Raw genomic sequence first — 576716 nt, forward strand, 5'->3', positions numbered from 1 at the left:
TCTGAAGCTTTAGGTTAAGCTGCTACTAAACATCATAACTGTCACTTAAAACTTAAGAGATGATTACAAATATCTCCAAATGTGACTTTACACTAGTATATTGAATTGGATCTGGGTGTGCCAGAAGAAGCCACAGCATGGGCCTTCTTTTGGCACAAAACTACTTATGCCTTTTTAAGATGTGCCTGTAAAGCCAGAAGCTTGTGCTAAATTGATTTGCTTAATGTTAAATACAAGCCCACCTACAAGCTGCCCCCATCTAACTAAATGGAATTAAGACAAATGAATCTGACTTCTGTCTAGTCACAGGCTCTGAGTCCAAAGGCACCTGTGTATGTGGTGGAGCAACAGCCACCAGCACCCTTGCAGATTTCTTGCTCTGCTCTGAAGTGGCTGCTGGGCTGCTGATTACCCTAGATAGCCAAAAAGTCATTAGCGAGGGCTGAGGGAAGTGTCTAATGACAATCACTTGTCTTGATCTGCAGCTATTTATTGGAATTTTGGGCTGGACCTTCCTTGTACAATTTTAATTGTTGAACGTCTCATGTGAAGACTGGAAACGTCTACAGGACATACTGGTTAGCTTCCATAATAGCTCATTTAATTTCTTTTTTTACGATGCAATGCTAAAAATATACAGAGAGTAAAAATAGATGGCTTTTTTGGTTTGTTTTTAAAGGTAAGAATGAGCCTGTACAATGCAGAATCAAAATGTTTCCCTGCCTTTAGTGATTGCCATGGTCTGATCTATAATTGCAAAGGCAATCAATACAGACTCTCTCAAACAGTACTCCTGAAGGAAGATATGCCTTGCCAAAGCATCTGGATCTAGTGTATAGCTATAAAGAATTAGACAATATGCCAATAGAGATGAGATTTCTATTGGCATGCATTGTTTTATTAGATGCAAATAGGTTTTCCATCTACGGGGCACAATGGGATGAGTTAAGGAGAGATTTTCAGACACTAAATTTCCTTGCTATTGTGAGTTTAAAGCAGATGGCGGGCATTTTAATATAACTTTTTGGAACAAGAGTTTTTATTTAATGCCATTTTTTTTAAAGGTAGCTTCCTGCTGGAATCGTGTAATTTCTGTGATTGGGGCTTCGTGGTTTGTCAGGTTGGTGAACAGTTATGTTGGATTTCTCATCTCCTCCATAATACAGCAGTTGCATATATGATTAGGACTAAGCATTCAGTGCTCACATTTTAGGTGCTTGCTATTAATAAACACAGAGGCTTTCATGTCTTCCACCTAGGAAGAACTTAACAAATATTAATTACATTTCCAAAGCTCCAGATTTGTGAGGTATATAAGGATCAGGAACAGATCTACCATAAAGGAAGATGAGATTTCTTTCTTTCACTTAGCACTAGCCAGTGTAGCACTTGCCAGTGTAACATGTCATGGTACATGGAGGGAGGTATTCAGATGGACCTGTGATCTCAGGGACGTTAGCATGCTTTCCCCTTAAAATATGAGAAAGAAATTCACTCAGAGAGGTGTAGAGGACACATCTTCATCCTACTGAAATATGCAGGAATCTTGTTTTAAATTCCAGTGGGTCAAGATTTTGATTTTAATAGGGTGGAATTCATCACATCTAACTTCAATACTCTAAAAATCATCTGCCAATAATCTAGGCTTTCTTTAAGTCTGAGGTCAAGCCCAGCAACCAGCTTTGGAGTCTTTTTTAGGATAGGCAGAAGTTCTTTGTGTAGGTAGCTCCCCCTCAGCTGATTTAGCAATATGAACACTTACCTTTTAGACAGATTAAGTTAGATAATATAAATCCCACCCTGAGCAGAGTGCACATGATAAAGACACACATTCTAGCAAGCAGCATGTCTGGGATAAGAATTTTCTAGTTCCTATTTCTCAATCTTACATTCAGTAAAATGTGTTATGAGGCACTAAATTTGCATTCTAAAGATAATACAGAAACAGCAATATTTTATTCTCTTTTACTCACCATGAAAAAAAAAATCATATTAAACCATCAAAAAGGTTAAAAAAAAAATCCATGGAGCAAAATAAGGTTGTAGTTTCAATGTTATTTCAGTTGATGGGGTGTTAGCAGCAGCCACAGCTTTGGCAGTCCTTGTCTTACCCAGCCATCACTGACACCCCCCCCTTTTTTACCCTATTTACGTCCAGCTGAGCTCACAGCAGAGCCCCATACGCAGCGAGTGCTGAGGGGCAGCAGGCTGTGGGCAAGAGGCTGGAGGGAGGGAGGGAAGGCAGGAAGGAACAAACTCCTTCAGCTCTGCTGCCAAAGCTCCTGTGTCGTAAAGCTATATCCAAGTGCCGCTGGTATTTCCTCAGCCACCAGCTGCTATTACCTCATAAAGGAGCTTGATTGCTTTGTTCATCGAGCCTGGCCGATTACTTGGCACACCCATTATTTTTAACGAGGATTGTTATTTTCTTTGGAGCCAGGACATCCCTGTTGGCAGCCACTAACACCTTTCAACCTAACTGTATCCTGCTAATGTGAAGCTTTAGGTGCAATCTGTGTATGTATAGACAAGCACAGTCCCTTCCTCAAAATGTCTGCGACCTCAGCATTAAACAATATTAAAATCTGTGTGTTGCTCACACTCGGATTCATGAAAGTGGTTATGAGTAAAGAGAAGTGCAAGCATATGCACAGTTCCTTCAATCTCACGGGTGTTACACAAATGCTGGAATTCATGTATGCTCCAGGTGTCTGGTATAATGAACATTCAAAAAGACTGCAGAGGTCAGACTTCAGGGCGGGTGAGTTCACAAAGATCTCAGAGCTAAAATTTGCCACATAGGAGAATGCTTTCTTAGCATTTCAAACCTTTCTCACTCCCATATCAGGACCAAATCAAAACCAGACAGGTAGACAGAGGGACTGAATATACAGCCTAGGAGTTAGAGCATTTATTGCAGTACAAATTAAATGAAGACAAGAAGAGAGAGTGCCTGATGCAGTCTCAGCTGGCCAGCAGCCCAGTGGTTTGGGCATTGCGCTGGCTGAGAGCAGGGACTTGCACCACCACACTCTTGTGAGTGTTGCAACCCCTGGGCTATTCATTATTCTGTAGGCTTTGTCCTCACTAAAAAGTTTTCCTTTTGTAAGATTTTTTTTTTCTTTAAGATGAAAACCTCTCTGTCAAAAAATCCCCAACCAGCTCTTTCACTAAGACAATCAGCAACTCAAATCAAAAGAACTGCGATAACCCCAAACCTTAGGTCTGAATTGCCTTAATTATATATTACACTTGATAGAGCAATCAGAGTTGCTTTGATTTGGGTTATGAATAGATAAGATCTGTGTGAAAGATTTTAAAAGTCACTCTGTACTTCTTTTTTTCTCTCTTTTTTTAAAAATTGACATTACCTTGACATGTTCATGTAAAGTATCATATTCTCTCCCTGGCATGACTGAACTCTGTGTTGCTCACAGTTTTATCACTGCAATGGCAAATATCCTTCTGAGTTTAGAGGAAGAAATGGTGAAAAAATTGTCAGCAAAGAAAAGGAAAAAATGGCTTTGGAGTACTGGCTTTGTTTTAGGCTTTCTCAACAGACTTTTCTCTTGAAGCTGAAGTTTCTACTCTCCTTTTTTGTCCTCAATACAAAAATAAAAATCTATTAGAATACAAAATATTTATCTTAGCTTTTCAAATCAAATTTAAATCTTCAGTTATCAAATACATTCCTTTATTTGAAAACAGCTTCAGTCAGATCCTACAATTTGGCTACAAAAGGATATGAGAATGCCTCTGTTCAACAGGGAGAATAAGATTAAAGCCCTTTATGAGAGGATGGTTGGTTCAAGGTGACAATGCATCATAATTGTATGCTGAACACAAGTAGCACTAAGAATTATCTCTAGGTTACAGTTCTGGCTAATAGTCTGCAAATCTACTCTTTGTAAAACAAACCTAGTTTTAGTTACAGAAACATCAAAAAACATTTAAAAGGAGGTATTGAAGCATCAAGAGAATGTTAACCTGACAGCAGGCACTATCTTGAAAATGTATTTCTGACTCTGAGTTGTGTTTACAGGCCAGGTTTTCAAAATCAGTATCTATTGTTGACTGTGTCCAGTTTGCAGATGGAAGTTCAACACATAACATCATGCTGGGCTTCACTCTTCCTCTCTCCCTGTCTCCTCTTGTATGATCTGTGTGCTCATGATCAGAATTTCTGAGACTCAAGACTAATGTTTCTCATTTCACACCCAGGTCTTACTGAGGCATGGTATGCTTAGTGTATAAAATTACATCTATGTAATACTACTCTTAACTGAGCAAACATAAAGGCACAGAAAGATCATCAAAAATGAAGTTAGAAGAATTCAGGCTGATGGTAACATAAATTTTTATCAGTGCAAGCAATTAAAGACTAAGGGCATTGCCAAAGGATGTGGTGAATTCTCCATCCCTCACCATCTTAAATGTAAACTAGATGTCTTTCTGAAAGACTTTCTTGATTTCAGCCACAAGGTACTGGGTTTGATGTAGGAAGTATTGTGTGAAATTCTACAGTTGGTGTTAGAAAGGAAGTTAGGTAATACACTAGATTATTATAGCGGTGTCTGACCTCAGAATCTCTACAGAATATCTATACATTCAGGACTAATTTATTAGTCCTCTCTGGCTGTTGCGGGCAATGAGGTATTGCAATACTTCAAGGGTTCTGTGAAAAAGGACTGCTGCCAACATTGCTGACTGCAGTCAGCATTTTCTGAAGATCATAGGAAGTGAAAATAGAAAATAAGCATCCCTCTGATTCATGTACATTTCACCCAAAATGCTTGCTTCAAGTATTTTTCATTATCCAGCAACTGTACACCTTAAAATTTGAAATAAAATATTAAAAATTAATATCTTCCACTAAGTTATGATATTACTTCTCTGTCACACAAAATAGATGTCTAGGAAATATTACTTCTGCACACTAAGTAGAGATGCATCTCTGGCTGTGTGGATCTTGTCTATAAAAATCTACTTGCCTAGGAGCACAGCCTAATCTGAAAATACTCAAAGAATCAGCCAATTAGAAAGATATCAGTATTAAAAATTTAAATTTTCATTCAGTTCAAAGATAAAAAAATGGTAACTGAAGACTCCAGGGCCTGATGCCAAGACACAGTTTGTCAAGTGATTTTAGACATATCTAGGTCTAGTGTTAACACAATACAATCAGGCAGTCTGCTGCTTGCTGCTGAGTTTGGTACCACGCTCATACGCTGACTTGTGTAGTTTTCACATTTTGCTAATAAATGGGACAAATGACATTTCTCACTTTTGGAGCCTCAGAATCTGTGTTATGAAATGAACCATTTTCCATCCTCTTTGGGCAAAATGGGTGGGTAGGGAACAAACTTAACATCTTTGTGAAAGGACAGAAAGAAAAAAATAAAAAAGGAATCCCAGAATTTTTTCTTGAATTGTTCTCTCTAAAAGTGCAGAAAAGCTCTTACTAAAATAGATCAGCACATTACTTACAACCTAGACTGAAAAATGGAAATATGGAATGACTATGGAGGGGCTATATACTGTAACCTTCTGAGAAGACCTTTAGAAGACTCCTCACAGAAATTTACCTACTTTCTAACTCCAGAGATTAACAGCCCCTGGAGATATGTGGGGTTTAGCAGGGCACTCGCTCTGGGACCCCCCTTTGGTAGCACAGATATCCTGGAGGTGTGAAACCAGCCCGTCTGTTTTCCCTTACCACACCACAGAAAGGAGTATTATGCCTCTGTTGAGCTGTGCTGCTTTTTTGTCTCAGCTAAGAGGGAACAAGGGAAACATACTGTATGGAAAAACATTTAAAAATAAGCTCTCCCTCATTCTCTACAAAATCTAGAGTCGGCTCTAAGGGACAGAGTTTAGGTTTAGACTTTGCAACAGGAGAATAAGCCCTTTTGGCACCTTGTATGACCTTCTCTGAGCTTTTGCCCAGTATTAATCCACTAAGTGCACTGTAATGAATTAGTGGGGAAAAAAAAAGAAAAAAACAGAAGTTTTTTTCATTGGTGGCTACATGGGACTGTATTTAAAAAAACTAAGTCGTTCTTTCCATATGTTGAATGACATTCAAGATCCAAATGAGCATTCGTTTTTACCTTAGACATTCATCAGAAATGTGCTGGCAAATATCACAGGCAGAAAAAATGCTGGAAAAACTGGGCAGGGATTTCTATTGTTCAGTATGCTTTAAACCGGTCTTTGCTGTAGCTCTCTTAATTAAAGGCTATTACTTTGGCATCAGGGTGCTCCAATTTTACCAAAAATCGTGACACTAAATATACCATATATATTATAAGGACACAATCTAAAACATATTAGCTCAGTGGTTGCATCCTTAAATGCCTACAAGTTAACAATATGTCAGAAAATCTGGGTTAAAAGGGTTCCAGAACTGAAGCTTAGTCAAAGGGAAACAGCAAGAGAGCTTTATTTTACTGCCTGCTCTGACAGGTCACTGGATTTTGATTATGCAGTCAGATATGGTATTCATCCCCTTGATAATGAAAGGTAGGTGGCTGGCTGGAAAGCAAAGGCACGCAAGACGGCTTTTGGTCATTGTCTGTGCTATTTCTAGTAATCCTCCTTGCTGTCTAACTCATGTGTTCAGGAAAGATTTGGGCCCTTGGGGTAAATGGAATTGAAATCTCTCAAGAGGAAAAAACGATAAGGAAACAATGTGTACTTGCCAGCATTTTTAGGAGAAGATGTTTAACAAAAGAAGGAGCCTGTATTCTGTATTAGATTACTGCATCGCAGGCTGTATTGCTTTCATTGCTGCCTCACAGCACCAATTCAAGACAATAGAAGGACTGTTGCTGCTCTCTCAGCTCCTTGCTGAAACTTTACCAGCTGGATCCGAATATCACCGATCAAATGTCACAATAATGCAAATCACTCACCATTTAATAAATATACATGGTATTTATAGGGAGATAAACCCTTAACCACATTTCATTTACGGTCTAGCGTGGACTGGGAGAACACACGTGACAACTAGGAGATAGATCAGCTGCTCCGTAACATACCTTTTTTTGAGGGGGGTGGGGTTTGAGATCTGCAGATTTCCAGAGGCTCCTTCCCAACCTGAGTCCTGCATCACAAACCTTCTGCAGCAGACGTCATTACTGTGAAATTCACAGCATACTAGTTAAATCCAGAGAAATGTAACAGTTAAGTTACATTCACATTATTGCAACAGCTTCTTCTGTGGAAATGGCAGCCTACCATACAGACAAGGCAAGGTAGTTCCCTGCCCTGCTGTCCTTCCACCTTCTGTTTGGAGGAAAGGTGTTCTGGCCTTCATGGACAGTGAGTTATCAGCTTTGAGTCAAAACCTGTGAGGAGCAGCTATGATGGTGGTGTTGGCACAGTGTGATGGGGCAGAATTTTGTATCCACCCTCATGCAATTAAGCAAAACCACACCTCTGTTGTCCGCCTATGGACAAGCACAGCTAATTGTGCGAGTCTTCAAAAATGAGAATGATGTGGGCCAGCCAAGGTACAAATGGTTCCCTTGTACTCAGACAGAGCAAATGTACTTCAGATTCATGCTTACCATGGTCCTGCATCCTCCACCGCTCTCACCACCTTTCCAAAGCGGCTGCACCAGGCTCACAAGTTTTCACTTCTTCTGTGATGACAGAGGCGTAACATCGGGATGTGCTTTCCACCATGGCAACATGTGGAGCTCTGTTTGCCATTTGTATTTATCTGCTCAGATCTTCTCAATCAGTTTTACAGTTCTTTAGCTCCAATCACGGTAGACTGTGACATTTAATATCAAATACTCTTCCAACACTCCCACATTAATAAACACAAACAGTGAATCCTCTCTCTGTTGTAATGATGATTTCTGGCAAAATTTAAAAGTGCATATTATTATGCCAGTATTAAGAATTGGTCGAGCCTCATGCAATGCTGGAATATATATCCAAAAACTAATTTACTTGAGTTCTAATGTTAGGATTATCCTTCTGTCTTTCATGACTGATGCTTCATCTGGAGAATGCTTAATGTTTTCTTGTCAGTGAGTGTTAACTCAAATGAATTATTCCAATCTGTTTACTTTGTCCCTTTCTAACAAATGCAAATTATAATTAAAAAGAAGAAAAAAAAAATGCAAACAGCATTGAAAACATAGTATGACAACACTGTGTAGATTTTTCTACTCTTAAATCCACATCAATAAGCAATTTAACAATAGGAGAACTCTCAATGGGAGACCAACAGATGAAATTATTGTAGATCAGACTTGGAGGAAATTTCTCCTTTGCCCATGTAATTGCATGCAGCCATCCTTGTGTGAAATCCTCCATCAGATTACAGGGTTTGTTGTATGTAAATTGAAGACTAAATGCTTGGTAGCACCTTTCAGCTCTCAAATGCTGAAAATGAGTTTTTTAATAGGAAATTAGATTAGTAATATTTTAGTCAACAAAAACGTGGAAAAATTCTGCATAAAGATGAGAAAATTATTCATGCCAACTGACTTTAAAAAACAAGAATGAACCATTGTAAAATTCTGTATACTACTATTCACAAAAATTTCTGTGCATTATTTTTTAAACAAAGAATTGGATACTTAAACACAAATTATTTCTACATTGTTGGCTATAGTATTAAGTGAGCTTTTGGTTAGCAACAGGTTGTGTAATTTAGTGGCTTCTATTTTTAATATGATTTCATAAAGTTTTCAAAGTGAGGAACAATATGTGGAAAATTACAATGAACTCAGTCCAGATTATAAAATAGACTTTTGCAAATCATCAACCAAGCACTAAAACAAGACATTGCCATTTCCAATCCCTGTTATGCTGCAGTTGATTAGATTAACCTTCAGTGAGTTTCAGAAGCTAAAGTGAGAAAAGACTTAAACTTCCTCTGCAAATACAAAAATAGTTCCTCTAGTAAAAATTTGCCTACCTTTGTAGCCCACAGACCAGAAAACAACTGATCAGGTATTAATAAATTACCATTAATATTGTTTATAAATACTTATTTATTAAAATGGCTCTTGCAGTTTGAACTGGACCACAGAGCAGAGCCTGAATGTACTATATGCTGAGAAAACTGAGGAAGACGTGTTGGAAAGGAACCAACAGATGGTTGGAAGGATGAAACAAAACATACATCATCATTAGACACAAAGTTTTATGCAAAGGCATTCCTATTCCTAAGACCCTACTGGCTTTTAATAGTCTGGCTACAGATGAAGCTTTGCACTTGTCCCTAATGAAGATATAAAATGTTATGGGTACCCAGAAGGGGGTCTCAGACTTCAGCAAGTTCTAAGTGGGAATTAGAATTATACCAGTGGAACAGTGAAAACTAATGTCTTCTCCAGCTTGCTGAACGTGAAGGTGATAACTGTTCTGGGCTCCTGGCAGAAGGCTGCAGCTCCTCAAAATCTCTTAAAATTCCTCTAGATAGTTCTTCAGCTTCCAAGAGTGACCATGGGAATGTATTTCCTATTTCCATGGGGAAGAGATCTCTCTCTCTCTCCCTCTATAAAAGCTTTAAAGCAGTAGTCCCTTAGTTAAATGAAGAGACCCGAGGAACTCATTTTAACTGCCAAATATAGCAAGACCACAGCTATTACTGGTTCCAGCAATATGCTCTGTACTTATAAATTTATGAGAATATTGCTAGGACAAGGAATACATCTAAAATGGGACAGTCATGCACCTGTTGCAAAAACCATATAAACCTACTTTAAAAAAGCTCCTTTCACACCGAAAAGCCCCCAAATATTTACTAGCTCTTACTGCCAACAATAGTATTCTGTTCTATATAAGATGAAAACTAAACACATCCCCTAGTCTTAAGGACTGACAATCTAAACACACCCTAGGGAGACCCACAGAGGAAATAATGGAGGGACAGTAAAGTTATTTTACTTATTGTGTTGCTAATTCACATTTTAGGGGCTACACAATAGAGTGAATCTCTAGGAGGGTCATGAGTTTTGAGCTGAGGTTCCTGCCAGCTAGTTTATCTCTTTTTCTGCCTTTGGGGTATAAAAGGTGAAAAAAGGCAACAACCTACTAGTGGCTGTAATGGTGATAATAGTGGAAGGGAAGTGGAGAACCTTTTTGCTCGCATTTTACTTCTCTCTCTCACTCTTAATTTCTTTCCTTATTTTCCTAAAACAAAGATTACTTCAACAAACAAGCAGATTAGAATCGGATAACTGAAGCTATTATCACTCGCGGCTGTCATCCCTTCCTCTCTGACAGATGTCACTGCAGCTTTCAGCTCAATGTGTGAATGTAAGCCCATTCCAGACCTTGCTTGTTGTAAGATGTGCAGCTGAAAACAGTATTTGGGAGCCACTTTTCAAGGAAAGTGGGTCCTGGCATCCTTTGGAAGGGCACAAACAGCTTCCTCTTCCATCAGGCTGTCTTTAAACCACAGTCATGTCTGTCTGAGCTCTGAAACCATCAGCCAGTCAGACACAGAGTGATACTTCTAAGGAATTACTATTTTTTTCCCACAGCAGATAGCATGCAGTGGGCATAAATATTTTCAAAACTTTACTTAACTTTTTTTTTTTTTTATCCTCCAAAGCTCTTGGGCTTGTTGTTTTTCTTCACCTCCTTGAGACTGTACTCTGTACAGTCCCTACAACTGCCTGGGAAGTGTGCGCTGCACACAGAATAGAAGTGAAAGGCATATTCTTTAGTCTGCTTTTGTGTAATCCCAACTCGAGTTTCCAGTCTCAATTGTTAAAATGTGATTTAGTATAAATTACAAAGATAAATCTACTCCCAGGGACAGACAAATATTAAAATATTTGCAAAGCTAAGAGAGAAATATCAATCACTGGCAAGAAGCATGAATGAATTGCATGCCATTTCAAGAAACAAATAAATGCAACAGAATTAATCAGCAGATGTAAAAGAGAGCGATGCTGATACCAAAAAGAAGAGATATACGAGAGAGCATGAAACAATAACCATGTGCATCAAATCATCAGCTGGTTTCTGCACAGACGGAAAAAACTCCGAAGAAATGCTACAAGATTTTTTGAAGAGGGTTTCAAGCTGGACATGAATTAAAGGCAAATGAATCCAATCTGTGCCTCTCTCTCGCGCGTTTCCTCGCATGTACTTGCACACACACAAACCCTACTTTCACAAAGTCAGGCCCCTGTCCTGGATTTCTGACCCTCACTCTTCCTCTGCAAAGTTAGGGTTGAACGTTAAATTGAGTCTGGAAGGCGAGGGTGTGGTGACACAACAGCAGCATATAAAAATAGATGAGTTTTATTCTGCATTTGCATTCCTGACACATTCCTCACAACTCCTATGAACTAGACTGAGGACTCGAGAGAGAAAGATGTAGAAACAGTCATGCACAGCAAATAGAATTAGGAAATATTTTGAAAATAGACTTACAAGCCAGGACATGCAATCGCCAAATTCCCTTTATGTCCCAACAACACAAGTTCAAAGGTTTGAATTACTCAAGAATATCCTGTGTTTAGCCAACACTGCTAATCTGGCACATCTCTTCCTTGTCTGGCCAAGGTTTCTTCCCTTCATTTCTCAACATACCCAGCACAGATAAATGCAATGTTACAGACACTCATAAATAGAGCAAACGTGAGCGAAACATCAGCATAGCTTTGAAAGGCATGCCATATATCTACAGGCATGATGGGTTTAAATTTTGTTTTGTTGTTCTTCATGCTGTTTGCCAGCAATAAATGGCAATTGTACTTTCTGACCATGTTCAGCTGGGCTCTATGCCATTTTTTGCTGTTTTTGATGGCACAGTTCTCAAAGACATATATTAAACTCTCTGGCCCATGCAATAACTCGCTAGGGCTGCGCTCTTGTTTCCAAAGAGGACCTATAAGAAGAGAGGAAGCAGTTTTTTTTAGAAAGGCAGCAGTCTTCTGCACTAGTAATATTAAACTTTCCCACGGAATTTCAATACTATTAACAAATTATTTTGATAAAAAACCAGCAGGCTTTGCAGATGGTTTTTTTTAGAGTTTCAATGGAGAAAAATGTGGAAGCTTTACACCCTCTCCTCAATGTTGTAAGCTCACTGTCTGTCCTGTGACCATTCTTAAATGCACTAATGCTACAGAGTTAAACTCATAATGGTAATGCGTCCACAAACAAATTACTGCAGTAATGCAGTTAGCTCAATTAACTTCTGAATCTATTCACTATGCAGAACGAAAGGTCATTTTCTATTAAAATATCTCCCTCCCACTTCCTTATCGCCCTTTGCAACTTATGGGAGTTAATATTAGAAATCCTGTCTACGCTGTGTCAGGAAGAAGACAGGATGATGAAGCCAGAAAAAGACCTTATTCTCTACTAACATAACACAGACATGGCCCAAAGAGAACATCTGCCTTCTTTCATGAACACATCTAATTATGGCAAATTGTTAACACCTTGAAGAGGAGTTTCATAGAAGGGTAAACTTTAACATATGCCATCCTCACACGTAAAACATCCCGTACTTCATACTTTTCCAAACATATGCCCTTTTTCCTATAACAGTTTATCAAAGGCCTTATTTTGAAAAGGACTTCAATCTGTTTTCCATTCCTGTGAATGCATTTTTTAGTGCTTGCAATTATTTGCTTGTCCAAATAATTCCATAGAAACATCAAACTATGTAATCTGGGAATGCAGTCAGGAGATGAGACAGCAAGGCCTGCAAAACTGCAAATGCAATTATTTCCCCACTCACAACTGCAAGCCACTACAATTTAGGTCTTTTGCAAAATCATGCCTTTAGTTTGTTTGGGCACTGAAAGCTGCCTGTCCACCTTGCAACTCCTCCTACTCTTCCCCTTGAGATCCCACACTAAAGTCACAGTGAATAATTTGACACTGTTATTGCCATGGCAACAGCCTGATGTCATGCATATACAGAATTATGATTGACATTCCTGCAGTATCCAACAAAAGGAGGAATGAGGGGAAGAGGGAGAAAACCAGACACAGCTCCTATACTAATGGGGGAAACAGAGTATCACTGGCACCATAAATATTGCTGCATTCATAAATCTGCCTTTTCCTATTTTTCACCATGTCAAAATTCCTGTGAAGGGCTCCCATCAGAGCCCAACAAACACACTTGGTGCAGAGGGGCTTCCTCACACATGCCCAGATTTGGCCAGAGCACAGCGGGTGCCCTTCTGACAGTGGACTCCTCGGGGAGAGGACTCCATGCTACAGCACGGAAGATTTTTGCCACAGAGGTTAGTCTTAAGAATGCACCTTTTAAATGTCACAGATATGGCCTAAAATAACACAAGACATTAAACTGAGTGTTTTTTCCCTCTGAGGATAGTTTTCAGGTGTTCAGCTGGGCTGTAAATCTTTTTTTTTCTTTTTTTTTTTTTTTTGACAATGTTTGTAAGTGCTCACAGAAAGACACACGCAAACCATTAGCAATAGGATAAAATAACATCTGTTAAATATTTTTTTAAACTCAATGTCTGCAGCAGTTCTCGTAAGGGTCTACAGGCAATATCAAGACAAAGATGGAAACAGCCTTTTATTCTAAATTTCATATGTACACGGAAAGCCGTTTTACACAGTTTTGTAGATTCTGCGTAAAAGAGCTATTGTCACCCAATGTCACTGTGCTTACACTGATAACAACTTTTAAACATGGAGTACATTATTAACAACAAAAACAGTTAACAAACAGGCATAAAAGACACAGATATGTGTGCTGATATTTCACATATATTCTAGAAACAAGTTGGCGCAAAAATAAAATGTGCCAGTAAAAAAAAATAGGCGTTTTTTTAAATCACGCAATTCATGATTTTCTTTCTTGCTTTCTCTCTTTCCTTTTTGTACACGATAGGCTGAGATCCATTCTCAAGCCTTTTCACATCAGGATTTGCAGGCACTTCAGCAACCCAGCTACATTTTTTATAATACATGAAGTTCAGACCAACAAACATAAAAACAGCTGCTGCAAAAGAAATTCTTGTATTCCATATGCACATTCAAATATTACTCATTGCTAGAGCAATTTTTTTTTGATTTAGTTATTTTTGGATACTGACGTGTTTTCAGGATGATGTGTAACAGTTTGTCTCCACTTATCTCTCATTCATATACTTAAAGATTTCTTTTTAATGTAGCATCATGATGCCACAATACAGTGTACGGAAGCACAAGGTACTTGTCCACACAGCTTCATAGACTGTAAAAATAATGTTTTCTTTTCAGTTTTTTGATCCAAAGAAAAACTTTGATTTCTTCTGCTCTTGCTTTAAGCTATCTCCAAAATCTGCCCAAAGACAAATGTGCATCAGATGACCAAGGGATGATACCCTCTCTAGTTCTCTTCCTAGACACAAGTGTCAAGTGAGCAAATTAATTTGGAAGTAAAGCAAAGCAGAACTCAGTTGTATGTTTGCTCATAATTTCCCATCTTTAATAAAATAGTAAAATACACTTATCAAGGGTTTGGCTGTGACTGTATAAATAGTCTCTCTCCAGTTATTTAATTTGTAATGGAATGTATATTAAGATTATAAGGCAATTGTAACAGGATTCTCAGGATAACTGAAAGCTTAATATTGTTTTTCTCATGAGTCAGGATAAAGGTTTTTTTTATAAGCTCAGAGTGGGGAGAGAGAGAGAAAAAGAGTGCATATGTGCATAATAGGAAAAGGATAGTTTTTCAGCATATAGACACTTAAATATTGATCAATAAAGCCTGGTAATGACTCCACCATAAAACATCTTAGAACTGCGACTGCGATACAGAGTAGAGCTAAGCCTTATCCACTCAAGAGTGATATGTAACCCTCCTCCTGACCCAAGAGAAATAAAAAAGGACATGTCAATGCTTCCTTCAACCTCAAATTCATTAATTTTATGCCACAAAGCCACATGTTGGTGTAGTAAGTCACTGCAAAGTAAAACACATTACAACAAATCCTAGTAATAAGCCATTGACAACTACTGGACTGGGCTACGGGACTCGGTACGCGGGGGCGGCGTTGCTCACTTCCGCTATGATTGTCAAATGGTGGAACATCCTTCCATGAATTCAACACTTGAGACAGAACGGCAAAGACATAAGGCCCATCAACGCTTTGCCTGTATTTTTAAAGGCACTGAAACAGACAATGGATATATTCCTTAGTACCATCAGTTTAGAAAGTTTTCAAAATATAAGTCTTTATATGAAAATGTTCCTTATTGCATGATAAGTTGATCTTCATTTTCTTCACCTCAAGAATAAAATGGTCTTCCCTTTTCTGGTGTTTGCAGTCTGTTCAACCTCGCTACCTGAGATGGTGAAGGTGGTACATCTTGCCTGAAAGGACCTTTAGGAGGCGTATAATTAGGGTCCTGAATTTTCTTATATGAGTCATAGTTGCTAGGCCCTTCAGAAGTTTTTTTTTTCAGTTGTTGTTCTTTCCGCCTCTGCTCTTGACGGAGCAGTTCTTGTGTTTCTAGCATTACCCTGGCATTGAAGCCATGTCCCCCCATATAGCCGTTCCTTGATCCCTGGTAGCTGGAATATCTGGGATTTTCCTTTGCAGTCTGGAACCCTTCTCCAGGGGAATAGCTCTGCTCCCAGGAGTCTTGAGATACAGAACTGGTATTTTTTCTGCTTTGCCTGGAAAGAAAAATGGAAGAGGCTTTTAAGACAAATGTTTTGGTTCCCCTTCTGCTGTTATTGACAACAATCCCTGGAAAGAAGGGTGCTTCTTCAATGCCATCAGGTTTCCCCCAGATATAGTATTCTCCATAAGTCATGTTTACTTCTGCCCCAAAGAGGCACCCTCCCTCTTCTGTTGGGAGAACATTTCCTACAGAGTTGAACTATATTTCTAGGCCTCTCCAGGGGGAATATGCTGTGAAAACCCATTCAGTGCTATAACCACCATCATGTTCTCAAGAAAAAAGTGCTACAGTTCAGTTGCAAACTAGCAAAGACCATACACATTGCCGTGCTTCCTCAGAAGCAAGATAACAGCCAGCACTTGTGAAGTCACTCATGAAAGATTTGAATCTAGATTCACACTTGATTAAAAATGCAGCAGGCAGATCTTTAAAACACTTGCTATAACACTGCACAAATCAGAAGATAAAGCTCATTAATAATAGGCAGTTACACAGATGAGTTTCTTCCTCCAAATTCCAGAACTAAGGAATTTTGTGCTATCAGAATTGTTTCCCAGTTTGCTATAGCTTTCATAAAAGAAAAGGCAGATAACCTTTCTTGCTCATTTTTTGGATCCACGGGGTACATAAATAAATCAAATACATATAGGAATTAGAAATTCTTATCTCTTTTCACAATAAATCATCACATTATTTTGAAGATGGATTATGGATTTGAAATAGCTTTAATTTATGATCAAGCTGCTCGATGCTTTTATGAATTTAAGATAAGATTGGTGATGATAGAGTAAAACAATTCTGTGCTGCAGCAAAAAAAATACCCACTTTGAGATCAAAATTAGTGTACAAGAATCAAGCAGTACAGCAAAATACATTGTGACAATAATCAGTAAGAAAATAATTTAGTTGTTTATATATGGCTTGGTTTTTCATGTCAACACACATGACTCAATGTGGTCTCATCCAATGAATATGCAACGGAGAGCATGGCAGGTGCACCCACTAGATGAAAATGGGGCTTCCTGGCTGTTGAACGTTTTCTGTGCCCTTGTTTTCAGGGCTTTATGGTAACTGGGGTCCTTGGCCAGTAGGGGCTGGTATCGACCACAGGTCAGATTCCGCTTGGGTATAAATGGAATCCTCTGGGGCATTCATTTTGAGCTAGTCCTTCCTAGAGCAGTGCCCTGTGGGTAAGGACTCTTCCCTTGGGTTGGGACATTGCCCAAGGAAACTCCTTGCAGTTCCTATGGGTTGGGATGTTGCCCTAAGAAGTTCCTTGAGGTTGAGAGCCTTCATTTTTTTTTGAGGTGAGTGACTGAGCATTTTGCGTTGTCATTAAACTTTAGGAGTTTGTGTGGTGATAGATTTATTCTCCTCTCATGGACATTTAGACCTGCTGTTTGTATGTTTGCAGAGTGCTGCTTAATTGTGTTGAAATTAATTTTTATTTTGGTTGTTATTTGTTTATTTGTGAGCTTCCACAACAGAGATACAGGAGACCTGGAGAAATTTTCTACCATTAGTAAAAGTAAAAAGCCACCTAATGTTTTTGCAATCTTCCTTCCACACATATAATTTGAAAATGACCTTATCCACCTTATTTTATAATAGATTTTGAGACCTCTGGATGGAAATTGTTATTCAGGATGAAGGTAAATTATTACAGCATAAATTACAACATAATGTAAATTCTTATGCAAATTTTTGTAGATGGTCTTGGTATTCACATAACCAACTTTGCCAAGGAAACAATGTTTCTGAGCCATATTTTATCACTCTCTGGAACAACAGCAAATTGAACGAACCTCTGTAGGCTACGAAACTGTCAGATTTCTGATCTAGAGCAAGATAAATTTTAAGTACTGGAAAATTAACTTGGAGTTAAACATTGCTTTTACAGTTTCACATGGGACAAGAGGATGACTAGTTGAACTGATTTAATTTACTGTCTGTTTTCTGGTACTTGTTCAAAATTAGTTGGCCCACTTTCCCTGTATTTCTGGGAAAATCCTTTAAAAATGACTCAAGAGTTTATTTGCCTTCAGTACCAATGATTTGAATGTACAAAGAGAAAAAAAGGAGGCTCCTAAAGACCATGCAAGATGAAAAGCAAGAAAGGTCAAACAAACTTTAATCATTACAAAGCGACAGTTGCAACATTAAGCTTGGGACCTAAGTTTCTGTGTAACAGTAAGATTTCTTTAAAGATCAGCCACAGAGTTACAAACAGTTTGTAAAACTGGAGACCTGGATGTCCCAGCTTGTTATGGGAGTATTGGGGTATTTACAGTGCTCAACTTTAGCCCAAGGTCCTGAAATTCTGTTTGCTCTCAGCACAGCTGAAATACCCAGAGTGCTCAAAGAAAGTAATGAAATTATCATTAATTACTCAGTAACATGCATTACTGGTTTGCCAGTAATTTCTCAACCACATTGAGTGAAGTTCTGTCACTTTTTTCAAAACAACAGTTTCTATGACCCAAAGCATTATTTTCCAAATTTCTTGTAGATTAATTTTCTCCTTACAGTTCTTAAATTCTGCCACTGGAACTTCATTGTAACTGAATTCCAACTTTTAAATTCTACCAGTGATTGAGCAGAACAGGTGAAGGAAGTTTTAAGAATGACAGTTTTCAAACTAAAAATAAACCCCCCAACTTAAAAGTGCCACTAGAATTTGTGCTCTTCCACTCAATCTGTGCATTACTGGGGCTGGCCAAACTGAGAGAATTTCTCTAGCAAAACAATATGGCATTAATAGGTGTGGTCACTTCAGAAGGAATGTATAGATAAGAAGCAAAGGGAACATAAAGATTTTTGAAATGATAAACTAACAATCTAAGACAACACAGTAACTTTACATTTATCTTTCCCACCTTCCAAACTTAACAGAAAAATTCTACACTGAAAAGTGTTATAGCATGTGAAAATCTGAGCGATCTGTTTTATTTTCAAAAATGTTGGTAGGATAAGAGTTCCTGATTAGATAACTTTGATTATGAAGCTTATATTTGTTTCCAAAAAAAAGAGTTATGATACAGCTGGTAAAACATGTTGTCACAAATTTTTTTTTCTGCACCATTTCCACACAGGGCACAAAAAAAGATGTAACGTTGCTGAAAGGGAATTTGACACCAACCTCCTATGTAAAGGATTCTCCATTCAACCAATGACACTGATATTTGAAAATGCAAAAGCTATTTGCATAATGCTTAGCTATGATAGCTAATTTAAAATACAAGTTAGGCAAACTTTTAGTAATTCTGAAAACTAAGTATCAAGTAAAAGACTTTTCGCCCAAACAGATAATTTTATAAAAACCTGAGATTTTTTTAAAATACAGATTTGTTAAGACAAAAACTATATTAATTTTCAGCATTCCATTGCTAATGACCCAGTAACTGAAAAGAAATGTATATACTGGAAACTTGAAGGCCCTGATCTTTTGGACAGAGTTTCTCAGTACTTCAATATTCTTTTGTTGAGGTCTTGAGAATTTTTTTTTTTTTTTTAAGTTGTCCTCTGTATTAGCATCATAAAGATAGAATTTCTACCCCATAAGGAATTAGGCAACATAAAAAAAAAAGCCTGACCTATCAGAAGGGGACAACTCATGTCATGCTCAGAAGACTTTTGTGATTGCAGAAAATTAAACTGGATGGTATCTCACAAAGAATAGCTTTGCTTTACTGTCTCATTTCTGTTGGGTGCTGTCATCAAATCCCACTGAAATCAGTTCTGAGGTAATTCTAAAATCAACAGCTACCACATGGTCTCACTTAAGAAATTTTATGCCTCTTCCACGTTGAATACATTCCACCTTATAACAATACTAAACAAAAGTGTCTGCACTAAGTACAACATTTTCCTTCTACAAATGAAATTAGCTCCAGGCTCATATACACTGAATAGCTTCAGACAGTTACGATACCTGGGTAATGAGCTGTACTGCCGCTGAGCTTGCTGGAAACTCTCTCTTTCTTCTTGCCGCTGTCGCTGCATTTGAACCTCTACTGATACTGAGTGTCTGCCACTCTGTGAGTACGTCTTGGTGCTTGGCTACAAAATGAAAACAAAAATCTCTTAAACAAAGCAGAAGAATACTCACAAAAGAGCTATATTTTAGATCGCTTTTGCACACGTGCAGTTATATTTGTTTCAACAGGGGCTTCATGTAGCTCTTCCATAACAATTAGGTTAAATTCTGAGCCATAGCAGTGGCCTGTGCTACAGATTCCATTTCTGACCTGCCATTTACAAGATGTATCAGGAAAACGGTGGTCTGGAACGGGTTATGCTTTTATAGTAACACTGAAATTTAAATGAAGTTGGTGGAACAGATTTTCAGACACTTTAAGTTAGCGTAGCTATTGTAATGCCAAGTTTTACACCCCGCTGAGGATCTGAGGGAGGAGGGAGCCCAGCAGCTCTTTCAAACCTCACCGGTATGCTCAAGTGATGTTCTACATTAGTGGAGCCATCCTTTTGCTGTTGGTCCAGACATGCACCGCTTGCTTTTCAGAGAGACAGGAAAACATTTTCTGGTTTGATATGATCAAGTAGACAAATCTAGCGAGTCTCTTGTGGGCAATGGGGAATCCTCTATCTCTGAGAAAGATTTTAGATAACATCTTAATGAAGTGACAATTTGAAACTTTGAGGCCAATAGTAGGCGCAAGTGTGAATGGATGGCCTTTCTGGGAATACAGAGTATTACTGGTCAACATCTGACAGAATGGCTGGAATCAAACTTTGGATTACAGAAAAGTTTACTTTTGTAGAGATACCACTTTTTATTTTACATTACTACTTTCTTCAGGTTTTGTGATTTCAAGTTGTAAAATAGGGTGCAACAAAAGTCAGAGTATTGGCTTTTTTTGTTGTTTTAATAATAAGGTTTCACCTAACAAAGAAACAGAGCATTATTTTATCTCCTTAAAATTACCAGTTGTATTCAAAACATATAAGTCTAATAACTGGGAGGTTAGGGAGCATAACCACTTGTCTGAGCCTGGGACTGAAAAAGCTTGTCTCAGACTTGCTTTTGTTAAAGCACTTTTTGCCTTTTATCTGTGCTGTCCTTCAAAACAAACATCTCTTGGGTTTTTTTGCCATAATAATTTCTGCAGCAGAAAGATATCATAATGGCTCACAAATATCTGCAAGATAAAAGGCTTTTGAAAAGCTTTGTACATTGAATACAAGTTTTAGAAACTAGAAAGTTGTAATTTGTGACATAAAATTCTCCTTTGTCTTACTATATAGACAAGTACCTTCAGGTAGCCAGAGTCACAACAAATTTGAAACAGATGTACAACTTTTACAAACTTGATTTTCAATAACAATACACTTCAGACAGAGCATCAGTCTTGGCTCAGAATTTAACAGATAACAATTTGGTGAACAACTGCTCTTCACATTACAAGAAGATTATTGTGCAAAAGAATCAGAATGTGAAAGCATAGACTACAAGTAGCAGAGAACTTATTTAAGAGAATCCTTAATGAAACATTTATGTCTATTTCAGAATAGATTTACTCTGCAAAAATCTCAGTAAAACAGTGTTTCTAATGAAAAATAATTTAGGAATGGTATGATGAAGCAACAAGTTGAGAAAACAGAATCCTGTGTCAGCCTTGTGGGAAATTTTCTTAGAGATGAATAAGCTGTACATATGTATGTCCAAACCAACAACCCCCATGGAGATTTCCTACTATATTAAATAAGGGCAACACATCCAGAGCAGCGTTTCAGTTATTGCATATGTCAACATTTCTAACTTTCTTGACTTTATTGAGAGTCTTCTGACATTTGGTATTTTATTGAAGGGCTCAGCTTATGGATGTGAGTGATTATCTGAAAATCACAAGATTTATTTGTGAATTCTCTCCAGTGTAGTTATAAGCAGCTTACAGAGAACCAGAGGGAAACTCAAAAGTTCTCATCTCAAGTTCCCCATACAGAATAAAAACATTTAAACTAAGATTTTAGAGCAAATCTCCTAATTTCATGGGTTCCACTCTAACAACGTTGGAAAGCTTCCAGCTACATTACGTCATATGAACAGATTATGTAAATAGAACAGATTAAAGGATTTTTACAGTGAGGGAATAGTTAAATTACCAAACAGGTGGAACTAGAACAGAACTGCTGCTCAGTTTAGGTTTATATAAGACACTAAAATGGATCATCCAGAAAGCATGAATGCAAGTATACGCACACACATGTGCAGAGAGCTGAAGTTATCACAAAAGCCTTTACTAAAGTGACAGAGGCTTTGAAAGCCCTAATGGACTATGGATGGACTACGAATGGACCAATATCAAAATGTAGCTTCAGAGATACTTTTTTTTAACTCACAAAGGAGCCAATGGTTAAATAGAGGGCAGGGGCTATCACGCCTGTCTGCCTGCTGTAATGCATGCCGAGAATGACTGGATCTGAGGAGTTATGTCTGGATTCTCGGCAGTTCACAAACAATTTCATCTAATGGACAGCATTTATAATTTGATGGGTCTAAAGGCAAACATCTAAAATCCATTATCTGATTTTCTGAAGGTATGAGTACCTGTATGCCCTGTTAAACAAAGTGGATTTGCAATACTTAACTAATCTGAAAAATTATATTTGGAGTCCTGTCTGCATATTGTTCACATCTACAATAAGCTGTTCATATAATAGAATCTGCTATCTGATTTCAAGCATCCAAAAATACAGCAATGACACATAAAAATACTCCCTGTGTTTGTAATCACATATTCCATAGCATAACATAACATATAGACACACAGACAGGTACATTCCACCATGTGGCCTTTCTTTTAAATATTTTAATTAAAAACCTCAGTGATACCAGAATGAATGCCACTGATATATATATGGATATGATGATATAAAGACTTAACATATTCCTTTTTGATTCCTTAACTTGTTCAGAAAAATGCAAATCTCCATACAGTGATTTATCATTTCAATATGCTTTTGATTAAAGTATCTAAACCAAAAATATTTATATCATAAGTAACCTTAGTCTTCCAAAGCTAATTGGTAATTTTGTCTCAATCCCCAAAGTATATTTTTATACATATATATTTATATAAAATATATACACAAATGCACATCTATATACATGCATGCACCATTTATGTCAGCACAAAATGGAGATAATTAAAAAAAGTTGAACTATTTTCACATCTTTCAACAGCAACAAAAAAACATGTGTAATGAATACATATAACACGGTAATTTTAACACTGATATCAACACAAGGCTAAGTACAATTATAATAACCTGAAATCATCCAACAAACCTGGCAACAGCTCAGTCTTCACAGTATAGATTAATAAGAACTCTGGCCTTGTTTGCAATGGGATGTATGACAAGCACTGACCTTTTAAATCAAGATGCGGTCAAGGCCACAATAACAACCAAGACTGCGTTATACAAATAAATGTATGTTCATGTCTTCCACAATACATTTAAGTGGCAATGACAGTTATTGCATTCAGCATTATTACACAATACTCGGCATGTAAAATTGTGCTTTAAGATACATGAAATTACACAGCTCACTTCTCAAAGAAGCATTAATTTAAAACCTGGGCTGCAAAGTCAAAAGTTTCCACAGATTTCTTACTTCATGCAAACAACTCTTTCTTGTTTCACAGAGAATGTACACCCATGACTCATGTCACACTGACCACTATCAGCAGTAAAGAGCAGCATATTTTAGGGATAAAGGTCCATCCTCTCCTTCCTAGCTAAACTACTGGCTGCCCACTGCTTCTTTCCCTGCAGAGTGGCATTTCTGCCCACAGAGGGTAGCTCTGCATGGTGGCAGCATGGATCCTCCCGGACTGGCACAGATCAAAGTTGGCATAGAATTACAGACAGGAGATCATGGGGGCAACCTGGGGCACTTGGCTGTCAGCAAGATCCAACCAGTTCAGGTGACAGGAGATCTACCAGTTGAGGTGACACACCTATCTGACAGCCTACTGCCATAGGGAGAAGCTGGGAGAAATGCATACTCAGACCCACAGAACTCCTTTGTGTTAGTAGGGAGATTACTAAAGGAGCAAGTCCCCTAGTATCTTCCCAGTTATTAAAAAAGACCGTTATGTAATACTAAAATAAATGTGCTATTTTTTTTCCAGATTAAGCTCTGTGTTTAACCAAGAAGTTTCAAGTCCACCTGGGAAGTTGGTAGATACAAGGTAGCCCAAAAGCCCATGGTTCTTATAGTTCAGCACTAATTAGAAATACATAAGATTAAACAACCTTGCCCGATTTATGTGTAGATGTACTTGGCACAGATGAAAGACAATCCAGTAACTGTGCATATCAAAATTCTGAACGATAAAAAACATTCAATGGTTCTGGGAGATGTCCTTGAAAACTATTTTTAATTCCATCTTTTTGTTTATGTTGCTATGGTGAACAAAACATATAGCAATATTTCTTCTAAAAATTGTCAACAGGTGTGTGTATTAATTCAAACACTGTATAATAAGAAAATCCCATCCCTTTGTGTATCTTTCTGTGGTGTGTATGTAGGAAGCTGAATGGTGTGGTATGGGCCAAAGATTTCATTCTATGTATAGCAGCAACAGAAAGAAGAACTTCAGTATGGTAGAAACAAACCACTTAAGAGAAATTCTGACTGGGGTATTTACATGCACTGCTTGCCTGTGCGCTATAAATATGTTTGTTTACAAACTGAAACTATTTAATTTCTTTTTAAAATCTTCTATCTTCATTTTCTGTTTCACATAAGTCAGTAGATTGAAGCTAGTGGGGGAAAAAAGCTTAAAATATAAAATTTTAAAATCAGAGCCTAAATCCTGGCAATAAATTGCTGGTATTTCATTAAATACTTTGCAGGTTTGATACAGAATGGATATTAACTACACAGCTGATGAGTAACTACCTGTGGAGAGGCTGCCCTGCCTAATTTTGGTTTCCTCTCTGAAACAGATTGAGGTAGAAGAAATATCGGTTTGGCTCCTAATATATTCTTTGTCTACTGCAATGCTCCATTAGATATTGCCAAATATCTTGAATAAAATATCCTGAAAGAGACTCTTGAAATGGATTCATAATAGAAAGAATTAATATACTACTTTTCTTTCTCATTAATGTGTTGAGTAATTCTACATAATTTACAGCCTGATATAAACTTTACAGTGTTTGCTTTGACTATAGTCTGCTACTCATTTTTTTCAGGTAAAATTAATGTTACAGTCAAAGTTAGCGATAAAAATCAGGCTTTTGTTTTTCTGAAATAATTTTAGATTGTTTAAAATTCATTATGGCTTTGAATAGGTCAAGGACTTCAATACAGGGATAAGAAAGGAGTACCATAAACAGAAAAAAAAAAATTTTTTTTTCTTTACATCTGACTTAGAGACAAGATCTATACACCAATAAACAGAAAGAAAATTAAAAAATGGTCCCTAAATTTTCTAAGCATTTATCTATCAGGCCATGCCTAAGTCTGTTATTAGGATCTCTGGAATCACTCCTCTATGACTATCGTGCAATTATTTACCTTTCACAAATTTGTGCACACAATTAAAGCTATATTCAGATGAGTCAGGTAATGTATTTATTTTGACCCGGTTAGCTGTTACCTTTTTTATTTGACTCCTAGCTCAACTATTCTCTCAATGTCAATTTTCTCCCACCAACCAAACAGATCTGGGAAATGGAATTTGCCACTTTCCATTTTTAGTACTGATTTTTTTTTTTATTAAAGATGAGAAAAGAAACAGGCAACTTTTGTCCCTCCTGCACCTTTGTGGGTTTTTTTGATCGTTAGGGTGCTTCTACAAGCAGGACTGGCAAGCAGCTGTAGTGTTTTCAATGGCTTTAATATGCCCTTTCTTTAGAATGGATTGTTCACTCCCATGACATTTAGGGCTATAATGCTGGTTTTGTTATTGAAGGTGGGGATCTGTTAATTAAGATGTGACTAGGAAAAGAATACAAGATATGGAACAAATTACAACCAAAATCCCCCAAGTCCCAGGACTAGTGCAAGGAAGGATAAACCTCAGCAGACCAAATACTATCCAGAGAAGAACAAAAACCAGAGACTCAACTTTTGTGCCAAACAGAAAAATCAGCCCCCAAAGAATCCTGCATTGGTATAAAAATGTCAGCAACAGCAAGGGCCTTAAATATTAGCAGACATACTGTGTTTCCATACAATTCTACATGCCCAGATACAACTTTCTGCAAATTCTGACTGGAATTTAACACCAGTAGGATTAAAATGGATTAATCATATTTTATCTTATTTTTTTCTCTTTTATTTCCCCCATGTAATATCAGGCATACAGTATTGCCCTTGAAACCCTCTTGTACCTTGTATTCTGAAACACAAAAAATAAAAAAGCCATGTAAAAGACAAAAAATTATGAAGCCTGAGAAAGTTATCTTAAGATAAACAAATGCAAAAACCTTTTCATAAATCTGTGACTCAATTGCAGAACTAGTGGATTTTAGAGACAGCGTGATGTTGCGCCAGTTAGTCAGTTATTAAACCTTAACAGTGTGTCATTCAAATGGCCTTGAGCAGAAACGTTACGCTGTTTAATAGACGGTGTCATCTCATTCCAGCGTTATCATTTTTTCTGTCTGTTAAGCTGCCTGATGCTGTATGAACACTCGTAGGCAGTCAAGTATTTTGTTTACTGGCAGGGCAAAGACAGCTGGGCAAAACATCCAGCTCTGTCGCATGGCTCATCTACAGAGAAACAACCTTCACCTGATGGGCACAGTCAGAAAGAGTTGGGATCTGGTGCTGGTCCCTCTGCCACCGTTCCTGCTCAGAGCCAGAGTGATGTAGTGCTCCATGGTACGGAGACCTGCCTCCAACCCGTGGAGGGGACTGAAGGTATCTGTCACAGGTAACTGGACTCCTGTGTCACAGGCCATTAATAGCCCAGGATGGATTTGAGTTGGTGTTCACAGGATCGTTTTGGTAATGTATTAGCTCGGGTTTCTGAGCTATTGAACTCCTCTGAATGTCCCCAGAGCTGTGAGATTTCCGTCAGTATCCATTACTTACACTGTAAACTTTGTGTTCATTTACGCTTCCTTAAAGTAACCAACAGTCCCACATCACACCAGCACTTTGTTCCCTATCCTCAACCCTCCCATCAGCTTGTTAATGAGAAATGCAAACTACTTATCACCTCATAGCACACACTTCTGCATGAGTTTTTCCCCTCTTTCTGTCCAAACCAGGTCAGAGTTGGCTGCTGTCAGACTCAGAGGCTTCTCTGGATGTAAAGACTTTTGTTTATGTAGGCTGCACAACCCATCTGCCCCAGGTGAAAATACACTTTTCAACAATGGTCCACATACAGGTGCACTTTTCTCTGCTGTGGTTTGCAACCAACATCTTACAGATGGAGAAGACTGAAAAGACGTTGATGAATGTATCTAAGTATTTTCCTGCATATGTATTATAAACCACTTTTGCATTTTTTTGTGTCACTGGTATTTAATAATACATCTGGATCTGTTTTGAAAGGGTGTCTTAACAAAGTCCATCATTTTAGACTAATATGTTAAAGTAATACACACTCCTAAAGAGAGAGGGTTATGGCTCCTTAACACTGAAATGACTGTGAACTGCTGAAATGGATGAGATCATTGCTTTATCCTTTCCAAGCATTGTGCTTTTGAAAGGCTGGAGTACACGATGGAAAAAAAAAAAAAAATCAAAAATACTCTGGGCCAATTTTTTTAAAGTACTTATCTAAAATAAAACATTTGGTCATCTATGTATTTAACAACAGAACAGCTCCTACAAAAGCAACAATAAGCTTCAGAATTAATATTAATACATTAAGCTGAATTAGTCACTTTGAGCTCATTTGCATGATCTGTAGAAGGGGAGTAAACAGAGAGATCTCGTTTGTTTGAATAAGTGAAAAAGGAAAGGTCAGTGTTCTGCCCCACAATTTAGGAAATTATTCCATTCCTAAGGTAATCAGCCTGTCATCCAAATAATTCCCTCCTTGCTCATTACAAGAAACTATAATAAAAGCCAAGTTGCCTGTCTAAAGTTGCTATGGCATTTAGATATACAACAATCTGGCCCATGACCTTCAGTAGTTAAGTTCCCAAGTCTTCAAGAGTGCAAGTTTTTCTCATACACAGTTTTCCCAAGAATGTTGCTCAAATCTCTCATTTAGAGACTAAACAGCAGTTGATATGCATAATGGAAAGTACCTCCTACACCCAGACCCCTTTTGCCCCCAAACTGCTACACTATAACTGTGATGAGTTATCATATTATCTTCACCACATCAAATCAAAAACATCTGGTCATAAAAAAAATGTTTATTTTATTTATTCAATTTCAGAGAAGGTTAGAGGTTTTCTAACATGGGAAAAGAGAAGACTATATCCTGAGACAGTATGTTAAACAGTGTTAGGTCATTTAGGGACACATTTACCTTTGTTCCTCTCCATGCTGCATGTCAAAAATACCACAGGTTCAAATTGGTGAGTTTGAGACAGACAAGGACACAAAGACCCCCAAAAAGTCTAAAAATCTTCTATATCCACCACAATAGGCAACCAAAGATGACATATGTACTATGATTACTGTGATGTTACCTAGGCTGTTCTCAGTGACTTCATACACAAAGATGTGGACCTTCGGCTATTTCCACCTTGGTCTTGCGTGCATTATAATGCTGAGTAACAATAACCCATCACCTACACCCATTTTGGAGGAAGTTGTGTGAGATTCTACTGCTGTCATCATACAGCTCCTGCTTTTCTTGAGAACGTGAGCAAATTGTTCATTGTCTTTATTGTGGAATTTTAAACAAAAATACAGTAAAATATTTGTCCCATATTTAAAGGGTCCTAATTTAGGATATGTAATTGATTAAAAAGCAACACTGATTCATTCAATTTTGTTAAACAAGATAAGCACATGGATTTACATAATTGTATCACATCACTAGATCAGATTGAACAGGATTTAATTGATCAATTAGGACGTATATCTTGAGACAGACTGTTTCAGCTAATGTAAGTAGCAAAGGGGTACTATTGTGAAGCATGCTATTATGCATATCTCTCCTTTTTCATTGTGAAAATACATAGTTCTTCCTCCTAAGGAAAAGAACTAATCACAGTGATATTGTTTCAGAGAAAACACCATTTACAAGGTTACATGTTCTCTCTAATTCTGATTTTCCTACAAAATTTCAGAATAATTGATATTGTCCTTGAGGCAAAAAAATCCAAGTAGTAACTCACAAGAGTCAAAGGTCTAAACACAGAGCAAATAATGCTATATGCACACAGGACAGATGACTGAAGAAATTTAAAAATGAAATAAACATCAGTGAACCAAAAATGGGGATAACAGAAAGGGGAGAATTTTTTACACAGAGGACCCTGCGTCCCTATCCGTCTGCTCCCGACCGGCCCAGGGACAGGGGGAGTCAGCCAATCTCTCCAGATTTGGCAGGCTCCATACACTTACCCATGGTTGCTCAAAACTGTAGGTACGTCTCCTGTCTTCCACATCCTCATCTTGCTTTGCTTGCTGAAACTCTTGTCTCAGGCGCTGTATCCGGTCATGATTGTTAGGGGTTGATCTGTTGCTAAAAGAGGGAGGATGGAAATGATCAATATAGTTGGGAACTGCCATCTGTGACTTATTTCTTAGCATGGGACTGCTACTACAGTGCAGGAGTATAGACTTAAAAATAATTTCCAAGCATTTAGTAGAAAGATCTTTAGTTTTTAAAATATGATTAATGCTGTTTGACTTAAAGAAGCTTTGGATGGTGTACAGATAAGACAAGACTATTCATAAAAATCATCAAAAGTTACTGGCATCTTTTCAGTCTATGTTACATCTAGAAATGAAGAGGAATGCAAATGTTAGTGTCAGACTTAACATAAAGGGAAACTGAGAGAAAAGCCCTAATGATCTCTGCTACTGAATAAACATGAAAGTTACTTTCCCCCAATCAATAAACTGTACTACTGTCAGATCTTTATTCACATCAAATTCATTACAATGTCTGTAGGCCCTACCTATATAAAATTTGATTATTTTCCTCAATCAATAAGAGCCTGTCATCCCTTAGTTCTGTTTTTAACAAGTCTTTTAGACTGATCGGTCTGAAAGCATTAAGAGGCTTGGGGGCCAGTAAAAAGCAATCCACTTGACAGTGTTGTAGGCAGGAACGCAGCTGGGCAGCAGACCGGTGCTGGCTGACGCCCCGTGGACGCTGGTGGGCTGGGGAGAAGGCTCAGCCCTGGAGGTCCCACTACGTAACATCACACCCAGAACCTTAAATTCTTCAAAACCATCAATTTTTCTACAATGCCTGTCGCAGGTAATCTGCTTTCCATAGTGCAGGTTTATGTGAAAACATGATGAAATATGCACAGGAATGGCTTCTTTCACAGGCCAGAGGGAAAGTGGATATTTATTAATCTTGTTGCTGTTTCTCCAGCTGTGCGGCTTGCACCTGACCCCTACAACCCCTACCGTATTTCAGACATGTTAATGTGGGAATCACAAGAAGCCTGACAAACAAATATGTTATATCAAGACTAACCAGAAGCATTTTAATCTCTTACTGTAGCCTTCTTAAGCCCTGCATCTCATTGTTTATTTCAAAAGAGCTGATGAGGAATGGTCAGCTATTACTTTGTTTCAAAAGAGAAATCTGCAGGGAGACAACGGAAAGCAATTCCATAGATTCCTGTTCTTAGACATAGGGTACAATAAAACACAGTGAATTTATATCCCATGTCTTCTCTCATATGAAAAGACACGATTCTGGAGCCCATTTGTGATTGTTTTCCATGTCTTTTGGGACTGGTAGGTGCAATGGATTGGAGGTCGTATATGTTTGAGGTGTTACCTCCCACTCTTTTCAGTCCCATTAAATGGAGCTTATCGGTGCCTGTTTGGCGAAACAGAAAAATCAGCATGGTTCTAGCAAAGGCTAATTTTTGAAAAGGTTTGGTTTTCTATTCTTTTATTTGAAACCAAAGGCAAAGAAAATGAAGGAACTTAGGGAAGTGTTTTCTTTCATTTTCTTTTCTTTTTTTTTTTTTTTGTTTGTAAATGGAGCTTTAAGAAATGCTTTTTTTGTAGGGTAGGACAACTTCTATGTGCAAATTGCCATTTTGAAAAGTACAATTAAAAGAAAGCTTTATTTAGGTGGAGATGAAACATTGTGGCATTTTCAAAATCTCCACTTAATTGTAGGTATGTTGCTAATTCTATTTCCTTAATACAACTTAATTTTGTGAAACAGCTTATCTCCATTTGCAGTTTTATGTTACGTAAATTTATTCCTTATTGTCAGATTCTGCCCAGCTTTATTACACAACCATTTTTGTTTTCCCATGCATTTCTATACACTGCACATTTTAAATGCAATCACCACAATTCAGTACAAGACATAAAAAATACTTTAAAATGGTCTCTTGATTTTTAAAACTGGTATTGTTAATCTAACAAACAAGTAGTCCAATACTTTCCACACAGACACTGTTTTCTGTAAGATAAATTGCACTTAAACACAGCAAAATACTTTAAGTATTAGTACTTAGGGTATAAGAACACACATTTGAAAGTGTAATGCCATTGAACTTTGGTGCAAAATTACTAGGAAAGCACCATACGTAGCACCTTGAAGTATTCAAGATGAACGGTAAATAATCAGCCTTCCTTAATCAAGGTTGTTTCAAACTGTAAGAGATCACAGAGCAAAAGTGACACTGGAGCAATTACCCAATGGCAAAGAAAAACAGAAGGCAAACACCAGAAGTACTGCACTAAATCCTGTAGATCGCAGGGAACAGACACATTCTACCAGCCTCAAAATGGGCTACTAGAAGAGTTATTACAGATCTGAGGACTTCTGCCCATTTGTGGCTGTTATTCATTAAAACAACTATATCAACAGAGGAATAGCAAGCAAATGCATAGTGTCAATGCCATGAAGCCAAAATGTATGTCTTCTCTTCAACAGCAACTGCATGAATTTGACACCCTTTACACTGCAGAGATGGAACAACAAGGAGGATCCTGGGATTTATGATTAACTTTTCTCCAGACCTAAGAAGAACTTACTCTAATGATGACAACAAAAAAAAAAAAAAAAAAAAAAAAAGAAAAGAAAGAAAAGAAAAGAAAGAAAAGAAAAGAAAAGAAAAGAAAAGAAAAGAAAAGAAAAGAAAAGAAAAGAAAAGAAAAGAAAAGAAAAGAAAAGAAAAGAAAAGAAAAGAAAAGAAAAGAAAAGAAAAGAAAAGAAAAGAAAAGAAAAGAAAAGAAAAGAAAAGAAAAGAAAAGGAGAAAAGAAAAGAAAAAAGAAGTCAAGCTGATTTAAGAAAAGTTATTAAAAGTTATTAAAATGTTTGATAGTGGCAGAAAAGTTAAATCTTTTAACAATATTTCTATTTTATCTGAAAAGCAAGGGAGATGATCCAAATTTAAAAAATTGCAAAAGAAGTGAATTATAAAGAAGGACTATTTCACAAAAAAGAAAGAGCTAAATTAAAAGACAAAACCACTTCTGTATCTACTCAGATTTCTTTGTGCTCAAAAAGTCTGTGAGACACAAAAAGTGAGGTCAAGTCAGCAGTTTTATAATAGTAAGAAGAAAAAAATTAAACATTTTTATTTAGAAGAGGAAAAGGGAAAAGGCAGGCATCTAAGAAGGATCTAAGATACTTTTAAGAAAATATTATTTGAGGGCTTAGACTGTATCTCACATTGGCATCCTTTCATTTCCATTTTCTTCTCAACCTTGTTCTGATTCTCTAGGTTAAATTATTTGGCTGCCCTAACTTTTGCACCAGTGAAGGCTTGCACATCTCCATCTTGGCCTACCATGCCTTTTCCCACTTCCTTTCATGCCTCTCTTCATCCAGTTAATTTTATCATCAGTGCTTTTTTACTATGTTTTTTATGTCTCCCACTGCACTACCACTGCACTCAGGGAGCACTTGGTACACCCACTCGATAACTCATTCATCCCACAGCCAACAGTTACTACTTCCAGAAGGAGGGAAATGCAAAAATCATGATCACAACAAAAAAATCATCACAAAATTTTGGAGTGCAAACCTGAAAGTGCAAACCTAACTTTATTCCTTTTCAGGTCCTGAGATGTTCTGTGTTACCTACAACTCTTTATGTACGTCACATCATTACCCTTGGGACAGATGTAAACAAATTATGTCCAGTGTGAAGAGTCCTAAACCAGTCTAAAGCAAAATGAATTTTGACTTATTGGATTAATTCATCCAGGAGCGGTAGGGTCATATCAACAAACTACTAGGATGCAAGGCTGCAGGTGCTCCTGCTGCTCAAATTCCCTTTTGACTTTTGAAGATATATGGCATAAGTCCTCAAAAGTTTAAGTAAATGCACCATGTTTTGTTTGAGTTTTACATGCAAATTAACTGAAAATTTGAAGGCAAATTCACCTTAAAGAATTCAAGACAACCAGGAGGAAGGAAGGAGTTTAACTTTAAAACCATCCAAAGTTTATTGAAGATTTGACCCATGCTAGTTTTAAATTTTTTTAGCAAAACTGGAATTACAACTCTCTACAGTAACCACAGCTTGCCCAGACAGCTTTTCCCTATGCCTACTTAATAACAGGATGGCTGTGAATTTACAGTAGACGATCAGCCCCTCCTAGCAATGGATGCAAGTGATGTTCTTCTTTCAAAGTGCTGTCATTATTAAATGTTCTTAAATAAAAATCATGGAAAGGTTTTTAGGACTGAAGTTAACTTGGGTTGCAAAGTGCCTGGGCTTCCTTGTGTCACATCTCTACTTGGCATTCCATTACCTTCCATCTGCAGATGGCACATTTCACAATCAGCTATTTTGTGAATGCTGCTTTAAAACACACAACTGCCAGTGTGGGCTAAAAATGCAACTGTAAGCAAGGCTTAGATAGGCCAGAGCTGTCACATATTTCCAGAGACAAACAGCCGCAGCAATGACCATCACAGTCTCAGATCATTAAGCAATGTCTCAGTGTGATGTCATGCACTGATGTACAGAGTTGTAATCCTTTCAAAACAGACAGATTTTCAGTGTGATAAAGTAGATACAAACATGTTACTGAACAGGGATAACTAAAGCTTTGGAAAAAAAAATTTATTGGCCTGAAAAAGCATGGAAGAGGGTCTTAACAACATCACCAGGCAGTTGCAACATGACTAGAATAACCAAAAGGTTAGTAAACAAACAGTGTTCTTTACACCTTGAAATCTTTTAACACGGATTGGAGCTGCCAGGGACTCGCTGGTCTGACTGGCTGCTTAGATCTCTGGATAGCAGTTATAAAACACAGATGGGTTCTTATTTACTTCAAGCTGGCAAATAACTATCCCCTATTTGTATAAAATAAATTCCTTTCCATTTGGACAGATTACTCATGTCATATTAAAAATCAAGAGCTGAATTTTAATGTGCCTGTGTCTACAGGTGAAGAGGAGCAGAAAGAGTTTATTTCTGTCCCATTGTGGATTACTGATGTCCTTGCTCTGGTGGCCGTGCCTTAGTTGGCAGCACGCATCCTCGCCAAACTTCAGAACTAGCTGAGTGTCTACAAAAATCAGCCTCTTCCTTCCTTCACGGCTTCAGCAGGATGAAAACAGCCCAACAGAAAGCAGAGTGTATATAATCTAATATAAAAGCTTGTGCTTCATTTAATGAAACTCGAGCACCCTCTTGCCACGGTGCTTACTCCAAGCAGATGGATTTGTCTGTTTCGGATGGCCCTTGAGGGTGGATAAGCAGAAACTGTCAAGTTGTTGCAAAAAGCCACGGATGCAAAATAAAATGAGAGTATGCCCTTTACCAGGCTTAAAGTCAGCACCATACTCCAATGCACAGTCTGCTGGTCTGTTCACTTTAAACAGATTTTTTAATTGTCAGTGACACAGATGACTGTGCCCACACACCGTGGGGTGGATGAGGCTGAGCAGCGACAGAGTTTGCACCATCTCCTTCCTGCCACCAGCTTGCCAGAGCAGGTTGGTCCTTTCCCATTATTCTGTTCTATGTTTTATTTTTTGACATCTAAATACCAGTCCTCATGCTTGTATTAGTGTAACCATTTGGCTAGTCCTCTCATTCCAGTGTGCACTACATACGGTCCTTCTCTGAGACACCAGGGAATAGATTTTCCATGAACACATGGATATTAACACATATAGACATAGCACACAAACAGAAGCAAACATGGCTGGCATCATATAAAAGAGCTGTTGTGTGATTACAGAATTGCTGTAGCTAGTCTGAGAAGAAAGATCAGCTAAGCAAGAGATCAAATTTGTTAGACTACAAGTGTACTTGTAGCATGGTGCAGTTATAACCTGGAAAGTGGCATAGAAAGTTTTATCCTACACTACTTCTGTTTTTCTTAAGTCTCAAACAATTTATTGGGAATAATGCATTAAAGGGTGGGGAGAGATGTAAAAAAACCAAAAATGTATCAATTACAAAACTGCAAATAAAAATAGCTTCTCTGCACAAGCTTCATTAAGTTTTATCAGCTAGTGTCTTGGGGTTTTACACTCAAACCACAGGTCATAAATTCACAGTAAATCCCCCATATGTTCACCAAACACCTGAATTTAATTTCTCTTCTACTTGTAAGAAATGGAATGCGCTGCTCAAATTAATTATGCATGCAAAGTTAGTTTCTAACAAGGGCAGCTTCTTGCATGCTGAAGGGTATACATCCTATTTGAATTTTTTTCCCCCGATCTCTTTCAATCTTGTCTTATTTCTACTGTTCAGAAGGTTATAAAAATCCTTCTCTCTTGCCATTTCATATTTGCTAAATGAATACAGAGCATTATATATCCTTTAAAGTCTGTAGTTTTTAAAGGCAGTTAAATTCGGGGATTGGCTTAATGTGACAGACAAGATCCAACATGTTACCTGTACACATACCTACACACTTCAGCATATTAATTCCATCAAAACAAGGATTTAAAACCTAGGATTTATGTCAGTATGTATGCATGTGAAATCAGCTTGTCAGGAAGTTTTCTGTCATTTCCAGTTTACTTTCACAGTGGTAGTCATCAAATCGAGTACCACAAAGAAGTTACGCAAGTCCCCCAATACACTCACTTTATTCAGTGAAAGAAATTAATTTCCAAATTTTGACATCATGATTTTTTGATTGTTTCACATCAATTTCAACAGAGTAAATCATTAAAAAAACCCACATACATCTCTATTCTCTGGGTTGAAAAGATACTCTCAAATGCTCTTAATTCGGCACTCGCGTCTGATGCGATGGCCATAAACAATGTGGAGAGCTGGAGCTGATAGGGAGGTCACTTCACCACAACAGTCTCTTCAAACTCTCCAGACTAGATTTCACTTCGAGTCCCTCTGTGGCCCTTCTGTAGCAGGACCATCATTTTACAACCAGTGAAATCTGAAGAATGCACCCAAGACCCTTTTTATTGCCACCATCACTCTTCCTTATTAGCCTGTCAGAGTCTGCACACCGGAGACAGAAATCCAGTCTTACTTTTCAGGGGAATTCTACTAAAAAGAAAAGCAGAGATTTTAGGAGCTTGCTATAAACATCTGAAAAAAGATTTTCAGCTACTGGGTTATCACGCAGTCTAAGCCTTACTTTGGAGCTGTTAGATTTTGCAGATATAAGCCAAGCCAATTTTCAGCCACACACAACTTGTTACAGCCATTGTCATAGGGTATTGCATTTTCCAAGTTAAAAAAAAAAAAAAAAAAAAGAAAAAGAATAAAGAGAACATCACATGTAACCTAAAAAGAAATGCATGATATCTAACGTGAATTTCTTATGAAGATGTTTAGGAAATGGCAGAAATACACATAGAAGGAATTAATAAATCATGAAAAAAAAACCAAACCAAAAATACTGGTTATCAAGCAAAGGAGAATTTTGCAATTTTGATTCTAAATGAAATATAAAATTACTTCAAAGGCAGACAGGGAGAAGTGGGGTCTAGCCTTCTAAGTATCTTCCTATCCTAACTGGAACAGACAATGATGGCTCCAGTGCTGTTAGGTCTGATGAACGTCCACAGTTGGGCATCACAAGCTATTTTGTGTCAACATGAGGAGGACTGCCTGGCGCAGTAATACAAAGACATTTAACAAAGACCACAGAGAAAAAATCCTCTCCTGGACCTAGCTGGCCACTCCTGTGCCAGCAGAAGGGATCATCAGAGAGATCCCTAGTGGGCTTCAGGCCATGTTAGCCTTTGTCTCTGTTTAAGCTAATCCAGCTGCTTTGCTGGAAGCTATTTAGGGAGAGCTCCCTCTGATCATCTCTCTGGATGAGATGTGAGGGCATAAATCTTCAGCACAGGGGCAGCAACAAGCACCTAGGCAGCAGTCCCTTCTTAAATCACAGCAGATATTTGCAAAAAGGAACATCTGCCTACAGCCAACACCACCTGTGTAGTGTGAATGACATGTTACGTAGGTATAACCCAGCTCACCCCAAGCACACCTTACACAACTCAGCCACTGCCATGTGGTGACACTATGTTTTACGGTATAAAATCTGCTGCTTCAGAGCCCAACTCTAGCCCACACAAGAGTAGAGAAAAATCAAGTGTCCTTTACTGGAAGGAATGGAAGGAGTCTAGAGACAAAAAAACTAGAAAAAAAAAAAATCCTGATTGTGCCATTTAGTTTGAAGGACTCATCAAAAGTGAGTGAGTAATATTTTATTCAAATAATGCACCATTACACTGTGTTTGTAAATGGTGAAATTTAGCTCTGTTTCAATGTAAAAAAACCTTCTTTAAAAGGTATTTAGGTCTTACTTAATTAATTGACATAAGTTATACTGGAAACCCCAAAAATATTTTATGCTATTTTATTTCTCTTTAACCACAGAAAACGCTTAGGAAATAGGTATCAGGGTGTTCCAACTAGCAAAACACAACAGAACATTTCTGATTCTTGTGAACACTTGCCCTCACTAAAAATAACATCTTATTTTAAAGTACAACTAAAACTACAGTATCAAGCAGTACATTGCTAGTCAAATAGTGATGTACAGACAAAGACATCTCTTTAAAATGCCTGAACATTTAAAAAGATAATACATTACACAAAGTTCACATGGCTCCCACAGTCTTTTACCAGCCACTAACATAATTATAGTATAATTATTTCTGTTATTTGACAGAGGGACTATTTCATTCTAAATCTCCAAATAATATTTTGATTGATTTTACATTATATCTTACTCTAACTATAGGGTAATTTCCAAGTGCAAAATGAGAAGTTGTCCATTAAAAACAAACAAACAAAAATGACTGGCCTAAGGATACCAAGGCTAGGTCAAAGCTTCACATAGTTTCCGAAATCTATGCTAGGAGCACCAGTAGTAGATCAGAAATTCTATATATAACACAGAGAAATATGGAATCACTGTTTTGGCTTTGGCACTAAATAATCTGCAACCTTTAAATAAAACTTTAAATCTGAGTTAAGCATTTCATCATTTAGTGCTGTGCATGCAGTTTCCCATATGACTCAACCAAGAAAAAATGAAAATCAAAGCTAAGACTGATTACTTCAATTTGTGCCTAAATTTACATCACTGATGCCTTCTTATGAAGTTCGTCACTAATATTTATACCGATTAGCATAAAAACTAATTAAGATTTTAAATTAAATATTATTTGCACATGGAGATTAAAAAATCTCAATATATTTTTCAAAACAACTGATTTCTGCATAAATCCTTTCAGCATTTTATTGTAAAGATGAAGATATTAATAAATAGATGTTTCAATCATGCTTTACCACCACACTGTCTTGATTAATTTTAAAACTAGAAATTGCCATAAAATTACAGTTATATTCAAAAAAATAATCAATTCCAGGCAAGGACAGACAAGAATAGCACTTACCTTTTATCCAAAAATTCAGCTGTTTATTTAATGAGTTAGCCTGAACTCAACTTTTACTACTTAAGATATTTTAAAGTTATTTCACTCATTTTACCTCCCAGAAATATTAAAAATGTCCTCCACAGGATGTTCAATAACTGCTGAAGGTCTTGCTTTATTTTGAAACACTTGATTAGAAATCCTGATTTCTAAAGTTTATTGTTGTTGGGTTGCTTAGTCACCACCCAAGTGCAGAATTCAGATACCCAAAAGTGTGTATTTCTCTTGATGCAGAAGAAATGCAACATTTACTTGTAACACCACCTCAGTGGTTTACCGTGACGATTAGCCTGATAAAGGCTAATTTATTTACCACAGGAAGATAAGGTGGGATTTTTCTCAAACAATTTTAATCATCTAAAAGGTAGGCATGTAGTTAAAACTACCCATCTAGACCCTTTCTAAGGGAAATACAGAGAAATAAGTTATTCCAGAGGACAATTCACTGCACTTGTCTTAGGATGCAATTACTTACCCTCAAGAGCTCATTACTTTTCTTCATTGACAAAGAAGATTAGAGGGACAAGTTCAGGCTTAAATGGGTAGGTTTAGACAACTATTATAAGGGCAGATCCATTGCACTCTAGATAGCTAACTTGGACACAAAGTATGTGAAAAAAGAATCATCCTAAGAAAACATAGTACTAAGAATGCCTGGTAGAAGGCGATGGTCAACTGCATGGCAGTATGACCCAACAGTTTAATCCTTAGGCAGAAAAACGAATAAGAATAAAATTTTCTAAGTCAGCCTCCCTGTGTTTGCATTCACATATCCACAAATGGACAATATCCCTCCTTAAGAAGGGGGTTTTGAGACCCTGTATAAAGTCTATACAATGATCAATTCTCATTTACTTTACTGTAATTTTAATGGTTCTTTACAGAGTAGACTATACTACTGTTTGCAATTCTCCTTCACAGCAAAAACCCCTAAGATTTTTAGTTTCTGAAACATACAGACGTGTATAGCCATGCCTGAGATAAGCCAAGCATTGCAACATAACAGCTTCTGTGGTTAAGATCTCCTCAGTATGGCTAATTTGTATCTCAACTTTCACATTACTCCAGGAAATGCTATGCAAATGCTACAAGGTTTTCTTGAGTAACGTAACTGCCATATGTTTTTTAGTAAACAGAAAGTAATGAAATATGTATAATAAGTAATTCCACTTAGTACGTCAAAATTATTTTGCATCAAATTGGCATTACAGTATAAAGTTACAATGGTATTATTGCATGTTGTTATTCTTGTAGTCTTAGGATGATAATGTTTCATTTTGACACCATAATGGTGTCTCTGGGGATCTTGATGACAATGTGTTTTGACATCATGTTAAAATATATCCAAACTGGTATCACTTTATTTTGTCATCATCACCTAGTTTCAGTTGGATTTCTAAGATACTGGTTTATTCCGACATCTTTAATTAGGAGGATTTCAGTCCAAGTGGCAAGTGCTAAAAAAAGTTTTGAAGATGTTAAGCATGGCTGTGTGGCACTCATTACTGCCATTCAAACTTGTACTGGGGCCAGATATCCCAAACTCCAATAGATTAGTCACATGGTACAGATCCTCAGTCAGATCATAAAAACATGAAAATGCTTTTACTTCTAGAGCCTGATAATAAATTTAATAAGTTGTACTGTAATTCTATTTCAGACACTTCAGGCAGGAAGCTCAGCAGCAAAAGCACTGCCACAAACCAGAACCTTCTGCTGCCGTTGGAGCGCCTGACGTGCGCTCATTTCACGAGTCCCTGTTTAGAAACCAGAAATTATTTCCTAAGTGCTATTAAAAAAGTGAGATTTCTAATTCATAAGCTTCACTAAAATGGAAATCTCTACATATGTGATTCTAACTAAAGAACAGCAATGCCAGCTCCCATACAGAGCTCTAAAATGTAATGCTGGGCTTGAGGCTTAACCAGTGCAAACCTGTCTAGACCCACTGAATCCAACTGAGCTTTGAGAGTTTATAGGCATCTGAAGATCTGACCAAGAGTTTTGAAGAGGGGAAAAAGTAATGAATAATTTTGAGCTCTAAGCTTCTTGTTACCAGTATGAAATTCAGGGATTGATTCTGAAATGATTTGCTATAGAAATGATCTGGTAAATTATCCCTGGGCTACCAGAAAGATGCATGTCATACCAATTTGAACACGTCCACTTACAGCAATATCACTCAGGTTCTTCTTTTTGCTATTTACTAGTTCTTCATTCTTTCTCTACAATGAATTAAAGAGCAACTCCAGGGAAATCAACACATTACACATACTAAGAAGTATATTTATTCAGCACAGCAGCCCAAGTTCTACTTACTAAAATGATTGCTGATAAAATCTCTAATTTTAAACATTAATGCATAAGATTTCTTTAGCATTCAAATCTGATCAAAGAGATTAAAGAATTTCTTCCTTTCCCCCCACTCTCCTAAAGCATAATATTTAATAGAAATTGCTTGTATTATCTTATTTCAGAAAGCAGGCTAGAACAGAGACAATCCCTTGGTCCCAGTTCATGAATAAAGCATTTAATGGACTGCATTTGTCAAAGGACAACTAAGCATTTGATCTATACAGTAACAAATGTCTATGAAAAACAACCCCCCTCAAACCAAAAATTTGCCACTGTTACTTATTATTTAAGATACTTTCCCTTCCTTCCTTCCTTATTTCAGGATTAAGAGTCTGAAGGCTTTGCTGAGATGACAGAATCACATTGAGATGAAATCGAAATTTTCCAAACAACTGATGGCAGCAGTTTGTATTCCAGGGAAACGGCTAATAAGTCCATCTAAAGTTCACACATAACTACGCTCCAGAAAAAGGAATTAATTGTTACAACACCAGAAAATGTGTGATTATTAAACAAATGACAGAAAGATAAGTTGTACCCTCACATTCTAAAGCTCTCCACATCTTCTTTAAGAATTTCCTTGGGGTATTTCCAGCAAAGTGGAACTCCTGCCAGCAGAAGAAAATGAAGCTGCAGATCTGTGAGCCTGCATAAGTACGAACCCAGGTGACCTGAAGAATTTGATACATATCTACAAAATGCTCTTTTATGCTCCCAAAAGACAAGATGAAATATTACAAGTAAGTAACTGCAGCTATTAACATAAGCAATACTGCAGTGCCAGTTCGAATGCAAACTTGTTTCTACTGGCATTGACTATTCTTCACTAGCCAAAAATCCAAGTAGGCTGAACTGTCTGAGAGGCCTATACAGAAGACCATGTCATTTTTAACAAACATATTTATTAAAAAAAAAGTATTAAAACAATTTTTTCTACCTCTTGAGCTTAAAAGCTCAGTGTAACTTCTTCAATTACCTGAAAAAATAAGAATTGCAATTAATTTTTTTTTAATCTTTTTCAATACAATGAGCCTTATTAATGCAATGAGCTGTTAAGTGACAGACTAATGAAACATCACAACAGAACTGCACTGGTATTTATGATTAATCTCTGAAATCAACTCATAGTGTAGTTTTGTCTCTGTAATTGTAGGGTTATATTGTAACAGGTCACATTGTATTTTTTGTCACGTGTGATTGACATGATCCTGTAAAGAGGGCAGCGGTAGAAGACATTGCACATCACTTGTGTAAGCACTAGCCTTCTCTGAAAATGACTTCTTCCCTACGAAAGGTAACAAACTCCATCAGTATCTACGGGAATTTTCAAAATGAAGGCAAGACATGGCTTCCAGAGAGCAGTTTATATTGCCATGCTGTTAACTCAGATAAAGTTCAATTCCTGTGAATTTTCCCATTTGAGCTGCACAGTAATTTGCTTTTCAGGGAAATCAAAACCAGGAATTAGAGGCTATGTAAGAAAAGAATGATAAATATCCTTAGGAAGCAGGACCCACAAAGATCTGATTTTGCTGCCCTTTTGCTATTTACTTTTTATTATTTTTGCCAGATTTCTGCATCATTAAGCACTACTCAAATAGCAGGATCCTATCTGCAGCAGACTGTACAGACTGCCTACAACCAGCCCTTAACCAAAGATTTTACAGTTTAAGAACAGATTTGCTCTTGCATAATGGGCACAGACACATTTGTGAAACAGTCCTTTTCCCCACAACAAACGCATGCAGTAGGTGGTCAGCTCAGTGTCCACACCTCTACTGAGAGCAAATGGAGCTGAGCTATACAGGACAACGCTGGAAACACCTAAAACCAGAATTAGGTATCAGAGCAAACCTCTAAAGTCAGAGCACCTGAATGAGAAAAATTACCCTACAAATGATACTTGGAGAAATTCTGTGGAATTTAGATATCATCCAAATTTATGGAGAGGGCCACGTCAAAGATGCTCATTAGGTTAGCAGCTGACTAGCATGCAAGATGGTGATGGTATCTACCATAACTTTGAAAAGAGCTGGCAGAAAAAATTGTGAGTGAAATAATTACAAACTTGTTTTTCCTATGTTGAGGTCAAGCAGATGCTAAATATCCATCAGGACTGTAAAAAGGAGAATCCTGCAAGAGCCCCTTCAGTGCTTCCCTGTGTTTGTAGTAGGTAATACTGACTCCAGCCACCCCTACATAAAATGGAAAAGGGAGTCAAGAAAGTCAGAGCAGTTGGGGAAAACCTTCCTTTGCATCATTTTTACTGCCACTTTGAGTAAGAGACAATGAAGATGCATGAGCCGCTCCCCAAAACTATTCTGGGGATTTTTTTTTTTTAACCAAATAATATTATTTTAAGCTACTGGAACAAATAAAATAATAATAGTCTCATGACACATAAGGCCTCCTCCTTTCATTCTCTTGTCTGTTGAGCCCAAGACAACCAAAGACAGAGACACAAGTCTGGTTATCTGATTACATATAAGTAACTTTATTTCCCCTTGTTGTGTACAGGTAATTGCTTCTTTGGCAAGGGCTGTAAAAGCCTGTGTTGAGAGAACAATACAACTCATTAGCTCATGGCACTTATTTAAAATAAACCAAATAGTATGTCTTATATTACAACTATGGCTCTATTACTAGTGCCCCATTCAGGTCGCATTTTTCCCAGCTCTATCACTCCCAGTAAATTACTTGCACTTGATGTAAAGCAGGCACAAAAAGAACAGAAAACAAAACTTTGGCCATTTTAATTTAAATTCTCATAATGGCAGGTCAAATTTATGTGAACTCTTTGGTGAATTGGTTCCTTTATTAGTACCCAGTTTAATTCAAATCAGAGTCTTCTGCAGAAGATTAATTAAATATTAATCAAAAGTCCAGGGCAGTCTAAGCTTCTGTTCCATTAACCTAAATGTGACTCCATAGAGAACCACAATGACTTTTCCCCCCCCACCCTACTTTAAAGAAGGCTTTAAGGTTTTCCATTATGGTGCAACTGCTTGTAAATGCAGACATGCTATTTGCAGTGTATATTTAAAGGTCATGATTCTTTTTCCTTTTCCAATTAAAGCTGCTCTTAATCACAATTAAGCTTTCAAGAAACAATTAACAGAAGTCAAAACTTTTTTCCATCAATATGTTTAAGAGATGTACAGTGTGTACCCTCTATTACCACTGGTATCACTGAACTAATTATGTGATGTTAAGGTTCACCTTCTTGGGTGTAAATTTTGGTTTGAGTTGACACTAAAAAGAAACATCAATTTATTAGGAGATAAAACTTGTTCCGCAGTAATGGAACAGCTGTGTATATAAATTTATTGCAGCTTAATGTTCTCACACATAAAGCAATTAGGGCTTTCTGACAGACAGACTTGCTAAGTATAGTGTGGAGCATATAGTAATACGCAGTCACAGGCACAACATATTTAAGAGTGATCATATATATTCTGTGCAGTAATATCGATTTCTCACGCCTCTCCAACCTTGGATGTGTTCTTAATTAACATAAATGTATGCTTATAGTCATGTGAAATTTTCCTCCTCTATGCAGGAACCTTTTCATGCCACGTCATTTTACTCATAGACATCTCTTGTGCTAAATTTGGCTTCTCCTTCTGCAGGAATAGATACAGCCTAGTTCCTTTAGGTGGGCTTAATTTTTTTCCACACAACAGATAATGGAGGCAATAATGTTGTCATCAGATTGCTTAAGAAGAAAAAAAATCCAAAAGTAAAATCATATACACAGTATTTGGGATAAGGACCTTTATTTCTAGAATCATAAAGTATGAACTCATGAAATAAGCTGCATTCATCTAGCATCATTGCCTTTCATCACCTGCTCTCGGTTAACTTCAGTTGCCTTCAAATAGCTTCCAGGATATTTTTCCTTCCTTCCTATGTTTCCTACAGGACAATTTTATTTAACTTAGGCTAAGGACTGTGGTTTTGAGGATATTGATGAGCAGTACTAGCAATGGAAAATGAGCATTACAGAGCAGTGGCGTTCCAGACTAATGGTATATGATATCTTTTCTAACCTTGGAAGCTTGGGAAATATTTTAGATCTTGGAACAAGGATACATGGGTAACTGAGATGATAATTTTCCAGTTGACGGACTAAACAGACTAAATGGAGTTTTCCAAAGGACAGTTCTGAAAAAATATCAGAATTTCATGATATGTGGAGGTATAAACATGTTATTTGCTTTCATTTTGGCAACTCCTAGGGGATTTCCTTTTAATTTAATAGCTCAGAGCTGTTCCATGCCCAATTTTGTCACATTTACCCATGAACAAACACATATACTTTATACAATATCTGAAACTCTTCCTGCATTTTAATACACTTATACTATGTCCGCCTTTACATGTATACCTATCAGCTAAGTGATGTGATGCTCACATCAGTTAACTGGAATTTCTCTATCTGTAATACCTGGGAAGAGTAATTTCTTAAATCTTTAGTTAGAGGATTAAATGAAATGACTGGGAGATTATTGTTGTAGAATAACTGCATGGCTTTTTAGGCTAGGATTCTCAAAACAGTCTAAGACAACTGCAGGGTGTTTCACACTTGGATTGAACTGATGTAACTGCTGGCTGCTGTGGAGAAGTTCTGCCTTCGGCAGCTGAATGTTCCTGTCTCAACCTTTGAGCCACAAAGCACTCATGAAGTCACACAGCTATCCAAATCAAAGAGCTGAGTGAAATACCTTATTTTTTTCCTTCTTTTCTATTCTCTTCTTCCACAAGATTTGCTTTCAGGAAGATCAGCTCCCCAATCCCTCTACGAGCACTAGCACTGGCAGGGACATGTGACACGAGGCAGAGGAAAAGGCACGAGTCTGGCTTTTTCAATGGAAACTGGTCCCTACGGTGTCCCATGCCTGCTGTATGCCAGCAGAAGAGGGGTACTTAACTCCTCTGGCTGCCTTAAGGAAGCCAGGGTTAAGGTAGAAGAGGAGCCTAAGAAAGAAACTGCAGTGAAACTCTGGAAGCCCACGTAGGTCATATGAGGAAGACAAATCAGTGGCGAGATGCTCGGAGTTCATCTCAAATTCAAACATTAACAACAATTAAAAGAGAGATTTATCAACAGGGAAGCTAGACAGGCATGTATACTTTTTAGACATATTTTATGTTGTTTAGGGTGATGTGGTTATCCTTCTCTGACAAAATGGCAGCATGAAACCCCCTCTAAAAAGAGGGAAACTGCACAGCAATACAGCAGAGCAATAAACTGGAGCTTTGATGGAGCCATTATCATTAGGTCATCAGAAATGCATGATAACTGGTGCCAAGACAATCAGTTTTTTCATTTCACTGTCTTTTCTGCTTTTGCCTTTGAGACGTGACACAGGTCAGTGAATCTGAGCATAGAGCAGAAGCCAGAAATTACTAATTCTGACAACTTTGGAAAAGCTACTCTTAATCTATCTCTGCTGCAAATTTAGGAACCACTATCTGAAAAATCCAACAATATTTAACTTCATTGGAGGGGTGATCTAAAGACTAATGTTTCTGGAAGAACTCTGAAGATAAAAACCACCAATAGCTTAATTATTTTCTGTCATGGCATACTTGCTGCATACAAAGTGAAAATAAATGGCAAAAATGATGTTATTTCCAGTATTGTTATAAACAAATTTTGAGTTATTACTGAAATTTAAATCCCTTATAAAAAGACCCTTCCCATAAATTAAAAAAATTTCTGCAGTTCCAGACTATTTAGTCTGGGCAATAATTTATTCTTAACAAACTTCTTAAAAAGTGCACCCTACCACCTGTTTCTTTCATGCTACACATAAAAAGCTAAATTATGGAGCAATGGTGGGGTTTTTGTTGTTTCTCATTTTTTTTGAAAACCATCACCCATCCACCACACTAAACAGATTCCTTTCCACTGTTCTGACAGCTGTTTCCCAGGTAACCAACCTAGCTAGAAGTTGACTTCAAGCAGTGTATGGGAACCAGCACTCACATCCTCGCATTTACATGTTTTGAGGAGCGCTTTTTAACTGCTGCAGGGTCCCCAGTGCCCCCGGCAGTCAACAGATGGGAGTATCCAGCAAGTAATGGAATAAAGCTCATCAGCAGTCAAAAAATACCAGCTAAGGGTGATTTTATATACAGAATAGTAAATGCCATTGGCAGTTGGAAATTAAAATTATCCTCAGTGGTAAACCAGCAGGATTAGATTTCACATGAGCTGCCACCTTTTACAGGTTCTGCCTGCTTCTTCCCTTTTCCATAAGGGAGCTGGGACAAAAGCAGCAGGTATTTTGCTGCTTCTTTCCATAATCAGGAATCATTGTCCCCCCAATTTCTGAAAGCATCTGTTTAATACATCTTACTTGATAAATCAGATCTCATCTGCTGTCAGTCAGTGTTCTGGATTTCATGGTCATTCCAGTACACACAATTCTAGTTATTTTTTGTCCATCTGTCTTTTGCTGCTATGTATTAATTGAAAACTGAATTATTATATAAGGCATTGGCTACACTTGAAAGTATCTCTTATAGCTCTCTGTTGTTCTGGGTTTGGGCACTTACTTTTTAGATCCATGCTATCTGATGCTGCAGTGTAAAGAGCTGACAGAGAATTTTACATATTGAACAGGGCACTAAAGGAGTAGGATTTATGCATAAGCATACAGTTTTGTTGTGTTTTTTTTTTTTTTTTTTGTTTGTTTGTTTGTTTGTTTGGTTTTTTTAGGATAATGAAAAAGCTATATCTTTGGGAAATTCAATGCCAGATGTATGATGGTAGTATTGCTGATCAGTCAGTTCCTAATAATGTCTGTTATGGAAAAACTATTGAGCTTAGGTAGGTTTATTTTTATGAGCAGAAGAATAAACTTCTTTTCATTCCCCTACCTCTCCACCCCCCTAAAGACTCAAGCATTACTGCTCCCCTTTTATTATGTTGGAGTGTGGAGTTACAGATCCAACAAATGGGACGATCTCAACAATTATGTAGGAAATGCACCATGCCACACATGTGTGAGCATATGCACACTCACTCTACAACATGGGAAGACAGCTAAAAATCTTGGACAAATGTTGCACTCTGTTTTGAAATCAAATCTAGCTTTGGTGTGTAGAACACCAAGTTATTTACTCACATGGTGCTCAACTGTTCAGAAATTCAGCCATCCTCGAATTTCCTACTCCTATATTCATTTCAGCTACTGCTTTTTTTTCAGTGTTAACACACTAGTCCCTTAGAGTTAGTTGCAATTTAGTTTTCTGGTTCTCCTACTACAGTGGATCTGGCTGTGCAGTGTCTTTTCACTGTCCAAATATACCTGCTTTTAAAATTGACTGATTGTCTTTTTGCTTTAATATTCCATAAAAGACAGAACGACCACTTTCCACGGTAAAACAAATGTCATCACAACTATTCTAGTTCCATCCAGAAAGGTTCAATGGTGCATCTTATCTAACTGAGCATATCTAGCAAATAACCTACCATGCTCTCAAATTCCTGCTTTGCCACAAGCCCTGAGGCCAGACATCCTCGGAACAGGTCCAAAAGGCAAACAGTGATGAATAGAATCAGCCTGCCTTATGGTTTCTTAGTGTGTGTGGCTGAACATACTCCAGGACATCCCAAACCTGGCCCATTTCCCTGTGGAACACAGTGATTCTGTGAGAGCCAGTCACCGCCACAAATAGGAGCAGTGTGTAGAAGAAAATAAGTAAAACTCTTTCTTCTTTACAACCTCACATGGGCATGCAAGAGGGTAGAATACTATGTATTCCAGTACAGTACCAGAGCCTGTCCATCCAACCTCAGTTATGCTGGTTTTAATAATTTAAGAGATTTTTTTTTGCATACTCCAATCAAGTTTCTTAAAAAGTCATTGTATCAGTAATACACAATAGTAAGGCTTACATGGACAGATGTATGTACCATATTCCTAAAGACAGTGCTTTCGATATATCCCCTGCCTCTGAAATATGCACAGGAGCTTGCTGATTTTTAAAACCAGCTAAAAATTGGAATTTCTATGGGGTACAAAGTCGAAATACTGAAGTCTTCCATGAAAGAAGCAGCTATGGAAAAAACTGTGATGCAGAAATGGTGAAGAATATTGTTCTAAAATTATCTATCAAAATGAAATACTTCATTATTCCTTAAATCAAAATGTTCATTTCAGTTCACCTGAACTGTACAGGTTCCATTTGGGATCACTTCAAGAAATACCTGTGCTCTCCCAAATCGTTACAGGCTCTCAAGGACTGCAATTGAAGTGCTTTAGGTAGCTATTCTCCAATACAGGTTGGGGTTTTTCACTGAAACGAGGTATTTCATGATGTACACCACAAAAATTCAACCAGAAGTAAGAATATATTGCCTCATGAGACACAATGTCCAGTAATGAGTTGCCACAGAAGATGATATCAATGCTACTTGGCAATACTGACATGAAAAAAAATTAACAAATTAGAATATTTTGTTGTGGATTGAATTGCCTGGCCTGTGATAATATGTTGAAATTAGATATTCATAATTAAGTATTTTCCTTATGGAAAAATTAAAAGTTATATTTTAGGTGGTTCCGATGGTTTACTAAACTTTGTTCATCAACAAATTTTACCATAAAATACTTAAATTTGAAATTCTAAAAAAGAATGTGTGAAATCGAAACAAAATATTTTGTTTCTTGTTTGTACAACTATGTGGAAGCCATATGAAAATCTTTTGGAAAAGCATCCACTTTCAGTACTGATGGTCAAAAAGACCCCCATCTCTTCAGAAAGAATAGGCAATTTATGCTTTCCAAAATTAGCTACAACAAAGTAATTGCTGGGCAAGGCATACAACATTTTACAGACCGTGTTCCTCCTCGGAACGAGATCCTGAGGCTGCTCCAAAAGCTGTAATCTTCTGTAATAATTTCTGGTCCTCAAAGCAATTATTTTTCAATGGGAAAAGCAAGTAGGAGAACAACAGTATCCAAGAGCAGAGTTCACTAGTTTGTAAACCTTGACCCTTCGTACCATTCAGTTATTGAACAAGTTGGTAAAAGGAGAGTGTTACGATTAAATTACTACAACCCTCATCTTAGGTGGCATGGAGCATGATGAGGCTGGTGTGGGTAAGCAGAATTTAAAGAAGCTTGTTTAAAATCTGATCCCTTCACAAGGACTTTTCACTCCTCTGTTCCAACAAGGTGAGAGATTCGTACAAGTAAAACGTGTGTAAGGGAGCTGCGAAACAAGAAAGAAACGCTACGCCTCCCACCTCGCTCTCCAGCAGCAAGCTGAGGGCAGCTGAGAGGGAGAAGGGGGTGAGGCAGAGCCGATTAAGAGCGCTCGTGGGAAGCCGGGGAGAGGCAGGTGCTGCTGCTGCGGCTGCTACAACCGTGCTTAAAGTGAGGAAAAGAAGCCGCTGAGTAAGAACATATGGTAATAGAGCAAATTTGCTGGATGGAATGTATATTTTTCCCCTGCTTCCTCCCTCTTAAATAAATACTTTGGTTTTATGTGTCAGAGACTTTAAACAATAATAGGCCACTGCAGGAGGCAAATGTTAACGACAGTAGTATGAAATATCTGTTTTCCAGTAAAGGGAAAGGATTTCTAGGGGTTTTAGGCTATTACTGCAGGCCAATACACACATCTGCTCTTCATGGGTTAGATCCATGTTTTTGCCTTCTGTGGCATCTGACCACCTGCCTTCTGCAGGAAGAAAGTCAACAGAGCTGAGAATTCCTAGCAGTGTTGTAGGATGCTGGGGAGGGGGAATGGGGAGAAGAAGAGCACAGCAGTGAAAATAGGCTGAGCACTCCTCAATCATTTTTTAGCTGGTGTGAAAGTAAAAAAGACATTATACAAGACATCTCTGCCTCTCAGCTCTTACTTTCTTCTGCAGATCAGCTAGGAAAGAAGATTGTGGAGAACTCATGTGGGAGAAAGCAATTTTTGGAAGAGTAAAATTAAATTAGAGGAGAGCTAAGGGAACTTTGAGGCAGAAAGAAGAGGAACAAACATATGTTTATGGAGACGTCAGGAGATTTAAAGGCTGATGAAGTATTTATGCACAAATCTGAAGGGGAAAAGGAGAATAGGATAATAATAATGAGACAGTATTATTGGAGAATATACTGGGAAAAGATGGAAAGAAGAATGGAGTTCAGAAAATCTGTAATGAAACAAAGACTTCAAAGCGGTAATGAAAACTCTAAATAATCATGGTGAGGATCATCCCACTTGAATTTTAGACATATGAAGTTAAATGTCTGAGTGAAAGCTTGTCAGTTTTTAATCTAGGGAGAGAAATCAGTATACAGAGACAATGAACGATAGCTGTAAAACTTGCCTTAGATACCTAAGAATCTGAGAGGACATGCCCTCCAGAGACCCTTCTTTCCTTCTACTGGATATAAGGGGACCTCGACTGAAGTCAAACTTGTATATGCCAAGATACAGAAAGGACTCCCACACTACGAGAATGAGACTAGGAAGGTGAAGACTAGTATTTTAACTGAGGGAGGACCAGACCCAGGCAAGTGAAGGTAGAAGTAGAAAAGAGGCAAAACTACATGAGAATGAAAAGAAAGCCTGGAGGAATCACAGAGGTCTGCAGACAAGGAAAAGTCACTAAGAGGAAATAAATCTGGGGAGTAGAGTGTTAACAGAAAGTTTGTTTCAATAAACTTTTGAGTATGCAGTGAAATAACAAAAGTTTGACCTCTGAGATAATAGCCTTTATACTTGCAAATACAGCATCCCTTTGGTTTTAGTCTGAAAACTTAGTAGGTGCATAAAGGTAGTTTTGCCTTTTCAGGAGGTGAATGTCACACTACAGCACAGGACTGGAAGGTCAGCAAAATCCACCGATCCCTGCTCCCTGTAGCCTCAGGTTTAACAAGACTGCACTTCAGAAGAGTCCTCCTATCCACCCTCTTGCCAGAAACAGCTCAAAAATTACAAAGTACTCTAAGAAAAAAATCAAAACTCTCAGTACAAAAGACAATAACATCATAAGAAACTGACTGCATCATGACAAGAGACTACAGGCATCACCAAGACTTAGGATACACGAAATACCTAGATGGGTCCTTTGAGGACTACATTTCACATTATGAAGAAAACAAATCTTTCCCCTTCATATACAGGTCTCTACCAGTACGACATTAGGAAAAAGTGTCCTGACTTCAAAAGGTATGTCCAGCTTATCCCTGAGTTTAAGTATGAAGTGCACAAGCAGTGTTTGTCAGTGCAACAAGGTGCGTCAGCACTTCCCAAGACGTGACTAAGCTCTGAAACCTCAGACAAAGGCCCTGTTCCCCAATCACCTGCCTTGCAAAGTCAAAATATTTCTGGCCCTTTCAGGTGACTAATGGATGACATGAAGCATGGGATTAATTAAATACAATATAAATTCAGAACAAAAAACACAATTAGCAAACTGTGATCTTGTCTACTTTTACCTTCCTCTCAGGGATACAAACAAATCGGATACCCAAAGGTCAATATCACATGCTTTTTTTTTGACACAACAGCATGGAAACTGGGCAGCCACAGGAAAAGTAAACTAGATATGATTAAAGAAATGTTACGACCTTTGTGAGAATTTGAGGACTGCCGAGCAGCCTGTGAATTAATGTGATAGAGGAGAAAGATTGGTGTTTGTTTACAGCATGTCCAAAGGCAATAAAAGAAACTGCAGAGGAAAAAAGTAACAAAGAACAACGCTGCCCAGCTAAGCACTCCTTCACCGAGTCTGCTTCCCTGTCTTCAAGAGAGAGGAAATGCAATGCATCCACGCTCTGAGCCCCTGAGTCATGTATTTATAATTTATTAAGAGGTCAGAAATGGCATTTGTTGGGTCTCAGTGATCAAAACTCCTTGAATTACTCTAAGAACTGAGACTCTGTTTAAATTCAATAACTAGAGCTTACTGAACGCATCCATTATGATGGGAAATTCACCTGCAGAAAAACTAAAAATTCCTGCCCCAGTGCATGCTGGGCCTTGTGCAAGAATCAGGATCAGACTCTTTTCAAGAAGCTTCAGCATTAGGTATTACAAGTCAGTGATACCATGATACCAGGAGACATGAGCTCAGTAAATGCACTTAGGGTTTTATCCAGTTTTTCTTCCTCTCTTTTTTTTTTTTTTTTTAAGATATCCATGTGCAGTATTCTAAACAGGCTTTGGCCAAAATATGAAGTACTTTGCATATCTTTTGTGTTTGACTTGTCTTCTTAGATTAAAATAAAAGTTTAATGAAAGTCAAACAAGAACAGCCTGTAACATTTTCAAAGATATGTTCAAACATTAACTGATTCATCCTTGCTGGCTCATTAAGAAGAGGAAATTGCAGCAGAATTCTGTGTTAATACCACTCAGAGAGGAGATGACAGATCCAGGATCAGTACTTATAAATTACTGCCTCTCACCCTCGGACACAGTCCCAGTCCTGCAATAAACATCTGTGGAAAAGTTCCCTGGGCAGGCTCAGAGCCATCATGTCCTCAAAAACGGCTAATGCAAGTTGAGAAATTTGCTCCTCCTTTCTTCTTAGTATTTCACCAAAGTCTCAGACCTTTCAAGCACCATACAAAAAGTAATTTGTGGAATTAGATATACTGCTAGCTATTCAAATATTTTCTATTACCTATTAGTGCACTGTACAGCACATCAATACAGAGCCCAGATATTACAGCAAGGGTCACTCTGGAAATACCTAAGCAGACTGATCAATTTAATCTCTGTGGCAATACAATGCATTAGCAGGATGACTTTTTTTTTTTCCTTTCTCTTGGCACCGCTTAGGGAGCTCAGAATTAGGACAAATATTCTCTTTACTCCTCAACAAATGCCTAACGAATGACAAAAATGACAGCTTTGAAAGATTGATTTTTTAAAAGTGAGGTTCTATATGGTAGCTTATGAAAGCACTTTAATTTAGAATGATTATTAATCAACCATCCATTCAGATAATTTTCTAATTTAGGGGGAAAAAAATCTATATTCTGTCTCTTACATCCCCATCAGGTACTAAAATACAAATGTCTGCACTCATTAACAAATACAAATAGGGAGCATTATCTGATGCAGGAAGATAGAGTTAATGCTGGGATGTAATACACCTACCTGACAGAAAATGTTCTGAATTTTAGTACAGAAGAGATACAATCTGAAATTGAAATAATTTATTATATTACAGACATAAAAACCATACATGTATGAAATGGCAAACCTATTAGGACATACTGAAACATAGCTGCTTGTCCTAGACACTCTTTCTGGTTAATTCTACATAGAGCAGAGACTTAATTTCCTATTAAAAAACCCCATGAGATAACAAAACAGCAAGTGGAACTAAGGACAAAAAGTTGAGTGCAATACAAACAGCAGAATTGGCAAATAACATTGTAAACTGGAAGAATTAAAAGATATTTTGACTGACACATTAATAAGCCCATCCTTACACTGATTTATTGTTGTATGGTCTATCTACTTTGTTTCCCCAGCATGAATCCTGTGAAAATAGGAAATATAATGTGAATATTTATCACCACATTATTCTGAAACAATCCAAAGAGTTCAAGCAGTATTCAAAATACCATAAATTAGTTTTCTGAACAAAGTGCACTTAAAGCTTAATCCAGAGGAGCTCTATGCCTGGACTGGGATGTGAACAGAAAAGTACCTACAAAGTAGGTCTTGTGTTTCCTGGTCAACTTTTCTAACCGACTGTCTACTGAGTCGAAGATGAATGCTACCCTCGCTGCAGCCATGCTTAACAGAATAAAACTTAAAAACAACAGTTGCATTTCTGGGGGACTGTTCTTCCTTAAATAACCCCCCTAGCTGCATAGGAAGCTTCAGAAGGAAAAACAAAATAAAGGTACATGTCCAACAAAATATCAGCTTCTTGGAGGCATACACTGTTGACTTGGCTGCTACATCTTTTTTAGGTGTGATCCATAATCCTTTCTAAATGGACCCTGGAATCACGTCTGGTTTAAAAATCCAAGTTTATTGTGACATGTATATACACAGGAATAATTTATGAAGGAAGACATACAAACACAATTGTAACAAAAAATATGTGGCAAGGGAGTCATTTACTAGGCTTTCATACAAAATACAAATTTATTACTAAATGTCTATGCCTAAAACTCAGTTTGTAGTACATCATATTTTAAATTATTAACATCTCTGCTGGAGAAGCTTCTTTCATAAAATATTTACACAGCACATCTCAGGACTCTGTATTTTGCCAGCAGTTACTCAAAGTGTAAGATAAATATAGTTAGCAGGTCATTCTTTTCACTAAAAAACCCCCCAAATGTTTAAGTTGTACTACTACTATGGTGTTTGTTATGAAATACTGCACTCCAATATAATGATATATTTTGACCCCTGAGAGCTCCAGGGGTCAGAGGGCATAGCTTTTGCTAATGACAATGCACGGCTGTAAAACACAAGAGGCAAGTGTGTTTTAATTACTTTTCCAATTAGTAGCAACAATCAATGCATGCTGAAAAAAGCCTTAAGGAATCTGGCAAAATGTTGCAATGTATGGATATGATTCTCTTTTAAGTAACAAATCCAGGAACAATAAAAGTATTAGTATTCCCTTAATTGTTTTTTCAATACTGCAAGACCATAAAACCCTTTATTTCAAACCAGGAAATCTGGAAGTTCTGCCTTTTCAAAATCCAGACAGTTCTTCAAAGCAAGCAAGCATTAGATAACTTATTCTTTTCTAACCTAGCCAAGAAGAAAACTTCATCTTGGTTATTTTTTTAGAGAAAGTAAATTGAATTTATGGTGCAAACTTCAAATGTGTTGGACTGTTAGGTAAAACTAAGCAATAATTATGCCCTAATTTTTCAAAGAGTGTTCCTACTCAATAGAAAAAATGAGCCTCTAGCATTTCAAACTCTTGGCATACAGTTGCCTGGGCTACTAAAAAGCTTCTCAACACAGTATGAGAATTCTGTTGGCATTTGTACATTCAGTTTGCCAGTGTCAAAATCAAATTTGAAAGAAGATGTAAGGAAGCAGAAAATCAGAACTATAGACTCGAATGGATTTAAAAATAAAATAAACCCAAATATGCCCAAGATATAAGGTACATATGTCTTGAAATACATAAGATTCTATTGTTACCAAATATTTGACTGCACATTTTAAAAATTAATTTGAAACATTTTCTTGGTGCTCATATAATTTTATTAAGGATATGAAGTAATAATTATTTGGATCAATTTTGTGTTAATGGTTGATACTAAACACAGAAAAATTATGATGAGGTAGCATTAATTTTAAACTTCACAATACACACACATCACTTTCTACTGTGGGCTGAATAGCCCATGGAAATACCCCCCCACATGGCAAAATGACGGAAGCACCAAGAAGAGAATTCTGTGATCATTTCATTTCATCTTTGTTTTAAATAATGTAATAGACATCTTTTGAATGAGAAATATTTCCAGAATTTATATGAAATGAAAAATACCTCCATGTCTCTTACTAAATAGAAATTATTGGTAATAATGCAAAGGAATGATTTTTTCCTTATATTTGTGGAGAAAAAGTGCTGCCAATTCAGTAGTATATAAAGAGATTACTGAAGAGCAAACATCTAGAATTAATTGTTTTCAAATCTGCAAGAGCAGATTACTTGTGGTTTATAATTTCTAAGGATTGGTCTGAGGGTTTCCTCTGGACAATAATTTTGAAGTATAATTTCTAATGTAACGCAGAAGAAATTCTAAAATCTAGAAAAACGACAATGTGTCAACATTGCAAGGAAGTAAGTGGGATCATTTCAACATGACATCATTGTAAGGAAAAATTGTGAAAATAATGTTAAAAGAGGCAATCAGTTGGATGGAGTGGCAGCATGATTAATACCAATCAACACTGTTTAATAGAAAACAGGTCTTCTTAGGAAATTTCATATCATTTTGTGATGATATTACAAATTCAGTAGATAAAGATAACTTTTGAAAATACTTGCTTTAATTTCTGTATAAATATCTCTCCCTATTATCTCTCTGATGAAAAAGTAGCATGGCACAAAATTAACACGGCTTATATATTAAACATGTTAAAGAATACTGAGAAACTGAAGAAGACACTGTACATGAGGAACCAACACCTAATGGGAATACCTTTGGTGATATTGTAAAGATGTGCAGTAAAAAGAGCCAGCAGGACTGAGCAGCAGACTCAAGATATGTTTGAAAACCTAAATATCTCAGAACAAAAATGTAGACAGCAGTGATAACTAAAAATATCTTTGCAGTCCTAATAAATAACCAAGAGAGAATGGATTCTTACTATAACAGTGGCTCTCAGAACTTGTGCATTTTGTGAATTCTTGCACCTGGATGTGCAGTTAAAAAAAAAAAAAAAAAAAAGTCATATATCTGCATGTGACATTGATAACAGTCATTTGTAGTTCTTGTCACCACACTTTCAAGAGGATGTCTATTAAAAGAACAGTAAGTATTATCACAATAAGGGTGATTAACCTCTGGAATAATTTACAATATATGTTATTTTTTCCCCTCACCTGAAACCTTAAATTGAAATTAGATGATCTAGAAATACCAAATTTAACAAGGCAAAGGAATTGATTAAAAAATCCTAGATTAAAAGTATGAAGTAATTTCAAAAGACCAGTAAACTATTTTTTTTTTCATAAGGAACATATTTTTGCACATTGATAAATATAATCTATTTAACTCTTCAGTATGGATAATATTTCCTTAGTTCACAGAGGAGCTGTGGGGCTGAAATTAATTTTAATGCTTTTTGTAAAATTATTTTGATGCCAAAAATAAGAGAATAAACACATGTTCTTCCATGTTTATCGATTCTATCTCCTGCATTTCAATATTATTCATTAGTTCTGTTGTGTTTCAAATGAAACTACGTTCAAACGATATCTGACAGCATCAGGGACCAACTCAGCCTGCAGCCTCAAAGAGATATCGAAACCCACATTGTAAACAAGATTGTAACAATAGATACAAGCCTAAGTCACCCCTGAATAGCAGTTAGTAAACTAATATGTACCCTCCACTTTTGCCTTTTGAAAAAGAGTTGTTTTGGACTACTTCCAGAGCTCCCAGCTATGATGGATAAATGCACTACAGTATTTCTGGAGTCAAGAGGCCCTTGGCTGTGCAAGACCCTGCTTTATTTACTTTACCTATGAATCAACCAAGAGTCATAGCAAGGTAAGTAAGAAGTAAACTTTTTTGCTGATTGAAGGATTTGCTAAAAACAGTGGAATATGCATGATAATACACACTCATTACAAAAATAAATATATGAATTATTTTAGATGAACAAATAAACTACTGAGCTGAAAGGAACACTTTAAAAAAAACATATATTAAAATGTTTTTTTTGCATTATGCACTGTAATTGCTTTCCTCAGAGTGTGTGTGAGTTTGGCTGCACATGTGTATGTATATACACAAAAAGATCTATCCAATTGCAGCAGCTCTTTAGTGTCCCCTTTAGAACTAGGACAACTTTTTAGCTGACATGGGGCAGATCTCTAGCTCTATTCCATTTTGTGCTGGACATCAGTAAATTGAAATTTTGCCTAGAGTAGCAGACACCTCAGCGAGGCAAACTGATCCAGCTGGTACCCCCCCCTGAACCTTGCTCTTCAGGGGAGTACCCTGCAGAGAGCAGAGGAGGGACGAGAGCATGCCATGGTCTTGGCTGTGTCAGGGACACAGAGATTACAGTTGGCCCCAAGCAACTCTTATCTCTTGTTTTTTACTGACCGCATTCTTGGGAAAATAAAAAGATGACCCACAGATAGATAGAAATAACTTCTTGAACTTGACCATGTAACTTTCTCAAAGACTCTTCCCTAAAAACTGTGACTTGCAGGTAAGGGTGGCATCGTAATTGAAGAATACAAAGAATTTGAGCAAGTTTTATTCTAGGGTGATCCAGATGCTAAGCAAAAGCCACTTCAGCACACACAGCAGAGTATCCTTTCTTAAAATGATGCACTGTATGTTACCATCTTTTGTTATATCAGCAATATGGTAAGTATATTACTTTCCCCTTTCCACTTAGCACTTCCTATCATTTCTCATATATAGAACATGCTGGGACAAGCACAAAGGATGAAAGGTAAACTGAAATAGGCTTCCATGTGGCAATACATCGACCTCTGAGACACCACTCTGGATTCACACTTGCAAAATAGGTCTAAAGAATTTCCTCCTTGAAGAGCAGATAGAGCAGCCCTTCTCCACAAATTACAGAGGTGGGAAAGCCTAGTGTTCAAGCAGTGCAATATTTCACTCTATATGATAGAGGAATTGCCCAAATTTTAAAAGACATTATTAACAACCATCAGTTTCACAATAACAGAAAATAGAAGTTGCAATGTGACTAAAAAAAGAAAAAACCCCAACATTTTAAACAATCACTTTTATGTGATGACTGAGAATCTTAAAGAGAAATTCTATTCGTCACACATGCCCTAGGTCTGCATTATGCTTGTGCTTTCCAAATCTCTTAAATTACTAAACAGAAAACAGGTGTTTAAGCTCTTATGGTACATTTGTCATATTCATGCCACATTGTTTTCTTCCATTGAATTTAAGCACTAACATAAATGTGATCTCAGTTCAGAGATAAAGAACAACTTTCATAAAAATACTGGTACAGGTGCTTGCAATGGACTAAGAAGTCAATGTTTCTGGCTAACACTCAGTATATCATAAATAATTCAGTACTGTAACAGTTCACTCTCTTTGTACCTTTCCTTAATAACATCTCTTTACCAAAAATTAAATCTTTTATGATATAAGGAGACTTACACCATGTCATTTCAACTACTTCAGGAACAGTGAGTAATGAATGATGCTGTCTGAAAGCTCCTGGATTGAGTGGGAGAAGGTACAATAGAGGCCGCTTTTAAAGTTTTTCATGTTTTTAAACACTGATCTAGCTTTATTTTATTTTTCAGGTCAAGGGGCGCTATTAAATCACTTGACAAATGGCATGACATACTTTCAGGAGGAAACAAGCAGAAAACCTGGTAAGATATTGTGAAGCTGCACGTTGGTGTAGAATATACACGACACAGCAGAGATACTATAAAGTTACCCATAATAGACATGCAGTAAACCTAATAATTAGAGCACTGTAGACATGATAATAAAGGAAAAAAAAAAGTATAAATTATGTTCATGTTAGAAGAGCCCCCATGTTTATCCATTAGCACATACAATTAGCATTTAAAATTGCTGACGCTGGAAGTGGTACAACTGTTTATTGCTGCCACTTATGGGAAAGGTTCAGTTATGTATTTTCAGGTAAAATAATAGGCACAGGGAGAATGTGCTTTGTCTCAGGGGCAAAGCTTGCCACCTGCACAACTTTTAGCACCCCAGCCTTGCCAGTCATCTACAGCAGCACTGACAGTGAACTCAGAGGAGACTTTCACTTTGACCTCACCAGGAGGATAAAGGTGTTGCACGTGGCCAAGTGGGAAATAATTCAATTTTATTTAAACCACCTGCAAAGGCTAACTCAGAGAAAAGATTTGTTCCCTGATTGATTGGTGTACCTGAGCATGAATTTCAGATGCTGTTAAAAGAAATAAAAAGGTAACTTCCAGCAATTAAATTCACAGAGCTTTCTGTGGTTATAAAATCACCAATAGGAAGCGATTAGCAATGCTGGTAGAGAACAGAGAGTGTTATTCTCCCAATCAAAGCCCTCTGTCTGGGGTTTCCACCTCAGCTTCCATTTAGTTGCTATAGGTTTATCATGCCTATGTAATAGGCAGTTTTGCTTCCTCCTGCCAATAGTCTGCCATGGTAAATAGGAAAAATGTTCTTGAAACTGCACAGCCCACTCACACATTTTATATCTGAGAAATTAGATCAGTTTATGAGCAGCATATAACAGTTCCGTTATCCAAGTCTCATGATTTAATCCCTAGTCTTACGACATTTATATATTTTCCCAAGGTGCCAACTGATGGGAGTTACACATCCCTTATATTTTTAATCTGGTTTCCTAAGAAAAGGAAGCTTTTATGATCGCACTGGTCTGTATTTCAATCTATGAAGAGCTTTCTAATAACTTTTGAACCTACAGGCTGATTTAAATTAAAATTAGGGATAAAAGTCTCAAAGATAATTAAGTTCCTAAGAGTTTTATACAAATCACTGTCTGGGTTGAGGACAGAAGCTGAAATTGCTGACCCCTCCATTGGAAATGTGTTCATAACTCAGCCCTGAGACACTGCTATGGAGCTGCCAGCTGGTTGACCAACATACCTGTCCTGGCTACTCGGCACATGCATAGCTTTAGACATGCTGAACTTTGTACAATTCCTGCCTCTTTTCTGGTGGGAATGTAATAGGAAGGGAGCTCGTGACATCTTTCTGGGGACAAAGAATTTAGAAAATACAGGACAAAAATCTGCAGGACAAAAGACATTCAGTTCTGTCGCTCAAAAATTTTTTTCTCCTTTAACATGGCTGGTGCAGAAAAACCTGCAAACACAAGCCGCTAAATCTCTAAGGGCTCAAAAATCAATAAAGTGAATCTAAAGAACAGAAAAAAATTTAGTCTCAAGTCTTCTTTAAGCACCCTCATGATCTTGGGATGACAAGCATTGATAATACCATAAGAAGTTACATCAGAAACATGCCAGGGCCAAATCCTTGTTTTAAACTGAGATGCAATGCTCAGAGAAATACAGATGGGGAATTTCCCCACAGGGAATATGCACAAAAAGCTGAGGATGGGGTCTGAATTGACCTCATGTACCATGTCTTGATTCACTGCAGAACAGATTGGGAATCAGATATCTGCTGTACTGCTCATAACAGACAGGACATAGGCTTGCAGTGTTTACATGCAACCTTTTGATGGAAATATTTTGTCATTTTCATGAGTTTGTGTCTGAGAACCTTATAAAGCATCTATGGAAAGAATGAACCTCTAAAAACTCATATTCAACTGTTCCTTAAAAGAATATACATCTGCACAGAAGAGTTGAAGCTACTAAGGGTTAATAGAGAGAAGAAACTAAAACATTACTTTCAAATGTTTCATTTCACCTCATTTTCAAGTTCGTATGCTGATACAATACTGCCATTAGCATATTAGATCTGAACCCTCCACAGCTACTGATATATCATTATAAATAATTGAATACAAGCTTATGGGACACTGTAGCAGAAAAATAAATTCATGAAAGTATAAATGGACTCTTTTTCAAAAAAATTAAAAATACCAGATGGATTTTAATTTAGCTAAAATCATTAGAAGCTCCCATAGTCTCTCTTCCTCCTCCCCTAATCCTGATCTTTCATCTCTCATTCATTTATTCTCTGCAAGCTTTTGTCCAGTGGGCAGTTAAACTGAACCCAAGCACTACAATTGAGCTATTCCCTCCTTAATAGCATGTCATGAACAACAAGATCCCTCTAAAATTGTGGGAAGTCAGTCTTTTGAACTGAACATCAGATGTGCTTTGATAGCTGCTCTCTGCTCTCACGGTGACACAGTCAGAGCATTTACATTACTGTCTTGAGCTATGCTGACACTATTTTTACTGCTTCAGGATAAGGAGAGCATGACGCAGGGGAGGGAACTGTATGTGACTCAGGTTAGGCAATTCAGGTTTTTAGCAGGCTGCCTTTAACAGAGGGGAAAACAGGCTTTCTGGGAAGCAAGATTCAGACCACATCTCTCTACTGAGGAAACAGACTGGGGAAGACTAACCTGTGCATCAGTGTTCTGTACTGAAATTTAAGGATGAATGAATTGCCCCAAGTGCTACAATGTAACTCTGCTTACCTTTTTAATCTGCATATTAAGTGCGCACTTTTAATCACAGATCACATTTCTACTGCATAAAAGCTCTCCTTTCAAAAAGAATAAAATTGTTCGGGTTTGTAACCTGGATCTACCTTGTCAGAAAAACAAAGTGCAAGGATGTAAATATGAGGGGCTGAAACCTTTAATTTCTTACATCTCCTATCTTTTAGGGGAGCACCATTTTAGGATCAAATAAGGTAATAGGTAAAGTTCTAGTGAAGTGGTTTGGGTTGGTTTACTTCCTCTTAAAACTGTGAGCTATAACTGAAGGATGTCACTGTAGGAAAAATTAGCAGCAGTGCTCTTTTAGAAAAGATCACTGAAACAGTCACAGGAAAAGACCACTCAATAATTTCAACTATGGACCATGAAGTTCTTACAGACAAATCAAGTGAAGGAACGATAAGTATATGAGAAAGAGAACAAAATTAAACTCATTTACAATGCAAATATCTGGGAGGTTTAGATGGATAAACTTCAAAACAACAAAATACACTGGGTTTACTTGAACAGCCATTCTTTAGAGCTTACTATTAAGAACACAGATAGGAAATGGTGAGGCTCTTTTTTGATACTGATAGTTGTGATAAAACATCCTAAAATATCATTTGCTCAACAGAGGCAGTTCCTAAACATGGTCTTGGTGTTAGGATGGCTTGGACTTGGATTCACTCCAGAGTGCACAGTGTTCCTGTTTTGTTCCAAAATAGTAAATATAATTAATTTCCTAAATCAGCTAATAATTGTTATGTGACAACAAAGCACTTGTCTATCTCATAATTTACAGAACAGGAGTTGTTGAATGTAAAGAAATGGTCAGTTAAAGATATCATAAATCTTCTACTATTGATATAGCAAACACATGATTTTGGTACTGTTTTCTATTCTGTTACACCACTTTTACAACAGTAAACTCTATGGAGAAAGAACAGTCCAATAAAGTCAACTGATTTCTGCAAGAGCAGAGTTGGGCCCAAAGTTGTCAACAACAAAATCGTTAATAACTCTGCTTAATTACAACCTGTTCTATTCAACACAGAATATGCATGAGTTTTTAAGGAGATTTAATTATTTAGAAATTTGAAAGATGTGATAAGCTATTTTTGAGATAGAAGGAGACAAAGAAAGAGACAAAAGTCAACATTTCAAACTGGTAATTTTTTAATGATCTGTACTCAAAAGCTGTCAGAAAATATTCTCTCTAATACAATGAAGCAAATTCATTCTTCAAATAAAGGAAATAGTGGGAAAAATAGGCTTGGCAATAAAAGGAATTGTTTTATTGACTGCAGAAGAGCTATCGCTCCATAGAACCATGGCATGAGCAATAAGAACAAACACAAAATATTTTGGACACTGACCAGTAGACAGGAAGGAGGACTTAAATCAGAAACAAAAGCTGACTTTTAAAATCAGGCCCCGGAAAAAATGGGCAGTTTGCACAGAACCACAAATATAGAGAAGAGTTTTCAATTTTTTAAAATAAATTATCAGTGAAAAGAAGCTTATGGTCTTCTTGAAAAAGGGAATTAATATTCTGGCAGAATATTATATTTAGAAATGTATTCTTAGCTTCTTGTGTTATTTTCACCCACACATCAATATTTATATGGAAACATATACATGCATCATATATATAGAATTGCAGATATGCCATAGTGACACATTTCTACACCTCCATCTTCATGCTTAGTCAAATGTCTTGAGGGACCATCAAAACCTTCAGCTAAAATCTCATTTATTTTATCAGAAAGGAAATTATTTTCTCAGTTTTTCCAAGGCTCATTGGAATCCTCTCCTTCCAAACAGGCTATGTTTCATGTTCTCAATCCCAGAATACAGCAGAAAGATGCCAGCTGGCTTCCAAAATGCCAGCTTTACAGGGACTAGGCTCAGCTAAAATGACTACTGTCTGTAAGCTGTAGAGCCCTGGGGGACATAAGCAAACTTTGGTTAACCAAGTATTTTGGTTAAGTGGTGTTCTGTAAAATAGGGATATAATGTGTATTGCATGTTTTTCTCAAACAGATGTTGTTTGAGCTGCTTGGATGCTGGCATTTCAGATGAATATTGCTTATTATTAGAATATGCTAATTACATGTTGTTTATGAATAACATACCATGCCAATCAGTTATGAGACTGGGTCATGTTACATTCAGTTAATAAAGGACAAGTAGGAGACCTCTTCTGAAATAGGCCATGAGTCCTGTACTCCCACAATGCAACATGAAGGAGTCACCTATAACTGCCTTTATAATACACGGTCACCAGACATAATGAGCTCCTTTCTTCTTTTTCAACACCACCAGACACCATCTCAGATCTAAACAAAGATCTGAGACCTGTCCTCCAGAAACTTGCTTTTATTGAATATAGCAGAACTAGTTCTCACAGAGATTAGGGAAAATGGCTATAACAATAGAAACTTCCAAACTTAGCACAACAACATATTTTTGCTGTGAATAAGCATAAAATGAAAAAAAAAAATCCTCAAATACTAAACAAAGTGCAAAATATAAAAATATTCCTGAGAATATACTCAATGTTTGATGATTAATAACCATGCCTACATCTAAAGCTGTCACATAAATTGCTCTTTTTCTCACAACAAAACTAGACTTTCTATATAAATTATATCCAACATCATCAACTCAGACAGATTTGTATTAGGTACTGATTTATCTTCTAGCTAGTTATCCAACACTAACATGACATAGCTCATAAATTAAGACAGTTTTATGTGAGTTCAAACCTGAAAGCTTAAGCCTGTCGTGAGTACCAATAAAGACATTAAAATTATACTTGCTTTGTATAACCTGAAAACATAAACTTTATCATTTATTCTCAAGACCTGGTTTTAATGCACACTCCTTCATATGACATAAGTGTATATGAATTTTTAGTTCATATTTATTTGTACCCAATGAGCCAAAACCATAAAATTCATTGCAATATGAAAATTCCAGTGTTTTGCAGAAGTACATTAATGATTACTTAAAATTAGTAAAATTAATCTATTTCCAACTTCCTTTTTACTATAATACTATGAACTCTTTCCTTACAATAATACCAAGCCTGCTGCTGTTTTCATGCATCTCAAGAACAGCATTCAAGCACTGACAAAAATACTAAATTAGGCCATACAAAATAATTTAGGTCTCTGATCCCGACTTAATTAGCTAGATCTGAATTCCATAAGAATGGCTGTAAAGATTCTTTTAAGAAAATTAACAATAGGGTCACATCATAGAAAATACTGGCATACCTACTTAGCCTGTAGCCTCACAGAGGATAAAAATTCCTAAAAACAAAGGCAGCCTAACATGTCAGCTAAAACTTTTATGACTGCTAGATTTGAGATCTATCCTTCTATAGTACACTGGAGATGGAAAGACAGATGTTTTAAATCTGCAGAGCCTCAATACCACTGTGCTCTGAAGACAGCAGGCAGCAGAATGGAAGGAAGAAAGTATCTTGATAGAAAATATCCCAGGAGTTAACCTGCTTGATCTTTCACACATACCAACTAGATTTTACAGTGCTTCAACAGTTCCTCCACAGTCAGAGTTGCTCACTATTGTACTTCTGCATGTGGCAGTCCTACCAGCATCTCATCATGATCTCCTGTCCTTTGTTCTAGTGTCAGAACACTTTAAAAACAGACTCTTCTAAATACACTTCCTGAAGAGTTCGCTTCTGTTGGAAGTTGAACTAAATAAGCTAAAAGCGATCACCTTTCCTATACTCATTAGACAGACTATCTGGTGATGGAGATAATCACCTCCAAAAATAGACAGAGTTAAAACAGCCAAGTTAAAAAAATACCGATTAGCTTTATGAACACGTCTTCTTCATCTGTATTTTCTCATAAGGTAGAGGACACAGCACTCCTTCCAATACCGGGTTTTTAAAAGTTGTTCTTCAAAAAGTATATTGAGTAAAAATAGAGAGGCCATTAATGAAATTAAATGGTAAAAATCCAGTTGATTTAAACCAGGTCAGGATTGTAATTAATAACTTAGCTAGATGTACTAAGGGAAAAGTTCAGATTACAAGCATCGTCACAGAGGAAAACAAAAGAGCTGTTATTTCTGCAGAAGAAGGGTCAATAGGACACAGACTCTCAGACACCGAGCAAGAGCAGCAAATATATCTAAAGACTGACCCCTCTCTTGATCCTATAGAAATCTTGATCCCAAATCAAGGCACTGACAAACTTTAATCACCCACTTGAAATGAACAAAGATTTATTCTAATATTCACATTGTTATTGCTTCTATCTATCTTATCTAAAACATAATTTAAAGTGTGGTCATCAGTCACAGCCGCTTAGCAGGAGAATAGACACCACCGTAACATTCATTCTAAGACATCCTCTGGGAGGTCATTCACAGACAGTCGTTTAGTCAGCTGTAGGAATTAACATCAAGTAAAATATATTTTTACACCCTAAAGCAAAACCACTCCTTCCTTTCTAATTATCTGGCTAACAGAGTTACCTGCTACAAGCTACCGAGCAGGCAGATCTCCGACTAGCTCAGACAGCAAATAAGGCACTCTGTACCTAATAGGATAAGGTTCAAAACCCCTGTTTCTACAACACTTACATTTGAAGATCAAGGCTCAGAAATTAAGGACATGACGTTTTCCATATGCACAGTACTTAATGACAAAAATAAACATATATACAAGTGTTTCTGTAATTGGGTCCTCAGACTGTAGTGCTATCTCTTTATTATTTGACTCTTTAAAAATCTTACAAGTACATTATTAACATCCTCTAAGGAACCTTCTTAAGGGATGTTTCCAGCAAAATACAGCTCTAAAATCTGAACTTTCCTAACTTGAAGATATTCATATTTTTTGGTAGACAAAAATTCATAAATATTTTCTGTACAATTCCAAAGGAAAAACTAATCCATCTATTGCAGTATTGTGGAAACCCATGAGAACTCAGAAACAACGACTCATTAAATAGAAAACTGGATGTTTATGGTTATACATTCATTGCTTAATTTGAGACTAATACAAGAAATAGAATAAAGAATGGATATTAAGCCAAACGTGAAATTCAGGACATTTCAAGAACGTGAGATCCTTCTGTTATTACAGACAGAAACTCTTACCCATGTACTGCCAGGGCATCCCACCCTACATCCCGAAGAGGAGCCACAGAACTGCCTGCAGGCTAAAGTCTTATTCTGATGTGAATCCACTGGCATTTGATCTGTGTGGGCATAGGACTCTTTTCAAGTTTCCCTGTTAGGCCTATCAAGGGCATCTGAGAGAAGAGTTTGTACTGGTGTAGTTGAAACAAAACATATCACGAACATGAGTGGAATTGTATCACACTCTTTATTCTAATGATTTTTCATGATGACAGATGGTTTCATAACCTTATGCCTCAGTCCAAGTGTAAATTACCTTGAAAGGCTGTATTGACATGCTCATGGACACTGCACAAATGCTGCTTCAGACTCACAATAATATTTACAGGCATATTAAAACACATAAATATAAATATAATGAGAGAGTAATGCATATTTCAGGAATTTAATATCCACTGCAAATGAATTAATGATTTCACCTTTTGTCCTATAATGTTTCAAACCTCTGTCTAAGTTCTGGCATCATGTTATCCTTTCAAATTAACTGTAATTTTCCACTGCTACGCTTGCTATGAATGAACAAACATTCAGAGAAATTATAAATGTGATGACATATTCACAAAAAAAACCACAACCCAATTGTTTTCTTACGGGGAAAAAGTTCTATTTTTTTCCTCCATTTTGTACATTAATTAATTGCCAAAATTGTGGCTTAATCCTAGTATATGTGCAATATTGAACTGAAAATTTCTAAGACAAAACAAGCTGAGATACAGAACTAGCGTATTTCAGAGGATAGCAAAGCAGTGACCAGCAGAAGGGTTTTATCACTATGGGGAAATGTATAAAAAAAGCCTAAAAAAGAACATAGCTCTTCAGATAATTAAAGTGCTTTAGACTACTAGCCAATTGATTTTCTCCTTGTAAAGGTAGCTCAATTGAAATGTTCAGAATAAATCATGTGTTAAAATTATCTTCTAAAGTAAGAGCTGAGTGCATATTGATTAATAATTATTTGCACTAACGGACTGAACTAAAGTAATACCATCAATTACTTCAAAAATCTGTAAGATCAATCATGATGATATCAACCACTGAAAGATTCAGTACAGTTTTCCCAATATTTCAGAAATGATCATTGAATGGCTTTCTAGAGATACCTTGGTTTCCTGTTTCTAGAGCTACGGAAATTTGGTTTAAATCCCAATTACCACTAGGCATTTCAGCTACCTAATACAGCTCTCACCCTTCAATTACATGGGAGGTCTGCCAGAAGACCAAATGTTTTCCACATCAAGTATGAGACATGAGGGGGTACTTTTGACAAGGAAGTTGAGCTAATATTTCATACTTATGCTCACGCAGCAAAGGAAATGCAAACAGCCTAAACTAATGACCACAATGGATGATTTACATAGAGCCACCTCTCCAAAGGCAGGGGATTCTGAGTATAAATTAACTCCATTTTACACACTAATGAGTCGTACTCACTGAATTTGTCTGGGCAGCATAATAAAACTCTGGTAATTCTACAAAAAATTGCAATTTCTTTTGCACAGTTATAAATAGCACAGAGATCGTTAATCTCTTACAGCACCACAGGCATTACTCAAGGCTGGTATCTTATTGAAAATCAAAGAGAATTTTCCTTTCTTATGATGTATAGCACCATTAGAGTTGGGTGGGGAGTCTGCTCACTGTAGTGCCAGGTTTTAAGCAGGTCTGAACTAAAAAGAACATTTCTGTGGTTCTGGTTTTCATGGTTGCCTTTCCACTATGTTTCAGGTTTATTTGCTGCATAAGCATTGAACAGAGAGACAGACAACTGGTAATGAAATCTGGTGGAACTTAGTCCCCATGGTGGTAGAAGGTGTTCAAAATGGCAGCACTGATCTTTTAGTTATTTCATAGATTTTTCTTTTTGTTTTTAGGCTTGTTGACACAGGACCAACTCCCACATACTCTACCAGGTCTTCAAAAGATAACAAAACTTCTATGCACTTTCTCTGTAATGCACAAAACCCATTTTATCACCTGAAACAATAAGACTTTTAGCTGAAATATCTAATTTAAATTTAAACATTCTTTACATAAATGAGATGCACTGCTCTTTCTGAGAATCTTAATTTTATGCATTTTTATATTTCTAAGCAATTTAGTAGTGAGGACTGCTTATTTGCATTCATTTACATACAATTTGCAGGAAAAGCTGAAAAAAGGTAGTAAGGAAATCCATCATTTTGACTTTAAATGAAAATATTATTTATGTAAAAAAGTCTTGAATGTTTATTTTCTTATTTTACATAGGAAATTGCTTTTAATATCTTTATAAGTATCAAATGACACTTCTCAGAAATGGTAATTTTTTTCACCTAGTAGGTTTAAAAAAAAAATCCAGCAACATTTTTGATGTATACAGATGCAAAATACAACTTTTTCTTTTTTTTCCCAAGACAATTTAATTTCCTGGCAAGGTGAATCACCATTCAGATATGTTCTGCTCTTCTCTAAATTTATATTTTACTGATTTTATGGGCCCCAATCCTTGCCAGGTTTGGGCAGGGGGTAAGTATGGACCTGCTAATGAAAAAACGGTGTAACATGCATGTACAAATTTAAGTGTTTCTGTGACCATTTTCAGGTCCTGTGCTACCTGTGGATTATTAGATGATGTTAAAATGTGTTCAAATAAATCCTCGGTAATTTCACACCTACATTCAGCATACCTTCTTAGTCTTTTAAAGTTATGATTTTCATATGTAGCTACATTCCTCCTCACTGCCAGCTGCATCTCTAATTAGCTGGTACTAAACCATACCTATTCTCACAATTAAGATGGCCAATGGCTTCTCATTGCTTACAGACTGCACGTAGTTAACTCTCTTAGTTTATTTCTTCACAACATCCAACCTGTCTCCCATTATATCCCCATGCCTCTGTCACACACATGTTAAATCAGGAACTCACTAGAAAAAGCAAAGATAAAAAATGCAGAACAGATGCTGAGCTACAGCTGAGCTTCCTAAGGAAGCACATTAGGAAACTCTGCAGTGCAGAAGTGGTCTCAGGAAATAACTGAGGGTGTGTTTTGCTAAAATATGTACCAATTCCTACCGACTGCCGTGGTGATAATTTTATCTGACTTTCATTATATCGTTGGTGTTGGTAACTCAGCGCGGTATCAGGGCTAGCTCACACCAGGAGGACTTCAGCACAGCTGAAGAGAAGCCAGCAGAAGCGTGAGCTTGGCGCAGCCTCCAGTGACCCCCAGTGCAGCCCCCGGTGACCCCGTCCCTGCGGTGGCCAGGCGAGGGTGAGACCCCCAAGCCACAGCTCCTGACTCGGCAGTGGGCCCGGGGGCACTCCCTTCTCTGCAGGGCATACAGCCGAGGGGAAAGCCCAGCATTACTGGGGGTGCAGCCCAGCGTCCTAACAGCAGGGCTGCCCCAAGTCAACGGGGAAAAGGAAGACACTTTATACACTCCATTTCAACTAAGCCAAAACACACAAGCGGTAGGAAATAAAAAGTTTGTTTTCAGGCTTTCACTATTATTTTATGGGTTTCGCTCCCCTGACCCCTTCGTTTTCTCATGTGTCCTTTTCTATACAAACTTCAAGTTCCTGTGTGATTCAAGATATGCATTTCCTAAATTTTACTTACATGCTTTCAACTGCTAAGTATTTTGAAAAATAATTTTGTGCTGATTTGCATCAGGTCAAATGTGTTTCTTTTTATTATGTTGCCTTTATATGATAACAGCTCACACTGCAAGAGTTTAGACTTTCAAACTCACAGCTCTCCTCTACTTTTCATCTAGTCAAAATTTTAAAAAAGGAGATTTTACTCTTGCAAATTAAAAGATAGTACAAGTCCATTAATTTTCATAATCAGATTAAGGTGCTGTAATAAAACTTTCAACGACTCAAGGGAAAGATTGCTTGAGACAGCAAAGTGTAATTAAGCAAAACTATTGTATCTGTATCATTAAAGAAAACGCCAAAAGTAATTTGAGTCTAGGGATCAGCACTTCAAACCTTCCCTAACCCTAGCCTTAACCCACAACCTAACTTTGTGGTGTAAGCACTTTTTGTCAACAGCACCCTCATGAAATTAATTAAGTGTGCTATCTCTTTACAATGGAAACAAACCCCTGTCTACATGCTGTTTGCGTTTCTGACATGAGAGGCATTCGTTACTGAAGTCACCAGCGTCAGCAGCTGCGAAGTACAAGACTGAGCTCTCTTTCACTTTTGTCTTCTCTTACCATTTTCAGACTCACATGTTAATTATGGTTCTCTATAGGTATCAATCTTAGAAAGCAGGTATGTCCCCTACTGTATTACTGATGGTTTTTATCATGAGAAAGAAAAAGCCTCCCAAAGTGCCAAAAGAAATTCTTTGTCCTTAAAGTCCTTTTAGTCTCCTTTAGAGAAACTATGTGAGTCACAAGTAGGAGGACTGCAAGGAGGCAAGGATACATTTGCCTTGCCATCATGTAGCAGCTGTCAAGACTTCCATGCCAATGACAGACACGTGAAACTGCATGAGAATTTGGAAATGCGATACGGCACAAAAAAAAAAAAAGAGAAACGCCAGGAAAAGGTTAGTCCATGCTGCTGCACTCTCCATGGAGCAAACGAGTAGACCCACGTGCTCTGTCATTACACTGAGGCTAATGGCAAGATGGCAAATAAGTCCATGGTATTGCCAGAGCTGGGGCTCTCAGCCTGAGGGCCATGCCTTATGGGCAGGAGCTCCAGGCAACCTCCCAGAGATCTAGTGGCGTTGTGCCAATTATCCCACGGATCCTCTAGATTTACACATTTATCAAACCACATTGGTAGCCCAGCACAAAGCTGAGACACCAAAACCCCCACGGAAGTCTTTTTATTCACTCAGCAGTCATATGAGCACTGGTGTTTTGATGGCCATCTAATATAATCATCATTCTCACTTGGATTATAGGGTCCTGAGGCCCCAACTTGTTTTGTTTTATAAATAGGCAGACTAATTTCCCATTGCTTGGCCATGAAGTATAGATTTTAAAAACAAAAGGAGCAGAAGACTCTAAAACCCTCACAAGAAAGTTATTTAGCATAGCTCAACCGTTTACTGTCACTTAGTTTTACTCTGTAAATAAACTGTGTTTGTTCTTAGAAGCTAAGATTCTCTAAGTGAATATGAAGTAGGTTCCCCAAAAGGTATAATGGTCTCTGGTTTTATAAGGAAGATACACTTTTGTATAAAGAAAAGCTGGTCACCAGTTTTAAAGTGAGACTTAACTATGGAATAAACAATGACATTTTGCGTACAGATAAATGATTTTTGACAACATGTTTACTCTCGTGCAGAACCATAACAGAATCCTAGATCTACGTAATCACCAATATGTTATTTGTGTAGGATAATTGCATGATTGACAGTGCACACATCAGTGAGAATAGCTGCAGTGCCAAAATACACACATATAAGATTATTTCCTTTTAATAGTCATGACCATTGCATTGGTAAAAAAATGCTGGCCAGAAGCCATTATCTTACACCTCTGAAATGCCGCTCCCGGATTTTATCTTCTGTTTGAACATACCCTAGCCAAAACGGAGTAGTTTCAAATTAATATTTTACATCCAGTGGTCAAGCAAATACTTCAAATGTCAAGACAGCAATTAAAGTGTGTCTAGATTTTTTGGCTACTGTGATAGTTGAACTTCACCTTCACAGTGAGTCACCACCGTCACACCATTACTGAGATATTATATTCTGCAAGTACAAAGATGGGAAATTTTCCAGATTGTCTGCCAAGATTCACTGCACCTAGGATACAGCAAGTGTCATAAATAGAATTTGCCACAGCAAGCCTTGCGATAACTGCCAGAGAAACGCAACAGACCTCCTGCAGTCTGATTTAACATAAACAAACCAAGACATGGAAAAAGTAAAAACACTGCCCTGCAGTCACTGCTTAATAGCTTTTCCAATTGAGCATGGAGGAGTCTGACGTCTTGAGAATGTCTACCCATCCAGTGTACGACGGTGCCTTATGTGCTGCGGCTTCTGCCACATCACAGGGAACCTTCCATTCCTATCTGGAAGATAGCAAATTTATGATCAGAAAGAGCTGAATTTAGAGTCTGCTGTGCATGTATATGTGAATATTTGCTTTTACTGCTTCTCCACCCTGAAATAGCAAAACAAACCCCATGCATGTTAAAACATATGGCTTGGGTGAGGAATCAGTAAATGCAAAGCTCTTTTATTTCCTCATTGAGTCTCACTTTGTAACTGCTTGTGCAATCCAGATCACAGATCTTCCTGAGAATATTTTACAAAAATAAGTCTTTCCCATTGAAACACAAGAACCCCCAAATTTTCTTATAGAATATTTAATTTTAATTAATAGAATTTTATTTGTTTTTTAAAGAATAAAAGGAATTACCTACAAATAAAAGATTTTTTCATTCTTTCTTAATATATGGTCTGAGAAACTCCTCCTCCTCTAGGTCATCCTTTAAAGATGAAAATGTTAAACTACATTTAGGAGAACAAATTGATAAATGTTTACTGTAATTGTTATTACTGTATCGTAATAAACATTACCAATGGTATTACTTGCAAGCACAGTGACATGATTACAGACTGAACATAGCTCTACTCAATTTCTATGTTACAAGCTTTACATTGCAGTTATGGTATGTTCCACAGTACTGGAGAATTCAGTAGAACAAAGGACTAGAGAAATTGTCTTTAACAACTGCATTAAAAAGGTAAGCTACTTTTAAAACAAAACATTGGTCAATTACTTGGAAAGGGCAAACTTATTTTTCTTCCTCTTCACCTTGCTACAAAGAAACACCTTCCTGGGAAAGGTCATCATGCATTACAGAAAAATTAGGGAAATAAGTTGCAGTGAACTTAGTGCTATTATTCCGTGGCAAAGTGCAAAATCCTGCAGGTATAAAAAATTGTGCAGATAATGGTTTATCAGTGAAGTGAAATTGTAAATGACTGCATCATGAGAGCTCCAGGTACAAAGCTAGCAGGAACAGGACTGTCATATGTGCCATTCTTCCATGTACTTTGAGCACAGGAAACTCTGCTCAAGAGAAACAATTCAGCTTCAAATGGAAAAAAAAACATAGATAAAAATGATTTTGATACAGCTTAAAAGCTGTAGGATATCCTGAGTACAGGTTTAAAAACAAATAGATTAAATAAAATAAAAATTTTTATAAGACTGAGAAAATGGCAATGTATTTGAAATCTTATATATAATGAAACTGATCTATCAAAACGCATGGGAGAGATCCTAACTGAGGACAAAGTCAAGGGTTTTCTTTCAGTTTAAGGCTGTGGTCACACAAAACCAACAATAAGAAAATATAAATAATTTCAGGGGTGTTTCTTTTTATTATTTAGGAAATTATAAATTCATTTTAGAATTAATTTGATAAAATCCAGTGATTTACTAAAGTAGTGTTTACTTTTTTACAATACAGTCCTTTGAACGCTGAGAGTCCTGATACCATTTGGGAGTCTGTCATCTGGAAAACCTCAAAAAGGTTTAATTCCCTCTGTACTTAGCTAGGAAAACAATGTGAAATAATGGAAAGTAATAATCTCATGGGATTTTTTTTCCTTACTATTATATTGCAATGATACCAGTGTAGATACTTCTGATATGAAAAGGGAAAGTGCATCAACCCCATGGTGTTTGAGGTATTTATCACATTATTGCAGGTAATTCACGTATACCTGAAGATGTTGTGGCTTCTAGATCTTACACTGACACAGGGGAACTTAGGGACTATGAAAAAATGTGGCATAAAAAGGTCTATAAGGCTGAACTGGTAATTTTCTGTTGATACACTACTGGGTAACAGCTCATCTGATAGCATATGCATTCTTTCTATTATTTTCTAATTTGTGTGTGTTTTATACTGTTATTTGTTAGATTTTAATGATTTGATATGCCTTATTTTATGCTTTACTTTGTAAGAGTTCATTTTGTAATATCAACACCATCAGACACAACTGCAGAGCTATAGCAAGGTGTGTAGTCATCTAAGCATCTGCAAGTCAAGCAAAAGATTTATTTTGTCTGAATCTCCTTATTCTTAGCTTGCTTTTTAATCAAAGCAAAAGAGAATGCAACTATTCTGCATGTAGCATGAGTTCACTTTCAGTGCAAATTTAGCATTTAAACATGGTATACACTTTTCTGATTTTTTGTGGAAAAAGAGCCAAATTACAATCAACGGTACCCTGTGATAAATTTCTGCTGGTCCTTAAAAAACATGGGGTTCTGCTGTCTTCAGACACTGATTTGTACAGCTCCACATCACTTTCCTATACTTCTTTCTTACTATATGGCTATGCTAGAGGATGTACAGATATGCTTGAGAGTGCTCATAGTTAAATAAATATGTGCTGCAACTGATTCACTTCTAATAGAATTTTAGCAGCCCAAAACAGTATCTGTATAGGGTATTATTCATTTCCTCTTAATTTTCTTCCCACTGTAAGAGGTTATCTACTTCAAAGCTATTACTTTCCTGTCTTTCTAGGCTAAAAATATTAGAACTGTTTCTTAATGACCAGAGGCAACTCTGGGGTAGTACACCATATTGTACATTGTATTGCAAGCTGAGCCTCTCAAGCAATCAGCAGCACTGGCCTCCTGCACTATGTGCTTATTTCCCCTGTAACAATAGGCACAATTAAGTCAAAGCAAACCCGATTAACTCCGCTCCAGGCTAACCCCTGCATGCTCACTGGTTCCCTTGATTAACTGTACAGGACTGACAGACAGGAAGGTGTCAGGAAAACCCTGAAGAATTATCAAGCCTGCAAGGAGGCTCTGCAGGAGGGAGAAGGTGCAAGAAAGAAAGAGCAGAAGGTGGCAGTTTAAAACACTTATTAAAGGAGTTAACAAAATAAAAGGATGTAATTTAAATCACTAAATGACAGAATCCTATTGTGATGAGGCAGTGCAGCGTCTGAAAGTGGTTACTCCCCGTAAAGATCACACATGTACCTGCACAATAGCATTAGATGAGGATGGAATTATAAATCTCAGTGACATCGGACTTTGTGGGTTCAGCCTCCTTGCCATATTTGCAATAGGTTTTGTATTGATAGTTATAATCTTAAGCAATAGAAAGTATTTATTAGTGCCCACCTGCTGGTAATACTTTAGTATTTTTATACAAAAGCTAATAATAACATCGATCAGCAACTCATTAAAATAAAACTCAAAACTATGCCAGTGAAATGCTAAAAACATATTTGAAATATGTTCTGTTAGCTTTCCAATGTTCCTATATTCAGTTATAGCACCAAGGTATGAGCCAATATACAGAAGCTCAGATGTTGTTGTAATTTTAGTATAGGGCAATGTTAATTACAGCATGTCAAGCTATTTAAAAATTAAATTAATAAAAGTAGACTTAATTTCATTTTTGTTGCATACCAGTTAGAACTCCTCTTCATCACAGTTGCCTGCTGTATCATTTTGGACTTTTTTACAGCATTGTGCTCTGTGTGCAAGGAGTGCCCTCCCCCACTTTAATAGCAATAGACTGCTGAGAGATTGTTCAAAGGTAAAAATATGTACCACCAAGTCCCTAAAATGTCATGATAAATGAACTCAAATGTCACTATTAAAATATTTCCTTTCATCAGTTTCACAGCACAGATCTCCCATTGCAATGCCAGAACTGACTCAACTTTGTTAATACTTCTATGGGAATACTGAATTTCTTTTTGAAGGTTGAATTTAAGACAATGGCAATGCGTGTGGCATAAAACTGAGATAGCCACCTGTAAAGTGGCTTAAAAGGTATCCCCTGGAGAAAAACTCTTCTGTGTGACCCTCTTCCAGAGGAAAAAAAAAAAAAAAAGAGGTTGAGTTCATTGCAAGCAGACCCCTGAAACAATTCTCTCCAGGCTTCTTTAAATGTGAAAAGCATCATTTTGCTTTCAACTGATTCTGTTAGCAGTCTCTGAGACAGATAAAAAAGTAACATGGCATAAGAGAGAGATGCTTACGAAGAAAACAGAAGACTAAATGAGAAATTCAAGGGTACCGGATTTCTTTCTTCTTTGCCACTGTTATTCAATGCTATGTTCCCAGATAGCAGTGGGAAAAAAAAAAAAAAAAAAAAAAAATGCAGTACCAGAATCAATATAACCATGACAATTTTGTTAGTTTATTATGGGTAGTCTCTATAACATTTCATGGCTTTCTCCCTCCTGTCTAACTATTTTTTATTCAAATATCCAGGTGACGCTTAGGAACTTTTAACAAAGGGCTAATAGGAAGGGAAGACTAACGAACAATGCATGTTTGTAATGAGAACCAAACTGCTACCTGCAGAGAATAATACAGGATGATCTCTCTTTGGAGAGGGGGGAAAAAAAATCAACAACATAAACGGAACGCTGTCAAATTTATAAGCAGCAATTTAGACAGCAAATATGTTGCTTGGGTTTCAGCAGTCTTAAACACTGTGAGCGGCTTAACCTTATCTCCCAGTGCCACTGCCTTCCTGGAGTAATTGATGCTCGGAGTCCCCCAATTTCACATAAACCAGGCCACTGTGTTATTGTACACAGCAATCTAACTGCTAGCAGAGACAGGAAACGGCGCTGAACCCAGATCAATAGACATGTCAACAGTAAGCTGCTTAATCTAATTCTGCCTATCTCATCTTGGAGCACAGAGTTTGCAATTTTACTGCTAGGTCCCTGTGGCAGGAAATGGTTTGGAAAGTTTAGTCTTAAGAAGTTTAAGAGATATGCTTATCCTTCAGGCTCTTGAATGTTTATTCAGCAGAATAGCTGCTTTAAATGTTTTATAAATGGTAGCAATGTAAACAAGGCACTCCTGAATTCCTCCCCATATGAAAGCTATAATGGTGATTTCCTCACTGTGGACAGGGAGCTTAACATGACAGTCAATTACGCTTAAAGGTAAATTGCATTTGTACAGATGTAGCAAACTAAAACTTTGAAGATCAGAATAATTTTCCCAACATTCCCTCCTTCACTCTGATGATATTCCCACAGTGAAACACTTTTTTTTTGGCAATTATGTTGTGCTCTCCTCTTTTTTTTCTTCTCTTTTTTTTGTTGTACATGAAAATTACACGTTTCTTTGCAAGAAACTTCAGTATCCAGGCTGATATAATACAATCCCTGACATTAAATTAGATCAGGTAATAAGAAACCCTGACATCAGCTCTCCTTCAGAAAGCAAGCGGGAAGAAATTAAACTGATGACATTTTTTTCATCTTCCTACTGCGCTGACAGCACACCTACGTTCCTTTTTGAAGGAGAAAACCCCAGAAATGCAGAGGTTTGCCCCACATGTCAGAGCTGGCCATGGGGAAGCCTCAGCGAAGCTCCTGTCAGCCATAACACGGGCCAGGCTCCACATCGTCCCGCGAGCCCCCTCCGGCCATGCACCTGTCACAGCGCTATCAAGGATTCCACAGCAAAAATACAGACATACTTATATATATAATTCACAGTTCACTTGTGCCTGTTCTGTGTCCCAAAACGCTCAGTTTTCAATTTCATCTGAACGACGATGAAGTCATGGTGCATCCCAGGGGTTTTCTGGTGCCGTGCAATTCAAGGGGCGGTGGCCATTGCCACCAGAGAGGGAATTTAAGCTCCTGGTTAACTTTGGAATCACAGTTGGTGCCTTCCAACCATGACAGACCTTTAAACTACTTTGACAGTCTATTTGTCACTGGAAAACAAGTACAAACTTGTTTAGAAAGGAAAGATGGTGTTTTGCTCAAGATGCTGGAGTGGGAATTAGACAACGCAGGTTCTTCCCTCAACTCTGCTACAAAGTGCCAGCCAGTTTTTAAGTGCTTCAACTTCCCATCCATAAAATAAAACTTCCCTAACTGCACTGGAGTGCTGAGATGCTTGATGCATTAGTGCCTGTGAGGTGTTCAGACACTACAGTGCTGAGCGTTACAAAAAAAGTCAATAAATGAACTCCATAAATAAAATGTTATAAAAGCCCACACTTCAAACCTTCAGCTTGAAATCATGGGACTGCTCCCATGAGTTAGTGCCTTGGAAATAAATTTAGCAAAGATTCCAGGAACAATACAGCTGAGGATAAGATTAAGAAATAGTAAAGACACAATTACAATTTAGTTACTTGTGCACTACTTAACAAGCAAGTTGCTTACTACTGGAAGTCTTACAACACACTGCATGACTCGGATGAGGAAATGTTGCAAAATAGTATCTGCAGTTGCTCCCTGGAGCAAAATTAAAAAAAACCCTCATCTTGATATTTATGGGCTTATTTGTTCATTTACTGTGAACAAAACTCTCCTGGGCAAAGACTTAAATGGAAAGAGTTTGCATAGCTGGTCTAAAATCTCTTCAAACTTCCCTTCTTTCTGTTTATAAAAGTTTTACTCTTTTGCTCTAAAATCTGAAACTATAGAACATTATTCCAAAGATCAACAGCATACCACAAATAATCAAAGGCAGAGCTGAAGAGATTCTTCTGTCAACAATTCATGGACTCAACTACAGCCATTTTTAATAAGGAGCAGTTTAGTAGAAATAATAAATATCAAAGGAGACAGACTATCCATGAATACAAAAAAGCACTAATTTAGTTCAATTAGTTCACTTCAAATAGAAACTTACAGCGCACCAGTCTATTTTGGTTTCAGACTTGTCCCACCCCCAGTCCACATTTTCAACGACATAGTATATTCCAAATGCTAATTAACTACCATTCCTTTTAAACTCATGTGCATCCCTACAAATCTGACAGTGTGGGGTTTTACATGGATGTAAAACTAAGAAATTACATTCTAATTAAAATGCAAACAAATCAGAAAGTCCTTACTTTAATCCCTCATAAACCACTATTAGAACAAGCATATTTCCTGTCTTGGCAAAATACTGATACTAAAGAGCAGCTAAGAACATGAATACATTTCTAAGCTTAGTGACCCACTCATGGAGATCTTCATTCGAGGAGGTCTCAGTGCTTGTAATTTCAACTTTGTTTTAAATCAACCTGCCCATTCTCTGGATTAAACTGTGAATTTTCAGCCCTTACTTTTTGTTCAACTTCTCAGAGAAACAATTCTGGTATACTGGTAAACAGTAATTAGCCAATCAGCAATGGCACAAGCTGGAAATAATCCATTTTGCCAGCTCATGTATTTAAAAAAAAAAAAAATCTGATTCTTTACAGTCATCAGGTTGGGCAACAGTGAAAATGGTATAATCACCATGCACATGCTCCTTACTCCTTTCCACACTCATATGATGCTTCTTAATATAATGAAGTAGTAAACTCTTTGGAGGAGAGTCTATTTTCACATGCATTTGTATTATACCTACAAGTGAAGTCATTGATCATTTATGCAATGCAAATAAATGATTACTCCCTCTGATTTGTACAAAAAAAAATATACTGGGAAGTCAAGTTCTTTCCAACTCTAACATAAAATTGCAAAAGAAAAGCAAGTACAGAATCTTGCTGTGGAATGTTAACAAGTCTACTTAAAAAAAGAGAGCACATCTTGCAGTTTTGAGTGGAATAATTAATGCTCTAATGTTTTAAAACTTGGCTGTAAAAAGAAGACTTGCACAGAATATATACAAATGACTATTTAAGGTTTGTATAAAAATTATGGAGAAGCTTATAATTGACAAAATATTACTATTATGCCATATTTGGCAGATGCATACGAAAATACTCCCTAGTCCATGGTATAGCTCAGGTATCTGAACATTTAAGTGTTAGACCATTTTTATGAAACTAAATTGTACCAGATCCCAAAGTTTGGGTTCTCTACCTCGTATCTCAGGCATTTAATTCCTTTACTTAGCAACACTTTCAGTTTCAACAGTGTTATATAAACTGCCTAATATCAAGAAGACAGAGTTACAAAGATGGTTTCAATGTATTGTGCCAAAAACTGAAACACATGTAGCTCATTTGCAGCAAAATTTAAAATGTACGTGTTCAAAATATGGAAGCACAACTGTTCAGCTGAGCAGCTATGTATACAAACGCCACATGAATTTTTATGACAACTTGATCCTTCCTAACAAAAAACAAAACTTTTTTTAAAACTCCCACACCACCATCTTGAAGATGTCACTTTCTGTGCTACCCTGGTTTACAGCAGACCAGACACAGATTCTGACCCTGAAAGCCAACAGTCAAGAAAACTGAACATAGGTGCTTACCAGTTTTTTTTAAAGCATGTGAGGCTTTGAATTGGTATCTAATTCCCACTAAGTTTAGTAACATTTAGACGTCTAACCTGCTTACACACTTCTGAAAGCCCTGTTGCATGCTTAAAATGTTGCTTTGGCCAGTTTAAAATACTTATAACACTTCTACATTTTCACAGCTACAATCGCCACTTCATGACTTTACTGACCCAGGAAAAACTGCAGGCAGCCCTTCCAAAAGGACTAAGTCAAATTGATGGGTAGTTCTCTTTTTGACCCTTTTGTTTAAAAAATGCATTGGTTGCTTTCTATCTGGACTTAGATAAATGAGTAACAAATTAAAAGAAACGTTTTTATGATTCAATGAAGTAGGTTGCTTTTTGTGCTCTTCTCTTTTCAGATACAAGGTTAAAAGTGACTGGTAAACCTTTTAAGGTTATTGAAACTAAATTATTAACGCTGTGTTTCACCTTCCTTTTGTCCTCTTCATGGCATTCTCCCTGATTGCTTACTGCTACTCCACTCCTACAAGTTGTAAATCAAATGAAAAATCTTTAAAGTACAAAACCATCTGATTAAAATTTTCATCCACAAGGGAACCACAGATATGACAAGAAGCCACATTATGCAGTTTTTACATTTAAAACATCTGACAGTCTTTTTTTTTTTTTTTTTTTTTTTTTTTTTTAATGTGTGCGAAAATTGAGCACTTTCATCTTTGGAAGCAACAAAAAGGATGATTCTCACTCATAAAACCCATTTGCAACCTTCAAAACATCTTTGATATTCTCCTCCATTGCGCAACTGCATTTGGTGCATTATATGCAGGCATGAAGTGTCATGACACACAGCTAGTCCGGACAAATTTGAACACCTTCCAGATCAAAACTGTAGAGTTTACAAGTTTGCTGAGATTATCCATCAAACTCAGCACCAGATCATTCACCAGAGAGCCCACACTACCTCAGCGGTTGGAAACATAAAGGGAAGACATGTGGTAAACCATGATCAAGGGGTCTAATAAAAACCTATAGTCAATACTGCTGAGAGAAAAGACATACCTTTAAGGAATTAACTTTATCTAGAAGGAAGCCAAATACTAATTTACGTTTTTGTGAGGTTTTTAATGCAATGCCTATCTTATCTAAGATACGGGTTTATTTGACAGCATATATCTGAAAAGTTGGCAAACAACAACTTTCTTAATGCTGCTTTTCAGCAGCAAAGTATAGGATGATCCATCAAGAAATTTTCAAGATCTGAGCTCCTGATACTCTGAAACAGAATAAACTAAGGAAACTGCTGCATTTCAGTTTTCATTGGATTTTGTAGCTGCTGCACATTTACTGACTGCTAGGTTGGCACAAAGTTACTGCACATATGCCACAGCAGTAAGAGGTTTGTTTCTCCAGCAGTGGAGTTCTTGGATTGGAGTTAAAACATCAGCCTGAGTCATGAGCAGGTCCTGAATAAAGCTTATGGTGCTAATACTACACTATTTAACATCTAATAACATATCAGTGTCTGATAACACATTCATTACAGAGATATGAAGCTACAGAGAAGCACTGAGCTCTCATAAAATAGCAGCACTGCCTGCTGTGCCAGCTCCTCATTTATCCCATTGACATATTATTTGAATACAACAGCATCAACAAGGTGCCCTGTAAACTGATCGCTACATTTCTAAACCAAGTATTTGGGATACTATATTAAGAGACAAAAGCACAGAAATAGCTCCTTCTTAATCCCATGGCATGTGATATGCACGGTGTTTCTCTCAGGAACAAGGTCAGTGACAGAGCACAGAGAGCTCTGGCTGGCTGGAAAGGATGCTGAGCAGGAGAACCTTCATGCATGGCAAGCTTCAGGAAAACATCCCAAGAGCTCATAGAGAATGACTGAAGTGACTACCTGAGTCAGTAATGCTAATCAAGAGTGAGTTCTTCAAGAGAAGAAGGTCTCAAAGATGTTTGTTGTCCTTTGTTTAGGATTTAACGTACCACTTGCATTTTATGTTTCATAGAGAAGAAAACTATCATCTCAGCAGGAGTGGAAAGCACTGATGGCAAACTTTGCATGGGAAGGCACAAGTTTCTGTGACGGACAGAGGGGACTAACCTGGAAGCAGTGGATGAAGGCAGCAACTGGGACAATCAAAGCTCCGAGCCAGACGACAGCAACATTTGTGCCGTACTTGATCTAGCACTGTCACTTTATGCTGCAGCATTAAAATCTGTATTGCCATTTCCTACCAGAAAGTGACATGGCCAGATTTTCTCATGGAAGCCTGAGCAAGGAATGAATGAGCTCTTATGGCTTGTATTTACTGAACAACTTGTTTTTTCAGATCTCAGTTTGCCTCCCTTTTCCCCCACCTTTTTCTTCATGACTCTGTTTCGGTGTTCAGACATTCAGACTCTCACAATCAATCACAGCAAAGTGGCACCTATAAACCTGCTTAAAATAAAATATTTTCCTCCTCAGCCCTCCAATCCCTTACCTAGAAAGCAGCTGTTTCTCTAAATATACAAGGCAGCAGTATCTGAAAAAGTGAGTATGACATTACATGACATGAGAAATCATTTCAGTTTTGCCACCCCATTGCTTCGTAGAATTGGGACTTATGTAGTAAAAGATATAGTTTAAACAATTTGGAGATCTGTTTATACAATATGCATTAGAAGAGTCACTCAATAGAATAAAGAAAGGCAAGGGTATAAACAGCCAGGAATCCTCAGCAAGATGCCATAAACTTCAGGGAAAGATTCATAGTCTCTTCCTCTGGCCCAGGCAATTTTTTGCTCTACAGTGGTACAGTTGTGGCAAAGGGAGAAATGCAGCACAAAAAGGTGAGAAGTGAATTCCTGCCTTTCATTTGCTAAAAGCTGCTGTAGCCATTCTGGTGTTAGATGATGAGTTTGGCTCCTCTTTGTTTCAGCAGCCATCACGACACATTGTGTGAGGCCTCCAGCTGAGTCAGTACATACTCGCTGTGCTCCGCAGACACAGATGGGAGTAGGCAGAGAAATGTCAAGCTACTTGGATTAGCTCAGTTTTGGTCACGCACAGAAGCGAAGTTCAGGGCACCTGAGGAATCCTAAATTAAACATGAAGCATCCTCTCCAGTTGAGGCACCTTGTTTTTTAGGTATTAGTCATTAAGGAGCTTCCAACCTGGTATGTCTTGCTATGGTTTAGGTGCTTTCACAGCTCTACATCCCAACAGTAAAGGTACCTTGCCCTGGCAATGAGATAAAACTATCACATAAAAAATGTGATACGATGTTTTAAGTTTTCAAATCACTTGGAACACATTCATGCAGTTAACTTTATACTGTTATTGTTGCCAATCCCCTTGAGGGAAAAGCAATCTTACCCTTCCACTCATTCTACGTATGGAATCTTTTTTGTCTGACATATTTCAGTAATTGGGCATGTTTATTCCTCAGCTAGTTCTAACACAATCAGTAGAGGCTGTGTTTTGAATCTATGAGAACAAGCTGGCAAATGGTCTGAGAAAAATTAACATTTCCAACAGTACGCAACACATGGATGAATGTTACTCAGCCTGATGGGATGCACAATTTTTAAATCTCATATGAATGTCTGCACATTATTCTATCACTTCTCCTTGAACACTCAATGGTTTTGGTTGAAGGCTATTTCCAGTTCAAACTATTCTCCTTCAGCATTTTCTCCCATCTTCTCTACCTGCTGTAACATCCATTACTGGCTCTCATTCTCTTCAGTGACTTGTTTCACTGCCTTCCTTTCCATTTTATTTGCACTAATTCTGTCCTCTCCTGGATTTCTTTCTGATTTAAGGCAAACAGCAGGTCTTGTTTTTCCTCTATACACAATTTAAAGGAATATTCTGAAGGAGGAATGGGTGAGAATTTGCCAATTTCACCTTTTGAACAGAGATAAAGCAATAGCCTTTCTGTATTATACTTCTGTATATCAATGTCAAACCACAGATGAACTACAAAATGTAGGCCTTCTCAGCCAGGTATTAAAAAAAAAATCCCACCCCCAGTTCTCCTCTTGCAAATTTCCAACTGATTACGAGGGTCACTTTATAGATAAAAAGTGCCGTCATGTTTAGAGTCTTCGAACATAAAAACTGGCAGAAAGGACAGTACTACCATGGCATCAGCATCTTTTTTTTCTTTTTACCACTCCTAGCTCAGACCATCAGTATCCTCCTTGCTCCTTACACAAGGCTCACAGGGAGAGGATACGTATGAAATATTTAAACATGGAACAAAATAACTTCTTAAGAGAGCTGCTACCATATTGCTAAACAGCAGTTCATTGTTCCCTTGCCTTGGATAGTTTTAGCTTTAGGTCTTTATTTTACTCAAAGATCTCTTACTTACCAATGCCCTGACCTTGGCATCTGTGCTACTCCTCTTAAAGCTAATGTGATCTGCTCACACAAAGCAGACTATTGCCAAGGAGCATAAGCAGCCACAGTGATGTCACTGAACTCATTAAAGATATAGTTGACTTCTTGGCCCTAGAAAACCTAATTATTAAATGTAACCTTAGCTGAAAACAGTAGTGCTTGTTGATAAGCAAAGCAAATCAATAGGTGTTTTGTTCAAACATAAAAATAGTACTTGACCAATAAATAAGAGCTCCTGCTTTATAACTGTGGCAAACTGTAGTTAACCATGGAATTCCTGAGATAGTTGATATAAAAAAAGAACAGAGCATTTTGAAATACAATCACATTCATACGTTGAAAATCTAATTCCTAATGCAGTTCAGAGCATTAACTCCAGGTCTAGAAAACTTAGTGGCTCATTTTAGTAAACAGCAAATGCTGCACAGTCTCTAAATCTGATGACCTATTAGGATGATAACCCTAATCTTCTGAGAATTATTTTAAAATATACCTTTTATAGCAAGTGCAAAACACAATAACTGTGTTGTAAATGTGACTGCTATATTTATTTGTTGCTGTAACTATGGATTGCAAATTTAGAAAGGAAAAATACTACCACTGACAATAAGAGCCTTATGTTTCTACATGCTATTAAACATGCCACCTCTCACTGGTGAGATATAAATCACAGCACCATTGAATCAGTTTCTTTCTTGTAACGCATTTGCTTCTTTAAATTTCTTTAGATTTGTCCTAAGATTTAATCTATTTATTTTATCTATGATTGCATATAAAAAAGCCAACAACTACCCAATGATTTCTGGGTCACTGCAGTCCATTAATAAAATTTACACAAACACCTAAATCAGAGAAACTAAGTATTCTTGAAATAGAAGTGGCTAAAGGAACAGTTAAACTGAGATTTTAAGTGAACGTTCTCCAGGGTCAAGAAGCTGTCTTCAGACTGCCTGGAATATGCCTAGAGTATTTTTGGACATCTTTCCTTCTGTCTCTATAAAGTAAGTTGATAACAATGCTCTCCAAACAGTAAAAGGTTAAACTGAACAGAATGTATAGGTCTAACTACTGAACCCCCAAATAACTTTACTGGGCTTGGTGCAGCTATGCAGGTTTTTACACTGACTTTTTTGTAAGTCAGATACAGTCACCTTCAGAAAAAAATCAGGTGGTTCACCTGCAGTTTAGTATGGAAGAATTTTCCTAAGATGAGAATGGATATTCTGTTATTTGAGACATGTAATACTAGGTTGGTTAAAGTTACCCTGGTGATTATGCTATGGAGAACAAAGCTGAAGAGACAACATTAATTTGTCACAGAAACTAATACAAGCCTCTCACATTTTTTTAATATAGGTATTGCAGCCTAGTTTTGTATAACAATTTTGTCTCCCTGCTGCATGCTTCAGGTTTTCTTGAGAAATTTTTGCATGAGATCTGATCAGCCTCCATCTAGAAGCTACAAGTTAAAGCATCACTTCAGGTTTGAAGACTACCTGATGAAGGCATTAAGGAATCAGTGCGAAAATACTAATTCTCAGACCAAAATTATTAAAAAATAAAAGTATATGCGTATACATGATATGTAACAGTTTTATCACATAAGAAAATAACACTAAAATATACGCGTATGTTTTAAAAAAACAGCAGTTAAAATACATAGTACAAAAGGGGATGGTAACTTTAATGGAAGTGAAATCATATACACATATGCGAACTCCAAACAGAAAAAAAGCCACCCCTCCCCCCCTTTTTTGTATATCTGTGTGTGTGTGTGTGTCTGAAAGGACTGGGTATATCTGACAGATGTCAAGGTCAAATCACCCAACCTTTAGAGCTAATACAAACTATTACAGCACTCTACACCTATGTGTCACCAAAAATGCATGTGATTTTAAACTCTTAACCACAGATTACAGACTGACTTCCTGTGACTTTTTTAAACAGATGGTCAGAAGCGAGGATGAAAGAAAGCATTTTTTTGTGATCCACTGTTCATATGATAATGTTATCTTTGGTTTTTTTTTTGTGTCACAGCTTGCTACAGTAATGAGCTGAACTGACTATTTTAAAGGGCTAAACTTTTAAAACTGGCAGATTCAGGAAGGGCCACAATAACATCTTAATGCCTAACAAGTAAACACTGCATGTACCTGAAGGCCTTACTGTTTAAGGTCTTTTTTAAAAAAGCTATAAATCTTAAAACACTAATTTTAATGTCAGATTTGGTATCATTGCTGTATAATTATCTGATGCCTAATATGTCCTTGTAAGTAACAAAATGTATCATATAAACTCACCCCATAATTACAAAATATATATAATCCCTATTTATACACACACATACTTCAGTACAAAATACGGTATTGTAATCTTCTGTTAAGTGAACTTTGTATCTGATATTTTTCCATCTCTCTTATCCTGGCTCTACTCTTGATTCTGTTTGTGTCATCCATTGGTAGCATTTGTACTGTAACCATATGCAGCAAGGGGTCAAGATTAGCTATTTGCTATTACAGTTACACCCAGCACAGCGGGGCCTGACCTATATGGTGCTTCTCCAACGTGCATGTCAAATCAAAGATCCAACAGTAGCAATGTCTAGGCAAAGACATTAAAAAAAAGGTTAATCCAGATCTCACTGAGCATTCCCAGAACACAAAGTTTAAACAGCAGAATGTGGGGACCCAATATGGTACATATACTGCTCCATTTCTCAGCATCTTTTCCCCTCCAAAAGCTCTTGGTATGTTTTGACAACCTTATTATCTTGAGTGAGGGACACCCTGACTCCCAGTTGTAGCTGATACAGTATGTCCAACCTTCAAAATACACTGGCAATTATTTCATGGATACATTGCAGCATCCCATATATCATTCTTTTCACTACCATACAAGAAATGTATTTTATCTTTCCTGTTGCCAATGACATTGCAAGGCAGAGCACAAATTAACTGGAATAGAAATACAATTTTATAAGAAATTATTATAATTAAAAAAAAATGTTTCTTGATAAAGTGGATCATAACCTCCTAATTACAAAACTGAAGGATACCATGAAAGAGACTGAGTTACTTAAACACTCTCTATAGTCAGTGTTTTTTTCTATTAATGAAAGGAATGTCCTTAATTGCTTCAACCACTAGAGATGAAAAAGAAATCTGTTTAAACCTGTAAAATAAACTATTGTGTCAAGACTCTCACCACTGAATTCTTGCCAGGTAACTTAATCCCATTGCTTTCAAATTAAAAATGGAACTTGAGCTACTGCTGTTCTGCTCTAAACAACATTGCTTCAACCAGAAGAGTAAAAGACATCGAGCAATTAAAATAAAAGAAGGAAAACATGCCAACTACATTTACTTAGCACTGTTTTGGTAGACCTACACCATGGATACTGCCAAACCTGAGCAGAAGCCATCTAAGGACTAAAAGCATCTGCTCTGCCTGAGCAACTCAGGTTCAAGAACCCAAAGGCTTCCTTTTATATTTTCTCTCATTGGGGTCAGCTTGGGCTGCTTTTCTTGGTCTGGAGTATCATTAACCTCTTCATCCTTCTCACAGCTTTCTTCTAGCCATTCTGTCAAAGCTGATCCTCATATTTTCATTTTACTGCTGTCACACTAAATCAGGTACTTTATTGGTACTAATATTGGAAGATTTGTGATTAGTTACTGCAGTATTTCTTCTCATTCCATCTTCATTTTCTCTTTTCAGGTCATCCACTTTCATAAATGCTAAAAACACCTGATGCTGCTTCCTAGGATAAACACATGTCCATGTCTATTAATCTTAATCCAGTAGAATTTGCACACCATATGGCCAACATTTTCCAATGCTGAGACCTCCTCTTAGGCACCAAAATCATAATGGGTTAATTCAGTACAGAAAACCTCAGATACATGTTTCAAAATCATAGATATTATGTCATTGAAAATAAGTCTTATTGAATTACAGAAGATGGATGGCAGGCGAAATTTAAGTATATAAATTGGAAAATGTTGCCCTAAGTATGGACTTCTTAAATTGAAATGCTGAAGCAAGCCTTATATAATGGGTATTTTCTCAATTAAAGTAATGATAGAGAATGAAAATCCTATCAAAAACCCATCAAACCCTTAATATATCCAGGATTTAAAACAGTATTACCCTGTATTTTATATAATGGGCATCTATTAACATAACAAAATAAATACAAATATCATGGAAATATGACAAAAAGAAGTCAGGCCTGACTCCCAACTTTGAAGCTCTGTATCATTCTAGGTTAAAGTAGGAAAGCACAGCGTGACATGAATTTGAACTAGGCTGCCAGTTCACAGAATAAGGTGATGCAATCCACGTGTTCAGAATTACCAGGTCATTCCCTTTCTGTGGCACTTCTTCCCTCTCCCACCTCAGTGCTCATAACCTAACACCATTCTCACCTAACTCCAGTTCTGGCAATCACCAGTCTGTTCATGAGACTAGTGATGCCACTAGCTCAGCAGAATATTAATATCAATACATGAATTTTCTGTGCAGTCAGTGAGTAGAACTGGTCCAGAAAATGGCCCCGTGATTTCTGAGCTGGCACTAGAAGGTCAGATCATCAGAAATGGAGGAAGCTGGCAGGGCAACAAAACAATCCTCTTTTTGTTGGCTACGAAACACCATACCAGCTTAGTTATTTGCAGAAGCAGAGCGTTATAGCTCTGGGAATGGTAGCTGGTTCTATAGGGAGATATTAACATCAGTGGTGATGTCCTCAGGTTCACTTTCTCAACAATACTGATGGCTAGGTATACAAAATCCTTCAGCGAGTTGGAAAAACTGCAAAACCTAGGAAAACTCCAAAACTACTGCAGCCAAGAAGCTTCACAGGATTATAAGGTTTTTCAGCAAAGTTTCTAAGATTCAGAATTAACAATTTATTGTTGACAGTTTAGTTTCAGAAGGTAAGGACACCAGATAAATGGAAAAAACCACTCAGAAGTGTAGCATCTAACTACGCACTTCTAAAACAGTACAGAATAACCTCTTCTTTCTGTTGGAAAGACTTCATAACAGCAAACTGGTATCACTCAGCTAAAGCCAAAAGCATTCAAGGGCACATTTTACAAAATTTTATATACCTAAATACTACAGATATGGATGCAACACAAAAATCAAATTTAAAGGAAGAAGTACCCTCAGGTCATAAGTAATTCTTGAGAGAGATAGTGACACTGTAATAACAACAACAACAACAAACACTGCAAGCCAGAATATCTATAGGCATCTACATATTAAAAGAAATGCATATTCATATTCCCTCATCGATGCCCCTCTGCTCTTCCAAAGTCAAAGGATCTCTTCTCTAACTGGATACAATCTTTCTCACTATTTTTTTTCACCAGCTGTTTTTGCTGATTTCTAATCAAAGCTCATGATAACTGGCTTTGGCAACAGATTGGAGTTTCCCAGATGAGTAAGCAAACAAAGATTTATTTTTTTTTCCCCCTCTTCCACAGAACTTGAGATGCATTTTGTGTCTTAAGAGGGAATTGATGAGTTCCATAATCTGGTCAACACCTCAAATACATTTAATGAAGGAACATCAGAGGTCTATGGTATTTGTATACTTCAAAATGTGGACAGCTACACGACAAAGACAAATGCCAGCCTGGGAAACAAAAAACTGGACCGTAGCAATTTATAAGGATAGAAAGTGAGGAACCTTTAGACAACAATTGATTTAGATTTGACTGAGAAACAGGCATATGAAGAACAAGTAAATTGACACATCATGAAAAATATTCACTTGGGTTTAGTCTAAGAATTCTTTAAATGTGAAAAAAAAGCTCATCACAACAACAACATTCACTGAAAGATGATATTGATTTACTAGGCAGAGCCTGAGGGATGTCAAACCAGAAAATCACTATAATCAACTACAAAGGAAATTCATCATGACAAAAAGGAAGTGGGTGGATGTGCAAAGCTCATGAAAGAAAAAGAAAAATAACATTGCTTGCTGTTAGATGCATTATTTTAAAAACAAAACCAAAGTGAATGGTAAAATGATTCCTAAGCAGTAAATAAATATATGAGAAATCTAATAGATAGATAATGAGAGAAAGTAATTAGGGTATAGGTGGTATTTTATTGAAGAGACATTGCAGAGTTCCATAAGCAAATATATCTTGCCACTGTGTACTAAAGACAAATTTTAGGTTGAAGATTAAAATTCTGAACACTTAAAAACATAACATATACATTTCTCAGAAAGACCACATAAAAAGAGAGAAAATATATGCTAATCTCACAATTCTAATTTACTTTTCTATAATGAAACAGAACAGTGCTGAAGGAAGTCCAGCAGAAGTCAGCGTGCTGACAACTGACAAAGCAGACAACTTCAAACATCCTAGGACAAGAAAGATTAAGTCTAATATGTCTCAAATGTGTGGGTTTAAAATAATTTAATTCAACATTTTTTCCCAGTCTTGAATAGGAGAGAAGGAAGAGGGGAGATTAAATGGCAGATGAATTGAATGTTTCTTTTGGTGATAATAAAATCTAGAGCAGTGATGGAATGTAATTTAATCTAAACCAGCACAAACCACTTATGTTCTAAAAAATATATGCGTGACATAAGGCCTGATCTTTCAGTGCAGTCTGGAAGCAGGAATGGCAACACAGCCAGCTCACAACTACACTCTGCACGTGGGGTGGTATACAGCACAGGGTTCCCAATGCAGCCTCTGTGCAATGTTCTGACAGCCAGTTCAGGGAAAAAAGGTTCAAATGTGGTTTATACATTTGAATGCCTTGTTTTTCCCGTATTTGACTCAAGATTATTTCTCTGATGCAGGACATAGTCAAGGGGTGTAAGCAGTTGAAAATGAGGCTAGAGAAATTTAATATGGAGCAGTCAGAAAACTGTGGCAGACAATATTTGGCCAGAAAAATCTAGTATACAAGTTGTGTAATTCCCATTCCCCTCCACAGCTCTAAACTATGCTATATGCTAAGCAGTAGGTGAGGTGCCAAAAAACAGTAGACAGCTTGGAAGTGGTGATAACTTTTACTATGGCTGCTGGAAGTGGTAGTCTTCAGAGCCAACCCCAAACCCTATCTTCATCTTCTACCATCTGTCTTCATTAGTGGTGGAAATGGTAAAAACCATCCATTCATCACCGTCCAAAATAAAATTTGGGTACTTGCATGGTAACTATACGAACTTTAAAGACAATGCTCTTCACTACTGTCAGTAAGGGGGTTATTATCACAGATTTAAATACCAACTTCATGAGTATCTGGAGCCAGACAGAGAGTGGGATTCACCTAATAAAATAAGGACATCTATATCTGTGTTATTCATCGTAGTCAATTAACATAAAGAAGACCGTTAGGACATATTTAGTTGACCTACTTAGACACTTGCTTTAGGATGAAGTAAATTACACCGTAGATCCCTTTGAATGTATTAATTAGATTTTGATTTTCTATAAGCAAAGCTCAGGCAACTTGCTCAGAGTATGTTTACATCTAATTGGATGATTCCTATTTGCTTTGCAAAGTGCCTGCAAGTGGATTCAAGAAGCCAGTAAACTGTGTAAGCAATTAAGTTCACAAAACTATAGACTTCTTATTTATTATTTTCTTTTTTTGTTGTTTTTTTTGCTCTGACTTAATTTTTCTACCTTAAAAGAAACAAAAATAGTTGGAACGGATCACAGAAAAGGTCCATCTGCTCCATATCTTCTAACAATGACCAACAGTGAATATTCAGGGAAGAGTCTAAAGAAACCTCTCTGATACACACTTCCAGTCAATGCAATTTGCATTACAGACTTCTTTAGCTGGGTTGATATTTTGTCTTGAAGCAGAGATAACAATTTAGCTCTCAGAGGGTTTCAATAACAATTGTCTGTGCAATGCTTCAGAGCAGTAAAGCACTTTACAAATGCTAAGTATCACTATTCAATGTGTTTCACTTGTATTAGAGATTTGATGATGAAACGCTCAGATTTAATATGCCTATTACTGGTATGAGCACAAAATAATTCATCCAAAGCTTGAAGTCTATTAGCTGCCAACCAGTCTACCAATTTACATGATTTTCTGATTAAAAGCACCCTGAAGACCACTGCAGTAATAATGAGGTATTTCTTAAAGAACCCAAAGCAATATACTTATTTAAAAATATTTATTATAACAGCAATTTAAACATAGTAGTTACAGCTTCTATTTTTCAGACACACAAGACCTAAACATTTGCCTCTCTGGCAAAGTTACTTCTTTACAAATTTTCAGAGAATTAGCTCTGAAGTTGAAACTTCCTAGAACATGCTGAGTTTATGTTAAGGACAAGGTAATTTACTACATTTTGAACTATTAGGACAAAGGGTCCTTACAAGAAATGCTACCATCTCTAACAGCTCTCCTTTTCTTTTCCTTTCCTCTTAGCCCTAGCAAAACATTCCCCAAAACTTAGTATATGTTAGCATGAGACAAAAAAATTATCTTATTGGGATGAACATTCCTAAAAAAAAAACCAAACCACCTAATCCTACATGACTAGCAGAAAAGTAATGATGTGCTTGCCAAAAAAAAAAAAAAAAAAACCAAACAAACAAACAAAAAAAAACAAACAAAAAAAACCAAGAAAACCCCAAACCATAAAAAGTCAAATGAGTAACTTTCCATCAAGGAGTCTGGGAGTCTATACAACATCATATAACAGTCAATGTAAAAATGTTCAGTGAATTCAAATGGTTTACTCTGCCTAAAGAGTAGAGCTGGAAGGGACCTGCAAGTCTGTTCTGAGGAGATTGAGCTATACCTAGTTATGCAAGCCTCACCTGACCATAAAGATTTCTGATGTTGGAAAAGTCCATAACCTCTACAGGCAATCTACTTCCAGTGCTTCATCCTCCTTATTACTAGACAAAAATGCCTTTTTAACTTCCACTGTAAATCTAATATTTTTGTCCTATGCACTAGTAATAGGGAGAACAGACTATTTCCTTCTTTTCAGAAATCTATTACATCATATCAGGGTGGCTCTCAGTGTTTGATAGTAGAAAACACCAGCTTTTAAAAAGATGTGTATCCTTTTGAAAATCATTTATGAACCAATTTTCCATTAATAATTATTGCATATGAAGCAAAAGAAAGTCTATTTTCACTTCTCTTAAGTCCTTTGTTATGTTGGCATTACCAACATATTTAAAATGTGCTACTTATAAAGCCAATTATAATAATCAAGTGAGAAAAATTCCATTACAAATCTTAAAATAATCTCTTATTGCATTTTAAGGGATCAACTACTTTATGCCTTGACTTCGTTAGCAATATTACAGTTGCGGAAATATCAGAATTCTTATATGCTGTTTCAAACTATTCTCTGAACAATGTCTCCCCCAATCTATCATATACTATATTGTCTACATAAAGCAAAAATTCTTATGGTCTTACAGATTCTCAAAATATTTTATAAAACAGGTTCTCATCTTGCTTGAGTAAAAGTATTAATGGAACATATAGAAGTAGATGACTGCACACAATTGCTGTTTTGACCTTGAAAGGCAAATTCTTCTCTAGCAGCCATTCAGAGGTTCAGCCACAAATTAGGGTTACCATATGCAACTGAAATTGCTAAGGAAATGTCTGAAAACAACATTTTGTTTTTCACATTCAAGTTTGAGTAGGTAGAGACTGCACAGCAGAGTTTACTCAAAAGCTACAAATAGACATTATTCAACAATTAAGGCATTATTTTCAGTGAAGCATATCAAAATTTATGGTACAATATGGAAACAATATCCTTCTTAAAAACAAAAACCAGTTAATTACCAATTTGGTAATCAGATCTATGGCTCTGTCATATTTAAATATCCATCAAAAAGAAGTAACTGGTAAGATATGACAGATATTTATGCATTTAAATCACCTTAAAAGAAAAATAAGCTTTGAATTTAGTGAAACTGGTACTGTTTAGTTAACAATTTTTGAGTTTCCAGAAGAATACAAGCCCAGAAACATTCTAAAACTGGACAGATTCAACAAGCTGAATCTTCACTGCTTTTTTTTCTTGCATATATTCCTGCCCCAGAAAACAGCTTATGAGGGCAGTTATGAATCCAAGTTCCGTTTCCAAATAATGAAGAGAGAGAGATGCAAATGAAAGGTCCAAATACTTGATAATTAAAATTCAATCCTTTAGATAGCATTTGTCAGACATATAAACATTTAGCGTTTACACATACTTAAATCCTGTAACATTTAAGTGCATTTGAGTATTTGAGAGTACACAGTAGCCAACCAGACACTGTCATATTCAGACAGAATATCTTGACTTCTTATGCACAGGAATGAGGACAGAGAATGATCTAACCAACAGCAAAGGACAGGCAGGCACAGCGGGTTCAATCCTGATCTTGCAGGTAGATGAATCAGGTTTAACTCTCCACTGCAAACTATTTTAATTGTAGCTAAAAGTCACTTGGTGAGCATCAGCAACTCAGATGCCTAAACACGGAAAACTAAGTGTCATTTTAGTTACCCAAAGACTTATTTCCACAGGAATGGCAGATATGAAAAGGACCTGCATCACCCTCAGATCCTTCTTGACTTGAGCTATAAGGCTGGGTTTGTGTGCTTTGGGACATCCAAAATTGCTCCAAGCATTCACATTTAGGCACTGCATTCGCCTTTCACAGGATAGTCACATGTCTAATTTTCAGCGTGTACATTATGAAAACCAGATTTCCTGCATAGACATTAGAGAAAGCCATGTTCCTAGAGTGATTTGATTTACCCTGTGGAGACATCTCTACCTATGTACTATATATGGATTCTTCTCTCTTAATACCTATACTAACTGTGTGTGAACAACCTCCTCAATGCCTTCATTCTATGAGAAACTCAGTATTTCCACACCTCATTCTGATATTGTAAAACTAGATGGAAAAGTCACGCTCATTCACTATAACAACAGGGGTATACAACATCATAAGAACAAAACAGACAATCTGACAATCCCTGGAGAACTATGGATGTCCAAGCCTTCATGAATGGACTTCCACTTGCACCATGCACAGAGAGGAAGCTTGGTTGACTTCAGACATAATGAATTCGTATCAACTTGGTAACTAAATGACCTCAGGGCAGGATTAATATGTATGGGTAGGGAGCATTTACAACTCGGCCTAAAGCTATCTCATTTGGATGCTCTGAATTGCCCTCCTGAGGATACTAGTTCTCTCCTTCGACTATAGAGATAGCTAGGCTTTCTAATTTAGGCATGAATAAGCTGCTTTTTAAAGCTTTGAATTATTTTCTGTGGAGCCTTTCTGGTTTTGGCTAGGACACATCCCGACAGATTTAGGTCTGATGGAACCACATTAAACCAGAGTATTTCAAGAGATATCCATTCATCCTCCAGGATCTAAGACCAGAATTTGGAAAGAGGAATTTTGGATCTAAACACGTCAATGGTGTTTCTTTAAATTCCCTATATTTCACCAAGTTTTCTCTCTAACGCATTGAAATTTTCTAATTTGACAGCTAGATCCATAAACCATCACAACTATCTTAATGCTATCAACAGTCTAAGTGCAGTATCAAAGTTCAGTTCAATGAACCATCAAATACTATTCTCTTTGGGGCATTTTCTCCCCTTGATGAGCACATGTAAGGCCTAGTTACGTTAATCATCATATATATATTGAGAAGCAAATGTAACCCATTGTACATTCAGCCTGTCAAAATGTATTAATTATTCAGTCAGAACGGTATGACTGCATGAATCATTTCAGTGTTCACCGCAGAGCAGGCTTGGAACAAGATTTTGATGAAATAACTGAGTAAGAATTTCAAAAACTATTATTCTTAACTAAAATTTGAAATATAAATAGGGAAGGCGTAAGTAGGTATAAGTCAGGCTTAGGACTGCTTAGAAAGCATTTATTTTTCTGTCCTCCCTGCTAAGCTCTTTCCAATTCAGATAATGTTTCCATTCCACTGCAGGTTTCTCTCAGGAAATTAATTTCTTAGCTGGATGTCACCTGAAGACGTCCAAATGAACCACCTAACATTTCTGTAGCCTCTTTTCCTTCTAATGCTGTCTTACATCTTAACATTTCACATAACAACTGCAAGATTTTTATAGGAGACGACCTGATGTTATTATAAACTCTATAAAGTGCTGCACCACACTCTATGGCATTATATAAATAAAAGTAAGATAGCATCACTGCTTGAGGATTTGTTTATGCTCTGAAAGTCCTCTTTCACAGGGCAGTGTACTGGGCAAAACTGAAGGTTTTGGCCAACAGGAAACAAGAGTGGTAAAAGATTGATTTCCTCTGCTTTCCACTCTTCTGCAGAGGAATTTTGTTTTCTTTTCCTTCCCGGTATTTTCCCCCACTAATCCTGGGGGCGGGGGTTGATGCTATCTAGAAGGGGATAATTGCAGGAGACATTTTGCATGGCAGGAGGAGATACTAAACTATTAGATGGGACTCTTCCTTATCTGGTGCGTATATAGAGGAATGTATTAAACAGAAGTCCTTTAAGGTACATTAAGCTTGACAGTCTTCTTTCCTTGGTTGTGAGTTTGGCACATTCAATTGCTGTGAGACAACAGTGTGGGCTGTAGCTTGCTCTTATTTCAACGCCAGCTCAATCCTGACATTCTCCAGCGTCTAGTGATTTTTCAGTGAGATATTTTAAAGAAGTTTCTCTTTTCCCTCAGTTTTTCAAATTAACTTAATATAGTGTAAAGTGAGAGTTTATGATCCCAGAGAGAGATATACCATACAGACTAGCACAGCATAAAAAGCATCAGGATAGGTTTTCCAGCACCCCCCAGTGCCTTAACTCTGAGCCGAAGGGACGATTTTCTAATCAAAAGCCCTCATATTTTTCATTCTTTGCTACTCTTTTGATAACAGAAGGCCCAGACAAACAGAAGCAAAGAGAAACTCTATTTTGCTGTTCATGCAAGCCTGTTCACAAAATGCCTCCCATAGGCTGCTTTGCACCAGCCCTGCTATTTCATTTAATCCGTGCAGTCCTGAAGGATCAACTTAGGCAATTAGACAAGGGATTTGGGCTCTGAGGGATAATTGGACGACTTGCATGCAATAAACTTATTCCACGCTCTCTTTTTTTTTTTTTTTTTTTTTTTTGTTCTCTTTGCTCATCCCTTTGTTTCTCATCATTAATTTTTTTTAATCAAGTTTGCAACACCCTTGCAGATACAGCAAGATAGTAATGTGACCAAGCAGCAAAAACCTAAACACCTACATTGCAGCTCCTGCTGTTTCACGCCTCTTTAAATTGTTCTGATGTGATACCAAAGGGAAGAGCAGCTGAATTTAGATGATGGGATGTAGCAGCCAAGGCTTCGCTTTTGTATCTGCAGCAGTGCTGAAGTTGCAGGGAGGCAACAAATGAGCTCAGATGTCTTTGCCTAATCTCAGGTGAATCCTAGAAGAAAGCTCATATGGGGGAAAAAAAGCATTACAGCAGAATTTAATTGGTTGTATACTGGTGAATTGTGTGCGAATTATATCATATCCAAGGAGCTTACTGACATAGATTAAGGACTGCTGAAATATAATTACCTTTCTTTTCCCCCTGTAACTATCTTCATCCCCACTCTTTGTCATCTCCAAGTCCCAGCCTGGGAGCTCTTTTTGCCTCGGACACACAACCTCATTCTCACTCTTTAGCTCTCAGCCTGATGCTTTTAACTTTCACCTCCTATTTTGACATGTTCCTCTCACCAACCATTTCCCTCATGTCATCCTTCCTAATATTTATTAATTTACTGTATAAAATTGCCTTCCGCTGCTCACGTGATTTTAAAAGTCTGTTAGGTCCTTTTATTTCCTGTATGCTAGCACAATTTGTCAGTTTGGATACACAGTGGTTTAAAATCACATGCAAGTTTCAACATCTCCCTGTAATATTACAATATAATTCTCTTTTATAATATATGTCAGTGAAACATTAAAGATTGCTATGCTATCAACCGTAAAAAGTAATAGCAACAAAAAATAAAAATCAGATCTTAAACTGCCTAGCATAAATGTATAGAGATTGTGTAACCAACTGCTGAATGTGCAGAAGTCTTTTTCAGTGCCCATCTGTAAGGAATACAAATATTGCAGCCACAGCTACTGAGACTTAGCTCAACCTGTAGGAATGAAAGTATTCCTTCTAGATGTCCACATTCAGTCTCACATGAGCAAATAGACACAATGTCCTGCATACCACCTCTGAAGAGCTGCTCAGGCAACACTGACAGGTATAATACGAAATTAGGACATACTGCTCACAACCTTGTGAAATGCTGGAGGTTTCTTACAAATGAAAAACACATGTCAAAAACAAGGTCAAGAGCAAAACAAAATTTTTTCTTCCTCCTACTAGCAAGAGAGGTATTCAACAGCTAGCCATCTTCAGGGGGATTTTAAGATGAGATAAATATCTTACTGAGAAATAAATTGAAAAATACTTTTCAGAGTACTTGTATGACTGGAGGGAAAATGCAGCTCTGCTCTTCATATATCCTCAGTGAAGAGCAGGTTTGAGTATCTCAGGCAGAATGCTGGAGGAGGTGACTGTTGAGTTGCTTCAAATCTTACCCTTGTGGTCTCCACAGAGAACATAAATTGACTGAAGATAGAGTAATGAACTAAGAGGGTGAAATATGAAAAACATGATTAAATTAAGCTCACAGGAGAGGTGCTGCATTTGTCTCCAAACAGAGAATGAAAGGAAGATGGTAAGAGTTTGACTCTTCTGTGATGTGACGTGGTGATACCTGAGCTAGCCTTTCCAGCAGTCTAAACACCGTTAACAGAGGTCTCAGCAGCAGCTAATTTACCACTTTGTGGCTGAGGAACACACATCAAAGTAATTTCCCCCTCTTTCCTTAGGATCTCAAAGTACACCCTCAGATAGTTACTGGGACTTTCAGACACTTTATGTCTTTCTGCCCTAGACCCTAGTCCATTCAAGAGAACATGAAGGTGATAAAATAAATATTTAGGTTAAATACCAGAGCTATAAATGAAAAAGAGTAGGCTATGTCTCCACATAAAGCTGGTGGACAAACCCCGTTTCAAAGTGACTGAACATGCACTATACAAGTGATGGAATAAAACACAGCAGGAATCAATTCCCATGTACGGAGCGAGTCAGACCAAGTGACTAACAAGGTCTTTTCTATAACTCAGTAGAAAATGGTTTCTGGAACAACATCACCAGGCACTTCTCTCAAGAATACAGGTGTTAACCTTGGTGCCCTGGCCATGTTCCAGCTCAGGTAATTACCTTTTTCACTTAAATTCTCCTTCCAGACTCTCCTGGCTTGTCTCCACTCCCCTGCCCTGATTTATATGCAATTAAACAGCAGCAGTGTTTCACTGTGCAGGTGGTTGTTTGTCAGTGATGGGAGTGGTGAGGGGATCAGCCCTGGAGTTAAATGGCTGTTATATTGACTATAAGTCCCCATTAAAGATTATGAAGTTCTTTAGGGACCTTGCAGATATACTAGCTAGATGAACGACAACCGTGTATACACCATCTTATGCCTCTTCTGTGCTTACAAGGAGGGCGGTTGATTTTTTTTTTTTTTTTTGAGTGTGAGAGGATAGCTGGCTCCCCTTTGCCACAGCAAGCTCAGCAGGCAGCTTCTTCACCCTGATCACCATCCTGCAGCACTTCTGATCTACATAGGAGCTTTATTTCTCCCTCCCTATCCTCCAGTGCAGTCCTTCAGCTCCGCAGGAGGCACACGCATCTCCTGAGGCTCCGTCGTCCCTGCAATGCCACAGCACTCGCCATCTGCAAATTCCAGCTCATGAACAAACGGAGGTGAGCAGGGCTTTCAGAAATGCTTGGAAGCCTTTGTTTCACAATTCCCCCTCACAACACGGTATCATTTCTCTGGGAGTTATGATCTCTTTTTGTCCAGGAAATTATGCAAGTGAGCTGCAGAATTTCAGTGTTAAGAGAAATACTGAAAATCCTTTACAAGAAGAGAGGTTGTCAGAGCAGCAAGTCCCACATAGCATCAATCCTGCCCATGTAAGAGAGCAACACAATTCTCCACTGGCAGAATGAGACTGACTGAAAAGCAAGAAGTAAGTACGTATAAGGAGCATATGGATCCCAACAGCACAGAGGACTCAGAGTAATCTTTTAAAGGTCCTTTCAGATGCATCATTTTTGATGGAGCAGAATGTTGTATACTCAATACTAACCCTGTGAAATAAAGGAGAAAAGGCAGCTTCCTATATTTTAAGAGGAATGAAGAGGTAAATTTTGACCTCAAACATTTACTTCAAGTTTTGAATACTGTAGTGGAGAAAAATACAACATGTATTCAAAATAATTTGTGAGAAACAAGGCACATACCTACGTATAACTCTGAAATATGGAAATACTATAGGTGATTTAAGAAAAGAGCCAGCTTTGGCAATAATTCTAGTAAAAGTTCAATTATAACAATGAAGTATTCTTTTGTAAGGTAATCCTTATTATTTGAAAAATGTCTTTTGATGCCTGAAAATTCTGAACCTCTTTTTTCATATTCCAAATCTTATACAAAGTGATTAGTTTTTTTTTGTTATTTTTTTTTTAACACACACCAGACTCTTCTCAAAGTTGCATAGCAATAGGATGAGAGAAAATGGGCACAAACTGAAGCATGGGAAATTCTGATATGAGAAGCTGAGAAGCTTTTCCTTTTTTTTCCTTTTTGCCTTTTTTTTTTTTTTTTTTTTTAGATAGCATGAAGCTAGTCAAATACTGGAACATCTCCATCCTCAGAGATATTCAGGGTACAGCTGCAGCCCTGAGAAACCTGACCTGATCAAAACTGCTCTGAGCAGGGGTTTGGACTAGATGAGCCGTGGAGGTCACTTCCTCTGGACAGGAGAAATTTTTAGAGAGGACTTTTTTGTATTAATACCTATAGACAGAAATAAACATACACATGTAAAACTTATGCCACAGCTAAATACATTAATGCATCTGCATCTCGTTCTGCACGTGTATGTGCTCTACTGAACGTGGACACACACTCACATATGACATGCTATACAGATGATGGAGGCCTCTGAGTCTGAGAAGGAATATTAAAAAATGTAAGAATGAGCTCCAATAAAGTAGGATTATTCCTGACACTGAATGCTATCTTAGTTTTACCTATTTTTCTGTTAAATTCTGACATCTTAAGCTGCAGCAATTTTAACTACATCAGAATAGTGCAACTAATGAAAGCTAACAAAATTCAGTCTGCTTGAACTGTTCACTGTGGCTTAAGAGGACAAACGACTTAGCTCTGACCATCCAAGCAAGATGTAGTGAACACTTTTTAAAATTCTAATTAGAATTGGGTTGAGGAAAATGTCTACAAGAAAATAAAAAGATGGCCCTGCCCTAAATCACAGTGCGTGCACAGAACAGACACCAACTGCATTCACCGAGTGTGACACACTTTTCACGAGTGAGAGATGAGCAAAGGAAAATGAAGAGTGTGACTGTTTTCCAGCCACCCACAGAAAAGGATCAGGGTACAGTCCACAGCACTTGGACTGCTTCAACCTACTACGTTCTGCTGATGCCAAGTAACCAACCATTGGTTGTTTTGGCACTGTACATGAATGGGAAGTTTCCTGGATGCTACTCTACAGGGAGACTTTCCAACAAGAAACAGGTTATGAATCTCACCTTAAAATAGTAACACAAAAGCATTCCGGGACCAGAAATTACCAGAGTATGATAATGTAGACAAAACTTAGATGAACAGCCCTACTAAAGCAAAAGAAGCAATTTCTTTTAATTGTACATCCTTTCACAAAATGCCTTTGCATAAATTCCCATGATTGCTTTTCTTCATGATCCCTCGAAGATTTAGATACAAAAACATTACTTACAGCACTGTTTTAATTCCAAGTTAGTTTTAGATGAACTATAAAGGCCTAACTTAGTGTCTAAGCAGTCTTACTGACTGTATCAACTCTCTTAATTTCCCTTTATCATCAATCAACTATTTTTGCCTTACTTGTCATATATAAAACCATACACGTCCTCAACTTTTAATATGTCTATTTGAGAATTTCTACTTTATCAGAGATTGAAAAAAACAGTAGTAAAAGCAAATGCATGGAAAATTACTTCCACAGAAAAGAAGCCTCTGTCTTAAGTACAGTTTTAAAAAAGTTGGATCAATTAGCAATCTGTGAATGTTAGAAACATCTTAACAATGTCTCAAAGATGAAAGAGCGTATCACAGAATGAGGAAAGGGGGGAAAATTAAATTATGTCTGCAGTCATAATGAATCAAAGCCCAGAAGGTGGTCTCCAAATCAGCAGGTTTTGATGAAATATTAAGGAAAATGATTATTGATGAAAAATGAATAAGCTCTTTTTGATTTTAGCAACCTTTAAATCACACTTTGCTAATTAAAATAGCTTCAATGCACCCCTCCATTCCTTGATGGGCATTTAGCAATCCTTAGAAATGGGTGAGTTAATTTGACAACATTTTAGCAAATATGCAGAGAGTTTATCTTAAGCAAGCAGACACAGCACAGTTTAAGATGATGTACATAATAATACATAGCTAACTAAACCTCTTTATTTTTTCTTTTTCTCTTTTTTTTTTTTTTTTTTACACTATATCTACTAACACAATTACAAAGTAATGACAGGCATCTTCTCTTTGTTTCCTCTGCAGCATACAGTATCCAGTAATACATACAACAACTATTAATGAGCCATGAACTATGTCTCAGGAAATAAAGACCGATGCTACTATTTTCCATCTCCTTTGTTTGCCAGGTCAGAGTGCTTTTAGGACAATTACTACTACTACCTAGGAGGCCTGTTACTGCAGGTACTGCGGTCTCCTGCAAATAAGTCTGAGGGACATTAGTTGTCCTATCCCCTGAAGTCGTATGCATTCTAATTGGTTTCTAAAATGTTGGTTGTAGAAATTCTGCATTCTATTTTCATCCCAGTTTGTACTGTGCTTCCTTTTAAAGGGAAACCTAGGAATGAGGGAAGGCTGTAATCGAGACTGAATTGTTACACACAGAAGACATTTCATTACAGAATGTGATGCAAATCAGGTGTGCAGTGCATTATTGTTACAAAACTACACACAAAAATTAAAATGAAGCAGAATCTGCTCCTTTGTTTCTTCTTTCATAAATTCTTATATGTTATATCACCATCTAAATTCCGGGCAGATGATATTACCTATCCATTACAAATATGTGATCTATTTACTGTAATAACATTTCACATATCCATGGTGTAAAAAAGACTTTTATGAATACATCAGTTTGAAAAGCTATTTAAATGTCTCTAGTATTTAAAGGAGTGAAAAAAAATTCATGCCAGGTAAATAAGACTGATGTTAGAACAACATTTTGCAGAAATACATAATCATATAAAATAAGTCATGCAAGAAAACTTTTAATGTCTCACATCATAGTGTTTGAGCCTTAAGGAACAAGATTTCAAACACCTTATAAACCAATTCTTTAACAATATGCTATGAAGTATGAGGCAGCAGTAATATACACTGCTTTCTGAGTGATGAGTGGAAAAACAATGGTTTTCATCTTTACAACCAAGAACAAACTGAAATGAGATCTTTCAGCATTTTCTCCATTTGCAGGGTTGCCAAAGAGGTATGTTCCTTAAGCACTCATTCAATAAGTTTACAAGATGTTAAGAGGAATTAACCACCTCCCACGTCCTACCCCTACCTACCCCCCCAATATATGTAGTGATGTCATTTTCCTTCCTAAAATTTACTGCAGAGGATTCCTCCTCACAATTAGACTCCACTACTTCCGCCAGTGACAAACTACTTCCACTGTAAGCAGGATGCTTTTTAAACCACATAAACAAACAACACTGGCCATAAGGATAAACAATGTAGTTAAATATAGTTTGTTTCTCCTCTGAAGGAGATACCATTCATAAAAAAACACCAGAGCAAAAAGTCCTCCAAAATCCTCAAACATTAGAACAACATAAATAAAAAATTATTTTTATTTTACTTTTCAACCATTAACCAATATTAATTTCATGATCTAACTTCAAACTGTATATTTAGTTTTAGCAAGTGGAGAGGCAGGATTCAGTGAGCACACAGCGCTCCCTCCAATCTCTGTGCACCCTTCTCTTATAATCAGACAACTCTAAAATGCAAAACCCCAGCTCTTTAGATGCTTGTAGAGGAGAAGCCTGAATCCTTCATCAAAGAGGAACAGATGGGTTGACTGGAGGGACATAAAAGATAGAAGAATCATAAATTTGTATTCTATTTAGAAAGGGCCACATTCAACAGCAACAACAAATTAAAGTGATTAAATTATGGCGTTCAAGTACTGCATAACATTAGTTCACAATCCAAATTTTGGTTAGCAGGACTAGCAGAAAACAGATTTTAACAGTTTACTCTGGTAGGATCAAAGCACTTAATTTAATGAATGGGAGAGTCTTTGCCTTTTCAGCTTTGTGTACTCAAATATTCCCCATAATTTTCTCAGGATGAAGAACTTCAAATTGTGTCAGTGGCTTTAGTGGGAAATAAAGATGTGCATGTTACACACACAGCTGTTTTTTTAGACTGCAATCTCAAGCCATACAATAACTATTCAGTGCCTGAGACATTGCCTTTTCTAGTTTTTACATCATGTTTTGTTTCATATTAGGATATACATTTTTTTATTTTTAATTTAATGCTGCCTTCTACTATCTGAAAAAATGTAAAGGTTCTTCTTTTTTTCTCCAAGCAACAAAATGCCCAACTGATCTATATCTGTGTGCAAACTGCACTAATATACCAATTAAATATTTTAAATCCTAATATATGTTATACCTGTAAATGGATGAAAAGTGACAGGTTTTGACCTAGCCTTTATAAATATAGTCTCTCAACATAAGCAGTAGCTGAACTTGTAAGACTGAAAATCACAAACCTAAACAGACCCTCCTAATTTCCAGCATAGGGAGCTTATTAGCAGTTGCTCAGAATAGGGGCATTAAGGGCATGTTCGGGTGGGCCCCACTTCACCCTCTCCTTTTGTAACCCAGAGGGGGAAGTTCATCTCACCCTTATCTCTCTGCATTTTCCCACTGCAACCATTTGTAGAGGTACTAACTTGGGCTGATTTTGTAAAAACAAACAAATAGCTGTCACACCTCAGATTACATGGCAAACCGACTGGAGGAAAGAGGAAGCAAAACCACCCGGGTTTAAGTGAGGCTGAGCCTGTGGTAAAGGGAGAAAGACGTGGTTCTCACAACAGTATCAGTGCTTGGTATCTATTCAGAAAGAAACCAGGACTTTCAAGTAATTAAAATGGGAGACCTGAATAGAGTTCACTATACATCTGCCATTTATTCCCCCAAAGTAGTAACCCAAACAGGGGAGTGCAATTGCATACTTTCACAATAGGAAGCCTACATAAATCCTCATGAATTTATATTAAAACTTGTCTTATATTCTATCAAGATGGAAGAACAAAAGAAAACAACCAACCTAAGATAATAAAATGCCAGTGCTAATAGTGTCTATTGGGTTCTAAATATATGGGTCTATGAGAGACCAAGCTAATTTTTAGGCAGTCCTGGGGGCAAGGATTACTGGCTTATAGGATGAAGGGTAGAGGAACAAAAAAACCCAATGTGTTAGCTCTAAAGTGAAATTAAACCCCATGAAGAGTCTCACAGAGGCTCTAACTAATCCTTCTCTGGGTTATCACAGACAGAGGAGGAAAAATACCACAATGACTTCCAAGTAATATTTGCAGTTTTACATGTTAGAGAACTGCAAAGAATTCATTAACCCACTGCTCTCCAGTGGGTTATCTTGGAAGACTGCTTGATTATCCCATAATGGCATATGTGCCATTCTCTAGACCAGGAAAGTCTTCCCAGAAGCCAGATTCTCACAGGAATAAAGCTTTGTTATGCCACAAAAGGGTGAAACTAACTGAAAGATAAGGATTTCAAACTATTACTTTTAATTTCTGAAACATTATTGGTTATTTAGGGAGCTTGAAAAATAACCATGCCCCTGTTCTGAAATGCTTGCAACCTATCTGAGTATTTACAGCCTATTTACCCACACAAGCGGTACCTTTCCCCGGTGGCACATCATCTGTAGTGCTCTGATGGCAGAGGGCGATAAACAGTGAAGAACAAGGGATCCAGGTGTAGGAAAATGCTTCCCCATCAGTGAAGTAAACAGAGGTAGGAGGGAAAAGCTTACTCATAACCTTATTCAATCTAGGTTGTTAGCCTTCTGCACAGCTCTGCAGGCTTTAAATGTCATTGGTTAGATGGTTTACAGTGCTGTGGCCTTTCCCTTCATGAAAGCACTCTTCAAGTCAACTTCCAGAACCACCAAAAAAATCTCTTCATTTAAGAAGCTAGAAATATCCTAGCATTTACAGGATGCATCACCCTGAGTAATAACTTCTATCTCCATCTCTGGTGGGCCTGGCAGTAAGCTCAGATTCCTATGCATAAATGATCTCACAGACTTAAGAACACTGCTGTAACTGACACTACTAATAAAGAAGTTTAATATAGCTGAACAAGCGCCTTGTTTTTTAAACAAATATTTACCCAGGTATGGCAATATAGTATTTCATAGTTTTCATGAGCCATTCTGCTATTGCTAAGAGTTATTTTACACACACTAGAAAGACAGGGTCTGTTTATTTCACTTTTTACATATTCCTATATTTTATTATATTAGAGTGTTTCTTTCCAGTTTCCGGGATTCATTACTCTCATGACAATTTAAGCACAAAGATACTACTGGGTGCATAAAAGTTAACATCTTAATAAAACGTTCTCCCTTTCTTTTTGGAAAAGCAGCAGGCAAAGGATGTGGCCTGACCTTAAAAACAGCATCTCGCCTCTTCACACCAACAGATGACAGTTAAAGCAAGTGGGGTTATTTTCAGTTCCCAAATATTCCTTTGACATAACTGGATTCCACTTCTGATAGAAAAGAAACCAGTTCATAAAGGTCTCCCTTCTAAAATGAACATTTTTTTTCTTTCTAATGGCAAAATGCATGCAAAAAGCATATGATTATGGTATTTATGTTTCCATTAAGATGTCCTCAGCAAGCTGGAGGAGTCTAGCCTACTATTTTCAAGCTATTTAGATTTACAGCAGCACAGTGCCTATTTTGTTTCAATTATATTTCAGGACAATGCACTATTGGTGGGAAATGATTACAGAGTGACAGCCAGTAAATGTCCATTAGGAGTTGTCTTTCTACATACTGCTCAGCTATGGATGTCAGGTGATCGCTATAAAATCCCATTGTATAGCATCATTGTCATCTACATGAAAAACACTACTGATCAGTCATGCAGCTTCTCTTCCATGTGATGCAAAACATACGAGAGACGTTTTTCAACTAAGTTAAAAGCTTTATCCACAAGAACACTGTTCTTAAGACACTTCTTTCCTGAACTGAAAAATAAATATAGATTATACATTCCGCCTTGATTTCACGCTGTTAATGCCTAACATAAGAAGTGAAAAACTTCTTAGCAGCCTGTTTCTGTAAGCTCTCAATACATAGGGCGGAGCTAACGTTGCAAGGGCAGCTGATGTATATGCAGCTATACTGATCACCAATCATTTCCAACACATTTTTTGAATTTATTTATGGCTAGAACTTCACTTCTTCTGAGCAGTAAACTCCTCCTCTGTTAAGAAAGAGAATCTCCTTTAATTCTCTAGGATCAAGAACAGAAAACAACTTTTTTTTTTTTGTGCTATTGAAGAGACTTGTTAAGACTAGTGTAACTGCAATTGACAGTGTTACAATATTCACAGGAGTTATGTGTATGCATGGATTACATAAGAAGCTCCAAATAAAGAACCTCCCATATTTCAACTACATATTTAACAGATAATAACTATCACTTAAAAACCAAACCAAACAAACAAACACCACCCCTTCCTCTCAACCACTCCAATATCCATCGATGATTTAACCCTGATGCAACATAGATCTGCATTAAAGCAATTCTAAAACAGCTTCAAATCCTGTAAGGATAGTTTTGAGTAAAATTTACTATTTATAGGGTTTTTTTTTTATAGCCATTGTTGGTAAGATGGGTAAAGCAATGTTACTTATACACATACAGATGTGCAAGTCTCCAATGAGTAGGTTAACATCTCTTTCTTCCTTGCTGAACTTTGGCATTATACAATCCACTTTCTAATTTAGAGAAATGGATGGACAAACTACAAACTATTTAACGACTAACCATATTCTTGTTGTTTTGCACTATCTGTCTACCACTGCAGTGCTTGGGATACATGCCAATACAAAATACACCCAAGAATGAGAATGAAGAAACAGGCCTTTTTTTAACACTGGTTTCAAGTTAGGTTACAAAATAAGTTGGGGGACCTCTGCCTGACAACTTGACAGTATCATCATTCACTGAAGCAATGTAATAGTTGTCATAATACCCTCAAACTTGCAAAATGAAAATAAAATTGTCCCTTATTCTGATGAACAGTTTACATACTTGTCTTCCACTTTGTTATCATTCATATGCCATGACAGAGTTAAACTTACATCAGTTGGTGGCATGTGTTGATGAAAATAAGAGAGAAGTTGAAGGAATATTAAAGAAAAACAAACCCTGACAAGGCCTCTCACATAGGCGCAGTAATTCTCTTGCAAGTTAAGGAAAAATTGTCATAACTGTTCAGCAATGGTATGCAAACTATTATGGGACGTTTTGTTATAGGTTTCTTTGTAAGAGACTTTTAAATAACCTTTTGGACATACTTAAATGTCAAATTTTGTTTGGCACTAAGCACCAAACTATAATAGAAATAACATTTCCCATATAAACAATGCTGCTTTTAATATGAATGTGCTAAAGATTTGAGACAGGCTGGCTGTTACCAGCTCCTGGCAGTTCAGTGCAAGGGTAATGTGCTGCGAGTGATTTCCCTTCCCATCCACCAAAGCTGGAAGCGACTGTTTCTGTTTAGGTAACCTGTGAAACATCCAAAGGAAAGGAAAGGATGGCAGGGCAAAGGGGTAAAACACATGAAAATAACGCTCACTGCGGGTGAACGATAATGTAAACAATATTGGAAGGATGGAGGACTGAAACCAACCATTTCTCCTCAAATTTCTTGTATTATTATCAGGATAAATCAGACTGGAGAGAAGAAAGATTCCTGGAGAAGAGCCTCATGAAGAGGCAGTTGGATGCTTGATGTGGAAGGGGGCTGCATGGAAGATGTCAAGTGAAGGGGGAAGGTCTCTCTGCTGGAAAGGGACAGCAAGAAACAAGTTGCAATGCACATGGGGTGAGGACCCAGGTATCCTACAGACAGGGAGACAACACAGTTAACAAGCACCTCAGGCCCATGTGGCTCCAACTAATTCTTAAAATGATGCTCAGCTGGTGCTTTCCTCATATATTTAAGATAAAGCCTGTAAAACATAGAGCACCCTTGGGGCGATAGCTCAGCTGCAATCCAGGCTCTCCTGCTGACCATTACATGGAGTCAAGCTCTCAGGCATCCTTCACACACCTCGAGGAAGACTGAAAGCTGTTCTCTCTCAGCTGCTATATCTCCTCCATACCCAAAGCAGGCAACATGCTCTCTCAGCCATGGGCCCAAGGGACAGACCCAACTTCTAGGAGCATTAAATTTGAGCCTGAGATTGCACCAGACACTGCAACATTCCCCAAAAGGTCTCCCAGAGCTGGGTGGGATTCACCAGCTTTGCAGTTTCTCTGTTAATACAGGTGTGAGGAGTGAGGAAATAAAACACCATACACTAGACACCTTCATGCCTCAAACCTCTGAACAGGTATTTGAAAGTGCATTTATAGAAAATAATAACCTTTTTCCATCTGAATTGCTTATTTCCTTCCAGGTATTTCTTGCCGAATGTGTCCCTCCTTCATCATGGGACTAAGGATGGCTTTTCTTGCCCCAGCTCTAGTCGTCGACTTGCATTTTCTCCCTCTGCTCAAGCCCATTGTGTGCGCTGCATCCTTCCTTTGTCACAGTGTGACCCAGCTGTGAGAGACAGGGCCGTCTGTGCTCCAGGAGCAGCCTGAATGTGCAAAACTACCACACTGCTCTTCAGTCCTACCCTTATGATTAACATCAAATTCCCCCAGTACTCCGTTATCTTCAGTTTTTACTCACTCTCTTCTGGCTCTTTTATCAGCAATCACACAGAGTTAGCTAGGTCACGCAGGTCGTACATTTAGCTGTGCCAGGTTTGCATCAAAGAACTTTTTTTTGTTGATGTGACATTGATGCCATTCAACTCCAGCATGAAGCACTGCCTTTGGTCTAACAAAAACAGCCATGAGAGTCACCACGTGGCAGCCATATCCAACCAAGCTATCTTGATTTCCAAAGGCACAAAAGTGCTGAAATGTCAGGCACCTGAGCATACCAACACCAGTCAGTATCAGGGTAAGGAATATAAAATTTCAAGGGCATAGAAGAAGGTGTTGTCTTTTAAAATTATTTTTCTTCCTTCACTGCAATGATGTATATATCCACAATACATAAATGATGTTTATTTAATATGAAAAGTAGGCCTATAACACAGTGCAATACAAGAGAACAGTGCAACTGAGAAAATAAAAAGGCAGTTGCACTCCTGTATTTTAGTAAAAAATTATGCATTTGACAATGCATCTGAGTTTTTCTTATTTGTCATGTTAGACAATATATTTTTGCAAATATTATGTAAAGGAACATTTCAAAATAGATCTAGTGGGGGGTTAAATACACCAATCTCAGTCCTCAATTAAAAAGTTTTAGACAATTAGCTGAACTTGGCACGACAACTATTTTCCTTAAGATTAAATACAAATGACTCTGTTGCCACCTAGAACAGAATATGCAAGATGAACACTGGCCCTCATATAGAGCTATACAGATCTCAGACGCTGCAACCAAAGACACTTCTTTGCTGATTTAACTGAATGTTCATTATTTTTCTTCTAGAAAGAATGGGGTAGAAAGCAAAACAAGTGGTTTTACTGTGAGCTAGATTAATAATAACCTCTGAATGAGTTAACAATGCCTCCTGCACTAGGATTTTAGTGTTAGTTTTTGTAAAGCTAAGAAAATGCAGAACTACCAAGATCATAGATGTAAGCCAAGAAAACAGATGTATTTTCATTGTTAAAGTACAAAAAAGCTGTGAATTTTGCTTTTGGTTATTTCCATTTTATGTTAGTTTACATGCCTGTTTCAGCTTTGGGTTTTCAAATGAACTCAAAACTCCATCAACAGAAACCGGAATTTTGCCCAATTTCAGCATAAAACCAAGCATGACACAGTTCAGATAAAATAAACACAGGAAGAGTATAAAATCATAAGCTACAGCCCGAGAACAGAAAGTAACTCATGAATCAAGCCTGGAGTTTAGTCAAGCTTGGTCTATGTATATAATCAAAAAGCAAAACCTGTTAGACTGAAGTTCAGGACTATGGTAGGACTAGAATCCAGGTAAGATTTAACCCACTTTTGCATTAACAACAGGAATTTTCCAGAGATTTTGTAACTGCTGTGAGTAGGTTGGAAGTGTTGTATTCCACAACCATACCAATTAGAGCTCTGATAAATAAACCAGATGCCATTACAAGTTTGAATTTAGTTTGAATGATACCAAATAGTGACTCCAAAATTCCAAACCATCTGAAGAATGGAAAGCAGTTGTTCTGCAGAAGATAACTTTCATGTCCCATTCTGTTACAGTTTGATTTGTGTGAGCTCAATACTTCTCTACATAAAGGCTTTTAAAAAGCCATTAATAAAAATGCAGTTCTGACTTTCCAACTGATGTACAATCATCTCCCATGACAAAAGCATTACAAGGGCGGATTTTGAAAGAGCGTATTGATTGATGTCTGGTGCCTACCTGTCTACAGGTGAAGACTTTGAATTCCGTGGTTTCTTCACCTGGGCGTACAAGGCCTCCACTGTCTGCCCTTCCCTCGGGCTTTGTGGTCGGGTGTTCAGTGTTATCATGCCACTATTTGAAGAAGAGTCATAGGAAGTAATCCCAGTGTACATTGGGTCCACATCACAGCCAAACGTCCGGTTAAAATCCTGTATCTCTGCATAGTCACGTTCACGAGCTTGTCTCTCTCGAAATTCTCGAGTTTTTGCTTGAATTCTGAAAAATTAAAAGAAGGCTGAAACTAATTTTTTTTCCTCCCCAATCATTTGAAAGCAGCAATTAGAAGACACTTTAGGTAGCCCATCTTAATGAAAACCACTGAAGTGTTTCCTGTTTCAGTTTGTCATGGAGTCTCAGGTTTACCTTGGATATTGAAGTCCAGATTGAAGCAAAGCTACAATCAACATTGGTCTCTAAGGAAGAAGTCTGATTATCCACTGTCTTTTGTTTCATTATTAAGTTAAATAATGACTAGCCATAGCTGTTGGTAAACAGAGTTTACCTGTTGTTTCATGCATCTTAGGATGCCTGTACTATTACCTGACCTGTCTGAGAATGGCCTGACACCATTTGTATTGTATTGTACTCCACCAAAACCTAACAGATTTAATACCTTTATTTAGAGAGATATTTTAATGTACTTTCTTGGCCTAATACTACAAAACCCATACTTCTTACAGAATTTAAAAACTTCATAAGGATAGGACACACACATGTATATTTATGTATGCATGCATGCAGTAAACAGCAGAAGTAGATTATTGTATGAATCATTTTAAAAGTGCATGTTTTGTTTAAAATATAAACAAACTGATTCTGGCATCTCTCAAAAGTAGGCAGTTCCTTCTCAAAAAGTAACAACACGTGCCTTATGTTGAAGTTCCAAATGAAAGGTAATGCTTTACTGGGGTTTTGTATCTAGATGCACTTATTTAGCTGTATGATAAAAAGTGACAGATAAAAACAGATGACATTTAGGAATCTGACAAACAAGAATTGAGCACAGGTCATATTTTCAAAAGCACATAAAGCTATTACTAAAATTTGATCTGGGCTTCAAAGTTTCTTTGGCATTTTAGAAAATTTGACGTATCACACACACATGCGCAGTGAACTGAAAAACATACACCCCCAGCATTCTCTCACCAGACCAATTTAATGCTCTGTCGTCATTGCAAAATGAAGCACTCGGCTGTCTCCTCCCTTCCATTAGTAAAATGTGCTTTTTCATCTAATACAGCCACAGCTACAGTGTGGCAGCATCCATGCATTCAGACTACAGCTCTGTGCACCTCTGTTATGTGCCATTTCCAAAGACAGCTTGTTCACCAACTTTTAACAAGGACAGCCCACTCAAAGCCTCTGTCTCTTTTGAAAGTAAGCCTTCTCTCTTGAAAATTGAAAAGCCTTAAAGTCAAGTAACTGACATTTTTGGAAATTAGCCCCATTCAAGAGTAGTCTTTGCAAAAAGAAAAGGGGATACCCAAATGCTGGGATTCAGGCTGCAAATAAAGACATCGGATTTTAGGTGCCTGCAATAGGTGAGGTCAGGCCAGCTATGTGTGCAGGCTCCCCTTACAGTCCAGAGAGCCGCAAGCCAGCAGACTCCAGCTACGCAGCTGCTGTGCTAGTTGATGTGTCCCAGCATGACAGAAATCGCTCTACAGACGCTACTGATGCTGTTGTTTAGGCCTCCCTTGGGAGCTTGGATACCTAGCCTTGATTCAGCTGCTCAGACATAAGCAGCTATGGCCACCTGACATCCCCAGGTAATCCTGCTGGACCTCCTGGTGTGGGGCAAGGACTCCTGTAGGTCCTTGTCGCATCTTCCAGCCCCGTGCTGACATCTCAGAGACTGTGATAACTCAAATGACACCAGATGTCTGTCTTCAAGCATGTGTATTCAGACCAAAGCTGGTATATGAACATCTAAATTTAAGTGTCTTCATCACATTGAGTCCCAAGTAAATTGTTCTTTCTATGCTAACCAAAAGAAGGGAACAGGAGGATGGCACAGATAGGCAGACCTATTTTCCTCCCAAATCCTGCAAGTATTGACCAAGGATACTGATTTGGGATACAGCTGATTGCCTGAACTCCCTTCAACTGCCAGTGTCATCTACATTAACGGTTCAGTGATTCCTTTATATGCCCCAAGTTATACCTCAGCATAATTCGTCTTTTTATGCCTACTACCAGACTTGTGCACCACAACTCTCACTCATATTCAGTTACAGTAGAAAGAAAAACATCCATATTAAAAAAGGCAAATAGAAGAAATCTGAAAAAGTTTTAATTAAACCAAAATAAATTTTAAATTTTGCAAATACAAAATTACTTTATTTACTGGTTGCTTTTTATTTTAATAGAGAAAAATGGAAATTAAAACTGTAATGCTATTCAGCTGACAGCATGTTCCTCCACAATTTCAGCAACATCAAACTGGAACTGATTTTTGTTTATCTTGCAGGGAAGAGGGACTCTGGTTTAAATCCAAAACCAATTTGAGACTTAAACTGTGTTTCTGCATGCCTATTTTTTAAATAAAAATATATGGTTTATGCTGTCCTATACTCCAAAGCTGCAATTCAGAAATGTTACAACCTTAATCACTTGGGAGGTGTCTATGCAGAAGGAAAAACAGGTCTGGAAATGACCTCTGCAGGTTCCATTTCCAGTTCATAGTCCTGTATTAATTACCCTGTGGAGTATGCATTTGTCTATTGATATTTGTCCTCTGAATGGGAGAAGCGGAGGAAATCAGAAATTTTCTATACATTCATAGATCTAATTGTAATTTCAATGGACAATGTGTCATCACATACTGGAACACTATCTGACACCAACTTGAGCAAAAAAACCCTACGTATTTTAGATAACCAAAATTCCAGTGTATGAAATCTGACAGTATAGCAATAATCTGGCATAGAGTAATTCAGTCAGAAGAAAACTTTGTTATATGAAGTGCTTATAAAACAGAATTATCTGGTGGTACTGGTGATATTGGCATCAGTGTTACACTGACTGCTATGAGAGATGCTGGTGAACTCATCTTTTGACCATGAATATTACGTCACTCTCCACAGGTGCAGACATGAGTGTCCCCCATTTCATGTTAATCAACTTTTCTCATGTATCTGCTTATGGGCTCTTTAATATGCTTGGGTGCAGCACCATTTGCAGCAAGAATGTTAAGATTTTCCCAAGCATGGTTCAATGAAGGATACTTATTCCTGTTCAAGTGTGAGAGAACTGATTGTTGAAGTGTTATGCAAGTAAATTATGTTCATATTGACCAGGAAAATTTTTAGAAAATTTTCAATAATTGCCAATACAATGTGTTAATACACACATACAGTATTAAAAATAAGAGCATAAACGTATTATAAACCTTCATGTTAATTATAACCAAAGTATCCAGTAACCATTCGCAGTAAGTAACATTTAACAAAGGATAACCCTAAAGTGAAACTTATAAGATGTCCAACTATACTGACACCCGAAATGTTGATTTTTTTTTCTCTTAATTAACTTTCTGTGCTTTAAGTTCAAACCACTGTGCAAGTCCTGTCACTTTCACATGACAACTGCTTAAAATACAGCTTTGGTTTTGCCTTCTCCAGGACACAATGCATTTAAACACTATGTCTTCAAACTTAAAGGAACCAAATGAGCAGGGAAAATTACATAGATATATTCTTTAAAAGAATAATTTATAAATATTAACTCTATTTCAGCCCAAACCAGGACAAGCTATCAGCTGAATATTGCACTATCCCTTTTGCAATTAGAATGTTTTTTAACTCTGAATATGTTTTTATATAAGAACCTGAACTTAATGCGATGTTATTTTTTATGTCGACCCCCTCCTTGTATGCATTTGTGTAGAGACATGATATGGCCTAAATAATCAGTTAGCATATACCGCATTAAGTATACATATGGGAAATGCCAGTACAGACAATTATGAGAAATATTAAAATGATCATGTAAACACACTGTGCAGCACAGATGAGAACCTGGAATTTGCTCTGTATTTCAGCTCTAATCAGCAATGCTCCCGCTACTGAAATCCAGTATCTGGAGAAGTGTTTGACCACAGTACTTTGGTTTCACAATGTGGATATGTGTATTAAGCTGTCTTCACTGAGTTGTATTCCTTCATGACATAGCACAATTAAAATGCATATGTCTGAAATTTCAGATCAGCTCATTTTGAGGACTTATGGCCTTCCTATGGATTTTGTGGGGGTTTAACAATAATAATAATTCTTAGCATTCAGATAACTTTTTTCATCTTCAAAGAATTTTGCAAAAACTGCTAATCAGTTTTGCAGTGTTTAAATTAAACTGTACTTTTAAAAATACAAAAGCTATTCCAAGAAGTTTCTAAACCCTTCTTGCTGAAGTGTTAATACTGAAAATGTCAACAATGTACTGTCATGCTTTTGAGACTCAAATTATAATGCTCAGTAAAGTATAAACTATCCTCATGTATTTGTGTGCCATTCAATTCAAAAGCTAATGATAACTGCTTCAAATGACAATATTGTTAGCTGCAGAACTTCCTCTAATTGTTAGAAGAGCTTTTCATTGCAAGCAAATCCTGTAATGATAGACATACCCATTGTATAGCAATTCCTATGCATGTGAAAAAGTGGTCACAAAAGTAAACGAATAGCTTATGCACTGCTGCCCATAGAAAACAGCAGCCACCTCGTTCTCTTCTAAACTGAATGAGAATCAGCTTTCAGATGGCAACTACTGTTTTAGACACCTAAATTTAGGTTTTGACACGTTTTGGACTTCCAGAAGAGCTGGTCAAGATCAGTCACATCAGGCAGCTGTGCAAAGGGTCTAGTCAGCAGCTCAGTTGAGCATCTGTAATGTGGCCATTTCAAGTTGAAGCCAAACCGTTCTCCAGGCTCAACCAACTGTGTTGAGTATCCCTCCCTTGACCACAAAGGGCATTTAGCCATGTAGCTCATATATGAATAATAATCATATTAGTTTGAGAGCCCAATGCCACCCTGAGCCAAATGTTTACAGCAGTTCTGTCTGAACTAAACTTTAACTTTTTCCAGCAACAGAAACTCAAATCTGTGGTGCTAGCAGAGCTGTTGTGAGTAAAAGTGAATAAGCAAAAATGGCCAAAAAAATCAACTCTAATTTCATGTAGTGTTAGGAGTGAAATGATAAATATATTCCAAATCATTTGGGAGCTTCAGTCTCCTTTGTGTGATTCTTTTATATTAGTGATATAGATTCTTGCAAAAAATCACCTACTTGTCTTAATTAATGAACACAGCATGGTAAGGATATTCATGGCTAGTACGTTACATTTGCCATTGCAATGGCAGCAAGGTCTTCCCCTATGAGCAGAAATAAAGTTGGCTGCTGCTTCTGGTGTGCAACTGCTTGGTCAATTCAATTAATTCTCCTGCTGCTGCCAGCATCCAGCTACCGCCCAAGTGATAATCCACAACCTCGTCTTTTCCACTGAGGCTCACTCATTTACAAAAGTCAGTACTGAACACTTGCAGTTCCACATATGTGAGATAGCTGACAATGTTTATTAAGGATAAAACCAGCATTGTGTAAGGACAGAAGCTAAATGACAAGCCATTCACCGCTGCCAGTTCTCAGTTCTTCTGCCATCAGACTGGCATGCATTGGGATGATGGATTGAAAACAGAGAAAAATGATGACACATTTATAAAGCCAGTCAGCTTGTTTAAGTTAGTCAGATGGGATGAATACATTCAGTCCAATTTTTGCTATCATTTCTAATAAAGAGGTCAGAAGGTGCATTGGTCAGTAGCCAAATCTTGTCAAATTGGTCCCCTCCTTTGCTAATGAAAAATACCTTGCAGGCACAGAGTGCCATCAACTAAGCCAGGTCTTGTTGTTCCTCCACCCCCTCTCCTCAACTGCCTTCAGGGCTTTAATGGCCCTTTTTCTAATTTTTGGCAATCAAGTCAATATGGGAGTTTGTCCTCTCCTGCATTTTTCTTTGACCTTTGTCTGGATCGAAGCAGAATTTTTCTGACAACTGCTCTTCTAATGAGGGTACCTTGATTACAGGCATTACTGTGATTTCCCTCTGAACCAGCATATGACACTTAGCTTTTCTTACCATGATTAGAGCTAGTCAGTTATCACAGTTAAAACCACCTCTCAGCAAAGCCATCTGCTTTCCTGGAAAAGTCATTCTAAAGGATCACTGTGGGCAATGGATAATCATGGGCAGCAACAGCGGTAGCTTGTAACAAGGAGGACACCTCCTCTTCCTCATTTGCCTCCCAATTTCATATAAAACTTTAGCATATTTAAAAAAAAAAAAAAAACAGTCAGAAAATACTGCTACAAAAACATAATTTTTAAATTGAAAGGCTGGAGACCATTCTTTTTCAAGTCATTAAAAGAAAAATATTAAGAGTTCTGCCTATTCTCCTGGGTACATACATGTATGGCCAGCTGGCTGAAATACAACTGTTCTCTGATCTCAGACACATGAGAAAACACACACAAAATGTGGTCAGTTTGCTGTGGATAAGCACAAGCATACGGGGACAAAATCAGAAATTCCAAGGTACAATGTGAAATAAAAGTAGCACAGAGCTTTAAAGATAACAATAAATCACTGCGTAATTGCATTAGCAGTAAAAGGAAAAGCAAAGAAAAGGTTGCTCCCCTGCTCTGTAGTGGGGGAATGATATTGACAGATGATGCTGAGGAGACTTAAGGCTTAATGGTCTTTTTTTCTTTGCATCTGTCTTCACTGAAATGGTTGATTGCAAGCAGGTGGCCAGCACAATTGATACTGCCACCAATAACAAAAAGATGTCCAGTTTAACAGTGAAAGAAGTAGCTAGAAACTGGTTAAGCTAGTTGAGCTTTACCTGACACACACAGCTGTCCAAGGCCTGAGACTTAGACCTTTTTCAGTAACCAGGAGAACTTGTTGAGGGCAGTTGAAACACTGAAAAACTAGAAAAAGTCAAACATCCTTCACAGGAGGAGGAGAATTACAGATTCATCAGTTTAACTTCAAACTCCTTTGAAACAAACTATTGGTAAACACATAGAAGATAACAGGATGAGCAGTAGGCACCATAGATTTATCAAGAACAGATGTAGTCAGGTCAGTTGGATTTCCTTCAAAACAGCCCTGTAAACAGAGCAGAAAGAGTATGTCCCAAGCTAAGAAAACCAGCTATAGGTTGGATGCAACATATTGAACCAGGCAGTTCCTACAGAGTATCTAGAGAGTAGCTCTCAGCAATTCAGTCATGCTAGATGGATGGATCACTCTCTGAATTTACTCAGGGTTTTCATTATTAATTAGGATGCTACTGAATCTGCAGAAAACCCAACTGAAGGAACTTTGAAGAAAGGGATTAATGTTTCAAATGTTCTTGAGAAAACAGACAGAGCAGACTTCAAAAATAGAATTGACTTCAACAACAGCAACTGGAAGGTAATTTACATAGTTGGAATAATTAAGCATACCAAATAAAAGTAGGGGAAAAATCTGTGAGTTGCTTTTTCAGGAATGGATCTGGAAGTTCTACTGGATAACAGATACTCACAAGTCAGCAATGTCAAGCTGTTAGGGAAAAGCAAAAAAGACAGAGTAGGGACATAACAACAGCCTCCAGATACATAAGGAGGAAAAGAACATTTTCCATCTTTAGTGCAAGTACTAGGTATTTAAACTGCAGCAAAAAGAACTGGGACTAGATACTGTGGGCCTGCGAACTTTCTAATTAAAAGGTAGTGGAAAAGATTGCCAGGGGAAGTTCTAGAGTCTGTATCACTGTAAACTGAAAAAAACCCAGGATGAAACAAACATCTTGCAGGAATGGCATACCCAGAAGATCCTGCCTTGGAAAAGTGACATGATCTCTCTTCTAGATCTATAATTCTGCACTTATACAGAAATTTTACACATGTATATTTCCTGTGTATTGGTTCTACAACAACAGAGAAACATAACAGGGACTCTATAAAAAAAGAAAAAAAAAAAAAAAAAAGAAAAAGCTAAAAAGCTGCTTACCACCTCGAAATTAAAGAAACCTATGTACACAATCAGAGTCTTAATTTTCTTTCTCCTTCAACAATCACAGCCTATCTGCCAATTAGAATATGTGATAGTACTTACTGTCTCTCTGAAGTTCCCCCCTCCTCAAATCCCACATGCAGAAGTGATGCATGAGAATTTCAAAAACCTTTAATGAGCTACAACCCAGATGGGCTGTAGTTTATATAAAAAAAAAAAAAAAAAAAAAAAAAGAAAAAGAAAAAGAAAAAGAAAAAGAGGGAGGAATAAAGGTGATAAGGTGATTACTGTAAGTGCCCTAATACATTAAGAATAGAAAAACATGCTCATTTTTATAAGGGGTTATATTAAAGAAGGCTATTAAAGAAGGCAGCAAAATACAAATGAAGATGTAAAGAAATGAAAAAAATGCAGGAGAGACAGTAAATATTATGCATATAAGCAGGTGAAGTGCAAACACCAATTTGAAACAAAGTGACACCGATGAAACTAAAGGAGACACAGAATGATTTCCTCTAACCTGGTGGAATTTCTCATGTATTCCACCCCTACCTTTCCTTATCCCCTGACCTTCTTGATTCATCCTTTGTCTTTCCAAAGTGAAGATACATCCCCCTCAGCGGAGTATCTCAAACCTGCTTTCTTGGATCTTTCAGTAAACAAGTGAAAATCCTTGCTTATTTTGTTTTTTAAAAATCTGTAAATTACCAACTGACTTACATTTTAATGGAGCATTCAGACTATTTTGCATTTATCAGTCTGCAGCATTTTGGGGTGGAGGGTACGTCTGCTGAATTTTTTTAAAGGATATGTTTCAACCAAAGGTGAATATATCAGGTACATAGGCAGTATAGGCCCTCCTATCTCCAAAAAAATCACTACCATGACGGAAATTTTTTTTCCTTATTTTCATTTCAGTGACCCCAGAAGTGGAGAATCACCCAGATAGGTAACTGGGACTGTTTGCCTGCTGGGAACCATGTTGCATCAAAGAACATAATTACTGTCTGTAAGCAAAATGGAATTTAGTTTTTCTTTTGCATTATAAAACTGGCTGGAAGAGCTGATATTTACACCTATGACAACAGATCCCTGATCCTTATATTAATTTAGCTCTAATTTCCTATTTAGCTCTTTTACTGGACTGAAGTAGAAAGGAAGAAGATCATGAGATTCAGCTGTTGCTGAAACACAACTTGGGAGAGCTGCTGATTCCTTCCCTCCCCACTTTAAGAGCACTGGTTTCCTCTCTCACACAGGCTTTCTTGAACCATTTCTTCCCCTATTTTTTTTTCTTCCCAACTGAAGAACAATGCCAGAAAGCAGCTCTGGTGGGTAACATCTGAGTTCTGCAGTTAGATGTGTAAGGAGCAGCTGTTCCTGTATGTGCACAGAACAAACTACACAGGCATACCATATATCAAATGGTACCATTTATCATACCATATATCAAATCAGTCATTCCCGGATACTGCAGGCAGTAACTGGAGGTCCAGCTACAATACTGAGATCAGTTGGTTGAGCTGAGCCTATCCAACATCTATGCTCCTCTAGCTCAAATCTAGTAATAAAAGTGGGTATAAAATTCTGCCACTAGCTCTGTTTCAGGTCCATTGTTCTGTCTTTCTAGAGTACTACATATAAAGTAGCCTAATCTCAAAGTTGGAAAAGTAAACCATCTGAAGTGACAAAAAAATACAAGGAAAAACCTCACAACAAAGCAAGGGATTATGTGAAACTCATACACTGAAGTTGAAAGAAAAAAAAAAATACCACCAACAGATAATATAGCTTATAAATCACTATCTTTGCTCAGGACCCACAAATTAGCACTCACAAGACTTCTCAGGGTTCAGTTCTAAAACCTTGCTGGGTCATAGTACTGAGTGAGAGCATAAATCTACAGCATAGCCAGAAACAGAGCCAGGTTTCTTATAATCCATTAAAATGTTTGTTCTAGTAACTGGTTACAAAATAAAACTTCCAGCTGTGGTATGGAGGGGGGACCTATCTGCCTGTTGTGAATGCATCATTAGGTGTCTTTCTGGTTACTCAACTACTTGCTGCTGCATCTAAGAATTAGAAAAACGAGTGGGTTTAGTGCTTTGCCTTACTATTAGACTCCTGTAGTGCAGACTGGAAAATCTGATGGGATTTCAATTCTGTTCAACTCAGGAACAGTAAATTCAGTAAGTTAGTAATTATGGTACAGCTTTTTAAATCCTCGAGTATTAGCTACAGCAACTCTTCCACTAACAGCATAGTTCATGGGACATCAGAGGACATACTGCTGCCTTCTTCTAAAGTTCTTGGCATTCTGAAGTGAAACGCAAAATATTAGTGCTCTTAGAACTGAAATTTCTAAACGAGCACCAAACTCATACGATCTGCAAGACACCTTAATAAAATTTGTAACTCAGAATATTAAAAAGACCATGTAAATTATATTTTTAAATATATTGCAAAGGACTAGGTTGGATCTTGTCCAGTACAATGTCTTGAATCACCACAGAGAAGTATTACATAAAATATATCTTAAAATCTCTACACTTACAATATGTAGCCAGAGAATGTGATGAGTTTTGTTTAAAAAACTACCTCAGCAACTATTATTCCACAAAACCTTCAATTTACATATCTCCTGAAGTCAGTATTTTTATGAAATGGAATTGGTCTGAGATGTTTTTTGACAAAGCTCAATGTTCTAACGCTTCACTTCTGTGTTCTCTTACAAAAATTGCTGCCATTGATTTGTTTTCATGTCCTGCACCCTCACCCATTATGTAAAAAAACACTGCCAAAACCAGTGCGCTCCAGATCTCAGTCAAACTGGAATACCCCTTGACATCCAGACCCCATCTCAAAATAAGTGAGAATAAGAAAAACATTACTCTGATTTTCTGTTTCAGGGGAATTTTTTATCTCCTCTCTTACAGGCTAGGAATGGGGTGGAAGTTTTATCAGAAAAAAATTTACTGTACAAGTCACTTTAGAAAATATTTATAGTCTGAATGTTTGCAGTAATAACGGATTTAGAGGCAATAGTTCTTGTGAAAGCTGTTAAGTGGCATCAAAATACAGCAGCATCAAAACTAAAGCTGAACCTTTGCGTTAAAGACACAGGTAACACTTAGGCTATGTAAGAAACAAAAATCTTCTTCTTATCACAGTATGTCGTCTTTTTTCCTAAAAGATGAAACCGCTTGATGAAAATATTTTACTTAAGGGGAAAAAAGTTGGGGTTTTCCAATAAAAATATTATGGTTTCTCTGGGAAATCTGGAAAGGCACCAAGAGTGTCCTGCTGTTCAGCCCCCTACTCCATCTGATACTTTAACAGTTCCAGATGGCCTTTACTACAGGATGACCTCCCATCTATTCTTTTATTATGACCTTTGGGTCACAAATTATCTATAGGATGCTGCTGTCATTCTGTAAGACACCGTTGTACTCTTTCATCTAAAGAATAAAGATGCTTAACATTAAAACTCATCCTTGTTAGGCTGACCTTCCAATGATGATCAAAACAGACAGTTATTCCAATCAATGTCATTGCTGGAGAAAATACATTTCATTTCTTGCAACACTGACATTAAGAAACTGAGGCATGGTTTTAAATCGGATCACTTTTGCAATTCTACTTGGCTAGAGAGCATAACATTTAAAATATCAAAAATATTGCTGCAATGGTTTTGATGAGTTACACTGATTAGAAGGATGTGGTGGGTTTGTTATTTCTAAGTTACTGATGGGGTTTTCATGTAAACTTCATGGATAGGAGGTAATAAAACTTTATGCAGGCTTTATTAATTATTTGTCTTTCTCTATCATCATAAATGGAGCACACTGAACTTGCATAGGAAAATATAATAAATAGTTCTAATGTACTAAATAAAGTAATAAGGTTAATTTCTTTCCTGCTGTCAGTAAATTCATGTTAGCAGTCTCTCGTCAGCTTGACATCAATTAATGATTTTAATTCCAGACTCTTGTCACAGTACTCACCACCCTTTTGTCTAATTAAAATGGATGATGCATGATGAAGGGAAAACACAAGACTTCTGTTCTTGTTGTAACATTTCTATTCATTAGTATACTTTTACAACAAAGGGCTTGTGGCTTTAATGGTACTATAGAAAGATGAAGAGAAGTTTATTATATGTTGGAGATAAAGACCCTTATACCCTTAGGAAACATATAATACAGGAAGCATTTTATGGAATGACTGAATCCTTCAGGGGAAAAAAAAAAAAATCAATGTTATTTTAACTACTAATGAACAGACAGAATGTTTCACTCTAAATTTAGGAAAAATCATTGCGTGAACAACGCCCACTGAAACTGTAGCCTTGTTTACACTCACACAAAAAAATGCTGTCAGCCTACTGATTGATCGCCAAAAGTAACAGCACAGAGCCAAATGCCTGATTCGCCTCCCCCAGGCAGCACCTCTGCAAGACCGAGATCCTCCCTTACCTCTCCCACTCTTTCTGCCATACTCTGGCAGCTGCACCAGTATCGTCTCCTACCTCCAACCACTCACACCATCTCCCCAGTCCCCACCAGAAACAGTCTTTCCCCAGTCGAAAGCCCGGCGATAGGATGCCCCGGGGAGGCTGCTGGCCTGGCGCACCAGTCTGGGCCAGCCGCCGCACCACAGCCGGGCTGGGAGCTCCCGGCCCCATGCCACTGCCCATGACACTGGCACAGACGCGGAGAGGGCTAACAGCATAATTAGGTAAAGTTAATTCCCTTTGTAACCGAAAAGAACAAAAGGATATGTTTTTCCAAATAGAAAGGGGGGGGAAAACGAACAAAGCAGCAGGTTTCTGTTCCAGGTGACAACTATACGTGTGTACGTACGAAGCGCAGCATTGCTTTGCTGTGTGTTAACTGCCCTCCAACAAGAAGAGCAGAGACTGGAATTGTGGAGTTGCTTTTTCAGAGCAGAGGAAGCCCCTGGCTCCAAAAGCCCCTACCTGACTGCTCCATCACCCTCCAGCATTTCCAGAGCCTCAGTCACAGTGCTTCCACCAGTACAGCTCTTTAATTCTCCTCCAAATGGTTTCTCCTTATCTCCTTAAGACTGATCCTCACAACACAGGTGTTTAGGCACCTGATTTTGCATCCATTTCAGGGGAAGTTGAAGAAGAATACACTACTAAGATTGAAACACTTATGGCAACCCAGAGATTTACAGAACATTAGTAAAGTTCTTAAGTCAGTGTATTAACCAGAGAAAATATCCTGTAGACTCTTCCTTCAAGAGGAGGAAGTGCCTCTAGAGGAGGATTAAAGCATAAGCACTCTTCGCCTATAGCTCGGATCACATACTCTGAATCATGAGATTACATTAAAATTGCAACTTTCATCTTTTAAGCATTATCTAGCAGTGAACCATGCTGGATACAGCTGAATTTCTTCAGAACTTCACGAAGAAGTATGTTTATTTAATTCCTCTGTTATCTACTTCTTGGGTACAAAGAGTAAAGTTGTTTGGGTTGGGGAGCACTTAGTTTGCTAGAGGAAGTCATTCCAAGGCTGAGGACAGGGCCGGCATGCACGGCCTTGCCAGGCAGGTGTATCAAAAACTGCATGTGCCCAAGCTGAAGAAGGGCAGAACACAGGCAAAGTTTTTGATTTGTTGAAGATTTATTTTGTAATAAACACAGAGCTGCAGGGGAAAAACAAAACAAACCAAACCACAAACACCACCACCACCCCCCAAAACCAAACCAAACCAAACCAAACCAAACCAAACCAACAACCCAACCAACCAACCAAAAACCAAAAAAACCCTAAACAAACAAAAAACCAAAACAAAACAACCCAACAAAAAAGAAATCCAAGGAAAAATCAAAGGTGAAAGAGGTATCAAGGATGAATGTGACAGAACCTGCTGTTAGAGCAATGTCTCTCTCCAGGAAGAGCCACTAATAAAAACCCAAAGACAAAAGCTGTAGGGTTTCTGAACAGTTCTGTCTTCACATCTAAGAAAGAGACTATACTACAGAGTCTTGAAGAAGTCAGAAAATATTTCAGGGCAATCAGGTTGCAGGATACCAATGGACACATTGGCTACATACTGAGAAAACCCTATCCTGGGAGCCCATTAAAGAGCAGATGTAGAGAGTTTCTAAAGTGGAAAGGTCTGTGGGCTGCCAAAGGCTTAGGTCCAGTAGCACAGCAGAAGGTGACCATCCATATGAAAACTAACTGGGTTGTAACATGAATTCCTCTTGGTCAGTGACAAAAGTTTCAAAATCTGTTTTTAAGTCTATCCTACATAGCAATACCTGTGTAAGACTATAAGTAATTTGAAGCATCTCTGAAAGCTCAAGATATGCCATGCATCTCCAATCTGTAAAGTCCAAGACATTACTCTTAGGAAGATGGGCCAGCCACAGGTGCATCAGGAGACTCTGGAATTGACATAAGACCCTCTATAACAAAACTAAGAAGGGCACAGGGCTGTTTCCCCAGTCTGTCCAAGCGACTGTAGCATCTCAGTGGTACCCAGTTTTAGTAGTCCAGTGATGGACAAAATGACAGCATGGCAAAGAGGGGCTCCAAGTTAGCATCTATATAAAACAGATGTGATCTGCCACAGGAATAGAGCTAATTGAATTCAGGTCTTACTTGACTTTCTCAAGACTGCACTACATTCTCTTTCTTAGGAGACAAGGGCCAAGTTCAGAAAGCCTATTGCTTAGTTCTGCCTCAAGGTTTTGATTGGTGCCATTTCTGGGGAGAAGCACCCTTTCTAACAGCACACCAGAGCCCATCTGGATTTTCAGATCAGTGCTTGGCAGATGCTCAACGGTAATGAAAGCAGACTTATTTTTCTGAAGTAAACCAGTGTTAAAGAATAGTGACACAGGGACAATGTCCTATGGATGAACTGTTAATCCAACATTTGAAGAGTTCAAAAATAGCAAGCATTTTACATCAATTTTAGTAAGATTGGTGGGTGTCTCCTAAGATGACACTCCTAATTGTTCCAGTATTCTATTTCATTGAAAGCTGCTTGTATTTTCAACTAGATAATTTCATTTTCTGTTCAAAACTACTTTAAGATTGTCAGTAAACAAGTACCATATACAGCTTAAGAGTTACACAGCTTAAGAAATATGTTCCTTAATAAAAGACAATTTTATTCACTTTAATCATGGTAAACTGAAGAATATTAATTTGCTTATTTGTCTCATAATCAATATGAACACTACTTCTAAGATTTTAAAGAAAATACTACTGTAAGCACAATGCTATTAAAATTATCAAGACAAGGCATAATAATTACATAAAACTGTGGGCATGATTGATTTTTTAATGGACCATTCACTTGTTCTTTGGCCCCCTAAGGAATTTTGCTCCTAGCCTCTCATACATAGTAAATTCATTAAATACAACCTATTTCCCCAAAGTATTGCATCACTATAGAGGTATATAGTATCAAATACCAAGTAAAATAGAGTAAGTGAATTGTACTGCTAAAAACACCAAGGAGGGTAAAAAACACAGAAAACAAAGTTAAAATAGCAGCCATTATGAACCAACACTGACAGTAATATTTTACTGTCTCCTAGCAAGCATTCTGAGGGATTGTTCAGTTAATTTGCAAGAGTACTCTTCATTAACAGCATGTATCTAACATCATTATTTTACAGGATCAAAAGGAAACTCTCTGCAATCTAACTGCAAAAATATTTAGTCTCTATGGACCAAATCAACAGAATTTTTCAGAAACATAAGGAAGCACCTCACACATTTGGTTGCTATTTTATTGTCTTTTATTAGTTGTACATGCCACTACCCCAAAGAACTTGCATTCTCTTATAGACATAACACAAAGGAAAGCATATACACAGTTAGGGAAAGAGTAACGGGAGGAGGAGGACCCACGTTATGATAACATCAAGCTGTTATGAAGTTCTGGCACATGCATTTTCTGCAGTTTCAGTGAACACATAAAATTGTTTTCATGACACACGAGGAGTGAGATTCCAGGAAAGATTCAAACTGGTTAGCATAACTTGATGGACAGGGATTAGAAATTTGCTCCATGCATTGGGTTCTATACAATTAATTTCATAATTCTACCTTGGTACCCAGCGTGACTATTGCAACCTCTCTTACATCACCACATGGACAGTCTATACTCTCACCATTCTTACTGAGAGAGACAGAGAGACACTGAGAGACAAAGAGAGAGAATGAAGAGAGAGAAATTGTTACTAAGTCAAACCTCAAGTCTTACTTTGAATAAAAGTATATGGCTGATTTTCTGGGGACCTAAGGTTACTAAGAAACCTTCTGTGCTGGGCAAGCTTGGGTTCAGCACAGCATATTAAACCAGGGATCAGCAGTGTGCACATGTGGCTAACCTTCCCCCTGCCCTGTGCTAGCTGAAGTGACGGTGGCAGCTTTCATGGCTTTGCACCCCTGGCATGAGTTTACCCACAAAGTGGCTGGTCTGCCAATGCATAAAGGTAAGTTGCCTGCACAAACGCCCTCATATCCAAAGTCACTTACTTCCTTCAGTTCTAGTATTCCCCTTTACCATTTAATCTGAAAGCACATTACTGTTAAAAACAGGAACAGATTTAATGGCCCTGGTTCACTTTTGTAAAAAAGAAGAAAATAAAAACCAATCAGACAAGTAAAAAACAACCAAGCACTGTGATCCAGCCACCCTCTACTGTCAAAATGGATGGAGAAAGACGAATAAATTTTTACATCAATTTATGCTGTTATATCTGTTAAAGAGTAAAAATTTTCCATAATGTAATCCAAACAGATGGTCACAAATGATAAAGTTTCTGCAGTTTAACAAGTTACTGCTGATCTTCATTAACTAATAAATGTATACTCCTAGTCTGCCTTAACTGTAATGTAAATCACTCAACCCTTAAAGAACCGAAAGCAAAATACTTCAGGTTCAACTGAGGAGCCTACACAAGTTACTGTGGCTCTGCTATTCCAGTGAGCTGTTAGAGTGATTAAGCCACTTAAAAACTTCTGTTCTTATCTTTAGAAGACCAAGGTGCATAGAGATGATGGTTACAGGGATCATTAGGACTAAATAGTCATACCTCCCTCCACAGTTCCTGCATCGATCCTCAATTTATGCCTGAGCTACAGCATGACTTTCAGATAAATCATTCCAATTCATAGTTCACTTTCATTGCTAAATGTGTCTGTAACCATTTGTAACCATTTAAAGTTTGTCTCCTTACTGAAGAGATATCTACTCAAACAGGTCTTCCCTCCATGCACATCCCTGAATACTAGCTAATTTATGACGTAAGCTTTCCAAGATGATGACTAAATTGATACAAGAGATACCATAGTCTGGCTCCAAATATCTAGGACTACAAGAGACAGGATGAAAAGTAGATTGGAAATATTGAGAAGAACATATGACAAATACATTATAAAGGTTTTTAATGTTAAGGGAAGCTGACAAAGAAAAATAGAGGTACTCACCACTCATTTTTACAATTAGCAGTTTAATATACATATCATTCCATAAACAGACTGATTGACACATAAATAGACTGAACTCCAGTGACAAATATACTGGTAAGTATAATTTTTAGGGTTTTCCTAAATATATCAATGAAAAAACTATGTATGCAAGACTTTGAAGAAAAATACAAAACATACTTCATTCTATATAAATATTTGTTTTCTGAAAATTTCGATAAAATCAGTTATAGAATATATAGAGAAAACATTTCATTTTATTACTTCAGTCTCCTCAATAAGGAAGGAGCTCTGGGTCTATAAAAGATCCTTAGTGCAGCCAAAGAAGCTGTTGATACTAATGTCCAAAATAAATCCAGCTTTGTCTTGTTATTTAAAGTATATAAACATATCAACATTTGGGAAATTTCATCAGTGAAAATTGTACTTCAGTTATTTAATTTAAAAAACAAACTCTCTCTATCAAGGTTTAAGCAAATACTGAAGTCTACCTCTCCTGTTCTTGCTTCATTCGTATTCTCTCCTCTTCTGAAGTAAGAGCTTCCTGCACTTTTATTTTACCAGTTTTCTCACTCTTGTCATCTTTGCGATGTTTGCCAAACCTGTTAATAACACACAAAAAAAGAATCTAACTTGTGAAATGAACAAAACTGTATTTTCCTTTTCCTATGAAAAAAGAGTCCTCCAAGAAGGGCTGCTTGGAAACCAGGAAGGAAAAGTGCAAAGACCTCAGAATCTCTATTTTTAATATTTTCAGGCTGCCTTCACATTTTTTTGCATAGGTTTTTTATTTTATTATTACTTCACTCCTCTTAAAAGTTTATAGAATTCCTCACTAAAGAAAAGAACAAAACAAAACAAAATAATAGGACCACATTCATTTTTTTTCTGCCAGGATTTTGGAGTCACTATTCTTAAATACATAGTCAAACCATGTTTTCGAAATTACTCAACACTATCACTGCCAAAGACTGCAACTCCAGTTTACATTAAGTGAAGGCTTTCACATATGAACTGCAAGAGACACAGGGCTGTATGTCTGATGACTGCCCAGGGCACAGTACCACCCTCCGCACCCACCCCACAAGAGCAGTTTCAGCACAGAGTGGATGCCATCCAAAAATTTAAATGTATTCTTTTTCAGCACCAAGTTTTTTTGAAACTTTATTACTTGTGCCTCTTTTCCCCCATGGGTAAGTGGAGGGATGGAGCTGGCTGGGCTGGCCCAGACAGAGCGGGATGCTGCCAACCCAGTGTTTGCCCTCTTCACATCTCCTCTTCCCCTCTACCAGCTACATTTCAAGTATTTTAGGTTTCTTCCATATTTGCACATTCCACCATTTTCTTTTAAACTTTCAGGGAGAGCACAGTTTGGCATTTGAGACAGTTATTATTAGGACAAAATCGTGTGTATTTCTTAGATATTTCAGACCTACACTGAAAGGAATGACTCTTGTGTAGAGTGAACTAAACAAACACTTAAATATAGCAATTAAATATATCTAAACATTAAATGATAATTTTCTATTTAAGGCAGAAGGGATAGCACATGTCTATTAAACTTGGGATAATTAATCACACCAAAAGCAGCAAGAATTTTATTTTTTTTTAAATCAAATGCTCAGATGAGAGCAGAGTGACACCTGTAGCACTTCACACTCAGGTTCACATCAAAAATGAAATGAAAGCACTGAAACATGCAAAGGTCAGCAATGGTGCAGACAAGACACCCCAAATGCTCACAGACAGTAAAATAAAACAGAGATCTTAAAAACTTCTTCTGACTCATGAATGTAAACTGTTTAAAATATTTAGAGTCCACCAGGCATTTGTAATATTTTCCCTTTTGCTCCTGTTGATTCTAGTATAAAGCCATTGTGTGGGTTGAAGACGTACCACACAGCGACCCTGAAGAATGATTATTTCTGGCCACTCAGTCAACAGATATTATACTGTGTAACCATGTTTGTGGCTCTTAGGGCAGCTGTTTAAAAACACAACAATAGAAAAAACTAAGAAAAGTTTACAGAGTAGGAGCATGTACACAAACTTTAAAGTGTGTGCCTGTTCATTACAGTTCCCAGATTGCTCATTTCCAAAGTAATTCAGGCATGTGAAAACTAAAACTGTTCATTAATAATCATCTAAAAGGGGAAAGGCAGAGGACACGACAGGGTTAAAAAACACAAAAGAGGACATAAAGTCTCTGATTTTATATGTCATATGTAAAACTGACATACTTAAATTCAGTGAATACAAACACCAGCGTCTATCTTTTAAAACATCCACCTATTTATTAGAGAGTTGTCAAAATCACTGTATAAAACATTTACATATATGACACAAGAGATTCAAATCAAGTTCTGGATGTCGTACACCAGACAAAAGAAAATGGTTAATTTAAAGTAGCCCTAAATCCTCTAGCCACGAGATTAGTTTTCTCAGAAAAACAGTGGAACTGAGCCATTTTACCCTGATGCACGGAGAGTGCTGAGGGTGGCAGAGGTCTGATTGACAGAACACACAGAGCTGCGAGGAGACACAAAACATATGTGGTACTGTAGCACAGCATCTCTGGGATGCCCGCGTTTGCTTCTGTCTCCTGTCTTTCCTTGGCCCATTCAAAATGTTAGGCAAAGCAAATGAACCAAAGTCTGGAATAGCCAGTTTATTTTCGAAAAATAACTAGTGGCTAAAAAAACCAACCAAATAATAAAAAAAAAATAGATAAAATTGAATTAGTTAGTACCCATTAGGTTTTGGCAGCAAAACAGAATTTCTACCACCATAAATCTATTCATTGCAAGTATGAACAGAAATACATTGATTTTTTTTATTTAAAAAAATAAAGTACACAGGAAATTTCTAATAATCCTTGTAAGCAATCTAGTAAATGTCTGGTCAGGCTGCATGATTGAGGGGAGAGCATTTCTAACTTTAACATGTAATGCAAACCTAGCAAAAATTGATGGTTTGAGTTTCCAGATCCAACTGTCCAAATCCAGAACACACCATGATCATGCTGCGTTTCAGCAGAGGCAGGTTTACCGCATACGCAGCGCTCGGAGCAGCAGGAGGGTTCAATTTGCTTTGACTCATGAGCAAGCTGTGCCAACAACCCTTCTTCTCTTTCAGGGTTTTCTTCCAATCATCTGGGAATGAACGTTCCTTCTGCCCTCCGGGACCATCCTGATAAGGTCTCCAGAAGACATCTCTGGTCCTTTCCCAGGCATTTCAAAGGGTGGCCATATTGTTCCCACTCTGACCGGAGACTTTCCAGTGCCCATCTCTGGCAAGCTCTGTGGTCATTCCAGTAGTGGACAGCCTGGCAGAGTATGAACCATGGCGGTCTTGCAAAGTTGCCTTCTCTGGACTTTGTCACCCACAGAAGTGATATATCTGCCATAATCATCACTGCCTGTAACAAGTTCAGCAACATTAACTGCACTGTCCCTACACTTGAACCCAGAATAATCAACACCGTCCTCCCCCCTCCCCGATTGTGGCTTCATGTTTTTAACACCATCACCTGCACAGATAGCATCTCCACAATACTCATTAGGCATGGACCTACAGAATGGTTTGGAAACACACTGCCTTAAATCAGCCTGGCTCTAAACAAGTCCACATACTTTCAGCAAGACCCCTGTGCAAAAACATTTACAAGTTAAAGATTTCCCTTCTCCTCTGAGATTGTAAGTCTAACAGCATCTCTGTCAAGCTTCAGCTTACAATAGTAGAAGTAACAGATAAACAAAGGGAACACATTTTTCAGGCTCCACCAAGCACTTGAGAAAGGTGTTTAAAAGAACTGCAATAGGGATACGTATGTACATGCAGACACCCCCTCTTACTTCTGTAGGAGCAGTCAACACTCCCCAATCCAAACATGAAAGGTTTTGGTAAGATTATTCTTGCTAACAGTAAGTGTGTTTGCTATTTATTTCTATTAAAAGAGTTTGCTCCATGAAGTATGATACAAAGTCATAATGAAACCCACAGCACAAATCAGCATCCTCTCCACTAAATTTATAACAGACATTTAGAAATTATTTAACATTCATATCCAAGCCAAGTTTAACTACAGAAGAGCAACATCCAGCAATACAAAGGGACACCATTAAAGCAAGCTGTTAATGCTCCCTCAAGTGTACTGTGGTGACTACACTGGTATCAAGCTATTCAAAATCACCAGTCCTTCTAATTTCCTCAGCTAGATGTTTCCTATTCTGATTCACAAATGTTAAGTAAAACAGGATACTTAGAAATAAAAATAATAGTAATGAGACCACTGAAATTCAAGCAGCCTATCCTTTCAAAACACCGAATGCACATCCCGCAGCTGCACTGTCTTCACAGCCACAGTAAAGCCCTTCCCCGCTACTCTCCAGTGGCTCTTGTTGTGCGAGTCAAAAGATGCAAAGTGTGGGTCATGTCCCCTGAATTATTCCTGGTATTTAAAACATCCCAATTTGAATGCATTGGCCCAGTGAGAAGACCTGCCTTACTTTTACAAAACTTTCAACTCCTTAAATGTGCAAGTGGTATAGTCCCTGACTTGTCCCATGAACATCAATGTGTGTGACACCTTCGCCGCAAACCATCAGCATTTGCAGCATTGTGAAGCTTACTTCTTTACTGCTTGGGTACTCAAAAGGAAGGGAAGATGGAATTAAGATGTATGCCACATAGGTGAACCATGTCAACTTTGGAACCTTACTGCTTCCAATACTGTGTCTTTCATAAAGCATACATGGAATGTCCTGGTACACCCACGTAATAACTTCCCCCACTGCAGCAACTGCTCACTTAATGATAACAACCTAAGGCTGGAAACTCCCTAAGTGCAATTGTTAACGATATTTCCCTTGTAAAATAGCAATCACCATCCATTTGTCCTGTGTCAGAGTGACTCCAGACTTTTGCAAGGACATGGCCTTGAGGCAAGTGATTTGATCCCAGCCCTCTCTGCTCACTTCATGGAGGCAGGAGCTGTTCTCTGCTGCAAGCAGCTGGTTAACAAGTGCCTGAAGCACTTGGAGATTTTCAGGCATTTGTCTGAACCTGTGATGGTCTCATTCTCATTGCTGTGAGGCTGGCTGCTGGGATACTTGTTGCAGTTCTTACAAATGCAAATGAAATTACAACTTTTCTTCTGAAGCAGACATAAGAACTCCACAGCTCAAAATCTGTGCACAGCAATGCTCCTTGCATTAGTGAAAAGGAAGATGGCATTTAAAAACAAAGGTAAGAACTATTGTTGGAATTAAAAAACCAAAACAGTGCAGAAAAGGAGCACCTGTGACAGTGATGTTCAGACAGTCATGGGAATCTAATTCCAAGCTCCTGTCATTTGCTAAATTCAGTGCCAACAATCTGACTGTGAGCGATTAAAGCCCTACCTAAATCAGTGCACAAGATACCAATGCACAGACACAAGCTACCACACAATGCGCAGCAAAATTTTGTACACTACTGCCTCACAAAGTTAACATATTCACGATGAAAAAAGTTCTGATTCTATAGCTTGATCTACACCAGATACTGTGGAGTACCTGCAGCCATAGCAGCACAGCACTGACCTGTGGCTATCACTTCCCCCAGTCTGAATTCTTAGAAGCAAAGCACAGAATATTATTAGTCATGGTAGAAAACAAGAGGCAAAAGGAAAGTGCAATTTTTCCTCCAAATACCAAATAATAAAAAAAAAAACACCTTTCTATTCATAAACATATTCTTTCATAGACATAGCCTAATACTTCTTTGAGTCCACTTACTGTATGGCTATGGAACGATCTCTTTATAACAGTAACACTACCTCACGCAACAGCTAATTTATTCAGTACTCTGTCATCTAAACCCTCTTATAAAAAGTGTAGCTAAGAATTAGTTTAATTTTATTTTGTAACTGCTTAAGCAAAAGCTTCAAGAAAAAACTTCTACAGCTAACTGAAATACAGGTTGTAAATTAAAAATACCCTGTCTAAGCAAGAGTGTGAGAAATTGATGGAAGAGAGCAGCTGAAATCTTGTTCACTCTAATTGCCAAGATACTCCAGGGTTCTACTTAATTTATAGCTTCTTAATCTCCTCTTACATTAAGGGTTAGAGAAAGTTTCAAGATAAGTGTAAATGCTCAAAGTCATATTTGCAGATCCACAGACTCAATCCTCACATTCAGCAACAATAGCAATCACAACATGTGAAGAAATTAAAAATGTAAGAGGACTATTTTTTAAAAAGTATGATCTCTAGGATATAACAGCGAAGTGACATCAGAGAAAAGGACCATCCTCAGACCCTGTGGTATTAGTTTGTTACATTATAACTAAAAAAAAGATGAGGACACAGACCTACACGCTTGAAGCTTGACCCTCAGATAGGAAACCTGATGAACTGTGGATAATCTAGTCAAACTAAAATGCATACTCAAACCAGTCTGACAGTCCCTAGCTGGCTCACTTTGAAGCTTACTTGCTTGAATGACTGTCACCAACTAGGAGGTTGTCTAATCCAAAGCCTACCACACTCAACAGAGACGCACTGACTAGCAAGTGCCTTCAAGTGGCTTTGGGCCAATGCACCAGAGCAACTAAGGAGACTCAACAGAGAAGACAGTGTAGCAGAACATTTAAAGAACAAGATCAAGCTACAGCATGATGCCATATATATAAAATATGTGAAACGTGTATAAAATACACATGTAGACATAAAGAACATGTAAACGATTTTGCATAAATAAATATATAGACAGAACAAATGAAGAAAGGGGGACGTCTGGGTGTTAGCAATTCCCCATTTACAGCTTATCTCAAAAATAGTTCAGTTTAAAAGAATATTTATCAGCACCCTTGATATAACAAAAATTATATATATATAATCTGCTAAATGGATTTTACTCTGATGCGTTACTGATGAGATCATTGTCGTTTGCCAAATCATCCACATATTTCATTATAATAAAGAGCTATAGAAGAAACATGCATTAGCTGATTAATGAAAAAACACAAAAATTGATTGAGACAGAAGTTCAGTAGCATTATGTTCCTTAACAGAAAAAAGACCATCATTAAAAATTAACAAAAGTTTAAGCGTCTTGAGCTATTCCCTCAGTGCTTTCTGTCTACAAGGCATGCTCTTCTCCCCATAGTAGCAAACAGTATTCACGCACACAACCTAACACTACTCAAAGGATTTTGCAATGATTTCTGTAATCTTTTTTACCTTTCAGTATCAGCAAAATCATGATTTATATTGCAAAAGATTACTGCAACACACACAAAAACATTCTGTTGCTAAAAAAAACCCCTTAATAAGCATAAACAAGGGCCCAACATATCGCACAAACAAAAATCACCCTGGTTAGCAATGACTTGAGGGTTTACAAGCCTTCCTTTTGAAACAAAATTATGCAACTGCTATTTTAAAAAATATCCTTGTAAGGGCAAACATTTACATATTTGTAATGGATTTCCAGAAATAGCAAGTTATCACATCTAATCAAATCAGTAGATCAAATTCTACTTGTCAGGAGGGAGTGACTGCTAGAGTGACTCAGCAGCAGCACTGTCCTGATATGACAGAGGAACACTGATGTACAGGCAGCAGGAGCAAGGCAGCTTGATTATAGGAGCTTGTGGGCATAGTTAAAATGGATGTTTATAACTTTTCGTTTTTCATGCATTTCCCCTCTATATTAAAACTGATAAAGCAGAAATCCTTCTGGTGCAACATTAAGCAGAGAACTCCTGCCAGGAAGGTTCCTGGAGAACTCTGCTGTCGGAAGCCAAGAAGAGTGCATTACAAAAGGACATAGGTAACTCGTGAAAATGAAGAATACCTCTGAAAAGGTACACTTGTATGTCTTCAGAGCAATGAGGTTTGACTTCAAGCAATAAAGAAACTCATGTGCTCAGCCATGAACACAGAAGTTTAAAGCGGGAGAACCAAAGTGGTTATCACTCCAAATTACCAGCCCTCTCTGAAGTTGCCACCCTGCACACGAGTACTGTAAAGCACACGAAGGTCTTCTATGTTATATTCACACATTTTCTCCCAACAACCTCTGCCTCAACTTTCCAAACATTAAAACCTATTTTTCATCACCATCCAGGTGGGGATTCTAGTACATCTTACCAAATTAAAGCTACTCAAAAACAACAGCCAGGATGACACATAAATTGCAATACTTCATGTGGAACATCACCGGTGATTCCCACAACAACTTCCTGGAAAGGAGTGGAAACAACATATGGGATCGGTAACCGTTTCCAGCCACTGAAGCTTAATTTGCCTGTCTGTGTGAGTCAGTATCCCAACTTCATAGAAAATGGGTATGATGCCAAACCAAGAGACATGTCATGAGGTTTCATTCAATTAATTTCATAAACAGTTTTGATAACATTTCCTGAAAGGCATGACACAACAGGCAGACTATTATTCACACCAAGTCGTTCTCTTTTCACAACTTAAGCATTGTAATATTTACTTCTAGTATAAAATGGTGGAACTTTTAAAAACATATTTCTTTTACAGAGAGACCATCTGTTTGCAAATTCCCAAACAGAAGATAATCTTCTTGCATTGCTATTCATGATCGCCTAAAGCTAGCTAGAGCCATTGACAGCTCAAACAAATAGATAGATAGATAGATAGATAGGTAGGTAGATAGATAGACAGACAGACAGACAGACAGAAAGAAATAAGAAAAAACCTAAAAACTAATCAAAACTACTGCAGTTTAAAAACAGGCTGAGAAGGTCAAAAGAAGTGGCAATAATTTTACAATGATAATATCAGAGAGAGAGCAGCAAGTCAGCAAACAGACGAGATTTTTCTATTGTATGGCCAAATCAACACAGTAAGCAATACCACAATGTACTAAAAGTCACTGTAAATAATTCATTTTCATGGTGGTCAGCCAAAACCTGTTAAACTGGTGACTGTGGCATCCCTGAAGGAATCAGGAATACAAAAGAAAGCTTCTGCTTAGATGCAACTGTGTTAGCAATCATCAATGATGGCAGCAACCACAGAAGCAGTACATGACATTTTAATGGACATTTCATAACAGTCTAAGCCTTTTAAAGTTTGCAAAACTCTTTAATGTTGTGTATGTTTTCAAAAAAGAAAGCTGTTATTGACCACAAAGTTACGTGCCCCAAGATTAAATTTGATACACTGTGTGTTATTTGTCATCGAAGAAAGTAGCATACATGTGACACAGCCAAGCTAATTCAGTCTTTTAATAGATAATACAATCTTAATGGGCAACATATCCTTTCATTACTGTCATTTAATGTACTTAAAAATGCTCTTGTCCCCCCTCTCAGACAGAATTTGCCAAACAAGACTGCAGTGCCCTGTTAGGTAATTCAGTACCAGGCAGTAAGATGTTAAACAGTAAATACAGATCACAAAAAAATAAAGTTTCACTTACAAAGTAAAGAGCAGGCTCCTGAAAAAGTTTGAGTGAAGGCCTCCAGTATGTCAACTCGTCTTTCATAGACTACATACATAAAAGCAGGTATACAACCCTCTACTTTGCAATACATAGGGATAAAAAAAAAAAATTCCCAAATTCTAAGCATCAACAGCAGCCTACTATTAATAGGTGCCTGTCTAAAGTATAATGTAGTTATTATTCTATAACATAAGCAATTTTTCAGAGTCAGGGTAAAATGCTCCTTGCCCCTGTGTGCTGGTTGCCAAGTCCAACCGACTGTCTCTTGCTCACACTGTACTGAGCAGGTCACAAAACCTTACCCCAGCTCCCCACCCCACAACTGCTGCCCTGCAACCACGCAGCAAGATGGGCACGCTTCTGTTGTTGCATTAGTCACACTCCACTGATCAGTTTAAAAATTGTGAACCAATTTAGGTATTAAAAATACTACATTGTATGCCTCTAATTACCAGTGTCCACTAAAAGCACTTAGCTTTGAGGGAACGTTTAAACCATGGCTACTCTTCAACACGTTCTCTCCACAACTATACTTCTAATTCCTACCCTGTTCATTTTAATGCATTATTGTTTCAAAATACAATGCTTCAAAATTGCAAATTATGTCTGGCTCAAGGGCTGATTATGAGAAATACTAGCACTTCTGCTTCTGTGTGAATAACTCTGATAATAATGAGAGATTGATTGAGCTCCAAGAAGTCCAAATGATGAGAAGGGTCAATTTGAACATTTCTATTAGCTTCTTTTGTTAAATCTAACACTTTGCCAGGCCAGAGACAAATACTGCATCTGGTTACCATGATTTTTTCCAACCCTACAAAAGTAAATTTAGAAAATGGGTACTGGTCTAGAGACAGACCTTATAAGAAATGCTAATGAAAGAGAAAAACCCACCCATTTTACTGGCACTCAAGAGATGGCGAAAAAAAAAAAAAAAAAAAAAAAGAAAAAGAAAACTTGCAAGGGAAAATTTGCTTCGACACTTTCATTGCAGAAAAGGAAAAAAACCCCTCAGTAATATGAACAGTCTTCATAACTTCATTTTACAACTGAAACGCTTGCATATTTATGAGCATGGCCTGCTTTTACACAAACATGAGCTACAAGAAAATCAGTAAAGATGCTTGCTAAGCACATGCAACAGGCAGAGAAACAAGGACACAAATGTGATACACCAGATAGTTGGACCAAGAAATTGCAGCAACATTATTCCAACTTAGTCATGCAGACTTGAAATTACACTGTATAAAATCAGCAAAGGTTAACTTAGACACACACAAAGTTAATCAAACTGCTCGCAGTTCATTTGGAACCTTCCAAAGATTAAAACTTCCCTACAGATCTCATTACCTATAAATGTTAATAAGTCAGTCAGCACTTTTTCTGTCAATTACTGAAAATCTTTGTTGATACACATCTCCTAGAAAATAACCTCTGCAGGGAAAATTAAACAATAGGTGATGTCTCTGTATCTTTAGTCTCACTCACATATTTACACTTATGGGAGGTAGGGAAAGCACAGATGATTTCCAGAAGAGAACAACAGACAATGCTGTAGGATCTGTGAGATAAGTCTAACCAAAATATCCTTAAAACCCAGACAAGCATGCAGGTGCTATTCTCTTTTCAGAGAACGCCTACAACACCGAACAGCAATTCCGCTTGCTGAGCTGCAGCACCCAAGTGCTTGTGTCTGTAGGTTACAGTTTAGGGTCTCCTGTCCCATTCTGGGTTCCACGGTGCCACATAAGTCTCTTTGGGGATAAAAAATAAACTTTAATTATAAAATTGGATGCTTTTACAAGGTGCTTTAGAGCACAACTCAACTAAGCTACACTGAATGCCCCTGAATCTACACTGTCATAAAAAACAAAGGGCAAAAACCAACAGGTACATTATTTTGAAAGTTTGCTACAAAGACAGTGCTAAGGCACAGGACATAGCCTAGGCCAAGGCTCTGGTTAGTATGGTTAATGTATACCCATTAACATGCTACTGCTGGCTTCATATACCTGTCTATTCTACCAGCTGATATTCTGCCCTGCGGCATGAAAATTTAGTTTCCGTATGCAGTATCTTCTGGGTGGAAAATGAAGAGCGAGACTTTGCACTGCAGCAGCACTGCCGGAACAAACCATCTCTGGAGCGGATGCAACAAGACTCAGGTGGATTATTGCTGGGAAGTCAGTTTGGCAGCGGGTCCCCGCAGCAGCTGGCACAGGCGCTTGCCCAGAGCTACCTGGAGCCCTGGAGACACCCGGCATCCTGTCGCTGCCAGTACTTGGAGCTTGAGTTGTCTTCATGGTAACTGCAGTTGAAATAACTATATCAATTGTGATTTACACCGCTGATTATTCCAGGGCCAAACTGGGAGCAGAGATTTATTTCAGATTGAAAAGCAGAGATTTATTTCAGATTGAAAGGGAATACAAACCAGGACTTGCATGGGACTAATTACAGGCAAGAGATGTGGGGTGGTGATTTTGTTTTGGTTTGGTTTGGTTCCAGCCACAATACAAATAAGCTCCTAGCACAGAAGACCTGCCCCATACACCCTGACATTTTTGTTCTCATTCGTATATATTCTGGCACTATAAAAAGTGACTGGGCGTATATTTAATTAGAAACTCAGACAGATGATGTTTAAAATAAACCCAATCTTGACATCAAAGATATCCAGCTCCTGAGATGCTCTTCTCCAAATGAGATCAGCTCTGCTCATACTTTGTGCTGCACACAGTATACATCAGTTATCACTGCCATCTTAATATTTCTTCTGAATATATAACATAAAATAAATCCTAAAAAAAATACCAATGGAAATGGCACTGAGTTTTCACATTTTATTTATCTCACACAAGCAGTTTTCTTCCTTTTGCAGTTATAAAAGGCAAACAGAATTAGCAAAGTATTTGGAGCTCCACAAATAATATCATGACTCCTAACAGTTACAGATGATAATACTGTTGGTATCATTACCTGCTCAGCAACATCAGAGAAAAGAATCACTTTAACACTACATCTGAAACTTCTGCTTGTGGCAGCATGTTGTGCTCTGAATTTCATGATTTTAGTACTACAGGTTAAAGACAAAGATAGCATCTATAATAACATTGTAAAATATCTGAGACTTATTTGTGGTATGTTGCTGTTGAAATGTGTAATAGCAATTCAGCTTGCATTCTAAATACTGCTGGCACACCTGGTGTTGAATATGCTAGAAGCACTTGCAGTCGTCATAAAAACGTACTACTTTCATTATTGTGGTACTCAAAAATGCTGATACAGCTAAAATTCCAGATACATTTTTGTTATTAAATCCTCTTTTTCAGAACCTCTAGAGCTAATCCATAAACTTTGTTTCTGGTTAGGTATCTTCTTACTAAGTACCGCCTATAACAGCATAGCAGAAAGAAGGAAATCTACATACATTTTCAGTCATCCATCCACCATCTATCCACCTTCAAACTAAACTCAACAGCAGCACCTGGAAGCTGTAGATAGCGTACAATTTTAGCATAAAAATATTTCATATTTCTACAACACAGGAAACACCACAGGACATCAAAGCCCTTGGAGACACTAGCATGGGCAAGTTACTATCCTGTTTTTTAAATGAGAAAACAGTTCCTCTTGAAATCTTAAGCAACTTGCTAAGCTCCAGGAGATTTCTGTATTGCAAACACAAACAACATAAGGACTAACTCTGCAGATTCCACTGATAAATCCAGGTCTATGAAGTTAATATATCTACTGAACTAGTTATTTCCAACAGAGAATTTCTCTACCAATACAGCATTACCAACATACTTTCAACATATAATACAAGCCCTTTAAAACAGCCATATCAGTAGTATGCTATTATATCAAAAAGAGTTAAGATTACCAAGTAGTTCCATGAAACTATATTATGTTCTTTTTCATTTTAGGACTAGGACCTGCAAGATTGATATCAAAACAGTCCTAAAAAAAGTTTTAATCATTTGTAGAAACTATGAATTTATCTTCTGCAGATGCAAACATTTCAAAATTTACTGTTAATCACATCATCAGCTAGCCCAAACATACACCGTAAAACTAGTTCATGAAGTGAATGCATTCCAGCAGGATCTATTTTACAAATATCTACAGCCTTTTCTTGCACTCCTGTTTATTATAAGTTTGCATAGAAGCAGTAAAAGTTAATATGCAGTGGAACACTACATTAACTACTGAAACGTTATTGCACATCAAAAAGGTTTACTGCTACTTTGCAAACATGCTTACATGAATGCCATAAAATATTGATATAATGAGTCAGATCTACTGCAGTGCATCGCAATCAGGTCTTTGCACTTGTAATGTAAAAGCAACTCCTTGATACAACAGTCATTCCACGCAATCTCTAAAATACATTTTTGTATATTATATACTACAAATTCTGTTAGTATTTTGGAATTAGGTAAATATACCCCAAATCATCAGTAACAGGAAAAATTGCCCATAACAGAATACAGACACACCATATTTTGTACTTGAGCACAAAGGCAACGTCTCAAAAAATGTTTGAGCTGCAGATCACTGAAAGCCTGGAAGACAGACCTGGGAAGAACTGCTATACAGTTACCCTGTTCTGGTACTCCACCTTTGGAAGCTACTACTGACTACTGTCAGAGACAAAATATTGGGATACAGGGACTTACTGGGTATCATTCAACTCTGTGTGACTGTATTCTTATGTTCTTACTTTAAACTCTAGAGAATCTACCAAACAGGGAAGGAATTAAAATTAATACTTTCTCCCCCTCTAATAGCAGTATAACTTCCTTCTTTTGTAACTGGCTGAACTACAAATGCATGAGGTTTTACTTGATATCTGTACCTTGAGATAAATTCAGAAGTATCATCATTAATACAACATAAATTTTATGTTTTTAATTAAAAAACAGGTGACATTTTCTGGTGTAGTATGAAATAGCAGAAAGGAATGTTTCTGTAGACTGTTTCTTCCTCAGTTCCGCAGAAAATAATCACCTTTTCTAGCCCAGTGGATCATATCAGACACTATTAGGTATCATATCAGCCAATCCAAGCTTGGTATCCTAATAGTTGCCAGTCCAAGACAATTTAGAGTAAGATGCTTGGAAGCACAGTAAAAATAACCTGTTTACAGATAACTTATTTCTTAACACTTAGCATGCAATGGGTGGTTCACAGTTACTAATGCATGCTTAGCTGCATTATTTCCTATGTTCTTGGTGTTCAAGGAACTGTGGGAACAGTAAGTCCTTGAGGGTAACCACATAACACAAAAATCCTTTAAAATGTAAATTTTTGGATGACAATCTTATCATACATCTACATGGTTTTGCTTCATAAGGAGGGTAAGTACATGTGGATTGATTGAGATTTTTTTGTACCAGTGATTACTCACTGTATCTTGTTCCTATCTCTTCTTACTGCGGACAAATATTTTTTACCAGGAGAGTGGTTAAGCACTGGAACAGGCTGCTGAGAGAGGATGCTGAGTTTCCATCCTTGGAGATATCTGAAACTCAACTGGGCGTGACATTCAACTGATGAAACGTTGAAGCTGGACTGCTGTGAGCCAGAGCTGAACCAAGCAGAGATCCTTCCTGCCTGAATCACTCTAAGAATGCAGTATATTCAGTATCATTTCAGTTCCTCCTAATTCTTTCTTCCCCTCCAGAAGAAGTAATAAACAGATTCAAAGTGGGGGGAATGCTACTTGCGTACCCCACTGGTATTGTGTTTCTATTTCCTTCTCTCTTATTCTTTCCACAAAACTTGTTTCCTCTTATTTTTCCCTGAAACAACTTGAAAGCCTAAATAAGTCCTCTGAATGACTTATACCCACTGTTTTCTTACTACATTCAGGGAAATGCAGGGGCTCACAGACTACTATGCCAGTATATTCTATTCTGGAAATTATACTGGTTTATACCCATTTTGCCATTTTCACTGAAGTGTTTTATAATTCTGCCTTTAATGGCTATTTCTCTGCACAACAGTAGGATATGTGGAAATCCTAACAGGAGGCATCAGCCTGCCAATGCACCGTGAATACAGATCATAGCTCCTGGGAAGTGAAACGCAGTAGTAAGTTGGAGCCTGGCATTTTAGCAAAAGGATCGGCTGTCCTGCAGCTGCCAACGTAAGTACCTCAAGTAACTGTGACTTAATAGCCTATGTCATCTTCAGCTATAAAAATATATTAAGTTGCATCATTTTTCATCTAAGACAACATTACTATTCGTCCTGTTTTTAAAAAGGATTTTCAATGAAGACTCTGCTTTAGAAACTTAATCTACAGCATCCGTAATGTATACCCATGTACAGGTGCTACCAGTAGCAAATTATATCTCTAAAGAACATTTCCAACAGATAATGAAACAAATGTCATTAACAGAGCTTTTCATCTAACAGATCCTTCACGTCTCAAGACAGTATTTATTTACCATACTTTGTTACGGACTAGCACACTGCCTAGTTAGTCTTCAATTATCACATCAGGTGGAGGAAAAAATCCTATTCTATATGAGCTAAAACTGAAATTGACTTTGAATCTCTGAACTGTCAACAAATTCTTCTCTGAAAAGGTTTGCCTTGCAGAGATTATAAAGTAGGTGTCATCCTTGACACTTGCGTTCTATATTCATCCGGCAGGCCTGGAAGAGAAGTGTCGCAGAACGCCGTGCGGGATGGCGGAGGGCTCAGCTGTCACGCCTCCTGCCTCCCTCGCTTGCTTTGCAGGCAGAGACGGTGCTGTAAGTGTCAAAGGTTCTCTATTTAAACTCGCTGACAAGCAAAGGAAGAATACTAGGAAAATATGTTATCAACCACTATGAACTCGCCTCTAGTAACAGGTCATCGTGACACTTATTTCTGGATGTCAGAAACAAAAGCTTCAATTCTACTGAAATTAAAAAAACCCCAAACAAACCCATATGATATACCCCCATCAGATTTACAAGTTCAAGATTTACTCTGGGAAAATCATGTGATAAGAATACACAGAGCAAAGCCCTGCTTTCTGTCAGAATGACAAACTAGAAAGCCACATATGATTATGTTAATCTCTCACTTCAAATCTCCCTTGCACAATCGCATACCACTGCTTTCTGTGTTTCATTTAAAAGTCATAGAGTTTACTAACCACTTAGTGAAGCTGCATGCCTTAAATCCCTGACAGATTATGTGAAGATGTTTGATTTTGAAACACAAATTTGCCATTCCACTGTCCCCCACCCCAATGACACTTGGTCAAAAGCTGGTGTGTTTGGGGCTGTAGGCAATGAAACACACATGTCCTCAAAGCAACCGATTCCACCAAGCAGCAGCAAAGAGAAAGGCAAAAAAGTGTGGAGAGGAAGGAAGAAGCATGGCTTGCTTTCCTTCAAAAAAGAAAGCTATTTTCAATCAAGCTTATCTCTTTCAGTCCCTTATTTACTTTTAATTGGAAAGAAGGAAGTGAAGAATATGAAAATGCTTTGAAAGACATTTAGAAGAGTCCTGGGTAATTGTCTGCATCAAAGATGACAATTTGCTGCATGGCTGATTTCATTTGAAAGGCTTTTCTGATTCTGTGTGTCCCAGTGGCTGGCTGAAACTTTGAAAATGGATCAGGACAGAGTAGCCTAGAGCAGAATAGTAAAGAAGGTGCCATTAACAGTATCCGTCTTGCAGCCATGACAAGGACTCTGCTCCTTTTCTGAAGCTTGAAAAGGCATTGCACTTAGACCTTGCATCTAGGATTGCAGTGGGTCGCACATTTTCTAGCTTGTGGCAGAGGAGGAGAAGCAGATGTGGGCTTAATGACAGTTGTGCCATCTGGCTCATAGTAGTATCAGGCAAAAACCAGAGCACAAATGGCCTCAGATTCCATTTACCTGAGCAACGACCCAGCTCAGTATTCCTGATAGAAGTCTCAGCACAAGCACTGCAAGCTGTCGGTGATGTTCTCAGATGAGCATTAGCAAACCCAGGCACAATTCAGTGTGCAAGCAATGAGTTTCCAAGTTTGAAATGATACAGCTGATGGGTGTTTAAGCAATAACCATGTCCTCCGTGTTCTAAGGCTCAAGATTTACGGTCTTTTGTGCCATGCACAGAGCACTAAAGAAAAAAAAAATCTAACTTTCTGAGCTTGTTTCCATGTTTTCTATTAAGTCCATACATCAGTACGTGTCATTTACCAATACGAAGTCCTATTAGTCATGCTTACAAGGTAAACGCTATTATTCCTGCTTCTTAAGCTACTGAATGATGAAATTCAGACCACAGATATTATTTTATCGAGTTCAAGGTATTTGCCAGTCCTGTTGATTAGGGTATAGTTCAACAGTATTTTACACAACTCAGTTACATTTTTGTCATGTGCCTGCTTAAAAGTCTGAAGGTTGTTATTAAATGAAAGAGAAAGAAAGTAATTACTAAATCAATGGGATAACCCTTGTGATTTGCTTTTCATCTCCTCACAGACATTACAATGAGAAAACTAAAATGAAAACCAGAATAGGCAATACAAGGAAGTCATGTAACAAGCAGCAGTAATCCACGTAGGTTTTTCTCCCAAACTCCCAGTCAGAGGTCTCAGATGGCTAATGTGGTTGAAATGTGTAATTCAAAGCTACAAATAATATGTTTATGAATCTGGACATGTCCAGTGCACCTTGGAAGCAGCTGTGTCGGGAAAAAAAAAAAAAAGACAACAGTATATCCGATTTCACCTAAACAAGATTGCAAACTAAATTATCTATTTCCTCTCACAGAACTGGAAGATACAACACTGCAAGGTTCCCAGTTATCATTTTAAATGTAATTAAATCTAATTAGGGTTAGATTTTAATGGTAATTGGGAATATTGCATTTGCATTGGCCATCCAGTGCACTGATTTACCCACCCGTATGCTACAATAGATAAGAGAGGAATTAAAGATCATACGTTATGGCTTTACATCTCTGTCAACATTACAGGCTAGATCTTGAAATACACAGCCCCCAGTACTAAACATACCTATGCACACGGTTAATTTTATGCATATTGCCTTGTTCCGTGAACTTCAATGCACAGTGCTTATTATGTTCTCCACTGAAAAGTTAAGTTTATGTGAGACTGAGGTATTATTTCCTACAGTAGAAAATGTATCTATTTCCTATAACATATGTATCCAGTTGCTTCAAATTACATTATATCTATTTCATAAGTAACCTCCAAAACCAGTGCAGATATTTTCTTACTTAAACTCAAGGTTAAGATAGAATGTGCATATCCCCCGCCCCATCTTTTGTTCTCCTCAGCAGTTCCCCTCTTAAACTCAAACATACCATTTGTATTTGCAAATCTGTTTTTATCCGCTCATATCAAGGTCTATTTGTTTCAGCAGGTTTTTATTATCAGGCAATGACTGTCCCTCCAGTATTTCCAGCAAGACACGACTAGATAGCTTGGCCTCCCTGCTACTCACCTTCCTCCCATGGAAACACAGAGCTGCTTTTTTTCCCCTCCTTATTCTCAACATCTTGGTAGTTCAGTTTTTTCTTAAGATGTTACTCCTCAGACACATCCTTTCCTGAGACTGATCACTTGCTGTTGTGGTTTGAGCCTGGTCGGCAACCAACCACCACAGCTGGTCACCCACCCTTCCCCCTCCCCACACCTGGGAATGGGGGAGGGAATTGGAGGGGTAAAGGGAGACTCACTTGCTGAGATAGAAACAGTTTAATAATGGTAATAAAAGGAGAACAATAACAGTAATAGAAAATATAAACGGGCAATGCACAATGCAATTGCTCACCACCCGCTGACCAATCCCCAGCCCGTTCCCGGCTGGCGACCCCGAAATACCAAGATCCCGCAATCGCAATCCCAGAAGCAAGAGAGCCCCTTCCTGACCACCCCTCCTCTATACAGTGAGCATGACGTTCCATGATATGGAATATTTCATTGGCCAGTTTGGGTCTGGTGCTCTGTCCGTGCTCCCTCCCTGATCCCTGTGCCCTTGTGCACGGGCAGGACATGGGGAGTCGGAGAGTCCTTGAAATCTCAGTAGCAGCTGAAAACATCAGTGTGCTATCAGCATTCTTCTCGTACTAAACCCAAAGCTAAATACAAAACACAGCACTCATCTAGTTCCCGAAAAGGAATATTAACTCTATTTCAGCCCAAACCAGGACACTTGCCAGACATATTTTTTCTACCATAAAACTCACCAGTGAGAGTCCTCCTGTACTGTATCCCCAGTAAGAGTGTGGCTGTCTACTTACTTGCAAATGAAATTAATTCCCTCAAAAAGTGACATAATCACAGTGATGCCAACTGTCTCACAGAACCATGGTCCAGGGACAACCATAGAGGAAAATTATATATGGCTTGAGGAAGCTGGGGAGAGATAAGAAGCTACCACTTCAGTTGCCTATGACCTATTACTTCATCAGTCCAGTCACCCATCTAGAAACTATATCCAAGCTTGTACACTGGGAATAAGCATGAATGAAGTACAGAGATCATACGTGATCAGCAGTATCACAGCAGATGTGTCATTTCATCACAGTTCAATAATAATAATAAATAAGAACAATCTCAAATTTGCCTATCTTACATCCTGTGAGGGGACCCACTTTCATAAATGAAAATGCCCTGTACATGACAGGGGCAGAAGGAGTAGAAAAGAAGGTGGCATATACATTTTTTCTCTCTCAGGAGAAGTATGACAAAGAATTGCATGATGTAGAAGCCCACCAAATTAATGTATCCCTACCAGCACTAATTACAGGTGCATTGTTTGAAACTGTGAAGCCTTTTTCTTAAGGGAGTACTACAATAACTTATTTATCAACTGATTGTTTTTGTCAGGTTGATTTTTATCAAAAAGCAAAATCTCTACTTAAAAATAAACGAAATCAGACTCAGAAATGAATCAAAATATTTTAGATTGCCACTGGAGAAGTATAAAGTTTTTTATAAAATTCTGATGTCGAAACATATATTGACTCAAGCCTTCTCTAGTAGTGAAACAAAAAAATCTAGTAGAACTTCATATTAGCTTCTCAAAAACTGTTTGCTCAGCTGGCAGTGGCCATCCAGGCATCCCTGAATGCCAGCAGTGGAGAAGAAGGAACTGTACAGCCTCAAATTTGGTATGTGATTACAGCCACAGGACACTGCACACGATCCTACTGAAGGGGTAAGAAAGACAGGTATGATGCAACTATTCAGGTAAAACAAATACATTCAGGTGTAAGCAAAGTTCTGCAGCACCTGCATCTCCTTCAGTAGATCGATATTTTTCTTCAACACTTTTGTAGATTAACTTCTGCCCTATATTGATCTGTGAAGAGAAAGAGACTACTCCACCAAATGACAAATTTAAATAAATTATTCTGTTCTGCTCTGAAATGCCAATTTGAAAAAAGAAATACACACATGTTCAGACAGATTTATTTCACAGTGCGAAGGGTGAACTTTCAGACTGTCCACAGCCCAATATCATCAAAGGTCCTCTGGAAATAATGGGAGTTGTACATGTCAGAGTCATGCAGGCTGTACCCTGTGTTTTACAGATCTCCTTCATAGTTATGTCAATCCTCTTTACTATGTTTGATACAAGCAGTAAAATAATAGAAGTGTTTAAAAGATTTACTTATGATTTTAACCTGCTATCTGAATCATCCAGAGATTTCTTGGAAATGATTACTAGATGCTGAAGGATAAATGTAACCTAGGGTTCTCTAGTGGGAGTTTCCATCTCACAGTACAGTTTAATGAAGATTCCAGTAGCAAATCCTAAGATTTTAACTGAAGGCAAGGAGACTTATTTTTATATATCACATAGACTCCACTGTATGAGCTGCCAGTTTGCATATAGGCAATAAAAAGCCCCCTGGCTAAATACAGACATTGGAATAAGGTGTCAGTTAACAGTAATTTCATCCCGCAAGCATTCTTGCCCATACAATCTAATGTAGAAAGATTATTTTAAGATAAGAGTACTGAAAATGAAGAAAAAAATTGAAAAAGGAGAAAAGAAAAAGAACTACAAAGAAATCACAATGTTGCACGGAACCAAAACATCCAATTATGCTTTGATCATGGCTTGAATTTTAAATGTTACTGTCATCATTATTTTCTATCGCACAACTTCCTTCAGTGATTACTTGATATCTATGATATATGTCAGATGTACAGAAAAACATAGCATGTTATAGGCAGAAGTAGTAGCTTATCTTGCAGACATAATAAAGCCCATCTCTCAAACATTACTCAGAAGCCTGTCAACAAAGCAAATCAAGCACTGAGTGGAAATGAGGCATAATGCTTAATTCCCTCAATCAGCATTTTCCTGCTTGCCAGGAGCACCTCTCTTGGGTGGGCTGACAAGGTGCAAGCTAATTTACAGATCCAGGAGGAGTCAACTGCATCCAGATAGCACTGCTCCCACGTTAATTAAGAGGAGACTGAAAAGTAAAGTTCACTCAGAAATGGTAGTGAGGGAAAAAAATAACTCAAGGAAATGTTATGAAGAGCAAACAACAAAGCAATCATCAGATCTTCCTATCAGTCAAATTACTGTTTCCAGATTAAAGATTTCTGAAGTGTGATATCAAGCATACAGACAAGGTTACTTCCTATTTAGCTGGGAGCACCTGATTAAAAATGGTATTAATTTCCACTTTTGCACTCATTTCCATCTAGAGCATTCAAAGCTGCACAGAAACACCAGACAGTAGGCTCTAAGACTGAAGAGCATAGAGGAACTGATGAACGCTGCAACGAGCCAGCTCTCTGGAATGTGAAGGCTCCTCTCTTTGCATGGGACCCTCTGCAAGTCAGCCCTTTGTCTGTGTGCCAAAGCTTGCAAAGTGAAGCAGCTATCTCACAAGTCCTCTGGGTACTGGGAATGTTATGCAGGAGGAAACAGTGGACCAAAGAGCTGCCCAAGCCTTCTAGATGCTGTAAACACTTTCTGACCAAAATCATGATATCCACGAAGCTACTTAGCCCGCATAGAATTTACCATGTATAATGTGCTTCAATTTTACCTGTCATTTCTGCTGTATAAAAATGGCAAAGATGGCAGAAACGAACCAGTCAGCATTTCGTATCTCCTACCTTCCACTATCCCCCAGCGCAGGGTGCAACACTTTGCTCCAGGCTTGAATTTAGGCAGGTGAATGCCCAGAAGATGAGGGCATCCCCGTGGGACTTGCAGGCAAACAGGCTGAATTGCCCTTCTCCTGTCTGACATGTGGGACTATCTCCTCTGGCTCTTTTGGTGTTCTGTGGGATATGCTGTCTAACAACTTGGTATTATTTGGTGTTTTCTAAACACATTTTCTAACTAATGTTTTCTAATTAAATACTTTTTTTTTTCCTAATTAACTAATATTTTCTGATTAGTTTTTCTATTAACTAATTTTGTAATACAATTCACAGACACAGAACAACTCTCAAGAACCTACACAGTTACAACATAGGTTCAATTAATGTTTTACAGGATAAAGAAGGTAACAGAATGAAAGTTAACTGAAGTTCCACTTACATGTTTTCAGAGCAGAATCACTGTTAATTAATCTTTAAAATAATATTGTTATCTCACTTCAAAATTAAATAATGAATCACTGCATATACAAAAGAAAACAAACACTGCCTTAGTATTGTTTTTTCTTGGAAATATATTTATTTACTCTAGCTAGCTAACAGAAAGACTGATTTTCTTCTCTCTCACCCCTTCCTACAAGTGATCAAAGGTGTCTTCCATGTTTCACCATTTACCCAGAACAGCAGGGTGTCCCTCAGCAGTCTGCTCCTTTCTGATCACTTATGTTTGCTGGAGAGACAACTCCTTTCAGAAGAAGTCACTGCTTGGTAAAAATCAGGTCTTTCACTGACCCCTTATCCAGTCTGTGGGTTCTCAGAGCACACAACCTTATTTATATCCTGTTTTCCTTGAGAGAAGCATGCTGTTTTTCAATCTCAAACTGATTCATCTCTTTCGCATCATGCCTCCCTGATACCAAATGGTCTTAATAGCAAAGCAAAGAAAAACAGTCATTTAGTAAAACATAAGCTTTGGGTACAGTATTAGGAACAGCACAGTTTAAGAAAAAAAAAACAAAACCCAGAATTGTTTGACTTCTCAAAGGACATGTGTGTAACTTAGACATCACCAAATACTCTTTCCAAGACGATGCAGTTTGTTGCTTAAAATAATTTTTAACTTTGCAGTCTGTTTAGCCTGACAGCCATCTCCTTCTCTTCCATTCTGAGCTGCTTCCCTTCCATGACACCACTCTTAGGCTCAAAAATTGAGAGATAGGCCTATATACATCATGTATGTATTAGTATAGTAAAATATGGCCTCAATGAACAGCCGCAATATAAATGAACAACTAAAAGATGAAACTTCTTTTTAGAATTCATTCTACATATGATTGCAAAACACCTACCTGAACATGTCTCCTAAGCCTTTCAGCATTCCTTTCTTTGCCTTAATTTTATCCTTCTCTTTATCTCGATCTTTCTTTTTTTCCTTTCCAGCCTTTTTTCTGTCACCTTTATCTTGGCTTCCATTCATCTGTCTCTCCAACGAGTGGGATGGCTGGTCACTTGCTGTGGACACAGATTCTCTACCAGATCTTGAGCTCTCCTCTGTGTCTTCCTCCACTGAAAGCATAAATTAAGAAACATTACTGAGATAAGAACAAACAACAAGGGCAGGATTTTTGGTATATTGCATAATGTATTTTGAAGCAGTATGTATACACAACCACAAAATGCTCTTTTTTTTTTTTCTTCTTTTTTTCTTTTCAAAATCAGTATCAGCTCATGTGGGAGTTTCCTGGAATGCTCACTTGTACTATTAAACTCTTAAAAGCAAGGAATTCACCTTTGAAGAACACTCTGCAAAACACATTTCATGCTTTGTGGGTATTCTGAATAATGTATGGATTAATAGAGAGGATTAGCAAAGTGATGTTAATTGGCCCATTTTGTTTCAGTATCTAAATTAGTAGAGGAGAGCTTTAGAAATATCTGCAAGAAGAAATAACAGCAGTGCAGCATGCCCCATCAGTAAGTTCTTAGTAACACTCTTATAAAAATATGAAAGTCATTAAGGACTGTTAACCCTCTATACAAGCCTTAACAGACTTTTTTCTTCTGCTGCAAGTTACATAATGGTTGTGTTGCACTACTTCATTTCCTGAAGCAGTTCAAAACACATCATGAACCATGATTTTTATTCCTGGTTGAGAAGGAGCAGCCTGGCAGGTTCCGGTGGGGAGATTCCATCCAGCAGAATAAGTGAAATCCTTTAAGGGCAGATAACACGTTTCTTCTCTTTCTCCAAGACCAAGACTCAGAGCATCCCTATGTCTTAACAAAGCATATGTATTTCAGAAAGTTTGAAAGAATAATGACCAAAAGAAACAAACCATTCGAAGACTGAAAACTCCCCCAGAAGCTTAGTGAGAAAGAAATAAAGCACTTTAAGCTTGTGGGTCAGAATCTTGCAACCATTTTGACTTCACTTAAAGCCAAGTCCAACAATTACACTGCATGGCTGGTGAAGCTGTGACCTTCCAGGAGCTCTAATACTTTAAATCATCACATTATAAGTAGGGCTACACCTTCTTCCTATTTTCCAACAGAGAGCAAGAAGCAGCAGTTAGGATCACAGATGCATACTTTGCGCTGTCCCCTGTAGCTCTAATGAATACAAAGGCTCCAGACAACCTTTGGCAGTATAAGTTGGAAAATACAGTTTTGCTTCATATATACAAAGTCTATGGAAAAGAAAAATTTTTTGTACCTAGTACGATTTGGAAATGGCCACAGCTTATAGAAGGAGAAAATAATATTTTTTTAGTTTAGCATATGTTTACTACCTCCTATTATTATTCCTGCTAATATTATTGTTTCTAGACCTCATTGACTGTTCTACAGCCAATAGAAGTGTGTCATTCTTCAGAAATTTCTCATATATAGACTACTGCAGATTACAAACTTGCTCTTCTCAGTCATCATTCATATTCACCTTACAAGTAATTCATTGAACCTGTAAAGTCCATAAATCACTGACTGAAAGCCATTTTATATCATCTCTCTGTCTCTCAGATACTTGCCTGCAAAATACTTTCTATCCATTAATATTACAATACACAGACCTGTCCAGTGGACTTAGTGCTTATTCACTGAGTATTGCAAGATTTCTATAAATATTCTCCAACCCTGGAAGATCACATAAACATATTTTAAGTAAAACATACCATGTCAGATAAATTTCAATAAATATTTCTGAATCTCAACTAATACTCTGAAGTACCAATCACCAGAAGGGAAAAAAAAAAAAAAAAAAAAAAAAAAAGAAGACAGGTCTACAGGTCTCAGCATTTCATGTTAACTTGCCTTTGGGATGGCTATTAGTTAAGCAGACGATACAGCATCTCCACTGTAGGTACAGTTTTAATATTCAGATAATTGTATTTTAGAAAATTGATAAGCCCGTCCTATACATGCCTCTGTACTAGCTGTACTTGTACTTTTTTTGGTCACAGTGTTTCTTGATCAGTGTCTGGAATGATATTTAGTTATTATTAAAAGAGTAGTGGAAAACCACTTTGGAATAGAGATGCTAATTTTTTTCATGTCAATTTATAGCTACAATCTGTTCCAGTTCAACTAGACATTTAAAAGATTCTACTTATAAATTAATATAATTTAAAAAAATGCATTAAATTTCTGACAAATTTCAAAGTCAAATGTTTACTTGGTACTTCATTGCTAGATTTTTAAAGATGAATCAATTTTGACCTATGGCTGTTCATATAACAATACATTACATTAATCCGAAATATGCATTAAGTGTACTGTGGTATGCTGAGCCGCTGAACAACTTGTCACAACAATGCTTCCTCTTATTATTTATTTTGCAAATTCTATGCCTCACTTCCTCACTTGTGCTGCAATAAATATTTGTCTATCATACACAGTTTGCTTGCAATTAACTCTGTAGCTTAGACTGAGTCCTGCAAACTAGGTTGCCTCTTCTCCTGCAATAAACACTGGTGTCTCTAATGCAGTAAAAAGATTTCCAGTTTTCTTAAAAGGACTCAACGCGAAGAAACTTGTTTCACTTTTATGTAGCACAGTCATTCTGCAATTAACATATACCTAATTACTAGTGTTTAGAACAAATGCAAATGCTGCTCAATTAAAATTCAAGGCCAGGCTACAAATAAAACTTCTAATTTTTGTTAAGTTGAAATAATGACATTAGGTTACTGCAAAATGCAGAACGTATTTGTTTTGGTGCTGTTATTTCCTTTCTTTCCTGCAATCTCCTGCTTCCCCATTAAGGATGCTGAAGCCAAAAAATTAAATTGGAGTATACTTTAAACATCAATTAAACCTGAAAACTAGTGTCATTTCATGAACCACACTGTACTATGGAGAACTACACAAACAGGTATTATGAAGCTATTCTTCTAATAAGGCCATAAAATGGAAAAGATGCACATGAGGAATCAAAGCTACTTAATGTGAAGCTATTTTGCCACTAAGCTTCTAGGCCTCTTATTGTGATACTTAATACAGCCCTAGATTCTAGCAATTAAGATTCAGCAAAAGATTAGAAAGCTTTGTCGATCTCTCCCAATCCAAATGCCTCGTTCTTATTCAAGACATAAAGATAAACATTTTGCTTCCAGTCAGCTATTTCAAGTATTAAGGAGAAAAAAAAAAAGCAGGAAAAATTATTTGTAAAAGCTGAACACCCACACCTTTCCCCAAATGTTACTTCTTTACAGCCATTAAAACTTACATGCATCTTCTCAAATACATTTTAAAATGTTACTGAAGAACTGGTCACTGTTATTTGACTTCCATCCTACATTTAGTAACTTAATAGCACGTTGTTCAAAGGACAGCAAGTACATTCCAAGGAGAGTCAGCCCCTTTGCCACATACACTACCTGTATTTTTATGGCTTTTCTATATGGGGTGATGACATGTTAAAAATTCCTCTATACAATTTTCTGCAGTGCTATTATTTGCTACTCCAAAGAGGGTCAATGTCTGGAAGAAAGAAGAACTCAGCGCTGAAACACTTGGAGGAGAAAGGGGAAAAAATTCAAGTAAGACAAATGGATCCAACCTCAAGGGCATCAGTAAATTGACCACCAGCATGTTTGCCTGGGTTTTATAATGAGAGAAAGCCACATTTTAATTTCAAATAATTATGGAATAATTAAATACAATTAAAAAAAACTTAGGCAATGTCATTATGGGAACAGTGAGGCATTAGTTACATTAGGACCAAATTGTTAAATTAACTTCTATGTATTTGTATGTGCCCAGGCTTTGCCCAGCTGAAGACACCATTTTGCAAATTCTCTGGAACCTGAGGCCACATGTAATTTACACAAAGTGGAGTGGACTGCAATGCTTTCAGTTTTAACACAGATACAGATATGTTTTCAGAAAGACAGACCTGAGGACCTAGCATTTTGTGCTGCTTTCAGGCAACATATGGCTGGGTCAGCTCGTAGGTTCCCATGGCCACCATGGAAAGGAGAGGACCTCGAGGACTGAATTCTGTCCAACCAATTTACTATATTTCCTTTGCTATTCATCTGCTTCTATTAACCTGGCACTGAAAACTTTTGGATTACTTCTTAGATACCTTATTATACTATGCGGAAGCTATTAAAACACAAGTAACTCAACAGAATGTGTAGTTCTATGCACATAGCTTTGGTCACACCTTGTTCAGCCCTTCATTACCACGTGAGACTTGAGAACAGCCTCACTTTTGCTCTCCCCATGACACTGAGATGGCTCTTGGTCCACCAGTGCTAGATGACTTGATCCATACAGAGAAATGAGGGCAAAGACTCAGCCCATGGCATTCTGATTTCAGCCACAAGGCTTTGTCTGGTTTCCGCTACTCCCATAAAAATGATACAAAGGCCACCAAATACTTCCTTGCTACTCTCCATGCATTGCATCAACAAGCTCAAAACCCCTTACAATAATCTCATAAACCTATACACGCTTAAAAAGTGTTTCATGACAATAGCTTTGCTATATTTTAGATCAAATTAAGCTAAACCATCTGTAACTTCTGGATAAGCCTTGGATATCTGATGCCTCAGAACAGGATATTACTATCACTGGGCTCACACCAGATAAGGCCTTTTAGAAAAACATGGTCTTATGTCCCAAAAGACCATAGGCATGTGGTCTGGGAGAATGAGCAGGATAACTACACATTTTCTCATGCCTATTCTTCTACTGGCCAGAAACAGATTGACAGCTAGCAGCACCAGACCAGCATTTAGCCTCACTGCTGCGTGAAATTGCTAGGTGCTGGAAAAACGAAGCAGAATTAATTCCGTCCATAACGACCTTTGGGAAAAGTGACTGGCAAAATGACTTCCCTTTCAGTCTCAGAACACTTTTAGAAAGAAACAGTTTTTAAAAAAATAGCAAAGAGTTCTAAGAAAATAAGCAAGTGATTACAGAAGTAGCTTGTAACAGAATATTAGGGAATGACACTTATGAAACAGATTTTCTGAATCTAAAAAATTTTTAAAAGAGTGGAAAGTGAAAAATCTCTTTTCAAGCCTTTTCTGTTAGAATTCAGGGTAAAGACTTTACTACTTCAACCTTCCCACCATCATCTTCATTCATAAACTTCTAACTAGCTGCAGGTTGATTAAAAAAAAAAATCTGCTGGTGTGTGACAAGTTGGAAGTAGTACAACATGAAGGTTAAAAATTCAATGATTTTAATACAGCCCCTGATTGAGGTAATTTACCATTCATACTATTTTCATTCAATACAAGTTGTCATTTTACCAGCCCATTCTTACATAGTTCAATAATGATAAGGTTAGCTTTGAAGTGATTCTTTTATGTTAATGACATTCTCCACATGTTGGGTCATACTTCGGGTTAAAGAACTGAAAATGTAAATGAATGCCCATTAGGGTGGGTAATAGCTGATCATTAACTTTATATTTTATTAGATCTGCCAGCCTTACTCACTCTAATTAGGGGACAGTGATTTCTTTTTTTCCCCCCAGACATTACAAGTGTACTCCTTCCAAGCTAAATGCACATATTTTTATAACATAAATTCAGTGAGTTTTTTGTCTTTCTGCATAAGTTTTTTTCTAATTTACATCAGTAAATTAATTAGCTATTTTACAGAAAATTTTCATAGTAATTTAAGTAAACACTCTAATATAATTATTTCCTTATTTTAGAAAGGAAGGAAGCTGCAGAGTGTTGCAATCTGTTAATGCATATGAAGGGGAAAAGTCTGAAAAAAAAATGATGAAGAGAAGTTAGTTCTATTCTTTAAAAATCCTAAAATTATCTTCTACTACTTTAAATCATTTTCTAAAGGAATTAACTTATGTTGTTAGCATTCTTTATGTACAGCAATAATTTACTTACAAGTTTCCATGCCTTCATCATCATCATCTGCTACAGGTTTATCATATGATTTGTCTATGGCAGCTCTGAAGCTTTCGTTGCAGCCTCGTCCTCGGATAATTCTCGGACGCGGGCGGTGGAAGGGAATATCACCATTCAGAGTCACCTCAGCAACGGCTGTCTGCAGACTTTCTAATGAGCTGGATTTCTTCAGACCTAATGAAGGCCCCACATCTCTGGTTGGGGAACCTTAGTGATTTAAGGGAAAAAAAAAAAAAGTAATCAGAATTAGTATTGAGAACTGCATGCTTGATAATGCATATCCATCCTGAAAGTCTTTGGGGACACACTTAACATTATTCACATCATCTCTCAATAATCTGTAGGGAATTCTCTGCAGATTTGTTGGTCTCCGAAGTGAATGAGTATGTCAAGTCACAGTCAGCGAAACCGACAACGTTAGTGATGTCTGGCTTTTCAAATCAGTGAAGAGAGACCAACATCCATTACTATTATTTTAACAATGTGAATGATAAAGTAATCAAGGGGGGTTTAAAAACATAGCTCATGAAAGCAGCAGATACATATCTACCAGCATCAAACATCACTATTAATTATTTTTGTTTTGAGCAGGAAATTTTATCTCTACTAGCAACTGATGAACAGACAGCGGATTATGAGCATGAATCCTATTGTGTTTAGAGTAAGTCTTGCAAAGTAGCCTGACTTCTGGCTTCAAGGAACATGCTGTTTGCTTTTAATTGAGTTTTAAAGACTTGCATCAAATTGCTAGCAATTTCATAATTAAATGCTTCTGAGAAATATCAGTTGACTTGCTGCTATTCTGTGAAGTTGTTTAAAAATATCTGTGGAAAGGACCCATTTAGTCAGGCAATACCAGTTACCTAGCTGGAAAGAAATGCATTCCTAACAGTCACTGGGTTGATGTTTGGGCAGCACTACAGCTGGGGCTAGGGGCAGATCTTACTGCCGCAGCATGTCTGGAGGTGTGCCAAGAAACACCCAGACAGTATTCTGCAAAAGCCTTTCCCCATCTAGACTTTTCTTCTCAGGTTTGCGGACTAAAAGTCTAGCCTCTGCTTTTAGATACACCCACTCACAGTGCAAATCAGCTGACAATTGCACAATTACATCTCATATTATTGTTAAGACTGGGAGAAATCTTTCAGGGGGAAGAGAAACCACTGCATTTAATTGAAGTTATTTTATTCAAAAGTGCAGTATAGTCTTGGCCAGATTTTCCATAAGATTGGTGGTGGGACATAAGGTACTTTTCCTGAAGTTGAAACCAAAGCCCTCACCTAGAACATGGAAACCCACTTTTTCTCTACCCAAAAGGAGCAGAACAGAGAAGGGTGTTGTGGCACCACAGGAGTCCCAGGTGGTGGGTTGTTACTCCATTGATATCACTGTCCTCATCTGACAGAGGCACAAAATGATAAATTTCAAAACCAGCCAGCACTGAGAGAGAGTCAAGAACGGAACTGTCAGGAACACCAAACCAATGAACAATACATTTGTAAGCAAGATCTGGTGTGAATAACACGATAAAGGAAAATTATCGTTTTAAAGTATTTATCTCAGAATAATACAAAGCTCTGGAGTTGATCCCTATTCTGGTAGATGTTAAGAGGGAGAATAGAGACAGTATCTGTCACCGTTCTTTAACAAATGTATATAAAGTTAGGGAAAACCAGCTTCTTTCACTATTTAGTATTGGGTGAGGAGGAAGGGAGTTGCTGGACCTAAAGAAGGGATGCAGAATAGCAGCATGGCAGGTCTTCTCCATGTTGTTTGCTAATTTGGTATGACATGGAGCAAGGCAGCAAACACTTTCATTTTCCACTCAGCTATTAAAAGTCTAAGCAATTAAGTTAAACTGAAATCCCTCAGATCAAACAGCAGCTGTCAAACTACTCCCCTTCAGCTGCCCTGCTGATAAGATGAACTTGTAAATAGAAACAAAACAAAAATCCTCCTTCACAGGGCAACACAACTCCTGCAGTTTGGATCCCGCTGCTTGGACCCTTGGCCAGAACTAAAAACACCCCAACAAATGAGAAATTCTACCTTGATGAACTTGCAACTCTTAGAAGAAGCCACCCTCATTCACAGCCTGTACTTGTTGGAAGACTGAGGGTCATGAGGATGACTGGGGGCACAGTGCAGCTGCTGGGGTGAACAAGAGCAGCTAGCTGGGACAAGGGAGGTTTGATGGCTTCCCAGCTGTGCAAACAAGCTGCAAGCCAGGTTCACCAAAATTCTGAAGATGGACTGAAGTCTAAGGCAAGTATTTTTACATAACACTCTCTTTACCAAGTAAAAGAACTCCAATTTAGACAGTGCCCTATAAAACTGTCCACCTTCTAGCATATGTCAAAATCTGCTATTCCTCCATTAATATCTGCAGTACACCAGAAGCGAGATTTGTTTTTTACTTTTTGAGATTATATTTTGTTAAAAACAGTCCATGAGACAGGAAAAATATTTTGTAGGAAAAAAAAGAGGAAATGGGACAATCATATATAAACCAGCTGTCTGACAGATTCAATTTCATATACAAAAGGAAAGGGTATCCTCTTACATGGCAACTTACTGTAAACTTCCTTACTCCAGATTCTGCTTTGCAACATTCTAAATTAAATGCTCATAGATCTTTTCCTAATTACTGAGTGGATCTTTTTGTAAACAGTAATTATAAAGAGCGCATTTATGTGTCCATTTATGTTCATAAAGGACATTAAAAAAAATTCTATTTCCTGCCACCCAATACAGATCTTTGTGAAAACTGTATTTATGTAAGTTGTGCTTTCCCAAAGGAAAAGCTAGATGGGATATGACCTAATGTTCCTTGAGTACTGTAAAACTAATAATGGATTACAGAAATTATAGGAATATTTATGGAACTTGGGTGGCCATGAACACAAATGTGAACAGGTTGTAGAATGTAAAAGAGGGAAATGTCCTTTCGCAAGCAATTTAAGTATTGTGATCATAAAGCTATGTATATTTTAATACCTCCACTATCTTCTATGGCCACTTCATAGCAAGTCTAGTATTTTCAAAAAATATAGTTAACCCTCCCCATAAATTGAGTGAGTGCAGAATTTATTACTAGAATTCACCAGATAGAAAGTGAGTTGTTTACCCATAATCTGGTGAGAAATAGTAAACTTTCTTTAAAATTGACTCTGTTTAAAATTTATGAGTCACATCAAAACCTTGTTTACTAAATACAAAAATGTCAGCATTTTCTTCCAGCCTTTACAGTGCTGGTGGTAATCATCAGAAACGTTACCTGCTTAGAACGAGTTCTACTTCTATTTTGACACCAGAATTTAAAGTAGAAAAAAAGGAGAAAAAGACACATCTAGCTAAAGCATCTTTGTACGACTGAGGAATAAATGGGTTTCTTTCATCATTTTAAAAATGTGAAGTTCATCAAAATTTTCCTTCCCAACAATTTTATTAACAAACATCCTCTGCAGTGGATTCATCCCTCCACAGCCTCCTGGCACGCCCCACTTCCACGCTCAGCCGGGCGGCTCTGCCCTACACGCCGCACACCCCCCACCGCCCGGGCTTTGGCAGGCGCCCGCAGCACCCCGCCAGGCACAGCCCCTGCCCTCCACGCGTGCACCACCGCCGCCGTGTCCCCAGCTGGCCGGCCCCGGGGGACAACGGCCAAGCCTTGCCCTCGGGCCATGCAACCACCCTGTGCCCACGCGCGACTGTGCCGACGGCGGGCGCGCGCATCTGCTCTCAGGCGGCACAGACAGCCCCCACCACAGAACTTCACAGCACACGCAGACCCAAGCAGGCGTTTAACACACACAGATCGCGTGACGCCCACGCCCTGCTCCCTGCTCCAAGCCCTTTGTTTTTCCCTTGTGCTGACACTGTTTCACAACTCATTGTGCTTCCACTTCTCTCATATTAACTATTTATACAGTGTTACAAATCTACTTGTGTCAAAGGATATATGACATTTCCTTCAGTGACTAATTTTAAAGGCTATAAAATATTTTTTTTTTAGCAGCCCTTTCTTTTAATTGAATTAAAATGACAATTTTGTTTATTTGTGAAACATTTTTATTAACTCTCAGGCTGATGCCAAAAATTTCCCTCAATTTGACTAAACCAGTTTTGCAAAGGCACAAAGTCTACTTTCTAAACACCCTCTCAGAGGTCACTAGCAGTGAGTCTGTCTATTTACTAGTACCTGCTCCATTAGATTTGACAAATTGTTCTATTTCTAGCTCAATTCATACACGAAGAGAATATAATTTTGGCTGGGGAGAGCTGAGGAGGAACAGAGCAACGAAGTGCAGCAAAAATAGTTTAGTTTTGGTTCTATTTAATAAAACAGCTTATTTTAAAAGCACTGTGTAACAGTAAATAATTTAAATAAGTAGTATTTGAATTTTTGTCTTTCTTTTTCATTTTCACAATGTGTACATGGAAAAAAAAACACCTAGAACTATAGTATGTCTGGGACTCAATAAATGAGCCATGCTCAATTGCTACTGAATATACTTCTAACCTCTAGGATGAACTGTAAACACTGCAAGGATTAGGCACTTCAAGTGAACTGCAGAAAGAAAAATAATTAAAAATCTATTATAGTAACTAGGTCTGGTGAGTTCTACACCCTCCTTTTCAGCCAATACTAGTAAGTCCAACTTTGTAAAAGAGTTTGTTTTTATTTTTTCTAAAGTAAATATCTACTGAAGTTTTCTGGCTTCTAGAATTTATTAAAACACAGTTCACTACACATTCGTAGCTTTTTTTTCTTAGAATCAGATGATTTTTAAGCCCAACTACAGTAAGTGGTTGGTTTAACAACCACATCCATCTTCAAGTAACGGGAGAAATCCAGTGTTTACATACAAAACCTGGTTAAAAGCACACAAGATAAATAAAAGTACAGTAAAAGGTGATTTTCCCTTTTTCCAGCCACTGAGCTTGCTGTGCACAAAATATGTAACTGCTTAGTCCAGATGGTTACGGTCATGCTCTTTCACCTAAGCTGTCTGACCTGTCTCTTTTTCGGAATTTAATCCAGGTGTTACACATAGAGAAAAACTACACCTGATTAATATCACCCTCTACTGATACTACCAAAACCACTGTGTATTTATGAAAGCTAAGCACCATATTTTACTAAAGCACACAGCTCAAACTATTCTAATCATATCCCATTCAAACAGGCAGGCCAGTAAGAAAATGGAAAATAATTTACAAAAATTTTGAGTTTGATCTGTAACTCCTTTTTATGTGAATAATGCTCAAGGGTGGAGGTAGTTCCTAAGCACTGATTCTTACCACAACCATTAACACAATTCATACATTCACACTCTGATGGGTTTAATCCTTCAAAACATTCATACATTTTAATTTTGTGTATTCAGTCTCAATTTGTAAAGCTGCAAGTCTGTGGTCATATTCTGCAACACTTTAAGAGCTAGAAGTTTTAGCTGTTCAAATAAAAATTATAATTTTATTACTTGATTATTTACAGCTTTGCAGTATTCCTACTCATGTTTTAAAGTGTGGTTAAGCAGAGATGCAGTTGTGAATTGTTAATTGTAAATTTTGTATGGAATGCCCTACTCCCCAAATCATGCTAAAATAGATAATACTTTTGGGTTAAAAAGGTGAGTTGTTCCTAATTAGAGCTAAGTAATGTTATGGTGTCCTCTGGATCTAGCCTAATTAAAACAGCATTCCAAAGGTCAAAAGCTAACTTATATTAATAAATCATAAAGGTTCATAATTGCAGTTGGTGCATTATTTTAATTACTAATAAAAAATATGCTTTGAAAGCTATTTCTCATTATCATTGTGTGAAACACTAAAATCGATGGTATGTGGAAAAGATTCTGTTTACATATTCTTTTGTTCTGTTACGATGCTTGGGTTTCAGCTCCAATGGCAAATCAACTTGCACTAATAATCTTCAACTCAACTCACAACATGTATCTGATGACCACTTGAGGCAAAGGTAGCAGTTTTCTAATTAAAATAATTATTTCCAAGCACTGTGTTAGCAGTATAATAAGGCAAACATTCAATTCTTCTACATCATCTCTCTGTGCATTAGAGTTTGAAGGCAGGACATTTTCCGAGCTTTTTTTGAAAGGACAAAAAATTGAAACAACTGTGAATATTTATGAGTTCAAAGAGCAGAAACAGGTGTCTACCTACAGTCACATTTATGACCCGGTTGAATATACTACCCTAGATACTTATTTCTTTAGATAATTTTCTTTTTCTGTACAACTTGATTATTCACAACAATAGACAGCAGCCATGCAAGTACTGGAATATTCATGTTTTCATGCAATTTGACTGGCAGTTCTGTAATTGTGGTAAGCTGCTTTGACCAAGGTTTCTATAGCAACAGCCTTACTGTCAATTCTTACCTGTTTTCTGGTCATCCATTGTACTGAGCTTAGTCTCGTCAGCTACTGTTAAAAGGTAAATGTATACTGGTTAGCCCAGTTAGTGCCCATGCCCCACATGCATCCAACATTCCTTCTGGTTTGCCTATTTTTTTTGAAGTTAGGGGGCCTTAGCAATGTCATACTTCATGCAAATAAACTGCAACAGTAAGCAAACATTCTGGGTAGAAATGGCAGCGAACTAGTAACCTTCATGCAATGTCAGTCATGTTCAAATCACAGGCAGGTACAATATGTTATTTACACGTTAGCACATCACTAGTCAAGACAAGTCAATACCACCAACCTTACTGTCCCCTGAGGAAGTTGGTGAATTAGGGATTGTAGTTAAGATATCCACAATCATTTTAATGCAGCGAATCATGTAATATTTTATTATTCTGAGTAGTTGGGTATTTAAACAATCAAAACTCACTGTTTAAGGTTACTAGAGTCTGCACTTCAGAATCTAAATTCAATAGCAGAAAAATAGATGGGCTTGTTAGCGATTATTTATTCTCAGTTGTTTTATCAGTTAAAATAATTATATTCGATTGCCTATCTTAGCTGCTGCTACTTTATAGGGCTTCTGATATAAATATTGAAACTTGGGTCGCAGATGTCAGACTAACTGCATTTTCTAATTCTGAATGAACTCTTTAAAAAAAATACATCTTTAGTATCTTAATCAAAATCCATCTACAAAATGAGAGACTACGAAGAATCTCTAAGGCTAATTGCATTATAATAATACACTGAGAATAATCCTGTCTACCCAGAAGCACAGCATGGTACAGTTTTACACAGTTATTCTATATGGATTGGTAAATGCACTTTTCAACCCCATTTTAATAAATACTTTTAATGTTTATGTATAACCATATATCCAGAAGGCTATGATATTTAAATGTATGGACATTTACAAGTGGTGCAAACAATACACAGGCCACTTGGCCATTCATGTTAAGAATACTTTACTTCCCACTGGTAGACATTACATGCAGTTATACTGCACATAAACAATGTGCCTGGAATGACAAAATCTATATACTTACAACATGAAAATCAGGTTCAAATAAAACAATTGAAAAAATATCACTCACTACCTAGATCCATGCTTTTGGATTTTCGTGTTTTAACAAACTCCAACTGACTGGCATCTGAAAATTGCTTTGTACGCTTTTCTGACATGCTCTGGCGTCCAAAACCCTCTCGCTGGAAGGCAAGCACTGGATCAACATCTGGACTAAGAGTGCTGTAGGAAGGGAAAAAAATCATGCGAACATTTATCAAGATCACGCAACCTTTCACTCTGCAGAGAAAAGCATTTATTTAGCACGTGACTTCTACCAGTGATAAAGTGCACATTTTAAAATAAACCACTGCAAGTAGTCAGTTACACACACAATGGATTTGTTTTACTGCATTCAACAATTCTAGTTAAAAAGTATCAAGAATTTCACTTATGAGCTTTAATGAAAGATATATATATATATGGTGCTCTATACATATACTATCAGTATGTACAGCCCCAACACAGCAATAATTTGAGGGAGAGTAAAACAGTTCCTTTTTCTTCATGAGGAATGAATACATTCTGTTGATAGCAATTTATCAGATTTTTCTATATCACAAAATGTTTTTAGTAAAGCATATATAGAATCTGTCCTGCCTGAAGCACACGGAGCTTTAAATTTCTTCATTTAAAGACTTTGCATTAAAATTTCTCCTCATAGGTGAACTTGCTTGTAAATTTTTCACATCATCTCCTGGTTTTAACCTGGGCATGACAAACAAACACATTTTTACTCATTACTTTCCTACAAAGCAAGTATTCATGAGAATGGTTCCACCACTACATCATAAATGGGGGTAGCTGGACTGAGTTTTGGTCTTTTATGCAGGTGTTTTGAATTGCCTTGGCTGAGTGAATTAGGTCTTCAGTGAGAACTGATCGGTGTTTCACCATGCTTCATCAGAAGCATGCTGAAGATAGATTTATTCATGTTGGTCAAATGTTGGTACAATCATGAATGCAAGCAAAATTTGGTGTGTAAACTAAACCCTATGCTTGCAATGTGTCACCATGGCCACAACACATGTTAAAACCAATAAAAAATAGAAGATTGCTTATTGCTAATAAACAATATGAAAGGAAATTTACACAAAGATCTTCTGACTCCTGGAAAAGGGGACAGTATTAAGAGCCTGAAGGCAAGCCCAAAGAATTTAGGTTTCTACTTCAGCTGTCACAAATTCAAAAGCATGAAATAGTGAAAAAGTGACCATTTTGCACCATTGTAATCTATCCTATTGGAAAAAGATCCCTCAAAGTTGTGTTCCCCCTCCCCTTAAATGTTATTGTAGTTCAAGATAAAAAAGCTAAATATTTTGTCACTGAGAACTCTAAATAGACTAAATGCCAAAATATTGCATACATACATGTTATTGTTCAGGAACATGTTTCAGAAGAATTATTTTCTATTTTTAGGGCTAAACATAACAAGCACCTCATGCCTAGTGAGAAACAGGCAAATAGTGAATTCCACAGAAACCAGCTTATACTTTTAAATTCTCTAACATGCATAAGATTATGTATGCCATGTACTGTAATTTATAGAAGCATCTTTGATCAAGAAACGCCTGGGTATTACGCACAACAGTGAGGAGAGGTAAGGAGAAGTATCCAAAGGCATCAGGTACTATAAAGGATGAAAATCACTTTCCGCATTACCAGGCAGCCTAGAAGAAATTTAGTCTAGTAGTGGCAGATTTACAAATAATAAGATATGTGCATGTGACAAGCATATAATACTTAAGTGAGAGCAGGATCAGAGCTTATATGAATAAAGTCAGTGTCAAGTGCCTTTTGACTTTAATGTTTCTGGCTCAGGCTCATAATGTTTTACATTTAATTACTGCAACTATTTCAGAGATGTCTGCACAATTTAGCAGGGTTTTGAAGCATATGCTTAAAAACTCTGATGAATCAGAGCCCAAACTCAAAAATAACTATTTAGTCCTCACATTCACTCCCACAAAATAGAGAAAAAATTATCTCCACATGATAGAAAGATAAAACACTCAAGGCCAATATACACTTCTAACATTTCCAGCAGTGCAACATGTAGCTGAATAAGAACAACCTATGTCTGAAAACCGTCCTCCAAGTGACTCAGTTGAACTTACAGGGTTTCAACACCTTTCATAATCAGATCATAAATGACTTTCCCAAGGCCACACAGGAGTTTCTGGCTCACTGCTAGTCAGCCCTGTCTCTGAAGGCCAGAAAAATGTGGTTTTACTAAGTGAGAATTTTCTCTAGAAACATCTGTTAACACAGCTCACGTTAAAGATGACTGGCTTCATCTTGCTGAACAAAACGTATCCTGTGACATTTTCTTCAAAAAGGGTGAATTTCTAAAAGTATTTGTTTTGGCTGTATTCTCCTTGTTTCATATGAGCTTGCTTTGATCCATATATATAAAGCTTCTAACAAAACTGAATATCATTTTCATGTAAATATGGCATGGACATATATATTTAACTTCAAGTCCTAAGAACAGACTAAAACTCCAAAGTTAAAACTCAAAAAGGGCACAAGAGGTCCCAGAGAGAGTAGTGAGGTCTGGACACAGTGTCAGCAACCAGGAATTCTGGAGACTGGATCCCAGTGTTTCCACTGCCACCGCCTTCAGGGGCTTTCTCTTTGCTTCCTTTATCACACCTACCTTCCACACACGCTTATTACGGGGTTTATTACTCTCTGTTTGCACAGTATCCTGCATACTAAAGGCACTACTTAGCACCAAAAATTACTTGTTCTCTGACATCATGACATCTCATACCTGTTCACAATACAAATATGAGCCCTATGTAGAGTCATCAGTTTTCATGTCCTGGTTTATTTCTACTATTAATGAACCATGAGCATGTTTTAGTAAGTAAGGAAGGAGCAGGTCCCAGGAGTCTGAATGCATGTAAATTGCCTAAAAGTATTCAAAAGCCCCCATGAAGATCCACAACTGGAAAAGCCAGTGAGCACAGAGGAGGAACTAATGCCCCTAAAAATGCTTCATTTTAATATTTTTCAACTACATTAATAAAAGACAGAAGGTGAATTTAGTGCAAGTCATTAAGCAATGCCAAATGCAATTTACTATATTCTAGCATACTTAACAAATAAGATTTCTGGAATGACAGCTGATCCTTAAAAGAATGTAACCGTCTTCTGACCCTCAATGTTATTAAAATTCCACTTATTAATCCTGTCTTATTGCCCCTTTGTTTTCATAACATTTTCATCAAGGATTAGTGAGATATTGTGAAGCTGGAAAAGCTTACATTTTCTTCTGTGATTCAGAACAGCTGCCATTCTTGTTTGGATAACCCTTTATCCATATTCTTAGTTTTACCCTTTGTGCCTTCCAGCAAAATCATACAATGCACCTTCGTTTTACAAGTCTTCCTTCATCCATTAGCAGCAGGAAATTAATGCAACAATCTAATTCTACTGCTATTTACTTTTTTTTTTTTAAATAGAATACATTAGATAGTAAGGCACTACACTGATCTACTTCTTTAAGTGCAACTGCATCTGAAGAACTTTACAATCTCTCATACACGTGGTTTAAAGGTTTTGAGCATGATCAATTACACAGTATCTAATCCCTATTTTCTTTCCTGTTACTTTCATTTTCAAAGAAGTATATGAATAGCAAGATATCCTGCAGAAGTAAATGTAAAAGCACCTTCATATTTCAAATGGGCTTTTACTTTATGCTATAGGCTTTTGCTCATATTCAGCTAAAAAAATTCCCTCAGCAATAAGCTATAATGTGCAGCCTTGAGCACTATTCTATTTAAACATCTCAGAATCTCTCCTGTAAAAGCTTTTCTAAAAGACAGATAGACTTTTCAAGGACCCAAATTACAGGTATGACTTGTCCAAGAGTAGAGCTGCAACATTAAAATAAAAAATGAAAATGAAGATGAAAAATGTTACCTTTTTATACTATCATTAAAACAGTGCTTAAAATACAGAACTCAATTCCTGGACATAAGATGAAATAAACTAATATAAAGCAAACAAGAAGCTGACAGGTGCATATCAGCTGGCAGGTGCTACTGCTGTTTTATCAAGATATTGCTGACACATTAATAACAGGCTCAAGGGACAAGAAAAATAAGAAAATTCATATACTTCACACCATTTGTGGTAATTATCTAGCTTCAAGAAGTGGTACTGTACAGGGATGGGCTTTTATTTTGCTATTACTATAGATAATTACAGGGCTTGCAAATTAAATCTTAGATCTGTATTAATTGTACTAACTAAGCAATAAACAGTATTTCTTTGTCAGGAACTTAAGCAATTCAAGAATGGACCTCAATGTATTTCTCATTAAGTTTCTTACATTAAAATGTATAAAAGTAATTAGAGAGTCAACCTAAGATTCATAAAAATTATTTTTACTACAGCTTAAACATATAAAGTAAATAGTTTTAAATGTGGGACAATTACTTTCCATATTTTTAAATGTAGCGCTATTATGGCACACTGCCTTTACATGATAGTTACAAATCATATAATGATATGAAAGGTATTTCTTCATGCGTAATAAAGAAATCTTAACTTTTTCTAGTTACACAAGCATTAACATTCTGGCAAAACAAAGAGCTGCCTTGACCTCTAACCAGATTTTAAAATTACTCTACATTATAGGAATATCAAGAAAGTATACAGAAGCATTGAAAGGCTCCTAGATATATACTGGAATATAAAAATAAAATCTTTGGTTTATAGACCTAGAAATATTTACAATGAGGCTTATAAATTTAAATTTCCAATTGGAATTATTCTTCCATCCTTCTTGAACTCAAGCGTTTAAATTTTGCAAAGACTTTTTTACAAAAGCTAGGTCATTTGGCAACTAAGTTAATATTAAATCATCAAATTAACATAGTTATATACTGATTTGGTCTTAATAACAATTTGTAACATTTCCACAAATGTGATTTGACAGAGCACAAAACTTCAACCAGAAGTAGAAAGTCTAGCAAATTATCTGTACAGACTTCCTTCCTGAAACAGGAACAGTTACTAGTTTGAAAACAGTGAAATCTAAATGTGAAGAAAAAATAAAAAAGTTAATACTAGCAGAAGCCAAAATTAAACTAAAGGAAAACATGTAATTGCAGTCATCTCTTTCTTCCTTCCACTGAACCATGCTCTTACCAGTCTGTAGATTCATTAATTGCTGCTTTAGCCCATCCACCAGCATCAACGGTGCCAAACCCAACATCATCGTGGGAACTGGATGACGACTGGTCAGAGAGATGAGGAGGGAGAACTGACAGCCTGTCATCTTCAATAATGACAGTGTCATCTTGGGGCATGTTCACCGTTGGAGACAGCTGATATTTACCTGAACAATAAAAGGGAGAAAAAACCCAGAAACTAAACAGTGGCAGAGAGCGCCTTAAATAATACAGAATCACAGCTGATAAAATGTCATGTCAAACCGTAGCGCTACTGGTAAGAGTGACACAACACAGATAATAAAATTAACTATGTCTCACTTTATATGCATCTTCCTACACATAGGTCTGAGAAGTAATATACACTGATTGTATCTGTCTCATACTGCAAGAAGATCACAGAATCACAAAAGGGTTGAGGTTAGAAGGGACCTCACACCTGGTCTAACCCTCCCTGCTGAAGCAGGGACACCTACAGCCAGTTGCCCAGGACACTGACCAAATAGTTTTTGAATTTTTCTACTCTGCCACATCCCTGGGCAACCTGTGCCAATGCTCAGTCACCCTCACAGTGAAAAAGTGTTTCCTGATGTTCAGAGGGAACCTCCTGTGTTTCCATTTGTGCCTGTTCTCAGGTCCTGTCACCAGGAACCACTGAAAAGTACTTGTCCCAGAAGATAATTATCTTCTCTTGCATCAAATCATTTGGTAGAAAGAATGATTTCAACAGGGACTAATAGAACTCATCACTTTTGATAACTCTTGCCCTCATGAAATTTGAAATTTGTCTGACTACTATTGGGAACTTGGTACCATTTAATAATGCCTCCACAAAGGTAAGGATTGTGAAAGGTGATGAGCATTCACGGCTAAAGCTAAATGATTCCAAATTTTCATTCTCTCCTTTAAAAAAATAATCTGGAGGCACACATGCAAAATTTGAAAAAGAAAAAAAAATACCTAATTCTATTACCACCAAATTCACATAAGTTTTAACATGTTTGTTAAAATGCTTAAACTAGAGCCATCACACACATGAAAGAGACACAATTCTCAACATTATTCTTTGTTTATTATTATTCCTGGAAATGTATTATCTTACTAAAACAATTAGTGGAATAGCCACATCTCTTGAGAAGAAAAGCACTGGTTAAGTCAACTGTTAATCAGACAACAATCTGTCAATTATTCTAAAACTATGATGCACTGCAGTAATAATATATAGCAAAACTTGCATTTCCATAACATACACTGCTTCTATAGACATATCAAATATTTTCACACTTTATTTTTCCTACAGATGTAGAAAGATTGTGTAGAATTAGGGGAAATTTTTTTTTTTTCTTCTTTTCTGGAAAGGTTTCAGTTACCATCACTACTTTTGCATCCAATTATTAAAAAAACAAACAAATAAAATCTTCTGTGTGAAGAGCTATCTAAAGTCACTGCTATATTAGATAATATATTTTGTATTGCTTTCCCAAGGGAGGAAAACTAGCTTCAGAAGAGATCATTGAAGGAGGCTGAACAAGTGGCTGGAAGAAAAAGGTATTGCATGGTGAACATCTCATCACTGTCAAACTGAAATGAATGTGTTCAGTTTGCATAACAGCTGATTCTTTGCCCAGCAATAGCTTCTTTGATGGACAGGTTAATGTTTAGCCTGGTAATGTACTACTTTCCAAACATAATGCCTACAAGACTGATAACTCTGTAGTTAATAACGTCTCCAAAGAATTGATTGTGAAAAGGTATAACCTTATGGCATTCAGCAGATTGAACTTCCCATTTGAGAGGCTACAGTAATTCAGTAACATTTTTAACTTTTCACTACCTTTCTTTATATCTGACAAGGGTGAAGACTGACATTTTAATAGTTGCTTTGGAATTAAGGAGAACACCCATCTGACGTGCCTATGCTTTTCACTGCAGATGAAGCTAAAAACAGCTGAAAGGCTTCACCTCCAGCAGATGGTTAGACAGACCTCAGCAATAGACTCAACACGTCCTTTGTAGAGAGCTCAAGTCGAAGTGGACAGAAAATACCCTTGGAGAAAGCAACTCTGCAAGTGTTGTGAGAAACATTACAAGGAAGCATCAAAGAAACTTCAAACCTTATAATCATCAGTATATTTAACTGATCTACAAATCTAAGACGTTGCTTGAGCTGTCTACAAACCTCTTCAAGACGATTAATTTTCCCTCAGGCTAGAAAAGTGCTATAAAACTTAGACTCTGAATACACTTCAAGTCCAGTTTTGCATATATTAATTCAACGCCAGTGAGGTAATCTGTATTAGTATAAAGTATTTTAGACAGTGTACTAAGGAAAGGAAAATGATCTCCCTTTCAAGTGTGTCTCATCTCAGGACAATGAGGCAGAAAGTTCTTGAAAATGTTACAAACGTAAACAAGCACATCCTGTGGACCATAACAAACTATGGGGTAAGTAGGGTTCCCATCTGTCTGCATAGAAAAAGAAGCCTCAGAGCTCCAGTACCAAATGGCTGGTCTCTGGGTCTATGAGGAAATTCAGCTTAGAAGGAAAAATATGTCAAACAGCAACACTTCAAACCTATAATAGTATAGACCTGTAATAGACCAGAAAACAGTTTGGACCTGAATTAAACCACCAACGTAAAGCTCTCCAAAAAACCTCTGAGCATACACAGTGAATAAAATGAACAACAGGTTTACTCATGAAGAACCCAACTACTCCAGGTCCTTTTAGATCTTGAAAATCCCTGAAGTTTGGTTAATCTGTTTGCTGCCATAACTTGGCTCCCATACTACACTGCATTGTCATGGTACAGTATCTGGCTTGGTTCTTGTGCTTTTGCTATTTCTTGTGCTTTTGCTCTTTAAAGGAAGGTCTATGAAATCTGTTGAGCACCCCTACGGTATGTTCAAAACTAGGTATTACTTTATGAGTGACTCTCATGAACATTTTGATATTGTGGGCTTCAAGCCTCTTCCACAAGCGTAAGACCTTCCTTGCTCTGACATGGCAAGCGATTCCTAACCTGCCTGACCAAGAAATCTGCAACAGCTACTCTGTGATGAAGAATAAAGTATTAACCAAAGTAAGAAACAAAACAATAAATAATAGAAATAATAATAAAAGAAAATAGTGATGTTGATGATAATAGTGATGAGACTTCCTACAGAAGGGATACAGAGAATTGTGCAATGAAAAATTAAAACTTCTCCAGATATTCTTTTTCATTTTTCACTAACAGTATGTTTGACCTCAGCAATATACTGAGTTTTGGCAAAATTTCCCATAGATACTCATATAATCTAATTTTCCAAGATAAATAGAGGTGGAATTGGGAATAGATGTCTGGGGAACGTCTAAGGACAAACATGTCTCCACCATATCCAGGCTTTGGATTTCCAAAAAGTGCTCAGATCTGTCAAGAGTATTGTAGCAGACCACCACATTCTGGACAGGGAGCTGCATTCTGCTTGTAAAGGGTTATTTTCATGTCATTGACACACACTCTAACTACGTTTTTTTTCAGTTGTGCTTCCTCCTGATTCTATCCTTAAGATAGCTATTATTTATGTAGCGAACGAAGTATTTCCTGTTTTGTAGGAACTATCAAATTTTACAGAGTTCTGGGGGACCCTTCAGGACGAAAAGCAGATTCAGTGCAAGCTGTTGTTATTCTGTGTACCCCCTGATAAATAACTTCTGTTTAATCACCATTAGCAACAAAACTCAATGTGTTCATAAAAAAAAATATCAGCAACTAGAAGAAAGAGATGAAAGAGGACTTTGTACTAAGTTGTTTGTTGAATAAGAATAATTTATGTAGACAGCAGCTATGTATTTGCATATGGCAAAACTCAGGATCACAATGGGTGATATAAAAGAACAGTGTATCAGAAGAAGAGACTTGAATTTTTAATCAGAGCCAAGCAAACCAGTATAACACAGTTATTATTTTGTATGTACTAACAACATGCAACCCGAAAATATTAAACATAAATAAATAAACATAAGGGTTTATTATAGCTATCTAATTCTTAAAAGACCCAATTTGTATAAATAAATGTCTCATCAAAAACAAAAATATCATTCCCTGAATACAGAAAGCAGTATCTCCTCTCTATCAGAAATTTTCAGTGAAATGTTGTCAAGTGAAAAAGTGCAAGAAAATCTATAATAGCAATAATCATATAAAAAAGTAGATCAACATAAGAATCATCAGCAACAATAAAAGACTCATGTAGCCTTTCTGCAGTAAGCACACATTATTTTACATAATTTAAATCACGTTCTAAAATTGGTATTTTATTCCCACTCTCACAGCAAGGCTCTGACAACCAGTTCTTGCTGTCAGTTATGGATTGAAAGAGTAAAGAAATTGTCTTAAATACATTTCCTGAAAATTACATTAGATGTATTTAAAAGAAACAAAACTCTCTTAAAAGTTTTTTTTCCAACTTTAAAGCAATGACTGAAAAGATCAGGCATTTTCCAGACCTTAAGATTATCGTATGTGAATAGTCTAATCTGGGAAGGAAGAAAACTCAAAATCCATCAATTTTATCCAATAGCAAAACACCAGAAAGACCTATTCCTTCACGCTTGAAAACAAACTGTGACCTCCTCACGACAAGGTACTGAGAGTACCAAAATTTCACATAGTTAAATCCACTGGGGGGGTAAAAAAAAAAAGACATCAGGTGATTCAGAGAGCCCTTAAATCAGAGGGCTTCTCAATATGGGGTATGCACTCAAGGGAAGCAGCACTGCATAAAGCACTCCTTTTGGTTTGTTTTCATGGTCGGCGCCAGCATGGGAAGGTACAGATCTCCAGTCTCCCTCAGTCAGGTTGCTCTTGGGACTAATTCTCCCTTTTAGGCCTTTTTTCAAGAGAGGAAGAAAACTCCGGAAGAGTCATGTAACACCACATATACAAACGACAAATTTCTCAAGGAAATTTCTGAGTTTTTTCTCATCATCAGTGCTAACAGGACAAGAATTCCACTGCACAATAAACAACTGAGTCTTACAAACGTTAGCTACTCTGAAACAAGCAACTGTACCTATTTTCCCAACAGGTAATAATACCTCTCTGTTGTATGGCACTGAAAGAAAACACGCATCCAGTGATATCACAAAAGATTATTGACCCTGCAGTTTTAACTTAGTGATACTATTTAATTCAGAAAAAAATAGCATATTAGAAAACTGACTGCTCCCTAAAAACTGGGTTTAAACATGACAGCTCTGTGAAGTTGACATGACTGCAGAAGGGAATGACCCAGTCCTGGCAAGACTAGTTTTCAGTTATTCTGGACTAGATCATATTTACTATGAGATTCAGGCACAATTTGATTTTGCATGTGCTTCCAACTAAAGCATCAATAGATTTAAGTCACAACCAATTTTCTATGTAGTTCCTGGTTTCTGAAAACAATGCAGAAGAATGATGATTCAGAGGAATCAAAACATCAACTTCAGGTTATAAAGCACTTACAAAATACAAAATGCATTTTTTTCTCCATGTCTACATTGCAGAGGTATCCAAAAGCATTAGATTTTAAGAGCTTTGTAAAGATTTTTATTTTGTTGAAACATCAGTTACTGGCTACTGCTAAAGGGATGACACCAAATGGATGAACCACTAGTCAATTTGGGATGGCAAGTCCTGTGTTCCTTTGATGCGGAAGTAAACTGCATTGCTGACACACATGCACAACACACTGTCACAGGGTTTCTTCTCTCATCACTGGACAAGGTGTTTAAATGATGACTCATTAATGCTTATCTGGGCTCTGTGTGTAAATCCTCTGCAACACTGATGAAAAAAACAGAAGGTAGTGCTTTGCAAATGTTTTCTCTAAAGCCTTGACACCACAAGAACGTCCCTCCTATGGCAGAGTAGTATTAAAGACTTCAAATTATTTTATCACTCCTTAAATTAGTCAACAATATATAAGTAAGTTTTTTATTTGTTCTCTTTAAGAGCATATGACTTTGGGTGAAAAGGTTTCAGGCTTCCTTGAGTCTCAGGTATACAGTTCTTCTTCTGAGCTGCACAAAATGTAATACAATAGAGCAGAGTATGATTTCTTTCTAATTACTGTTGCCCAAAATCCCAAAACAACCCCAAAAGACTTAACTGAAGAAACATTTTAAATAGCAAATCTGCGGATTTTCAGTTGAACAAGTGTTATTCTGCTATCACATAGGAAAAGCAAACCCCAAAATACAAAAATTGAAAAAAAAAAAACCAAAACCAACCAACCAAAAAAAGCCCACAAAAAAACAACAATCCCAAACTGGAATGAGATATATATACAAACTGTTGACTGGAAAAAGCCCAAGTGGTGACCTTTCATTTTCTAAGGCAATTAAAACTAAGTTCAGCCTTGCTTCATATGATGTTTATTGCAGCATCTTCTAATATATCGTATGTGTGCCAAGCACACTAAAAAGAGTCCCAGATTTAATGGCCACATCTTATGTTTAAAACTTGAAACTCAAGCAGGCAATCATCATGTCTTCTGTCAGGTGCTATTTTCCTCAAGCTGATTTTTGTGTTTCAATTTGAAAATCCTTTCAAATGAATCCCACCCTAGTAAGTAAATCCCACCACTCCTGTGGCAAGGCAAGTCTTTATTACCTAGCTCTGTACATCGGAAGCTGAATTGCTGCACAGCAACTGCTAATAACCTCATTATCCACTGGGGCCATGCAGACAGTATAGCACAGAATCTACACAAGGGATGCTTAAAATTAGTATTGAGGTTTTAAAATTGGTGTCCTGCAAAGCAAAAATTCAAGCAAATTAATGAAATGCCTTAATAAGCATAAATGGATGCAAGTTTGCCTTATTTTTTTTTTCACTTTAGTATGACTGAAACAGAAGAAACGCTGAAATTAATTATAAATTCCCATGAGTTGCTGACTTTCATGCGAATGAAGATTCAACATGGAGATTAGACCAACCAGTAATTTATTGTCCCAGATTAGACACCCAAAAGCCATGTTAAGTGCTCCTGTTATTTGTTTTATTACCTGCCACAGGATAGGGAATTCACTTTTAATCCCATTTGACATTCTTTCTCACATTAACTGTCAAGAAGGCTTGTGTGGAACAATTTTAAGGCGTGTTTTAAGTTGGTCAGGGCAACCTCCATGTTCCCTGATTCCCACATAATACATTAATTGCCCTTTGATGAATCACAGACAGGAATGAGAACACGCCCCAATTAGCAAAGCTGATTTGACTCACCCATTATCCTACTCAGCGCCGCGTTCCTCGTGGGCGACTCGCTGAGACCCTCGATCCCACCGTAGAGGGAGTGGGAAATCCTCCGTTCCCGGTCGTCCAGCAGAGTCTCTATGGGCAGCTCTGGCCCAGAGGGGCTCCCAGGTGACTCCAACTGCACAGAGAGGAAAATTAGTGCCCAGGGTCCATTTACCAGCACGGGGGAACTGTGACAACTTGCCTAAGGCCTAGACCTGTCTGGGCACCAAATGAGCTAGAACTTCTCACCCTGGACAAATATAATTTGCAATGACAGCTCTGCTTAATGACCAACTTTCTGGGCCACTTTACACTGCACCTCCCATGGTGCCCTGTCAAATTTCAAATCCTTCAGCAGAAAATTGGTGAAAAAAAACATTGCATTTTGGTGTCTCTTTGTTGGACATTTTCCTAAGCAGATAGTTTTGGCTTTTTTCAATACTATCAGGCAGACAGCTGGGCCGTCTTTCCCACACTGACAGCCTGTCAGAACAAGGCCCTGTCAGGAGTGCAGAGCAGAAACTCCATTTTGAATTGGGCTGCTAGCGCTTTTTGAAGTGGTGCAATTTGCTTTCAAATGTAATCACCACAGAAACCCCCCCCGGAAACCCCATGACACATATTAGTAACCAATATGCAAACACTCAAAAATGTTTGTAGTTAGGAGGGAAAGAAAAAAAAAAAAAGTTCAGATTTCACAGTAACTTTTTTTTTCACCCTACTTATGATGAGTTCTTTGCTCTGCCTTCCCTGGCTACAGGATACACAGACCTTGTATGCTTCGTTCATCTGGAAGCTTCCCTGATCTCTGGCACTGCTGCAGCGTCCAGGCAGAGCCACAAAAAACAGAACTGGCAAGACCTGAGGTGCCCCCAACCCGAGCCGCCCTTAACCACTGGAGCTGCCAGGTCCCTGCCCACCGTGACTCCAGGGAGACCTCCCCAGGGCATAACAAGACAGATGAGGTGGGTGGTGGAAGAAGCAATGGAGATGGGCTGCTTGGCCGCAGGCACAGGGGGAGAGGACTGCATGTATGGCTGCCTCCCCAGCCCAGCTGCTCTCCGTCAGACGGCTCCCCTTAGCAACTGGTTAGCCCTTGTTTTCCTGTATATGTCCTTCAAGATTTCTCAAAAGGAGGAAAAAAAAAAAAAAAATCGAGTTTTCCTCAGTGAGTCCCAGAGAACCAGAGCTCAGTGGAAAGCAGCACCTGTGCAAGGCAAAGAAAGTAAACGATCTCCTATTGTCTATGTGGGTTTAGCCATCCCATTAGCCACGTGCAGCTCCACTGCCGCTGCCAACTCAGCCCCTAGGAGCGAGGAGAACGGGCACCCGTGCGCTCACCGGCCGGGTCAGACGCCCAGCTGGTGGGCGCCCAGTCGCTCACTGTGGAGACAAGAGACTCCTCACACCGTCACCCAGCCCTCACACCATCCAGCCTTCCCGTCCCTAGACCTCTGTTCACCTGAGCTCCACCACCCCGCTGGCTACTCGGTAATGCTCCCAATGGAGCTTTGCTGAGGCCATTAAACCAGTTCACCTAAACAGCATGAAATGAACCCAGCTCTACTTAAAAAAAAAATAAACAAGTATTAAAAAATAGATGCGTTTTGCAGAGCAATCATATGAACTCACACATCAAAGCGTTAGCTTTTCTCACCAACACGCCTCTTTGTATTGAAGTGTATAGTTAAATCCCCAGAACAATGTCCTTACACAAATCCCACGACATGTATTTTATATGTATTGAAATACAGCAGGGACCAGATTCTGTAAGACACAGAGCATGCTGCAAACCCTTTGAAGCCACTGGGAACACTTACTCCAAAGGGCTGGTCTCTAAATGAGCATGAGAGGAGTAGTTTATAGTTTCAGGAATTACAATAATGAGGAACATGTTTGTTGGTTGCTTTTGCTTCTTTAAACAGCTGCCCATTATTAATCACTCCACCCGCAAGCCCCAGATGACTAAGAAATGTATGCTATGAAAGATTGTTAAAAATCTGCTTCAAGGGCTACAAAGCACTCAGCTACAGTCTCCACAGCAGAGGCTTTGAAGTCAGCCTGATGGACTATGGACTTCTGATACTCAGGTGCTGGCATAATGCCTGGTACTTGGAGTGGTGGAGGTTTGCAAAACGCCGCATTACAAAGTCGAAGAGACCACGATTGGGAGGTCACAGAGTCTGTAAAAACTATTATTTCTGTTCAAAGCCATCATCTGTTTAATATAAATGAGATATTTAATGAAGTTCCAAATTGTAGACTTATCTCTCCCAGTTTGATAAGCATTGGGGAGATTTACTGCATCGGAGGGTCAACACAATTACAATTGGAGGCACGTCAAACTGCAGGAGAATAATAAACTTGCAGTGCAAGTGAATTAGACTCAATAAGGTTTAAATTGTGAAATGAGGATTTGTTTTATTAGTTTTTTTAAATTGCAGATTACAACTGACAGCTTTACTGAAAAGTAAATTAAACAATATTTGTAGCCTCTCTTATAAAGGAATCTAAGACAAATTCAAGAAGAATAAGAATGTTAAATTCTGAAACAGTGTACGAAAAAAAAGCACAGCAACATTAGACTACTTAAGATCTTAAACTTGCATGATAAAGGCATCAAATGATGAACTAACCTTTATTTCACTGCCTTTAGACAAGGTGTGAAAATATCAAAGTGCTTTGGGATTTATTCTCCCAGTGCTGTACTGATGACTTTACGTAACAAGTGTCCAGCTTTTAGTGAGCTGTACTCCACAGTCCTTCTTCACGTGACAATCCATCAACTTTCAAACTCAATTGTATTAAGGTCTCATGAGATTTTCAGAAAGATACTGACAAGAAATAAGCTCCGAATCAGAGAAATACACAGAAATTGACTCCTGGTAATGCAGTAAAGTACAGGATAAATAAAAGAAATAGCAGGAGCACTGTGTTTAGATGACCATGTTTTGTAAAGTGAATCACGTATCTTATAATTCTCATGGGGAAAACTTTTTCCATTTCTAATTAGCATCTCAAAAGATGGGTTTAAACAAAGGCATCGACAGCCAACTACACAAATATTTTACAAAAGATACAATGCCTTTTATAAAATAGCAAAAATTGTCAGGAATTATACAACTGGCTTTCACAAAAAGAAAAAAAAAAAAAAGGCTTTTCCTTATATTGTTAACAGAAAGTTTGTGTAAGAAAAAAATACATTGAATTTGGAAGCTGTGCTGTGGGCGAGACAAAGAGACTGACAGTCCAAAGCAAGATTGCAGTTCAAATGAAAACTTGCTCTTCCTGATGCATTTCTCATAAGGAGCCTGAATTACACGTTCCAGTTCCTTCCCTTAGGTATCCGGTATAATTTAATTTGATTACCTGATAAAGAGTAGGTAAGATAAACAAAGATGTACAAATTCCTGACCTTCATTAAAGGCTTGGCAAGGAAAGCAAGCAAAGCAGAAGCTGGCCCCTATACTTCCTATAAATAGTTGCCTCTAGCAGGAGCACCTCTTGGTATGACAGTTCAAGAGTCACGGACTGGTTGAGGTTGGACAGAACCACTGGAGATTATCTAGTGCAACCTCTTGAACAAAGCAAGGTCAGGTTGCCCAGTGCATTGTCCAGTTGGGTTTTGAATACCTCCAAGGACAGAGACTCCACAACCTCTCCGGGCAACCTCTGCCAGTGGTTGACTACCCTTCTCAGAAGAAAATTTTTTTATGTTTAAAGAAATTTTTTTAATTTCAGTTTGTGCCCATTGCTGCTTGTCCTGGCACTGAGCAACCCTGAGAAGAGTCTGGATCGGTCTTATTTATTTCCCCCCATCAGGTATTTACAGACACTGGCAAGATCCCCCTGAGCCTTTTTCTCCCCAGGCTGAAAAGAGGGAGTTCCCTCTCTGGGTCCTAGCACTGATCTATAATAAATGATCATATTCATAAAAATGCGATAAAGCCTCACATGCTACAGATTGCCTGTAGCTCCTTTTCTCTCCATTCTCTTAAAATAAAAATAGAAACAAGATTTTTTTAAAAATAAAAAAGGTCTCTACCCTGGCCCTTTGTCATTCAGATAAGAAGCAGCTGTTTGCTAAAGCACTGTCTGTACTAACTAGTCCAGCTGCTGCTTATCTAATGATAAAAGGACAACTAATGCAGTCCTTTTTATTCAAATACCACCATCCATCCTATCTGAAGCTATGCACATAAATACGAAAGAAGTTTATGCACAAGAACATTGGCAAAATATTCAAAGCATAAACAAACTTTTTTTTTTTCTTTAAAAAAAAAAGAAACAATAATCAGACTCCATTTTCCTTCAGAAAGTAAATTATCCAAACACTGGCATGCAAGCATTATGGATTTTAAAGACACCAGTATATAAATTTGCTATATATTACACTGCATCCAGGGTACTGACACACAGAAGTATTCTACAGGCTTTCTCTTCTTATCTGTGTACTGTGGCTAAGATATTCAAAATGCTTCTGCTTCCCTTTTCAAGAGATATCCTTTTACAACACTACTACCTATATTAAATATGGTTTTCTTTGTTACCACCCAAGTTGTGATCCTGCTTTAGGGACAGACGTTGCAAGATAAAAAAATGTAGGCACACAGCCACTAAAAGGGTCAGGTTTGACTTAGATACTCAGTCATGCACCAGAAAATGTAAAATTAGTACAGTGTTTCTAAGAAATACCGCATTCTTGGTCTGACAATGTTAGAAGTCAAGAAGACAAAAAATGCTCTCTGAATGGTGGGAGGGAACCCACACAACTTTACAAAATGTGGTTATATGGTAGGCTATAGGGTATGACAAGGAACCTGGGCCAAGATGGAGCTTGTAAGTTGATACCAAGGATAGAAAACAGACAAAGGAGAAAAAGGTAAGTCAAAATAAATGGGGACAGGTAGAAGGGCAGAACAGAACACAGAAGATACTACAAAATAGAAAACCATGTACATACTTTTCCAACAATTGGCTTTTCAAAATATTTCTTGGGATGGTTACCATTAGAAGTTTATCTAAGTACACTGAAAATCATGCTCCAAAAAGACCACCAGAGACGTAAAAGGAGACCATTGAAAAGTCCTGTATTAGAAGCTCAGGTAATATGTGCCACAATTAAGAAAACCCACAACAATATGGCCCAAGAAATTGAGAGGAAGAAGGAAGAATTTAAGCAGCAGCCTTCAGATAATGCTCAGACTGAAGATAAAACATTCACCAAGGACATCAAATGTAAGAAAGTACCCAGGCAATCAGCTGAACCCCTTGATGGCAAGAGTGAAAGGGGTACTGAGGAACAAGTCTGTGGTAGGGAAGCTCAGTAATTTCTTTGCCTCAGTATTCACTGCTGAAGATATCAGGGAGAATAGAGGAGTGAAATCAGCCAGAACAAAACACATGGGAGCATTAGACCAAATTGGGTAGGTGAGAAGTTATCATGTCACCCAGGATGGATGGCATTCTCCCAAATGCCTCAAAAAACTCAAACATGAAATTGCATAACTGCTGGCCAAAACATTCAACATACTGTTACGAATGGCCATGGTGCCAGAGGACTGATGGTTGCCTGTATACCTAGAGGGGATCTTGGGAACTACAGACCAGGCATCTGACCTCCTTCCAGATAAAATGGTGGCATCTACAACAAAGAGTAAGATCACTGAGCACGACAGACATGGGTCCATGGGGAAGGCAGACGTCCGTGGGGAAATCCTGCCTCACTGGTATGCCAGAGTTGCACAAAGGTGCCACTGAGATCTCTGAGCTCTCAGGCAATGAAACAGACATGACGTAGTTGCATTTTCAAAAAGCCTCTACCAAAACTTCATATCAAAGCCATTAAACTAAGTTTTCATAAGACTGGACTAAATTTTCATTTTCTGGATTGAAATCAAGGATTGGACTTAAAGATCAATCTTCAGGATGGAGAAGAACCAGCTGTAGGTAGCCCCAGGGACTGGAGCTCAGAACAGCTTCAGCTGAGGAGCAGCTTTATGAATGAACTGGAGAAGGGAGTGAGCAGTGAAATCGCTGTGTTTGGAGAAGATGCTAAAGCCTTTTGATAGTTAACTGAACTCCAGAAGGTCATCTCAAAGCTAATGTAGCAAGAAAAGAAAAAAAACCAAACCTGTCGTATCAATTTCAAAGTAGGTAACTAGGTAATGCATGCAGGGGAAAATAATGCTGAATGTTTTATATAACACATACCAGAAAAAAAAAAAAAAAAGAAAAAAAAAGAAAAGAGATGTTCATTTGTTTTATTCCTTTTATAGTGAAACCACTCGTTTGCAAAGTCTCTCTCACTGATCTGTCTACCAGTCAATTTATTTAAACAGTTGATGAGGTCCTTATATGGTCTGGATTCATGACTGTTTCTCTGCTTCATGGTTTGCTCCATTTTCAACTCAGCAACTGAAGCAAAGATGAACAGGCATGCAGAAAGAAATGTGGGGATCTGCAAATCATTTGGAAACTTTCATTTCAGGCAGGTTTGGCAAGACATTAATTCTCTCAAAACGGGGAGAAACGCAAGATAAACCCTTGAAATCTCCCACTTTGAGGAAAATGGTGATGCTCTCTCTCTTAATAGCAGACAAGTGCTGCCTGCATGTGACATGGATAGAGTGCAGATGAGCAATGTGCATCTCTAAGCTGTCCAGGTTGCAGGACTGAAAAGAACAGGACTCCAAAAGTAACAATTACCTTTATTTTCTTGAATGTGCGCATACTACCACCAGCTGTTTGACCATATAGGCTAATCATAACTATATCACTAATTAACAGAACATGGTGCAAGAAGTTCCAGTGTTGCTCCTTAAATCTTAGCAATTTTAAAAATGTCAGCCCTGAGTTAAAGATCTAAAAAGCTGATGGCCACATCTTCTGAAAACTGAGGTGTCAAACACTGGCCATATATGAATATTAAGTCAATGCTATTTGTTATTCTTCCCACTTCTGCCACTGTCTGCACAACTTTGGGAATGTACCTTAAAGTCTCTCTCTGATTATTTAGGAAAGCTGAAGAGTCAACACACAATGCTGATCATAGAGGACAAGGCTGAAAGTTGAAAACATAGATTAGAACAGCATATTTAACATTTTTGAAAGGGGGAAGGCAACCGTAGATATATCCAAATCCCAAACTAATTGTTTTCGTTACACTAATCTAACAACATCCATCAAATATTCACTGTGTGATTTTGTCTGGAGTGGCTAAGAAACTAAACAAAGCTTTGCAATGTTTGTAGCAGTGCATCTTACAGAATTAACTTTATTACTGTTCACTGTGTAGACATAAAGTTAACAGGAGGAAAACTCACATATACAGTTTTGGCGTGGAGTTCATTCATAACTACCACTCACTCCATGCTTGTATCAGTATTTACTACAAGATAATTCACTTGAAAACCTGGACGGATTATACCCTATCTCCTGGTGAGTCAATGAAAATTCTTTCTACAGGCAACTCTTCTGTTCAGTAAAACCACAACAGCATAAAAATGCTTTTTACCTCCTGGGAACTTTGTGGTCTTCTTTTGAGTTTACAGTTATGTAAGCACTGATGATGTAAATGATCTCCTGACTACCCCGCTGAAGACAAGATAATACTCTTACGGTGTCTATGTACATTTTTATTGTTACATTAATCACTTTGGAGGCTTAGTCTACAACACTGGTGAGAACTGGTGAAGCTGTATGAGAATAATGCTGGCATGAAAAAGGAGTATCAGAGGTCACTTCACAAAGTTTTGAAACAGTTTCATGCTGAAGTTAAGTAGACTTTGACTTCTAAAGCCTAAGAAAGCTTTCTGACAATGAAATAGCTCCTCTGCATCAGATCGGAGGCAAGAGTCCCTGCCTGTCTAAACCTGGGACAACAGGGGTTGAGCCATCCTCTCTTATAAAGAGCAGCTAAAATACAAAAAGCACATGAGAATATTGATCTGAACTGAAACACAGAGAAATGGCACTCTGCAGAACCATGGTGTCAAATGAATTCTACGCCCCCTGCAATTCTTAGGGCTGATTACAAAAATGAATATTAAAAACAAATGAACAGTATTTATACTAACTGTATTAAAATAAAATTCAAACTCAATTTTACTGAAGAAAAAAAGCAGACTGTATTGTCTATCTATTTCAAAAGAACCCAGCTTGATTTTGCAAATGCAAAATGATTACTGGACTTGAAGCCAGGAGGAAAAAAAAAAAAAAAAAAAGGCGTGCTTTTTTGATTCTTTTTGCAGTTGTTTTTTCAGCAGCCAGAAAGCAAATGCTTTTATCATCCAGACATTGAGCACTGGCATTATCACCCCTTGTACAGATTCCTCTTTCGAGACACTAGTGGATGCTCTGTGGCACGGTGGGCAATCCTGGGGCACAGAGGCCTGGCCACGTGCCAGGGTGCGGGAGTGACCATGCCACTGGAATGGAGCGGAATGAACGCTGCTGGTGGTGATGCACAAAGGGAATATAATCACGCTTGTTCCACTTAACTCTGGTTCTGCATGATTAACAAGAGTGTAAGTTCTATTTTTGTCCATAAGGTGAGCACATACAATGCTGAATCAACACAGGAAAGAAAGCACAGAATCACAGAATACCAGATTGGAAGGTACTTCAAGGATCATACGGTCCAACCTTTAAATCAGTTGAACAGGATCTTTTTTGTTGCTGTTGTTATTTTATGGTGACTCCTTTGGAGAACCAAAAGAGAGAGAAAAGCATAAGAAACTCCAGGGAAATATTTTCTCAGAAGGTCAACATTTATTTTTGTCTTTAAGAAAAACAGTAAAATCTCATTTCTGAGGGAGCTGGGGTTGTTTAACCCAGAGAAAAAAAGGCTAAAGGGAGACCTTATCACTCTCTACAACTACCTGAAAGGAGGTTGTAGCAAGGTGGATGTCAGTCTCTTTTCCCAAGTAACAAGCAATAGAACAATAGGAAATGGCCTCAAGTTGAGCCAGGGTAGGTTTAAATTGGATATTAGCAAAAATTTCTTCACTGAGTTATCAAGCATTGGAATAGGCTGCCCAGGGAAGCAGTTGAGTCACCGTTCCTGGAGGTATTTAAAAAACTTATAGATGTGGTGCTTAGAAACATGGTTTAGCAGTGGACTTGGCAGTGTTAGGTTAACAGCGGACTCAATGATGTTAAAGGTCTTTTCCAACTTAAATGATTCTATGATACAATCCTGGTAAAAGGTGTCTTTTAGGGTCCGCCCTTCCGATGCTTTTACTGCTAATCTGCAATCTTCTGAATTTGCTGACAGTCAGCTGTCATTTATTTTTTATTCTAATACTAAAAATCTTTGCTGAGACTGTATACTAGGCTAGTGGCACCTAGAGGAATATTCTAGTGGGACAGTTTCTGTGCCAACGTGTCTAAGTAATCTACCTTGTTGAATTAAGCATAATACAGCAGAGGCTGCCAGACATGGCCAATATCTGATGCTCCATGGGAAAGTGACTATCACTGCAATGCTGCTCTCCAGCTGGGTCTCAGTCCACATATCCATTACTTAGGGGCTAAGCTGACTGAATACCGTACTCATATATGGTATTCATGCAAGATACATAAATAATATTATCATAGCTTATCAGTATTATATCAGATTAATAGCATCTAAAGGAACTACGGTTTAATTGCAAAATGCCAAGAAAAATAATTATCTTTTTACTGTTCATTTCATTGAAATCTGGGCATTGCAAGACTTGCAGAAAACTGCTTCTTGAACTTTGCCAGCTCAGCATATAAATAGCTTTATGTCCATGGAAGTTGTACTTTAATCATATTAAAATATGCAAACAGTATTGACATCGTATTTCCTTTGGATAAATGTCATGAAAGCAATAATTCCTGAGAAAAAATAGTTGCAAAAATTATTTTGTAAAGATGATCATTACACCAATAATTGCATATCATCACTTTTCCGAATCATTATGGCTCATGTCGCTAGCTTATTGAGGAGTTGGGAAAATGCATAAAATACTGTAAAGTAGGCCCAGACAGACATAGCTCCCCATCCTGCTTCCTCTGCAGATACATTTCAGTGTATCAAAATCTGGTTCTAACATCAGTTCTTTCATCTTGAAGTACATATATTGTAGACTGAGCTGTGCCATTTTTGCCATGTGAGTTCTAATTCACACTAAATGTCAAGAAGTTGTAGGGCACCAAACTAATTTTAACTTGAACAAGAAAAAATTCTATTGGATTTAAGGAGCACTGTCTTTGTTTTATCATTGCTGGATTTGCTCCATCATATTTACAAACACCATCTTGATAAATTTGCTCTAGAAGACTTTCACTAAGAGAAGATTGAACATCATCTATATCCTTTTTGAAAAAAATATACTAAACACAGAAATAGTATAAAATATTTCACCCTTTTTATGTAGCAACATATAAAATGCATCTGAAATTGTGTAGGAATAATGCACAGTCTCCAAAGGACAGTTTGGGGTCCAAGTTCAGAACTAGGGCTAGAACAGGCCACCACCAAATATGAAAAGGTCAGAGTTCCTTCAACACCAAGTGAGAAGCCAGGTGCATCCAAACTGGCTTTCCAGCAGTGTGTGTATATTAAAGCTGTGTATAAGCAGTTAATCCAGAGGAGCTTAATACTTTTAGAGAGGTTAGTGCCTTTTTCAAACATGATTTTATAACACACTATGGACTGGAATTTTTTAAAGATCAATTTTAGGCATTAAAAAAATAAACCATTCATTTTCCCCCCGGGCAGGATCAGCAGTATTAAACTAATTTGTGCACATCATTTTTGAAGCATGATGCTCAAGAAATAACATTCCCAATAAGACCTTAACAGTGTTAACAAGAATGAAAGAATGACTTTTAGATGTCTTAAGAACAGATGCTTCCCTGAACCACCATTCAACTGCACTCTATTTAACTCAGTACATTTCTCCAATTTGTCAAAATCATTTTGAAGTCTAATTCAGTCCTCCACAGCATCTGCAGTCCTCAGTATCATTTGCCCACATATTCTTACTATACAAGATTATTTACATTAACCTAGAAGATAAACTATTAGAAATCATGAATATGTTTCAAAACATCTACACATTAACATTGCACTGGAGGAGACAGAAGTTGCAAGCAATATCAGAAAAAAAATCATAACTTCACCCTGAATTCAGTATTTCATAGTACCTTGAAATGAAGGCCAATACACAACATATTTAAAATCCAAAATAACAGAATTATTTGCATCAAGTTTTGCAGAATCTTTACATGAAACTTCTAATTGCTTAGATAAAATATTCTAGTGAAATGTAAGAGCTGTACTCTTAATTAAAAAAACGGAAAGTGACAAAGAAGCAAGTCAGTTAACACTAAGTCTGTCAACAAATGATTCAATTGACCTACATAAAAAACTCCAAAGAACAAAAATCACAAAAACCATGGGATCCAATTACAAAATCAATATAGTTTTATTCAGTGATTCCTGTTATTCATTGATGAAAATACTCCAAAGAAAAACTTTATTGATCGGTAATGTTAGCACATCTAACACCGAAATTCATATAATTTTATAATTCTCTCTTTCTTTAGCTTCTCAAATATTATTTTCCATGTCTCAGAGAAAACATGACATCTCCTATAAACACAAATACATTAGAAGTGAAAACTCTCAGTTCCAATATCAGAAGTGTATTACCTCATTGCATTTACTTATTCGCCTCGCCACAATAAGCTGAATCATTCCCCGTTTGTTTCCTTCAGTGGACATGGACCTCCTTAGGGTTTCCATAGCATCTTGATTTGTTTTGCCCAATAATGATTCTCCATTTACTGCTATTAGTTGATCATTCACTCGAAGCCTGCCATCCTGGAAAACGAAAGATTATAGCTAGTTACATAAAACATACACAAAAGAAGTTTATTCTGCTGGAGTGAAAAAAAAAAAAAAAAAAAAAAAACAACACAAAAGCAAAATAATCAAACAACTATGCTTAGTCCTAATAGTTTATGGCCAAATGAACACTGGCATAATAGCTTCTATTGCAGCCACTGTAGGAAATGTCTATTCCAATTATGGATTTGTACTGCAAGCTATTATCATAACCTGTTTGCACAAACAGCATACTAATTGAACTGTATCAGAGACAGCCCGTATCCTTCCCAAAAATCTGTTAGGGCTGTTTAAATCCTGGGACGTGCAAACATGTGAATCTGTGTAGAAATAGAATGTCACCTCTGATGGTGTAATTAGAAAAAGCTTGTTACAGAGCAATCTCATTCTTCTTGAATCTGTTATTATTTTCAAAACAGCCTTATTATGGAAAACCAAGGAAGACCAAAGTACACAGATGTTCCCTCTTACCTTGGACGCTGCTCCACCGTTAATAATGGACTTGACGAAGATTCCTAAATCAGCATGGTTTTCTTTTGACCGGTTACCTTTGACGCTCACGCCAAGTCCAGCTGATCCAGAGTCATTCAGTGGAACTTCAAATGTCAGGAATTCCCTGGTGCCATCAGGTGTGAGGACAAGCTCCTCTTCTTCTGCTTTCTGTTGGGAAGATTAGCATGGGATTATAGAAAAGCATTTCTCTTTGGGAATTCTCTTCCCTCTACAGTTATTATCATTAAAACTCCCCTGCTTTTAACTACAATGCCACAATATTTTCCACAGTAATTAGCTGAAGAAACATGCACAAATAGCATATTTTCAATCACCTCCAGCTGACGTCTAGATTCAGAAATAACTTACATTTGTGTCTAAGTGCTCCTCTGACTAGTAAAATAATTGAATCATATGTCATTACTGAATGTGCCATTAATACCAACTCATATGTAAGCTGCTATTTCAGTAGCCAAAGGAAAGCTGTATCACAAATATTTTCTTACTTGCAAACCTACAGAATTTTTAAAATGTCATCATCATCTATGGTAGCTTTGCAGTCATGGGGAGAAACTAAGTGCAAGAAAATGAAATTAAAAAATTACTCATTCACTTCATTTCGTTTAAAGCTAGCTGTGTTAGGAAAAACAGAAAATGACACAGCTGAGATCTGCAACAGCACATCTCTCTGCCATTGCCAGGTTTAGCATGAAATCCATCTCTGAGTGCCTATTTTCCTGTCTTTCCTGGCTCTGCCCTTCATCTCTGTCCTCTTACCCACATCTTCGGTTCTTCGCTGCCCTTCACACCCAGTTTCACCTCGGCTGGGACAATCCCAGGTTTTGAACACCTGCAGTTATAGTCCCAGGCCTGCCAGAAAGGAGCTGTTCGGCAACACCCTTCCATGAACCCAAAGCTGTGCAAGCTCAGGTGACTGGCCTCTCTCTTCACCTCCTGTCGAGCTCAGGGTGGCAGCAGGCTGGGAGCAGGGCCCCTGCGGTGTCCCCGCAGAGTGCTGGCACTCGTGGGGGGCAGCAGACATGGGCACAACACTGAGGAAAGAAAATGGCCAGGCCCTGAGGAGCAGTGCTCACACACAAGAGGCTGCTGCCGGAAGAAGGAACGGGAGGGATGGGCTGTTCGCCACCTCTGTCCCTTGCAGTAGACACTGTCCACTTGTCTCTGACCATCTTTCAGTAATAGCAAAGAAGTTATAACCACTTCTGATTATAACTTTATCAATTAAATAAAAAGGTCATGCCCTTAAAGGCAATTCTCTGCAGTGGGCTCAGTGTCTGGCCTCCAGAAAGATGCTCGTGAACCCAACTGTGCTGTTTTTTTTCTCACCCACATAAAGGAAACAAGAGAACATCCACTAGAGGGTGCACACTAATGTCCAAGAGTTGGCAGTTCTCTGGAAGAATTAACCTGGACAATTTTTTTCATAATCTTAGCAAATACGTCACCTCTCTTACTGACACTCATTTTATACTGACTTTTCCCACGTCACTCTCGTCTATTTGCAAAGCTCACTCCTATTTCTCTCCTACTCCTAGATACTCTGAACTGGACAAGGCACATAAGAATTTAATGTGCTCTGGCTGAGCCATTCCTGTTTCTTAAGGCCTGAGGAAATGCAAAGCTGACAGGCTCTTCTGAAATCCAAACACAGACTTCGGCAAAGATGAATGTGAAAGCCATGTGGAGTACAGCAGACTGAGATGATCAATTTGGGCACAAGCATGATAGTTGTGTCACCATTGACCTAGAAATGCAATGTGAAAATGTCACATGGGAAGGCAGGCAGACTGCTGAGAGAACCAAAACAGCCGAGGGAAGAAAAACAGGAGCTCTATCTTTTCTCACTTGGTTAAAAGCATGACCCTTAATGTGTTCACCAGCCCTTTTCCTTGCACTAGAACACTATTGGATCATCTGTAATCATCTTTTTTTTATAACAAAGCATAATGCTTCATCGATTAAAAAAAAATAATTTAAAAAGTAATAATAAAACCCACCCCCTATGCAAGTGCCATAGAAAAGCTGCCTCGCTTATGAACCCCATTATCCAAATACATCTCTTGGCTATGCAAAACAGTATGATCTGTGCCAGCTGTCAGGAATGGAAAGGTACACTGTGATCGAAAAAATACTTCCCACAGTTTGGGAAAATTACAACCCTAATTCTCCTTCTTGGGTCACAGAAGCACTAGTTACACAAATGCATCTATTGTGACTGCAGAATAAAACAATCTGAGACAGATGCACATTACCTTTTAGTTTCTGTAACACTGATCACTTTCATATTCCTTAATAAATAGTAGTAGGCATAAAAGCTTGCAAACCAAAAGGGAAATAAAGCCAAGGTAGGACGTATGGGTAATCCAAGGAAGCACATAAACTGATGGGATTTTTCTTTACTACTGTTATCATATATTTAGACTCAATCTCTCCCTCTCCCCCAATATTTTCTAATCTTCAAAAAAAATCTGCCAGAACTTCAGCCACAGTGATCTCCCTTCCAGGGTAGGAAACTAAACTGCTTCCCAGCACAGCCTGTCCCCGTCGGGTGCACTTCTTTATGCCAAAGGGTCAATTGGAGAGAGCATCTCAGTAAGCATCCCCAAGGACTTGGCTAATGGCCTCTCCACTACTTCTCTTCAGCAAGACCAAAGAGCTGCATTATCAGCTCAGCACTGTCCTTAATATGAGGCTTCTGCTTGCTTGTTTTCTACAGTCTTGAATAAGGAAATAAGCTAATAGCAGGCTACATAGTGTGCAGGTGAAATTTAAGGCCTAAACCTGGAGCAAACTACTCCTTAGCAGCTGCACATGAATGAGTAGATCATGCTCATGAAAAAATGAGAAACAGCCTCAGCACTGGAACAGAAGTACTGAAGCCATGAGAAAAATTGCTCGACTCATTCAGAGAAAAAAATTACCATTACTGGGCTAAGGCTAAATTGCCTTAGGGACTTCATCGGGTATCAACAGCTTTTTTGAACCAAACCAGCTTGTTCCATCACTGTACCTGTGCCTGCAATTTTAGGGACATGAGAAGAGTTTTGCCCTCTAGAATCTGTGTGTCATCTGTCAGTACCATACACTTGAATGTACATGTTTAAAAGAGAAAGTGATAGAGAGAACAAACATTGCTTTTTGATATCCTACATTTTTTTCTAAGAATACTTAGGAGAAAAATGTGGCTTTCAGTAATAACTGAACAATTAAGATTCAAGGACCATGGATCTGAAAGTACTAACTCTAACTTTTGTGCCACACCATGGTACCAGATAAGGTCTTACTATATATGATATACTGAATACAACTTCATATGTACAAACCTCGGAACAGAACTATATAGTGATCAGGAACTTCTAAGCATGTCCTAAAGGAGCCATTCTCAGAGAAATAAGCAGGAAGATTTTAGCCTGATACCATAATACTTTGAACCAAAGTTGCAAAGCCAAAAACAAACACAAAAACCAACAAAACCGCAGATTGGCTGAATCCTTTGTTCCCTCAAGCCCTTTAGAGTACAGAAGCATTACATGTACAGTGACTCTTCCCAATCAATTAAATATCAGCTATTATAAAAACATAAAATTTGCACTGAAATTGTGTTGAACATTAAGTATCTAAATGTAACAAACCATAGAAATTCTCCAATACATCCATGAGACAGCATAAAAATGCACAAAAATCTAAAATGCAGCATTTAAAAATTTCAACTGAGAACACAATCACTTCCTAATTGCAATAACTTCCATTTGATCTTGATACATTCTAAATTAACAGCTTTGCTATGTCAATCAAACACCTCAACACTATTTTCATGATTAGTTGATCTGTGGAAGAAATTTATTCCTTCACATACTTTGACAGGCCAGAAGTAAACATGCAGGCAAAATTATGTACTGTGAACCCTGAACAACAAAATTCAACTCCCTGAAGATTTTTCACACACAATGTCCAAAACAATTAACAGAAGAACAATATTCTGTTCAGACAGAGACTGTTGAGGAAAAGGTCATCTGAAATTACTTCGGCTGGATGAATGAAGCTGCTCGAGTATGTCATTTGTAATAAAAATATGAGTGGTAGTAAAATATGTAGGTGACTTTTTTTTTGCTTCAAATTAATACTTAGCATCAATTTATGCTAAGTGATATTTTAGACATGTTTTTCACTTTTTTAATACAACACAAATATATTTAAAGATAAACTTAGTGACTAGCGCAAACTTATGGCAGAGCTTCAATACATACAGAGATTTAAAAAAGACGTAAGATAAACAGGGGTGAAATTTTTCTCTTGTACATAACATTGGTTTCTGATCTGATCATAAAACCTGATTTAATTTTATAAACAATGTTAAAATGGACCCTGACACTAAGAGTGCAATAAGTTTATCTCATCATATTAGTAACAGCATCTCCTCCTTATTCTTTTATGTTTTAAATACTATGAAGAAATTTCTTGCTTGGGACTTCTTCCCTGTATAAAATCTCATGAGGGTTCAGATGGTGAGTAAGCAGCATGAGATGAGTGAAAAAAGGAAACCTAGCAGCAAAGAGAAATCTCCTCCCACCTAACAGGGGAAGCAATTTTCAGTCAAGCTGGGACAAGTTTCGAAAGTGTCTTGCTGCAGATACAAATCTGGCTGCATTCTCTCCAGCGAAGTTCATTCTCTTGCAAGCTTAGACATGCTGCCTTCTCAGCAGCTATTAAGTCACTGAAACTTGTCTGCAAGTTACTTTGTGATTAGGTACAGAGAAAACAAATGTTAATCATGGGACTCTCAGCAAAAATCCAGTGCACCCCTGTTTCCTTTCACAGAAGCAATTAATAAAGCTCTGCATCCCCACTCTTAAAAAGTAACCCATATTTCCAAATTATGTACATGAAAACATTTACATGAAAACATGTACTGGCCTCTTGTACGCACACGTATATGCATGTACATATACAAACACACCCTTATATATCACAATAATCAAATTCATGTGATAAATTGTATAACTATAGCACAAATCCTACTAATGCCTCCAATGACCTCATCCACACTATTCACTTCACCTGCCCCCAAATCTGTTGTGACCAGCCTTCTATCATCACAGTCCTAAGCCTGTTGGCCTCTGTTTAATTATTATTTTGTTAACCTATCAACCTTCTGCCTCACAAATGTGTCTTCTCCCTTTTGATTTTGTCCAGATGGAAAATCTCAAATTCTTGAAAGATGAGTTTGAAGTCCCATGGACATAAGAGCTCCGTAGGTCTAGGAAGTGTAGGATGTAAAAGAACTGGAAATTGCAAAATCCCAGGTTTAGTCATTTGGTTCCAAAAATGGGGAATTCCAACCTAACATCACAGCCTCTTCCAGGATATTTTCAATCTTTATAAGATTTTAATACAGCATTCAATATTTTCTTCTTTCTCACAAGGCACCCAAAATACTAAGAAATCATAACCCCTATACATTGAGAAACCAGTAAAATTAGTCGCAGTTTATTATAACAAAATGGAATTCTTGTTTTAAAACATGCATGATATACACATGAGAGAGATTTCACTTAGCTACTGTGCAATGACATTCTTGTCACCTGAGATGACTCAAATTGTTTTGTCCTTCAAGTTAGGTGGGTGACATTGCTGTCATATCAGGCCACCTTCTAAACTGAGATATACCAAAAGATGATGACTTCCTTCCATCATATGCCATTACATATGCAAATGCAGAGCACGTAAATTGAACAGCTCTAAAAAAACAAAACAGCTTCCTTGGTCAACAACTGTTTCATGGGGGGCGATGTTTAGTACTTATAAAAATGTAGATATATGACTGCTGGAGGTACTGAAAACAGAGCAATGTAGGTGGCCTGTAACACACCTCTCTAACTTCAGTTGAGGCCTCTCCTCGGGAGGAGTACCTGGGAGTTGATGGATCCTGCCGTGGATAGGCATTAAAGATAAATATAACTACAGCAGCTCAATCAGATTAAAAACTGGACCTCCGGCAGAGAAAAGCCTGCCTACTGTTCCAATAGTGACATGCACATGCCGACCCAGTTTCCTCCTGAATAAACAAGGCCTTTTATCTTTTTTTTTTTTTAAGTCAAACAATCATGCATTGCATTACAGGTTATGAGGGCCTAAAATGTCTACTTACCTAGTTATAAAATGATACAGGGCTTAAGCCAACTGAACAACTAAAATTCTTATGCTTGCTTTGTTTTTCTAACTCTTCCTAGGTTAAGTATTTTAATATTTCCCATATGTTACATAAATACTAATGAATCTTATTTGCACGTATACACTGAGACTCATTATTCATATTAGCTAAGTTAATATGTCACATCTGGCAAAGACTGCACTCTTTTTCAAATCAAACAGCAGCTGCTAAATATCAAAACCTACATCTGAATTCTGAGATTTTATGGGAAATGTGGTCTGCTTTAATTTTAATCCCATCAAGGAAAAGTTTTTTGCATATTATATGTGGATTAACTTTAGTACATATTTATACGCAGAAATGCTAGCTCATGAAAATACTGCAAAACAGGCCTGTTACATTTCCAGTTATGTCTATTTTAAGGACTTCATTTAATATCAAAAAACATGTTCCACATTCAAAAAATGTCTTCAGTTTAATGTTTTTGATGGATTAAAAAATGGTTTAGGAAAAAATTAAATGTTTTCCAAAGCACAAAAAATCTAGCATGTGATTTTCATTTAGTATGAAAATCAAAGCTTTGCAAAAGCCCATGTTTAAGTACATCCACATGTTTGTTATTTATCTCTATGAGAAGGCCATTGCTTGTCTATGCTAACATTATTCTCCCTAATGCTAACGCTCTGAACTGGGCTGTCATAGAAACTGGTTTAAGCAGTTGTGGTTCTACATTTCAAATCAACTGATCAGACCACTAAAAATATTTTGTTGGTTATGCATCTCAGAACCTCACACAGTTACGAGTGTGTTGACATTACCATAATGACTGTATTCAGTCCAACATACCCTGTTCCACAATTTTGTTCCTACCCAAACTTTGTTCTCCTACTTTATGTTCTGAAACAAACATGCAACTGTAATGCTAACCCCATTTCTTTACAGGATGCTTATCCTAGAGAAGTGAAAATCAAGGGATTAGATACACAGCAGGTGTCTGCTCTGCCACAGAAGCCTATAAAGCTACAGATCTCTGCACTATCCCTTGTTCAAGAAAAACTTCAATGCCCAACACACTAATGACACAGTTCCCTAAAAATCTTTATACCCCTGTTACTGGTCTATTGGATGTAAAAGACCTGAAAGACTAAACAAACAGATAGAGAGTGTCTGGGAAAGCCGGAGAGAAAAACAAAGTTGAAAGGGAAATAATGCCTTTGTAGAATTTCACGGCAAGAAACACGTTCCACATGAGGCAATGCCTATATGGGGCACTGGGACTGACCTGTGTCTTATTCCTGCTGCAGACTTTCAGACAACCATGGCAAACTACTTCATCTCACTATTTTCCCTGGATTTAATAGCAAAAATAATCAAGACCAAGAGTCTAAAACTAACAGTGCAGTAAAACAAGCTCTGCATACAACCAGTGAGTTTTCAGACATTTAAATAGGAATTTTAAGCAACTATGTGAACTTTGCACTCACCCAAATTAAGACAAGTGTTTGAAAGAACCTGATGACCCTATTGCCTATTGCTAGCTGGTGTCCACTAAAGGCCCCTTTCAGTCTCATACTCTATTATCTGTTGTTTGAACTGCTAAGTCGACTCTTATTATCCAAAATAATGTAGGTGATAGTATAATAATGGTGAATAATGATGTACACACCAGCAGGATGTCTTCAGCACGACTCTACAATGGTGGCACTGAGGCAGCCCTGTTACAGAACCTCAGTGGAGGGACACGTACACTGCCTTCTGCAAAACTGGCAGCTGGCCAGGAGTGTTACCAACACTGGTGTTGAGAAAATGGCTAAAGCTGCCCCGCAGTGCTGCACGGACACAGCCTGGGTGTGCCACACTGCAGCTCAGGTGTATCACCCGCAGATGGCAGAATCAAAACTATGAGCCTGAGGATCAGTCCCAAACACAGAGTTACACAGAAGCTTATGTGGATTATCATTGAACATTCCAGGAAATTCAGACTACTCAAAGAGCATTCATAAACAAAGTCATTCAACTGTTGTATTAATTATTCACTAGGAATTAATGTTTCAGCTCTACCCATTAATGCCCCAAAACATGCTATACAATACTAGACTACCTCCTATGGTAAAAGACTGTAAACACAGCAGTATCCCAAAGATCACACATTCACTACCTCTTTTTTTCATATGGCCAGTGATTTGTTTCTTATGTCAAAATTGTATTAAATATATAATCTGAAACCACACAAATTAGCACTAAATTGGTTTTTAAAACATTGAATTCATCCTTGTGCTTCACACCATTAGAAGATACCATTGTAAAAAATAATCAGCACCAGTTATTTGCAGTAGTCCTAAACACCATGGTGGAAATAATAGCATCAGCCTAATCATCAGTCAAACCTCTCCTCTTCTGATAAAATCATTCTGTATCTAATGATACCAGCACTGCTGTTTGTGTAAGCTGATATCAGTCAATGTCAATCTTGGCTCAATTTTTAGACACTTGGATCACCTATTGCAGCAATAGAAATTGATGAAGCTCTAAACCATTCTCCAAAGAAGGTTCTGTGTGAAGGAAGATTTGCATCAACTGAATGATATAAAGCTGCTATAAAAGCTGAAGTTCTATGTAAGTTCTAAATATGAAGTGGTGGGAACGTACAGCTTTGAAAAATAGCTATGGATACACACCCAGTGACTATGAATCCTGAAGTAATACAAACAGCTTTTCACCAAAAGTAAACAACAAACAGGCACACACACTCAGACCACCAACATCTTAAAGCTCAGAACTGACAGTGTGTTTCCCCCAAGATTAAGCTCCAAGAATTTTCCATTAATTTAATTATGTCTTTCTAGACAGTTGCTAGTATATCTCTCAGTCGTAACATGAAAAGTTACAAACAAAAAGTGTACAAAAACAATTATGCATTAATTCTTACAAAATGCCTCTGACCACAGTGGTATCACCCCGTTCCTGTGGGTGATGAATTTTTGCGTAAGTGTAGCTAACTAATTTACTCAGAATCACACAGAAAAGTCTATGGCAAGAACGGCAATTGAACCCAAGATTTCTGATAGGTTTAGCCATGACATTATCCCTGGATTCTGAAAAAATACAGTAATCAAAATGAAATTTAGATAATAACAGGAGTATCAGATGTTCATGTTCAGAAGAAAATAAAAAGCAATCCCATTTGCAATTTCTATCAGGGCTGCTAAACATTTATATATTGTTCCAACATACCAACAGCTCTTGTTATGTCACTGTTACAAATCCTGCACTCACTAAAATTCATAACATTCTGCTCACTTGCAGCAATTTGACAGAAAAACAAATGAGAACTGAAAACTGAAGGTTTCCCATACTGCTGAGTGTAACAATCATGAAATGAAATCTTGAATTCTAACTTTCAATCTCTTTTTACCAAGAGACAACACTCCCTAGAAAATACTTACTTATATGATAATTACTATTTTTCTAGTATTATGCTTACATGAAAGTTAACTTGTTGGTTCTGAATTCAAAAAAAAAAACAGTGAATGACAATTGTAAAAGCAAAATATTACTGAAACACTAGTGACTTTCAAAGAGTTTGAGGAAAAATTAATTGGCAGATGTTTTACATAGCATAATTAACAGTTCATTTCAATGTTCTGTAACAAGATTAAGATAATTATGCTTAGAAACAGAAATGTAATAATGATAAATTGCTAGTTTTCATATTACGGTCAATCTCTTACATTCCAAATAATCACCATCTTTAGAAATAGGTGCATCTGTTTCATGTTATCATCAGCTATACAAATGGCACAAAGTCATGGCTGGATGAAACAATCTTTCAACTAAGATACAGGACATTTCCTTGCTTCAGGACTAAACAGAGTACCTGTTCTGTTCATCAGCAAAACAGAAGGTAAAAACAGCAGTACTGCTTTCACCAGGGGACAGTTACTGGATAGAAACTGAAGTTGCATTAGCAATTTGCATTTCTTATGGATAACTGGAGAAAAAGCTTAAATTTTGTGAACCTAGCAAGTTACAAAAACTCTTCATATGGAATTTTGAGAATGAGAATATGAGAATCTGTATTCTGTGATGGTGTGAAAAATATGAAGTCAAATGCTTTCCTATCTAGGTAGTAGAGAAATAACTCTCTCATGGATATCAGGCCACATATAAATTGAGAAAAAACTAATTTTCACTGTTTTCTTCTATTACACCTATGAAGACTAACTACTTCATCCAAGTGCCACAATACCAGTGTAAACCATTTCAAGTAACAATTACATGAATGTAACCTCTGAGTGTTAATAATGTGTTGATAAATTAGGCTTTATATTTTGGGATCTACACAAAAAATTTATTTCAGGCCTTCCATTTTCAAGGGTGGGGGGTTTTTATTTATTTATTTCAAAGGTGCATTTTTCTTCTATCTCCTCACAAAAACGTAACAGCAAAAAAAACCCACATCCATTTTGCCTTTAAGTTAAAAACAGACTTGTATTTCACTTCTCGTATTTCTATAGCTTCACTGCTTTCATCACGCTTTTTTTTGTTATTTTTTTTTGCTTTGCTTTCTACTATCAAGTCCTTGACACTTGGAGACTAAAACCTCACAGCTAACAGCACAAAGATCAGAGCAGGCACAGAAATAGAAATTGCAAGATTAGAAATCTCAAAGACCTGAAAAGTAGACAGAGGAGGAATAAATAGGGATTCAGGCAGAACCAAGGAGAATAAAGGAAAGCAATGAAAAATACTATCAATAATAATAATAAAAAAAAAGTGTGTGACTGTATTATTAATATGCAGCTGAGGAAAATTAGTTCTGTAGAACTGGAGTATCACACTTATCCAGAGCAAAGTAGATTGGAAGAAGAGAGGTAAATGCAAAAGCATTGTGCATTATAAATACCCACTGACACCTTTACATTTAGTCCATTTTTTATTCCCACCCAGCAGTAGGAAAATTTAAAGAGACCTATTGTTCCTACTGTTGATCACTGTTGCTCTGAGCCTTCAAATAAATAACAAAAAAATCCCACCCCATAATGAATGAAAAACCCAAGAGATTACACAAAAAAACATTTTTGTATTGACCAGCTTTCTAGCTTCATTCCCTCACTAACCAAACATGTCTCCACATGTTTCCCAATTCAATTCCTTATTTTCAATGCTTGTTAGGGCTTTCTGTCTGGTTCTTCAGAAAACCTTACCTACTCATATGCTCCCTGTCCCTCTTGCTAATCCCCTGGTTAACAAGCAATCTTAAAGCTCACATCTATTGAGAACAAATGAGAGATATTTATTTTCTTTTCAGTCTTCCCTTAGATGAAGTCAGGATATTGATCCCAAAAATGGTAGAGAAAGGATTTCACCATGAAATTTGCTACAAAACATTAAGTTTGCAACGGATGAGCAACTGATTTATATAAACATCTTACAGGCAATCTGCCTAATCTTAATAAGGTTTCGGGGCAGAATTTCAACTCCTAAACCCAGGACACTTTTATAAAGCTGCACCCACAAATTATTCTCAGTTGTATTCAATTACAGGCAGAAATACTGTCATGGGCTTTGATCTTTGATCTCCTTACATATCAGCAGTACTTGGGTAAGAAACTACAAAGATAAAATCATACATACTGTAATGAGATGTACTAAAAAGATACTGTAGGGCATGTCTGAAACAATGATACACCCATGATTTTGCAGAGCCCTTATGCAGATGACTTTCACACTAGAAGGACATCAAAAGCCGGAGGGATAAAAGTGAATATTGCTACATTCAACCCAATTACCCATTTTAGCAGTTACATTCCATTGGCTTGAAACATTAACAGTATCAACCAGTGTACCCTTGACTAGCTCACTGAGATGGATGTTGCATCTCTTTACCTAGACTTGACTTTCTTTGTACCTGAGACACCATTTCACCATTTCTGGTATGGCATTCTGAATCATCTAGACAAGCTTTTACTGCTTTTCAGCAGCCTAACTAATCTCAAATCCCAACAAAAATCCTCTTAATTTCTCCATAATCTAATTTATTTTTTTAATTTTTAAATAGGTACCTAATTGAATAGAGCTTCATGAAGTCTGTTTTCAACTAAGATACGTTAACTATATTACTGTTACATTCTCTGCTAATATTTCATAAAATAAACCTTTTATTTTAGAAAAACTTTTTACATATATTAGTATAACATGTACTGATCCTGATCCACTGAATAAAATGAGGTATATAAACAGTATACAACCTCAATATATAGCCTCACTGACACATCGCGTACAAATCTGTTTCAGCCTTCAAAGGGTTAAACTTGATAGTACTTCCCTATAGTTCTTTAAAAATAACTAACAAAGAGCGGTTTGCTATGAGAAAACAATTGAGACTTAAATCCAAACTACCTAGTTTCTGTGTTTGCATCTCACGTTTCAGTCATATAATCATGATTTAAGCAATTAGTTTCAACAAGTAACCCAAGCTTACAGTCTACTCTTATCATTCCAACTTTAGGCCTTTGGCTGTATATAAAAGATGTAATTTCAAATAGCACTTGAACATACGTAATAACTGAATTGTATACAATATTCAAACAGTATTTGAAATTACATTAAAAAAACACATTTAAAATGTAAAGCTAGAGAGAGCCATCTACAGTATATAAGGTGAAAGGAGGATCTGTGAAACTTTGATGGAGAAGTGCCATATCAATTTAAAAACATTTGGGAGTCTTCCAGTATGGAAAAGACAAAGCTCTTACCGTTTCCTTTGGAATTTGTGACTGGCTTTGTTCTGCATTCTAAAGGAAGTAAAAAAAATAAATAAGAACACGACTACATACGACATATACTATCTATCAGCAGGGGGATAAGCAAAGAGCTTTAATTCTGACGTGGAGTGGCAATGGCAAAATGAAGGGTGTTCATCACAGCCCTGATTCAAATTTGTCTAAATAAGCACTAAAATGAGAGGTGAACAAAAATAACCTCCAGTAATCTTAGGCCAGCACACCTGACTTTATCTGGTTAGGAGGGAGGTGGCTATCTGGCCAAGGAAGAATCACAGCTGCTTGCGCCATTTTCTGGCTGTCGGAACGGTCTTGTTCAGGGATGTTCTCCCCTGGTCTTTCCCTTCTGCTTTGCAATTTTCAAAGACTGACCTCAGCAGTCCAGATGAACGCTTTCCAAATACTTTAGACAAGTACCTATTTTTAAAAACATCCATTCTCATTTTAACAAGTAATTCCCCTTTTGAGTGTGTTTAGATGAACCAGAACTACAGCACCAGACATCCCAGGACAGAAGGGTGCTTTCAGTCCACCACAGGTGGGACTCTCCTGTACCTTGCACTCCTCACCTGTGTTTCAGAGCACACAAGGCAAATAGACATGACTGGAAAACCTTTCTGCATCCCCCCCAACCAATTCTGGAAACACACATGAGGAACCACTCCTCTTCCAAGCCCACACCCACTCATACTAAAAACCCCTTTGAGCACCCAGGAGCCACCTTGCTGCTGGCTGATCACTTTTGGGCTAACCAGATATTCCTTTCCATTCAGCTGGGCCAAAATGAAATGCTAGGGTTTACTGAACTTTTTTTGCATTGGGCTGTTTTGCAAGAGATTCAAATGATTAAGCACAAAAATGTAGTGGCAAAGTAGTAACACAGACATCCAGTAAGCTTTAACCTGCAGCCAACAACCAATTAGAAAAAAAACAATGAAGAAGCCTGCTACCAGTAACATGTAAAGGACCTACATGTACCAATAATGGATATATTAACTTGTAGGGTACAGGAGACTAACTGCCAGCCAGTCTCTGCTAATATTGAAATTTAGCTCAAAAGCTAAATAACCCAAGTCAATCCTTGAATCAAGTGGATTCACATAGTCAGTAGCAGGGTCTAAGAAAATCCTTCACAGCAAGTTATGTTTGGGTATGCGAGGTAACCACAATATAAAAGGAGCTCTACTTAACCAGAGTAATCCTCACCCCTTTCATAAAGGAAGGGGGCAGGGAGGGAAGACTTTCAAGAGACAATCTGCCTCTCATACTGATGAGGACAAACCCTACTATATTACCTATCTGGCATTAGGTTAACTCTGGAAGCAATAAAATGCCTTGTATTCTGGAGAAGCATAATCATTCTTCCAGATCTTACTGGATAGAAATGTTATCTCCTGTGAATTTGATTTTATTCGCTGCTTGCAGGTTCTACTTATTTTTATTGTGATCTGTTGCCCTGGATGATGGCTCTTCATCACACACACACCCCCTAACCTGACCACATAAACTACAATAATCCCATACTAACCTAAATGGGCAAATCTTAACATTCCTGTAAATTTTAGATACAACTACACATTTTTGTAGATCCCTTGCAGACAATAATGGCAACATACATCAAAGACATTAAACCCCACAACTCTCCCGAAAGTTTATTATCTTCATTTTACTTATAAAGAAACCCAATGATAAGTAACTTTTCAAAAGTCATTCAACAAGCCATAACCCAAAACATAAAATCTAAACACTTCTTTTATTGGGATTACTATCTGTACAAATGTTGGCAAATATAAAATGGTTTTAATACTGAGTGCTCCTCGGCAAGCAACAGCAAGTCCTGCCCTTTATGAGATGGCTAATATCAAATAACATGATTTTATGCATATGGTTTCTGAGACACGTCTCATTTAGTTAATATTTAAAGCATACAAATGTAGTAAATATGACAGAAATAGGGGAAGAATGTAAAGACAAATTGTTCCTAAGTGACCAAAGAAGGTTTACACATGAAAAAGATGAACTGGCATGATTTCAGATCATTCCCCTCCCTCCTTCAGTATTTTTTTTTTTTTTTTGGTACATAAAGCTAGTAAAAGACAATGATAGGAGCTGTTCGAAAAGACTTTTTTTTAAAGATTCTTACCAGAGAAGAAAGAACAGCCCTTATGATGGGTTTTAGTTCAACAGATTCCCCAGCAATTCTGCTCCTGCTCTGTGACAGCTGTCAGCAGAGCTCACCTAACATTTCTTCACGTCGAAATGCAAACAAACAAATCCTTATGCAACAGAGGATCATCACACACGTGTATTGTCAGATCCTCACAATATCAACTGTTCAACTGGAGTTACAGAAACGTACACCAGTTCAGATCTGATCTCTGACTACATAGCACACAGCCCACCTACTATCTGACACAGCCACGATGAGATCTGGCTTCCCTGTGCTGGTGTTTGCCAAAATAGCTGAGAGTATCGCCTGAGCAGCAGCAGGGAGGCTACTGAGGTTGAACTCACTTAAAGGGGATGATTTGCTGTTATTTTTAAACCTACATCAAGTATTACTATTAAATCTATGCATTTCTCACATCATATCTTTGTCTACAATTATTTAAACAAAACATCATGTTAAACTATGCAGTATAACTTCCTCATTTTACTAGAGAAATAATATACACAAAATTAAGGCATTTTCTTACTTCTAAGTTTATTTAGAAAACTTAAAAACCATTTTCATTCACCTTTATGTAAGATAGCAATACTGTGAAAATTACATCATAGGAGTTTATAAACAGATTGCTTTCACAGTTCCAGTAATAAGGTAGGGCAAATATGATTTCAAATTGTTATTTTCTCTTCATTTTATGACAACTTTCACTTCAATACCTGAAGTCATGTTCCAAAAATATTAAGGTAGAAGTGTGGTTCATTTGCAACCTTCCCTGCCACTTTCACTTCCTAGGTTTAACTGCAGTTTTGAAAAGTAAAAGGCTAATGTTCAATGTCTTGAAATGGACAAACAAAAATTCATTCTTTTTGCATTCAAAATAGCACAAATCCAATAGAAAAATTAAGCAATCTATTCATCATACTTATATTTGTCACTTATATTTGTCTATCTTCTCATTATAATGCAGCCAAATAAGATGCTTTTAGAGCTATATATAGCTACGATAATACAAATACTATATAACTTCAGGAGTTTAATTGAATACAGAACAAAGTAAGACTGCTACATTCACAGTCTACCTTTTCATAACAGAAATTATCTTGAATAATTATCAGAGAAATATCTGTATACACTATGCAAGTGGAACAGGTACAGTATGAAACATCATTTTATTCCCATTTCACATAAAATCCTCAGAAACATTTTCTGAATTACCCTGCTATATTAATAACTGCAGGTTTTCATTCCACAGAGATTGCATTTATATTCAAAAAAGGCTACTATTTCTTGTATATTCAACTTTTTGATAGAAAGGTATTTACATATCCTGTTTTGGCATAGTATTATATGCTCTGAAATCTTTTAGTGAACAGGTAGTGGGACAAATGGCAGGCTTTCAAACAGATTTGTCCACATGAATGACATGAAATGATCCACTTGTCTGCATGCATCCAAATAAAGTCCATCCAATAGCTTCTTCTATAATAAACATTTTCACTCAAAATAAAACTCTCACTTATACATTATTAACAAATATTTAATTCCAATAGCAGATCTCAAAGAGAATTAAAAAAATACAGGTAAAATTTTCTAAATAAAGCAAAATAACTGGGTTGTTCTGTTTTTTTTTCTTATATTCAGTGCTGGCCATGCATGTTTGCTAGCAGGTGACAAGACCAAATCATTTGCTCATATTCATCTAAATCTCTTAGCTGCTCTCTATTTTACGCACCAGTTCCCTTGGATGGAATGTTTCTTCCTGTCGAAAAATCAGAAGGCCGACGGTCCCTCCCATCTTGGTGCTTCGCAGCAAAGACACAACTTCTTCTTGAGTTTTGCCTGTTAAATCAACTCCATTTACCTGTGACAAAGGAAATATTAGAAATTTATAAGACTCCACAACAGGAAAAAACAGTATAAATTCATACTGAAAAGTCACATGAATCGTATGGGATAGTATTAAAAAACCTTCACTGAAGCAATTTGCTTATTGGGTCAGTACAGCTTCATTTAATAGAACTAACTAAACATGCATTCTTTACATATGAATAAAATAAGAAGCAAGACAGTTTTATTTCCCTCCTCTTTAGCAGCAACTGTATACTGCAGTATACTTTAAAACCAACTAATTTCATCTACCAATATTTTTTACATGAATTTCTGCATAAAAATTCTTTGGCAAAATTGATGTGTGATCCAAAACTGGCCCTGTTTCCATATGCCTTGGTGTTTCACATGTCTTCCAAATATATCTGGAGCAATAAATTGTGTCAAAAGTAGAAAATAATTTCCCCCCCTCAAATAACTTTGGAGCAGTTATGTTTTATTTTGCCTTTTTTCAGTCATCCAAGCCCTCGGCCTTCACTTACCACTTACCAGTCCAGACAGTAATGGAATACATACAGGTAGGCTTCCCACTCTACCAGCTAACTTGAGTAAGGGAGAAGCCAGAGAAAGATATGGTATTCTCAGTCTTGCCTGTTTAGAAACATTTTGGAAAAGTAAGGCAAATCAGCTAACAGTGTTAAGCAAGTGAGCATGGCTCTCCGAAGAAGTCAGCAAACCATCTTTTTCCTTCCCCTTGTAAGATATCAGAGCTTACAGAGCTGAGATACCACAGCTGTCATCGTAAATGCTTCTCAGTCCCCTTCTACGCAAGTCATCTGGGTTACCTTGAATTACAGTAATTACAGAGGGCAATCGTCCAGCAGCAATTCAAGCTGACTTTGCCAATTTTGCAGTAAAGTGAAGTTAGGGCTCTGAAAGGCAGATACAGTCTCAGCTGTACCTCCCGTGTCATTTGGCTTAGGGACACTAATGAAGAGCTGTGGGTGGTAACATCTTATATCACTCCAGCTAGATTTCCAGGAAGATCTCTGCTGTGCACCTATCTAAGAGAAGTTTAATTCCCTTGAGGACACCCGCCCTTCAGGAGAGAACTGGCCTTGATTCTCTGTAGCACTACCCTCCTCTTGTCTTACCCCTTCCAGTTAAATCACTAAAACTTTTCAGGGTATTGTCTTCCATATTTGGCAACATCTTCAATAATTTCCGGTCTGACACTCCATGCTGATTTAATGCCACTTACTAGGTAAGAATCACTTTGCTTCAACTTGTTCCTATACAGCAATGCAAGACTATGACACTATATTCACATAAGGACACATAAACTCATGTTTTCATAATATGTCTGGGTCCAGCTCTTAAAATAGTTATGTACTGAAAATGCACAGCCCTTGACCTCTAACCTAAAAAAAAAAAAAAAAAGGTCAAAAAAACAAAACCCATGACAAAATAAACAAAGCTGAAAAAAGGAAAAAAAATAAGAGGGAAACATTTTCTTATAACACAAACTACTAAGAGCCTTTGAAAGTGAACTAGTGAGTGGGCTTATGCCAAAACACAGATGAATAACATGTAACACTTCATCACCTCAATTAATCGGTCTCCAGCTTTTAGTCTCCCATCTTGAATAGCTGCACCTCTCGGAAGGATGTTTTTCACATAAATTGGAGCAGAGCCACCAATTGGGACATCTCTTGAAGTAATGCTAAATCCCAAGCCTTCTGTACCTGCATAAAGAATGCAGAGTACTACTTGTTAAAATTAACATTTTATATTACATATTATTTTTATCCAGCAGAATGTATGCATATCTCAGTGATACAATCCATGAAAACACATATATAAGATGTAGGAATTACTGCATGGTAAAAAAATTTAAAAAAAAAGGCATATATAGGAATGTTGTAGCTGAAGCACTGAGTCTTGGCACAGGCTGCTCAGCAGGCCCTCCTTGCAACTTGCTGTTCTGATGATTTCAAAGTCATTGCCATATTTCCAACTTTCTATTTCAGATGAGCTGAGTGACAAGGAAGCAGAACAAAGCATATCTGATATCCTATCACTGTCTTCCCCCCTGTCAATCTGGATCTCATCAATGATCCTTTCTTTCTCTTTTGCAACTCTTTCAGCAATGTCAGTCAGCCAACACTGCTGGCCATGAGGCTTTGTCAGCTCGCTATGGACACCGGCAGGTGACAGACAGAACCAGAGCTCAGTGATCTCATTTATTCTGCTCTGAGGGACCTCAGGCTGTTTTCTGTCAACACCTCCTCCGCCCCAGGGCTTCACCCTGGCTCCCACTGGGTTCCACCCCACCTTCTGCTGCGCAGGCAGGGAGCAGAGCCAGGCTGCCACTTCTGAGATGACTACACTTGGCTAAGACTGACTGAAGCAAAACAGAGACATTTAAGATGACCTGGGGAAATCCAGAGAAGGGGTCCAGTCAATACGGCAAATGAGACTTGCTGGTATTCCAGAGAAATTATGCTCACAACTGGTTACTGGAGTGTACCTTAGGAGCCCACCAGCTCTGGGATTCACAAACTGAGAGGACAAACAGAAGCCTTTCACCTTTGAAACTCTACATTGAAACCCACCCTCCCCCGCACCCCCACTCCCCCAACATTGCACATCAGGTCTACTCAGGACATTTAATCTAGCATGAAACCAGACAGCTGTTCAGTGGAGAGCATCCCTGACAGAGTGTCAGCATCTACAACTTCCTTTTGAAACATCTCAGAGATTGTCAAGATATGTCTACAGTTCAAGTTCACTAGGCAGACATATGCATGCCCAACCTACATTTAATCTGACCTACTAAGGCAACCTGCAGTTAGGACTCAGCAATACCAGGTATGGTGCCTAAAAGTTGCACAACATACTCCTTTGTATAAAATCTCAGGGACAGACAGAATTCAAACTTTTATGCAACAGTCCACAGATACAAGACAAGGAAACTGATCATGACCAAGGTAAAAGACACACAACTATAGAACCACTTAAGGTTTGTATTGGGTTTGCGTGGCAAGGTTTTGGTAGCAGGGGGCTACAGGGGTGGCTTCTGTGAGAAGCTGCTGGAAGCTTCCCCCGTGTCCAATAGCTCCAATGCCAGCTGGCTCCAAAGATGGACCCACCACTAGCCAAGGCCGAGCCCATCAGCAACAGGGGTAGTGCCTCTGGGATAACATATTTAAGACCAGGAAAAACTGGCATGCAACAGCAGTCAGAGGAGAGGATTGAGAATATGTGGGAGAAACAACTCTTGCAAACACCAAGGTCAGTGAAGGAGCGGGAGGAGATACTCCAGGCACCAGAGCAGAGATTCCCCTGCAGCCCGTGGTGCAGACCACGGTGAGGCAGGCTGTGCCCTGCAGCCCGTGGAGGTCCATGGCAGAGCAGATATTCACCTGCAGCCTGTGAAGGACCCCACACTGGAGCAGGTAGATGTGTCTGAAGGAGGCTGTGACCCTGTGAAAAGCCCACACTGGAGCAGGCTCCTGGCAGGACCTGTGGACCCATGGAGCGGAGCCCACGCTGGAGCAGGTTTTTTAGAAGGACTTGTGACCCTGGGGGGGACCCATGCTGGAACAGTTCATGAAGAACTGTAGCCCATGGGAAGGACTCATGTTGGAGAAGTTAATGGAGGACTGTCTCCCATGGGTGTGACCCCATGCTGGAGCAGGGGAAGCAGGTGAGGAGGAGGGAGCGACAGAGGTAACATGTGAACTGACCAAACCCCCATTCCCTGTTGCCCTGTGCCACTCGGGAAGGATATAGAGAATTCAAGAGTAAAGATGAGCCCAGGAAGAAGGGGGAGGTGAAGGGAAGGCATTTTAAGATTTTATTTCTCATTACCATATTTTGATTTGATTGACAATAAATTAAATTAATTTCCCCAAATCAAGTCTATTCTACCCGTGATGGTAACTGGCGAGTGACCTCCCTGTTCTTACCTTGACCCATGAGCTTATATTTTCTCTCTTCTGTCCAGCTGAGGAGGGTGAATGATAGAGCTGTTCGGTGGGCAACCTGGTGTCCAGCCAAGGTCAACACACCACAAGGTTAAAGACTGAATTAATTTCTGTCTTACTGTTCCCTGTGTTCACTTGCTAATTCTTACTCTTTTTAATGAACCAGTTGATATTCACATGTGAAAAGGAAGCATGAGTCCCATATAGTGGACAATAGTTCACATACAGATTTCTGAAATCTGCCCAATTACATTTGATTAAAATTTAGTACAATATATTTTGTTATCAAGATGGTAATCATATTAAGAAGTAAATTGACACAGGCGACAGGGCTGGGGCTGGCATAACCTTTTAAAATCTTCATCTTGTAAGTCCTCATGTATACACAGCAAGTGCACGCAGCTTATATTGTTCAGGAAATGTGGATCAATTCCTATAGGCTAACTATCATGAGGCAACCTCCCTTCCTTCTGCAGCATTCAAGATAGCTGAAAAACTGACATTTGAATTTTAAAGTCTTCATCCACTTTCAGGCTGATATAAAATTTATCAGTGCTATTACACAGAGATGAAAAAAATATCAGATCTCATAACATACATATTTTACTTTGGAGACCTCACAATTTTAATGTTGTTTCAAACGTTCACAGAGCTCTTTAACTCCTTGCAACATCTGAAGATGATCAGTATAAGGGGTTTTTAAGTCACATCTCAGCTTTTTATGGAATTTATCCTTTTCTTATTTTAAGGATCTGTGTTGAATACTGCTCTTTGAGTACAGTTTTTGTCTACTAACATTTCTAAGGTAATATCAGAACATGACTGTACATCCAGGACAATATTTCATCATTAATAAGCTTAATCCCCATAGCCTGATTACAGAGTCATTACAGATGTCTGGTTCACACACTCCACTTTAAACCCCCACGGAAAAAACAGAAGTTGAAATGTTCACATTATGAATGCACACAGGATATAAATTTGGACTGTGGCATTTTCTGCTGTCAAATCTCCAGAAAGCCTTTACTAAAGCCAGCAGAACGCCACAAATCCATGCTGAGCCCAGATATTAGCAGAAGAAAATTCTAATTACTTGCTTCTGTGGAAAGAAGGGGCCTCAACTGGACTACATTTTGCTATGCTGCTCTGTACAGCTTTGCATGAGGCAGCTTTTGGGTGTCTTTTTCCTTTTACCTTTTCTCTGCTTCATTTTACTATCTGTGTACTATAGCTGCCCTTAGCTTTATAATACAGCTTCAGAAACACCCATGCTTATTATATGTAAATTAGATGGTCACAAGAATGGGAAATAAATGGATACATTCAACCAGAGCCATAAATAAATACAAATTTGGTGACTGGATTGATTTGGGGACTTTTTTCTTTTTATACACATAACTGATAGTAAGATCTTCTACACTTATTTATCTTCCTGCTGCTAGAATGTTTTCAGTTCTTAGGGTGTAAAAATAATGAGGAAACCATGTAAACATACTGTAGGCTCCTCTGATACCTCCAATTTATACTAATAATATGGGAGAAACTGGACACACATACAGGTAGAACCAGAACACAAGTAGAAAATAGAGGAAATTTCCATCTTTTTGAAAACATAGGAATCATCCTACTCAAAGCTAGGAGCTTTACGTTGAAAGGTCTAGATTACTTGAACTATGCACAACTTAATCTCTCACAGATTTTAAAAAGAGAGAGGGTAGAAAACCTCTTCCTCCCTTTATAGCTGTCATCTCTGACAACAATCAAATTACACCAAATGATAATAACATTTAAAAATTACCCACTAATTTGTGTAATTCAAATTCTTAGGCTTCTTTGATAAATCAGCAGCTCTCTCGACAAGTTAGAGCTCCCCTTTTTTCTTGAATGTGATGTTGAACACACCTTCTAAGGTCACATTGCCCTCAAGAGCTCAGCTAGCTCTAAACTGAAGACAAAGTACTTTTAGGTGAATCAAAAGGGCAGTTTTGGTAGTAAAAGAACTATGTTGCACAAACAGATGAAGGGCAGATTTGATGATTCAGTTGGCATTTTGTAGGAAAAAAAATCTAGTAGCATTAAGACGAGGGGAACACTTACATGTAATTTAATTAAATATATATTCAAAACTAACATCATCATCTTATTTGGAATCAGCCTGATCATAAACGGACAAGATGGTAACAAATCTATTAAATTTTACTAGAGGAGTCTAGACTTGCTGTTATCTACCAGTGAAGAACTGTTTAACTTCTCACTAATGCTAGGATTATCTTCTCCATTGTGGGAAGATTGTGTCTGGCATAACATTTCCATCTTTCTAAGGCTCTTCTGCATGAAAAGTTGTGCACTCCTCATCCAGCACCAACTGCAGGTCTAAATTCTCAGCAGCAAAATGTGCTGCTGGTAGAAACACGAGACAAAAACAAGTATCACCTCTGCACTGCTTCCTGTATTTCCATGTCTCTCTCAAAAGGACATTAGTTCAGAGACTCAATAAGGAACATCTGAAGGACCTACACTGACAACTTCTTATGATGTTTCTCTTACAGTTATCTTCCCTTTCAGGACTGCAAGCAGAGCTAGAAGTAAATCATGTTCTTTCTCCTCTAATCTCAGAAAATGTAGATGAGTTCTCAGGTATTTCAGAGCAAATCTCCCTAAATTTTTTTTACAAAAACCAACCTACCTCATTTTTAAAAAAATGGAAAATGAAAAAACAGATAATTGGTCACCACATTTGTTAGTACTTATGCAAGAGAAGCAGGGAACATTTCAGAACAACCTAGATATGGAAAATCCATGTGGGTGAACAGTCCTCAGATGGAATAAAGGAATGCTAAGGAAAAGTACAGATCCTTCATGAAAGACAAGGAACACACTCTCCCCTTCCTAAAACAATAAGGGATGTTAGTTACGCATATAAAGTTTGTGACACAAACCCATAACAATTACTAAATAAAACATCCCCACTTAATGAAAGTATTAGATTATAAAATGATCTAGAATAAGGAGAGAGATAACATTACAACAAAACTATGCAGAAGGGCCAAACGCTCTCTGACGATAATCAGAGCAGATACTCTCCTTCCAAGTGTTTCAAGTTCCCACTTTTTTACAGTAGACTCTTCCTGGAGACCCACATATGGATGGGTGATTGCTGAAATAATTACCCTACTGTTTTAGGTTAGAAACCAGTTTTTATTAAGGACTGGACCTTATGCAAGAGCTGAAGAGCAAATACATTCTCCTTCTCGTCAGGGGATTCACTAAACTAAACAATTCTATTTTAGATTAAATAATCCTGAAAGGTTATTTTACTACTCCTAGTTTAAACTGTATTTTCAGAATTTGTGTATGTGTAGTCAGGGTAACTGTATGTGCAAATGACTGCTTAGAAGGCTGACTGCTCAGCTCTACAAAACTTCTGCAGCCACATGCACAATCAAGACAAATTAATTGTATGCCCATTTTTACGTAGTTGAGTGATTTGGAACATTTTTTTTTTCCAAGCAAAGCTCAGACCTCTCAAGAAGATCTTTGATCAACCTAATAGAAACATTCTTCCCTTTTTGCTGCAGTCTGCTAATAAATAGTGAGCAGAAGTGGTTTAAAAAAATTGAAAGATGAAACTTGATGTAGTTTATGCTTCTTCAGTGGCTAATAATGCCCAGAAGGATTTGCTTCACTTTTGAATTTCATTTCTCAAGGTCATTTAAGTAATTCAAGAATCTACGTGCTTCATTTCAAAAGTGACAAACACCCCTACTGCAACTGAACAGGAATTCTAAAATCAGTCTAAGAGAACATAACACTTCAAAAGAAATTTTAAATAAAAATTTAGAATGTCAGTTCAAAGTCTGGCTCAAGAAACTGTATGGAAAAACAGGAGAGTATGATGAAAAATGCATGTAAATCTGTACATTTCAGATACATGATGCAGGATATCTTACAGACAAGTTCAGGGTCCTGTCTTGTATGCCCTGCTACATAAACCGAAGTAAAACAAGTAATCATCCATACATGTGCTTTACTCCACAGCAAATATGATGCCATTTTAAATTAGCATACTCCCAAACTATCCATGGCATCTTACATATGTCTCTAATGACTTTGTGCAGAAAGGAACTTGGGTGCCATGGTGTAATACTGAATGCCCAGTCACCTGGTGGGATTTGCAGTGTTTAAGCTCAGCTCTGTATGTAAGACAAAGCATTATTAACCACAGAAGGGCCAGCAAGACAAACAGGAATCCAACAAGAAATTCTAAAGAGCGATAAGTCTCGTAATCCTCCTCACATCTACAATTCGACCATTTTTCTCTGTCGCACTGCATGAAGTTGCCTCCTTCTTCTCAGGACTCGACATTTCCTAGGACACGGCTGATACGCCCTTTCTGTGATGGACTTGGTGATTCCTACAGCTTTCCTGCTGTAAGGTATCCTGCAGCTGTGCCACTGATTTCTTTCTCTTGAAGCTATACAATTTTCCAAGAGAGAAATATTCTTTGGACCAAAAAGAAAGAGATGATCACAACTCCCATGGCCAGCAGTTAAGTCACTCTCTGGAAGCAGGGAGATGTGGACTGAATACTTCAGGCAAAAATACCAAAATATTTGGTGGAACTAGTGCCAGCTTAAAAAAAAAGAGCTCAGTTTTGACATTTTACCCCAACAATTATGTATTTAATATAGCTAGAAAAATATGCAGTTATAAATGGAAATGATCTGATTTAATAAGCATTATACTTAAGAGCAATCAAATAAAATGAAGCTAATTTAAAAACTGAGTTCTTCAGGCTTGTCTTAGTACAGTAGTGTCAAAACCAGTATATATGAGATCTGAGTAATACAATGTGCAACCGAAAAGCAGTCTTTGAATGCTTCAGCTAGTATCAGGCTGAATTCTGCAAGTTACTGTTCAAAGACTAAGCCTTAGAATCATTTGTTATATAATTATTTATTACTTTTAAGTGCTGGACTAGATTTCTCTCAGTTGCATTGGCTCAAACCCTTGCAGTCAAAGAAAAAACACTCTGGAATTGACCTAGCATTTATGAGGTCAAAATTTGTCCTAACACTCTGGGTGTTATTTCAGTGGTCTTATTTTCTCTATATATTAACTGTAAAGAACTATTTTTATTTATTTATACTTACTGTGTATCAGCTTACACCAAAACATAAACACAGGCTCACTGTCATGTCTTGCACTATCTTAATTTGTGTGAGCTATTAAGCTAGACTGTTATACTGCCTTAATGGCAGTATAGAACATCAGCAATAACCCCTACATCTATATGCTAAAAGTTCAGGCCCTGACCTTTAAGGAAAGATAAACAGATATCCATTTTCATTTAGAAAAGCCAACAAACATTCTGCATTGACTGAAACATATGACTGACCTTCTCTTCTGACTTTATTAAACAGCTAAATCCTATGAAAGTTCAGGTTATTTTAAAATGCCAAAACAGCAATAAATATTAAGAAATCATAATTACAGAAACACATACTGTAGGGTTATCTTACCATGTCATTTTATATAATAAAGCTCATGCTATATATAGAAGCATGGCTGTAATAAAGAATGTCTGTCTGTATTGAAGGACTCAATTCTCATACTACATCATTAACAAGAATGCACAGGTCAAATAAAAAGTGAATTTCAAGACGAAGCCTTACATGCTTGTATGCCTTAATGCACCCCACAAGGAGTTTTTAATCTAATCACAGTAATTGGTGAAATAACTGCTGTCTGTTAGCTACAAAGAAAGCACATTTGATAAATATCTATGAAGCCTGTATTATTGCAACATCCTTCATTAGAAATAATCAGACAATCAACACCCCTATTGCACCCATATTTATAACAAACTACTTGGGGGCATCCTTAAGTGTACTGCTTCATTTGTTGCTCCACGTGTATGTTCTCAGAGCTATGAAATGAAAGTCAAAATGGAAGAACATGCCTCTTTCTACAGTGGATATTAATAAATGAAAGCTATGATAAAAAGGTGTCTTTCCTTCTGTACACTTTTTTTTTTTTTTAATAATATCACAATGTATTAAACACACTACATTAAATAGTTTTTGTCTGTCTGTCATCTGAGCTAGGTGCCATTTCCTCACAAGCAGTATTCTCACATAATCAAACTGTTAGAAACAAATCTCTACTATGAACTTCTGAAACATATTCTAGATAAGGATTTCAAAGTTTTCACTAGTGTAAAACCCATCCAACTTCTCTGGTGTGAACTAGATATTGAAGTATCTTACAGATCACTTCCCATCAACAGGTAGCATGCACCTCCTTCATCCTAAAACCATTTAATATATTGGTGTCAACAAGGTTAAATTGTATTATGGAAGTGGGGAGAGTATGAAACAGTATCCAGTGCAAGATGACCAAAATGTAAGCTCACATCACAGTAAAAGAATCCATAAGACATCAAAATTATATTCCTGTATTTTATGAGCAACCATAATGCCACATTTGTTTTGTGCAAAAATATTCATTTCACATATTCTATATGCATTTGTTGGTGCTTTTAAATTACATGAAATTTATATTTCCACTCCTGGCTAAGAATTCTTTTATATAATGTCCAAGTGACATTTCTGCAGGCTTCCACAGACACACAAAAAACAGGTAAAAATCACTGTAGTGACTGAGAGCATCTTTGTAAGCACAGTGATTCCTTACTCAGCCAGTAACAATAAGTTTTTCCAGGCAGGCTGATCTGAGCTGATGGCCTAAAGAATTTCTTGAAGGAGCATCAACAACAGAAGCAAACTGTCAACTCTACCTTATGTCATCCAAGTTTGTAGAGCTTAAAATTCAGCAACCAGAAAGAAGCAATCTGGTGGTTCATGCGAAGTTCATAGAAAGGAAAGCATAATGATAATGTGACAAGTAGCCTGGTACCTGTGAAACTGTAAAATTTCTACCATTCAATGCATTGTCTTTGATACCTTTTGATTAAAAGGTTCGTTATAAAAATTATTAACACTAAGCACATAAAATATCCTAAGGGGAATGCACTGTGAGTTCACGGAGAATACTGTCACATGGATAAACTTTTTGCTGTGTAATGTAAACCCTATTCTTGCTGCTAGAGATCAAATTAAATCTAGCCTTCAACATGTTAATTTTAATACCATTAAGCTTACAGCATGTAAAATCTTTAAAAAAAAAAAATCATTTCCCAAGAGCTAAGTAATACTTGTATCTAAATGTCATTTTATTATACTTCAAACTGTCTTAAAAGCATGTAGATGGTAACTACACAAAAATACCAAATTTCTCACTTAGGACATTTAACACATCATAAAAATTCCATGGATGTACCAATGCATCTACATGTGCACATATAACACAGATGCTGAGATAAGCACGCACTGCTTTCTCCTCTGCCTTTAGTCTCTCACCCCATTCGAATTACATTAGCATAAGGACCACGACAGGAAATATCACATTACATCTCAACTATTTAAGACTTTCACATCCCTGTGGAATAAAGAAAAGCTTTAGCTGGAAATTAGAAAGTCCAATTTACCAACTGGATCCAACACACTCTTAAAATCTAACAGCAAAACCACAGTGATGCAATTTGAAAAGTCACAACTGTAAAGTACAGAACATGGGTCATTTTAGCTTATTTATTTATACTAAATAGTTTACCATGCCCTGAGTCTTGGCCAACAGAATTTGTAGCACTTACTGCACTTCTCTATTAGTTGAGAGACAAAACAGTGTTAAAGCACTCTTCAAAACACCCTTTTGCATACACGCTGCATGCACTGAATGCATGGCTAGACTCCTGGGTGTGCTATCAGGGACAACTCAGCCTCTTGGCTTCAAAAATCAACCCATCACATCTGCCATGCTACTGCAAGCTGTCCTGCCCAATACAATGACACTGGATACACATACATACACTACGCACACATAACTCATGTTATATGAGGAATGCACTGATGACTTCCTTACCTTTTCTCAGCTGTATACTGAGCCTCTTGCCTATCTTTTTGGTGTTATACCCACTGTTTGCAGCGGTGGTGAGAACTTTCTGAGGTGATGGTACCAGGCCCAAGGGTGGTTTCCCTGATGAATTCACACTATGAGGTAGCTGCGAGTAGGAGTCTGTCTGATCGGACTGGTTACCCGCTCGAGACATCCTTTGTAATGTGTGAAGTCCAGAATTATTAATATTTTTGCTGTCAGCATACTGGGAATCGGGGCCGAACCGGCTGGAGTAGTATGTGTTCTTCTCGCTTTGGGACAACTGTTCATACTGCTCTTTATTTGCCGCAGGGACAACGTGGAACCAAATGAACGGCGTACGCATGGCTTGGCGAAACATATGCTGTGCTCTAGGTTTCAAAATGAACAGAAAATTAGCAAATTAGGACTGGCAGACTACAAGACATTATAAGCATAATTACTAATGTTAATTAAGCAACACAAGCTGACAGATGCATTGCATTCAAGCATAAACCAGAAAACTTGAATCTGTTTGCTGGTCTACTTGGTCAGCTATTTGCTAAGGTTTATTGCCTTAGGGCAACACAATGGTTAAATATGCTTAACAGCTAATGTACCAAATACTGGATTCAGAAAAGCAAAACTTTTAACCATGGTCTTGAAATGCAGACAATGACAGGACTGCAGTGTCCTTTTGTTTTGAACCTTGGTAATTGCAGTAATTGTGATAACAGTAATCACAGTGACAACAGAATTATTAGAATGAAAATTATATACAAAGACTATATTTCCATCATTTGCTGTGAGTATATGCAGTCTTGCAAAAAGTCTAGTTGACACTTTACTCTTTGTAAATTAATAGTCTTTCAGAATACAACATTAAGAAAGGAGAAAAAAATGCTTAATCCTGCACAGACATTGGGCTCTAGGTCATAATCCAAAGCACACGAAGTCAACAAGTGCCTTCACAGACTTAACAAACTGTGATTCAGAACCATAGAACAAGCAGAGACAAGCTGCTTTCAAACATATGGTACAGGGTCGTGTTCCAATCCAGATTAGAGTCAAAGAAACAAAAGCACATTTCAAATGTATATTAAGTATAGGATGATCAGAATGAATGCTATTTCTTTGACCCTCAACATGTTAGGGTTTATTATCATATTTCAATCACTCATTTTCTGCCTACTTCTTTTCTGCTTTCCTTTTCAACTATCTGTGTGTGAACTACAACCCAATTTCACTTTTAAAAGTCTTTCTGATTCACCATTTTGGGATTCTACCAAGTCCAGGTAGCCACTGAGCAAATACTTATGATCTCTCAAACTTCTCCAGGAAGATTCTGCACCTAGTACCTTGAGTTCTCACACATACAAAATCACAAATATTTTAAAAATGTTAAAAATAGTCTCCATGCTATCCAAGTCATATGGAACTTTCAGGATAAACAGTTTACCAATGCAAGAAGAAAAAATCTGTAATCTGCAAAAACAATCAAGTAAGAAGTGCATATATTCTAATGACAATAATATTTTTATTTTTGGGGGGAGTTTGGCTAATTAAAAACCACTAATGTCCCTTAGTGTATCTTTTCTTTATTAGAAAGGCAAGCTTAGACAATTTTCTCTTACTTTCCTCAAATTACTGCAAGGCGCAGTATTGAAGATTAAATAATGTAATGCAACGTGTGGTAAGTACACTTACTGTTCAAATCTCCTATTCCGAAGGTCTCCATCATTAATCCTGACAATACAATCATTCTCACGAAAAAGATTTTCTTGTTCAGCTTTTCCACCTTTCTCCAATCGCTTTACCAGCAGCCCCAGGGTTCTGGAACATTAAGATTATAAATGATGACTGTTCAAACAATTTGCAGCATAGAAAATCCTACTGATTTAATATTTTATCATAATCACTGTAGAAACTAAATTTTAAACTACATTTACCTTGAAGAAGGATACTATAGTTTCAAATCATTTATAAGAATTACTTGATTATCCCTTATCCATGAAACAAACAGCCTAGATGAATAAAGCATGTTATTTAAAAGTAAGAACAAACAGGTGATGTGATGATAGCACGTCCATTCTTGCAAAAGGTCTAGATTTTTGAGCAGTAAAAGCTCCAAGAAGTACCATACATCTGAAAGCCACCATCTTTTCTGCTAGTTAACTGAAGTTGAACAAGTTCAACTTAAAATTTTAATTTCTGAATTATCAGAGAATATCACAGCCATCACTTTTGCTTCTCTGCAAGTGAAACATGGGGTCATCTCACATAATAAGCAGCCTGTAATGAAGTGATGGACAGAGGATTCATGAACTTTACGTGAACCAAATGATTTTATTTTTAAACCTTAACTTTTTTAACTAAACAGCAAAGAGGAAACTAAAAACTTAAATGCCATTTTTAATTCAGCATATTATCTTACATTAATTGGTTCAGTAATGACTGAAGACAATTACCATTTGATATGAGTCGGTCACCTCTGTCTAGTGCTTACCCACAGTGTCATCTTATGGACATTCTTAGAAAAGGTAAAAAAAATATCAACCTGATATTATGAAATGGATCCTGAAGAGTGGATTTCTGAGGTACTGGTAGGACAGTGTGAAAAGTCAACGATGTTGCTATACCTGAACTCTAGGTTTGATGGAGGATTCAATCTTCAGGATTATTCTTGCATCGACACTGCACTTGATTTTTTAAAGAAGAGTAGCTTTACATTGAAATCCCACAGGATGTATCAGTGGGTCAAATTCACATCATCCAAGTCAACAGCATTATTTTTTCTGAAGTCATTTCAAGGCATGGCGTGAAAAATACTTGGTTGCATGGCAGGAATTGCAAGACCACATGTCTTTTAGCACAAAACTTTCAGTGATCATAGCACTTCAGTTCACACATACCTCAAAGTAAATGAGCAGTCAATGATGCTTAAAAGGACTCCTCATATGCTCAAAAGTTATATATGCACTTAAGCACTTCATCAAATGGGTCAGAAAAGCAAAATTAACTTCAACTTATTTCTTCCACTTTAAATTCTTCATTTACCAATTTATCATCAACATATGCAAATAAGACATTTATTTTACAGAACAGTCATACGTTTTCTCCTACAAGGCAGATGAAGAAGTAAAAGAAACGATCCTAGTAGTATTTCCATTTTGGAACCACCTATAGACATTAAGATATGATGTTGAAAGGATCTATACATGTAAACAGACTGTGAGGAGAAAAACAACATAAAGCATTTTGACAACGCAAATCATCAAATGAAGTCTGAGTCAGACATTAACATTTAAGTAATACTACGCTGTTTCCAATTGATACGGAGTATTTTGCAAGCACCTAACATACTGCACCTCTGACCTGTCAGGGGCCCCAGTAGAAACAAACCTTCTCCTCCCTCACTGGGTTCCTGATGGACCGCTTGGGTGCAGTCACTGATGCTAACTGTGATGGGGCTTGACTTCACTTCAGCTGATGCAGTTAGCAATCTGTCTTTTTGCAGTAACACTGGTGAGCACAAGGACCAGAAAGATTCTATAAACTAAAGTATTTCTCTAGAATACATGCGTTTCAGGAAAAAAAAAAATCTTGAAAAACACAATCAACACTAGTAGTGTGTATCTAGTCCCATCCCTCACGATCCCAAGTTGATATTCTTTGTGCTTGGTAAGTTCCACCTTTTTTAGATTCCTTTCAACAACTCAGCATCTCTCATTACAAAGGAAAATAAAATAAGCAAGATCAATTTTCCCAGACTTCCCAAAGGAAAACCAATTCTTTCACGTTGTTTTTTTCTGATCACCAAGGTAGTAAAAACACCTTGTATTATTTAGATATCATACATGGTTTTCTGTTTGCCCTTCCCACAGTCCTCTAATACTTCACATGACAAAAAATTCTAAAAGTCCACAACTGTCACACACTAACTTAATGACCATGTTGTGCTCCATTTATTGTACTAAAATTTACTGACAATTATGAAGGTATGTTGTCACAGGAAATAAAATAAAACAAATTTTTAAAAATATTGATTCAATCCCTTTCTCCTTCTGTTCACTAAAATGAGCTTTGAACACAGTCTCAGATTTTTACAACTGATAAATACTTACAAAAACTAAATTTTTATAGATTGTTTGTTAGTTGTAGAAAGCACTAAAGTAACAGTTATGAATGTTAATCATAAAAAGCAAAAAGAAGTGTGTGCCCTCACTACATTATTTTTATCAGAATTATAGTTTGGTATATTTAAAACTGATGGTTAGAAAACAAGTTTATGACTTTTTCACTTGTGAGTTGTTGAATTTCTCTGAGGAAACAATGTCTCTGAGTCCCAAACCGAAGTTACTGAAGAAGATATATCTAAATGGGGGCGAGATAAGCAAGCAAATACAAAATTGAGAATGCCATATTTAAGAGAAAACCACCAAAATATTTGAAGGGGAATAGAAAGAATTGTGTCTACTCTTCTTTTTCTTTCACTTCATGCCCAACAGCACTTGGATGCAGGTGTGCTCCTCCTGTAATGTCCAAAGACAATTCAGAACTTGGATGTCCTTGTAATGCTTGCACCAGGACATACACAGTAACTGTAGCAGGCATTTTGTTTATATGGTTGAATACAAAAAATATCAAAATATCAATATGCTAAATATCAAAACATATTCTACACAAAGTACAAACACTCCAAGTTAATACTGTGATAATACACTGCACAAAATAGTACAATTCTTTCATCCCAATGTCTCCATGCACTTACGATTACAAAGTAATTGGTCTATCAATGGTTTTTATATAGCATTTTTCTTGCAATGTTGTTTTCTACTGCTTCGCATTCTGAAGTGATATAAAATTAATAGCACAAGATGCATCTTTCTGCATGGTTTGACATTTCTTAAATTTACTTCACCTAAGCTCTCAAATCTGGTAAAAATATTATTAATCTTAACCAACAGTAAAATAATGCAACACATAAATAAACCACCAGTAAAAATTGCAAATAATCTCATTAAACAAAGGCTACAAGTTCTACTAATGCAAGATTGCTCATCTCAGACACAACATATGGTGCTCATGAGGATTCTGCTTTTTAACAAATGTTAGAGCTCGGTTAACCAAGGCATATAAAGCTAAAGTCACTGAGAACAGATTCAAGGCTGGATGAACAGCCTGTGTCAAATTTGAAACCAGGATCCTCACAGTGCCTTTTTTTTTTTTTTTTTTTTTTTTTTAAATATAAACACATGGGGCAAAAGATCCCTTTAGACAGTTCCAGAAACAACTTCCTGAATACGGTTCTGCACAGCAGAGTAAACTCTCTGCAGAACTTGCAGAAAATATATGTTCCTGAAAATTTTAGTAACAAAAGCCTAACACAATCTCCTACAGTATTTCTTCAGCTTATTGTGGTTACACATAAGAATATGACTCTAAAAAAAGGCATGATGGGAATTCATGTTTGTTGTTGCAGGAACTAGAGATAAACAAAGTAGGCCTGATATTGCAAATATGCAATAACCTAAAAACTAATTGGATTTTTTTTCCCTGCTGTATGCCACCACCATTAATCCTGATAAATGGAGATGTAGCTCTACTACAGTTTCAATACTACGTTTCCTACATTAGGAAAACATAAATTTTGAAAGCCTGTAAACTAATCTAGTATAAAATACAAAAGTCAGTGTATATATATTTGTTGAAACACATTCATGTAGTGTACAAATACGTGGATGGGTGCATTTGAATTTGCTTAATCTTGTCCAAATCAAGTCAACACAATTTCTAACATAAATTCTTCCATTATAACCATTATAATGGAATTATAAACTATTATAAACTATAACTTCTTCAAGAATGAGATTAATTATTGTCTGAACCTCTGAAAAACACTCTGCAAGTATACAACTCTGTAGAAATAATAAATATAAATGGAAATTTGGTACCTGCACTGTTTTAGACTAACGTTAGCTGACGTGGGGACAGAAGAGAAACAGTATCAAAGCACAGAGCTCAATCTTTTTATTTGTTTTAAATACCTAATTGAGAATGTAAACAGCTTAGATTATATTAGCATTTGCACCACTGTATTTCCACAAGGTTCATTACTCTAATTATACAATTAAAATAAACTCAGCTACATGTGTTAACATTTCAGTTCTCAGTATAAATTACAACCAATGATAAAACTAAAAATAGGCAGCTAATATTTTATTGACATCTAAATTGCCTGAGTTAGACTGGGTAGTTCTTTGAAATTGTGAACTCCCCACATGCCATCCAGCTGTTTGGCAATGATGATAATTTGTCTTAATAAAAACTGACAGTGTAAATACTATGATAGTAATAAAAATATTACATTGAGCATCTAGAATATGATTCAGCCATCACTGCCCACTGTCTGTAGACACTGAAGTTATTTACCTATTACCTGCAAGCTAACTGTAATATAATCAAATCAGACAGAACAGAAAAAAAAAAACAATTCAGATGTTTATGTAAAGTCACTAACATGAAAAGGCAAGAACTAGATTAAGGGGCAAAAATAAGGACTGACTGAAAAGACAATGTGTAGTGGTTTCACGCAATGAAAGACCTCAGAGGTTCCACAGGAACATGAGAAGGATATAAATTTGCTGAGATTTGGAAGTCAGAGTAGGAAAACCAGCTTGCTTGTTAAGTTAAATTATCATAGCTGATCAATGATAAGTTGGATGTAAACTCCTTTGCACAACATTGACATCACAGCACTACCGTGGAGGCATTAAAATAATTTTATCAGCTTTCACGCCTGAATTCTGGAACCAGTTTCCAATCTTTGGTAACTACCTCCCAGCTCTTTAGCTTGAATAATACTTCAAATTAAGTTTATATAACTTTTTTAAGACTGAGGTCAGTCATAGAAAGCCTTGAATTCAGCTAAGAGTAAAAGAATGGTACATTCACACCACCGGGAATCTTTTTCCAATGCTTGTGTTTTTGTAAACCATGGCTACCTTTGAGACTTAAATGGTTGGAAACGCAGGAGAGGAATAAATGGAGATGCAGATAACACATACCTCCCCTAAATGATCAAACGGAATACAATCATTAGAGAGGCACCTTGAAGGCAGTATTAAGGACTCTCAATATAGACAATGGACATCAGATATTGCTTTAGGTTTCTTTGTATCTTGAGTAAAAAACAAACTTTTACAGTGGAATATGTGATTTATAAACTCTAGAAAACTAAGGGTACTTCCACTAAAAGCACAAAAAAATAAACTAAAAGAACTACAGAACAGAAAAACATACAAACAATTTTCTAATATGGGGATTGCGTATACATCAATGCCTTCCTTCATTTGAGGTTCTTAATTTTTTTAATAAAATCTGTTATTTTTTTCATTTAAACCAACAAAAAGCAATAGTTTTTTTCCCACTCTTCTGAGACTTAATACTTTTAAGACATTGAGGATATATAACATAAAAACACAGATTAAATATTTTTAGCTGCCAGGTTTTAGCTGTACGCTTTATCATGGATTTTGTGGCATGCTTCAATAGGAAAAACAACTGGCAGAGCCCTACATACTCACTGCTCTGCATCAAAGTAATGTGTCTGATACTTATTAATGGATGTTCTTTATGGGCTTTTCAGATGAATATCCAAATCCTCTTCTGTTCTGTTTTACTAAGTAGACTTCACAGTATTCTTGGGACTATGGGACTATAACTTACATATCATTGTGCACAGAGATTTCTGATGTTATCTCATATATTCCTTGTCTCAGCTGAATCTCCTTCCAAATACAAACACGGCAGGATTTTGGAAGAGCAGATAGGATGTAGAGCTTGAGAAGATTTCAAAGATTCTTAAAAGTAGAAGAGGTCATATAATGGTAAATTATGCTGTAATTACTACTAAGCTTGGAGAGGAGAAATGGATGCAAACCCATTTATGCATCAACATAACATCCCCCATCAGCGAGGATTGCTCAAATGCTATTCTTAAGGGACAGCTCTTCTCTCTGAGCACCTAATAAGAAGAAAGGATTGGTGCAAAAGGCAATTTTGCACAGATTTAGAATTTTCTTTCATTTTATGCTTTCCTCTCATTCATTTCCTCTTTGCTATAATCTTACCTAAACACTCCCTTCTTCACTTTCTATTCTGTCCTTCTTTCTGCTTTACTTTCCATGCCTCTTGTTCTGCTTAGCACTGCATCTATGCCATTGCAAAAATGTGCAGGCAGGTTTTGCAAACAAAACTTTAATCTTGAAAAATTTCACAACTATAAGGTCATGAATATGTATCCCCCTCCTCCTTTTTGATAAGGTGAACAAAATGTTATCTAAAGCATATGATCAAAAAGGGCAATAAAGAACTGATAAAATTCTAGAAGTAAAACCAGAAAGAGAATAAGGAAACATATCCATTGAAGAAAGTCTCACCATGTCTGTACAAATCAATAGTACGTTTCCCACAGAATTAGGAAGAAAATTGTATTTTTTTCATGAAAAATAAAGCCTCAGTTTTAGTAGGAACAGAAATAATTAGTAGCATCTATATAGACAAGGCAGAGATGTTTGCAGATTTTGTTCAAGATCAAAAGCCAATATTGAAGACAGATTCTTACTCAAAGCCCAAACCCTCAAAAGACCATGAAAAAGTTAAATATTTCCTCAATATAAACAAAGGACATAGTTATGGCATATAATATTTAGAGGTTTAGGGTGTTTGCTTTGGGGGAGGGTTTTTTTTTTTGGTGGGAGAAGGCCCCTGATTATTGCATACAGGCAAAAAGGGAGAATTGCTTTAGTATGTTTTTTCATTTTTCATTTTTAAAAATTATTGATTTAATAATCATTGCTTATTGTGTAACATTTTCAAAAGCAAAAGAAAGGAACTGGAAGAAAAATAACTGAAAACACACTGTAACTGGAATTGAATACCAAGCAAATATAAAATGACGGTGGGCAAATGGACTAAGCTATATGATACATTAGATCTTTTCTTTTTGGACATCCCTCAAAGTCTTTACTTAGTCCTGTGTTTGGTTTTGTATATTTAGGTTTCTACTGAGCAGATCCCCTGCTCAAGTAAGTTAGTTCACTGTAGCACAGAGCATTATGCTTTGCAGCCAGAGGAGGAACAAAGAGCAACCATGTGCTAGAGTGAGAAACAAGTAGGCAGAAGAGGATCCCTGCCAAGTATCTGCTCTCCCTCTGAATCCAGCAAAAGCAGAACCAAGTGTATTTTATCTTATGTGTTCAAAAGACCTGGGGGTCCAGGAGAAAAAAATAAAAAACAAACAAACAGAAACCAAAAACTCCAACCAAATGCTCAAAACCTGAAGTTGGGTGTATTCCTTTCCCTGCCCACACTGGAGAAAATGTCTTTGTTCTCACTGAAAACACAAAGGTGTGGACACAGCTGACAGCAAAGCAGCAGTACAACACAAGTGCTTATCATCAATACCAAGCAATGAACTCTAAATTTCTTCCCCTACAATGCAGATAGCATAGGAGAAATGTTTTGGAAGTATCCAAGGTCCTCTCCAACTCTGCTCCTCCAAGCTTTCAAGACATGGACCCAAGGATCTCCCCTCTCCAGCAGATCATTTGTGGGGGGACGGGGCGGGGGGGGCGTTGAAAAAACTCAGCAACTGCACAAACCATGCATTTTCCAGTGAAGAGAGTTGTAGTATTATGAAGAAACAGTAGATAAAGTTTAATATAAAAATTATTTCCCTTGTAACAGAATTTGATTTCCAAGTATGTCCTGACTCTGAACCACTGAATTTAAAATTGGCTTTACTCTAATAAAACTTTATCATATAATCCCAAACTCAGGACATTAAAAAAAAAAAGTTACAAGTCCTTCATAACTCCTGACATAGCTAGTATCCTTAAAAAAAAAGTGAGATATTTTATTTCTGTGTTTATGGCTTTTTCATTTTACATGTTCTCATTATGTATAAACAGTTTAAGCTTCGCCTCAGACTTGACAACCACAATAACATCCTGGAAGTGAATATTACTTCAGTTAAAATTCTTATTCAAAATGTCAAAATACACTTTTCTAACATCAGTTTTATTAGACAAGAACTTAGTAGGCAGCCAACTTCTTAAACCGGTCTTTTTCTTGGCCTTCACACTGTCTAAATCCCAGATAACTGTGTGAACATTTCAACCATTAACAACTTTATGGGATTTACTTCTGAGCTTATGTTTGAAGTACCATTCACTCATGCCCCTTCTATCCCCACACTGAATTTACTAAATTTCAGATTATGAAGAATTTACCACATTACGGAAGTTCTTTCTTAATACTTGTAGTCCCTCAGACAAAGCAGCTTTAAATTCAAAAATAAAAATACATTTTCTGACATAGCCATGTCAGTATAGCTATGAAAGCACTGGGTTTAAAGTAACAACTGAAAATAAAACTCTTACACTGTGTTTAAAATCCTGTGAAGGTATTTGGTATAGAAGGAAAATACATTTATCATTTCTGAAAAGAGGATATTAATATTTTTATATCTAGAGAGTGAGAGCAAGTTAGTTTTGCTCTTAATTACTAAACTGTAATTGCTTCTGGGTTGGCGGGCGTGAGAACATAACCCCTTCATGTGTAATCAAAGATTTGTATTTAAAATATGCATTTGCTTCCCTTTTCCTTAAAGAAGGAAAATACAGTGTCTACTTAAAATATCACAAAAAAATAATCTGCACATATTCCTGAAGAACTATCATTTCTTAACATACTTAAAAGCTTCAAATCCACCACTAATTACTGCAAAAGTTAAGCTATGTTTTTGAGATGATGGTAATGATCCTAAATGCTAAAACTCTACTTTAGCAAAGCATTAGAGATGATGCATTCTGTTTACTAATATAATCTCCGACATTGTATTTTTTAACATAAAGGACTGGCTTTACACTTTTTTTGGTAAACAATCCAACTTCAGGCGTTCCAGCCCGTCATATCATAAAACAGATTAACCTTCCCCAAAACCAGGATGTTTTAACTGGTTTTGCTAGTTCACTTTAACCCAAACATATGGGATAACGCTAAATATCAAAAGCATGAAGATTATTTTCTCTTCTACTCTTACCAAGCACAGGCGTAGGACGCCTCTGGTTTAGACTCCTGTTGTTCTTTGGGAAATTGTGGCTCTAAACAGTCAGCAAGGAAATGCTGTATAAATATCTACCCGAATTAAAGCAGCAGATTATATATTTTAAAAGAGACCAAAAGGAAACATCTTTATACTTCCATTTTCCATGAGATTACAACAGAACCTCTAATAAAACCCTACAGCTCTAACTCCTTCTAAGCAGAGACTTTCCATTACAGAGCCCATTCAAAATATAGAGTGAGTAAACTTGTGTTTCTTCCTTTCTTAATCAGTGAGACTGCCTTTTGAAAAACATACAATATTCTGCAGAAGGCAATGGCACACAATACAAAAATTAACACAACTAAGACAAAACACAGCAAGTTACAATTCAATTAAAATCCTACACGATACGTTACCTTCCACCTCGGGCACTGAAAGGCACTACATGGATTCCCAGAGGCCCGCCGTCATTGGAGACTTCTACGAGCTTTACCATATCACTGTGAGACAATGACGAATGAGGCAATATGAACATGTACCATGAAGGGACCAAAAATCCCCACACAAACATACAGAGAAAAACACAACCATTCTAGAAATCAAGTCATGGTGATGAAAGCATTGTTGAATGCTACGTACCTGAAGATTAATCTGATGGCATGAAAGGAGATCAATCATCAAGAATAGTTCAATTAATAAACAAAAATCAAAGAAATTTGTTGTAAACTTAGTTTGCTACATAAAAATAGGTATCATCAGCATTGCATGCATATTGGTTTAATTCTTCTTTATTCTGTAGTTAAATTTAAAGTCAGAAGTTAAATGTTTGGACCACTGAGCAGAAATACCTTAAATATCACATACATTTTTTTCCTCAGAAGCCTGAAAGCTGATCATAGCATTAGCATGCTTTATTTTTTTATCTTAGAGAGAGCCTACTCTAAGCCTTAGCAGTAGTTTTCACATAACTACCCCTTAACCAAATGAGAGTTATGCAATTTTGAAATTGGTTAAATTCTTATAGTTTTAAAACACGAATTTAAAAAACATTAATTTGTTTTAGTGTAATTCCATTTCTTTTATTGGAAGACTACTGTTTCTGTATCTCCTTAAGAGGCAAAGTTTCCAAAGTAAGATTTAACTATAACACTCAAAACCAACCAGACATCCTCTTGAAGCAACTACGCATCTAGTATTCAATTATACTTTTTGTTGTAGAGAGGGAAAAAGTGAAAGAGGAAAGCACAGGTTCAGAAAGAGACATGCAAAAATTCTAGAAATAGATTTGGACCAAATGTACCAATGCGTTTGAAACATGCCCACATCTGGAAAGGTGGAATATAGCTCATAAACCATAAAGAGTTATAAATACCCAAATGAGAAAATAATACATGAAGGCCAAACCTCTCAGCAAATCTGGAAGTGAGAGATCTGAACGAAAGCCACAATCTAAATTTGTGGCTTATGCCTCTCTCTAGTATTACATACTTTTTCCATACTTCCTGGCACTATATATATATATATACACACACAGATCTTTGAGAAGCTTGTTTCTCATAAGAGTACAAATCAAATTTAATCTAGAAATGTAGTAAAGAGCAAGACCAATGCCCTATGATAGCAGTAAAAGACTTTCTACTTCCTTCAATAAACTCTTGATCATATGGTGGCCCTTCACGAAAGCTTGCAGCTCTTAATCTGGAGTTCGGGAATAACCAGACCACATATGGTTAGGAAGTCAGCAAAAATCCTGCATTACAGTTTGCTTTATATTTCTTCCATATCAAAAGTTTTAAATACATTTTTAAGGTAGTCTTTATGTTTGTTGTATGCCCCAATTTGTGTCTGATTCTTTAACTCATTTTTTAAACAACACAAATGGAACCTTCTCTATCCCTATTGCAACTGTTTAGCTCAAGAAAGTATTGCAACGGGAGAGCTGAGAGACATCAGTCAAAAACATGTTATTCTTCAGACCTGGACCAACATTTTAAGATTGACAGCATTACAGTATTTGGTAATGTTCCCTGTCCCAGTTTCTGTATAGGCTAACTTCAATTCATTCTCCCTGTACGTTAAGGCTGTTTATATTAACTAGTGTGCAAAGCAGCTCACAGGAATCAAGCAACACCTTTCACCTCCAAAAGGTACTCTAAAATATATTTTTTTCTATTGGTATGCCTATGGCTCCCTATGATCAACTTTTTTTGGACCTTATTAGCTTGAAAGAAAATTGAGAGCTGAGGAAGAGAACAAGTAAAAATCAATGTGATTCACTTGGAACTGTCATAAGTGGAAGCACAGTTTAATTTTTTTTTTTAAAAAAAGTCCATTTTCATATTCAGCCTACACTGTTTAACTTGTTCCACTGCTTGAATCACTAACCTTACTTTTTTCCAAAACACATATTTAATGTCTATGCACTCATTTTTCTTACACTTTTTCTTCAAAAATATCCATCCCAAATTCAAACGTTAAACTCTGTAAAACAGAAAACAAAAGGAAATGATCCCTTCCTAAGAGAGATTGTTTCAATTTTGCTTCCTGATTTTCTCAGAAGTTTGGACCAACTACTTCAAACAAACATACAAAGAAGTATGATATCAAAACAGAAAAGAATGAAGTAGCATATGATGAAGAGTCATTAAGTTACTTAAAAGCAACACCAAGAAGCATTAAATTTGACAGAAGTTCTGCAAACTCTATTTAGCAAACATCATTTGGAATTTACAATGTAACAGGTTTTGTAAATGCAACTGAGTAAAACTCAGCATGTATTGCCTAATAGATGTCACCATGATCTTTATCTAACATTTAAACCCTCTGCACCTAATTCATAATTTAATTCAGAAATAATAGGAGCAGAAGATTTATTTTTATTTAAAATTTAAGTTTAATCAATTTGAAAGGTTTAATTTAAGAGCAGAAGGGATATTTTCTCATTAATTCCATAGTGAGGTATGGATCAGCTCTTTGCAATGAAATGCAAAAGGTCAAGCTTGCTGTATCTTGTGATGGAATAAAAGATCCTTTAATGATTTTTTTAAAATTAGAAGGAGCTTCCTAGTTCTCAACAATATCAGTTTTCATCCACTCACAGACATGTGACATATGACCTGAAAAAGACTGCCCTGTCTTAAGAGCAGAATCACTCATACTATTCTGAGTATTTTGCTAGTCTCTGTTTAAGACTCCATTAAAACAACGGTTCTGCCTGTAACTTACTCCAGGGAAAAATTAGCAGTGTTCTCCAAACCAGTGTCTGCATGTCCAACAGGCTCAACTCTGCTGCTGTCCTCCTCTGTTCGATCTTCATCCTAGATATTAAAAAAATAAATAAATCATTTAAACCTAGCTTTAATAGGTTAACTCATTTTAATAATGCTATTTTACCATTTTCAGATTATTGGGGTTGCCATATAACAGTGGAAATGTGTGCTTCCACAACTACAAAAATCTTTCCTGCTGCTGTCCAAAGTGGTTGTAAATTGATTTTTGTCACTTTATGTGGTTTTGTAATTATATTTACAGTTTAGTCAGTTTTATATCATAATTTTACTACAGTTATAAAAGCAATGCTACAGAAAGTGTCACAGCCAGCATTTTTTTAAAAGGTAGACATGTAAAAGCACAAAATCATCTGACGGTCAGCAGTGTTTGGGCAAACTCCTTCCAAGCTCTCTCTGGGGGCTTGAAGACACAAGGCAGCTCATTGAGACTCATTTGACAAGAGTTAAAAGCAGTAAAAGAAAATACAGATTGTATAATTCCATAAAGTACCAAGACCTCTTTAAACATTTTATCACATGCCTTTATTAATAGCATGCCAGAATAGGCTGACATCAAAGAGTTACGTGAGGCTCTAACATTAATCAATTGATTTTATTTTTAATTTGACTTTCCAAAAAGTACATACATTAAAATTATACATTCACCAAATGTATAATTTTAATGTCAAAGTTGTGAATGCTCTGCTTTCAAATTTACATCAAGGTAATTCAGGATTACCAGTAAGAAGGTCTAAAACCATTCCCATACCTGTGTTACTCATTAGAAGCTTATGCTTTCAATCACCCGTGTGACCAAATAGAAAATATTATAAAGCATGAACAGTAGGTTTCAAACATGGACTTAGATTCTAGGGCCAAAGCCAGCAGGTCAGTAAAATAATAAGTGATAGGTTATGAGTTTAGCACACAGAGTCAGACAACATATTAAATTATTGAAGAGATATTAAAGGCAGGCAGAGGTGGTTGGTAATGTCCAATTGACATTTCCACCGACAATCTGCAGAAGCAGGAGGCTGGATACATCAAGCTTCCATAGGCTGTAGATATGCCTTGCGCATGCTGGATAGTAGCACACTGCATGAAGCCAAGCTACTTGAAGATTGATGATCCTGTGTTTTGAGAGGCTTTAATACGCACTTCTTCGTCATCTATCTCTGTTAAGCACTAGGCAAGTAATACATTTCAAAGGTTAACCAGCATCTTGAACCTGCCTAGAACTGCATTATGAATGTAAACAAGAACTCAAAATAAAATATTTTCCATAGAGTAAAAGTTGCTTATAAATCCAATATAAAGGATAATCCACATAATTAATAAATATGACATAAACTAGTGTTTACAGTTCTGTATTTACTGATCTTGGCTGAAGTTCTATATGTACCACGCAAAGTTTAAAAATAAATAAATATTCAGATCTCCACAACAATTCTAAAGTTACAGGCAAAAAGGTATATATAGGAAAATCAGAACATTTGGAGTTATTTCACATTAAAAAGAAGCATTCCATCTTGTTTCCTACAGCATCTTGCAGATCACTGTTGCCATGGGTTTCTTGTTTTGAATTTAGGGACACCGATGATTGTAGAAAACTACGTAAGTCTTTATATTGAACTGAAGCTATTATTTGCAAGCCTAAAATCAGACTTACTGATGACACACAATTTTGAATCTCAGCTATGAAAAAGGTCATCACAAATTAATGTGATTTTGTTAATACAATGTTTTTGGCAATTTTGCATGTGTGGTCTTTTCAAGCAAACATACAATAAGTATATACACGTGTAAGAAGAGACTGAAATAACATCCTACCTACTAGTAGATTTGCCTCTGCTAACAAATAAATGTCTAGCTTTATGCTGTGTCATTTTAGCAGACATCTATATATGTACAATATAAGCATCATTCATCCACTACCACTTGGGTCCTACACTTCACAAGCTTTCAGCCCCACAAGTTTTTCCCCTTGACTAGTTTAAAGTAAGTCTGTAAACAAAACTCCCCTCACCCCACTCGGTCTTTGCATCAGTCCTTCAGACGTGCTCCTTGACAGACCCACTTTTAGAGCCCTCCTGGGATACAGCCTGCCATGCAAGAGTCAAGCTAAACCCTTGTGGAAAGCCTTTCCACCACTTCCCAGCCCTGATAGTAGCTTTGCTCTCATTTCTAGAGCCTCCTAACGTTGCACTTACATCTCTCCACTTCTACATCCCATTTTCTTTCTTTCAGTCCCACCTGGTGGTCCACAGATTTATTCTGCCAAGGGAAGGAGCATCTCCCTGCCTGACTCTGAGCACGGCCAGGATGAAGGCAACAGCCAACTTACCTGCCTCCTGCCTATACCATATCTTTTAGGATTAGGATACAACACATCAGAAACTGCAAATCAAAAGCTACATAAAACAGATGCTATCTGGCACCATCACATCTAGTTTTTGTGCCTTTTGTATCAAAAATTATAAACACAGCAAGTTTTGGAACCAGACTCACTGTCTGTTACCCAAGCAATTAAGAAACAGCAGCTCCCACATGCCTCTGTCTGGCTTTTCCCGGACAGCAGACAGATCTGTATCAAAACCATGCATGTACCTGTAAATAGGTGCTTAGAGGAGGAATCACAGCCCTAACAAAAGCACTACTGCCATAATCAACAGAAGTATGATGTATCCTTTTAAAAATCTTTAATATTACAGTAATCAGGCTCTCTTTTCTTCTCAAAATAACACAGATTTTGATTTACACTGAAGTGAAAGGAGAGAAAAATTGGACACCTGCAGAGGGATTTGACTTAAAATTCTGATTTACTAAGAAAAGTAACTAGCTGTGAAAATCTCTGCATCAAGCAATTATTTCTTTATTTGGAAAGTAGTTTTCTTCTGAAAAGCAGATTCCACCTGGACGTGCTATCATGAGGTAAAACAAGGAAAAGGACATTTAGATGAGCAAAAAAGCTTCCAAGAACCCAGACGAGTATTATTGCAGATACTTCTCAGAAATAACTGATTTGAGCACACTCCCAAACTTGAAAGGTTTCTCTTCTCTCTTATAAAAAAAAAAAAAAAACCAAACAAAAAAAACAACAAAAAAAACCCACCACCACCAAAGAATTCCTGCTATATCAAAAGATACAGCTTTTAATGTACAGCCACTAAAAACAGAATGGTATTTTTTTCCAAAACTGAAATAGAATAATTTAAAGATCATTTAATTTTTACAGCACAGAGAAGAACTTAAAGCACCTCTTCTACATATCCTAACATGCTCAGTATAAAATTCCCCCAATTCCCTTTTGCTGAAATGACTCAGCCAGGGCCTCTCATCCAGGCCTTGCTGTGCCACCAGATACGGATGTAACTTTCCATAAAGCATCCATACCCCTGTCATGTGTTTAGGTTACTAATACAGATATTAAACAATATAATGACAACTTTGAACAACGGCATCAAACAGAAAGGAAACTTCTTGAAATTTGTTTCAGTTAGTTTAAAAGAATTAGGGATTTCAAGGAGTTATTTTTACTTTTGAATGGATCTGTATAAAATTCCTGTCTTGTAAAAGTCAAGTTTGTGCACAGGTACACAGTAGCATTCTTGAGGGGAAAAAAAAAAAAAAAGGCAAATACCATTGTCCTAAAAAAAAAAAATAAATATATATTGTTCTAAGTTCTGTAATAAAAGTAATGACTGAAAAATTGAGAAATTATCTTACTGCTCAAAATGGATTACTAGTGCTAGCAGTTCTGCCTATAACAAGGTCCATTTCACAGCTCACCTGCACAGCATTAATGAAATACATATGCAATGTTGCCAATTTGCTTTGTATTTTTAAAGAATCACCTCTTAGGATTACAAAATCCTCAGAGCTAAGAAATGCTAGCAGTACACTTGCCAACAGAACCTTATTAAATATATATGAACCCAAAGAGTCCCTTTAATCCCACAGTCTCAGATTATTTCAGAGTGAAGACTGCCTTGTGTCATTTCCAAAACTCAAAACCAGCCATGCCTTCCCTATCTTACTGGACATTTTATCTTTCATTACCGAAATTCCAGCTCCTGCCTCTGATTAATCCACAGTTACTATCCGTCACTATTTCATCTTCAAAGAAGCATTTTCCCACTCATCTCTGCTGTTCAATACACTTCTAATGAACTCCCCAAAAACATAAGCAGAACTTCTTCACATTGCCTTGTCTTTTGACAATTACCTGCAGAAAACTCAGTAACAGCCAGGGAGTCTGAATAAAGTCAGTCCAGTCACTTAAATTCCTACACATTCCAGTTGTGCAGTTATTTCTAGGTGCCTGGTCTGAGAAAGTGCTGATTACAATCTACTTCAGCCAGACACAATGGGAAATGGGCTCTGAAGGCATGTAAGGGTTATGTATAAATCTGTCTTCTCTAAACACTTAATTCCATCTCTCAAATTCAATAGCAACATCTCCATTCTACCAATAACTGACAAAAAATAGGAGTAAAGTCGTTTGGCTTGGGTGTTTTTTTTTCAATTCAGAGTGATATAATAATCATTTCATTATTGTTCAGAAAGTGATTGGTTATTTTAGTGATAATGGCTCTATGAAAGAGAGCAACTGCTACTTGAACACTCCACAGTAAGGTCTGCAACACTGATCAACAGAAGAGAAAAAAACCTGGCTTCTTGTGTAAACATCAACTATCATGTCCACTGAGTAAACCCAAATTAGCATTAAAGAAAGGGAAGCTGTAAGCCAAATTTATCATAATACACGTGTGCATGGAGCTGTGCTAAGGTCTCACCACCAACCTCCCTTCTGCACGTTTTCCTCGTTCACTTCTGCAACCCAGAGTTAAATTCATTCCTCCTGTGTCTCTGCCTGCACCTCCAACACCAACTACAGCCTCCCTCTCCCAAACCCATGCCTTCCTGCCCTGAATTTGCTGTTAACTCACACACCATTTAGAGAGCTTAATCCTCCACCTTGCCTGAGTGCAGGAAATGGATTATGGAAAGCCAAGACAGCCGGGGTCCCAGTGCCTGGCCCCAACCCGCAGCAAGCACAAGCTGGCATCGGAGCTGGCTCAGCCCCACCACGGAGCCCTTGCCTGGGAAAGCACGCTCCAAGATTTAGCGTGTTCAGTGGAAAGAGAAAGTCTGGGAAGTTTACCTGTAAATTATGGTAAATCTGTTCGCATTGTACACAAATCGAATTTTTTTTGACCTGTGAAGTTGCCAACTAAACAAGAGATCCAGCCTCAGCAGAAAGACGGACTGACAAGAACTATACAAAGCAACCATCTTTTAAAACATAATTAAACCTGTTTCATATTTTTACCAGTCTGCAGAGTAACTGCAGCAAAGTATTTTCGCACAGGGTGGATGTTCTCATTATACAACACTTTCAGCATTTTTACTCTAGCGTTAGCGAAAGAAAGCAGGGTCTTGAAATGGCAAGCAATTGCAACCACCGTGGCAATCAGGTAGAGTTACTGTGTGAGCAACGTATGATAAATACATTAGATATACATCCCTCTGCAAATAAAAGCCTGTGAATACAGAGTCTCTATGTTTTGGAAGAAGAATTCAAGTTTGTTTATTTTCTAGCATTTAATTTTTTAAAATTTTAGCATAGTGAGTGAAAGTACAGCAAATATCAAACAGAAAGCAACAGTATATAACATCCAACAGGTACTTCAGATTTTACTGTAAAGAAGGGCACATTATCAATAATGATAAGCTCCTGAAAGACTGCATGCCAGTAATTTTTTCCCCAGCTGGGACACAACAAAATAATGCTTATGTTATTAAAATATGCCCTTCCCTTCATCTTTCCCCTTTTATTCTCTGGCATTTCCCTGTAATGATTATGAAAGAAGAAACAGTATTTGCTATTAGTCCCCCGGCAGCCGTGTTTTATAAATGTTTGTTTGGCCCTTGCAACATAAAGTAGGTTCTCTCTCTGTATGATCAGACTTGATAGGAAACAGCTCCTAAGGGATCTATTTTCTTGTGTCTTAACTAGCACAAATATACAAGCATCAGGCTTTCGTGCTAATGTTCTCGCTTCTTGATTAACCGGCCAACTCTCCAGAGAATGGCAATTTTCAATCAAATCTGAAGAGCAGTTACAAAGATCACACAGGGAAAAAACAAAAGTTATCGAATAAATAAAAACAGGGTTTCTCCCTCTTGAACACATATATATGCACAAATAATTAGGTGAGAGCTTTGTGTAATCCACATCTGTCCTATACTAGGTGTACTGCTATTATCAGTAATCCAGGGAGAGGAAAGAGAGAAACCTTACATAAAATCATCATCCACTTAAACCAAAAAAAAACCCACAAAATATATTAAATCTTTTTTTAATATATAGGTTAATATTCTCCTTACATCTCAGTCGTCCCTATGTTATTCACATCATTATGCAGGATGGTCATCCCACAATTACAAATGGCAATATTCATATAGTTCCCATATGCCTCACTACTCGAAAATGAAATTTGCCTTGCTCAGTCAAATCAGCGAACAGATATCATATAGACACAGAGGAGCACAGAATGGAAGGGATTTCCCAGGTCTCAGATGAATATCAAATTCATCCTCTGCTATCACAGGCAATCATCTTTTATTTCCCATTTAATAAACTGATCAAGCTGAGCCTTGAAACTGGTTGGCTTCATGATGGCACTATTTCTGTTGTGAAATGCCTTGACAGGAAATGTTTTTACAGATTTAAAGAGAGATGTATTTGATTTCCTATTGTCCAAAAATCAGAACACCAGATAGGCAATGAACATAATTTGATACAAGCTTGCTTTGACAAACCTATACAACACTTCATTCAGTTTTAACTACCATTTTTTTCTCCTTAAAAAAAGTATATTAAAAGCCTTGTAATACTAATAAAAACTGAGCAAGCCCTATAATATACCATTTATTTTGAACTGTGTATTAGTTTAGAGATTTACTGAAGTCTGTAGTCTTTAGGGGCTCAACAACCTGAGATATGTCACTGAAATCACACACATATATTCTGTAAAAATTTAATGGCACACACATCTATCACACAGCTAGCCAGGCTAACAGCAGGAGCACAACACAAATACTGCTCGGCCATTTAACAGTGCTTCCACTAAAAATGCTTTTTACTAGATGATGCTGCAGTTAATTCTTTTTTACAGTAAGCATTGCAGACAGCACTGAAAAGTACAAGAGCCTTTTAAGAGTTTTAGTAAGCTACACAAAAGGTTTTCTTGCTAGTGAATTTAATTTGAAACATTTTGTTGGTTCTGCTTCTTTACAGTAAAGAAAATCTCAGACATGACCTTACAGTAGTATGTTGCCAACAAACAGCATGAAATGCATTAAAACTTAAAGGGGTTTTTTGTTGTTGATTGAACATACTTGTTAATTAATGTAGCCGAACCATCTATGCCTACAAGCAGAGAACGAATATTGAGGAAATATGAAGAAAAAAAAAAAAAAATTGCAAACACTTAAGCAACTCAGCAACCTCACACAAGGGAAACAGCACAAAATGGGATCTGATAGAGAAAAAAAACATAGTAATGTCTAAAGCAATGCTGATTCTCAAGCATTTCACAATGTGTATTGCAATCATATTTCATAGTCTATATTCTCTGTTTAAGTGAAAAGCACATTTGTTTTCCCCAGGCTGAGGGCATCACACCCCAGACTGTTTCAGGGACTTCGCTGGGACTACTGACAGTACAAGGCAGGGGGCAAAGGGAGGAGGTGTGCTGTAAACTGATAGCTACCACAATAAATCCATACATCAAGCTTCCTCTATAGATGGCAAATATCAAATGGATAACAAAAATATGTAGCTGTTCCCACCAGATCATATTTAAGGGGTATTTAAAAAGAAGACTCAAGTGTTATTGTAGCACAACTCTTTCATTATTTCATGCTCAGCCATTTTGCAACAGCTCTAGGTCCACAAATGATAGGTATCACCATAATACTCATAGCATATTAGAATATATTATAATGACAGTAATTCAGTGCCCCAAATTTTTGTTCATTGTCAAATGGGTAAATTGTTGCCAAATTGAACTTGATAGCACCTTGATGATCTATTTCTTATATTAAAAAGAGATTCAAGATGAAGACAACGTTTGGTCTTTTCTTAATTCTTAGACTGACTTGCTATACAATAGTGGCAAAAATCATATAAAAGTGCATTTCTCTATTAATATGTTGGGGATAATACTTCATGTTTGCAAAGACAAATAAAGATAAAACACTTGGATACACCACTTGGAAAATCAGTAATATTAAAATCAATCTTAACTGTCTCAGCAGCAGCTCAGGATGCAGAGCCACAAAATGCCTGTTCTTGCACAAAGACACCAGATGAGCTTCACCTCTTCCTTTTATTATCACCTGGTAACACTTGCAGTCCATAAACTATTTTTTTAACATTTTATTAGATGTGTCTGAAGGATTACAAAACTCAAGACATTTCATCACATAATGAGTTTGTGAGACAGTTCACTTACAGAGCGACCTATAAGCAAAACCAACCACAGCTCACGGGAACAGCCAGAAAAGGTTTGGCATGACTGGACAGGCATCCCAGTGCCAAGAGTGCTGCCTGTTGGGAAGTCCACTAAAATGAGCTGTTAAAAAGCAGTGTGATGATAGAAAGTCAACTACAAGATTAGATGCAACAAGAAAGTACTAATTTCTCATGTGTTAAATATTTTAAATACATAAAGCATGGATTGCCACACTTTTGGTATTAACCAAAGCATGTAAAGAGCTTTCTGAAGATCTGATCAATAACAAATTATATGTGTGTCCTTTGTATTACAAAGAGAAGTACTTATCTCATAGACCCATGTACAACTATATCAAATTACCTCAAATTGACTGTTGTCTTAAAAATAAAATCAGTTCATTTTCTATAACTGCTTAGTTACAGTTTTTATTCTGCTTTCTGTTTTTCCTCAGGATCCAAATCATATCTATTTCACAGGCTGAACTCTGTGGTCTTTGTTTGTTTTAAATAAGGCTTATCTGCAGAGTATTTCCATGTTCAAATCTCTGAAATTCTATACTCTTGTCATATGATTCACAGACTGACATACAAGACCACCAGGATGTGACAGTCTAAAACAAATATTAGGGTTCATATTAAATACAGATTCAAAGTCATACTTTGATGTCAAAGTCATGGGAAATATTTTTAATGGAAATAGTTATCAGCTTTATTTGAAACGAGGCTATAATTATATGTCAATGTATAATCAAATTCCCCTGCAACGTTTAGCCCAAAGGCCAGGCCTGGTTTTATGCAAGCTCTTTTATAATTGACCTTGAATAATATATAAATTACCACAATTGCAGAGACATCCTCACACGGTGAGCCCACATCAGTGTGGCACTTGCCATGTAACAAACACACTTCTGATTGATGACTTCATATACCATTCATTGTGTTAACTGGTACATACATATGTGTCTATACACCGTTACCACACCCCTGGTTAACTCCTATAATACCTATATACATAGAGAAAATTACCTCTCCATTGGTAGAAGATGCTTTACTTAAATTATTTCACAACAGGAATGAATTTTACAAAATGAAGTCTAGCTTTCTTTAAGAACTTGAATTCTTCCTATTCTGTAACTCCAGGTTATACAGCTCTGGGATTTCAGGATCAGCAAAGAACAAAAAACTAACATTCAATGTATATGGATGTATATGAAAGGAAAAAAAAACAACACAAAACAAAAACCCACAAAATATTTCTACCATGGAATGTTAATATGGCATCCAGGAAATAAATATATATGCTTCTAAATATATAAATATATTTAGAAAGCCACAACAACAAAGATATTATTTTGTTCTTAAGCTAAGAAAAAAATAAATTACATGGCAGTGGTACAACTACACTGTTTATTTTTTTCTGTTGAGTAGTCTAAAGTAGGTCAAGTTAGGCGCATCCATTTGTTCTCCTATAAATAGATACACACTGAGTTCACCTGCTTATAACTAATGTAGAGCAACAGAATTTTAAATAATTTTTCCTTAATCTGACAAGTGAGCTTATTCTGTACATAGACATTAAAAAAAAGAAAAAAGTGATTAAATCCTGTGTTATTTTTAAAAGCCAAAAAAATGACAACGGTTACATGAAATTGGGACACACACCTTTTTCCCCTGAAGAAAACTGAATGTACATGCCTCCACCTATAAGTTTAGAGATCTGAAAGACTTCTGCAGAGGTGTATTGTAGATGAGTCACACAGTTTCCCCTTAGATATTGAGACAAAGGAAAGAAGAAAATTCTGCATAAATCACATTTTCCCTGTAACGCTCTGAATGTATTATTACTCACCTCATCTTTTCTAAGACCGTGTTTTTCATCTTTCTGAGGATTTTTTTTTTTCTTTAAAGATACAAAAACCATTTCTTATTTAGCAACTTGAATTTGTCATTAGGCAATTTTAAAACAGGTCTCAAATCTTTTATCCTTATAAATTTCTTTTTTCTTTTTTAATCTGAAATAGTCCCTTGTTGCTCGACTGGCAGATCTGTATCAGCACACAAGGATTTCACTAGCTTCAGCCAAGTGCAGAACAGTTTGATCTCCCCCGAGTACTGAATGTAAAAGTCAATTTAGAAGCAAGCTAAAAGTATAGCACTCTGTTCTCCGTCATATAAAACATCATTTTACTCACACAGGCATCTTAATAACAAAATTAAATTCTGGATATATTTTTCTCGGCATGGCTCAGGACTGTTTAGAGATGACATCAGAAAGCTTACTGAAGACTCATCTTTTAAAAATTTAATTATAATATCTGTTTTCCAATAAGGTAAAAGTCCCTACATTGATGGGAGTTTAAAGTTAGCATGTATTCTTTAACTTTGAGTTTCATCTCACTTAGGAAACGTAACTTCCGCAAGTTTTGGTTTTGTTTTACTAAAAATCACCCCATTAATTTCACCCAAAGAATAGAAAAACATAAGTATACTATTTTATCATCTTGCTTAAAGGAAAGTACATGGGTTTCCTCCATTTAGACAGTAATTTATCTTTGGTTCTCATTTACCAGGATTTGCTAGCATCAATTTATGAAATTTTTTATTTAAATTCATACTGCTGGAAAGAAAAAATACTTACATATCTGTTTTAAAAGGTCTTTTGTGTTACACACCGCATAGAAGGGCAAACAACACACCTGAGCTAAGGGATCCCTAACTTGCATAGCTTAACATTAATTCTTCCCATTTTGGCTCTTTTTCCCCTAAGGGAACAAAACCAGGCAAGATCCCAGACCCAAGCCCCAGGGGAGGAAGATCCCCATGGGAGCCCTGGCACCGCGACGGCAGCGTGAGGCACCCGGCTCCTGTGCAAAGTTTGAGTAAAGAGTTTTTTCCATTTTGCAGTTTTATCTTTTACTTCTCTCTTGCCAAATTGCACAGTTGCATGCCACTTTTTGCTTTTCACCTCATCCTTCATTGATAAACTCCACTAAAATTGCTTCAATTGAGTTTCCCTGTTATGCCGTAGCATTTTCTTTTTTGGTCTTTTGCACAACATGGATTTTACCTTAGGCACCAGACAAATTCACCATTTTAATAACAGAAAATACTATAGCATTTTTCATTGTTCCTTGCTCAATTTGTTTTGCTGAAGTCAACATGAAAAACAATTTCAAACTTCTCAGTAAATGCTTCATTTACGAATGCTCCATTCCAAGTGCCTACAGGGTTACAATCTGGTCTATGACAATTTTATTAATTTTTTAATCAAAAGCATTAAATCAAATTTAAAATAAATAGTACTCAGTACTTCTGTAGTGCCCTCCAGCATAGTATGGCAAAAGCACTTCATGGACGATAACAACTTCAGCTTCACTGCATCCTCATGAAGAATATTAAAAGTTATTCTCCCAATTTTTTCTGTATTTGAGGAAACTGAGGCACAGGAGATTTCCTTCCATATTTTTAAGGTTCATCTCCAGCCTTAGATTATTTCAGCTTTGGTTGATCTCGCTGAGATAGAGAGAGCGTTACTTTCAGAAAAATGTAAAATATTCAGACATCCTCTTGAACTCAACCAAAAGGGACAGAAGCTAAATTGGCACTTTAAAAATACACTGTGCAAATTTCTGAAAACATCAAAAAACATCTAGAATCATCACTGCAGACAGTAAGCCATTGCCTGCCCAGGGCATCAGGCAGCACCGCAGGCCCCACTGCCCCAGGAGGCTGGCGGCTAGGGAGAGCCTGGGGGAAGCACCGATTCCCTTGGAGCATTTGGTCCAGAGCCTGCACCAGCATGTGCCCACCACTCGCTGTCATGCAAAACTCTTACACAACACGTGATGAAACATTATCAACAGCCAAACTGCATCACCACCACCTCCTCACTAAGCTATCCAGGGACCACCAAAGAAAACCTCTTCGTCTAAAATGTACTGAGGAACAAAGCGTAGGACATCACGCAAGTGCTAGAACCACAGCTCCAGAAGCACTCTGCAAATTAAGTTATACAAAAAGGAAGGCATTTCAAGAAATGACTCATTTAGTGGCATTTGTTGCACCAGAAGAGGTACCAGCTTCTCAAGATAATTAATTTTTTCAAACGTCTTCTCAAAGACCTTCTTTCCATTTGTGATTCTTTCCCTTCCTTTTTTGCCCCAAGGCAGAGCAGTAGGGACTGAATTCAGCACGTGATGGAAGTGCCATATTTCCAAGCAGCTGTATTCCCGTTGCATTGCCCGTAGTAACACCTCAGTCTGGCATTTCATTATCCTGCAAGGCCAGCGCAAACCACAGACGTGGTTTGTTGAAAGATGCGATCCCATCTTTTCCCCTCCCCAGATGGTCACATTCATCACCAGATCCCTCTGTCCACCTTCTCCTTTCTGCTTATTCAAGCATTTGTATCATTATACAAAAGAGTTAAATTAAAATTAATGTTTAATAACAACAATTGTAATTGGTTACATTTCCCACGCTGGTCCAGTTCAGTCTAATTAACAGTCTCATAAAATCTTAGGGAGGCACAAGAGAGGAAGCAAAGCATGGCCAAGACCAGTTCTTTCAGCAGCAGAGATGACATAAAATGTCTCTAATGCTGTGGCCTCAGACTGTTGTTTGAAAGGATACCATTCACCTGCAGTTCCACATACAGTTCAAGGCACTCATTTACACATGCAGTAACTTGCACTGCTCTACATCCAACCTCATCCCTATTCTACAGCCCCCTTCAAAATCCCACCTATTTCCAACTAATCTAAATAATTGCATCTTGTTCACTAAAGTTGCCATCTCAGCACTCCCCCTCTTTCAAAATGAGCATGCTTTCCAGGAATAAATCCCTCTTGCCCTTGTATACTGCTGACCTATTTTCCATAATATGTTTTCCTCCCTGCCAGTTTCTAATCTACAGCAGAGCTTCATTTGTCACCACTTAAGTAGTTACCAAAACAACATAATACAAATTACTCAAAATCTACCATCTTCCTTAGAGGAGACTAAATCAAGACAGAGGGGCACAATGATGTTTTTAAGTGCTATTTCCTGGATTCATTAACAGCTAAGATGCATAAACAGAAGGGGGAGGAGGTAAAAAAAAAAAAAAAAAAAAATGAAAGCACAGAAGTAATATACACATTACAGAGGCATGTGCCCAAGTGCTTCTCTTCATCAAAAAGTCGTAGCACTTTATATATAGATGTCTACACAAACACAGTTTTAAGGTTAACAACAGCATTTTTGAGACAGAATTTGAGAAAGAATCAGAAAATCTGTGTCAATTAGGATTAAAATGAGATAGACATTGTTAAACCCCACATTTAAACATTCCAATTTCGATGTAAAGTTTTCTTAGTTGCCACTTAAGCAGTTATAAACTAACTAAAGCCAAATTGAAGCTTTAGAAATATACAGGAACTCATTATCAATTTCCCATAAATCACATTCAAATCCCAGACAAGCTAATCAATGTAGCTGCTCCAGCTAAGGCCTCCTTGAAGAAATGTTTATTTTGCTTCAACTCTTCACATCTATTTTCTAAAACTGGAAAAGAACTACTTTTAGGAAACCAGGGGAAAGCAAGCATTATTACCCTACCATTCTGAAGCTTTTTTCTTCAAACTATGAAAGAAAAGCTTGAAGAAACCTCAAGAACAAGCAAATGCTGGGGTTTCAGTAAGAAGCAACTTTAGAAATCAAACATCACAAAGGACAATACTGGCCTACTGATACTCCTGACTAAATCGGAAGGAGAAAAATCATCTTTATCATCACAGAACACAAACCTTGAAGAGACTAGAGAGAACCTTTGAAATAAGATAAAGGTCACTGTATCTTATAATTAAGAACTGATTCAGTATAAAGGCGAAGCCAGTTTAAAACAAAAATTAGAAAATTTTGTGACAAAGGCTGTTGTTTCTCATTGAAATTAATAAAGCTCATGGTCTTCTCACAGGATGATATGATTTGGAGAAAATATGAGGAGAAACAAACAGATGAGTTTAAAACCTTTGAATTTTTATTTACTAAAATCAGCACGTTCGCCCCATTTGTTGTCTATCCTCAGCTCAGGCTCAGAATAGTTCCTTAATATTAATAGTTATAACATTTTTGCAGTTTGATTTAATTAAAAAAAAAAAAAAAAAAAAAAACAAAACAAAAAAAAACAGCACACCAAACAAACCCGAAACAACAAAACTTAAAAGAAGTATCTTGCATACATGTATTCTAGATGGTGTAGGCAAGAGGAATCCTTAAAATTAATTAAATGCAGTTGTCCTTCCCTTTTTACATATAACCAGGTTATGGCAACATGAAGGCAATAACAAACAGAAAAAGAACAACAGTGTATATACACATGGAAACAAAATAATATTGAAACAATCTCTAAAATAGAAATGCTAATACTTTCCTAAGGGACTGGCAGCAAGATAATGTTACCTAAAGAATTAATAACATGGAAGAGTAAGTTAAAAATAAAGTAATGAAATTTGCCAGTGAAATACAACTTAGGTTTAAAACAATCTTTTAAAACATGATCAATGAGCTTTGCAAGACTTTACAGATATATAGATATATATATATATATCAATCACACTGGTGGACTGTGAAGCCTGGTGACTAAGGAAATTGAAACTTGAATAAATATAAGATAATGCACTCTGGGAAATGCCACCGAGGCTAAGCCTCAAAGGGAAGAATACTGGAAAAAGTAGCACCACCTCTCAGAAAAAAAAAAAAAAAAATCACCACAAATTAAAGAATTAGTCAATTACAATACTGAGATACATTTAATATACCTGTTTTTTACTGCAGCATCAAATTTTTTTAGCAATTTAGCTCTAAAACTAATTTCAAATGGCAATTCCCAGTCTTCTGCCCTCTTGGGGTAGTAAGGACGAATATTAATGTAATATGTACTTACACTTAGATTAATAAAAACAAAAGAAATGGGAAACTATGACATCAAATATTAATGAAGAAAATTAGACAAAAAGCATAAGTAGCAGTGAGGACAACAGATTACTAGAAAGATGTCAATATTATTCGGTCTTATCAAATTTACAACAACTTTTGAGAAAGCAGACACAAAGTATGACAATGATGTACTATGTCTACAGGTAACCCATGGCCTCCCTATGTAGAAAAATACTTTATTTTACCTGTTTTAAACTAATTCCTGGGCTAGCCAATCTACACATAGCACAGATGTGCAATGCCTGAAGTAGAGCAGGACAACTGCATTTCCACTTATATGTCTCTTCGGACATGACTAGAAATTATTTCTCTCCGTGGTGGAAAAACAATGTAGGTAGAAAGGATTTAGAAACACAGTAAATCACAAGAGAGGATGAAGTGTGCAACCTGTGTTTGTGGAGGACGGCAGAGTTATCTATGCCCATCCACATTTAGACTGGTCACACAAGAAGGGCAGACTGAAAGGTTACTTCTGCTGACGTGTGGCAAGGGCTAAGGATCACCTCTCAAGCTTTGTGAGAAAAAAACTGCATCTTCCCACTTACCACACACTACTATAGACATCAGATGGAGCAAGGCACAGATGCACGCAAAAGAACCAGCAATCTAGTGGTGCACATGCTGAAGCAAACATATTTAAGCACTGTAAAGTAGAAAGCTGTTTGTCTGCACAGTTCTAAATCTAAATAGTATTTCAGTACTAGGCACTATCCTATCAAAATGAGGTAGTCAAGAAGAAGAAATTATGGGATTAGAAACCTGCTTTTCCCTGTGAGAAGATCCTGAAACACAGAAATACTGAGCTGTTATATTCTGAGACAGGTAAAGAAGAAGGATTAATTGAAAGTGCTGGATAGGGAAGATCAAAACAGAACTTCGATGTGGTACAAATCCATGTAGCTGGGAGAGAGGAGGGGAAATGAGGCTAAATATCAGAAGAAAATTCTTAATTGATTGGTATGTCAGATTGTGAAAGTCTCCCAAGGGAAGAAGCAGAATCCCCACTGCTCAACACATGTAAAAGCAGCATGGACAAAGAACTACAAGATAGGCTACGACGAATAACTCAATACATAGCAAGAGGATGGTTCAGATGACCTAATAATGTAACAGGATTTAAAATTACTAGATAATTTTATTATCATTAACCACATTCACAGTAGTACAAGCTAAAACACTGTTGCTATGGTAATCAATCCTTCTGCGTCGTAGCAGAAAATGACTGAGATACAAGGGATGGAAATGAACTGAACCAGCCCTTCCTATTCTCAATGAATTCAATGTACCAGTCAGCTGAGAAACTATCTAACACGAAAGTTTACATCTAGCTTCCTACAAGCCTTTTAAAATATACAGTAAAGGACAACTGAGTGTCTGGTATTCAGATACGAGCTATCCTTAGACAGTCAGTTCAGATTCAAGGTTGGAGTAAGGCTCCAGGTCAGAGGGGATGCTGTTGGGAACGGATGGATTGCTCTCATCATTGCACTTTGAACCCCTTCTCTTAACACTGCTTGAATTGTCTCAGCCCAGAGTAAACCAGTACTATGGAAAGACCAATTCATGCACACTTCTGCTCACATGCTATTACAGCTCCATCTCGTGAGAATATAAAACCAACTTGTTTTCCAATGTGAAAGACAGAAGAAAAGACAGCAGAGGCAACCATTTTCACTGGCACTTTCTAAGTAGCCCTATGGACAACAAACGGTAGTAGTGAAAGCATCCTACTTGTTATTCTTACTTTATACTCCCAACTGAAAACATACAATGTTTTAAGATTCAAGCCACAGGAAAACAAATGATCAGCAGTCTCTTGATTATATATTATCAAATCTAAATCAATTCCATTCCTGCATGGATGTTATTACAGTGATGTAATGAAGTGCACATCTCTCAGTACACTGGAAAATGCTGGTTTGCTCACTCAGCTCTCCCCTTTACTTGCAGTAACAGAGTATTTGTCAAAAAATCAGGAATTTAAACCTGTCAGTAATAAAATCCTTAGAGCCAGGGAAAATTCTGGGACTCAACTTTTGAAAAATGGAGTTTAAATCATTCCCGGTGCCACTCAAATAGGGTCTGTTTGAACCTCTATTAGGAAAACTGGAAAACCACATTAAGATTTTTTTAATGACAACTGAGAATTTCAAATAAGACACTAACACTCCTCTTTCTCTGAAACAAAAAGTTTTCAGCAAAACACAACAGGAATTGAGTGGGAACAAAAGCTCAAATCACTTGGTGAAAAAACACCACGCTCTCCCACTTTTGCAACATAGAAAAAAATGGTTACAGAGTGTATTTAGGAAAAACTACATGCATATGTAGACAGAAGAGAAGATAACTAATCCCTCTCCTTGGAATTTCACAGCAACGCTTCCTTTCAAAAAATGCCTTCTCAAGTGAACAAAGTATTTATTTTGGTCTTTTGATAGTTTACAGCATTGTTAAGTAAAATAATTCAAAGCAGCCCACACAAACAGAAGCGGTAATATAGATTATAGGAGACACATATTCCAAAAGGAACATGTTTTTACCTGCTAGGGCTGGTATTTTAATACAACTCTTACTCATTCTTCTGTGCATCACTATGAAAAATATTCATTAGAAACCAGAAAAAAAAAAACAAAAATCAAAAAGGAAGCAGGTCCATATTCTGGTTTGAAAATCAGCCATGAGCAAGAAAGTACACCAGAAGGTAAAAATAAACTTTAAAATCTTCAGTTGCAAAATATTTGAAAGAGGCTAAAAATAAACCAGCCTGTTTTTTAAAAAAAGCCATTAAATTCGACCTTAAGGAACGTATTATATTTTAAGTGAGAAGCAAAATACATATGTCAAGGAAAAGATCAGAGCAGTAGCTGACTTTTCAATATTCACAAACACATACAGAAGCAAAATATTTGATAGATGTGTTACATAGTTACCCTCGTACATTAAAAAATTATTTACATAATGTATTTTTTGTAAAAAACTTCTCAGAGATAAGCAGAGAAAATCACTCAAGTAGTATCAGAACATTCTTGAAATGCTAGAACATGCCTGAATTCATGAGACATTCAGTTGATGAAGATACATCCTTTTTATTGAAAACAGTCTGTAACACACTGTATGTATATTTTGCTTCTATTTTAATAAATTTCATTAGTATTTTTCTTGGAATTTAAACAAAAATGTTCGTGCTTGTGTGAGTTTCAAGTCATTAGTGCCAAAACTTCAGCCAATGTTTCATGAGAAAATTACTGAATTATGTCTGTTTATGATTATAACACAGATTTCTCAAGAAAATTATTCCCTCTTGGGCATTAAAAACTAAATGAGTATGAAAGACTAGAATGTGTTTAATGTGACCAAGCTAGCTTTTCCCGCCAAAATGCTTCAATTTAATCCAAACTAATTTTTTAAAACTTAAACAAAGTCTAATAAGTTATTTCACTTCCAAAAATGACGAGTATTTACTAGAAGAGCCTCGATAAAATGATATCATTAAAAAATCCAAATTGTGAAGGCCAAGATTTTTACTATGCAACTGCCGTAAATAATTTCTTTTTTTTTTTTTTTTAATGTAAGTTCATGGATGAGTCAAAAAGAGCATGTGTGAGAAAGAGAAAGAAATCCCAGTGCAACTGAGAAATTAAACTGAAAAATTAAATCAAGGAGCCAAAAAATAGACACACAGATGGTAAAAACTGGCAAAAATAAAATGTAAAAATCATGCTCTTAAGTACCAACAGATGCAGTGACTTTAAAATATTACTCCTTGAGGATACACAAAGACAATAATCCCAGATTGTGATTTCTGGGCCAGTCTACTGCTGCACTAGAGCCACAAAATACACTGTATTGTACAGAGAAAAAATGGCATGTCAGAGACGGTGATATCTGCACTGCCAGTCTACTAAAATAGAAGGGAAGAAAATTAAACTATCCAACACTGTGAAATTAATGTCTTCAGAAAAAAAAAAAAATTACTGTGTAAAGGAGATAAGAGAGGTGACTTGCAGAATTCATTTACAGATTTATAATCCTACAGGACTGAGCATGAACTGGTTATTTGAGCATTTCTGAAACATTCCTTCTTGAAATGATATACAAGGTTCTCGCTCCGGATGGAAGTGAGACTGTGCTCCCCAGATTCCATGTTGTTAAACTTTGCCACGCTCATAGTTCTGCTGACCTCCAATCTTATCTAGGACCTCCTTAATTTCGATCACCACAATTACTGAAAAGCTATCCCAGTTCAGACTATTGATGTAAAACACGGAAGGAAAAACAATCCAAGGTTTGAAAACTGAGAAACTGATGTGTAGTACCCACATGCCTGAAGTTCAGCCTTTCCTGAAAGATCTTCTTAAAATAAGAACTTGAATAATTATTAGTAGTATTTCTAAAACACACTAGTTAAGACTAATTTACCAGATCGTTAAATGAATTAAATTGATACTGCTACACATTATTGAACAAACCCAGCATCTTATGCCATCACCATAATTGCGGGCTAGCTGTAGATAAATAACCATAAAGACTACTGCTTTTTGGGGCTAAAAACAAAGTCAAATTAGAAGAAAATCTAATTATATTTCTTTACTATGTCTTCCAGTACGCATAAGATTACACTGGACACTTTCTCCTCTAAAACAATTACTGACATTATCAGGATAATCACAGTATCAGGAAGGTGAATGAGAACTCCACAACATGAATATATTTCAAAACACAGTTATGAGAAAAACATCTGTCATAATGTAAGTTTTACAAGCCACATATGGATACATTTAAACATATAGATAAACACATATAGGTATGTATATGTGTGTGTGTGCGCACGTGTGCGATCAATGACAGCTCTTTAAAATACATCTCCTAAAAGTGGGCAGTTAATGAAATGCTCTGTATTTCTAGTATATAAACAAGTATGGAAGCGTACTTCATTTAACTCTAACGTATGTATGGATGAGCCAGAAGAATGCTGAACTATGAAAATGAACAAGGAAGTTTGCTGTATGTTAACTGGCAAACAGAAAAAAGATACCGTCATGAATCAAATAAACTTTGTCTTTTGTACAGCTCCAAACTCAGATGACCCAGCAAGGTGTCACATCTCGCCAGGACACCCGTCTGCTTCAGCCAGCACAAGCCAGGAGCGCGGCGGCAGCTGCCGTCAGCCCTGCCGAAACCACCCGGGAGGTGGTTTCAAAACGACTCCCACCGTCCCGACCCAGAGTCCCAGCTGGAGGCCGCGGAGGCGGGTGCTGCTCTGACTTCACCCAAGGTTTCTGAGGTTTGGCTTCCAAGTAAGACAAGTCAAAGCGTGCCCGACACCAGTGTGCTCAATCCCCTGCGGCCTGGCAGGGGAGGGCACAACATCTCCTCAGCTGTGCCTCCTTTGATGTATACACATGCACGGTGTATCAAACACAAGTAGCTGTAAAATAAAAATAGTCATCAGGGAACTGGGTTGCGAATTTGGATCCACGTAGGTTCAGATGTAATAATTTCTTTGAGTTTTTTCTACACATTTCCCAGCCTACATCCCAGTATTTTCTGCTGTCCCCTGATACACCACTACTGAGCTGAAGTGCCTCCTACCCAATCTTCAGCTTTTCAGTAAGACTGACATTTGTTAATTCAGGGAGAAAAAGTCAGAGTCCTTGAGCCCCATTAATTTCACCTATCCAGAATGCTGCGATACACACTATCCTATTGAAGTATAATATTGTAAGGTGTTTCTTTTGCACAGAAACCAGTTTTACTGACCTTCAAATCACCCACAAAATCAGTCAGTTCTGACAAGAGGATGAGTTAAAAGAGTCTTCATGAAGAGAAGGCTATTTATAGTGACGATGTGTAACTACAAGGAAGAAATACTGATGGGCTTGCTTTATGAAGTCTGTGCTTTGTTGTAACAATTACTGCCTAGAAAATCAAGATAAATAAAAATGGTATGATGGAATACTCAATGTAACTTGCAATAATTTTAAAGAGATGCTCACAGATATCACTGCTTTCGTTTGGGACATTTAATTTAGTCTGTTCTTTGGATAAATGGTTTGAAATTATAAGCAATCATGAATTTCTACACATTAGGAAAGTAAAGATTTTTGAAGACAAATGAGAGTATCCAAAAGGAAAAGGAAATTAAGCTTTGATATAAAGTGATTGAACACTGGGCTTCCTGCCTAGTATTCTGAAGAAATACTAAGAGGACCAGAGGTTTTGATCATACCTCACTCCTTGGGTGTTTATTCCATAATCTGTAAAAATGCTTGCAATATATACCTTAAAGGATAATTTTTACTTTTTCTTTTCATTTTGGAAATAGTTGTTTATGTATACTGCCCTTAACATTAATTTTTAAACTGCGAAAACAATATTTTAAATGTCAAATGTGCTAAAATAATAATAGCCAACTGATTTTCCTCAAATTCATAAACAGTCATCTCTGGGCTGGAAAAAGAAGCATAAAGAATTTCAATCCAACTGAAGTTAAAGTAATCACCTGCAGCTTGCACAAAATTGAGTGATACCTTAATATGGAATCTGGGCAACAATTTTTATTCTTAAAATACCATATGCAAGAGATCAAAACTTAAAAGTAGTATTTATTTCAAAAGTAAAATCTTTACAACAGTATATTACAGAAAATCTGTAGCTCATTAATATATGTAGTGCCACTTGCTTCACATGTTTCCAATCGATTGGTTCTTCACGGAGACACTAGTTATGCTGTATTTGTTTTAATTTTGTGTATTCTGAATATGGAACCTCCCTCAACTAGAAGAACTACATTAGTGACAAATCAGTTCTCCTTCTTTGGCACGGGGATTCAGCAAAAACCATTAACACCTTATCAGTGCCACAAGGCAGTTGGCAGTTAGTTGTTGGATCTTATGAAAACACTTTTAATTATTTATTAAATAAGATCTAACAAAAATTAAAAAAAAAAAAAAAAAAGACAAAGACAGTGATTGCTGTTTCTTCTGGTTTGCAACTGACATATATAGAAGTAAATAACTTTCGTACATCCTGATTTCCTAACCAACTAAATTGCTATTCTCCCTTCTCACTTCCTCCCCATCCCTGAAAACTATCTAGGTTGACTATTTCATCTGCAACTCCAAGTAGCTTCAAGATAATTTTAGAACGGAGTTATTTTCAAATCAATCAGTGAATGAATTTGCAAGGCTGGTCTATTATCTTATTTTCTCGTCCAGTTATACTGATGAAATAAATTAAAACCTTATGGTATGTCGTATCAACTAGGTCGCATTACATAATTCCATTCACTCAGTTGCTGGTACTCACTAAATCTTGCTGTGTCTCTTCATAAGGAACCAAGATATTTCTCAAAGTAACCTATAAATTACAATAACCACTTAATACAGCCAAAGAGTACTACACTGAATAATGAAATGTTTGTACTTTAGCAATAAAATTGAGATTAAATTTAAACCCCAAAATAAAACAAAACCCCAGACAAATTGCTTCCACATAACTCAATTATTAACTCTAAGTTACACAGTACCGTTCCCCTTTGCAGCAAAGTGCAACCATGTCATCAAAATGACCTGTCCACACAGGTTTTTAAAGAATAAGCACTTTTCCTATTTCCACTAATGGAAGATAAATTAACTATAAGTTCTACAACATAAAGGACAAACTTAGCCCTTTTCTGAAAGCATCTTCCTCATAAATAATAATTCATAGAAAGAAAAAAGTATAAACTCATCCTTCTATTATTCAATAAATTAGATAAAGATAAATTTCCCACTCAGATAAATTCTTTTTCCCTTGCACAAAATATCCACTCTTGACTTTATTTCTGTTCCATTTAGAAGTGACTGACTTGCATGACTCAGCAGTGATTTACCTGAACCTCACCTAAAAACTAGAGTGAGAAGCAAAGAGCCTTCACATCCATGTTCCTGTCCAGGTAAGATGTTCTATTTTATTGTAGGAAGGACAACAACTCCCACTACAAATTACTAATATAAACATTTCTTTAAGATAAATAGCATAAGCCATTTAGAAGAAAATTGTACCAGGAAGAAAATCAGGCTATTTTAAAAAATTAAAGAAAACCAAACCAAACCAAACCAAAACAAAAAACAACAAAGGCACTTATTTTTTCATTTCAAGTCGAGCAAATTCTACAATGCAAATTAAGTTAAGTGAAAATCAAATTAATGTGATGCTTAAGCTAAGGCCAGACTGACTTCTAATGTGGAATTCTAAAAGCCTGGTTTGGCAACAAAACCAAACAAATTATCAATCTTGGGTTTTCTTATAATTTGAGAGGAACAAGAAAAAAAAATATAAAAAAAAGACCCACATTATTTGGGTTAACTTTCCAACTTTGAATGGTGTCTTTATGAAAGAACATAAAAAAGGACATAGTCAAGACTCAAGAAAATAAAACAGAGATGGGATTTGGGGAGATGGGATTTAGAGACATCACCTCTTTCTTTCCAAGGAATTCGTTGCTGTCCATTAGAAACCTGCACTGTAAACCACAAGGCAGGTATGCAGTAAGATAACAGAGGTAGAGTGAAGAAAATGAGAAGAACACAAAACAAAAAAAAAAGGAAAAATTGTAAAATATCAATACCATGGACTACCAGTACCACCTTCTGAAACAAAAATGCAGATTTTCTTTTTAAGCTTCAAAGATACAAATGATCAGTTACATATTTACATTTTGGTTAAAAGGCTAGAATGCAGGACAAGCATAATGTGAATTTTAAATTAAGAATACTTTACCAAGGGCAAGGGAGAATCCTCTATAGACACAATTAACAAAATTGCTTTAATACACTTAAAACTTTAACCTTTGTGGTCTGTGAAGTGAACAGTGGAACTGCATCTATTTCAGGTCTGTACAGAAGAGCCCCACTGCCCTGGAAAGTTTTACAGTGCTGTAAACTAATGAAATGAATTATCTTAATTTGGTTAGATCTATTTTCATTAACTGTATTACCCACCGAGGGAACGAGGACAAATTTTAATTTTACTAATGTACTTCACTCCTGCGTCGCCCTGGCACGCCGCAACTGCAGCTCCCGCGCGGTATGGGCCGCCACGGGGCCCCCGCGGGCAGGCTGCGGCCCCACCGACCGGCCACCGGTGCCGCGGGCAGGGCTGCGCGGGACCAGCTCATGCCACCGGACACGGCACGCTAGCAGCAACCAGCACATCAGGACAACCGCGAGAGCGGTTCTGTTATAAACAACTAGTTGGAATACATTATATACGCCTGGACTGAAAAGTAAACATATGAGCAGATAAACCCCTTTCACAGCGTGAAGAAAGAAAACAAGTTCTTAAAAGCAGAAAAGGAAGACCCGAGACATCCTCTAGATGAAACACTTCTCCAGGCCCAGTAAGGGATTTTCAGATGTCCTTATCTGACCTGCTACCATGGACAGACAGCAGTCAAAAAAGCCAGAGATAATACTGTTCTGCACAATATTTAGAAAATGGTTGGAAAACTAACAGCAATAATTTATTTAAAGCTTCTTACAGCACCTCTGTGTAATTTAAAAGAGTATTACTTATATCCCTTATATCATAAATTTATTACCACTAACTACCATAACAACAGGATTATTTCAATAGTTTGGTCCAAAAGGGCAGGAAAACAACAGTGTACAGTTACTACCAAGTCTAGAAATGCCCTTCATGTGTGTCAACACTCTTCAGAAAGTTTCTGCAGAATAGAGTAGGTCTGCCCTGTGAAGAAAGACTGAAGGAGTCTGGTCTTGTCTCCCTGGAGAAGAGAAGGCTCAGGGGGAACCTCATCAGTTTTCCAGAACTTAAAGGGCAGCTACAAAGAGGACGGAGGCTCTCTCTTCACAAGGAGCCACATGGGGCAGACAAGGGGCTACAGGTACGAGTTGCACTAGGAGAGGTTACATCTTGATATAAGAAAGAATAGTTTTTGTATAATGAGAACAATCAATCACTGGAACAACCTCCCCAGGGATGTGGTAGTGTCCCCACCACTGGAGGTTTTCAGGATGGGGTTGCACAGAGTGCTAGGTAGTCCCACCTAGGCTCTCTTTCAAACAAAAGGTTAGACCAGATGACCAAGTCTCTTCCAACCTGGGTTGTTGTATGATTCTTTAAATTTCAACCCAGTACATCTGACTCTTTATCTCTGTATGTACATACAACTATAAGAGTAAGATAATAATCTTATTGATATAATAATTAAAACCCATAAGTGTTTTTGTAAAATTGCCTTTCCTGGTTTTGGTTTGGGTCTTTTTTTTTTTTTTTTTAATTGTGGACACATAGAGCTACATACTGCCACTAAATTCATACCTACACAGCAGCATATAACTGAAAGTAGATGGTAAGCCCCCAAACTGTCTCACCTATTTGATACACACTATGAAATGACAGATTATTTTTCAAAGGAGAACAAGATAGATGCCAGCATGAACACTGTTTATAAAAGCATCACTACTATAGCTGTCCCCAAGCAATAAAGCTGTTCATTCCAACCTCCTACCTCATATAAACTGAAACCCTCAGCACTGAAAAACAACTTCAAATCCATTCATGACTCCAAGACAAATAACAAGAAGAATCTCCTTCCAAAATATACAATTAAGGTCATGTCCACAAATGCCCATTTTGCATAAAAGTGCACAGACTTCTAAATTCCATGTTAATATTTTCTTAGAAGTAATGCATACTGTAGTTTGAAATTTGATTCTGTCTCTCTACATTCTGATGCATTCAGCATAAAGATAAGTCTTATTCTTTAAGGCTTCTTCTCTGTTTCAGTGGTTATACACAAACATTTAGAGAATATTTAATAAATATACCTATTACTATATTCATATCTAAGCTTTATACAGAAGAATACAGATTTTTCTGAATTTAGAAAATATGACAACTCTTCTAAGGGGTAGAGTCTACATAAAAATCAGAAATAGACCAAGTTAGGACCTAAAAATCAAATGGCTTTTAAATATGAGATTTATGTTCAGACTTAGAAATCTAGATCTGAAGACAGATTCAAACCTAGAAAAGGCCCATGAATCTGATTCTCACTACAGAAAAATGTGGTAAAATTGTTAACCTTAAAAGCAGAAATCATAAATAAAGAAATAGAGAATTTACATGCCCATCATAGGAGCTTTTTTTACCATCCCATGCTCCTTTTTAAGCAATTTGACATGTAACACAGAAGCAGCTCCAGCAAGTCTTCCAAATCGAGATGTCTGTGAGAACTGGACACCTAACCACCACCAGAGCCTCAGCTGCTGGAAGTAGCTCAGCATGGTCCAGCCTGGAAGCGACCCAGCTGAGTTCACACATGACTCGACTTGATGCATATCTAGACTCTACACAACAGGGGTTTGGAAATTTTTATGTAGGTACCCATATTATAAACACCTAAATATACATTTCTCATTTTGGAACTCATTGTGCGTAGCATTTTTCCTAATATAATAATAATAAATGAAAGACAGGGAGAACACTGAAACAAGCGTACAGAATAATCACTTAATTGTGGTCATGTACAAATCGGTGAAACCCCAATACCACTGCACTCTTATGGGAAGTCAAAGGCTATTAGTGATTATGTAATAATTTTGACCATATTACATGTACAAAAATATTCCATATGTATGATTAGTCAAAGGGAAAAAAAAAAAAAAAAAAAATTGTCACACCTGTGTTTAGTGATGGCTCCAAGGTGTCAAGGTGCTCTTCTGGCAGCCCAGACAGGGTATTTGGCTGGCTCAGAGCTAGATGCAACCGCTGCCATTGGTGAGATGTAACCGCCACTCTTCCTGCTGAGTGGAGGGTCAAGCCAGCACTTTACAGCATACATTTCAAATGAGCATTTGACTTCTTGAGCCGGAGTTAACATCTTGCCAATATAAAGAAATAAAGGGAGCAGTCAATACGAAATTACCTGTAGCAGCAGCAGCTAAAATATTCTTCGGCCAAATGAAGCTTTTCACCTTCTTTATGGTACACAAGCAAGAATAAACAATTGCTGTGTCACTTGGGGTGTTGACAACCCCATGAGGTGGAAGCCAGTGTGATCACACGCCCAAGAACCCACCTCAAGTGAAAAAGCTGAATCTGCAAGTGGATATGGGACTGGGGAGTCTCTGAAATCTTGCAGGGGCACTTTGAGGCCTTATCAGCAATGACAAGCTGAATCCTCTACCAACACAGTGGTTACTGCTTCTACCTGCCTATAGTGTTAACTAATTGGCCATAGCTATAACTAAGGCAGGTGCCAAGCCACGCTTTTCTCAGCCGTGTCCTGTACCTTTACCTGCAGAAACAAGCAAATCGCATGAGACATAGCCTTGCTCACTAGCTGGTAACACTTTTTCCTCACATGATCAGCCTCAGAGTAGTCCTGCCTGGTTTCACAAATCCTGGCGAACCTCCTGGCCATAGCCATAGGCACTTCACCTTTTGTACGGGACAGTTCACTGAATAACCTCCCAAAAGAGACAGTTCTCTGCATTAAAGCCTAGAGCTTCAAACATATGCATATCTCTATCTTTGTGACAGAAATCCTTTATAAAATATATGACAACTGTAAAACCATCTTTGTATTTTATAATTTATATGCTGTCATGGTTCTATGTTCATTAAGGTTTTTATCACCAAGGGACAAATTATAAAGTGCGTGTACTCAGGAAGAGAGGAAAGCAATGAGATTCTATCTTGGCCTTGTACGGAGTAAAGGATAACCAGTTAAAAATTATTCCTCCAACTGAAGCCTAGCTAATCCTTTTTCCACATCTTAAAGCACAACTCCTTACTAATGACAATAATTTTTAGTGCAGTTTCAACCTCTACATGTGAGAAGTTTGGTGATTTGGAGATTTTTGGTGGCATGGGAGGGGGCTATCGGGGCAGCCCCCTGTGAGAAGCTTCTCAAAGCTCCCCCAGCTCCACCTCTGGGAAATTGAGCCAATCGGCTGTGTCTCTGCGATAACGTATTTAAGAAGGGACGTGGTGACGTGCATTGGGACTTGTGAGGAAGAGTTGCTGCAGCTGCATGAACACCAAGGTCAGTGGAGGAACGGAGGAAGAAAGGAGGGGGGAGGTGTGCCGGAGCAGAGACCCCCCTGTATCCTGTGGTGAGACGGCAGGGCGGCCCCCCCCGCCACCCATGAAGATCTACGGTGGAGCAGACATTGATTTATGGCCTGCTGCTCCTGCTCGTCTGATCAAGGTTCTGTGCCCGAAGAAGGACGGGGTCTCATGGGAAAAGGTAGCCCCGCTGCTGTAATTCAGTGCTGGGAGGATTGCAGCATGCGGGGGAGTCCCACACCGGAGCAGCTCGGGAAGGGCTGCAGCCGTGGGAGAGAATCCAGTCAGAGGAAGTTAGTGACCCATGACGGAGCAGTGTGGGGAACGTTGCAGCCCATGGGAGGAATTCAAGTCGGAGAAAGTTTGTGGAGGACTGTCTCCTGTGAGAGGGGGACCACGATGGAGCAGGGGGGAACAAGTTTTGGACACTCCCCTCACCGAACATGAAGGAAAGTGGCAGCACTGCCTGCACCCCCCATTCCCTGCCCCTGCGCCACTGGGGGAGGAGGTAGAGATATCGGGAGCAGAGCTGAGCCCGGGAAGAAGGGAGGGGTGGGGGGAAGGTGTTCTCAAGATGTGGCAATGCTTCTCACTGTCCTATTCTGTTATGTGTTGTTAGTGTCTGTAATAAATGTATGTTCTTTTTTTCTTCCCCTAACGAGTCTGCCTTTTGCTCGTGATCATAAAAGGGGGATTTTTTTCCCCATCCCAGTCCTATCTTGAACCCCAAGCCTGGCTCTCTGTCCCTTCTCATTGCCAGAGGGGAAGGGAGAGAGAGCTGCTGCATTGTGGTTGGCTGCCAATCAGGCCTAAACCACGACAGACAGAAATCCTTTATAAAATATATGACAACTGTAAAACCATCTTTGTATTTTATAATTTATATGCTGTCATGGTTCTATGTTCATTAAGGTTTTTATCACCAAGGGACAAATTATAAAGTGCGTGTACTCAGGAAGAGAGGAAAGCAATGAGATTCTATCTTGGCCTTGTACGGAGTAAAGGATAACCAGTTAAAAATTATTCCTCCAACTGAAGCCTAGCTAATCCTTTTTCCACATCTTAAAGCACAACTCCTTACTAATGACAATAATTTTTAGTGCAGTTTCAACCTCTACATGTGAGAAGTTTGAGATAAGAAGAGCCTCCACCCCTGAGCCTCCCCATCTCCAGGCCATGGAACACAGAAGTTGCAGACCTTTCCACTGTAGTTACAGTCATAATAAAACCTAGAAACAAAAGTCAAAATACACCTGTCCGACAAGGAGCAGCACAAAAGAGGTACACTAGTAAAAACAGAAGTATTTATATACATTAGCTATACCACTATGAAACATTCAGAACTAAACAAAATAAATGAGCTGCATTTCTGCCTTCCAGTCTTATGTTAAGTCATAAAATAGAAGCAGGGTTTTTGTTGTTAAAATGTAAAATTTGACAACATGAGTAAGCTGGAGCATAAGAATCCACAGGAAATTAGTGATTTAAATTTACCAACCCAACTCCGAAGCTCAGATCATTTTTTCCAACTGTCAGTTCTGAAACACACTAATTTAGAGCATCCAAATGCTTTAAGAGAGTATATTCAATCATATTAAAAGCAGGCCTTATTTTGCTGAAAATACAATGAAGGCAGGTACTCTACAGCTGGAGATAGAAGACCATATGCTACCTGCACATCTGATCTTGTTGAAAGAGGAACCAGAGAAACTGTACAGATTACTATGGACAGATGTCATGAACAAGAATAACTTAGAGGAAGTGTTCCGCACAGCACATTTCTGCTCAAGAAGACATCAGTAGTAACCAACTTCTCTTCCCATTTCAGAATACATTTGAGTCCCTTTAATCTCTGGCTTTTGCTAGATACTAGAAAGCTAGATAGTAAACAGGTTTAGGAATCAGACCTGTTCTTCAGTAACACCCATGAAATTTTGCTCCATCTCCTACATTGCTTTCATGCACTGACAAATACAGATATATACGACATACAAATATATATCTATATAGAGAGATTTACATGTAGTTTTAATTGAACCAATCTTGTATGCGCAAATCCGATCAACTGCTTCATAATTAGGCAGGGCTGCTGTATGAATTCCCTCTCCTGTTGCTCTCGCACCCCTTCCCAGCACACTGCACAGCCGGGTGCTCTCAATATTCTGCAGAACAGGCCTCACTAGCAGAGCAAGGAATATACAATTTCAGTTCAAGGTGTCTTGATTGCTGCCAGTTCCAGTATTTGACTAATGAAACTAAAATGACCACCCCAGAGAAGCTTTTTTGTGTACTTAAACTTAAGGAATTGGTGAAAAGTTTAACTCCTTCATGCGCTCCCTTTTCATGTCTCCCTGGTATGAAACAGCATGAGTCCAGATTTGATCAGGGCCTGAGCAAGTCTTGAGGTGAACTGAGGGAAAAAAGATTTCTCAAATAAAAGTAACATTACCACATATATGAATAAATTTCAGAGGAAATAAGATTTTTCAACTATTCCTCAAAGTTTGGTTGCTGTAGGGGAAAAGAAAGTACTGTGGAGGGCAAGGCGGAGAACAAAAACTAACTTTTTGTTTTAAGATACTTCAGAACTAAATTAAAAATTGCAGATTTTGTTCTTAGTGCTTCACAACTATATGAGAGACTTAATGAAGTAATCGAGTGAAAGAGTAAGAAAATACAATCCTTAACTTCCTAACTGTATTCTGAAACCATATTTGGATTTTTGGCTTTATAGTGGTGAAACAATTCTTTGGCACAAAGTTTCACATAAGTTATTTTATGGGCTTGAGAAATACCAAAACTTTCTGAGAAATATATGATCATTTGCTCTGTGGACTACCAGAGGGTTCTGAAACTAACTGGGAACAATCCTTAGGTAGATACAGCTAACTAGCATACACAGCCAGAATACCTGAAAGGACTCAGAAAGCAGAATTATTTTTTCCATTTCTTTGATGTATCACTGTAATTTAGCAGAAACCTCGTAAAGCACAACAGATAGAAGCAAAAGCAATTACTTCCAGGAATTTTGATGGGCTTCATGCATTCTTCCATTTTTAGGTGCTAAAACCTAGAAAAGTTTACAGAACAGTATTTCTCCAACAACTACTTAAACATATCCAATTCTGTGCCCTTATTAGTCCCTGCTACAGCAGTTTATAATGATTTCCTAGAAACAAGGTCTTTTGCAGTTTCATCTGCAAAATGGGCTGTGATGCTGCAGAATTAGTTTGCTCCATAGTCCTGTTTACAGGAAATTAAGTGTTGACCACACAAAAATAATTGCACTTCTTTGGCACATCACACCTTCACTTCTTGAAGTGCAATTCCAGTGAATGTTCGTGTATGTTAGAGGCTGACAAAAGTAATCCTGGTAATTTTTTTTTGCCTTATATTCAAAACAAAGAAATGAGGCAAGCTTTGAGACAAGTAACTCAATCCAAACCAGAATAGCCTTCATCCAACAGCAAGCCTCTGGAGTCTGCAAGATGAATCCAGTGTTTACTACTATTTTCTCTAAAGAGCCATAAAGGCAGGTTAGACCAGGACTATTATTACCCCTAGTATCTGTAATGGGTTCTGCCCTAAAGGTTTCTTGGCACTGTCTCTGCCTTACCCTTGGTGCCAGACCTGCTCTCTGCTACTTTTCAGGCCCGTACTGGCATGGTGCGCAGACCACCCCAGCCCCACCACAGCTCTGTCGAGCATGCAGGAACAGGACTGGAAGTTGCTAAATTAATTATGCCAGATAGCAACCTTGTCGCTTGAGTTTCTTCTTCACAGAAGTGAAAGGCCTAACCAGTGGGGAAGAAAAAGCCCACAGAGGATACTGAAAAATAAATTGGAATTTAAAACCCCAAAAAGAATGGAAGAATATCTCTGTCTGCAGCTACTCCATCCCCTGGCAGGCCCATCCCTCGTCTGCAGAGCTCTGCTGCATCTCACTCTCACTACCAGCTTTCTTCTCTGTGCATGTAATTATCCTTCTGATAAAACATTACAAAAGGATCCTGGTCTTCCAGGTACATGCAGATCCATTAACACATTTAATGAATGAACCCCCTCTCAAAAAAAGAAAAAAAACAAACAAACAAACAAACAAAAAAAAAAAACCAAACAAACAAAAAACTTCACCACAAACAAAAACAAAAAGCAGAAAACTTGCTCAGAAGAAACAAGGTATTTGCAATTTCAGACTTCAAGCATTTAACTCAGGTAACAAATACGCTTCCAGGCTACCACCACTACCCAATTATTTACCTAATTGGTGAATAAATTGAACTAGTTAAGCTGTTTAGAGTGCAAAATCAGCACAAAACTTAATATAAAACATCATATATTAAAATATTAATATATTCCACGTATTATAAGATGATCACTACTAAGATAACTAATCCAACTTCTTTTGCTGAGACAACAGTTTCATTAAGTGCCACGGTGAAAATCTAATGATGCATGGAAATATGCCTCGAAAACATCAAACAAGCAGAACCGTCACAGGAGATACCTTCGAATGTAGGCACCAAGTTTCCATTTCAACACAGACAGCAAAAAAACTCATCTGCACTAATTCTACATCTTTTGAGAGGAAAATAGTAACGGAACTACCACTATCATTAAATGTGCAGAGGAAAATATACAAGGACCAAAGGCAGAGTTTTTTTCATAAAACATGTTATTTTAAATGATTTTGCAGCTGATTAGAAGATACAAAAAATAGTTATTAGCTCACACTTGTGGGTTTTTTAGGTTTCTGTACTCTGTGATATTACTTAAGCACCTTTTTAACTAAGAATGGGGTTGAATAAAGAAAGTTCAGAATATCCCAGAATTTGGCAATGCTGGACTTCAAATATTGGAATGGGATTCATGGGTAAAGGAGACCAGTCCCAGGACACCAGCCCAGTGTTGGACTCTAAACCCTCCCCTCCATTCACAAGGCACAGTGTAAGAAGCTTGGTCTGTGTCAAATGGCAAATTTCATTTTGAAGCTCCTCAGTATAAAGCAAACTCTGGGTTTATGCCCTATTGCTGTAAAATACAAAATTTGTACATTTACAATGCAAAATCTCAATTTTTTTCATGTCACATTGTATAAAGAAGAAAAATGAGGTAATAATCCTACATATGCACTATCCTATATATGGGCTTCCTGTTATATTTCCAGTCTCCATATTAAAGATGCATTTTCATTTTACATTTGAAGACACTTCTTGAAAAATTTCAGACACATATAAATACATAAAGTGACCGCTAGGTAATTTTAAATTTGGACTTTTAAAGCTCTATGACTACCAGCTTATTATTAATTAAAGAAAAAAAAAAAGAAAAACAAACAAAAAAAGTTGAATTAATTAGTGTCTCAAAAAAGCCCAAGACCAAAAGCAGTATAAATGTACACTAAATAAATATGATAACACTGTCTTCAAATTTTTGATTAATATATTTTACAATACTAAGAATAACAAGCATTTAGAAGTGCAATGCCAAAACTGACCCACATTGGGCTATTCTGTAGTAATATCATTAGCTTTCAAGGGCAAAATGCTTAGCAAAATTAAATACTCCCCAATTAAAATAATCCTGCTGGTATCAGTTGTGAAGAACAGCAGCACTCCACATACTATATAAATGTGTTTATGACTCAAAAATGAAATAATTTGCAGCTGTCCATTTCAATCTTAATGCAGTTCTTTTGGAAGCATAAGGAATCCCATACAAGTTTAGTCAGCATACTGCTGATGCTTGTATCATGCTTAGAGAGCCTATATCACATAAGAATACACGTCTTCATAATAGCTTGGAGTAGCATAAAGATTAGATTGATAAAGTAATATATATATATGCACATATATATTACCTGTTCTTGCCTCTCCAGCCACTTGTCCACCATGGGATGACTGGCACTTAACGATGAACGAGCATTGTCTCTCTGAAACTGGTTAGACCAGCTACTAGTATCTCGTGGTAGGCTCCTGTAGTTTTCATCTTTCTAGTTTAAAAGAAACAAAAAAGTGTCTTATAAAAAACAACCAGTCCTTGCACATTAACAATGCAGCTGGTTATTAAACGAATACAAAACGAAGACTGACAAAGGAGAACGCAGGTCTGGCTGGACCCAAGGACAATGCAATTGCCCGGCCGTTCAATTGCAATTGGAGCTCCCCTTCCTTAATGCCAGTGAAGCCCAACTAAAGCCCTCAGTGGATTTATAGCTCCCTGCACCCACTTGTGCTTCAGTACTTCTTTTTTCCAACCTCAAACCTCGAGTGCACAGACTTTCCAAGTACATACTGCAAGGCTTTCAAAGCATCGTGCTCCTTAGTTTTATTCTCGCCAAAAACAAATACACCACACAACAGTCCATCCAGTGACAGCTAAGGCCACTATATAATTTTCCCAACTCTCTCTATGTAACCAGTTTTACTATCAAAGCTGTCTCACTGCTCCAGGTACTGTCCTTCAGATCAGAATAGCATGCTATAGCATTCAAAACTTCAATTTATTACTCCACAGGCTAATGCTTTCCTTGGTTTGCCTGAAGGTATACAAATACAGTCACATTTGTAAAACAGCAGCAGATGGAGACTGTGCTGATGGAGATACATTTATCCCACTGAGACTGACAAAAAAGAAGATTATTTATTTTTTCTTTTTAATTGATGAATTTGTCTGCACATCTTTTCTACATGCTGTACAAATTCTTCAGCTTCTAAAGATGATTAGTCCTTACCCAGCCTGATCACTAGAAGTCAATAAACATACAGCAGCAGATCCTTAACAATGGGAGTTACCCTTAGCCCAAAGTCAATGAAATACTGATCACTTAAATAACTTAGTTCCCTTCATCTGAAATAATATATGGAACTGAAATTCTGCTTAGCTTTTCAAAAGAGCATTATAAATATACTGTAAGTATCCTTCCTTCAGAAGCAGAGTATTTTTTCCAGTCAGTTTGTCTACCTTCATGCCAAAGCAGATAACTTAGAGAGTACCTATTTTTAAAATAGGATCACAGCCCTACATATTTTGCAATATTACTGCTTTTAGAAATCTCAACAATCTCTTAAAAAAATAAACACCAGTGCACATTTGCAACTAAAAGCTATTTTGTTTCTATTTTTAGCAGATTTCTGACCCTTTCTTAAATCAATACTTCATTTAACAGCATTTCTTTTCCCTCTTTACTGATATTTCTTTGCTCTGGCATGGTGTTAGTCCCATATTCTAAAACATGGACTGTAGCATCAATTCCCTTACAATTGTCCTTCACAACTTATTTCTTGTAAATATATGACAGACTTTCCTAGGAAATTCAGGTCTCAGTATAACTGTGGTATGTAGCAGAATTTTCAAAAGCTACCCATGTGAGAGTTGTCTTTTACCAGACATATCAAAATTAAGCTTTCTTTATTGATGACACCTTCTTTGCTTGAAAGAGACTTTGTAGTACAAAATAAGTCTTCAATTTCAAGACATTGAAGCTTGACTTCAACAAGCACAAGATAACCATGTAAAAATACCTCTGCCCAAGTAACCAGCCTAATCACCATCATAAATGAGTATACCCTGCCACAAATGAGTATGAACTTTTCATCTTTCAGCAACTAAAAAAAAAGGCCAGTTTTCCAGTGTGGTTAACCACACAGCAAACTAGAAAATTGCTCAGTCTCTTGCTTAGAAAGGGACAGTGGAAATCGGGCACTGCTTTGTATAACTGTCCCTTAGCAGAGCCATAAAAGCCAGGTAACAGTGTGTACAAATTGATTTTTTCCTGTTGTTTCTCTTATTCAATTCTTCTCTTCTGGTGACAGAGGTGGCACAGTTCCTGCAAGCCAAAATAACAATTTCTCATGTTCAAAGTGGTGGGAAGGTATAACAACAAAATCAAAATCTGACAAAGAAATAACAAAAGACGAACCCCCATACAGTCAGTGCATGAGTTATTGTCATCTAACAATAACTCGCTAACAGACCATCACCTAGTCTGAACAAATAGAAATTTCTTCCTATGTAACAAGATGTTTTCTGTATTTCTGTACTTCATAGATCATTCAATTTTTTATTGATTCATGTTTACAATTTTCAGTATAAACTTTTTAAAAAGACATTTTTATCCATGCTATACAAAAGTCTCTCTCCACACAGCACCCATTTCCCATGCACAGGAGTGTTTTGCAAGAGCAGGAGCAAAGGAAAAAAAGTTCATCAAGGGATGGGTTGTTCTTCAGTCATTCAAACATGAAGTCTTTGATCCGAATCATGCAGGACAGCCTTACAGCTTACAGCTTATACTGGAATTTCATGCTGTAAAAAGTCTTAAATGCCACAGCAAATAATGTAAGAGAAATTATCTAAGATAGAATAGTTAAATTAGGCCTCTGGCACATCTATACTAATGTCAAGAATTCTGCAAGGAGTTTATTCCTAATAGTGCCTGTGCTGACCAGAAGAATATATTCATTCCATCCACTGAAATATTTCTACTGTAGCCTACTTCTGTAGAAGATTGTCTTTCTCCTGCTAAGACCTGTACCATTTCATTTTATACAGAAAGCATCAAAGTCACTCAGCAATTTTTCTGACAGCAGAAGTAAAAGCTGGAATGGTAAAGAAATGAGGTTCCTGTAACTTCTCGCATTTCTCAGTGCTGCTCAGAGGCTCAAAACAGCACTAGTATCGAGACTGAAAAAATACACCTTACCAGTGTTGCAGTCACACACAGAGTCACGTTGGTGTTAGCCAAACAGTGACATATTAGAAAAACACAGGCCATAGACAAGCCCTCCACTACTTTCTTTGTCATTGCTTTTTTGGCAAAGAGCTACCCCCTGTACCCCACGGGTGACAGCACTGGGGCAAGCACAAAGCTAGACCGGGAGCAGAGACACCACAGCTTTTAACACTACTGGATGCGGTCCTTCCCACAGACAGCTGCACAACAAAACTGTAAAGGTGCTGCTGGCTACCTGGAACCCCATCTGTGCAGGGATCTCCATTACTGCTACTTCCAGACCTAACTCAAAGATAGCAGTGGTGATAAACTATAGAGGTGGAGGTGAAAAACACACCACTGCAGTTTATACACTGGGATTTACTGAGCCAGCTGCAACGTTGTTTGCTATTTAGAATGTACGTATATATATATAGGGTTGGGTTTTTTGTAAAATATGCAAACATTAACCCAGAAAGCTTTACTTCTATTCAACATGATCTACCATTAGCATACATGCTCCCAACAGCTGACTGGAAATAGCGCATGTCACTTTTAACTTCAATACCATAAAGAAAAAGATTTCATGGTACAGAAGCCATCAGGGTCACACAGGGAATTGTCATTTCTTCTGAAGCTGCAGCTGTAAACCCTCTTGGGACCACGGCTGACACGCATCATCAGTTACAATTAAATGCTCTAATTTTTTGAAAAAAAAATTTCTTTCCCAAACATCTTTGGGGACCACAGTCCATGTCAGCTTTATCATGTTTGAAATGGAAATGGATCAACAGAACACTAAAACTGCCAAGTCACAATCTTACCACTACACTTAACAGCAGCATTTTGCAGTATTTTTAATGAGGACAGATAATCTAACACCTTAAGATACAGTTTAGCATGGTGTCCCTGCAGAGCTTTGCTGGAGGGTTGGGTGAGATGGGACAGGAAAAATGAAGCAATTTTGCTGTACTTTTAATTTCAGATGATTTGCGATATACACAGGCTCCTCATCAAAGACTCTGCAGCTTGTAGATGAAATGATGCATTAGCATGATCTGTGTACTTCAATTACTAGCTGTCAGTGCATTAACTCACTCATGATTTTAACCCACAGTTGTACGCCTACCAGCTCTCAGCATCACTAACCCAGACAGAACATCCGCCACATGGTACCATGACAGTTCCATGTCTGTTACCTCATTCGCCACTAGGTCACTTTCCAAACAGTGAAGAAGTTGGGTTTTTCCTTTTCTTCTGACCTCCTGTATCATTAATGTAAAGCATGGCAAATTTTGGTGTGAGGATTTTTCTTTAATACTAGATAGTAATACAACAGGACTAAAACAGATTGAGGATCATTTCAATGTAATTCTGTGGAAGGAGATCCAAAAATTTAAACCAAGCTTTCACTTTAATTATTTCTTCAGCAAATTGCCCACCTCTTGTTTAGAATCCTCACTAAGAGAGGCCATTTTAGGCACTGACTTTTTTTTACTATCCTTTTTTCTTGTATATTGTGCACTTTGGGAAAGGCTTCTAGCTTGCTTCCTTTTGATTCCTCGTGTTGTTGAAAGATGAGACTTATAATTTCATTTGACAGACTTTGGGCAAATTCATATCTACAAGTTATTTATTATTGTTGAATCACTATAAAGGCTGTTCTTTTTTCTTTTTATGCTCTCCTATGCCCCTGTTAGACCCTGAACAGTTCGGTATCACTCTCAGACAGGATTCTAAAAGCTGTAACTAACAAACCATTCATATATTTTATGTAAATATCCCTCTGTCTGATGCAAACATATTTATAAATGCAGTAATATACACATATACCCATTTTCCATGCTGTCTGAAGGTCTAGTAAACAGATTACTTGATTTTTTTGTGGTTTATTTTGTTTTGTTTTTTAACTGGACTTTACACAAATAAATGAGGCATAAGAACAAATGGAGGCTGCACAAATAGTATCTATTTTACAGGGAAAATACATTACATATGGGAAATTAATTAACCCAAGAGATGTATTGAATGAACAGAAATTCCATGTTAAAAAAACAACCTTCTTACATAGAGGACAGATTTGGAACTGTTCTCTCTATTCATCAGCAGCTTTTTAAAAATAAATTGTATCAAATTTCAACAGTTTACCTCAAAAATAATTGTACCGGTCAGCCTTTATAAATATCCATATATCTTAAGAAACTGACACTACTGCTTGGGTGAGCTTCCTTTTCCTCTCAGTAGATTCAGTTTACTTTATCATTCTATAGTTTAGTTTCAAAGCTTGGGTTTTTCTGAGGAGTATTGAAGAACATGACCCCAGGAGCTACAATATTCCAGATACAGCCTAGCCATCCTAGATAGCATGTAAGAAGGAAACAGTTCCAGTCACACCCAGTATCAGGAATCTTTGATCTCAGGCCATTTTCCAAGGACTAAAGTAAAAGAGGGCTCCCAGATTAAAGGACTGTCATAGTTTGGTGCCTGCTCTCAGCTCCGACTTGGAACATGGGTCATTTCCAGCAACTGGTAAAAACTGTCTTAGTATGCAGAAGATGTATTACTAATAGTCTAATAAAGAACTTGCACACCCTATTTATGATGAAAACAGATGAGAAGAATGACCAATCTATAGTCATTCTAATGTTTTCAGAATGACTCGTCTTCAGAAATTACCCTCCCTGTAGTTCTGAGAATGGAATTAACGTATTATGCATCAACAATACCTCATTAGATGCCAACAAAGAAAAAGTCAATTGAAATGCCAGTGTTCTGCTCAAGTTCTATCACCTTACGCTCAGAAATTTCCAGAGTTATCCTATTCCAGTTCATATATTCCATGTTATCCTTTGATTGACGAGCAAGGCCTGATGTTAAAAATGAGCAGTAACTAGGGGCCATGATGAGCAGACAGTTTTCATGCAGTGTTATATGTAAATATTTAGTGTCAAAGAATATGGGCTAAATTAAGAGTAAACTAAAACACACGAGACTGCCTATCCAAAACATTCCATCAATCTCTCTTGTTTACAACGGAAAAATCAAAAATGCATGATCTCTGCATGTATACATGCAAAGCCAGAAATTACCAGGCAGTGTACATTGTTATTTCTCAGACTGAGAGACAGGAAAGAAGCTGCTTCTTCCATTCACTCCTTACTTATTAATCTCACAATAAAACCTCACAAGAGATAATGCAAAACAACCCAAAGAACATACGGCAGTTGATATTCTGTAATTATAATCCAGAAGCTGGATTTTAGTTCTGTAAACTTAACTAAAAAGGTATGGCTTTCCATAGTTTCATTTTAAATGAAAATAAATGAACCAGTTAACTTAAAATGTCATGAAACTACAGTTCTGACTCCTCTACACATTATACTTAGAAACCAGTTTTCCCTTCTACTATTTTTCACTAAAGGGAAATATTCTCTTTTGGTGTGCCACTTTAAAGGCCTCTGAGGAGTTTCTATGTATATCCAGCTATATATGAATGTACATGGCTGCTTCAATGCAATCATATAATTATGCACAATCCTGCTATTTTCACCAGTTATTTGCTTTTGTACCTAGATTTATAAAATTCTTTATGTCAATTGTATTTAGATGAAACAGCCTTTGTAAAGTTGTTTGTTTAATTGTTGACATCCCATCATTTGATTCCTTGGGAGATCCAAGAAATTAAACTGCAGGAGGGGAAAAAAGTTGATAATGAATTAATTTCGAAAGTATGCTCTGAAGATTTAACAAACAGAATGTTAGTATTAAATATATTCAGGGAGGTAAGGGAAAGATGAAACAATGGGGTACAAGAAGCTTCACAATGATCTTATATTTAGATCTTGACATTAAGAATATCTTATAAACTACCAGCAATATCCTTTTTAAGTGTCGGGTAGATGCGTTCAGGTAGCCATGCCTCTAAAATCGTGCAACTGGCTGTTTGTATGTTTAGAAAATTGCATCTGCAGTCCTGAAACAAAGAAAGGAGGCTGGGGGATGAGGGAAGCGTTCTGTCTTCTCAGACTAACTAATTTTTTTTTTTTTTTTTTTCCCCGCTTTTTGCTATTACATTGACAAGCATGGAGAACAGCGGTGATTTAAGGTCAGCAGCACAAAAGCAATGACACAAACCCATGACAAGCTGCTGTGCCTTCACACGCTGCCAGCCCGCCGTTCTGCCCCTCTGCCAGCCCTCGCCCACACCACCATCCTCCTCCGTCGGTGACGGCGCGGACAGGGGACTCCGCCAGGCTCCCAGCAAAGCACCAGTCGCCTCATCCAGCCTGCAAATTCACTTCAGACCTCGGCCAGAATCCCCGCTGCGGTCTGCAGGGAAAGGCTCAAATAGCTACCAGACAGGTGGCTTGTAGCAGTGTGTTTCTTTTATCTGAGCTTACAGCAGCACCATCACCTTCAGCTCCTTGCAGTCTCACAGGCCCTTCTCACACTGAACAGCTTCCCATCATTCTCCATCTTATGGTTTTAGCTTTTGTCCAGATTTCTTTTACTTCCTGTGCTTGGTAGGCAATGCTCTTAAATTGGACATCTGTATACAGGAGCTGAAGAGCTCGTTTATAAAGAGACAATAAAACTGGGTGGAAGCACAGAATGATCACCTTCTTTCTGTCAGGTTGTGCAACAAAACTGGGCTAAGTGACATCTGTTTCAACCCCAGATTTAGTTGTAACAGAAATAAGCCCAAAAGGTGCTAGGTGTTCCTGGTCTGAAATCCTGTATTTATTGAAGCTGAATTTCCCACTAATTAAAGCTTACCATCTCCTCCCCAGCCATACTACTCCTTAGTAGAGATTAGTTCCACATATGGGTCTGAATTTTATTCTGAGACTACTTTGCCTGGTTGTCTTTCCTTGTCTTCTGTGATTAATATTCATTGCAAGATGACATAAGTTCATTTAAAAATACAACAAATACAGCAAAAAGGCTGAAATAATCACTGTTTAAATAGTGCAGGCTCATGTCAGAACACTGTAGGGAAGCACAGCCTGCAACCCGGATTGTACTTCAAAATTCCTCTTCTCTTGCTAGCTACACATTCATCCAAAATCCAAACCTGCTTTGCACCAATACACAACCTTGATAATATGAAAGCAAGATGGACAAATATATCAACCTGCAGAAACTCTTGAACCACAAGTGTATACTGTAAATGCACAGTTGTAGGTTGCAACTAAATAGATGAGAGCAGGTCAAAACCCAGATCCAACTATTGCCAATTAAAATATATATGTATTTCTAAACATAAAAAAAAATAAAATAAAATCACTAAACTTGAACATCCAACCCATTCAGGCCCAGAGGTTTTCACCTTCAAACCCAGGAAGGACTCTAAGAACATAAAAAAATAAAAGACATAGAGATGAACATTTAAACATGGGAATTTGCAAAGTACACATTCACTTAGATGAAGAGCAGAGTAAAAGTCAGCCATTTGTTACAACTTCAATTATCTTATACCATGTACTTGAGAGCTTTCTATTTTCAGCATAGCTTTCACTGTCTCTCACAGAGAAGTGCGGTACACTGCATTTACTGAACCGAAAGGACAAACAACCTGTGCGTGTTCCACCACTCCTTCATCACCAGTAAGAGACTCACTCATCCAGACCCTCCCTGGCATTCCCAGCTCGTGATGCAGCACCGTGTCCCCTCACCTATGGACCAGACACTGCTCACCCATCACACAGAGAGAGAGATGGGATAGCACAGCACTGGGAGAAAAATACACTTTCTTCCTACGCTGCTGATGAAGAACAAAGATTAAGAGTGGTCAACAGGCTTGTTCAGCCTCAGACCAGAAGTGGGAAAAAAATCACCAGCTCTCAATCTCTCTTGTATCTTGTTCTAATAATTTGTTTCTTCTGGGGGACAGAAAGGGTATCTAATAGATGGGCTTCCACAAATGGATGACTTGGAGCAAAAAGAGGTAAAACAACAAAAGAGAGAGGAAAAATCACACCTTCACTTTGGGTTTGCTGTTTTTTTCCCTGCTTCTTAACACATCTGGTCATGATGGACTTTTGGATGCAGAGAGTTGAATCTTGTCCATGTACACAGCATTAAGTGATGTACATTGACTGTTTACTCTCTGTGCAACAGGCAAGGATTATTCACTTTGTGTCTTTCATTCCCAACCTATGATGAAGATAAAAAATACTGTATTTGTTTACACATTTTGAAAGTCAGGAATTTTGAGATCTTTCACAGAGAGTTTATTTTTTATTGCACTAAAATATCACTACCTGCTCTACTAAAGAAAGGCATGGTATACAGTGAAAGCAGTGAAGGCAATGGGCACAAAGAAATACAAATTATTCTAGTAAAGCATAAGAAACAACTTTCTTACCAAAAGGGGGATCGAACACTGGAAGAGGCTGCCCAGAGGGGTGGGGCAGGCTCCATCCTTGGGGATGTATATACTCAAAACCCAACTGGACACACGAGTAACCTGCTCTAGTTGACCCTGCTTTGACCAGAAAGGTTGGACTAGACAATCTCCAGAGGTACCTTCTAACCTCAGCTGTTCTGTGATTCTGTGGAAGTCATGATTTTTACACACTGCCAGGACAAAACCAGCGCATACTCTATTTATTTCATATTGCACTCTTGTTTGGGTGCAATTCCTCTAAACTATTTCATCATCACATCACAAGCTGCCAGCAACAAGTTATATCACAAAGAAAGAAAACTGATGCAAGTGACTTGTTTTTCAAATTTCCATTAATCTCTCTCCTACAACAACATTTCCCACATTAAAACACTCTATTTCATCACTTGTGGATAACTCACTCTCATTCTCCCTTCTTCTCCGTCTACGTGAAATCACATCTGAAATGACGCAAATTGCAATTGTCTCACTGAAATAAGGCCTGATCAAATAAACCTGGATGAAGAAATATTCATGGCTATTGACTCCTTCAGAACTTCTGTTTAAAACATTGCATTTTTATTTTGAAAGCAGAAAGCTGCATTCATTATGTGGGGGTTTAAAACCTACCATGACAGAGATGCCAGGCTCTTTGCATTTATCCTGTACTTCTCCTACGCTGATGATGTTGTATTACAGCAGTTTACCAACACTGTTCACCTGGCACACGCTACGTCCCTTCTGCAGGAGTACAGACCAGAGACAAAGGTTCCCTTCGTATGATACAATAAGTATCAGCAACACTTCAGTCTCTTGTTCCCAGAACGATGCCGAGACTTTTAGTCCACAGTCTCCCCTAGACAATTTAATCAATTTACACTCTGCAACTCAGACTCCCTGGCTATAAAATGACACTAACACACTGTTCTAATACAAGGCTTTTCCATCCTCTGTATTATAGTTAAAATCTATTAAAATACCATGTCTTTGGTGACAGTGATAAGGCAAATTTCACTAGGTGTGTTTAAAAAGACTCAAGGTAAATAAAACTAGTTTTCACTTTAAATCTGATTTTGAAACTGATATACTATAACTGTTGAAGTTTTTCAAATAATGCATGCATGCTTTTCTGCTATCTAGAACTTCATTAGCTTTTTTTAAAAAAAAATTCCGTTTACAAAGAGGATTAGAAAGCAGTGCATCTTTCACATAAATAAAGAACTACAATCCAACAATCAGAAAATTTGTACTCATCAGTCTCATCCTATAACAATAGCAAAAATCCCTGCAAGAGATGTGGGCAACACAATGCTTTACAGGTAAGGGATTTGGCACTAGATGAAACTTCGATCACTCTCATGCAGTTTCAAATTCTTCCTCTGCAGTTTACGGAGCCCAAAAAAGATTAGGTTTCCAAGTAGGAAAAAAGCGCATCCTAAAAATAACTATTCCTACAAGGCATGGTTATTTTCAACATCAAAATACATATATGGGCAAACCCATTTAAAAACAAACAAGCAAAAATCCTAGCTGCTGACTAAATGGCAAAGGCAAAAAGAAGAGAAAAAAAAAATGTTTTAAATGTTGTGCCAAGTACACTCAGCTATGTGTTTGCTGTTGCCGATCCACCCCACAGAGCACGTTACATGCCATTTGCTTTGCTCCAGGTGGGTGAACCCAGGAGCAAGACAGGCACAGAAACCCATGCACAATCATTTTTCTCTCTCATTGCTCTCTCTTGAGCTCTCCTTACGGTACATTTTCACTTCCTGATGCCATACCAATGCTGTTATCTCTGATGCAACAATATATGAATCAAATTCAGAAAAGTCACAGTGGGAAATTTTTCATAAGCCACTTAGCCATGATATATTCCTGCATTAAGCAAGGCAGGTTAACTAGATAAGCCTTGTGTCTTTCAGTGAAGCAGGATCAAAGCAGATAACTAATTTGTAATGATATGCAATTCCTCACCACAAATGGAGATGCAAATTTAAAAAAACACACTGAAAGTATATGGGATAATTAATTCACAGTCATTATAAGATACACCATGGTTGCATTTATATTCTTCCAATACAGTAACACAGACATGTAAGTGGGAAAAAATAAGATCTCTATTAATGCAGCTCACACCTATTAAAAGGCAGCTAGTTCAGCCAATAGGCTTTAGTACTAAATTATTAAGAAAGTGATTCAAATTAACAGTTATTCAGAAAACAACAACATCAAAACCATTTTATTGCAGTGGAAAGAAGCACACACGATATGCTTCAGCTACATACAATCTGTTCAGGTGTACAATTCAACACAGTTCAAACAAAATTACAGCTTGCAAATCAGGTATTACTGCAGGCCTTTGAGACGATATTTTTACTATGAGATTTCTTCTTGTTTCATTAGAATGGCTCAAGGAAGCAAGCGACAGGATTAAGTCAAGCCATGAGCCACTACGTAATAGACATGTCACACACAAAGAAAAGTACCTGAAAGTGATTTTAATATTCAGTTTAAAAAAAATCCTGAGAAGTCAATTTACCTGCCAAATCTGATGATAATCATGAGCCAATTTTGTGAATACTTAGCACAGATGAGGAGACCCAGTCATTCAGTTGATACCACTCATGGGAAGGATACAGAAGGACTAGGTCAGGAATTACCTAGCTGAGTACAGTTACCAATACTACAGTAACTTGTAAATAATCAATAATAATGATAATTGTTTAAATAAGTAAGTTCTTTGGGACACATAATGTCTGGTTTCAAGTAGCTGTTACAGGTGAACAACACAGAAAGCAGAAATTATCTAGATTCCAATTCTAAGGAAACACAGAGTGTATTGTGATATCCTGACAATAAATCCGATGTTTCTTTACAATGAGATGGTAGGAAAAACGGATGAGAGAGCACATCCAGTTTAGTGCAAGGGTTTCATACAAAAACATCCTTCTTATTGTACTAGAAAAGCATCTCAAGTTCCACACACATTTAAATCTTTGCACGACCTACTGAGGCCCCTACAAACCAAACTCTGTCCCTCTGTGGTCATTCTCTTCTTTCCCCAAGGACACAGGAGAGCCTGATGCCCTGCTTCATCTACCCTAATAACTACAGGTAGCACTACAGTTTCTTCAACAGGATCCTTCAAACATCCCACTTTTTTCCTCTTCCCCAGTGCCCTTTTCCCTTTCTGTTTGCCCAGAACTACTGGCATATGTCCTGGCTCCTCACAGCCTTTAGTGCATGGCAGCACTCCCACCCCTTCATTTCATCTCAACTTGGGCATCTGCCCATTTTCCTGCCATTCCAAATTCTTCTTACCCAAAATGAAACAAACACCAATAAGGTGTCTTCTCTTGCTTGCCCCCGAGCAATAAATCCCTTCTGCCAGATACATGCAGTTTCCCTCTGCTAAATCCTCCAAAAATTGGACAGGGTTTATACCTGTCAATTATTTCTCTTTAGAGGTGACGGGCTGAAAGTAACGTCACTTCTTAGAGTCAGTAGGTGGATGAAGCTTTTGGCAACTCTCCCAGAAACGCTTTTCTTGTTTCTGCAAGATACTGCTGGGGCAAAGTTGCTAATCTACAACTGTGCTGCAAATCTCAGCCCAAGAACATATGTTCTTGTGCTGTCAAGAGAGAGAACTGCAGTGAAAACATTACGTAGTGCCAACCGCCCACAAAAGATATATGGGTGCTCAAGCCCAATGCACTGAGCAGAAAATTAAGATTGTTCTCATTGCTTTGCTTGAAATGTCTGTGTCATCTATAATCAACGAAACAGTCTGGAACAAAGCACAGCCATCTCTTACTGTTATCTGAGTAGCTGAAGAAAACAACCTAACATAAGAAAAGTAGTGAGGACTTGTTATAGTTCAAATAACCAAAATACATTTGTAAAAATTCAGTCTTAGTACTCTGGTAAGTACTACAAATGAAATTGTTGCTAATACTGGGAAAGGAAAGGAGAATTCTTAATATGCATTCCTAAGAGAAATAGGGTTCACTACAAAATCTTATCTCACAATAAGAAATCAAGATGCTGAAAACAGAAAAAAAAATAGTCTAGCAAAACTGAACTTGGGATTAATTCGTAACATATGTTGCACAAGCAATTATTATTTAATTCCAATTGTTTACGGCATCTTATCCATTAAAACTAGTGCACTCTGTGATCTGTTCTATTCAAAGGATCGATGTATACTGTGTGCAAAAAAGGTAAAAGAAACTATAAGTATCTATTGTTCTAACTAACCTACATTAATTCTTTCAAATCTTCTTGATTTAATGTTCTCTTGTGCCTTGCTTACCATCACCACATGAGATCACATGCATTCCTTTCCAGTTTGGTCACCATGCTCTAGTAGACATGAAATATTTTCACAAAAATCAAGAGGAAGGACATGCTGAACAACTAATGATGCAAAACGACTAGTGTGAAAGATTAGCTGCTGTTCCATTCTCTCCAATTTCTGCAAACTTCAGACACTCAAAGAAATCTGATTATGCTACGTATGGCCCTCCATATCTATGCTTATGGAGTAATGAAGTGCAGTCTCATTATGATTTCAGAAAAATTAACTGAAAATGTTAGCACTTCAAATGAATTAGATTATCACTTTTCTTCCCCAAATCAAAATGTTATAAAAGATATTTTTCAAAACACGTGTTTCTGTGCCACACCAGTACAAGTGACAGAATTACTTATTACCATTACCTACCCGAAATCACGATCAAGCAGAGACCTAATGATACCATGTTAAACTGACACCTCTGTAAGAACGTGAACCTCAATGCCTATGAGCACTGTGCTTTTAGAGATGTTTTTGAAATAACCAAAAGCCCACCAAAGACAGTTCAGTTCGTTATCAACATGTAAAGACTTCTTTATTTGGAGTGTGGGAGTCCTGGCTGCAGAGTCTTAGTTTGCATTTATACTACACAGAATTAATAATAATAAAGAAAAAACAATAAAATAGCTATAATAAACTGCATATTTTCCAACAGGAATTTGTGCTGTGCAGTCAGAATGGTAACCCAAAATGCAATTTTCTTTAAAAACAACATATTTCTATTGGAAAATATACATATGTTTTTCCTTTTGAGTTTGTCTGCAAGTTACCATCACAATTATGGGCAATGTTGGGGGCTGTACATCAGGGAATATTTTTTCCAATTTTTTTCAATAATGCACTGAGAAAAGAGTTTCCTGCGAACTTCTCCAGCTAATAATGCAATTCATGTAGAGATGCTGAAATCATGTTGAAAAAATACTCACTCTACAGTTCACTGTTTTATTTTTAAGAATGTTATCAAGGAGAGACAGCATTTGCAATCTGTGTTTTGTATTACTTGACTAGTGCCTCAGAAAGAAAACACTAACAATTCTGTGTCGGAAAGACAGACCAGACCAGCTGCAGGCAACGCAGATTATTCACTGACATTAGGACTTCTATGGAGATCAGTAAAAATCATTATAGACATGGCCTATTTGCATTCATAGAAAATGTGTAACAGCATTTAGGCCCTGCTTTGCAGAGTAATGAGTAATCAGAGCTTCAACTACTGTTAATGACAAAAATCAAGTTTTTAGAGCTCCTGCTGTGGGCATCACCGAGAGTCTATGATGGGCATGATATGTGTGCAACACAAACACTCCTCTGCTGATGATGGGATTTGGTAGACCAGGTCAGAAAACACAAGTTTAAACCAGGAGCAGGTGAGAGAAGGACAAAATTCAAGATTCATGTGCAATTGTCACTTATTGAATAAAGAGGGGCAAAGAAATATACCTTTCTTTCATGAGCACTGGGTACACCTGGGGTGTTCTGCTTGAGAAATCCTGCTGTTGTGGACCACCTTGTAGGGTTTTTCCGTGAAGGCTCTTCTGAAGAAAAATTTGTGTCACTTACAGAGGTTGAGAGGCCAATCAGTGCAGGGTCACTACTACGTCGGACATGAAGAGGCATATCTGAAAAATAAACCAGACAGTAAATAAATACTGACTAGATTTCAAATGTTTTTCACATAGGAAAAATATTTTTTCAAACTCTGGATGGGTGGTTTTAACCAAATGTGGTTTCACAGAGTAAAAAGTTATTGACCTCATTATAGCTCCTCAAGGACAAGCTCTGTTCACTCAAAACCACAGCCTTGCCGCTTGGCCGCACCAGGAGAAAATGAGGGTGAAACCCAACTCTTTGAACCTAGCATAGCTCGTTGGCTTTACAAGTACAAATACAGCACTGCTATTATCTGTCAATTGTTGTGTAAAATAAAAAAAACAGCATAAGCTTGAACAACTAAGAGGCCAAGGTGACTTACAAGTATTTTAAAAAAAGCAAGCAGTCAAAGGCCTAAATTCAACAGCCTGCTGACAAAGTAAGGGGAGGGCTAGGACAACGTGTCCCCCACCCCACTGCCATGGCTGCAGCATGGGCGCTGCCAGCACAACATGCTTGCAAGAAGCTGCACACCAGCCTCCCGACAGCAACAGGCAGCCTCCTCACCCTCTAAAATAGACTCCCCATTTCTTTCTCAAAACTTACAGAAGTGACTGTTTTCTATTCTGCATTCTTCCTTTGCCTGTTCCTGACAGATGAAACAAGATCTGTGCTGATTTACCCTGATTCCCTTAGCCTTCCAGCTGGCATGACTGACAGGAGAAAAATATTTCATTAGTAATAAACGATGCAGCAGGCAGGTAGACTGATTGGAAAGAGATAGGGTTTTTTAATATATGTAGAGGTCAAATCCATTCTGGAAACTTTGATGGCACATTAAAGTTAGTTTCTCTTGAAATACAACTTAATTTTTTCCAATTTCATTTATTATCCTACAACAAATACCCACACATCTATTGTCTCCTTGCCCAAATAGAAGTCTCATTGCCTGTATCTGTGACCTCTTAACACTCTCCAACGCAGCATCAGAATGGAGGGGACGTGATTTATCAGCTGTATTTGTCTTTACTGCTGCACTGGGAACCTTGAATGCAAAGTGGAAAAGGTGAAAGCTGTGGCACGTAAGCAGCACAGTCGGTGGGCAAGGCAGCTGAGAATGGAAACCAGGACTATGTTTTAATGCTTTGATGAAACAGTTCCCCAGGAAGCCGAAGGTGCATGTCTTGCAATACTAGCAGGAAAATACATTGACAGGAGTTTGTTAAAAGACCGGTCTTAAGCTTTACAGTATCTTTATGTTAATCTTACATATACTAATATTAAAATAATGAATCTTATTTTGCATGGCATTATAAAGACACTGAGAAATAGAGTAAGTCACACCACACAAAGAAAATGTGTGAGAATTTTTTTTTATTGTCAACTTGTGATGATGAGATGTGCACAAGTGTTACATGACCAAACACCAAAACAGTCACTCTATTTCACATCCACTCTGGTAAACAAGAATAGAAAAGAATTAATGTTTTTCACCCACAATTGTACGATTTCTCCTTCCTTTGAAAATTCTTTTTTTCCTTTTTTTTTTTTTTCATGTTCATAACAAAGATATTCACTAGAGTTAATTTCCAGCAAACAGAATGTTTTCTTTTATAAATATGCATATACATATTTAAACACGTACATATGTATATACACATATATATGTATATATAACAGAACTAGAAGTAACTAAAACAATATTTCAGGAAAGATCACTTTAATTACGCAGAAAAGTGTTTATGGTCCAACTCAACTGTACTTTGATTTTGATTACACAGTATATACTCATAAACTCATAATACAGGGGTTTTCTTTGATTGCCTTGTATTCAACTACTTCAAGTTTCATGAAGCAGCTTAAGGCAAAGCCCCTCATTTCCCCCTAGATGGCAAACTTAATAAAAGTACACTATCAAATCGCAAGAGACCTCTTAACAAAGGTGGCACAGCTGCAGTTGCATCAGTGGCTCCACAACACGTAATGAAGTGACCCATTAACAGCGGTGCCTCTGCTGCTGGCATAGCCCTGCACATACGTTCTCATTTTTTAGATTAGCTTGAGCAAGAAAGTGGCTGTGTAGTATGTAGTGCCACTCAAGAAAAATACCAATCTATATTTGTTCCAAGCAGCAGCCCATGCATATTATCCTGTTTGCCTTAGCTACCCACCCTACAACAGAGAATTACAATTTTCAAACATGAGTTCACTTGCTCCGTATGCTCGTACATCTATATATAAGCACGGTGATAGCAAAATGTTCTCGTATTTTTACACTTTTTCTTCAAATTGCTTGACAAAACAAAAGTTCAGTTGGGTGAACTTCTGTAAGAAGAGAAGCTGAACTGCCAACAGAGAAAGAAACTGGAACTCAAGTCAGCACTTCTGGAAAGGAGCAAGCAACTACCACTGTTTTGCCTTTTACTTTGTAGCAAAACCCTGACAATTTGCACCACAGTAAGTAGCAGAGACTTTTCATCATAAAGGAAGCTAATTATGCAACCAAATTCCCAAATATTAATACACTCCAAAGAAAACATTAATGTGAGAAGTTTCTTTACAAAATCTATTCGCTGATGGGACACGTTTAGTATGACCATTTCATTTTAGTAAGGTCAGTTACTGACAACTTTTCAGACATTTAGTAAACACTTCTCCGAATCTTAAAAAAAAAAAAAAAAAAAGTATTCTGTCAATATAAAGATCCAACATGATCAATTCTAGTCTCTCCGTATGAAAATGGTTCCATACAGAAGGAAAAGTGATTTGTATTACTAACCAAACTTCACAATAAAGTGAATTACAAAAGACAATAATTTGAGTGTGTTGGATCTATGTATTTCTCAGTTAAATTAGAAATTTAAAAATATGGTGGTTTGGGGTTTTTTTCTTTTAATTCACTGGAATGGAACAAGGACATGGAGCTAGCTCTCATGTGTGCTGTTTGTCAATGGTCAATAACACTCCAGGTGTTAATCCAGAAATTAAATCTTATTCAAACAACATTAACCACAAGTTCCAAATATAATCTCTTGCATGCCTCTGTCCAATTTTATTCTGAGGGACTGTTCTAACTTGGTTTTGATACTCTCCATTAAAACAACAAAAAAGAATATATTGAACAGATTTTTCTATCATTATGTTCTTGGTTACAATCTTTTGGTTTACCTGAATGTATAGATTTGAAGGGGACACACTTTGAAATATGAAAAGGAAAATCAAAGGAAAGAAACTTAATAATTAAACGAGAAGATGAAGTACGCACGGGACCGATGCAATGTCACTGATTCCAGGATGATGGCTGATATCGTTTGAAGTCTGTGGTTTCTTTGAAGAGTGGATAAAACAGCAATGAACTCTAATCACAAGGCTTCAAATTCTCTGTGGCACTAATGCACTGTAAATATTGATTTTCTTCTGCAGCTAAGGTGCCTTTTAAATAAGCACTTGAAATGGTAAATCTAATACTGAATTACAGGAAGTTTTAAAAGTCTAAGAATTAAGGAAAAATTAAATTAAAATTCATGAAAGTTACCACTAACTCAGTTCTTGAGCCGCATTCAAGGACTTGAAGTATTCAACCACGAGTCCAACACTGTAACTTCAGAAAGAATCACGTGTGATAGAGAATCCTATTAAGTTATTTATATAGCCACAGTTGTGCTAGAAAATGATTATTTGTAGGATAAATCTAAGCTGAATAACAAAATGCTCACATTCATAATCATGAAATTCTGACTGGAAGTCTCATTTTATTAAAAGCAACAGCAGTTTCACTATAAATCCTAAAAACAGCCAATACACATTTTATAACCATCTTTAAATGTTAAAAACACAGAGTGGTACCTTCCTTTCCTGCCAGCAATTCCATTTTTATTTTAAAAGGGTCATCACCTTCTGTGATTTTCAAATATGCTCACGAGCAAAAGCCTTTGAGGATCTGGCAAATTTCACCCATAAAGCTGAATATGTCGTCTCGCATGCAGGCATTCAGCGCAAAGGATGGTGGTCTCTCAGAGCAGAACTAATATATACCTTCCCATAACAATTTCCTCTCAGATGTCAGCTTGGAGGGCATGACTAGAAAAATACATACATACATTTATATAGCATGGCCAAGATATTTTACTCTGTGAAGTGTTCAACCGATGTTTCTGTTCCTCGGTGCCATTGGCAGCTTGCACAATTTGCTGTGCAGTGAATTTAAGGCACAGAAATGAAAACTGATCTTATGGTCAGTTCTGGTCACCTCACACAGACCATCAGGCCCATGACTGATGAGCAGACCTGAACAGGAATTTTTTTTTCCTCTCCACACTCTATAGTCTTCTCTGGGAAAATTATGATTCTATACATCCAAAAAAGTCTGTGAGAAAGAGTAGCTTTCAACAAGAAAGCTGATCAGGTTAGACAGAGTTCCTGAAAACAGTCTGGGGATGGGAGAAAAAGACTCAACAGTTTTAATTCCTGTGTCACCACCCATCCAGCTCATCATACTGCTCAAATCCTCATCTGGAGTCCAAGAGAAAGAGTGAATCTGGGTCATCCTGGGGCTCAGGAAAGCAGGACCGCTTCTTTCAGCTTCAAGTACTTGAAACTACAAGTTAAGACTCTGTCTGTATTTAACTCAAATATCTCTTTAATAATATTTAGATTAGCCTCTAGTTTCACACTCCAGCGCAGCTCCCCAAGCTCTGGTGCCAATTTCAGTAGGTTCAGTTCCGCTCCTAGTTCCACTCAGTTGGGCACAGCAAAAGCCAAACATCCCTTATGACCTTCAAAAGCTCAAATCCCCAAATCAGTTCAACTTTCATTCTTGCAAACCTCTAGAGACGACGGTAAGTTCCAAAGACCACTGAGGTTGTTGTAAACTGAACTACAGACAGAAGAAAAACAGTTGGAGACAAAAAACAGCTGATTGTGAACTTACCTACAAACTGCATTAAACCCTAGCAGCAGCTAACATAAACCAGCACTTCCCTACAAGATTAACCAAACAATGCAAGTCAAATACAAACATCTTGAATTAGAAAAGAAAAATTATTAAAAACATAAGCATTTCCAAGAGGTGAAGAATTACTCCCTGGACAACTGCATCATGTGTCCCGCAGAAGCAACCTCAGGCGTGCTATATGGAGATAGCTGCTAAGAGGGATGCAAAACAGTAACACTGCAAAGCTACCATCAGTTACAGATCTTTTCAGAAACATACTTTTGGACATGACAGGAAAGGAAGAAGATATATATACACCAACAACTCTCTCCTTCATGGCACAGAGCAGTATTCTTCTCTTCCCTAGAATCCATTCCACTTTTAGGTAATGATTATTTAATGAAAGAATTTGCAGCATTTCCAAAGTGAATACTATTTACTTGGTCAAAATCTTCAGAAATTTTTTTTCTGAATTTGTATTATTTTCCCAAAGTTTATCCTCCTGATACTAGTCATCTCCTCTTCTCTTACAAAACTATTATTTCCTTTCATGTGTCACAGACAATTACAGCATTTCTCCCCTAAACAGTGCTATGCAGCATGTAGCTTCACTTCTGCCTCCCTTACCTCTCTATTGCTGTTCATTTTTGTAAACATTATTCTGGTCTTAACTTGCTCAGAAGGCACACAGAATAGTGTATTTCTCTTATGAAATACCCTCAGTGCTGTCTTACAAGGAGTATCCTCCCAGTCTGTTTTCTGAACTTTGACACTAATACATATTCAACAGTAATCACATTTGGGTATTTTATTGTCATGGTATCAATCCAGAATATCCACAGAAATCCTTAACCTTTTTCTATAGCCTCACTTCAGCATCTTTGTCTTGATAATTCAAGTATATGTTCAGTTTAGATCAATATTCTTATATGTTAGCTTCTATTTATTCAGGCTGAATTAAACTGTATTTTTCTAGTATGTCTGCTACATCTCTATTAGGTTATTTATCTTTCCTCCATTTATATTACTCTCCTAGTTTAGCAACATCTGGAAATTTAATTAACATACTATTTATAGTACTGCTTCTCCCACACTTAAAGATATTAAATAAAACCAAAACTAACAGGAATCCTCATGACGCCTTACGGGACAACAATCTCTAGACTAAGAGTGCCTCCAATTTTTAAGGTTTTTACACTGATTTTCAAACCTTACTTAAGTGCTTATGTTGACATTAACTTGGAATTTCCAAGACCTCTAAATTTCTATCAAATGCTTTAACATTTGTGAATATTATATCATTTGCGCATCATTCACCTACAAATGCCACCTATCTCATGTTCACAGCAATCCCTTTCAGAATTACAAGACAGCTTAAGATTACATGGTTTAGATAATTAGAATTTCTCTACTTGAAAATATGTTTATACTTAAAAATGTCAACTTCAAAAATGAGTTTCTCTACATCCATTGTTAAATAACAAGACTGCCATTCCTCTTACAGAGGAAAAAGAATCATTTTTAACTTTACACAATTCCAGATATTTATAACTACTTCGTGTACAAACCCAACTGTTTACAGTTATTCTTCTAGCTATTCATCTTCAAACAACAGCTTATGTACTTCCTCACAGACATATTTTCATTGTTAACAAATATTGTTCTCTGCTTTCTTATTTCTTCAGCTTTAAAACGGCACATTTATAAGCAGTGACATATTTAAAATCATCACAAATCACAATTTTTCCTCAAACCACTACCCACGCAGTTGGAGGTCTGGCAGGCAGCCACACCAGGAGCAGGGCAGAGGCCGTACCACAGCACTAAAAATGCACAACGTGGTCTAGCAGATGGCAAATGAATAAGGCAGGTCATAGGACTCTTATACTCAGCCTGCAAAATCTGACAGGTGTGCATATGCCCCTAACCATCACATAAATGGAGAGAGAATATAGCTGGCTGTGTAAAACGTACAAACAAAAACCCACTTCATGCTAGCATACCTTTAAGAAACACAAGACCGCATATCAGCATGCCTGTGATCAGAAATGACTCACAGAAAAGTAAGATCATCTCTGGAAGAATGGACAACAGTGAAAAGAACGCAACCAAGCCACCAAAATAAATCTTATTACAAAGCAAAAGAAAGAAGAAAATTCCTTACCTTCTTAATATAAGTTTCAATTTCTTTTAATAGAATCTAAGTTTTCCATTTTCCCAACCATGAGTGCTCAATTACTTTGAAATTCAGAAATAAGAAAAAATAACCTGCCACAGTTATATTTCAATAATGAGGTAATGTTAAATCCTTATCTTGAAAGGCCTTTAAAATAACAATCTCTCTTCTCCTTCTCTAAGATTTTTTCTTCTTACTTTTGAATACCGAGATGCAGGAGGAAAAAGATGATTGCACCATGAAACTCAATTTACTTAGACACTGACTTTTAAAGCTAATTAGGGAAAGATCTTTAAAACCAAAATTAAAATTTAATTATCTACACCCTCTCCATCTCCTTTCTCTGGGTTTTTTTCTAAAATGCAAATATCTTTGCATGCCAAAAGAAAAGACAAAAATGTCAGATCTTACAAATGTTCTACTCATCTCTGTCAAAAAACTATGTTTCAGTATGTTTTAATGAGCTGAAGTCTCATTTTTTTTGGGTACATTCTTCATGGATTTCCTTAAAACATGCTGGATTACCTCTTTACTTATTTTCACACTACTGCTAGAAAAAAAATGCACTTCTAGTCCCCTAGATGTAAGGAACAAATTTTGTAAAAATTTTAACTTCTTCAAACAGTTGTGCAACAGTAGAAACATCAACTTTGCTGCTGCTGAAGTTTTTCTCCTTAAATCAAAGATCATGCCTTGCTAATAAGATTCTGATTGATATTTGGTTATGTTATAATGAAGATACTGTATTTTGCATCTTCATTCACAGGTCATTTTGCAGCGCAGGCAAGGGTTTACAGTGACAGGAGCAAATTCCTATCTGCTTTGGGTTGATAATGTTTCACCGCTCTGAGACACAGGAATTTGGCAGGTATTTTTCTTACGACAACTTTGAAAAATCTCCTAAAACTGAATGATAAAATTCCTCCTGTTAGGGAACATAATGCAGTGATGTGAAAACTGTATACTGTTTATGGTCCAAATGCTTTGGGTAGGCTCAGAAAGGCTCACTTAGAGGAAGACATTTGCAACTTTTTGCTGGACAGAAGGGAAGAAATATAGGTGTAACAATAGGAGTTAGATTGTAACTGGAAGAGCTCGTTTGGGAAGAATCAGGAATGATATCTTGTATAATACACATTACAGTTCTTTTATCAGTGAGTTTGAGCTGGAGAAAACCTGCTGTGGTTGCCAATGTCATGACCCTCTTCTGGTCCCCAGGCCACCCCTGTGCCTTTATATGAGGAAGAAAAGGGGTGAGCAGAAGTGCCACTACCATGCAGTACCAGGTATTAGGGGTTCAGAACTACTTGTCAATCTATATCCATTTCAGACTTATCCTAGATTTAACTTTATTTCAACATCTCTTGCCAACACAGCCTCATATATGACTACATCACCTCACACGTGAGGTATGAATTCCTATCATATCCAGATGCCAAACAGTTAAACATGCTTAATTGCAATTCAGCAGGTACGTGTGTAATTAGCAAGAGATTTGTTGTTACGCAAGTCCTTACAAAGCTGGTACGGAAGCCTCTCTCCTTCCCTACTCTCCATCAGAACCTAATGCCACATCCAGTGGCTCAAGAATTACAGTGATAATTGACTTTTCAAAAAGGTAACAGCCTGCACTGCGCAGAGGGCTGCGAAGCCCCAATGCTGCCCATCAGCATCACCCCTGCGGCTCCTGGCCAGCGAAGGAAACCCCATCCACCAGCCATTTCCTGGGCAGACAGCGAGGAAATGAAAACCTATGACATTTCTACTGGGATTTAGAAGGGGAAAAAAACAACCAAACTTCTGGATTAGTAAATACATCACAATGGGAACATCACCAAATAGTCCAGTGTGTACATAGATATATAACGGGTGGCAGCGAGGATGTTACTGGTATCTTAACTACATGAACAGTGAACAAGTTATATATGATGGTTGTTTACCTCATTTGTGTTTGAAACCATGAGGGAAGAGGTATTTCTTTTCCAGTCATCAGATGAATATTCCATCTTTGAAAGTGCTTAGTTATTTATCTGACAGGTCTCCCCATTTCCATGGAGAACCTCCTCGCCATTGAGCAGGCACTGGGCACCCGGCCTGTCCTCCCCACAGGTTGGGGCAAGCATGGCTGGCTCCAGCCTCATTCCACTGCAGAGAAGTACAGGAATTATCAAAAAACAAGCTAGGGTTTTTCTGAGATATAAAAATCATTGCTTACATCCAGCTCAGAGGCCACTGTCAGGCTGGAAGAAGCAATGATTTTGAGATATCAGCAGCTGGAGGTGGATCTGGACTTGCATTACCCAAAATCCACATAGCTTCATTACAGACATTACAGAAATTATTAAACAGATTTTTAACTGAAGCATAATAGTTACGACAACGAAGAAAACCTGACTACAGTCATTTAAAGATGGGGGGGGGGGGGGGGGGTGTCAGAAATCATCTGCGCATGCATTTTCATAGCTATATGCACAAAATTTAAAGTGAAAAGAAAGTGTGGGAAGGAAAAGCCTCTATGCACACTATTGAAGTTTCTGACACAGCAGAAAAAAAAAATTACAACTAACATCTATAATAAGATAGAATGAACATAGACCTGAACAACTATTGAAAATAACTAACAGCTTCTACAATTTTAATGGCACTTGTTCTTGTTTCCATGACAGAAACATTTACTAGGATTATTAGAAACATGTTGGTACATTCATGAAACACAGTCTCATTTAAAGTGTTATCAGATCTCTCCAAGCTAACATTCCACTGAGCTCATCTCTGCCGCCAATGACCAAGAAGAGTAAAAGATCCCAAGCAGAACTAGGAAAAGGCCATGGCATGCCACTCCATGTGCTCAGATAGACAATTTTTAGCAGAAGACTCTTCTGCACGCAGGGACTAATACAGCTCAAAGGCAAAGCACAGAGCATAAAGATCTCAAGAATATTATTTTCTGTCATTCTGCTACAAGTATCAAGCTGAATCCCTGAAGACAAATCAAGTATTTGCGTGTTTAAGTAATGCGATGAAATGCCACCAACCTTCCACATCCACAGGGGATGCACGGCAGCAGGGCTGCCATGCCCTGACACGGGACGCCAGATAGCGCGGCTCTGCAAGGAGGTGAGATGTTGTGCCTGACCTTTCACTGAGGGTAGGTCAGAGAATGGTCTTGGAAGCTGCAGAGTTTGGGGACTACACCAGCCTAACGGCATCCAAACAAGCTCTTTGCAATTACACAACTGGGGAATAAGAAGCTCCAGCTATCAACACAACATGCTGAAATCTTCTCATTAACTCACAAGGTTAAAGATCACTTTCTGCAGAAACCTCCAGTGCTCCCAGTAGCCAAATAGGGAATAAGACAATTTAGACTACACTGGAAGTTGTTAGTTAAATTGTTTGAATAATGCCCACAATGGAACAATAAAACAAAAACATCTGTTATTCTCCAAGGGCTGACAGACCAACAGACATCTTTAATTCTTCTTTACTAGAAACAGATTATAATAATTAAATATATTCCCTTCTTTTTTTTAAAAACATGCCTATTGAGCAGCAGGAGGCTAGCTGATGCTTTAAAGCATGTGCAAAGTCAAGCATTCCAGTCTATCTTTACATGTAATTTACAAAGTCTCTTCCAACAATAGAAAGACTGAATTGGTCTCTTCCGGAAATGAAGAAAATTTTCTACACCTTGGAGAAACTTTGGCAATATCTATCGTTCCTTCCCCAGGCCCCCACCCCCTTTCTTTTTTTTCTCTCCTCCCTTTTACAACCCTGGAAACATGCGGTTACGCTGCATGCTTAATTACACACCTCTCACTCCATTTTTTTTTTTTTTATTTCACATTGCCAAGGCTGAATGGAGTCAAAAATTATTCCTAAAAGTTCAAAACCAAGAATAAGAAAATAGAAGGAGCCTCAGCTGAAGTTCAAAAAGAAATCTCACTACATGAAAGACAGTTCATGAATTTTTGGATCAATGACTTTTCATGCCTGCAGTTGCCAATTTTCATTATAATTTGTGATTGGTTCTAGCCCAGAGATGAAGATCATCTTTCATAGTGGAGAAACAGCTTTAGCCAGAACTAACAGAAGATATTTACTGAAATACTATGGTATATACTTCATGCCAGAATTTGTCAGGTTCCCAGCAGCTAACTTTTCCAAGCTGTCTCCACACCACAAGCCTCCCTCCTTGTCTCATCCTAGAATGTGCTACAACAATTTCAAATATCTGCATGCAGAAATTGAACATGAGGCAGACAAATTTTTAGAATTATGATTATTATTCATTTTATACTACTAAGGAATTTTCATTCTGCTTCATTCTTCTAAGGAGATTAATAAGGTGCTTATTGTTCTGCAGCCCAAAATGTATTGATACACTGAAATGAGAAAAGGAGGGGACAGTCAGCATATATTACTTGATCTTCTTCCATTAGCACAAATAATTGGAGGCCGTTGCTTGAACATGAGGAATCCCAAGAGATTCAAATGAAAATCAATAGCCCAAGACAGGTTATGGAGAGAATGTCCTGCAAGTAGTCAGTTGGACAAGAGTAGTCTGAAAAACCCCTCATATACTTTCCGCAGAGCAAAAGAAAAATGATGTTACAATTGATCTGGCAACTGAATGCCCCTTCTGCACCTGAACCCAGTTAAGTGCCTTGTGCTGCTACTACTACATACACCTTGCACTCTCCAAGGCCTCCCTGCAGAATGCTAACAAGTTGACAAAATCTCTACTGAGGACAGACAGAAGAGAAATGGGGGAAACAAAGGAACTACAGTTCCTCTAGTCCATGTGAGTCTGTGGCCAGGGCTGCCTGCACGTGGGCTGATGGACAGAGTACTCACTTCCCCAAGTGCCACGCACCCAGACACAGCCCCTGCAGTGTCAAGGCTAAAAACCTCAGTCAATGAGAAAACACATCCAGAAGTAAAGTAGGAATATGGAAGGGTCACTACCCATCCAACTGTTAAGGGAGAGATGCAAAGGAGGAGATTCGTCTCTAGATGAGTGCCCAAGCCACACTCTGATGCCACAGTCAGGATGTAAAGGGCAGCTACAAGAGCACTATGGTGACCAATCCTTAGCATCCACAATCTTCTCCTACCCAGCTTGTAGCTGCCTATCTGTAAGATGATGCTGCTACAACCAAAAGTAGAATTCACTCCAACAATATTTTTTAACTTAAGTTCTCCACAAAGGCTTTACGAAATGCAATTCAGGTATTTTCCACTCCTGAAGAGGAAAAAAAGTTATGTTGCATAACCACTAAAAGAAAGCCACAGAGAAGAGCCATCTCCTGTACTGATGGAGTTATTTCTTTAACCCACCTGAGAGCAATGGATTTTAGGGAACAAGTATTAGTATCATCATTTTTATCCTACATTAGAATTTAGAAAGCTTTCTGTTATTAAGAGTTTCCCAGCATATTGATTTTCCAGTCCATGCATCCTTACAAGGTTTGTACACATTCACAGAACAAACACAGGGAAGATGTACAAGCGACTGCGTGTAGAACATCCATAGGCTCTCACAGATCATCAGATTCTCTGAAATGTCCCTCAAGCAGTCAGTGTGCTTCTATCAGGAAACTGGTTTTTTTTTTGAAGTGCTTCGTTCAAAATCTGAAAGTTAACACTAAGAAATTGTTCACATATATTTTGCTAAACTACACTATTTTTACATTAAACGTGGTGGTTCTGACTAAAAACTGTTTAATAAAAGTAGCTATCTTGAATTTCACTTAAAATAAGACAGCAGAAAAATAGCTTATTATTTAGTTACCTATGCAACCTCTAAAGACAGAGTATTTCAACAACTATGTAAGAGCTACTGTATTTAATATTTCCAATGAGATGTCAAAAATTTACTGCATTACATAATATCTAAGATACTTACTCATCACTACAAATAAAAAGGCTACTTAAAATGGAGAACCATCATGAAGATTTTCTAAGGTCACCCCAGAACAAAAGTAAATTTGCATTCATACAGACAGGAATTAGTTTTGGTTGGGATCCTGTCTGTCCAGAAACTGAAACATTATCTTCCATGTCACTCACAGAAATACTAAAAATACTTCCTAAATGTTTCTGAAGCTAAATAGCTTTCTAAGAACAAATTCATTACCTTGTGCTTCTTCTCTGGAATTTGTAAAACTATTTTGAAAGTTATTAATTCATTATGTAGTTCACTTTTGTATCTCATATGAGATTTGGATTTATGTATTTTTACAGCATTTAAAAATACTTCTGAAGGATGTTTAACACCCTTTCTCTTAGACTCAAATTCAAGAGCAAAGAAAATTTATCCGTAGGTCATGGAACACATACAGAATATATCTACTCAAAAAATTTAAAAAGGGACCCAGGTATATGTGGGAAATCAAGACTGAATCTTAATAACGGAGGGTGTCCCCTCCTCTCCAAAACAGAAATTTCTGAGAGGGGGTCCTCTTCATTATGCAAAAGCCAGCAAGAGGAAAGGCTGCTTGTGAAGGAATGGCTCTTGGATGCCAGCGTTACAAAACACCTTGCTGCTGGACAGGAGGGCAGGTCAGGCTTCTCCCTGTTCCACACTCAGCATCAAGCACTCCACCCTCACCTCCCCCAGTTTTATCAGTTCTTGGAATACAGCCATCATTGTACCTTTTGTGTGACTACTACTGCAATTCTAACAGGGCAGATTAAACTAAACTAAGCAGGTATATTTGCTGTTTCCACGTAGCTGGAGAGAAAAGCAGTTAATCATCTCTGAGAGCTTTGCTGTTCCTCTTTAGCAGCAGCATCTCAGCAGGGCTGGGAAGCAGCTTCGCTGAGAAGAACAGGTGCCAAAACCACCCAAACCCGCACTCGTTCAGGTGGCCACACTCCTCCCAATCCTGGTTGGCACAGGAACAGCGATAGGACATTGGTCCCCTTGCCCTGCCTAACTCCAGGAAACAGGGAGAGATGGAGATCAAGAGACAGGACAGATGACAACACTCAGCACATCCATAACCTACAAATGGGTACGTAACATCCCCCAGCGGGTCACCGAGTCACACTGCTGCAGGCATCCCCATCAATCAGACCCTCCCAACACCCCTTTCTGAACACAGGTTTACAGCTCTTGTCCCTATGCACCCTTTGTGCTTTAGGGAGTCTTGTGACACAGCCAGAGGGGACAGAAAGCCACCCTTCCAGTAAATGGCACTTCACAAGCCCATTCCTGAGGGATGGGAGGACAATTTTGTTTCCCTTTTCATTTTACAGCAGAGGAAAAGGAAAGACATGGACATCACAGGCTTTGAATTACATTCTTAGGGGACTCACCTGGAGATGACTAAAGAAATACAAGCCTAAGCCACAATTAATTTCTTTAACAAAATATACTTTTGCAGATCTCGCTATGAAGAAAAAACAACCTCCGTGAACCCAAACTGGAGGATAAAAGTCTTCACATGAACAAAAAAAAAAAAAAAAACAGGAAAATTCTTGGATCAAAAATTCACTCAGCAGCATGAGGCTGAAAAAATTTTCCTACTGATTTACTACATGGCTGTTTGCTTGTCAAGCATTTTCAAATAGAGATCTAACAGTAGTGTGAGGCCAGCAAGAGGAAAAATTACAGCCCAAGTTGCAGGTTGGTTATTGTTTGATAATTCTAAAGAGTTCACCAGAAACTTCTAAAAGAAGCATCTCTAACTCCCTAAAATTACTGATAATTGGCCAAGTGAATGGAGAGCAATTATGAAGAAAATTGAATGCTTCCAAATGCCAATTTGCTATATATCCTGAATTAATTTTGCACAAGCATTTTTAGTATCTCACTGTAAAAGGAAAGGAATAAAAACCTAGGTCCACAGGCATTCTTGCATGGCTTTCCTAACCAAATTTTAGATTATCATTATTTTTGCATTTTGCAATCACACTTCAAATTTATGTGGTGGCTTACATCTCTAACCTATTTTTCTTAAAAAAAAAAAAAAAAAGAATCTGTAAGGTAAACTGTCTTCTGCACTGAAAGTTCAAGAACAAGCAGTCAGCCCACAACAGCATGAAGTCCCCTAATACAGTCAGAGATACAGATGGTTTTTTACTACTAATTAAGTCACACCAGACTTCAAGCCATTGTTGCAAAATAGTGTCTCTGGAATTTTCTGTGGTACAGTTACGCCAGCAGTTGGTCATGAAACACGGTAAAGAGGATAGATACTCTGGGAAGAAAAGGGCTCAAGATACAATTTTTTAGCTGAGCCAAAATAGATCAGTTTCAGCTAAAGGGCCATGAAAGTGCAAAAAGCTAACGCAGAAATTTTATCAGACCCAGTTTCCTGGGTAGCAGCTCAGTCAGCAGCCAGTCCCACAGCAGAACGAGACCAGCCCAAGACGTGATGGAACCAAACACTGTCCATCCTCCTTAGCCCACACTAAGGATGAGCTGAATGAAGAAACAAATGCAAAAAACCTTTAAACTGAATTTTCTCCTTTTTCTCCCCTCCCAAAGGAAAACAAAACAAAACAAAACAAAAACAAACAAAAAACATCAAAATCCAAAAAAACAAACTCTCTACCTACAGGGTGGAGGGTATGGATGAACGAGAAACCAGGTTGCTGGAGAGTCTTCAGGAGAAAAGGGTATGGAGCAGTACAGCACGAGAAAGAGACTGTGGCTGACGGGATGGAAAGACTACAGAACCAGATGGAATGGACACTGTAAACAGGGAGACAGAGTGCAGCTGGAAAAACCGCACCAAAAAAGAAAATGTTAAGAAAACACACACAGAACAATGTTAACGAGAAAAACACAAGTCCAAGGATGCGAAGAATCATTTCCTACACACACTGCAGCACTACAGCAAGACTCCAAACAAGCCTTATAACTCAAATCCTGAAGACACCCTGTGATCATCCTGTCAAACACCTATATAAGCCCAGGTACACTATGCAATAATGTCTGCATTTAGTCTTTTAACTTCTGTTGGAAATACAGAAAAATATTGACTTTAATTTCAAGACTTCAGGAGACAGAGAATCCATCAAAGCCCCAGGACTGTCATTTTTAAAGCTCTGCAATTCAGTGAACATCATCTATGTCTGAGACATCCACAGTTTGTGTTTCAGGAAAGGTAATTCAAAATGTCATCATGCACTTATACAAATCTAAGATTACACACAATACCATTTTTCATTTTGTGATTAACACTCGAGAAATAACAAAAGTGCAATCGTGTGGGATTATCCTTCCTTTTTATGTCTTTAACTTTTTTCTGCAGTTTCTGGCATGGACCAGGTCTCAGATTCTCCAGAACATTTTGCGAAGAGAAAGAAAGGGAGAAAGGGAGGGCAACAGAAACCTACTCACTTCTCTCTCATCATCATTCATCATTTACATGGCTCCTAGGATAATTGTTTATATGGCAAAGTAACATCAAGGAAACAGTTATGTATTTTTATTTGTCCCCAGGTAGGTAAGCATTCCCTGACACTAGCTTCTCTTATTTTTATTTTCTTTTTATTTTCTGATCCATGCTTTTTTGTTCTTTAATTCTTCATGACTTCTCTTTTCCTCTCTCCCTCTGTTTCTGATCATAGGCTGATATGAAGTAGTTGTCTCCTTTCTAAAATTTCCATGAGGCATCAGGTTAACCCAGCTGCATCGGGTTTTCAGTTTGGAAGTCAGCAAATGGAAACAGAGGGAAGGAGCATCAAGTCACCAGCTAAACTTCTCTTGGGTTAAAGCCTCGTCCCCGTCACACATGCTGAGCATCTCGCGTTCTGTAGCTTAATAACTACAGACAAAAAGCACAGAGCACACAAAGAGCCTTAATCAGCAGCCCTACCATTGACATTTCCTCACTTTTCATTATTAAAAATGACCCTTCAGATGTCTTAAAGCAAATGGCAGAAAAAATAGTGAAGAAAAAAAATCAAGTAAGGAAACACAGAACAATTTATATTGCAGTGCAAGTAACAAAAGTAAGAAAATAGTTATGGCTAAGATGAATAAAATACATTTAATTTGGGTGATCAAAGTGAAAATTAAACTCTGAACTAAGCACATGGAACTATGAGGGAAAATTACCATCCATCTTGCTAAAACTATAAGATCAAGAACTTTTTCCAAGGTAAGATCAAGCAAACACCATACTTTCTTTACATGTTACATATGCCACTAGCTTAAGTTTAAAAAAAGAAAAAGGAAGAAAAGTGAAGAAAAAATACAAATATAGCTTTTGTTACAAAAGCCATCACTTTTGATACAGCCTAAGATGCATTATTTGATTTAATTACTTATTAAACTTACTAAATTCTACATAATGTGGTCAGTGAAATGCCTTCCATCCACAGAGGTCTGAAACTCTGTTCCCTTTCCAAGGAAATTCCAACTATGTACCAATCTTATCTGCAGAAAACTGAATCTCTTGTCTTAGAACTCAAAACATCTGCCAGATCTGGGAGACATAGAGAAAAAGACAACACTGATTCACAAGGACTCAGTGCCTGTTAAACACAACTGGATTTGCAGAAAAACCTTGAAAGCACATGTACTCAGAGAATATTTTAAACATCTGGTGAAACCTGGATGAGGGGAGGGGGAATACAAGCCCATAACATGAGAACAAATTAAAATACTTCATTAAAACTATTTTTCACCCTTAGTAAAACATTCTGACTTTGAAAATGAAAAATGAAAAGGAATGGAGCAAATCCTAGCCCTGGGAGAAAATTCAGAAACTGAAACCAGTACATGGCACATACAGCACAGCACAAATTGCTCAGTATGAGTGAAGTTGATGTACTGCCTAGAGGGTTTGAGGAATAGTTTAATATTCAATTCAGACCGCAATAGGAATCCCACGCAAAGAAGTGACATCCACAAAATCATTCTGGAAAAATGCACTTTAAAGTGCACATTGTAGAAGCTTGCTCGTACACCAGCACCAGGTAAACTGCGCATAAATATCGGCATTACAATACTCGCAGCCACTGAGAACTTTAAGGAAATTCTAATATTAAAGCGCAGACAAGTTCACACGTGCACACACCGTGGTCCTCCACCAGTTCATCCCACTGGGTACGCTCACAGGCAGCCATGTGCTGCAATGAGAGGGCAGCAGGGTCAGGCCTCGACCAAGCACCACTGCCCTGGGCGCTGCTCCCCTGCTTGCAGCCCAGGCTCCTGGGCACGGCCACCCCACTGCCACGCAGCAAACCCACAGCCACCTCACTGCCACGCAGCAAACCCACTGCCACGCTCTGGGGCAAGGCCACCCCACTGCCACGCAGCAAACCCACTGCCACCTCACTGCCACGCAGCAAACCCACTGCCATGCTCCGGGGCACGGCCACCCCACTGCCACGCAGCAAACCCACTGCCACCCCACTGCCACACAGCAAACCCACTGCCACGCTCCGGGGCATGGCCACCTCACTGCCATGCAGCAAACCCACTGCCTGCGCCCTTGGGACGGTGACGGCTCTACCTCCCAGCACTGCCGGGGATGTGGCTCAAGCATGCACTTTTTTGGTACTGTCGTCTTCCAAGGGCTTTCAGCATTTGCTGCCACCACAATGTACTGCTGCACAGACAAACTGCCAACAGACACAGACAGTTTAGGATAAACTCTTCAGCCAACATAAGAAATGTGAAGATCAAGATGTAATAAACAAACATCTATGCATACTCGCAGCTGCAGTTTCATTGCAGCTTTTTCACCCTTCCTTTTTGGGGGCCAGGTTTTTAAACAGTTCGGTTTTCTCCTCCTTCCCTCCCTTACTGCTTACACACGGCTTCTGCTCCTCCTCCGGCTCCTGAAGACAGCCCTGCACATCACGGAGCCAGCACTCTGGCAGAGACCCTCTCCCAGGCCCTCAGCTACACATCCCACAGCCTGGTCAATTCTGAAGTGCAAACTAGAAATACTATCTCTGTCCAGCAATAATTGCAAACAGATTTCCCCCTACCCTTATGGGTGGACAAAGTGAAAATACTTACTTTGCTGTAATGTGACATTTTAAGCAACACAGCAAAGAGCTATGGGAAAGTAGGCTTACGGGAAGACTTTGCCCACTTATGTTTGATTACTTTAAAGGTGAACTTAAAACAGAGGTAGAGGTAAATCATCTACATGCACAATACTCACAGAAATATTGCCTACTATGTCAAACTAGAGCAGTAACTTTATTCACTCACTTAATGGATATTTCTCATGGATAAATGTCACGCAATTCATTTGAAAAAGCAGCTCCATAATTTTCACTGCAGCACTCCTAGTAAGCCCTTCATTTTTATTTATTTTCCCTGAGTCAAGAGCCCAACTAAAATTTTAAATAAAACATGAAGAGACTTCAGTGTGCAACACCCTTTAGATGGAAATCATCCTGAAAGTCAGGCAGTGCTTGACCTAAAATCCCTCTGTCATCCAATGAAGGTCTTAAGCATCAGAGCTTAAAAGGGGTTGGAATAGAAGAAGCTAACATCATTTTGATATTTGGTGGAGAAAGCTTTCATATGCAGAAAACATCTCTGAGGTTCCAAAAAGCCCAAAAGCCTAGAGATCAAGAGAGGACTTACCAAAAACCATTAAAAGATTAATTTGTATATTGTATAGGGTTGGTTAACGAGGCATGTGTCCATTCTCTAACTTGTCAGAAACCAATTAACATAATTTTATTCTTTTATAATCTGCTAAAAATTAACTGCTAGCATTGCTTCAAATGTTACTTCCTTCGAAGCAGTCTCCGCAGGTATTGCTGTTATTCTGTCTGCAAACCTGCAAAGGTATTTAATTTAACAGCCTACATTCAAGGGATGGCTCCTTTCCCCAGCCACTATTCAGAGGCTGAGCATGTATACAGAGAGCTTTCCTCTCCCAGGCCCACGGGGAGCCAGGATTTCCTTCAGAGCAGCCAGGGCAGGATGCCCCTAACACCCAGATGCTGCACAGTGTGTGAGGGAGTGGGGTGCAGAGGCAATCAACTGCATAAAGCAGTACAGACAGCTCAAGTCCTTCAGTGCTCGTTGACTCCACATCATGCCTGTTCCCCCAAATCTAGGCTGGCTTTTCAGTACCACGTGGCATGACCTGTTATGCTTTGTGGTCTGAGAACACGTGGCAAGAGAAGGCACAGCTGCCTCTTTGCAGAGGTTTACCAGTTTGAGAGCAGTACCACATAAAGTGACTAGATACCGGTGTCAGACCCAAGGCAGGTGATACACTGGTTTAACCATAAAATTGCACAGAAGTTTATCAATCCCAATTTTACTCTGAGAAAAAGCTAACATGAGACTATATGCATTCATGACATACTGTCCACTACCCAAATATATGTCCCAAGCATAATTTTGGCTTTACAGGAACTTCCTGGGGCCATGTAAAATTGCTCTGTGTGTCAAACTGAGAATCCACTGGCTTTGTAAAATGCCACTGAACCCTTCTCTTCCAAATATACAAATTACTGTCTTTAAGGCAACAAAGTCAACACCCTACTTCATAAAGAAAAAAATAAAAATCTTCCATATAAAAATTTAGGTTGTGAAGTCAATCACATGCAGAATGGGATCCACAGACATCTATTTTGGAACTGGTCAACTCTCGTTTCTCTCTCATCAATGGAGATTAGCTAGTGCAGCTAGTCTAAGGCCATACTCCATCCTACCCTGAAATAAGCTGTAAAACAGGTCAGATGAACTGACCCTAAAGGTGTCCATTCGTCTCCAGGAATGAGAAACTCTGCTGCCTTGAGAATTTAGCTCAGATGCAGGTCTGTTGTTATCAGCCTCATCCACTGTGTCTGCACTGAATCAGTAGTTGCCCAGCAGTTGCCAAGAGAGTCACAATTTTACTTCCAGTTGTGAACAGTGCTGCACACAGAGCTGAATCAAGCCCAACCCCTCGGGATAAGGTTTTAAAGGTTGATCAAAGTTTGCTTTGAGAAGCCTAGTCCCCGACTCACACATACAATTTCCAGAAGCTAACACAACAGCTTAGTGTTGCTGTCTTTGCACAGCCCTTTACTGTATGCATGCATATAGTAATACAAATATTTTCTCTTAACCTAAGCACCATTTTTTGCTTTTGTTTGTAAACTCACACAGTCCCCAACTCCCTTCCCACATACACAATCACTTCCAGTTTCTGTAAAACCAAAAATGTTGACAGAATTAATTACCTAAATCCATAACGGAGGCAATAAACACAGACCTGGAACACAGCCCAAGTTCACACCCACCCCCAATCCCAAACAGCCAAGCTCTGGCATCAGCCCGGGTGGTGAAAGCCCCCCCAGCTATGTGGCTACTATGTCACAGAGGGGAATCCCATCTGCTGCCTCAGTGTCAGAAAGGGGGAGATGAAGGGACCCTGCCTGAAGACAGGTCAGGGACACTGAGCTGCCCCGAGCTGAGCCATGCCAGCAGGAGAGCAAGCGGTGGACTCCTGCCTCATCTCGGTTCAGACTGGGTTCAAGGGCTCAAATTGGGCTTGTCACCTCCATGGCATCCAGTGCTACCGGGGGCCAAAATCCCTGGAGAAAAATTCTTCTAAATACATACACTTGATTGTCACCCTAAATGCTTAATCTGTCCCAACATGAACACACAGCATTTCTGAAGCTGAATCTCATCTTACTTACGCCATTCATTTAAGATTTACAACAAGAAATGGGTGGGAAAAAGAACAAATTTTATCTTTCTAAAAATATGAAATAAGGCAATAAATTAATGGAAAGTCATTCCTCATCCACTCCTTTATTTCTGTGTCATCTTGCAGTCCTTTTCAGTGCATGAGAGACTAAATAAAAAACAAACTAAAAAACAAGCCTTTTCACTAGCTGCCATCTGTCCCTGTTTCATCCCCCTCAAAAGAACATGTCAAAAGACACAGAATTTAAAGCAACTTTTTCCCAGTAATCACCAAAAGAGATGGTCTATCTCTAAAACACATCCCCATCTGAAAAAAGAGTATGCGAGTTCTTGTGCTGCAAATACAATAAAGAAGGGAGCAAGAAGATCCCTTGTGAATTACGAACAAAAGCAATCAACAATGCTGTCACAGAAGTACAAGTTTAGCCTAATTAAGAATATACTTTAGGTATAATATCTTACAGCCTTGGGCTTGTGGTCAAACATATCCACGTTTGTTTGGGGTGGGGGGGGGCGGGGAGCAGGGCATGCACTAGCTGTTGCATTGAACACGGTAACCCTACAGACAGCATGGCACAGAGCCCCCAGCATCACAACACTCTTCACTAGCCCTACAACACCCATCCCATACGATCATCCCGCTTCGGACCAAGTGAATAATTAAGTACATTTGACAAACTCTGCATCCTCTGCTGTTGGCAAATTGTCTGTAAGTAATTTATGTCAGTAGTACAGCGCCCCAGAGACCAATGCTGTTGCCTCAAAGCAAAGCAAAACATGACTGGGATACCAGTTACTCTCACAGACTGGTGGTTCTGGATATTAAAGATGCTTTGAAGCATACCGGTTTATCACATTTCAGAATAAGTACCTATAAATACTGCACGAAGTTTTTAGAAACTGTTGGATAAAAAAAAAAAAAAAAAGTGTAATATGTACACATGCCATCATAAAGTAAATAATTTCACAGGGTGGTTGTCCATACCATGAAAAAGCATTCCCTACTCGTTTCAGATTCGTGTTCCTTTGCCTTCACTGTATTCCTTCTTGTTTGCTTACAAAGAAATAACAAGAAATATAAGAGTAATCAAGAAATTATCTATAGAAAGAGTTATTACACCTATTGCTACATGTGTGATGACTAACACTTTCAATAAAAAAATAGCTTTGTCACAACAGGATTAAACCCATGATACCACAGTACAATGGCCTACGCTGTAATGTTTGATTTGATAAAGTGGCATAACATTTTTGTATACATAAAATACAGTTCCCTTATGGTTACCTTTCATTTAATGAAGGGGAAAATAAAACCCAGCAACACCACCACCACCACAGATGCATATCAAAACATTCTCAGAATACAGCTGTGATTTCCATAATAGCTTCTTGTTCAAGTGATCATTAAATCTATTTAAGATGTCAAATTTAGACTAATATCCAAACCTGACTTCTTAAACTATTCAAATTCAATACTTCACATCTTCATAACCCTTCCTTATTATCTCTCTTGTACGACATTCTGTAGTTATGGTACAAAATACCCCCAGGTATCAGACACCATACCATATTTTTATTATTCCCCATTATCAGTACTCAAAGTTAGAAGCCATCACCATATGGAATGACATTTTGAAATGCCCCATGATTACTTAGGTTTCCTCTAGAGAATCCAGTAAGTTCTAAAATTCTTTACTTTATTGGTTTCAGGGATTTTTTAATCCTGCTAGAAGCTCAGTATTTTGCTTGATGGTATACTGAGAAGATTGAAGATATTAAAGGTTAATTTAGAAACTTACGCAGTTTAAAATCCATTTGTTTTTACAAACGTGTCACGGCCTCATCAAAAACACATGGTTTTTAAACTGCTCAACAATCCCAAATTAACAGCAGAGCACTACGCTTGGAGAAAACACCAACTGGAGATCACTCAAGTCAAAACTGTGCTGTAGAAAGAACAAATTTAGCCTCATGGAAGAAAGGAGCACCTGGTACTGATTTTTTGATTCAATAACTCTGGCTTTAAAACAATCCCATCCTTGATAGAGCTACAGGGATAAATGCAATAAGAATTCCTGAACGGCAAGAGCACCAGAAGGTGAGGAAACAGACTTTGCTAAATCTTCTCCTCAAACTCCGATGCATGAGAAACCTTCCTTATTCAGCTGCCAACAGCTTGGTGCAAGCCTTAGGTTCGAGGTTCTTTTCGTATTATCCAACACAGTAAAGGAAACGTCTGAGAACCTGGCAAGGAAGTAAAAGTGGGAATGGTGGTTAGGAAATCTTTTGGAATTCATTCCTGGAACTGCACTGGAATGATGGGCATCTGAACGCTGGCTGGTCACTAATCAAGGAGACTAACCTTGGAAAGCTGACCTGACCCAAAGCTCGATGAAGCTAGTGGAAAACCTCCCATTGATTTTGGCAAGAATTGCCTATAAAGCCATATTCTTTCATTATAAATGTGGATGTCTTTCTCTGTTTCCTAAACAGTTATTTAACCCTAGAGGTAATTCCACCTGATAAAGCTCCAGACATCTGTTTTTTGATGAACTCATCTTTCTCTTCCTCCCTCTTCTAATCTATTGTGTCCTTAGTTCTTTGATATCTGAAAATTGCTTTATTTCCATATATAAAGCTGACTCATAGCTGAATAAGGAGTCAAAGAGATACAAACAAGAATGAGTTTCTAAAGGCCACATACGGGAAAGAGTGCTAAAACCATCATCGTTCTTGAAACCAGAACAAATATGAACTCACCTCTGCAGTTCTTTGCCAACATACTGACATGCAGCGCTCCAAACCTTTAAACAAAGGCACTTAGAAATATTAACAAATTAATTCTCAGAATATGCATTTGGGACTCTAGATAAATACTTGTATCAAATCAGTGAAGTGCCGTATTTAAAACAGCAATTTCAAAGTACTTGAAATTCACACACTTATTTATGCGCTCACGCCTTTAACTGGCTTGCTTAGTATTGGCTTTTTTGAACACAAATTGTGAGACACTAAGAAAAGACACACACATATTTACAATGGATTAAATAAGTGGCACACTTGTGGTTACCAAACAACCCAATAGCTTAGCCAGGAACTGGACCGATCTGCTACCACCAGCCAGTTGCCTTCCTGCTTTCCAGCACAGCACAGGACAGCACTCAGCAGCATGCAGAACATGCCTCTGAACCATTCCCACAAAGACTTGCTTGTTACGTGAGGTGTAAAAACATTTTTTTTACACTTACAGGTTACAAAATATGTCTTTTTCCTAGGAAATGCCAAATGCCCTTCTGTCCTGTCCAAACTACAACACCTTCTCTTAGCAGACATGGAGAATAAGAAAAAAAAAAAAAGTAATACATTTGAAGACTTAGATGCTATCAGTTTTTATCTTTGCTTAACTAAATAAGCCAGTCCTTATAATGCTTAGGTCATAGTCTCCAAAGTGTCTTCCTCCCATTGCTCTCTTTCAGCTCTCTCCAACTTGTTTATAAGTTCTCCAAGTTTGACACCACAACTGGTCACTCCAGCTTAAGTCTTCCTGATCACAATTACTTCAGTGAGCCCACAACAGCGTTTCCTTTTGATCCTTTGATGGAAGAGCATAATGTCCAGACACACTATAGTAATGCACTATAATGCCCAGATGATTCTCGCGTACTGTTTACTCAGCTGTTCACTGCTATTGCCTTGCAAATTACCTTTTTCTTTCTACATGCAGTGACTGCATATCTCACTGATTTCAAAACAGTTTATAAATGTATGAAGTGAATGCTGAACTGATACCTTGACATCCAAAGTTCTTAAAACTCCATCTTAGTTTTTTGTGCAATACTCTATATTCCAATTCAGATTTATTGAAATACTGAACAGTCCTTAACCTAATAGAACTTCCATTGACTATACTTGGTATGTCCTACTAATTTGCCAGTGAACTACTAACAACTACTCAGCACAGAGAGATCCACAAATTCAAAGGCAAGCAAGGTCATGAATTTTAATGTATCAATGAATTCTCAGCAAGAGTCTGCATGCATGCTCTTACCTGTGAGGAATGAACTTGAGCTTATTGCAGGGTAAGAACACATATGCACACAGGGAACCTTAGAACAACAGCCATGCTGCTGGGTAAACAATGATGTTAAGCTTCAGCCAGTTCTTTCCTCCTCTGAACTTTTAGTACATCTTCACTGTCAACTGTGCGCTTGCTTCATAATATTCTCATCAAGAGAATATTCGTAATATTCTCATCTTTTTTTTTTTTTTTTTTTTTCCCAGAGTCTGCTTTTGTGACCAGGATATGAAACCAATGCCAAGAGTCCTACTAAAAGATATGATAGAGAACACTTCAGCAAATGCATCACTGAAGTGCGCCATTTCCAGCTAGCTCTTAGTAATTTCTTAGACTCCTCTGGCCAGCGTTTCAGGGAGATGTTCACGCTCCAAACTTTATGAGAACCTTACATTTACGCCCTATCTCATTTTTAAGGAACTGATGCACCTGCCAAAGACATCCAGAAAACAAGAGCAGCAGTCTTGTAAAAAGACACAGTCAGCTGATCTGTCACAGTAGCACAAAGTAGTACAATAATAAACCCATGCTGGGAAACTGTGCAGGCACAATATGCTTGCACAACTATCTGCTAAATATTTCACTATACACATCATTTGCTTTTATACATGATAGCTTCAAGTAGCAAACACTTTAATAATTATATTTGGAATCGCAGAATTACATGGTAACTGCAGAGGTTGGACAAGATCTCTGGAGGTCATTTGGTCCAATCCCTTCACACAAAACAGGACCATCTAGATCAGGTTGCCCAGGACCATGTTCAGTCAAGTTCTGTCCATCTCCGAGGATGGAGATGCCACAACCTCTCTGAGCGGCGTGTTTCACTCTCAAGGTGTAAACTATTTTCCTAATACCAAACTGGAATTTTCCTTGTTGCAACTTGTTTGTTGCCTCCAACAGTAATGTGCCCATGTGAGAAGAGTCTGGCTTCATCTTCTCAATACCCTCCCTTTAAACAGCTAAAGAGAGAGACAGATGGAAAGACCGACAGGAAAGAAAGAAAGAAAAAAAAGGAAAGGAAGGAGGGAGGGAGGGAGGGAGGGAGGGAGGGAGGGAGGGAGGGAGGGAGGGAGGGAGGGAGGGAGGGAGGGAGGGAGGGAGGGAGGGAGGGAGGGAGGGAGGGAGGGAGGGAGGGAGGGAGGGAGGGAGGGAGGGAGGGAGGGAGGGAGGGAGGGGAAGGGAGGGAGGGGAAGGGAGGGAGGGGAAGGGAGGGGAAGGGAGGGGAAGGGAGGGAGGGGAAGGGAGGGAGGGGAAGGGAGGGAAAGAAAGAAAGGGGGGGAAAGAAAGGAAGGAAAAGGAAAAGAAAGGAAGGAAAAGGAAAAGAAAGGAAGGGAAGGAAAAGAAAGGAAGGAAAAGAAAGGAAGGAAAAGAAAGGAAGGAAAAGAAAGGAAGGAAAAGAAAGGAAGGAAAAGAAAGGAAGGAAAAGAAAGGAAGGAAAAGAAAGGAAGGAAAAGAAAGGAAGGAAAAGAAAGGAAGGAAAAGAAAGGAAGGAAAAGAAAGGAAGGAAAAGAAAGGAAGGAAAAGAAAGGAAGGAAAAGAAAGGAAGGAAAAGAAAGGAAGGAAAAGAAAGGAAGGAAAAGAAAGGAAGGAAAAGAAAGGAAGGAAAAGAAAGGAAGGAAAAGAAAGGAAGGAAAAGAAAGGAAGGAAAAGAAAGGAAGATCTCCCAGTCCCCTTACTTTACTTTGGTCCAGGGGGGAAATAAATAAATAAATAAATCAGTCCTCTAGACCTCTCTTGACATATTTTCCAAATAATGTCATATACTAAAAATGCTTTTTAACTGTAACTGCTAAAACATTCATAGAGACTTGTAACAAATAAACACATCAAGACCAAGAACTAAGACCACCCTTGGTTATTTAACAGAACTAAGTAACTTAAAAGGAAAATGAGACAAAGAGATGACCCTTTTTACATTATCTCATAGAGCTGGAAAGGGATTTTATTTACAATATTTAAATGCAGTACTGTGAAACAAACAACTTGGTTCACAGGCAGCGCACCCGCTGCTGAACTGTCACTGCCTGACATCCTGTCTTATCTGCCAAATTGCTCATTAGGTTTGGCAATTTTCACCTGCGCCTCCAGTTTATATTTCAGCAGGGAATAAACATCAGTCTGCTTTAACAATCTTCTGTAGTGAGCTTCCAACCTCTTCACAGAAAGCACGCAGGCACACACAAAAAAACCACCTTGTATACTGTATGCTTTGAAAAAAAATACTGCTCAACTGATTAAATACAAGAGGAAGTTTAAGTTGGGTAGCAGAAAAGCGGTAAAAGAACTAGGTAAGAAACAAATAAATCAACAGCTTGTATCGATGAATTGGGTTTTCACTGCAAAACAACATAGGGGGTATGGGCCAGCCTCATTTTGTTTCCAGGTTTAGATGGGAAGATTCAATTTGACACACCCCCCCATGTGCAAAGAACAGTCTGTGTTTGTGCATGGGAAAAGAGGGATTCCAGATGAATATTACTTTTCCAGCTGGACCTGATCTAGCTAACCTTTCCCTTGCTGGGAGAGGAGCGATGGCGTGATCTATAAACAAACAAAAGGGGTAGCATGGCAACCAGAACAAAGAGACGAAAATCTCAGCAGGCCCTTAAGCCCCAGCCTAATGCGCTGAGATGCTGCCTCCAAAGGGAGGCCGCCCCGTACCCCTCGGGTGCAGGTGAGCCGTAGCAGAACGGCACAAAGCTTCGCTTCTGCGAGTGAACTGCTGAGAAACAGAGCCCAGCTCGCGAGCAAAAAGCACCAGAGATGTAAAACAAAACGTCTAAAATGCTATAAACCAATTTCAGATGGAATACTGTTTTTCATTTGTTAGAAGTAAAATATTCACCGCCAACCCTGCAATTAGCTAGAAAATTACAATAATTACAGCAATTTTGTATCCTATCTCCAATCCAATTAATAGATATATGACCTTGTCAACATGTAATAATCAGGATTCTGCATCTACCACAAAACTGGATGGGTTTTATTTGCTGAATAGAACATACACAGTAAGAAGATAATTATTTGAAATACTGAGAATACCATTTGTATGCTATGCTTCACTTCACAAGTTATAAAGGAAACACAATAGGAATATTATTTCCGTTTTCAATGTATATTTAAATGAAATTCTTGAAATAGGTATGTTTAATACGGGATAATATTACTGGACTGGGATTCTAAGCCTGTGGTTTGGAACACTTAAAAATAAAATATATCTAATTGTCAACATTACAAAAAGTAATTGGCTAGATAAGAGTACATATCTGATTTGTGATAACATATTTATGACAACCTGTTTCACCCATTTTATTTTTGCATGCTTTTATATAAAGTGTTAAAAGAGCTATAATTCTTACCAACAGTTTTAAAAGTCTTCTGCATTTCTATAGACCTTTGTATTGTGGGGTCTCAAAGCACATTTTGGTCTTTTTAGCAATCAGTGAACTGGCTAAATATTCCACGTATTTTCCCGAATGACACCGAAGATAAGTGAGCTGTCCAATATATCATTGTATTTTATCTGCTCTATAGGATTTTGATGCACTAACATTAATGTATTGTATAACACACCAGATAATGACGCTACGGAGAAAATGTGTATGTATTTGCCTGCCCTAACTCCCCCCGATATATTGAGAACCCAGAAGGACAGCATTTTGGCTTATGCATGGAAGTAAGATACGCAGTTAGCAGTGGCATACCCTTGTGACAGCAAAATGGAAGGGTCCTGAAATTCCAGGATACTTCTTTATTCTGACATTAATCCTTTCCCTAATTTAATTCTGTGTTGTAATGAAGTATAGTTATAGCTTGAAAAGATACACAGACTTGAATATGTCAGTTAATTGTTACATGTTGTGCCCTCAATTTTACAGAAAACACGCTGGTACAAAACCCTTCAAACTTCATAGAGTGGTAACTTTTCCATTTGCCTTTTACCTGATTTTATCCATTAAAAGAACATCTACAGAAAACTAATCTCTTGGGAATTACAAATAGTTGCTTAAAACACTGTATCTGTAGAATATTAAAGGACTAACTGACACTAACTTCTGCTAAGAATTTTCTGGAGCAGAGACACTACTTCAAAAGTTCAGTGAGCGAAAGTAACGGACACTACACTTAAGAGGGCACGAAGCTTTACCTAATACTGTCTTGCTTGCATGGTACTTTTAACAACAATTAAAATTACACAGTAAATTTTGTTGTGTCATCCTTCTTCTTAATAAACTGAAATATTCAAAGATCCTGCCTAAGCAAGAAATGTGATATGTAATTCCTGCTTCATAGCTTTGCAACACATGTTCCCCATGTTGGAATAAACAAAATAGTGGGATGTTCCTGGCTATGGTTTCTGATTTTTAAAGAAGTGTACTTTTGCAACACAGTAAATGCACGTATCAGGAGATGTTTTTATGGAAAGGTGACAAGCATAACCTAGCAACATCGACAGGTTCAGTAGAAAGTGTTCCCATCTTTAGTTTGTTTTTACCCTTTTCTTCATTAAAGAGAATAAAATTGGAAAACTGAAAATTACACTGAGCAGTAACTGCATCTGGAAATTTTGTTGTGATTTTCAGTATGAGGATAATTTTAAACTGGCAGCACAGAAGGATCTTATCGTTCCTAAAAGCACTTTATAAATAATTTATTAAAACAGAAAGATTTGTTTACTTGCATGCAACAAGCATTTATGCAGTTTCACAATTCTGATCAGCTTTCGATAAGGACAGATAAATAATCATCTTCCCAGCAGCCTGAACTGGGTAACAGCATTAGGCACGTTCATAAATTAAGATGAAACAAGTTGAGATACTGAGAACATTTACTTACTTGCACGAAGGACTGAAGGGGTGACCTCAATTTCACTTGTTGCTTGGTAAGGCTGAAAGGCTGACGCTGTGTTTGAGCCAAGCTCACTGCCGAAAATCTCTGGGCTTTGCGTGCCTGTCGAGCTGGCGCTGGTGCCATCACCTCCATGGTGTGGATCTTGCTCATCAAACACAGCTACGAGCTGCAAATGACAATTTAATCTACTGTTAAAAAAAAAAAAAACTTTCAGCAACATCAAAGTGCCACTGTAGATCAGCGTTTCATCATTTCTTCCCACCAAAGAGCAAGAAACGTCTATCAGCAGAGACCCAGATCAATGCCTAGATCACAACATCATCAGCCCAAGGAAAGGCAGCCATTAATTGGATAGTACAAAGGGTCAACAGCTCTGATACACCATGAAACCCATCAATGAACGGCACCAAGTCAGGAAAAGAAGGGTTGCACCTTCCCCAGCAAACCACTTCATCTTACGCAGAAATGCAGAAAAATGTCTGAGTGCCGATCAATGCCCATGCACTGGTATTTTTCACCTGTGTTTTGAAACCTCTGTATATATCATTACTACAGAGTCAAATCACAAGCAAAACTACACTTTTATAGAATAAAAACATACAATAAGAAATTATGTTAATACACACTAAAAGCTACAGAAAAAATACAAAGCCACCTGAAGTGTTATAATCACTACAAGTTACCATCTATTAATCTGCTACCTATTAATCCATTAATATGATTTAAGTTGTGGACTTCCCTTGCAAAATTTATTTTGTCAAATTTATGGAGATACTTCCATATTTGTTTGCAATCAGCTTCTCCAAGACAAGCCTTAAAACTCAATCCCAATTTGAAATTTAGCCAAATCACTAATTTAACAGAAAGTTACTAAATCTGTGTTCACTGTTGCAAGGGAAACAGGAAAAACGTCACAGTGGTTTTTGGTAAATCTAAGGTATTTTTTCTACTGGAAATGGATGCTTTAATTTGAAACAAATATTTTATCCCAATTTACCTTTGGTGACCTACTGAAAGAGAAAAGGCCAGCTCTTACACACATTTCATTTTAAAAATTAATCTTCAAGATGGGTGTAAAAATTTTATGGATAACAGCATTCTGCAACCTATAAATTAATCTATAATGTAATATTTGAAAGACATTTCCAAGAAAGCATTACATTCTGATGTCCAAATTGCTAGGGTAAATGGAGCAAATCAACTTAAACCTACGTTGATCTTTGCAAACTGTTTATTTTATTACAACAACACTTAAAGCTTCATATAACCTAAAGGAATCAGAGAGGTAAATTTCTTTTTTTCTTTTTTTTTAAGTGAATTTGACATCCTCTCATCCTACAAATTTTAATATTAGTCCTTTTATTCAAATCAAGCTTACACAAACATCAGTTAAAAAACAAACAAACAAAACAAACCAAAACAAAACAAACAAACAAAAAAAACAAAAAACAAAACAAAAAAAAAAAAACAAAAAAAAAAAAAAAACAAAAAAAAAAAAAAAAAAAAAAAAAAAAACAGAATATCAAACCAGAACACAACTGTAAGCCCAAGTAGAAACCGTTTGGGAATTCAGCTTTTGAAAGTACTTTCAGGAATTAACTTTTTTTAACAAGTAGTTTTAAAATTGCAGAGAGTAGCAAACTTCTGCCAATAATTCTGTACCCAATGCAAATTTAGGCTCTGGCATGCACAAAACAGAAAAAATGACTTGGTAATGGGTAAAAAGTCCATGCTCTCTCCAGTGCTATTTGAAAGGCAGGGAGCAGAAGGAAAACCAGGTTGCAGCTGCAGACAGCTAGAACATGTTTTTAACATGCAATGCATTATTTTATGCTTGAGAAATCTACACACAAGAGACATGACAACACCTAAAATGTCAGTAGCTCAAGAGTATTGGAAATTTAATTTTCTACCACACTGTGAAATATCAATGCTTACAAAAATTGAAGCATACTTCTCAAAAACAGCACACTTTACTCATAACACTTTTACTATCTGTTTTATAACAGCTAATTACCAATCTCCAGCAACTGAAAAGAAATTAATCCACAAGTGAAGATGTGTAAGGTATTAGAACAAAACACAAACAATGCATTTAAAAATTCTAGGCATGAAGCATCAAATCTTTTTCTTCTCTGCATGGCATGTATCAAGATAAGATAAATCCCCACATCACATTCTGTTCGAGGCTGACTGAAAAAATATTACTCAACGCATGCTGCTGCAAGTATTTCATATATATTATATATATGTAATAAGGTACATGCATATAAATCTCTATATGTGTATAATCCACAGTAAGTTGCCTCCAGCTTTTTGCCTATGCCAGTCTACAACCTATGACTTCAGAATATCTAGAAATGAATGTTTCTCATTTCAAGCTTAGCTTTTGATCTTCTGTATTTTCAAAGGTATTTGCTGTTTTGACAGCATCAAACCCTCAAAAGGCTTCAGTTCCATTAAAAAGCATACCAAGTTGTAACGTTTTTGCATACATGTGAAGAAACAGAAGCCATGTTGTTTTTCTCCAAATCTAATTAGCATTAGGAATGAAGGTTAGGAAGTTCATTGTAAAACAGTGTCACAAAGTTACACTCTTTCCTCATAATGAGCTAGAAAGTCTTCAGGACTGGAAGACTTAATGTGCATAAACGGTGTTGGATCTTGATTTGCAGAGTTTGGTATGCCACTCTGTGGATGATAAGCTCACAGGAAACAAGGACAGCCAAAACATCTTCCACTGTATTCTGGTATCATGCATTCATTTCTGATTTTTCCAACACTTTCTATTTTAATCAAGGGAAATTCTTCAAGGAAAGGAATTATACACTTCTGTACCTCTGGAGGCCCAGAAATCACACCTCGACTACCATCTTTACAGGCACAAGAAACAAAATAAAAAACATCTGAAAGGACACTATATGGCTACTTAGAAGGCAGCCACATGAGTAGGTCAGTGGACCTATGAAGAATCCTTTGCAGCAGGAATCCACAGCAATAAACACTGCTCTATGCCAAGGAAACAAATGGTCTGTCAGTGAGATGTCAGTCATGTTTAAAGGCCAAAGAGATGTTTTTAAATTGGCAAAGCATGGAACACAGATTCCTAGACCAGCTTTTATCAACCTTAACGTCAATGGTAAACCAATTGTATTTTGAGGCTTTTAAGTATGAGATTTACAAACAGTAGAAAACAAAGATGACTATCTTTTCTGGAAACCATCATTTTTACTGTAGGGAGATTGCTTCCATGTTGACTTCCTTTTTTTTTCTTTCTTTTTAAAGAAGAAACAATGACTGAAATTACCATAACCATGCAGTTATGGTAATTGTGGTGGTAATTTGCAGTGGTAAAACCAGTGCTCATTTTCAAATGCAAGAAACTGCATACTCCTTTTTGGACTCACTGTATGTTTACTTACAATACCAGACATGAGCTGTGCCTCCTGTTCTCTGTCCTTCAGTTTTAGATCTCATTATTTGCAGTGATCTCAGAAACTCACTACACCATCCATTCTTATGCACAAGAGGTCAGCAGAAGGGCTGAACAAACCATAACAATGAACGAAGAAAGAAGAAAATAGCTTAGCTGTTCAATATTAGATCAATATTATCTCTTTAAAAGACCTTCCACACAAATTCAGTAAAAATTGGAGCCATTTGGCCTGTCTAAACCCATTTAAAGAGACAACTCCACAGCCAAAGACCAAATATCATATCAATGACAATAACAATTGATAATACTAAAAAATAATAACAATGATGACAGCGTTATATCCATCTGCCATTCCATGGGACCTGAACTTGAATGTATCAAAGATGTGTAAATATGTTTAAATAGGTTACAGCAGTTTTAATCACCCAGGCTAACAGGACACACTATTTGCATTTATCAATCACTGAACTAAAAATGTGGAAATGGGAAATGAAATCAAGTAGCAACAAACCACTTTGTCTTCCCAAAACAAATTTAATAAATGATAGGCTTAATTTAGACTGGCATGTTTACATGTCTAATTATAATATGGCAAAAGCGACGGAAAGGAGGTTTCCATACAGATCCACATCCTTCATCAGTGTAAACTGGCACGGGGAGAATCATCAGTTTGAACAAGATAAGAATTAGGTCCCCAGACTAAGTAGATATTAGTTTTTCAAGAAAAATTAAGTTTCAAATATTCAGAAGCACTTTCAAATATAAAGACGGCAGCTTTGTTCAGATCACAACTAATGGAAGGTTCATTCCATTTCATCAACAGAACTAGAGTAAGTCTTTGAAAGGTCAATACGCACAAGCTAAAACACTCCTATCTTTTAAACACCAGAGCAAGAAATATAAGCAATCGTATATGAACTATCAACCAAAGATATGACTTCTTTAAAAAGCAACAACATTCAGTGTTGGATCAACAGCAAGGTTTTCTTAAAAATCCAAAGAACTGTAGTACAATTCAACATCAAAATTCATCATCCTCCAAAGGGGGGAAAAAAAAAAAATAGGAGTACAGTTTAAAAAACAGCTACTAACTTGATGCTCTTCTCTTTCAACTGATAAAGACTCTTTCAACAGCAAACAGAAAAATAAGTGGGAGCAACATAATTTAATTCTTTTTGCTGAATATACTAGTTTCATGAAGCAAATGATTTACAAATAAATGATTCTACAGCCTCAAACAGTAAAACAAAGTTTTACTGAGATGCCTTTGGCTTTGGGATAGGAGGAGGACATTCCAGCAGATCACTGCATTCAGCTCTCTATGGCACATCTGACTGACTTCCCATAACATCATGTTGTACAGAATTAATTACCCTCCAACCTTTAGTCCTTTCTGAAAGAGATACTAGGATGAACTTCTCCATTGCTCTGTCTGGGACTCAAAATACCATACTAACCAGGTAATATTTACTTAAATAAATAAAAAGCAAGAAGACTGATCTGTTTTAATATTAACACAGGAGCAGCAGTCTGCATTCCAACATTAATTATTAGAATTTCTGTCTATTCCAAGGTAATTAAAAATTAGTAAACACATATGCAGTCTTAATTAATAGACTAGATTAAGTACTTGAATGTTAATTAACTGGATTAAAAAACTATTTGCACCAGCAACGGTTGTTTACATTTTCATTAAGTACTAAGACCATATAAAACAATTCATCACTATCAAATGGTGCAATCAGGTCATCTCTCTCCAGCACAAAACCACAAATCCTCCACTTCACAGAAACTCGTAACGCTAGAAAGTTTTGTCCCACAATGACAAGACTGTCAGGAATACCACTTGAATTTTGCATACTCCTAAGTATCCGTCCAAAATTTGTTAATTCTTTTGTAATATTTATTGACAAATCTGATACTGGCTCACATGTAGGCACCAGTCATTATTTCAGAATTTAACATCAGTTCAGATTTACAGCTATTCTGCTAGAAAGACAGCAAGTGATCCAGTTTTCGCATCCTCTGGTTCTCACATCCTCTGCATTTCTTGTCTTTTTAACACAGAGTGAAACTGAAATCACTTACCATTTTTAATGATTACAAGCCATTTTAAATATCTGGTTTCTTCTCACCAGAAGGACATTTATCAGATAATTTTATGCAAGGACATTCCCAATTTGTTCTGCTGTTCAGTGACCAATTGCTTGGTAGTTGATCTGCTGAGCAACGAGAAGTGTCTCAATTCCCCTGGCTGAAACACGCACTTCTCCTCCCGGCCCATACAACAACTTCCAGATGTGGTCTTCCCTTTCACAGCTGCTATGGTCTTCTGGCATATATGCTGCACATCTTCTCCTGCAGGATGGCCATTCGTGTATTAAACTGCTCTTCACACAAGTGATTATTTTTCCGCTTCCAGCAGAATAGAGAGCATAGTCCTTCTGAGGCAGCTCCGAGTGACGGAGCAGCTCAACACCCTCCTCTGGTGAGGTGTCCACGCTGGCAAGGATTCTGGGTTTCAGCTTATTCTTAATAACTGAACTAAATAACTTTTTTACAGGAGGCTTTGGTCCTTGAAGAGAGATATTTTGATGGTCCAAATGAGATTCTAAATTCTAAATTAGCCTCCTCAATATCTCTCCACCTAAAATAGCTACTTTGAGCATTTCCTTTAAAAGCTGATGCCAAGGGGTTAAACCCAGTCCTATCCTGCCGACCCACTGTATAGGTCTGTCTGGACACACTTTCTGACAGCCACCTGATCTGCTGATGTGAGAGATTTCAATCACTCTCAGAGCATTGCCATACATTTTCAGACATGTGCAGCAACTATCTGAAAAGAGGACATGGAGGAGTCTGGCAGAAAACTTAAACAGGAGCATCACTGGCATTCCCTCCTCAGCAAAAGCTTTTCCAGTCTTAAGCAAGTCTGTACAGAGAACCCACATGGCAACCACAGAACTAGCTACAAGCTTCCTCTGCCATGAGCACAACCAAAGTAAACTGCAAGAGAATATATTTCTATAGTAACTCTTTAGGGTTGGCAAAAACCATATGTACCCAAAGCAGCCTACATGTTACTCAGTCCATGTTACAATGCAGAACCAAAGAGTACCTGTTTAATAAGGCCAAGCAGCAAATCAAATTTCAGCTAACTGCACCTAAGACTCCAAAACATCCTGAAACACAAGTTGCTTGTGAATGAACAGATGAATGTAAGAGGAAAAAAACATAAATTCGTGAAAATAATTAGCAAGGGAGTAGCCAATTATTATTTAGATATGAAAGAAACTAAATATGAAATCAATTAATAGGCTGTCTGGTAACTGGACTGACTTTAATAGCCCCATGGCAGACCCAAATTCTTATTATTCCTCGAGCTTCACTTTTCTACATGGTTCATTAAAAATCCATTTAAATATAACTACTGTTTCAATGAACTGGTAAGAGGAAATATAGAAAAAAAAATTTACATTTTCACAAGTAATGCACTACTGCCTACAGACATTAAAAAAAAAATCAATTAGCAAAAATAGCAGCATCTAAGAGGCATTCTGTGCTATATGTGCAACCTGAGTGTCTCCTCAACAGACTTATAGATCACATAGCATTTTAAAAGGAGAAAAAGGGCAAGCACAGTTTCCATTTTAGACAAATTGTAACACAAACAACAAAAGTTTATAATTTCAAGAAAATCTTTACCTGTCCTAATTAATCAATTTCAGTCAAGGAGCCAGAACTACCTTTTTATAACAACTTTTCAAAGTAATGTATCTAGGAGGTAGCCAAACAACAGTTATTCTCTTAATAACTTTACTGCACTATTGCTTTTATAAAAATAAGAAGGACATTTTAAGGGTCCCATTCTACTATCAAATTAACACTTTGTATTAGATCTTCTGCAGATTATACAGAAGTGTAAGCTCATATATAATCATCAGCTAACCTGAACTGGAAGGGACCTCTGGAAATCACCTAGACCAAGTGCCTGTTCGAACCAGGGTCAGTGAGAGGAGGTTGCTCAGGGCCACGTCTAGAGGCTTTTTGAATAACCCCAAGGATGCAGACTCCACAACCACTCTAGGCAATCTCTCCCAGTGTTTGACCACTCTCGGTTTTAAGAAATATTTCCCCTATAAAAAGCCGAAACTTCCCTTGTTGCAACTTGTGTCTGTTGTCCCTCTCACTATTCCTGTGTATCTCAGAGAGGAGTCTAGCTTCATCCTCACCATCCCTGATAGAGAGCAGCTATATCGAGAGTGCCATGCCTTAGGCAACCACATGGCCACACAGCACCCCGAAGGCATCCCTTTCCCCGGGATGGTCTCCAGCCCCCTAACGCACCTTGGTGGCCTCTGGCTGGGCCGTTGTGGTAATGTCTTGCTTGTGTTGAGGAGGCTAAAAGACTCCAGAAACAGAAATAGTCACTTCTCTCATCCTGCTGGCTACAGGCTCACTAATACATCCCAGGATGGAGCTGGTCGTCTTTATCACAAGGGCACACTGCTGACATTTGTCAGGTTGCCCACCAAGTCTGTTCCTACCCAGGCAGCAGCCCCCCAGCCCATACTTCTGCATGGGGTTATTCCAGCCCATAGGTAGGACTCTGCATTTGCCTTTGCTGAACATAATCTGCTCCCTCAAAACCCCATGATATAAAATAACCGCTGCTGGAAAATACATCATAGGTCTCACTGAAAGTCGTCCTCAAATCTGCTGACTAAGTAAACACCCTTCATTTTCGAAACTCAACACAACGTATCAAATTAAATAATATTTGCAAGATCAGAACTCATCTATTGATTCAAAGGACACTTTAATATTACGGATAGTTTAAAAATCTTCTGCTTTCATGATTCTTTAAATCTAAGAAATTATTCTGAAGAAAATATACAAGCTTTTTATTAAAACACTGGTTTTGACTATTCATTTCCTATGGCACTTTGATCTGAGAAATTCTAGAACCAATATTAAATTGCAATGCAATCTTCTCCCAATAGGAATTAAATGCAGTTTTAAGTACTATCCTCTAAGTTCCCAGACTACTAAATATATTTTAAATTTTAAAATATTTAAAATAAGTTAGTTAAATATTACATATATTTAAAATACTTTTTCTGCCTCCCCCCCTCTATTGCTGAGCAGCAGACTAAAAGCAAGCATGACTTTACCACCCTGGAAAGTAATTTGTGTATATTCTGTCTGAATTGCTCTCTACTTGACCTCCATGGGTTAAGTCAGGCTGAGGTTTAGACTAAGAAATAAGACAATTAACTGAGCAAGTGTTAAAAGTATTATAAGGGCTACTAGCAGTAGCTGCCACTGAGGTGCCTGTCAGGTTAGCTGAATTTGCTTTTTGATAACCTCAGACCTTGAATATACCTGACATACTGCTTCTACATAACACGCTGAATGAGACTCGCGTTGCCAGCCCAGGCGTGTGGCCTGACAGACGCATGTACGTACAGAGCACGCTCACATTATCCTGCAAAGTCCTGATCTGCTCAGGCTGAACCCACTGCATGGACACGGCAAGTCCAACATCAGAGCTGGATCTTGGACTTCACCACCAGCTAACTTCCATGGACAAAGAAAACATCTACATTTGTCATCTCCTACAGACAGACAATGCAGCAGCCCTGTCCTGCGTGGCCCAGGGCCCTGTTCTTTCTGCCAGTGCTGGCAGAAAGCAAAGTTGAAGCAGTCTACACTTCATGAAGCTGTCAGACATGGAGTGAAGGACATAAATGCCAGTAGGTGGGTTTCTTTTCAGTAGGGCATATTCACCTGGGCCAGGAACAGGCAGAAGCTCCAGTTCGTTACATTAACTCGCGCTCCTGAATGCTGCCTTTCTGCTGTCAACTTTAACCATGCTAAGGAAGGCTCCACGGGCAGTATGAACTAGCTACTGGTCCCAGCCTTCTCAATGCAGATAATGACTGAATGTACTAATCAGCACTGGTACCCATCGCTGTTAAGCTAAGCCCTGGCAAAAGAGTGGGCAGTGCCATCACTGCACTCTGATCTCTAGGAGGGTGGAGGCAGCCATGCAAAATCCAAAAAACAGAAATGCTGCAGACACATCTCACTGCAAAAGTGGTTTGATTAAGATTATGGGGAGATTCCAGAGCTTGCAACTAAACACAAAACTACTGCTAAAATGAGAGTGTAAGAATAGAGAACATCATCCTCATTTCTTTTAAACAATTGCTTTTCTTTGATGCTTCTTAGCAAAAATTAAGGTACCGAACTGAGAGAGAACTTTGCTTTCCTCAGTTGCTACAGTCCCTCCATACAGCAGGTACCAAAACACTTAATTCCATGCTTTTTTGGACTGTGAGGACAGCTGGGGAAAATATCTCTGTCCTAAATTAGAAAGTTTTGCAATCATAGGGTTTTTTACCATGGGATTTTTATAACAGGTTGTTCCTTCACCAACTCTTCCTTTGAAAGCATATAGAGTATAATGCTACCCTGTTATTTCCTTAAATCCTCAATTTATACAGAAAATATTTCTTCCAAAATCTCTTTGTAAAAACAGCCCTCTTGTTCACGGCTAAGAACATACTCTGTAAAATTACCACAATATATGATTTACCATGGTATCTCCTTGGCTCATTTTGAAAAGAAATATGAAAAAAAAATGCATCTGCTGGCTTTAAAGAGGTGCATGAAGCAAGCATAGTATCAGAAGAGAGAGCGCTTTGCTTGGAAAGTAGCAGGGACACAACTGAGTGGGCGAATAAGCCAATTTCATCTCCTCCATTTTTGATCCCTCAGCACAAATGAATATATGCAAAACACACTAAGGATAATGTTGTTAATATTACTTTGGAAGCAATTTTAGATTTTTAGCGTGCACTATAGAAGTCTGCTTCCTTTTCTAAGAGGAAAAGCTCAGAAAGATACCCTGATTGCTCTCCATGCAGCTGAGCTCGTGTGTATGGGATGACTCTGCAGGTCAGCAGATTTCCAACTCAACAGCATGGGCCATACAGGAGTTTGGTATTTCATTTCTGCCACAGAGGTCAGCAGTTAAGCAGTGACGCTATGCAGTAAGTAATCTAGACACCGGGTTATTAGAGGGGCTGGTGTCACAGAGCAAGATATATTGCTGAAATAAAGATGTATTAAGTCTTAACAGTTGTCTCATCTGTCATTGGGAGCTGCAGCTCTTGAGCATCCAAGAAAAAAAAATGGTTTCAGAAACCTTCAAAAAGACTAGGCTTTCCATTTCTCTCTTGCAGGATCAAAACAGCAGCATTTAAAATCCAAGATTTTAATTTCAACTGAGGTACAAAAACGTACCTAGTTAGTTAAAGCATAGGCCAATCTTTGCAAGCTTATTAAACTTCAAGAAAATAGATTTTGTAAAATACAGCTCTTCATTTTACATAGTGTGTGCTGTTCAGTGTAATTTGCATGCAAAAGCCAGGAGAATGTGATTAAAAATACCCATCTAGAGACACAGATGAAAAACTTCAAACACTTTCTGATTCCCTTCTGTTCCACTCATTATTTCAATACCTCAGTACAACAAAGGAATAGATAACACTTGTCCTTGACATTAGCCTAAATTATCTTCGGTGTGCAATACAATACCTATTAAATTAGGCTTATTTTAATCAACGTCAAGCTCTGTTCAAAAGGTAAAAACTCTGTGTAACACTTCCTTTTTTTCCCCCCTAAGAAACTTTTCGGAGGTCTTAAAAACAATGAGATAAGGATTTTTTTTACTAACTTCATTACCTAGTATTAAAAAACGTCAAAGCGAGAGACATTTACCTCTGGCATTTTAAAACAACAACAACAATATTCTTCATTTTGTGCATAATGACAAAAATAATCAGCACATTAGGCAATAATTCATGCCTTCCCTTCTTTAAATAACTCTAAAAAAAATCTTAAATGCAAACAACTGATTGTTCCCTCCTGACTAACATTTTATATTATTTGAAAATGTAACAATGGTGAAAACAATGTAACTTAACTTACAGTCCATTAGGACTATCCTTAAAAAACAAAGAATAGAAGGTAGCGGTCCAACAGCACAAGGCTGATGACAAGCAACATGTACCGGGATCTGTGGAGGTTGTCCCCCCCTGTGGCCACCTCCAGGCACAGGGGACTTGACTCACCAGAATTATTATATGAACCTATGCCAGACAAGGACCTCTGGTCTGAAGCAAAAGACACCCATTAGAAAACATGTGATTGTCTAGAAAGGGAGAGGATCCCAAAACCATCATACAACAGTTCTTCCTATACAACTTGAGGTTTTTTACAACCAAGAGGATCATAGTGGTTTCTGTATGAAGAAAAAATAGGTTGGTGCATCAACATCCATATGGTTATTCATCTACTGTGCAGTATAACCTGCTAGGAGGAGATAGGGCCTGTGTTTATTTCCCACAAAACACCAAGTTAAACAACATAGTAACTGAGCCCCAGGGACTTTCACTAAAACCCCAGCTCCCAATGCCAAAACCATTTTCAGAATTATCTGGATCTACATTTTCAACAATAATTTGATGGATAAGATTGCACAAGAACATCTCACTTATTTTCTCCCCATAAAATCATGAGAAATCAAGCTATTTTTGAAATTCTGCTTTTAAAAGCTGCCTGGTGACTTGTCAGTTCTGACCTCTAAATGCTTATGAAACAAACACAAAAAAAGCAGGAAAAAACAAGCAGCAGGTAGAAGTCAAGAGTAAGGAGGGAGGACCTCAGAAGGAAACTAGCTGGTTAGTATCATCACATCCATCTTCAAAACACATTCACTGGAAGTCAAATGCTTGTTTCTGCAAAATGCAGGAATGAAGAGCAAAGAACATCTCTGATATTACTCTAACGATAGTTTGCATCAGTCCGTGATTCTTGTCTACTTGAAGCCTCCGCTGCATTACAGTGCTCTCTCTTTACATAGGGATGCAGCACTTGAGCATTACAACCAGAGACAGGAATATAAATAGGGACTTTTGATGGAATTATACTCCTCAATCACTTAGTGTGAAAGCTTCAAAAACTCCAGCCTTATTTTCAGAACTCATTTTGAAAATTAAGTCTCTAAATCACTGTGGAAACTGGGACCAATGCATCTACATCACCCAGATGAATCAAAAAAAAACATTTTTAAAAAAGAAACGTTCAAAAGACATGTTACATTTGTATACACAACTATTTGAAGCTACCAAACTTGGTAACACACTGTCACTCTTACATTTTACTTTGACTCACCCTGTATTCACGCATGCCATTTTCAGCACATAACATAAATGTCACCCAGCCTAGGAAAGGAGATATAAGCATTGCTAAAACCCATCAGCTTCAACACGTGGACAAGGACTGCACTGAACATTTCGAAACATCCCTTCCATCCTGTAGATACCACAATTCCTTCCCATCTCCTCTGAGCTGATCTAGCCTCTCCATTTCTCTTATTTTCTCTCCTAAAAAATTTAAGGTTATAAGTAGCTGGCACTCCGTAACAGGGCAGCAGGCCTGTCTCTGTTTGAAGTGTCTACATTTCATAGTGAATTCAAATACTGTTGTAAGGTTATTAAAATCATTCATGATTTTATCTGTGCCAAATGGATCATTACACTGTCAACATCTTTATTATGCAAAAATATGCAGACCTTAATATCTTTTGTTGAGCTGGCAAAACAGTATACTCAGTAGTAACTCTACTTTTCATTAAATTTTGCACAAGGTTAAAGCATGTATGGAATCTGATTACCAAAGTCTCCATTCAGAAGCTTCACGCAAAACAAGCTGTTTGACTTGTGTAGCAAAAGATTATTTATTTTAAACCTACAAATAAATTCTTCTGAGTAATGCTCACTGAATTAATGGTCTTCTGATTCATTTATATTTCCCTTTAATTTTTACTATTACATATTCAAAAAAAGACCCAAATTTTTCAGAGACCAACACTGTCTTTCAAACACCTTTAAAAATATAAAAAATGGAAGTCTCTGAGGGCTCCTAACAAAGAAAAGTTGCTTGTCTTTTTAAATAGCTTGGAGAGGCATGGCTATCTAAGTCCTTGAAAATCAGCATGTGTTTGGGACGAATTTTTTTGCTGGTCTTAATTTCTTGGTAAATTATACAGAAAAATACAATCAAAGCAAATCAAGGGACCACTCACTCAGCATCTACACTTGTGGCATAGTAAGATGCTTCATTAAGTTAACATCCATTTGAGTAAGGTTTGGTGATTCTCTGCTGATTTGTGACTATTTAAAAAATTACAATTTTGCTTTAAAATATTTCCAGCTTTAAAATATTCTAAGCAAAACATAACCACAGCCACAGTTGAAGGCAGCTTGAGGAAGCTTGCTTTGCTTTGCTTGGTGAAAGACAAGTACGGCCACCTCTGGAGGAACGGGGAAAACAGCTGGGGGTGGAGGGTGGGAAGGCCAGAGGGGATAATATTAATGCCATGGAGAGTATTAGGGCAACTGGTGTGGTTAAGGTTGCCTGGGTTTTCTTTAAAGGGGTGTGGGGGTGGGAGGGGGGAGGTGTTAGGATTTTGGTTTTTTTCTTTTCTCTCTTTTTAAGTGTTCTTCTATATACACTTCACAATCCTGTTTAATGGAAACCCTCTGTAAGCTCCAAGGCTACCTCCAATCTTGCATCTCACCTCCCACTGCTCTCTACATGTCTTCTAAAAGAAACAGAAGTGAATTTGGTCTGGTTACCTCTAGTGTAAGATTCGTTTCTTGGGAAGCTCCATCCATCTTGAAATAGCTTTTCTGAGTCACTGTCTCATTAAGTCTTCTTTTAATTCTTTTTTTCATTTCTCTTGCCAGACTTAATCTTCACAATTGCATGAACTTTTGGAAAATCTTTTTGGGGTGCAGTCTGAAGTTTGATGCCACACAAAACAGACGCATTGCATACATAAGTCTAGCACAGGTAGTTGGGTAAATTATGCTGTCAAAAGTGATTAACATTTAAAAGGACTAAACAGAGGAAGCAGATAATACCTCCAAGATCTGCTTTTAATTAAAACATCCTAGTAATTAATATTAAAAGGCAAAGACTGAAAATCAGAGAGAGCACAGCTTCTAAAGAGAATAGTTTTTATGCTTTTTCATTAGGGGTCACCTTTTCTGATGTGCAAAACCACTTTTAAATTACCTGCCTCACTGGAGACCATTCACTTATTAAAACATCTCTGCCCACATAAATACAAAAAAATATACATTTAATCAGAAACATTTATGCATTCATTACATTTTCAAACGTCCTTGCTTTAAGATAATCTTGCCCCTCACTGAAAGCAAACCTTATTTCACAGTCTCTGTGCCTAATTGTTGTACCCCAAATGATTTCTCTACTTTCCAAAATAATTACCAAACATTATATCGTGTATGCTAAAACACTAAAAGGGCATCAACATTGAACCCTGTAAGTAGCTAAAATGAATAGCGCATACCAGGAGAGCCTAACGCATGTAGCCTTTGCACATAAATCAAACCACCTTACGCATTCTGACAGCTCCATCTAGCCACAGCTCCACAAAAGTAACTTTATTCCAGGCAGAATGAATTAATTTACATTTGACACATAGCAGCTATTACAAAAACTCTTGTGGTCAAAAGTGTCATTTCCAGAATGACTTTACTATTGTTTAACATTAGATTAACACTTTCACAATCACATCTGAGCTTCAGGTTACTTGTGTTTCAGAGAAACACAGGATCCGAAAAGTCACATCTTTAAAGGCCCCAAAATTAGAGCATCTGGATAATGTCGGGAACAGATGCTGGGATCAGAACTTGGCAGGAAACGTCCTGGGGAGAACACAGACCAAAATGGGATATAATGTGAAAATGTAAAGCATGCAGTGACAGAGTGGAGAGAGGCAACACGCAGGATGTGCACACATCTGATGGAGCAGATGAACAAGAATAATATCAAAATAATCAGCTGCCAGAAGCAGAGGGAAGAGAGGGGAAGCCTCCTCATCATTAAACTCCTGTATCACCAGTTTACAAATCTGCAGGTTATGGACCAGCCTCTTCCTGGCCTACAGCCTCACCGCCGGGCAGCGGGGCGCAGGCAGCACCACTGCTGGCTCCCCGGGCTACGCTCCCGTGTTACAGACTGCATGGTCAGCAAGGAGGGTAGACAGCAAAAGATAGGCAATTTTTCTCCATTTTTCCCTCTTCTATCCATCACTGACAGCTCTAATAATCTGATAGTCACCTTTCTGTACATACTGGGGCACCGCATGCACTAGTAAAATAAAGTACAACTTTCTGTGGATAACTAACTAGCTAACTAGCTCTTGATATACTGCTCCAAGTGTGTATCTGTGTGTGTGTGTGTGCACATATAAAATCTCAAATTGGTACAATAATTAGAGGAAATGAACTCTCATTTTATTACATGTTCTTCTCACTGTCTACAATGCCAAATACTGTTCTCCTAGCTGGTGTAAAGACCAGGCTCATTAAAGGTGACCCAAGTTTCAGATGCACAGACTGGCTGTAACATCTTCTGTTAAAATGAAAACTACTACAGGGTACTGAAATACGCTTTGCTTAGACCTAACTTCGGGCAAACATGTTTGAAAGCACTGGCCTGCTACTGTATGATGTTAACAGAGGACTAGGCAACGTACCTCCTTATCATATTATGAAATTCCTTATAAGAAGAGGCAAATGGCTGAAAAGGAAGTTTTTTTAGTGTTTTGAGTTGTAACTAATGCAATTTACAGATCACTGATAAAGCATTTTGTCCTTAAGCCGATCTAAATTAAAATTTCAAATGGTGCTAGTTTACCAAGAATATTTAAAGTTCAAATCCTATGCTAAGTCCCTTAAAACTCCAAGTGATAAATCCTCAAGTTTCAAGTAGGTAAGAGTTCTATTTTACACATAATTCCAAAATAACTAATGCAGTAGAAAAGGAGATTATTGCTCAGAGGTGGACTTGTGCAACTGCCTAAAAATGAAAACAAGAACTGTAAATCTGTCACACTGCTGTGCTCGTACCAGGACACGCACAAGCATTTGCCCAAGCTATTGGCACCACACAGCCACAGGTGTCAAAGCTCAGTCCAAACTGGAATTTCACTAAATCCCCTCAGAAATCACACAGGAAAACTGCAGCTCCCGCTACATGCCAGAACAAATGCTCCTTCAGCCTGGCAGAGGTAAGCGGCCACGAGCAAAGAAAAAACAACAGGCTGAGAGAAGAAGGGCTGTGCGTCCCCCAGCCTGGGCTGCCCATGCCTGCTGCCAACCTCACAGCTGGCTTTCAAAACTACGCTCAGTAACAAAGATACAAATTCCACGTGCAGAGAAGGGAAAAAAGCTTAAAATGCCAAACATTTCCACAAACATATATCTGATATTAGGATATGAAAGCAGAAATGCTACTATAACTTTAGGAAAAAAGCATAACCAACTGGAGCACTATTTCACTGTGTTCCAAAGACGGAGCCACTACTTCTTATTCCCACTAATCACCCTATTTTGGATGTTTTGGTACACATATTTCTGAGGTGGGGAAGGTGAAGGAGTAGTGCACTGAGTAGTTTTGAGGATGGTTTTGGCCTCCAGACTAGATAAATAACATTGTCAGAAAGGCAAACACCACCTGGACTGCCTCAGCCAACCCTTCGCATTCACAGATATGGAGAGAGAGGAGGGGGAAAAAAGAAGGAAAGGGAAAAAAAAAAAAAAAAAAACAAACAAACAAACAAAGAAAAACCCACAGAACTAGAGGGGAAAGAGAAATTATACTGTACTGGAACATGATTTAAAAAGATGTATCACGCTTGTCATTTTTAATTTGGCACTGATAGCTTAGCATTGTTCAATACAGATATTTTATGATCTCAGATGCCTGCTCAAAGACTGCATCCCTAACACCACCCAGAGATGAGTGGAAAATAAGCACACACGCATTTACATAAGCAGAGTGTAAGGAATCTTATAGAACACAGATATATCATGGCTCCATGCACCAGTCAGTGGATAGGCAATGAACTTTTTCCTCTGCAAGCTTGTGTACTGACAGCATCAAAAGGTACTGAGGGGCTCCAGGGTGGGAGCGGGAGGCAGCAGCGCAGGCAGTGGTACCAAGACAAGGGGAAGACTCACGGCCATGGGATGCAGGAGTGGAGGGTTTCAGGACCAGACAGCGGCTGCAGCGCTGCAATTAAAGTGCATGACGCATGTTCACATGTGCTACCAGCACAGAGAAGGTAACAGTGGTGTATCTCACAGTAAGCACATACAAAGCAGGCCTCTCCATCTATGGTGGGATTTAGCAGTCATTAATTTATGGATGAAATTCAGAGAATGACTTGTGCTGAGAAGCAGGCATGACAGTTGTTTCTTCTGAGGCCAATTAATTCTGCCCCGCAAAAGGCTACTGTGGCTACTCCCCCCTCAATCCCCCACCACTGTCAGAAAGCTGCAATCATTATATACATTTCTGTTCATTCTTCATCTGTTTTCTTGCATGAAGGAAATTTAGTTTATGAGTTTATTTTGGGCCTGTTATCAGGCCTATTCCTTCAGTTCTAATTTAGCAAATTGTGTACTGAAGATGCCCAGTCGGATCCCATCAAGGTTCTGGTATGTGAAGCATCCTCTGAGAAAACAACCGAGCACCATCACTTTTGTTTTCCAACACTGCTTCCCATAAGCAAACTTTAGCTCCACCTGGGGCTATTTACGTGCTGGTCCCACTCCGTTCTCAACCCTGAAACTTAAGGCTGAGTAAAGGGACTTCCTTGAGTATCCAAATGCCTACAGTCAGGGAGCAGCTGTTGAAGCTACTCATAACTTGAAGAAGAAACTGTCGCCCTGGTGTGAACCACTGCAGAGCTGAAGCACCAGGTGCTCAAGAGGACAAGTGTTAACAGAACTTAATTTGGTGTTTTGCACTGCTCTTCTGTGCAAGAATACAGTGCATGTCCATGCAGAACACACCTTGATGCAACACACACAGGCTCAATGCTTCCTAAAACAGGCCCTGGGAACATGGTACCCGCCCAGGCCAGCAGGACACATACAGTTTGTATGAGGAGGAGGTTGCCCACCCTCAGCTGATGCACAGAAGTGGAAAACCACAGGGAACGGTGGATGAAGAAACGCAAAGTGTGCTCATCTTTCAAAAGCACAGAACAGCTTGGATCAGTCACCAAGCCCCTTTGAAACAAAACAAGAGTAACTTTTGAGGCCTGTGAGCAAAAGCAATAAACAGTTCAATATAGGCTGCTCTAAATATTGCATTGGAAGTACACTGGAATCTAATTTACACTTTGCTGAACCTTTTAGATTCCACTTAAAACCAAAGTACTTTTCCATTCACATTTCATCAAACATTTCCTAAGAGAAAGCCCTGAATTTGAGCTTTCATGTTCAGATACAAATCCAGTGCTATTTTAGAACACTTTCTAAATTCTCTGAAATAAAACTATATTGAGAGAGATAAAATAATTGAGGATATTTGATAGCATGCTTGCCTTTTCCCTGTGTTTATTTTGATTCTAGGAATTCACTAATATGGAAGAATAAAAAAAAAAAAAACAGTGGCTATATTACTACTAGAGTCCATTTTAAAAAACTACTTAACCAGACTTGCCCAGACTGATTTTTTTTTTTATAAAATCTTGAAATAAATGAAGCAGAAGTAAAACACTTCAGTATAAGTCTCCCATAGATTTTATAATTCAAAAAGCTGAGATGACAAAATAAAGGAAAAAAAAATAACACTCAACGAAGGCACTCAAGCTGTAATTAATTCTCATCAGAAACACACATTCAACATATTTTTTTACTTTATAGCATCAAATTCAGAAAGTGTTTTGTTTTTTAAATGGTTCACAAAGTCCAGTATATCTTACATGCAAGTATGTCAGGTGGAAACAGCCCAAACTGAGCTGACAGAGACTACAATTTGCTAAATTCCTCTTGCAAGGTTTACCTGCAGAGCACAGTCATAGGAGAAACAGTTACAAGTTTCAGTGTTGGCAAAAGGCAGTTGGTGGTGGAAGGTAAAGGGATGCTTCTGCTTCCTCCTTCCTCTAATCACTACACGACTGACTTTGGAAAGCTTGGATCATCCCTCATTTTCCCTTTGGTAATAAAATTTAAGATCAATGATCAAATTTGAGATGAAAGATTTCAAATCAACGTATCATCTGTCTGCTCTGCTCCCCAAAACATGGGAATTGGTTAGTTAAAAAGCCAGAACTGCAACTCCCTCCACCATAACCACTGAAGTTCAGCAAGGGGCAACTCTCCCGGAGAAAGAATGTGCAACATGGAGCCAGTGGGCCGCACGGAGCCTACCAGGTAACTCTTTGGTCCGAGAGAGTACCTACACTAGTTGGCCACAGCTGTTGGCTTCGGCTTCTTAGCCAGACAGGAGCCTCCTAACTACCCAGGGGAAGGGCCTGAGGCTCACATGTGCAGTGATTTATTTCTATTCCAGCAGAACGTGGTCCCTTCAAAAGCAAATAAAGGAGAGATGGCCAACATCAGCACAAGCAGGGGCACTTCAGGAGAAGAAAGAGGAGAGCTACTGGTAGGACATACGACCAAAGGCTACTGGTGGTAAATTGAGGTCCTTTGTAAGATCCTGCTCATACCTCTTTGTAGATGTCTCATTCATCAAACAAGAAAATGGAGACTATGCATAAAATTTTACTTTCTGTGGTAATTCATTTACCTGCAATAAGCACTGACTACTGGCAGTTACAAACTAAAAGGTTTCATATGCTTTGAAGATACCATTTGTGACTATATTCAGGCTATACTGCTTCACTGAGACACATCAATCGCTCCTGCCAGAATCCTGTTATCAATGCCAGCTAAACCTAAAGCCGTAGCGTTTCATATATATTCTGAAAGATGTTATGACGATACCCCGAAGTCTGGGATTTTGCAAGACTGTTAGCAGAGCAGCTAGCCAGCAAGGAGCACCAAGAACTAAATTGCTTGGCACCTATTCAAAAGCCAGATGTACTTCCTACAACCTGCACACCAAACAGTCTTCTACACACTCAGCTCATTCCATTTAGATCCTGTCTTGCAGCAGACTTAACTTTGCAAATTGACCTTAAGATTAAACCATTAAAAAATTGAATGAACTTCAACTTTCAGTAATATTTCTTCCTGGAGAAGCATTGCTTAATTTCAGACATCAATCCTAGATTGTTTTGAGAAGTCAGTCTCTGCATATCAGCAGGGAATTCAGAGTGCCCAATGCTGAATGGCTCTCCAGAGGGTAGAGGGTGTAGCTCTCTTCCACTTGCTATATAGATATGAGGATACCAGCTTAACTTTAGCACAAATCAGGTACCTAAAATTAGGCAACATAAATACCCATCTGTATTACTCAGCTGCAGAGGTATTTGAGAAATGTAGGGGAGCAGATTAAAAAAAAAAAAAAAAAAAAAAAAAAAAAAAAAAAAAAAACCACACTGTAAAATTCCACTAAAGAGCTGTATTTCCAGTTATTAAACTATTAGATGTTACAAATACAAAAACTGCCATCAAATATCATTTACAACATACAAGGAATGCTAAATCTACAGAACATATGTTCAGAGAGGAACAACTATAGTAACATTACATGCTGTGCATCATCTTAACCACGTGGCTTAAATCAAGAAAAAGCTGGCTAAAAGACTACAAAAATGTAACTTATGAGAACGACATGGCTGTTAATACAATATCCACCAGTTTCCTTCCAGACCAAGGCTGATGTTTTAAAGCTAATCTGAAAGCAAGAAACAACAGGTTATGAAGTGCTCATGATACCATGCATTCTATGATCCGATTTTTATTTTGAAGTAGTAGTTCAAACTGCATCAAAATGACACAATAAGTCACTTTCACATCTTTCACTCAGCAGTCTAACGAGACTTGACTGTACTCAAGTAAAAAATGAATAGGCTACAGACAAAAATTGGTTGGTCAGACATCTTTACTCCTGTATACATGAAAAGATCTCAGATTATCTTGACAAGTGTCCAGCTGCATTAGTCACACAGGCAATCAGTCAACTGTTTACTGGTGACAAACAGAAAACTGTGTGGAAAGCTACAGCATCATTTTAATTAAAACTCTGAAAGCAAGTTAAGAAAAAATCCTGTTAAAAGTACTCGTAATCCCCAAAACCACACACACAACATATGTAACCATAATCGCTGACCACCTGCAGGTCCTAGTGTGACCCACAGAGGTATTAACCCTCAGGAATTATACACAGTCTGGACAAAAGCTGAAAATCATAAGGGGCTGCCTGCCCCAGTTTCCCTGAAATTGTCCCCAGGCAGAGAATAGCCACTGAGCCCCATGCCACTCTTGGCTGAAATCACCCCTCCCAGGCACTTACAAGGAACACAGCCCAGTTTTTGTTTGCAGGTCATTTTAGACACAACCCAGCAATGCAACCAAGTTGTCTTCCTCTGTGAATAACCCCACTCAGTATCCTCGTTATGCTCTGACAATCAACCAGGAAATAATTTCTTATCTTTACCAGGGCAGAGCTGCCATCACAGGCCTTTGGGAGACATAAGAGACTGCAAAAGCAGGTGGCTATTTAGATTTAGGATTCCAGATCTGACAGTCCATTATTAATGATCTATCTACTTTGTTTTTGCAAAATATGAATCTTTTCAAGCACTTTGAAATCCCATGAATAGGCTATTTTCCATTAAAGACTCATAGTCAGAGGAATTAGACTAATTAGGTCACAGAGGTGGAGAACAGATTCAGGCAGCTGAGAGTGACAATAATCAAAGCAATATATATGGGGCATCAATTCCTTTCCCCATGCCATTGCCACAGGAACATATTCTGACATTCTGCAACTGGACAACAAGAAAACGAAAAACTAAACAAGCCCAGATTGCATTCCTCACATGCCACAAACCAGTGAGCGCTGAGAAGGACACGTATGTCCTACCGCTATGATGCTGTGCCCACGATGGAGAAGTAGCTGCATCCCTCAAAACATAACTGCTCGAGTCTCCACACTCCTCCACACATATGCCAGATACTCCTGGAGTCTCAGGATGAATTATTCCTCATCCCCAAGTCAGGCTCCTCTGAGTTTGCAGCACACCAAACAGGCTTAGGATGCCTACGCAGTTACCACTTGCTACATGCCACACTGGGCTTGAATCAGCCAGTTTTTCTACACCAGATGTCCCAGAAAGTGTATTTCCCTGTTAAAGGCTATACGTCACTGCTGACTTTTAATTACGGTTTAATTCTCCAATAACACGGATGGAGAAAGGTTCAAACCTCTCAAAGTACAAGAAACATGGATGCATCTCATGTGCTGGCGTCACCAGAACAAGTGAATGTCTGTGTTCACAAAAAGACATGATTGTGTTTCTTTTGGCTTATTTTTTATAATCCCCAAGGAACTACCAGTGCCCATCTAACCAACAACTTGCAATGTACCACTGAAAATAAATATATTGCTTTTATTTTCCCTAAAAACAACTTAACTAGCTCTCATTCTTTTCGTATCATTTTAGACAGTTAATGTATTCTCTTCCCACTGGACAGAGAATGAACACATTATCTGTCCATCTTACAGGGCCCATGACAGCCAAATAAAACACAGTTATTACTGTCAGAACTCAAATGAAAAATTCTGAACATGGCAAGAAGTTATTACCCTGATGTTCAGAAGACAAACTATAAATGGAAAAGAGAAGAAAAACTATTTCCCTAGTTTTTCTAGGCTTTTGTGGGAAAATTAGGTTTATCCTCTTCTGCTTGTTGAATTAGGTTTGGGTTGGGTTTGGTTTCTTCTTATTGTGTTGAAACATTTTGATTATTCTATTAAGGAGATGCAGGATATGATCTTTTAATCAAAATACTGATAAATGAATGAGCAATTATTTTTTCCTTAGAAAAAAAAATATAATATTACCTTGGATTTTATATCTTGAATTATACCTACTAAATCAACCAGGTAATGTCATTTCAATGCACAGTAAATTCACAGCAAGTAAGATTTGTGGTATGACAGATAAACGCAGAAGCACTAAATAAAAGCAGCCACCTTTGAAATCTCTTTCCTGATGCAGTTGAAAAAAAAAAGCCAACAACAACAAACACCACCATGGCTGCGATGTTCACATACAAAGACTGCCTACTTTAACTAGGTTCACCTATAATAAGACAGCAAAATCTATTCTGCATAATAATTAGAAAATATAGAACCATAGTTTCTATTTTAGAAACAGTGAAGGAAAGGGAAATACTTTTCCTGCACACTGAAGTGGTGATAAAAGGTGGAGACTGAAGATCAGTGAGATCTCATCTCTCCCAGAACACTAGTGGGAGAAGAATTGTACTGAAAATTGTGCTGCTTACAACTTTAGAGGTGGAGAGCATCCAGTATGGTATAGGGGCCAATCTCACGATAACCAGCTCCCAGGGATTGGTGCCAGGCAGCCCCTATCACTCGTGTTGCAGTCAGCAGCTGCCAAAATTACAGTTGTCTCCAAAGCGTTTCTCCGAGCACCCTTGCTTTCTAAAGTCATCCAGAGGGATCAATACTGTTTGATGATGAAATCACATCCCTAGATAGCATGCACATAAAAATGGCATTAAAAGAAATTAACTATGCAATAGCAATCAACAGCAGGCCATTTTGACATTTGAGCAGATGAAGTCCACTGATACCTTCTATGTACATTAAAGTTACAGTTAGGTCCATGTGGAAAAGGAATTCTCAAATGTTTCTAGAAAACCAGGCATTTACTAATAAATGTAAAAAAACAAGCCAAAGCAAACCAAAAAACCACACGCACAGACACGCACCAAAAAAAAAAAAAAAAAAGCAACACAAAAAAAACCCTACCCCCCACAAAAGCCAAACACCCACCAAAATACACACCTGTACTGGATCTCTCCATTCCAGGATTCTGCCTCTAACAACCTTCAACCACACACATTATCTTTGTGTTTAGACTCTTTAAGCCAAAATTAAATATCCATTTATAATATAAATATTTTACACAAATATTTTGGAAGTTATCTAAATCCAGACTCTTGGATTTAATGCTATTTATGCCACTTGTTCAGATCTGATCTGTTCTTTTCCAGCAGTGCAATGCAAAGCAAAATTTCCAAATTACAAAACTAACAAGTTTTTTGTTGCCTTTTTTTTAAAAAAAAAAAAAAAAAACAAAAACAAAAAAACAACAATTTGTATCAAGCTGATCCATACAAACCTCAAAATATGTTCCAAATGAGCCTGAACATCCAACCTGTGTGATAATCTCAGGAATAACCTTAAGAGCCCTATTTGGTTCTAAAGACATCACTGTATTTATTTTCAAATTTAAAGACTATTTGTTTGTACCAAATAAAGTAATTTTTTTATCTGCATTGCTGCCCCTTCTGGGTAACAAACTCTGAAAGTATCCTGGATAACAGCTCCTGGCAGTGTGAGAACTGGCATCGTCAGCCAGGTGCAAGCTATTTGAAGGAACTTCTTACAAGTTGATAATATTCACATTTTAATAGAGTCAGCTCTGGTTCTGTAACAATGCAAGAGAATTCATATCCAACCTCACTTCCTCATAATGCAGATGAATTACATAGGTTTCTTGCCGAGGTCTGGTTACCTCCAGAACGCAGGTCTTTTGGAATACATTCACTCCACTCTTTCTCTAAGAAGAGTTTCTTGGCCTTTCTGAAAAGCCTCAGTGCACAATGGAAACACTGACAAAAATAATAAAGAGCTGTTCTGAACTTTGATGGGTTTCTCTGCACTTCAGGGTATGTTTGGAGGAAGGGAGGCACCTCCTCCTGTGAGAATGTAAGTTTTGCAGTCACGCAATGGTAGGATCATAAAGTATTTTCTCCTGATATCCAAAGTGATAAATAGTTTTTAAGCCCTTAACCGTTTAGAGTAAAAATAAAACAGCAGGAGCACAACACCATTATATTCTGTTTTTAAGTGATTCTGCTTTTTGTTATATTAAATCATATTATGTTCTAGTTATAGTCCTTTCTGAAGAAAAAAAAAAAAAAAAAAAAAGATTTTAAAACGTTTTAAATATATCAAAGTGCTTTGCAAATAAGGTTTACACATTCACTTTCTATGACATGATTAGGAGTCTTTCCATAAAACATAGGAGTTCTGGTATTGTAATTGCATCATGCCTTTCAAACCAGGTATTTCATCATATATATTACAATTGTTATTTTTATAGGTCTACATTGCCACAAAAAGGAGGAGGGACAGATAGGAATCAAATAAAAATCCCAAACCACAAATTTATAGCTTTATGGTGCTTATAAGTGAAAAATGTACAATAAATATGCTCTAAAAGTAACCAAAGGCATTGGGGAAAAAAAAGAAAAAGAAGAAAGAAATTGTTTATTTTCCAACCACAACAGCACAGTCTTGGAAAACTGAAATTCTCAGTCAAGATCAAAGTAAAAATTGCTAAAGCACAGATTCAGCAAAGCCCTTAACACCTGGTAATTGTATTAGTTCTGATATGTATACATTTTTGAAGTCTACTGGAAAAGGAGAACTTGAATTAGCTTTTCTGAATAGCTCTTTCACAGTGAGGTGAAATATGACTATTTCTTCCATTAAGTTTGGATTTTTTTCTTTTCAGAAAAATTAACCCTTTCCACAGAGCCCTATATGTGACTATTAAGTTTTTATTACAGTACCTGCATTTATTATTTTTTACAATTCCCAATAGTCAGTAACTAAATTATAAAGTATATGTACAATAATAATTTCCATGGTCCTTGTCAGAGGCTATTACTTATGTCAAAGCCATCTTGAATTAGAATCTATAGGGTTTATAATGTCTCATTTTATGAAACATAAGCATACGATCTAAACAGCATCTTACAACCTATTTGAAAATGAGTTCTCCAAGTTACTTTAGCAATTCAACCATTGATATAATTAACTTTGGTGTAAATCTCTCTCAGGGACTTTAATGAGTCAAGTCAGGAAAATCCAAATTAAATTAAAGAAACGTAAACTGGATCTCAGAAGCTCGTAAGTATTGATGTTAACAATATTTCCCCAAGAATAACTAGAAATTACACATTTGTAATAATTTTAAAAATGCAGTTAGTTCTTTAAGAAACATAGACGTTATTCAAGGACATCTAGAACTGTTTTTGAAAGATTCTGTTTAGGGGATTCAACAATTAGACATGATGGATTTGTTTCTATCTACCCCTCCTACTGTTCAGAAATCAGCACATGACATAGTGTTGGGTCCTAAAGTTCTAGGAGGTGGGGGGAGAGAAATGAGGACATTTATTTCTAGTCCTCTTTATATCCCCCAATTAAAGTCATATGCTTCTCGCACAGGACTGGCATACTCACAGCTACTCCACCCTGCTCCACTGCAGGCTTCTTTGAAGAAGAGTGAGAGACAGCTTCAGAACCTGGAGAAGCAACATCCAGCTCAAAAAAAGTGTCAGTTAAACAGTGCCACTGCATGAAAGCATACACTCCAGGAAACAGGATTCAAAGGTAGAACTGCATGCAAAGATGACAAAATCTATTTTTACAATCAGTTACAATTCATGTTTTTTTCCTCCAACCTTACACATGTAAAGCAAAAAAGCAAGATGAGTAAGGCATTACCAGTCCAGACTATCATCAGGGTAACCTCACATATACCAATGTACAATTAATACACTGACTTGTTTCAAATCTATCTTGTATTTACAAAGAATGCTTATTCCACTCAGAGTCTCCACATGACCAAGAACAGGGTCTATAAACCTGTATCATGCTTCAGAAGACGGGCCAGACACAGGAACATTAAAAATGTGATAATTCTATCTTAGCAGAGCAGCATGATAGATGGCACTTTTATGCTGTAACCTAATAAAATAACCTCTTTTGTCCTTCCCACCAGAAGAATATTATACTTAAAAGTAGACCTAATTAAAAATATCAGGGGATGAGGGCAGTCATTGCTTTGTATCAAATAGAAGCCTCTGAGCAGATCGTGATCCCTACACAACATCAAGCTGCACCTACAGCTGAGGCGAGGTCCCCAAACCTGGGTGCTCCCTAAACTTCCCACTCCTGCCCTCAGGACAGGTAGATGATTAGATTAATGCACTCAATCTAATGGTAAAGTGAATGAATCAGCACCAGTGAGTTCCTCAACTGAAACATGAGAGATAGTATGGTTTCAAAAAGGTCTTCAGGCATCAGAAAGCTCTGCAAGGAATGAAGCCATTAACATTCCTCAAAAGTCTTTATCCTTTTGGCAGACCAAGGAGAGAAGACTGCCCTGCATTTCCTTACAGGCTAGATCTATTTGTAAGACCAATCTGAAGAGAGTAGCTAGAGGGGGTTTTGACTGCCAACCTGTGTCTCTGTGGAGCGCACACCGTGCCAGCCCACACAGCTCCCACAGGCACACGGAGGCTGCGGGAGCAGCGAAAGCCCATGGTCACACAGCACTGTACCCCACAAGAGCCTTTCAGCTATTTCAGAGCAAGGACAGAAGCGTAAAGCCAGTAAGAAACACAATTCACAAGGGAAGAACTGATAGCATCACACACTCCTTGCAACAACTCCTTTCTGCAGCTCCCAGGACTAGGCGATTCAAAAGGCAGGTGCCAGAGAAGCCCCCCTGGGCAGGGATCTCCTTCACCCATCACTTGGAGGACACAAACGTGTACAAGCCCTCTGTGAGGAAGCAAAGATTGCCTGAGCTGAAAGTTTGGTTTTCCTGAGTAGCACGCCTCTTACGTACTCCTTCCTTTCTGAAATGCGAAGGAAAATTTTCCTTAAAAAAAAATAGAGACAATCACAAGTGTCTTCAGCCAGAGAGCTAAATACTATGTACTTATCCTTTCAGGAAATACCTAACGTGTCTAGAGGGTTAAACAGATGCAAAGCTAGACTATGAAAGTCTACATATTTAGAAGTTTTGAAAACTTGAACTGAAAAGTACCCTTGAATTCTTAAAAAAAAAAAAAAAAAAAAAAAAAAAAAAGAAGGTTCAGTAGTAAAATAATTCTAGCTTTGCTGGAAGTGTAGTCTCCATAAAAACAACAGTCCCACTGAAAGCCATGCAGCAAATGGAAATCTTTGTCTGTTTAAGGTAAACACCACTACAGGGATGCACAGGAAGGCCTGAATAATTTTCTCACATCTACAGGACATGATTTTCAATACAGGTGGAGAACGTGAGCATGACATCTTAACCATAATCTATTTCTTCCCTGCAACTCCCCCAAATCATTCCCTACCCATTCAGGTACCAGCCTGGAAGAAAATACTGTATTCATTCCTTTCCTCTCTCTCTGTACTGGTTGGTACAAGAGACATGACGTGGCAGACAGTGAGCCTGAAGGGTTTCAATATTCTCCTTGTCACGTCTCATCTTCCAGGTATGATGAACAAGCACAAGTCTTCAACTACACCAACCCCCAATGCCTCCGTGATATTCTTCCTCCATGTCGAGATCTGAGTTGTCTTAATCCCTGCAATCTACTTCTTGCCAACCCCACAAGTAGCAACATGCACCGTGCTGCAGATTTTGTCAATGCCAGTAGAAGCCGTGACACCAGGCAGGAGTGACAACCAAAGCAAGAACATCCATTCTGATTTTTTTCAGTCTTCTGTGACGCTGAAGAAACTGTTGTTGCATGTGTGTACAAACCTCACAGCAAAAGTTAAAGTAGCTTCCATCACACACATAAGCCAGTATGTAAGTTTGTTTCTGTGTTATTGGAAACACTTTGAAATGAGAGAGAACGGATAGAGAAGAGCAAAATAAAAAATATAAAGGTGGTTATAATTTACACCAGAGGCTGCCCAATTTGTAGCAAACAATTGTTCAGATAAGCAAAAAAATATCCTGGAAACAGACTCATTGTGTATTTCATATCCTAGAATCTCACAATTTTGAGCATGTAATTTCTGCAACCCCCTCCAAACAGAACAATTCGGTATTTCAATCCTAGAGTAATAAAACATACAAACGGCATAATTTACTTGGAGAAAACTGGTGAACTTTCATCTGTAGTCAGGGTCTTTATGGCTCAGATATGACACAGGAGTCTACTTAAAACTCAACAGGAGTTTCTGAATAGCTCTTTGTGTGACACACTTGCTCTAGCAAAATCATTTGGCTTTCTTATTATTTTACAGTTTCCACTCTACAGATAAAAGTTAACAAGAATCTAAGCAGCCATCCTATTCCAGAACAAACATGTTTAAAGGTAAGAAATAACCAGGAATACCTATATGTGTAAAGTCTTCTGCACACATTTTTAAGAGGAAATTTCAAAATAAATTCAGCTGTTCTAAGTTTATGTATAAACAAACAACTAACCTACTTCAGCTAAAGTCAACTTTGATGAAAACTTTCAGCTCTCAGCAAAAAACACAGTCTTTTCTCCTGTTGTTTCACCATCCTCCATTGAATTGGGAATTGTAACTCAGTCCATTTTTTTTCTCAGATAAGTTTTTTTGCCATTTAAAAGTGTAAGATTACCTAAAATATAAGGAACTTTTTCAAATCCCCTGATGTTTCTAGGCATACTGTCCTCCAGCTAGTCAAATTGCCTTTTGCAGATCTGCAAGAAAACAAGCAAAACTGTCTTATCACAGATAAACAGTCAGGAACTTCAAAGAAAATTTTGAAAAAGCTTTCAGTATTCCATTGCAAGCAATCCAAATGGAAATTCCATTGATGCAGAGTAGTCACATAGTCCTTTGCGTATAACCATCCTTCCTAGATGAAGGATTTCAACACTCAGATAAACGTAGGACAGAATGGCAAGAATAAAAAGTCTGAAAACAGAAATCTGAGGTATTGATTGTGATACACAAGACTGTTCATAAGGTATTAATATACCTTATCCCCCTTTTTTATTGCTCCCTCTCCCTGGAAATAACACGTCCAATCATTTTGTTAAAAAGAAAATGTTTCATTTTACAATTCACAGATACGCTTGTATCTGCTGTAATGTTATTTGCCAATTACTAACACCACCACCCATCACCGGCTGACTCTGGTGTTATTAGGTCTTTTTTAATATGGTAAAAAACAACTTTTCTTTCATATTAAAATATGGGCTGCATTAAAATACAGAGCAAGTATCACAGATAGAAATAACTTTCAGTTAAAGAATAAATTTTAATCTCAGTGTAGTAATTTGGTAATAGAAAATTGCCAAGCAATCCAGGGTGAAAGCAGCATATTACACAAAATGAAAAAGAAAAGTGGACAAATGCAAGATAACCATGAAATGTTTGGAAGTCCTAAGGAAAAAAATACTTTTTGTTCAGGGAGTGTTGCCCTAAATTTAGATGTAATTTGACACATTGAACTCTGAGTGTCTCTAAAAGAACAAAACAGGAAACTGAACCACATCCCACTTGATACACTTGAATGAGACTTATTAAACTGAATGATGTTTGCTTCAGGCCATAAACAGCAATACAATATTCATCAAAGATCACCAAATTAAACTTTTCTCCCACTTGCTTACCTCTGGCCCAACCACTTTCCCCTAAAAGTAAATTGATTTTGCATTAAGAAACATAAGATTTGATACAAATGCTTCCTGACAAACCAAAGAAACCAGGAAAAGACACCCTATAGCGTGAGAGTATTTAATTCATTTAAATTTAAAGAAACAGTGTTTTTAGATAAAGGTAGAACACTTAATAGGCCAATCTAAACATTCTGAGAAAAGGCAGGCTTCTGGACACATCATCCCTTTCACTAACCTAAACGTATATTTTATTTTTAATGGGCTGCATTAACATTAGACCTTAGGAAGTGATGCATTAGCACAGAGAATATCTATTCTGTTCATCCTCCTCAACAAAACAACTACAACGTCTCTTGCAACTACTCAATTACCCGCTGCTCCCTCATCTCGGGTTCCTACAGTGATGACGTGCAGCAGCAAACAGGCTGCACAGCCGCAAAACTGTCGGGACCACAAACAAGTCCCTCTGCTGCGAAGTACGATGGGGAGGGACAAGTAGGAGAAGCTTAGTTGTCTTCAAATCCACCACCTAACAGGAGGGATAGATTGCAATAGGTGAGCAGGGGGCTTCAACACACTGTGATGGCAGAGTCAGTGGTCCAGACACCTTCCAACGTTGGTGCAAATCATGACCTCCAGAAGTCAGTAACGTCTGGAGGCGTTACATGATCAATAGCTTCAGTCACCCACACAAAAGGTTTTTCTCTCAAGCCTGTAAGCCTGCTGTTCTACATTTACGGAAAACATATAACTATGGCAATTCCAAGGCAAGATTTAAAGTGTCCAAGTCCAACAGTCTTGGCATGTACCACTGCCTGGTTAATGCTTGACTGCTTCTAATGGGCCAAGATCTAAAAGGAATAACACAGCAATAAACCCCACACCAATCAGGTTCATGTTATATTTCAGTTCAGTATAAGAAGTACGGGATTGCTGCTCATTATATGGCATCAACACAGTATAGCTGTGAAAGAAAATGATTTAATAAAGCAATGAGTACCATCTCTCAACATACCTAGCAGGTGCCTTTTAGAAGAAGGGTATGCTTCCTATGGCACCTAACAGAAGAACTGCACTCTTTAAACTGTTATTCTATACTTTAATAGACTTTCTTGCTCATTCACCAAAAAATGCAGATAAACAATTAAAAAAATTACTTCCAGAACAGCAATATAATTTGACCTTGCTCACTTACTGAAACTAAAAGTGCGCACATGAATAACAAAAAAAGCACTTCTGAAGTAAATGTCACTATTGGAAAAACACAACAGATGTAGATACCATTTAAAAACGTTCACATATGATCCTCAATGTGATTTTATATATTAGATTTAAGTAGGGTTTTATACCATTTCTGCAAGTATGATTTGTAGTAACAGTCATTTTTCAGTTTGCTCATATTTCAAACATTCTGCTGACAATCACAGCTCCTCGGTTTATCTTTATGGCTGACAGAGACTGACAAATTCAGTAGGGGTTGCGTATCATTAATACCACAAGAAAAGGAAGTGCATTAGTTTGTATAATTGTTGAAAATGTTTTTATTAAGCCAAGGGTTCTTTGGTTCATTTACTAAGAAAAATATATGCCAAGAGCTGTAAAACAAAGGCTGAAATCACAATTACTAAACAACAAATATACTATAGGGTGCAAGGGAGATGGAAGGCATCCAGAAAACTTCCACATCTGTAGCAAAGTAGCATGTAATTATCCTCAATCTATGCAAGATGACAACATGTAATTCACATTATGCTTCCCAAGACACAGCTTGTAGCAATGCACTGTTCAAGAGACCTTCAAAAGACCTTTATAGCGTAGGTTAAGAAGTTAAAACTGAAGCCACCAAGGAGAGCCAAACATGATGTGGTCCACAGCCTGTTAAGTGCTCAGAGTTTTTGCCTACTAGCCTGGTAAGGTTAGTAAATATCAACTTCAGGAGCATTCAAAAAATAAATAGTTTAGAACATGCTACATGTAGAGAATTAAATGTGATACCTCTACTCACTCCTCCACTATAATTCTCCCTACTAGCTACTTATTAGACCCTAATAATTTTCATGGAATAAAAATTGAAATAAAAAAGCCTTTAATTACTCCATTTCTGACAATTTTATGCAAATTGTGAATGGTATTTTTTTTTTTATTTTAAGGTGCCAAAAATGAGAAAATAGGACCTGCGTTACATACTTCCAACATTTTACTAGGAATACTCAATCCTAATGCCAGATTCACTTTTTCTAGTCAAAAACTGAAGGAAAACAAATTATACAAGTGTCAAACACTAGCACATTCATGAAAAAAGCTGTAGTGAAATTATGAAAGAAGTTTTTACTGTTTAAATCAATAAATTCCATTCTATGTTTTCTGTCAAAAATGTACAAAATAAAACAATCAAAATAATATAACATCTTTGAGAACAAGAATTTGAACTTTGTGTGTGTGGCAGAAGACTAGCTTCCTCCTGTGCTTCTGAAAGTCCTCAAGTATTTGGTTTGCTCCCGTAGGGCATCTTTCAGAGTTCATTCTAAGTCCACCTTCTCTAATAATAAATCTAGTACTTGGAAACCTGCAGCAATACATTTTGGCATGAGTACATGATTTGCTACATGTTTGCACACTACTATATTATGACCTTTTCAATACTATAATGATCAAACACTTTAAAATCCTCGGACTTGACATACATGTGCATGCTGATCATCTTGTAGCAGCATACTAAAATAGCACCCTATTTTCTCCTCTCACGTTTTCTCCTTTCACCTCCAGCCCTGGACCACCTAGTGGTCTGTAAACCATTCTTAAGCATGTCTAGAAAAAGGAACTATGGAAATCAAGCAGTCTTAACACACATAAATTCACTGCCAAGAGGTCTGCATTTTCACTAGGACACTCTAAAGGTCTCTGCAAATTAAGGGAAGTGGAAGAATGTTCTAAAAGACTAAGAAAAAATACTTGTATAGGAAGGCCCTGCAACTTGATATTTGTGTTTCCATTATAATTTTTTTTTAAACAAGCATTTACCTACTCTTCTACTCATTTTCAATGACTAACAACACGAAAAATCCTGGTAGAACCCATTGCAACTCAACTTATAACTAAACATATCACAAATACAATTATGTTTGCTCCCCAGTAATTCCATCTGCTGCCATGCTAGTGCAACCCTGCAACTTCACTCCAGTACTAATGGGACACAGATGTGAATTCCTTTTGACAGAAAGCTAGGCAGAGACTGAGAAGCCACTAAGATACCTGTTCCATCTAACTGCTCTCTTGGACAGATAAGCTTTAATATAAAATTATTTGATAGTATGTGTGCATCTCCACATAAATGCCCCGATTACATTGTTTAGTATTCAAAGGCAAGCCAGTGTTTCATGATGGAAGATAGTGCCTGTAACTGGCTATTAAAACTAAAAGCCCATGCAAGTGACTCTGGAAACCTGTAAAAGCCAGAATAGAAACCTGGATTCCTCAATTCCAGTCCTACATTTTATTCAGTGGGGACATCACCTTTCACATTCCTAAAACCACAATTTGAAAAACAAAACACCAACACCACTTGCACTAGCATGTCAGGAATTTGTTCCCCACACTTTGTATCCTGTGTAAACATTTCAATCTTCAAGATGCTTGTAATGCTTCAAATTTCATAGGATACCTACAAAGTGCATCAAAAAAAAAAAAAAGGTACAGAAGAATTTGAGTCATTATCTCCAAGTCAATATACTTTATTCATTGCTAATTTCAAGCAGTGAACCTTTCAAGAAGGTTAACAGAGTGGTATTTGACAAATAATTTATAAGGCCTCTTTCAAGATCTGTGAGGAAAAAAATAAAGTTTCTGCAGTCATATTAACCAAAGAAAGCACATGTCCCCAAAGAGTTCTTCAGAGTTCCCACCCAGCAGAAGTTTGTAAATCAGATGAAAAGGTGCCTAACATCATCATCACAATATAAACATCATATGAACAGGGGAAGTTGCATTAATATAGCTTAAGAAAGTATTTACTGCCAGTGCTGATATACCTATAAAATGAAATTTAACAGATGTGAAACATTAGAGTACACTGAAAATGAATACAAAACACTTTTTACTTAAAAAGTTATAATTAGGTGTGCAAATATAAATCTTAGCAAGATGCTGTTTCATAATTGGCATTATAGTGAAGCTTACAGTCTGCATAAATTATGTCACAGACACAAACAAGCCTAAAGAAACTGTAATTTGTAGCTGGACAAGACTTCCTAGGTCAGAATCAGCAAGTAGCGGTAACAGCTAAGCTGTTTTTCAGAAATAAACTGTTCTGTTGGCCATATGTATGCAAAGATGGTTTTGTATGTAAATACAGTTGATACGGTTACTGATAAGTAAGACACGGCAGCATATCACCAGTTTGTACGCTCCACGCTCCCAGGACATTCTCAGTACGTAAGTCTGAACAGTGTGTTGCAAACAGATTGATTCATCCTGGTGGTATCACCCAGGTTTCACAAAACAGAGAAGTAAGATACAGGTAAGTCAGGCATTTCTCTGAACAAGAACAATACCACAGAGATGAAGTCTGACTGTGGGACATGGTTATCCCAAATTCTAGCACTCTGCCTGAAAAATAAAAAACGCTATTTCTAGTAATATGCACTCATATAACTACAAAATGAATACCAGACAAAAAGCAAGGGTACAAGTTACCCAAACACTGGCACCTCCTGAAGACCATACACTGATTTGGAAACACTCTCTACATAATTTTTCAACAAGATCACCACTGAATGGCAGCTGAAACAACTGCCTTCCCAACGCCATCAGACACAAGGCTTGGCTCATTTCTAGTTCGCCCTAACAAGCTTTCTATGCTTTACTTGAACTGGCTGGTTTCCACACTTGAGTGCTGACTGAACAATGACGTAACATCTCCCAGTTAAATCTCACATACAGCCAAGACAAGAATATTTATAGATAGGAGCTATTGCCAACAATAGGGTATACTGCCCAACAGCTCATGGACTGAGATCAATTTTTTATTTTAATTGCCACCCTTTATACAGAACACAGTAGGGCTGAACACTGTTTCCACCTTTAAGTCTGAATTTTCTTCAACAGCTAAGTCTAAATCATGTCCCTCAAACTCTTTATAACAGATTATGGTTTTATAATTTTCCAGACAGAATGTTAATCCCCATATATCAACAGAGATGTGAGTTTCAGCTTTACTAGTTCTTTACTCTCACTATCCAATATCTCCCTAGAGAGAAAATGTCATTAACGTTAAGACTAAAAGTAAACTACTGACGTTTAAATGCCCAACAAACACTGTAGTATTTTCAAAAATAAAAGTCCAGTATCCTCAGTAATGTTCAGGAGAAACAGGAATTTCAGATGAGAACAAATACATCCAAGTAAAACATATTGAGCAACGCTGCTGTTTCTCCTGATTCATTCCAGCTCTCCATATGCAGCCCAAAACCTCCCCTCTCGCACTGACAGGGACATGTAGGGACCCACACCCTTCCCACCCTGCCCATAACCATCCAGGCCACGCACCACCCCTCTCCCCCAGAGGCAGTGACTGCTGGACTCCTCATGATGTTAACTTGTCAGGATATGGGCAAGAAGGGTCTAGTCAAGGTTTGCAACTACGATGAAACAGAAAGTTTTTTCGGAAAAAAACTAACAAAGTAACACGGTAATAATATTCCCCACTTTCAGTTATCAAGGTGTAAGTGTTAAAGAAGCTTCTAGATAACAAAGACAACCACTGCTGCCAGTGGTATCAAGCTACAAAAGACAGGTCTTTCAGATTTCAATTTTGGTGAGAATATTAGCTCATCAGAAGCCAACATCCAGTTCAAAATCTGAAAATTACACACTCTTGATAAGAAGACTTGGACATACAAAATATGACTTGCACATGAAAGTAAGCAAGAACTCCCAGTGTATGTGTATGTGCATGTAGAATACTACGTATGCAGAAAATTCACCTAAGTTCAATAAGACACCTAGCATAGGTAGCTCCTGACATGCAAAAAGGTCAGCAGAGATGGGGCCCGTGCTTCATATGGGGCAGCACCACATCAGTCCACAGACTAAAAGGTTACTTTTCATACATGCCTTTCGTGTAACATGTTTGTGTAGAAATATTTCCTCCACAGAACTGCATCTTGAGAGCAAAGTGCATGTGGAGTAGCAAGACATCGGTGGGAATCTTACTTAGGCGGGACAGTTCCATTTACTAGAAGACATCAAAGCAGATTAGAAATCACAAAGTTGTTAGAGCACGAGCAACCCTATTCCATCTACAGTGGCTCATACAGCTATATGGGAAGCATATGCTCTTACAATGTCAATATTCATGGCACTCTAACAAAAAAAAAAAAATCTTGGTTGTAAATTACACTGGCTTCTATCTTCTCTTTTTCGTGAATACTGAAAATGTATGTTTGTAAGACATTCAGCTACATTTATTAAGAGAAAAATACTTAAAATAGATCTTAATCACCTTTTTAAGACAGAAAAGACATATCTTCATATATCTTCATATGCTAGGTTAAGCAAGAAGCAAAACTTGGTTGTATTTTCTTAGAAGAAGGATCATAAAACAGCCACAATCTCATGGAACTACATTACTTTCTGCATTTCTATTTAGGCCTCTTAAGGTGGGGGAGAGGGGGGAAGGGGGGAAATAGTGAAGAAAGATCACGGAGAGTTCAAAAATTCCAGGGCCTTAATTAATCTTTCTGAAGTAGGACAGTCTTGCTGGTTCCTCTTTTTAACCAGTTTAGAAACACTGTTTTGTTTTCACATAGAACAGAACAGAACTTCTTGAAAGATCTTAAATAACTTCATGGAGTAAGGTGCAGTGGCTTTTGTCTATTTTTCTAACCTTTTTCCAAAACAGAAAGTTTATACTCAGACAGCTTAATCACTCAGCACACTCCCCCCAGCTGGCAGTTTTCACCAATCCAGATGAACAAAAAACTTACCAGTCCAAACTGTGTCAAATCTGCACAGTAGACAAAAGAGAAATGCATCAGCATTTGGCAGCCATTGCATATGCACGTACACGATCAATCAAGTATTGCTATCATGAAGGTAAATATAATCAAACTTTACAAGGTGAAGCCTTTGGGTTTTGTTCTTCTCCCTAGTCTCTATGCATTATTTTAAGAAAGAATCACAGCTACAGATACCCTTATCACGCACTCGCAGAACTGAAAGGTCACATCCTGCAAAACAACACAGAAGCTCTGAGATAACAGGAAAGCCACTTACTTATCCCTCAAACAAAGTATGTCATATTTTTATCTTAATTGCCCAACTATAGAGAATTTGCTTTCTTCTGCTCAATTCAAAGATATTTAAATTTCACATATTCTACATTTAACAATTGTCCAAATAGTCTACACTAAGGCAGGAAAAAACAAGTGGAAGACAAAACTGTGCTACTGTGTAAGATGCACACTATTTCTATCGCACTGTCACAGTATACTGGTATAGCACACCATACCAGTTTATTGTTATCTAACCTGAAAACATTTCTCAAAGAAGTTGTAAACTGTCCCTACGGTACCTTTAGCATGAAGAACTGTCCTAATCTGGTTTTAAAACTCAGAACCATCCTCATTATTTAATGGAAGTAGAAAGATGCAAACTGAAAAAGAATATTCTTCCCAAACTATTAAAATATTTCCTGCTATAGAGAAACATGTCTGCATTGCACAGATACAGCTGACAGGCATGACTGTTCCACTCTGTATGTACATTTGCTTTACAGTACCTGGCACTGGTAGTCCTGATGGCTACTTCGGGATGTGCGAAGGAAAGAAAGAGATGGAAGCAAAAGACCCAAACTGCATGTTAGAGCTTTTAACATGTATAAATCAGTGCAGAAACACAAGTTTAATGAGACCCTATTACCATGAGTTTTAATTTTATTTTTATTTGCAATGGTTTTAGATCAATATAGAAACTGTCACCCACCTAACCAAATCTGTACAGTGTTTCCCAAACAGGCCATGAATGTATCATTAATTACTGCTTGGGTGAATCTGTGGTTCCCTCCATGCACACACACACAGACTCATGCCCACACAGCACAAGGTCACTATACTTCCAAATATAAAGTAAGCATATATAGAGCACAAACTGTATATAAAGGCAAACCAGGACTGCGCTACACACTGACATCCTCTCACCTACTTTAAAAAGTGCTTTTAATCCCTTTAAAGTGACTGAACTGTCTGCCATTCAAAAGACATTACTTCTCTCAGCATTTTTCTTAACGTTAAGTGAAATTTTCTGACAAAGCTTCTGCAAGAGGCCTGCAGGCTGACCTCACATGGAGCACCTACTCCAATTCAGTAATTAAAAATTTAAATACCATGTTCATACATTCACTTCCAACTTACTCTAATTTGCACTTTCCAGTAGTCATCAAATGGACAAAGTCATAATCTAATTACCAACAGAAGAAGAAAAGGCTGAGCCTTATCCAGGCTGTTACCTCCCAGATTTTAACAGATAAGCCTTGCTACAATATACATGACATTTACATTTTCAAACATATGTTATATCCAACTGCCCTCACAATACTGGTTTAATTAAGATATAGGACATTACTGGCCAGAATCACTTCACTAAAAAGGCATATGGTTAAACAGTCCTATAACCAGCATAATATAATTGAGCTCTGTCACTTGGAAAACCATTGCTTAAGTAGAAGAAAAATCAATATTCTGTCTTTTCCCAGTGTTTTCCGTTTCACTTTGTGCAATCAAAGCAGCACTACAAATGCATACTGAATACAGTCAACAATACCAGCGGAACATAAAGAATACACTGAGATTTAGGCATTATTTTAGAGCAGTGGGCTTATTAATAATAATTTAACATCTAACATGGCATTTAATCAAGGTTTAAAGCATTTAACTCTCCCAGTAAAGAAAAACAGAAGTTACTGAACACCATTATCAATATGAAGAAAAAGCAACACTGATACCCATTAAGCACAAAGGCAAACATGACAAAGATGAGGAGAAACTAAAGGTCAACATTATAGGATGGAAATCAAAATGCAAAACATGCATTCCAATCATTCCTACTGCTTTAGGTGATGAAATCATGCTCTGCAGCAAGTGGCTCAATTCACAGGGTCATATTACCAATCATAAATCTTCCTTATAATGAAATAGCAGAAAATGTACAAATTACTATTCCTTTTTCCGTATCATAAGTAATTTTTCTGAAATTTTATAGGTTTACCACTGTCCTTGACAAGTAGGATAAAAAATAAGCACATTCACTATAATGTTGCAAAAAAAAACAAAACAAACAAACAAACAAAAAAAACCACACAAACAAACAAACCAAACAGCAACAATTTATTGTTTCAGAAACAAGATTTGTTTTCCTCAAAAAAAATGTGTAAAAAAGGTCACAAAAAAAAAAAAAGTGAATTAACTAACTCTTTGGTAGTAAAAGATGTATGTGTTTTACACAGAGGTATCGACCACTGCCTTCATTAGTGCAAGGCTCCCAAATATCACTGATACACAAGCTACTTCAGACTGGTATATTGACTGATAATGACACCAAATAAGTGCATATAAAGCTCCATTTGCGAACTAACTCATGCATTAGAGAAAAAGAAACTGTTATTGCTGTGAACAAGATAATGGGAGGTTCTCTAGCACAAATACAAGATTTGGGGGCTCAAGACAGCGAATATCTCTCCCCAACAGTATAAAGCCCCCTAAATTTAAACACTAATGCTTTCTTCTAGTCTTAAAATCTCTGCACTGGAAACATTCATTAAAATCCGTTAAACCTTATAAAAAAATTTTAAGACCTTAAAATCTTTAGAGAGAAACATAGTCTCTATGAACAAATTTCCAACTGCGAAGTATTTTTTTCAGCTCTCATTAATGGACCCTTCTCATTCATAAAAAACTGACACAGAACTCTCCCCCATGTATCGCCTACCACCCACCATCCAGAGGAACTCACTGAAATCATGACTCTTACCTCCTGATTTTAGTACAAGGAAAAGCCAAAAAATTACCTTTACTAAAACCACTCCAGAAGTCAACATTAGAATTAAATTATGCCTTTGTTATATGTGAGTATTGTAGTCATGAGAAGCTACACATATACATCCACAACAAGCTATTAACTTTGAAAAACTGAGACTAAGGAAAACCAAAATCTTGTTCAAGTATATTAAAAATGGTCCTGCAACTCCATTATCACCCACTGTCATACCAAAAAAACTGAATCCTGTACCAGGTGTTGAGCATCTTAGATTATTTTTTTGGAGGGCCATTAGTAAGGGGGGGGTGGGGGGGCAGGAAAGATAAGGAAGATACCTACCCTAGAGCTATGAAATACAAATTCAGATAGTCATCAGGGTGATTAAAGGGAGGTAAGAACAGTAGTCATCATTCACAGGTCATCCAAGTGTTCCTTCTGCAGCTTTACTTGCATCTTAGCTAGTAAATAAACAAGAGGAGCCCATAGTCTGTAACAGTCAACTCCATTTTCATCAATACAACGTGTCAATCCCATCCTTCCTCTATCATCTGAACAATCAACCTGCAACACCAGATATCATAATCCAGTGTCATATGCTCTAAAATTACATCAACAGCTTGTAGCAAACACTGCAAAAAGAAACACTCCACATGGCAGCCAGGAGGTAGTGGGCAGAGGTTTGAGCACCACACTCTGCTCTTAGAAAATCCTGTTGCTCTTGCTGTAGGGAAATGGTGGGACTCATCTCGGAACCAGGAGAAAGAAACAGAGACAAACAAATTCCCTCAGAAGAAAATGAGAGAGTTTTCAACTTACTTCCCTCTTCGTTTTACCCTTGAGAATATTTCTGGTTCTGCTTCCCCACGTCTGTGCCTTATCTGATGCACAAACTCTCCTCCAAGAATTCCTCGTATTAATACATGTAGGAGGTTTTGTATTTTCTGCTGGGATCTCATTCAGAACACAATTTTTAAGTGAATTATTAGCAGTTAGTGACATAGGTGGTTTTAATCCTGGATTGTTTTCATACACAATCTGAACAACCTAAAATAGTTCTCTACTGAAAAAGACATGATACTTCGCAGCTATAAAATACACTTCCTTTTAACAAAGAGCTAGGTCAAGATCTCCTTTCTGCAGAGAATGTTAGTAATTTGCAATTTAGATCCATTTTAATTTGGAACAAATACTCGATAATAAGGAATACTATTAAAAATTAATTACTATTATTTTTAATTCTTATTTCTTTTCTAAAAGGCAATTGCCCTCCTGCTCTAGGAGGATCAAAATACTATACACACTGAAAATCTCTTCATCTCTGAATCCAAAGTAGCCCAGCAAGTAGTAATGAGTCAGCTGAACCAATAAGCAGGGAACTAACAAAAACACTGTTGAAAAGGGGTGTTTGCTGCTAAGCACGAAGATAACTTTCATATTTGCAAATACATCTCACATTTTCCCTTACATATTTCTCACCAGTCACAGAAAGGACCACATTAGCTATAGGCACAATTAGACTACTGCAGGCCAAGTGAGTTACAACTGAGTAGATGAGTTGTTTTTACTGACCAATCATATACCCCTTCCCTGCTACAAATATCTTTCTTCCACCACAAGGGTGTAACTAAAAATGCACTTTTTTACTTTGCCACTGTAAGAGGCTCATCTGTTCTTATCACAGGAGTACATCCTACCTCCCTTCCTGCAACTTCTCCATACTGTTTCCTTCAGGAAAGCATTATCTCATTGTCTCCAAGTTACCTCCTTGACTTGACAGTGTTTTGACTTTGTAGCATTATAAGCATATATTTTCTAATTATTATTTCCAAATAAGAAACTAAGAGACTGAAAATTGCTCAGATATCTACAGAATACAAATGTTGCCATATTTTGGACATTAAAAGGGCTGTGAAAACTAAGCACACCTGATCCATAGCTGTGTTCAAAATATACAGCCACCTGCTGCAACAACAACCAGATGGTGTCAAGTCAAGAGAAGGGAAAGAAAACCAACTGTACAGCCTAGGAAATTAAAGTACAGTCATACTGAAAAGAATATAACAAACCTTGTGTCACAATCTGAAGTAGTATTCAATGTAAAAACTTAAAAGAGATTGTGATAGTACAGTGTGGGGAAGAAAACAGAAATGCAAAAAGACAAAGACCGAAGACCACAGTTCTGGTATCTTTTCTTCTTGTGACCCACACCTAATCTAAAGAGAAACTACAGGAGACAACGGTGGCACCTTAAAGTCAAAGTGATAGAGATACCATCTCCTCTTTAGTTCTATGCTATGTTTATAATAAATAAAAAGAGAAACTTAGCCATACATTTTCCAGTAACAACTCCAAAGGATGTATTCCATATTAAGTTATTCTAGTGTTTGGGGTTTGGGTTCTTTTTTCCCCACTATCTACCTTCTATGTAAAAATCCAGATTCAATTACTTCAAGCACACAACAAATTCAAACGGATACAGTTTAAAGATATCTAAGCCTACAGGCATCAGAATAATTCACTGATTAGCAACATATAATATGCTTTACTAAGTTACATTATTTGATTCTCATTTTTATTTTAAATTGATAATTATTTCCTGCTTATTCACAATTGCCATTTTATTGGTCTGTTACTAGACAGACACTGCTATAATTACAAAAATTATTTTCTATTGTTTTATTGTATAAAGTAGCTGTAAGCATTTTATAACTTTACAGAAGCACATAGTTGTTCAGCTTTTACTTTCAACCTGATTTCTTGCTCTTTGAAATGTAATAGGCTGAGTTCAGCATAAAGTAAGGAAAATAAAGCAGGGTCACACATCAACAACCCACCATACAACAGCTTGTATGTTAAAGAGAGTGGTAGGAGCTCTTTGATATGAAATATTTAGGTCTCTTGAAAAGCTACTAAAGTCTATTCTAGACTCACAGAAGGAAATACATGCATTTCCAGCATATTTAATAAGTATAATAATTGAAGTGCTTAGAAGTTAGGGTGATAAAAAGCTGCATTTATCTTTTTCAGTACATTAGTGTACAATTACAGCTGGCCTAAAAATAGACCAAGTCACTCATAGTTGAAAAGATCAAAAATTGTATAAATTGAGTGACGGTTTATTTTTAGGCAACTCTTAAAAAGATCAAGAATTTCACTAGATTAGGGAAAAATATAATTGCTGTTGATAGTCAAAAAGACATATTTTCTTGAAGACTAAAGCTAGGAACTTACAAAAAATATTTTTAATAAATCATGAAATAATCTTCAATTTATGCAACTTGTCGATCAAAGACAATTCATTTATTAACTCAGACAAAACCAGTAAAACTTTCTTTTGGAAGTACATACAAGCAAATTAGAATTCTCATACTTTGAAATCACTGTTCTAAAGAATCAGTATTTTACTCTACATTTTCTCACTATATATAATGGAAGAAAATGCATGTTTATGTATGTTTAAGCATACTACTGCTAAAACAAACTTGCAATGAGTTAACATAATCAGTAGAAAAACTCAATTTTCTTCCCTGCATGTGCAGGTGAATACACAGAACAGATTGATATCTCCCATTGCGAGTGTGGCTAAGTGTGTTTCTAAGCAACCTTTCTCCATCATCTTCTATGGAAAAAAAAAAAAAAAAACACAAACAAGACGAGTTTGAACTGCAGTTCAATAGAGCTGTGAATAATAATGACTAAAAAAAAAAAAGCATCTCATAATTTATTTCCAAATAGAACATAAAGTAAACACAATTACAAAAATACTTAAACTTGTATTATATTAAACTGAACATTCAAACAATTAAATTTAAAAGTAACTTTAGTAACTAGGTAGAAATAAGAATGCAGATTTTAAACAACCAAATCAGGTAATTATTTTTTTCATATGCATCTCTTCTGCACACAGATTATCCATGAACACTATCCATTCCCAAAATCTGCAAGTACACGACTAGAGATAGCAACATTTCTTAGCCATAGAACGTCCTCTAATCCTGTTACCACCTCCAAATAGCCAACCCACAACCCACCTCAGCAGAAAATTAGTTGCTTTGACCTCATCAGCCAGATGCATCCTGCATCATCACACAACAGTATTGGAAATGGAAATGCTGAAACCAACATAGAGCTATTCTCCCCCCAAAATTAGCTTTAAGTTACAGAATTGTTACTCATCTTCAGAAATGTCATTTTGATAGACTTGCAGGAATACAAGGTACAGTAACAGGTCAGAAATTTGCCTAGTATTACTTGTTCATCCGCTCCAAATTTTATCTAATACATAAGAAACATGTACGGGCACAGGAAAAAAAAAAAAAAAAAAAAAAAAAGCCATGTGTCTTTTTATAATCATATGTTGGGAGGGATTACACATATCAATTCTCAGTACAGCTACTCAACAATTTAACAAAAGAAGCCCCATTATTTAGAAGAGCTTTAATTACATCTCTTACACACTAAAAATGTCTCCCAAGAATGAGAATTTTTTTCCAGAAAATAAAGCAAGCTTTGACAGTTTCCTGCTTACTAGAAACCAGAAAAAAATATGACTACTGTCATAGTCTCTTAGCCTAAACAAGATGTATCAATTATTAATTTTTTGTCTTTTAAGGACAAAATCTCTGTGTTTAACTGTACCTAAGTTACAGCCTCCTCTCTACTACCGCAATTTGTCCAAGACAAAATGAAAACAAATTTCAAACCATCAGTAGTTAAAGCACTTCCTAAAAAGGAATCTGAAATTTTACTGCCAAGTATAGAAAGCAAAAAACACAAGGCAAGAATAAGAAAATTAAGGACACATAGACTCATTTTTCATTCTTATGCCAGAACACCATGGTGCACAGAGGGATGGCCAGAGCTGAAAAGGTGCAAGCATTAGTCTCATGCATTAGGACGGTGCTCACACTGCTGTACCATCCCGTACAATGAGCTGACGGTTGCTTGCCACCACCAAATACATGGCTAAAAGCAAGATCTTCACCATGAGGGGAAAGTGTGAATAGACTGAGATGTTAACCTCTATGTATTTAGCTTTAACCATCTGTTTCCAAACATAATTCAGAAAATTCTGAAATTAAAGTACTTGCTAAAGCAAGCACCCATCTCCCATGCACTCTTCCTGTATCCTTTGTTCAGTTACACCTTTCATACTTTAGGAATAGACAAAAGTTAATGAAACCTCTTGTTACTGTTGGCATAAACCAGTCCCTGCCAAAAAACAAAGAAAAAAAAAAAAAACAACATAAAAACAAACAAACAAAAAAAAAAAACACAGAAGCAAATCTTTGTTTGATATTATTTTGCATTGGTGCTTTTACTTGTGAAGTTCTGACCATAATTCAGTAGTTACTATATGAAGACTTTGAAGACTTTAGTGAATGCTAATGTTAACTTATTACTAAGTACTGACCACAACTGGATGTGCAAGATCTTAGAGTTGCAGGTTGTAAGGATCTCCATTATATCACACATTTAACTACATATCGACTGATCTCAAGAACAGGAAAAAATAATATAAAGTTATTTTGTTTTAAAATGTCAATAATTATTAACAAATTAAAAGTTTTTATTTTAATACTATAATAAAAGAGCTTCTGAAATTTTTCCAAGACAAAAATACATTCCTCCTTCCCCGCCAACCTCCCTTAAGTGTTTTCTGCTTAATATAACCTTGATGATGTGTAATGTTTCTGTGTTAGCCTTGCAGACCTAGAGTCTTTGAGTCTGGTTGCATCCTGGGTACTCTTAGACAACGCACCAAACATGAAGCACAAGATTGGCTGAAATCACAGATGCCGTGCCACAGCTTTTTTAGAGGCTTTGCTTTTGCTCAACTGGCATCTTAAGAGAAAGGATTTAAGGACAGACACGAAGTAGCTAAAAATGGGTTTTGCATACACAAGATTTGCCAAGGGTTTGAAAATTTAGTCTACTGTATGATACAAACATAAGAGATACAGTACTAATACTGTCAAGCTGCTTTTTTGGAACAGCTAATAGATTTTTACCAGGTAACAGAGATTGTCAGTATATTTTCTACAGCAATATGTAGGACAACAAAACATTCTGTTGGTTTAAGAATATGAAAACACCATTTCAAACTTATGGCAAACTGAAAATGAGAAAGGTCTGGAAGAATCTTTTATATTTATTTTTTTTTCACTAACAAAATTACATATGGAAGACTGATTCACATTTTTTAAATCTTCCTGCCACCACAGTATCACTAAAGAGTAAATCAAAATACTGTAAAAAAAATTTGTAAAAACAAGGCATTAAATATCAGTAATTTATGAAAAAGTTCCTTTACAGTTGTTAGTCTTATGCAACATTACCTAGAGATTGATATCTAAATTATCATATTGATCTACTCCTCAAAACTGAAAGCAATACAGACTAGATAGAGGATACATAATGAATTCATAAACTGTGAAATCACAGTCTCGTTACCATTTTGGTATTCTCTCCCAACACTGCATAGAATTGCTCTGACAGTAATGGGGGCTCCAGCCAAGGAGACAAGAACCTGGCACTAAGGGTATAGTGAGGTTTCCTGGTATATAAGAGTGAAAGAACAAATTAGTGGCTGGACTTCTAAAACATTTCTCTTCCCATAAAACATCTAATGAAGCTGTCTCTGAGAGAGGACTTTGCTAATAAAATTATCAATCATCCTCTTTGCTCCAACAGAGGTCACCCAAAAGATTCTCAGCACCTCTCATAAGAGGCTTACTTCTACAGCAACTGTGTCATCTTTGACAAAGTGATGCTAAGAAGCATGAATAAAACAAGCAAGTCAGGATTTGAAGTGAAAGATAGATAACTTTTATTAGACTACCTAGTTTAAAAATGTAGCAATAATAATAATTAAGGAATAAAAGTTTTTGGCAAACATAAACCCTTCCCCAAGTGTGAAGCAAAACCCAGCCTTTTAATACAATGTAGAACATTGCATAGCATAAACAATCCTTAATTCTCATTCTAAATTTCTATACAGAATAAAGTAGGGATATTTTCCATTACGTAAATTTCATCTTGTAACACTTCACTAGTCCAAATAATGAACAGGTTATGCAGGAGAGCACAAGAAAGCTTACAAAACAATAGAAAACTTTTCCACAAGGGTTTCTACTTTTCCACACTAAAAGAACACAACCTGGGATCCCTCCTGCTGCACCACAGAAATGTGCATTTATGCTGAGGCAGGAAATCATTCTCCAACCCAGACATTTCACATCTCTTTGCCGAGGTCCAATTGCCATTCTCTCCACAATTTACAGAGCTCTTGGACATAATTAACCTCATAGGAAAAATGATCTTAGAAATCACATTTCAAGTCCTCCCTCTTCCTTGCCTTGCTCTGACTCACTATAGATGGCAAGATAGGATTAACCAAAGAGGCTCAACTATATCTTGCAGTTAGGAGATAATCACCAATTACTGCTTCAGACAAATCTGATTTAGCCTTACTGCAAAAGAAGAATTGTATGATGGGGAAAGAAAAGGGAAAAGAGACCTTAAGATTTTGATAAAGCAAACTGATTTTCCGCTAAGAAAATCAAATTTTATACTTGAAGCATTCTCTCCTGATTAATACCACTACATTTTCTAAAGAAATTCTAAACTAAATTGAATTATTGATCAATTGGGGGTTTTATTCAATTCACTGCTGGCACCCATTTCTCTTTATCTAAGTATTTATATAATAAAAGTAAGAATAAATGGTCATCACCACGAAAGCTGAGTGCCTTACAAATCCTAAGAGGAACATAATAAATGACTTCCTTGTTTCATTGAAAGCTTGTCTAAAGTGAGTTTCTCTATAATTAGATGTATACACCATAAATAAGAAATACATACCAATTTACAGTTTGATAAGAAATACATTGTTTCACAGTATAACTCATTTCTGTCAAAAATCCCTATATCATCAATTATACTTAAATTTGACATTTACTTTTATTAGATATCTTCACATTATGAAGAACAAGCAATATTTGGGGTATTTTAACGTCTGTTCATCATTAAACTTTAAATTTAAATACATGAACAAAGGTTTAGAGGAAGAATTTACTGATCACTATTACAAGCCAGTTTTTCCAGATAACTTCCCAAAGCAATCATGATTACTTTCAGAGAAGTTACAGATACCTCTTCTTTGGGGCAACAGATAAATTGTGGATGCCCCATCATTGGAAGTGTTTAAAGTCAGGTTCAGTGGGACTTTGATCAATCTGAACTAGTGAAAGATGTCCCTGTCCATGGCAGGTGGGTTGGACTAGATGATCTTTGAAAGTCCTTTCCAACCCAAACCATTCTATGATTCTGTGATTTTGTTTTATCACAACAGATTTTAAATTTCTACAATAGCAAGAGCCTTTCAAAACCACTGGTGGTTGAGAATGCTTATGGAAGCCTACCAATCCAGTAAGGACAGAAAGAGCAGCCCAATACTGTCCACCTATACCCCAGGGCAGAAATTTGGGAAATTTGGGTCAGGGGAAAAAAAAAAAATAACACATGTTAAAACGTTCATAAAAGTATATAAACTTCCATTGTCTAAAAAGACGTTCGCTTCATCCTCTCCATGTTTACAAAGGTGTCTTCCAATGGTGGACTTGGCTATGAAAAAATAATCTTCCCAGACATAGCCATTAGACACATTCAGCACCAATCAATCATTGGACTAAAATTCCCTCTGAAACCAGAAACAGTACTATGCCCTTAATTCCCTCCTCAAAAACAAGCAAAAAAAAAAGAACCATGCTGTAATGGAAGTGATATAATAGATAATGAGATTCCACAGGTGTACCTTTAATTTTACGTTGCTCTGATGCAATACATATTTATCAAATTAGAGGAAAAACAGTAAATAGCAGCAGATTCACTGACTGAATGAGCTGGGAAGATCCATACGTCGGCCAAATTATCTTCCAATTCAAAAATAGGCTTTAACATACTACTGAATGTACTTATATACATACAAGGTACAGAAACCCATTATCGTTTTCACCAGACACATAATTCCTATTTATGATACACAATGTTGTGTATCATCTGTAATCACCAATTTAGATTATAAAAACCCTCAAGCAGTGGAACCAATAAATCACAGAATAGCTTAGAGCCATTAGAAAACATTAATTCTATTCTCAAAGCTAAATTACATTTCACAATTTCTATCAATGGGTTTGAATGCAACCTTGAAATGATTAATGTTTTATCAGAGATAGCACAGACAGTAAACACAGAGGCTGCCATTTAGAATTTAATGCTGGTACTGTGTTAGGGACCAAGTAAAAACTGATAGACTTATCACCAGTCCCAGCACAACAGACTGCAGAAGTAAACCATGGATTTGTAATTAAGTCTGCAAGCTAGCAGGCTCAATATTTGGTGGTCGACGTGAGGTAGTGCCAGCCACAACTCTGTAGCAGTCCCAATACACTGCGAAAAATTCACTTGTAATTGATATAAGCATAATTGAAATGTATGCATTTAATTCAGGTGTCTGAGTCAAGGCTCCCTCTGCTGTCAGATGAACTTTTGAAAAAGGTGACTCAGAGCACTCAGGCAGTGTTTTGCATTTACGACACACTCTCAATATTGGAATAAAAACAAAAAAGTCAAATAGTGTGACTATTCCTGTTAATATTCCCCATACAAGAGTAACGTTGCACAGAAGAGAATATCAGACCTTTCTGTCCAGGCACCTGCTACAACAAGGTGTAAAAACATTTAAATACAGAAGCAGTGAGATATCTGTACCCCAGGCTTGGGGACAATTACAGTCATAGTAAGTAATTCAAAAAGGCATTAAAGCAAAGATCAGAACAATATTTACATCTTCTGATCTCTAGTATCTTCATTCAACCTTTCCTAAAAGTTGTATTTAAATACAGTGACTAAGCTGTATAGCAGATGGTAACATAACCAACACAGAGAGAAAATAATCAATAGTCAGGTGTCACAAACAGTGGAGTTTACTTAGAAGAAAGAGGCAAAATTTAAACATGCAAAAAGAGGAAGGTAAGTGATCCTATATAAGAAAATTAAAAAATCTAAAATCTATAAACTCTGAAGCCACCTGAATAGGAACAAGACATCTCCAAAGAACCAACAATCATTTGCTACAATCCTCAATAAATCACCTAACAATGATGCAAGTGGTGGCTGTTTCCCAAACTTTAGAATACACTACGGAGATCCATTTTTATAACTACACTAAACAGACTACCAATTAGTTCATTTAAGGCAAATATAGGTAAACATATATGCGTAATGCATATAAAGAGAGAAAACACGATATTGTGGTAAAGCTGATAGAGAAGGCTATTGTTAAAAATGAAAAAAACGTATTTTGTTTAAATTAAAACCACTTTCTTCCCTCTCTGCTTCAAAAAGAAAATCGAGTTTTCTGTAGCAATAAATTTTGTATTATTCCAAAATCATCTGTCAACATTTTTCCTGAAGAAACAAAATAAAGTCATATCTAGAAGATTCTTATCATTAATTTCTCACATATGAGCAACTTGTGTCTATACTACCTGTATATAAATATCTCTTCAAAATCAGTAGTAAATTTTAATGTTCATTTTCTCTCTCCACAGAAGGATTTTTTAATGCAGAAGTACAGAATGGGCTTTGTTTAGTTTTGTGCTTGCCTAAAACTGCCAATATTTTTAGTTGTGCTGTTTTTTCAGTAAAATTTCTATTAACTTTTTCTCCCCTCAATGGAATTAGAGATTAAATCTTATAATTTCTCTAGAGCAAAAAGTAAATTGTTCTCAATAAAAGGATTTCATAAATAGTGCAAAAGACCTTGTTTAGAAAGTAAAAATCAATTAGCAGAGAGAATAATCATGGAAATCACCTTCCCCTTTAAAACAACACTACAGCTGAGTTGATCTTCCTACTTCTAAAATTCCTTCTCCAAAGGACTAACTAAGAAAGCTTATGGGGGAACTGGTTAGAGGAAATTGTATACATAAAATTAGGTTTGACTATGTTAATTAACAGCATGTTTGAGTAATTGCTATCATAAGCTGGTGAGAAAAGTTGGATTTTCAGTTCTTCATGTATTCTAATTTGAGACACATCTTGTTGAAATAGCTTTAGTCAGTTGTGAATATCCAATAACTGCTAGCGTTTTGCTACAATACACTTTTTTGAAAAGTTAAGACCTCTTCTAAACATGGAAGGAAGCATCTCTTTTGCCCTTGTAAAGTGCCAGCATTACAGGTCACAACTAAAAAAAAAAAAAAAAAAATCCCAAAACAAAGCAAAAAAAAGAGGAGGTATGCTACTAGATTTCTTCTGAACACCAAGCCCTTCTCAGATCAAGAAGTCTACACATCTGAAATGCTCTTGATGCAACTATGTATTTCTGTTCAATCAGACCATTTGTCAAAAGTGTAATGATAAAAGGATTACTAGTAAAAACAATTATTTGTGATTAACTGTTTTGTTCACTGACTCCTTGGCTAACAGACATCCCCTTATAAATGATTTAGATAAGAAAAAAGTCTACCATTTTCTGAAGTTGTAGAGGGCTTAAAAGACCTGCAATAGCAGGAATCTGAGTTTGTCTGTTTGTTTTCCACTAGAGGAAAATTAATAGGTAAACCAAAGGTATGTAAATTATAATTTTCATCCAAATTTGCCAGTTTGAATAAGGAGTGGTAATACTCCAAATAGAGAAAAGGAGAAGAAAAAATAACACCTTTGGTGAACAAAGATTTTTGTGAAATTACTCTATTGCTGCTTTTTCTCACGGTTCTTTGAGAAAGCCAAGATTTGTTTCTTTTAATTTTTTATTATTGTTTATTTCCACTGCTCCCTTCCCTTATGTCTTTTTTTCTTCTTTCATTGCCCTGTTTCCTTTCCCAGTCAAACATACATCCAGACTGCCAGCACACTTTCCTTCCTACCCTTGTTCCAGCACATCTGTTGTTTGAGAGCCACTTGGTAGGAAGAAGTGGTGTGAGTCTGTGTATTTCAGTCACAATCCAGCCCTTCCAGTGCCCAATGTCCACAACTGATGTCCTGTATTGCTAAAACTGGCCAGTTGTCTCCAGCCTAAATAAATACCTGCACAATAGAGCTACTGTTAAAACTTGATCTTGTCCAGTCTCCTTTGGTAGCCTGTTATACAGATACTCAAACTCCAACTGTTTAAGCTTAATTTAATGGGAACAATTCCCACAGAGCATTTTTATTATGAAAAACACAGGTTTTTCTCCTAATATGTAATTTTGTGGGTTTGGCCTGGTTTTTTCAGTCCGCTAAGATTAGACTGAAGTGTTTATTGCATTTTACCTCTTTGAACTTACAAGGTTTATTCACCTACTTCCTTAGCCCATTCTCTACACCAGAAAGACTGATAGTGAAGTGCAAAGCATCTCTGAAGAGGACAGTAAAAAATGAAGTCATGACTGAAATAGAGACCCCCTGTCAGATCACATATGAATTTTCCAAAAAAATGATAACCATCTCTGAATACCAGAATATCTCTTCTGGTCATAAATATCAAAGCCTAACCAAGAGACAACACAGGCTTTTGCTTTCAGAATTATGATTACTTTTGTAAAATGCCTTGTTGCCTTTTGTTCCAGTACATCTCATCTAAGTATTAAATAGCTGCACTGCATTTGGCATACAAAGCCCTTCTGATTTACACTAGTCACATTAATTTTAAACTAATAAACCCAAGCATAAAAAGACACATTTCTTTTGTTCGGGAAATAAAACTGCCTTCAGCAATAGCCAATCCATATAGATTAGTTAGTAGAAATCTAACTGTAATCTTGTTTTACTGTATCTCCCAGAAAGACTTGAGCTTTAAAAGAAAATCAGCTTCCAGGGAACAGTAAGACTGACAATTCATGTAATAATTTAAGAAACAATAGAATAAATTAAAATATACACATCTATGTATGTGTGTATATATATGTACAAAATATATTTTACATGTCATATAGGCACTATTATCACCTACTTAAAGATGGAGGGGAAACTGTTTAACATATGTAGGAACAGAATGATATAGAAGAGGTTTCATTGTACACACATTTGTATAGCTCAGTTAAGGCTGTTCTGCAATAACAGGGATTTCCTTAGAGTTTCAAAAGCCCCAAAGGAAACAAACAGTATAAGTTCAAATACAAGGCAAAATTAACAATTACAAAAAAATTAATAAAACATATTTAAAGATAAGGAGTAAGGAAATAAGTTATTTTCCATCCAATTTTGTAAAAAGGAAGTAGAATAGAGACATCTGTAATGCCAAAAAGTTAAACAGATGTATGAAAAAAATCAGTAACTCAAAGGTCATAACAGGATGCTGGAAAATACATTTCTTCCCCTCCCCTCTCCCCCCCTTAGAATTCAGCTTTGGTCAAATTATTATTTTGACTGGTAATACCATAACTTCCTGACAATCCAAAATTTATATAAAGGTAGAGCTAAGAAGAGCTTGAGACACTTCCCTCAACTACTGGATCTTCTTAAGTGAGGAGAAAATGGAAAAAAGCAGCATTTTATCTTCTGATAAGGTGGCTTTACTCCCTCCCTTTTCAAAATCAGCAACTAACCACACACAACATTAGCAACACCTCTACAAGACTGGAAGCCTGGGAAAGTGCCAAGAAGGATCCGTTTCCTGTTTCAATCATCTCATTCCATTGAAACCCAGACTCAGCAAAGCATTTAATACTCAAGGTTAAATTTCAGTTTAAATAGTCACAATTAAATGAATGTAACTGTTCCCTGTCCAAGTTCTTTACTGGAACTGTGTCTACAGGGAGGAAACCACCTGTTTTATGGATACAGAAAAGCACAGAAGTCTTCTTTAAAAAAAAAAAAGAAGCGCCAGAGTATGCATGAGCACATGAACTGTCCATCATTCGGGGTATCCTCCAAAAGCATCCACCATCACATAAAAAACAGAAGCCAGAGAAGTACCTATGTGTCAGATAGTAATACTAAATTATGGCTATAAAGTTCATAGTCTCATTAATTTGGGCAAAACTAAAGCTGCTAAGGCTTAATAACATATGTTTTAATTATATTTAGTTAGAAAAGTAACAGTGCCTCACTTACCACAGTGGGATAAATAATATTCATTGCACATTTACTTAGAAAAGATAATTTTTCTGATACTGTGTGGTTTTAGGTTGAACAAAAGATGGTTTTAATCACACCAATGATTTTCTGTTTCTGTCTTGTACTGCAACCTCTCTCAGTTGTGTGACCCACACCTCTCATCCACTCAGCAGCTCAGGAATGGGGCGTGGAAAGAACAAAATATGCTCCCCATTAGAGCTCTGCTACTGACACTGCAGCATTTGAGGCACAAGCACCTTAAAGCGATTCTTCTCCTTCAAAGTCAGTGACAAAATAAGACCATTTTGACCACTTTCAGAGGTCATGTGAAGCTACTCACTACCAAGGAGAAGAGCTGGGACACATAGCAGGTATGGTTCTGTCTGACACACAGCATGGTACTTACATTTTCATATGGACATCAAATAAATGAAAATGACCCATTTCAATAGTGTTTCTGTTATCTGTTTCCAGCCCTAAGAAAGGTAAAACTATACCAGCTTTCTTAAGATGATTGTTTAACAAAAAAATCCACATGCTTTGTACTTTTTAACTATGATGGTGCTTTTGTAAAAAAATATGTTCTGAGATAGTTTATTTAGGAAATATATTTTCATTGTCTAGACTCAAATGACAGAGTAACAGGGATATTAACAGAGGTTGTTTACAGCAGGCCCTGGGAGTCACCCTGCACCCACACCTGGGTGCTGCCTGCTGGGGTGGTGCCACTGTGAGGAACGCTTGTGAATCCGGCTCAAAAATACTTTCTCCAAGCGAAAGAACAGGACTCCTAACCAAATTTTTCCCCATCAGTCACTCAAAGTTTGCATGGTGAGTAACGTAGGCGTCGAGACCACAGAGCAGGACCCGATCCTATAGGCCACGTGTATGGTGTCACACCTGCGGCAGCCAGGCCAGCCCATGATGGATGAGGAAAGACCCTTGGCACTGCTAGTCAGAGCTTCTTTGCTTTTATCCATTTAATTGCTCTACTTAATACTATCTGAGAGGACATTTGAATTAAATTTCCTTTGGTTTTAACAAGCACATCTTCTAAAAGAAAATCGCATTTAGAGAAAGCCCACTGTATCTGGTGCTCACAGATAAAATCTCAGCCGAGCACACAAGATGGCTATATTCAGGACACCATGGCTTTTCCCCCACAATGTCAATACAATCTCGCTGCCAGTGTTTGACACACTCACAACCCCAGCATGGTTCCCACTGAACCCATGCAAGGTCAATAAACTGCCTTCTTTAAGTAATATCATGTCCAGGCAGGAAGCCATGGGGTGGCGGAGCCCCTGTTAGCGGAGCATTTACCCGGCTGGCATATTTGAAGATCTTCTGAGGTATAGTCCATTATCCCCAAGTGGCATGAGGTCAGAAACACAGACGCGCAAAAAAACAATGTCTAATAAAAGCAATCATCAAGAGTCAGAAACAGCAGCAGCAGAGAGAAAAGTCACCCAAAAAAATATTCTGCATATGGGCAGAAATCCATTCATATGCTTAAGTTTTTTATGCTTTTGTATGGGTGCCAAGGATGCACTCCTTTTCCCTTATTAAAAAGAATAAATACTTAAGCTTATTACATTCATAGTTGTCAAAATACACAACAGAATATTCTGGAATCTAGATTTAGGCCCCTACACAAAACAACATGAGTATACATACCCAAAATGTTTTGGTTCATAAAGCCTCAAAGAGAAGTATTTGTACACTGCATTCTAGATAAAAATTCAAAGATACCATGGGAAGGAATTCAAGTTAAGACATGTCAAATCATGCTGAGAAAGCTGAAACAGAGGCGATTATCATATTACATTGTATTAAATATTTTCTTCCTCTCTGTTGCAAAAGACCTGTCAAAGCAATTTTTTTTGTTAGCAATACCCTACTATAAATTACCTACCACATATTTAAAATATACATATACACACAAGTTAGGTTTTCCATAAATCTCTACTGTTCCAGATTCTTTTAGTTTTAATGTCTCACACAATAGACAGATGCACAAACCATTTTTCTGTTGCTGTAAAACCTCAAATTTAATAAGTCTTTATGGACTGAAATATGAGCTTTTAACAACATCTGTGCAGTTAGAAAATATAACTCAGCTTCCTAATCACTGTAGGGAGTCAGTCTTTTCAAAAGTACTACCTATTGTAAATACATATTAGTAGCACAATGTTAAAATGATTATATTCTTATTTAATTACAATCCACTCTACATGGCAGTTCACGTAGTCTAGATCGCAATTAATCTTGATTAGCGAAACCTGCAGCATAGTACTGCTCAGAGTAATCAGGATGATTACACAACATACGATCTTTATGTTTCTGTTTTGTCTCCACAATGGTTATCAGATACTTATCAATTTTCTAGCCCGGAAGAAAGTTTAGACAGGATGGCAATGTGGGTACCAGCTAACCTGAATGCATTTGGCTTTGGCTGCAGAAAAACCATGAAGACCAAACAGATATATCTTGCAGCAGTTTTGATTTTTAAGTTTTTTGAAAAATCAAGTTTGAAACATCTAAATACTTCACAATAAATCCTCTGCTAAAATGAACACAAGCAAAAATACTGTGATCAGCCAGCTGCCGTAAACTATCTGTACTGAAGGAGCCTATAGAAATTGATTCTTTATAGAGACCAGCGAGTTTTAGTACCCTGTTTAATTTAGATTAGGGGCATGTTCACTTCATTTGCGTCTTATGCCAAGCACAGCAGACACCATTACTAATAATGGTTTAAACTGATGCTCATGACAGCAGGGCCAAAAAAAAAGAAAGAAATCTTTTCAAAAGAGAGGAAGGGAAGGTAGAGATTAGGACTGGGTAATAAAAGGTCCTGGGCAAGAAGAACGAAGAACTGGAACTATACAGATAAAAGAACCAAGACAAAAGCAAGGCAAGAGGAAAGAGGCTGGAAGGTAGCAAGTGAAATATATGCAAATCAGTAAAACGGGGCAGAAAACTCTTCACCAGCCAACACTCACGCTTGCCCACAGTCAGTAACTGAAAACATTCCTCTTATGTACAGCACTGGTTAAACATGTGGATTATCTCCTGCTTACCTGCATGGAAAGTTAGACTGAAGGAAATACCCTACTTCTATTCATTACAGCATTACCAGAGGTTTGGTCAGCAGAACTAAACTCACAATAATCAGCCACGTGTGCTTTCCAGTTTGCACTTCCAATACAACCAAGAAGAAAAAGATTTATAAAACCATGATATAGAGATTAAAGTGTACATATAGAGCTTTAATTCTAGCATTGCTTCATTGGGAGTGCTTCATTTGGCTACTTAATTATTTTAAGCATATTTTATAATTATTAACATTCTACAGGAGCACCTATGGATTATTTTCACATGCAGACAGAGACTTTTGACACTCTGTAACGGAGGCAAACAAACAATAAAATCAATAATGAAAGATTAATTTTGCCGAAGTCTGAAGTTTTCAGATATATATACTCATCTATATGTGTATATTACATATTATGGAAGGTAAGTAGAAATACTTGTTTTCGAAATTCATAAAATTCATAGAATGGTTTGGGTTGGAAGGGACCTTAAAGATCATCTAGTTCCAACCCTCCTGCCATGGGCAGGGACACCTTCCACTAGACCAGGTTGCTCAAAGCCCCGTCCAACCCGGCCTTGAACCCTTCCAGGGACGGGGCAGCCACAGCTTCTGTGTGCAATCTGTGCCAGTGCCTGACCACTCTCACAATAAAGTATTTCTTCCTTGTATCTAATCTAAATCTACCCTCTTTCAATTTAAAACCATTACCTCTCACCCTATCCCTACATGCCCTGATACAGAATCTCTCCCCTTCTTTTCTGTAGGCCCTTTTTATGTACTGGAAGGCTGCTAGAAGATTACCCTGGAGCCTTCTCTTCTCAAGGCTGAACAACCCCAACTCTCTCAGCCTGTCCTCCCATGGGAGGTGCTCTGGTCCCCTGAGCATCCTCGTGGCCTCCTCTGGATCTGCTTGAGCAGGTCCATGTCCTTCTTATGTTGGGGTCCCCAGAGCTGAACACAGCACTGCGGGGGGGGGGGGGGGGGGGGGGGGGGGGGTGTCTCACCAGAGCAGAGTAAAGGGGGAGAATCACCTCCCTCAGCCTGCTGGCCACACTTCTCTTGATACAGTCCAGGATACAGTTGGCTTTCTGGGCTCTGAGCACACGTTGCTGGGTCATATTCAGTTTTCCATCCACCAGTACCCTCAAATCCTTCTCTGCAGGGCTGCTCTCAATCCACTCATCACCCAGCCTAGATTTGTGCATGGGATTGCACTGACCCATGTGCAGGTCCTTACACTTGGCCTTGTTGAACTTCATGAGGTTCACACAGAGAGAATGAATCAGAGAACAAATATTGAATGATCTGTATTATTTTGTGCCTGAATTCCAAATTACCTTTTTGAGCAGCATTTTCCCCAAGAACAATTTATATCCTAGATGAGAAATGCATCAACAAAATTCTGTATTATTTTTTAACATGGCCTGACAATAAAACAGTATTAAAAGTATCTTCTTTCCTGCCCTTAGCTGAACCTCAGAACTTCCAAGAGAACGTGTCTGCAGTCATGACCTAATCAGTAGGATCACCAACAGCCACTGACCATGAAATGGAAAGAAACGTTTCAGTGGTTATATAATGACACCTTAACGAGGCTTCCCGTTAATCAATTACTGCCATTAGCAAGCCTTTGAAGAAGGAAGATTTGCAATGACTCTGCAATTAGGCAGCTAACTACAACTGTCACTATGCAAAAAACACCCATAAGGAAATAGGGAAAGAATTAAAAATCACAGAAAAACAATTACTCCACAGATGTTCAATAAAGACAGAATTAAGTCCCAAGCAGCCCAGTAACTTAAAGCTGCGTAACTGTGTTAGCAATTTCAAGTTTCTTGAGGAACTACTGTAGTGGTGTCACTGCCAGTAATATAAAACAGATGTTAAATGTTTTACCAATATATGCATTATGCATTATGTACATTCCCTGAAACTTAATTTCTATAAATTTATGCAGTCACAGTATGTCATTTAGCTTTGCTTCAATTTTAGAATGTTTTTTGACTTGCATCCTACCATGAAGAACAGTTTCATCCACATAGGAAACCTCTGTGGAAATATAAATTGTTGCAGTGAAGCAATTGTTCCATTAGATGGTAGAGTCCAGGTTTGCGCGTACAAAAAAAAAAAAAGAAGCCACAATATAGAAGAGATTTAATAGGCTTTTTTGCTTTTTATCATTTTGCTAATCCTCATTCATCTGCAAATTAATAAATTAATTCATGTTAAATACATAATTAGAATGAAAACTCCTCTGACCAGGAGCTTCATTTCTATAAAATGCTGGTCACATTGACTGTGGCCTACAAATGATAATGACAGAGCTTGACTATGAACAGCGACATGAGAACATTAGAATATTGTATGCAAATATCACAGCAAGTATATTACATCTCAAATATTGCAAAAAATACACTCTCCAGAAAGCAGCCGCTTCATACATTTTTACAAACTTTGGTGACCTCTGTAATAATACAGAAGGTTTCTTTTTCCTATCAAGTCAAGCTACCATTTCTCAACCTCTACTGCACTTACTGGGATTTCCCACTAGTGTAGCCTACACAATCTCCAATCAATAAACCAGAAATCAATGTAAAAATTATAATTGAAATATGTGGTATTGTCAGAGACATCATGACAGCAGTTCTCCACACTATGTGTTAAGAAGCTGTACAGAAAGCAGACACACTCAGGCACTTAGGACTAATACAACTACTATTATCAGAGCTCCCAGTTTGCTAAACTAAGAAATTTCACAAGGAATGTTTTGAAAGAAAAAGGTTTTTTCACAACAAACTTGAACTCAAGATCTGCTGACACCCACCAACAAGACTTCATTGTCTTACATGTTTTATAAAAGAGTGCAGCCAAATAGAAACTTTGCAACAGAAGCACTAACTTTAATATTATTTTGACCCACACTGCTAAAAACTATGTTGCTCTATAACGCAGCATGAGAGACTGCTGCTCATATTCCTCTTATGCTGTTCCCCATATTACCCTCCTGCTGCTGCCCATCTCGTCACAAACTACATTTTAGCTCCTATTGAGTTGCATCAAATTATCTCTTGGGACCCTCCAGCTGCAGCAGCAGATCTGTGACAAATTCAAGTCAAGTATCTGGTGCTGACTACTGTCAAGAATTGGTTAACGGCATAAATCACTGCACCTGCTCATCAAGACTAAAACTTCTCTGATCCTTCGTAATTGAATCATTTATCCTCTTTTGTTTATTCTTGAAATACGAAAATAGGAGGCTAATTCAAAACATGTTGTTTATACACCTCCACAGATATATACAGTACTGATCAATAATTTTTCAATTTAAACTCTACCGGACTGAAATAATTTTTCTCAGGGATGTCAGTGTTTTTGAACAAAGGTCGTAAAGATGAAAAGTGACTTTTAGAAACCAGAATCATCATCCAGTACCAGCTACAAAACTCCAGGTGAATATACATAAGGAATATCCAAAATGGCCCAAATCCCTAGTAAAGAAAAGCTGATACTCTCTCCAAATAGTAGCACTTTTCTGTACATCTTCTCGTGTGTTCTCTGTGTTCTTCCATGGGTTAATAAAAGATCCCGTGCAAAGATACCAGTTTTCACCCTGGTACCTTAAGGCAAAACCTGCTGCTTTTCTCACATTCTTAAAAGAATAGCTAACCTTTTCCCAAGGGTGGAATTTTGCTGCTCCATTATTTTTGCCAACTTCTGAATTGAAAGATGTTCACTCTTGTTCATGTGGTTGGGTGGGACGGGCATACAGCCAAGTGAAAAGAAAATATATACACACCCTGTTCAAAATAAACAAGCCGTGACATGGATAAAAAGAAGAAAAAGAACGTATGCAGAAAAACTAATACTTTTTTTCTGTTAAATTAATATTCTGTTAAACTCAATTTAATGTTTTCTAAAAAATGGAAGCTATAAATATAAAGCAGAAAGTTATTAATAAATCTTATAGTTGAAAAAAAGATGGCCCAACACTTAGAAAGCTAAATTGGCAGTTGAGAGTGCAGTAAGGTCATGAGTGCAATGTGCAGATCTGATCCTTGGCGTCCAGGTTATTTCAAACACCCATGGATCAGCACTGAGGCCGGCTGGGTTTGCATGAAGCAGGTAAGTCCTTACGTGATTTCTTCTGCTAGCCAGAGGTTTAACAGCAGTAGTAATTTCCCAAAGAGCAGCAATAACACAATGAAAGGAGTTTCTACAGTGATCAGCTGACCTTTCAACAGCTCTCCACTTGTAAACCTTTAACAAAAATACTTTGTTACCCAATTGGGTTACCCTAAAAATAAACATCACAAAAGGCCAGATGGCACCAAATAAGGGTACTAGAGGAATTAAAAACGTAAAGACCCCTAAGAATAGGGAGAAATATGCATGTTGTTAATGTTCAGCATCTCAGATGAGTCATAAATCTTAGTATTAAGCCATCTGCTCAGCCCTCATCTCCACTAATTCAGTCCTTATGTTGAATTATGCTCCTTAGTTATTTTTGTAAACACCTCCAAAATGTTGTATCACTCCTGGTGTATATGTTTCCCAGCCTGGAGGAGATGCCATAGGACATGTGGCTACTGCTGCGCCTCAACAGAATCAGAGGAACATGAATCTCCACCTTCTGCTGAAGGTTCACAGACATGGGTCCCACCAAGGCTAGGGTAGATGGTCTACTACGTTAATGTAACTAACAGTTTCGAGACCCTAGGTGCCAAAGGAAATGCAGTAGTCAACCCATTACTGTCATAAAGTTTATTATGCTATACAGTCATACTTACGACATTTGATTACAAGAGCCAGCAGGAAGACAAATAAACTCATCTGCAAATATGCTAGCTCATTTAAAAGCAAACACCTTTAGTACTATCAGACACACCAAGAATATGTACGTTTTGTAGTGACAGACATTTTTTATAAATTGTCTTCTAGCCTTCTCAGAGAAAGTGATTCTTTCTCAAAGAGGATTTTGTTGGGTTTTTTAGAGAATGCTGTCATAGTATACTGCCATGGCTCAAGGCAGCCTAGGTGCCGAGTTATTTATTATCCTTAATTTTAACTGCACATTAATCACTCAGAAACATCAGCCAGTTTTACTTGTTGAGTATGAAGTTTTCCAAAGAACCTCCACTTTTCTGTTATGATGGTTTTGAAAGCTTCAAGATGCATGCAGTAATGTAATAAACCTCTGAAGAGAAAGTGAGAGAAGAGAAACAAAGAAATAAAACTATTGCCTTCTCCACCGAGAAAAATAATTTCAGCAGATAGAGCCTGTGCTCTACACAAAGACATTCCTCCTTTGCCCAGCTTAGATGATTCCAAATTTTCCCAGTGACTGCCTAGACTAAATTTACAACCCTATCTTTTAAATCAACAAATTGGACCAGTGACACTCTGAGCTGGGAAGCAGAGTTTTCACACACTTAACCCAATTTGGACAAGAAAAAAAAAATATTTCCAAATTCTGTACAATTTAGCTAACTACTTGCTATGTCCAAAACTTTCAGACTATTTCAGAAAAGATCATCACTGGCTACAAAACACAAGCTGAGACATTGCTAGCAAACTGCTACAAAATCCTTATATATGCATGTAAATACACGAAGACATATTTCCAAAACAGCAGCAACAAAAGTGATACTTGGTTGTAAAAGGAGTACATGTAATTGCTTGGAGCTTAGCTTCCTCACCAGTTCAGTACCTACATTTGTAACAGAGTAGAAAGCACTCAGTGGTATCACCAACATTGAATTTAACCTAGGAAGAACTAAAACCAACCTGACCTAAGGTACAGGAGAGGGTCTGCAGAGGAGCTGCCCCTTTACTTGTCCAAATAACTTGTCAATATTTCTTGAGAAGGTTATTGCAAGGTTATTGCTGGGAAGAAACCTGAAGGTTTGCATAAATCTCACGTACCCTATTCTTTTGCATATTAAATATTAAATATTAATATGCAGAGGGTCACAAAGAGCCAAAATGTCAATAACTAATCAAAGCAGAAATAAAGTTAAGGACTTATTTCACTGCTCATCACCATTTCAATGCTTTGCATATCACAGGCCATTAAATGTGCTATTCTGAAAGAAACACTGGGGGCGGGGGGGGGGGAGGGGGGGGAGAGGTGGTGTAAGGAATCAAGCATGCAGATTAGGTCTCCCTCCTTTGAAAGCTGCTTCATTACCTTCAGCTGAATCCTGGGCCGCACCTCGACACTGAATACTTGGGGCAGTAGGGTTCTTATTTTTACCCTTCATAATCTGTTTTTAATCAAAGGTCCCTGCAAGACCAGAGCTTTGGAAAAGGATTCACCTATTTGGATAATCAATCATAGGACTCTGTTTTGAAGCACACAGCTATTGCTGAATTTCAAAGTTTTTCTTCATTGTCACTTACACGTTTATTTTAGAACTATGGATATTCACTGAAAAGACTGCAGAATTGCACCACAGCATTAACAGTTATAAGAAATACATTTCAATAAGAGAGTAACAAGCTGCTTTTCTATGAAACACATACATATCTTGTATGTATCTAATACACATACAATAGGTATTAGTTCTAACAAGCAGAATGATATTTACCACCAGTGTCATGTATTAAACATTTTCAATTTATTTTCCCAACAGTAGGTGTTAAAGTTATATTCCTGCCACAACGTTCTCATCCACACTTTACTATGAAAAGGTTTAACTAATATGTTCTCTCATCTACCTTACTGGGAAAAATCCAACGTCGAGGCCACTTTCCATAAATACAGCACAAATGGGGGGTTCTGTTTTGTTTACCAAATTCAGGAATCAAAGCAGAAAACTGATAGAAGAAGTTACACCACCAACTTGAGCACAAGTTGGCAGTTACTGTTTTACTATTTGAAAATGTTCTGATTACTGACAAAGGCTGATAGGAAATGACTGAAAGGAGCACCTCCTCTCCAGGAGCCCCTCGTGCCACGCAGGTGATCAGTGCTCAGACTATATGATGAGCTGCTGCTTGTTTCCAATCCTTATGCACTTTTAAGTTTTAAACAGAAAACTAAGGCTCTTTAATGAAAAAACACTTGCCTTTTTAGTTTGAAGATCAGTAAGCCAGCCCATTGTTCATGCTTCTTCACTATGCACAAAACAATTCTTAGAGGCAATACCAACATTTGCTGGCAGGAGGGGAAGTATGTGTGTGGGGAAAAAACAAAAACAAACAAACAACAAAAAACAACAACAACAAAAAAAAGAACAACAACAACAAAAAAAAAAAAAAAAACCACAACAAAAAACACCAGACCAACACCTACCCAAAAACAAACAAACAAAACCTAAACGTGACAGCCAGGCTACAATCTTTCACTTCTGAAGACACCCAGACAATCCAACAGGCACTAAATTCTTTAACAGAACGAAGCCATAAGCCCTGCAGTTTGTGTCAGATCACTATGAGGAAGAGCAGCAGTTATTTATTTCAGAAATACCTGTACCAGGAATCCCAAACTGCATCTGCACAGCAACATCTGACACATTACAAGCCGAAGAGTATTCAGCACGGGCCCACCACAGAATGACACACTGTGGACATACTACCCTGATACAGATAGCAAACCCTTGCAGTATATAATGCTTTGCATAAAGTCTTCCTCTATCCAAGCAGACATCTCAATAAATGCATTACCTCAGTCACCACATCTTTACAAAAACAATCATGACTATTTCAAGCTGACAACTGAAAAAAGGTATTTAATATCCTAATAGAAGGGAATTTTGTGATAAGGTGCGATCTACCAGTAAAAATTTGCTCACTGTCTTACAGATAGTTACTATCTCAATGTTAGCCTAATTAGTACAGTTCATCTTCAGAAGACCCAGCTGGAAGGAAGCATGCAATATTCATATGGGACATAACAATTTATAGAAATTACAGTTGCAGAAAAGAAACATCAGGGGAAAAGAACTACAGTCCACTGCATATCTTTTGAAATCTGACTACAAATTTCTACACACATCTTTAACCCAGTACTTCTATTGCGCTTTGACTTATTTGATTTTGCCTCATTATCCTGCAGAGAAAGGAACAAAGAGAACATCAACTTGAAAACAGCAGTGTTGGTGTGAAAACTTCTATTTGGAAGTGTCAGTACTCCTGCTCTGATCATAGCTGTATACACCTGCCTGTTGGTACATGTTTCCTTCAACAGAGGAGGGAGCTTGAGACTTGCATCTCCAACTCTGCTGGCTACAACCTCCCATCCCGCCACCAGGGCCCTACCCAAGCAAGTTGCTTGTAACTGCAGGCTGTGTTTGGATTCCCAAATCTTTGTCAAAGCCAGAGCCAGAATTCTTTGTCCTGTGGGACAGACTAAGCCCTTCACCACTCACCTGTGCCCCAGATGCTTCTTTGGGAGTGAGGCACACTCAAAAGACTTCACCACAGCATGGCGGAAGAACACACAAATGCCACTGAACAATACATGTCCTTCCAGTCCCCCATACTCTTTCATGAGGTTTTTTGGCTTTCAAAATATGGTAGTGTGAATCACAACTAAACTAGAATACAAGTGACAGACACAGAACCATACAGAGGCATGTAACTAACCATACCGTTCCTGCTCCCAATAAAAATTGCTTGTTTCCAAAGTCACGAATACATGCATGATTTATTGCAAGATTCACTATGCTGGGTTTCCAGTTTACTCCACCTCAGTCTCACCTCAGTGCAACCACAAAAACCATTTGCAAACTGACAAAGGAACAGCAGAAAATGAGAATATATGTTTGGTCAAGGCTCTATTTACTGGTCTAACAAAAGACTCCTCCCTTACTGTAAACTTCACAAACATCATTTTCAACATGCACTGCCCTTGCTTAAATGAACTCCTCCTTCCTGTATGTCCTTGAATGAAATTGGAGCTTCTTCTTGTTCCATCAAACCACATAGCAACATCTAACTCCACCTGCTTTTCTCTGCTAATCAACTTCCAGAGTCTCTCATGCCTATGTGGTGATAGATCTGCAGCAGATACAAAATTGCAAACATCTGTTGGCACTATTTACATAATAAGATTACATCAACTCTTGAAGAACTAAGATCAAGTGAAAAATCCAAAATACTCAAAAGCCTCACTGACTTCCTGGTTAAACAAAATTGGAAGTTGTCCTTAGAAGGTTGACTTTTGAGATTTCTCCCAAGGACTACTTTTCACGACTGTAATTGGTAATTGGCAGCAGGGAAACAAAAAGCTTTAAACCAGCATTTCTCAGAAGCTCTATGGCTGGTTTAGTTTGTTTGAAAATGGACAAACATTCTCAAACAGCAGATCATGAGAACTGCTACTGATCCCCCCAACACACTGGCAGGGTAAAAGGCACACAGTTCAGGGCAAAAACACCAACAAAAGGTTATTTTGCTGCCATACCGCTTAAAAATATTACTGTGATGATGAAGGGAACAAGACAAACCGTACAGAGTTTGGAAAATAGATGGAGCTCAGAGACATCATCTTTGTTAGAAGATATATGGCTTGTGGCAAATATAAGCAGAACCATGAAGGATCAAGGTGGGACAAACAGTTGGGATAAGACAGTAACATCAGAGAACTGAAGCTCTCACATCAGATTCAGTTATGAGAATAATAAATAGGACTAATATAGATGGGGAGAGAGGTGTCCTGTTCATTTGCAGCTGTCCCCTTTACTGAAGAGATCACAGTATTGCACATCCAGGAGCATGCATCAACTCTCTGAAAGACAACTACTACAGCAGTAGTCCAGAACTTGGATTCTTAACTGTTTCTGGAAGAATAAACTTCTGCTTCACCCAAAAAGTAGTTGCAGAAGATCAACATTTCTTTTAGAACAGCAAATGTAATACATGTAGAAACTAATTCAGTCCCTGAATTATGAAGGAGAAATATTTCAGTGCTGCCTTTAGCAAGGCACAAAACAAAAAGGAAGGCCACGCTTGTTTCTGACTTCATTTTGTGGCCTTTAAGTGCAGGACAAGTAGACTTTGGGAAGGTGTAAGCATTTGTGCTAGGGAAGAGCACTGACACACCGGGCTTTTGGGGGATGGGAGGAGTGACACATTTTCAAAGGAGGAGGAGGTACTTCTACAGAAGTCATCAATTGGGTAAGTCTTGATAAGTAATACTAAAGATGATGAAATTCTGGGTATATGCCACATTTCTTAAGGCTATTCAAGTTTACTTAAAATCTTATAATCACCTCCACTTTCTACTTCCACAAAAAAGATCCTTTTTAAAATTCATAGCATTTCATTTCAAAGATAATGCAGGCATGAGAATTTCCTAGTCATAATATTAATATTTTCAATACTACATTTTGATAAGTAGCATTAAAATGTCTCAACCACAAACTTACAGTGACCTCTACTGAACAGTTACTGCATCTTCCACGCAGACTGAAAACAGAACTTCGCTGCCAAACCCAGCACTTGCAAATCAGCCACGCAAGCAGCATACTGAAAGGAGTGTCACTGTTTAAGCTACAAAACCCAGAGCTCTACTTGATATTAAACAGATAAAATTTTATGCAGAATATCAGGAGGAATCTTCTGATAACCCAAAACAAAAAGATAAGCTTTGGACCAAAGCTTTGTATGTCACTTTGTGAGGTGTTACTAGGCTACACCTAGTAATTTCAAATATTTACTAAAGGATTACACTTATTCCAGTAAATTAAACAACAACAGGCTGCTTGTGCTCCCAGGGTCTAAAAAATGACTGTAGTGAGAGCAGCACTGGTTGCAGTACAACTAAGAATACTTAGATTTTATAAATAAGAAAATTCAGAAATATCTGTCTGGCATGCTTTTAAGACCACAGCAAATATTTCCATTTCTCTAAATCCTTTTTCTGGGCTAGATACACTTGTTCAGACCAGCTTCACCAACACGGGACCACTGCTTCTCTCCAGCTGTGACCTCCAGCCGAGCAGAGTGCTGCCTGGGCGTCCTGGCATCAGCCAGGGCTCTGCAGTGCACGGCAGTGACCGTGGGAAGGGCATCACCTCTCCCACCTTCTCCCTGCGCTGTCTGCTACACTGCCTGTTTGGTAGGGAAGCCCAACCACAACTCCAAGTCACAGCTCTGTCTGTCTAGGAGCAAGGGATAAAAAGAACAAGTCCAAAAAATTAAGAACTCTTCCGACTGCTTCTGGTCTCTCCTTCTGAGGTTGGGTAGGAGTAATATCATTCCAGTCCCTTTTCTCTCTATAGCTCCCATTTTCTTCCTGTCACCAGGTACAACAACCATCATCTCCTGCTGGCAGACTCCTTTTTTTCTACACAGATTTAAGTGCATCATTTTTCTTTTCCTGTCAGAAAGTAAACAGCTGATACTCTCTGGCCAAATCCACAATATCCTTGAGCATTTTCTCCAGGACGTGGAAAGAACAGAGGAGGTGGTGTCTCAGTGCACTCAGCCCACAGAGGAGTACAGAAAAAGTGGTTTCTCTCTGTGTGCCAGTTAAAAACAAACAAACAAAACAACAACAACAACAACAAAAAAAAAAAAAGGTATCTCCTATGAAGGTACTGGGGCTTCCTCCTAAAGAGGGGGATCATCATAAAAACCCTTAGAAAGTTCTAGAATCAATTTATTACCTTCATCCCTGCCTCAAACAGTTGAGCCATGGTTCAACTACTTTGGTTTGAATAAACAGTGGCTTTGTTACTACACCTCCTTTTTTAATGAAATACGGAGAAGAACATGTACACAGAAACATTAGCTTAAATAATTTTTAATAATTTCTATTATTTACACACAGTCTTTTAAATTTAAATGTGATTTTTCAAATTGACAATATTCTCCTTTAGAAATCTGCACCTGATTACTGATGGGATGGATGTATACCCTTGGAAACTACAAGAGTTTGAACCCACAACAGAGCAAGAAAGTTTAAGTAAGGCTACAACACACATTAGCACAGAGCAGACCTGCCCTAGTGAATACGTTACAGATGTCTATATAAACATAGATATATAAATATATATACATACAAATATATACACATAACTGCCTGTGCATTCACACAGCATTCTTAAATGATAATTGAGGCACTTATTTGACAAATCATTATAAAATGATAAATCAAACTTCATACTGTTTCTATAAACCATTAGTGAAGGAAAACATAGCATGCATTGATGATTTTGCCATCGATTGCAACTTTATAAAATAAACAGTACTTTGCACTCCACGATCACCACAGCTCAGAACTTTTCTTGTGCCATTAGAGGCCACAAAAACCAGGACAGCCCCACCAGGGAGCATTCCCAGCTGAGCATGGCCCATCAACCGAGAAGACAGCCCACACCTTCCTGGGTACGGCATGGCAGGCAACTGCACTTCTTCTGGAGACAGAACGGGAAGAAAGAGATCACTTGCTAATTTCTGCCACCAGAAAACATCACACATTTTGGATTTATCAATGTTTACCAATAACAAGCTTTTATCAGTGCTTACAAGGGTCATTTAATCCAAATGTGCACCTTCATATGCCACCTTGATTTTATTTAAACAGTATCTAGTCAAATACACCATATTAAATGGTGAGACCAACATAAATAGCTTAATATTTAAGTCTCTATATTGCTTTTAAGTTTCTATGCATAAAACTGGACTAGTTAAAACTCCATCTCAAATTGCATTACATGCCGTGTTACCAAGTAAGGAATTTGCATATTGTGCCACCAAACACTTGTCCTTCCCTGAGAGACTTTCAAATCACTCCATTCATTTAGACACAATGGCTCCCAAGGCCAGGCTACAATATCAAAGCTACCAGACACCACCTCTTCTGTGCCCTACAGCTCTAAACCATGAAGACTCATGGGACTCTGGATTTTATTATGTGACATAGTCTAACAAAGTTTCTTCTTACGACTAGAATGCAACTTTTTTATTCTAATCTTAAATACTAATTTTGAGGTAAGAAATAGAGCGATGGCTGGAACAGTCCCAGATTGCAAAAGAGCCACAAACTGACACATTTCAAAACAGTATGGCAAAAAAAGGATAGACATCAAATTGGAGCTTAAACAGGACTTGTTCCAAGTCCTAACAAAAATTTCCATTTTTTCAGTTTTTAAAATTTCACTCAACTCATGTGATTTTAATCCAGGGTTTCATAACACAGGTTTTTACTCAAACCCCAAATGCTTCAATTTTTGCAGATACGTTCTCATTCAGTATCATGAAAATGATACTCTCAGGATCAACATTCACATTAAACAAATCCCAAGGATTTTTAAAAGGTAACCTCTTGAATTTTCAACACTCAAATCAGGATCTTTGAACATTAAGGAAGAGCAGAACTGAAGCTCGCGTGATCTCGCACAGAATTAAAGGATAGATTTAACTTTCATATCTTTAAGGAGAACTAAGGCTCTCAGTCAACAGATAGCAAGTTCCTCCTATTATTTCTGTACAGACCCATGGCAAGCTTTGTGATTCTCACACTTCCACATCTGACATTAAATACAAGGTCATGGCTCCAAACCAATCCTTAGTGTATCCTATTGAACCCATTTAACAATACTCGTATAGTATAAAATATCATATACAATTAGTATGTATATCATATGCAGTTCTTCAATTGTTGACTCAACAGCAAGATGGTAAGTTACAAATATTTTATGGTATTTTTCAGTGACTATAAAACCATAATATGATTTCCATATTTTTATGGCTCTAAATAAAACTCAGATTTGTTTTGAATGAATGAAAGTGATGCTCCCACAGGAAAATGCATCTTTAATTTTTACAACATTCCATAACATACAATATGTACAGAGGGTTTATTTAGCTTCAGAGACATATTTTGACATCATAAAATTTCCTGTCTTTGGCAGTTCTGAGTGACTGGAATTAACTTATTTACTTTGAATTAACATAATAACTTAACCAGATGGTATGAGAGTTACAGTTGATTTGATCAGTGACAACAATGCCACCAAGTCTGAGCATCTGACCTTGGCAAAACAAATATTGCAATATTTACAGTAGAAGAGGCAGACAAATCTGTAAGGGATGAGTGTTGGTAAATTGTATGAACACAGAGCTCCTCATTAAAAGAACATGTTACTAGAGAAACTGAATGTTATCTTGCCACCTATTCTATAAAGATGCCTCCATTCTGAAAAATATTTTTAATATGCATTCCAGACAGCATTCATTTACATATATGTACTAATTTTCTCATTTATTGGTTCATTTCTAGATTTAACATACACATCGATAATTGAAATTTTATGTAGCACACTAAACAGAATGTAGGTCATGCACCAATTTTAACATTTTTATAAACCAAAATTACAACCAGGTAATATACATGCATCTTTTTATTCATTGCAAACAGTTAAAAAAACATACTTCATTAGTGTATTTCTACCCTAAAGCTTTTTTGAATGTCCAAATAATTTCCCAATTGAATCTCAAAATTAAATTCCTTAGTTTTCATCTCTGTACTCCAGGGCTTTACTACAAAACGCAACATATTTTAATATGGTTAAATGCTACTGAAGTTGCAAAATGTTATTCCTTATTGAAAATGGTCATTAATATCACTTCATACCTCAGAGAGTATGGTAGTAATTTGGTAATAAAACACACTATTATCATCATCTTCTAATAACCTGAAAGTGTTGTAATCCTAGGGCCCTAAATGTGTTATGGAATATTATTAGAACAAGCACATTCTGGTCGTTATTTAGATGGGAACATTTCCCATGTCTCTCATACCTCATTCAGTAACTGCACGCTCCTGCTATAATTAAATTTACCCATTTTAAATTGTCCATAATATCGTAAGGTTCATTTTCTTGTCCTGTGGGACACATCATTGACTCCACTTGGGCACAACATATTTTTTAATAATGTATTTTAAATTGTTTATTTTTATTTAAGTGACTGTCTATAAAATAACTTGAAACATCCTAAATTAGATAAAAGTTTAAAGTGGGGGAAATTAAAAAAGCAGCAGTAGCATCTTAGATATATAAAACAAGAGTGAAATGTTCTTCCCCCCTTGATGTGACTTTACCTACTTATCCAACAGTTAAAACATTGTCTTCCAAGGAAAGATACTGCTTTGAGATGAGCAGCATTTACTGGAGAGAGACAGATTCACAGGAGCATAAATGCTGTCTCCAAGGCTTGGCCAGGAGCCTCCGTACCAGAGCCACATGCGCGCAGCAGCTACCCACTTTATTCCCATAAATTCAGACCTAGATATTTAATTTAGCAAAATAAAACCTGAGTGAATTTCTTAAGTGAAAAAAACACTAAGTGTGCAATGCAGTGGATCTAAACAAACACCTAAACATGTCCAAGTATAAATTGTTTACTGTGAATAAAAATTTGAAAATGTATATTTTGCAAAACTGGCATGATCTGATCAGTCTATGAGGCAGCTCTGTCCCGCTCTGCCAGAGCTCGGAGAGCAGCACTGGAGGGAAGCTCACTGCTTCCACATCCCAGCTGAAAGTAAGTGTTAAGCCATTCTCCTCTCATCTAAATAAATGTCCACATACAAGTCTCATAAGGGATCTGCGCTGGATTTTGTGCACAAATAAACTGCAAAACTTCCACACATCAGAAAAATCATGGGAAACCCATAAGCAAACTACATCCAGACAAAACTAACAAGTGAAGCAGCACAACCACTTGGCACCCTCAGCCGAACTGTGCAACACGAGCCAAGGATACCAACTACCAGAAAAACCAAAAACTCCCAAAGAATGGCATCTGGGTTCACTAGTTGTTGTGATAACATAAGGAAGAAAAGTGCATTTGTAATTAGAAAAAATTTAATAACGCTTAAAGCATATTCCAAGAGTGTGAAATATATACAAGTCTGCTCTAGAAAGGAGATCCCTTAAAAGTAAATACTGTGCTTAATGGAACACAATTTATTCAAGTGAGAAAAAACTATTCCTTGTGTCTCTCTACAAGCATCTCTGGTATTTTAAAATGCACAGAAATAGAAGATTCAGCAGAAATATTTTGCATGTCATTTCTGCTACACTGTAGATAACAAAAACTTAGTAAGAGAATGAAGAATCTTCTTCAGCTACATGTCAATAATAAAAAAGCAAAATCATCCAAGAGAAAAAAGAAATTCAGGGATAAAGGGGGAATCAAATGCTTGGTAAGGACAACTTTTATCATCTGAGAAGTTCATCTCATATACAAACAGGAATCACTGTGTTAAAAAAATATTAAAAGTTTATGAAAGAGACTGAAGTCAAGCACTCAGAAGTCCCTATACTTTTGGCATTTCCTCCACTTTGTTAATATTTTGCATTCCCACTTACAGCTGACACTAGATATCCACTGAAAAAAAAAGTGAATTACAGAAATCCTATCTTCATGTTTACGCACCTGTGGATGAACAAAAGCTGAACAAAAATCCCCAAACACAACACTTACTCAAACAAGAGAAGACTTCCTTCTTTCTGTGATGTGTTACTGTACAGTTGCAAGGGGATGTACTATATCATAACACCATAGCTGCAGAAACGTATTTTTTAAATTTCACAAGTTTGCAGCTTTACTGGTTTGCACCAAGTACAATGTTGGAATTGAAAGAATAAACTTGCACTTGACGCCAGTCATGTTGCTGTACCTTGCTATTCTGCAGACAACTTATTTAGCAATAAAGCTGTGGGGTTTGTTTTTTTTTTTAAAAAACTGGATGATTAAGGAGATAAATATGTTATGGAATTACCTTTGCAATGATACTGTTATCACCCCAAATCATTCAGAGTTAGTACTCTTTGCCCTCCAAAAATTGTAAATATTCTGAATCTTTTTTTTCTTCATTTCAAATTCAAAACAGATTCATACATCTGATATATCTCCAATGGTTGGAATAAGTGGAGAAGTAGAAAGAAGCAATTCAGAAATCAATAAAAGGTATTGCACCTCCACTTGAAAGTGTCTAGGAGGCCACAGATCAAGAAGATAAAAGAGCCTTACCCTGTAACAACATCCTTCTAAAGAGAAAACAGGACTTTGACTTTCAGATAATTATCTGATTTCAATACTATGATACTATAATACATTGTAAAAGCTTGTAGCATTATGTGTTCCTTCTACAGAAATTAATCATATTTGAATCCTTTAATACAAAACAGATACACTAGGTACTACACATTAGCAGGCCAGATTCTCCCTAAACATAGCTTAAATGTAACAGGAAGATTTCCCAAATGCCTGGGAAAAAAAAAAAATCCAACACTCACAGTCATTTGATCGCATTTGCAACACACTTTTTTATTATCTATTGAACAAACATTAAAAAATGCATGCCACAAAACTGCACCTATAGTTATTTTATCCATCTTCATTTATAGTGACTTACATATCTCTAAATAAGTTACAGATTTTGCAATTTTTTAATAGAAAGTAAAAAAAAAAAATAGTGAATTCAGATCTTTTATTTCCTTAGCATTTACTAATTTCCATTATGCAAAATAAAGACCAGCTCCTACATAACTAGGTATTACATAAAAATATGTAACTCACTAAAAGACATACATGTAGAAATATTGCTTCATTTACCTTTGCATAATAGCAAAGCAATGCTGCTACCAATTTTAGTATTTCAAAAAAGTATTTGAAATCTAACAAAAACAAGCAGTTACCCAGTTGGGGGGGGGGGGGGGGGAGCGGGTTGGGGGGGAAGGAAATCATAAAAAGCTCGTGAATGTAATTAAAGAGGTTGAACACAAGAGGTAGCTAGTGTCCCCGTGTACTACTCTGTAACAGGAGTGAACAGTGGCAAATGAAGCCACCACAGTGGAAGATGCGTTTTTGAAAGTGAGATGGAAAAGTGAAAGTTTTCTGGATTCAGTGCATTCATTGAGAGCAATGAGTGGATTATTCTGGTTGCACTTCTGTGGAAAATACCTTGTTCACTCTGACTCGTTTCATAACAAAGCCCTGAGTCCACACAGAAAAGTATTTTCATCCAGGCTGATTCTTTTTTGCCCCGTAAAAAGGAATGACATCTGCTACGTAATCCGAGTATTTTCTTGAGGATGATTATAACTGACCCTAATTCTAAGCCCCCTTCTGTATGATAAATATACCTTTCTGAAAGCACAGTAATATTGCTACTGAAGATATAATTATAAAGGCACAAGTTTTCATACTTGTTTTCAAGTATGTTCATTAACATTTGGTATAGTTGCAGGGGAAAAAAACGAAACAAAACAAAACAAAACCACAGCCAAAAGGAGTATGATGTGTATAACTTATCAAGTAGACTATAATTATTATCTCTTCCTGATAAAGATCTTCAGAAAATTAATGCTTCAACAGTCTGCATGTAATCATTTTAATCATCCTTTAATACAGTGGACAAGTCCATCAGGATCCAAAGGGGTTCATTTACTGTTAGATTTCTAAAACTTCACACCAGGAACTTCCAAATGCTTCCTAATGACAATAATTAAACACCTGGTAATGATGACCCATACCTGTCTGTAGTTCATCCTCAAATATTTTCTCCCATTAATTACACACATGCTGAGAACAGAAAGAGAATATTCATTACAAAAAACTCCGGGCTGCAGAAGTCAGAAACGGCCAGAGCAGCTCCCCGCCGTGCTGACTGCGAGCTCCCCGGCAGCCTGCACATGCTCAGGTTTCAAACCAGATGCTACAGAACAGTTGCAAGAGCACTGAGCTTATGCTCACCTGCCCAAAGTAAATATGCTGCAAAAAGGGGGCTTTTATAAAGAACTTCTAGGCTCGTCTAGAAATATAATTTTAGAATTCATACAATTTGTATACATTGTTGTTTAAACCCCGAAGCATCAGAAAATAATGCCCAATGACATTTAGTCTTTTGCAATACTACCAAAAAAAGTCAGTATGTTAATGTCACAGGTACAGTTCCTACCTCAACCAACATACAGTTACAGGTGAATTTAGGACAAGGAACCTCTCACAAACACTAGCAGAATTTAATCTCTCTCTACTCAAGTAAGATGCAACATTCTCCTGTGTGTGTATACAGATACACACAAGCATTTATACATACATTTCAGATTACAATCTGTTCTTCGGAGTTGCATCATTAGAGCAGGCATGCCGCTGCAATGGCAGGATCCCAGTTTTAGCTAACATTCCTCAAACAAGTGAATACACTAAACATAAAAAGATTAATATTTACCACAAAAGCAGTGCTATGAACTGTGTGAAATGCTGTACTTGGAATAAAAGCTATTTTTATCAAGAAGAGATTTCTTTTGCAACAAATGAGAGTGAGATTGTACTAAGTGCTACTGTAATGTGTAATATCCAGTGCCATAACAAATCAAATTTCACTGTTATATCAGTACCCAGTTCCCACACAGAATCTTTCCGTAACAGATCTCAAAACACGTCATGTTTTATGTTGAAAAGCAAACTATCTATACAAAAGCATTTAATGCATGGAATGCAGTGAACACCACATCAGATTTCTACAGTATAATTTTACCAAAGCATAAGAAACCAGACCTATATACATATTCCCTTAAAAGGGCAAATACTGAAACACAAAAGGGAAAAAAAATACACTGTAAGTGCATATTTTGAGATAAAAACCCCATGCCATTTAACTCTGCATCATGTTACTGAGAAACATATAAATGCAATTAAACTATACTAGTTCCCAACGTTTATTGAAAACAAAAATAAGTATTACCTTAAGTTTCAATTCTGATTTCCTTTCAGGGCTCATTAACTCCACACAAAAATATGACATTATTAAAATTTTCAAGGACAAAGAGTAAGATCAACTGGCATCCCTTTCATAATTTGTAAATTTGTTGTACTCCACGTTACTTTTTTCATGTACCCTTTCAGTTGCTGTTAAAAACACCTCAAGCAATTACTCATTCCAACAATTTTTATTTAAATAACTTCAGTAGACTTAGTGAAATATTTAACCTAAGCAGCTCAACACACTCAAGTTTCAACATAACTACCCACTCAATGGAAAATATATTTTCCCAGTTTGAGTAGTACCTGTGACAGCTTCGGCACCACCCTGCTGTACTGTTAACACGGAGAAGCAGGTAATTCAGCTAATACTCTTACCCAGCTAACCTCATTAAATGCTGACGTTTATTTGACAAGACAAACCAGAGGAATCCGATCCTGAAACACGTACACGTTGAAGCACTAAAGGAGATTAAATATCAGGTAGGGCAGATGGATACCAATTTATATTGGCCTGAACTCAAGCAAAACAAAACACAGGCAACCTGACTGGAGAGCAAACAGAAAAGGCCCAGAGCAACAGCAGCCCTGATACAGGACCTGCATGATTCCCCACGTAAATGCATGCAGTTAATGAAAACTGTTTTATTCCAGCCCCCAGCTTTGCATGGGCTCCTCAGTCTCCCCTGCCGACGGGGGGGAAGGCGAGGGAGAGAGCAGCCAGGACGGCATGCCGAGGCTGGACTCACTACCAGGAAGGGGTGAGAGAGAGAATCAGCCACACAGATAACAAGCATGCTTCTACAATTTAATAATTTCCAAGAAACACATTCACAGCACTGAGTAAGATGTCTGGACTCTGTCAAAGTCAAGGGATTTAGGCATTTAGGCACCCAAGACACTTCTTTAAATTGGACATTAGACAGCATCTGGAAACAAGGCTGCGAGGCTTTTGCACAAGCTAACTTTAGCTCCGCTCACTAATCTGCTTAAGAGCCCTCGGCGGTCAATAACCGGAGAGTGGTTCCACCAGAGCACGGTCTGAGGGAGGCCAAGTTACAGCTGCTCCTCTGAGAGGATTCAGAGCCAAAACCTGTCACCAGAGAGAGGGGAAAGGAGCCTCACACCAGCTACAGTTAGCCTTCAGGGAGACACATCTCATACTGACATGTCACCAACCCATCTGCGAGTGCCCAAACAAGGCAAAACAGACTACCTGAAAAGGTTTTAATGTTTTTATTATTTATGAATATTAAGAATTGTTTTGACTACTGTGGAGGGGGCACATTACAAATGCTGGGATCGAAACATTCAGCCAGAACAGGGAGGCACTTCTCATTAGGACACCAATTCAATTACTCCAATAACATTCCCTAGCCTACTTGAGATTTTTCTACGTTTTAAGAGAATAAAACTGAATTACTGTACTCCCCTTTTACTATTTGTTTAGTCCTCACTATAAATATCCTAGATAAAGAAGCACTCCACCTATCAGGTTATAGACAGAATACAAACAAGTGCTCATATTTACACTTAGTGAATACATTTCCATGCTGCTACATCACTAAACAGTAGGAATAACTCTCCATCTTATCAATAACAATTATTCTTGTAACATAATTAGAAAAAAAAAATTAATTGCTACAAAAAATTCACCACCTTGTAAATATTCATATATATTAAAAAGTACTATATAAACTAGTCACATAGAAGTATGCCCAATATTGTCCTACACTGTAAATCCACAGACAAGTAACATCGTTACTCTAGTATTTAAAATCCCTATCTAGAGCCAGTTCAGTTGTACAATCTTGGAAAAGTAACAAGCAAAATTTACATTTTTAAAGATAAACATAAAATGTACATATTAATCTACTGATGCTGATACAGGAAATTAAATGTATCTGATGCATCATTAGAAAATTTTATCCTTTTTTCCTATAGAAAACCTACAAAAAGAAGTCAGCATTATGAAGTATCAATCTGTGATGTAAAAAAATAATAATTATACTATCCTATGCTACTGAACACAGAGTCATTTTTGTTAAGCTGTCAACTGTAAGCACAGGATCTCAGTCCTTAGTTGTAATGGCTATCTCAAAGCTCATTACTTCACATCTAAAATTGGAAAAAGGAGAAAAAACCCTACAAACCCTCAACATTTAACTGAACTCAGTTTCATCTATCATTGTAATGCCCACCACTCAATCTTCTGAGGACCAAACACAACTATGGCAGACCCATTCTCTACCACTCTAAACAGCTTAGGATCATCCCTCAGTTTTGCCATCTCCTGCTTCCCCCTATAGCTCATTTAGAGTTCTGTTTAAGAGCGTAAGTCTCAAGCAGTCATCTCTGAAAGAACCTGCTGGTGACCTTCTACTGTTGACAATAAAGCCTTGAAATTTACCCTTTCCCTCTATTTTCTACTTTTAATTTATTTTCCCCTTAATCTATAGACAAACTTTCTCTTATACCATGGCTATTAAGTCTTCTTTAGAGCTTCTGGAGACAGACCTTGTCAAAAACCTTTCAGAAATACAAAGAAGAAATATCAGATGGATCATCCTATTCCCATCAGAGGAACCCAACAGATTTGTGAAATATGACTTATGTTAACAACATATCTCATGAGATCGGAAACATGTCAACCCCTCCCTACAAGATTAGATTCATAAAAACATCAGCACATAAGAAGAGCAATCGGTTGGAAAGTCTTCCTTCACATTTATTCTTTGCCAAACTCGGACCCCACTTCTGCTTACACTCAGTTGTTCTGTATAACAAAATCAGAGCTGGCCATACCACATTCCTTCTCCTCATTACCAATGTGTGTCACACCAACAATTTCTCCAAAACAGACTCGCCCACAGTCACACAGGATGCTTGTGACAGAGTCAAAACACAGCCAGCCACAGAAGGGGTGAAACATCACTTTTCCCCAGAGGTCCTCCAGTTGTTCCACTGACTTACAGGAGAGAAATCTGTCTATCCTCTCTCTTTCAAATATTCCTGACTTACACTTCACTCTTAAAATTGCTCTGCTTTCTTTCACAAAAAGGAATTTATTGACAAGCCAGGCTACTATATGCCACGCACTCCTCCCGTAACTGGTCTGTTACTCTTCGAAAGGACAGTCTTATTTACAACTTAAAAATATCTGAGGTTTCATTTACTCATTTTCTTCCACACAATGTCTATTTCTCTTAACCAGAATATCATAACTAAATATAACTGCTTCTACACAGATGAGATTTAGCTTCCAAACTGAATAAAAATTATCTACAGTTTACCACAGTCAGATCACCGGGATTTCTGTAATTATGTTTATAACCTGTACTGGAATTCTCTTGTTTAAAAATCTAGAACATATTTCTTAATTTGATCATCATAAAAGGTTTTATTAAAAAAAAAAAAATGTTAAAGATACAGCCTTAGTTCTGTCTACACTGAAGCTTGTTACCATGTCACTAATTTACTGCTCCCAAACTTCATCCATTAAATTAATTCACTGTTACAGATGTGGCTATTGATTTATCTACTGAACTAAACACATAATGAAGCAGAAGGTAAAACCAACCAAAAAAAAAAAAACAAAAAAACAAAAAACCAACACTATTGCTTTTTTTTTTCAGCCCTTAATAATTTTGTCATGGCTCCAGGAATAATTCCTGCAACAGCAATAAAAAGTCATATGCCTTTTCACTTCCGTCTCTCTGTAATTCTACTGCTGGAAAACCTGGTTTTAAGAAAGTAAATGCTGATGGAAAGATAAACTTGAAAATAAAATGAAAGAAAAAAAAGTACTTAAAAATTCAGGCTCTGTTTCAGAAATTAATATAACCAGCATTTTTTAAAGGGACAATTTTTCTTCAGATTATGATTCCTATGGTACAATTTTAGGATTATAACAGAGAAACTTGAAACAAAAATCCACAAATCTAAAGATACTTTTGGTTGATAAAGCATGGCAAGCAGCTGCTATATTTTATGAGTTCAATCCAAATGCTGATCTAAACACTACAAGTGTTAGGATAAGATAGGTCTAAATCTGCAACACGTTTTCAATTTCAGTGTATGAGAATAATGAAGTGTTTACTAAAATGCAGCAAAAGATTAATGTGTTAATCTCTGCAAAGTTACCAACATATAAATTCACTGCGTACATCAATACAGACCTATCAACTTCAGGAGCAATTTAAAAGTAGCCTATCCGGGCTTCATATTGCCAGTCTGTTACATTTGGAAATGATTAAGAACAAGTAAGAACAGTTCCAAATATTTGTTTAACCTGAATTCAATATCCATACAGTATCTAAGAGATCCTACAGAAATCTGAAGGAAACACTGACCTTTCTATAAGATAAATGCAATACCTTCAGAGGAACGGGGTGGGGATAGGGATGAATGGGTACATCAAGATGGTCATCCTGATCTTTGCACCACTAAGCATCATATACCAGCTCTGTAACATCTTTATGGAATAATCCTTTAAATTATTAGGAAATACCCCCAACTCTTTTGCATCTGATTGCCACTCAAAAGGCTGGAGTATCTGATTGGAGACCAGAGAGCCAAAAGGAAAAGGGCTAGATAGAAATGGCATGAAGACCTACGCCACTCAAGAGGGCTGGACACTGCTGCCTACAGTCACAAACCTTTAACTTGCAAGCCATTTAAACAACATCTGGAAAGACTAAAGTCTTGGGGTTTTACTAATTAGTAAATATTAACTATTACTCTTTTAGGATGCATGACAGGAAAAAAAAAAAAAAAAGTTTAATTCCCTAATTCCCTGTTCTGTAATCCAAATGTAGCTGTTCAGATATCTGAAAAGTCATCTGACTCTAAGACAGACATTAAGCCAAAGGCAATGCTAATTATTTAATCCATCTGCATCAGACTAAGTGCCTATGTTCAGCCCACCTAACTTCTGACAGAGCGTGGAAGGAGGAAGAAAAAGGAATTCATTCCAGTTCAGTAAGTGAACATATTTTTATATGCACAGTACTAAATAGCTCAGTGAATTGTTTTATAACAGCAAGCATCAACATTTGTAATGACTTGAGAAAATCACTGTCATTCTAAGACAACAAGAAACTACTACACCACTGTTCTGCAACTTTCTCCCACAACACAAACACATCCATGTCCGCAAGCAACTGCCGTTGCCGGTGCTCTGTGGCATGCCCGCAATGCCAACAGGCTCAACAGGCTGACAGGGGAGAGGTGGATGGCTCAGTCCTGCATCTGCAACGCCAGCACCATGCTCAACCGATGACATGAGGTGAAACGCCGCTGCCCAGTGTCATTCGTCAGTGCAGTATGACGGTGTCAAGAGAAGAAGCATGTTCTCTGCTGACAGCTTGTTTTAATGAAAATGCATTGCAATATTTAAAAAGTTTTCAAAGCTGACTTGTATTTCTGACAGCTGACAGATTTATGACAGCTATTTTTGATGAAATATGTGCAACAAGAATGATTTAATATTCAAAACAAGAAATCAATGGAGTCTGCCTTAACATGCCAAAGCACTAATAGAGGCAGAAAAGGTAATTCAGTAAAGCAAGGACTGTAGAAGAGAATCTAAGGAAGCTTAATAGAAATGTTTCAAGTTTAACAATATTTTTTAAATTAGAACAGTCCTTAATGAACTAATTGACTTCAAGAGTGACAGACTTTCAGACACTGTGGTTCTCACAAGCACGAAGGTATGATAGTTCATGTTTGACCTGGCTCTCAATAAAACCAAAATGAAAGTAATGAAAAGCAAATAAATGGTAGAGTCTCTGCTACCTCAATTTTCTTGGGTTTTCCCTTCAGGAAACAGGAAACAATTGTGTGGGGTTTGCATTTGTGGGGGTTTTGTTTTGTGGGTTTTTTAAAGCATTAACAGATGAAGTAGAAAACTGTATTATGAAAACTTTCCATAACTCATCTTTAAAGATCATCAGCACACAAATAAGTGAAGAGTTTTTAGTTTACTATAAACTTTCTAACCATCTAGTTTAATACATATGGCATATGGCAGATATGAGTTGAAACCCCTGTGCAAATTTTTTTCTGATCATTAGGAAGAACTGCCATCCTGTTCTGCGCTTTAACTTCTTTCCAATTTTCAGTCATAAATTCTGTCCTGTGCTTCAGAAACTGCTCGAGGAAAGATTTCTGAAACCATTGTATTGCTACATGAAGTTCTGGCTTTGCTTGAATATAAATCTGTAATGTATTATTTTTGTTATTTTTTTAACTTTACACCACATGAGACATCTCACTATTTCTGACCATACTGAAAACTATAGCAATAAAGGATGTGAGAGAAAAAAAAAAAAATACAGCAATGTTGAGTTTCGCCAAAGAAATTGCACTAGAAGAAAAGCTGTCAGTCACGAAAGTTGGTACTATCACAACAGATGACAAGAAGCTAGGTATGGCAGAAGCATGAAATGTGACCATCACTCTCTCACTACTTTCTATTTATTTTAAATAACATATGAACATTCATTAATATTTACTGTATTTCAAATCAGTCTGATAATGCAATCAGCAGCCTTAAGTCAGATTAGGCAGCAGCTGGTTAGGTGGATGTCATCTGTCAGGGGCTGTTCTTCTAAAAGCCGCTAATACTGTCAGTGAAATTACAGTCCACAAATCAAAAGAATGTAAGTGCTTGAACTCAAACACATGTGAAATCAGACAGCTCCCACTGGATTTTCCCCATGTGCTATTACCTCCATGATCAATTAACGCTTCAAGTGACAGAAATTGCTGAGAAAGCAATACATCGCTTGTATTCTACCTGAGAACTATACTTTGAGCCAGGGGACATATTTTTAGATAGTTAAAATTAATTTTCCTTCCTTTTTGTCAAAAAAAATATTAGAATCAACCTGCTGTAAAGCAAAATGCTTACTTACTCTTGCACAGTATATCAGGGGGCAAAACTTTGTTGCTATTACAAAAGTGACAAACCCATTGGTTGGAAATGAGATAAAATCATTTTTAATCAGCAAATTCTGTAACATTAAACTGTAACTTTTTCTGAGAGCATTAAAATGAAAGGTAAGACCATGCACTCAGAACTTCAGTAACTGTTCAAAACATGTGTCAAAATAATGCTTATATAGCACAACATAATGCAAGTTTTAAGCCACACAAGTGTTATCGTTCCACAAAAACAGTGGTAGAGCACTTAAAAGGTACTTTCAAGTACTGAAGGTACTAAAACACTAGTTTTCTGTTTCTGCTAAAGTGCTGGGAATGTAAGTATTTTGAAATGGACTGTTAACAGCAGGTATGTCCAGCAGTCTCTTGGGTTTTTTTTTTTCCTTTTTTTTTTTTTCCCCCACTTAGTTTGTATTTGGGGGTTTATTTTTCCCATTAATTGGAACAAAATGGCTAAACCATAAAGGCATTATTGCAGCTGCCAACAGTGTCTTTTGAAATGCATCATCCTCATTTTGAGGATATAATCCTATACAAATAGCAAATAAGCAGTAAGAAAAATATATACAAAAGACAACAGAAGTCAGGCAGGGATTTTATTTTAAAAAAGCATGCTGCTTCCTTGCTAATTATGGAATGCCACTAAGAATTTTAAATGCATAATCGGTGTGCAGCAGTACTGGCTGGGTGCCAGCTGGTGATGAGCAGGTTTGCAGGAAAGCATGGGCAGATCCCTCCTGGACATCACTTGGAAGGCGAGCCAGGAGTGTGCCCTCCTGGTAAAGGCAGCTGCCTGCAGACCGGGCTGCGACAGCAGGAGTGTAGCTGGCATGTCCAGAACGGCCACCAGTATGGGGAAAGCTGGACCACAGGATAGACAAGGAGATGCCAAGAGGACTGGGCTTGTTTGGTTTTAAGAGTAGGATAAAGAACCTTGTTGTTGTCTTCTATGGCCTAATGGGAAGGCAGAGGGAAAACAGACTGGGGATCTTCTGGGAGGTGACCACTAGTGGGAGGAGAAGCAGCACTGACACTAGTTGCAACACCTCGAATTCAGACTAGGCTTTGCAAACACTTTTTAACCCTGGCAGCGAACACTGGAACAGGTGCCGAGAGAGACTGTGCAATCTCCTTCCCTGGAGCTGCGCAGATCCAGACTGCACACAGGCCCTAGGAAAAGTGGCCCTGTTTGGAGCAGGGGGTTGGACTAGGTGACCCCAGAGGTCTCTTCCAAGCCTCAACCATTCTGCAATTCTGTGACTCACTTTCATTTCTCACTCTCCTTGGTGTGTGCCTAGATTTCAATAGCAGATCAAAAGCATCAACCAAGGCAGAGCGGGTATTTTCAGCTGTGAGAAGTTTGATGAATACAGGCAGAACCTATCAACTTAGGACACTGCATTTGGCCGAACTTAACCCGGTCTTCTGCGGGTCACTGCCAGCCCTCTGCGGGCCAAATCAGACGCCTGATCTGCCATTTCGCTCCCTCGGCTGGCAGGGTTGAACCCCTGAAGGCCGTTCCCATCCAGCTTTGCTGAGGGACACTCATGCTCTGCAGCAACATCGCAGCTCTGTCGACAGCAAAGCTGGTCCTGACCTCCAGACCGCTTCTTGCAGCAGACCTTTGTCTCTACTCCTTCTTCCATCACCCTTGTCCTTTCTTTCTAGCAGGGTTAGTTTTCAGGCCAGTCACCATGCTGACCTTGCTTGGTACAACCAACAGATGCTAGTGCCAGTGCCAGGGAGAGGTGGGAAGCACAGCCATGGATGGGGGGGAGCGCGAGGTCACCCTCCTTCACAGCACCACAGCCTCAGATCAACTAAAATCCATCACAAAGCCACACCTTTAAGAATCTGAAAGTGTGGTTAATCATGTTAACTCTTACATGAGCTATAACAACAATTACTCAGGCAGATTTAAAAATAATAGCTCAATTTAGATCAGATGAACTTGTAAAATTGTCAAAATAAAGCCTAGTATTTTGCTTGCATTAAAGAAATCACCAATTAAATTTGAAAAGCTCCTGGCAACATGCTGTTATTTCAACACCACAACAAAATATTTCCGGAGATGGTATGACTGTACATGATGCCATATTAACTGCCAGGACAAGGCGCCAGGAGAAGGAACCTGCTGCCTCTGGGAGAGGGTGACTTCTCTCTCAGCACGCTGGAAACCAGCACAGAGGAGGACATGAACCAACACCATCGCAGTGAACTCCACCAAGGCACGATGATTTACACTGCTGTAGGAAGCACCATAATACACACATCTACCACAATCTCCACAAACATGCCTCAGTAAGAAAATGAAAGCAGGAACTCAAGGCTCACAATGGCCAAGCCTCTCACTACTACGCCACTCTGCTCTGATTTTACTCTGTTTAACCCAAGGTGGGCCTACTTCACCTGCTATGACCTACCTCTTTCTGCTACAATCACAGTTTTAATAATAATAGCTAACCACCACGGTTAGCAGCTGGCCATGATCCAGAGTGAATAAGTTTTGATAGTCCAAGTTTCTTCTAACAATCCAACTGATAGAGGAACCTACACCCTCTTATCTTCCAGTACTCTGGTGCACACATCACATGCTTTTTCTCTTGACATGCTTGTCTGGTTTCATTTTAAAATAAACTGGATCAGATTTTCACAACAAATCCTGAGGGCTCACACTTAAAGCTGACTGCCTTCTCCCCAGAAAGTACATTCAAGATTCCCAAAAGACTACAAAACAAACTCTTGCAAAAGACAGGAAGAAAATCAATATAATAAAAGCAACCACAGATAATGGTTTTCAAAAATAATGTTAGACAAATAATTGAGATTCCCCTCATCCCTAATTTTTCTTTACTGCTTAGGTATCTTAATAGATTACAGATAATTTGCTTTGCTGGTGTTGTTGCTATAGGTTTTGCTCACTAGACCTGTCACTCATCAGCAGCACTGCACGTGGCACATCTACTATATGTGTTCCTTACCAGAGCTTAATGGGGCAAATCACTTCTCTCTTTGAGCAGCCCCCTTCCCTTTACATCCCCAATCTTCCCAGTGCCGTTTTTCCACGCAGTGTCTCCTTCTAATAAGAAAGCAGAAAGTGTAACTCATAGGCCTCTGCCTGCACTCAGATGCTCATTACAAAGGATCTGGAACACTCCTATTAACTGAGTCATAGTTAAACACAAGGATCTGGAGGTTTTCTAACAACACCCTCTTTGTACGTATTGTTCCGCATCTGGGATAGCGGACGGTGCATCCCACATGATTCCGGAATTAGAGTTTAAAAGAAAAGGAAAAAAAAGGTCATTCAGCTCCATTCTATAGCACTCCACAGAAAAAAATTGGAATATATGGGAACACGCCACAAATCTGCAGACTGTACAAGCTCTTTATACTCTTGTACAAGCCTGAAACCCTGCCAAGTTCCAAAACCTTGTATCCAAAACATAAGTGGTTATCAGGAAAACAGTTTCAGATCTTAATTAATCCACTGAGGCCCCAGCCCATGTCATGGTAATCAGTCAGCTGGCAATGACAGAGGGAAATAGGACTTGAGAGGCTCTCACAATAAAGCTAAAAGTAGCACCGGATCTCTTTTTTATGTTCCCCTGCACATAAGGACCTTGACCTAAAATTTTCTTAAAACTTATTTATAGGTTTTACTTCATGTAACTGAATTTGTTCTTCATTCAAAACATAAAGAGGCAACTTCTCCTAAAACTATAGAAGATTTCATAGATTATATTGCATAATACACATACACCTGAGAAGTTACAACCTACATATTTTTGTAATGTGGTTTTCCACCCAAATCAACTAATATGACAATATCAGCAGCCAGTGAAAGTAATTACAATCAGATTTTCTACCTCTGAACATAGGTGCTAGGGAAATTAACAGAATTAAAAAAAGTGATCTGTAGTGATAAATTATCTAATGGGAAGGTTATCTTGGAAGAGGTTCATTTTTATATTTGATGGATATTTGAAATTGTTGCGTTTGAGCACTTTATGATCTTAAATTTCTAATAAATTAGCTAACAAAAAAGCACAGAAAAGCAAAAGAAGCATAGCAATTTGCCTTAAACACAGCCATATCATTGTAATTCTGAAACTGTGACAAATGCCTTTTTAAAATGTTCCCAGATTCTCATTAATATTTTACCAGTGATTTAAGAATCTTAATTTTGTATTAAAAAAAAAATCAAAATGGAAATTTTACCACTAAATGGAAAAAAATAAACTCTGCAATAGAAAGAGGTCAGTGATACAAAGGCCAAGGTAGTAAAGGATTCTGTAGAGTATTACGACTTTAACATACTTTGATTGATATCAATCTACCAAAACATTTAGAAAAGTAATTTTGGCTTGACTGTCTGTATAAGCAGAGGCAGAGTCTTGTTCCTCCAGGGAACTACCCAAGTAGAACCACATATATTGTAAGCAGCAGTGTCTACTATTGTCTCCTAAAACAGCAAACACCAAAGCACAGCTTTAAATATTCTCAGATGTCAAACTCCCATTAGAAAAACTTTTTTTTTTAAAAAAAAAAAAAAAAGAAAAAATAAAGAAAAAGAGAAAGAGACTCAAGCAACAAAAAAGACATTTTTAAGTAACATTTCTCCTGCTGCAGGAACTGAACTCACTTAACTCAGGCCTGTTACAAGCCTGGGTAATCACACAAGTTACACTGTATTAAGCTGAGTTAGGTCTGGCTGGTTGAAAACCAATCAGATTCTGATAACTTCAAGCTTGTAATTTTCTTCAGTATTTTAAAAGTTCCATAGTAACAAAAGCAGTTGTGTTTGTGTTCAACAGCATTTCCAACACACATAGCAGTAGTTGCCGTTGCAGGGATGGGGGTGGGGGGGAGCAGGGAGGAGGTAAGGATGGCTTTGTCTTTCCTAATTATAATGATCTAAAGATTGAAACAAGACCAAGCTTGTAGGAAAAACTAACATTTTTTACAGTTAACTGGAGCATTTAGAGGAAAAAAAAAAAAAAAAAAAAAAACACATTCTTGAGGCAGAAAAGCCCTTCCTTCAGATCTATCCAACATACAAGTTGCTCAAAAAAGGGCTTTGTCTAGAGTGCTTCATTTCAGTTGTTTCACCCACTAGCATATTGTAACCAAGCCAAAATAGTAAAAGTTTCTTAAAACTACTCCTATAGTTCTCTATCTATAAGCACTGCAATTCAGACACACAACCATGTGAATAATAATTTTAGCAAAACACTTTTTCTGGAAATGACACCATAAAAGATTAAGTTGAAGCAGATGAATTTTTATTTTCTTTTCAATTAAAAATAGAATTTAGAGGATTAAATAATTAAACCAGAAAGAAAACACATTCAGGACTTGTTCAAGCATCAGCTTGAATTCTGTAATTGAGTATATTTTTCATTAACCACTAGAGGTCACACAATAACCATGGCAGCTATCCAAAAGATGAGAGGCCTCAAGAACCTTAGGTCTGGGAAAACTAAATACAGGAATACTCACTGATTTGCACCTACAAATGAAATTATTAAATTAATTTGAGTAGTCTTTCCATTTCTCTAAAAGATCCAATGAACATGAATGCTCACAGATGTCATTTAGTCTTTTACATCTTTGTAAAATTTAATTTATGATTTTTACTTTGCATATTATATCTGATAATAGAGGAAGAAAAAAAATAATTAAAGCTTGGTACTCTTTTGAAGGTGTTCCTAATTTCTTCAAATATAACCTCATTTAAAACTTCTGGAACTTCGATTAAAACAAAGGGGCTTCAGCTACAACTGTAATTACCACTAAAGAAACACGCTAAAACTGGAATATCCTAGTATTCTACTGGTCAATATTTTGCTATTTAAATAGACATTTTAAGCTTTTAAGAACAACAGAAATAGTATGAACGCACACACATCAAAATCATTGTGTTTTTAAGCTAATACCAAAGTTTATGCTGGACACAGTAACTTAAAATTCTCTTAAATCTAAACGGATACACTGCCCTCAAAATTTAGGAGCAGATGTGGTGATCAGGGCCTGAAAACTACTTGCTCATGAGAAATTCACTTTTACTGCTACAGACAATCTAGTTTATTTTAAAGCATTTGTGGAAACACTATTTGCAAAGTATTAAAATACTTTGTTCTACACAGCTAATTAAAAATTCCCTGGAAAGTTCCTTTAAAGCCTTCAAAAAGGCACCCTGCGCACACAAATACAGAGTGAGAGATGGCTGATAGTGATCCTGTGCTCCTTTCATACCAGATTAAATTGGCTATCAGTGTACAAAGACATTTCATGAACTGACTCACTTGGTTTTATTCTATTTACTACAGCACACACTATATCTTCTCTTTGGAGAAATTTCATTTAATTAGATCCCAACTATGACAGATAAAAACCTGTGTATGAAAGTCTTTCACTATGGCAGTGCAGCACTGCCAAGGCATTAAGCTGCCCTCTAACCCTAAGAACTGGTCCCACCAGAACAGGTGCTGCTGCTGACTTGCATTACCTGTTCTGGAGTAAGTAAAATATTTCACTCCCTAAAGCTCTCAGTCTGGTACATTTCAACATTAAAAAAAATAAAGTAATAATAATGAAGAGCAGTGAAACAGCTGTAATCTGAACAATCATTTCAGAAGTTTCAGTACCCATCATGTTTTTCAGCACAAAACACTACCAAACGCTTGCAAGGCACGTACTACCCTATAGGAGCAACTCCTTGAGACAAAACCAAAACCATAAATCACATCTTAAAAGCAGAAAAGATTAAGACTTTTCTTTCAGTAAAATCAACACCACAAGTTTAGCTAGCTCTTAATAAATATTATAGCAAAAAAATCCGTATTTATCTGCACACAAGCTTATATGCATACACATACACACCGATTGAAAATCAGCAGAGATTGTTTTCTGCTTTGCATTAACACAGCAAGTTTTATAATCTTTTTAAGAACTTAGGAAGTAAGGATATCTTGCTGAGGAATATCCAGATACGAACCTGCTTTTTCTGTGTCTGCCTTTTTTGAGCACCCAGTGTAGCTGACTTAAAGCTAAGAGACTTGGACTGTCTCCTAACTTTCACTGAATCTCTCCGGCGATCATACGAAAAAGACGATGACTTCTTTGTAATTTTCCTCCTAGGTGTGTCTGCCATTTCATCCACCAAAGTATGGTTACCTTCAAGCAAGCAGTGTCCCAAGAAAATAAAAACTCAGTACCATCAAGCTTCCACCAAGCTTCCAAGGAACAGTCTTCAATCCTATAGGAAGTACAAGGAATGAAGCCCACCTAAGAACAATTTCCGTTCTTCCAACAGGTTGTACAAATGAAAAAAGCTGATGGTCCTGCACTGCTGTATGTCACCGAAGAGCAGGCAGAACTCCTTGCTGTACAAACTCAAGCAGGCTTCAGCAGTGATGCTAATCTGAAAAATGTAGTGACTATCCTGCTGAGCACGCTAAAGGTGAACGGAAGGTAGCTCCCTGCACACCAACAGGGTGTGGAAGTACACCAACAGGGTGTGGGGATGAAGCAGAAGACTTTGGGTTCAAAGCATCTTCTTAACTCCTTCCTTTCTGGGCTACTGCTAGGAAGGTATCTGAAAAGTCAGACTGGTGAAACTGCCCCAGAAAAAGACAGCATTATTTTATTTTATTTGGATCCAAGGCACTTGCTGAAGGAACCTTTAGCATGAGGTAGCTGCCCCATCCATGAAGGGCTCTATTTTAACCTAATTTGAATACTTCCTTTTCTCTCTTTGTCTGAAAGACTATTTATGCTACAAACTTATGGGGTACTCTACCTACTAAACCAACTGAAAAATAAAGTCCACGCCTATGTATGAATCTTACCATCCTTCCTGGGAAATAACTATGAAGTTACAGCACTGTCTTAAGACCTCTTGATATCAGTGGATAAGAGGGTAACACTAATGAATTCTCACCCTAGTGACAGTGTGGGAATCTTATCAGACAGCTGAGATAGCAACTTTTGTACCAGGACTGTGTTTAGGTAGGAATGCTTCCCTTGCATAACTTATTAGTCAAGGAACACTACAAGGGTGTAGAGCCCCAAGACTTGCTGCTATTGATTTCCATTAAGCAAAACATACCCAAAGTGCAAAGCTGTGCATATGGGAATGTGCCTGCAAAAGTAATGTCGTCAGATTTAAATCCGTGTTAAAAGACAACGTTTATCTTTTGACAAACTTATGCCATCATCCAGGGTCTTTTCCAGAAACTTTTCCTTATTTTATTCATGACGCTGGTTCACATACAAAACAACTGTGAATAATTTATACTTGCAGGATTATCCATTACTATAATTAAGCTTTAATATGGGTCAGTCCTCAAGTGTATGAGCCTCACCACCTCTGTTAGGAAATACCCATGAAGTTGAAAGAGCATTTTAAGACCTGCCGATATCAAGGAGTAAGAGGGTAGTGTTAATGAATTCCCATAGCAAACCTTTTCTGAAATTTCTTCCTTTATTGTAGGATTAATAACATACCTCGAGGACAAAGTGATATTGCTAAAATTAATTAAAAGCTATCAGAATATCATGCATTTATTAGTCATAATGGCCTAATTCTGGATTCACTGCAGATTTCTGTGGAGATTTACACTGTGAAGAATTAGAAAACACTGCTTCATATTATCTACAATTACATCTAAGCAGTGAATCTATAATTATTACAGGACATAGTAAAAATTAAATTATTAAATATTTTTAGCACAAAGTACCTCTTAATTGTAATGGGTTTATAATACTGTAGCAGTCATCATCCATAGCTACATATTGACCTTCTGTGCTACTAATATTAGACACTGTGAGACCACCATAATTTCAACATTCTCTGTGGTTTTCACCGAAGTTTAAAGAGACTCTTTCTCACAAATTGAGACCCTACTTAAATTACCAGTTCCCATGATTTACAAGCATCACCTTCTTGAAGAGTAAAAATAAGCAGACAATTCAGCATCATGCATGCTTTTAAACCATGACTTCTCAAGAAAAAATGTCCTTCAAAACTTCTTGAAGCATCTGAAACATCTGATAGAATTCACAGGTATTCTGATATAAAAACCAAGGTCAAGGGAGTTTGAAAACATTTTGCAGATAGATACTCTTATGACATATTGTCATTACACTTGTTTGCACAAAAATAAATACTGGCAATTAAAACTGACAAAGGTACAAATAAACTTTAAAAATCCATTAGAATGCATCTGACTTTTTATATCAGATACCAAGTACAATCCTGATCATCTCACTTCAACAAAAACAACATATTAGACCTAAAACAGGTCCAAGAAATGTAACAAGAATGATCAGTTAATGAAAGGATTTCTGAACAAGAGGAAGTAAATTACAAAGAAAACTCAAAAGGACAAAGATCCTTAAAATACTTAAAGATACTGCAAAAGGTCTGGATTATATTTATTCACAGTTCCCCTAATACAAGAATCTGCAGCACTTAAAAAATCCATTTTGAAAACAAAAGGTAGTATTTTACATGCAAAACATATCTCTTTACATTTATTTTGCTAATGAAAACTTCAGTTTCCTTTGATGCCCCTGATCTTGCACTGAAAAAGACAAAGAATGATTCCTCAATATCACCTCTGATTTTAGAGTCATCTACAGTTTGCTTCTTCCATCTTTTCAAGGCTGAGTGTCCTGGTCCACTTAGACACTGCTGGTAAAGAAGCCTTTAATCTGTACCTGAAATCAATGTTGGCATTTGCTCCGTGCTTTTGCTATTTCTACAAAATCTTTTTTAGTTGCTCAATTTGTGGCTGGAGGAAGAAGTGGGCTCAACATTAGCACGTACAGCAGCAAGATCCCATCGCTTGTTCCCTTCTCTATATCCCTTGCTTAGCCCCAGGGACCGTTATGGAAGCTCCATGGCCACCAGCCGCCTCACTGCACTGAAAGTGAAGGACGCAGTCAGCTCATGTTCCCACTCTCCCTCTTCTTACTATTCCCTTACACCTCAACCACTCCCAGCAGTGAAGTCTTCTCCCTTTCCTCCTCAGCTTGTCAGATCCTTCAGCGAACAGATGATGCTCACAAAATAGCAGAGAAAAATTCAGTTATTTTTGCAAGGACTCTTCTGACATTTTAGTGAATAAATCTGCTACAAGACAGGGTCCAGAGAGTGCCGGAGCCTGCACGAAGTGAGCATCAGGACAGGGATGGAAACACAGGAGAGAGCAAACGCAAGGGCAAGCTGCTGGAAGCCTTCTTACACATTATTATGTCTCACAGAGTTGTACCTTGCAGTGTAAGCCAAAGTTTCCAGAGGTCTATTACAAAATCAAAAACATTTTCACCAATGTAATAGCTAGCTCAACAACACTCATTATTTTGTGCATCCAGTGAAAGGAGTGTCTCTCTGAAAGCACATCACATTTCTCAAAATATTTCATCCACCATGTTATTGTCTACTCCCTGTGTACCACAGGATGTTTCTGAAACCCTTCATTACCAGCATTTACAAACAACATTTCATTTCACACACAATAATGGAATTTGTCACTCCAGTATTCAAATCCGCCTTCCCTTTTTTCAGAAAAATATATATTGAACCATAAATGCTCTATTTTCCATCTTCTAATCAATTACGTATCTGTAAGACCCTTCCTCTTATCCCATGCCAAGTCTGTGGGGTTTTTGACTCTACTAACCCAGTCACTGTTGCTCGGTTCTCTCTTTCTGCTGAGAATATGGGCAGGTTTGTGAGGCATGACTTTCTTCACAACGCTGTCATGGTCTTCCCCAGTATATCATACTCATGCATTGGCCTCCTATTTCTTGGAGAACAGTTTTTACCAAATTACTCAATTTTCAGAAGTCAGAGGTACCTGAAGCTCTTCAGATCCTCATGGAAACTGATTACAAATGTCACTCCTCTCCTATCTGGGAATTCTTAGTGCATTGATACAACTACTTCAGTAATACAGGAAATGAACTAGGGTATTACAGTTTATTCAAAAAATAAACAACAAATAATGAACGGAAATGCTGTCTTCACAGAGCTAGAAAAAATAAATGATGATGAGATCAATTATTTGGAGAACAGTGCTGAAAGAGATTAAAAACTAAGAGCTACAGACGGGGAGACAACATTTAGTTATATCTAATATCTCTTAGTGATTGGAAAATGCATGCTTCAATATTAATATATTTTGTCCAGTATCTCCTCACTTCCATAGGTTTTAGTCTCATCCATAAGCATTGTGAAGTTAAAACTTAGTTTATTAGAAACACTCCAAGCATTTTAATTCCATTCTTTGACAGAGATAATATTTATAATTAGAGTATGCTATTTCCAAATATGTCTTCATTAAATAGAAACTGGGAATAAAGACTACGTAAAAACTTAAGATTTCCTACTTTAAATCCATCTGCAAGACGGACCTAAAAATCATGTGGTCATCCCAGTAATAATGAGTCAATAGTGGTAATGCAAGAAAATCTGGTTAAAACAGAGACATCTTGTTCTTACCAATTTGTCAGAACTTCAGTTAATATCAAATTGTCAATCTCTAAAAATGTAATTAAAGTAAAAAACACTGCAGAATACTAAATGACACTAAGAGCTCATTGTTAAACCAAAATTTTTGAATTTTTTAATAGAAAATAATTGTGGAATTGTTATACAAAGGGTTTCTTCCCAATATCAATACTTTCCCAAGCTCAGTGGCTCAAATAGTTATTTTAGGCTGTTACAAGAAAAGAATGCCTTATGCTCAAGATGTGTTTTGCCAAGTCACTTATGAGTAACAACAAATTGTTTCAAGGTCATCCTGTTTTCCTGGGATACCAGGAAGGCAGTCACAGAACAAGAGAGAAGCTGCAGAGATAATCATGGCAATAGTTGAAACTTAATTTGGTGGAAAAGTTTTGAGGGAAAAATAAGAAGGGCATACCAATCACAGTATTTCAAATACTAAGAAACATATTTTGGAGTAATTTTTTGGTATTTTCAGGTTTTGCTGTCAGATTTGCTGCACTGGACCTAGACATTCTTTCATTCCCACTAGGGTTTTAATCTGCTAATGGCAGAAACAAACTTCAGAAGTAAAACAAAAAGTTGTTTTTCATGGTTATAGGGTTAAATTCCTAAATTACAGAGTCAGAGAATTCAAATGTAAATTCAGCTGTAAATTTGCTTAAATGTGGCAGAGAAACACACAAATTTAGAACAAACACTACTTTCAGTATTCTGATTATGTGCTGATGGAACTCTAAAGATAACACAAGTTTATCTTTGCAACTTTCATCAAGTTCAAAAGCTCTTTAACATTTCAGAGGGAACAGACACAGGGTTACCAGAATCTCATTCTTTCTACTGGCACCATGTTGTCACTGGTCTACCCAGAGTTTACCACAGAATTGGGGTCTAGCATAACCATTCCTAAAAATAAGGGTGACAGAACAAAAAGCAATAGCAGCAAGATATTATAATCACAGCTCTCCAGTCCGTAGCTAGCCTTTAACCTTAACATCATAATGCATTTGCTCAAAATAGATTTATTTTTGTGTTGGTTTCAAGTTAACATTTGTTACAAGCAAAATACAGTCATCCTTTCCAAACCCACATTTTGTATATCACATGCCTCTCTAACTCAACAGAGCTTTCCAAGAGGAAGTAAACAAAACACCAGTATTATTTAGAAGTGACCATCTGTTTAACACAAAAACCAAAAGTTCATTTCCTTTCCACTACACAGGGAAAAGCTCCTAACATGACTTCATATTATGTGAAGAAGCTGCTCAAAGATTTTCTCCCATCATGCTAGAAGCATGCAGGCGCTATGTTAATAATAATATTAACAGAGTCTCTGTAGGTCTCTAAAGGCAGATGCAAATGAAGTGCAATTGATCTCACCGAATTTCAGCAGGAATTTGATTACTTAACATAGTTAACTCTACATCATGAATGTTTACAAACTACATTCCAGCACAGATCTATGAAATTAATCTCCATCCTGTTCTCACCAACAGTATTCCACTCAAAACAGCAACTTCTTATGTGTCTTTCTAGAAGGTTCAAAGTATGTCTAACTAGGAGTAAGCACCAACATCACCTTGGTCTTACAGAGACCTGGTACAGATACTAACACCACACACATAAACCCTGGGGTAAGCATGAAACCTCACTCCAGACAACACCAAACCATACTCCTCCATTCTTTATCTCTGCACTCAGCAGGTACAATTATGAATTATGCAGGGTGAGAGAGATGACTGAATATTTGAAAATGATACATCAAGCAAAGAAAGCCCATTCCTTAGTTTAGAGAAATAAACCCAGGCTATAACGCTAAGCATCCACCAAATACAGTGGTTGCTTTTGAGAACTACAGTGTTGAATTTATTAGGACAGCAATGAAGGAAACTGTAAAATGCCGAAGCCTTTACGTTTACAGATTACTAATCCCAAACTACCAAAAACCCAATACATTTGGGCAAATGAATTTATGAATGATTGGCATTAGGTGCATACCCTACCTTGTTTCAAAGTACATCTATTTGCCCAGCTGCTCACCAAAAACAGTTGCTGTTAATGGCAGATCCTTGTTCTCTTGGGAAGAAAAGCCTCTGACTTTTCAGAAACGTAGCTACACCAAACACAAACATAGGCATTTTGATCTCCAAAGCTTTCCACCAAGCAACAGCCTGAGAATTACTGTGCAGGAAAAAAATTAAATATAATTGCACATTTTTTTTTTTTTTTTAATGTGAAAAATACAAATGACTATTTCAGTGAGAATTCAACTGGAGCAAGTTATATTCATACACATACTTTTAAAATGGGAGATGACACAACAATTTTCTGATTATTATTTCCATGGATAAACAAAGGCCTATGAGATCCATGAATCAGTACTTTCATATTACACCCAAAGTATGAGGATCACTGAAGTGTCTGTGTGCCTCAGCCTACCAGGAGAAACCACGGTTAAGGATGGGGTGGGAGGTTCTTCAGCTGGTTGGGGGGTTTTTGCCATCGAGTATGTCTGTCTACTAAGAACTGAACTGAGGTTATCAAGTATGTTATCTTCAAGATGGAAACTTGACAAAGTTGAAATGTGTTTTTTGAGAGCCTTCAAACAAAGGGCAACTTTTACAAGTAACAGAAATCCAGACAAAACAGCTTGTTAACCTATCTTTAAAATATTGTTCTAATCACCAAACGCACAAGAAATGTATATTTTTAGAATAATGAAAATAGGTTATGCAGCTGACCTAAAGCAAGTTATTTGTCCTTTATTTCTGGAAAAGAGATACTGGTTATTTATCTGCCCAGGCTTTTCAAGGAGTTTCTCAAATAGTACCAAACATGCTTATACTTAGGACTGGAATGGATGCCACTTGGTGAAAACAGATTCTTGTTTCTTGTAGCCAAATATTTTTCAAAAACAACAAAAACAAGACAACTCATTTGTATTCATGTATATATAGAGAGATAAATATAAAACACATTGATATATTTCCACTGAAAACTATCTTTCCATAATAAAACCTGGACAAAAGTTGTACTTCAGACAATTACAAAAACATTTTCCAAGAAAAAGATTATTCCAATGAGCATTTTTTTTAATACTGTTACTACCATTAACTACATTAAACAAGTTCTCATCAGCAACATTATCTGTAGTGATATTGTGTAATGTGAATGTCAAAGTTGCATGTCAGCTAAGTTAGAATGCATTAATGCACTTTCTCAACAAACTATATTAAAGGGCTTAAGAAAAGCTGTTTCAGAAAGGAACAGCTTAACAAAATCAATTTTTCCACGGTTTTCTCCTTTTTTAAGGGGGAACAACATTGAACATCACAATTATTCCAGAGAGCAACTGGTTAACCCTTACTTATCTATTCAGTTTTAGTAAGTGACAAGAAAATACCATAATACAGGGACAGAAGCAGCTAAATAAAGTCACCCCACCATGCTGCATTTTAATATGAAAGATACCAAAGATACTTCTCTTATTCCACTCAGAACAGCTGCTGTCTCTAAGGGTCTTTGTATTTGTTATAGGATAGAACATTTTCTCCATGGAGACAGTGGAACGTGAATAAACATATTCTTCACATCACTTAAGAGTTTTATTTTACTGATATAGTTGACTATACAGAGTAATAAATTCAACAAGATGACAAGCTGGTCCTTAGCTGCTTCGCATTCTGTATTGTGCTTATATGACACTGTACAAACAATTATGGCATAAAAGGAATATTAAAACCAGAAAAAAAAATAAATTTATCACTGTGGGAATGATCCTCACATCTAAAGAACCGTAATAAGAGCAAACTTATTTTCAAAAGTACAGATGGTAGGTTGTAAATAGCACAACAACCTTGTCTTCAAGAACATAAAGAATTTCCTTGTGAAAATAAACACAAAGATACTAAGTGTTCAGTTCTGCAATATCCTTGACATTTTTGTTCCAATTAATATATATACATTTAGGCTAATGTTTAATTTTGAGTATAACTAATCCTACAGACCTCAGTAGCAATTCATTTCAATGTTTAGACATCCTCTGTTTAAATGCTTTTTAAGAAGATATACTTAAGTGTATATATACAAAATATCACTAACTGGAGAAATATTCAGAACCCTGCATTAATGAAACCTATATGAGGTTCTGCTAACACAAAACTAGTTGATACACTTGCTATGGAGGAAGCATCAACTCCAAAACTAACAATACAAAATTAAAGGGAACCAGGAAGATCAGCTCTAAAATACAAGATGAGAAACTGAAAAACAATGACTAATGACTGAAATGCTTGAAAAGAATCAAACATGAAGGTCAAGTGAGAATGATTAATTCAAGGATATAAACCAGTATAGCACAGTGCATGTTTATATTGCACTTTCCTAATCAATGCTACAAGGTCCTTTAAAAAAGGAAATTTAACTGATAAGTGCTATCAGCAGGGACATGACAAATTCACAGAATCGATTCAGAGGATATGAGCTTGGCAAATGCAGAAATAAATAATACTAATTACTAGGTATCTTGTCCATCTATACACAAAACCAATATTGTAATAATAACTTTGCCTGTTTCAGTTGCAGTCAGAGTTTTTCAACTATTAGTCATGCACGTAAAAACACCCACAGAGTTTCACTGTGAGGAATTACCCCACTTGAAGGCAGCAAGGCAAAGTAACAGCAAAAGAATGAGGTCTTGAAGTCACCAGAATTCAAACTCCTCCTTCTGAAGGGAGGAGCATGTGAGGAGCTAAAGAAATGCATGATTCAAATAAGTTAAAAATGTATAGATACACACTCATGCATACATGTGTATATATATAGTGACAATTTGCACCAGCCTCCTTGAGGCCTGTAAGCAAAAGTTAAACTAATCATGCAGCTGAGCACTTCAATATGAGATAACTCAGTGGAGTTTTTAATTAGCTTTTTGTGAAATCTTAGCTGGGCACTATTTTTATGGAAGAAATTCCTGAAAACTCAGCACTGTTACTCTATACAGCTTGAGTAATCCCAACATTTCAGACTGCGAGGAGTCACCATGTCCCAAGACTCCCCACATGACTTTTCTTTATAAAGTCCTAGTTGAAATAACTATATCAGTTAAATTTTGTCACAAGAAGTAACTGCAGGCCAAGTATTTATTTCTGAAAAATTAACCTAAGAGTCATCATTTGGCCAGTTTTCAAAGAGCCTTCAGAGTGTCTGTTTCTTCCAACAGAGGCAATTAAGGATCCTGTCTGTGAAGGAGCAGGGTCCTGAAACACATTTCCAGACTGAAGTCTGTATCAGGCGCAGACGCTCTCAAGAGCTTCAGCAAACACATGCAGCTTTGCAGACAAAAGTGTTGTATTTACATAGGACTTCACAGTGTGCCACATTTTTTCTTACCTTACCCTTTTTGAACATGTAATTCAAAGACGCAAGTATCTATAACCTCAAACAAAAGGCAAATAACCAAAAACCTCTTAGCTGACTGCAATCTAAATCCCTACTTAAAAAAAAAAAAAAGAGTAAAAGCACTCAAGACCCATCAGTGTATAATTATTTTCTCAAGTTCTGTGTAACTAGCAGTTCCTCCCAAGAAGATTTTTGAAAAACAATCCAACACTCCATAGTTTAAAAACAGCAAATTTTTTTGCACATATTCAGCTTGTAACATGAAGCTAAAACCTTATCATATATTCCATTTTTTTGCACTATTGTTCCATTGTATAAGGGGTTTTTTTATTCCTTAAAGAACCTGAAAGGATGGAAAACCCCTGATTTCCATAAAAGATTTCATGTACTTTTTAAAAAACATAACAGTAACAGACTTCTCACTTCTGTCAAGCAAACTATATTAAAAAAGCCTAAAATCTCTGTATTGATCCCCACTTTCGGACATGTGCAGAAAACACAGAACACTGATATGCTGACACACAGTGCATGCTACACTGCTTTCATAGATATTTGTACTTACACGGTCTTTGTCATCGGCTACATCACAAAGAATGTCATCAAGATCCAAGATCCCACCATCCCCGTGCTCCAGTCGATGAACTTGTATCCAGTAGTTTGGATCCTACATAAAAGGAGAAGAAAATGGTATCAAATATGACATACCAACAGAAAAAGGTTATTTCACCACATACTTAACATCACAGTCCTACAAATGCTGACATTTAAACATCCATTTAGGTCATATTCCTGTAAATAAATATAAATTGAGATGTAAAGCCAAAGTTCTTTTTTTAAATTGCCCTAGATTAGATACATACTCTTCCCACTTTATCAGCTCTGCATGAGTCACAGTCCCATCACTGACATGTAGGGGAACAGCATTCCCAGTGTTACTGAATATATGCACTACATAAAAGGAAAATACATCATCCTCAAAATAAAATATCTCAGACAGTGGTCAACAGGCACAAAATATTACAGGACAGCTGTGAAGTGTGGGGTTTTTTTTTTTTTACAGGACAGCTATAAAGGATACAAACCAATACTTAAACTACAGCAAAGGGCTTTCTACCTGTGCTTTGGTAGAGTTAGTGGATGGGATATCTAAGCCTTTAATGAAGAACGCTTTCCACATTTTAATTTTAAAAAGATATATATACACACACATACAGACAGACACACACATATACCTGTGTGTATATATATATGCATACGTATCTGTGTATGTGGTTTGGCATGTATGCATGTATCTATCAGTAGCTGGTAAGACTACAGTCCTCCTGTGTATAGGCTCTATAGTTTTCATTATTAATTCTGATAAAGAAGGAAACCATAAGGAATACGGTTGTGTCCAAGAAGTGTCTTTTACCTATCACTACATAACCTGAGTGCTATTCAGTACTCAACCTGCTATTATTAAAAGGTTTGTTTTCTAACCGGGGAAAGTTGCACTGTAAACACACAACATGAATATGATACATAATCTTTTCCTGATTCTCAAATACTCCCCCACAACAGTGCCAACACCTCGGGCTGTTTTTAAGTGTCTAGCAGTAAGAGCTTCCTTGCTTTTCAGCGAGCAGGCATGACTGCAGAAAGTGACTAATGTGAGGACCTTCCAAATTGCAACATCTTGCAAAGTGCCTAAATTACTTAAAATAGCAATTAGCATCACAGTCTTTTCTGCTATCAGTCTAGAAGTCAAAAAAAAAAAAAAAAAAAAAGACACCAAAACCAAACCAAAAAAGCGCACCCAAACAAATGAAAAAGAAAAAAAAAAAAAGGGGGGGTGGGGGGGGGGGGGGGGGGGGGGGCGGGGCAGGGGGGAGGGCGGGAAGGACGGGGGACAGGGACCAAACCAAACCAAAACTCCACCCTTAAAGAACTTGAAAATAATTCAATTTCTTAAAGGATGGAAGAGGGCAAGAAATGAGACCACCAGAATTCCTCTATATCCATGTGTGTTTTCAAATTTTGACAGGATATGCTGCCTGAAATCTTGGTCAGCATGCTGCATGGAAGAATATCAAGGGATATTCATTTTGGTTGTAATGTCCTAGAACTCTGTTTATTTACACATGATATATATACATAGGTCAAAAATTATGGAGAAATTTGATATCCATGAAACTTACTTCATTGTTTGTGTAAGTACATCCACCTTAAATACTGCTATAAATTATCATCATCAGATGATCAGATTTCAGAATGACATTTTACAGTCATTAGGCTAATCATTTCAGAAATTAAATTACAGATTATTTTCAGTAATTTAAGTATTAAATATCACTAACTTACATTTCTTCTAAGCAAGTGTTTAATATCCAATTAACTGATTTTCCTAGTATATAGCTTTTCCCCAAACAGTACTTATTCTTGTAGCACATTATAGGAGATAATTCAGCATCCATTTTTTTGAAGTAAAAATTCAGGAATTATTAAAAACAGTACTAAGTTATTCACAGTGTCATGTATACAGAGGTGCACACATAGCTACATAATACAGAAATTTACTCTGTAAAAAAGGTGCGTAATGCAAATACTAGGATAAACTTTTTGTTATATTTGGATATTCCACTAACAATTACAGACAGGGCTGGAAAAAGCCTTCTGTATATATCAGAAGTCCTTCAAAGTTCCTCAACAAACAAGTTCTAAAGGGTAATCTGCTCAAGGGTTGCCTTTGTAAACTCTGCTCTCAAACTAAAAGGAATGAAGATCCTTCCTCACCCTCCACCCCATTACAAAAATCTCCTCTGCCTCTTGTATCTACACCGAAGACTAAAACACAGTTGGGAAGACCCAGGCTTTGGAAGACACAACCAAAGTGATGAGCTACAAAGCATCTTGCACTCCCAGAGGACTTGATTCAGGTTTCCTCTGCTAATTTCTCCATCTCAAAGCCAAGTCGGAATTGAACCATAAGCCAGGCTTCACTGCAAAATCAGAAACGGAAAACCTAGTTTGGGCTTTAAGAGAGTCTGATTCCTCATATATCACACGCTTCACCATTTTTGATGTCATCACTTAATCTTCTTACTGAAGAATGGAAACATTAAAAGAAGGTAACTGCAGTACTGGCTCAGTGACTTGGCTACATCCATCAAAACAAACAGCACTCAACTGAAACTACGACTTCAGTATTCCTGCATCCTTATTTTTTTCTTCCTACCACAAGTATTTCCCACCTCCGAGGCAAATGGAAGAAAACATGCACGATTACAGAATCAATAGAAACACCCACTTCTAAAGCACTATTGTGCTATTTCAGCATGTACAATCTACATTAAAAATAGCTTTGGTATATAAGCTGCATCACTTTTGCTAATTAGTTCCTTTAAAAGTTTCTCGATATTGCATAAGAAGTTTTAGATAGACTTCATTTTTCCTGCATCATCTATTTGTTGTGCCATAGTCTGAACTGCCCTGGTCGCTCTTCCTGTCAGACAAGGTCCTGATACAAAACAATACGTTAGCAAGACCAGACAAGAAATATATAAAACTAGTTTGGCAAGAATTTACTCTGGCAGGATTTGGTAAGTAAATATGAAATAACAATGAAACTTTTCATTAAAGCCCTCTCCAAACTTCACAGAGCAGTTGTTCTCTTGAGGCTCTTTTACTCTATTAAAGGTTTCACGTAAACCAAGGATTTGGTGGAGGAGGCTTGGGAGGAAGAGAGGTCTAGGGGGGAGGGGAGTAATCACAATATGTAGTGATTAGGTACACTGTACTAAAACAAAACAAAAACAACAACAACAAAACAGCCAAACAAACAAAAAACAGCCAAACAAACAAAAACGTTGAAGCTAGTGATTCTACCAAGAAAATCCACAGCAATTTATAGTTCCAAATTTTAGCAACTAATTCTATATATTAACCAGCCAAGCAACATGGAAACACCCAAACTGCATAAATGTTCACATTTGAATTCCTATTCTGCATTCTGTCTACAGTGAATATATGTTGTATAAGAGTCAGTTCATATGAATTGTTTGCTAAATACAAAACAAACTGGACCAGACTTAACACGGATTTGAATTCGAGTACTACTACATCGAGGTTACAAGGGTATATATATTCACAGCTTGGTCAAGCTGTGTTTCTCCATCGCAGCCAGTAAACAGATACTCATAATTCTCTATGCAATAGCAGTAATACAGTCTTCAAGCATTTTTCCTGAAGCAGGCAAAAAGACTTGTTTTGGCTTAGACCAGTCACTGAGTCACAAAGTGGAAATCAGCAATTACCAGAATTTACTGGAGTTTATGCAACTTCATCTGCCGGGGTAAACTGGGCCCAATCACTCCTTCAGGACACCCAACACACTTCTGGTGTCACCCCTCTCCGGGTGGCAGCACAGGGCTCCCAAGTGAGATCTCACAAGCGAGGGACTGGCTCCAACACTTACCCGCAGAGAGATGACCTACTCAGGACATGTGCAATAGGGTGCTTACATGAGTGAAAAAGAAAATGTCTTCTAGTTATAAAACAAGAAAAGTGCAGCATATAACTATCAAGGCTACAAAAGTCAGTTTCCGTAAAGATGAAAAAAAATACAAAACAGATTTTTAAAATTACTCCAAAGCTTTTCAAGAAACCTGTTTCAGGGTTTTTCTGGTTTATTAAAGGATCCCAGACTCAGGTTCTTGGCTGTTGTTTCAAAATGTGAATTTGTATGCTAGAATTTGATTCTCACATTTGGTCAAAAAAACAAAGCAATGTTTATATTCTCTCACTGTTATGATTGTGCAAAAGGGTACTGCACTCTCCAAATTCACAGTGCATTTAGAGCTACAAAAACATGCTTTGATAGAAAACTCATTAGCCACACTGCTCCACCAATGTGTAAATTAGCAATGTGCAATTATTTTGTAAAAGCTGTATAGATGCCTTTGTCACTAGTTCATGCAGAACTAGCAAGTTCACTTCATTGAATACAAGGATAGAAGTAATGCTAAACCTGATTTACAATACCTTCATTTAAATATTGCATCACTCAGCTTAAGTCTAAGCAAGTCAGATCTCCTGTTTCCTGTGTACACCCATTTAACTATTCTACTTGACTATGATTATAAAGGTACTTATAATTTAAACTCATGTTCACTACATTTTCTGCTCCAAAGTCCTCTATAATGGAAGATAAATATTTGCAAAGTGAACACCAGCACTGAGAGGGGAAGCAAGAGGACATTACAAAGGCAGTAAGAATGCAGCCATTCATATTCTGTTTATTCTATACAACATGACTTCTAAGAAACACAAAGGAAAAACTGAGAAAACCATTAGTTGAAGCAATATCGTTCAGTATTCTGTAGATAACAATTTTATGTTCCCACATAATGGAAACAAGGACCATATGTGGAAAACAGTATCTAGAAACAGGAATGGAAACTGCAATGTGTTCTTATTAGTGGCACAGGAAATTTTCTTATTCCTTTAGATCTAAATGTACCCTTTTCAAAAACATATAGAAATGTTTAACATAAAAAGTTACAATAATCTTACAATAAGATTATTCTTTGAAATATTTTGTCCGTATCATACAAGAAGAAAGCACCAAACTTCAAGAAGTAGCCATCTACTATTTAACAGAAAGCAGAAAATTAGGCTCCTAAAAAGCCCACCTTACACTTAGTGTTTACAAATTATGCCCACTGCTGTGATTTGGTCTCACCTGCTCACCAGGAGGATTTCCCACAGCATCAAGAAGACCACTTGATCTGCATGGCTACAATTACATAGTTGGGGGTGTGATGGGGGGGGGGGGGGGGGAGGGGGAATGTAATTTGTTTGGTTTGGTTTGAAGCCCGCCCAGAGAGCATTGCTGAGGGAGGATGGAAAACCCTCCCCAAACGGTGTCTGTACTTCTTACCCTTGACTGTAACAACTCAGGTTTTCCAACTGCAGCTTTCAGCTGGGTACAGACCAACTGTAGTTGCCACTACAAATTTGTTATATATCTTGAAATCAAGTAAAACAGATTTTTCTTCCCCACACAGCCCCATATTTTCTGATCTTTCCAGTCCAAAATAGGAAGAGCATTTCTTACTACAGAGCAGTGTCTGGGGAAATGGATTTGGTTTGCCAAGCTGAGCTCACCAAGGCTTTCTGTACATATCAGATATCATCTTTCTAAAAATGAAATTATTTAAATTTATAAATAATTTATAGCTTTTTGCTTTATGACCTTTTTCAGCACATAGATCCTTAAATCTTTTTTAAGGAACACTGTCAACTGGACAGTCATACACAGGTATTTCAGTGTAACTCTCAAAGGAAAATGGACTTGCCACCAGGCCAAGTGAAAGCACAGAAGCAGATCCAAGTGTGTCAATACAGCTTCTCATTTGTAAGTGAGGAGATAAAGAGAAAGTAAGTATATATTTTTAGTTTCTGTTTAAAACCATCTGGAATCTAAAACTACATGGCCATGTGTGTGGATATCTTCACTGTTTTGAGTCTTTTGAGAACAGATAAAGTCTTGGCGGCAAAAGAGTACACACAGATCAAATACCAACTAAATCATCAGGCTCGGGTGTGTACCGGACTTGTCTGCTCAGCAGCATATGGCACCTGGGCGTGTTAACACAGTCTGAAAGGAAAATAATGGTTAATAAAAAACTAATATATCTGAAAATTTGCCAGTGAATTCATTCGTTTCCCTGTCTGCCTCTGTGCTGCAGGGGGGAGCCATCAAAACAAGCAGTCAGGTGCCAAATGAAAGCACAAACACTCGCAGTGTCAGCTGGATTCCAGTTACGTTCCACAGCCAAACAAGAACAAGTCCCTGGGTTTGAATTGCATCTTCTTCCCATCACCTAGTCTCCTTGAATTTCAGGCACAAAGACCTGATGTGTAACACACAACAGCAGCAAAAGGGGAAAAATTGGCTTCAAAGACAACTGCGCTCTCTAAGGTATGTTGATACTGCACCACAGGCCAGGCAGTAACGTTACAACTTCAGTACATTCACTATCCCTGCAAGGGCACAAGCTGGCAAAATACTTAACATTAATGAAAGTGGCGCAGTAGGACTCAGAAAGCAACCGATACCTGTAACAACTCTTAAGTTACCAGCCACCACGTTGAAACAAGTTACCTTTTCCATTTCTGACCACACTCCATCTGCAGTCACTTCCCTCATACCAATTCTACAGCACATTTACTCCACCTTGCCCTATGTCCCATGAAGCCAAGAAAAACAGGGGTACAGAAGGCTACAGAAAATAGCTGAATGCTGTACAGTAGAAAATAAGTCTCATTCCTTTCATCTTTTTGTTCCTCAACCCACAAAACTGCTCTGGTTCTGAGGATGTATCACACTAATGTTAATTTCTTGGTATTTTGTATTACTGAGAAACAGGGATGCACACCCGGGAAGATTACAAATGATGCCGTTAGAGGAGGGTTTGGTCAGGGATTAGATTTCTTCAAACATACAAGTGTATATACAGCGTCTTCAACCAATGGGTATATACTCATCCAGATATGAGCCAGTTATGAAAAAACATGCAGATATGATCACTGAAGCATCTTGTTCCACTTTTACACTCATCAGTGCTTTCCCAGCCTTGCTAAAAGGGCTTTAATTTACCAGAAACCCACCCAAGACAAAAATCTGAACATCTGGACAGTACCACTCTTCTTGAAACACTGAAATGTTGGAAAGGGTGTTTATGAAGTAAAAAAAAAAAAAATTGCTAGGTTTTGCATGCATCCTGCATGTCCACTTTCAACAATAACAGTAATTTACTTAAAAATTGATCATACTAGACTATCAGTTTCAGTCCTCAGCACAGAAATCTAATAGCCAAAAAAATAAGCCAAGTAATCATCCACTTGGAGCAATTAAATGTCTCCTCAAACCCACTAAATTGCAATAATATGGTCAGTAAACCACTGGAACACTACTGCATATCAAGTTGTGCTGCATTACTACTGGAGCACAAAAAAAAAAGCATTGAGGAACTACTGGATCTTGTTTTAAACAGCAAAAAGTTAGTATTAAAAATGGTAAATTTACTTTGCCCATTAACCACTACCTAGTTTGCATAAACTTTCAAATATATACATGAACCTCCTGCTCTTCTGAAAAGAAATGGTGATTTCCTAAATCTGTAAGGAAAGTAGTCTGAGATGTACTCTAGAACTACACTTCCTGTTTTCTTATTCTACAATTTTCTAGTCAAAGTACTGTGTCTTCACATTTGCAAGTTCTTCCTGCTACTGCATCACCTCTGTGCATCTTGGAAGTCTGGATTTTTTATCTTTTTTTTTTTTTAACTCATCCATTTTACCTAGAAGCAATCTATACCAATCCATGAGAAATCATATCACTAATTAATTTAAATCAACTTTCCTGTGTGCTGCATATACCTATTAAATAGAACATCATCTCCATATGCCCCAATAGCCTAACATCATGGAATAATTCAGGTTGGAAGGGACCTCAGGACATCCCAGAGCTGGATGTGGACCGATACACACTGAGCAGAGGGGGATGATCCCTTCCTCTGTCCCCTGGCGATGCCCTGCTTACCCAGCACAGGACACTGCCTGCTGCCAGGGTGCAGGGCTGGCTCCTGCCCACTCACTGCCCCTGGCCACAGGGCAGCTCCAGCCCCAGCCTCAGCCTGTGTCACTGCACAGGCTCTTCCCTCCCCAGTGCAGGACTGGGCACAGAATTATAGAATCATTTAGGTTAGAAAAGACCTTTAACATCATTGAGTCCAACCATTAACCTAGCACTGCCAAGTCCACCATTAAACCATGTCCCTAAGTGCCACATCTACATGTCTTCTGATTACCTCCAGGGATGGTGACTTCACCACTTCCCTGGGCAGCCCATTCCAATGCTTGACAACCCTTTCAGTGAATAAATTTTTCCTAATAACCAATTTAAACCTCCCATGGAGCAACTTGAGGCCATTTGCTCTCATCCTATTGCTTTATACTTGAGAGAAGATGGCACTCACATTACTACAACCTCCTTCCAGGTAGTTGTGGAGAGCAATAAGGTCTCCCATCAGCCTCCTCTGCTTGAAACAAAACACCCCCAGCTCTCTCAGCCACTCCTCACAGGACTCGTGCTCTAGACCCTTCATCAGCTTCGCTGCCCGTCTCTGGACACACTCAAGCAACTCAGTGTCTTTCTTGTAGTGCAGGGCCCAAAACTGAACCCAGTTTTCAAGATGCCACCTCACCAGTGGTGAGTACAGGGAGATGCTCACTTCCCTAATCCTGCTAGCCACAATACTTCCGATACAAACCAGGATGCCATTGGCCTTCTTGGCCACCTGGGCACACTGCCAGCTCATATCCAGCCAGCTGTCAACCAACACCCCTGGGTCCTGGTGTCCTAGCTGCATTTCACATGGCTCCTGGCAGCCTATTTCAAAAACACTGCCCTGAAAACATTGCTCATTGTCAAAACTAATGACTTTAGTGACATTTCTTCACAGCACACAGCCCTCTAACCACTAGGAGGTGCCACCACCAAAGGGCAGGTCCAGGCTCTGCGCACCCTGCCAACGCCTGGACTCTGCTATTAGCGTCAAATCAGGCACCTGCAAAAATAGAAAAGTTATTTTGTGCTGCCACTAGAATGTATGTGGAAACCAACTCTGAGAATTAATAAATTAAGAATAAAGCTTTACCTTTGGCTATGAAAGATTAACACACTTTCACCATTGCTACTGGTTTTTTTATGCTGTGCACAATTATGTTCTGTTTGCTAGGGGGAAAAAATTAAATATTTGAGAAAAACATATTAAGTGGAGTGACACAGTATTTCTAAATTCCCTCAGGTGCATGCTGTGAGCACTGAATAACACTGTCCTGTTCAAACTGCAAAATAAAACTTTTAAGTGACATTTATTCCTCTGTAGGAAGATCCCAGGCATCTATCCAAGCACTGCCACAAACTCCAAGTGTGTTAAATCCACAAGTAAGGTAAGAAGAATGTGCGCTTTTCACATTATTTTGCTGTAACACAGAGATTACTCCATAATCTGCATTTGAATACAAGAAATAATGCAACAAAATAGTTTATTGATTCCTATTTGTAACTATTAGTATTAATACCAGGTGACAGATACAAATTACAGTAATCAAGTCCATAGGTCATGAATATGTAAGTGAAATGTCCTGGGTATAATAGTGCACAATCTTCCAAGCATGGACATTAGAGTTTGGGCAACAATGCTGATGAAGTGCAGAACATCTTTGGATTGCAGCTTGACAACTGAACCATGAGTGAATTTGATGAAAGAGATTAGTGCTTTCTGTTTCTTCCAAGACCTTATCTCTTACCTCCACCCATCATTACAGCATTGTTTGGATTTAAGCATTCATTGTTTTTTTTTCAACCACTACAATAGGTCTTCAAATTTCATACTAGATTTTGACTGGAATAATGGATTTTACTGGTATAACCATCCACATACGTATGTCTGTACATACAGGCATATATGTTGTAGCCTGACATGTGTATGATTGATCTATGTTGATGAAGCAAAAAAAAATGTGAGTCTGGCAAAATGTTTCAAGGGAAGATTTAGGAAAGTAGAAATACAGCTGACTACGCCTGTGACATGCAGCATGAAATGAAGAGCCTAATTTATTTCAGAAATGCACTGGAAATTACACTTCCATTTGGAGGCCATTAATATCAAGCACCATGAAAGATGGAAACAACTGATTTTGATATATGCTCCTAAGTGGGCACAGACAATTAATCTTGTAGTATGTGAACTCTAGACAATGATTAATATACAGAGAGAGTTGCAAAAGCATTATTATATACAGTGCCTTACATTTCCAACACACTGTAAACTATGAAGTTAAGAAAAAATATGAAATGCCACTCTGTTCTGATGACTGCATTATTTCCTCTGGAAGCTTCAAAGTCAAGGATTGGTGGGTAGAACTTTGCAATATAAACAGCTTTGCTGAACCATGTGGAAGGAATGTACAAGTCTGTGAATCACCGGAAAGTATCTCGATTTAGGTCAGCTATGGTATCTTACGTTTCTGATAGGATTTAGAGGTTTAGCATCTCAGATGCCTTTCTCGCCCCTGTCACCCGGTCATCCATGAACAGGGGCACCCACAAGCTCCCCCTGACTCTTCTGCAGTTGCTGGAAGCGGGGTGCATGTGGGAACAGATCCCCCACGCTCCCCGCACCACAGCACACATGAGCAGCAGCAGGTTGCTTGGGCACCACCTGCTGCCTACACAGTAATTCCCTGTCTGGTTTAGAGGAGAAGCAATGTGCCACCTGTGTCTGTTGGATGGAGCTGATATATGGCACAAATAAAAAGTGACAAACTAACATACGTTTAAAAAGACCTACAAATCAACACCAGGCCCTCAGACCCAGAAGAGATATGCAGAACATTTGTACTGATTTGTGTTGTAGGAAAATTCTGCTAATAGTGAGTAGGGGACTGAAAGGTTCAGGAGTTTCCACCGTGCCCTACAAAACTGCTCCCGACTATAACTATATTCCCTTCCTTTGTTCTCTATACCTATGTGCACAGTATAGGTCATACAGAAAGCTTTCTACATTGCCTAAGGAAGCTGTCATGAGGTCAGAGGACCCCTGCACACCACCAGTCCACCATCTCACCCATAAGGATCAGGCACCCGTGGAACAATATCTCTGTTTAACATACAACTGTGCACATCCACGGAGGTGCCTCCAGGTCAAACCCACCAAGGAAAATTGGTTTGCAGTTAGCATCTGCAAAAGCAATGTGGAAATAATCACAGTAGCGTGTTCATTTAATTGTTAAATACTCTTCAAGATATTTTAACCAAAACAGAACTTGTTTTCATCTCTGGGGAACAATTTTTAGCAACAATATTTAGCTATTACTTTTCCAAACTGCCCAATCTTTTTGAGGCAGTGTAATTTCAATACCTTCTTGTGGTACTGATTTGAGTGTGTAGTCACCCATTTCTAAACATGCCTACTATTTTTCTGAAACTCTGAGAACAATCACTATATAAATTCAACTATTATAACCATGATTACTTTATAAGGTTAAGTAAACCAGATCTGTTGATCTCTTTGAATTCAGGATTCTGATTACTGCTAATCCAGAGCATGAACTGCAATGCAGCACTACATGTTAGGGTGAAGGAGGAAAAATACCTTAAAAGCAAACTCCTAAAAATAGTAATCTCAAGGACTATTTGTTTTGTTTTCAAATGTACTTATAAATTCTAAAGATAAAGACTTCCTTTAAAAAATTGACCCTAAGGTAACCTTAGGTTTACCATGGCTGTACTCCCACTGTCTCGCCGTGCAGCATGGTATTACCATGTTTAAGATGAAACGCAGTTAGCACCATAGCAGGTTGGAGACCTCACCATGAAAATAAAGACAGAACTGAGTGCTACCAACTCTGCATTTTACCTTTTCTACTGTTTCAATTTACATCCATGTTTTGTTCAGAGGTCATCAGTTATGGTTCCTCCTCACAAATCTGCAGTAATCCTCTTTTTCAAATCAATAACTAAGCTCAGGTCTGGTCTAAGCTTGAGTCTAGCCCCAGTTTAATCAGAAGAAACCAGAATCCCACTCCCACACTCTTGAGTACTGAAGAGAGCCCATAACAGGAAAATCCTAACTTCTTTCCTTGCCCTGAACCCTCAACTTACCAGTGGCTCTCCTCATTTTCAAACTCCTCCTTCAATCCCATTTCTAGTTCCAGAATTTGGTATAAAAAACAGAAAAATCACCTGCCTCCCACAGCTGTCGGGTACACCACAGCTTTCCCTCTCCCTCTGACTTCTTGAAACCCATTCTTCTCCTCCATCATCCACATTTATATACAGCTCACTATCACTTCCACACCTGACTAGCAGCAGGAATAGAGAGCATTTCCAAGATGTTAAAGCCAATACAATTGACAACTAATTGAAAAAACTTATTTAAGAGCACGCCTCTTCCATGTACTACACCAGTATTCCTTCCAACTTCACAGTGCAATACCTTCATAGACCTAGGTGCATTAGTGTCCATTAACATAAGCAAAGCTTGCCAAGTTAAGCCTTGAAAATGAATCCACTAACGCAGAAAGACAGGGGTTAGCATAAAAAAAACCTCATTTTACTTCCTTAGTTACCTTCTCCCTTGTCACCTCCAGCAATAGGGAGCAGCTAACAGCAGTACACTGAACTCTAACCCATTACACATTTTCCAAAATTGCTTAAAGCTCTAACAGCATGTCTGTACTTGTCAAAATTAAAGCAGAAGACTTTCTTAAGAGAGAAGCAAAACCAGCTAGTCTTCTTGACCAGAAAAGAAAGCAACAAAAAATAACCATTAAAACCAGTGAAGCAATGCCAAGCCCTATTTTGAACAAAAGGTAAACCTTCAAATCTTCTCAACTGAGCTGTGAGTATATCATATAGGAAATTGTAAAAACTGCTTAATTTTTCCAGCTCAGGGCACCGCAATTTGTATCTCTAGAAGTTTTGATTAATATAAGAATGATGTGACACTTTGGTGTTCTCAGTCATAACTTATAATGTGGTCTAAATTAGAAATTCCCTTCTTTGTAACAAAGTCATCCTTGGCACAACATACAGAGAAACAACTGCAACTGCATGCAGAGTAACAATGTTAGAAATATACTCAAATGCAGCATAATATTCCACCTAGAATTATACCTCCAAGCCCTGTAAAACCCAAGTCATTATCTTTCTTCTCTTCTGCTAGAAAAATTGTTAGATAATCCTCTACTTGGTCAAACCTGAGTCTGAAACCTCCAGTTTCTAGTTCTTTATGTGCTCTAAGAAACTGACTTTACTGAAAAAGTTTTCAATATAACAGCATAATTATATATTATATACTATATACTATATATATACACACACTCTATCTATACAGAATCTGAAAATTCTTCATAACTAATGGCAAAAACATGTTTTACATAGGATTGATTAAAAAAACAATTAGAAAAAAAAAAACCTTATTATTCATTTTATGTGCAGCTCACGTTCACAGAAAAGCAGTATTTTTTGAAGTATTGCAACTTTTATTTTCCGTAAATGCTTTAAGACAAATGCAGTATATCCAAGACTAAGAACAAACAGCAAACCCTGTCTAAGGAGCTGTAGAAAAAAAAACAGGTTCTCAGAAACTACACAAATTTTATTTCAGAAAACCTGTTTATATTGTTCACCTGGGATCTCTTCAATTTGTGACCCACCAAAATGCAGATAGAAGAAGGTGCTAACATCTCTTGCTAACTTTGAATGATCAGTGCATAACTAATGCTGTTATTATGTACATTAAGATAGTGTCTTAGGCTCCACTTAAGAGAAAAAAACTGCTTGCTGTTCTGTAACATAGTAGAGCAAAAAAAAAGTTTGATGAATAGAAACAGATGAAAATATGGCGTCTTTTTATCATTTTTAGATAGGACACGCTAACAGCTCTCCACCCAGTACTGAATCAAGCTAACCGAAGTTTTAAACCATTTCATCTAACCACGAGCCTCCATCCATGTATTTTTGCAACACTTCAAATCAATTAATTTAACTTTCAAGTTTTCCCCTAGCAACCAACAGGCCTTTGTTATATCTCTTCTACATTAATAGTAACAGCACTGTTAAAAACAGAATGAAAGTTTCAATAACTGGGATAAAAATATATTTTTAAAAAAAATCCCTCATACTTTTGAAAATAGCAAGATGTCTGGACTGACAGAAGATTGCAAGCATCAAAATAAGAACTTTGTATATATATGCCCAACTATTGTATATAAACCCCATTCTCCAATTCTCAAAGACAAGAATAGTGTTCAAAAAGAGGAAATGTGCCACAAAAGATTTTTCTATTTGGATTCTCAGATATCTGTCATGCTCTATTTTGATTCAGAAAAATAATTATGTGTGCTTACACAATTGAAAATATTAAGTAAAAGAAAATAATTTTCAAGAGCCTGAGCGTGCATTTTCATTTTCCTGGAGCAGGAGGCTTGCTTTCTGCAATTCAGCAAATAGTCTTAGAGCTGCTTTTACGTGCTTTTTCCTACAGTCACTTAAGTCACAACCACATACAGGTGGGACAAGCCAACTGCACGCCCGAATCAGCTACACACACCAGCAAAATTGTCACCTGGGGCCTGAGCTGCTCCACGGCTGTGCCAGCCAGGCTGCCACAAGAACTCTCAGGGAAGAGCCCAGTCTATATATAGCGAGCTGTTCAGATACAGAGAGTTCATGAACTTTCTTACTTTGGTAAGACACAGAGCAACATCTACCATCTGCAAGCTACCAAATAAAGCTGGCCGGAGGCCTTTGCTATCTTCCAGGTAGGCAGCATTTTCAATTCACAGCCCCATACCCCTTCAAAACTAAAGGGGGTAGGGGGAAAGGAAATCAAAATTGTGGCAGATTTTTATGCATCGGTGCTAAAGAAAAGGGAGAGGCAAGAAACCTATTCATTTAGTCCTCAATTTTAAAACCAGACTGTTTATACGAGTAGATGTAATAGATCGCATGACCAAGAAGTAGGTAGGGGGGACACAAAGACAGGGCACACACTGTAATGCAAGAGGAGGGATTACACTCTTCGGCTGTTGTGAATCATCAGACACTTACTCACAGTAACACCCTCAGCTAGGCCAAACTTCTGTTCCAAGTTCACATGCATGGATTTCATCAGGAGGTTTGCACTGAACAGTAAAATTTAGCCCTAACAACATTTTATTTTGCTGGATGACTTGTACCGCTTCTACCCTTCCTATTTTCTAAAAGGCTGATTTCATTTTACTCTGTTCTTTCACACAGCATGCAGGTTGTTACACTAGGTAGGAATGCAGCTCCCTTCCTGTCTAGAAAGGCAAAGTACAACATAAAAATTAGCAATAAAATAAAATTTTGCCATTTGAAAGAAGAGAAATATTTTAGACAGCTTAAAGATAGATACTAAGAATTCTCAACCCTTAGGAGAAAATTTTCTTAAATGCTAGCTTCTTGAAAACCAAACTTGAAGTAAATATGTCAGTTTTGACAAAGCTTTCATTTGATACAAAGATTTTCTACAATAGACACCAGTGTCAGAGATTAAGACACGTGATGCCTGGGCTGAAAGAGATGCAGGTTTGTGGAATGCTCTGCAGAGCACGGCATTGCTGCTGGACCTTCCACCTCCCGGCCGAATATCCTGTCCCACGGAGACTCCTGCTCTGCAACAGCTCTCTCATGTATTTTAGGAAACGGTTTTTACACAAGCTGCCCCCTTCACTGAAATGCTGGAAAAACACTGAAACCTTACTTATTTTCACAGAATAGAAGATTTGTTCCCTAGCTAGTTCTATTACTTAAACCCATGGTTGTTTCAAAATGTACCTAGCTTTAGCCAAAAAAAAAAAAAAAAAAAAAAAAAAAAAGTATTTTAAACTGCCTTGGACTCAAAAATTTCAGACCTCTCAAGCTCTTTTTAGACTGAGTATCTACATCATATGAGATCAAATGTAATACTGTGATAGTCAAACATTCTCCTAAATTATAAAGGGGGGGGGGGGGAATGCACATTCTTTTGAACTCCACAATTTTTCATGCTTCCTATGAGAAGTACAAACTCTTTGCACAATACAATAGAACATATTCAAGATGTTCCCTACACTGTTCTGTAAAGAGTAAAAGTAGATGTGTTTATGCTGTTAATTCAAAACATGCCATATTTCATAAAATGAAAGTTAGAATTTAGCACTCATGTTTTAAAGTGATAATTTATATCCTCATACATAGTAAATGTAATAAAAATTCTTATACTTTGAATTTTAAATTAGTCTTACATGGATGACTGACTTAAAGACATTTTAAAGTAATTTAAAAAGACATGGTTGAAATTTTTAGTAGTCTACCACATGGCCTTTAACAAGCTACACACCTCTTTCAAGGTTCACAGGAAAAAGGGCCTGTCTTCAAAATAGCTACTCTTCCACATATAAAGAAAAAAAATGTGCTTATGTTTTCATACTCACATGTGCCTAAAAGACAAATGTTACACTGAAACAATTAAGATTAAGTTACCAATGACAGATATCAGAAATAGTTCCATAAGTACTTCTGCCTGCATATATTACTCTGTACAGAGATATTCAGGATGCAAAATTTGGACCTCAGTCACAACTGAAAAGTTGTCTATTTTGTTTCACACCACCATCATGATCAAGAGAAAAAAAAAAAAAAAAACAGAACAAAAACAAAACAAAACAAAACAAAAATTAACAATTGCTTTTGCTTTAGGATTTTCATGCCTCAAAATCCAAAGACATTTAGATGCAAAGCTTCACTTTGAGCTCAGCTTTTTTGTGTGCATCAAAAACAGGCAAGGCCATAGGTACATGATAAAAATGCTGAACAACCAGAGCGCAGGCAGGGTGCACAGGGCACCCCCAGCTCAGCTCTGGCGGAGTGCAGGCAGAAGAACTGCAGCTGAGCAGCAGCATGCACAGTGCCGGCACACTGCCCATGGCCGTGCCATGATGAAGGTGAGAAGCTCAATGAGATCTCCTCCTCCTCCAACCCCAGCTTATTACTGACATGGCCACGGCAGCTAGAAATTTCAGCAGGAACCACAGTCCTGCTTTCCCAGACATGTAGCATCTGCCTCAGAAAACTTACAGCTCACAGTTGATCTACTTGAAATTATAATAACCTACACCTAATTGAATTTCCTAAAACTTGTTTCACTATTTCCAGAGAAGACTGTGCACAGACAGGGATGTCCCACAAGTAAGAGGTGCCCGTAACCTGTCAATGCAGTTAGCTGTTTTTAATTCTGGAACAGGCATACCCACAGCCTATTTTGGTGCAAGCTTAATGAAATGAGAAACACTTTCCAATTCTCTCATGGGGTTGGAATACATCCTTCTGCCTGTTATACTGCTTGCATTGCATGGGAGAAGGCCTCTCCCCCCTCAACTCACTCTTTTCTGCTCTTCTGGCTGCCTCTGAAGCCAAAAGAAGAAAATGAAAGAGGGCTTCAAACCTGAAGTAAACATTAGTATACTCTAACCATCATCAAGAGTTTGGGGAAATTACACAAACCACCGCCACTGCAGTCCCTTCAGAGAATTGGGGGTTTTGTCCTACACCAAGAAGCCTTAATAGTCTAAATTATATGGATGAGACATTGGTTAGCTGAGCCAAGCAGGAAGAGGGCAGAGGATGTAGTTCAGTGGGTGATGTTCAGCCATCTTTTGAAGCACAGCATGGAAGTGTTACAGGAAAAAGGGAAAAAGATAAAAATAAATAAAATAAAAAAAAAAGAACAAACAAACAAATGGAATTTGTCATTACTAACAGATCTCCATCCTTTAAAAGAAAAACTCATCATCATTTCAGCCAAACTCTGAAAAATATAGTTTGTCTTTGGACTACAACTCACAGCTCAAATTTTCAGTGCAGCTCAGACACAGAGGAGATGAGTGTAGGGTTTTGTGCAATTAACTTGTATTTAGCTTTCGAAAATTTCTGTCCACATAAGTCTCTCCTGTTTCAAATCTTAGAGGCAGAAGAGGATCAGGGAAAGGTTACTCGAGACTTCTATTTCTTACATTCTCTTTTGATTACAAACTAAATCCAAAAGAGACTATCCTGAAAGGCCAATATAAATGTGCAACCACATAATTGGTCTGGCTCAAACGGCACTGAAGTCAGAAGAAAATGCCCCCAACTCCAGAGAGATACAACCTGTGCTTGAACACCACATTAAGCTCTATTTACTATTTGCCTATAAAGCAATACACATATGCTACAGGAATGTTTTACCAGGCTCATGCAGTGATGGTAGATATACCATAAACCGCCCCTGTCTTCTGCCAAGACATGTATAGCACATCTGCATTGGTTTTCTTGCTCACCCTCACAAAGCATTCTAGCTTGGCATAGAGGACCATGTTTTATTCCAGTGAAATTCTTGCATGCTATGTATTTACAATGGGTCAATGTTAACAAACATTTGCAAAATTTGTAACTACATAGGAAGCACTCAGGAAACAAAGTAAATAAATTAAGTTCAGAAATACATTTGATTCCTAACGCATGGGATGAATAAAGAGGAAAATTGTCATTTTGCTATAAAGCAGGCACTGTGCTGTGATACTAAGCAGTTGGTACATATGGATAAGTAATGAAAGTGTGTCATTATACATAAGATATCCATAAAACAGCCAGTTCATTAGTTTATATGACTCCCTCCTTCACAAGATGACAGCAGATTCACTTTACATCAGATGACAACTAAAAGGAAACTCTCAGACATATTGCACATGACTTTGGGGACTGCAGGGATAAATTAAGGAATTTCAGTGTAATATTATTACCAGAAGTTTTGGTCAGCTACAACATGCATGAAAGAAGCAACTGGAGGCCATATATGATGTTCCCTAGGACAACACCACTGTGCAAAGGTCTGAGTCACCCACCTGTTCATTTTTCTTTATATACACTTTTGTAGTTTATTCTGTTCCTGTTTATGCTGATAGAAGTGTTTTGATTACTCTGGTTGAATTAATACTGCAAAATGCTTTGTTTTCAAAAAAAAGTAAAATCTAGACTAAAATTATTTTGTAATTCACAATACAGATTTTTTTTCCAGCTGCTTTTGGAAAGCAGGAGGGAGAACCAAGGCACACTTAAGAATGTAGTATTTACTTGTTCAGTTTTCAAAACAAAATGCTAATGCTGACATCCTTGAGGTAATTTATTTATGTCCCACCACTTGTGGAAATCTGGTGGCCTGGCGTGGGCAGCGCAGGTGACTGTAGGGACAGGGAAGAGGAGCAGCAATAGAGCTGCCCCAAGCCAGAGGGGATGGAGGGGAGGCAGAGGTACCTGACAGGTCAGACTGGGAAGCATGTTCCCCTCAAGTCAGAACAGCATCAGCAAGGCTCAAATCACAACCCACTGGATGAGACGTGGTTCTCCACACACCTAATGCTGTCCCACAGCCAATGCAACTCATCCCTAGGGGTGCTGTGATGGGTGGCCTCTGGCAATACAAGCACATTAAGCAAGCTCATGTCCCCAGGCCTCCCCGAGCTGTGCTCCTGCATCCCTCAGTACAACCCGGGTCTTGCTTTTTCCTATTTCTTGTCTCCTCACTTGGCTTTCACATGCTCTGCATGTAAGCAGCTCCCAGATGCTGCCTCTGTGACAAAAAGAAGCACAATGGGGAAAACAGGGTGGGAAGCACAACGCCAGCGGTAGCACCAGCTCAGGTTGACTTCAACAGCTATCAAGTAGCCTCAAATTCAACTGATGAGCATCTTGGCCAAATAGTAGAAATAGCCCTCAGTCTACTGGATGGTAATGGCTATTCCCCTCACCAGAGTCAGCACCGTGGGACCTCAGGTAAACAAAACCAACGAGGCATGGAGGTCTCCTTCATTTTGCCATGGGCTATCACAGAACATACAAGTAAGAGAGAATGGGAGGCTCAGTGGACAAATTCACTGTACATTGGCAAAGGGTAACAAGATCCTTCCCTACTTCCTTCCCTCTCCTATTAAACAAATAAATAAATAAATTCTAAGTTATGTGGGGTTCTCTAAGTCCTCTGACAAGCAAGGAGTACAACCACGTGGACCAAGGAAAAGATACCATAGCAGAAGTCAGGCATGCATACTACCTATATCTGGGGGGAAGGAAAAATTCCATATGCCACAGCCACCATAAACCAGGTGACCACAGATAATCAGGCTACAATACTTCAATATACTCAGAAATACACTACATTGCTGCTGAGCAGCCATTTTTACACACTGCATCCCCACTGCTTATTAGAGAGCAAGAGTAATTCCCAACAAAATGCACTGTTGAGACTTGTAGCATGAAAACATGTCCACAACTAGTTCCTTACACATCATTACTGGAAGGTAAGAAATGCAGAGGGGGAAGGCAGTCCTGCAGGTTAAGGAAGTTCACCCAGCAATCACATGTACTCAGATATTTCAGTGATCCTTAAGACAAACTGTCCCCCAACCATACGAGCACCAACATTCCCTCTCCTGCCAACACCACATGCCTGAGTCCGTCACACCTGCAGCTGCCTTTTGGCATTCACCACCTACATACCAAAGGCCTCCAGCATCTGTGTCACTTCACACAAAGCCCTTCAAACACCCTGGCTCTGATGAAGTCTTGATCATCTGGCAAGCAGGCATCACACACACACACAAAAAAAAAAAAAAATCTACACATTTTGCAAGAAATCTTGCAGAACACTAAGTTGTTCTGGTAACTTACTTGCTTTGTTGACATTGCAACATCTGAAATATTAAAATAAATAAAAATATAACAAAATCAGAAATAGCAGCCACTTCTAGAAAATGAAGCATTTGTCCCTAAAAATACAGAGGAGTTTGTAGCACACATTACTGGAGAGAAATCTGGAGTTTTTTTAGAAATGCCAGAAAGCAGCAAAACTGACAGTCAAATGACAGGCTCCATCAAATTAAGATTTCAGAGGAAATTAAGCAAGTACTCTACAATAACGGGAAGTGAATCCGTGGACAAAGCAAATAAAATACTTTGTCCGCTTTGGTCTAACTCTTAAGAATATTATTAATGTGGCTTCTCCTGTGTACACAAGTTCTAAAGCTAATTACATTCTGAAAATGCTTACCAAAAAAATATCTGATTTATTGGAGTCTTTAAAAAAACAAAGGTTAGCTGAAGAAATGTATCTATTGGTCCATTAAAATGCAGATACTGCTGCAACAGTGTAGAAAGCTGTTCCATACACAAGAATTTAGCTGCTACATCATGTAAAATGGAAACCACAACAAAAATGACAAAAACCAAAACAAATGTAAGCTAGCTTCCTCAACAAGCTGAGTTCACTGGGTAAGACAAAGAAAATCATATTTATAGCAAACTGGGTTCTGCCTTCAGCAGTATTACACAGATTTCATCCCAGTCTGGTCATGCAAAATGAACAAGAGACCCAGCAGGGCCATGGTGCTGCTCCCCCTCACATGAACTACCTGCACAAGGACCCAGCCTGCACTTTGGCTTCTGGCGTTATGGATGTCTGGTCTTGAAAACTCCTGAATTTTTTTTTTTCTCTTTAACATATATTTTTTAAATAATCAGCCTGGGTGTCTCGTTTTGTTTCTTATATCTAGAACTTAAAAACCAGAAGTAAACAGGACTTACTACAAAAGTAAATAAAACTCCACTAAATATCCACACCCTGAAAAACTGGACTGTGAAGGTAAACACCTCACTGCAAATGCAGTTGAAGTATGGCAGCAAGGACAGGTAAAGGAAATATAAAGATGGGTAAAGTGCTACCTCTGTTCTTCCAATTTTCTTCTGTTCCCCACAGGTTTTTTTTTTAGGATAAAATTATTCCTTTGATTAAAAGCATGGTACATCCATGTATCATATAGTTACATCTATGGGCCTTGTACTGCATCCTGATTCAGCTGGGGGTTTTTTAGTAGCTTGTAGTTTAAACAAACTCAGCTTTTTTATATATATATATAAAAAAAAAAAATAAATGTTTATGATTAATCAATTCTGCTTAAAGGAATCAATGATGTACATTCCACTTAAGTGGGCTCAGGCTTCCCTTCCTGGTGTCTCTCAGTGTATATTTGTACTTGCCAATGTATCATTCCTCTCCGGTGCAGAGCTTTAAGAAAGGCAGCTCACTCTGAAACGCAGACAGGCTGTGTTCAGAACTGGTGCCAGAAACCCTCTAAGATGCACTGCAAAAAAGGACTCTGCAACAGCCACGTATATTCTGCAGTTTCTTCCATTTTCTGCAAATTCCTGCCTCCATTAAAAACAAAATATTCACTTGCTAAACAAGCTTAAGTACATGCAAACAATTTGCTTTTTTATTATAATATGTTTTTTATGGATTTAGACTGAAAGAAAATCATATTTTTTAAAATCTGACAGAAAAATTATGGGCAAGCCTCCCCCACCTTGTCCTGAAAGAACATGACTCCTTCACTTGAGAGTGGGGAAAAAAAAAACGTGAATACAGTTGGAGCAGAGGGAGTGGAAGAAGCTATGGGGAATACATGCTTGGGGCTTTGAGTTTTGCTTTTGGGTGTTGTTTTTTGTGGTGTTTTTTTTAATGTTTTCATTATTATTTTAATTTCACAGCTAGTGTCAGAACATTTAGGACAAAAACATAACTTCTCTGCAAGAACAGTACTTGAACTGTGGACTTGGGAATACCTGCTTTTTATTTCAAAGTACATTTAACATAATGATGTAGAAGTATAGTAAGTATTGCCTCTCAAGAACTCTGTTCTAACAGAACGGGCAGGATGCTTAGTGCCTTCTGTAGTTATAGCATCTGATGGGAATACAGCTACTGGAAAATTTGGAGCAATAACTCTCACTTTTATAACCTAAAGTGAGAAGAATTTTGCAGTATAAGTAAAACATCACAAAAAAAGGTAATTTTTCATGAAAACCTGTGCATTCCACAAACTTACAAAAGCTTCCAATATTAGGCATTCTTATAAATACTATGTATCTCCTCTGGTAACTAAATTGATACGTTTACTAAACAGCTACTATACCAGTGAATAAGCACAAGCAACACTCAAAACACACTATACAAACTTTAAATGGGCACCTATACCACTTGCCACAAATGCCCTTAAGTGCTGCACGTAGCTTACAGCAGCACGGCTGTGCGAGGAGCTGCTCCCAGTGCCACAAACATCAAACACACCTGCAAACACAGGTAGCATGGCAACACTTGGAAGCCTTCCAACAACCAGTACACCCAGCTCAGGCGGCTGGACTGGGGACAGGAGGGATGGGGCAAAAGAGAAAGGCACGCTGCTGGGGCCGTGACTGACCAAGGCACCGTGCCCAGTCCAGCCTGAGGAGTCACCGCCAAAGGGAAGACCTACTGCAGGTGCAGAGGGACCCAGAAAAGACCATGTACCACTTACTGAGCTTCCTCAGTAAATTTGAACCTCTATAAACACCTACTTTGCAATATAGTTCTTTGTCAGTCACTAGAAGTTTCTTCATAACTTGTTTCAGAACTGGGGCAATTCTGGCTGGCTAACAGAAACCAGAAATACAGCAGCACGCGTGAGGCTGCAGGCACAGGTCTCTCAATCGAGGCGCCTGAAACAAAGCACTAAAACACACGAGGGTAACCTTAATGCTATCATCATCTGCCTCATCAGGATTTATTAGAAAGGATTTACCAATTTTTGTTTAGTTTCAGAAACATCTCCTGAAGGTTTTCAATGGTTGAAACAGAAATCTCTCCCCAACCTGAGGTTACTACAGAACTCACAATTTCATTGGAAAAAATAACAAAGTCACACCAGTGGAATCTCCTTCCCTTTTTCAACAATTGATTTTATACTAAAATATTTTATTAGGAAGATCTTGAACTTGAAATTTTTCGACAACAGAAAACCCTGCAGGTGACTAGACAAATAGCAAGACTGCCTCCAAAAAAAAAAAAAAAATTAACAGTGAAACTTAATGTAATTGTTCACACTTAAATATCTCTCCTAATAAATAAAAAAATGAATAAATAAAATTAATAAATGCCTGAGCAATCCATTGAGAGGAAGACAAAGTATGATAGCACATGGGGAGGATGCAGAGAGCCCCCACCTTCCAGATGTTGTGTATATGTTTCAGTGGGGCCACAAAATGAAAATCCATTTCTTCCCTTTGAAAGGAGCAGTCACACCACTAGGCATCAACTGCAGAGATGGGTACCAACCACCAGGAAAAACAGCAGATTTCTATATCACAGCAGACCTATTTGCAGGTCCAGCAATGACACATTTTGGTGTAATTTGCTGAGGCTGTAAGTATCTCTAAGTATCTTAGTCAGGGACAGAATTCAGTTCATAGACAAAGCTCAGAAATCTGTTAAAAGATAAAAAATATCAATATGTACGTAGCCAACCACCTACTACTTCAGAATCTCTGTAGTAGTTTGGTCACACTATTAAGAAGTTGTCTCTCTCAAATAGAGCAGGTCTTCCACATTCTTACGCAGCACAGAGACACAATTTAAGATGAGCAGATTCACTTAGCTCAGGTCTTTCTGTTCTTCATTTACTTCACTATCCCTATCTTGCTTAACACTGAGGCTCCAGCCCATCCCTCCCTACTGCAGGAGCTCAACAGCAAAACCAAGTGTTCATGCTGACTAAGTAAACTTCAGTAAAATCACCACCACTACTCAAAATCAAGGCTTGTAATGAGTTCGCTATCATTACTGTAAGGGCATCCCCTCACCAAAGCAAACATGCCCACATTCTACATCACTTGGATTATATCCATCCTATTTATTATCCTTTAAACTCATCTTATTTTTAACTCTTCCACTCCAAAGCAGAAACCTCCAGCCCTTCTCCTGTTCTCAGCTGCATCATTCAGATAACAATGCCTGTAACAGAACAGAACATTTAATTTCTGTCCTTCATGATTTTATTTTTCTTTTCAAAATCAATTTACAACGCAAGAAGCAGGGATCATGGTAGCCAAGACAATGCAGCAACACAAAAGCAATGAGATATCCACCCCAGGGAAATTGTCGTCTACTGAAACGAGATACAAGCTTCTTTTTGTTGTCATCAAAGAACTAATTGCAGAACATGACAATAATTTATAAAGAAGTAGACACGAGCATAACTGATGAGAGGAGGGGAAGACCTGCTAGCTTCTGTGCTGCAGAGAGGCAGAAGACAATGATAGACAAAAAGCAGGAATTTTTACTCCACGCCCAATGTCTCTTAAAATAATTATAGATTAATAACTCACAGCGCAGACTTGGAAAAATCTCTACATATTCATCCTATTGATTTCACTGGGATTGGTAGGTGCACTGTATTTGAAATGGAATCCCAACGTTCTGCTGCCCTGGTTTTCCCTTTGTGTAGAAAGAGGAATGTGAGTATCAAGCATTCCTATTAAATATGGGAAAAAAGTGTGGAAGTATTTAAAGATAGAAAGATGTTGCCTTCATGCGTTTAGTGCTACTAATGCCGTAGCTACTAGAACGTGAACTAAATGAAACAAAGAGCTGGCTGCAAGGGAGGACAGTCTTAGAGTTAGCTTTCTGGGTTGGGTGGTGTTTTGAGTTATCCATGGCGATGGCAGCATCAGCATGGTAGCCCCTTCACAAGCTCAAGAGGGACATTAAATTGCATGTTGACTTTACCTCCAAGTCACCCTGGTGTAGATCTTGCAACTTTCACTTTCCTCCAGCTCTCCCATGATTATACACAAAATTGCAATTTTCAAACATTTCCTCTCCTGGTTCCTGTCTTTATTTTCATACGCAGCACAAATGCTTCTTTGGTCTTGCTTCTTGCAGGCAGACTGCACTCCCTTACCCTCCCCCAGCTCTGTCTAATAAGCTTCTAAGCAAAATAAATTTCTTTCACTATTTTTTTTCTTCACAAATTTTGTCCAAAGGCTACAGGAGTTTCTGGTCCACTTCAAAGCATTGCTGGCAGGGCCATAACTGAACCTTCTTCCTTGTTCAGCACAGGCATTACTGGAGGGATGATTATCCTTCTTGGCCTTATTATTCCTCGCCTCCAGCTACAACATCCTACTCTTCTCCATTTGGGAGCTACCCTACTTGCTCGTCAGGTTCCTCCCCATTCCTGCTGCTGCTGACATTTTCCAAAGCCTCTCCTAGAGCGACCACTTGCTCAACTCACTCCAAAAGAAAACCCTTCTCCATTTTGGCTCCAACCCATTCACAACAGAAGACTCTGTCCCCTCCACAAGTAACATCCCCACAGCCCCATGGCAAGCACCATGCACAGGCTCTCTCCCACGTCCCTTGTACAGGACAGAAGCACTGCTACTTCTACAAGAGTCAGCATCTCAACTTGCAGTAGGCTCCTGGTGCAGGTGAAAATCAACACATTTCATGTTTTAAGATCAAAAAAACACCCTTACAATGAAAAATACATAGAGTCTGGACCTTCTATTGATTTCACCACCAGTGATGGTATCCAAAATAAAACACAAAACCCTGAAAGTTGGAGGAACCCCAACCCCAGCTACCTACCAGTTCTGAAAGTATACTCCATTTTACAAAATGATGACAGCTCTTATAAATCTTAAACCACAGTTCAAAACCCAGGCTAGAGGACCACTCTGAATTAAGAGGAAACAGTGGAAATGATAAAGCTAAACTGTACTATCACAATAGGTAACTGTACACTGATCTCCCTGACGAAGTATGCAATGTCACCTCATTTCTCCTGGGTTTTGAGGGTTTCTGCATGTCGATTTTTTCCTCCATAATATTTTAACTTACAGTAAAATAAGCAGCATATGAATGTAATGTAATTGAAATAGATATGCCTAATACATTTTCCCTGGAAGGAAGAATTCCTCCTTCTATCCAGCACTGATATTGGTATATATTTTTACAATACTAGATAGCAGTATTCTTTTCAATTGGATACCAGTACCTGCTGAGCAGAGACATCCTAAACAATTCATAATAAATTCTCTGTTGTACATCCACCACGCAGAATGTAAAAGATTTTAGAGCAGTCCCTTTTAAGGCTGGGAGTTGTTAATTTGAATACTTCATTTCAAACCACTATTAACTTCAAGACATTCAAAGTCCGCTTGTATTGGCCTGGCAATGTTGGCACAACAAGAGTTCCAAGAACCTCAAATTTGTGCAAATGTCTGAAGTGAATAAGCTGAGAAATTAAAAACTTCAAGGAAGTAAGTATTAAACTCAAAATTTTAGGATTTACCTGGTGTGAACTTTCACGCTTGCAAGGCCTGACCAGGCAAGTTTTGTGCACCAGCAAGACACGTGGTTTTACCCTGAATACCCAACGTGCCTCCCATACTGCTTCACAGGTCACTGCAAGTGGTAAAGAATCTTTCACCCTTCAACAGCCTTTAGGTGTACCAGTGGGTTCTCTGGCACTTGATCACTAACTCACTACACCCAGATTTACTGTTTCATGGTAACTGCTATTCACAATACTTTGTATTTGTTCACACTACCCAAAGGAAAAATGCTGTAAATTCAGATTTGTCACCTTTAATTTGGCACTTTTATTTGAGGGATCCACAGAAACAAGATCTCCCTGCTGTAAAGCATCTCTTTTAAGGACGTGAGCAGCTCTGAGTTCAAAAACCCATCCTGTCAGCATCATGTAAACAGTTCTGGCTTTACAGCATGTTAACAATATTGTACCTGAACTTCAGTATATGCAGGTATAAACATCAGTGATCAGCGGGACAGAGCAGGAAAATGGCAAATGAAAACTGAGGGAAAAAGGTAAAGATCACAGAGCCCGTCTGCACTGAGAAGCAGAATTGCTTTAAAATACCCATTCTGTTCCAGAGTGCTCAGTGCCCACCAGTGTACACGCTTCATCTGCTAACCCAACAGACAAACACACACTTAAATACCATGTGGAAAAACACTGGGTAAGACCCACACTGGGAAAAATAATAATGATAAACCAGTGATACACAGGAGAGGATTGTGAAGGATTACAGTGAGAAGCAGTGCAGAACCAAAGAGAAAGCTCCCCAATAGACAAACCAGTACCCAGTCCTGAGAAAGAAGGTGGGTTTTGTGAAGGCTTTTTAATTATAAAAGCCTTTCTAAAATAGTTTTATCATCACTAAGCTAAGACCCACCATGTTGCAGTAGGGTTTTTCATTGCTCACATAAACAAAGACATGGCTTGCAAAGCAACCAACAGAAACCTACTTTCATCTTCCAGACTCTGTAACTTCAACATAATACAGCTCTGGCAGTTAAAACTTTGTTTCAGTGGTAAACTGCAGGCTTGGGAATTGACAGGTTTGCAGCCCTGAAACAACTCTCAGTATTTTGCTGAGCAATAGCAAGCAATCAATATTATAACAATAGGGATTACAAAAATCTCTGTTCAAGAATAACACTAGCAGTGGTACAAAACTCCCAATGCCTGTCCATCCTGAACTGAAAACATTACACTTCAAAACTGCAGATGAGTATTTCGCTTCCCAGTACTTTTGAATTCAACATACAGTGACAACTTGACTGTGTGTGATAGTATTTATGCCAAGACATTATCGATATAAGTGAGAGCTTTCCTTGTTACACTCTTATAAAGAACTGTAAAAAGTTTTACTGCCAAATTTACCAATACTGCCAAGCCGTTAGCTTCAACTTTACTCCAAAACAGTGCAAGTAACAGCCTGCAACTTTATAGACCTGCTTTTTTTTGTAGCAGGTTGTCTGTAGATTAGGGTTACCTGACACTAACTATATATCCATAAGGGCATTCCACTAAGAACAGTTTTAGTTTTAAAATTACATTATATAAATTGCAAAACAATACAGTTTGTTTCCCCCAACACAATATATAACACCTCCCTACTTGCAGAAACAACTGTTTTCTTCTTCTACCTTTTAATTAGAGTTACAAAATGTTTACATTAGAAGGAACAATTGCCCTGATTTCTTTTTAAACAGCTTCTAGATCTGCTGCAACATGCCTATGTATCTGATTGACACTACTTTTCACTACACAGAAGTAGTTATACAACCCTGGTACTTCTCTTGTACTTTTTCCAGGGCTCCCAATATTTATTCATCACATCTCATATGTAAGAGTAAGGCATGTGTAAAACCCATTTGGCTCTATCCGATCACCACTTAGCTATCTGGTTTCAGAGCTGTAGAAAGAGCAGGGGATGCAAATCTTGAAACACATTTCAGTTCAGTACACTATTTGGTTGAAATAAGGAATTTTAAATTATTTCCTCTACCATTTGTAACCAAGTCAGTGTGAAGTTTTATCCAACTAGGAAGCAGCAAAGGGAAAAAAGTTAGATGTTAGATATTAACAGATTTTTTATGTTCCTTTTTTAAACCTGAACTAGCACCTACTGCTGGGTTTGGAAAGTTTATCTGAATTTATTTTAAAAAAATATATGCATGATTTTTCTAAACCTTTTGATTCATAAGTGGCTGACCTTAAAAAAAAAAAAAAATCAAATTATTGATGAAATAGGAGTAAATGCCTCAGGTGAGAGAAGCTGGGGGGTCCCCATCCCTCCTCTCAAGAACAGATGCAAAGAAGACTTTCTCAACATGGTTCAGCTCCATGAAGTTGAATACTCCCTAGAGTAGAGAGAAGTCTCTACTTCAGCAGCGAGTTAAGAAGTAAAATCTCATACAGACATCATCAAGCTCTTAAAACATCCTGGCAAGGTGTGAACATTTTTACCCAAAATAACGAAAAAGTGCAACTTATCTATGGCCACACAATGAGCTAGCAGCATAGATTTTCGGGGAAGTAGCACGTTTTTTTTCCATGCATATGCTTACTGCACACTGCTTACTTTTACACATGCAGGTGTAAAAGAGAATCTTTGACATAAGGATATATATAACGGATGGGATCCCCGGGAGCAACATGGATACTGGAAGTGTTTGTGCCTAAGTAGTCACAGGCATGCTGCAGTCAGCTCCCAAACTCTAAAAACTGAGCTATTTCACATGGCTACTTCAGGACAAGGTAAATCACATTTTAAAATTATATATTTCTCTGCACCACCTCTAAACAGAGTCTGTGCTGCCCAGACCAGCTGTAGACACCAATCTTGTAGATTAACAGTTAGGCTACATGAACTCTGCTCTACACATCAAACTTAGCTGGGGTGAGGGAGGTGAAGATAACCTATCTCAGCATGAGGATATCGATTTGTAACACCAGCAAGAAAAACAGCTGCAATTAGAGCTCTGTGCAGAGCCCCTGTGTACAGCGACAGCATTTAATATAAGGAACTATGCTACAAAAGTATCTCAAACTATCCAAGAGAAGCTGACGGCTACACAGATCAACCTGGGTAAATCTTCCAAATCAGGTTTTAATTCTCAGTACAGAATATGAAACAAAAATAAGGGTAAGGATTTTGTTAATGTCAGTGTGCACATCTAGTAATGTGCAACAGCTCTCACACACTCTGACATTACACCTATTAGTGGCAAATACCTTCTATGGTTAAATCCTGCAAGTATGATACTTTTCAATGAAAAACTCTACACCTATATTCTCTCTGTTGGAGGCAATGTGACCTTTTTCTTCTTTCTCACGGGCACCTTGGTACACACTCCCACCTCACTGTAAGTGCATAAGTTCAACATGTTCTCTCAATATATGCCTGCAGCTTCAACACAGCCTTGTGCTGTCCACACACGCACTCCCTCACCCGAACAAGGCTGGTGGCCTGACTCAGTTATCGTGCTAGCTGATTTGCTATTTCATTTATTGTTGGCTTCCAACTGCAAAGATACACCTTTAACCAGCAGTGCATTCACCCTCAGCAATGATACTGGGTTTGGTTTCTTTCACAATGACTCATATTTTGTATTACGTAAATTCAGAGTGCTCACTAGGTGTCTGGCATCATTTCAATAAATAGAGATAGTATGCATCACAAGATAGTAAAGTTTTGGGGAGTTTTTTATTACTAAGATTATTTAAAATACTGACTTCTTAGAGGATGAATATTAATTCTGTGAAACAACACTAGCAGAAGGAGTCTGGATGTTGTCTCACAAGACTCAGTCCAGGAAAGATAAAACGTCCCATGTTAAAATGATCATTTTGCTTGGTCTTCAGAACCATATTTACTGCTGCAAATGGACGATTTTTAACCTAAACCATGGGGGTGGGGGAAGAGAAGAAGGGGAGGACATATATCCAGTAAAGAACAAGAGATATACCAGTACTTGATTACAATCAAGTATCTCAAAGCTTGCTCTAATACAATTACCGTAGCACTTCTCTGCAGCAAATGAGTAAGGGCAACTTGTGTATTTGAGGTGGCTTCCAGGCAATGAGATACAGTATGTGTTTCCAGTACTGAAAGACAGCTGTCAACACACAAGGCTACGCAAATGCAACACTTAAGTACTCTCTACTCATGATCTTAAGTCCAAAATATAAAATGGATAAATGTGCTGAAGCAATCACTGCGTTGACTCTTGAGTGTGTGGAGTTACAAAACCTGTGATTTCTTGGATCTCTCATCCCAGACTTAGGGCTAACTGGCTCCATTCCCTGTCCCACTTGCTCAAGAGGCACATATTGCTAAAGCAGCAAACATACATTTGTGAGAGCCTAGAGACACCAATGCTTGTGAATGCTAAGAAAGCTTCATTTCTTGTGTGAAAGCTGATTGCCAAACTCCACAAAATCATGCTCAGATTTTCTGCTTTTTTCTTTTGCCCTTGAAAACAGCTTTCTGAATTGCTGACTCCATTCACCAGTGAACAGGCTTCTCCCAAAGAGACTTTTAACATTTGTAGGCACAAAGCTGCAAAGGCAGAGGCAATGCAGAAAGCATGTGCATTGCTCATGAGCATGAAAAGCAATTCAGCAAAACTGCAGAAAAAAATATTTAGAAGAAAAATCACTGGTTTACACCACTGTGGACTTCTTTCTCTAGAAAGGAGGTAGCTGTTCTGTGGATCCTTACGCTCATATAACTTATCAGCAATTGAAGAGTTCTCACTGGGACCACATCACCAGGAAGGTTGAAATCTCAACCCTCACCCATGAGGGGAAGCAGGCTATCTACAGCAGCTGATGCCAGTAGCACCAAATCACCCCAAAACCAAACTGCATGCCTAACCCAACCTGTTACAGCGGAGCAGACAGACTTCTAAATATCTGAGCATTTCCATGTGCCACCAATCCTCTACCCTGAAGAGAAATGGTACCTGTATGGAGGCTTTCTGTCACAGGAAAGCTTTCATATATGATGTTTCGGTGGACCACTTCAAACACATTCTAGAAATTCTGGGGGTTTTTTGAGAACAAAACCCAAATTCTTTCTTGTTAAGACAGCAACTACAGTCTACTTCAGAAGGATCTCTGTATGTGTGCACAACTGAGAGAGTGGCAATAAAAAAAATACAAAAATAAATTAGTAAAACTCCATAGAAGTTCAAGCTCTGAACAAAAATTAAGCATAATCACTTAAGTAACTCCTCAAAACATCAATAACCTGACCCTCTGGACCGTTTACTTAACTCCTTAATTATGGACTCCGTTCCTGTAACTGAAATCCAATTAAATTCAATCCTGTGATTATCCAGAGTCCAAATCAAGATAGTGAGACTACATTTGAAGAGAAGCCATTGCAAGACTGAATGTAGTCTCTTACCACATTACCCTTTTCTCTTCAGTTTTCCATATCCATGATATTTAGTTTGAACCACTTCTCCAGAATAGGAAGGACAAATGTCATCACAGAGCTTGCACATATCCATAGGCAAAGAAGAATGTGATTTAGGAGCACCTCCAGTGCCACCAGAAAAGTTCAAACAGAATTTGTTCCTGAAAACCCAAGACTTACCATGATGGCTTTAACATAAAACCAGACTGAAAACTGATGTTATATATTCAGTCCAGAAATAAAGTGCACATTCTCAATAGCAAGAAAATCACTCAGCAGGGCATTTCCCTACAGATGTGTTGGCTTCAACTTCACTAGAGGTCCTTCAAACCACAGTAGAGCCAGCTCTAGGGAACGTCTCCGACAGGCGATCAGGAGGGGCTGTCACTCGGTCAGGCATGTAACCCCACAGGCACTCCAGGAAGGGTAATAACACGCAGTCAGAGTAACAAAGCACAAAATCCCCTGTGACCCTGGATGTCAGAATCACCCGTGCAGCAACTCTCTCCACAGGTATTACTGCAGAGTGGCCCAAGTGACATTCACCACCTCCAAAGAGCAGGCTTACAGACACGGACAGTCCATGTAATGGCTTAATACAAATACCTCCACCTGTCTCTCCTTCCCAACCCCATTCCCTGCTGCCTCTAAACACCAGTAATCCCTAGTGATCCACCCATACCCAAACCACCAACCAGACTTGCTCAGAGCTGGGAACTGCTCAGGGTCACCTTTGGGATCGAGGCCAGCCTTGCTCATGGTGAGGAGTTGCACTGCATAGATTTCATGACATGACATGCATCCAACTACTACCTGAAGAAATTGCAAGTCATATAATGTTAAATGTATACAGTTAAGAGTTTAGCTCCAGAATTTGACAGGTAACTGTACTGGCAGATCCATCTGCCTGGACATAATTCTGCTAATTTCAGGGTGCTTCTACCCAGTTTCTACCCAAATGTGATCCTGATCATGTAACACACGACAACAGAGCAATCATTCTCTCGTAGGGAACTGGTGCCGTATATGCTCATTCCAAGATTCAAAAGTGGGTTTATATTAAGTAATTGTGGCATTCTCACCAACTAGAGCAGAAGCTAGGTAAAAAATTTCTTCAGATGTTCTACTTTTCAGATTTGATATGTAAATATGAAATTCCAGATGTGTAGCAGATTATTTTCTCCATTCATTTATACATTACAAACTACAGGATGTTTGCAAAGTTTTTATGCTTTACAGATGAGATACAGGGAAAAATGCGAATAGGCTTTTTAAAACAGAAAAGCAGATAAGGTATTTCAATGGCCAACAGAGCCACCATGACTTCAATTTATTTTTTTGTACACAGTCCAGCTGAATGTTAACAACCAAGCCCATGCTCTGTGCAAGTGTAATAAAAAGGAGGTGCTGTAAAAAAATAGATTGAACAGTTTGCCCTGAACTGATAAAGCAGCAAGCAAACAGCACAGTTGTACAGAAGCGTGCTTGGTTTGTGAAAGCAGTCATTCTAGCCTTGTTAGCTCTACAGCTACAATCAATTCCAGGATAGGAGAAGGGAAAAAAAAAAAAAAAAAAATGAGGAGGCTGAAAAATAAGAACATTCCCCTTTCCATCTGGAAACAGAAGATTTAAAAAAAGGAGTGTCCTTCAGTATGTCTGATCCTAAGGATATGCTGCTTCCTCTTATGAAAGAAGTTCAGTTGACTCAGATCAGTGTCATGGTTGAGCAATCTGTAAATCAGTGAACATACCTGATTTTATAGGCTTTGTACTTCAGTGAAAAATATATAGCTGTATAATACAGACAATTACCTACTTATATTTTTAACTAAATTATTTCCCCTCCTTCACATTGATTATTTGGGGTTTTTTTTTCCCTAATATTGACTTCTATATCAAGCTTCCTTGGCAATAAGACCATCCAATGCATTTTCTGTCTGTTGCTGAAATGCTGACTGTACATCCTCTTAACATTAATAGAAGTGGTTACATGAAAGAAAGTTTCACTAGCTGTTAAAAAACATACAAGAGTTTCCAATTATTTAATGGTGTGCAAATTCAATATAAGTATATCCTAAGATAGAACAGGCACAGAAATATCCTTCTAAAACATTATCAGAACAATCTCCATTTGGAAACATATCCCACTTACAAACTACAGAGCAAAGAGAAAAGAAGCAATATCTGAACTGGCAGAACCCTACCATCACTTATTCATTTGTCACCATGCATTGCAGTTCAATTGCTTTCAATAAAACTCAACTTTTTGTTAAAAGTCCTGACTCAGTAGCATTTGCAGGATTGCCATGACAGTACTGCTGGTAGCTGAAAAATCTGTCCGCCTGCATCCTCCTCACGTGGCAAGTTCAGGCGTATGAGAACAGTGCAGCACGTAAGAGCATGACAGAGTCCGGACAGAAAGCATGCTGCTGTCATCATTCCTGCACACCAGCCACCCCTTCTGTTTTGTTATTGCATGCCTTATGGAACTACTCATGCAATCAGGATGCCAGATTAATAGGACAGCACAGAATTCCTTGATAACTGTTCTGGTATAGGGAATACCCTGAGTTTAAGACAGCAAAAAAGAAGCTCAAAGACAGCCTAAAAGACAGCCAGGGACAGCCAAAAAAAAAATATATATATATTTTTTTTTTTACATATTTTTTTTATGTACCTACACATATATATTTATGTATATATATGTGTGTGTGTGGCAGTGTAAAGGAAGAGAAGTTCATACATGATTTATAAGGACTTGCAGACCATATCTCCTCATTTCCTCTACTGAAGAACACAGCAGATGAAGTAACAACCACAACTGAAGTACTACTTTCCCTGTGATTTCTTTCCATAGCATCATTATGCAATTCAGTAACGCACAAGGACCAGGAAACCTTCTACACCAGAGCATTCAATGTGTATATAGTGCTTATGAGGGAAGGGGACATTGTTGTTCAACAATCAACTGCAAAAATCAGAAACACCACCAGAAAAAAAAAAATAGTACAGGCTATAAACTAGTAAAACAGAATTAATTTTGATGAAAAAGCCAGGAACACCAATACAACTGAACAGGTCAGAAATATCTGTTTCCAAAGGCAGCAAAGGAAGAAAAGCATCAGCGCTGTTAACTTCAGGATGGTTAAATCTAAATACAAGCAGCTTTTATTTTCTCATGGGCTTTCTAATGAAGAGGGAAGTCTAGAATAAGAGGGATATGCCACAACAAGGAAGAGACACAAATTAATGTATGTAAATCGTCAGGGATATTTGCTACTGGGTTTCGTTGAAATCTCTCAGGCTATCCAGTTTCAAGAAATTACTTCGCATTGTATGTCCTCATGCCTAATAACAGCATGTTTATCAAAGGCATACAGAGTCACTTGAAAATACATAGAGGCAAAAGATGAACAATGGTTATAATGTCATCTGAAATTATTTAGTAAATGCTTCCATTTGCATAGTCCACCAGCTGCATTTTTGCAAAATGCTGAAGATAACATGATGACTATGACAGCTGTTAACAGAACCTGAAGGCTTCAACAAAAGCAGTAATAATAAATGGTAGTTTTCCTGTAGCATGTTTTTTAAAACACAAAAGAATAAATCACCGCTTACTAAACTCAAACCAGGCATTTTTAAAAAGCTGGTTTAGGGTGGAATTATAATTTGCAAAATTCCAATTTCCAGGGCTTCATATTATTATTATTTAATATGTACTATAGCAAGCACTTCCCTGTTTGCTCTCTCCAGCCCTACTACAGCTCTGCATGTGTCCTTATCCCTAATACAGAGATCCTGAATATGACATTATAATCATGAAAGCTTACATCTAACAAGAGGAAAACATGCCTTCTTCTGCACTGCATGCAGAAGGGATTAAAAAGTTTTGGTAGATTGAGTTCTTTTTAAATCAGCATCAGTAGCGCTGTAGTCTACAAGCAAAGTTGAGACCAAGGCAATTAACCCCATCAATCTAAATCGAATGCACACGCATGAAGACAATTCTTTCTTACCAGCATCAGCTGAACACTATTAGAGCACTTACTGGCTGCCTCACATTTTTTGCCTATGACCACGTTGCTTACAGCACTTCTGTATTAGAAAAAAATTACAGCACTTTAATGAGGAAAAAATAAAAATAAATAAATCCCACTAGCATGGATCAATATTCTCCCTTCTCCAAATTTCTCGTATTTAAACCAAACACATCACTGACAGATCTCCTGCTGGCTTCAGTGTGACACTTAGCTTTAAAAAAAAAAAAAAAAAATCATATCACTATTCATAAACCCCTTTAGATAACTATATTAAAAGTCAAATATACACATTCCCTTTGCTTTCATTCTAAGTTACAAACATTTAAACAAGTACACAATACTGGAATCAACACCCTCACTACTAAGTACAGATTACTATATAAAAGTTTAAACCATAGTATGAGTAAAATGAAAAGAAGTTACATAAGAAACAAAAATTTTTAAGCAGTTTAACATGACGGACTCCACACTTTTTTAAGACGACTTTCTTTTCAACAGCAAATTACCACAAAATACTCCTTTTTCAGCCTGGCAAAGCGCGGCATGTCTTTTCATACAGAGGCTGAGCTACAGGAGAGCAGAAGGATTAAATACAGCAGTATTTTACCACATCCTTAATAGAGGGGAAAGATAGTCTTGTGGTTACAACAGGTTGGCACTTTTATTTCCAGCTTGGTGCCGAACTGCTTGTGTGGTCCTGGACCAGCCACCAACCTCCTGTGCCTCCCTTCTCCACACCCAACGTGGGGATAATTACATACTGGCCAAACTCATGCCACAACACTTGTTTGCAGATTTGGGTTTTGAAGGCAGAAGGTGGTAAAGCACAGAAGGAAATTACTCAGTTAAAAGGAGAAGGCACTGGAGAGCCATCTCCTTGCTCCTGGTTTGGGTGTTGCATGCTGTTGTAACTGATGGGTGCATCACAGCTTTGCTGCAGCAGAGACAACCAGTACAGCAAAGTACTTTCCTAAGGTAACACAAAGATGCAGAGAAAAGCCACAGAAGAACTTTATGCAAGTACCCACTCACTGCAATTAACATCATGCTGCTGTGAAGCACATTTAACGAGGCCCTGGCAGAGAATGAGCCACAGGAATACATGATGCTGCTCCCAAGTGAGCGCCCCTGTTCTCTGCAATCTGTATTTGGAATAAACCTACACAGTTTCCCAGTTAATGCAAAACTGTATTAGGAGAGCAGAGATTAAGAGGAGCCCACTCCTACTCTGTGCCCCTATTTCACACCTGAAAAAGCAGGGTGTCCTGGGTTGAGTGAGTGGTGGAGTTTTTTGGTGGCAGGGGAGGGGGCTATCGGGGTGGCCCCCTGTGAGAAGCTTCTCAAAGCTCCCCCAGATCCAAGTCAGCTCCACCTCTGTTTGGAAACTGAGCCAATCAGCTGCGCCTCTGCGATAACATATTTAAGAAGGGACGTGGTGACGGGCAGTGGGACTTGTGAGGAAGAGTTGCTGCAGCTGCATGAACACCAAGGTCAGTGGAGGAACGGAGGAAGAAAGGAGGGGGGAGGTGTGCCGGAGCAGAGACCCCCCTGTATCCTGTGGTGAGATGGCAGGGCGGCCCCCCCCTGCCACCCATGAAGATCTACGGTGGAGCAGACAGTGATTTATGGCCTGTGGTTTCCACCTGGTTCATCAAGGTTCTGTGCCCGAAGAAGGCCGGGGTCTTGTAGGAAAAGGTAGCCCTGCTGCTGTAATTCAGCACTGAGAGAATTGCAGCATGCGGGGGAGTCCCACACCAGAGCAGTTTGGGAAGGGCTGCAGCCATGGGAGGGAATCCAGCTGGAGAAAGTTAGTGACCCATGACGGAGCAGTGTGGGGAACGCTGCGGCCCGTGGGAGGAACTCATGTCGGAGAAAGTTTGGGGAGGACTGTCTCCTGTGAGAGGGGGACCACGATGGAGCAGGGGGAAGAAGTTCCAGAAGCTCCCCCCACTGAAGATGGAAGAAGGTGCAGCACTGACTGCACCCCCCATTCCCTGCCCCTGCGCCACTGGGGGGAGGAGGTAGAGATACGCGGGAGCAGAGCTGAGCCCGGGAAGAAGGGAGGGGTGGGGGGAAGGTGTTCTCAAGATGTGGCAATGCTTCTCACTGTCCTACTCTGTAATAAATGTATGTTCTTTTTTAATTCCCCTAACAAGTCTGCCTTTTGCTCGTGCCCATAAAGGGTGATTTTTCCCCATCCCAGTCCTATCTCTAACCCCAAACCTGGCTCTCTGTCCCTTCTTATTGCCGGAAGAGAAGGGGGAGAGATTGGCTGCGTGGTGGTTGGCTGCCAACCAGGCTCAAACCACGACACAGGGCACTGATAGATACATTTCCCTTCTAAAATCATAGCATTGGTGAAGCAAAACTAACTAGATATTTCCTGTATCTTCACCACATGATTCAGCCAATGCTTCTGAAAGGAACCAAAAGACACTACAAGCTTTTTCTTAAATCCTAACCAAGCATTTATATTATCCCCTATTCATTCCTACATATACCTCTTTACATAACTCAGGTTGGAAATATGTTAAAAAGGAGTAAGGAATAGTTGTAATTTAAAAAGTACCTCTCAATTTTTTACAGTATATTACAGAAGTCATACTAAACTTGTTTGAAGACACCCTGATTTCTGAATGACAGCTGAGTTACTCCATCTTTTAACTGTGTAGGGGCACAAAACATTTGGTCTTTACTAACAACTTTTACAACCTGCATGCATAATTTTACCTCCATGTTAAAAGTAACGTCAAAGCAGTTTATCCTATAATGAAAACAAGATATAAAAAACATTTATTTACTACAGAGGAATATGCCACGGCAGTGCAACTATGTTGCAAATCAGAGGCTCTGCTCACCTTACAGTAACACAGCTGGTGCCTGTATGGCACACAGCAAGCACAGCCCAGCAGCAGCAAGTCCGGATACAGCTGCGGAAATTCAAGTCCATGGCAATGACCAGGGCAACGGTGTAAGTAAAGACACAAAGAGGAAAGGTCCCCGTGCTTTTAAACATTTGAATTTCAAGTGGATTTTATTATCTGATTTGCAAAGGCTTCCCAGATGGGCAGGTCCTATGCCAGTACACAGCTATAAAAATTACTTGAAAAGTGATGTGAAGCACTTGCTAAATAGTATCATCATGATTAAATTGACCTAAGAAGTAGTAAAACACAGCTCTAGTTTTAGTTAGGAGTTCTATACTGAGCATAACAGGCATTAAGAGCCATGTTTTTAACAAAAAAAAAAAAAGTAGTACATTTTATTAGTTCCACTTTTTCCTTCTATGTATTTACTTTACATTTATTTTAAAACTGTTCTGATATTTTGTTTCTCCCTTCTCCATTTAACAACATTCCCAAGCCAGCAGAGCAGATCCAAGCTAAAAGCCCTGTCCTGCTGCTGGCGTACCACCAACAGATGTCAGGAGCATTTAATTGCAAGGCTGCAATCTGCTCTCTGAAGGAGGCTGGTAGCAGGTGTGACAGTCTGGTCTGTAGAACAAACTACAGAAGGATGGAAGAGGTGGGCGGGAGGATGCCACAACTTTGCTTTTACATAGCATGTTGGATTTGTAGGCCTACTTATTCAGAGGGAGGGAGAGGGGAGCTACAAAGTTAAAATAGATAAATCTTGGCATCTTTGAGCTCAATGTTTGATTTTATAGCTCCTCACACACTGCAAAGCAAGCAGGTGAGCAGCACTGGGCTGTCTCCTGTTTGCTGTTGATGCTGAGAAAGACCCAATTTGCAATTGAAAAAGAACAGACCCTCCTATTCATTACATATAGGCACAGTTTACAAATCTGAAGCCCTGTGGTATTCACGGAAGACCAGCTTTCTGAGCAGATCATCAGGTGAAAGGCAGGCTGGAAAGGGCTGTTTATTATAAGTTGATTTCTGATCTCTGCTCCCTCTCTCAGTTTGTAGCTTACACTGCAGAGTAACACAAAACACAAAGTGAATTATTAGACTCCGCACTTGAGTTCAGAAAGGAACGACACACTTTTTGAAAAAAAGTAACAGGAAAATTCTGGATAAAAACCAGCATACTTCCAAAGCATTAATTAGTTACAGAAAAACTTTTTTTTTTTTAATTTTATTATCATACCCAACTTTACTCTCCAAAAGTGATCAAGAAAAAAATGTGTACTCATTCGGTCTTAAAACAGATCTCTATATCACAATGCCTCTGGCATCCACCAACCTTTGAAAACAAAGCCTTTCAGAAGGCAACAAAACAATGGCACACTGAATCAGAAGCAACTTGTGAAGGCCACTAGAGTTAGAACAGTCTTTACACACTGTCTAATCACAGACAAAATATATAGTTTAACAAAGGGAAACACAGACCACCTGTAAAACAGGACATGCATGTTACAAAATTAGCTATTATGATTTACAGTTTCAAAATAGTTTAATAACTTTTACATAAAACAAAGAAAAAATATCCCTTTTTTCATTTTGTTCTGCTATGAGACCAAGCAAATGCTGAACTATGAAATGGAAGTAATTTAGAACAAAACAGACCATTTCCTACAAATTGGATTCAAGTACAGTAGGTGGCTATGGTGACTACTTAACTTTTTTTTTTTTTGAAAGTCAGAAGAGTAGCATTCATGCATAAGCAATTACAGGCCCACCTTGAGAGCATTTTAAGAAGGGGACTCCCACATGTGTCTATCTGATCAACCCGTAGGGCCAGCAGGAAGACACCAGACCACTGTCCAAACCTTTCCTTAACCATTTAGCTCAGCACTTCTCCCATGAGTCACTGGCCACCAGAAAAATAGCATCATGGAAAGCAGATTTAGTCTCAGTCTGAAACACACGATTGTCAAAAAAAAATATTTTGGATATAGATTTATGATACACTTCCCTTTAGCAGCTTGTTTACGCTTCTTCAGATGCTAAATGGTAAACAGCAGTACATCCAAGGTAATTACTTCATATTCAAATATCAAAAGAATATTTAACTCAGCACAAATTAGCTTTTCATACAAGCTAGCTCCCCTTCACTGCTGCTTTCATTCCCCAGCTAGGGAATTTCACCAACAAAGGAAACTTCTTACCTCCACAGAGACAGGGTGAGAACCAGATGCCTTTTCAGCTGAATATTTTATAAACCACAAAAGATACAATACTGGATACTCATTATCTACGGCTTCCAATTTAGCAGGGGGCTTCAAGCTAACAATAGCTATTTTGTGGCAACACCAATGCAACAAAAGGGTCATCAGGCATTTATTTCAAACAACTATAGTCATAAAGGAGAGATTTATAAGACACTGATTACAATAACATTTCACACATATTAACATCTAAGTTTAGTTTACCAAAGCATTATGTTCTTGAGTGACTGCTGGGCACAGGGTAAGACTACTCCATTGCCTAATATAACTACAAGTTAAATACATTGTTTTACATACAGAGCATAACATTTTCTTTTGGGGCCATGTTAGCTAAGTCTAGAAAATGCAGAAAGTTTTCTCTTCAGACAAGTGACAGCACTTAGACATACAAATATTTTGCACACATACAGTTATGGACATTTAAAACCACGTTCACTGGATGTTTTACAACACAGAGCCTTCACTAACAGACAATTCCAAATTTAAAATATCTACTTATTTCACCCAGGCAACTTTCTTGCAATTTCTTAGTTCAGACTTCAAATTTTCCAGAATTATTACAGAACACAATTATTTCTGCTATTTTTCATTTAAAGAAAAACTAGTAAAAGCAATAAAAGCTACTGTTAAGAAAACCCAGTGAGAGCAGAAAATATCAAGCCTACCTTTCCAAACTAGTACTCTTAATGCCAGAAAAAAAAAAAAACAAAAAAAAAAAACAAACATTCAATACAGGATTTGGAAATGATGGTCTGAACTTGCACCATGCCCCAAAGACAGTACTTTCAGTTTGACTGAGAAAAGACAGCAGAGGAGTCTCTTGTGCTGGGACTTTTCCTTTCCCCCCATCCCCAGCTGTTTTGGACCTACAGTGCGGCATCAGAACCAGCACCTTCGTCAGCATTGAACAATTAACTCGGGACACATTCTCACCTTGATCAAAACCTGAAGCGCCACCTGAGCACCGAGCCCCCCACACACACACACGGGAGCCCTGCAGAAGTGGGAAGCTCAGCCCTGGAGAGGCACGTCCACCGCCGGGCCGGACTCCTCTCATCTCCCCCAGAAAGCAGCAGCATGACTCCTCTTACCCAGTTGCCATTTCTCTATAATAAAAGGCAGAAACATCTACCAGACCAAGTAAGATGTATGGAGATGACTACTCTCCAACTGACTAAATTATTGCAATTGCACAACATTTTTTAACTTTCAGCAAAGCCTAATGCTCCAGGCTAGCAGTCTTCCAGCAGCCTGGTACTGCCAAAAGACAGAGGCAAATTCAAGGTGGGTGCAATCCTTTCCCTCTTCATCTTCACAGCCTGCACGCGGCGCAGAGGCCAGAGGCTCATTCACCAGGAACGGCTGGCCACCGCAGCCCAGCCACCACAGCCTGGTCACCACAGCCCGGCTGCCTAAATTATTCTTCTTTTGGTACTTGGTAGCTGGCCATTTTCCCAGTGCTCGCAGCTGCAGGCGAGCAGTCTTCACAGGAAGGCAGAGGGGAAAAAACTGACAGCACAAACAAATGCACACTTAAAAAAATGCAAATAATGTTTGGTACAACAGGTTCTTGGAGAGACCAAATTAAATCAAGCCTTGTTATTCCACTTAGCGGTTTATTAAAAAAGCTAAAGGTTCTGAAGCTTCCAATTTTTATGATTTTTTTTTTTTCTTAAACTGTCATTTAAGTTGTTATAGCAACAAAACTTTCAGGCTACCTAGTCTCAGAGGCACTCCAGCATCCCTGGAAGTGATTTTTCCATATTTCATTAACTTCTGCTCCTGCTCCTTCCTGTTCAGAAGGACTCCGAGAACTTGGAACAAAGTCATTCTTCTCATTATATGCACAAAGAGGTGTATCTCTGCAAGTTTCTCATAAGTAGGATATTGCTTCTGACATTTAATAGAGAAGAGAAAAAACATTATGTGGCCTTTGCCTAGGGGGAAGATAGAGTAACTCAACAGCTTTGAAAGCACATGCAAAAAAGATGGGGTAAGGTGAAACTACTTTTTCATTTAGTAAGTGTGGCTACATTTCTTCAAACAAATCAAAACACCTAAGTGGGTGCGCACACAAACACACAGACGCTCCCAAAAGTCCTATCTTCATTTAAAATATTTTATACCCATGTGACTTCTTTTTCTCCTATTAGTAATACAACATGAACATCAGAAACATTTTAAATTGCCATTCTGAGTCTGTAAAGACATGCACACCCGGAACAAAAATCCTATAAATGTGGCCACTTAAAAAGAAAACTGCTAACGATGTACCAGCTTGCTCCTCCTGCAAAGCTTCAAAATCTCACTGCATCAGCAACAGGCTAAGCGTGAGAGAATGTGGAAAGTATGGCCAAAAATGTGACATCGCTTTTCCAAAATACTGTCTGTTTTCCCTACCAAATCAGGGATTCACTACTTTCACTAAGCTTATTGCCCAAAAAGGGAAGCTTCCTATAATAAATTCCATAGGTTTCTTTTTTTAAAAAAAAAAGCCTTTTGGGTGACATCTGTTGTGCCACTGAGGTCAACTTTTCATCCTCTTCCTAAATTGACCGCTTACCTCCAGGGCAGAAAGTTAACCAGTTTCTTCCCATCTTCAGCTCTATTTGTCAGTACTTCATTTACTCCATTACTGTCTTGCTTCCATGCAAACTCCCGTTTCCCTCTCACATGAAAAAGGCACCAGGAGTTACATCCATCCATCATTACCCCACAAGCATTTCCTTTCACCAATCTCCAAGGACATCCCATCTTTTTTTCCTCCTCTGCAGAAGACCACCCTTCTCTCCACAATCATTTCCCTTATGCTAGCCCTGTCTCTGTTACCATAAAAGTCCTGATGAGCTGAAGACACAATGATCCAGGAGGCAACATCATCCAACTGCTCCAGTACCAGAACACAGTGCCTGGCAGGAACACAGCAGCATCCCAGGGCCCAGGGGATGCTCATCTCTGCTCCTGGGTGGCAAAGGTCGCACCCCCTTGCATAGTAATACACTTGGTCTTTCTTACTCTTCCCCTCAACTGGAGACTCCATCCTGGAGACGTAGCATGGGGGATCTAGTCCAAGAGTGTTTACGAGGGATACATTTCTCCTTTTGTTTGGGACTAAACAGGTTATTAATGTGGATCACTTTACAATAAGAAACTCAAGTAGGAAATGTTACTGTCATGTACCTGCTACTTGATTAAAAAATAACTACACATACTACAACCAAATAGTTATTAAAATTATTTCTGATTTAACAAACATCTGAAACCAACTTGAGAAAATAATTAAGGCTACCTGTAGGAAAAAATTACATGGCTGAAGTATTGCAACAAGTAACATTAGTAAGATTATCTCAAAAACAAAAAGGCCCTAATGTTCACTGTTAATTTAAAACTAGTTTCTGCCTAATTTAGAATTTAACTCTTTTCTCTTTCACTAGTAGCATTAGTCATTTTGACAAGTATTCTGTATGTCTGTGCTGCTGTATTCTTTTTTTCCTTGATAATTTTTTAAACAGCACCATTGGATTATGTAATTGAGCTCAAAGGCAGTTTAGTTTTTGGTGTTTTTTAACTATCTTCCAGTACCAGGCTTGCTGAGCATTACAGTAAAATGACCTCAAAGAAACAAGGAAAATATACAATGTATATTAAAAAGGAGGAAAAAAAATAAAGCACAGATGCCCTAAAGTATCTTGCAGAATTTTTTAATACTTTTTGCTCCACTTTTTATTTTTTTACTGCTCACAAAATATTTCTGAGTGAGAACATCTGTGCTATACTCTGGATTGATGTTAGAAGAATTCCACTTTATTTTCAATATACATAAGCACTGGCTCAGCATTGTTGCATGTTTTATCCATTCAATTTATATTTGGATGAAAAGGTTTGTTTTCCTTTGAAGAACCAGGAAATTGTTTTAAAGCTACATGGACCATATTCTGTATAACTAACATCACCAGTGTTTCTCCCCCATTTACTCCATCTTATTTTACCAGATTAAATGGCCACGACCAAAAGATGTCATAGTCTGGTACGACTAAGAAAGTGTTACTTCCAGTGGTGTTTTTACAACAGAACTAAAACATCTGCGACTCTTATAAGCAAAGTTAAAGTGTAAAAAGCTATGAGAATCAGATGGTTTTCCACTGGTGGAAGGCTATTGCCCAGGACAAGAAAAGCTGGCAGCTCCCTAAACCCCATATTGCCTCTAGGAACTGTTCTCTGAACACACTGAGCGCTTTCACAGGCTCCTCTGCAGTCGTCCCCTCAGAGCTACAGGAATTGCTCGCAGCAGCTGAACAGTGAGTTCTGAAGGGAAATCACTCTCAAGTCACTCCCACAAACACACACTTTGCTTTGATCACCGTTAAGTAACGCTGAAGTACTGAGAACCACATAATGCCAAACTGAAAGCAATGATGTATCCCATCCAGCTAAAGATAGGTACTGCTCACATCAGCCAACCACAGCAGTACCACACGTACCCTTTACTGAAAACACCTTCAAAGCTGAAGGGCTTGCACGCTGTCCACTTTTCATGCCCCTCTTCACATGCACCACAGAATTCAGTCTTCCTCTTCACTAGCCTTGCATAATCCCAAAAGCATGTACCCTGCTTGCTCAAACAGCAGTACAGCCCCAGCATGGCTCTGGGGCCTCCCAAAGACAAGCCTCCTCCGTCATACCACAGATGGCCGAACACAGGCAGGACCTGGCAGGGAGAGGCTGTGGCAAAGCCCCACACAGGGTACAGCAGGGCCCGTGCAGCCCCCGGCCTCCGGAGCCACAGGTCCCCTCGGGCACAGTACCGCTGTACAGGAAAGTCCCCATGCAAGGTACCTCCACAGCCACTGCCACACTTGATCCAAAGGTTCATTCCTGCAACTTCTTGTGCAATGCATGAGAGTCACCTGTATTCACAGATGAGGACATCGACAGGAAAACATTAATTTGGCTGAAAACACAGAGGTATTTGGAAAGAAGAGGTTAAAATAAAGTTTTCTGTAATGAGTGGAAGGAATTAAATCACTATATGCAAGACACAGCCTTGCACTTCCAGCATCAGTTCCCAAACCTGCAGGATCACACAACAGCTTTCTAAACATGAAGTGATCATGACCTATTTCAGTACTTTTCTTCCTTAAATTAGCAGCTCTCCGCTGCAGTTCATAGCTTTCACCAAGCCACAGCAGACTGACGTTGCTCTTCAGGGTCTCACTGCCACTGTCAAGAATATCAGCAAAGAGGTCAAGAGCCAGCTTGAGAAAACTGCCAGCAGTCTCAGGGAATCTGGGCTCTCCTGGTTGACCTCAGATAAATCACTGAAACACTACCCAGCCCATACAAAATGTGGAGCCTAGAGACTTCCTCCTGGTGGTGTCAGTAAACCAAGAGTCAACTGAGCAGCAGGGGTGAGATTTTGGAGGGTTTTTGGTTCCTTTTTGGGGTGGAGGAGGTACCTGCACATTCCGAAAACAGCCTGTAAGACTTCTTTCTACCTAGAACAGGCTCAAGTTTTACACAGATATCAAAATGAAATGTAATTCTAAAAAAAATTAAAAATCTTTTTTTTCTGGTAAATTTAGCCACTACCGTCCTTGAGTGTTTTCGCTACAATTCTAAAGGGATCTGTGCATGGGCACTGTGGACGACCCAGCTAAGCCTATGACCAAAACCTAGCAGCCAGGCTCAAGCTGGGGATGTGCTAAAACCAATACAAAAACCAAGTAAAATTGGCAGATATTCATACCGACCCACCCTTTTGTATTAGAACCTATAAACAATGCCCCAGTGACACTCACAAGCAACTGTAAAACTGTTTGCTCTGCAGAACATAAAAAGCATCAAAGTCACCATTGTGTACCTGTATGACAACCTGCTGTCTGGGAGCTAACTCTTAAACAAATAATCTCAGAAGTCCCAGTTAGCTGGCACTGGGGAAAAAAAAAAATCAAAAACATAAAAATAAAATAAAAAAAAAAAGCTTCATACATCCACTAACCACAACCTTCCCCTCTCACACTTCCCTGCTGATGAATGTCAGACCTACCAAAGAGGTGGAGCTTTAACTTCTGGGTGGCCTATGCTTCCCATGTACAAATTAAGTGAGAATATGGGTATTTGACACCTGTTACCTTTGCTTACACAGCCAACTTCCCTTGAGTTCTAGTCTCTTATCAGCAACTGCCTTCAAATGCTATCAAAGAGCAGATTATAACTCCTTTTCACAAATATTAACGTATCACAGTTTTTAAATTAACAGTCCAAGCATTGTTCCATACAACATCACAAAGGCCCGAAAACATCTCCCACAGCATTTGGTGAGGGGGAAGGGAAAGGTGTCTCAAAACAGTCCCCCTAAAATCTTTGATTCAGCAGGAAAACTGTTAATTTACTTATTTTAACTACAAAAATCAGGGTTATATACAAGGTCTAGGAACATCACTATAAACTCATGATACACAGGACATCAGACTGAACTACTGTAGAGACTGAATGATCCCTGTAGGGATCAAATACGAGACTGAACATCTATGTAAATATGATTTCCTATTTCATATTCCTGTTTACTATGCTCATCTATATCACAAAGACAACATAGTAATTCTAATATTTTTTTTTTAATATATAATACCTACTACTCATTACCTATGCATGTCTGTTTATACTTGCAAGAAAAAGACGATAAAAGCTGAAATACTTATGATATCCAAAAAAAAAAATCAAAGCACACATAGATTATGGTGACAGTCAAAAATCACCAAAAAAAGCCAGAAACATCTCTGGCTACAACTACATCAAACCAAAGACACAGGACATGCAATTATTTCTTTCTGATAAAAGGTTACTTGATACATCATCTTTATAATAATTTTCCACACTTCAACACTAGGTTATAGCCAACCATTTGATAAGCATGTTTCATCTCAGCTGCCTGTCTGTCTGCCTCCTTTTGTGGCAGCCCATCACCATTAAACCAGTCAGATGTGGCTGACTTCCCCTCTTCAAAATCCCACTTACCTTCTCACCAGAATTTTTTTATCATTAAATTAATTGCTAGGAAGCCATAAGCAGAACTACAACAACACAAACACACACAGCCTCTGACCAGCAGGGTTTGGAAAATGCACCCATCATTTCTCAGGCCAGTTGCCCTCTGCCCAAACTGTATTCTAACACTCACTCAGAAATTGTACCAGAGGCTGCATCAGTCCAGCCACACAAATAGAGCATCATTAGTGTGCCACCATGCAAACAAGGTTTCAATAAGTGTGATCAATTTTTGCCAACTCCAGTTGCCCTGGACAAGGTGGACTTTTCAAACATCTCTTACCGTTTCCTTGTTCATTTCCCACAAACACAACTTGCAGAAAAAAATCAAGCATCAGACACAAAGCTTCTGTTGGAATAAAAGCAAAGTAACAAAAAGACTTCCTATACACACTATACAGACCAACCTTCAAGCACGGCCTGTCGTATTAATAACTTATTACACAAGTAAAGGTTTCGTATTGACAGCAGTGTTAAGTCATACTGAATTTTCTTCTGAGATTTACAAATTCTAATCAAAGAGTAACCTGGTAGGTTATCTATATGCTTTTTAAGCCTTAAAATTTTACAGAGAGGGGAAACTTACTATTATGCGGATTATTTTCCATAAGTATTTTTTTCCATTCTCAACATGTCTCTTCAACCTAAATAATATCAAGCCAGAAAACCAAGGTCAAATTTTGAAGTTAACTCACTCCTGGCACTCCACAAGCACAATGCCGGGCTGCCTCAGCACGATTGCACAGGTACGTCAGAAATGCTTGCTGCACAGATCACTTATTGCTAATCACAACCTGAAAACCATGACAAAGAGGGAGGTAATCTGGGAAGGGCTGACAACTCCATTCTCAGAGGCTTCGAGTAGTTCTCCTGAAGGAACTGCTGCATGCAGCAGACACATTTTTCCAGGATGAGAAATGCTGATTTCCCTGTAAGTATGAAAACCATAAACTTAAATATTTTGAATAATCTTCCACCAGATACACTTTTTTCTGTAACAGCACAGTGGTGATGAAGTAGATTTCAGTGTCAGCTTGATACCAGCTGCCAGATCGTACGTTCATATGTGCAAACATACTTTCATCCTCTCAGTTTAGGAATTACTTTGTGCCCTCTCTTGTCTCTTTCTGAAGTGAGTATTTTCTCATCTGCTACACTAGCATAGAAAGAAACCACCTAAATGCTATAAAAAGACAGTCATCTATGAAATTCTGCCATCAAAAACATAAAATTACTATGCTACTCTACAGCGAGCACAGCAAACATCACTAACACATTTACTTATGAGACACTGAGGATCCACCTCCTTACTACCTAAACATCACTGCAGAAAATCTTCAGCAAATTTAAGTTAAAAGTAAGGTTTGACAGTGACTATATAAAACACTCAGAGAAAGCCCATGGACTCCACTAACTGTGTTTTCAACCACAGTATTTCCATATAATAGAAACAATCTCAGTAATTACGGCTACCTCAGGTCCATACCAGTGGCATACAGCATAAACACCATATAAATACTAATAAATAAAACCACTGTGTCATTTTAAACCCAGGATTGGGTGCTTTGAGGACTAGGGGCCAGTCAAAGTCTGTGTACACCTTTGCAAAATGTCTTTTTAGTAAATACACTGGGCATGTTCAAAGAATTGTATTTTTATGAGTTTCCACAGGTGGGCCACTTTTTTTCCTGAACAAACCCACACCATTTGCAATTATGTAACCTTTTCCTGGTGAACTGGCACATGTTTCTCCTGTGCTTACCACCGCAATCACTTCCAGGCTTAAGGTTATACTTCAGAATGTAACTGCCATCCCTTCATGCAATTTAACAGTTGGAAACCAGGACCCAGTCCAGTGCCACATGAGTTACACAGGCCACAGTTCCGGAACACAGCACATCCAAGTAATTGATTTTATTCATGTTGTAACACTGACGAACAAATTCTGCAAACACTTCTCATGTAAATGGCCCAATGAGGCACTTGGTGCTCCCCCAAGGGACACACTTTACTGCTCACTGGTTTACCTTAACCAGAAAGGCACTTTTGGCCACTGTTTCCTATGTGCAGCTAGACTGGCATGTGCATTAACTGCCATATACAAATAACAGCTGGTATGCAGCCACAGCCATATCTTAGTGAATCATTTTACTGTTTCTCCAGCCAGAATCACAACGATGTTACAAGACGAATAATAAAAATACAGAAATAATGTGCTTGTCCTCTCCGAAACGATGTTCTTCAGGAATCAAGCAGGGAAGTGATGGGAACCTCAGTTACTTTTCTCCTACTGACCACTGGAACTCTCTCTGAGAAAACTGATCTTAAAAATTTTCTTGGGAATCGCTTCAAACCAGTCAATATACTTGTCACAGTATTCCTTCCGCTGCAGGTTTCAGAGAGCCTGGGAGTCAGCATTTGCCAAAGCAAAACTTCCAGGTTCAGAAGTGTGAAGCATGTCAGAAGGGCTAAGGGGAAAAAGCACACTCAACTGCTTGCAAGGATCAGGTAGAGCAAAGGGGAAAGGTGCTGCTAAAGTTCTCAGCCAACGACGGTCATATTGTCCCAGCAAACCAGTTGATTAAAAAGAAGTTTGTGGCTACAAGAAGAAAGTACAGAAAAAAAGGAAAGAAAAAAAAAAAAAAAAAAAAAAAAAAAAAAAAAAAAGGAAAGAAAGAGAAACAAAGCCCAACAAGTCGCCTAGGGAGGGAAAACCAAGTGTGCAACCGCCTGCACACCCACAGCCAGGGATTTCAACACGGGGCTGCGGGAGGCCAGCGCGGGCGGCACCGGGGATCAGCCCCGCCGCGGGCCGGGCCGCCGCTCCCTGCGCCCTGGGGCGGCGCGGACGCCCCACGCACACGCGGAGCCTTTCCCCCGCAGCCCCCCGGGCGCGGGCTGGCGCGGAGGCTGCGCGGGCGGCCGCGGCGCTGCGGGCCCCCCCCCCCCGGACCCTGGCCCGGCACGGGGCGGGGGGGGAGCGGCCCGCGGGGCGCCGCCGGACGCCCCCGCGGCGGGCTCCCCCTCCCCGCCGGGCCTGGAGGGCCGGGAAGCCTGGGGCTGGATTTCCAGCCCTCCGCGCCGACTCCCGCCCGGCTCGCGGCGCCTCGGCCCCACCGCCTGCCCCGGGGCAGACCCGGCACGGCCACCCACCCCCCTCCCCAGCGCTGCCTTCACGGCCAGGCTCGGCCCGGGGGCCGCCGCCTCGCCGCCAGGCACCGGCGAACAAAGGACCGAGGCCCGGCCAGGCGCCCGCGGGGAACCGCGCCGGGGCCGCGTTGGCCGCCGCGGAGGGGCCGCCGCCACCCCCCCCAGCCCCGGCCCGCCTCCCCCCGACCCCGCTGCCCTCAGCGGCGCCGGGCACACGCTCCCCGGAGGGCTCCGCCGCCGCCGGCCGCCTCCAGCCCCACTCCCGCCGCCCCGGCGGGGCAGCGCGGACTTTCCCCCTCGCTTCCCTCCCCGCTCCGGGAAGCGCCATATTGATCGCGGGCGCCGCTCCCCGCGCCCCTCACCTTGGCGATCGCCTTCTTGTACCGGGTCACCGCTTGCTGGATCAGGCTGAAAACTTTCATGTTCCCATCCCCGCAGGGCACGACCACCCGCGTCCTCCCGAAGCACACGGTGACTTTCATCCTGCGCGGCCGGGGGGGCTCCCGCGTCCCTCCGGCCACGGGCAGCCGCCTTCCTCCTCCTCCTCCTCCTCCTCTCCGCCCTCCGCCACGGCCGCCCCCCCGGCGGGGCGCGGCGCTCAGCCCCCGGCCGCCGCCGGGCTGCCGCTGCGGGCGCCCTGCCTCCGCGGCCGGCCCGGCGAGGGGAGGGCAGCGCAAGGCGGGGAGGGCCGGTGCTGCCTTCCCGAGGGAGCGCGGCGAGCCGGGGGCCGCTCACATGCCGCGGCGCTGCCCGCTGCCTGCGGCCACCTGCTCGGCGCCTGCCCCGGCGCGCAGCGGCGGCGGGCGGGGCGGCGGCGGCGGCGGCGCTGCCTCCCCGCTCCGGAGGCGTGGGGAGGTGCAGCGGGGCGGGAGCAGCCGGCCGGCTCCGCGGGGCACCGGGAGGCAGCCGACGGTCCCCGCTGGGGAGCGGGGCCGGCGCTCGGCACCCGGCGGCAGCGCGACCCGCCCGGCGCTCGGCCGGAGCGGGGCGAGGGGGTGCCCGGACAGAACCCCGCGGGGTGCTGGTGTCCGCCCTGCCGGGACCGAACCGGCACAAAGAGCCGCGCAAAATCCTCGTCCCTCCGGTCAGGGGGAGGGACGGGGGCTGCTTGCCGCTCCCTCTCGGAGCGCTGCCTGCGGCCGCTCGTCCCCACATCCACGAGTGAGTACGGGGCAAGTGGGACACCGAGCCGGCGGGAAGGTGCGCGGTTTTCGGCTGCCCTCCTGATCTTTGGGGAGGGCCACTGCACGCAGCCGAAGTCTAATGGTCTTCATGGACCTTTGGGTGTCTCGCTAAGGCAACAGAGCCAACGCAGGGCGAAACTGGTGCATTATCAGTAACATCACCATCAGTGGAACCGCTGGGCAATCTCCTACTCAAAGCCGTCAGGAGTTAAAGGGTTTTACAGACACCACTCACGTTTTTTCACGGATTTCACTGAGGACAACGGAGTTGCATAGTTCATTGGACATTCAGTGTGGCCTGACAACATATTCCTTTTGGGTAGAAATGGTGAAACAATTGAAATTGGTTTGGTTTTTTTTTTTTTTTTTTTCTGAACTCATACAGAGTACTAGACACATGAAGTTCAAGCGAGCTTTGTAACACATAACATCAACATCCTTCCACTACTACACAGGGCTCCTCGGCACATCTCCTCTGGTGCTCCCTGCCTGGCAGCTGTCTCGGCTGGCAGTCCACTGTCGTTGCCATAGCAATAGCATTAGTAGCATTAAGAACTTCAAACCTGATAGAAATGACAAAGCTACCTGTGGTTCAGTAGGTACACAGTTAAGGAGCAGAATTAATGGTATTCTTACAACATGAAAGGTGAAATTACTGCCCGGTTAAGTCAAGGGTGAGGTGAGAATGGCATCCCTAACCCTTTGCATTCTAGTTAGCAGTTTCCAGTGAAGAAAATGGAGGAGACGGTTTATATTAGTTTGGTCCCGTGTGTATCTTGTCCAATGTAATTGAAATCCATAGAACTTTTTCTAATAATTGCAGTTTTGGAAAGCTTTGGGACACTCACAAGATCAGACAGTCCACCTGTTAAGCTACAGATAAATCTAAGCCGAGACATTATCACCATTACTTGCCTGAGTTATCTGAACTAATAATATAGATGAGGATCTGAATTCTACATGAGAAACAGTGCATCTATCTGTTAAAGCAGAAAACAAGCACACCTGCCGTGTTATAATATTTTATCATATCCTCAGTGCTCGCTTGTATGGCATAAAGGCAGCATGCAGGAGTTCAGAATGGCACAAATAAAATAAAACGGGAATAAACAGTTTACAGCTCATGAGTGATACAACTGAGCACACTCCACATTTTTATGGTCATAGCTCATCAAATTTATAATTGAAAAATCTTGAAAATTTACATTAACCTGCTGTTTCTGTACTTTCTATGTGATCATAAGAGCTGTTGGGAACATACTGTCGTGATGAAAGACGTATAAATCCTTGGTTTAATAGACATCACCTGAGAAACTTGCAGAAACAGATGTAAAAAATGTCAAGTCAATAGAGACTCTTCCAAGACTGTCTTTAACAAGCAATTTTCCAGTGGCATAGACTTTGTAATATTCAACATTATACTTCAGTTGCCATTTGCATTCATCTGCTGAAACATGATGTTGCATATCAGGAACTTTACCACACTGGTATAGAACTTATTATTAGATACAGTTGTTGGTCGACAGTAATTATTTCACTGTTCAGACACAGCTACAGGTTTTTCATGTTTTTCTGTGATTTAATTCTTGCTCTTACTGTCTTTAGCAAGTTTCTTGGCAGTTTTCCCAGCTTTTCTAACAGTCTCCTGGAAAAAAACAAAACAAAACAAAACAAAACAAAAAACATAAAACAGTTTAGAAAGAAATATTGATAGTTCTTCTATTAAATGTGCAAAATGGGAAACTTCAGAGGTGAAGTACAAAGAAAACAAGTATATTCTGGGACCTGATTTAAGGCAAAAACTTAAAGACTCACACATGAATAATGATAGTACTAACAGGAATAAGGATCTCTGAAATTTCAGTTTCTTTACCACTAGATACACGTGCACAAGTTATACATACATCATTCTGAAAACATTTTGAACACAATTTACCAAGTATAGTGTTTGTTGATGTCTTAGAAGAAAGAATGAGCTTTAACAAACAAAAGTAACAAGGCTGTGAGATTGTCCAAGGTCTAATTGTGTAAGATAAATGAAGTATAAAACACTATTATAAGAGATTATGAGAAAAGGATTATACTAATCAAGAGAAAAATTGGCAAGAGTTGCTAGTTTACAAAAATTACAACTACTTTCCATGTACTTAATGAGAGGACACCATGTTGCAATATGGGTGGCATATACATAGGTCAGGATGTTGAACTTTTCTGGGCTAATATACCGTAGAACCTGACAATTCATTTATTAACTGGTACATTGTTGGAAGATTTCCATGAAGAGGCAATTATCTGTCTGGCAGGAAGAAGTAGGAGATGGAGCATGGGATGGAGAGAATCGGAGTTCATGGTTACTAATGATTAATATTCAAGTTCTGTTGAAAATGTTGGAATCCCCTGCTTAGACACTGCAAACGTGCAAGGAGTGAGAAACTTGCAACTCAGTGCAGATTAACAGAAGTCATTTTTATCTGAATGTTAAAAATATTCAGGCAGTGGTACGCTGCTGATTTCCAGAGCTATTTCACAGTTTATCCTGCCTTTGTTCCCTATATCAATTAAGTTTTCTGGAATAATTCTGTATGTGTTCAGATTTAGTAGGCTGTTCATGGCATATAGATATTCTGTCATCTGACAAGAAAACACTAATTCAGCATACAGTATGTTTGAAGTTCACACAATTTTAAATATAGATGTTTCCTTAAACCAAGTAGAGCTAATTCAGAACTGTGGAAAGACCAGTGTGAGACTGAATAGTAATAGTATTCCTCAAAGAATTAAAGTTTAAAAAAAAAAAAAGTTATCAAAATCATATAGAAGTCAAAGTTAAAATTTGGGGTAGCTAAGTCATATGAAGCAGACAAAAAAAAAAAAAAATTAAACTCTGGCACCTAGCATGAGTTCAAAGTACCATTTGTAAAAATGACTTAGAGAATATCCAAACACTACCAGGTTTTGACGATTTAAAATACCTGCCTGCTATAACTCTCCTCCTGCTTAGTTATTAGGTAAAGCCTTTACTTGTTTTCCACACCGTCAAAAATTCTTACTTTTAAATTTCTGAATCATTTACTTTTTACTGAGTCTTTAAGCTTATCAAATTAAAAATGCCTGTGACTATTTGAGATCTTTCTGTGAATAACTTTTTCATTATATGAGTGGGTTGACTTCTCTGCCGTTATATTTTGTGATTTTTTTTCTACATACTGATGGTATTTCCACAAAGGAGAAAGGAAATGGTTCCTAACGTCTTGTTTTATGAATGAGACAATCATTAAAGCTTATTAAGTAATTGTGGCTAGCTCTGGCCTGGAAAAAAAAAAATTAGGCTGAATGAAAGATTATTTTCTACAACATCTCAATAGAGTCTAGGATGTGGGGAATGGAAAGTCCTCAACTCATTAAAAAGTAATTACAGAATCATGCAGGTGTGACTTCCCTAGGTGTGCCACACTTAGGAGATGCAGATGCACAAAGTTTGGAAAAATAAGAACTTTCTCTGGGGTATAATAGAAGGAAGAAATTGCAGCAAAGAAGAATCCATGATTTTGAGGAAAAGCATAAGGACTGTTGACCTTTCCAGGGGCTCCAGACTGTGCCTCAAGCAACTTCAGGTAGTAAAAAGGTGGTTAGGGTTAAAGAATAAATCTGTATCTATACTGGTCCTATGCTACTTTTAAAAATAATTATGTTCAAGGATTTGTAATAGTTTTCTTAATATTCTGGTGGTTCTCAGCCATCATCAAACTGTTTAAATGGGAATGCTGTCTCTAAGATATATGAAGTAATGACCTCATTGTGCTGAGAATTGGGAAGGCCCGAGCTAGAATACTGAGTCATTTTTTGGTGTGGGCCCTTGGAGGTAAGAAAGCAAGCAGAATCGTTAGAGGTCTAAAAAGTGAAAAAACATGACCTATATGGAAAGAGTGAAGATACTGGAGGTGTCCAGAGCACAGAAAGGGGCATTACGGACAGATACCCAAACAGTCTTTGTGTATGCTAAGGGTTCTATGGGCCTATGCCCAGAGCTACAAATTGTTGCAAGGAAAACATTCATGCAACTAGCTTTATCCGGCCCCACCTCTTGTACCACGTACTGTATTTATGCTATGGGCTGAGGAGAATCATATTCACATAACAATACAAGTTCTGAATATCCCCATGCTGCAAAACATGTATCTAAGTCAGATGTGGGAGCTGGACATTCTTTATTTGCCCTTAGGGCCATGGGGAGTCTACAGCTCTGCCCACAGTGACCATGAGCCACCACAGGAATTGCACTGGGAGAATGATCTGCCACCTTCTCCCATGCCCTTCCACTGGAGCTGTTCTGCAGGCTCCAGCCACGCTAGTGTGACCAATGTGTTTGCTTTGGGGATGTGAGCCCAGTTATCCCCAAAGTCCACCATCAGTTATAGTTTCAGCAAGACTTCCAGAGGAAAAGAAAAAGAAGGGGAATAGTGGATGTCAGCAGCTGAGACCAGAAAATCCCAACAGAATTTCAAAGAACAAAGAAAAAGCACTTTTACAGATTTGGAATTTCATCCCTGACCAATTTCAAAGGGCAGCTCCAGATGTTCAGTCATCAGAGCTTCCCAAAAAGAACTATCAAATGAAAAAATAATCGTGGTATTTTTCAGCATGGAAAATGCTAGATAACCTAAGTGGAGGGGTCATTATTGCCTATCCTGATAGTATTGAACACTGACATATAAACATATCATTAGTAAAATCAGGTTTTTAGCAACTTTTCTATTACCAGCAATTATCATTACAAACTGTAAAAATAAAGCTGTTAAAAATAATAGAACTTGAGGGATTTATGACCACTACAAGAAATCAAGGTGAATGTGGTCAATTTACAGAAGACTGAACCACAGGATACTTGTAGAATACATGACCCTAGGATGTTAATTTTGGTTTTGTTTTACGGCTTTTAGAAACTTGGTGCTTTCCTAAAAATATCTTTTCAATCTTCATCTACAAAAGCTAGTTGGAGACATTTTGTCTCTGCTGAGAATTTATTGGGTGTTTTCATTCTTCTTTCATTCTTTCTGCCTGTCCAGAAGTATGCTCTTTGCTTTTCTTCCAGCCTTTCAGCTATTGATGAAGTTTCTGGCATGGATTTCCAAACTCTGAAACACAAAACACAGGATTCCAGCAACTTAAAAAGGCTTGTGGAGCCTTTTCTCTTACTTCTGTGGGCTTTGGATCAGGCCCTAGGGCCTTGCCTACCCTACTCAAGTAATGAATATACAGTATCAACACAGAACTACAGTACTGGGCTCTGTTTGTCAAGTACTTGCCAGAGCTGGAGCTAATTCAGGTACTGTCAGAGGAACGTATTTGCTGAAGAGAAGCTATGCCAAATTATTTGCCACAATCAGGTTTTATCTATTGATGAGCATTCCTGAAAAAATACCTTCCTGTAACATGAAGAGGAACACCCACAGGGTATGTGAGTCAAAAACCTATCAAAACATGGTAGTACATATATTCCACCATACAAATTATTCATGTGGTTTATAAACATACTAAGAATCTATTTCCCAGCTGCTGTTGCTCTTTAGGGATTCCTGTTTAATTTCTTGCCCTTTTTTCATCCTTGTTGGACTGAAAGGGAATGGGATAGTGTCAAGGCTTTCGATAATAAGTTATCTTGATGATTGCAGAAAAATATTGATAAAGCATGAAGGGAAACATATTCTTTGCTTATCTTCTCCCTTTGTTGAGGGAGGGCTGCATGGGGTAAGGGTATTGCAGCAGAGACTTTCCAATCTGCACAGGAATTTAGAGGGATATAAATACAGACATACACTTGGAATACATTCATCTCCATTACACATCGAGTTAAATGCACTCCTGCTGCTACTTATGCTGAAACACACGCTATCTATTTCTCCTGCATAAATATTTGCTCCCGAGCAAAGTCCCGTAGCACGTGCAGAAAGCCTTTTCTAGTGCACAGGCCAGTAGACAAGTGTCAAAGCATGAAGGACCAGCAGGGAATGAATTACATGATTCCTCGTAGGGAGTGACACCAGGATACACATGGTCATTTTCACTGCTGCTGAAAAACTGCTCTCTGACAACTTCCAAAAAATTTCAGATACGTGCTATTGAGTAGTTCTGAGCATTTGTAGCTCCATTTAAAGAGGAATGGGGCAAAAGCATACAGCTGAAATTTGGACACCACTTTTAAAATCATTCTTGGCTTACTTAGAGAAGATGAAATCAGCAAAAAAAGAATCAGAGAGAGGTGACACATGGTCTGTTTCACTCTTTGATTTCTCCTCTTTTCCTTTCATGAACCTCCAAATCTCCTTTCTTCTCCTCCTTTTTATTTCATTCTATTTTCCATATCCAATCCCACTTCTCCTTCATCTCACATCCTTTCATTGTTTTCCCTTGCTCTTGTCTTCCTTAAAAGTATTTGCAGCTGCTGAAATCAATAAAAAGAAGACTCAAATGAAATAGGAGAATCCCCATGAGCTAAAATAAATGACAGATTGTCACATAACACCAGTAATCTATTTTATTCAGGACTCAAAAGATGACGACCCTAAATGAGTAAATACTCTGAAATTCAGTTTACAACATAAGGATGTTTTAATTCCTCACAGAAGCTTAAGTTGGTCTGCAAAGATTTAAAATCTGTAATTGAGACCAAGTTGCCTTCTCCAATACAAAGCTGACTAGCTTAGCCTTGGCACAGGTAGGGCATCAAATCCATCAAGGCGCAACAGGCAAGAAGAGCTGAAATCAGTGACAACAAAATCACTTGCTAAGATCAGCTTTTGTTTTTTTAATCTATTGTTGACTACGCTAATGCATGGAAAACAGCACACCCCAGGAACGTCTCTGCGGAGGGCAGCAGCAGACCACCTCGAGAGCCACTGCTCAATGCCAGAAAAAGTCTTCATTCGGGTCTCATCTTGTTTCACTGAGCAAAAAGACATCCTCTGCACAGGCCCTTCAGCAACTGACATTCCAAGACTCATGGAAACACTTAGCAGTGTATTTAAAAAGCAGGATTTCTCACACATTAAAATTACAGAATGGTCTTTTTCAGGACCATCCCTGAGCACAGGTCCTGCTGCTTTCTGCAGGGTATGTGTATTTAGATTTGAGAGCAGAATTTAGAGCAGATTAATTCTTGTATCCAAACCAAAACATATAGATTAGATGGACAAGATTAGCTCTGATGATCTTCCTGCTGTTGTGGAATTACCATCTCAGGAGCCTTCTAATTTGCCAGAAATTCACACTGTGGCTCCACATTAATCCAGCTGTCACTGCAGTTACATCCATCGTGACATCTGTTCTAGGATCTCAGTTTATCCCGGGTTTAATAGCTGTTTCCCTCATAGGGAGATAAATGTGCATTGTATATGCCTCAGTAATATTTTCTACAGTTTATTTTCTCTTTTGGAAAAAACAAACAAACAAAAAATAACAAAACCCCCCACTGCTTACTAATAAGTTATTCAGAATTTATATCGCAAATTGATGAGTTTAAATGCAGTGAATCACCACTTTAATACAGTAAAACAGTGGGAATAAAACATGGATATTGATATGCATGTGATTTATAAGCAAAGAAACTATAACCACGTTCAAGGAATGAAAAATTGGATGCCTTTCCAACACCACAGAAATTAAAAATACACAACCTCACCTGAAAACCAGGGAAGCTGACAAAGAGTTTAATTATAGATAGACTGTTGCAAGAGTTCGATAATTAAAATCTACCAGGGTCAAAAAACTATTTTCTATAAGGAAAAACAATTTCTTGCTAACCTGTTAAACTGATAACATAGTAGATAGAGGTGATTTCGTCTAGCACATGGTTTTGCAAATGGGTTTTCTTCCTTGCAAGATTTATCAATACACTGCTGAAGTTCTCCAATTTTTTTTCTTACAGAACCCAATACCTACTCCAGCTCACAGCTTGAAATAAGAACACACTGAATGTTGCTTTCTCTATACTTTTTCCACCTGAAATAGATTTAAAAATCTGAAATGACTGAGCAGGGCTGTGGACGGAGTCCATGTTTTCCAGCTCTTCCTGTTACAAAGTGCAGCTGCGATGGACACCGGTACATTAAAGCTGGAGAGAAACAGTTTACCCTGCCTGGGGGTTTTCTCCACCTCTCTCCAGGAGGTTGCTGACCTCATGGTGGAAATGGCCAGATGCCACACTCTGAATCACTGCAGTTTAGCTCATGATGTCCAAAGGCATTCTGAAATGGCCAACGTACTTCAAAATACTGGCCAATTAACCATAGTGGTTCAGGAGCTGCTTTTCATGATGCTGAGTTGTCCTTGTCGGCGGCAGGACAGAGAGTGGTCGCCGGTTACAGCTTTGGGCTGCCTATTTCGTGAGTCACCCTCCTATCTGTGAGAGCTGTCTGGTTTTGTCTTCTGAGATTAATAGCTTTGATATTTAGCCCTGCTTATTTCAGCATATGGGGAGCACAGACGGGTACTCTGACCTGGAGCTTTTCACACGGCTTTGAACTGTGTGGTTCAGGTAAAAGAAAAAGTGTTAGCAATGCTTGAGAAACATCTATCCAATTCTATCTATCCAAATTTTCTGAAACACTAAATACTCACCACTTACCATCTGTAGGTCTCAGCCTGGCTTAGATCTAGTAGGAATTTTTAGCATATTTTGTTGGTGTGTTCTTGACCTCTGCCTATTCTCTGAGGTTTGATTTATTTTTTTGCTGAGTGAATAACTGCAAGCAAAGCATGTGGACAATTTCTTACCTTTTTTCTATTAGCAGCGTTCTGTAAGTGGCTTACGTTTTTCTACACTGTATTCATTCCAGAAAGAAACCATCTCTGCAGATTTTCACACACTGAAATACTTACCTGTTCTTGGAGCACCTAGAAGGTGTAAAAAAATTTGAAAAGGTTTATGATATAGATTTGCCATATAATTTGATATTTTTTAAACAACAACAACAAAAAAACCTGAATATATTTAGTTCAGTCACATAAGCTTTAAAATTCACAGCGAACTGGTTCATTTGAATGCCTGTATATGTGCATGGGCAAAATGGTAAGGGTAAGATAGTCAGTGTGACTGCTCATACATTATGTGATTTATGTCAGTATTTCTCATAATATTTGTTTTGACTTATACACCTGCCACAGGGCCCACTGCTTGGCCGGTATCGTTTTGGCAGCCTAGTAAATAAAGAGCCTCACCAGAAAACTCTGCAGGGAGTGATTTTTTTTCTGACAACTTTCAGTGTGATCTCATCCTCTCCATTTTCATTCAGACTTTTATACTGATGCAGCTAGTTAAGGGTTATTTTTTCAAACAAGAAACACCTAGTATGTGTAGATCTCTCCCTTCTTCTCTGCTTCCATGCACCCTGTTTTGCACAGAACAATTATCTGAACTTGTTCTTCTCTTGTGGTAACTGAAAATTTGGATTCCTGCAGTTTGTCATAAAAATATTTTATATAGTCTGCCCATCTTTATAGGACAGCTTTGTATTCACAGTATCTTCTTGCATTCTTTATTATTATACAATTAATATACATTCTTTACCTTTTTTAACATTTCAAGCTTTTAGGATGTGGTGACTTTTTCTAACTTTTCTATTTGCATGTTTCTCTGTTTCATCAGATCTTCATCTATTCCCTTTGACTTCTCTTCAGATTTTCTGAATTGCTTGTGTAATATTGATATTCATTTTCTATTTTTGCATTTCCTCTTTGCATACACTGATCTATGATATCATCAATAATTCACAGCTGCTTACTAAAAAAAAATCTTTTCATCCCTAATGCAGCCACAAACACATGCCCAACTGAGGGATGTGAGCTGTGTACATAAAACCCTTGAAGAAGCTTCTTTTCACTAACATTGCCTCTCTGTTTTCCCATCCCTACCATGATTTCTCTGTCTGTTCATCTTTTTTAATGCAGCCTTTTTCTCCTTTGCAACTTTTCTCCTCTCAAAATGTTTCTTGAAACTGCTCACCAGAGCTGAGAAATAGCCAACCCTGCAGCAAGCCAGAGTCCTCCGAGGTCTCAAATTTCTTCAGCCACTAAAGAAAAGTTAAAGCTCCCCTTTAACTACAGTGCCCAAAGAAGGGACACGAAACCAAATATCCAAACGCATAGGCTAAGTGAGAGCTTTCCCTGAGGCTGCACAGGTGGGAGCAGGCAGGATTTGACCCTTGTCTCTGTGAATACTGAAGGACAAACTCAGCTGCACTTGTCAGCATCATTAGGAGACTTCTCACCTGTGCAGGTGGAACTAATTGTAAAGCACTGTCTTAGTGTGTGGGAGGCTGGAGGTAATTTTAGTGATGGTGAGAGGTGCCAGACTTATCAGACATGGAAGATGTTGCTCTAGATTTCACTTGTGTAGTGCTTTATACCTACACTAAAAATGGTGTAAAATGCCATTGCTGGTTTGACTGGGAAGTTTTGATTTAATAATCATTAGCACACTTGTTTTGCAGCACTAATGACTAGGTAAAGTTTTCTTTTCACCAAACAGGTACTGTATAGGCAGGAGGATTAACAGCATCATTTTGCTGGTGTCTGCCTAATCTGCTGTGGAGTCAACACATCCATGTGTGCAAAATTATTCAACATATCTTTAGTACAACAACTACGCAAATTAACGAACTTTCTTATGCATCAAACCAGGGAAGCCATTAATTTGTTATTGGAGAGCACTGCACAAATAGACTCAGCTCTGAACAGTCCTATGCTTTACTTCCTCAGAGAAATATACACATTTTTTAGTACTTATGGACTCTGGAAATGCTTAGGAAAAAATGAACACTGTGTTATCTTACTAACCAGAGACATGACAGTTATTTAAAACCCTATTTATTTCCTAGCTTGCCCCACAGTATTTTAACAATTGTAGTGAAATCCTAAAACAAATACATTTCATTAAACTGTGTGGACTTTATTTAAGGGCAGAAGCCAAATATATTGATATTGTGCTTTGTAGCTTCCACTGGTCAAATAATACCACCCAGCTGTTGGCTTTATTTGGGATTGTCAGTCAAAGCTTTCCTTATGTGAAACATAAGACATTTCAGAGCCACTGGTTTCATCAGTCATAGCAGACAACATTGGGGGTCATTTTCAGTAAAGGTATGCCCAAGACAAAGCCTTCAGTCCAACACCCTTGGCTTACAAGAGAGCTTGCAGAGTAATACAACATTTCCAGCCAAGCTTTAGTGTCTACAGCAGAATGGAATGGATCCATTGTGAGCCTGATGTGCCTTCACACTGCAGGAAAATTTGGCTCCCTGTCACCAAGTCACGAGGCTCAGGCTCATATTCATACTTGAATATCTGCTCTGAGGATTACACTGCTAGTACCAAAGAGTAACTAACACATCCAGGCAGTCCTGCCCTCCCTGGGGGCAGATGTTCCTCTGGACTCCAGCTCTTTTTTCCCAGAGCTGCCTAATCCCATCCACGTTTCCAACTTCCACCAGCGCAGACTTTCTCAACAGTCATTTTATAGAAGCTTTTCTCTGTTTTATTCTCACCTGATGATGAAAGAGACCTGGTAAAGCACAGCTCTCCTTGAGAAAATACCACAGAACGCCTCCCTGCCCCAAATCCCAATCTATTATCTCAAGTATCTTTTTTCTCCTGCAATCCAGAGAACAACAGTGATCCCTGAGGCTGATAGGACCAGTATTCTTCTTCCTCTTAGTGTCTGTTTCTCTGGACAAAATGCTTCTGCCAGAAGCAACATGGGCACAGATTTTGGACTCCCCTTGTCTCCCCTACCTGCCAGCTCCCACCTCTTCCTGATACTGCAATGATTTTCCATCTGACCATGTTAACATCTGTAATTAAGTGTGCTGGATACGAAGAGGAGCTGCAACTCCACTTTGTGACCAGCAGCTTCCATTACGTATGTCACCATTCAAAAGAGAGACCTGTGTAAAAGAATTAATTTCCTTAGTATTATTTTGCAATGTCTGCTGTGCCTAACAGAGGGATGGAAAGTTCATGAAACTGAAAGAACAAGCTATAGAAGAACATTAAAATGTATGGCACTGAGAAAAAGCATCAGAAATAGGCTTGAGTAAGCCTGAAATAGGATTTAGATCTGAGAAAGTGCTACTGCTTAAGATCTACCCTATACTAATGGAAAACAAGGCTTTGATTATAAATAAACAGGACTGTGCCACAGACACACCTGATTTCATCACCAGTTTCTCATCAGACCATGGAATAACTCATAGCACTGAACTTGACTATTCAGGTCAATCAGAAGAGTCCAGAAGGTTTAAAATATAGATAACTGTGCAAATAGTAAATATCCTAAGCAGTAACCTGAATTCAGGGAGCTTTCAGGTTAGTTTGAAAGATGAGTAACTACTTCACTAAGCCTGGTTTTGGATCCAAGCAGAGCTGGCAGGAGAGAAAAAAAACCTCAGCTCTGGAAGCCAAGGGCGAAGAAACAGTGCGGAGAACAAAATGAAAGTTACCTTGCAAATGGCAAGTTTCAGCTTGCTTCTAACTGCAGTAAAAAGAAAGCAAAGTGATTCACTCTGGCACAGTTTTCCAGCTTGAGGAGCTTGAAATATGACCGCCCACCGCAACCACTGCCTGCGAGTGAGCTCAGAGAGGGGGCCAGGGGCAGCCCGAGAGAGTCGAGGCGATACAGAGAAGGTGGAAATGTAAAGTTAATTTTCAGCAAAGTAGAGATAAATGGCGGCCTGCTGGGGAGGAGGGAAGAGAAGTATTGCAGTCTTGTAAAAATAAAACTGAGTAATGATGATACGTTCTGTGAAAGAAAAACTGTTCTGCTCTTTCACAGCAGCTGGGAGATGGATGTTCACACGTGCCATGTAGCACTATGCCTTGGAGGAATCGCTAGGTCACCACAGAAAGTCTTTGATTTGTGAATTGTTGAGAGAAGGTATATTTTAGAAATAGTAAGAAGGGTTGAGTGACTTACCTGTGGCAGGCTAGTCACAGAGTGGAAAAAAAAAAAAAAACAACCAAAACCCAGTATTGATTTATTGCCTGAGTGTGATTAATATTTATCTAGATGTTCAAACTGGATATCAGATTGCAGCTTGTAAAAAGTTGGCCAATCATAGCAAGATTTTTCAACTAAACTGGTAACAGTTTTCAGGTACAGACATGCTGATACAACTTAAAAGGAAAGCTATGAAATAGCAGGTCTCATTATTGTCACTTAAAACCTCCAAGACAGTTAATTATGTGTATATACTTTTAACTTTGTCAAAATGTATGTAACAGGCAATAAATTTAAAATTTTCAACCTTTATTTAGGTGGGCACCCTTTTTTTTTATTATTATTATCCCCAAATTGCTTATCACCAAAATTGTACTTTGTCCCCAGGCATTTTTCTCATTTCTTTCTATTCTGTAATTCAATGACCACAAAATTACATGAGCTTAACTATAAAAAGATTAATTTTAGGTTGTAGCTGTTTCATCTTGCTTGGGCGTTTCTCTTTGTGGACCATCTGTGTTTGATAGCATGATACCCAGTTCATTTACCTTTCTTAAGGTAACTTATGTTTAGTGGTTTCAGTGCTTTTCAGTATGTAGACCTCTAAAAAAGTATCAGTGGATCTTTTGACCATTCCATAAAAATTTGAACCCTACTGACAATAAGTGGCTTTTCTTAACTTGCTACTTCTTAGGGGCAGCACCTCAGAGATCCACGGACCACAAGCTTAAAGCTAGTGACAGCCTCACATAACTTGCACAGACTTACTCCACCTGTTTTTCAAATGAGCCTGGCTTTAACCTTTCTTGTACTAATGAACGACACTAAAGCTGTGGGCAATGTATGAACCGCATATACGTATTGCCTGGGACACATATGAAATGCATAGTCTATGTGAAGTATGAGCTAATAAAGCTAGTATATAGGCTCTTATATAATGGAGGTATGAAAAATGCCAAGATCTACAACTGTATCCAAAACTCAAATTTCTAGCTCTTTCCTTCTCGTACATCTATAGGAAGATTTGGCCATGTTTGGGCCTAATAGTTCAGCAAGCAACATTTTGCAGCGTAGTAAGACAAGCTCATGGAAGTGAGTCCTCCTCCTTCCGTAGCCTGCCTAAGCCTCCAGCCCTGAGCAAGGGTTTTCCCCAAGGGTTGCTCATGCTCAAGGAAGACGGAGCTCAGAACAAGCTGCACCCACAGATATTGGGTGAGCAGCCTCATTTAAAAAAAAAAACAAAACAAAACAAAAAAAACCAACAAAAAAAAAAGGGTTGAAAAAACTCGTGTTTCAAAAGTTCATAGTCACTAGCATGGATGATTTTATTCTCTGATGACATTCCTCTCTGATTTGTTCTTATAGGTTTAGGCAGCTCTCCGCTGGTACAGCTGCTGCCGGAGTCCTGCCAGAGGAGCCATAATTTCTTAATAGCTTCCACCAATGAGCTGTCGTGTTAACAAAACAGAAGATGAGAAAATGTAGTTGTAGAGCAGGCAGATGTAACCTGGGGCTAAGGAGGCAGCCACTGGTAACATCTTCTCTAACGTGGCCCCAGAGGAAACCGGGAACCGGCATGCCCAGGAGCAGGTGGGATGTGACCCTCCCTTCTGAAACCACCGAGTTTCTGTCCACCTACTTAGACATCTAAAGACTCAACCAAGCTTCAGCTGTGCACTGAGGTCAGCCAAGGCAGAAAAACAAACCCAGGGGATCTCACATATCCCCTTCACTTCTGAAGAAAGGACTAAACAGTAACACATTGACAAGCCAAGCCATCATCTATTCAAGATGATGAAGAGCAGTGACATTTCCACATTTTAAGAGCTCTCAGCAAACATAGCTAATTAAGTCTTGCATCATCACTGCAGTTAAATACAACTAAGTATTCATCTCCCCTTCGGACAGAGGAGAAAGCTGAAGTCTAGGGGGTATTTAGGGCCATGGAGTGAGTCACTGGCTGAGCTGCAGCTATATTTTAAGAGTTGTGAGCTCCAAGATCACTGCCTTTTCATTTAAGTTATTAGATTGAAAAATGTCACCTCTTCAGTGTGAATTAAAGGGAAGATAGAGAGTATTCTTCCATTATCAGTGAGAACAGGATAACCTTTTCCAAAATGTGACACCAACCATCAAAGTATTGTGACTAATTTACAGTGCACAGAATATCTCTAATTTGGGGGGATTATTGAGGTAGGAAAAATGAGGTGACAGGGAGGCCTTGGGTCTCATAGGCATGGCTGGCACACAAGACAGGGAGGGTTCATAAAGTGCCCTGCTTTCCTCCCAGTCCTTATCTTGGTTGCCTCCTGCCCTGCAGACATTACTGCCTATGGGGTCTGATCAACATTAGCAGCCCTGCTGCACTGAGAGCCTTCTCAACTCTGGGGAAATAGCTCCTACCCCAGTAAGTGTTACAAGAAGACACAACAGGTGGATAGAGAATTGTAAAGTTATCAGTGAAATCATCCTCTCTCAGGCCTTTTTTTTCAAACTTAGAAAATTAACTCATTTCCAAATATAATATCCACACACTGTTTTATTCAAATTTATGTTAGAATTAGGATTCAGAACAATCTAATATACATATAATTATCTACGGACAGAGAAGTAGGCGTGTGCATGGGTGTCTGAAGGCAATGAGTTCTTAAAGCGAGTGTTGCCTAAACTAACCTGCCTCAACTTGTAATAATGCTTTTTCCAAAGCATAACAGTGGGCCAGTTTGCTGGGTGCAGCAAAATGGGAGAGTGCAAGTCTGAGATTGGAAAGGTGGCATGAGTATCACTTTGATATCACTCTAATCTCAAAGTTATTTTCTGAATTGCCTTTTCCTTTTGAGCTCTGGGAATGTCTCATGGTGCTAACAAACCATAGTGTTCAGGAGCAGCATCCTTGGAGGGCATCTCCCCTGAGAGGTTCTGACTAGCTCTGCTCCCTTTCCTCACCTCAGTCAGGAGCAGCAGGTAGCAAAGGATCTACAGTACCTGAGAGACAAATTCCTACAGGACACCCTTCCCAGAGATGAGATTTCCAGAACCAAATAAATCAGCTTTGTGGAAAAATAAATCAGCTATATATAGAGGAAATGGTTTAATGTATGTGTTGAGTGATATGGCTGCAGATAAATTCTACCCTCTTTATTCTTTTTTGCCTGGGAAAATAAACAGTACACAGAAAATTCTGAAAAAGTGGTCATGACACTTATTAGCAAGCCATAACATAAGTTCACATTTTTACTTTAATTAAGTAATAGATATTTATGGAACTACCATAAATAAATATTCCAGATAAATATACATGTGACAGTTATTCATGTTTCCATATTTAGAACTCATATCTAAACTGAGCATCTTTCTTGTCAGCTGAATTTCATCAATGGCTATGATCTGGTATGTTTCCTTCACTGAATATTTGCAAATGTTATTAGTTCTAGACTGGCTAATTCAAAACTAACTCAGAGTGCAATTCTATTCCCAGCAGCACCATTTCAAAATCTGCATTGCAATCAGGATACTCGTTTACCAGGTTAATACCAGGAACCTGCAAGCAGAGTGTGGCCCAGGCTACAAGTAACACATGGTACCAACTAGATTCAAATGCAGTAAGCAATAAAATAATATTTCATGGTCAAAAAGCACCTTTGACTGTCCAGTTTTATTCATTATTGTGTTGCACTCATCCTTTCTGTTAATGTTTAAATAGTACTTCTATGCTGGATGCTCGTCATCCTCCAGACCATGCATTTTGCTCATTCCTCATTTTTTATCTCATAAGCAATTTGGAAATATACTGCTGTAACAAGCCAGACTAAGCCAATGCATATGTACAAGAACATAAAACCAGCCATACTGCCTCAAGAACCAATATCCATCTAGCTCACTATCGTAACTTCAGAACTTGTAGCAGATGTTTTGGGGAAAGACTACAGAAGAGAGAATTTTTAGCATGAATCTCCAAATGGCATTTCTCCCCAACTTCCATCACTACATTAAAGATTTATCTGACTGATGTGATATTTCATATTTCCATGTTTCCAGATCTCCCACTGCTAGAGTATAAAAAGGACCTTCTAAGAAATAGTAAAACCTTCAGGTCGTTCAGAATTAGCCCATCTGCTGTTATTCTCACCACCAAATTATGTGTTGTTCAACTAATTTTTGTTCATCAAAGCAATCTGATTTAGAGTCTGTATTAGTGTTCATAAAACACTGGGAATACCATAGAGAAAAGATCCTCGGGGCATAGTCACAGTTACTCTATTATTTAGACATGCAAACCTTACAGCTAACACTGCAGATAGACATCTCGTACCGAGTATCAGCCCAGTGACCTTCTGCTCCAGGGCCCAGAGTTGGAATCCTTGTCTGGTTTTTTATTCAGTCCTTTGACAGAGTTCATGTTTATGTCTCAGATGGCTAAAGTTTAGCCTGTGGAGATAAGGCTGTCTCTCATTAAAGAAAATACTGTCAATCTCATGGAGGAAAACAAATGTAGGAATTGGCCTTTCATAACCACGTGTTTGCTTGCGACAGCACATTTCTAGGAATGCACTGGCTTTCTGCAGATCGCAGTCATTAAAAGAGCTACAGTAAAGTGGGATTGCAATTCAGACTTTCCAAGCGCCTTGGTTTTCTTTGTAGGAGCAACATTGTCAGGTAACACCCAGCAGCAAGGCGTGAGCACACGGAGCAGTGACAGGCTCACAGCCACCAGATGCTGTGACAAATGCTCGGCATTACCAGAACAGCTGCCCCAGAGCTGGGCTCAGCTCCTGGGATGAGGGGGGACACCCTGCACTCCCTCCTTCACCCCCACGGTTCCAGCTGGCACCTGGCTGCTGAATGTCTCTTCCTTCCCCCAGCCAATATCTCTTCATGGAGCCCGCATCTCTCTGGCTCTAGCTGCTGCCATTGCCTCCCCTGATTTTATTTGAAAGCCTTTGGGGTGGGTGATGCAGATGCATGCTGTTGCCTGCCCCCCAGAGCCACCCTTACCCTTCATGCCACCTCCCCTGGAGAGGTTTCTCCCAGGACCCCGTGGTGCTCCCGCAGTGTCCCCTCTGCAGGGGGGGTGTTAAGGGACATCTCTGGCCCCTCTGCAGGGTTGAGGAGGCCGAGACATAGTCCGGGGGGGGGGGGCTGGAGCTGGTCCTGGACTCTGCCCATCTGCTTTCCTGAGCCATTTCAAAAGAGTATGACTCTAGAAAGAAGCAGAATGGCTTAAAAACTAGTGAATCTAACATAAATAGATTTCAAGGACCTTATCTTCTGCTAATTCTACTTGTCAAATTTGTTGTCTTCTAACACTTTTGTTTGTATTTTTATCACAATATCCCTTCCTGTTACTCTGTGAAAAAGTCCGACAACAATGAGCTCTTTAAACCTTGGAGATTTACTACAAACTTTACCTTTTCAGTATCATTTGCCTGTTTTGGAATATAAAATACAAATTTTGTTGTGACTGGATACAATTGTGAGCAACTGCCTTCCAATTTAATGAAAAAATATATTATCTCACTAACTAGAGAAATGAAAGTGTGAAATGAAATGAAGTTCCTGTCTCCTGAGCTGACTCTGTCTAAGCTTTTATAATGTTACACACACATTATAAAGCCTCGAATAGACCCTTGCCAAACATAAATGACTTATATATAGAAGTTTTAAAACCAGATTGAAACCATACCTCTTCTGAATCCAATGGCAAATTCTACCTCTGTGGGGACTTGTTTCTAAAGGAAGATGCCATGTGTACACCTTTCTTGTTACAGATGGTTATGCGGTTTCTTTAGCCCGCTGCGTTCTCTTTCTTACTGTTTCTAATGTATCATTGGCTTCTCTACTGCCCATTTACCACGTCAGCAAACAGACTTCCTTCAAAAGGGTTTCACCTTTGCAAGTTTTTAATACCAGGAAAATATTCCCATCATACTTTTAACATCCCCTCTCACCTTGAGTCCTTCTAAAAGATTATTCCCCCCCTCTGTCTTATACAGTAAGACTTATTTTCGCCTCTGTCACTCTTATTTCTCAACCTTACTGTGGTGTTTGCTGTAAATTGTATTCTGATAAATTTCTAAGATGAACAGTACAAGAAACACAAAAATATCCCTTCATCATTTTCTGTGCAGCTCCTTTTTATTATCATTTCTCTTATTTTTCCTGTAAAGACACGTGTTTTGCCTCCCATTTTTGTGATGCAGCTGTGCACTTCCAAAATGGACCAAGGCACTTCACAGCCACGCAACAAAGCTTCTGCTGCACATGATCAAATGCATGGCAAGGTCCTTCGGGGTGAAGAGAGACAAATTTTTGCTCTTTTTCCAGCAGAAGACTCCTCTGAATTTGGCAGAATTATGTCTTTATGATATTCCCATGTATTTATGACTAAGTAGCAACAGCTGATGCTGGAAAGAATCTGGAGCAGACTAATAAGCCCCAGCACTTCTTGTTTAAAAGCAACAAAAATAGCTTTGACAGATGCTGTGTCAGCCCGGGTAACGCAGTCTGGGATTGAGCACCCAGCGCTGATGGGGGGGTGCAGGGGGGTGCCAAAACTGCTTTCTGCCACCTAGGTCCCCTCTGCCCAGAGCCAGCTCTCCAGCACTGTAAGCACCACAGGAGACCGCGTGGCAGGGGAAGGTATTGCCCAAGGGACTCAGCTAAGGAGGGTTTGGGGTTGAAGGGATTCTCAGCTGCATCTTTTCGGCTAAACGCAGAGTACCTGATGTACAGTGACACTGACCATTTGTTAATGCTGTGAAGGTTTAAAGAAACTGACTGAAGCAGAGCATGGGCAGTATAGCAGTCTTCATTCAGGATAAAAATAAGAAACTGCTAAGTTCCTTTTAAGCACAAAATAGCCAAAACGAGAAAAACTGTTACCTCAGGCAAGTGCTGCGCTGGTCGGAAATTTAATGAGGTAGGTGGTGGTGAGGAGGGCTGTAGGAGGGAGATGAGGGTTATGGTTTTGTGGACACGTTCCGGGAAAAGCAAAAAAGGCAGCAGAAAAGCCAGAATGAAACAAGATAATTGCTCTTAACTTAGCATGAAAAGAAGACAAGAAGAGTCCATATTGATCAGAGGTCTGGGAGGAGGAGTACTGAGGCTGTGGAAAGGCACCACCTCATGTTGTTTCATACCTAGTGTCTTTCAGACAGCGTAATTTTAGATATCATTTCCACAAACAAAAAACAATATCTCAAATAGATGTAGCTTGTATTGCTTTAATTTCCCATAAAAGGAAAAACTATGAACCTGAATGGTGACTATGCACTGAATGGGCTGCTAAATAAATTAGACAGACCTCCCCTTCCCCCACTGGAAATAAAAACCAATATTCCATATAGCAGTAAAATCATCGCCAATAAATACAATCTGGAACAAAATTCTCGATTAATGTACATAAGTTTAGACAGGTATGCAGCCAGACTGTGAGCACAGCAATATTAGTGTAAATCTGTAGAACTCCACCAGAGCTGACATTTCTCAATTTCACATATATAACAACTTAGTGGTTAATAATTGTTGAGTTTGGGATTTTTTTGTTTTTTCTCCCCATAAAGCAGCAGCACAGAGAAATGAATCCCATAGGCCCTTCTTCCAGATGAGCAACCCTTGTGTAGAAGCCACCCTTCAGAAAACTTGCATTACTCTGAGTGCGGTGTTGTTGTTCTTCCATGCTCAGCTACCGCAGCTGCCTGACCCTGCCTCCTGTCCACCCTTGTCTGCTGCTGAAATCTCCTCCCCATCCACCCCACCCCCTTACACATCACTGCCAAATGACATATTTACATTTATCATGTAAAAAAACAGTGTCACAGACAAACATTTCTGCTTCTAAGATTTCATTCTTTTGCTTAGCTCAACTGAGCAATAATACACAATCTTATGGTTTAAACTTTTATTTCTTTCCATTAATTTGGAATAATTTCAGCTCCAATCCAGTGTGTCTGTATTTCCTTGTCTAATATCTCTTTTTTCTGATGTTTGTTTACTATGAAGAATCATGAAGTCATTTCTACAGTGTCTTTGGACAGCCCATTAATTGTATATACTACATTCAATATAACTGGTAGCTATATAGTGATAAATCTGTAAACAGCAGGTCCAGTAACTTTACAAGTAGGGAATGTACTTTGTCTTTCCTAAGTATTTGTGAATGAATCTGCTTGAAAATTCCCAAAAGACACTAAAATATGTAATTAGAAAGTACAAGATTTGTGTGCACTGCTTTAGGTTTCCCCCCCACCAAAATTACTTCAGCAATGCTTGCAGATTGGGATGAAAGTGCTGTACTGAGGTGGTATGGATTACCCGTCAGTAAAAATCATGAGTCTGCTCCTAGGACATAGTTACTGTAATCAAATCAATCACAGATATAGTAAGTATAAATTTTGCTTGTTTGGTCTTTTTTTTTTTTTTTTTTTTTTAATACCTGTGTAACCTCATGGTTTTGTAATGAGCTGACCAGCTCTTGGGAAATGCTTGCTCTGAAAGACTTTCTTTGAAGGACGAGATCTTCAAATGCAGTTGGCAGTTTACTATGGTTTATAAAAATGTCTGAGTAAATATGTCCAGACAGCACATTTTCTTGAAATAAAATAATTAAATGCCAAGTAATTTTTGTGCTGCATAATCACTCCCATGCTTTGCCTTCACCGCAAAGAACTCATGTGTTCCTATCAAGATACCACTCTTGTTACAAAATACTAATGCAGATCTAAGGTGACCACTTCCAGGGGACCCCAGCTACACAAAGTGTCTCTGCTGGGTTCTACCCTGAGACAGACATCTCAGTATGAAGACTCACCTCTGAAAAACATAGCTGAAGGGAGGGCGGAAGCAGCTCTGCTGCTCAGTGCCGCTGCTAAGCCAGCCCCATGTCACCATTACACACAAAAATACTCAGAACTGATTCCTATATATCTCAGCAGAATCCTTTTTATTAATCCTGGAGAACAATGCACTATTTGGTTAAAATAAGCATGCAAAACCTACAGCAATTTGACACTAAGACAACTTTCTATGAGTGCAGGTGGATACAAATATTTTCCTAAAGGAAATGTTGCAGACACCTATGGACTCAGAAACAAATCTTCTGCCTGAATCTTGCTTCTCACTGCCACTCCCTTGCCGATAAGTCTTACAGGGACCTAGGCAAGCACCAGCTGCTCCCTTCACCTGTGTTACAAATATACTCTCCAGTGGTGAATAAGCACCATCATCTTCTTGCATTCCAGAAAAATACCCCATGAAATGATGCTGGTGAGCACGCCAACAGCAGGAAAATTCCTTGTAAGGCCTTGCCAGCCCGAGTTTGACTGCTGCCTGCTGCTTTGACAGGCTGACTGCTGCTCAGTGGGCAGCACAAGACCTCCCTCAAAGTTTTAAAAAAACAACAAAACTTTTAAGTGCGTGTGTAGATCTATATGAGATGCTAATGCAAACTTGCTGATTGATTTGTTACACGATACTTATGTCTTGATTGTTAAATAAAGAGTTGTTTGGCTTGCCATTAAAATAAAAATGTAGACATTTATTGATCTATCAAAACAGCTTTCCTGTCTTTAGTGACTGCGATCCTGTAGGCTGTGTCAAAAAGACCCAGAGGAGCAAGGACAGTTACCCTGCGTGTCCGTGCTCCTCTGGACTCCCCGGTCTCTGCTCCCTGGCTCCCGCCGTCATTTTACAGTGAATTTAATCAACCACAGCCAGGTGAAGTGGACCATGACGGTTCACCAAAATGGATGAGCAAATCAATTATTTAGTGTTTCTGTCCTGGAAGACTCTGCTCAGCCTAAAATACCCCTTTGCATTAGCAGGGAGTCCATCTCAAATCTCCGTAAGATTTGACTAGGTGAGCACTACTTGTCCACATCTTTAGTAATCAACAACTCAGAGAAAAGAAAATATTAATAATGTGGTAAAATACAAAAGTACCGATTTTAGATATATATGTATATTATTATATACAGGATAAAAAAAATACAGTGCCCAAACCACTAGTCAATTGTTGAAAAACTTAATCCATAAGTATTTTTAAGCATTAACATCTTGTGTTGCTATTAATGAAACTATTAACCATCAATGTTATTAATGTTAACATCTTGTTACTACAGCACTAAAAGACAATTCTGAATCTTAAGATACTTATAATGTGTGAATGAATTCTTCAGGTTCTGCATTTTATTTTTTCTTAACAATTAAACCAGATTCACTTTTGAATATGATCCAATCTTATAAAGCCAGTTTTACTATCTGACTTCAGCAGCAGAAATAACAGTAGTGTCCAAGCAGCAAGTTTAAACTTATTAAAAACATTTTTGCTGAAGTTTCACGAGAAAATGTAAAGGAAACATTCTTCCTATGTACTCAATGAAATTCATCCCCAATATAAACCCATCTGCATTATTAGCAAAATATACAGGGGAAGTACAGATTATCATGGCTAATTTATAAGAATCAAACAAAGAAAACAGCATTATACCCACCAATGCAGAATCAGACTTCCTCCCTCTCAGGCTTGTAATTCTTTATTTTGTACATGCTTAATATTCCTTCCTTCTCACTTGCTATTTTTTGGAAGTTGAAAGCTAGAGAGTTTCATTGCTACTCTTGCTACATGATTTAAAAAGGCATAAGGATTGAATCTAGGCGGGCAGTTTGCTTTAATGTTTTTCATAATAAATACACATCTTTCTCACTGCTATACGACAGTTTAATCATTTACTTGAGCTGCTACGGCTTCCTTTTGTGATGCAAGACATACTTTTACTAGCAATATTCATCACGTATTAATACATTTTACTTGATGACATTTAAAAACTCCTTTGAAAGGATATGCATGCCACATATTTAATACAGTGACTTTCTGTGCACTATGATTATTATTGCAAATTGTTTCCCTTTGTCCTGGTCTTGCTCAGGTTGAGATGAGTGGGTCCTGCTCCATGGAAGGGGTCCTCACCCCGAGGCCTCCACAGCACAGAGATGCGGCAGCGCAAGGTAGGACAGGTCAGCCAGGGCTGGGCTGCGGTTTTTAATGGAGCTCTGAATGCTGGCAGGGTTAGAGATTCGTAAATAGGTGCTGGGAGACGGCATTTCGGAAGAACAAAAGTGCCTCCATAAAAGTGAGAAAACCATGAGGGCAGAAAATTTTGTCGATAGGGTGAGGGCTGGGAATGACATAAAGCTCGAGGGAGGATAAAGAATAATTAGGCAGAGCTCCCACCATTACACACAATGACTTAAACCCACTATAACAACTTTCCTTTCTACAGTCAACAAAGTTTCTTCCTTCTAATCCTTCAGGCTCCTAGTCAGATGTGACAGCTGCTCATGCTATGACGCAGGGTCAAAAGAATTTTAAATATGACTTTTTTTAACTCTGAAAAAAAGCCTCCATTCTTGAAGCAGCTTTCCTTCCTGGCCACCTTAAATGGTTGGTTGCTGCACAGTTTGCACAGCTGTGAAGGTCTCAATTTTAGACATGTTTTAGATAGTTCTTGACTCCAAGTGGATAGTAGATGGAGGAAGCAATGAATTTTGAAGAAAACAAATGATGATAAACTCCAGTTTCTACTTTTAATGCATTCTTACACTGGTACTTTGGCTTAAATATCACTAAAGCTGATAGCCATAAATGTTAGATCATGAGAAATGTAAGAAATATTTAAGTTAATTCTCTAGCAAACATCACATACAATAAGAAAATTCCCATTAACAAGACACTTCTGTTTGTCCCATATTGCCTCAGACTGGCAGCCACATGGAAAAGAATGACAGTCAATTAAGGAAGAAAGTAGTCCTTGACAAATCTTTCTCCAGAAGTCAATCTCATAGCTTTCAAGCAAACCCACAGTCTTTCAAATTTTTTTAAAAAAAAAAAAAAAGTGGATCACTGAATACAGTCAGATCTTGCCAGAATCAGAAAAAGCTACCAACCAACCCCCAGAAAGTTTACAAGAAACATTCTTAATTCCTCAATCATCAAAGTTTGCATCTAGACATCCAGTACGTGATGCACATCATGCAGCGTACCAGAGGTCCTTGTAGAATACATATGGGTGAAACTTGCCAGCCATTATGTACTAGAATGAACTCATAGGAATTATAAATAAAAAAGTACAGTTATCATTTAACATTGCAAAACAGTAATTCCCTCTCACATCTCAGTTCCAATCCCCAAGGAAGATTTACAAAATAGTTAGGTTTAAATATTATTATTATTATACAATTTAGTATTAAATAGTACAGAATAAATAGAGACATTGGTTTTATGCTCATTACAAGTCTCTAAACATCTCCTCTCCTTCTGACTTGTCCCTGTTCTGCAAATGCTTTCTCTCTATCTCAGTATGTCACCTTTGCTGCTACTGACAGCTCTCTGGTAACATCATTTCTCCCACAAATAGGCTAATAATTAACATAATTACAGATTACTTTTCCTTTTGTTTGTTTACTACAAAATGACCTGCAGAATTTCAGTTGTTTTACAGTACAGTCCCATTCTGGGGGAATAGTCAATTCAGGGATGAGGTGAGGAATGAGTAGCTCTGGAAGGGTGGAATAGTCCTAGTTCTGTTTGCTGCTGGGACAAACGTATCAGCAGCCTGGAAAGAATGATTTCCAGTGGTATCTGCATCAGACTTGCTAAAATACTTTTATAGTGGAAAGCCTGACCATGTTTTACATCGGTTGGTCTACTAACACATATTACCTGCCCTTACAAACCTTCCTTCTTTTAAACTTACCTATCAGGGCTACAAGACAATTGCTATAAAAAAGTGAAAGAGCAAAGAAGTACATTGTACAGGCACTGGAAAATAAGTAGCAGGTTCCATCAGGGGAGAGCATCAGGGAGAAGGGAACAGGAACCCCCAGCTGAGCCACTGCCTACGGATACTCTCCTCCTACCTTGTTCAGGGGAACAAGCTGATATATGTTTTGAAATATTTGACACCCCCACCCCCACCCAATTACCCACTGGAAGTCATACGAAAGACCCCAACTGTTAGACAGTGTATACTGAGCCATACAGAAGATAGCCATGAAACATAGCCAACCTATTAAGATGACACAGTCCCTTCCCAGAAGTACTGACAGCCTTGGAGATGAGCTCTACTAATGTAAGCTTTCATACTTCATCTTCTGCCCCTATTTCTGCTGTTGTGCCATTCATGAAGGCCACACTGAGTCTGAATTTATCTGAATGCTGCCCATCTTCTCTTCTGTACCTGTAGTGCTCCTTTTCAAACTTTTTGTGGTCATCTTAAACTTCCTGATAACCATCTACGCTTCAATCTGTGATACACACTGAAAAAAATGTATTTTACATAATAAACAATAGAAAAAGACATTGGTTAAGGGTTTCTTTGACAACCACCACCTCTCTTAAAATGGAAAGCTAAAGATACCCTCCAGAGCACTGCCAGTAAAGGCCATGTTGTGATGAGAGTGACAGCTAGAATTCCTGAAGCAGTTCTACTTTGAAAACATGTCTGATGGGAATGCCTCCACTGTTGCGAGCACAGGCTGCTGCTGCCTAGGTTAGACACAAAACCCAAGAAAATGCAAAATAATATTTCAGAAAGACAGAACTTCAAAAAACACTTTATTTTGATGATTTTCTGCTTCCAAGCACTGAAGACAGATGTTATTTTATTTTGAATCACAGAATGGTTTGGATTGGAAGGGATCTTAAAGATCACCTCATTCCAACCCCCTACCACAGGCAGAGACACCTTCCACTAGCCCAGGTTGCTCAAAGCCGCATCCAGCCTGGCCTTGAACCCTTCCAGGGAGGGGGCAGCCACAGCTTCTCTGGGCAACCTGTGCCAGTGTCTGACCACCCTCACAGGGAAGAACTTCCTTACATCTAATCTAAATCCAGCCTCTCTCAGTTTAAAACCATTACCCCTCATCCTATCCCTACACTCCCTGATAAAGAGTCCCTCCCCATCTTTCCTGTACCCCCCTTTATGTACTGGGAGGCCACTCTAAGGTCTCCCTGGAGCCTTCTCTTCTCCAGGCTGAACAACCCCAACTCTCTCAGCCTGTCCTTATAGGAGAGGTGCTCCAGCCCCCCAATCACCTTTCTGGCACTCCTATGGACTTTCTCCAACAGGTCCACGTTCTTCTTATTTGACTTACTTCACTTACATTTGTTGTTATGAAACATTTCTGTTAGAGTACAATCATCAGAATCAGGTCCCTACGGTGTAGTGGGCCCTACAAATACATGCAACACACAGTCCCTGGTGCACACAGCTGACTCTTTAAGGTAAAAGATTTGAGGAGAATGACTAAGTATTTAAACCAAATAAACATTACTTCCTTTCTTCATATAAATCATAAATAGTAGCTTCTTTCATTTGTCCTACACTGTTGTTACTCCTTGTTTCCATACAAAGACACATAGTCTGGGGAGAGGGTTCTCATCTTGCTGATGGAACTGGGGGAGGGATCTTTGCATATAGAGGCAAATATGAAACAAATGTGTATATATATATACATACACACATCTTTATATCTGAATAAAAAGCAAGTGGGTGGAAAATGAAAGTATCACTGGTATAGTGAACATTATAGATTAAGACAGGAGAAGATAACAGAGCTGAGCAGAAATCTGAAGGGTGTTCAAGGTGAAGACAAGAGGCTCAAACTTTATATGCTGAAATAAGACAGACACATCAGGAAGGAACATGCCCAAAGTGACAGGCAAGGAAACACTGCTGCAGAAACTACACACTGTGAGGACGGTGCAAGGGCTCCATTAAATCAGTAGAGGCTTGAAAGTAAAGTTCAGTGCCAGAGTTCTAGATGGGCTTGTAATCCTCAGTACTGAAAACATTAATCTAGTTTCCTACATTCTTATTCCTTGCTGCTGCATCTTGCTTTGCATTGGCTCAGGTGCTTGTTGGACCCCACCACCAGAATACACAATTCATTAAAAAAGGCAGAAAACTAATCCAGCAACAAGAAGTGGAGAGCTTTCTTCCAGGCTGAACTCAGGGTCTGGCAGGCAGCAGAATGGGACAAGGGAGAAGTAAATAGGGTGGCAACAGGCAGGAGAAAAACTTCTTGATTTTGATGCTGAGCAGATATAAGATTATCTTAGCAGTCATACATAACTCCACCTTAAGGGGAGGAAGGTTACAGGAGTTAAGACAGGATGCTCAGATAAGGATTTTGGTAGTTTGGGCACAAAGAAGAGGAGGAAACTTGTAAATATTCATAAAATTAATTAATGCATGATTGGTGTACACCTTCAAGAGGGACAGAAGCCTTAACGATCACTCTCAGCTTTTAAACTCCCATAACAAAGTTGGCAGCAGTGATACCAACAACAGCAGCTCAGTTTTGAATCTCAAAACTCAGCAGTAGTAAGAGATTAATAAAAGAAGCCAGAAAGAGAACTTGGGGTAGCTGATAAAAAAATGATTAGTGAAAGTCATGATTAGTACAGGGAAAAGAAAGGTGGTCATGAGGCAGTCAGGAACTGGTCCTTCTGACTGCGTTTACATTGTAACTTCAGCACCTCAGTTGGAAACCAGAGGACTGGGTCATGAAACCACAAAACAGTGTCCATGGGTTGAAGCGTAAAAACACAACTGCAGGTGTTTTTTAAAAAATATGAACCTTGTATATATTGATTAAAGGTATTCCTACATTTGTAGATAATCTGGAGCAAAGGAGGCATGCACCTGGATATCTGTTTACTACTTATCCTGAAACCTAAAACCAGGAGTGTATAACAAAATGAATAACTATTTCACAGTTGATCATTCAGAGCAGGTTGCAAAGAACCTGAAGCCCATCGACCAGCAACAGCCTGCAACATCACCTTTCTGGCATTTTGTCTGTTATTGCCAGATAACACTAAATATGCAATGCTGTGTAGTCCTTGGATTTAGACAGAAGCCACCAGCTACCAAGTGTAGTTTTGAGCTGCAGACTATCCCCTGCAGCAGTCAAGGTTCCAAAAACGACAGCTTCTCTGAAGTTATACCCTGAGTACAGCAATTGGTACACCACAGCCTTTGGTTACCCATATACAGCAGTGAAGACTTGAAGAAAGTGACAATCTAGAGACAATATGATACAAGTTATGTGTAAATAAGTGATCTGGCTGACAACTGTGTTTACCTTCACATTAATCACAAATCTTCAAATCTGAAGATTTTCAATAATTCTTTGCAAACTGCAGGGTCTCTGCTGAGGAATTCCAGATTACCTCATGCAGCATGACTGCAGTGGGAGCAGGTGAGTTATAGCACCCTCTGCTTTTCATCTGTATTTGATATAAAATCATTCTATGACTGCTGAGGCTTCACAGTGATGCACAAGCAGAATGACACTAGCAGAGATAATTCAAGTACTTAATATTTTTGAGTAATTGCTGAACCTGTATTCCCTAAGCGCAGACAGGTTTTATGGTTGGTTTGTTTGCCTGACTATATCAAAGAGGTCTGATCTCCCACATGAGGGTTGCCCTACTACACCTCATCTGCTTTAAGGTTTTGTTATTTGTTTACTGTAGTGCTTTCAGGGGTTGGTTTTGTGTTTTGTTTTTTTTTTTAAACACAGAGAACATCTTGGTTTGCCTTGGAGTACAGGTCATTTTCCCTTGTACAAAGTCAGACAACACTCACCACCTTTCTCAAAGAATGAAATGTCAGACTCTGCTAATCCAAACTCTCTCTGAAGGGTCAGTCGCAGATGCTGCCCGGCGCCAAACTTGTGTTGGTGAGGAATGTGTGCTTCGTGTGTCGGTGAGCAGAATGCACATCGGATAGAAACACACTTGACTGCAAGATACGGATCAGAAAAGCCCAATGCTCCTGGCCCAGATTGCATCACTTCAGCCTAGAGAAATACTCAATATCTCAGTGATAATCCTACTGAGATTTCAGGGGTCTGCTTAAACAGGTTTGTGAGTTTTTGTAGGAATGCTCAGCTCATGGTTTGGGTTTTTGTGTTTTTTGTTTGTTTGGTTGTTGTTGTTGTTTGTTAGTTTGGTTTTTGTATTTGTTTAATTTGGACTGAGATTGAACCTCAGTCTGTTAGCCTGTGCAGCAAAATGAGAAAATAAGGCACAAAACTAATGGTTGGGTGGTGAGGAGGAATTAAAGTGAGGGTTCAGTGGACTGAGCAATCTCATTTCTTGGACTTAAATCCCTTTTTGTTATGTCAACTTTTCTGACATAATCGTATGAAGAATGATAAAGTCTGTGAGAAAGTAAGAGCTCTGTAGAATACAGGTAGGTCTCACAAGGTGATCATTGCATCTGTTAAATCTCTGGGTACCAAGTCCATGCTCCTCCACATGTACATCAGAGGGGAAAAAAGAGTATGAAGTGGGGTCCAAGGTATACATGGTATCTATGATAGGTCTCATTGATTACTACTTCAAAATCAGCAAAAATAGCTGTCCAAAAATTATGAAGATTAATAGAAACTTTCTAGCAAGATTCAAACTGCTGTTGCTGGAAGATCAGTTTGGAAAGAGGGTAATTTTCGACTCTTCTTAAAAAATTTGGATTAATTAAAAAATGATCCTTTCAGCAATACATTCAGTTGACTTAAAGCTATGCCTGGTGTCTATTTTTGACAGAAAAAAGAAAAGCCAGATCTCAAAAGCTCCTTTCAGGAATCTATATGTAATTGGCTCATTACTCATAAAATAAGCACTGTGCAAGAGCAAATAACACAAATGGAAGCTTTACACATGCAGATTTGGAGCTACAACCTGCATAAACTTCTCATCCTTCGTCACCTGGGGGATTTATATTTCTGCTGGGAAGACACTTGAGGAGCAGCACTACTGGAAGCAGCTCTTGGCTCTCGACAGCAGGGTCCTGTTGGCACAGGCTGGTACTCCTGTGACACACGCCAGCACAGCATTGAAGGGGCCAGCCTCAATTTTTACCTTGGCTTTCTCCTGCCACGCTGAAGGTATTCTACTCTCAAGATTAATCAGCTCACCCTGCACATTCACTGATAATTTTGGCATCTACTTCTGACCAGGCAGAAATTGTTCTCCAGCAGGAAAGGGAGAAATAAACATTTGCTTTCCAGGACAGCAGTTTGGTTTTGCAGATGGCTCTGCTTCTTCCCTGACTTCCAGACTGAATAATATAACATTACCTGTGGGAGTAAGCGTGGAGAAGTGCTAGCAGGTAATAACGTAACAGTTTAGCACCCACACTCTTCTAAATCCCTCCTTACATACGGGGTAATTTCTCAAGGTATCAGTTATCACTGATTTGTTATTACCTGCTGCAACCAAGGACACAGGCTCATTGCACTCTTCAAGGATAACTTAACTCATAACAAGTATATGTTTGTGTTGGCTTTTTGTGGTTTATTTCCTTCTGATTTGAATTGTACTTATGCTGCCTAAGCATTTATACAGCTGCCCTTGCTGATAAAAGCAATGCATTACAATTGAAACTGTATAAGTGCTACCATTCAAGTTTAAAGACGTATTTAAAATCCCTAAAGGATTCACTGAGCAAAGCCCTCTTTGTATACACGCCCATGGGAAAGATGGTGCCTTTTTCAAGGTGCCATCTTCAAATACCCATACAATCTTCATTCTGTAAACGCAACAGAGTAAAAAAAATGTAGCTGTAGCTGTACCATCACAAAAAAAGACAAATATGGGTAGAGCTGAGATTGCACAATCACATGGTGATCTTGTCACAGGATTTCTGCTGCACTGAATGCTTATTGACTCACTAAATAGATAATCACTGAATAGTCCCAAGCCTTATTTACAGTGCACTACCCAGCCTTTGGGTATTGCACCAAGTCCAATATTAGACATTTATTTCTGAAAATTTTATGAACATTTTACTACAGCATCTGAGTGCTTTTCCGCTCAATAACTCTGAGTTGAGCAGATACCATTATCCCATTTCACAGCAAGTATGTGAAGCAGAGGAAGATGAAGACCAAAACTGCTGAGAGTACATTAATTTTTAGATTCCTGACTGGAGATTCCGAGTATCTCACTTGTCAGTGAATTTTGTACTGTGTAGAGCATTTGCACGTCCAAAATACAAATCCCAGGGACTGCAGTGCTTTCTGTGAGTACCTAACACACCCATGTAATGTGGGTTTAGATCTGGATATTCAGAAACAGTTTGGTTTTGAGACTGTTTCCCAGGATTATACAATTGTAGTTGCATAATGACAATTACACAGCATGTTCAGAAATATTAAAACCAGATCTTCCAACTCAGCTCTTTCTGTTGTGGAAATAGATTAACAATACTGATTTGATAGATTCTTCCTTTAGCCTGGGCAATGTGCTGTAGCCATGCTATCAGCCCTCACTTATCATGTGCCTATGGCCACCTCTACACTCCACCACCCTGCTTTCCTCGTGGAGACAGCAGCAAGAGCCCTAGTAGGCAGGACGAAAAGCTGAAGGCTGCTGATACACATATTGCTTTTGGCAGAGACACAGCTGGTCAGTTGGTCATCAGGTTCACTCTCACCTGCCTCATGGTCATTAATCCGGGTTGACATAAGAGGGAGAGCGTGGTAGAGTTGTCGTCAGAGCAGATAAAAGGAAAACACACTGCACAAGTGAACTTCCCTTTGGATGGGGAATAGAAAAGTAAGAAGCGCCTCTAGGTAACCACTTATCACCTCTAGGTAACAACCTAATTAGATCCTATAGCCATGGAAGATTTGCATCAGCCTCTGTATCTAAAGTTGCTGATCATAAAAGCAAAGAACTTTTGTTTACTTTCAGTTGTTTATCTATCTGTGCTTTTTCATGATTAATGGCATCTCTCGCAACACCCGAGGGTTAAAAAACACCCTCAAAAGATTGAGGAACATTATATGTACACTTTCAAGTATTTTTCTATTGTCTTAAATTAGCAACTAACAAAAAAAAATATTTCTTGAATTTATTATACCCATTGTCATTCTTTGCACTTTCCACAATGAAGGTCTTGTATGTTTTGTGCTATTAATTCAAGGCACGATTAGCAATGCCAGTGCACTCTTGAAGTTGCTGCTCACCACCTTTTAGGACAAACTCATAATTACTAAATACCAAAAGTCTTCTGAGATAATTGTAAATAATTTAAAAAGAAACAGAAACAGCTCTTTGTAGCTTATTCTGGAAAGCAGGATGAAAGCCTGACCTCAGCAAGTTAAATTTACTTTTGTGTCTTCTAAAGTACAAAAACAGATCTCCCAGAAGTGCTTTGGCATGAATAAGTTTTTTTTTCATGAGTTTTGTTCCCCTGAGATGAATATCTCATTTTAAAAATAAATATGAGTAAAGCCAACAAAACAAATCACTATTACAACATGACAGGAAAAGAAAACATAGTTCTGTGCTATGAGGAACATGCAAGGTTGCTCTGGGAAGAAAGCTACCAACTTAAGGAAGATTAAATAGTTCTGGAGGTGAAAGAACAGTGCAAAAGTCACCGTTAAGTTGCATCTAACCCAGTATCTTGTCTCCTTAAGCATTAGCCCAAATCAGAGTGTAAGAACAGCGCAAGAACATGTATTTCTGCCAATACTATCTCTGTGTCCAGCCATTTTCAGGGACTTCTTGGGCTGGATGTGGCCTCTTTGGTATTAGTAGTCTTTAACAGATTTTCAAGAACTTGTACAGTCTCCTTCTGAGCCAAGGAACTTTTAGCAGTCACAACACCCTTTAGGCAAAGGGTCTAACCACTCAATTACCCATTCTACGAAAATCCACTTCATTTAATTTACTGTTTTTAGCCTGGCTCCTACGAGCTTCGGTTGATGTCCTGTAGTTTTTTTATGAAAAAAGAGAGTGGACAGAATGCCTAATCATCATTTCCACACCATTCACAGTTATGACCTTTATCATGTTCTCCCCTGCTCCCAACTCTTCCCATCTGTAAAGCCGCCCTCTCCACCCCAGAGCCATGGGCAGGTACAATACGGTGGCCCTCCGCCACAGCAAAGCTTGGGCAGGCAGGTTCTCGTGGCTACATGGCATCTGGCATGGCAGGTGTCACTTTTTCTTCAGCAGCCGGCCCTTGAAAGGACAAGAGTTTATCAGTACTGCCTTGTCCTAATTGCATTATTCCATTAGCCCAAAGAACAGAGCTTTATCTTGCAGTAATCGAGGCACCAGCAGCCTGAGCTTCACGAAGGATTACTGACTAACTCTCTGAGGAACAGGTTATGTCTGTCAGCCTGGTGTCGTCTTTCTAGATTTCCAACTCCCGCGACCACAGTCAAGCACAATAAGCCCCCTCTTCTTACACCATCCTGAGTAATTGCTTTCCCACAGCTGCTCCTGGGGCTTGTTCAAACCCTAAACATTCCCAAATTGAGGACAGAGAAACTGCAAAGCCTCTTTCCGACAAGTTTTGGGCCCAGCCTTGTTTCCCCCTCGTAGCATTCCTCATGGCCAATGTCCTAGCACAGCACTCATCTACATAAATATAGGTATCTACATGTAATCTAATCACTCAGAATTCCTCTCACAGTTGGTAGATATCCAGTCAATAGCATCTCTGGAGCATTTCTTCTCTGAAAGGAGCCAGAATAGCTCAGAGGAAACCACAAAGTACCTACTTTTTGCTACTGACTATACAAGAACGGAAGATGAGTGGCTCAGATGCAAACGTTAACACTGTTGACTGCTAAAATTAGACATCTCATAACATCAAAAAAGAATTATATATACTGTTAAAATAATGGACATTCTATCCAGATAAAAGGATATATTGATTCAACAAATACAAATTTTAACAATTCCTATATATTAAGTTTCAAAGTTTGTTATTAAAGGTTACACTGCTTATGATTATAAACAGCCTACTCAGTAAAACAAAACCTAAATAATTAAACCAGAAGGCCTTTGCTTTCAGTAGAGATTTAGAAAATAATCAAGTGCTATAAAACAACTGCCACTATTCTGCAGCTCATTTAGAAAGACCCAAACAAGAGTAACTTTATTTAAGACAAATAATCTAATTTCTTTTTGATCTTGCTGCATTTAATATCTGTAAAGGACAAAGAACAAAGCTCCTCAGAGTTCTGTGGATGTTCTCCCTCAGCATCTCAGTCAAAAGAAATTAGAAATGGTAGAGGTCTTCTAATTCACTGAAGTCTGCACTTGCCAAATGCTTCTCTGAGTTGTCTTTCTTCTATGTTTGTCACATTCTAGTCTTAAGTATCCCAAAACATTGGGATGCTGTTGCATAGTTTCTTAGAAATCATGGTAAGGAAGGTTTTCCTCATATTCAGCTTGAAATTTCTCTAGGCTCACCCAACCATACCTTATTGTAGCTTTTTTATACCCCCAGATTTTCTTCCTGATTGCTTATATTCATCCTTCAAACATTTTAAAATCAAAGTGTATCCCTTGAGACCAGCACACACTCGAAGAGATTGCCTACAGTCCTACAGCTCTTTTAGCAGTTGCTTGGGGCTCAGGTGCCAATCTCTTACATCACGGCAGCCGACAGTCACGGCAGCAGAGCTGAGCTGCGCGCCAAGGGAGGACCCTGCCCAGACAAGGCTGTGCCAGAGGCAGGAAATCCTGTCATCCTACCGAGAGCTAATAAGCCAGGGAGAGACCTTCATCTCACATTGTTATGTTACTAGCAGTTCCAGAAATGGAATAGGTTCAGGTACCTCCACGGAGTCTTCATCTGCAGTGAGAAGTAACATATTTGTTTTCTGATTGTTTGTTGTTTGTTTGTTTTCCTTCTTTTTTTTTTTTTTTTTTTTTTTTTGCATGCTGTCAGCTGACACTAGAGACCAAACCTGACTCACTGTCATGTTCTCCAGCTACTAGAGCAGCCACCACAGCTTCTTTCTGCAAATGATAGAATTATTTAGGTTGGGAAAAGACCTTTAAGACCATCGAGTCCATCATTAAACCATGTCCCTAAGCACCACATCTACACATCTTTTAAATACCTCTGGGGATGGTGACTCCACCACTTCCCTGGGCAGCCTGTTCCAATGCTTGACAACACTTTTGGTGAAGAAGTATTTCCTAATATCCAATCTAAACCTCCCCTGGCACAACTTGAGGCCATTTCCTCTTGTCCTATCGCTTGTTACTTGGGAGAAGAGATTGACATCCACCTTGCTACAACCTCCTTGCGGGTAGTTGCAGAGAGTGATAAGGTCTCCCTTGAACTTCCTTTTCTCCATGCTAAACCTCCCTAAACCACTATGCAAACGGAAACATCCAGGGGAGCAAAGACACTCAGGAGCTGATACCATGCTCCAAGCCACCAGCAGGTACCTGCCAGAGCAAGGCCATTCATATCTGGTAGATTTTTCTTATCAAATCTTTGTGATTTGCCTAATAATTTTTTGGATCAAAGCCTGTAGGCCAAATTCTCTCATCTACTTATGTGTTTCCTTTTGGGAAAGAGAATGCGTATGAACCTGGTTTGGCAAATTTAATAGTATTCATTCTGCCATACAGCTTCGTTCTATTTTCCCTTTTGCTCCTCTCACATAGGTTTTAATTTTCTTATGCAATTTTATGCATGTTTATTTCCTTATTTCTTCAGAATATAATCACCAGCCTCAGTCCCATGAACTAGGTGCAATTTACCCATAATTAAAGTCATTCCTCACCTGTAAGGTTCCATAAATGGCAGTGGAAAGGAGATTAACATTAAATGGAACAGACTGAAATGTAAACTATACTGTCCCACCATGCATTCTCAGACAGCTTCATATAACTTCAGCAATCTAGTCTCCTACTGGGGGATCTACTGCTATTAATGTTATAATTTTTGCTGAAGAGGGATGCAGGTGATATTGAAGAGCTGATAAAGAAGCCAGAAGGCGAGGTTGCGCTCCTTTTTATTCTGTATATAAAAGTTTGCATTAATGCTAGCACAGACTACTCTAGTGAAGATACAAGTACCATTGTCCCTTAGTGGTGCTAAATGCATGCATGCACAGAAGGCCAGGGCAAGCAAACAAGAAGCACGAGTGGGCATGGTGATTTAAGGAAATCCATAGCACAGACATGGGTGCAGCTTTAGGTGAAAAAAGGGCATTTGGGTTGAAAGGCCGAGAAGTTCACTGGATGAGGGTTGGGAAGAAGAGTTGAGCATGAAGTTTCTTAATAATCTGAAGGACGGAAAGTGAGGATGTGTGACTAGAGAGGGGTAGTGCAAGGACCTGCCAGGTAACTGTGATCTGTGGTGCTGTGGAAGCAGTAAGAGGCCAATGCAGTCATGGTCAGCTCATGCACAGAGACCTAAAAGGAGTCCTAAAATATTTGCTTTGTTACAGCTTCCATCTGGTATCAAACAAAACATCCAACTAGAACAGGCTCTTTTCTTCAGAGTTCCCCATGCCACCCCAGTCCAAGACTTTGCTGGTTTCATGTGCATGTGTGTTTTTGTTTTAATAATCATGTAAGAGGATTTCATATATTTTTCTGCTGGTGCTTTCACTCTATTTAGCACTGTCAAAATCTCCTTCACTCTGTAGTTTAGCTTTGCCTAGGGTTTGTATTTTGTACACTCTGATTGAATGAGGGCACTAATCCAACCATGGAGGTTGCCCATGAAAATTTGTTCAAGATCCTTGCTGCATGTTATCAAGAAAAAAAAAAAAAAAATCTCTGCTTCTCCCAGAGATGGGGATTGACTTTATTAGGCCAAGGTTTATTAAAAAAAAAAAATATCATGCTATATTATCAAGCTAAACCCAATAGTAACAAAAACTGTGATCCTGAAAGTTCATACACAGAGGCACCTAACTTTATTTCATTTTCAGACTTTCCAGGTAGGTGATGTCTCACCTCTGTGCCCAGAACTGTCTCAGTCTCATCAGGACTGAACAGCTCAGCACTGCAGCCTGAGCAGGGTCCAGAATGTGAAGTCCCCTAAGGGGCTCAGTCTGAAGGGTGTTTTCAAAGCACGCAAGGTTAGATACCGTATGAAGTGCACTAACAGCGGATACTTTCTTTTAAAATAGAGCCAAAAGAAGCCAGTCTTTTATTTAAAAGCCTGGTGGCTCTTAAGGATATACGCCCAGAAGATGACCGAGGCTCAGTTCCCTACACTGAGCCCATGGTAATTCCAATCAGTCTCTTAGGGGCACGCTCTAATCACCCAGCTAAAGGTTAATCCGGGAGCGAGCCCTCTCCGCTGCTGTCAGGGAAGCCGTGCTGCTCAGCACGGAGGAATTCAGGTCCCCACCAGACAGAAGCACACTCCCAGCTCCTAGCTACCTGGGGCAAGTCTTGGCTTCTCCTCCGAGATGCGCCTGCACATTTCTCCAGATCTACTGCACCACCCACCACGTTGTGTACCCACAACTGCTTAGTTCCACATGTTCCTGGAGTTCTTCAAGGACTGTTTCAAGTGGAGCAAAAGACGTGACCCGGGAGCCAAAGCATGCATCCAGGCCTCCCACTTGTATGTGAGTGACCAGCCCACCAAACCAGGATCCCTTCTTGCTTCTCCTTCTATACTCATGTATCCTAAATTCTCATCAGCACAGTACACCAGCTTCATTAGGGTGGCTATAGAGTATTTCCTACTAAGTTTACAGCATCATGCTGAGGGAATTTTACTGGAAAGTACTTCGCATCCATACATAATACCTTTTTAAAAACTGCCTTTCAGGGGAGGCAAATTAATATCTGTTTGACCTTAATCAGAACACAGACTCTAGATTTTGCATTTCAATCATGCACTATAATGGTGAAAAAGTATGAAATCCAAGTAAAAATAAGTAAAAATTAAAGAAAAGGGCAATCCAGAATCAAAACCTAATGATTGTTCTGACACAATAATTCATGTTACCTAAAAAACCTGGCTGATTAACTGGCCACAGGCAACTTCAGAACTTCTCAGCAATATCTGATCTTTGCTATAGTTAGACTATGCTTGTTAATGTTTTGAAGAAACAGAGACAGGCTTTTTTATTTATTAAGTTTGAAAAACAAGCACCTTGACTAAATGGATTTTATATTTAATTAATTTCAGAAGTTGTAACTCTTCTACTTCAGATCTCAAGGATTCATATTCTATGAACTCAGATATTATCAGACAGTATTAAAGTCATATTTCCACTCCTTAGCAAAACCAAAACAAATTTGCAAAATGTATAGCTGATGTTCTACCTGAAGGTTGAATGATAAGGCCTCACTTTACACACAAAGGGCTCACAATTCCAGAGCCACATTGCCTAACCACACTCAATTCAACATCTCCTTCACACATGCAGGAATCCTCTAACTAAGCTGATATTTTATAGATATTATTTAATATGCTTTATTGTGCTGACATTCAAAATGTTGGAAGCTATTTCAGCTGCAAATGTAGATGATTTATGAAAACAAGTATTCTGTAACACAAATGGTTAAAATATCTTAATTTTCTCATGACAATTTTGTCCTTTGTATTCTAACCAGATTATGAGATCCAGACAGCTAAAAATTTTTTTCTTAAGACTTGCTTCTGCCACAAAAATAGGAAAAAAAAACCCCAAACCCATAAAGACATTAAAGAAAAAGGAAACAGCTTTTAGACAGGAGGCATTAAGCAGTGAAGCACTAGCCTCCTAATAACAGGATTTATTAGGTCTATTTTCTACTGTCACATCTTCCTCCCTCCATGACAATTAATGGTAGCCTGTTCCAAATGCAAAGACAGGTACAAATTCCCTGGCTCCATTCCCAGTCTGTTCCTCTGCTTTGAGGCTTCTCCCATTTTCTCCTACCCACTCCAGACTCACACAGAGCACTGCTAACCCACTTCAAGAAGTCTGGAAAGAAAGTTTGGTATCTGCACCTGAGACTCTCATTGCTTTCACTGTTTCTAGCTTCTCCAAATTAAGTTTAGATCCCACACTTCACTCACACCATCCTTGGCTGAGGAGCCCTTTATTTTCAACAAGGCTTTAAGAATTCATACCACCAGATACTCCACACAAAACTCAAAGGAAAAAGGTTTGGAGTTGAGAAAGCAGCTGACTGGAACTCAATGAGAGGGGTTATTAAGAGACTAGTAAGTTATGGGGAATCAAACATGAAGTTTCTCATTTGTTACCTGTACTTGCACTTACAAACTGCCCAGCTGAAGAACAGGCTAGGGTTTTCTCCCACCATAGGCAAAATTGATGCACCACACATCAAAACACAGCAAGTATTTCTGTACTGTTAGCTCTGCATCTGTCTATTCACCTATTTCATACACCCTTAAACACCCAAACTGTATCTCTCCTCACCTTTTTAGAGCCCTTCTACTCTAACAGTGATTTGGCTGTGAGCAGCTTCACACCCATCTTGTTTTTCAGTCCTTCTCTCTCCCTCTTTGCCTTGGCAAGAGGATGATCAATACCTTTCAAAAGGTGCAGTGCTCCCCCAGCCTCCTCTTCTTATGAGGACAATGGTCATCACCCAGAGACATTCTCCTAGAAAAGTGAGGTACCTTTTTCTGCAAGATGCAGTTTCCTTGCTCAGAGAAGGTATTTAACTGGGATGCAAGGCACCTTCCCCATTTTACCCTCCCATCCAAATTTGCTAAAACGTTGCAGCTGTCTCAGCAGAAACACATCCCAGCAGGGTCCTAAATTTCAATCTGACCCCTAAAATCATGAGAGCATGGCCCTGGCTGGACCCTCTCTTCCCAGCTCCCAAGCATATGCACAGTTTCATTCTGTTTCTTTATGTCCTGTGCCCCCTGAGCTCTCCTGTTCTCCTTGCTGGACCCCACAGATAGCTTGCTTTACTCAAGCATCTCCTGAATACTGACTCTATAGTGGAGAGTATTTCCTCTCCTAAAACATGTTAAGAAGAAGAGATGGCTGCTGCTGTGGCAAACTGGCTTTGGGGCCAGCTGAATCCTAGCAGCCAGCAGCAAACAGATGGACCTGGGGACAGCAGGGAGGAGAGAGCCGGTGCTGAGCAAGGCTCCTTCTGCACAGGTCAGCTGCTGCAGCTGCCTCTGCTGTATCAATAGGCTCACGCACCCAAAATACCTTCATACTAACAAAAGAGAAGCAATACACTTTAATTTCTTCATATTTGTCTTCCCAACATTTGACCTTTTCAGCGGAATGTATTGTCAAACTGCTCTCTCCATAGTCACTGGGGCTGAAAAGTCTCCAAAACCAGCAGAAAGTCTGCTATAACAATACATTTAGGGAAAGCACCTATGTTTCCACACAGCTGTAACTAAATTAAGAGAGTAATGCTGCTGCAGAGCTAGCAGGGAATCACATTGTACTAGTGGCTCCAGGAAAAATGAGAACAGCCCACTGACGGTAACTGCCCCAAGCAGGTTTAACAGCTTTCTGCTGCTTTCCCCAAATTTACCGATCAGCGAATGTGTAGAGAAGTTAACAGTTCCATTGTGTGAAACCAAAACAGTGGAAGGATCTCACCCTTACATGCTGCAACTTGTCCTACAAATAATGATTTTAGAGAAGTTGTTATTGAATGTAACTACTCTAAAATCTCTGAAAGTCTTCGTAGCCTCCAGCAGAGGATGAATATGAAGACAGTGTCAGTTGCTTCCTCCATCACTGTAGATGATGGCTTGAAGAGGAGTCTGCATTTATGTTGCCCATACTCTAACTAGTATGTAGCCAAGTGAAGGTTTTCACAAGCATTTTACACACACAAAAATAAACAAAATAACCTCCCAAGGATTTCTAAAGACAACAAAAAGTTGTTTCAAAATATTACACTCCAGCACATGAAGCACTAATTGATGGTTTGCCATGCTTTATAGGAGTGGTTATCAAAACCCTAGTCTGCACAAACAAGATTTAATGTTATTTTTAGTTTTATAATTGGTGTTAAAAACAACAATCACCGATGGCAAACTCCTGAAGAAAACCTGGTTTAAGTATTCCAAAGCTCTCATGATCATGACAATAATAAAATCACATTGTACGGAAGGTTAGGCCAAACTGCTTCTTACAGAAGCAGACATAGGAGTAGAAACTTGTGACATACCTTCATAAGCACAGATTTAAAAAAAAAAAAAAAAAGTTTTAAGGCACTATGTATGATTGCCATATACAAAATATACTAGCTAGGCAACAAGGCCTAAAAGCGTATGGCAAGAAAGAAGAGTTCAACACAGTGAGAAGGCGTACATGGCAAGAACAACCCCTGCAAAGAGAAACAACTTTCCTGTGTCTGGAGCTCAGCCATCCAACCACTGTTAGATGTGGAACCGCACGATGGCCATTTTAGACAGCGTGGAAGTAAGTTATGGAAGGTGCAAAGCCCAGAGTCTGCATCAGTAGGAAGTGTGAATTAAACATTCCACAAAAACCCCTCCAAAACAAACTCCTTGAAGATCTACTTTTCCAAAGACTGTGTTTTATTTTACAAATGGTCTGATAAACCAACAAATAAAGGAAAAAGCAAATCTGTGCATAAAGCAGCTATTTTACCTGTCATATTTTCATCTTTGTCATTGCACATGACCCAGATAACCTGGTTTCCTGAGCCACCTCAGATAATAGCCTATTAAGAACTTTATCCCACGCTTCTCGGCATTTTTACAAACAGAGTTTATGATCTTTGTGCCTAGATTAGAATTAAGTCCCCGCAGATCACAGCCTCCTTTGCCACCCGTGAATCCCCAGGGCGGCAGCAGGCCCCCCCAGCAGTGTGCCTTCCTCCCGGCTGGCTCCCAGCACCTCCTCCCCTGGAGCAGGGCGATGGCGCTGCCTTTCCCTACCAACCGGTTGGCAAAGCAAGGCTTGTCCAGACACGTAGCCCTTACACTCACACGAGCTGCACCAGGAAGGGAAGGAGCAGATATTCCAGCTCTGCCTGTCAAGTCTGCATTTCAAAGGTTGTGCCTGGGTGTGGGAAAGAATAAAGAGGGTCTATCAGTCCACACGCAAAACCTCACGTTCTTTTGCCCTAACTGCTCAGGACCTGAATACATGTGCCCACTTGCCCCCTCTCACTAAGGTAATACCAGTCTCAGTGACACAAGCTCTATTTCTCTTTCATCCTGTCAAACTATATACGTGTCTTTTAAAATACACATTTTTAAAAATGAAATGCCCAGTGCTCTGGAAGAGGAAGGGTATCCAAAACAGGCAAGGCTACTGCTTTGAGGAAAGAGGGCTGAGGAACAGCTAGTGTAATTTCTCAAATAGTGTACTCAAAAATGGATGACAGGTATTAGTTTGTGGGGGTCTTCTCAACCGATAGTTGTTCTTAAGGCTAGAGTCTACTTTCACACAGATGGAAGGTTTTCTCAGCCCAAAATGAGACTACTGTTGTTCCCAACAGGAATGTTATGTCTTCCCAAATCTCTTGCAACGGGCACATTTCTGATTCACAGCCATGACTCAGATTTTAAGCAGTGCATGCTTTCTGGGTGTACATCTATTCCCTTCAATTTGTGGCTACAGTAAGGCTTAGATACACCATTACCTGTACACTAAAACATGTGGCAGCAGACACCCACTTGGGGGAAGGGAGAGAGAATTTCACCTGGAATCACTGAGATGAGGCTACAGGTGAGATTCACATGACTCATTTTCACGGCTTCAGATGGCAGTCAGCCAGAACATATGTGTATATCCAAAAAGGGAGTTCTGAAAGCCTGATTTCCAAATCTTTCCGAGTCCCCAGTTGGTGAGATTGCCTCTAGACTTAAACGTTCACATACTCATTCATTACCGGTAACTAGATTACTAGCTATCACTTAGTCTTTTATGGACATCAACAGACACAGAGGATGAAGTTTGCAAACAGAATTCTGGCCCCTGCTGCTTTCCTTCTGCACTGAGAAGCAGGTGGCTCATCCTCAGTGTACCAACCAACCCATATTCACACCCGCAGTCCCAGCTCCCACAGGAATACCTTCATGACTAAGTTACAGATGCCTTGTCCCAGTTACTGTTTTTTAGTCCCTTGAATATTGCAATGAAAAATACACAGAAAGCCTTGGCAAGCAGGTAAGAGTTCATCCTTTTTCACTGATTCACCTTCAAGGCAATTTATCTTTGTACCCATCCAAAAGAGGTAATAGGCCTTGCTTGCCTTACTGGTTGAGACTGGGGCACTCTCCTGGTCACGGAAAGAGTGAAGACAGGCTCATCAAAAAGGCCAAGGCCCCTGTTTCTTGAATGGCTACTAGCATCAGTGCTTATGCCCTCTCTTTAAAACAGAAGAAAACCCTGAAGAGAAAGTGTGATGTGCTAGGTCCTGTGCACACAGACACACTACATCAACTTCCAAAGCATGAGAGTCAGAAGACTGTTCATACTCTTCCACTGACAGTTTCCTCTTGATTAGCTCTAGGCAGCACCTCACACTGTGCATCTCATGACTCTGAAGCAGCCAAATGCTTCGCATTGCTTAAAACAAATCCCATCAAACATTCTGAATGGGTTTCAAATATACAGATGATTACATAATATCATAAGTTTCAGATATATTTTTTTGTTCTCAAACTCAAGTTTTGATGACCATGAATTCTATTAAGCTGATTGCTGGAGAGAAGAAAGGAAAATAGACCCATGCATAGAGTTTTTAAGAAAACAGCCCAAGTACATCTTATGAAACTGAACTGAAACTGTTCAACATAATGTGAAAATATCTAAGTAGTGTTACACTTTTTATCATATAAACCTAGTAAGTTATAGATGATATAACCAACACTAAAAGACAGGCAACAGCAACCTGCCACATTTCAAAGCTGTCCTCAAACCACTCCTCTTTAATAACTGTTGGCAGCTGCACTGCTACTGTTCACAGCTGCTGGAAAAAGGTAGTTAGACACACATCAAAACCACCAGCTCCCACCAAAAGGTGATAATTACAGTGTTTATCATTCAATGATTATGCTAAGAACAAGGCCTCTTTCAGAGGGAAACACACCTAAAAATCTCCTTATGCATCCACTGCCTCTGTAAACATTAATATATCAAACGTTTGGTGGGATAAGTCAGACTGAAAGAAGTGATGCCTTGGCTATACCGACACTGATTGGGAAGTGTCTCATCCATCCTACTTTACTTTCTGTGGTCCCAAAACACATGATTTTCTCTTCCTGATGTATAACACTACATCAGAGAAGATTAGGAAAGCAGTATTTATAAAAACAGCAGTGTATGATTTTTATTAACCTCAGTGGAAGAGAAGGACACACAAAGTTAGTACAGCCCTCCTCAGTACACAATACCGGAGAATTCTGGCTAGTTCAGAAGCTCCAGAAAGGGTTCATATACAGCAAGTTCATCAGTGGTACAAGTGTCAAGTTTTTACTTGATATTGTTAACAGACTAGTATTGCACACACCTATTACTTTCCCCAGCCAAACAGCAGGAACTTATTACAATGTTAATGCAAGCTGTTCATTACTCCAGTCAAAGTAACCACACAAGTTTGCATTTCTGTTTCACTTAAATCAACATTGATAGCTTTCAGTCACAAAGGTCATGCAGAGGGTGTAGAAATTAATCCTGAAAGTAATTCCCTAAACTAATAGAACTGTTTTAGAAGTGACTGACAATACCTTTTGACTCCCTCTGTCCTATTGCTCAGGCTTAGAAGACCCCTTTACTTCTCAGATACATATGTAAGACCGGACTTACTGGGGAGACTAAGGGAGCTTTCAAGTCTTGTGCTGCATGCTCCTTGGACAGCACCAACACATGCCTATGTCAAAAGCATTGCTCCTTTGAATACTCTAACACACTTCTTCCTCAAATGTGTGACAAGTAATCATCAATACTGAACTAAATAGTAATCTTGGTAATTAACATATGCATGTTTAAACTGTTCAAAGATAAAGAACACAAAAATACAACCGCAGCACTTCTAAAAGGGAGGTGAGCTGGCCAGCCTCCTCATCTACCTCTTTACTTTTGGTGGCTGTTATTTTCTTCCCTTATTGATGCAATTGCGAATTCCACAGAATGGAGGCAATAAGAAGTGTACATCCAAGCTACACCTGTCTAGTTACTTTTACCAGACTTGCACTGTTTTAAAATTATTACACCCAAACAATGTTCTGATCCTTCCTCTTCTTTTTCCTGACAACTTGCAAAAACTTGGTTTTGTTATTGACTAGGAAGTGCAGTACAACTCACCATAAGCAAGCAAGGATAACTTCAGATTTGTAGGAAGATAAAATAGTGCAAGAACAACTGCTTCTGGAGAATAGATCGTAAAACCTTAATTAACTCTAGGTACTTACCATATTTCTAAAGAATGGACAGTCCTCACGTATTTTCCCTAGTGTACAAAGATTTTATTCTGCTCAAGAATCAATACTTTGTTGCAAGACTTACTTTTAAAATAACTTAAGGACAAGAAATGGCTTTTTAAGCACAGCTGAAATATCAGCTTATAAAATGTATTTCTCTTTGACCAATTTCTGTACTCTGCTCCTTATTTGGAAAAGTAATGTAGTCATTGAAAGGTTTCTTAAAAAGTAATGATACTCTCCATGTTGAAAATGGTTTCTCATGTTATGGTGATTTAAGTACCTTTCATAGTCACAGCATCTCTGTATGCATGAACACACTGAAATACAGGTACACATTTTTCTTTCCTAGAATAAGATAATCAATCTGAAGACAAATTAAACCATCATAGAAATACATTTTCAATAAGCATAAGAATTATCAATAACACTCAATACTAGAGGTAAAATGCATTTTGCTATTAGAAATGTATGAAATCATTCAATTTCCAGACTCAGCTGTATGGCTCCCAATAAACTAGCAGGTCATATATGTCAATAGGCTTATAGCAAATGAAAAAAAAATCTGTACGGTTATACCAGTTTCTTCTAGTGAAAAATTAAAAATGCATGGCATTTTTGGATGTCTTCTCCTTCACTTGCCAGATGTATCGAGTGCCAGGCTGTAGCACTACACTATAAGCTGCATCACTGTGTGCCAGCAATGACCTCAGTGACCTAACGCAGCTACAGAGGACTGAATCTTTGCACTGCATTTTTCCTTAGGGGGAAGGTGTGAGTTATAAAGTAGAATTCAAAATGTTTCCCAGCTATAGCCATGTTTCCCAAGAGGCACTGAAAAGACTGAGTTTGTGTATAATTATGAAAGACATTGTCTGGGGATGCCAACTGCGCTGAAATATATGAATGTTTTTAACTTACTAAACATGTCTCAACTCAGCAGCACGCTTATCTAAAAACCAAAATACTACTTTTGATGGTTTAGGTATGCAAAAATTCAGGAGATAAGGTAATGCTAAAACCTTACACGTTTGGGCTAGAGCAGTAAAGTTTTTGTTTTGTCTATGAAATGATTTTGAAAATAAATTTGTTAAGGCTTTTTCAAACTCCGTCTTAAAATTTTGCTACTGCAATCTATATTTAAATAAATCTTTTATTAACCCTTTTATGAAGAAACAAGCTTAAAATCTGTTGACTCATACAGAAGTTACAAGATAGAACACATTTGTTTCCAGAAGCTTTGGTATCACTGTTAGTTTGTTTTCTGGAGAAAGGATCTGATGATTCAATGCTCCGGCAATATTTTTTCTGTTGTGTCATAGAATATTCCCTCTATTCTTTTTTTTTTTTTTTTTTTTTTTTGTCATAAGAAGTAATGAATTACTTTTTATAAAGCACAGAAACATTTCACACTGAAAGAGATAAAAAGTCACTCTGGTCAAAATTTATGCTAATGTGTCTCATGTTTACTACACTTAGTGACACTGTAAGTACCTCTGCAGTCTCCTAAGACACATATACAACTCTGAACTACCACTTTAGACAATGACCTACTGTGTCATATTACGATCAGTTAAAAACCTCACTTCTTTAAGACATAAATCCATTTAAAAATTCTAGATCTTAGTGTAGTGGGATAAAATACCATGAATACGGAAGAAATGTTTAGTGCCCTTCATTGCTTATTGGCCTTTATTTGCCCTCAGCAAAATTCACGTAAGGAAAACATACTACCACTTCTTGATGCATTACCTAGTTTGCTATAGAAAATTTACTATACCCTCCAGATAACATCTGAATGCAATGCCACTCAAGAAATAAGAGATCAACAATCTGAAAGCCAGAGAGAAACCTTTCATCCAGCAAAGAACTAGAAAAAAAAGGAAAAAGCTCTCCTCAAAGGGCTTTTTCCTTTAAAGTTAGTTCTTGATCTGTGGAATTTTAGTAGGTAATGAAATATCACACAGTCTAAAAGAATATTGCAAATAATATATATCTACATATATATATTTTCATATGCACACAAATAAAATTTGGCAAAAATAGAACATTTAAAGTTAATTTAATATTTATCCTGTCAATGGTAACTGCAGGCATAGCCATGAGGAAGCTCTTTTCTGCAGCAGGCATTCAGTGTGTTCACATTCTTAATGCTCTGAAACACCAATTACTTCCAGTGGTAGAATTTGTACCTTTTAAAATTTTATTTTGCTTATGTGACAGTGAACAGTCACCATGCCACCCCAATGAATAAAGCAGGACATGAAATAGCCCATGGATTTCTTGTCCTGCCCAAACAGCTAGAAACATAACTGGGGCAGAGGAAAACAAAATATGATAAATACAACCATGTCAATCAGGAGGGAAAGCAAGAAAAAAAACAGTATGGGCTTATGTGGAAACAAACAAAGGTACCTACCCATGTAGTATTTTCTACCCAATACATTAGTAAAACAACATCTTTCAATTATTAGTCTGCCATATTGTTTCCCATTAACAGGGTGGTTTCACAAACCACTCAACTATATCTTTGATGTTCATGATAACCATTCCTAACTCTTTGTGAACTACACTACTTAAATCCCCTCAAAAGGCTGTTTATTTTCTCTTGTTAACAGTGTGAGATTAACAGACACAGAGTAGGTCTTCAGGCACTAAGAATGTAAATTAGCCTAATCTCAAGAAAACAAGATGTGCACTTAACCATAAATATTTTTTTATAATCACAGCAAACATAACATACCTGGTATTCAGTTTTATATAAATTAGTTCTTACGTCAGATCTAGTTTTGAGGTTATCCAAAACCCAAACACATAACATTATTTTTACTCTTCCAGGTCTGAATAATATTTACAGACATTAATGCTATATCCATTTCTACAATCATTCCAGACACATTATATAACTTTATTTTTTTATTTGACAAGCAGCAGTATCATGTTCGTCATTTTTTTACATTTTAATGTAGATACAATTATTAGGTTATCTGTCATATTACAATATTTAGGGTTTTTTTGTTGTAGTTTTTTTTTTTTTTTTATTTTATTTTGTCTTAAGATACATTAAAAAACATCAACTGCAAACGTGAAAGGGGAGGAAAAAAAAAAGCATGGTACCCAACCAATTTTCCACATTTCAGCAATACTTCACTCGTTCTTTTAGTAAAGTTTTAAGAAATGTCATAATGACATGAGCTTGAAATATCTATAGGCATTTTCATTGACGCTCATGACATGGCACTGGTGATGTTGTAAACAGCAGAAAAACAGGGGCTGCCAAGTGACCAATTATAGAGGCACAGGCCTGCCTCTTCCCACAGGAACACACCAAACAGTGACAGCAATGATCTCCTTACAATCATACCTGCAGGATCGCAACATCATGCTACATAACTGTATTCGTCTGCAGAGGCCTGGCTTCGCTCTATGTACTGTTTGTCTATCAGAACTTCAATACACTTCTTAATCATGCTGATACTTGGGTTAAACCTAGCTCTTGATTGGCTAATTACCTGCAAAAGACAGACATGGGTTTTGTGTTACTTTTATTTACAACAGTTATAAATGCTATAGAAATATTTGCTAAGGGCATTAAGGCAAATTCAGGATATTTTTATTTTAAAGACAGTATACATTAGTGTCAGGATACCTAAACTGACTGCTCAGACCCACTGGTTCAGTCTGCCTTCATGTTAACCGATCTTTTCAGTCCTCTTGCTTGCTGAATTTGTCACAGTACAAATAAAGATAACTATTCAGGTTAAATATTAATCTAATATTAATAAATTTCTTCACCATTATCACATTTTAAGCACAGTAAAAATTTTGTAAAACTGTATGTGCCTTTCCATGCTGGCTTTTGTTAATTGACTTCTCTTCCTAGACTAGGTCCCTTTTACTTTATGTACTTTCATTGTTCTGGAATATTTAATTTATGGATTTGCAAATTTTGAGTTATGGCAGTCTTACTTGGAAATTAAATGCCTGAAGAATGTGTTAATCATATTTTTCATAATAGTTTATACAATTCTAAATGCTTAAATTTCATTTGATTGTATTTTTCAAAACTACCTCTAAAGTTGAACACAGTCTTTTCATCCATCACCACTTTTGTTATCATAAAAAGATAGAGAAGACATTTTCATTTAATAAAGATTTGTGAAACCTGTGCTTTCTTTATATCATTAAACATACATGTTTAGAAGACACGTAATCAGGTACATGTCAAATTACCAAAAAAATCTGTCTATAATGTTATATAAGACCTTATTCATTCTTGAATAGCACAATTTAAATATATTAAAAATGCAACCTATCCTCAGAGATTCTACTGCACTAGACAATCAAATTTGCAAGAAAAAAATAACACTTCTCCACGAAATTTCTGAAATGCCCCAGATGACACTTTCTATCACAAAAGACACAGTCCAAGTAGTAATCATTTTGTAAAGTTACACTACTTCATTGCTATTGCAGCTGCCAGAATGAGATGTGAGCTGAATTTGTTGTGTTTTGTCTAAGTTCCAGCCCTTGTAGTGCTGTATACCTGGTCCTGGAAGACACTTGAACTGCTCAGCTTTCTGAAAGGTGTAAATGGAGTCTCCCTACCATTGACCTCCTCTCCTATACAATTTGAGACAATCAGGATGAACCTCTCTTTCTTCAGTCACTGAAGATAGACCTACGATTTGGTGAGTTCCATCTGGCTATGCTGGGACTTTGTAATATATACAGTAAAAAATTATTTATTGTAAAAACAAATCTATATATGCACTATGGAAGATGCAGATGCATAAAGAAGATGCAATATGCATAACTGCCACTGCCGGAAAAACTTTACATGTCTCTTAATAGTTCTCAGTTTTGCCCATTCTCTTGAAGAGAAGAAAATGGTGTGTAGTGAACAGAATATGTGTATCTATTAACTTAACAAAAAGATCTTACTACTCAAGTGTCACGATACATTTTGCCTGTAGCTTCTCATTTGTTCTGTAAAGAAAGTGATTTTTGTTTCAGCTGGGTTTCCTGTTTTCTTTACAACTTTTCATGGCTGGCTTTGTCCCAGCTCTACAGCTTGCTGGAGCCCTCTGTGAGCCAACAGAACACACCAGGTAGAACTCATCCAGCAAAGCAAACAAAAAGCTCAAAAGAGCAAGTTTTGTTGGGCTAGCAGCCAAGGGTCTGCTACGTTCCACAGCAGTACAATTGAGAAGAAACTTGGTGCTAACAAGCTAATAGATCTGCTTAGATTTCACCTCACTTCACAGCCCTACGCTCAAACTGATGGTCATCATCATACTTAATGTATTTACTTCAGACAGAGAAAACAAAAGATGTAAGGTGTATTGGATTTATCAAAGATAATACAAATACAAATACAAATACAAATACCTGATGGTCAGAATAAAAAATTTTCTGGGAATGATTGCATTGACCTTTCCCCTCCACTACTCCCACTGACCTTACTCATTTTAAGGGAAAAGCTACCTCATCCTGCAAGCCACTGCAGCATGGAGCTAAAAGTAAAACTATCAGGGCTTATCTAACACAATGAACAGTTCAGCAAAGACCATATTCTGACACATACAGGTCTCCCAAGGGCCTTAATTATTTTCTTGCACATATCATCCTAAATGAAATGTGTGGTGCTGTAGTCTGTTAGAATCAGACCTAACTATGTTAAAGCTAGGAATCTTTCAATCATATTTCTAACAAAAGTATAATCCTGCCCTTATATCTCAGAAAAAAATAGTAATGAGGTAAGAAAATATTAACCATTCATAGTAAACAGACTTCTTTTCAAAAGATTTTCAAAAATATTTTCTTACTCCTCAAGAAGTCAGACTAGAAATTTTAACTGAATACATTATATGTAAGTATATAAACATCATGAAAAAAGTAACAATGTTACTTTAATTAGTAACAATATCACAAATGAATGCTTTAAGAAATAAAAAGGCTCTTGACAGTAAATCAAATCTTACTATAAGGTTAACAGGAAAAAAAGGAAGTTAGACAGCCAAGAAGTTAGTTATGCATACTCTAAGAGCTTAATAAAAGTGATGTTTATTCATTTTATAATAAAAATCAGTCTAGTGAGAAAGCTGAGCATGTTCAACTCAGAACCACCTGGCAGTTTGGCGTTATTCATATAACATGAAGCAAAACAAGTTACTGAGTTCAATGCTGATATAACTGGGTAAAATTCCCACTTAACATGAAATTATCATCTTCATGTTCAAGCATTAACTATCAAAACGCGTCTCCCCACAATTTGCTCTAAAACTGGTCAATGATTTCTGAAGTGCCTAAGAATACATCTACATCATAGACTGTAGAGAAGACACCTAACATTTTAAAGAATCAGGCTCAGGTCCCAGTAACAGTTCAGCTGAGGCAGCATGGAGATTGACACAAATTAATTCAGAGCGCAAAAAAGAAGGAAAAAATAACCCTAGTGGATCTGTGTACTGCTTCACCTTATTGCTCGAGGTTTCAGAGTTGCTCATTTAAGGCTACATCAGGTCCCCACACTATACTGCAGCATAGGTATCAATTATTTAGAAGCATAGCCTTAAATTTTAAATGCTCTAATCCATCTAGGATCCAAATAGTAGTCAAAATTAAGAACTAAAGATAAAAGATATGATTTTCAAAAGTTATAAATTTAGCTAAAAGCTAAGGTGAAAAAACAATACACGGTGGATGTGGCTGCTAGTAACTGAAGCACAAACTTTACTCTCTACTTAGTTTTTAACTGAGTCACAATCAACACTGAATACCTTTCTTGCAAAGCATGAAAAAGCTCATGATGTTAATAGACCATATTATTCTGCAAGAGTACTGCAAAAGCAAAATGCAGCAGAGGCATATCATATAGTGCCTCCTGAGTTAAATAAAGGAAGAAGACATCAGAAAGGATTTTTTTGTTTCCAAAACTTAAAAATTTGTAATCTATTCCACTGTTATAAGCTAGTCTCAAGAAAAGTACACTTTGAAAATTTTTTTTAGGAATTTCAGAGTAGGGAGAAAAAAGTATTTTCAAAGATGAAACGGGGTTTGCCTACCATTTTCTACTTTTAACTGTGAATTCTTACAGTATTTCATTATAATTACATGGATGATGTAACATGAACCAACAGGAAATCAAATAACCAAAGATTTGGGGAATAATCAGGACCTATGCTGTCTCAATTTTTAGATATTCAAAATCATATTTCTTAAGTGAAGCTTGCTTTCAGAAGCTACTTGTGTACAAGCACTATTTCAATATCTAATACATTTAAGATGTCTCACATTGCAAGTTCTGGGCTTACAAGCACTCTGTAGCTACTTATTTTTTTTAGGAAATAAAAATTAAGTGGTGGGTGTGGTAAACTGTTTCCTCCATCACCACAAGACAGAAAGCACACAGCTAATCTCGTAATAACTGAATGCTTCTCCACCTCCATGCTCAAAATGTTCAAATAAAGCAGGAATCTTTATTTATTCTCTCACCAGTCCACTCTAAGGCTATCTAGCAAGGCTTGGGAGACACAAGAATGAATTTCACTGAAGAATGAACACCTTGAAAGGCTGAGAAAACTAAAACTGGGAACTGGTTGCTAGAAGCAAAGGTTAGGTTGGAATAAGAAATAGAATTAGGCAGGCAACTAGAGCAAATGGGAACGTGGGAGAAAAACAAGAAACAGCACTTTCTTCCCAGACAGTCTGTGATGGTTCACAGATCATTAATGTAGAATCTAAAAAATCTAGACAACCGTATCGCGTAATGGGAAAGGGAGATTAAGAAATGCATGTCTACATACTCAGACAACTTTTAAAATTTCAGCCATGAATTAGAATAAAATCACCATTAGAGCTCAAAATTGGCTAGGTGCTTCTGTGGAAATTCCATACCTAAAATATCCACACTCAGGTTTTCAACTGAACCTGTAGGTCCAGCAATGATTCTTATCGGATACAATATCTGTCGGCATAGAACCAGCCAACAGGAAAGAGCAAGCACAGAGGCACTAAATGCTTTAGTGCTAAAACATATTTCCAAGATCGAGGGATCACAGCTAGTGTTCCAGTACTACAGTTCAAAGTAGACTCTAATGAAATTCTCACTAACTTAATTGAGGAATTAGTTTTGACATGGGAGAGTTTTGTGTTCAGGTGCTTCACCCAACTATGTTGAAGATTTTCATCAAATCATGCTTAAGAAGAGGATTTTATCTTACCTCCTGAATAAGAGCATTATGTCGCAACACTTTGCGTGCTTTCATGATACGGACTATAGCAGCTTGAAGATACATTTTTCTGTCTTCATCTACAGCACTTCTGGTCTGCTCCATCTCCTGAGATATAGGAAGAACAGTACGGCTTAAAATATATTAAGATCAATAAACACTTCATACAAGTACCTTGAATCTCTACTTTTTACTTTATTAAAAGTGGTCAATTAATACAAAAATCTAGGTGAAGTTCAATTACAGGCAAAGTATTTCCATAAATCAAGAATACCAGGTTTCATGGAATTCAGCAGGAAGGTAGGAAAGAGACATCCAAACCAGCATTTTTGCTAGGGAGAAAGGCTGGCAGAATTTAATAGAATGTATTAAGTTTGGCAGCACATATGTCTCTTGTACAAAATCCTATGTCTTAGGAGATACAGAGGAAACATGGGTTATCAACAGTGGAGTTAATTTTAGTTGCCAAAGGACCAAAACTGTAGGAAGAGTTGACTGGTTCTGCTGTTCCCAAAATAAGTTGCTTTTATAAACACGTCAATCCCATTTTGTACAACAGAAATAGCTCTTTTTTTTTTTTTTTTTCTTCTTCTACTTTCTTATTCTCTATTTCATCTTCTCCTGCCTATATTTTAAGTACAAAAAATCTGCAGTGCTTAAACTTTAAACAATTTTTTACGGTGGTGTGAATCTTCAATAGGGACTCTTACAACTGCTTACATCAAACTAATGCAATAAATTCAATTTTAGAAAAATAAACTACCTAAACTATTCAGGTTCGAAACACCAAAGAATACTTGCCTGTGGCGTGTCTTTCTGCATTGATGTAGTAATTTTAAATTTTGTTCGTTTACTGCTGAAGTTCATATTTAATGAAAACGTAGACTCTGCCTCTATATCTTCCTGCAATAAAGACTCTTTTTAAAAACATCAGAAACGGAACCCAAAAATGATAAGAATTTACTTTGAAGAATCACAGTTAAGGGCTTGCATACATAGAAACATTTTCAGATTTACAGTTGGAAATTCTAAAATGCTACTTGAACCAGGTCAATCTTCTAAGCTACAGTTTAACCAAGCTAGAAATCAAGTATATTTTAGAAAAGACTACAAAGAACTCTGACATGCATGAATTTTGTTAATAAGACAATACAATTAAAGCAATTTCTGTTTTAATACTTTGACAGCTTGTCTTAGTTGCAAACACTCTCCATTTAAACTCATTTTCTCCCTGCAAAGAAAGTAGGATTTGAACTTATTTATGGCAGAACCTCAAGAGAGCGAGCCGTTGCATTCACAACTATTACTAGTATTGCCTTACAGAACTTAAGGAAAATACTCTACACGTTTTGTTATATTATAGTAGAAACAGTTGTCAAACTGCAACTTCCACAGTTACACGTCTATCTGTACATTTCTCATTTTTTCCTGTCAGAATCTCAATTCTTTTCTACACATAAGTCCAATTCTTCCAATAAATGATAACTATTCCCTGCAGTCCAAACAGCTTTACATTCAACTAACAGGATGGCCTGACCAATCTTTGCAGTTTCTAGGTAAGAGTCTGTACAAGTATTACTGACTTCCAGCAGAATGATGTTACTGGGTAGTGGGCTTCTTAGACTTTGGAATCTTGGCAAACCATGGTTGCCTCCACCATAAATACTTTAGTAAACACAGTCAATATTTATCTAAATATATACTCAAAGCAATATTAATTCTAATTTTATATTCTGCAACAAATAGTCTTTATTATAACATTTTATAATATCCAGGTATAGTATAGAAAAAATTAACATCAAAGGGAAAAGATGAACAGCTTTAAAAAATATAAGCTGTTACATTAAATTTTCGCATTATTCTACTTACATAGTTGAGTATTAACCAAAATAAATTGCGTGTTGCGCATGAACTCAAAAAACATGATTCTAATGAACCAATAAAGATTTTGCCCAAAGTTTATTATTTTTTTTCTTCCTCTCTTTCAAAAAAGAACAAACAAACAAAAGCAAACTACAACATTAAATACACTGTACTTTTTTGTGTGACTCAGATACAGGTAAAGAGAAGTTACTGTATTTAATTTCACTGCTTAAGCCACTAAAGTTCACTGGCTTATTCAATAAGTAAGCTGATAGACTGTCTACAGATCTGCTTTCACATTGCTGGATGGAGTGAAAAGAAAACAGAATTAGCAGAGATGTTTGAATACAATAGCCTGGAAGCTAAAGAACTAGAAAATGCAGTGGTAAACATTAAAAGGTAAAAGGTTCGGAAAGCTTTATCATTCACTCTTCAGTGACATATGCTTTAATAAACTGTGCAAACCTTATACATCAGACATAAACAAAGGTAAATCCTTTAAATAATGGGCAACTTTCTAAGATTATGAAAAATCTCACTGTTTTCTGTAATAGCTCCCAGGGTTATATTTCACCCATGGTTTCACAGACATCTTCCCAGCCACTGTTCCAATCTGAGCTCTTTTCTAGATATTGGAAGCATGTCCTATGCTTCAGCCAAGAATCAGATCTTCCTTGTGATCTCACTTTCCAGTTTCTAATATTTTCCTGGTTAAAAAAAAAAAAAAGCTGCTATCAGAGCAGCTTTAGATTTCTTCTTGTAAGTGAAGTGAACAACTTATCTCAGTTTCTTCTGTCTGATACTGTCTGAATAACAGGCTTTCTGGGCTAGCTGGAACCACATGCTGAAGTTTTTATGGTACACACAGGCACCTCTGTAGTGTTTCTTACATAATAGACATCTGTGCCCTTTGCTGTATGGGAAAAAGGGTAACTGGTTTCACATAGGTTGTACAGAAGTATGATGCAGAGTCAGAAACAGAACCAGTATCAAGCATTGCCTTAACCACAAATGAAGTTCAGATATTACTGGATTTCCATGAAACTCATGGAATGATAGAGTTTGGCAAATTGAAGCAAAAATCCTCTCACACAAGCCCTCCTTGCTCTCTTTCCTCCTCCTGTAATTTGCCAGCAAGAAAGAACATGATTGCTGTTGCTTTCAGTCTCTTAATTCCACAATTACTTCTTTCAGGATTTCTGTAAGACTCTTCGGTTTACTACTCGGGCTCCTTCCTATGATTCAGCACAACTTTGAAAGTTGTATATTTAAAGGCTATTCCCCTCCAATGGCAGTAAGTCTAAAGCCATATGGATGAAATCTAACAGAAACAATAAACAGTCCTGGTTTTATCACCTTTCCAGCATACCATGCTGTTACAGGCATAGAGAGCCTATGTAACACAGATAGTCCACCTCTTCTTTTCTCTCTCCTCATAAATACAGATTTATAATTGTTCACAAGGGTCAATAATACAGTTTAGAAAAAAAACCACCACCAAACAACAGTGTATTTTTTTATATTAAAAAAGGCCCTCAACAAATGTTAGAATCACAGGACTGAAAATGGAAAGCTTTTTACTATCATTACTGCATACCTTGTCTGAATCATGGTTGATCATTTTGACATCAAGTAAGGATTTGATGGTTTTCGTCAGTTCCTTCTCATTCATTTGTGTACTATCCTGAAGCTCCTTGTAACTGACAGTTTCACTGTTGTTGAAGGCAAGCAACACTGCCATTTGGTATGTTGTGACCATGGCTACATAAGGTTTGCACAAATAATTCATTTTTACTTCACCTGTAATGAGACAAGTAGTATTTTATAAACTGATAGAATGTGCTGAAAAGTCATTTGAAGCCTACCTACTAGAGCTCCTCGTACATTCCCAGACATTCAATTGACACCTAAGTTTGCATTTAACACTTGGAATGGGAAGATGAAAACTGATGTTGTGAATTTACACATATAGACTATGGTGTGCAACAAAACCCCCTCTGATTAACTATGAATACTAGGACAAGAGTGTTTTCAGTAAAAAAGGAAACCTACAGTGTTGAATTTGAATAATGCAATATAATTTATAGTAATTAAAAAAATGAAATTCCAAATAGCTTCAATGCATTGCAGTGCATAAACTTCAATTAGTGATAGCTTACACAGAATCACAGAATAGTTATTACAGGAAATTGTTTCCAAGGAAAGATTAAAAAAAAAAAAAAAGACTTCTCCATTAAAAATTTTTCACAATATTCTTACACTCTTTAAATTCTCCATAAACTTCAAAAAAAAAAAAAAAAGGCAAAAAAAGCAAGCCCTAAAGAAATCTGACTGAAGGCAGATTTAGATATTCTGTGTGGAAGTGTGAGTTAACAGCAACCTTCTATTATTAAAACTAAATTTTCATTACATTATATTGCTGTATGCTAATCTGTTTTTCACCTCCATGTAATATGTTGTTCGTGCTCAGTCATTAAAGCCTGATACTGAAAGCACTTGAAATAAAATACAACTGATACTTACTAAACTAAGCTATACTCTTGTATATATCTCTTCTAAAATGTTTTTAAACATATATTTCTGTATATTAAATACAATGACATATCTGAGTAAAATAGTATAATATGCATTCTTAAATTTATTTAATATTCAGCTAAGAGACATCTGATACTACAGAAGCAATTCCAGGGCACTGGTTACTAACTCAGCAGTTCTGCAGGGCCATCTTGTAATTAAGGATGTACAACTCTAGCTTTATCTGTGATTTAATAAATCATAGATAACATACGCAAGTTTATAAAACAAATTTTTTAAATACAGCAAATATTAAATTAATTTAAAATGCAAAATAAGTCAGTTGACTTTATATGCATATATACGCAATATTCCAACTCCAAAGTCTGTTGCCATTTGAAAAGGACTTCTACAAATAATTGTCAGTTGTATAGAGCGTAAGTTTAACAAAGCGCTTATTTTTACCTGTACAAAGATAATGCAACCAAGTAAGCTTCCTTCCACTAAAATGCTGACTGTAAAATAATTCGAACTGCAAAACAAAATGAACTTCAATTAGTCACACATATAACTACTTACAATTGTTTATTATCACACTACCACCCCAGTGAAGAAATACTGGTTTTACATTCAATCATATTGGATGCAAACTTTGCAGATCAATTCGTGACTGCACTTTCCTTTACAAGATGGGTGATGACTGAACATCAGTCATTTACTGAGCTACTTGAACATATTAATATTAACATATCACTTGATGACTAAATCAAAAAGACTGTTGACACTTTCATACTCTTAAAGCATAAAATACTATAGTTAGAGTGTTCCAAAAAAGTATCAACTCTATTGAATTTAAAAGAATTTCTATCAGTTTTTAGTAATCAATCTTGTTAAGCTTTATTATTCTGTTACTTTCAATTCCATATAAAACCAAGTATTTTTATTTTTTCACCTTGGTGAAATCATTCTATAGTCTGTTGCTTTGATATCCTATTTAAAATCAATTCAGAAATTCAATGTTAGTGATTTAAACAACATCCTTCAAAAACATAAACTTTTATTTAACAGGTATTTCTCACAGTCAGCTACACATTGACTTTCACGATGAATCTCATCTTACATTCCTGAACATATTTTTAGAGGCAATTCCAAAACAACTAGCTTGAAAGTGGGCACAGTTTTTGCCACCTTCCAATTTGGGTTTCAGGCTAGACAGAACTACACAGTTTGCAAACATCTCAGAATCAAGTGAGTACAGATCCTTAAATTTCTATTGAAACCTTCCAAAACCTATTTTTACAAAGAAGCACACACTTATGATTTAGGAAGTAGCTTTTCAAAGTTGTGCTGACACCAAAAAAAAATTGAAGCATCCCCTCAAAATCAGTATTTTATTAAAAATCTTATATTCAAAACTAGCATTAGTAGTAATGCTAATTTATTCCTTCCTTTTTTAAATTTTTTACATACATTTCTTGTCATTATAAGAAGTGCTACATCAATCATTCTGGAAAAGTATTTTCCCTGATACTTAACTTATACAATGACACACAAATACATAGCAGAACAGGAATACGAAAAAAAATACCTCTAAACAAGTAAAGGCCGTAAAAACAACTTAAAAACTCCTCTCTTCTTTAAGAAACAAAGTTCTTGGTTTTGTGCAAGTGAAAATTAGCTGTGCAGTTTGAAATCAGGCACTAAAGTGCACAAGCCTGGCTACAGTAAATGAGACCACTTTCCAGAAGACTCTAGAAATGCAATTCCTTTGAAGATTCTTTCAAAACTAGATTTATGTACATTTAACTGTTATTTTCACCAACAGAAAATAAGAGAAGGAAGGGCCTAAATGACCTGTGGACTGTGATAAGAAAAACCAAATTTACAGAGAAGCAGCAAATCATCTTATTCTCATATTATATCTAATCCATCAATCCTGCCATTCCTGGAAATTTGCAAGCAATGGAGACCGAATAAGAAAAAGCCCTAGGAAACAAAAGGAAGCACTGGATTTTGAAGAACAATTAAAGACTTTCCAGAATGTTTAAAAAACCATTCAGGACATGGCTTCCAGCTTACTTATTCTGTGGGCTAAACTGGTGCAGAAAAGTTAATCTGTCAGGAAGGAAAAGAAGAATTTCTCCAAAGACTAAAGTGGAAATTTATGTCAAAGCTTGTAAAAATATAAATGTTATTTTAACATATGTAATACAAGAGTCTGGTCATTTTGCTTGTAAGGATGAATATAAAAATGGGGATTTTTAGTAGCATTTTAGTAGCTATGGCATTCTCTTCGATGTCCTCTGAAAATAACTACAATTCTGCTGAAAAATCAACAGAAAATTTAAAATATATATCTCACCTTAATCCTATGTAGTACTCCTAATTAGCCAAGAGGAAGAAATCAGACTGCATATATTGGCAAGTGCCTGCTAAGCCTTAGTCTTAATATTTAAACTTTTTCAAAAAAAAAAAAAAAAAAAGAAGAAAAAAATCAGAAATTTTGCTCTCATACTTCCTATCTGAAGGAATCAAGAAAGTGTGGCTTGCAAACTAATCCTAATTTAAAGTCTAACTACTTTCTGATAATGTGAAAAATTTATGCAGATTCAAAGAACCTTTTGTTAAAATTGGATCAAACCTCCCTAAATCCCACGTAGCCAACACTGTGTACACATCAATTTGGCGTACTCTGATTTGGTCTGGCAAGTCTGATTAACATCAAAGGAATAAGCAAAAAGGGGGACTTTGACTTTTTTAAGATTCAGGTGTTTCTCCACCCACAAGCTTACATAGTATGAAAACCAGTATCTGTATACCATTAAAATAAATATACATCTATAGTAAGTCCATCAGTCTTTGAGCCTGAAAAGCTGATGAACAGTTGCCTAGTTACAGAGGCACTCCCATACTCTGGAGTGCAACTGCAAAATGTTTTTTTTTCTTTCTAATTCCTGGCCAGAATTCTGAAAAAACTCTCTCTTCATGGGTCAAATGATCAAACTTTATAGCAGAGACAGACACTGTCAATTTTTCAAAGACTCCTCAAGGTAATGTTCTATTTCCTCAGGTTATTAGGAATATAATTTAGAGCATTAAGTCTAGCTAGGTAACACATGATTAAGTTTTCTCCCTTAAGCTGGAAAAACAGTGAAGTTAGGCAGGCAACCTAGACTCTGAGCTGCTTCTGATATGCAACTCTAACAAATTTTCCAACTGAGGCACAACTGACAATACTATTTTAAGACCACAAAACACAGCAAAATGTCATCAATCACCTTTTGTGGACCCCATAGGATGGGTTGGAAACTATTACATTGCTGAAACCAAGTTCCACTTAATACAGAAGAAATAGAAGCAGGATAAATCATTCTAATACTTCATAGTAATACATAAAAAAGCTTCTTTACCACAGAAACAGACATTTACCATTGTAATTTATAACAGATAGCATTTTAAGGTATAAAAACTGCTTAAAAATCTGTTATGTCCAATAATATGAAATTTTTATTGCCTAAAAGGTACCTCACCATAAATACACTTTAGCAAAGATCAACACATATATTCTGTATTTTAACACAAACATTGTAGAGGTAATATTTAGAACACAACAATATGATCAAAAGTAGTAAAGCATTCCACCTCTACAAAGCAGAAACAGAAGAGAATATTTGGCCAAAGTAAAACCTCTACTTCTTTGATAATTCGCAAAAAGTTTGCATGAAGCTTGATTTTGAATGGTTCCTATGAAATAAAGAATAAGAAATCTGTATCTGCATTTTAATCTGCTATTAAATCTGTTCATATTCATTATTAGAAGCAAAATCTTCTTTTGTCTAAATATTAGGAATTGGTTTTAAAGCTAAGAATCAACCCAGTTTATTTGATTGTATATATATTACTATCTCCCTCATCCATCATGAAGTGTAGGAGAGAGAGATGTGAAAAATAAAGCTATGCAATACATACAGAAATTCAGTATGTCATTTGGGTGAACCTTCCAAATTTCATATGGACTGGAAACAGGATACCCCTGATTTACAAACAAAATGAAGCAGCTCAGGTTTTTCTCTGTTAGAGTGATGACCTTTTATTTGGAGTTATTTTACATTTTCCACATGTTTACAAGAAGCCTCCTACTAACCTACCATCTGTACACTTTTTTCCAGTTCCTGAGGAATTGCAAATGTAGAAGAAGGAGCCTGAGTTAGAGGCCATGCCCCAGCCTAAAGGTATGGGGAAAAATAAAAGCATTAACATTCTCATACAACATATGCATTAAGAAAAAATTATTATTATTAAACATATTATTATTATCATCTATTAAACAGATCTATAGTGTATATTATGCCATAAGGCATTCAATTTACACCAGAAGTTTTACTGCTCAGTTTTTACTGCTCATTATGCATGCCCCACTGAAGTATTAATTCAAGACAAGAACACAAGGCATTTTACATCACTGTTGTTTAGTGTGCTAGTGGGTTAATTTTAAAAAGAAATACTAGAAAAATAAATTATTCCACAACGATCACAAGGTGCCAGTTTCCATATGGGAAATATTCAGTTACAAAAATTGTTTACTTGTTATCGAAACATAAAAATTAAGTACAAGTAACTCAATAGTAATAAACATACATTAGTACCTGTAGAACATATATCTGAAAACTAATTCCCAAATCTATAATCGTGTCCTGGTTTTTGATAAAGTTGTTGAATTTATTGTTGAGATCAGCACTAACACTCATGTCTGTATACATTCGATGGAGCTTGCTGGTAAATTCATAACCACAGGCTTGCTGTGAAGAAATATTTTAACAGGTTTCACAGTGAGAACAGTACTTATCATATAAATTATGCACACTCACTACTAGAATATGAAAATCTAGTCAGCAGAAGTGCTGTTATAATATTTACAGAGAACACTAGTTACAATAGAAAACAAACATTATAAAGTTCTCATATTTATCTTAGTTTCAGTTTCAATACATTGTTTTATATGAACAATGTTATTTTATAAAATTGAAAGATAAAGCTGTCTTATGAAAGTCCTTTGTACTTTTATAATGTAAATATGAATTATTTGAACACACTTAATAAAACTACCCAAAACCTCATCAAAATTTCAAATACCTAGGTGATGCTTGGTCATACACCTTCCATAGACTACCAAGAAATTAGTTTTTCCCTTCACCTACTGGAAACAGGATCTACCATTGCTAAATTATCTCTGACACCCTCTGCTGCTTCCTCTCAACATTACATACTCCTGTGTTTATTCTGCATTAGAAGAATATTACATTACCTTTAGTTTATTGATCATGGCTTCTTCAGAATCCATAGACATAGACAAACCATGAATTAATCTTTTTGCCAACATTCTGGCATAGAACTGCAAAAAAAAAAATATCAGATGAAGATTTTTAAAACCGTAAGCGGATTCTTCAAGCATACTTTAAATATAACATTTTAACATTTATTGAGTATCAAAAGTTACCTTTTGGAATACATCTTTGTCATCAATGTATTTGAAAACAGTAATGAAACTTGTAAGTTTGTCTTCTACTTCATTCTCTGTCATTCCTTTTGCTGATTTCTTCAACAGGTTGTCACAGTACTTGGCCAGCTCAAGTTAAAAAAAGAAAAAACAAGCCCAAACCTACTTGTCAAGCTTGAGAACAAATATATGCCAAGGTATTCCAAACCTCTACACAAAAGTTAAAGCATAAATTAAGTCACAGTCTACACTCTTATGTTCTATTACAAGGGCTGTATTCATAGGTAAACAGTACATCCACAGAAAATACAAATTCTATATCCAAAATTACAACTGCACCGATTTTGCACACCCACAAAATGTGTGTGCAGGTTAATTTATTTATTACTACTGAAATACACGCCTGAGGCTGACTCATGAAAAATGGATATCCAAGTGATGAACCCTATGCCAATTCACTTGACAGTTATAAAAAAGTATTATTACTTTCTACAATAATATATATCACTTACCAACTCAGGTGCTTTGCAGATCGACTTGGGCTCCCTATAGTTAACTACTGATGTCAAAGCCTACGTAGGAACATAGATCAAAGAGAAAAAGGTAAATGACTTAAGACTTTTTCTTTTATGAAATTTGAAGAGATCAAAAAAATCTTCACGGCAAAGACCATCTGGGAACCTATAAAACTGATCTACACAAAAAGGGATGAAAAAAGGAATAATGAATAAAAAGGTTTGAATTACTGCTCTGTGAGAATTTGTGTTGAACATTTTAGAGTTGAGATTTAAGCAAAAGTGGAAAGGGTAGAGGAGCAGAAGTTAATTGCAGAAAGCAGGAGGACAAATAAAGTTCTGATTAGAAACTTAAAAGTATGAAGATTTTGGTATACAGCAGTATGTGTGGTCGAGAAGTATGGATGGTAGGAAAATGACAAATAATTGAAGATAAAGAAGATTTGAGCAGCAGCATATGAATGGCAGCTTACATCAAAAGCATGGGTCCTGAGCTGAAAAACATACATGGTGTGCTCACAACAGTAAGAAAGGAAAGATCTTTTTGCTGTTGGAATTTTTGGTAGACTAAAGAGGAGAAAAAATATTGTTGAAAGTGGAAATCTGAAGCAGTGCAGTACAAAAAACATATGGTAGCTGAAGAAAACCTGAATATGATGGAAAAGGAAGGAGATAATGGCAGCTTAGAATTGGAAATTGTAAACAAAGATATCAAATTGTCATGATTAGTTTCTAATCTACATATCACATTTAAATTAACATTTTAAACTAATACTGAACCAAAATTTTTTCATGACCATAGTTTCTAGGAATTATAGTTTTTCTGTGGAAGGAAAACATTATTATTATAAAGAAGAACTGACAAGCAACTCTCTTGTACAATGCTGCAACATTCCAATATTTGATAACATGTCCCTAGAATTCCTCTGAGAAAGGAATGCATGACTACAAAACTCTTTGAAGCTTAAAGTACTCTTTTGCAATAGCAGTTTTAATATCTGCCATGAAAAATTGACAGCAGAATAAGATTTTAAATATTTATTGTAATAAAGATGCCTGAAGTGAAGAACTGATATATTTAAGGAAAAAAGTACATAGCTACACTTGCTGGCACATAGGCAGTCAATCTCACATTACTCCACCTTCTGGTACATGACATTAATTGCAACTGAGACAGAAATGTATTAGGGTACTGAAATAAGTATTTGTTTTAAAATACTAAATAATTATTTTCTCAATATCACAAATACAGGTGGGTAACTGATATTGATATTATTTCTTGTATCTTTATTCCTACGTCTTTCCAGATTAAACTTGGATGAAAACTATCAAAACTTAGACTATGACCCTAACAACAAACTGCAATTACTGTAAACACCACAAAAGAGTAATGAAATGTATGCATGCATTCTATGACAGGAATTTATAGATAGAAAAGTAGTAAGTGCACTCTCTAGGAAAAAGATACAAGGAGATATCAGAAAGAGTGGGAAATTAACAAATGGATTAGATCAAATGTACTTCTCTTTTGAGGAGGAACCACTAAATCCCTTGAAAGCCCAGGCATGTTTTGCAGAATTTAATAATAACGACAAGAACAATAAGGAATAATAATGATAATGATAATAATTTATAACAATTGGAACTGTTATCTTAAATACATTCATGGCTATGCATTTCAAAGAAAAAAGCAGCAAGCCTCTTTCCCTGAACAGGCTTATTTAACTTCAAGTGCAGTTCTCTCCTGGAAGAAGTTAACTATTGTGACAGTGATTGAAGTAATGTATGTTTCCATATATTCTTTGTAGTCAACTCGAAAAATTTCAACAAAGTTTCTGAGTAAGTAATACTATTAGTATTCAGAGTTTAAACATTATGGCAGCAAGTAAATCCAAGGTCTAATGCATGTAAGAGTTACCAAACTTCCTAAACCTCACAATTTGTCTATTTATTATCTGCACTTAAATTTACATTAAATGGGTCAGCTCCATTTCTGTGTTTTGCATTAAGATGAAAAGACAGGTCTTTCAGAAAACACTTAAGTATTAAAGTGGTGTCCTTTGTACATGTCTTCTCCCTTAACACTGGATTGCCTTTTGTTCCATTGCATTTCTAAACTAGAAAAACTGCCTAAGAACTCTGTATTTGAACATATGATGATGCCCTGAAGAATTTTGATGAGCCTGAAACAAGATCCTGCATTTTGTTTTCCAATGCTTTTTTTACTTAAGTAAAAGTTACCTTGTCAAGGGCACTCATAAAGTGTTGATCACCATTCAAAACAGTGTTGATGAGTTGGACAAATTTACTATGTACTTCCAAAACTGACTCCACAAACTGAGTTGGCATCTAAAAAAGGTAGATAAAACAGAAAGCAAGTTAATGAGGAATGTAGTATTATCTATGCACAAACATATCTACATTAGTTGTGGAATTTTTCCTAATTATTCTTTTTGATAAAGGTTAAATTCATAGTGATTAAGTCTTTGAGAGGATTGATTCTGCATCATTTATGCTTATACAACTGTGCTTGAGCATGTTTTGGTAATAAAAAAGTCTATGGCTACATTTACAGTCCTGCTATCGAACACAGACTTGAGTCTATACTGCTCTCACACTGTCTGATCTTTCCAATCATAACCTAAAATCCCTATTAGTCCTTTCAAAAATCATTAATGCTAACATGTAAATACAGCAGTCAAGCCAAAAAGCTACTGAAATAAGTAAACTGCTGCTTCTCCTACAAAATAACTTCAGAGACAGAAAATCTGGATGAACCCTTTGAATTTTCCTATGTAGGACAGTTACTGATCAAATATAGTGTGACATATTTCAGCACAACATTTTGGATAGAAATGACTAATATGAATTAGAGGAGTCCCTATGCAGACAAACCGGTAGGCAGCAATGCAACACTCCCCAAGCGCATTCTCAGGTCACACATTAAAAATGTTTTGGTGACAAAGTACTTAATCCACACAGTGGAGGAAGTATTTCACATTCTGATTTTATCTACCTAAGGTTGTGAATTTTCATCACCCTCACGGCTCTGCATTCATTTCCCTGTGTAGACACTATCAGTTTGAAAGAATAAGCTCAGTAACTTTAAAAATAATTTGAAAGCAAACTGTACTACTTCAGCCCATTTTCAGTATGCACACAGGAGTTAGGGAAGAGTAAACACACCCGTGCAGTCAATAAAAGAGTGAATTTACAACAGTTTGTATCTATGTATTATTATAGACAGAAACACTGGGTGGCTAAAGTCACCATACTGAAGTGAGCACAGATCTAGACAGCAAGATGTATACACACACAAATACAATGCCAAACAAAAGCTTGTTTGTTTCTAAACAGCAATGCTCTCAGAGGAACAAAAAAGGAATTGAGTAATTTCAATACATATGAACTGAAAAAAGTTTAACACATTTTAGTAAAATAATTAAGCTACAGTATTTTCAGAAATTACATGAAAATATGAGACTACACAGCTATTAGTGAAAAACACCACACTGCTATCAGGACAGAATGTCATGTCTTTACACAAAACATATAATTAAACTAAATGGAACCACTGGTTCCTAACGTACCAGAATAGCAAATGCTACTGACTTAGAGAAATTCAGGAAAAAAAATACATACATGGAACAAAAGGACCTACTTGCCATGACAGTATTAAACAAACAACAATGAGAAATATCTAGCTGTAGTTGTTTCTGGTTAGATCACAACAATCAACTCTCAGGATAGATATGTGTTGCACAGCTAAGCGTGCTGATTAGAAGTTACAATTTATCCATAATGTTCTAAACCAATTTCATATAGACAAAATTAAAAAAAACAGAATAGACTAAAAAGAGAAGGGTAAACATTTCATCAGGAATGCTAGTCAAATAGGTAAATTTCAGCTGCCTGAGGAAACTCACATTTTCCTGAGAAAGATTGCTGGTTGCTCTAAGGCCCTCATCATGGATATGGTTTTGTAGTTCCTGAATCATATGAGGTAAACCACTTGACACAGCACGAAGTAGAGTATACATATTTGCCATGTCTGTAACAGAGATACATTTTTATAGAATATGCTTAGAAACACTAAAAATCAACACTTAATATAGTATCATAATTCCACACAGAACTTCTCAAAGACTGAAACAAGACCAACTGTTTTGAAAAAAATGTTAACATACACTGGATCACTGACAAAAGAAAAAAAGTAGAGTAGGGCTAATGTAAGTATTTACTGAGTACTGGCATTGTGACTACCTTACTCTTCCAATCCTGCTTATTTAGGAGAGACTCCAAGAGGAGAGGTGGGCTAGTATGGAAAAGAATTGTGCCAGTTTGTTTTAAACCTTGGCCTCTCTACATCTCCCTTAGCCGCAACCGACTAAAATCCGTTTAGATATCTTTTTGACTTTTTGTTTTCCTCCAGTGGTGGTTTGAAATTTTTCTCAGGTTAGAAAAGCTGTAAATAAGCAACTACTACTTTTATGTTGTGTTTTGGTTTGTTTTTGTTTTTCCTTTGTTTGTTTGTTTGGGTTTTTTGGGGTGAGGTGGGTTGGTTGTTTTGTTTGTTTGTTTTGTTTTTTCCAAAAGGATCCAAGCTGATCACATTTGCAAAACTCTCTGGAAACTGAGCACTATTATTAGAAACAATTTTAATTTGACTGCGAAAATTAATTTCTTTCACATAATACCACCTTCCATGCAAGTATAAGCGTTCTTTTAAGGGTAAGAAGCATGTAATCATCAGGAAGAATATTTTTTTTAGTCAGGCAGGGAACGTGACTATAAGAGCATCTGCTTCTGTAAAATGGATTTGGGACAAGAGGTCACAAAAGATTCAGGACAATAAAAAGTGGCTATAAAAAGAAGCCAAAATATTTTATAATCCTGACCTGTCAAATGATGATGAAGAAATCTGTAAAGACAGAGTCATTGGTTTACAAATGAAAACACAAGCATAAGGTATGATCAATTCTACAGGACACAGGACTTCAGTGTGTTTTTAAGCCGACTAAGACAAGGAAAGAGTATTGGCTGAAAGAAGGATTGTTAACAGTAAAAATAAAGTTTTGACTATATTTTTGAAAGAATTAAAATGAATTACATGGTAAAATAAAAATGTCATTCAGGGTTTAATTGAGCTTTCTAGATAAGTAACATGTATTAGTGGAAAATGCTTCAGCGTATAGAAGCTCATTGAATAAAGATAGTAAATTGCAATGCTAAATGAATAAAACAAAACCCACTTCAGGCTTTTTGTAACCATTGAGACTTACCACTTCTCTTCTCTTGTCTGATAATATTGTGACATTCTGCATGTAGAAACTGCAAGTGATCAGCTACCATTCTCTGTTGGCATTCATGAATCACTTTGCCATATGAGCTGGGATGCAAGTATTTCCGACACCGCATTTCTTCATCTTTTAATCTACCTAAAACCTACAGACAAGTTGTTAAACTGAGAGCTGATGAAATACTAACAACCAACATAAAATCATGAATATACAACAGTATATGTATGTAGAATGAGAAACACAAATAAGTAACAAAGTTAAAAAAGAACTTGTCCAGGATGCTAAAAAAAATAAACTTGTTCTTCTGAATCAGGCTGTTGCTGAATTAATATAATCTTCTACTCTGAGCACTGACAAGGCTCACTACTAGATGTCTAATAGTATTCAGCAGTTCTCTTCCCAAAATTCCTTCTTCCCCTCAACTTTATGACCAGTCTTCCCCAATTTCTCCTACCACACTTTTTACTCCTGAGAAAGTTTTACCACAATACCTAGTTACAGAAGAATCTCTACCGTTCCAAACCCATCTGCATGTACATGTACTCCTGTACCTTTTGAACAGATGATTATTTGAGCTATTACTAAAAACTTTCTTTATAACTTCAATGAAAGAAATAGGCATTCTCATAAAATAAGTCATATGAATACTGACATAAAAGTTCTTATATCCAGTGAATGAGGAGAGCCTAGGGAGAGTAGTGCAGCTGCAGACTGCTAATGATAGACAAAACGAATCTGTGTTTCTTTTGGTTTAACTGAAGTCTTAGCCTGTCCCTGAATTTCACCTGAGGTGTACAATCATTAGCTTATGCACCCTATGGTTAAAAGCAATCTCACAACCTTCTCCTCAACTCTTCTATCTTGTTAGTGTGGACAGCATAGCACCAAGGACTGACTACTAGTCTTGTAGTAATTTTTTCTTTCTCAAGCAAATTATAAGAATTACAAGTAATTTAAATTTAACGACAACCTGACTTCGTACACCACAAAGCAAAGCAATACTGATCAACCTGATAACATGTTTTGGGTTTTGTCTTTTTTTTTTTTCTTTTTTTTTTACTTTTCATACGACTGATTTATCATTTATTATGAAACATTTTGAAGCTGACAGTTCATCCATAGGCAAGGTTTGTAGTTTATATTCAGATTAACCATGCCACAAAAAAGTATGGTTTAAACTGCATGAAAGCATATAATAAAGAACTATAGGAACAGTACAGGAAAACAAGTATCTCCAGTAAATTAATACTTGATTATAGTTATTGCATGTGTATAGAAAAATCTCTTACCTTCTCCATGTATTGTGAGCAATTTGACTCTTGCAATAAGTTTGAAGCTTCTTGTTTATAATACTCCCCGGTTTCATTCAGAAAAGGACACTCAAAAATTTCCTGATAAAACTAAAAGAGAGATTTTTTTTTAAAGGACAAATAATGCATATACTAGATTAACATTCAAAATTAAAAACATAAATCAGAAATATTTATCTACCTTTAGGGGGAATTTTTTCTTATACTGTTCAACATGAACAAAGGAGTTAATAACCCCATGGATTACTTTCTGGTTTGGGTCTTCTCCACAGCGATCACTGAAACAGGCAAAGCAAACATAGATGAGAATTTAAGGATCTAGTATAACTCATCTGATAGCCAAATGAAATAAAATTTGATGAAAACATTTTCCAGTAAATTCCTCTGCTTAAATTGGCAAAATTGAAGGAGATTATTCTTAAAATAAAAATGCATTCTTCTTTCTCTCCTATACATTTAAATTGTTGAGATAGCAATTCATAAACTGTTCAAAAGCATTTTCAGGTCATGAAATTTCCAAATGTTTGCTAAGGATCTAAGTATTCCACATTACATATTATACACAGGTACTTCAAAAGTTACAGTAAGTTCCATCTTGTATTTGTAGCCTTTATTAAATAGACTAACTTCACATGCCTGCCTCTGTCAAAAAACTAATTTTTGCCAGTGTCACACCAAGAAACATGCTATTTTATTTTCTGAATATCCACTATTAAACATGTACACATCACGTGGAACAAATAATATACTTGTTGCATCATCACAACTTTTAATTATACACTGGAAATGGAAAACCTTACATTTTCCAGTCAAGTTCTTAGCTTCAAGTGAGCAAGTTCAAGTGAAGAAAATATCTTTAGTCCAATTCAGTTGTAAACAAAAGTAATTAAAACAACTGTTTTGCATGCAAAAAACATTAGTGTTCACTCCTTTGCAAAGACTGGAAATAACAGACCCACAATCAGAGCAGCAGCATGAACTGTTCTAAAACAGACCACCTTTCACATACACATTACAAAGAAGTAAAAAATATTCCTTAACTCCTAACAGGACTAAAATATGATTTACAAAAGTATATTTACATTTAAGCATCAGCAGTTCCGATTTCAAAGGTTTTCCTTTTTTAAATACATATGTACACATATATGCATGTATATAGAATAAGAACTCTTACTTTACCCAGATTGCACTGAAAAAACAAAATGAGTTCTCTGTTAGAAACTTGTGTTGGTATAGAAGAGTCATTTACATGACTGATTTAAAAAAGAAAAAAAATTAAAAGGAAAAAAAAAAAATTAAGTCAACAAATGTACTTCAAACCCAAACATTACCACATCCCCAACTAGGCTGGTGTGGAATGGGGGAGTAATAATTTTGCTAATTACATTAATTTTAGTTTGGTATTGATAAAAACTCAAGGATACCCATGAGCTAGGGAGGTTTACCAGGACAGTCACACCAGCAGTCATTGTGCTACGTACACCAGACCATATTAACATGTTCACAACACTGTTAATTATGTGTATTGCTTTTAAGTACTACTGTGTCCTAAGATCTGAAAACTTAAGCTCATGATGGGTGGAAAGAACTATCTCTCCAACAGTTTACAAGCAGCCACTGCATGGTTTATGCAGCTTAGTCACCCATTACAAACGAGCTGACCTAATGGGTAACCACTCCAGCAGGGATGGTTTGATTTTTTTTTCCCCCTGGGGGACAGGAAGGTTGCCTCTAGTTCTGGTAGCTGAAGCAACAGAATAGATCTGGGTTTGGGCACATGTAATCACACCCTGCATTTTGCCAACGTCTGTCTGCTGGATCTCGTTATATGATGGCAGAGGCAGCACCATGCCCCCCCAGAAGGGAGGAAGTGTAACACCAGACCAGGACCTGGATCCAGCTCCATGCCAGAGGGGCCCAGGAGCATGGTAAGCTGCAGGATGCACAGAGCCTGTGAACAAAGCACGATGTCATGGAGTGCAGGATGCTACGTAACTAAAAGTTAAGCATATTACAAAGCAGAGTTCTGTCAAGAGACAGTCCAGTCTGCCTCCAGCATGAGGAGTTCTGGACCTGGAAAGATACTGGTGACACAAAGACAGGAAGCATTACTGTAAGAACAGATGAAGACCCAGCTCCCCTCTGCTTGGTTCACAGGCCACTTCACAGACCTTCGCCTGCGCAGACGTGGGAGGAGAGGGGGCAGCAAAGGTCAGGCCCAGGGTATTCACAGGTCAACATATGATTAGGAAAAAAGCTGTAAAAGTACAGGAGGCAGATGCTCCATGGAAGAGCTGCAAGGGAGGAAACAAGCTTTCAAATCAGAGCTCAGATGGCATGGAGGCGATAGACCGAAAGGAACACAACATGGAATCAGCCTTGCCTGCTGTGGCAGCATCTTCAGGCTTTTATTTACATCAATGGTACTCAGCTTCCAATAATTTTTAATGCAAATAGTTAGTTTCAACAAAATTTGACAGAAGTTTCAAGGATGATTTTCATGAAAGGTAGAGTAGCAAGAGCATCCGCCAAACTAAAATGGGAGAAATTGGTGACCCCCACCAAGGTGGAAGTCTATTAAATGTGTATTTTCCTTCCTGGCAGTGGTCAGCAAGCAATATGGATGCATACAGCTACAGAGCAGCTGCCACACGATTTGAAGCAGGGATGTCACAGGACATCTTGGGAGGACAGAAGGGAACAATGATGTTTGGTAGGGAATCTGGACAAAAAGATAAAGCACTAGAAACACAAATTCCACTAATTTGGAAGATGATGAGTTTATTTTTTCAAAAGAAATAGAGAAAGCTAGAAAACACAAGCTTAAGAAAGTTGTGCTGTTTTATATTAACTCCATCTTGCTCCTACCTTAAGACTAAAGCTAACAGTGGAAGTTTAACATGTATTGTACAGTGTATTACTACAGCCCCACAAACATATTTAAAGTTTAAGGTACAATAATAAATACTGTATTTATTAAAAAAAGATTCCGTCATTCAAAAGAAGTGTTCTGCTGTGTCAGACCAATGGCCTATTGAGACCAATTAACTACAGAATTCACTATGAACTACAAGAGCCTGTTTCAAACACTCTTAAAAGAGTTAACAACTTCCAACAGCTTTTCTCTTAAACAAATTATATAAATAATGTATCGGCTTAGACAGGAATAGGTTCAGTTAGTCAGGAAGTGTTAGTTATCTATAGTAGAGAAGCCTCTCCTGGTTAGTCTGTACTAATCACACTGTCATTTGAGATAGCACCTGAATAATTTCGAAATTATTTCTGTTTAAGAATTTCATAGATGAATTTTCTCACAATTTGAGATCTTGGCGGCTTCCTGTTGTGTTGAAACAAAAATGCGTAAGTTGATATTCAGCTTGCCTTGTAGGAGGAGTGCTTGGGCTAGAGGGAGGGGGAAGAAAGTGTGTTATATTCAGAACTCTATATTAAAAGGAGTCAGACAAGACAGGCTTAAGTGATTTAACAATTCTCTGCTGTTCAAGGGGACTAATTCTCCTCCCTTTTGCTCAGTCACAGGCCTCTGTGTATCTCAAATTGCTTTGGCACTCATCTAATTCTCTGCTGAACTGACTCATCACAGCGATCTGAAGAAATATTAGCCAAGATGGTCTTCTGTCATATTACCAGTAGAACTGGTTCACAAAGGGACTAGATGAGCACCAAATTCAGCACAAGAAAGGTAGCAAAGCACAGCCTGCTCTTTTTTGGCATTAACAAACTCCTAGATCAGTTTAGCCATCTTGTTCAGCTGAATCACATGCTACTAAATGTATTTCTTTATCTTCATGTACCAAAAAAGTTTATTGCTAATTTTAATGTACAGTGTATTGCAGAAGTTTATAGCTTCTAAAAAGTCAATGTGCTCAAGACTTTATTTAGACATATTTTCAAAATTCCAGTTAAATACATTGACAAAACAAGATCTGAAAGTGTGGCTCTGCTCCCCCTACCTTTTCCAGTACAGTAATAGACATAACTTTTATATGCAACCAGTTGACTACATCATTGGTTATCAACTCTACATATTGTTGTATAATACACAAAATCTTCTGGTTATAGTAAGTTCCACTGTCCCATCTATTTAAATTTAGATTTTTTAATAAAACGTTTTAATAAATTAAACCATGCATACACTTAAGTAGGCATCTAATTGAGAAGTTTTTAAGTATATACATGTATTAGTAATTTTATTAAATTTTTAGGTAATAATCTTCCCATGCATATTCCTGCACCTCTGATAGATGCAACTCACTGATACCCATTTCTTCAAAGACCTTGTTTAATCCCTGAAGTGCTGAACATAACGGTAAAATACATTTAACAGACATTTACAGTACTGTCTCTAAAATTGTCTCTTATAAACTGTAATGACCACTAGAATCATATTAAAGAACAAGTCTATAGTTACATGCAAGGGCCATCCTCAGAATATCCATAGCAAGCCCTATGCTTCATACCAGGAAGAACAGCTACAGTAAGAAATTCCCTCTTATATAGTTCATTTCATGTTTTGCAGATCACAAAGCGTCTAGGACAAACTTAATACAAATTATTACATGTATATTTTGAGAAACAGAGTTGAGTTAACTTCCTTAAATCACACAGAAGAATCCTTAATAATGGAGGGGAAATAAAAAAATCCAGACCCAACCATTAGAGACAATGACTCAAGTTTTATTTAAAACTTTCCAAATGGTTTAGTAACAAATAATGTCAACTTGTTACAGTCTCAGGATCTAATGTCCCATGGAGAGAGTGACAGACTTGATCTAAATACGCTTGTGAGGTCTGCAGTCAGCCTCAAGGTAAATACATACCATTACTTTTAAGAGGCATCAGACATCTGTTGAAAAAAGTTTTAACATAAATCTCTACTCCCACCCACTGGTGAAATATACAGATGGACTAAAAAGAGTCTTTAGTGTCACTGTGCTTGATGTAACAAAACAGAATTTTCTTCACTGTGAATTAGAGAATCTTCATTTTGTAGAAATAAGTTGTGATAGTAAACACAAGGATAAAGCAGTATTAACACTGGTTACAAAGGAAACCTGGTTCAACAAATGAAAGCAAATAAATACTGCCTAGCTTCAGAAATACCATCTAAGACAGACATAATGTCAGTTACTTAACTGTCAAAAATTAAATTAAGGAAGGAAAAATAAAATTATTATATTAAAATCAGATTTTAATGCCTTAAAAATACAGGGTTTTTTTCTGACCAAGTGCATGTCCAAAGAACCGCGATCAGCCAATTTATCTCATTCTTTCAGTTTACCTACACTAAGCTGGTCATCTTAGTCAGGCAAACAATCACTTAAAAAAACCCAGTCAACTCCAGAGCTACCCTAACCAGCAGTAAAAAGAGTTAAAACTGATGGAACTTACAACTACACACAAGGTCTGTAGTATATTTCAAAATTTCTGTTTATTCATACATAAAAAGATGCTTTAGGAGTTAAATAGTATAAAGGTTTTAAATCAAAACTTAAAAAGCCTGAAGCCCTGTAACTATCAGGGTCTTTGCTTAAAAGTAACAAAGGTACTCAGAAATAAAATAATAAATTCCCTCAAAATGCAAAACAGTAATTATTTCCACTTCATTCAAGTAAAGAACCAAGAATGTTACGTGACTCATGTTAACAACAGAAACCCAGAAGTGTAGTGTTCCTGGTAGATAGGCAAGAACTGTTTTGGGTCTCATGCAAAGCAACATCGCTTCTCTGGCTTCAGCAAATCTTTGCATAAGTTCTGGTCCTTAAGTTTATTGACAACACAGAAGCCATAGGCAGTCAGCATCAGGCAAAGAAAAATGCAAAAGGCACCCTATGGGACCTGGAGAATTATTCTAACTACTCCCCAGTCCCATTGGTAAGAAGGGTTGCTGAAACAGAAAAGATCACTACCCCCAGGTTACAGTGAATTAACTTTTTTCAGAGTCTTCCTCTACACATGCAAACCCCAAATGTGTAGCTACAACGAGAAAAACTGATAGATCATCATCATCAGGTAAGAAGCCTTCTTCAAAGAAAAAACAGAAAATAATTTGCTCAAAGTCCCCAGACTTCTCAAAATAAAGAAGTGCAATACCCCCACATTGTTTAAAGGCAAAAAATAATAAAACACTCACTTTTTTATTTCTCGGAGGAGCATCCGAATAAGGATGGCCTGCAGTGGCTCAATCATTAGTTTTCTCCACATATCAAGAGCTAGCTGTCAGGATACAACACAAGTTTACTTTAGGTAAAAAAAAAAATAAAATACAAAAAAACCCCATCAAGACAATACCAAAGATGATGCAATTCCCCATTCAGGATTTTAAAAATTAAATTGATAGATACCCTCTTCTTTCTCCTTTTTAAATTAATTTAACTCCCAGACACACACAATTTGTCTCTGTATTAATATATTATCTCAGCATTTTTCTTCTAGAACATCTGACTACATTTGGATGAAGATCATGCAGGTCTGTACACTAGCAGTGTCACACACAGAATTTCTAAACAGGCAGTGTTTGAGTGTATGATTCCCTGTCTGCATTTTTCCTACACATCTAATACAATTGATTTATTCCTTGGTTCTACTCTATCAAGGACTCTCAAATGCATCTAACTACCTTAAATAAGCTAGTTAGGAGGGCAGGTTTTAATGTACATATAAACAAAACATCTGCACAGTAATAGGTAAGTAACATGCCGTTCTACCTGAAGTGTCTGAATGTGTGCAGACACCAGTATTTCTAAAATGATAGCCAATAAGCCTCAGCTGACAAACGGGAATGTTTCTTGGACAATCTGTCAGAGGTCAGAGTCAAAGATAAGCTTATATCCAACACACAGAAAGCATCTCCAAACCAAGATGCATATAGCTTAAGCAAAGCCACTGGCAAGCTAATATCTGACTTAAATGGAATCGAAATCACCTTCATATTAGGGATAGGTCACCCTATTCCTAATATATCATTAGAATAATCAGTCAAAAGGACTCAAATATCTCAAACTCTTGTGGGTGAAGTAATTGCTCTCAAAACACACCATTTTTAAAAGCACAACTGCAATCATTCAGAGTTTTTACACAAAAGTCAAGGTCAGACTTAGAGCTCAAAGGGGTTAATGTGATCCCTCATACAGGACAAAATACCCCTACACATCTGAGACCTTTTGAAACACCTACCAGTGAGTAGTAGACTGGGGAAAATGAAACTACCAAAATCAGTGAGGACAGAGGGAATATTGCTGCGAAGAAAGCACAACTAACAGGTCCTTAGCTGTAAAAATTAAAATATTGATCAGGTAAGTCTTAACTGAAAGTAGGCATCTAGCTATCAAATAGGTATCCAACAATCTGACCCGCTCTGAAATAAATCTTCCTTTTCAAGAGCAGACAAATGCAGTTGGTTTGTCACAGCTATCTAGCACCATGCTGTAATACAGGGTACAGAAGTCTGGGAGGCAAAGCTGACCCAACTGCATCATAAGCAGGTTCAAAAAAGAGGTAAGCGTTCTCTTATAAATCAAAAGTTAGATAACATTTTTAAATCAAAGTTGTCTTAGGGGTTATTTTCACTGTCTTGCCTTGTGAAAAGTAATAGTAGAACAGTTAGAGAAGAAGTTTCCTTAAGACATCAGGAACTCATCCAGCAGAAGCTGAAAGAAGCTAGTTCTGGAGAACGACTGACACATTTTATGACTATGAGGTGAAGGAAACAGCCTCAGGTAACTATTCTGCAATGTCGTCTCTACCATGGTTCCTCTCATGTATGATCTACCAATCTGGAACCGCTTCAAGTTGCCTGTTGGAATTTTCTTGTCAAGTAAACCAGAGACGGGTCAATCCAGCAATTCGATATATTAGTTCAATAGACTTTTTTCTCTTTGAAGAGAGGGACTGATCTTACTTCTCCACCTAGACAGACAATACAGAACATGGCAGTTTCCTCCATTTTCCAGAATCTGTTGCTCCACAATGGGGTACAAAAACAGAAGGTAGATCTTAATCTCCTTCTAGCTCTGGGCTCCCATAGAGTCATTGAAAACTCGTAAGTCTGAAACTGGTGATAGGAGCACAACTCAGAAAAGCAGTATCCTTCTTCACCATGCATTCATAACATACATACAGAAAAAAAGTTAATCTCTTGCAAGCACTAGCAGACTACTGTCATCAACTGATCTCATCCTGTATTTTTCCCAGTACAACAATTACTGAATGTCTGGAATGCTTATCGGGATGATGAACTGTTTGAAACCATGCCCATACACATCACATACGCACCTCTAGTGTCTTGTATGTAACTACTGTTACACAGCCCAGAAGACCTAAGCAAGCATGTACTCATTTAAGATTACTGAAAAGCTCCCAAAGTTTCATTAGCACACAGGAGTGACACTGAGACAGAAACCTCAGTACCTAGAGAATACAGCTCTGCTTCTACAAATACTGGGCATTATTTCTGTAACTTCAACCTGAGACTAAAGAAAACTACACAGAAAATAAGCATGTTTGTTCCTGGGTAGATAAAGGACAGATCATATCAGTCATCTAAAAAGGGATAAATGTTAATTCTTTCCATTCTAAAGCACTGAACAACTGAAATAGTTTCATCAAAGCCCCTAGTCCAACCCAAAGAATAAGAGATAGAATCCTAAACAGGTACTATAATGAAAGACAAAATTAGTTTAAAACAAATATATGATAAATTTGACAAGTGTCCTGTAGGTCAAAAAAGGTGAACTACTACTATTTCTGGGGCAATGAATTCACCAAAAACAGTGCTGTAATTTAATGTATTAAACTATTTAAGTGTAGGACTCAAGTCTCTGTTCTTTTTCAGGGCAAAGGAATAAGTGCCATAAACTTAATCCTACACTAATAATGAACAAAGATTAAGGTTACTGCCTCAAGATGCAAAATTTATCTCCCACTACTATAGATTACAAAACCAGTATTTGTTAAAGAGAGATGGAAGGAGTCTTGGGGAGTGAAATTATGAAAAACTCATTAGTAGATTTCCAAACTCCTTCATCAAAAATCAAAGGCTGCCAGATACAGTTTAAGAATCTTGACCCTTCCCATAGCCTGCCCAAATGCTGAGCTAGGGATGTACCCACCCTAGGAACAACTGCTAAGAAGCTTGAAGAAAAGTAAGCATCATTGTCCTTCGGCCCTGCTTATGATTCCATAAACATGAAGAAAACAGAATACTCAAAAAAAGCTGAATTATCAGGGCTGCTGTTTGCTCTTCTTTGGTAAACCTATCCTAGGGCAGAAAGCTATGAACAAAAGTTGCCACTACCATCCTTTAGGTGATATCTCAAAACGGAGAAGCACACTGAAACCGGGGGTGAATTTGTTAATACATCATCACCCAGCCCCAAGAACAAGCCCAGACCTATTCCCAATCCTCAAACCAGCTGAACTAACAGTCATTCACACAGAGCTAAGGACTACCTCCAACAATCATGGGAACAGAGTTGGCTAAATCTCAGCCTGAGAAAAACCAGGAATAACATTTATGCCATTTTGAAGATCCCACAAACAGTGCAGCAATATGCACTTCCAAGCTCTGTTAAGCTTTTACAGATGCCACTGATTAGCAAGTCTTGGAGACAGCACAGGTTGTCAACAGAAGAATTTGCTATCCTGAATTGCTTTGTCTTAAAGTATATCATGGTTCTGGTGTTTTTTTCAGCCCACCCCCAACTTGTCAGAGGATTAACAATTTGAACTAGCAGTACCATCTTCATCAGCTGGGTAGCTGGATCAGAACCACAGGGGATACTTCTTTGTGCATCACGATCTTTCCTTACTCTTAACTAAAGGCAGCACAGATCTCCTCCTTAAAACAACAAAATCAAAGAGCTAGAACAGTAATCACTCTCAGGTTAAGTTGTGACATCGAAGGAAAAAAAAAAAGGCATTTCCTCTAGCTTTCCAAATCAAAAAAGAAGAAACCTTCACTTCTCTTTTAGAGAAAAAGGTAAATGTAGAGACGAAAGGAAAAAAACAACACACAGCTACAGATAATGACAGAATAAAATAAATTCTCCAGCTAGCAGACACAAAACAAATTAGATATACAGACAAGCATTCAAAAGAAAAGTTTCCATTCACCCGCATTCAAAATTGTGATTTTGTTCTGATTCAGACTAAAAAGGTGTTTTCAAAATCTTCTTAAAAGACATACTGAAACATTTTGTTTTGAAGAGTTTGAAAGAAATTATTTTTTATTGTAAAATTATTTTAATTTTACTTTCTTGTATTTCACGGTAAGAGTAGCTATGAAGTGTCAGAAACAATGTGTACTTCACTTCTGCATAGCTGAAGTGCACAGGGTGGTATCTCAGAACGTAGTCCTACTGCTGACAATTTTTTTCATTTTATAGGTATTTAAAAATTACTCTCAGCCTCTCCAACTTACACTAGTAAGTGTGTCATTCTTGTGTTTGCCTCAAAATACTATTTTTTTAAAGATAAGCCCTCCCTACACAATACTTTTGTGCACAGAATGTCTGCTTTTACTTTCAACATGTCTGAGTTGCTACAACACAAGTACAGCACAGCTTGCATTAGAAAATAAGATATACAGAAGATCAAGCTTAAAAAAAGCTGCTACACTCTGTGACATCAAGAAACAGAAGCCTAAACGTAATACTCCAAGGGTTTCCAAAACCAAATTTTGCTTCTTCAAAATATTTTCTAGATAGTAGTGTCACTTAAAAGTTTTTTTACAAAGTGTTATCAATGATCACATTTTAAACTGAAGTTCTCCAATAATTTTAATATTTGCTTTTTTCCCCCCCTCTATCACTATATTTTTCTACATCCAAACTGTACTCTCATTTTACAAAGGGTTCAGTGTTCACATCTTCTACCATATTTAACTATTCAGATCTTGTGACATAGAAAAGTAAAAATTTTAAAAGGACAAAGCTGAACTTGTAGCACTTCTGAATATAGTTTATATCCATTCTCACTTTCAGAGATACCTACCTCTCCTATTTCCATCAATGGTTCATTCATATCCACCCCTCCATAACCATACTGAAGATCAGCTTCAGTCAATTTGTTCTTCTTAATAAACTGTGTGTTGAGGTACCTATAGAAGGAAAGATATTGTAATCAAAACAGGCAAAATGTAAGCCTTTTTTTTAAAAAAAAAAAACAAACTGGAATTGTGGAATGTCTTCCACATCACAAAAGAAAACCTCTTTTAACCAACACCATTGCTATCTGTAAGAAATTCTTAAAATAATTTCAATTTACAAGACCTTACATCATATTAAAACAGTGATGTCTGAACAGTTTGGGCAGGAAGGCAAGTGACAAGCAAAGGAAAGGACAAACACCCTATAGAAACCTGGGAACTTGAAAGAATTTAGGACACCACAAAGTCCAAAGAAGGAAAACTTGTGATAGTGAAGCGGTGACAAACTAGAATACAGTGGCCTAACCTACTTTCATACTTTATAGTCTTAGACTACTGTGAACCACTCTGCTACCATCAATAACCATCATAAATTGTAAATGCAGATCTGCATAGAAGGCTACAGGCCCACCATTTCATATAAAACTGGTGTAGACATTCAGAATAGTTGGAACACAAGACTTAAGCAGGCATGCTCCTTGATATTTCCCCTGCCCCCCCTTCACAAGAATAAAGCTAGCAGCTGCCATTCTGCTTTTTCCTGTTAAGCTTGCTAAAAAGGAAAGCCTTATGCTCTCCTCCTTCACGCCCTCTCTCTTCCATCAGTACATGCCTTCTCAACAAATCCAGATCAGGCAACTAATCCATCTTAAAACTAACGTAGCCACAAGTAAATAAACAAGTTTAACCTAGATCAGGTACCCCTGCAAAGACCTACCCGATTCAAGCAAAAAAGGGATGGCAAGAAGCCGGCAGGCAGAACCACTCAAGGCAAGTGTCACCACTCTCTGCCTCAAAACCAAAATCAAATTTGCTCACAATTCCTCTCCTCTTCACCTATTTTTACTTCCAGAACCAAGCACAAGCAAATAACTGCAAAGGATGTACAAACAGTATAAACTCAAATCAACTTCTCCACTGAAGTCATAAACCACTTTTCACCTTGCATAACTACTTCAAATACTTCATCTGTATTTCTTACTTTTAGAAGACAATCCATAACGTTCATCTGTAACTTACTGTGGAGACAAGGAATGGGCATGAATTGCTAATACTAGAAATTACACACAGACTCTTGCTACTATTGAGATAAAACTTCCAGGTGAAAATTTGAAATACCCGATCACACAGCTCAGGCCCAATTACTTAAAAACGCACCTGGGCAGGCTTATGCTTTACTATCTGATGAGGAAAATAGCAACCAAGGTGAGAAAATTGAGGTTTGTTTCCTCTCACGGTATTAGCGAAGCAATATATCTTTTGGTACTCAAACTTCAAAACACAGCCACAAAGCTTCCACTCCATAAAGAAATTTGAAAGTTTGGAATTTAGAAGAGTGCTACAAGACTTACTCAAAACAAATACCTACTTCAGAATGGAATACCGAAAGACAGTGTCCCATCTAAATTAATAATATCAGGAAAATCTCTGGTACGTAAATATTTTTGTGGGCAATTTTTTTCCAGATATAAAGGACTTGGTAATTCAGCAAAATAAAAGTTATTTTACAAGGAACTTAGCAAAAAAAACCCCAAACCTACAAAAACTAATTTAACTGTTAGAAGGGTAGATAATTATTGGGAGACATTACCTGCTACCTTTAATGTATTTAGTACTTTTTGATCAACCAAGGATAAATCTCTAATGACACATTACTATTCTAGACAAGTGACCACATTCCCAAAGCAACGTTTCCACATCTCAGTAGACCACAGTGTCCTTGGGAGGACAGACTTTGCAAAGCCTTCTCAGGATTAGAGGTATATTTTTTTCTTCTAATGTCTTATTTGGTTTTAGTAGTTTGAATTACACACTCCTGGATAAGAAACAAATATTAGTGTTGGCAAAGTAGACATTGTGAAATTTAGCTTGAATGTAATAAACCTAAGAGCGTACCTGCCCAAAGTCAGCTTTTGGTTATTTTCTTATGTTCTCCATGATAAACCCAAAAGAATTGACCTCCTTTAAGTCTCTGTCCATCCACGATATGACACCAAAAACCACCATGTGTGATTATATATATATATTTCTAAAAATACTTTTTTAAGCAAAAAGGATACATGCCTTCTATTCAGATTTTTTTCCTCCTCTGAAAGGTCTCCAAAGATAAATAAGAAACTTTTGAGTAACCACTCTTCCTTTTTTTCCCCTCCTGCCTACCCCAGACCCCTCCTACACACATGGTCAGACTGCTATACTGATTCCCAAAGTGGCATGCAAGTCTAGCAAAACAGTATATGGGAACAAATGTGACCAAGCACTGAGGAAATTGTTTTCAGAAGTTTGCACTGAGAGAATGATTTTCACAGGCCACTGCAAGTGCTCTTGTACAGAGAAGGAGATAAAGACCCTCTATGACAATATCATTCACTGTTCTGATGTATAGGAAGTGATTACAAAAAAAGGTAACTCATTATCCAGGACTAATTATAACAGTTAGTTTTCCATAGCAGCCAGTTTGTTCTCTTCAACCTACCACTTGCACAGTTAAATTGCTTTGCAAGCTACAGAATACATACGTAACCACATGACAAAGTTATAAATGGGTACATTACTGTATAATATGAATTAGCAATTGTACTACTGTTTTCAATAATTTCCATGTGCATTCATATTGTCAGCACTGCTAAATCTATCCAGGGATCAGTTATGAAGTGTTCCTCATGGGTGGATACTAAGTTAGCAGTTATCTCGCAGAGCTGACAGTGAACAAACAACCTCCTTGGCTGCATCAGCAAGAGTGTGCCAGCAACTGGAAGGCGGCAATTGTTCTCTCAGCACTTGTGAGGACATATTGGAAATATTATGACCAGTTTTGAGTATCCAAATACAACAAATCTGGACAAATGAAAGAGTACAGAGAAAGCTCAGTGAAACAGCTACGGTGCACAGTATGAGACATATATAAGATGAAGTCTTCTCAGAGGAGCACAGAGAAAAGGCAAGAAGCAATAGAACACAAGTTGCAGCATGACAAATTCCAAACAGAGGAAAATTTTTTATAATGAGAGTAATCAAGTACTAAAACATGCTGCTCATAAAGGTGGTGAAATCTCTGCCCTTGAAGGAGCTCATAATTTGACTCAACAAAACATTAAGCAACTTGGTTTAACTTTGAAACTAGCTCTACTCTGAGCACAAGGTTGAAATGAATCAACTTCAGAGGTTAGTTCACACTTTTTTTTTTTTAAATGTTTCAATGAAAACATGCAATGGTGACTTCACAAGAGCTATATTAAAAGCAGCAAAACCACTGTGCTTTATACAAGCAAAATACTTTAACATGTCTAGTAGTGTACACATAAAAGTGCTCAGCACTTTAAATTTTCATAATTCAGTATCTGTTATGATTCACTGGTTCACATATCTGTAAAACAGGGTTGAAGTCATCTACCACAATTTGAGGATTAGCTAATAAATGAAAGTAATTTAATTCCAACAAAGCACTGCAGATGCTAAAATTTTATTAATCCAACAGCCATATCAAAATGGTGAGACCAGCAATAAATACCTGATGTGGAAGTAAACCTCTCCAGGCTACCAAATTCTCTAGCCTAAAACGAACGCAGTTCCTCCAGTGGAAGAAGTTTCAGTAGAAAAGTATCATTAATACTAGGTTTCAAATGTTGATGGGACTTGTTTGTTTAAATCTTCCCCATATTTATTAAGCTACATAATTACTAAGCAATATTAAAAGCAGCAGCTCCTTAATGCTTAAAAAAAAAAAAGGGGACTGGGACTAATATCAGTTTGAATTGTGCTACAGGTTACTATGATACTGTGCTATGAATCAGAATACAAATTATTCCTATCATAGCAAAACTAGCTGAAGTTTAATCCTGAAATGGAAGGAAGATGTCTCACATAAAAGTACAAAGAGAACTAAGATTAGCCTAACGAACTAAAAATTACTATAGATTAATATGCTGGGATTATTACAAGTGTTTAAAAAACAGTCAAAATGCAACAAAGCAAAAGCTGCACTATATGTGTTTAGTTTTCAGGCTTTTATTATGAGCAGCTTCTAGAACTTTAGCTGCGTTTGAATTTTTTTTTTTTTGTTTAATTTGCTGGGTAAGAAAAGCCTCCAGTTACTTGAAATAAAGATAAACAAAATGGATTTTTTACAAGTACAATTACTTATAAAAACAGTTACAGCACCAAGACACTGAGAAGCCCCAATATCCAGCATTGTATTTGGTTTTATCTATCATATTTATTACCAGAATTAACAAAATCAACTGAAGAAATTTATTTAACATCAAATGTTCCTTATTCCACCAGTTTAGTCAAGGCAACCTGGGTTTAGTCAAGCATGTATGGGATTTTAATTTTCAAGCTGAATCCAAATTTGTTTTCCTAGCAAAATGCACCCAGGAGGTTGGGTGAAAAAAAAAAAAAAAAAAACAAAAAAACAAAACCAAAACAAAACAAACACCAGAGAAAGAAAATATTTGATTACATTTCCAGTCATATGATTGGTCTCTCGTTTTATAAATTTTGCTCTAAAGTATCCCACATTTTAGTAGTATTTCAAGTATTACCAACCAGGGTAGAAGGATTAAGAAGCAGAGATACCAGCCTATTGAAATTTTAAAAGAATCCAATTTAAAATAACATTACTAGCTGTAAAGATTAATCAGTTGTCATTACCAGAATTACACAAATTAGATCCTGGGATAAAACAAGGTCAACTAATTTATGGTACTTTTTTGATAGGAAGTGTGCAAGTAAGAAAAGAATTCCAACTGCTTTATCAAAACCAGAGGATCTTTGTGTAGTCTTCAGAAGTACTTTCACCCAAAACATTCTCTCAAAAAACAAAAAAGTGAAATAACACTTAATGAAGTGTTTCCAGTGCATGAAAGTCATTATGACTCTACTAATCAAGTGCTGAATTATTTCTTGCCTTCACATGAGAGGGTCTTCTAGTTCCCATTACAATGTACATTACCGAAGACAAATCACACATTTATAAAGTCATACCCTTTAGAGGCTTTGAAAAGACTGTGTATGACAAAACTCAGAATTTCAACACAAAGAAAGAAGATATAACTTTGACATAAAATTATTTCCACCAGAACATTTAACTGCCACATTTTCTGGACAAAAATACCATATGCAAAGCAGGAAGAGTTGGAATGGGCAGAACTAGCACAAAATAAGTAACTTCAGAGTCTAAGAACTTGGCTTTAGTGATATATGAATACCACTCTACAGAGCTTATACATATGTACAGATTGGTTCCTGTGCATTCCTGTCTGGAAAGAAATAAAGCCCCAGCTTGTTTCAAAATAAAAGAAACAAACAACAAAAAACAGGTTCAAACTGCTGGAGAAGTATTTTAGTTTGTTGGTTTAGGACCAGAAGTGCTCAGAAAAACTGTTATGCAAGGCAGAAACAATGAGATGCATATACATTAAATAGGATTCCCCTCCCTGCTCCCTGTATCAACCCTTCAGTTAAGTCAGTGACACATTCTGGAACTAAAGTTTGCAAGTCCAGGATGGACTCCATCACATTTGTTCCCAGTCTGACAGAGATAATTTAATAAGATTCTACAAGATCACACATACATCTTCTAACATAACAGTAAAGGTCTTGAAATGCTTTGTAAAACTTCACATCATATCATCAAATAAGTATAATATTAATAATGCCTCTTAAATTATATTTACCTGCATAATGGACATCACAATGTTCAACCTACAGTCAGAGTGCAATGAAAATCCAATCCTAGGAAATCCAAAGCCATCTGAATACAGTTATAATTCTAGCAACTCATGAATGGGCGAGTTTTAATGCTTAAGCTATCACCAGTAGCAATGAAACACATTTGAAATTCAGGAAACAGTAGAAGTACAAAAATAACAGGATTTATTTGTAAATCCTGTTGTGTTTTCAGTCGTAAACTTGGATGTAATCTACTGGGAAAAAAACCAAACAAACAAACAAACAAACACAACACTATTGCTTGTATACAGTCTATTAATTTCTGAAGTTCTCAGAAAACAAACAGAGAAATTCCCTCTCTGACCCTTACAGTTCAAACATTCACCTGAAAAGACCAAAAGAACACATAGCCTTGTCTGAAAAAATCTCTTCTAGAAGGGAGAGCTGTGTTTTTGCCAAGGTACATGGCTAAGCTTTGAAACAAATCATTCTGGTTCAAACCAGACACTTCAATATAATGCCATCCTTGTAGAACACCTAGGATTATGAGCTACTTCACTGCAGGGTTGAATAGCACCAACATATTTGGCACTGCAACATCAGAAATAGCAGAGGTAGAATATATTAGTAATGAAAGAACAGTAGGAATCATCTTATATAATTACTTCAGTGGCAACCTATTGGAACATTATTTCCTTTTTCTCATGTTCTGCTACCGTAACTATATTCTCTCCAAAAATGACCTGGAGCATAGTGAGCTACTTCTCTCTTTAAGCAACATTCTTGGATTTATGCTGCATATCATTGTAATCACTTCAAAAGTTTTAACAACTCATGCAAAGCTTACCTGTATAAACAGTCCATATAGTCTGCCCCTTTGCTATACTCTTCCCAGTATCTGTGATACATAACCAGTACTTGTTCTTCAGCTTCCAGAACTCTCTGTGATGGAAGACAAACCCCCACACACACACCCCCCCCCGCTAAAATTAGTATGAAAATAGAACACATACACAGAAAGTTATAACAGGATTCTAACTTCAGCACAACAATCACAGCTCTGAAATTAAGACATCTAAGTTTTAACTGATCTAAAGGTAATGTTGTTGCAATGACCAGAAAACTAACAAAACTTAATACCAGGAAGTTTTGGTAAACCAGCTACACCACCTGAGGTTGCTTTATTTTGCATTTAAAAAGAAGAATCTCTATAATGCATTATTTTCTATTCATCTTTACAGAAGTACTTGCTTGAATTAGCAGGGTTCACATTCTGACATCATACTAGTAGGCTAATTCAGATAACTATTCCCTCACTGATGCAAATCAATTTTAAGCTCCTGAAGCCACATGTACACTGAAAGTGTTGCCTAACTATAACTGTTTAAAACCAGTATGCCTTACTGGTTAGACAAGCTCTTATACTTACTAAGAATCCTGGAATAAAACAAGTTTAACAAAGCACAGATACATGAAAACTTAAACACATCTTAGATTTTGTAAATCTAGGTGAAAATCTTTTTGGAATTTAAACGAATTATAATCTAAGAAGTTGCTGATGTACTGAACTTCTCAAAACACATTCATACTTCAAAGGAGTAAGTTCAACAATTTAAACAAATTAGCATGAATTGTGAAGGAGGATGAGATCCTAGGAATTCAACCATAATTCTCTCTACAGTATGTAATTCTAAACTTTGGCTCAAGCAGCAAAGAAGCCTATGTAAAAATAATGTAAAAGAGGAAAGCTAGTAGATAAAACAGAATTGAAAGCGCTTTACTCTGCAACATGAATTTTGCAAAGGTTTTCCAATATTATTTCAAAGGCGAATGGTGGATAGCCAATTTAAAAAAACAGATGTATGCCTTCTGCTACTTCCCACAGCTTCTACTGTGCTGGCACCTGCCTAATTATCTTAAGTGAGCTCATTCAGCTCACTAAATGAGGAAAACCTTTTTTTGGCTGAGTTGTCTGCCAGTTTAGTGAACTGATTTAGTCTTCCAGAGGTATCCTCTCTGCAACCAGTGGAACTACCCGTTAGGATACCCAGTCTACCTTGTCAAATACACAGGTACCTAAGATCAAAAAATAGTATCAAGCTATTTAGCAGTACTGTCCAGAGTTTGCAATTCTTCATTCCCTATATAGACACTAAAGACAGGCGGGCATCTTATTTAAATCTACTTATCTTTTTACTGAAACATAAGGAGACACTGTTCACCATCTTATATATTCAACATGTTTAATCGTGATTCTGTTGAAATAAGGTGTCTTAGCTGACGAGACAAAAGTTAATTCACAGCCGTATATGTATAGAAGTATTGTTATTTGTCATAATAAATAATTTGTCATTATTTCCTCCCCTCCCAAGCATTTGTTATTTTATTTCCCACATATTTCAGAAGTTTTCTTCGGTAGAATATAGACAATAAGTTTCCAAGACACTAGAGTAGACACTTCCATGCTGTAACAGAAAGCTAATAATAAACTATCGCTCATTTGGAAAATGAAGACATCTCTAACTTGTTTGATTATAAGCACTCAACAGAAAAGAAAGAACTTACTTTTCAAAACAACAATTAATAAAGGTTGCTGGTTTAAAAAGAAAGCTCTTTATTTTGTGTTGCATATACATTTATATCTGTACATTGTGTTGTGATATACATGTTACATATATCATATATATATATATATGCGCTCTGCCTCCGGCAGTCTGTCATCTGTGAATTAGTCTCATAAAATCTACATACCTTTATACACACAAACCAAGCAAAGCCCCTTCTTAAAGTAAAAAAAAGACAAAAAAATAGTTACATGTAGATCAGTAACTGTATAGGTTACCTTGTGCAAATGGCGTACGTGATTTTCCAAAAAAATTTTAGTCTCAGTATAAAGTCTCTCTCCAAGAGGTTCAGGATAGGCCACACACAAAGCATAAATGTCTCTGGACTCAGAGTCAAGGTTTGCATCTGCTTAAAGTGTGAAAGTATATCAACAAAATTTAAGATTTACAGAACCTTTTTTTTTTTACCCACATTTTACCATGCATTCTAGATTTTTTTTTTTTTATACAGTTGAGCATAAAAGATAAAATGGATCATTTTCTGAAATTATTCCAAGTCCTGATTTGTGAAGAATCCAAGTTTTCAATGTCAATAACAAATTTTAAGTAGTGGAAGGTGAGAGAATGTTAAAACCAAGATCCTGGAACGTCTTATAGCCCCACTTTGACATGGCTTCTACCACTTATTTGCCTTCTATGAATAATCTATGTCAAAGTGAAAAATGAGCTTTCATCCAAAATTCTTTCTCTGTATCTGCAGCCAGCGTGAAATTGAGACTCTTTTGAGATAACAGAAAGAAACACTAATTAGGTTAAGAGTGAGATTAACCAAGTATGTAGCAAAGCAAAGATGCAGTGAAGCTGACTTTAGTTTCCCTCCCCCATGTCCAAAGCAACTTACTGCCCCAGCATATTCTCCTCAATTTCACAGGTAAAATAATTTTGTGGGACACTGGAAATTAAGTCACTACAATGGTGGTGTGGATCCAAAAACTTTATTTTTAACCATCAACATCATTTTAGTAATCTGGTTTAGATCACAGCCACACAAAACAGTTAAATGGGTAGCAGCAAGCAGTTAAAACCCATAAAGTGGTTTTGTCCCAGAAGTATCTTGCAAAGCTATACTTTTGGTTTGTAAGGTTTATAGAAAATTTTAATGAAGTCACTTGATACTTTGTCTGGAAAAGAATTTATGATTAAGAACTTCACTTTCAGAAAAGTCAATCGAGGATTAAGTCAAGCTTCAGGTGAACAACTGTGTGAAATAAACTAGTTCTGCAAAAATTATTTAAAAACACCATGCTTATCCATTAAATCTAGGCATTTTATAAAGCCAACCATGCTAGAAATAATGATTTAGTATAGATTACTTTATAAGGTAAGCTCTTTAATTAAGAGAAGACATCTGCTTTCCTCTAGTCTACCTAAAAATGCACATGCCTGCGTAAGAGGACGACGACGACATAAGGACACTTGACAGGTCACCTGCTTAGTCTACAGAACAGCATCAAGCTGTCATCACAAGTTTTTCCCAAAAGCATGTTTCATTTTTTATAAAGTAGTAGTACTCAAAACAGAGAGCATACCTATGTAGGACAACTAAATGGAAAAAGCCTTTATTTGGCAACCGAAATCTTTGAGAGTCTAATCTTGAGTACAGCTATTTCATCCATATAGATCACCTTTATTAGAATTCTTCTTGGAATATCAAGAAGCATTAATGGCAACCCCAACAAACAAAACAGGCAATATTCACTGCTTTGTTAACAGTAGTTAGCATTACATTATACCAACTTACAAAGTTATTACCGATACAATACCAAAACAAAGTATTAAATTAGCAGTAAAGAACGAAAGATTTTCTTAAACACACTGTAAAGAACAATTGTTTGTTGTTTTGGTGTTTTGGGGTTTGGTTGGTTGGGTATTTTTGTCTTGGGTTTTTTTTAAGTTTTTTTTTTGGGGGGGGGGGGTGGTGCTGTGTTGGGTTTTTTTAATTGGTTTGTTTGTTTGTTTCGTTGGGGGTTTTTTACATTTTTTTTGCCTCTTTTTTTTCTTTTAACACATTCCCCCCCTCAAACAAATTTTGTCAGTCTAAGGATGGTCCATAGTTGAATGCATCCTTGATATCATACAGATTACAGGCCTCTTCATTACACGAATAAGATTTCTGAGAAAGTAAATTCCAGAATTTGTAATCTTTGTAAGCTACTCACAAACAAAGAATACAAGACTTTTTTTCTCTTTAGATTCACAACCACACTATCCGAATCACCAAAACTATTACTGATCTCTGCTACAAGAGCAACTTACTTCAAAGATAGAGGAAAAGGGCAGTCTTAACCACAACAGCACAAGAAAATAACAGCAGCTTATCTGACAAAAGCAGCAAACATCTCTGAATTTATCTAGCCTCTGTGCCCTAGGCTTCAGTTAGGAGTCCAGATGACTTGACTGCTGTAAACAAGTTTTAGTTGTACTAAACCTATTTAAGAATGAAAAACAGTATCTGTACTCCTTCACGAAAATGTACTTTCCTTATTGTAGAGAACAGTCAAATTTCATTGCAAATGAAGAAAGCTGAATCTAGTATTCTTCCTGCATATGTAACACTCAGTTTTCATACCTGCTGAAACTAAACTAACTGCTTCACCTCAGAAGCACTTCCATATGAACCTCACAGGTGTTTCCCAATCAGCCAAATGATAAAAATCAACACCAAATTCTACTCACTGGATACTAAGTTTCTGTGGATTTCTTCAAAAAAGAGCTACCATGAATCACAAATCACATTACAAAGTAGCTTTGCTACAGAAGGTTCACATTCTTACTCAATTTGTACTAGTTTATTCATCTAACTAGATCTTTCAGTCCAGAAACCAAATTTAAATGTAGTGTTCATAATGTTGTGAATCTCTTCAAAAAATTCAAACAAGCAAACCAACCACAACCTTTGACGGGACATGAATCGTTAATCATCACTGGTATTTTTCCTCCATAAACTTAAAGCACATATTTTCTGTGCTGCTGTCCCTCAGAAGATCAGGAAGACACCTTTACTGTTGAATAATTTATTTTTAATGGTGAAAGCCATCTGTCCTTCCAGTTCACCACATAGTTTTGCAGGGTGAGAAAGGTCAAAGGAAGCTGATGCCAAACTGCTCCTTAGGGGACTTCACTCTGTGTTGAGAACAAGAGCATCAAAAAGCCTTGTGTGATTTAAGTGCTCCAGCAGCTGCTATTTGAGGGGCATTACCTGGCAATGGGAAGGTGAAGCAATTCCAAACTAAGGAAAAAAAATAAATTACTATCAAGAAGAAAATACTGTATCCAAGACCATAAAGTTCACAAATATTGTCTTCAGGGTGGAAAAAAAAAAAAAAGTTAAGACCATATATTAACAGGTAGTTTTGAACAGATCTCTAAAAGACTGAAGTAGAGCTTTTGGATAATTTCTGTGATTGTTGGTCTTCCTCTGTAACAGAATCAAAATTCCTAGGGCACTTAAGGAGTCACAGTCAGAAATAGCCATAATTGTATGAACTTTAGTTGCTCTTCCTTTTTCTCTTTGGGTCGGTTCTTATGTTAAAAATACATGTTTATAAATTTCTGGTTCATCATAGGATCCTTGTAAAATGGGGGATTAGAGGAGGGAGAACAAACATGCAGAAAAATGGAAAAAAGCAGGTGACAATGTTGCACATTTTTAAAATAATTCTGTTTGCAGTACAGCTACCTTTCTCCCTGGGTACTGTTAAGCCTATTTATTTCGTCAGTGGAAAACTCAGAACAGCAGGAAGATCCTGATCTACCCATTCAAAAAATATCTACTGCTAGAAGGTAGTTATCAGAGTGCATATGAACTACGACTCTCTAATCAAGCTCGAACAGCCTCTTAAAGAACACTCTGTAGCCTACTGAACAGTTAGAAGCAGCCTTGAAAGTTATACAAAGCATTTGTAATAACCAAATTATTGTAAATAATATCTGAAATGGAGACATAAAACTGTCACTCATTTACCAGACAATGAAACAACTACAGAAACATTTTATTTCTGCAGAAATCCTTACAGGAAATCTGAAGGTGGCTCAAGATGACTCACAGTTTAAATAAAGTGACATATGGTCTTTCAAGTGATCTCTTCCATAAGATTTTGATTCTTACACAGTTGTGGTTCCCAGCTCATTGCCATTCTAGCACTTCAAGTTTGAGATATAAGCTATGTTTTAAGATAAACTATGCTTAACAACAAAATTATCATCAGCATTAGCAAGAAAACACTATATTCAAGCCAAACAAGTTCTGGGGACGTAGTGAGGCAAAAATTAGTTCTAGAAGTGGAATATGCAGAGCACAAAGCTCTCACCCCTAAAGCAGTTAGTCTGTATACAACATCTGATCTCAGCTGTCTCAAGCAGCACAAGGGAAAGCAAACGCTTCTTAGAATACACTGCTGCAGACTGAAATAATGATTCTTTGATTTATCTTATCTTTTGTTTCCACATCATTCCACTATAGAGAGACTGCAAAGATCAAGTGGTATCATAATCAATTAAATAACCTGTATGAATTTCATTAACACACAGTTCAAATCATTTGTCACCTTTTTATTGTGCTTATTAAGCAGCAGGAAAAATAGTTAATGTGACATTTTATTTAAAATCCCTGTAGATGTTTAGAAACAGATTACTTAAATTGAACTTAACAGAGAATAAAAAGCTAACAAGAACAAGAAGATGTGGGGTTTTTTTAATGCCACATCTTCCTAAAAATATATCATTAATACTTTAGTTTTCTTTATATAGAACAGGGAATAATGGCTTTAAATGGAAAGAGGGTAGATTTAGATTAGATAGAAGGAAGAAATTCTTCCCCGTGAGGGTGCTGAGGCACTGGCACACGTTTCCCAGAGAAGCTGTGGCTGCCCCCTCCCTGGAAGGGTTCAAGGCCAGGCTGGACGGGGCTTTGAGCAACCTGATCTAGCGGAAGGTGTCCCTCCCTGTGGCAGGGGGTTGGACCTAGATGATCTCTAAGGCTCCTTCCAACCCAAACCATTCTATGATTCTATTCTCTATGTTTAAAACATGGAAAAAAGTTTCACACCAGCTATATAGAACTAACAGTTTCACCAAGGTGTTGAATACTTACTGAGCAGTTTGTGTTAATACATAGAGTTTGGTTAAAGGTAGCAGAAGTACTAAACAATCAACATTTAATCTGGAAGGTACAAGCCACATATTCCTCTGGCCATTCAGCCATAGATAATAATCCAAAAGGCTCCTGCCTGTGCCAAATTAGGCACTAATAGTGTCTCTTTCCAAGGAACATAAGTAAGAGATGATAGTAAGGTCTTAAAAATTACATGCCAAATGACACTTCCAAGACTGCTTCCTGAGTCTGCTATTCAGAAATGTTTCCTTTCTGAGGTTCAATCAACTGTAGTAAATCCCAAAAGAGGATCAACATCAGACTTGTATACAAGGCCTCCACATAAGAAGTTCTAAGTGAAACAGCGTGACAACAGGAATCAGTCCAACATCTCATCCCATTGTTATTTTACATTTAAATCTATCTTAGGTGCCCTTGTTTAAATGTTTAGAGCTTTAAGCTACAGATGTTAACCACTTGAAGACTGAAATAGGCAATTCCCAAGTACTGCTTAGAAAGAATGACTACACCCCAATTCGTCAGCACATAAGTGCACAACTAATTAATTTGAAAAGTCTGTAAATTTTAGAGTCATTTGAGCTTGACCCCAAGACAAGGTGAAAAGTCATGCCCCCAGAAGCTAATTACAAAGTTTTAAAATAAAAGAGCTCCTTAAAGATTACTGCACCATAGAGCAAGGCTCCACAAGCATTACGAGCAACTAGATTTTTCTTTTATGTATTTATACACGTGCACACACTCAAAACACAGGCACATGGAAACGCAATTCTGAGAAATGGTAACATTCAGAAAGAGAAGAGGTTTTAGAGTCTAGCTCTTGCACACAGAATAAGCTTATGTTGTAAAAATCTATGTATAACAATCTTCTCAGCAGCTTCTTTTTTCACCCAGAAGAATTAACAAATCAATAAAGAAGTCTAAACTATTCTTTCTCCCTTATAATTACACCAAATTCAGTCAAATTGCTGCAGAACAGCTGCAAAGCCTCTTAACATTCTCTCATTATTCACCACACTGTAATGGCTAATGAATGCATAGATACAGGGCACAGTATAACTGGTTAGAATAGTTACACTTCTTTTAAAGGAAGTTCACTGAAACTTAAATCTTGTAAAAAATTGCAAGTCCATTTCACATGTAAAAAGCAAACCTTTCACTACAACAATGTATGCACAGCTGTGACTTGAACAGCAAGACCACACGATCACAGCTAGAAAGTGTAATTATTTTTAAATATAGTTTAACTGTCAGGAATAAAGAGGCAATAACATAGGAAGGAAAGGAAGAAGGCTTTTTGTTAGCTCTTGCTATAGAAGTGTCCCTTATGGTAGTCATCAGTACACTCAGAAGTGCAAAGAGGGAGACATCTTTAAACAGAACAACCTCACCACTCCCCACACCCCCAAATTCAAAGATGTGCATTCTCTGTCTTAGGTGTTTCCTCTGCTACACACACACTTAAGCATACAAGAAAAGCTCAACAGAATAGGGGAAATTCGGTGCATGTACTTTTGTGAACAGCAATAACATAAGGTAAGTATTAAAGCTACTAAATGTAACTCAGACCAATTTACTTTTTATTACCGTGGTGATTTTCACATACAATACTTCTCAAATATGCAGGATTTCTCATCGCTTTCAACATATCCACTGACTCACATGCTTAATAACAGATACAACCTTACAACGAGCTTCTGATCAAGACTACTGAAACTGTTAAATAATGCAGGACTACTCTGTGCTAAACACATCAGACAAACACATTAAGTCATATTTTCACTTAAAGGATACGAGAAGCGATCATTCCATGTTGCTCTTTCAACATAATCCAACATAACAACAGCTTTAATTGTTGTTAGAAGTTTGTTCCATGTTTCATCAAAGTCAACTACTCGTGGTTTCAAGGACATTGTGGGGCTTTAGTGTTAATCTGCAGAAAAAATTAAACATGTCAGACAACATTGCACAATCATTTAAAAATAAATACATTTCCTTTGAATTTTTCAATTTAAACTTTGTACACTGTTGCACCACTATGATACAGCAACATGAAGAACACCCACCCCACTTCCCCACCCTCCAAAATCAAGCTCAGAAGCCCTTATTGTTAACATTATGGAATGGAACATTCATGTTGCATGAATAGCCGATAACATCAATTAATCCAGCATTGTGCCTCGCGAAGTTCATCACCTTACCAAGCTGCTCATTAACAGTCCCATATGAATTTTCCTGTAAATTTCTGTTTGTTCACTTTTATGCAAAGACTGTTTCAGCTGTATGTGATAGAATTTTGGTCAGGAACACACTGAATGTATTACCAGAGTATTTAAAATTACTACCATCAGTTTGTAGCCTATGTTCACCTCAAGCTTTCATGAGACATTTCTGGTGTTATATTTAAAAAGCCACAAAACCCGAAAGCTTTGATCAGGATGACAAAAAGAAAACACATCAAAACACAGAGCATTATGCAGAGCTTGTGCAGCTATGGCACTGTGCAGCAGGCCAAATAGTGAATTCTTTCAAATAAGATATGGCTTGAAAATACAGAAGCTGTGTTAGCAATTTCATATCAAAAATACTAGAAGAGATTTATCAAAAGGAAAACATTAAATTACTGAAATAAAACTAGGGAAAAAGTAAGGTAATGTACAAAAAGAGGTCCTGAGAGACACAACTGTGAAGGCCTCATTTTTGTTTCTATTTGTCTCTGTCCTATGCACGTAATCTAGAAAGGACCTGATGTGTGACATTCCATGGACAAAGCAAGTCTAGTTCCTGCTCAGAAACATGCCATTGTAAAACCAAAACAAAAGTGGAAAGAATACTTCTATTCCCATTTTAAATAGATGGACAAGTAACTCTTGTCTTCCCAAATTTTCAAAGTCAGAAAAGAAAGCTAGTGACACACTTTTAGCACAAGAGACACACCATTATAAGGGAAATAATTAAATGTCATGCTAAAAAACTACTTAGCACCCAAGTTACTACCTTAACCTCTACTGGCTCTTTATTTTTCTCAGGCAGATTGGTGTACTCAAACTGCAGGATACATAGCTTATCAGTTTAAGAAAAAAAAAATAAAAATCAGATACAACTGTATGCATGCAAAATGCCACCCTGACTAACTAGCCAATCTCCTTAAGTGCTGTGAATTCAGGAACCTTAGAGAGTTGTTTTCCTCTACCTGCAACACAATAGTTTCCATTTAAAATGTAATCAATGTATTACCCAACTCATATTTGCTTTGATTTCATAAAGAAACTGAGTAGCAACTAAGTAATATTGAAGAAGTGGTATTATCCTAGGTTTTACAAACAGAAAACTTTTTTAAGAACTAAAGCTCAGTAAGTGGTGCATAAATATTTGCAGTTCAGAAGAAACATTTGTTATATTCACGACATGATTAGTCCCCTTTTGGAAATACAAAAAAAACTTCAATCCATGTATGTCATTAGCAGCTTACTACACAGAAAATGTGAGAATTGACAAAACAAATATATATCCATCAAAGATACTAAGTTGAAAACCACAAACTGATGTATGTTTCAAAGAACCATGAACCTCAGTTAAAGTAAACAGTAGTAGAGCTCACTTCCAGGAGGGCAAACAAACAAACAAAAGCAGTAGTCTTCTAAAAGCTTTAATATTATTTTCCTGGAAGACAGAGTATTTTCAAGCTGACACCACTCCCACTCCCACCCCCCCCCAAAAAAAATAATCATGGTCCACGAAAACTTTTAAGACTCACATGAAATTCTTGTGGTAATAAAGTTACATGTAGTTGAGTGTTAGATTATAGATTGTTCTCTCTGAAACACTCTTGGTACCTCCAAGGTAAGATAATCATTCTTTCACAGATAAGCAAAAGTGAGGGGAGGAAGGAAGGGTAAAGAAAAAGTCTTCCCTACAATACATCACACAGAATCAGTAACACTGTGTTTAGTATCACCCAAACTTAACAATATATGAAGCACTATGCATCCATATACAAAGGTATTCTGGAGTTAAATAGTTTAAGACAGAGCTGACTTATCCGGCATTCTCTTACCGCGTTCACATCAATATGAATTTAAACTTGTTTTACAGACACATTAACAAACACAGTGTAACTTTTTCTGTAAGACACTGGGGTTTTGGGGGTTTACTGTGCTTCAGTGTCTACAGCATGCAAGCTCAACAGCTCAGAATATTAAATGTACTGATGCAAGTAATCTCCATGGTAAAAATTGTAGCAGAGCAGAATACCTACCCTAGGGTTTATACTAATCAGGGGGTGGGAAACCATACCTGTTTGACAAGCAGATAGGTAAGCAGATACTGTTAAAACACATTTACACATGACAATAATGAAAGGATGCTGCTCCCATCGCCTCAGTCTTTAAAACATAGCGCTGTCATACTGAATATATTTATTCACGCAAATAAAAGGAGGGGTTTGGCCAGCGTCAAAACATTCCTCAAATTTCCAACCTGTTTAACCATCTCGAAAATTAATATTGCAAGCTACTGGTGGGTGAACAGCCAAGGGCAGGAGGACCCGCGTCCAACGTGTAAAGAGCAGCGCCTGCCCCCCCGCGGCCCGCACCCCCGTGGGCCCCTCCAGCAGGCCGCGGGCCGGGGCCGTGCGCTCCCCGCCTTCCCTCACCCCCCAAAACAAAAGCGAAACCGGCCTAGAACGCAGCGAGGAGATAACCAACCCCGCCGGAGAAACCGCACCACACCATCGCCGCCGGGCAAGGGCAGGACTGGGGGCAGGACCCGGTCCGCGCCCCCCCCGGGAGGAGGGCGCTGCCACACAAACCACGCCGAGGGACGGCTGCTCGGGGCGGGCCCGGCAGACCCCACCCCGGGGGGCGGTGGGGCCTCGGCTCCCCCACATGCACACGGCCCAGCCCCAGCCGCCCGTGGGGATGGGGACAGCCGCCCCCACCGCGAGCGCGGGGCTCCCTCCCCTCAGCCCGGCGGCGATCCCGCCCGGGCCGGGCCGGGCCGGGCGAGGGGCAGTTACCTGGAGGCAAGGGGCCCGAGTCAGCGACGCCCGCCCGCCGGCCTCCCTCGCTCGCTGCCCTGCGGCCGCGGTCCCTGCCCCGCTCCGTCCTCACAGCGCTGCCATTACCCAAGCCGCTCGCCCCTCGCGCCCCGCCCCTCCGCCGCCGCCGCCGCCACTGCTGGGGACAGGGTGCGCCGAGGCGCGGCCCCTCCCACCTCCCACGCTGCCGTCGCGCTGCTCCCTCACCCGTCGCACTGGGCGCCGCCCGCTGCCCCTCTGGGCTCTCCCCCCTGGGGTGATAAGACGGGCGGGGGCCGACGGATGCCGGCGCACCGTCACTTTCCGACCCCTCCCCCCCGCCTGAGGAGAGGCGCTTGGTACGGCCCACCCTACGGCAAGCACGGACGGCCTGAATTCCCCGCAGCGCGCCGGCCCGCGGCCGCACAGCGCATGGGCCGTCGGGCCCCCGCGCACGCGTTGCTCCTCCATTGCTGACGGCGCTCCCACCCGCGCAGGCGCTCTGCCCGCCCGCTGGGGCCGCACCGCCCGAAATGGAGCCGCGGCGGGAAGCGGCTGCGCCGACCGTCCCCCTGCCAGCCCCCCGCCCCCCTGAGCGGCTCCGCCGGGCGGGTGGTGTCGCGGGTCGCAGAAGTTCTTTGGGGGTTTCCCTTTTTCCCCTGGCGGTGGAGGCGTCTCCGTCCCGCCGCGGAGGGAGCAGGCGGCCGCCTGCCCCCGGCCTCCAGCGGGGACTTCCAACCACGAGCAAGCCGCTCCCAGCACCGGCTCGGGGCGAAGGGGCTCCGTGCGGGGCCGGCCCGGCCGCCGCCTCCGCCGCTAGCCTGACCGTCCCCTTGGCGGAAAACGGCAATAGTGTTTTCAGCTCGAAGCAACTGAATGAAATCACGGGGGAGACAAAGTAGTTTAACGTCTCGGCGTGCTCTGAGCGCGCGTACTTTCCGTGTCGGGGAGGGCCTGTCCCGGTGAGGCGGACACCTTCGGGGCTTGCAGCGAGTCGGGACTAAGCGGCCATACGCTCCTCAGAGCGCTCGCAGCTCTTCTCCCTTATTTGCGGTAACTAAAGCCTGCTTCCTACCGATTTGCAGGAAAGTGGGGGCCTGCTTCCCGAGCCTCGTGCCAGGGACAAAAACTAATTTTTAACGCTGTCTCCAGTTTTCATGGAAGAAAGGCAGTAAGACTGGCAGATGAGAATGATGCCAAAGTACCTCAGAAAACACGTAAAACCATAAAAAGTTAGGTGTGAAAGTGTAACTTTATCGATTTAACATGGCTCTGCAAGTTGTTTGGCAGAGGGATACCTACTGTAATTCCTAAGAGTGGGAGAAACGTTTGCTGAAGCCCGTTTCTCCGCTTCCTCTCCAACCAAACTGGGGGTTTGTTTAACACACAACGCAACAGAAACTCACACTTGAATTTTCCTTGTGGCGGTTTCATGCATCTTCCCTCTGGAAATCTATTTTTCATCTTATAATGATCCTGAACCCATCTATTCTTACGTATTTGAACAACTTATTTCTTTTTAGTAGCTCAAATCCTGTAGGTAAAAATTGCTTTTAAGAGGTCCTTTAACAATTACTAGTTTACAAGGAAATACGTAGTATCTCCTTAGGCTATTATCCTTACGATTAAATCTCCTTACGATTTTTCCCTTATATGCATGTGTACCATTATATCATACAAAATTTAAGTCCATGCTTTTTTATTTCCTTTATAAAAAGATCCATATTCGGAAAATCTTGAAAATAGCTCACTATAAATTTAGCTACGTCCATGTTTTTCTTTTCTCTGATGAAGTTCAGGTATCTGAGGGATAGGAGGACATTACAAAAATTAACTGTCACTCAGAAAAAATATCAAGTATAGTAATTACTAATATAATTGCCGCATCATTCAAAACATATAATTCTAATTTATTTTTTCTGTTATTTGGAGTATGTTTCCTGCCAGAGGGAAATCTATGTTTGATTTCAGCCCACATGTTTGCTTGTTTGTTTAATTATGGAAATACCACACAGGTGCTCTTATGCAACAGAGTTTTGATACCTGTGTCCTCCT

At 37.9% G+C, this 576716-nt stretch overlaps 2 protein-coding genes across 20 annotated transcripts; both read right to left on the reverse strand.

Annotated features, from left to right (window-relative positions):
* Positions 1-13530: 13530 nt before the first annotated feature.
* Positions 13531-472998, reverse strand: PARD3 (par-3 family cell polarity regulator). 17 transcript variants are annotated; one of them, XM_042801870.1, is made up of 26 exons: positions 472831-472998; positions 420398-420499; positions 318041-318221; positions 287230-287408; positions 272195-272326; positions 237709-237800; positions 235123-235134; positions 234900-234983; positions 225078-225203; positions 223380-223762; positions 213013-213152; positions 211313-211441; positions 207387-207425; positions 194436-194624; positions 193770-193940; positions 182069-182219; positions 174793-174982; positions 169661-169809; positions 168537-168581; positions 162112-162339; positions 156097-156313; positions 132678-132788; positions 114598-114855; positions 29165-29285; positions 19577-19704; positions 13531-15637 (listed from the first exon to the last, which is right to left on the reverse strand). In XM_042801870.1, the coding sequence occupies exons 1-26, from the start codon at positions 472948-472950 to the stop codon at positions 15247-15249; spliced, it is 4068 nt and encodes a 1355-aa protein (XP_042657804.1). In that variant the 5' UTR covers positions 472951-472998; the 3' UTR covers positions 13531-15246. The 17 variants fall into 17 exon arrangements, with proteins under 17 accessions (XP_042657804.1, XP_042657803.1, XP_042657812.1 ...); XM_042801869.1 differs by having other exon boundaries at positions 169658-169809; XM_042801878.1 differs by lacking the exon at positions 272195-272326 and having other exon boundaries at positions 169658-169809.
* A 49745-nt stretch (positions 472999-522743) lies between these two features.
* CUL2 (cullin 2) lies at positions 522744-574997 on the reverse strand. 3 transcript variants are annotated; one of them, XM_032982692.2, is made up of 22 exons: positions 574890-574997; positions 571439-571577; positions 564753-564855; positions 562758-562852; positions 556084-556189; positions 551225-551307; positions 548389-548475; positions 545255-545351; positions 545053-545163; positions 543746-543908; positions 542390-542514; positions 540705-540812; positions 538461-538520; positions 537949-538077; positions 537757-537843; positions 537098-537250; positions 536600-536677; positions 532917-532983; positions 531535-531737; positions 528876-528977; positions 528066-528182; positions 522744-523352 (listed from the first exon to the last, which is right to left on the reverse strand). In XM_032982692.2, exons 2-22 carry the CDS (start codon positions 571555-571557, stop codon positions 523221-523223), a joined length of 2325 nt encoding a protein of 774 aa, XP_032838583.1. In that variant the 5' UTR covers positions 571558-571577; positions 574890-574997; the 3' UTR covers positions 522744-523220. The 3 variants fall into 3 exon arrangements, with proteins under 3 accessions (XP_032838583.1, XP_032838582.1, XP_032838584.1); XM_032982691.2 differs by lacking the exon at positions 574890-574997 and adding an exon at positions 574662-574825; XM_032982693.2 differs by lacking the exons at positions 548389-548475; positions 574890-574997 and adding an exon at positions 574662-574782.
* Positions 574998-576716: the final 1719 nt, after the last annotated feature.

This window comes from Tyto alba, unplaced genomic scaffold (genome assembly GCF_018691265.1).
Source record: "Tyto alba isolate M040663 unplaced genomic scaffold, T.alba_DEE_v4.0 Super-Scaffold_38, whole genome shotgun sequence".
In the NCBI taxonomy this organism is placed as follows: domain Eukaryota; kingdom Metazoa; phylum Chordata; class Aves; order Strigiformes; family Tytonidae; genus Tyto; species Tyto alba.

Coding starts and splice junctions, on each gene's coding strand:
- PARD3 (XM_042801869.1), bottom strand. CDS start 472,950: ATGAAAGTCACCGTGTGCTTCGGGAGGACGCGGGTGGTCGTGCCCTGC. Junction 193,941..194,435: donor ACGGTGGAGCAGCGTCCAAG/GTAAGAGGGAAC, acceptor TTCGTTTTCCAG/GATGGCAGGCTTCGAGTGAA. Junction 19,705..29,164: donor ACAGTTTTGAGCAACCATGG/GTAAGTGTATGG, acceptor TTCATTTTGTAG/CCAAGCACCAAGACGTACTC.
- CUL2 (XM_032982692.2), bottom strand. CDS start 571,557: ATGTCCTTGAAACCACGAGTAGTTGACTTTGATGAAACATGGAACAAA. Junction 564,856..571,438: donor ACATGGAATGATCGCTTCTC/GTATCCTTTAAG, acceptor CTCTGAGTCCAG/AGACATTTATGCTTTGTGTG. Junction 545,352..548,388: donor AGCCGCCAAGATCTCAAATT/GTGAGAAAATTC, acceptor TGCCTGTTTCAG/TGATCGCTGTGGAGAAGACC.